Genomic DNA, 576,716 nt, shown 5'->3' on the forward strand with positions numbered 1-576,716 from the left:
AAGTAGATGACTCCCTGTTTTTGATTAAGGCGTATTTCCTCCTCCATTCCTCACGTACTTCCTGGATTTCTTTTTACCTGCGCATCCCTTTTTCTTCTGTGCCAGAGATTTAGATTTTTCCTCCCCGGAAAAATCTCTTTCTTGTAATTTTTTGTGAGACACCACATTCTGGACATTCCCACATGAGGACTACAACTAGTTTGGGATCAAAGGTAGTCAGGTTTGGATACTGGAAACCAACTTAAGTTATGTCTGATCCTGCAATATTTTAAATTAGAGATAACAAAAATTAAGATATTTTCGTTGACTTACTACAACATTACACATGCCTCTCAAATAAAATCAGGTTGAGGTAACTCAAAATGGGAGAAATAATTTGGGGGTGTGTGTTGCAATTCACCAATGTGGCTAATGTTTTTGCTTATGCTCATTACTTTGCATTTCCTTACAGGGAAAACTCTGACAGAGGTGAAGGCTTTGCCATCACGGGAAACCCTTACCTTGGTGTGACTCGTGTGAGTTCATCGGAAGGGTGCAGAATGCGGCAGGTGGTGAAGGTGAAGGTGGAGTTGGTTTGTGACATGCACTTCCCAGGATGAGGTACTAAATTAAAAAAAAAAGCAAATACTTTGCATTTTACACAGAAAAGGGGAAAACCAAACTTCTGTGTACTGATAAGACAGATGCAAAAAGTGATGAGGTACCTCAGACAGGATCAATGCAAGAAAGGTGAAACACGGAAGCATTACAGCGTTGTGACAAACACTTATTCTCCAAAACAAACACATCTAGGACTCCGAGGCTGGTGCTAAAAGGGTCTGCTGAAACTTCTCCATGATCACTAACACTGTAGATAAGTTTTGCTCAAAACAAATTTAGACACAGCAGTGCTTGAAACGCTAGTCCTCATCTAAACTAGCGACTTCCATCGGTGGAAATTTCAAGCAGCGTTTTCTAGTACCAGCTCAGGAGCACTAAAATCTTCTGAATGCTTGTCCGTTTCAGCTTTTAGATTGATCCACAAAAAGGTATCCTCATGACTCCTCAGTAATGGATCCAGCTTGCTACAGGAACACAGACTGAAAAGCTGGGGATGGACACATAGTACTATTTCTTTATCTCTGGCTTTTCACATTTACAGTAAGGAAAGTGATAGGTTTTTGGATCCACTACTGTACATCTGTGACATTTCTCTTGTGCATGTGTTTAGGTTCTTTAAGAATGTATGCCCTCAGCTGCACAACAGCAGGGTTTTTTAGTATTTGTAAACAGTGTAGTAAAGCATTTTCCCCACAAATGCGGCTGTAAAAATGCCACTCTGTCAGTATATCAGAAATTTGGGAAAGAAGCAATAGAGCTCATCATTTAAAAATTGAAGGACTTAGGCCAACTTCTTCCTTCTTAGTAGAGCTACTTCTGTGGATATGCTAACCTGCTGTATAATGCAGCTGTGGCCATTGCAAAATAACTACAAAATTTAAGAGCCATGCATCTGAAAAGCTGGTTGAAAACCACCCAGAGTTAAATATTACATCAAAGATATCATGATTGCATAGGTTCTCTTACTCAGTATCCAAACTTAGCAGTGGTCAAAAAAGACATGCACGATAAAAACCGTGTGCAGCTCCCTCCCTCTCAGTCCTACCCAACCCTCTGAGCCATTCCCTGATTAAGCCACATTTTAATACCACAGTACACAACTATCCAACACATTGCAAAGGACAGACAGACCGACCAACCAGACAGACACCATTCTGAACTTCCAGAAATGCTTAGCAGAAGCAAGGCAAATCTTAATCGTGGCTGTGTTCCCTTTTTCATATCTAAAGTATCACAGCTCCAAAATAGCGTGTGCAGTTAGGTAGTCCGTTAAGAACACATATAAGCAGTGTGTGAAGGCTAGGGCACGGGGAGTGTGAACAGTGGAAGCAGAAGTGGCTAAGCAAACGATGTGAGGTAACTTCTAGTCAGCACTGGAATGTACTGCTGTACATTAGAGAAGGATATTTCTATAAAACCCACTGGAGTGTCATGTTAACACACTCAAATGTTAGCACAGCATAACATAACAACAAGCTCTACTTCACCTCCAGAGACGGTAATTATGATGCTTCAGGAATCCAGTTGCTTTAGAGATTAGTGGGAGCACTATAAAAGCTATTACAAGGGAGCACAGCCTAGCAATCATGATTCTCTCCATATTGTAGAGAGTTAAAAGAGAATCTGGAGAAAGAGCTCAAATAACTGGACATGAAAAAATTGGTTATTTAGAGAAAACAAAGGACTTCAACATGAATCAAGTAGAAACAAAGCGATTATCCCTGGATGATGAATAGAGAACAGAATAAAGCAATGCCGGTTTAAGATTGCAAGCTCAACCCAAAGCACATAGCTGTAATACAATAAGTGCATTTTCCCCATTTGTAATATCCACTGGGCATCCCCTCAGATTGGAAACAGGCACACTGAAGATACATAGCTGCATTAGCAAAAGCAAGACTCATTGCTATTAATGAGTCAGAGATAGGAGAAGGCTGCTAAAAGTAGAGAAATCACTGACTCTAGGAAAAGCAAACAAATTTAAATTATATATATGTAAAAACAAAATCAATTTCCAAGGATGTATTCCACCCTCAAATACCACTAAAAGTCCTGTACCAGCTTCATCCTCCATCAGTCAACAATGGGGTGTATCATATTGCTGTAGCATTTTCCATCCTTTGGTCACAATACAAAGAGTGAGAACCTGTTGCTGTAAATGAACAAAGTTTATAAAATGGAAACAAAACGATTCACTCCTAACCTACTAATGTTACACAAGAATGGCCATCTCCTGAGTTGGCATAAGTTTGTGAGGAAGTAATACATAAGTTTATAATAAGAGAGAATATCTTCACATGTACATACAGCAAAGTATTATTTTAAATATAAACATCTGCTCCATGTGACACTGTCTGAAACACAATGTTTTATTTATACCCTCTTTTTCAAAGTAGTAGATGATTAACAATGAGGCTTCATATCGGTATGAAAAAGAATGTGTACATAATTCAGTGTGTAACACAATTTGCAGAAACATCACGTAATTTCATCCATCAGGAAATCATAAACTAAACTGTATTTGCATTTTTTCACCTAAATTAAAATTCAAGCTAAACCTTAGATTGCTGCTGGATTGTGTTTTGTGTCTCAGTAATCAGTGATTCTTTACCTTACTAAGCTTTCTCAAACAATCCTTAGGCATTTTGAAAAAATGCAAAACATTATAGCTGAAAGAGACTCTCCCGTAAGCACAAACACTGTTGTAAAAACATCTTTTAAAATACTGGGGTGGGAGGGAGGGGAAGAAAAAAAAAAAGGGGCAGGTACTAGTCAAACTGACTGCAGAGAGCTCCATCTTCTGGTAAAACAGAGCCTTTCCCACTCAAGCACAACTGATTTTATATCGCTCAGAGATGTTTCAGATCCAGCTTCAGTACTCAGAGCTCATGGGCCATTCTGCCAGGTGCAAACAGCAAAACAGATGAGTTTAAGACACGATCTTCTGCTCAGGGAACCCTCAGAAGACCGTTTAATCTTGATTTTCAACTAGCTCGTGCAGAGAAAGGTACAAACTTGCAGTAGGCCTGCCCCATCCACAAACTGAGTTTGAGGGAGATTTGCAAGAGGCGGCTATACTAAACCACCACTGACTTTTGTGCCATTGGTTCCCATCTCAAATTCGCTGCTACACTAGATGAACAGCGAGGAGGCAGACAGCTCACAGTGGCCAGTAAATCTTTGCATTTTACATATATATCTCTATTCTGGCAAATACAGATTTACGCAAAAATGAACTTTAAAAAAAATAAATCTGAAATCTACAGAATATGGTTTGATCCAGACTGGCACAAAGGTAAAGTTTTAGCCCAAGTCTGAAGTAAGCCTCTCTGCTCGCAATTTCTTTGGCATGTTTTAACAAAAGGGGGAAACCTGGTTCCCTGCTCTTTCGGCAGAGAGAGCAGAGGAATTCGGACATCCCTTTCGCATACGCTGGTGGGACAGGGATGGAATGACAATCAGGTTGGCCAGTCCTTAGGGCAAGAGATGGAGATGGTGTTTTAAAGCATTAGAAGTTTATTTTATGGCTGAATAGAAAAAAAAAAGCTCTGCCAGCTTTGGAAGAGGATAACAACAAAAGACCATAAAGAGGCACTTTTTTCCCTCCAGTGTCATCATTCAGGATACAAGCTATGGACTTCACTTCTACCAGTCTATGCCACCAACTCCATTCTTTGATAAGGTGAAATTCCTAAAAACTGGGTCACAAAACCCCATTAGGATCCACAGGACAAGACGGCTGCTTCAGCAGAGTTCACCCCCTCCATGGGACTGAAGGTGAAAGCTCTGCTACCCAGTGCTACCTGCACTGAAAACTCCTGGCTGGCAGACCAGGGAGAACATAGGGTCTGCTGGAGCTGATGCCCCAGTTAACTACTAAACCAAAGTGGAGATGGGTGACAAACACAACAGCCATAAAACGTGAGCATGGTGCTCTCCTCCTAAGGGTGTTTAGATGCCTTCAGATGTCCTTCAGAAAATACTGCTGGAATGTCCTCAGAAAACTCTGGTTTCAGGGGTAACTGTAAATGCTCAAAACCTCCAAGAATCCATACATCTATGCCAGGAGCATTACTCCTGTTATGTTTCTTAAACAGCTGACAATAAAATTATTTTCTGAGTATCTGCATTTCCAAACTTTACATTTATTTTGCCTTTGGAAACAGCAAGAGATGAAAAACTGAACCAAGGCAGGTATTCTTTGGACAGTATTTTTTTAGCTTTCTTCTGGCCGAGGTCTCCTTCTCATATGAATATAACCATGAAGCACAGATATAAAAAGACTTCAATGTATTTAGTGTGGCGTCAACATTATTTTATGCAGGCTAGGATCCCAAATTAAAATTCTAGCATTTTAACAGCACGGATAGCAAATGCTGACAGATTTTTCTTAAAGAAATAATTGCTGTGAAATATTCAAGCCATTTGAAAATAAAATATATTTAAATATGCATCAATACCTTAGCTCTAAGAAGAGTTACAAAATTTACTGCTTTTCTGTACAATGGTAACCTCTTAGAAGCATTTATAGTAATCCTGCTAAAAACAACTCAAACATAAGACATTCATTATGTGTTTCTGTGATTTTAGGCATCTATTTGGAAAGATCTCCATGTCATTGTTAAGGTCTAAACATGAAGTACAAGAGGGCTGATCCTGTAATACTGCACACATGTTGTGTTCAAAGCAATCAATCAGTGGAACTAACAAACACAAGTACTGAAAGACCAGTTTCGCGCACCAAAAACTAGCATGCAATTAAGCACACACTGAGTCAAGCGTGGCCCTTCCAACTTCAAAATGAGAACATCCACAACATTATTAAGTGCTTTGAATGACTTGGGGTTTTTTGTTTAAGGGGAATGTGAAAGGCAATGAATTAAAAAAAAAAAAAAAACAACAAACCACAAAACAACCACCCCTCCCCCCAAAACAGACTCTGTACAGTTTTATAATATACTACAGTTTCTTTCAAAGAATAAAAAGAGGTTACTAAAAATTTGTGCTACAAAAATTATTTGTCCTAGATGGTATTAACAATGCTGTGTCCTGTAACTTCTTTACCATTCCAATTATGCTGAGAGTCTACTCAAGTGATACACAAATTTCAAACTATTCCTGGGTATTAAGCTAGAACTGCGATTCTGGAATTTACAATCCTCCATAAAATTACTGAGCCTACACACAGCATGTAGCTCTGACAGACCAACTGCAGGTCATAAGTTACATGTGTGTTAATTTATTCTGAAACACTCAGTGCCATAATTGGGATATAATCTGCATATACGGTGAGGAAGGTATTTTACATATCAATGGATACTACGTGTCTCAACATAGGGACAGGAAAATTCAAGGATCATAACTTTTTCTTATGTAGTGAGAATGATTTCTCACTCTATTCATCACTCAACAAGAAACAACTGATACTCTGTTCTGAATACAATTATTTTGGCTACAAGACATCTTTGGCACCACCAGCAATGTTTGTTCTCCTGAGCCTGGATGTTAAAATGACTTCTCTTAGGGCTCATCTTGAGCAGTGCTCTACATGCCCACAAAATGGCAGTAAAAACAGGACCTCATAGTACTCTGCCAGAGAACATCTCCACCAAAAAAATGGTAAGATACAACCCTCAAAGCATACATATCAAATGAAGCAGACACCTACCCAAAAGAATAAGACGACTTATACCTGCTGGGAAGTCCTTGTAGACACTCTATTTCCAAAGACGTTTTGTTCTCAGGTTAGTAGACCTGTAGCTCTAGGCTGGCAGGCTATGGTCTGCCAACAGCAATTGTAGGGAGATGCTTTCCTGCTTTTATGAACCTCTTGAGCTAGATTTTTCCACAATGGAGCTATCCTGGATTACAAGCAAAGCACTGTCACTGAAGATTGTATCCAAGATATTTCTCTCCTTCACTTTTTATTCTACTTCCACATTCTCTAGCAAGATCTTCCTCTATGTTGCTGCCTGGAATCTCCCCTGGAATCACGTAAGCAATGAGGTCATAACCTGGTACTTATGACAGCACTCTAAGGAAATGCATGTCCATACACACCCCTACCTGCATTGCATTTCTCACAGAGAAGTCTAGGAGAGACAGAAAGAACGCTGACAAGTTTTTTTCAAGAGGAGTGCCAACTGCACAATATTTAAATACAAAGTAAATTCATAAGCACACATCTCTCCTCCGGAAAGGAATTCTTCAGTGGGTAGATTGTGGATCCTAAGAAGCCCTGTCACAGTGCTAAGTGCCTACTCTGAAAACATCCTCAATTAGCTTCTCCTTGTATACCATCTGGCAAATTGCTTCAACAAAAAGCATATGAACCAGTATCTTTACTTCATTTGAGCAACACAACCAATAATGATGTGGTGGCTCACGGATACGCCTAAATTCTAAGCAGCTTGGCAATCTGGAGGAAGGATAAAGAATGGGAAATTGAACTTTTCAGTGCATTTGTTTATTCTACACAAAGTTATTAATATTGACCAATGTATCTATTTCTGTAATGTATCACAATTACTCAGCAAACAATAGACAATGAAATCAGATTACTAGGACAATTTAATAGATTTTATCTACTTGCCAATTTATAAGGTAGGGAATATGCTTAAAAACCTTGTCTGAGATTAGTTATCTAAGTTCTCCCAGGCAATATCAGCAGTAACTAGGCAATAATAACCTGTTAATAACAGTGACCTGTATTCAAATTGTAATGCAGAAAGGAAATGGAGAGCAATACTGGTCTGTCTTGGCAGTCGGTAATCATAGACCAAGTCTACATTTATTTTTCTACTCCAAATCATTACCCACAGATGTTTTTCTTAAAAAAAACCAACAAAACCTAAACTATAGCTATATCCCTGTCTACATGTAGTCCATGGCAATAAGGTTTCCAAATTTTCAACATGGTCTTGTGTTGAATATTCTTACAATTAGAAAATTCTTCACCCAAAGTGTAACCCAAATAGCTTTTTTTTGTGCAATTATTGTATTCTGAGTACATGAAGAACTGCTTGTTCTCTTCCTCTCTGCAGCAACACATTTTAAAATGAATCATACCTTTTCTTAAATATTTCATTCCATAGATTTTAAAAAATGCCAATTATTTCAGTCCATGTTTCTTAGAACTCTAGCTTTTCTTGCTGTTATTTACTCTTCAAAATGATAAACACTTGGATAATATCCAAAACTGTACACAACTCCTGCAAACACATTATTTATTTCCATATTAATATAAAAAGTTAATATAGTCATTATTCCTGGGCAGTAGATCTCATAGCATAAAGACAATTTTTGCCAATGGAAAGGGAAGTTGAAGGTTTGAACGTTCAAGCCTTGCAAGAGGCTGCCCAGAAGAGTGGTTGAGTCACCATCCCTGGAGGTATTGAAAAGACCTGTAGATGTGGTGCTTCGGGACATGGTTTAGTGGTGGATTTGGCAGTGCTAGGTGAACAGCTGGACTCGATGATCTTAAAGGTCTTTTACAACCTAAATGATTCTATGATTCTAAGTTTAATCTTAATACAACTGACTGCAAGAAGTAGCTTATATTCAATAGCTGAAAGAACCGAATGCCATTTCAGTGAGAGCTGAGGATACTCTGCACTTCACAAAAGTAACAGAAATATTATTGTCTAGCCCTGAGACAATCTAATCTTCCAAAGACCAGTCAAATAATAAATTATGATTTATTCCAAAAAAAGCAGGGGGAAGGAAGTGCCCTCATTTAAAGTAGCTATCTAAAAACAAGAAGTCTGAAGAAAAAAGAGTTCTGGTAGTTTTCTGATTCTGGACTAAACATAATTCTTTAACAGCAGCAAATCTTAATGAAGGTGCTTAATAAGTGCCTCTACAGCTTATTAAAACAAAACACCATCCCCCCCCCCCCCCAACCAACAACAAAAAAAGAAACCACACAAACTCAAAACACATTTACAGTCTAAGAACCTGTAGCCTTGTGCAATAACAGACTGCAAATGTCAGTTCAGAGTATTTAATAACTCATGCATTACTGCATCATTTAAAAATGTTTGTCTTAATATGGTATAAATAGGAAGGGTAGAATTTAATAGTGTGGTGGAGAGGGAACGAGGGAAACGTCATTGTTCTCTGTAAAAAAACATCCTCTTAATTCTTTATCTCAAAGAGAATTTAAGAACAGGTAACTGTATCTGAGGTAACGGAATTAAACTTGCAGAATTTCTTTGCTTGATTTTCGAGGCACTTCCATTTGTTTCAGCAAAGGCAACTTAGATGCACCGTTTGTCATCATTTCATCTTTGTTTTTTCCCCAAAGTACAAAATCTAAAGCATGGCATCACCTCTTATGAACAGTCAGAAAAATATCTGCACTATAAGCATACAAAATATATAAGGTCTATACATTATATACACTGAAGAGCGTGCACTCAATACACATACAAGTCGCATATGTGCCACACAAAGGTTTGTGAATGAACCACTTCCTTTTAGCAGCCTTCTCTTATCAAAATATATTAAAATATTGACCACAGATGCTGTTACTGAAAAAAAAAATCAAATTAAAAGATTATTAAAGAAAGGATTTTTAAGCCAATGTTAGAATGGTTATGTTCTAACTACTGCACGCATTAACGTGCAGATGCTACACACAAAGCAATACTATGGATGCTGTTCTGGAGAGATGCAAGAATGGCCCAGTAATCAAAATCCTGTAAAGATGTCAGTTTTACTGGACTTAATGAGTTTCCCTCACCAGACCCCTCATCATCGTCAGTCGCGGACTCCTGCATCTCCTCTGTGAAAGCCTGAGATTGGCGGGGGTTATTCTTGTTGTCTGAAACAGTCACTTGTGCTTGTGACCTCTCACCTGAGGTCTCTGTGTGCTGAACTGGCGTCGAGGTAGTTAGGCCCTTGTAAGAAATGTCACCTGTCTCATCTTCCTCATAGTCATTAAGGCAGTACACTTCATCCAGGTCCAGGTCCAGGGTCCTGAAGCCCTTGGTGACAACCCCGGGCCTCGGGTCCAGGATCCCTCCCAGGTGAGGCTGAGCCAGCTGCTGCCAGTGGTGCAAAGTGGCAGAACCTTGAAAGGGAACACAAAAACAACCAAAATCAATCAGTAATCAATCCAGGACCTAAAAGGCAGAAAAATCCCACTTCATTCATCCAGAAGACCAAAGGTTGGGAAGCTCCAAACCTTTAATGTTTCTGGGTTTAATATTTCTAGGCTTTAATATTTCTAGAAAGACAGGCTACAGGGCAAAACTGCTTCGCCTGCTCTTCAGCATTTCCAGATCAATAGGAAATATATTGATGACATCAGCACTTTGATAGGCAAAGTCTGGTGGTAAGATGTGGCATACTTGTGCACACGCACATCCTCTCCCCGTCAATATTCTCATCCCCCTAAATTCACAGGATTAAGCAGGAGTAGAAACAATTTATATTTAACAGTTGATCTGAGCACCATTACAGAAAGCTCTAAGAGGAACACATACCACATAATCTCACGTTAAGCACACACTAAGAAAGGTGCTGAAAACATGCCAGGATTTACTACCGGTTGCTAACAGGAAGACAGTAGTCACACAGACTGCACAGCAATTTCAGCTTTCTATCACGTTAGAAAGCCACATCACCTCCAGGCACGTGTAAGCAGATATCATCTCTGACCTATATATCAAATCTAAATACTTGTATGGCCCCTGAGCCCCTACACTACAGGAATTCAACTACTAAACTACTAACTAAATGCTACTGTACCTGTAGCCTCGTCCTTGGCAGAAAAATGTTTTGAGTGAGGAAAGAGGTGCATTTTACAGAGAAATGTATTCAACATTCAGCGTTCAATAGGAGACAGTCAGAAACAGCAACATATCAGGTTAAATTGATATATACACTGAGATGAGCCCACTTAGATCAGGGAGGATTTATCCGATTCCTCAAGTAGTGATTAAACACTGCTCGCAAGCGCCTACGTTTTCCTGTGTCTGCCAATCATTACTGTGCTGTAACGTGTGACTTAAAACTATTCATTCCAGGTCTTATGACACAAACAAAACATCTTTATTTTCATCCCTGCCAGTTCAAATCAGAGGAGAGATTTTTGTCCTGTTCCTGTTGCCTCTCCCCAAAGCAGAATATTGACTCAGTCAACAAGCTGGCATACAAATGTTTCACCAGTATTCAAAGGCCAAGAACATTCAATACATTGCATGGTGTATGTAAAAATCTAAATCACTGTAATAACTGGGGAAGGGATGGTTCTTATACACATGATTTTGCGTCTGTGAAAAATCCTATGGAATGAGAAAAACTGATTTCACAATAAGGATATTGCATTATGGGAAGCTTATCGTAAATCAGCAGTGAACAGGGAAAACATCCTTCTGTAGAATGACTGGGATCAGGGAGTAGCATTTTAGTTAAGTCTATCTCACTTTTTGAAACGTGTGATTTTTAGCTCAGCATAACTGGATCTGCTAGATTACTTTGGATAATGGTAATACTATTTTATTATTTTTTAAAGTAATTTTTGAGGGACTAAAGAGGATTTAGACTGATTGGTACTCTTGAGGCTCAAGAAGTAGAAATGATTACAACCCCAAAATAAATAACTAATGAAGAAAACATCCCTATAACTTGTATAACTTGAATTTATTTCTGAACTGTCACAAAGGTCAAGTTGTTTTGCCTCTACAGAAAAGAAATATTCCAGAACATGGAGAAGTACCAGATATTGTCAAGTCTTAAGCAAAGCAGAGCTTTGTGGTATGACAATAGCCTCAAAAGTTACAGAAAAACACCAGAAATCAAAATTTCTTTCTGCACAGTATGCAAGTATAAAATCCTGTTGCTAATTAACTTCTACATGCAATCCTCTGAAGATGCAATCTTTTTCACCTTAAAGCTCACCAAAATTTATACTCAGAATTCTAACTCTGCAGAGTTCAAGCATTAAATTGATAACATTTTGTATTTTTCCTATGGAAATATATTCACCAGAATATCTGCATTTTGAGCTTTAACAATTCTATTGACATTGCATTTTATTAGCTTCTTTTGGAAGTTGGAAGTCAAAGTGGCCTATGTTCAGTCCCAGACTCCTACTAGACAGTGTTGTAAATTAATTATGCTATCAGAAAAAAACTGGCATGAGGGAATTGGTGTGCAACACTACGAATGCCAGGCTGAAGTGAGAAAAAATTTAAAAGCAAAATAAAATAAAAATATATGAATAGCATTTGTTTTTCTATTCCTGATATCTGCATCGCTGCATGTATAGTAAAAGAGAAAGCTTGGAAATTCATGACATGTTGCTGTAACAATTGCAACAAAGTGAGTGAAGACATAAATCAGTCCAAGGTTTTAGTTTTCCTACGGGACATAGGGAGTGCCATTTTGTGCTTATGGTACAACAAGCTGCAGATGCACAGTTTAAAAACAAAAACCAAACCAAACCAAAAAACCCACCAGACTAACTAAAGCAAGTCAAATTAAGCAATCATCCTATTTGACTAAAAGAAAGTCTGTTTGGGTTTTGTTTTTTGAAGGTGCAAAAGAAGATGATTCATTTCTTAGTGCTTCTGTCACCCTAGTTATTTTACTGTGGTATTTAAAAGATTGCTTTAAAGGAATGGAAGCCACTAACCTGAAATGTATTCAAGAACTGATTTTTTCTTTCCCTGTTTTATGGCATGAGCACCATTAGGAAAACAGTAATAAAAACCAAAGGCACAACTACTGGTAACAGTCTGCAGGTACAGCAGACTATTTTGCCCCAGTTCTTTGAAAGTATCCATGAAGTCGAAAAATACTAAGCTGAAGTGAGGAACAATATCATAAACATGTATAAATATGTATTTAATAAAAGATAACAAACATTAAACTTAGGAAACAGGCAGACACAAACATACTACAAATGAGATGTAAAAACAAACATGAGAAGTACTTTAAAAGGTACAATAATTTTAAGGAAAAAAATGATCCAGTGAGAACAATGAACAAAACCAGGAAAAAAAAACCCCAGACAGATGGAAAGATGATAAAGACTTTAAGAGTTTATTGGAAGAAAAAAGCAGATATAATGGGATGGTGACAGAAATCTATTACAGTGGTAGCAACCAGTAGCTGAAACAAAGCTGGATCATCCCTTCCCTCACGTGGTACAAGAATTTTTTGACCATTTCAGAGCAGTCATGATAACAAACTACTAAAATCTGCTAAACAGTATGGACTTGCGTGCTATGGCTATAGTTTCATTTGAGTAAGTAGATACAGCACATCACTTTCTTCAGGACACAAGAAGGGTTATTTTTGCTTCTGAATATGTATCATGCTAAGTGCTCCTTATAGATGAAATAAATTTGTTCTAAAAAGATGAAAGGGGGAACTTTCGCAATTAAAACACACATAGACAAGGTAATGTAACACCAGAGTTCTGCTAAAGGAAGAGAGAGAAATCAAAGCTAAATTATGGAAGTAGCATATCTGTGAAGTACTACAGGAGAACAGCTTTATTTTGCTTAAAACCTGAAGGAATTTACTCAACCTGAAAGGACTGCAGAAAGCCAGGCAGACTGTATGTGCTCTGTCAGCTTTGTTAGACTACAGATATGCACTTAACTCTGAAATAAAGCTCTAGCCCTGACTACCATCTACGTATATCTTGCCTTCTTCTGAGACAATATATGGAAAAAATTTGATCTAAAAACTCCCACCTCATTTCACACATGAAACCAAAGCCATAGAGACTCATGTGTGGCCACTAAAACAGCCAATTAAAGTCCAGAGGTCATTTTTAATCATAAAAATAGTCCTATTAGACGAATTGGACTATTTGAAGTAGGTAAAGGTCTTTCCAGACACTGATTTGCAGAACTGAGATTTGATGAACTAATAATCTTATTGCTTAGATTTCAGATACTCGACCACCTTCCTTTTTCTAATTATGAAATGTCAACACTGGTATTTAGGTTGGATGTAAGGCTGCACTGCTGATGCACGTGTGGCCTGTAACATTTATTTTACTGCCGTGGCTGGAATTGTTTCCTAACACTTTTAAGGCTTGAGGAAAAATGTAGTAGTTAGAAGATTTCAAACCAACAGCGTGGATTACTGTCTCTAAAGTAAAAAGAATATGTATTGCAAAGATTTCCTGCTTTCTGGTGATGGATAAGAGACCACAAAGAGTCACTTAGAAGAACAGACAAAGGCCGAGGCCCTTTGTTATCACCTTCTAGTGGTTTCACAATCTGAAGCTTTTCTGGCAGGTAGGAGCGACTGCTGATCGACATTCCTGAATATCCAGTGAATTCTGAAAATCTGGAGTGAGTTCCCAGTGACATGATGCTCTCGGTGGGGGTAACAGAACCACTATGGAGTTCACCCTTTTCTGCCAGTTCCCGCAACTTTCTTTCCTGCTCTTCTTCGAAGAACTTCCGCTCCGAGAGGTAATTCTCCCGCCTGAGAGACAGCCTACGAAGGGCGGTCTCTAGGTCACTGGAGCCTGGAGTCCCCGGAGTTCCAGGCTTCTTCATCCTGTCTTCATTTCTAAAACATAACAGGGGACACACACGCACAAAAAAAAAGAGGGGAGGGAGAAAAAAAGAATTCTTAGAGATGCTTAAAACTTCCACATGATAGTCTTGAGACATTCACCACTACTTTTGAATTATTATTTCTGGGAACAACTTGCTACTCATCTGGAGAGTTTAAAGGCAAACACCAATATTTTCTTTCTCTTTCATACTAAAACCGTTTTGAATTCTAGTTCCTGCCTGGAAACTCCTGGTTGGAAAAGCTGGGTTTTACTTCAGAGCTTCCTCCCACAAGGAGATGAGAGATGCCTATTTGTTGTGGGTCTCTTATGGTTACACAAATTCGAGTAAGCAGGCCACATCTTACATGGCCAATGCTGCAAGAATACTATCATGAGTCACAGGAGTATATTATGCTGACAAATATTCATTGTTTTGAGATATTAAGTCATTTTTACTCGAAAGTATACACAGCATAGTGTAGAGCTGTACTGCAGGAAGAGAGAAGTTCTGATTGGTTTCATTCACAAGTTTTTGTATTAGGTAACCTACAGCCTTTATTTATTTTTAGGATCCGAAGAGTTAGCTGTAGCTGCAGCTTAGATCAGAACTCCCTGGCATTAATGTAAAATGGTGAAAATATAATTAGTTTTAAGTGTTGACCCACAGTTGCAAAGAAAAAGGGTGGTTTTACATCATCTGGTGCTGCTGCATCTCAGAACAGATGCAAGTTGCAGACACTGATACAAAATACTTTCAAAAAGCTTTCCCTTTTAAATAAACTTGAGTGCTCAAGAACTGTAAGCACAAAATAAAGTAACTTTTGAAGATGTATGTCACTGTGTTAACTGCACAACGTAGGACAAAAAGGGGAAAATAGAAACACTTTGCCTTTACATCAGAAACACAGCAAAAGCAAAGCCCAGTGCTACAGTACTGACCCATTGTCAGAGGATTCTGTCTCTAGGATGATGCTATTGGTCTTGTTGTCTATCATAATGTTAGAGATGTCTCCCCCATAGAAACTGGAACGCGGAGTGCTGACACAGCTAGAAATGACTGAGTTCATAGCTGAGGACTGGTTAGAGCCTGGGATATTCATTGGTGATGGAGTCATGGATCTCTGCTTGACAACTTGGTTAACATTTCTCACCGTCTCGAAGACCCGCTTCTGATGACTGGTAAGACACACACACAGTTAATAATCACACAGTGCCCTTACCTTACAAAGGAACAGAAACAGGTAACAGCTTGTTAATGACCCTTCCTATTCACAGCTCCACCAACCACCTTGTCTTTAAGTTTCTGTAAAGTAGTATGCATAGGGTCCCATACTTGCTACAGTCTGGCCATTACCTTCAATCCATAAACATAATACTTTCATCATCCTAGAATATTTTAGACAGAACATTTGAGAATTATGCATGGATCCTCTCAAATATTAATAAAAATTAAGTGAAAGCCTTTCAGTACATCAGCTAAAAACACCTTAAAGCCATTGTGTGGAAATGAGTTTTTAAAAAACAAAATTGATCTCCATTCAATTCTTAACTGTGAACTGGCTAATCCATTTAAAAGGAGAATTTGAATTTACTTTACTGAGTATCTCTATGCAAGCAAGTCTTCTATCTTTTCTTTTTGAAACCCATTTCCAAGCCCCTTAAATAGCATTTTAAAAAAATAATTAAAAAAAATCAGAAATATAATGGGCCAAGAGTCTAGAGAGGCTGTCAAAGCTAGAAACTTAATTTTTAACCTACTTCTACAGTTCATTCTTTATCACCATTATCCTGATATCATAACAAACATTGTTCATCTGCTTCAAGATCAGATGCCACTTCAGCAGAAATTTCTTGACAAAATAAACTTGCTCTACATCATGCTACAGAAGTGCCATGGCTGCTTTGTTTTTTTTCCCCACAGTTCAACAATGGCTGAACAGCGCATTCCTTCCAGCTTAAAGGTAACACTACCAGGGTACCGCAATGACAGCATGCCTTATGCTATTTAATGTCACTCAAATGTCTTTCCTTCTGTCCACGAGTGCTCAACAGTTGCAATTTTTATGTGTAGGCTCCAAATCTATAGCTGTACATCTTTAAGAGGCTGAATCAATAAATGGTTTCACAAAGGTTACAGTTACTACCACGAGCAAATAAATAAAACCAAGACAAGTCATGAAACCAAAAAAGGTATCCTTCTTCAGTACATGGATAGCAATACAAAAGACAATTTAAAGAAGTTAAATTGTCCATAAGTTAGATTACTCTGGAAGGCAAAAGGGGTCTATGGGGTTTGAGCATGCTCACATCTGTCTGATCTTATATTCTTCTAATCAATATTTCACTCTGTCAAAGCTTCATTTACAATTCTTGGCTCATGCTCAGAGAAGGATTAAGTACGGTCAAGTTTTTGTAAATATATTTAGAAGGTTTCTGGAAAGTGGCTACTGCACCTTCTCTGACTGTCCTCTCTTTGTAAACTCTGTTTCTCTAACAGACTCTCTAAACTGGATTAACTTGTTTAAAATTAACTAGTCCATGCTTTGTACAAATAGGTGAGAAACCTGTTAGAGTACAGGTGCGACTGGTATCAGTAAGGTCGTTTCTGCCAAGCTGTATCTATCTATAGCTTTGGGACTGTCACAAGTGCTTAAGTTGTTTCAAACCACTCTCTTGTTTAATTCAAGAGAACTTTAGCACAGATGTAATAGGCATCACACTAAGAACCCAACCACTCTGAATCCCTTTCTGCACTGATATTCTCCCTGTAAAAACAGATTAGATTAATAATTATCTCATAACTTCTATTATAACACCTGAAGAGAGAACCCAAGGTATTGAACTCATTCCCTAATCATTAACTGAAGAAACTGAGCATGGTAACACACAAGAAAACAAACCTTTTCCCATTCTCAGCACTCAAGAACGAGAACACAAAGTTCGTAAGACAAGGCAAAACCTATATATAGGCGTTTTCTTTTGGTAGCTTTAATAGAAAATCTAACCAGACAATTTATTTTCCCTTCTTTATCATTCACACTCTGCCAGAAATTTTTTTCTAAATCCCTAGCTCAACCATTTCCCATCTTTTCCTTTCTCATCAAATAATAATTAAATTCAGATATAATCAGTCAATTGGAAATCAATTCTTTTCAGTCGTACGCTAAGTCAGGAGAGTCGGGTTCATCTAAATGCAGTTCTTTCCTCATTGACCCTTCTATCTCTGCTGCCAAAGAGTCCTGTTAAGAATAAGCACAAAAGAAAAACAAGTATCATAGTTAGGTCAAATAGGTTATCATTGCAGAAAATAATTAATTGCTTACATAAAATAATTAATAACTAATAAAGTGTCATTCCAGAAAAAAAGAAAGGTTTAAAAATGAAAATTGACTGGAAACCTGGAAGACTAATGACTATATCTAAATCACTGACAAATTATAGCTTACTTCAGTTCTACAGATCCTAAAAAAACCATCACAGGCAACAACAGAATTCAGGTGCTCCAACTTCCCAGACTAAACTCACCCACCTTTCACGTGTAAAGTTTTGCTTAATTTGTTTTCATTTAAAACAAACAGAAAATACTCTTCCCTTTCACAAGATTACCCACCCACAAAAAAGACATGGTTCTTGGCATGAAGCATTATACACTTCCCCCACAGGGTTAAAGCTGACAAGCCATCAATTTTCCACTGCTGGTCAGTAAGTTTTACTGCCTAAATATAGTTAAGTGCAGGGTCTAAGCGTCAAACATTCACAAATCTAAATGATCTTTGGTCCCATGATTCAACATTTGAAAAATCATGTTTATACAAAACCTACATATACCTCTCTCAGCACAAGTATACTTTTAGCAGCTTTTGACTGTATTTCTGCAAGTACAACTTGTATTATTAAATTTCTGCACTTTAAATGGGCCTGTGTTCAGTCTTGAAAGGGAACACAAAATGGCAAGCTAAGCTTTTGTTGACAATTTACTACTTGTGAGCACAAATATAATCTGTGTTCTTCCTCAGCAGTTAAGACAAGACATGACTAAAGACAAGAAGGGCCAGATTCTGCTGCTTGATTACATTAACGTTAACTCAAAAGAAACTTCACTGATATAATTTCCCTCAGAAGTAATGGAATTATTCTAGAAATACACAGGCAAGCAGAGCCAAGCACTGAACTTACCTAGACATTCTTATCCACTCTTTCTTTTCTCATTTGTTTGAGGGTACTGCATATTCCCCATGCCTTAAATGTACAATGTCATAATCAAATTAAACTAGGTAAATGAAGTCCATAACACCAGTGACACTGCCATAATCGATGTTGCCATAATACATATTAGCAACAAATAGTCTTTTAACGAACCACTGAATTTTCAGTGATCCTAAACCAAGAATATATGTGTAACCTATTCAAGTACTGAGGAACTGGAATGTATATCAAGTGACTAGAAGGATGCCATGTCCAGAAACCGTTAGTTATCAGGAAGTTACGTCTCCAAGGATATTGAAGAAGAAAACCAGGAAGCTCCTACTGAAAATCAGCCACCCCACGGGAGATGCACAACAAAGATGCATAGAACTGTGTAACAACCTATTAATGATATCCATGATTCACAGCATAAGCACAGCCAGCTGCGGGTTGTATATAATACTGCAGCAAAACCAAGTAACTGCACAGCACCACTGTTTCAGAACCAGGTATGCAAAATTCATCACTCGGGTATCCTTCAACACTCTATAAATACACATTCCACCCATGCTCACGTCCAGCCTAGCATCCCACATCCCAGAAGCTGTAAGTCAGATGCAATCACATTTCCTTTGTTTGGTTGTTTTCTGGTGTGTGCAGTTTTTTCTTAAGTCTGCTTACCATAGGGAAGAGACCGAGAGAGTGGTACCGACGTGATATGGCATTTGGCATTGTCTTGTTCCTAAGGTTTTTCAGCTCTTCTTGAGCCTCATGAAGCATTTCCATGCACTCTGCATACTTGTCTTCCAGCTCCCGCAACTGTAACATATGGAAAACAGTACAAGACCTTATAGGCTGCACTATCATCACAAAAAGCCTGCAAATTCTTTTCACGCTGGTAAAGGATAAAGGTGTAGGGAAGAATATCCCACTTTAAAGGAAAAGAACTCCAAAGAATGAATATCATTGAAAATAATAAACATGGATTAGTAACAGGAAGAGTCTGGGGGGAGGAACTGCTCTCTCCACTTCCTATCCTAGGTATCTATGTGAAGCCACTGTCAAGGAGAAGATACAGAGCTAAAAAGTATCTTTAGTCTGATCAGGTATAGTGCCTAATTACTGCCACAACTGCCATAGTTCCAAACAGCACAGGAAGAGGACAAGGTATTTCACAGTGTTCCAAAGGACTTAGGAATTTTAAAACCAAGACTTACCTACATACATATATGTACATATAACCTCCAACAGCCTAAGGCCATGCCTTATTTTTAGCTTGACTTTCTCAGGAAAACACATCTTATGTAGTGATTCTGTCTGCAGATGTCTTGTGTACCCTCATAGTTTTTGAGTTCATCAGCCATTAAACCAAGTTTGGCAAAGGGGTAGAAGTCTGAAATACCACATTCCTACAAGTTTCATAAAAATAAGCTACTTGGCTTAGAAACAGAGATCCTGTCAATGTCTTTCCCAAGAAAGTACGGAGAAGCATGAGCTCAAGCTTTGTGGAGCACCATAGATACAAAAGGCTCAGCAGCAGGAAAAGTTTCTATGGGCATTCCCACCTTCAACACCAAGTATTCCAAACACAAGACACATTGTAAGGGGATCAAGGTTTATTCATTCTATTTTGTTCATGTGAATATAGCACCAAGGAGACAGTCAGCAATCTGAGACTGTCTTTGGTTTATTTGCTGAACAAATACAGTACAAATGAGCTCTTCCATGTTATATCACTCTTCAAAATAGGCTTAAACTACCAGCCAACCTCTAAAGGAGTTCCTATATAGCCCATAAGCCTCAGTTTTTCAAAATGTGTGCCAATTGAAGGAGAAGAGAAAGGAAAAGGTTTTGAACTCTGCCAGGAACATAAATGTTCCTTCATTCCATATATGCAGGCCAATTAATTACGTAACACTCCTGATCCAGCTTAGACTATAAACCCCCTGGTAAAGTGAACAGTCATTGCCCTACTACTAAATTATTGTAATACTAACTGATGTACTCACCTCTGCTGTGAGCTGTCTCTGGGCATCTTTAGCTGCTCCCAAATGCTGGACAAGTTCCTCATTTTCAACTGCACACTAAAATATGCCATAAATTAGAATACTGTGACGATGTGTGTATCCTATACTACAGGTAAGTAGTAAAACTTTTAACTTTTCTCAAGACCCTCTCTGCAGCTGTATTAGTCCACATGTTAGTTGAAAAATATTTAAAAAACACTTAAACACACTAAAATGTTAACACAAGAACACCTAGCAGTCTGTGCCCTGCTAAATCAACCCCCAAAACCCTGAAGAAAATAAGTCTGTGCTCAAATACTTGTACTGACATTCTTGTCTTACCAAAGTCATTTAGTGCAGAATTTCACACGTAATTTTTAAAATAAATGTAACTATGTATTTGATATATCATATATGCATTCTAAGTAAATTGACGCTTTCTAGTCAAGTATGTTAGATATTAAACATCAAACAAGGTCACTCAAATAAGGAAGGTGGAAAATTTCTTTTAGGCTCTAGTATAGGAAGGTTGTCACTTGTCTTCCAGCTACAACAGTAGCAAACCACAACAGTAGTCTTGCAACTGGATTCCTTACAGCTTTTGCCTTTTTCTGCAGATCGACTATCTGAGAGAGAAGATGGGTGATTTCTTCCTGCTGCCGAGCAGCATCTTCAGTTTTCTTTGCTAACTCTTCGGAGATATTGGCAATCTGGATGTTTGCATCCCCTTTAAGATAAGTGATTACAATTAACATTACAAACCCAAAAGCAGAAAAGTAAACAGAAGGATGTTCTTTCAGAGCATCACTTGACTCAGCAGAATCCTTCTCCAACACAGAGCAAGGTATTTTGAAAAACAGCAGTAGGATACTAAAACCAGAAAGACACAAAATGCTCATGCAGCAAAGGAGCCTGTATTTTCCCTTAACAGTAACACTTTCTATGCAAAACTGTTTTGCAACTGAAAAAGATTTAGCTTACAGTTAGAATTTTCTGCTGAGAAATTTCAGCCAGAAATTTTCTCCTCAACCATTTATATAAGGAAAATAAGTTCCACAGAAAAACATGACTGACTGATCTCGGGTTTTTTTTTTTTAAACTGAACATTCTTGAATGTGAAGGGAAAAGAAATAAGGACATACTTAGCTCTTTTACACAGTCATTGACAAGCTGTTGTTCTTTCTCTTCGTAAGTAATTGTTTCAGTCTTCAGCTGACAGGCCTATTCAAGAAATTCATATCAAATATGCTACATTAGCACATTTGTTCTTTGCCAGTCTGTTGCTGCATTTCCATCTGCTTCAGAAAGACAAGCTTTTCTAATCACTCCTCCAGGAAGACAGTGAGCAATTACAGTTTTTGGCTGCCCTCCCTCATGTTCCGGAAAAAGGGGGCAGGTGAACATTCAGCAGAGACATTACTGCATGGAGAAACTTGCATCATTATCACCATATCTCCACTAGATGTCACCTGCGTATTTTGTACTTAAAGTAAAAAAAAGCCCTGAACATACCAAAAAAAAAAATAATCTATTATTACTATTTTCTTTTCCTTTGCTGTCTTATTAAACTGTCTTTATTTCAACCCACAAGTTGTAATGGGTTTCTTCCCCCCTCCTTCCTGATTCCCCCACACCCCCCTGCTGTGGGATTGCAGGGAGGGGAGAGTGTGCGTGTGCACGCTGAGTGGCTGCGTGGTGCTTGGTTGCTGGCTGGGGTTAAACCACAACTAGCATGCAGAGATTGATCTGATCACCTGAACGAAGCTAGGTATCCTCACAAACTAACTAAATGCTCAGTTTAAGTAACTGAAGTAAACATTCAAGTATTTGAAAAGTCCTGGCACTGTAACCATATATCTCACATAAAACCTCAGCGCTACCTCCTTCCCTGCTTTGTGTTTTCTGCTATGATTCTACAAGCGTCAAGAGGCACGTGGCTATACCCAGCTGGGTCTTGCCTGGCACCACCTCGGTGGGTCTGTAATCTATTCCCAGTGCTGGGGGCATGCACAGACACCCACAGATGGCATCTGTGGAGAGATGCGTAGCTCAGAGGTTTCAGATTTGGCTCCATCCTGTCTCTCGCTGGTGCAGACCGTATCTCCCTGGAAGGGAAGTCAGTGCTACGTGGGGTTCTCCTATCAGGTCCGGATGCAGCCGCCCTCTCAGCTCTAACCCTACCTTCATCACTCTGAAACCATCTATTCCTCATCTTCCTTGCATGACTCCTCAATGAAGTGTACAGCACTCCCCATTACATGGTGTCTTGTCCAAAGATGTGACGCTAGCTATTTTTGCAATGGGCTCTGCATTTGCAGCAGGAAATGGTAATGATACTCTGTTTTCACACATTCATTCTTAGTTTGAAAGTATTTCTTCTGCTATACTCTGTTACATGTTTGCAAAATGGTAACAGCACCCAGAAGTTAAAAGTTGCACTGAAAATTAATTAAAAAGTAGTCATAGAATATTCAATTCTGAAGTGTTATTTTTGATAGGGAACAGTAAATAAAATTTTTAAAATGGTGTAGTCTGTGAAAAAAATGGAATATTGTCAGAAAGAAAAGGCAAGAAAAATACATTCAACTTAAAATATTAACAGCCTCACTTGAAACACAAATTGAAGACATTTAATGCAAATTTAGACTAGCAATTTTTTTTTTGTTTGTTTAACAAACACTGAATTTGGACCAGAGATACCGTGTCAGCCTGCAAACTTCAGGTCTGCAGCTAACGTCACCCATTTCTACCATGTCAGCCCTTTAAGCTCTGTTTCAAAGAGCAGTGCTGTACTCAAAAACCTGCCCGTGTTCCTGCGCATTCTTTTGGCAAGGAAACTGCTTTGCATGTAGCTTCCATGTTCCAGCCTTCCCTTCATTTAGAAGTATAAAGGATGGTGATTAAACAACTACAAAGAGATCTGTGTCACATGTGGAATTATATACTCTTCATTAGATTCCCTCAACTTTTAATACCCACTTCTCAATACCTGTATTCTGGCATTTAAATGAACAACTGTATTAATCAAAACACAAAGGGAGTAATTTCACCTCAGATCTAAGCACAACATTCTCCTCTTCAAGGTCCTTGAGTTTCTTTTGAAGAGAATCCAAATGAAAGTAGTTCTGGACAGAGGAGAAAGATTCATTCCTCTTCAGCCTTGTAACGAAAACAACACGTTTAACTCATTTTTACCTGTATTATGGCCAATCTCACAGTCAGAGCCATATGAGATACAGCTTTGTTCATGCTAGTAGCATGGGCAGCATTGTATTTGCAGTGATTTTTAAGAGAGAACTTTATTTATTTATTATTCCCCACACTTCCTATGGAAAATTAGTTATTCAGCCAAGGCTATGAGAAAGGAAACCACATTACTACAGGGAGCAACCCAATAGCTTCCTGGTTAATGCCGCACATGCTTCACCAGAATGCAGCAATAACTTTGGAAGCAAGGGCAGACAGCCCCTCAGAGCCTGCGATGCTGTTCAGCCAGCTAATTGCCTGGAACCCACACTATAAGCCATGCTTTATTTCCTTCCCTCTGCTTAGAATTTTTCACAGCGCCCTCAGGTCCTTCAAGCACAAAGGTCACACACGTAGCACGCTCTAGCACAGCGTGCAAAGGTATGTGGTCTAGTGGGGTACCATAAGCTGGACCTACATCTGCCTCTCCACTACAGAGACCTAGTTCCTGTGAAAGTTACCACGCTGCATTAGCCACCTCCCTTACGTACTTTCCCCTCCCGACTCTTGTTGGTACCACTATAGCCAGCTGGTCCAACGCAAATCCTTCCAGCTGGTGCCATGCACCAAGTTCAGAGTCCCATTTATAGTTTCAATCAATACAGGGATCGTTTTACTACTTTTCAAAGCTATCCGATTGTCCAAACTACCCCTGCTTTGTAGCAGATAAAGGTTCAATGTTGTAGATCAGTAACTTACGGGGTGGAACAGATGGACTCCGGCTCACTTTCTTCAGCAGCACTGGTATAGAACTGGAGCAGCTCATCTTTCATGGAAAGCTCATGCCGCAACTGAGAAACCTGCACAAAGAAAGAGCTTGCAGATCACTAAGTCACTTTTTTAGGCACATTCTTAAGTAAACCCACTATAAATTAGTTATTCATCCTTCAAGCATCATCTTCAGACTAAATCAAGAGGCCAAGACTGGAAGAGACCAGAACCAGGTCCTTTATTTCTTAGAAAGAATGAAAAGGGTAACCTTTTAAATTAGACATTAAATGTTCTTTTTTAGAAGTTCAAAAATGCAGTTATCCACTGCTATTAGACATGTTTCACCTTCTTTAAGATGAGCAATCCTGATTCACTATTGCATTAGTCTCGATTCGCATCCACAGAAATAGATATATTACAATGGTATGCAAGAAATTAATGTGGCACAATCAAGCCCACCATCACTTTGTTATCCATTTTATGTGATGACTGTCATCGTCTGACTTGGATGCAGACCTCCAATACAGACATTTCTTCCTCTCCAAGAGACTTTAGATAAAATTACTAAAGTGGTTGTGTAGTAAGGTTACATTTGGGACTCAGTTGCCTATTGAGCTGCAGAACACCACCCCACCGTGGCAAGTTGCCATTCTGAGGTTGCTGCGACAGTGGAGGCTGCAGTCAGTTTCTGGGTGTAATTTGGGCTTCTGATGACTCTGAAACATGAGTCTAATAAAGTAGTATGTGGGAGTCCCATACTTAGTACGTATCTATGAAAAAGGAACAAAACATCAAAATTGGGTGGTTAAGATACCCTGCAATCGTGAGCTCCGCAAACTTAACCTTGGTTACTTCATATTGTGTTTCTCAAAAAAAATAGTTATAGCGTAGCTGATCAGACGGATCTGTTCCCTTCCACTTGCACTGCAAGACTTGGTTCTCAGTTTTCACTGCCCAATGCAGAAATTGCAGAGCACATTTGTTTTTATTAGACTTCTTTTTGTATTGTAGGCACATTTATACTTGTAGTTATTACTGGGGGGAAAAAACCAGAGAATATCAATAAAATAGATTTAAGTTGCATTTTCATCCAACAAAAAGCAGACTCAATGCAATAAAGCACTTGAAGTGTGCAGAACTTTAAGCAAACAAGGTCATTTACTTTACTAAGGCTATTCTTTGTAATCAGATGTGCCAAGGCACCAAGTCCTCCTTGGACATTGGTTCGAAAATGCAAGGGGGAGGCGGGGGAACCCAATAAACCACATTTCAGAAAAACATGAAACAAAATCCACGTATTCATTTTGGAAGTTCACTTTCCCCACTCCAGGAAGAGCTAAAAAGCTGAGCCAAAAATAACAATTTAATTCCCTCCAGCACATTATGGTTCAGCCTCTAAGTAGTAAGGATTCAGATACTGACAGTGGGCAGGCACTAGATCATCTCCAGCTTTTGCTACACTTTTTTCCTCTATGAATTAAAAAGACAAGATACTATTTTTACTGTCATTTCCAAGCATTCCAATTCTCCAAAGGAGGGCGAACAGCCAGAAAGGGTGACCTTTTATGGAAACAGGACCAGAAGGAATGGACACATGCTGAAACACAGGAGGTTCCTCCTGAACATCAGGAACAACTTTTTTATTGTGAGGGTGACCGAGCACTGGCACAGGCTACCCAGAGAGGTTGTGGAGTGTCCATCTTTGGAGACATTCAAACACTGTCTGGACATGGTCCTCGGCAACTGGCTGTAGGTGGCCCTGCTTGAGCAGTGGGGTTCAGACAAGATGATCTCCAGACCTCACTTCTAACCTCAACCATGCAGTGAAATCTGGAGAAAAAACCCTCACTGCAGTAACTTCCAGCAACATTTCCCTTTGGCGTAGCATTTTGTGGTGTGTTGACCTTGGCCAGCAACTAAGCACCTAAAAGCTGAGCACACACTCTGCACCCACGACCCCCCCAGGATGGAAGAGGGAATCAGAAGCACAAAAGCCAGAAAAACTCATGAGCTGAGATAAAGATCATTTAATAAGTAAAGTTGCTTGTGAAAGCAAAGCAAAATAAGGAATTTATTCACTATTTTCTATTGGGAGGCAGATGTTCAGCCACTTTGTGGAAAGCAGGACCTAAGCACACATAATGGATACTTGTGAAGACAAACACCATAACCATGAACGTCTCAGCTTCTTCCTCCCTTCCCTGAGCTTTTATTGTTGAGCATAACATGAGGCATAGAATATCCCTTTGGTTGGTCCAGGTCAGCTATCCCAACTGTGCCCCCTCCCAACATCTTGTGCAGATGGAGGGCAGAGTGGAGTAAGAGAGCACCTCGATGCTGTGCAAGCACTGCTTGGCAACAGCCAGAACACTGGTTGTTATCAACATCATTTTAGTCACAAATCCAAAACATAGCACCATACAGGCTGCCATAAAGAATATTAACTCCAACCCAGCCAGACCCAGTCCATGTTTTTACATTGCAAAACACAGGATTTGTTTTACGAACATAAAGGGACCTCTTCTATGTTTTCAGAAGCCCCTGCAAAGCGTACCCTTCGGAGCATCACTACCACACCACCCCTGCACAACGTATCATTACCAAGCAATAGGGACTGAGCCCTTGTCCTGCAGTCCCTATTGCCTACAAGGGACAAGGCCCATGAGCTATGACCATGCTTGGTTCCAAAAACTTAATCTGTTCAGGCTTTCAATTCACTTCATTGCCCTAAAAGCATCACTCAGCTTCAGAACAATGTCATGAAATAGCTGCACCTATCTCAGAAATAATTTAAGTTAGAAGATAAAAGGATCCCCACATAGAGCACAACAGTTCAGAGACATGGGACCTAGCTTGCAGGAACAATCCTTACTGAATCATGAACAACTATTTAAAGAGTCCAGATGATTGTTTCCCTGACTGCCAGCAGCTAAATGCTTAACAGGTTGGAATTATTGACTTAAAATGAACACATTCAGTTACACCGTATGTAAATAACATCCATGCAAGTACCAAGCCAAAAAGCATTTCAATCTTTCCAACATTACTTTCTACTGTAATAGACCAAAACCAATGTTCCATTTTTAAACCACCATTCCAGACTATAATTCAGCTTTTCCTTTCCTCTCACTTTACAGAGAACAAAATCAAATCTGTAAAAGACTTTAAAAACCAGCTATCATCAAAACACAAACTCTGATATGTGACCTGGAACTAGGACAACATGACTAGAGGGGTATGTTACTCAGATGTTACCACAGGTTTGAGGTGGTGTTACGTGAGGACTGACACTGCGTTTGAAGCACTGCCTTTTTAGCTTCAGAAACATATGACAAAATCTGAAGAGGCAAAAGAAGCATAAACTGGGAAATTTAGAAAGATTAGGAGAAGCTAAAACCTAATGAACCTACTCCATTTCAAACACAGTTCACATTGAGACAGTTTACGTTGCTTTGATACCGAGCTCTAATTTCAAAGGAGACAATATTAAATTGTAGATAGCAGCATCTCAGCAAAAAGGGACATGTCTTGAGATTGGAGCTGCAGCATTCCTACTGAACGTGGCAATACAACAGCCCGTAGACACACCGTACCTGGGAACTACACTACTGCTGCTGAAAAGGTGGACAACCATCTCTAACCAAACCAATTTACAATTAAGAAAGTTTTCTCAATATAACACTTCTGCTTTCATAGAATGGTTTGGGTTGGAAGGGACCTTAAAGATCATGTAGTTCCAACCCCCCTGCTGCAGGCAGAGACACCCTCCACTAGACCACGTTGCCCAAAGCCTCATCCATATATAATTCTGGAACAGTAAACTGAGACTGAAGTACTTGCTTCAGTGCACTCACCTTTTGTTCTCTAGTGTGCTACAGGAAAAGTCTCAGTTCCACCAGTTTTTATTGAACATGACCACAGCCCCTTCCTAAACCTAAGCAGCACCTGACAGTACAAACTCAAAAGACAAACCCAAGAATCTAATGTATTTTGCACAGGTCTATATTACTTTCACACATACCTATGAACGTGGCGTGTTACAAAGGCACAGGAAAAACTTGAGCTACTTAATGGGATGGTCAGAAGGTTTTGTCATGGGAAGTTTGGTAGATCAGAGAGACATAAAGCTAAATTATTCATGCCATGACAAATATAGCAAGAAAACCTTAACATTATACCACACACCAGAAAAAAAACCTTCTCTGTATTACAGAAACCACAGATCCCCCAAAGCATTTTTAGACAGTTTTTGCAGAATTTAAAAAGTACCAATTCAATTATCTTCTCATCCCTTCTTGTCCTTAGAGACAGTTGTCTTAGTTACCATTCTATTCAAATAATCAAAATTCAGCATTAATGGAAGATCTGAAGCCTACTAAAGAAAGATTGTCAACATACTAAAGTGCCATGACTTTAAAGCCTGATGAGCTCTGCCTCAAAAGCATCCATTTCTGAAGGAGTCAAAATGACAGTATGAAAGATAGGTGTTGATAGAACATATGGCCCAACATATCAAGCCACCTGGTAAGAAGCTTATTTTTGGTGGCCCTTTTCCTAATGCTACCCCTGAGTCCCTCTACATAAAAATAGACCTGGCAGAGGCAGCCCAACCCTGTCCCCCACCTTCCTCAATCAAATCTTCCATGCTGGATGTATGGTATGAATGCACTGCACTGCCCAGTCAGCATGCACATGCCTAGAAAATGCCATATCAACCAATGCACAAATAAATTGGTCTGCCACACGACGGGACTTGGGCAAACAGCACCACTCCTCTGGGACATAACAGAACTAGTTTTCCTTGCCAAAAAAGGGTAGGCCACACCAAAGGACATTATTTCTATGTGTGTGCTCTACCACCATTTATCAAACAACCGGGATCCCTCCATCCATGGTTTATTCATCAACCCATCTTGGAGACAATTCAACACCTCACACCCCTGAGCAGTTTTACTAACAGGTTTTTTTAAAGCTTTTAATCCACTGTGGTTCATTGTTCTCTACATATGGATGAGATTCACAAACCAAGGTCACTGTCCCAGAATAGGAGAAACATTTGTCTCCAGCTCAGTAAGTCAGCAGTTCAGTGACACTTGCAGTACAAAGAGCTCTTTTAAAGCATCCTGTACAGTTCCATCTAAGATACGTCCATCAAGAATCTGCCAGTACCTCTAGCATCCAACTCCCCACTCAGAGGAATACAGTAAGAAATAGCAACCGTATAAATACTTGATTAAAAATTCAATGGTATGTGGAAGACACATGTTTCAGGTATCACACCAATTCAGAATACACATGCACCATCATACTATATTCTAAATGTGCTCAAACGCCTGAAACATTATTTCTGCAGCCAAACTCAGACAAATTATGTACTGCAGCAGGCTACCGACCCATGCTTCAACAGATTCTAGTGGAGGGCGTCCCTGCCCGCAGCAGGGGGGCTGGAACTAAATGATCTTTAAGTTCCCTTCCAACCCAAACCATTCTATGATTCCACCACGGTTCCCTGGAAAGAGATACAGCAAAATCACAAAAAACTGTAAGATCTTAGTAATCTAGACAGAAGGTAGCAAGTCTCGGCCTATGTAGCAAGTCTCAGCCTATAACCGTTTGCTTCCCAACATGACCCAATGCTTCCTAACATCGACAAGTTCATACATACAGAGCATATTGAACAAAAATTACCAATCACTAAAATATATCCTGACCCACCTGAATAATGGAAGCTTAACACAAGTCTATGAAGTTGGCCCAGCTTGGAAAAGGCAGAATGCACATGATCTCAGTGAGTATGCACTCCCGAAATCTCCATAAATACAAAGAAAGATTTACCTTTTATGTGATAACTATAATCACATTCAGTTTGAGAAGCAAAGGGAAGCACTCCCAGCATTAAAATGCTATGTTCTAAGAGCCAAAATTCAACTCAGGTATGAATAGAGAAGCATTTGGGGAAAAGCAATTAAACATTAGTTGGCAAGGAAGAAACAAGTGAGGACTGAGAAAGATTCAGGGGAGAAACAAGAAGAGCTGCATACAAAGGGAGGTAGGAAAAGAGAGTGATGAGCGAGATAAATCAAAACAGAGGGGAATTATGCATAAAGCAGGGGAACAAGGACAAAACAGGTAGAAGAAAACAGCAAGTATAGTGACTCAAAACTAAGAGAGCAGCTGGTTTCAGAGGAAAATGAAATCTAGGGCAGAGTGAAATTCAATGGCTTGAGGGTGGTTTTTTTTCCCCCAAATCACCTGATTTGAGCCAACAGGTCAAAGTACTTTTTTAGTCACATTTCTAAAAGTGTACAGGCTATAAAAATGGCTGACCAAACTGCTGCAGCACAGATTGATCTGCTATGGACAGGATGCCCAAGAAAATTAAGTACGGACAAGGTGAAGCTAGAAGGAAAATTTTCCCCATCACTGCAGATACCGCAGTCGAGGGTAAAAATCTCACCTCTTCCCTGATGTGTTCTACTTGCTCCTCCAGGAACTCATTTCTTTCTGTCAGTGATTTATTCTTCTTTAACAGCGACTGGCCAATCCGAGCAGCTAACTCTAAGTCCCGTTCTTTCTGTAAAGCATTAAGAAAAGAAAGCTAATTTATCAAAGGTTCAGAGGGAGGGTAAAATTGTTATGAAAGGGAAGGAACAAGTACTTGAACAATAAAAAAAAATACTTCTTCCTTATGTGAGGGTTTGTTTTGTTTTTTTTGCTAGTTTTCTTCTTCTATTCCTGCTTACGTTACACTCACATTATTCAGAAAAGACTGACCCACACGAAGTTACTGAACCACACACATGAAAGCACAGCTTCAAGGTCTAATGTAAAACAACGTAAGTGAAACCAGATCTGGTTCTCTATTACAGCATTGTTCGAGAAACTACTGAGGGAAACTACTCCATCACCTTGTTACACCATCTGCAGAATGCAATCACAGAGCTTTAGAGGTTACATTTTAAAGAATTTTAAAGAAGCACAGTAAAAATAGCAAAGAACTTTGGCATTTCAAAGCATTCTTCAGTTTCCACTTGCTCCACCTTGAAATAAAAGGCAGTAAGCTGTGCAGCAGCAGAAGCCAATTCTACCACAATTAATATTCAGCTCCTATCTTCTTCGTGTACATACATCCATTAGTGCTTTCGTATAAAAACAAGTCATATCCCTTTCCTTTTTGCAGATGCCCAAATCTACATTAAGTGGTTACTCCCACGCAATGCTTGCCCCGTTCTTCCTCTATGTGCATGGAATTGGAAATAACTGATCTCGACACTTCACCACATGTATCGATAAAAACGAGAAGCTGATCCTGTTGATAACATGTACCTATACATCTATCAGCTGCTGCAAAGCTGAGACATGGGGTTGTAATCCACCTGGGAGAGCATGACAAACTGCATAAGACTTTGCACTGTTCATTAAGCATTTCTATTTATCATTTTCTTATTCAATTACCAGATCTTTAAAATAGTGGGAAAAAGGTGCTAAGGTTAACTCCCCACTAGTTCAACACCATTTGAGGAAGAGTTTTTCTCCCACCACTGAAAATACTGTTTGAGGATTACTTACCACCTCAACAACCACACAGATTTTATGACTAAAAGCTACCTTATGTCATGCATACATTAATGACAAAGCCTACAAAACCTACAGCTACTGATCACATGGATATGAAGTCAATGACTTTGAATGAAGAGGCTTTCATAGTGGGGAAAAAAAAAAGGAAGTTACATAATAATCAGTAAATAAAAAGACAGGTTATTGATCACTGCTGTATCTACAAATAACATTTTCCAAATGGTTGCTGAAGGTCAGGCTTATATTTGCATTGAAAGCTACTGGCATTATCTAGCCATAAAATCGTTATATAATCTTATGTACAATCTTTCTGAACAATAGGTCCCACAAAGTTATCCAAAAAACAATTGGCTTACGTATTGAGACAATTTACTGTTCAGTAATTTGGCTCTCTTCATAAACACAAAGTGGAAAAAAATATATTGCTGCAGCTTTGACTCTACAAATGAAGAGTTATCTAGCAGCAAGGTTTCTAACCTCAAAGTTGCGGAACGTAAGTGTGTTTTGAGGCTCTTTAGAGCCTAGACTTCCTACATAGTTTTTAGCAATTCAGTTCTCTTACTCATAGTGATAAGGAACTGATTTATTACAGCAACATGTAACAAAGTACTGACGCCAGACACATTTACACTATTATTAGAAAGGTATGAGAAAGCAGGTTTCACAGAGGAATATGCTCCTATTCTTACCACGTACCCAGACAGGCCTGGTGTCACTCCCTTTGCTTAGTTTCAAGGCAATAGGTACAGATTTTCAGAATATCTGCATGCATGTTGTTTTGAGATCTTCTCTTTCCTGTCTCCCTCCCTGTCCGAACATGCTGCACCTTTCACCCTGCCAACTTCGTAATAAATTCATTTGAGGCTCGCCAACAAGAAGGACAGACAAAAGGTAGCTTTTGGGGTTGTTTTTCACTTGTGTGTGTGAAGGTAGCAGAAGGAGTTACACCTTAACTTCTGCAAATGGATATAATCTCTTGTGATAACAATTATTTGGAGAACAGAGAAAGGAGCTGTAAGCGCATATCTGCCTAGGAATAGAGTGATTCAATCAGAAATGATGGCTAAATAAAACAAAAGAGCTCACTGAAAGTATCTGTTTTATTAAAGGTTCACCTATAACATGTTCCCCCATTTTTCCTTTGCTATCATCCAGATAGGGAAGTACACCAGAAACTTTAAACCATTGGCTCAGCAAGTCCTTCTAGCACTGCTCCCCCGAGTGTGATTTCTGGATCTATAGACATTTGGCTACATGGACTCAGGGGAAGAAACAGTTTGGCAGAATGCTGCATCATTACTAGAAGGAGCCATGGAAACAAAAGCAAGTAAATCTCAGCCAAACAAGACAAAGGGAACAAGATACGAACAAGCAACAGACTGCTACTACAGGCTAATGGATTATTCCAGGACAAGTCTTTTAGGTAAAGCATCAATTTTAACTGATATTTCACAGAAAGTTGTTTAAGACTTCAGCTGAAAGCACAGAATGCAAGACTTTGTACTGAGATCAGATGTATCAAGCGTAGGAGGGAGATGCGACCATTCCCAGGCTTGCTTCCCTGCAGAACTAGAACAGACCACCCAATGTATCTTGGTTAGACTGACCTCATTTTTCACATTGCTATTGCAATAAGCAAGGAAAATATGAAGGATTAAATTACACTCAGCCATGAACTAATTCAATTGTAACAGTTTTCACCTAAAGAATTCTTCATAAACATTATTTGGAAAAATCATTGTTCAGGCTTACTGCAGAAAAGCACCTAATTTCAGTCAAACAATTTATCATTATATTTACTGAACATAAGCGTTGTAGCTTGACAACTGCTTTTTGCCCTTTCTTGAATGCCAAGGTTTATAGTAATAATGTTAATTACATAATAATGGTGTAAAAAAAAATCCCAACCAGCCAACCAAAAGGCAAAGAAGAAAAGGCTTGGAGACAAACGGAGTAATAGATATTTTCTGACTTTGTGTCTATGCACTTCTCTGGAAAACTATTATCTTAGATAATAATTATGAACACACGACTATTTGTGAACTTTTAAATTTTTTTTTTAATTTTAAAAGAGAATAAATCCATCACTAATGAAACTATTCACTTTACATGTACTGTAAAAATATGTGTAATTTTAAGATGATTTCCCCACACCCTCTCTTCATTATGGCAAATATTTGGCCAAGAGCAAGTTAAATGAAGTTAAATGGCCTCAACTGAAAAATAAGCACAAGTAATGAATTAACATGACTGAGGTAAACAAATGACCTATACTTACAAGAATATTTACCTTACCAGCGAGATAATGTGTACATACACTCAGAGCACTTATTCCTCCTCATTCGAGGACAGTCTACCAAGTCTTTAGTAGTGGTACCATATAATTTCTGTACTACTTTCTCATACTGTGTATGGGTCCTTAAAGAGATGTAATACTTGCCTCTTCAAGAAGACGTGTAACAGCATCTATGTCATTGTATGTTTTAGTCATCTGGCCCACTCTTTCAGCACATAAAACTGCAAAGAAATAAAACAAAACATTAATCATATTGACAATACTAGTGGGGGAAAACATCTTTTAAAGAGTTTAGGTTTGCATAAGTTTTCATCTCATGTCAACTTTTGGGTAAGGATATCAAAAGCTTAAAAAAATCTCAAAAAAACTAATCAAAGCTTCAAGTTAAACTGAGAATACAAGCATTTCTCCTTTGTAACGAATATTTGCTTTTGTCAGTGGCAGAACAAACAGTTAAAATGTTAAAACTTTCTTCTCTGAAGAGGAATGTCTTGAGTTTATAAAAAAATAATGAAGTGAAAACAGCTGTTCTTAGTTACATAATTAGGATTTTATCGTGTCACCTAGTCATTGTATTGCATGTAATAAAATTACTCCATGAATGAGCAACTGCAATAATGTTAAGTAACATCATTCGACATAAAGATACTATGCCATATTAAGTTGATAAGAACTGGCTTCTATGGTATGAGACAGCAAAGTAAATAAAATGTGTGCAAAATAATAAATGATTCTTATAATACCCAGACCACACCATGGTGGCCACAGTATCACTCAAAGATTTACTTAGAATGGATGAGATTATTAATCACTAAGATGGAATCAGGAATTTTGTTAAACTGAAGAAAGTATGCAGAAGTTTAATTTACCACTATAGGTAATACTTTAAGAAGCTACACTGACTTATCTAGAAGTCTGCAAGTTTTCTTAAAATCCACCAATAATCAGAGGAAACAGCAGCACTTTCTGCTCTACCCTTATATTCTTTCCATTTTCAGCTACACCTACTCCCCAAACCCTGTAATTCGGGAAAAAAGGGATTGTTGATGTAGTTGAGTTGATCATATGGACTATTGGTTATCAGGCTGCTGTAGTGCAAATTGTCCTTCAGGGGATTTACCCTTGACAATGTCAGTTAAAGCTCTGTCTGACAGATCGGCAAATGTTGCTTTAGCATGCATTAAGGTGGAGGCGGGAGGGTGGGGGGAGACAGATAAGGCCTAATAAGATTTAAGTAACAAAAAAAAAAAGGAAGAAAAAAGTGTATTGTCACCCTAAGGAAACAACACTACCCAATTTATAAATATACAATCTCCATATACATCAATATACAGTTGATCACCACATTAATAATATATCAGACACATCAGTACTCTAGGTATCTGTTGAAATGTTGGAGGGTTCCACGTAAGCATTAGAAAGCTGCTTAAACTACAGCAAGAAGTACAATTTGTTTCTGTTTATTTTCTTGTTTCTCAAATTCTATTTTTGAGGATCAAATCCTAAAAACATTTACAATATTTAGTGACATCTGTAGTGCCAGTGAACTCCAAAGAATGCCATTCAGAAGTATTCAAAAGATAATTACACTATCTAAATAATTAAGTCTGAAAGTGGTAACAGTAAAGAGTTCATGCGTCTAAGTAGTAATTTGACAAAAATTACACAACGGTATAAAAAATAACTATACCCCTGCACAAGCAAAAATATAGTGCATCTGTAAAATACAAGCTATATTAGTCAAAAGCAGACTAATCAGGATTCCACAGGAAAAAAAAAATTAAGTACCTTGCAGAGAACATCAGCTATAGTAAACAAAGGGGCTAAATAGATTTCCATAAAAGCTTCATATAAAGACAGATGGTGTCACATCCAGAAGACTATTCGCAATTAAAAAAATATTAACATTGCCATAAACCCAACTTTTTTAAACATAAGAGGTTCATAACTCATGCAATAAAATGTCTATCAGAAACCCTGACACCAGCAGTTTATTTTCCAAAGCAACTGTACACTAAATAGTTCCCTTGGTTACAACATTGACTCGCTACTATAAAATAACATTTGAGATTGTCATTAGGGAGCTCATTTTAACTCTGTACCTCGCACTAATAATCACCAGTGATTATGACTACAGCAACCTTACACCATCCTAATTCAGGTGAATGTATAACCTTCCTAACAGCCAAGCTGATAAAAGGCCGGTGCTCCCACAGACAGAATAATGTCACTCAGCTGGGAGAAAGAATGATAAAGGTCAATTTAGCTATTCCTTCAGAAACAGCCATTTAATCTTTAACATGGCAGGGTAACAACACAGCCTTACCACAACAGACTTATTACTAGCAAAGAAATAGCGACCTGGTCACCAATAGCTTTTATATCTCAAAATTTCCATCGCGCTTCCGCTGGGCACTGCTAAAAGAGATGTCTTCACACACTGCTCTGCCAATGGGGAAGGGTTTCAAAGCAGAAATGATCTCTTATGCATCCTCTTCAACATCCAAGTGGAAACAAACTTCAACATGCTGCAGAGAATGAAATGCCTCCTCCAGTCAACCACCTCCTATTGGCACTCAACATGCAGCACAGCAGAAGCACAGAGCTACTACCTAATAAAAGGTTTTCCTTTTGGAAGGAGGGCAAACTTGCAACAAGGTGTTGCTTTCCAACCCTGAGAAACCAAGGCTTGCGGGGAAGAGAAGGTGAAAAGTGAGGGGAGAGAAAGGAATTAAGCAGCAGCATTTAAAACACTCAAAATAGCGTCTAAGTATGTAGTTAGCCTCCACAGATTACAAGATAACATTTGGCCAACTGCTAGTGCAGTGATTTTGACTTTCTTGGTGTCCAAAAAGACTACCAAATGAAAAAGGCACACTATCCTGATCATGATTTGGGACACACACACACACACACACACGGAACGGGCATGGATGACCAAACCAAACCCCACAAACTCCACAACTCTAATGGATTCTGCACAGCAGGTTTCTAGCCTGCTGGAGTTTCATGATGAATACGAGACCCTGGTAATACTACCATAAAGATAAAACAAGAGTAAATGAAGGACAACACTGTGTAATACAAAACCTACAGTGCCAATTTACTGACCTCTTTTCTGCTCACTTGCAAATGAGTAGTCTTTTTGCTTGAGGGTGATAGGAAGCGCAGTGTCTAAATGCATGGATGCATGCAAACATCCAAATCAAATACAGTTTACACCTCTCAGTTTATGGAGAAGGCTGTTAGACAATAAATAAATAATAATAATAATTTTAAAAGATGTCTACAGCAAGTGGAGGGACCATAGAATTCCAGAAACAGAGTTAGAAAATGTGTTTTGGTAACCGCTTTGAAACAAATGCCACAGATCCAAAACAGGAAACAAAAAACAGAGAAAGCTTCTACCACATTATTTTCATGACTGCATTAAATACATGCTTCGAGGACGTATTTGCAAATATGTTCAAAATATTTGTTTGGGTTTTTTTTTTTTTAAAGCCAAACACAAAGGGATAAACGCTACACAGATCAAGTATTTCCTCTGCCTTAAAGTACCTAGCACCATCTTCACACCCTCTTAAAGCCTGCGAATGTCTGGGTACCCACATTCCTGCATTTCGAAAAGTGAGTACAGCTGAAAGGATGTACTCTGCATTTATTTATCATCATCTATTTCATGCAGCATCTGACTGGAAGCTTCTTTCAGGCTCTGAGCTCCACAGTTACTAAAGCACTTTATCCCAATCTGAAGATGCTCAGGGAGAAGGGAGGAAAGTATGTACCTTCCTGGATTGCTCCCTGAAAGTCACACAGCCATCTAGCATGCTGCTTAGAGGAAAAGTGTGTTTCCAGGAACGGGAAAATAGCCATGGAAGGGAAGCAGTGCAAGAATACCATTACTGGGAGCTGCTGCAATGATCCAACATCCACCAAACCAGGGATTCAGGTGGAAGAAAAAAAAAAAAAAGGAGAAAAAAATCACAGGAGCTAGCAGTCAGAGGTGTCCTCAGCCGCTGCATCCCTCCTCAAGGCATACTCCCTCTTCGTTCTTGAGACCTGTCAATCAGGGACAAATTAAAGAACTAAAAGAGAGCAGTCATGGCTGAAGAGGCAATCCCAGCTCCCACTGCTCCTCTTCCCATTTATTTCCAACTACTGTGAAACAGAAAGGGGATAAGATGTTATGTTAAAGTTTCACTTTTGGGGCAGATAATACTGACCTGTATAATTACAGAGTCTAACAGGGAAGGCCCTAGCGCGTGGGGATTTCCCTACTACCAAAATTTATTTCCTCAGAAACTACATCAGGATAAGGGAATACCATTCATGGAGCATACATCTCTGGCAGTTTTAATACTGATGCTTCTTATTGGCCAGGTGGCAGCAGGGGATGAACTTACTAATGTTTTTCATAACAGCTCCCTACCCAGAGCCTTTAACTATGGCAAGCCCTACTGTGTTCTTGACCAGCCATGAGAAGCCCTGCCTCATGAACAGCTGTCTCCCCCCTCCTCTGCTCGGAGCTCTCCCCTAACACTGAAGTTTGGCAAGTTCATTGCATCCTAAGTGTTGTGCATCGAGACATATGGAACAGACACAGCAGCACTGACTGACCAGTCCCACTCTCCTCACTGCTGGATACCACTTGGCAAACGTTAGCCATCAGAGACCCTGGCAGACTTGGACTCCTCAGCACGTGTTGGCTTCATTTATGAAAGGCTATTTTTGCACTCCAAGGATAAAGCACTTGCTCTAGAACTGAAGCAGTGATTTTTAGCCACCAATAGTTATGTTCTGGCACTGGTTACTGCAAGCACTACGTCGACTCGAGCCAAGCGCATGAGGAATTCTGAAATTGTGCCATATTACCTATATTCCTTGTCAAATAAACTCAGGAAATTTATACCTAAAGTGTGCCATCAGCTCTTACTAGAAAGATTTTACATGCTTAAAGGTAACATGGTAGGTTCTGCTCCACTGAAGAGGAGTTTTTGGCAGCCCTGGCTAAACTGAGGCAAAGTCTTAGGCTTGCTGTTGCCAGCCATGTTTGAGACAGCCCTGAAAGAACACGTTCGTCTGAACAGCTTAAAAATTTTAAGGGACTACTGCGACAGGAGCTTGAAAAATGTGCTTCCAAGGCACGACTTGCTAGAAGTCCAAATTTTAACGTAACCCACCAGCAGTTCCTCCAGCCTGCCTCACTGCCCCCAAGCAGAGGCACAGGCCAGTCCCTCCAGAAGGCAGATGGGGAGCCCGGCGGGTGGCCACGACCCTGGCCAGAGGGACACAGAGCGGCCATGGTGCGCCAACTGCTCTGCAACTGTCAAGGCAGGCTGTGGGCGAGCTCCATGGAGGAGTCGGGAAGAACATGATGTTGTAAGCAGTACACAGTCAGCTAGTACATATTAACACAGTGAAAAATAGCTACCCTAAGTTCAATAGACAATGCCAGTAGTGGTGGGTTTTTTTTTTCTTCGTTTAAACTGTTTATAGCCTAGCTTACTGTGATTTCTGTGGCGTAGTTTGTAAAATAATCCTTTAATATTAAGGTGCAGTTACTGATTCTTCTAGAAGAAGAGATTTTATCTTGCCACTTACGCTATGGTTTGAAGGGTGTTTGTTTACTGCCATTTCTCTCATGCAGTATTCAAATAGCTTAGTAAATCCAATATTAAAGCTTCACATAACCTATGCTATTACTTAATCTCAGGTTCGGAAAAAGCCTCTGCTGTTATTTCTTTCTCTAAAGCTTAATGCACAAACACTCAGGCTGGTAGCCATTTCAAACTATCTTCTCTACGCAGGGCATGAACTGCAACAAGTTTTCTTGTGGTGAACGAAGAATCAAGTTAAAGGAAATTTCAACAAGAATGTCACACACTTACTCCTTCTACTAGCCTAAACATAGATCAAATGTGATAACTTGGAAAACACAGCCACAAAGCAAACCTAAGGAAATACGGAAAAACACCTGGAAAGAACCAAAGGCTCAACCTTATTATTGCCTCCATGTTTGGGCCCCACAACTTACCATCATCACAACGCATATACCATTTACTGTAACAGCTCAGCATAGCTCTTCTGTTAAAAGTAAAACTTTTCTTACAGGATTTTGGATTACTAGCCACTGAATTACTGTCTTGACATTCTCATCCATCCATTTCTTGTAAAGAAATATCTGGACCGCAGCCCTTGCAACTAATAAATGGGTGTAGGGCTTAAACCAGGATCTGAACTGTAAATCTTTCCAAAAATCCTACGATGAAGTTACAAGCCTGTATTAAAAGCCATGCATTGTCAGCTGTCTCCCTCCCTTTAAGTACAGGATCTTTTCCTATTCCAACTCTGGGAGGGATTGGCTGTGCCAAAACTTTTGAGATGTCAGAGAAGATGCCAGAGCCCTGTACAGCCTCCATTCTAGTCGATGTCTTTGTAAAACAGGTATTTTTATGTAAAACATAAACCAGGTATTTTTCATTTTCTCTACATCAGACCCCCTAGAGTGCTTGAACTTGAGATTTTAACAGTGATCACAAGACTTTTTTTAATTGAACTTGGGCTAGATTCTTAGGTTGCATTTACCCAATACTTTAGATAAGAAGGATTTTTAATCTATTACATTAGTAAACTGAAATAGTAATGAATGGCTGCCATCACAGGTCCCAAACAGGTAACAGTCTTTTCCTGTCCTACGTGCAAAAGCAAGAATCAAAACACAGCCCAGTTTCAGAATTAGCTGACCCAACAAATCACTAACCAAAGAAAACCGACAGGCTGTCCTTTTACAGCTCAGATATTTTTTTCTATCAACAAAAACTGAGTAGATGCTATCAACAGATATTGCTGCACAAAGTTTCACTGCAGTCAGCTCGAAGACCAGCTCATTAAATGAGGAGTAAATATGTTGCTGTCAGGCAAATTTACAACTCCAAAGCAATGCACTGACTCAAGGACTGTTCCACCTAGACGTTTATGAAGGTGCTTCCCAAACTCAAGAGAACTGATTCTGTAACACTGCCAGGCATAAACCTAGTGCTGTGACAGAGGCTCTAGAAACAGGACTGAGGACAGTCACAGGATCTAGATGTTGAGACAGGGGAAAAAAGCTCATTATATCAAAATGACCATGGAAGTAACAGACAAGTAGTGAACATACATTCTGCTCATGGAATAGACCAAACAGTTAAGGAGACTTAGTTACACAATTTTTACCTCCTCCTTTTCAGTAACTATAAATGGTTAAAGTGAAGAATATTCTCAAGACTTTCCATTTCTGATACCAGAAATTCATAACCAGATATGGCTAAAATGTTTCTTTTGTTCAGCATGAAAATGCTGGTGCTCCCCCCCTGCTTTACTTACAGAATGGATTGACTCATCCCCAAGGGAAACACTATCATTTATAACTGTGCCCACGTGCAAAGATACATAGAAATACCATATATCATTTTTGTGCATCTGTATCAGTACTACACTGAGTGTGTAGGTGACCTGAATGTATAGGTGGAAGAGAGAAGGCATCTTTCAAAGGCATTTCAAATACATACTTAGCTTTTGAGGGGAAGGTACTTTAGAAAGACAGGGCTAAATTTATCCCAGCTGGATCTCAACTTTTTTTTCCTCTCTTGAAATCAACAAGAACAGCTTCAGACTGTACTTAGATCTGCATGAAAGGTAAAGCCAGCAGGAAGAATAAAGAACAGCATGATATATGTTTCAGCAACCATTTAATCACTAGAAAAAATAGGAATCCAACACAGAACAACCTGGGTTGGCCTCTCTCAGTAAGTTTCCTCCCCACCCCAATCCGCAGTTTTAAAGTTTCCTTTTACCAGTATTCTCTCAAGCACCTTCCTATTTTGCACAGACAAACAAGTTGTTTCAGCTTCCTTCAGAGACCCACAACAGTAGAGACGGATGGTTTACTGACTGACTATGAATGAAATCCAGGTGGAATACTTGTTTTGAGGAAGTCTTTACAGGAAATTCCTATGCAACAGAGCACGTTACATCCACTGAGGCTCTGGACGCAGGAACTATTTCCCATGAGGTGAATAAGGATTTAAATTCACAGCAGGTCACACTCTGTGCTAACTACCTTTCAAAGCATCCTTACACCAGCTTTACAATAGTGTATTTGGAAATACCAGTTCTCTACCACAAAACCACTATTTTGGAGTAAAATTTACAGCACATGAAATAACATAAATGGTACATTTAACTTTTGGTACCTGAAGTCCTGAAAATAAAATTGCCAGACTGGCTGGAAGCAGCCCTTGAATGGGTACATTCTCTACGCAGCAGGTGCATAGGAGGATTTTCAATGTACACAGATTCATATTCCCACCCTAACAGGCCAGTTGCCTGCAATACCACAGATGTCTATGATTTCCACAAAGTATGACAAGATTTTTGGGTCATTGGTTTTGATGAACAGTTTAGTCACAAAACCCACAACTTGGATTATTTCTATCTACATGCTTTCAAGTTCATGGATAAGCACAAAATTGTTGCTCTGTTCTTTTGCTCATTTTTAGAAGTACCTGTGGGGAATGATAACCTTACAGATGCAGCCTCATAACACACATACGAGCTATACATATAAAAAAAGTACTACATTTCCAAAGAAAGATCATTTCCCAAATCCAGCTTCATTATATAAAAAGGTATTGCATAGCCTGCGTCTGTTGATCATGTATTTCTTCTTTAAAGTGTACATAAATTAATATTCACCCTATTCTTATGGGAGTATTTTCATCATATTTCATCTGAAAATACTGGCTACACATGAAAAAAATTATAAAATTTAGTATTTTAAATAGCCACACATCATTCAAAACCCCTACATGTAAACAACCATAAAAGTTTAAAACCAAAAGGTGCAAAGTACCTTCTTCCAAGATTTCAAGGCTCTGCCTGTTAAATCTGCGTTGGCTCTTATTTTCCTTTTCATAGTCATATTCAAAGCTTTCTTCTTCGTTTACTGACATTGCCAAAGTTATCCCAGATAGACCCGATACGATGCTTTAGTCTCACAGGAGATGGGAAGACATTCCCTCGGAGGCTGTATTGTTGGGGAGAGCAAAGCAAGGTCTCCAGAAAGCAGGATACCATCTTTCCTCACTCACATGCTCAGCCAAAGAGCTCCTGAGCAACTGAGTATTTGTCCTGAGCACAACAGCTTTGTGTTGTACAGATGTGGTAGAGAAGGGAGGAGACCATCTGTCTAATAATTACTAGAAGATTCATGTTGTTCCTCATACCAGTTCCGAAGGTAGCCAGGTTTTGCTCAACAGCTCCACTAGCATATTTCAGACAAAGTAAGTGGACTGAAAGCCCCCTCCCCGGCACTCCTCATGTCAACAGAGTTCTCTCTCCTCTGCCTCTGCTCCTCCAAGTGAAGTGGTAGCTTCCCACAAGTGTCTTGGCAACACGGAAGTCCGACTCAGCCTCCGACTGTCACACCTGGTGAAGGGTGTGCACCTTCACAGAGTTAAATCACCTCTCAAGTTGCCTAATGCTGCAAATAACAGCTTTCACAGGAATAGTGAACAGCCGAAGCCTGTACGCATGCACACGCTAGTCCCACCCAGCGGAGAGATCTTGAAAGTTGCGGCTGTTGGATAGTATGGTCTGAGCGCAGCACCCACCACACACTAAAACCACTGTGTGAAGAGCAGGGCTGGGGGGAAGGGAGCAGGTGTTTGGGGCATTTTTTAATTGCTTTCACAAAAAAAGATTACGCTTGCATGAAGCATTTAAATGACATATCGCATCACCTGTTAAATGCCATCTTTTCTACAGTTATCTTTACTCTTCTGTCCGCTGTGGGAAATGAAATGCCCCAAGTCCACATATGCACCCTAGCAGTGCATTTCCAAGGGCGTACCCTATCTCTTCTCTGTTCCACAACAAACAGAACTCCTTGTGCTCAGACCTCCTCGTTACCAACACATTGTGTTTGCTAAACTTGAGTACACACTCAGGGCAGGTTAACCTTCTTATTTAACTTTTTACTGCTATAGATATTTAATGTTTGCCAGGGTGCCTCCCCTACTTTCCATGGCAAAGAGGTGCCCTTTGCTGCTTGCAGAAAGCACTCCTGTCTGTGTCACAAAGCAAAGCAGTCGCGGGCAAAGTGGAGGCACCGCGAAGCAAAGGCAGCTCATCACCCTCGGAGGGGACATAACTGCCAGGGAGAGAGACAGACAAACACTTAGAACAGTTAGGGTCATGTAAGAACAATTTCTCTATTACCACTTCTCTAGTGGTGTGAAAGTATGAGGTAGTATGAGGTAGGAAGGAACTAATTTTATACAATCAGGATGAATTACTCTGTTTTCAGTTCTAAACTCTTGATATCATGTAACAATGTTTATATAAACAATAGCCAACGGATATGAAATACACATAAGTGCTTGCTGAGGAAAGGAACACTCATTTCTGAATAAAGAAAGATCTTACTACTCAAACTTAACGACTTGACCTTTGACTGTCAAAATTTACTGCAATATTCAGCAGCAGCCTCAAGAACTCAGTTGGGGAAAAAATAGGATTGTTCCTTTCTCATCTCATGTCATTAAAATATGCAATTCTAATAATAATGTAATGGGGATTACTTCTAGTTTCTGATTCCTTAGAGCTTTTCTGTATCTTCATAACTCTTCAAAAATAAAAGAATTAAAAAAACCCAGACAGTAAGAGTCTTAAGTACCTAGCTGCCACCCAGTGTCAATCTATCACATTTTAGTAATAGCTAGAGAATGGAAATTCAGTGAGTAACCAAAACAATAAGACTCAGACATCTTTAAAAGAATGCAAGAAGCACCTTTTAAAGCTTAGGACAGAAAAGTCCACCCCTGCCAATCCTGTTAACTTTAAACTCTTTTGGTTTCAACACTGCTGACAAGTGTTCAGCTATAGCTAACCAACCAGCTTATAAAGGAGAGCAGAGTGGTGGGTGACACACCGAGAACATGCATGCTGCTGCCCAATGTACATGACAACGTAAGGAGAGTAAACAAGTATTCCCACAAGTTGACTTCTGAACCATGACTCATGTCAACTCGCGCTGCACAGGAGGACTCTGACATTCAAAACCTGAGAGAAAGGTAAGTGTTGCAATGCCTATATTGATATCAGCATGTGATAAATGCTGATGCAAATACATAATGGGTGGAGAAGGAATGCGTACCGCACCCTCACACTATCAACTCATTTTTAGTGTTGTTCTGCATTAGGCCCTTTCACTAGAGCAGACATATTTACTTGTTACAATTAAGAGCCAGGTTTCCAATAGATAGCAAACAATAAGCAGCTATGGGGGGGAAAAAAGCTAAGTTGTATACAGTTCTGAAAATATACATTCTTATCATGAAAGATTCAAGAGATATTTTTAATATTTCCTCACATACTCAGGAACTTAAAGAACATACCAGAATGAACATTCATTTTTATGGGTTACCACTGCAAAGTAAATTTGGCATGTTTGCTGCAATCACCACCCTGAATTAGCGGCTGAAGATATTTAACTCCTTTCAGGAAGCCTGCTGAGTCAGTGGCAATGCTTAAAGCACACGGGTGCACGTTCCGCAGGCGATGCTTGCACTAAGGTACAGCCCGCCTTCAGTAACTCTGCAATCAAGCAGGAAACACACAAACAGGGAGCTAGTTTGAAGAAGGGTGAGGCTGGACACAATACAAATAAATCCTCTTATCCTGACTCATTTCCAAGGAACTCCAATGCAATCAAATAATTTTAACCTTCCTTCATGAATAAAAACATCTACGCTTTTGCACAATTAACCACATTAATTCTGACCACAATTCACTAGAAATAATGCTTCATTTAGAACAAAGAGATTCTCTGTAAGCTAATAAGTTGTAAAAACAGTGGCTGAAACAGTAACACCCACATTTAAAAATATGTTGATGAAGAAACATGGATGTTTTGGGGTGGGCTTTTCAAGGAAGGGGGATAAACTGGTCCCTGAACATGTGCTTTCCATTAAGATGTACAATCAAAGTTAACTTGCTCAAATGTTTACAGGTTTTACATGTTTCCCACTCTTTCAAAAGCCCACCCAAATTATTTCCTGTCAACTCAACCAAAAGGACAGCATGTTACTTTTGCAGAAAGGGAATGAAATGGGATGAATTGGGAAAAAGCTTATCTAGAAATTCAGTGGCTGAGCAGAATAAAAAGGAAAAACACTTCTATACTGAAAAATAAGCCACGTAAAGACAACATACAAGTAGAAGTAGCTTAGGTCTGACTGGATAAAGAATAGAGAGTCAGTGGAGGAATAAAGTAAAAGAATTGACGTGGCAAAAGCAGAAAACTAGGAAAATTATATCAATGATTACATGAATATAAACAAGGTTCAACCATAGTTATCAAGTATCAAGGACACAGGAGCAAAATAAGAACAACCTGAACGAGAATTTTAGCTGCGTACCTATAGAGCAAGGGCTGTTTTAGAGATTGGATGCTATAAGCATTCGTAAGATTCTCATAGATTTAGATGGCGTACCCACAGTCAGCATCCACTCAACATCCGGAGTAACACCAGAGTTACTCTGTCCGCAGGGATGGAGACAAAAGGGGCCAATGTATGAGGGAGACGACGACTCATCATAAATGCCCAATCATCAGCCAAGCTCCTACTGTAACGGAGAAGGTGTCAAGGGAAGGGTATTTTAAGTAAAAAGGTTGACCGGGCCACCCACAGAGCTGGCAGATGGGCGTTTGCGAGGTTACCTGTAACTAAGGTGCACAGAGAAGAAACATGGATAACCAAGAATTCTTGAAGAGCTGCAGCAGGGAATATGAAATATTCTTCTAATGCTACCTTAAAGGAGTGAGGAAAAAAAAAAAAGAAAAAAAAAGGTGGAGGGGTGGCAGGGAAGAACCAGGACAGTTTCACATCTGCAAAGGCACTGCAATATAAGCAAGGCAAGGATAAATAATGATGCTTAAAGTGGCTGAGAGGTCAAGGAGAACAGGCATTATAATTGTTAATTATTGTTCAGCTAAAAAGAAAGTTAGGGAGCTTGCCGACAATCATTTCAGTAGAGTGGAACATAGAACAGAGGACAGGGGCTCCAAACTGCACACAGAACAAGAGATGACAACATTTCAATGTGAGCAGGAGGAAGATACAGGTCAGGGTTGAAAGTTACAGAGAAGAGCAAAAGCAGGATAAGGGGTGCCAGAATGACCAAGAGAGTAAGATGAAGTTGCTCAGGCAAACAAAAGGGGTTAGAAGCTTCGGCATGTGTGACAAATAGGGTACACAGTGTGACTGGCAGGGGAAAAAGACACTGTTTTGTCCATGAGAAATTGCCAAAACTCATAGCCAACAAAAGGAGGAGGAAAGAGCCAACTGCACATACACAAAGTCATCTGGAATTGTCGGCAATGAACTCTCAGGCATTAGTGTAGAGTTGCTCAGCTAGAAATAAACAAGTAATGGAAGAAACCAGAAGAAAAGTAATTTGATCCAAAGCCAACCTGGATATCTCTAGAAAGCACTGCTCGTTGAGAGGATGAAAAATATTGGCCTAAGAAAGAGGGAGAGGGACATGGCTATTCATAATGATTTCTATGGGTATCTGCTTGAGCAACCTGGTCTAGTGGAAGATGTCCCTGCCCATGGCAGGGGAGGTTGGAACTAGATGATCTTTGAGGTCCCTTCCAACCCAAACCATTCTATAGTTCTATGATATTTGTTTATTTAGCTGTTTGGGAGGTTTTTTTGCATTATTTTTTTCACCCAACTTGTGTTGTGTGCATTTTTTTAAGAATCTATTTGTTTTTCTCTAAAAAAAACCATCCATATGAGCCTAGATGTTTATACTGTTACCTTTCACAATAAGAGTCTGCAAAAGTTCCATCTTTTCCTCTTTTGTCACTGGTTCTCTCAATCTCAAAGTCTGCTAGGAAAATAACTGCTTTCCTACTCAAGTACACACCCAGCTCTTTCCTCCTCCCCATTCCACCTACACAATATACTTCATTAATACCAAATAAGGTGGCAACTGTCACTCATATTATAAAATATTATACTTGAAAAAGTATCTAAAAAGCACAGTGTAATAGCTCTTATTTATAGAGGTTTCAATTTAATGTAATGTTAGCTAATGCCGGTGATTCAATCTTCAGGTAAAAAGAGTGTGACATAAATATTGTCTAATTCCATCCACTCCTTCCAAGGATAAACTCTGTAAAGGACCTTATGTAAAGGGATTAATTCATTATTCCAACCCAAGAAAGTCTTTGTAAAGATTTGTCAATTGTAAGCTTTGAGCATTTGTTCATTTGCTATTGCAAGGTATTAAAAAAACTACCACCACCAAATGCAAGTTGAAGACATTATTACAATGTCAGTCCAGACAGAAGTTCATTAAATCTGAAGTAAAAGTGAGAGTCACTTCTTTACCTATTAAGTAACAGCATTAAAACCGTATATCCTGGTGTAATTTTGGAGTGCTTTTTCCCTTGAAGAACAAGAAATGATACGCCGATAAAATAATTATTTAAAAATGTAAAACAAATAAACCCACACCTTTTACATTGAAATCATGAGTCCCAGCAGCTTTGATAAAGAATGTTTGAACAATTTAATCGGAAAAATAATTCTGTACGATATCATCTTGTGAGGTTTTCTATCAGTTTCAAGGTACCACCAACTCTCCTCCAACGTTATATTTACCAAAAAGGATGAACTGGGTAGGACTGATAATTGAATGCACACATACATCTGAGTTCCAGAGAGTCCATGTATAGCAGAGAAATAAGCTAACTAGGCTTCTTGTCTTAAAATAGATATTCAAAACAGGTCAGCTGAGCTGCAACTGCCTATCACTCTCTACCAAGTATAAAAAGCATCTCAGGCAAGTGACTCTGGTATCGACAAATACATGGCAGAAAAATCAAACATCAAGAGACAGACATCTCTTATAATATGCTACCTGCTCTAGGTTTTTTAAAAAGGTCCTTTTTCTACCGTATTTTAAAGATGCCTTTTGTCCCACTACAATCAGAATACCTTTCTCCAACATGAAATGCCAACACTATTTTAAACCCAAATTAATATGCCAGTATCAACTATGCCTTCCACCACACCTCTCAAATCCTTCTCTCACACACTTCAACTGGGAGAAGCAAAAGAAACCTAAACCCCATAAAGTTCCATTAAACCTTATGAGACTACCATTCACCTGAGAGGCTGAGACAGGGCTGAGTGCACTAGCCTTCCATCATGTAAAAAGTAGTAAATAATAAAAAAAAAAATTAAAAAAGGCATTATGCCTTACCTACAGGAGAGATTTTCCAGTCAGACATTAAACCCTGCTTTCTCTTAGGGGAGAACTCCCCAAACACTTGAAGAAGCCAGCTAGCACAAACTCCACCTGAGGCTCTGTAGGTCTCAGCTCATGGAAGAAGTACACTGGGTGGGGGCTCAGCACTTGCAAGAAAACTTGTAAGCCCAGAATGAGACCAAGCACTAGAGTGCTCCTGAGGCCCTGATCCCACAAGGTATGTAAATGTTTGCCCAACGCCTGTTGCTTATTCCATTACCGTGGAACTCCCGCAGCTTCTCCAGCGCAGTACACACCTTAAGACAAAACTGAGGAGCAGATGAGTTCTTAGCTCATACACTCAGGCATGTCACTCTTCAATGACACAATGACACTTCAACCATGCAGACAAAGGACCATAAAAAAGAACAATAAAAAGAAGGCTATCTGTATTTAACCTGGGGGTGGGAAAAAACCAGCTACAGCTTTTAATGACAGTACAACTGTTCTATTTTTTAAGCTTCTAAAATCAGGCCAACTCAGCCTGTTACATCATGCAGATTAATGTGATGCTACGGTATTTACTAGGGTTAAACCTAGAGGATAAAGGTTATGTAATGGATTCAGTCCAACTTAAAGTGGTCAGATCTTTCAAATAAATATGCACCTTTCCTCTCTGAACACCTGGACAGAAATAATCAAAGGTAAGAGAAGTTCAAGTTTAACAAGCTTCTAAAACTGCAATTTGTTCCAAAATCTAGTACAGAGAAACAAATGGAGGCATATGCCACTCAAAGGACCATAAAAACCCATTCAAATTTTGTCACACATCTTTACTCTTCATGTCCCCTCTGATATTGTTATCAAAGCACTATGAAATATCTTCGTGTACTACATATGTACAACATCCCCTGGGCCTACACTCCTTACTGCTTTCTGTTCTTTGCTTCATTGTGATCTCGGACTTGCCTCATTTAAGTCAAGCTCTACAACCAGAATAAAATCCATATACAACTACTCCTTTCCCAAAGGCTGCATTTTGGGTTAGAGGTTACCACTGGGTGCCATTGATAAGGAATCTTGATTTTTCCACTCTGCTGAGTGTACAGTTTTAGCCATTCCTTATCCTTCCTCAAGTGCCTTCTATCAGAAGTCTGATGAAAACATTCAATGCTCCAATAAAAAAAAATAATTGCCTAAGTAAACGTTACAAAAATTGCAAGCAGCTGAGAAGATAGTGCTTGCCAAAGTTTATATTTTTTTCAATTCAAGAAGTTAACTGGCTCACTTAAGAAGCTACTGTTTTAAATGTCTTTCACAGACAAATACACAGAGAGAAAACATGTACTGTCTACTAATATGTTAAATATATACATATTACAGCATATTGGTAATGCAGAAAACCCAAAGACTTAAAACTCAAACCAATACAGAATCTTACAGTAAGTGTATTTAAATTCAGCTGAATTCTTATACATACAGTTAGCATTTCAAATATTTCTTCCCCTGCCCAAAGACTGATCATATAGTGCATATGCTCCTCTGCCACTCCCTTTGAAAAAGGGAAAGGTATACAGCAGAGTCTCTTGTAGCATGCTCACAAGAGAGGCCGAGGTGCAACAGAGATGCGGGCATCTCCGCCACACCAGGGTGCTGCCTTCTTTGAGGTAATTCATTTTTTAAACCATTGAATAACGATGGTCCGGTTTTACAAGCTCCAAATTCTGCAACAAGAGACTAGAAATATTTACCATCTGTGCATTCTTCGTAATACCAGTCCAGTTCGTAATAATCTGCTTCAATAAATTTCTGCATAGTCAGTATCCTTCAGCAACATAGACGAGATTTCACTTCGCTGCTAAGGTCAAGTGAAATGCAGCCATGCCTTCCTGCCTTTGCAAAATACCACATCACAAGGAAGCTCACAGAAAGCTGAAAATGAGCTGCACATCTTCAATCAGACTGCAACTCAAATAAAAGGGGGGGAGCGGAGGGCGTATTTGGGGGAAAAAAAAATACAAAATATAAGAGAATAGGAAAAGGATGCAGGAGGGAGAAGCAGATGCCCTGGCGGCTGCTCTAATAAAGAAGCTCTGCACAGGAGCCTTGGATGGGTGTTAACAAAATCATCCTATCAAAAGGCTGATGTGCTGACGTGGGGACACACACCACCGCCCGGCTGTTTCTAACTCATTCCTTCCCTCCCTAGTCTCCACATCTCTTTTGGTCTAACATGTTGCCATGGAGACGAGCTGGCTCCAAAAGAGATGCAGAGATGAAGAAAATGCATTTTGTTGTTTCTGGCTTTACAGACTAGAAGTACCCCTCCATGCTGGAAACAAAAATCCTTGCTCAGAAAGATGATACAACTCTCTGCTGACTGCTCGTGGAACAGCGGCATCATGCCATTGCAATGCACTGGGTACATGCAGTACATTAATAATGAAAATCTAGTCCATTACTACTATCCTCCACATGGTTTGATAAAAGCCTGCCTTCCCCATGGAAAATTGAACTACATGACTGCTTTGTTACATTATTCCGGGCTGATATAATAGAATCCTTTATGCATTCTGTTACTGCAAAGTGGCAAACAAAAAATGAAAGAATCAGAAAAATCAGGACAACAGTACATTTCCCCTTGCAATAAAGCTAATCTGCTTTTGCCCTTCCCCATGAACCACTGACCCATTTTATTAGTTTTTTGCAAACATCTAAGCTTTGTAGCTGAAAACAACAGGTTAGGACAAACTTTCACCATTCCTAAAAATGTTTAAGTTCTTCACACAGAATAGCTTAATATTCACATTGACCATTTTGGAAATGAAAGAAAAGACTTTTGCAGCACCCAGGAAAACCACGTTTAAGCTATTAGAAGAGAACCTGTCTGAGGAACAGATGGCATTAAATCTTCATCATCATCAAGCACAGCAATTCAAAAAGCATGTCTGAATCTGTGCACGTACAGTTATCAAAGGGATCAACAACCATTTTGTTCATAACCGTCACACACTCTTCCCCCCTTTCTTCCCCTTTTTTAGGAAACTGTATTTCTTTGTGAACACCAGCAGAAACACTGGGATAGATTAAGTTGCAATATATATTAATAACACAAGCTAGGAGGCCAGATTGGGTCTGACCAAGTGGGCATCTGTCTAGCCAAAGACTCCATCTACTATTCGTGATATAATAAACCCTCACCTTTTGCTTTGCAACTCACTTTTACTAACTTAATTTGAATTTAATCACTCATGGTTTTGCGGATTTCTATTGTGGTCCCCCTCACGCAAGTCTTTTCTAGGTTGTTACCACTTGCTCTACTCCCTGACTGGTACCATTTTGCTTTACTGTAACAGAAATAGGTAAGGAACATTCAAGATATGCAGTACCTTTGAGCTTTGGAATTGCCACATCTCTTTTATATATTGATAGATGAAGCACAGATTAACAGATCTGTTCACGCATCTGCCACACGTTTTTGGAGAATCCCTCCTATGAGGAAAGGCTGAAAGAGCTGGGATGGTTCAGCCTGGAGAAGAGAAGGCTCCGGGGCATCTCACCAGTGTGTATAAATACCTGAAGGGAGGGCACAGAGAGGACAGAGCCAGGGTCTTTCCAGTAGTGCCCAGTAACAGGATTAGAGGTGATGAACACCAACTCACATACAGAAGGTTCACCCTGAACAGAATTTTTTAATTTTTTATATTTTTTTTAATGCAAGGGTGACTGAGGACTGACAGCCAGCTCCAGGGGACCCTACTTAAGCAGGGGGGCTGGACCAGACGAGTTGCAGAGGTTCCTTCCAACCATTCTGCTATTCTGTGATGTTGTAGTTCAAGGGCCTCCACACATTTACTTACTTTGTTTAACTGCCCCAGGCTAAGATTCTTTGAACTTATTTCATTAGTCAAAATACTTATTTTTAACTTCTTAGACAGCAGGAACAAGGGCACATGGTTTCAGACCACTGTGAACTTCAAAGATTCACAGAGACTGAAGTGCTAGAGCTCTTCCTCAAATACAGTTTCCCCTTGCTCCTGTGAGATACTCTCAGGTTGCAGTTTGCTGCCTGGCCTATGTCTCAAAGCCACTGGTTTTGTTTAACTTGACTCTTACACCCCTGCCCGTTCTCCTGCCCATGCCAGCCTTAGCCACCTGGGGCCAAGGCCCACAGCTGTCCTACAAGGAGGTCTCTGGATGAGGAGATCCAATGGTTGTACTTCAGTTATTGCTGGTGGACAACTAAGTTGGTGTAATACCTAAATAAAGTTAGTCAACCCACTCTAGGCTGGAAGCACTGCCCTTCTTGGGAGGCTAACTCAAAGCAAAGAAGCATGGCCTTAATCAAGGCACCACCACGTTTACGGGCACTTCCTCCCCATTTGTTACTTTTGCATCAAGCTAACCTTAGCCCTCCTGAAATCAAGAGGTACTCTAAGACAAGAAGGGTCTGAAAAGCAAAACTTGCTCTCATTTTGACAAGGATCACATTATTTTTTGCTTCATTCTGCTGATTAGATTTTTAGTATGCTCAATATTGATGTGAAAGCAATACAATAAGTGTACATAATCTTCAGGTTAGTAGATCACAAAGGATTATATAAAATCCACTAAGAGCCTTTGGACATGCAAAGACCCTACAATTACCTTTAAAAAAAGAGATCATATTTTGAATAGTGCAAGTGTTTTTGCTAAATGTGATCATTCTGCCCAAACGCTGTGCCATCTTGACACAGAGGAATGTGACAAAGCACTCCAGCCCTAGCTCAGTCTTGCAGAATTTCAGTTATGCATACTCACAAGGCAAGAACTGTACATGATATTAAATGCAATTAAGGCTACACTGTTAAAATAGTGTCAGAGAAAAATAAAGGTTCCTATGGCAACATTAACTCAATTGCTCTGCATAGAAGCTATTCGTTCCACTTGTATTATTTTTGTCCAAAAGGTAATTTCAGTCTGGTAATGCTATTAAACAAGCATTTCAGATATAAAAAATGAATATTGGCTACCAGCTTAAATTGCTGCAGGGACTCTCTCCTTTTTGTTTCCTGACAGTTTAAACAAAGGAAATCTTCAACATGCTAGAATCTTCTTCTCACCATCCTCCCCACTGCATACACATCCCCCTTTCAATGACACAGGACAAAAATCGTTCAAGGTGGAGGTCTGGGGCTTTTTGTTTGTTTGATTGACCTTTTTCTACAGATCTGATTGGAAACGTACTGGTGTAATCCAGAAAGGCATTATTTTTCTGTGGAGAAAATCACTTGGGTGGTCAAATGATTTCAGTACTCCTCAAGAGACCTGGAAATATGCGAGAAGTGTATGATCTTCCCAGCGTGAAGAGAGAAACCCTGGACAGACAGAATACTATGTATCCAGGTAACCACATGCAAGCATCCCTTCAATTATAGGAGAAATTGTAGCTCTATAAAGGGGGGGCTGGAAGGGCCATCAAGTTGAATGTGAAAATCTGACCAGGCCTACAAGGCAGCTGCATACTTGCAAAACCCTCTCTCAACCTCTGCAGCCCTACTTTTCCTTCCTACAGCTATACATTGGATTTAACTTACGTAAAACTTAGCAGAACAGTCCATTTTCCTGTGGACTACTGCAAACATTAAACCCCTGTGCATTCAAATCTCCATAGTGCAACATTGCATTTGGCTGCGGTATTGCATCTAAAACTTGAGTTTAAGAAAGATGTCAGGTAATGGATGTCTGACTATAAGGGACTTGCTTTTTCCTATTCCAGAGCTAAATACAGTTATGTACATTCACGTGGCATTCCCTTCCAGCTGTGGATTTTGTTCTATTTTTCTATGTTTAGTTTCAAAGCAAACAAAACCCCCTACTTTTATTTGTTCTCCATGGAGCAAAATACACAGACTGATAAAGACTTCTGGCAGCCAACTCTGATCAGCTACACTGAGCGCTCCTTAAGTTTGAAGTTACAAAGGAGTTTTATTAGGCACAAAAGTTGACTTCAGAAACTCACAAGCCCTCTTCTCTTTCCCTTTTGCTTCAATAAATCTGTGCCATAGGTCAACACTAAACTGGTCTGTCTCAATTAGCCAGGTTATAAAAATCACACAAACCCCTTTTCCTTGTTTGAAGAGAATTTTTGACACACATAATTTTGAGTACCTCATTTATAAACATGGCCTCTCAACAAAGTTGTAGCAGCACGCATGCAGTGAACCATGTTGCCTGGGTGCAAAGCAGCAGCAAGTAACCTCTGCTGGCTAATGACATATTCAAACAATGTTATTACATAGAATATCACTATAAATCATGCGTTCCCATACTTTGTCATTCTCAGCTTTCTTCTCCAAATCTTTTCCAATTCTAGGAGGATCCTTTGAAAGTCAACACCAGAGCTGGATGGAATATTTCCATGGCACCTGCAAGAGTGTATTACCTCCCATTTGATTAACTCTGCATCATAGCTGGCTACAGCATCACATCAGGATGCTAAATTAAACATCATATCCTTTCATTATTTTCTACAGTCATCACCACTCAGGATAAAGTTGCCCATGCCATTAACATCGCCTAGAGTCCTTTTTATCAGAGGAGCAGCTGTACAGTCCACCACTACGCAATGCACATTGGTAATATTGTGGCGATGCCTGACTACTTACTTTGCAAACTGACATTTTTTAACTGACTTTAGCAACTCTGCCCCCCACCACCAAAAAAAAAAGAGCATTAAAAAGGAAAGCAAGCACATTTAAAAGCTCAACTGATTTTCAAGGACAGGCTGGCATACTGTTATTTTTAAATTGGGATCTCACTTACTGGTGTTTCACCTTCTAAAAGAACACTGAGCAGGAGTCATCCTGTGACTGCACACTTAGTAAGAGCAAACAACTCTGCAACTTAGGACAGAGATCTCTTCCAGTGTAGTATTTTGCTTAGCAAGAAGTCAGCGTGGCTTGCTTAACCTGAAAAGAGTGGAACCAGAGCAGTGAAAGCATTGTATCAGCAGCTTTCAGAACCGGTATTTAGAAAAACAGGTGTTCAGATTTGACTGACTTTCCTTCATCAAAATAGGATTACTCTTCAGGGCTTCAAAATGGTGCAGGTACTTCCTACAGATGGGACAGAGCTGGTCCCTTCTGGACACCATAAGGGCACGCTGACATCACCTGGTACAGACAAAAGACTCTTCTGATGCAGAGAAGAGCCTAACTGTTCCACTGAAACAAAGTGACTTCACATGAGACAGGGGCAGACAGATGAAATTAAATTACTTAAGGACAAAACCCTATTTCCCACAAGAAAGGATTATTTCTCCCTTCCCCAAAATTATTACTGGGGAGTACTATATTTGCATTTGTATAAAATCAAAATTGATGTGGTCTTCAGCAACCCACCTGCACAGCCAGCTGTATAGTTTAATTAAGGGATCACTGGGCATACTTAAATACTGTAAAAGAGACCATGATAGCAATAGGTAGACATTTAAGAGAATATATCCCTCTCCAGCATAAACAAATGAAGAGTAAAGCTTTAGAGTCACATTTTGTAAACTGTTCGCCACCTGGAAATTATGTAAACTACAATCTCTGGGTTTTTTCGTGGTTGTATTTTTCTTAGAGACAGCAAACACATTTGTAAAATGAAGTTGAGCTTAACATCATGCTTAATTGGATAGACAAAAATATTACAGTTGCATGGTTATGACCTATTTTTCTAATGAGGAAGGAAAAAACCCACTGACAGTCATGATTGCAGCTTCCTGGGAGAGAAAAGGAATGCAAGTTGCATTACACTGAAGGAATCAGGGAGCCCAGAACTGGACCCAGCACTCCAGATGTGGCCTTACCAGTGCCAAGTAAAGGGGAAGGATCACCACCCTCGACCTGCTAGCAACAGTCCTGTACAGTCCAGGATACCATCAGCCGCCTTTGCAGCAGGGGCACGTTGCTGGCTCATGTTCAACTTTGCACCCACCAGGACCTCTCAGGTCCCCAGCCAGTCAGACTCCAGCATGGACTGGTGCATGGGGTTGTTCCTCCCCAGATGCAGGACTTTGCACTTCCCTCTATTGAATTGCACAAGGCTTTTTGACTCATCTCTCCAGCCTGTCAAGGTCCCTTTGAGTGGGAGCACAGTCCTCTGGTGTCTCAGCCACTCCTCCCAGATCCTGTTTATGTGTCTCATCCTCCCTGATGATGCGCAGCTTGCTGACCTCCTCTCAACTTCTCCACTTGGTGACAGCTCTTCAACAGCAGCACACCTCTTGCATCAAAGAAGGCCATCTCTCCCTAACCTCAGCAAGGGATCCCAGACACTCCCAGCAGCGTGGGACTTGCAGGGCTGCATCCACCATCTGAAGCTCTGTCTGGGTTAAAGTCTCTGCTCTGGCAGGGACAGGTGCTCCAAAACTTAGGGAATGCACCCTGTGGCACACCACCACCACCACATCTGAAGGTTTAGGCTGTTCTGAACACAGATGACGACCCCTTCTTTTCACCCTTGCACACAAACTGCTCCATCTGTTGGCTGTCTCTGGGAGCCGGGCTCCAGACTCAGCTGTGACATAGGGCTCTCCCAAGCACCAGCTAAAAAGGTGCTTGACCATCCCTAAACAGCAGCAGCTGCAATGAAGGCTCCAAGCAGGGAGCAGCTGACAGCTTCTCAGAAGCCACTAGAGCTCCCTCAGGCCCACACCCCTATGGCTCCCCTTACCTTGCCCCTACCTGGCAGCAGCAGACACCCTTGGGTTTCTCAGAGGGTTCCCAGGAGTCCCCAGGTGATCCTGGGCCCTGTCCCTGTAAGCTCCCAAGGCAGAACCCAGGCTCTCACACAAAGTGCTGTCTCTGTTCACTGCCTCTGGTAGCTGCACTCAGAGCTGTGCTCTAGGTCTGACTCTTATATAGACATCTCCCCAGCCATCAGCTAAATAAAAGGGTGCTTGATGTTCCCTAATCTGGGGGCAGGGAGATGGAATGTCACTTAGCTGCATTACACATTCGTGCAGCACATTTTAGACTGGCTTAAAAGGCACTCTGCCCTCAAGAGTTTAACAAGACTGCTGAGATGACATCTGATTTATTTGATTATGCTTTAGGGTCAGATCAGTTTTATTTTGTTCATTTGGTAGGGACTGGCTTAGTCTGAAGCATATGAAGACATTAATGACAAAGATATGCTTTAGAGTTTCAGAACGTAAAAGAATAGCTGCAGTCCTAACATACTATTCAGTTCCTCCCAAAAGGTATCTCCATCCAAGTGTGAAGACTCCATTTCCCAATTGCCAACTAAATTTTAAGAACTATCCTGCATCACCTATCCTGGGTTATTTCTTAAGTTACCCCCAAAAGTTGCTAATAAGTTAAAATGCTTGGATATTAAAATATTTATATTTCTACCAGTATCTTCAAAAATTAATTCAAAAGGAAGGCTAAATCAGCCTTGTGCCCATGCTCAAGCAACACTGCCCAGTAGATTCTGTGACTGCCAGCCTTTGAAAACCAAAAAGCCACAGGAAGGCAGAAAAAAAATCTGCTCTGACAAGCCACAGCAGTACAGCCGTTGACTCTCATCCTGTATGGATCAACACAGGAAAACTCATCACATCGATGCTGGTTTATAACCTACTGGTGGAAATCTCAGCAGGTAGTCTAAAAACTATGATATTTATCATAAGTCATTCAGAAATCAAATGCCCTTCTTGTGTAATTGCTCAGATTTCAAGCCTCACATGTTCATACAGAACAGTTACAATGACAACATTCAGTGTGCAAGCCTTATGAAGCTTAACAAAATACTAGTAAAAGTCAAAAGCTAGATTTTTAAAATTCTAAGCATAATTCTTGTTAACAACTCATCTGAACTCCAGTCAAAACCAGTGAGTTGTATAAAAGGAGTCCCATAGGAATGAAATGGCCAACTGCAATCAGTATTTTGCCTAAAAGTTTTGATATAGATTGTGGAGGGAGATTTAAGACCAAGGATCCAAACTTTCCCTTGGTACACGGTTTTCTTCCCCACTACAGAGAAATCAACTCAATTTATGCTAGGCAAGCCCACCGCTCCTGTTCTGATATCTTGCAACACACATCCTCCATTCCATTAAAAGAAATTTAGGCAGTATAAAACCTTGCTGGAAATGGCAGAACATTACTGGCCTCAGCATGGTAAGGGTGCAGCATTTAAGAGACATTTTGCTTAAATAAAGTTTGCCTTTCACAGTGAAGAGAGTATGGAGATACCCAAGATTCTAATTATAATGATAGAGGAACAGTCCTTGTTATTGCAATATACTAAGAAAGTAACAATCATTTTTTTTTTCTCCAGAAATCCACATTTTGCAATTGTAGAGATTAAAATATCATCCAAGTATCACAATGAATTTAAGAAATATGAAGGTGTCATTGGAAAAGTGATTTTAGCTCATTTTATAGATCTGTAGCATTTATTATCCTTGATTTATCTTGTATTATAACTTACACAACATTTATATAAGCCTACAAGAACAGTACTAGTAAGCAAAAAATATAACATCTGAATACCAAGAAAAACTAGTTTGCAAATTTGGTTTATTGACAGAGAACAGAGATGTGCTCAGAGAACCTAGGTTTTTAGTAATTACCGAAATCACCATATGCACACATACATCCACACCTCTCATTGCTTTTTTGTTTTAATAGGTCACATCTTGACTCAGTTGTAACCACTACATGCAATTAGAAGATTAAGCAGAACAAGTTCAGTAGACTGGAGAACCAGAAAAGAGTCAGTATTAAAGTACACATCACTGAGGCATCCAAGAAATGAGTGTAGCATAAATACTTGCACTGTATAGACATTTATATATCAAGCCTTACTTTAATTTATAGTTTCTCATTATACACAAGCCGCAGAGGATACTTCATTTTACTGAAAACCTTCCCAGACCACAGTGGCTTCCCTACTCTTTGCATTGAAGCTCTCTCTTCCTCCATCCATGCTTGTGCTTAACTTCCAGTACATGTTCAATGCCTGTTTTCATATTTTAAGGAGAAATAATGGAATACAAGAACAGATAGCATTTTGTGACTATCAAGTTACTTTTGAGAACAGTTGTACTCCACACATCCTTTACAATAGGATCTAATATGCCATTATGCTCTATTAAAGACGGATGTACAAACCAAGGAGACCTAAAGAAACAATCAATCAACAACCAAACAAAAAAATCAGAGACCAAAATGGAGATGTCCATTAAGACAGCGGCCCTAATAAAAGCACTTACACTCTTCATTTTGCAATCCAGAGAAGATAATTTCTCTTTCTGCTCAAAAACAATTGACTATTTTCCTAAATTCAAGTCTTCCCTTGTGATACACTTCCTATGGTGAAAAGGAAACACAGCCCCCTCTGCCCCCAAAACAGTTCCTGTTCAGTCACAGTAAAACAAGTATGTGCGAGCATTAATAACTACTAATCTACTTTTTAACTGAATGAAAATGCATCTGTGTACTTTAATAGCTTGATAGTATACCACTCCAAACACCCATCAGCTCTTCAGAAAACTCCTTCATTTCAGTGCTTCTACTTTAAAGGACAGCAACACAGCTGCCAATTATCTTATATGCTGAATCACTCCTGGAAGTAATACCTCTCATGGATTCTCTCCTGGGAGTAAATGCAAACACAGATGAACTAGAGAATATTGTCACTATAAGCAATTTAAGATTCTTTCACAGATAACAGTCTTTGGAGACGCGTGAATCTATCCAAACAACCATCGAGACTCTCTTATTAAATATAAATGTATTATTCAGAAACTAAAAGTCACAGACAAATAGGCATTCAGTATCACAAGTTCCCTATTAACAAGGCTGTTTTATAGAAAAGGAGAATACTAAATTCATAATGAGAACGCATTATAAAATGCACAATGGATATATGTGAACATGTAAGTACATGTGCCTAATAGAGAAATCACATACTATAATTCATACACAAATGCCATTTTAAACAGCAAATAAACTCTTTGGAAGTGCAGTTCTCAGAGAGAGATAATCCATGGAGAATTAGAGCACTGTTTTCTGAGTGCAGCTTAAAATTTTGGTTTGGGGTTGCAAATCAATTAGAATTTTTTTACATAACCTTCTTGACAAACTAGCTTGCTTTCTCCTTTTTGTGTTGACATTCTAAAGTGGGAACAAATGAAGACTATAGTGCAGTTTACAAGGCATTTATTTTCAGAATCAGTTTACTTACTATGCTTAAGATAGTCACATTTTTAAATCAACTTTAGGGCACTTTACAAGTCTTAACCAAAAATGTGTTTGAGGAATTATTTTCATTTTGAGTAGAGATTTAAAGTTTGGTCACTATATTTTAAAGTTCTTTCAAAAGGATAACTACAAATCCAATTGTACATCAATACACATAACATTATATGTATTTATTATATATGCATATACATACACACACACTTTTTAGAAATATATTTAGAACACCCCACTTTCCTACTTCTGTGGGCCTTAAAATATTTTTAAGTAATCCAGTACTGAGGTTCAATGGTTCAGACATCTATCTTGTTCACAACTTCCAAAAGGAGTCAGGACAGAGCTGGAGACATGGATCATAACCAAGACAGAGGTTAAGGAGTCACTGAATATGGTAACTGGCCACAAATGTGTTCAAAAACCTACAGCAGAAGGAAGCAAAAACACTGCTCTCAATTACCACTCACCAAAAATCAACCTCCCCTGCCCCTGGATGGAGGGATGGGAATACAACTATAACCAGTGGAAAACCAGACGTGTTCCCCCTCCCCTAATTCCAGTTGTTTGCAGTAGGTACCTGAACATCATGAAAACAAGGAGTTACAGTGCAAGACTGTCGCTATTGTGTTACCATTCAGACTATTTCTAACCTAAATAGTTACACTTTAACTGGTGTGGCAAGATATTATAAAATGTTGCTCTTCCCGATAAGCTCTCTCCCTAAACAACAAGAAGCCTTTCAAAAGACACATTTACCCACATTAATAATGCACAATATTTACATATAAAAACATGCACAAACATCCCCCTTGCTGTCCAGCATTTCTCTGTCTGTGAACATTTCCTGAATAAAGTCATAACATTTCCCTCCCTCCCTGTTACATCCTAGTTCCGAAGCTGATCAACGCTACAACACACCAGGAACCATAAGCAACCAAAAGACTTAATTTCACACCTAAAAATATTCTGCACCAGCTGAAGTTTTAATATTAAATTTTAGTTAACTTGGTGTATCTCTAAGAAGCTTGAAGAAGGTAAAGCAATAATCTGTATGTGTAGTGCATTTTAATTCTGATTAAAGTATTTATTTTGCAGCAAATCCTTTTTCATTGCAGCAAAATCAATGAATTCCTCCTTCAGTTAAGGAAAACTTTGACAGATTATGAGACTTCATTTTTATTATTTATTAAATTTAACTACATCCATAGAATTCTTAGACCACAATGATAGTTTTGAAAGTAGCAGAAATTTGTAAGATTATGTTAAAACCTTCCAATAGACAAGTTACAGTATTTCCTCACGCCCTCGTCAAGGTTTTTAAAACAAACTAAACAGGTACAGAAGGAGTGCCTTAATTGCAGCACTGAAAATGAATCATTGTGCAAGCAGCCACACCCTGGAAAACACTCTCCGAAGTGATGATGGTACAATTCACAGGGCTTTTCTGCCAACTTACTTAAAATAATGTTTTTATCTTGGTAGCTAATTTTTCCATTAACCAATGTTTACAATCAATGTCATGATTTCCAAACATGTCATTTTTATGATCTCACACTCTCACATATAGATATGACTTGTTCACAATAACTGAACAAGGGTAAAGTCAGAGCTCTCAGTTTCCAGGTATCAGTCTAAGGCTCAATCCAAATTTGCTTAAACGTCTTAAACTACTATCTATACACAAGTGTCTGTATATAAGCAGTAAGGAGTAAACTTTATGGAAATTCTGCTTCCTTGGTTCCTCCTCTTTAAGTAGTTATTTCCCAATGAAAGCAGAAAACATACATTGTCGCAGGAATTAATCTCAATTTCTTTCCTTCAACCCAGCTGATTGGATGAAATCTTCAACCACAGCAACATGGTAAAATTGCAGTCATTATGCTTGTGAGATAAAAACTGGATAAAATTGTTTAAATACTCACAGGTACAGGCAGCTACTGCTATCCAATTCCTCTGTTGTACATAGCTTCATTTTATATCCATTCCCAACAGTCCCACACTATTGCAACTGACATGCCCCACCAGCAAAACATCTTCCCCATGGTTATTGCAACAGTCCACCCACATAGACAGTCTTACTTGTGAGACAAGACTAATCAGGTTACTAAAGATTTTGGAAACCTGACGCTTCAAAAAACATTTCTTTAAGCCGACTTCTGCCATCATTGTAACAACACTAACGGCCTGATACAAAACAAGGAGCACAGCTGATTCCATAGATCAGCTTCAGTTCGCCTCTCCCCCTTCCCACTGCTTTTGTCTGATTGGCAGGAGGTGGAGAACATATGTAAGCTATCTACTAAATGTCTTCTTATTGAAGCATTAGTCAGAAACTCAGTTCTTCATATTCTTAATGCTTTTCTTTAACAACCTTGCTCCTTACAAACTGAATTCTCCAGCTGCTTCAAAATACAATGAAGCCATCTTTGCAGAGGTTTGTGTTGAGCCCCATAACTCATCCCTTCTGTGCCCATCCACAGTGCCTCAATAAGTCTACCTACATCTATCTACTACTATAATCTATGTAAATCCACTACTATGTAAGTCTAACTATTATAACTTTAGCAAAAAAATTAGCTTGATACTCTGCAACTATTTTAATGTGCACCACATGCAGAAATGCAACAAAATTGCACCTTCATGTGAAACCATGGAGGGAGAAAAAAAGGGAAGAATAATTTAATCATGCATTACTCAATAAATCAGCAACTATAGGATGAATCACAGAAGTCTTCTCTACTTGCACAGGTGAGTCAACACCCACAGTGGAAGAACCCAGAGGGACATGAATCCATTCACCATGACAAAAACATCTCAAACAAAAGAATGAAAAACCAAGGTCACAACACTACACACTTTCCCTCCAGGCACGAAAGGTACCTTTTCGTCCAATAGTATGAATATGAACAAAAGAAAGAATTAAGGGACAAACAATCTCAACCAAATGTTGAGAGTTTGGTTCTTCACAAGTCTTTCCCAGACGCATAAGCTGCAGAACAATGATTTGATGTCATGTTGTGATGCTGACACACAGTTCCATCAGAGAACAGTGCAATGTGTCAGAGAACATACTCAAAAAAAGCAAATATTGAAACAGATCTAAGCTTTCTACATTGTAGATGTACAGAAATTTCAGTCTCTTGCCAGAGAGATGATGAGCAAAAAGTACTTCAGTTTCGCCAATATTTGTAATGTGGAGAAGCGCACGCACAGATTACGAATACAACTGCTGTTTCTGATTAAACATTTCCTTTGTTTTCTATCTAACACAAACTTGAAGACCAAAGCAATATATCACAAACAGGTCTCTTGCTTTCCACAGCTGTAACAGAATTGCACAGATACTTCAGAGAAGGTAAGAAAAATAGCACTATTTTATTTGTTCCTCAGTACAATGTCTGAATTTTTTGACTTACGGAAATATTTCAAGGTCTCTTCTATTTGTTCAGTTGTTAAGTCAATATTCGCATCAGGGGAAATGAGCGGTGTATGAAGCCAGTCGTCGTGGTCATAACCATAGATTGTATCTGCTCTTAGCTTATAATGAGGCAGCTGCTCTTCCAGTAGACTGATGATTTCAACTTCAGGAAGATTGGTACTATTGCACACATCTGGTAAGAGAAAAAGGACAATCTCTGTTAGTTACTTTAAATCAAGAACTATACATACAAGCTAGCAAAGATGTCAGTTTTAGCATCAGCAAGATTTTTCTGCATGTAGAAAACACGCTAGATACTAATCGGTGTAGAAGATCAGACTAGCACACATGATCCTGAAATAGCATATTTACTAGCAGAAAATACAAAGGCATGCTCTTAGGGACCTAAAGCTCAACCTCTAGAAGCAGGGACTCACCTACTGAAGAATAAAGGAGGTGAGGGAAAATAGAGAGCAAGCGAGCATCGACTAAGACAGAGTAGTTACAACCTGAGTATGGACAAAGGATTATTGCATACAGGAATTTACCTTTTTTTTTTTATGTTCTACTTGACAGATTATGTTTAGCTTGCAAGCATTACATATCTCCTTAACTTGGTCTTTGACCGCAGTTAAGTACCAAATTGTTCTCACAAAAAAGAAATCCAGGACTGCAATAGCAAACAGTGTCACAGTTCACACCTAAGATGCACTGGTAAAGTTGGCTGCGAGAACTTATAGGGAACCTTGTGACACTATTTCGACCTGCATTCTGTGATATCAGTCCCTCATGTTAACAAATATGTCAAGTTCGCATGCAGTTTTAAAAACTGATACCACCAGCTATCAACAACTGCAAAAATGTTGCAATTAAAATTGGAGATTTACATTTAGGACAAGAGGGAGCTGAGAAGTTTTAACACAGAAAATTCCAATTCAACATATAAACTTTTTCACAAGGATGGTCAGACACAGAAACAGGGGCGCAGAGAAGCTGGGTAATCTCCCATCTTTGGAAAGACTGACATCTCGACCGAACAAGGCCATGAGCACTCACTTCAAAAGACCTGCTTTGAGTAGAAGTCATAACAGATGACCTCCAGAGGTACCTTCTAACCTGTATTATTCTAAAATGAAGAATTTTGTGTGTGTGCGCATGTGAATACCCAAACCAGACATGATCATTTTAAATATATACATTTTAATTACCATATAAAATTAACTACAATTGCTAAATAATTATTAAGAAACAGAGCAATGCTAGTATATTTTCTGTAATTACTTAGTGCATCAATCTGCATTCCCATTTCCATGCCAGGACAAAAAGAAAAGAACACCACAGTCCCTCACCAACACCCACTCACACCAAAGTAAGAAAAAGCTATCCAAACCTATTTTGGAAGGGCAAGCACTACAGAAGGCTGCTCCCATGCTGTGCAATGCAGCTTCATCTTTAACCAGCACCTTAACTCTTGCAACTGTTAAGAGTCACTCCACAGTAAATAGCAAAGACAACAAGGCCCTGAGTGCACCCATTGAGCCTGGTGCTCATCGGGGCCAATTTTAACCATTACTGCCAGCACCTTTGCCCTGCTCAGGAACAAAGGGACTGGACTCTGTCAACAAGGATCCTACCCTTCCCATCCTGTGGTCCAACGCAGGTACCGGCACAGCTGTAAGGCAGCCCTGCCCCTGCTGCTCCCTGACAGACAACTATTTTCATAAGAGAGAAACTCATTATTGCAGGACTGATGCAGACCTGCAATTCCACTGTAAACTAGTGGAATAACCTCTGTCAGGGAGGGGAGGGAGAAATAGAGAAGTAACAGATACTTTTCTGTAGACCATCAGGTATTTTTTATCTTTCTAATCCAGATATTGCACTGTCATAAACATCATCCCAAGCACTAAAGACAGCAAGAGTGTTACTTTTCTATCAGACAACAGGGACACAAACGTGAACTCATACTGTTAATCTCCTGCCTATATTCTTTACAGGATCCTATGGATTAAAACTAAAATCCACTTGGGAAAGTTGCATTATACCTTACGGTTCAAGGAGTATGCTATTATCTACCAGGAGATATTCTCCTCTGCTTTCATCCATGCTGTTCTGCTAACTGTTGTACATACATTAAGTGTTCTCCAAACCTTACTGTAGAAGTGGATGTGCAAAAGTTAGTAGGATTAGGAACCCACGTGTGTAACAACGTTATTTTTATGGAGCTCTGTGCAATGAGAGAGTGAGCCTGCACACATCATTTTAAGAAGTCCTTTCAACCCTCCCGGAGGACTACTAACTTATACAAAGAAACAAGACCTGTTTCCCATGTTTCCAAAGCTGAGAGCTAACCTGTAACTACAAACCTTTTGTCTTCCCTAACTACCTTTTTAATTGCTGACAACATCCATCTTAGTGCCTGCAACCATCTTGAGTTCAGAAAAGCCAGATGATCTTCTAAAAAACACCTGTTGATGTCAACTAAACATTCCAAGACATGTGTGTGTATATGCATATACAAAGACTTCTTATCCATCTATATCTACATACATATAGATATGTAGATATATGTTTATATCTCTGGATTACCAATTACTCTCACTGTCAAGAATATGGGGTTTGGTTCTGGTTTGTTTGGTTTTTTTGGTTTTTGTTTTTTTTTTTTTCTCTGAAGTCTTAGTTCACCTCTTGTGAGGAATGTAAGTCTATACAGCCTGACTGCAGTGGTCTCTTTGGGAAGAAGGAAATAAAAATGTCTGAAAAATTCAAACCTTTAGTGTCTTTCTGCTTTTAATTAGTATTTCAAAAGGAATGGACTGGCTTTATAAATGAAAAGAGAAAGTTTCAAGCAAATAATTCTGTGCAGAGAAGTAAAATCGTTTGCTGTGTCATAAAAAGTAGCGGAAAATGGAATGCAAAAAGAAGTTACCAATAAAATTTGGGAGGAAAAAAAAACCCCACAAAACCCCCCCGAACTCTACACGTGCACACACACACAGAAGAAACCCATACAGATGTCTTGTGGAAAAGAAATACACCAGAACATGAAGGACAGACAGTAAATAAGTAGGAATTATAGTAGAATACAAGTCAACCAAGCCAATTTTTCTACTCTATCATATAACAAATCTGGAGTGTTTCTGAGCAATTCAAAAGGCCTACCAACTGGAAAAGATATTAATGAGTAACTCAATGACAATAGCATCATGATAAGTTGCCTTTTAACTTCTATTGCAATTTTAAAATCTGTACACCAGCAGGAAACAGAGGCAGACTCTGATGTAATTGCCTATTTAGAAAAACAGGACATTGTAATTACACTTGTGCATGACTAAACATTATCTCACCATTTAAATCACAGCAATATTCTCAGTGCTTCAATTACGCAGTCTTCCCCTTCACTTTTCCTCCCCTCCCTTTTCTGAGATGCAGGTACTCGTTAGGAGAAGGTACACTGACTAACACCATCACCCATGCTGAAACAGCGGTTACATGTCATAGAAGACCTTGACTGTGCTTCCTGATAGTTTTTATTAATATTTCTGATTAAACTGCAAAGCTAACATAAGTTAAATAAGGTCTCCAGTCAGAATACCCGAGACATCATTTATGTTTTATGATTAAGTTAACTGAAGTCCAGCAGGCATAAAACTGTTGCACTTCCTCTTGTCCTAAATGGCACCTTTGTTTTACTGAGTTCAATATAACATCATAAACTTAAGATTGGGGTTTTGTCTAAGCAATTTGACACTTGTAGTTTTCTGGACATCCTTGGCAAATAGAAACTTCTACAAGAAAACTACAAGAACTTAAAATAGCTAAATGAATTATGAACTCATGATTCTTACTAAAGTGTGGGTCATTCCAGGTTCTGATTTTGAAAGAAAAGAGTTAAGAAAGATTGCTCTTGCATACTGTAGAAGTCCGCAGCTTTCAGCACTTTCTAGAAATAGTTATATATAAACATATTTATATAAACAAAGAAATTTTGCTATTTTTTCCATATTATTTTTGCAAGTAATGGATTCCAGTGCTTTGCTATCTTCATAGCTTAAACATGGCACATGTGCAAACACCATCAACCTCCTTATGGTGCAAAATACATTCCTCCATGCCCTGTTCTTCAGAAGATGAAGTTCCTCGGTCTGCTTTACATTCCTCTGCATGTTTTCTAAATGAAATTAAATCAAATTCTTTCAGAGACTTTTTTTTTCCTCTGATGATTTTGTTGCTTCATTTTCTAATCTACTCTTTCAATAAAGAAGATACAAAACTGGGCAGAACACTCCCATTGAGCTCTCTTCCGCATTTTTTCTTCTTATTTCACTGTCTCTTGGGTAATTATTAATTTATTACTTATTAGCTTTTTCCCTATCTTTTCATACATTGGCATTTGACTGACTGGTGTATTATTCTTTCTCTGAGAACCCCAAACCTCTCTACTGCCTCCCTCCCATCTCAAGACAGCCACTAAAGGTTCACTGGTTGTTTCAACTTGTTTACATTTCCTTAGAGGAATTTTTGTTAGACTTGCTGATCTGGATACCTTTGACTATTTAGTTTATTTCATCTGTTCCCTCTCTTCTAGCCAACACTATCTATTTAAAAAGCACAGTAAGCTAATTTTTCTTTGCATAGATTGAATTGAGAGTGGGTTTGTTTGGTTTTTTTAAATTATCTGGGGAAGAAAGACACATAGTTTTTAGGGCAACCAAGGGAGGATAAGAGTACACTTGGTTATTTTGGGGTGTACACTTACACCCCTCCTCTGCTGACAAGTGAGCAAGGAGTTGATCAAACAGAAAATGGAGTGAGAGGTCTAAAACTATGGGAGCTGACTGTATCAAAGGGGCACAGCATCTGAAGGACTGTCACTCCCCCTCCACGCACATAACATCACCCAGATCATAAGACATTGTACATGGTGCTGCCACCCACTGCCATTTTCATCCTGTGCTCTTGCAGCCATGCAATACATTAGGTCATTTCCCATACAACATGAAACATGTATTTAGCTGTCAGTGTTATTTGGATAGGAGGAACTATGCCAGCACCTCATGACCAAGCAATTCAACCTCAGCTGAACTAACTTCAACCCAAGTTAAGTTCAACATGAACTACACGTAGACATATTTAAAGATCTCATTCCAAACAAGTTGGTCACCTAAAGCAGCTCACCTGTCAAACCCCATTCCCTACCAGGCATTTGGGTTTCACCTGTTTACAGCTTGTGATGGAATGGTCATATCTGACTGCAGAAATGAAACCTAGCTTGCCTGATACACAAGGAGCACTTATTTCAGCATCAACTTCACACAAAGATAGTGATAAATTCAGAGAAAAGAATCTAAAACAAAGAGAGGAGACAAGGGGCAGGAGGTATGGGACAAATACACACACCCCAAATATACACAAAACAGAGAAGACAAACTACAAATCTCAAAGCCTGTTACCTCCAGGAATTTTTAGAAACACAATACAGCATAGCTAATTGGTACAGTCATTGCAAGGAACATAAAATATTTAGTTTTGATCTCTCTGAATTCTGGTCCAAACCACCCTCAATCTTTACTGTCTTACTGGTTTGTGTTCAAGCAGAGGCTCCCCTTTCAAGGTTAAAAGGGCTTCCAGATCCCTACAGAACCTGCTGGCAGTAGATACTGCCACCTGGTGTTAAGAAGTGCCTCATTACCCCAGCCCCTAAACCACCCATGACATTTTGTTAGCCAGTTTCTCATTTCCAGCCCATTGCTGTAAGTGGAGCAAAACAGTTTCTCATAAACCCAACTCTGCCATGAACCATGCTAGGGTCAGGCCTGCGCTCAAGAAGGGAAAGGCGAGAAAACACAAGTCAAGACAAGGAAGACCAGAAGAAAACTATCCAGAGACGATATCGTTCCCAGAGCACGATGCTCCAGTCGTGGTTCTGAGGGAGGCCAACACCTTGCAAAGAGCTCAGGGAAGCTGTGCTACCCTGAAGTGCCTCCTCCGAGAAGAGGGAAACAATTGCTGTGCAGAAGCGGCGTGTCCAGCAAAACAACTACACTCTAGGTGTGACTTTGGGGAAGTGCTGGTCTACCTGGCAACTTTCAAAACACCTGATGATCAAAGCTTGTAACACACCCCCACCCTGAACACCTTCCAGGGTACTCCATTGCATCACCACCCAACAGCTGGTACTCAACCCACAGCCAGAAGGGGTCAGTCTAAATTAAACCAAAAAGGCCTCAGTAGTCACTTGCAGGCAAATTCTTTCATTTTCCACAACAGATTTAAACATTCATACATTTTTAAAACAGATTTAAAAATTCATAAATTGTCACAACCTTTTGAAGCAGTTAGGGAAGTAGATAAGAGCACAGGAAGAAGATAAGATGAGAGAAACAAAGAAACTCTCTGGAGAAAGCAGGAAGACTTCTTCAGGCTAATATGGAGCCACCTATTCCTATCCCTGGTTTCAGTCCTGTCCCATTTCCCTCCTGCACACACTACACTTCTCCTTGATACTTAGCTCACTAAAATTTAAACCAGAGAAACTTAAAAACTCTTTGAAAATGGATGGTTAATAAATAGCACATTATTCTTTTTTAAAAGCACAAAATACCTGAAAAGGGTCAGTTCAAGTGCTGGCTACCTAGTAGTTAAGTAAAAGGAAAGTCCTCTGGAGGACAGGAATACTGCATGGAGACTAAATTCCAGGCACATGTAATGCAAGAAATTAAAGTTAATCAGTTTGAGACTATCTCATGCTAAGTACTAGTGAATTTTGACTGCTATTTTTGCTTTATGAGATGCATATAGACACAGAGAACACAAACTGAAAGTCTGCATCCCTTCTTAGAAGCCAAGGATCAGTAAGCACTTGGCAAATTTTTTATCCCTGTATGTAAAAAGACATAACATTCTATAGTATGTATACCTTCACACAAGAGAACATTACATTTTCTACTATTTAAGTAGGAAGTGCCCTGTTTAAAGTTCTCAATGTATTCAGTATCCCCCTGTTTTTAAAAGGGTGAAGAAGTATGCAACTCCATAATGTGAAAAGTCATCCCATTCCATTGAGCTGAGAAAATTCTGGAAACCCTTTCCAAGAAAAGTTACCTAATCTAGCTCGACAACCAGCCAAGAAGCCATGACTACAGTAGGATTCTTCTTTCTCAGCAGACCACAAACCTAAATCCTAATCATATTCCATGGCTGGAAGCAAGAAATATGGTCTTTCTCTAAATGCTTTTCCAGCAGATATTTCCTGGCTGCTTGAAGCAGCCCGAGCGCCTCATTGGCCCAATACTTTCTGTCCGGTTAGAGGATCATGGAATGGAGTGAACTAGGCATTACTGTTGTGAGCAGCTCCACATAAAAATGAAATGCCAAAGGGTAGATATGAAACATCAGCTCTGCAATTAGGCTGCCAGCTCGTCTACTGAAGAGGGAAACATAGCTGGTAGTTGTCCATTATTTGAGCTCTACAGGCCCACACAGAAACAGGCATTGACTGTGGTCCAGAAATACAAGTATATCTTGAACATTATTTAACAATTACTCTGCACATACACCTGCAATGTGCAAACCCCCAGAACTCACCATATTCCTATTCAATTTCAGTTCTAGGATGCCCAGAATGTGACTAATTATACTGGAGTTTTACTAATACTACTGCTGAACTCAGGAATGTATACACACAATGCATGTGTTTTAATGTAACATCTGTGATTAGCTTCTAAGGAAAAGAAAATTACTTCTAATAAAAAGAAAATTCACCATCCTCTCAACTCACTGACTTGCCCAAAGGGAAAGATGACCTTAGCATCCTACACATCAGAAGTCTTATTGCTGGCTGCAAAGCCAAACTGCTGGAAGAAAAGCTCTTCAATAAGAAAGCCGTCTCATACCTTTAAATCTCAGACTCCTCAAACAGCCATGGCAGCTTCTGTAACTTGACTGGCATGACAGGATTTTGGAATTGCAAGTCCTGCCACACATTTAACCAAAGTTGGTTATGCAATGATTCTTCTGCCTCTAAATATAGAGGGTACTGCACAAAATCCAGTCTTCCATGGGAAAATAAAAGACCCCATGCCAACCTCAGGTAATCCCGTTCTGGGCTGCCACAGCAAGGCTTCAGTTGACCTGTGTAACTCAGTACCACCCACAGCGCTTTCTCTCTTGCACACATAGATCTCAACTGGACTTCCCACCTTGTGTAGGTGGGGCACGACAGGAATGGCAGGCAGTATTTATGGTAGCCAAGTGGGCACAATGAATCACAGAAAAGGAATTCTGGATGAGAAGTCCAGCCCATGGAGAAGAATGAAGCACCCAAACTCATCATCATCTCTATATAATACCATATGTCACTTCAGTTATAGAACCATAGAATGGTTTGGGTTGGAAGGGACCTTAAAGATCATCTAGTTCCAACCCCCCTGCTGCAAGCAGGGACACCCTCTACTAGACCACTTTGCCCAAAGCCACATCCAACCTGGTCTTAAACACTTCCAGGGATGGGGCATCCACAACCTCTCTGGGCAACCTGTTCTAGTACCTCACCAGAGATCTGCCATTTCATATTTTAATTCATACAAACATACACTTATAAGAGCAAGGATAGGTACAGAAAGAGAAAGACTTCAAAAGTTTCCTTTCTTCCCCTCTCCCACCCTCTTCCCCCTGAACAAACCCAGCTTCATCACTGGAAAAAGTCCCTTCTCCCCAAAAGTTTTAAAGGATTTGTGCAAGGGTGGGGGAGCTGTACAGAATATAACCACAATTCTTCCTTTACTACAAAGGAGAATTGGTATGAAGGATCAGATCATTCAATATGATCCAAAAGAATAATGTTGTGCAGGAAAAATCATTACATTGACCAGGCTGCCAGCAGAAGTGGAAAAAAAAAAAGCATGAGGATAGGCTGAGAGAGTTAGGATTGTTCAGCCTGGAGAAGAGAAGGCTCCAGGAAGACCTTAGAGCAGCCTTCCAGTACCTAAAGGGGGCCTACAGGAAGGAGAGGGACTGTTTACAAGGGAGTGTAGTGATAGGACAAGGGGTAATGGGTTCAAGCTGAAAGAGGGTAGATTTAGACTAGATGTAAGGAAGAAATTCTTTACTGCGAGGGTGGTGAGGCACCAGAACAGGTTGCCCAGAGAAGTTGTGGAGGCCTCATTCCTGGGTGTTCAAGGCCAGGTTGGATGAGGCTTTGAGCAACCTGGTCTAGTGGAAGGCATCCCTGCCCATAGCAAGGGAGCTGGAACTAGGTGATCTTTGAGGTCCCTTCCAAGCCTAACCATTCTATGAAAAAATGCTGTTCCTTCAGTTCAGCAACACCAGGCACTGGCCAAGCCTGTCTGTGGAGTGGACATGCCTTGGAACTGTCTTCTCATACAGGTCATTGGACTCAGCCTACACCTGCATTTTTGGGTACATAAAGCAATAGTATTCCCAGCATGTTACCTTCCTTGGTAGGAAAGTCAACTTAAATTTGGCAGTTGAAAGCATATTGAAGAAGTAAGCTTCTGGGAGAAAGGTTGACTTAGCTAAACACACTAAGTAAATATTGGGACAAAGCTGGGAACGTCAAAGCTAAAAAAGATAAGCTCAACATGACCCAGCAATGTGCACTTGCAGCCCAGAAAGCCAACTGTGTCCTGGGCTGCATCAAAAGAAGTGTGACCAGCAGGTCGAGGGAGGTGATCCTGCCCCTCTACTCCACTCTTGTGAGACCCCACCTGGAGTACTGCGTCCAGCTCTGGGGGCCTCAGTACAGGAGAGACATGGAGCTGTTGGAGCAAGTCCAGAGGAGGGCCACGAAGCTGATCAGAGGGCTGGAGCACCTCTCCTATGAGGACAGGCTGAGAGAGTTGGGGTTGTTCAGCCTGGAGAAAAGAAGGCTCCAGGGAGACCTTACAGCAGCCTTCCAGTACCTGAAGGGGCCTACAGGAAAGACAGTGAGGGACTGTTTACGAGGGCATGTAGTGACAGGACAAGGGGTAATGGGTTCAAGCTGAAGGAGGGCTGATTTAGATTAGATGTTAGAAAGAAATTCTTTACTGTTAGAGTGCTGAGGCACTGGAACAGGTTGCCCGAAGAGATTGTGGATGCCCCGTCCCTGGAAGTGTTCAAGGCCAGGTTGGATGAGGCTTTGGGCAACATGGTCTAGTGGAGGGTGTCCCTGCACATGGCAGGGGGTTGGAACTAGATGATCTTTGAGGTCCCTTCCAACCCAAACCATTCTACAGTTCTATAAAACCACTAGAAACTGCAGTTCCAATGTGAGGAACGTCATTATTTATTAGGTTAAAGTCTCCCTGCTTTGGTTTCACCCTACACACACATTCCTGCTGGATATAAAGGTCAGACAGTTCTTGGTGGTGAGAGGCCATTAAACTAGTAGGTCCCTAGTATACATTATGCCATAAATTTAAATGAATTTTGCTTCAGCATGGAACCATTTTTCCTCGTAGATAAATGCAGCCATATTCATGCCTTTATTTTTACATTAAATAGAAAATAAAAGGAAACTCCACCACCACAGCTATTCTTCTAGAGGAAGAACAAAAGCTATTCATGTATCAAATACATACTGGCAACACACTGTTCAGCAGCAGTAAGAATAAACACATTCATTAACCATCAGGATCTTCCAGCTGCCAAGACAGACTGAGAATGCCTCAAAAAAAAAACATTGATAAAATCACTGAGTACAGAAAACCCTGAAAAGCAATTGTCCTGCTTTTGCTTGTTGTTCGGCCCAGCTACAAAATGTGCCAGTTCCTAAACAATGGCTGTCAACGAAGCTTTAGAGTCACAAGCGAAACACAAGAATTAATTCTTATGTAATTTGCTCTTTACAAATGTTGACTTTGAATGGAAAATTTTTTGTTTAATGATAGACACATACACATACATTGAGGGAGAAAGGTAAAGCTGTACTCAGCATATTATGGAGGTAAATTATGGAATACACCAGTAATCAAACGTAGCTTTTTAGTCTTCCAGTACTATTCAAGTATACCACAACAGGAAAACAACAAAACAAAGAAAACACGCCCAAAAAATCCACCAGGCACTTGCTTTCAGGAGTTCCTTCTCCAAAGAACAAACCCAGAATACTGATGAATACTTACTGCTCTTGCACTTCCCTACCCTGAAAAAAGTACACATTTAGGAATGACAAGTGCTTCCCCAAACAAGGGAAATCAAAAAATATCACACTGGACTTCAGTAATGCCTGCAGTTGCTTTCACAGTGACTCTAGAATTGACAGTTTACACTAAACACAATATATCATACTAGGAAGAAGAGTATAAGTAAGCAAGAGGGCTGGATAAGGACCATAGCAGTAGTAAAAGAATACTGCTTGGGAAAAACAAACAAACAAAAACCCATCAAAACACAAAAAGAAAAAAGTATTCCTGGGATACAGACTAAGAGGTAGCCTAACAACCTGTTACAGGAAAGGAATCAGGAAAATCACTAAGTTAGTGGCAGAGGGTAAGAGCTGGAAAAAACTGATGGGAAGCAAGGAGGAGGAGGAGGGAAGAGAAGCTGTGTGAGTGAAGTTGACTGAGAATCCACCAAAAAACAGCCAGAAAATTCAGAGGCAATGATGCAGCAGGCATAGAGAATAAGATCATTTTGTTAGAGTATGCTAGACAGAACTAAAGTCAGGCTCATAGAATAGTTCCAGTCATGCTGAGGAAGCTATCTCATGTTAATAGAATTAGCATTTCTGGCATGCTTTAGAGAAAGAAAGAGTGCTCAGAATTTAGCAATGGCTGCTTGTAGGAAGTGGCAGGAAAGAAGAGCGAGAAAAGACCATAATTACACCAAGTTTATGGGATGAGACTGGTGACAGCAATAGCAAAGTAAATGGACTGACTTAAGAGCCCACATTCTCCAAATTTTCAAGGAGAGACTGTGAAAGCTGGGAGAGAAGGCCAGGGTGCGAAAATGATGGAAGTTTTTCAAAATCCTGAAGATGAAATCGTAAGGAGAATGAGGAACTGATACCAAATCCTGCATAACTAGAAAAACTAATACTGGCAAAAACCAGTAGGAGATTGGTGTAAGAACCACTGCATACAACCAGTAAAAACCAATGAACTTGCATGGTAACACAATGAGCAGATTCAGAAAGGTTTTAGACCAAGTCACAGACAGGGTCCAACACTAAATAGACACTAAAAGAACTAGGCAGGAATGTATATATCCCTAGGACAACAGTTCTGCACGATGGGAGTACTTATGCTGAGAATAAACTACTGAGAGTGGCTGTGCCCATACTCTCCAGCCACAGATTTGGTATTTTCCCATCTTCTGCATAACAAGAGTAAAGCATTCTAGTAACAACCTGTATTACCAAAATCCTTAAGGAGTTATCTTGGGGCAGTCATGCTTTGTCAGACTCTGAACAGAAAGAATACAAATTCAGCCTTTCAACATAAACATGTGTCTTTGGGTGGGGGGGTGTGGGAGAACTGGAATGGAAATTCTATAGGCCCTAGGCGCACACTTTAAAATGAAGTGACTACAGGAACAAAGATCAAAATTATGCTGGGTATCTGTAGGATCGGTCAGTCAAAATTGGCTAACGTTGCCGTGAAGAGTGGTAACATTTGATGGAAGAGAACAGAAGCTCTGTTTCATATGAGAACATAATTAAAGCCTGAATAAGGATAGAGGCAGGACAAAAATACAGAGAAAACTTTCTGTACCCAAATGTCTTTGTTGCTAAGAGATTGCGTGAGGCTTGACAGCAAGAGAACATCCGTTTCTCTGGATGTTATGACTACCCATCGTTGCAGTCAGTGCAGTAAGGTAGAAGTTACACTACCTGCAAGGTCAAACACCACAAACTCTTCTCAGCGATACTTCCCAGCTGTGAGAAAAGGGGATTTCATGGTTTGACCCATACAGTGCTGTAACTTTAGTTAAAAAAAAAAAAAAATCTACTTGTGTTAATTACAAACAAAATAAGACACAGAACAGGTTATCACCAAAAAGCATTTCCCAAGAACCATCAGGAAATTGCCCAGAACACAACAGTCAGAGAATACACTCCTACATGCATTCAGAAAGAGTAATCAGTATAACGAACAAAAGAATCATGCAAACTAATGAAGGAGCTAAGCAATTTAAATCACAGTCCATTCATTTTCTCCTTTTTCAGAGAAGGATGAAGGAAACCTACATGGCATATTAAGCAGTTAGTTCTTGAATTACAAAGTACATCATGCCAAAAATCATTGCAAATAGCGAGTCTTCAGACATGAGAAAGCAGACAGTAAGTTAACTTTCAATGTTATGCATATTTTAAGAGAAACAAAGAAAAAACCAACCAAACACAACCTCCCCCAACACTCTAGCAGCCAGACATCTGTCACAAGAGCAAATCTACAGTCCAGTGGTATTTTAGATTTCCATCCTCACTTTACTCTCCATTTCCAGAAGGACAGGATTTGTCTGACAGCAGCTGATGGACAAAAAAGGCAGACCAAGAAGCTTTTATAATTCACAAAATTGGGACTATTGAGCAACTTGGTGACACTCTGCTTTATCATGTCAAGATTGCAGCCCTTCCTGCTTTATAAAAAATGGGATGGAGGGGTGTTAGAGAAGGAAGCCCCTAACCCCAGCTTCTGTTTCCATCAACACCTGACTGGAAATATTCAGGTCCACATTGCAATTACAGCAGACACACCTTTAAAAGCCTTTGTTTCCCTTTCTAGCAAAAGGAACACTAGATGGTGCTACATCTGTATTCCTCTTTATGCTCTCAGATGAATGGTAGCAGCAAGAAAAAGAAAAGTCCAAAGGAAAAAAAATGGGACAAGATAGTTGCCTCACACATGTAGTAGCTGAGTGCCACTTCTGTATCATACAGTGCTGCCCCACTCCTCAACAACCTTGGGACCTGAGTCATCTTCTGCCCATTTACATGTAGTAACTCCACAAGCAATAGCAGTGGAAACTCTAAGTCAGGCTACATTGAACTTTTCTCTTAAATCTTGCTAACAAAAACCAAAATGAAGTAATAACTGGAAAAAAATATCTACTACAGCAGCTACTGAATCTATTTTCAGGTTTAATACTATTAGTGTGTAGAAAATACGTGCTCCACCAGCAACTTTTTTTTTTTTATAACAACTCTTGAAACATTCACAAACACCACTTTTTTTTTCCTTCCTCCAATGGATCAATTGTGCTATTTCATCTGCTCTTCTCTGCTCAAATTAGCACAAATTCAGAAGCATCTACTTGCCCAGGCATAACATTTCAGTTATAGCAACTATGAGTTTTGGATTGCTTTACTATCAGATTCAGGGGGAAAGAAGTCATCTTTTAGGGTGCTGTTCCCCACTCAGAGGTAACACTGGCTTAAGGAAACTTTTCATCTCACTGTTTTTTGTCACCCAGGCCCACCCCTGCAGTGCTCATTCCCCCGGTTATGCCAACATAATTGCTTTTAGGCCACACAGTAGAACAGATCAGAGGTGTAACCTAGCTAAAAAGTAACCCTCATCTCCCCTCTGCCACAAAAGGCAGGAGGGATTCTATCCAGACCAGTTGCCTAAAATACCTCTAGTTGCACTCCCACAGACATCTGCTCAGGTGCAATTCTGGGGTGGTTTGGGGACAGGAACTGTTTAAGCCAACCCTGTATCCAAGAAAACACGCTTAGCACAACCAGAACGTGCAATGCATCTTCAGCTACATTACATCTGCTCTCAGGTCCCAGGCAGGAAAGACTGTGCTGCTGACAGAGAATACCGAAGTGCCTCTCTACTTCCAGCAAACAGAATAGGAAGAAAAACAAACAAAACCAAAACAAAACAACCCACAAAAAACCCCCCCAAAACCCACAAAACCACAACGGGGGAAAAAAGGCAGCAAGAATTCAAAATTCTTTGAGCACCAATAGCCTTCTTGAAAGTTAAATAGCAAAATGTGCACATCATATCATTTGTTCTTAGGCTTAAGTTATGTCAGAGTCAACTCCAATTACATTATCATTAGCTAGTTAGGTTTCAGAAAGCATCACTACACAGCACTATGACTCAGTTTCCCAGGTTTTTTAACTGTGTTCAAGCCTTTATTTGCAAGAATTTTTGCAGATGACTTTTACAATAGGCTGTAGGTGTTAGTCTTAGACTAAAAGAAAATAGATTACTCTGCTGGATTTGAACATGCCTGCTCTAGGATGAATCAAGGCTCGTCATCAGAAGAAAAATTATGGTATATGCAGACTTCATATGAGCAATTTCTCTCCCACAAACAGTTTAAAAGTGTAAATAGTGTTAACCTGTCAGAGTTACACAAAGTGTTCATATTAAAGCCTCTGACAATCCTTATTCCTCTGCATGTATTTCTCTTCCTGCTTGTTTCAAAGGTACATGCTACATATAAGCACATACTACTGACAGATTTTACACAGTAAGTATGAGACCAACTCCTAACTTCCAGTCAATGCCCTTTGACACCTTTAAAAAGCACAGCTAAAGAGCTGAAACTCAGAAAAATCTATTTAAAGAGAAAAAACCTAAGGAAACAGAAACCAAACAACCAAAAAAACCCCACCGTTTCTACCACAAGTCTTACCATGCAGTCTCCAAATTACAAACAGTACGAATTTGCTGCTGCAGAATGGCTAATACATAAAAAAGCATTATAGGATCAATCAGGAAACCACACTTGGCTGACAGCTAAGCAAGAAGAAAAAGATTCAGAAACTACAGCAGACTTGAAAGAGTGAGGCAGGAAGACATGCACTTACCTCCATTTAACAAAAACTACTTCTAAAAATTAAAAAAGGAAGATGGAGTCTGTCTCGCCTTTCAAGGAACCATAATCAAGAAGGCACCCTGATTCATGAAAAGTTGGTTGTCTCAGCTTGTAGTCAGAAACAGAAAGACATAAAAGAGTTAACATCTTCCTGTTACCAGGGGAGGGAGGGGAAAGGTGACAGCACATAGCCAACAGAACAATTTGCAAGAAAGAACCTTCTGCAAGAGGCCTGGAAAACAGAGTTATGCTACCAGGAACACATCTAGGTGATGAGTAGAGTTTCTGGTCTACCTACCAAGCTAATACCTGCGTGGCAGTCAAAAGAGTGGCCGGTTTATAAACTAACCAGTTAAAGAACTCTAAACCCCGAACACAAGGGAGGAGGGACAGGGAGTAACTTTCTGCTATTTTATGTAGAAGTGTACCTGACTGAAAGTGACCTCAGTGTTAATCCTGCTGCTTGTCTTCTCAAGGGAATAGGGACATGCAGACCATCTCTCCCCTTCTTTCTGTTTTCTTTTTTCAGAATATTAACCTTTAGCAACTACACAGCAGTTGAGCTGAGCAAACTTAAGGCATACTACAAAAGTATCTGTTGATGGTCACCATTAACTAGTTCTCTGACCTACAGACAATTCTAGAAACAGCTGGAAGTAATTCAGGATTAAAGGTATCTCACAGCCAATTAGAAGGGCCCCAGTCTTATTTCTATTTTTCTCAGCCCTCTCATTTCTCCCTCCCAAAAACTCAGCTGACTCCTCAAACGTTCCCAAAAGACCTTGGAACTGACAAGGTCACTTTAAGCTAAAAGAAGCCTCACAGCTCAGCCAACAAACCATGCATTTGGAATGGAAACTGCCTGTCATTTCGCGGCCATATCCATGACTAAAAACTGAGTTACAGTGATTATTCAAACACAAAAAAATTGGGTCAGCTGACCACATCACCAAGAATCAAGTTCTATTTAAAATACCACACTTAAACACATATTCCATTTATTTGTATGAACTCTAAGATAAAAAGGCATTTAACCTTTCATACAGGCATGCAGAAGCTGTTCCTTTTACATAAGCCTTCATAGTTCCAGAACTAATGTGACAAAAATGGAATAGAGTTGAAAAGCAAAAATATGTACAGTCAAAACATGATGTTACATACTGTTTCTTCCATCTCACAAAGCAATTCTCATATAAACACAAAAATCTAAATTATGTTGAATATCAGGACAACTATTCCATAATTTTAAGCTGCAGTATTTCCTTTCCTTCATTCCTGACTTTCAGTTGGTTTATTTTCCAAACAAACTCCAAATGGTTCAATTTCCCAAGCACGAAGTATAGTATCCTAGCTTCACAGCTGTTGCTGGTCAAGTCTATTTGCAAGAGCCTTAAACCTTACAAAGTGCTTTCATTGAAAATTCAGGTGCTTATGAAATCACTTCTTAAACAAGAAAAAAACCACGCAAAACAGCAGCAGCACTGTCCATGAATCAGATATTTCACCAACAGCTTAAGAACAGAAGCTTAACTACACATCTCCACACCCTTCCCAAGATAAAAGATTTGACTGCTTACCAGTAATGGTGCAGGCATCTCTGTACTCTCTGCAGTCTGGCACATCATCTTCCACTGCTTCACTTACATAGTGCTCTTCGTGAATGCCTGTGTCACAGGCTAGGACTGCATGATTCGACAGCTCCGAAGGAGGCACAGTGGCGGCCAAAGTGCAGTCGTGCAAAGCTGCGGCGTCCAGCTTGGCAGGTTTCACAGGGTTGTACAAACTGCCATCAGGGGGACCAGCACTGGAGACTGGGTCTGGCTGGCAGAAACAGAACTCCTCTTTGCTAGAGTTGGCTCCAAGAAGTCTGCAGAACACAAAAGAAACAAATGTTTAATTCAAGCCATTCCAAACAGCATAAATCAGAATAAACTAAAGTTTAAGAAAATTAACCTGACAAATTGAGAAATACTAAAACCAAAACAGTCTTCACAGAGCAGCTGCCTGTCTTTGCACCTTGCAGAGTCATGGCAAGTAAGAAAGCGCTATTCTTTGTGCAACATTATTTACCAACGGCTGACTAAACATTCAGATTTTTCCCTAACCCGGCTTAGAGTAAGCACAGTCCATCCACCTTGGCTCATTCACCAACTAACTTTCTCTCACATCAGTCAAGCAAAAGCTCTATGTAAGCCAGCATGCTGCATGAGCCACGCCGTGCAGACAGATTGCACATCACTGGTTGATTTACTGGTACTTCGACATCATCATCATTTGAAATTGACTGATAGTAAACAATACAGAAATTATTAGAAGCTTATACTATAACCCTGTTAGACTTATTCTCTCCACTGGGCCACCCTGCACAGCCCGGCCCTTCACAGCTGGCATCTTTACTCCCATTACAGAGTAGCCAGGAAACAGAACTCAAGGTGCACTGGGTTAAAGGGATGTCCACTTATTGCTGTTCCCCAGTGCTTCAGCCTCAAACAGGGAACAAAGCCCCTCAAAGACAGGCACCGATGACCACTGCAAGATTAAACTGGACAGAGAAGGAAAGATGATGAGTAGCTCTACCCAAAAACTTCACCAAACCTTTTGGATAAGGGGCTAAAGGCACTGCAATAATTAATGGTATGGTACTGCTTTTGGTTCTCAGCAGTGTACGGAAAGATGCAAATGGTCATTACTGCTAGGAAAGGAAAATGCAATCATGGGATTACAGAAAACCAGACTTGGAAAAGGACTTGAAGGGCAGGAAATGAAGACTTTATATAGGTAGTAGTTACAAGGCATTAGCTGAGGAACAGGCCACACAAGAATGCCCAGACTACATGGTAAAAGCAGAAAGACAGCCAGCAAGACGACACAAATGCACTGGTCTGCAAGCAGAAGATGTGGATGCAACTCAATATGCACGTGCAGCAACAGGACATGCAATGCTCAGTGCCTCACTGACAGCCAGAAATACAACAGTTCTCTGGAGAATCCTATGAAAAATGTTCTCTTTAATCTCTATGAACACATCCCGATAATCTTATTTCTCTGTTAAATGTAGGATTTTGGCATCTTATTTTCTGGCATTTCCAATAAATAACATTACTGCTTCACCAAAGCATGACAGAATTTCTAGAAACCCATTGCAAGACTCAAGCATCTGTCTCTAAACTGTCAAGACACAGATTATCTGTTCTAGATCTTCTGGGAGTAAGCTTCAGAGAAATCTTGCAGCAAAGTTGCAACACTGTACCTGCACCATCTTTTCCTCAACCTATTTTTCCCTTTCAGCACAGGCATAAGAACAAAAAAGCAAAATTCTCTCCCTCTCTCAGAAGGTCTCAACCCAGGTCTTGTTTACACTGAAATCGGAACACCACAACTGGAAAACAGATGGACAATATTAACTCTGGGAAAAAACCACCCTCATATACAAAATTACATTTAAGTTTTCCTCAATTATATACATTTGTATTTCTGCATGGTATCACTTAACCTGCAAATAGTTCTCACACTCAGAGGCTCAAAATCTGTATTTTGTAATGATCATAATAGCTACAGGAACAGATTAAATCAAATGATAGATTTATTGTACCATACAAATGGTACTCTACTGCAGCAGCTACAGAAACACAAAAAGTTTGAGTGCTTTAACAGAAAATCTTATGGTTCCCCTGCAGAACATCCACTACTCCTGCGCTATCACAGTACATACTGAAAAGAACAATGGGGTCACTTGTACTGATTATTTTTTAAATGGTTCCCCTTCAAGTGACTCTAGGAATAAGAAGAGGGAGATTACTGATATTAGAAATTAGCTGCTCAAATGAAGTTGGAATCAAAATGCAAATCTTCATTGTCCCCTCTGCATTGAAGACAGAAATAGCTTAAGCTATAAACAAGAACATATACCGGAAATGCACAGACTGACTGCTTACAAGGGCTCCATTTTGTCCTAGTTGCTACCATACATCTGTGAATCACATTTGTTTTGAGAAACTGTTAGATAAGTCTGTTATGAACAAGGGCATGTCTGGGAGTAACTGAAAACATTAAAAACACTCTTCAGCTCTTCTTGCCCTCCTCCCCACACCCTGCCTTAGCAACTACAGGAAGCCAGCGACATGACAACACTACCGAATGAAGTAACACTGATAACTAAAGCGTGGTTTCTGTGTGAAAGTGTTCAAGTGAGTTCTGAGAATCTGAGATCTGGTAACTTTTCTGGACACACTGACATTCAACATCTGACATACCCGATCACCTTTACTCATTCACCACTATCTCCCACGTACTCCTCACCAAAAAAATACTTTTGGCCAGAATGTAATGTTACAAGTTGCGTTAGAAGTTTGTGTTGAATGAGTTTCACCTCTCCTCCTTCACCCAGTTTAACGTTCACCCCAGTAAGGTACCATGGAACCAGTTCTCCCCTCACCGTAAGCTGCACTCCAACAGCTGCTGCCTTGTCACTGCTAAGAACAAGTGTAGAGACACACACATTCAGAAACAAAAAGCCATCCATGCTCTTCCTTCACACCAGCTGTTTCGCTGTTGGCAGTTATGGAAACTATAAACAAATAAAGCTTGAAAAAACAAACAACAAAAACCACCCCCTGAAATACTCCCACGACTCAGTCTGCCTTGTCTGCTGCAGAAACCCATGTGAGATCTACATGAGAAAGTCAAGTTCTGGATTAAGAGAATTTGCCTTGATATTAAAAACTTGTATCACAAAGGGAAGAAAGCAGGCATAAGTGTGTATGTCTGCTCCCTTTCAGACTTATTAAATGTCCTCGATTTCCGTACACATAGTGGACAAATGTTGTTCAGACTATCTATCAAACCCATAGAGGCACTGTTTGCATGGCTTTTCTTGCAAGGCAAATATTACCACCTAGTCCAGGGGCACACTCTTTGCCTTTAAACTTTCATCTAGATGTTCCTGTTGCAGGAAACTAAACTACAGTTGAGCAGTATTTACCCGATCGCCAAAACAGCCATGAAGAGAAACAGACACTGTAGCTACTATACCCATGAAATATGAAACATTAATATTATTCTTTAGTCTCGCCTGCATATACAGTATTCATAAGCAAAGATGATACAAATCATTGTTGCAGTTTCATATTTATTCCGACATCCAAACAAGTACACAAGTCAAATTATTACTTTTCTTGATAAAAATACCACACGTCATTCCTTCTACTCTGTAATGTTAACAGTAGGCTGCACACAGGATTTAAATAACTTTTCTACCTAATATGACATCATTCAGCTTTTGCCTCAGAGCCTGTATTGCACCATTTCTACCAGTCTAAATACAATGACAGTTTGGGGCCAATAGACAGACCTGGGTCTAAAGAAATATTTAATTTGAAGAATTAAGTTGAAAAATTCCAATGTAAAAGAGCACAACTGAATTAAGTTTATCATCTAAATGTTTTTAACCAGGTTATTTTATTCCGAAATAAAACCTTGTTTCAAGCTGTTTGTTAAAAGGCACTCATTCAAAACTTGCACTTTGTAAGAGCAAAGACAAGCACAAAGACTTGCTCCTACACACCACCTCTGTACAATAACCCAGGTTTTGGTCTAACCCAATAAATGCTTAAAATACAGTGTTTGCATGATTACTAGATGAAGAGTTTAAATTCTGTACCCACCAAACACCATTGCCATTTAATAGTACATCTACACAGTAGTTTGGACTATGACTGCAGCGTAACTAAGACTCGATCAAGAAATACATCAGGTACTGATTGCAGTGTACCTGTGGCGGCCCAGATTACAAAAGCCAAGTCATAATTGATTTGTGGTTAGCCAGCACTGCACTCCACTTTTTAAAAAGTTATCCAGCTGTGAGTACCTAGGCAAAGCAGTTCAAAGCTAACAGACACATTTACATCAGACAACAGCCAAGATTTGAGGGCTTTGAGGTAAAGGGGAAAAAAAAAAATCTCTGTATTAGCCATTTCTGGGTTCTGGTCATTAAAAAAAAAAGTTAATTGTTTGTTTGCAGTGTGTTTTGGGGGGAGGAGGGTGTGTTTCATACATAACATTTCAGACAAATGCAAATAAAATAACCCACTTGCTGTTTCACAGCCATTTGAGATGAAGTTTTTCTGCATTCAGGATTAAACACAATTTGACTCTTTATCTAAAGACACAAATGAGTTAAAGTAATCCTTCTTCCTCCCTGAAAAGCAGTAAAACCCATGGAGCTATTCAGCCATATGCCAGTGTTACAGGCCTTGTAACATTATTCTCATCACCATCTTAGATTGCAGCAACAATTTACTGTACTCACAAAAGGTCTGGAACTCCTACAAGTAACATGCTACCCAAAAAACACAGGCCGCACCCTATGGTGATTATCAATATTTGAACAATTTTTAGTTACCTATCTAGCTCAGGTTTTGTGCTTCAAATAATACTTTTATCCATTAGTCCAAAATGTCAGCTTGACCACATCTGAGAATTTAAAGAAATATTTCCTTAAAAGAGGGGGAAAGTATCTTTCTAGTGCTTCCAACTAAAATCTTTCCCTTTCTTCTAGGTCATCCTTTTCCTGTGCATGCTCGCATACTTAACTATTTGGTTTAGAGCAGCAGCACCATTTTGGAGCAAAGCCGTTTACTGTGAGCTAGGTGGGTTTTCAGAACAACTTTGGAGCACATGAACAATCAATTCTCTTTTGAGTAAGAGAACCTGAAAACTGCTCCAAGATGCACTTCAAATGCAACCTGTTACCAAATAGGGATGTGAGACTTCAAAACAGCTCTGTGGGCTACATCACTGCAAGGTCATCTGGCACGTACCTATGACATTTTTCCTTCAGAAAGCTTCACACTGCACAGGTAAGTGGGACGTTCAGCCCAAGGTGCCAAGCTAAATCTAATCTAAAGGAACCCACCCAAATCAGTAATGAACATTTAAGAAGCTTCAGTACCAACAGCTTTGATCTACCCATCCATCCCCACTGACCAAAGTATTTGTAATTTAGCCAGAACCTCAGAGTACCAAGGGATTAAGAGACCTTTCCACTCTTAGCATCTGCCTGGAACTACAGAGCTCTAATCTTGTATTCTTGTTTACTAATTTACTAATTCTCAATGACTAACTACTAACCAATGGTTAAACACTTCAAAGGGTTTCAGGGTGTGCAAATTCCTCCCTTTAAGGTACTTGCAGGAGTCCCACCAGAAATGTACTTCCCTGTTTTGTACATCACTTTGTAAATCCACTAAACACCTCTGTTTTACTAAGTCTAAGTTTTACAAAGGTCTTTAAAAAGAATCCTCAAGTTTTTTATTTACATGACAAAACTTTTTTCAGATGCAAAAATGCCCCATGTAGACACTGGAGCAAATTAAAGTCAGTTTATATGTCTGTCTAATCTGTGAAATAGGTTAACATGCTGGCCTACCCTCAGTAAGACAGAATGTGACAAGCAGTTTATTTACCTTGAAACACTTCACATAAAAACAAGTACTGCATTTCTCATATTAGAAGAGCTCCATTATTTTTACAGCAAATTAAAGGGACAAGCATCTTGGACAACTCTAGACTACATCCTTATCCAAAGTTTTAAAGCCATTTAAGAACCTTTTAATCAAGCATCTTTCCTGGATTACCCTGGAGGAAACACTGTCTCATTTTCAGTGACCCAGGCAGTCACACCAAAGCCGTCTGCTACCCCAACACCACACAGATCTTTTTACTCAAGCCTTATATGACATTCAAGCTATATTCCATGCTTTCCCCCCACCTCGTAGTGGGATTAGGAACTCTTTGGCCTAGCCAAATGCAATCTTTTCAGAGAAGTATCAACACCCAGTGGTTATGTCACATGCTATGAAGGATGTAACATAACCCAAAGGGGGCTCTTCTGCCTATGAAACCATTAAAGAATGTTATCAAGCTAAAGATTTGAAGGGTTTCTAGAATCACTTTTTATAAAGCTTCATAACCAACAAGTATTAAGCAGATGAAGGCATCCAAAACCAGAACAATACCTGGCTAACTGCCAGCAGCATGGCAATGTCATTTAAACTACAAAAGTCACCACTAGAGAACAAGAGCCAGAATAGCAGCAGCAATAACCAAAAAGATGCTTAAATCATAGTATAAACATGTAAAGCACAAAACCTGATTTTCCAGCACCCCAAAGCTGCTGCTGTGACCTTGTTTGACCATTAAGTCATCAATCAAGAATGAGTCATGTTTTCTCAAAAATTAATGCAAGTCAAAACATCACAAATAAAAAGCCCCATAAAGAAAAGAAAAAAGAAAGAAAAACACCCCACTGTTCTCCACAAACCAAAGTTTCTCACCACTAGGATTTGGCCTTCAAAAGGAGCTCATCAGTCTCTTCTCCCCTCAGGCCAAGGGAGAGTGGAAGCATACTGTAAGAGAAGCCCTGGCTTTGACCTTCGCAGCTGTGAGCGCACAAGTGTGCTCTCACCCAGCTTTATGTAACACTGCCCCTCTCTGCTCTGAAGTTCCTTGAGGCAAGTATTGCAGGGTTCTATAAATAGTTCTTCCTCGTGTAAGGCTCACATTACACTGGGAGCTTTTTACAGCTCCCCTCCTTTTATTTAATGTAGGCCACCAAACTTGCCCTCCCCATCTGTGAACAAATAAAACTGAAAACAGTTCAAAATTAGTGCATTCCCCTTCCTGCAATGCATCGTGCCACTGGCTGGGAGATCTTAGCTAGATACGCTGTGTACCTGTCTTGGAACGGAAAAAGCTGTTCCACCACCACCACTAGTACAGAGTGTATGAGAACTGCACGCGCAGTCAAAGAAGGAATTCATCAGGTAACAAAGCAAAGCTCAGAGGTACGGCAATGCAAACTATGAGCACCTCAAACATGTACCTTCTATTCTCACCTGTGCACATGCAAGGTGCTCACTGCGGTAGATCAATACAAGAGGGGGCCAAGGGGCATGGTTCAATACTTGCCAAAGAGCAGGAAAGGATCTAATGACTTAAAACAAAAAAAAACCCAAACCACCAAATCATTTGGGATGAGGGTGCTGTTGTATTTAGCATTATGAACTCATGCCTTGTACACAGCCAATACGCAAGCTAAACTACGTGAACATCAGCTTCAGTACATGAGAAGACTTTCAGAAGACAGGTAAGTATTTGGTACTGCTCTTCCACTAGTTGGGAAAAACTGTGGGATGACCACAATTTCTCTGAAATGCAGCACAGAAGGTAACACCACTGTGTCTGCTCAAGTCCTGAGCTCATTTCCCACCCACAGGAAGAACCAGCAAGAGCACCTGACCAGAAGCAGAACAGAGGACAGGCACAAATGCACTAGATGCACGTTAACTATCTACTAGTAAAGAGGAAAAACAAAACAAAAAAACCTCCAACAACCACCCTATTGAACAATGCTTGGGCCTAAGACAGCATGCAGTAGGCAAAGATATTCAAATTAAAATATGTTACCATTTCAAGCCAAAGTCCTGATCCACCAGCCAAGCCATACCTTCTGCCTCGGACAACACTAAAGAGCAAGGGAAAGCAGTGAAAACAGCTGAAAGACCATGCTAGAATGGTGGGTCGTCCCCCCCCACTACTACTGTTTAAACAAAGATACAATTAACCTAACTGCCAACAAATTAGGGCCAAGAGTTTTAGTCAAGGAACCCTAAACAAAGAACAGACTAACTCAAACTAGATATTTATCGCGATTTAAAACCAGGGGGGGGGGATTTTAATCTTGGTTTGTATTACTATTGTTTTTCTCCTATTACAGGAGGATTTTATTTCTCACCCTCCACAATGAATTCAAAAGCCTATATAGAGTTGGAATAATTTAAATTTAAAAAAAAAAATATTCTTTTATGGGATTGGAGAAGTGTCATTATTTCAAATTTTAATAGCTGTCCTTCTCAAAACATTTGCACAAAATATCATATAACAGAACTAAGACTGCTGCTTTTCTTTACTATTTCTTATTGCACAGAGACAGTAAGAGCAGTGGTGAGAGGAATCAACTGATAGAAGAAAGGAACAAAATTTCTTGTAAACTGCCCTAAACCAAAAAAAAAAACCACCCACAAAACCAGAAAAATCTCACACACTAACACTTGCTGTGTCCTGGATCCACTCACTTTCAGACTGAGTTTATTGCTTTGGACCAAGTTGAATAATCAAATAAAGAGATGGTAAAAAAACCCAAACACCAACAAAACCCCAATCTTTTGAGTAAGAACACCCCATTTTTTGCAGAAAGTAAGAACTTAAAGTTTCTTATTGCTGCTAGAAGCAATTTCAAAGATGACTATTAGGAAACTTACCTCCAAGGACAGTCAGACCACCAATTCCTGCTCTGGCTAAGATGCTAAGATGATCTGCTTTGGCTCACTAGCATCGTTGGCCCTCACCCCCTGGCAGCAAAGCCTCCCCACGTGCTCCAGCAACTGACACGATCCACTGAGAACCTCCTTTGCTCTTCAAAGTTGTCTTACAACCCTAAACGTGTATAGGGTTCCTCAGAACCTATCCCACAATTTCTTAACTGACTGTTAATATCACTGGGCCTCATATCCATTTTCTTTTGTCATCTTTAAGTAGTTATGTATGGAAGCAATGCTTTCAGCCATACACTATTATGTTTGAGAGGACATGAGTGAACTGAACCCAGCTCTGTCAGAAGCTCTATAATTATAGCCCCTATCTAAAGCTTTGGGCCAGGGGAGGGGGGGACAGACAGGAGACGGGACACAAACATCACAGCCCTTTTCAGCAAAGAGAAAGGCAGACCTCCAGCACCTGTGGATACCCAGGTCTTATAAGTCAATTTAGGTACCAGTGCTGAGGAGCAACACAAGACTACAAATTCCTTAACAACCAGCAATCCTGGGACTTATACCAAAGCCTTGGTCACATGGGCTTCCCAGCAACCGAGACATGAGCTGCTGACTAACAAGGGTGCATCTCGACATGTACCACTCCAACGGCTGACGGCTTCCCCTCTGCTTCCACAGAAGTTAAGGGCTACAACAAAAGAGAAATCTCACCGCCCTTCTCAAAAAGCTACAGTGTAGTTTAGTAGCTGGCACAGTTATTCTGTCAAGTCATTTTTCCATCTTATGAAATTTGTGTGTAAACATCAAAAATGAAATAGGAAAATAAGAATTTGCTGTTTAAAGGTTGCTCTGTATATCCAGTATATTACCATATACATGTGTCTGTGTTCTTGGGAACCTAGAAATGTTTATCTTAACAACAGGCTGTGGAATTTTAGGAAACTGAGCCAATTATCCATGGCTTAGTGCCATTAAAGTCAAAGTCACACTAACAAAGATTTTGGAACAGATTTTTTAGAAAATTCCAGGGGCATTAACATGAACATAGCAAAAGCAATGCTATGATAGTCTTCAAACAAAAAAGAACAACAATAAGAAAGTCTCCTTACAAGGGAAGACTACAGAAGAGCACAAGCTAAGGCATAAAAATGCAAATTAAATATAATACATGTTATGGTTTTGCTTCATCTGCAGACTAAACTATCTTACTTAATTACGCAATGAAGTGGAGATCCAGCATTGTGGCTTTCTCTGAAGGAACGCAAAAAATAAAAATCTAAAGTCACTCAATACAGACAGATCAAATGGTTCCAAACAATTTGGAAACTGATTTTGGAAAATAATTGCAATAACCCTTAAATATGGTACTTCAAGAAGTTGTCCTCGGATAAATTCTTGTATGTACATACATATTCTCCAAAATGTACAACAGACAGTAGTGGACATTGAACTTCACTTATTCACCAGATTCATGGCACAGGCAGTAAGAGAGCACCCAACCAAACTGCTCCCTGCCAGCTCCTGTTCTATTGCAAATCTTTGTTGATGGAGACCTAAAACTACTGGAAGTGGACTAGGCAAGCCAACCTGCTTACCAGTCAGTCAATTCAGTTTCCCACTTATCAGCATGCCTTATGACTTATTCCTATCTTAGCACCCAGTCAGAAAGCATTCTGAATATACCAACAGCCTCAGGCAAGCAACCAAGCCAACTTTCAGTGAGGGGAAAGCAGTTCTTTGACAAACCTCATTCCTACATGTCAAAGACTTTTAATTTTTTTTTCCTGTATGTACTCTACAACTTCATTGGTAGACTGACATTTCTCTGAAAACTTTCTCTGAAAGTATAACTTTTCACTACAGTATCAAAAGCAACCCTTGCTCAGCCAAGAAGAGGAACTGGACAAATTTGGTAAAATATTACAGCCACATGGTAAAGGTGAAAGTACACAGAACAATTAAGTAGGTTTACAAGGTTGGAAAACACAGCATTTGAAGCACTTCTCCATTCAACTGAAAAAATATAAAAATATCACTAATGTTCCCTCCCCAGTTTAAAAGACAGTATCTCTCAATACAAGCATATTATGATGCTTAGAAATGTCTTCCTTAAAAATGTTTTTTTCATAATCTAGATTTGGCAGAGCAAAGGTTCTGAGGCTGATAGGATCACAACTAGGACTCATTTTCCTCACCTCATGCACATACTCTATCACAAGTAAAGTTATTCCCAATACTCGGTTTATTTAAAGTAACGATAATATTTACTCAGATTTAAGACTAGAACATCTTCTGGACTTTCAGTACCCAGAATTATATTTTAAGATTATAAACTCTGACATAATAAGAAAGTACCACTACAGCCAAAGTAATTGTCTGGCTGTTTTAAAGACTTTCACATTTTTTGCTTGCGCACGAAGCAGCAAGCTTCTGTCAAGGGAGTTGTGGAAGATTCAGACCTCTAGATCAACAAGCAAAATGGAAAGCAAGGCCTACAAGTACAATCCTGAATATAAACACAGGATTTCCTGAAAGGAACAGACCTCTTTACCTACTCTGTGAATCCCCTGTGTAGTTTGCTCATTTGACATTCAAACTCTTACCCGAGCTAAAACAGCTAAAAAGCCAAGATTTGACAGTTGAAGTACAATGCTAAGAAGTGCTTTGAGACTGCACACCCTCAATTTCATTATTTAGCTGTCATTAATTTTAGATTCTCTGTCCAATATGTTCTAGCACCAGACCTCAAACCTTTATCACATCTCTTTTACTGTCAAGAAAGAACATGAAACTCTCCCGCTATTAAAGAAGGTCTGGGGAGCACTTCCCTGTGACTTAGTGTGGCAGACAGGGAAAAATGAACTCGCTTGCAAAGAGCTGCACATCACATCATTAAAAGAGAGAATTTTTAGAAAAATACCTCTATATTCTACATAGGCACTGACTTCCCCGAAATGAAGTCAATCTATTTAACTCCTTCTACAGTTCATGCAGGAAAAACTTCCGATTTAAATTTAGTCATGCTTTAAGCACAAGCAAGTTGGCATATTACAGTGTATCTGCCCAAGGGTTTGACGTCCAAGAGCACTTTCAGCAAGACACACTGAAATGACGTTAAAAGCATGCCAAATAGCAGTAGAGATCTCCAGGCCATCAACTGCCCCATACAAGTAACAGTTTTGGCTTTAACAAATTCTTGGGTCATCCTTTTGATCAGACGAACATAGCAGTCCAAACAGTTCATGCAGCAGTTCAAGCAGAAGACAAGACTGTATTCCAAAGAGAAAACTGCAATATTTCCCCCACCAGGATGCAGGGAGTTAAACACTGTAGTTATTCCTACTGCAGAGTAGAGACATGGGTACGCAGACCACCCTTACTTCCCTTGCTGTTCTGGATCCAGACTCAGTTTTCAGAAACACAGTATTTATTCATCTATACCAACTGCAGGGTTCAGCAAAGACACAACCCCCAATTTCTACTAAGAGCCATTTTCTGTTATCCTCAGTAAAATATTCTGCCATCACTTTGAAATAGTCGCTTTATAATATTCCATTCTTTTTCCATGTGCTCTTACGCCTCTAAGGTCCCATGGCCCATAGTGGCGAAGCTCAGTTTTCACACACCTGTCCCTCACCATGGAAACAGAAAAGGAAGAAAAAAATAGTATCCACATACCTCATTTGAATTATTAAATAAAAATTTATCAAAATACCCTACTGATATTCATCATTAGGATGGAATCTCCACAGCCAAAACAGGAAGAACAGTAAGTTTCCCATGACTCAGGCCTAGCGGTAAATCCCTTGTAAACTTCCATCTTTGTCAGCACCAGCAACTGATGTGTCAAGGCCAAAATAAGCCACCGTCCTATAGTTAAAAAAGGCAGCCAGCTTTTAAGCAGCAGTAAGTCTAGCACAGCCCCTCTAGGTGAACGTGTTGGTAGCGACAAGCTGCACCAGAACGTTCCTAAGAGCTCTTTCTTTTAAGAGATCCACAGGTTTTCACTGTAAGTCTGCAGTTTCACCACTTGCGCCCTTGCTCCAAAGTTGCTCTTCAGTCCAGTCTCCATAGCCACCAAAATCCACACCAGCTGCCTGCACAGCCTCCGCCTACAGCCTAAACGATCTCTGTGCAATCTGAGAAAGGCACACTGCCACCTTCTCAGTGCGATGAGCCAGTGCTGAAATACCCTCTTCCTCAGTCTTACCCCACCTACACTGGACTACAGTAGAAACATGAAGGTTTATAAATAAGCAGGAGGAAAAGGTCAGCAACTTGACTTGGATCCACGACTTTCTAGGCTAAGATCAGTTGCGCAGTAAGCCAGAAGGGTCAGATAAGAGATTGGTTTTACCAGAACATACCATGAAACTGCATGGAAACAACACAGCATACACCTATACGATCTCCCACAGATTCCTAGTGCTAAATGAGCGTTCATACAGCCATGTCGATATGGAACAGAAGGGTGTTTTACAACTCCCACTGTTTCCAGATAATCTATGCTAAATCTGCAGTGAAATAGGAAAAAAAAAAAAGCAACACAGAACAAGTTCAGCAGCAGGCAACAGATCACCTAACTACTGGCACTACATTTTGAGGGGGATTTTTTTTTTTTTTAAAAAGTTTTCTCCTCCTAACTTCTGCATAACACTATGATTTCAGAGGTTTCCACTCTTTCTCAAGCTTTACGTTGTGTTCAGACCTGAAGGCACTGAACAAAGAACAGAGCTGTTCGTTAGCTTTTCAAAGGCCGAAATACATAGATACCAATTTACAGTGCAATTAAGAAACCATACAAAACCACAAACATATAGCTAGCACAAAGAAGATTATTTTCCTGCTACTAGAGTGCATATATGGTTTACCGGCATGGTGTTTAGCTGCGGCAGTAGGTTTCCAAGTTCAGATAGATTTTTTCCTCTTTCCCCTTGCACAAGTGTATTATTAGATAAGAAGCTTGTTTTTTGCAGTCATGCATCGCAAATACGTCACTAAAGATACATGAATCTGTTTTTCTCAGTTCTTGGATTTTATGTATTTATTTTTAACAATTCTGGTTAAAGTAACGTAGCTGCACATTAATGCACAGTGGTAGAGTATATTCCTACAGACGAAGGCAGGCAGAGAGTTCAGAGTTTGAGAATGCGCTATCCTTGCCTCAAACATATCTGCAGACATTACAGCTACACAGTGCTGCCTGGTCATTCACTGTGCAAAGTAACAGGCAACTAGAGAGGACATTGGCCACATCATTCTTACGTTCCCCAGGGCAGCTATCAAGCTCAGTGACAGACACATGTATGCCATTAGTCTTTAAAACCAAACATTTAACGGTTAGCTACCACAGTACAGTTTGCATTCACCGTAAGTTCCCCTTGCTGCAACATGCACCACCAAAGCCACCAGGTTAACCATTATGCTCGGTGTTCTTCAGACAAATTACAAACAGTTGTAAAAATAAAACTGAACTTCAGCTTAGCAAGTTTGCAAATTACCCAGAATACATCATGTTCTACATGACACGTGACAGTGGACAGAAAACACCTGACGAAGCTGAAGTGTCACATGCAGAGTTTTTTCTATAGTTAAACATCCTACATAGGCAAAGTTGCACCACCAGATTAAGCCCAACAAAATCTACAAGGCTGCACGTGCGGCACAAAAGTCAGTTGCCATATCATAGTATCAGCAGGACCAACGGCCACCAGTCAAAATGAAGAAAGGACCTTTACTGACTGGCTGAAGGAAAGGAAAATATCGTTTGAAAAGTATATCTTTTTAATTGAGAGAAAGGAAAAAAGTATTTTTCCCCCTATCGGGCAGACAACACTACCCCAATATGAAGACACAGTATGGTGGAACATATAAAACCTAAAAATAAATAGTAAAAAGAGAGGTCTAATCTTTCATTTCAGTGTGCCTGAAAACCTTCAATTACATGGAACATATACTTTATGAAACATTGGAGCAACTCACACAGCCTACCTTACTTTATCTTTGGTGTCCCCACAGCAATGAAATACACATCACTGAAATGTTTCTGTTATGTGGCAGCGTTCCCAGGTATGTCATTTAGAGAAGTCTCGACCAGCTTTGAATTCCATTTTAAATTCTCTACCTGCAGATTTTATTTGCAAAGATAAACATTTAAGTGAAGAAAAACACATTCACTCAGCCATGCACATGGAGACTGAAACACTGGGGTTGACCTTTGACTTTAGCACTAAAACAGAAACACACATGAAAAATAAAAAAAGAGTGTTGGAAGGTGGGAGGGAGGCGCAATGTATTTAGGGGAGTCTCACTAACTATCTTGCCACCAGGAAAAAGCCAGCAGCTTTCCTGCCCCAAGTTCATAATGTGGCACATATTCATGTAAAATGGTGGCCCTCTTGTGCTTTGTGTCATCTTTCCATCTCAGCTGTCATTTTGTATAATCGTTCTGTGAATAAGAAGAGATCAAATTGAAGATCAAGAGGGTTTTTTTAAATATCAAATTTTAAATATTAAAAAGCTGCCTGTAGCTGAGTAGCATGCTCAAATTAAAGGTTCCACAATTTATAACAATTTCCTTTTTCAGTGGCATTGTCATATGCATCTCCCTTCCCTGGTTACTCTGCAATCAGGAAAAAGTCTTGCATATAAGCAAACACAGTGCACAAATTAATATAACTCCCTCTTCATCCGAACTGTCTCAGGTCAGAGTCTTTAGAATCATAGAATCATTAAGGTTGGAAAAGACCTCTAAGATCATCAAGTCCAGCCATCAACCCAACACCATCATGCCTACTTTCCACAAACTCATATTGAAGAGCTGCACTTCTCAGATTCATTCAAATTAAAAGGTGCCAGTTTGCTGGGATCCAGACAGCTTTTAAACATCATCGCAGTGAACAAGGAAGTTTCCCCCCCTCATGCAATTCTACCAATTTTCCCTCAATAACACAGAGATTATTCCTAGCTGAACACACGCTAACAAACCTGAGAAACATGCCTTTTCTTTGCAAGTTAACAGGAAACAACTTAGCCAAAAATAGACAAAACAGTTAGGAATTATAAGGTATCTTTTCTCCCCCCTTCCCTTTCCAAACCATTGGCAGCTCCCTTTTACAGTTCTCTGCCAGGACTCTGTCCCTCAGTGACTCTAAGAACCAGACCGCTAAAAATAGCTTCTCAACTACAAGACATGTACATTATCAGTGGAAAACATTTCTGCAGACCTAGTAACAGCCCCACAGCTCAGTCTGATGACATCAGAGACTAAAGAGGCAGACTAAAGAATGGTTTGTCGAGTTAGGGAAGCCTTTACTGCATGCCCATCACAATGCATTTCCCCTCCCCCCAGTGATAACACACTTTACAAGCAATCTCAAGAAACTGTATTGAAAATGTCTTTTTTTGCATTATTAGCAACACTGACTGTAAAACCTGAACATGCTAGAAATACATTGATAGTCTCAAGTATACTTAAATATATATTAGTTTGCAATTCAGCAATCTCCCATGGTTGTTTCTCTGAAGGTCTTTATAAGCAACATGTAGAAACATACATGACATTTTGTAAGCAAGTGCAATGCTCTCAACAGTCAGTTATTTTCCTCACTATAAAACAGTAATTAAACAGAAGGATTAAAAGGCTTGCCCAGGTCACTTTTATATGGATACCTGTGTTGTGGGTTCTGTTGCTTCATTGCATGTTATGATCACTACAGGAAAAACGCACATAAGATCCTCCATGACTCAAAGTTTGGAGCTACAGAATTAAACGTCAGTTAAGAGTCTCAAAAAGGCACATGAGGCATATTTCCATCAAACCTTGATAAGAGAGAATAATTTTGATAGAATTTCATGTAATGAAAGAGTGTTTTAACACCAAAAATACCCAGTTGCTTGTTCCTTTCTATCTCTAGAACTGGGTTCTCTAGTTTAACAGCAAGGATTTAATGGATAAGGGATCCATCTGATGTTCAAAGAAGTTGAGCATAAACATTTGGTTTGCATTTTGGGAGGTAGCTGTAACAAAACCTACTTCTAATACAAATGAATCATAGAGATTGAGTCTGTCCTTCACACAGACATTCACTCACAAAACTTGAGATGGTCATTTCTTGTTGGTAGCAAAGCAATGCAATATTGTTCAATAAAGACAAAATAGAAATATTTCCCTCTTTCCCACCTTCAAAAAGCTATTTTATGCTAACCAATAGATTCTAATTACTTTTAAATTATGGTAAATGCAAATGTAACAGACACAACAAGAAGTAGGTCAGGTTCAGATGTTGCATAAAATGGCATTCTACACTATATAACTATGCTTAAGTGCCATCCAAAATTTTCAAGACGTCTTAAAAAAAAATCATCTTGACTTACAGAATTCATATTTGAGATTTAACTAAAAAAAGACCTTATCTCTCAAAGATACAGAAAGAGTTAGCAAGACTTTGAAACTTCACACACAAAGCTGTCCTTCCTGCATACAACACAAAGTTCTGCAACTTCCACCACTCTCTGCTACCAGAGGACAGTACTGTGACTTACTCAAAGCGGATAGAACAACAGAATTCCTGTGTCATTACAGCAAAAGCTATGCAACCCACCACAAAGGGCCCAGGTCTGACTCTTATTCCCAACCTTATTCTATGTGGCTCATAGAAGATAGCCTTGGTCACAGAAAATTTAAGTAGTGAAACATTCACCATCAACTTAAAAGGTGTTAAACACAAAGGTGTCCTATTTACTCTGCCTCTGCTTTTGTAAAGATGCCGAGGTATTTTAAATCTTCACATGGAAGACACCAGTAGCTTTCATAATGATACCTCCCAAATAGAATCTCCAGTTATATAGTTACAGATCCATAAGCATGGTTACATGTCATTGTGATTGCATTAAGGGCTATAATTTTAAGTCTGGGAGCGACATCAACAATACCTACTCCAGACTTCAAACACATAGTTCAGAAGCATTTTTTCTTGTACAGTTAAAATCCCCAGCTCCTTCCAGACCAACAGTATGATTTTATCCCAAATAAATTCCTGTGCAGAGTTGAAGTGATACTTGAAAGCATCATTTTTTTTTAAATTAAAGATTTAGAGTGTGGGTGGGTTTTTTTCCTAAGCTTAATGTAGATTTTAGCAAAGCAAAACTTTCCATGGGTACTGTAAACATACAGCAAATCCATTCATCCATTTGTTTTTCCCATGACACTTTCATCAGAGGGCAAGTCACATCAGTTACACTATGACCTTCCTACTGATGTTAATGACCATGCCAGAAACAAGATTTCTGAACCAGGTTAAAAATTACTGCGCTGTTGATGTAATAGCTATAATTTGAAGTTACAATATTGGGAAGTGTGCAAGTAAACCAGTCCTTAGGCAGAATTTAAAAAAAAAAAAGCCAGTAGAAATCCCAGTGAATTTGCATCTTTAAGAGGCAGAGTGAAGAATTTGCCTGATCTCAAGACTTTGCCATTTCAAGATAAACACTTAAACTCAATTTTGTTTTCTTTTGTTTTACATTGGAAGGAGGGCACTGAGAGGGTGATTCATCTGAATTAACTTCCCTGCTTTCCTCCCAACTTTGAGAGACGAGCATTTTCCCTACTGCATTAGTTGTCTATTCTCTCACCACTTCAAGAACTTCACTTACGTGAAGAAAAGGAAAAGCCAGGTTCCAAAGAGTCACCAACACTTCTCAGCAACAGGAATATCCTGACCAGAGCCACTACTCGTTTCACCTTCCCAGTCAGAGTTGCCAGGAGCAGTACGAAACAAGTTTACTGAAGACTCACTGAAAACTAGTTAAACCAGAACACGTGCCAGTATCAGAAGACCGATTTTCCTTCACTCTCCCTGGCACAGTTAGGTGTAGCTGTGTAGTAGCAGTTGCCAATGTACTGGATTTCCTGAGAATAAAGAGTGGGGTTAAGGGAGGGAAGCAAACAAACAATCTGGCCAGGAACAAATAAAAATAAGCTCAAGGTCTCTTATATCAATACATGTCTAAATTAGAGTTTCCACATGATATCTGAGCTATCTATATTAAGCCTCTCAGGCCAGTCTTCCACTAAATTAAGCTCTTGAGTGGCTTAAAGTTCACATGATTTTTAGAGCCTAACTAGGCAGCTATTCTTTCTGCATCTCCTGTATTGAAGTTTTTTTGTTAACAACATTTTTCCACTTCAGTTCCAGCTATCTAATGAAACCTTACATGTGAAGTTAAATGACATCAGAAAGCACATTTCATCTCTTTTAGAGCAAAAGGATTTCAGAATGAGGTGGGATCAAAGGGAACAGTACCACAGTTGATGATGAAATAGTTTTAGTATTTAAAAATCTAACAACATGGAAACCATAAGACGAAATACACTCCTATCGCTTCTAATCCTCAGGTTTTCCCAGTAATTCCTGTACAGCCCCACGATGACCAATAACGATTTGAAGACAAGCTGTACTGCTCTAATAGGCCACATATCCACCTCAGTCTTTAATTTCATATTTGAAATGAGTTGTCTCAGAATAATCCTGGCTAAACTCCTAATTAGGAAGGCTAGTAAATGTATTATAAGTTAGCCGCAATACTTTCAGTTCTGTTTAAAGTCTTAATCTTAAGCTACTCTGTTTTCTTGCTAGTCTGCAAAGACTGCAAGTTTTAGTACAGAGCTACGCTTTGCTTTTATCCAAGCCCCCTTCACACTTGTAGAACCAGACTGCTCACTGAACAAGTCCTCCTGACTACAGGGCAGTTTCTAAGAGCACCTTTCACACAGTTTCCTCTGCCTCTAACTCTTCTTCTTAGAGTCTGTGTTAATGTCATGTTTTGGGACACAGTTCACCAGAAAGAACAAAACTGATTTCCATTGCAGTCCATGCCATTGGAGTATATACACTAAACAGCAATGTCTGGGATACACGGGGTGTATGTGTAAATAAAAGTTTGTTGAAAATATTTCTGATTTTAACATGTGTGAAGAGGCAGGTGTTCCTCTGTATTTTAGAGATAAATAAAAACAGCAGGGACAAATTCTGAGCCACCCTGTGATGAATATGAGCACCTCACTGGAAGTAGACTTAACAGAAAGAAACAAGAAGTATGGGTAAGTTAAGTGAACAGGAAGAATACTGTATTTACTGTACCTTTATGTTCTTTATCAGGTGGTGAAACAGGAATTTACAAGAGGAGAAAGTGAGCCTCACGAAAATGAACAAGAAAAATCCATCAAATATATTTAATTCTAGAACACTTTAGATTTTTTTAGTCTGATCCCTATGGACAAGGGCTCCTACTAGAATTGAAGTGGCCTTCAGTTGCAATGAAATCCTACCTGAACTAGTGGGGACAGAGAAGGAGGAGAGTAAAAAGCACTAACGAGAAAGATATTCTTTCTGCCTGATATGAACTCTATCTCTGTCCAGCTACAATTACACTCCCATAATTTGCAAAGTCATGTTACAGATGCTAGCAACTTCAAAAAAAAAGTGTCTCATTTTCTTCCCTTTGCTTTTCTACGATATTCTAAAACCAGCTATAGCACGAAGATTTTTGAGTGTGTTAAGGATTTTGAAGTACTGCAGGTAGTGCCAGTCCAAAGCATTTTTATAGTTTTAAAATGTAAAGCTTTTGATTAAGAAATGTCAACTTCCTTCAAGACAGTCAATCACAGAGCAAGGAACAACTATTACAGGCATTGTTCCAAAGCTGTAAAGCTCCCAACCATGGAAAGGCCCTTTAAATTATTTTGGCTCCGAGATGAAATGGGGTTTGTAACAAAGAGCATGTGAAAAAGTTAAACTTGATTCCTTGTTTTAACTTGATTAGAAGCAGTTGCATATTTTTTTTAATAAATTCACTAAATGCACTCATTCTTTTAACAGAGTTCAGACAGCCAAGTTGTGGAGCAGTAAAAAGAATTAGTAAATTATAAAGAGATTATTACATTAAAATTAATTGGTAGCAAAGAAATTAACAATAACAATAGGGGGAGGGGCATGATCTAAATAGCTTTCCCACCTTCCAGCCACCAGAACATAAGCATGTAATTCTCCAACAGCAATCTAATATTTCAGAGTCACCAAGACTTAAAAAAGTTATTCTTAAAAAGAGTTCTATGAATAAAATAGTTCACAGTGTCCAAAATTAATGTCTTCATTTTTAACCATTTTGCTTTCTTCTGTTTTAAAGTTCTGGTTTCAAATTTAAATATAGATAAGAAAAGCAAACTCAAACCATATCCAGAAAATGAGCTTACTAAAATGATGACATCCCCAGCACAAGTTATCTTGTGTTTCAAAGGAAACACTCAAGCCTAAGCTCCTTATATTGTAGGAATTTCCATTTTAACAACAGAACAGACAGGCATCACTAATAGCATACTTCAGTTAAGTAGGCTTAAAGTTACCAAAGTATCTATCAGCATACATAAATAGACATGGCATATAAATATTAACACATTTCCTGCCTCTGATGCTCCAGGATTGCCAACAGAAATCAGTGACAAATGAGTTGTCCTATGAATATAGGACAAGGAGTATCCCAAATAACTGCAATCTCTTTGCAGCTGAAAGCCTGCAAAACTGTGCAAGTAATTCAGTTTGCACTGATTTGCCTGCTCCTATCACAGCATTTGTTTAATAATAATACCATGACTTAAGATGCCCAAAGCAGTTAATACTTTTAAGGTTACAGATGAAACTGATTCCTTATGTTTTATTCTCAAAAAAAAAAAAAAACCAACAAAAAACCTTACATTGGCAGCACTTTAAATAACATGGCAGTTTACTTTAGACCTTGAGGTAGGGAGGGAGAAAGCAGCCACAATGAACAGTGATCCTTGACCCCATTCAAGCACAGTACACTGTCAATGCCCTACTTTTGCACGTCAAAGCATAAGTCTTTCCCCCTGCCCCACCGGAACAAAACCTGCATCTGACAACACAACAGTAGCTCAGCTCAGCATTATTTGAGAAAGAGGCCAGGCAGCGTTATGCAGCGCAATAGTTGAAAAACAGCATTCAACTAAACTGCCGAGTAAGGGAATCTGAAAAGTACTAAAGCAGCATTTGCCATATTCCCTTCCTTTGTCTGCATTAATTTAAAACATAGCTAGCAATGCTTCTGCACACACACTACATACATGCTACGTTCAAAGCTAAGCTCTAACAGAGACAAACAGTATCAGGGATTACAGCTCTGTAGCAGCCATTGCTGTACCTGGTTTTCAACTCTTTTTGCTCTTGATCATCTGCATAGCATTCTTCTTTTCTTGAGTCTCCTTTTCCCCTCCAGAATTTCACCATTTGGCTAGCAGGCTCGCTTTAAGTGTCGCTTCTATTTGCGTTTCCCCCACATGAACAGTTCTTGATGCTGTAAGGTCATTTGAATGCAATTGTAACTTTGGCTCACACACAAGTTTCCTCGCCCTCTCTTGGCAGAGCAGTTACACAAACTACCAAACTGAGTCAAAGAGAAAGGGTTAGACTACTCCTCTCTTCACACTGCTGCATTAAAACCTTCATCTTTTGAGTGCATTTTACATTCCTAACCATGTCCAAAATTTTTAGTTTGAGCAGAGTGGTATAGACATGTATGCAAACATCTTCTGGACAGAATAAATGTCAGCAAATCATCTCCTCTTAAACATCACATAGAAAGCATAAACAAGGAAGTGTATACCATCATGAAAACACTACAAAATGTTTCCAGAGTCTTCACAACAGTAGTAAGATTTATCTATATAAGAAAATAAAGCAGTACGTTAAAACTGCATACATTTCAAAAGACTAAGGCTTTCTGCTGCAAGTCTTGAAACACTGATGAGAGAACAGAGCTATGAGCTCATCTGGCAATCACACAAATACTCCCACAAATTAAACCCCATTTTGCTTAAATTATCCTCCAAAGGAAAGCCACTCACAAATTTTACCCTCCTCAAAATGGCATTGTTATATAGTGCATGAGCTGTCACCTCAGCAAACTGAGTTTTAATAATTTGGAAATAATTTATCACTCCTCAAGGAAACTATTGAACAATTTCCTTTCTTAATTTCTCCAAGATAGATCACAACAGTTCCTCTCAGACAGCCTCCTGTTACCTCACATTCAGGACAAGCTTGCAATTGCAGCCACCTCTTCTCCCAGCAGCAATTCTCTTTGTGGACGGATCCAACTCTCAGTGTCAAAACACAGGATGCATAAACATTGTCTTCCAAGGGTAAGTCTGCACTAATGACAAACTTTTGAATCTTTGTAGACATGAAACGCAACTCCCTCACTGCAAAACCTCTCCAAAAACAGATGCTCCTTCAGACAAAAAGGATAATGCAATTTTGAACATTTCTCATCTGATCTTGCTTATTAGAAGTGACCTTCTCAAATGTGTCTAACTATATAGACTTTTAAAAAGTTCAATTGTAATTAATTCAAAAGACGCACACCTACATCAATGGTTATTTACAGTGCTTCCTATTGCATCAAGTCTTTGGATGCTGACAACTCAACTCTAATCAAAAGATTCCTCATTTTGGACTGTCTTCTTACCATACGAATCCTTTACACTCGTGCATGTTTTCAGATTGACTTGCATTCAAACATCTTGTTATTCAGTTCAAGACTAAGCATAACTGTATGCTTGGATAAAGTCCAGCCTTTAAGATACATAAACCGTCAATTACTTTATCAGTGGAGCTGCAGATATTCCCAGTGCCTTTTCCTACTGTTTTCCTGCTTCACAACAGTCCTGACTCATGCAGTTTTAAGACATTCAAGTGCAAGAACTGTTATGAGTGTCAGGCTGTGATTACAGGAGAGTAAAATTCACCATATGGTGAATGGTGGATTTGATGAGGTGATTTAAATTTGCAAATGTAATTCTATTCCCATGTGCACTTCTATACTTTGCATTAAGCTTGAACACAAACACGTGCAATAGGAGAAATTAAATTTAAGCCTGATAGTGAAGTAACAAGATTTAAAGTAATAATGAATGAAAATATTTCACGTAGAACTTTTCACTGATAAAAATATTGTACCTGTCCTATTTCAAATAGGACATCTTCCCATCTCCAAGTTATGTATACTGCTTAGTTCCACTGTTAGGGAGATAAAGTTCCATGGTACTGGAATAAATTTAAAAGGCAGAGATACAGAAAAATAATTTTTACAGGAAAAAAGTTTCCCTTTCTTGCCTAAGAGTGCAAAAAAAAAAAAAAAAGAGAAGGAAAGAAATACAGCAGTAGGCCTTCAGCAACCAGTATCTGTTAAAGGCAATCCAGAACTAACATTTGCAGCAATATGCAAATACAGCACTTTAGTGGTGAGGAAATGGAATAAAATACTCTTTTAAAGGCTGAAATTTCAGAGAAAAACGTTTCTTTTCACCAACATGCAGAGCTAAGAAAGGTTTCCTGTTCATATGCTTTGTGTACAAGTTGGGATTTCCACAGATGTGTCCCTGAAATCACAGCAGATAAAGCATCTTGCTAAAATCCATTTTTTGTTTTCATTCATTTTTCAGTTACAAAATTTACTTTTTCTGAAAACTGAGAATTTTTCAACCAATGTTTTTCTTTTAGGTTTCCCAATGAAGTCCATGTAATTGCCATCTTCCATCTGTCTTGCCCATGCATCTGTAGCAGCAGGAAGATTTGCTGACACTATAAGCAAGAATGAACTGACAGTAAGATTATTTATCCATTGTCAAACTGTGTCGCTGTTAAATATTCAGTGAGACAAATTAGGATTTACCTCTACAGCTGACTGCCTACTAAATCTTGTATAGATTTGCTTGGGTTTATTATTTGGCAAAGTTTCTTCTGAAACACAAGTCATTGCTTTGTATGCAACTGTGGATGTGAATTGCCAGAACAGTACACCTCAGACCTTCAAGGCATTCTACTCCATTCCAATTTAAATAATTGATTTGTTGTTAAATAAAGGAATCATCAACTATTCATCTCACTTTCACAGGGGAAAAGTAGTTTCTGTCAAGACACTCTGTTGAGCAGTAGAGTAACAGCAGCAAGCTGTTACTGAATGATCGCCCCCCCCTTTTCTTTTATTCACAAAACCAAAAGGCATTTATAAATCCCAAAGCACATTTTACTTAAGATACTTGCAGTACATGCAGTAAGATTAAATTCTCACAGAAGTGCAATCAGCTTTGCTCCTGAAGGATGGGAAGACAAAAAGATAACAACAAAAGGGAGAACAGCAAAAGACAGATTTAGACACCTGAGCATTACCCCAGATTTTGCAAAATATAAACATAGGACTTCTGTAAGCAAACAAGCAAACAATTATTTGGTGCTGTTTATGCACACATTTTTTTCATGAAGTCACCATTCTGATATTATGAGATCTCTAGTGCCTTGAGGCATTAACTAGATGTCTCCCACCTACCCATAAAGCATTATGCCACCCCAGCAAGAATAATCCAGTACTGCATGACCTACATCATCCATCTACTCACACTGCATATCCTCAAGACTGATTGCTTCATGCTGGTACTACAAGGGTATTTGAAGTAACTCAGGTCTACAGTCTGGCACATCTACTCTTTGATAATCCATTTCCTATGAGGAAAAAAAACCCAAAATAATCAACTAAACAAAACCACCCACCCTCAGAATAAGCCTACACACAAGGCACAACATTTCTTGATTTCCTTTACTTGCAACATATTTCAACTCAACGTTTCTAAACTATTTTATTTGATAAGTTTGTAATAACTTTCACTATCATCTTAGCCTGTTGGTCAGACAGGAAAAAGTCATCGCCTTTTTAAAAATAATCTAAAGAGAGGTTGGAAGAAGGGAGTAGTTGCCTGTGCTAATTACTACCGTTGTTTTACTAATCGCATGGTAACAAAAATTTGTCCTTTGTAGTAACTGCTATTAGGCACAGTGGGCGTAAAGATCCTAACTGAAGTGACGGGCCAAGAAAGTTTACAGGGAAAACTGTGGGTCATTTTTCCAGTGAAGAATATCCCCTACACCACCCTTTCACACCCACACAAGCAAATATGCCTTCAATCCAAAATCCTTCCCCTGCAGCTTCTCTGAAAACACTGTATGTAGGCAGGATAAATTGTTATTCAGAACTAGAACATTTGGAATGTGTCTCAGCTTTTCAGATACCCAGGCACAGTCAGTAAACAGCAGATTATTCTCTCAGCCAATGGGCAGAGTAGTAGATTGTCTTAATATTAAAACTATAAAATAAGTTATGTGGCTACTATAAGAAAGCTATACAAAGTTTAGAATTCATTTAGAAGATCTTGCAAAAATAAGATTGAGCATTGTAACACAGGAACCGTTTTCACTTTTCTCCTCATCCAATGCACATTTGTGGTCTAGTATTAAAAAAGTTAAACACAATTCAACCTCAGAAATAAGAATAAAACAAAAGCAGCTTGTTCCCCTCATAATCCTTTTCTGCCCTGGCAATCCTGCACCACAAAAACCAAAACAGCAACCACCCCCCAAACACACACACTGAGGAAAAAACACTCAGGCCTTTTACCAATCTGCATAATATAGACAGAATAACTCCTGGGGCCAGAAGTAGAAAGCAACAGATTACAAAACATTGCTTCATGCCTCTGTTGTGTGTGGTATCCCTATGACAGTACCCCTCTCACCTCCATCCACCAGTTACACAAAAAGATCACACAGCTGAATTCACCTGTTCCAGACACCAGCATGGAAAGTTTTACTGAGGTTTAAAACAAACCAAAGACATCCTGAAGTCTCCTCCCCACTTCTGTCCTCTTTCTCCATGTAACAGTGCATTCACGACACACATCCCCACACTACACAAGACACTACTAGCTGCAAGTGTCTCTCCACATGATGTCCCAAGTAAACAAGGGCTTTCCAGTTTGAATCAACCACTATGGCTCATTCTTCATATCTAAAGATGGAAAGAACAAGTTCTTCCTTACTTGGGAGCGTGCAAGCTTCCTTTGAATTACATCAAACAATTCATGCTTAGGTTTTCAACATACGCCGGCATGAACAAAGCAGTAAGTTTACATTTAAAAGGAACCTTATCATTCAGTATTAATGTGGAAGGACAGATGTAGAAAACAAGCAGTGATGCTTACTCAGTGTATCTGAATGAAAATGGCTTTTAAGAAAATGAGGAAAGAAGGAAACTTCAATGATCAATTATTAGAGAATTCAGCATATGTTTGACAGGCTTACACAGGTGCCCATGCCAGGGACCTGCAGGGACTGGCTGAGGAACAGAGGTGAGAGGCAGGTACAGCCAGCCCATGGTAAGCAGCAGCAGCTGCAGAAGGCTGCATCAGCCACACGGGAGCCCGCTGTTCCCCATGGCGAACAGGTACCAAGGACAGGATGGCTTTTTTCTGAAATCAGTTTAAAAGAAGACAGGCAGCACAAATTGAATAGACTGTGAGCTGGTTTTACATAAGAATTGGCTTGGTGTCATCCTGATTATGCTAAAAGCCCCCAAAACAGCATCAGGAGGTTGCCAGTAGAAAAACAGACAGAGTACACATGCTGTCCCTCCCTCAGGCCCAAATTCTCTCCACATCCAAATCTGTTATTAAATACTGCTTGTAACTATTAAAAGTAAAACATTTCAGAATAAATATCAAATTAAAAGCAAAGATAAGTATTCAACATTTATGCTTTCATCTGTAATTCCACAAAAAGTTAAGATAAGTGTGCTTTTGGGGACAGATAACTTACATGAGCATTCAGTTGCTACTTGTATTTTAACATGACTAAAGACAATTCCAACAACCTCCTGTATGCCTCTAGGCAGCATAACCCTTTGTTCAGCTTGCATCTGCCGATCCAAAACACTAAACTGACCTCTTCATTTTTCAGATGTCACCATCTAACCATCAGGACTATAAGACTGAGTTTACATAGCAGTGAAGTCAACCAAGGGTCCAATTCTGCCCTCAGTTACAGTCTAGTAATTCCAGTTAGTACAACTGTGCAACTCTGGATTTACACAACAGTAACAGTACAATACAGTAGAATATAAAACTGAAAGCCACTACCTAAAGGACAATTTAAACTAACGTTTTGGCCAACTGCTTAAGTTTAAACTTTCTGGTCAGTTGGGACTCAAACACAAAGCCCCACCAAGAAAAGTAGCCCTATCAGTGAGGCAAGCTAAGCTAAATTACTTGTACTCCAACAACTCTATCTAACCACATATACCCATAGAACATCTAACCTCTCCGTTTGACAGCCTAGTGTTGTATCCAGATATGGCGCCATTTAATTATGAATTGGATTGCTAGAAGAGAATAGGACAGTTAACTTACTGCTGTTTAATGAGCGCGCTCTTGTTAGTTGTGAATACATTCACTGTACTCATTAAATCAGGAGGCACTGGAGTTCTGAATACATCATTAAAAGGATCCAGGAATGCTGCTGCTTTGTTCAGCCTGACTACATGCTCTGCTTCACGGTTGGAAAGTGAGCAAGAAACGTAAACCCCTTCCTGTTGGGCCAGCAGATCTAATTTTAAACTAGGAGGAGGGAGAGAGAGTCAGAGATCTGCTTCTTCAGAGCTTCACTCATTTAGAACACAAGTAAGTTTCTCTTTTTATTGCTGACTTGAAGCAATAACATGCCCACTACTGTAAGATATCAACACAAAGAAGTGGCAAGCTTGGGGGAAGGGGGGGGGGGATATTAAAAAAAAAAAACCCAAACCAACCAACCAAAAAAACCCCCAAAAACCCACAAATAAAATCACAGCCTATCCTTAATATACCCAAGGAGCAGGAGTAGATATTAATCTATCAACTTGTCAGTTAGCAAAATGAATCTTCATAAAACAAATATACACATGCCCCTAACATGGCAGTTCCTACACTATATATTGATTAAGGCTGAAGAGGGAGTGAAATTGGCTAGTAGGCTCCTGTACGTTCACACAGGAGAGATTTAGGACATATGTTCAGTGAGAGGATGAGATTTTCATCTGTCAAGGGCTGATCCATCTACCCACAAAGACAGACACCCACATGAGAAGCTGTGTGTCTAAAGCATTCTAGAGTTAGAGAAATTAAAAGCAAATGGCAACTGTTTAGCTTGAACCCACTGCATGGAAACGTTTTCTGCCAAAAGAGGTACGTGAACCAGCATCACTGATGGCATCACTGGAGTTACAGAGAATCCTGCAAGTTAAGATTTAGCAAGCACAACTGCTTCCTCTAGCACATCCTCGGGAGGGGAAAATGCGTTTCTGAAACATGTTTATAACAAATCCTCTTCTCTCCTTCCACCTCATGCACAGAAAATTGGACAGGTTGCTAGAGTTCAAAATTGGGAGGGAGGGAAGGGAGCTGACCAGGGCTTAATACTCTCAGAGCAAGACTCAGCCACTTTAATCCAAGCAGTTATTTTCCAGTCAGAAAGTTATTGATACTGTAGAAGCTACATAAATACTGGATTCTAGTCAAACAAGGACTGCCACCTACCAATGAAAGCGTAATACCACAAGCACATTTATCAGTCTCCTCCTGTCATGCACACAACAGCTCATTTATTACCTGTTAAAAACATGTTCTAACCAGTCACGTTAGCACATTAGGACTTCACTTGCTCCAAGCCTTCAGAACATGCCCCTGGAGATCATCAAGATCCCGATTTTCTCAGTTTTGCCAACAAAATAATCTTCAGGAAAAAATCCTTCTGATTAAGCAGTCAGGCTTAATGCAACACGCCGTGACTAATCCTCTTAAATTTTCACTGGGTCCTGCGCTGTAATGTCAGTAACACAGGAGACACTGTTCTTTTCATAGGAGCTATGAGACTGTGTGGACTGACAATCTTATTCAAGTAGCAATGGATTCCTCACTGCTAGCAACCTGAGTAATCGATACCCAGGTTTCAGTGCATACACCAGCTTACTCTGGGTACAATCATACAGCAGTATTCTCAAGTGACCGGGTATAAGCTGTAAAACAGTACTCATCCACATGAGCCACCAAAGACTTCTGGGGTCACATCCCATGGCTTTCCACGCTGCAGTAAATGGAGGCACTTAATTCTTTTACACTGCGTTGTGGGAATGGCCTGAAGAATTCTCTGGGTCTCCAATGGTTTAAAACAACATCATTACTAGAAAGTAGAACGGTTAACAGTTTGGGAAGCTCAAAAGAGGGAATCGCATTCAGACTAGACATGGAGATGTATTTCTTGCAAGAAATCCACACCTACAAGTGGGTACTAGCACTTGACTAAAATCCCAGTTCACTGACTTCAGAAAAAAAACAAAACTCTTTAGGTCACCAATATTGTGTTTTCAGTATCAGATAAAACAATGCAGAGTGAGTGTTCAAATTTTCCTGATCAGTTGTATGGTCTGTACCTGTAACATGCGGAAAGGAACATGCACAGAGAAACACGACAGCCCCAACAAGAATTACATATTAGATTATTTTGGGTACTGTTCTCTTTAATCACACTAAAAAGCTCTGTGTAGGAGAGCTATCTGATTACAGTTAGGAAGCTGAGATGGACAAATAAAAACTTATTAAGCGTTGCATTTTCTTCCCTTTGTGCTTAATACAGGGCAACTCATGCAGCATTTCAGCTTGTTTAGCTCAAAAAACACCACACACTTTAATGACAGAAAGGAAGAGATGATGCACAGGGAATTGTTTAAACATTCGTTGCTCTGCTTAGCAACAACATGCTTACATGGTTAAAAAAACCCATAACACAAGAAATACAGAGACATACTTGTTACCCGTTATAAATAGTTCACATTCTTCAGCTCCTCATACATCTTTGGTTTGCCATTTAGTTAGTCTTGCATCTTTCTGGTAGATACCTCCTTTTTGCATTTTGTACAACACAGAACATATCAGAAGTCCACAGAATACTAAGCAGCTTGCAATTTCTATTTCAAAGATATTTAAACTGGTTAAGTGACCTCCAGAGGGGACACAAATTACACATTCAAAACAAGACATATATACTCTTTTCCTACTATGAAAAAAAAAACCCCAAACCATGCTTTTCTCCATCCTATATGCTACATCACTACAACAGAATAAGCAGTAGTTCCATTCACAGATTTTAATCACCACATTATTAATACGTCTTTGCTCTGTGCGCATTACATCCTACATCTCATCACATACATTCAAAATCTTTGGAGGAACAGCTTCACATTATATACATAGACAAAAAAGTAATACAAGGGCCCTGTCTAAATAGCAGTGCCAAAGAAAATAGAAAATAAGTACATGAATGGCAGAACACGTGCACCTACAGACTTGAGTCCTGGCTAGCCCCCCCCTACTTTCCAAACAAAGCACTGGTATTCTCATATGATCACTTTTTTGAACTCTACTGTTTCAAATACTTCAAATGGGGTTTTGATATATGCAAGTTAACATAAAATATCTTGCCCAGTTGCACAGGGGAAAGAACAAATTAAAAAAAATATTTTTTGCATGGAAAAACAATTTGTCAGACATTTCTTTTTCCATGTACTCCACTGCACCATATGTGGGGGCTGGAAGAGAGCCTAAGAACATCTGCCACAGACTTTAAAACCCCTAATAATAGCACAGCTGGTGTCCCCAGTCTAATGATCTCAGCACAGACTCATGTGACCACTCCTGACTCTGGCCCCCAAAGCCAGGCAAAGCACAGAAACACTCAAAGGTTGGACACATTCATTCATTCTCAACTAGATTTGCATTTCACAAAAGAACCAACACAGAAAGCAAGTTGAAATGCTTACATTTCAAATAGTTCAACAGTCACTGTTTCTGTAAGATTTCCCCGTGCTCCTTTCATTAAATACCAGTTTAGCAGAGCACTCCCTATTCCATAAAATGAAGCTACTCAAGAAAATAACTGCAAGTCTCAGTGATTCAGGGTTAGAAACATAAAATGCTTTAATTGCATTTAACTGTGTTACAGAACTGTTGGGGTGGTTCCCCGCCCCCAAACTCATACACTATCTTCCACTCCTGTCCATTTAGTTTACTGACAAATAAATGTTTCTACCTGCTTTCTTTAAAACATGTTCAAAAGCTGGTTTATAGAATAGAAAACCTTTATTTCCAAAGAGAAAAAAAAGAAGGCAGAAGAGTAAGGAAATCAGGAAATGGAACTATGTTTTATCTGACACAGAGTCAGCATTTGGCATTAACGGATGTTTGTCATACTGATGTTGTAGAGAAAGGTCTGCAATTTCCCATTCCCGAAGGACATTGCTAGCAAAATGATATGACACTCTGTGAAGGTGGGAAACAAAGAAAGCAAAGTTTGGGTGGGGGTGAGGTGCCTCAGACTTTCATTACACTTCAGTTCACCCTCTGTCCTCTTTACTCTTTCATCTACGCAAAAACATAGGTCGCTTCTAGCAGTCTGCAGGCATGAGTTCAGTTTATTATTTAATATACTGTGTGCAGGTGCACATGAAAGACTAGACCTGACCCAGTAACTGACCATCTCCAGCACAGACAAGAGAGGCAAGCATTCCACAGCCAAATTCAGTCACTGGCGAAGCATGAAGGGGTGGCTACTTTAGCAAATTACTGTATCCACAGTAACAACAGACTGAATACTGAGCTCCAAATTCCAAGAACAACCCATTTAATCAGTCTACTATAAAACACCAATATGTGACACTAACATCCTCATCAAAGAATGCTTTCATTCTCATTTCCCATAAGGGAGAGAGGGGACAAAAACCCAAAAGCAGATAAAGACAATACTTTATAAATTCCCACACTGTCCAACAATGCTGGCCCACTTCAAAATAACAGCCATTTAGCAGATAATCTTTCTTAATTTGCACCACATCATTGAACAACAAAGGGAAAAAGAAGAGAAAATACAGAGCAAGTTACTTTTTAGTTTTATATAAAAGCACTGAAGCCTGAGAAAGGCTAATACAGGAGATGAGCCCTGTTACAGTAATCAATTTGGCTGTGACATACTTACAGTCATGCATCAGTTATGCGCCTCACTCCTCTGATAGCCCTCTATCTGACCCATAACTTCTCTCTCTCAGAGCTGTAAGATCAAGATACATTAAGTAGCATTTTTTTTCTTGAGTTTCACAATTAGGCTATTAAACTACACACATGCTCTTCTTTCTGACTTTATTATGAAAAAAAGAGTATATTTTAAGAAACTAGGCAAACTCTTCCACCTTTTCAACCAAAATCTAAATGTTAGGAGGAACTCGGTCAAAGGAGAAACAAAGACCTGCAGCAGAAGAGCATCTATAGAATGAAAAGATACAGCCTCAAACAGCATCAGTTTGATCATAAATTCTTAACAATACCAAAAATTGTACAACACAACTGCCTACAGAAGGCTCTATGTATGTGGTCATGCTGTAGATTTCTGACAGTGCAAATAAGGCGAACCCACTTCATTCCCACCTTAAACTACAACTGGGGAGCTAACTGCAATGGCAGCAACAGCTGTGTCACAAGTGTGGACTATGGCAAAGATCTGGGCTGGCACCAACAATGAATTACACTGCTTTTTAAAAATAAATTTGACATCAGACACATTGAAGAAGTCTTCTGTTGCTGTGCTGTTGCTTGTGTAACAGATAGAGTAACTACAAATAAGACACATGATGCCCTTCGACTTGGCAGAAAAGATTGCTGATCACAAAACAAGCATAATCTCTGAGGCACAAACAATTTGCAGAACTAATAAAGTCCTCCTGCATAAGTCAACTCGCAACTGCTGGCTTGGAGTGGGCACATAACTACTGTTGTCTCCAGATTTTGTTTCCTCACTCCCAAACTCCTTTTTGCCTTCTCTCTGGTGCCACATGCTGTAGCTCCAAGTCCCATGTGACAGCAAGCAGGTAGAGACAAGGAATCCTTCCAAGCAGGTTAGTACTTCCACACTTCAAAGAGACAGACCCTAGCCATCTACGCTGCAGTCACCCTATTTCATTCAATACAACAATATCTGCATACAATTTGCAAGTGCTTAGCTTTACTCTACTTACAAGATCAAGATGCTGATCAGGAAAAGGCCAGGAATCTTAACCTGCATGCTTTCTAGGCCATCTGCATGCTATGTTCTACCCCTCAGTGATCTGTAATTTATCCAGAAAAGAGTTTTCCCTTCCTATTTCAATATGTGCCTTATTAAAGCAGCTGTCCTGATAGAACTTGTATTTTGCTATTCAGGAAACTACAGGGTGGAGCGTAAGACAAATGAGTACGTTAGATGACAAAGACAGACACAATGCAAACTTTGTATAACTGCAAAGTACAGTCATTGATATTACAGGTTATGGTAACTGTGTCTAATTCCTGCTTGGCCCGATTCCCATCTCCCTAAAAACATGTCTCTGACAGTACTGCTGCAACACAGTCTGCAGAAGATTGTGTGTAGATGGGGGAGCTGTTTTAACATTATAAACTAATCATAAACCTCATAAATAACATCAGACCACAGACACATGCAGCCATAAAGTAGCCTAGAGGCCTTCCAAACCACAGTTAAGCTTGGTTAACAAGAGAGTCCCCTACCTTACATAACCTTAATATTCACAGTTACACTTTGACTGAGCACTTTATATAAAAAGAGGTGATAGGCTCCAGTGAAAGTCACTTGGCTAAACTTAGCTCAAAGAGTAACAAACCCCAGAAGCACAAACCACAGAATAATCAGCAATTTCACCAAGTCTGAATTTTGTGCCAGTCGATATCCCTGTCCTGAATAAATATCAAAGTAATAGTTAACAGAAGTAGATAGCACATTCATACTATTGCAACTTTGGACTGATTTTTGAGTTGGGCGTGCTCTGTAGACAAGAGGCAAAACTTGGACAAAATACCCAAGACAGCATCACTATGCTCAGTTGCATTTACCAGCACTGAGCTGAAACAGGTTAACAGACTAACTTTGCCCTCCTGTTTACACCATCTCCCAAGCAAACTCCCCTATTTGCAAACCCACCCTTCTAGGCGCAAATGGGAACTGGTCCAAAGAGAGTGTCAATGTTGCCAAGAAATGTATTTGCTCCTTTTCGTGCATTCTTCTCATCTAAACTGCACACATATTTTACCACAAAGAATTATACCCCAGGGCACAATGAAAAAGCTGAAGCATCAATGCCTAAGTATTACAAGAGCCATTTGCAAATGCAGAAGACAGTTGTTTCATGCTCTCATTTGCTTTGTGGTCATTTAGAAGTATGCAACTACAAAAGCTCCATAGAGAGTAAAACAAACATACACTGTGCAGAGCTCACCTCAGTGAAGATCTCTTAACCTGAAGGTCATATTGTCAGCACTGCAAATGTGGAAGCAGCTGCTGACATTTGAGGTGATCCATGTATTGCAGCACACCAGATCCAAGAGACTGTAATTCAGAGACGCATCTGAGGTGTCAATGATTCTAGACTCTTCTACCTCCACATCTGTGGTACTGTATACACTAACTATTATTCAGTCAAGTACACTATTGTATCCAACAATAGCAATTCAGGCAGTTTTTGGGGGTTTTTGTTTGGTTGATTTGTTTTGGTTTTTTTTTTTTTTTTTTAATTAAAAAGCGGAGAAGACCAGAGGTCAATATAGGCTCCCAAGACAAAATAATCACCATTTTGAACCAAACATCGTGTCTTGTAATGTAACAGATCCTTCCTTCCAAGTTCTATTTCCCCTTTCCCCAAAACACAGGAATGTAGTGATAGGGTGGGTGGCTTTCTCCTTCTCCACCTTTTCCACTTCAGACACGCTAAGGGTGATCTTCACACAAAAAGCAGTAAGTAACGATCTGTTTAACCATTGTGATTCAAGTCTGGTTTTGTAGTTCTAGAGTGTAAACCGTAAACTATGTTGAAGCTCAACTCATTTTGTTGGCTCCTGGAATTATTTCCCAAAAGAGCAAAGAAAAAAAAAAAAACAAAACCACCACCAAAACCAACCAACCAACCCCTTTAAAATCAGTAATCCACAACCTTGCAATTTGGACTTCACTCAAGGAACCATTCCCAAGTTACAGGGTCATATTCTGCTTCTCATAATTGATAGGCATTTACATCTGTAAATATAAATTTCCAACTCCTACTAAAATCTATTCTCCAAGAGGTGAGCAAGTCCAAATGCCTTTCTTTCAATTTTAACAGGCACTTTGTGAAGTTTTTGTTAGACATGGAATACAGCATAACTTCTGGCCACCACAGTCATCTGGGGTTTATCATAAAATCTGGCATACTGCATAAGTTTTCCTAGAGAACAACTTCTCAGTATCTTTTGTGAAAATGTATTTAGAAATTTATAAAGAATTAATTCAATTTTGGATTTGTTTTTGTTTAAGAGCTATATCTTAAATAAGACCTTCACTTGCATTTTATCAGTTCCATTTAACCTTGTTTGTTAATTTCTCTTTCAAAAGCCTCTGTGTAACTAGTTCCTACCAAGAATTTTACAAACCATTAACTGACTCTCTGTAAAGAAAAGGAGATTACCAGGTTCTCTCTCTGAACTCTTAACTGAGGAGATCTGTAAGGATTTAAGGAAAATCTGTAATACCTGACACACAAAACAAAGCTAGAGAAACAATATGGTTAAAAAAAAAAAAAAAGGGAAAGAAAAAAGAAAAAACAAGAGCAGGGAGAAAAAGTAGAGAAGATTAGCCAAAGTGTCAGAATTCATAAAAGATGCTTGCAAATGTCTTTAGTGCCCCTTAAGAACATTCAATGCTTTAATATTCCAAGATCCTAAGAGTTCAAAATCCTTTCATTTCTCCAGTGGTACCTGACAATACCATTGAACAATGCAGTGTCCAAAATAGTCCCTCCCAAAGGTTATTCTTTAGCTTCACATACACTCAATTCCCAGTTGCCACACAGCTATATTTTCCTATCACAAAAACAACAGTTTCCAGTTAGGAATCAGGGCAATCAGGAACCATCAATTCCCATTCAGAAGAGAAATTAATTACCTGTTGTAAGATTCACATCAGAACTAGAACAGGCCGAAGCCCTGTAATTTCATGCCTTCCCAATTTCTTGGGTTTGAAATAAGTATTCTATAGCTGTTCAGTCTCAGACTTCGTTACATCAAAAAAAAAAATCTTTGATTGCCCACATTATAACAACTGCTTGCTTATCTTTTCCAGAGAAAGGTTTGAGGAACAAAGAAGAGAACACAGTATTACATCTGCTGTAACTAGTCATGTTATAAGCCAGATCATTTTCCTGACTATGCAGCCCCTCCTATTTCCTCTTACTCATTTCTCCGGCTACAATACTATATCATGTCTTTATCTTCAAGTTATCCCTGCTGGTCATAGGATCAAAACAATAGGCTTGCTGCTAGGTGCGTTGAGGAATTTCCTCTCAGCCTTCTTGAGGAGGTAATTAGTGCTAATTTACCATCTCAGATAAGAGAAATAGGACAGGGTATTCAATCTTCCCTGTGCAATTCTGCTAACCAAGATTACTAAAATTATGTTTGTTTCTTTCATTAAAAAAAGCAAACAAAACCAACAAAACTCCCACACAACTAGCAAATGAGACAATTTCGATAACATTAACTCATTTTTAGAGAGAGCTATATAACTTAATGCACACACATTAAAAACAGGGTGCGGTGTTATACACCTAAAGCAAACCAAACACTAATTGGCCTTGCCTGCACACTCCTGCCTTGCCTTTGTGCTATCTCCAGCATTTAACTCCCTGAGAAACACAAAATGGCAAAAAACTAAACCGAAAGAAAACACGTTTTTCCCAATTTGCCTCCCTGGCTTATTTCCCCCTTGGTAACAGTCAGTGTGAAAGATCCGTGGACAAAGCAGTACAACACATAGCTGGTGACAAGGTAAGACTATTCCCACCAGAGATGCAAACTGAGACGAGGCTAATCTGGCTACAAAAGCACAGCCTTCAGGCACATGCTTTCCCAGTCATCTCTAGGTACTATCAGTGTAGGCTGTCCGGAAAGCGCACGCTCATCCTACTGCACGCTTACCCTGAAGCCATGTATTCCCACCACTCCTCCTTCCTCAGAGACATTGGTGCTTGTACCACTCCACGTCAATGTGACCAGGAACACAACCTGGCTGAAAGGCTAAGCCAAGGGGATGGGGGAGGCAGGACAGGAGAGAACGCACAGAGGCTAGTGTAAAGCAGTTTTCAGCTAGATTGGCTCGTTGAGCTGGGCCACTGCATGCCCATACAAGAAGCAGTGCATGAGGGAGATGTGAGGATGGGAAAGGAAGACTGCCCTCTTCCACAGCTTCAGATGCCTGTCAGGGAACCACCTTTTTTTTTTTTTTTTTTTTTTTTTTTTTTTTTTAAAGAGTCAAACCACTAAACCAAGGCACTCTGTTGGCTTTGCTTGTTAACCCACTTTTAGGCAGTTACTTCCCAACTTCTCTCTGCAGCTTTGAGGATTTTCAAATATTGGTGTGCAATGCTATCTTCCAAGCTTCATTGCCATGAGAACAGCAGTCCCTGGCAGGACTCAAATCATCAATATTTCCATTAACAGCTGCGTGTGCTTACCCATCGCACCACAGGACTGAAGGAAACCACGACGTGAGTGCCCAGAGCCAGAGTTTACAGAACTTACACGAGCATTAACCCAAGGCTTAACAGCAATGGCCTCTTCTGGAGATACAGAGAGATGCAGTTCCAGTTTTGATTTACCCAGGTCAATTCTATAGTCATATGACACTGAAGCTGTAAAACTGACTGGCAAATGAATAATCAAGAAACATTTTTGTTGTTGTTGAATTCATACCTGCTGGAAGAACAACTGTGCTAGATCTACAAATCCAAGGAATAATTCATTTAGTCAGGTGGTAGAAAGGAAGAAAGGTCAGCTTTAATGACAAGATTTTTTTAAAGGAAAAAATTAATTATGATGAACAATAGGGACCATTAAAAGTACAGTTTTGTCCACCTGAATTGTAACTTATGTTTAAATACCAGCCAACAAGTCATGTGATTATTATTTTAAGGAATCATCAGTTTTACATTAGTATGTGAAATTAATTCCAGTTCTTAAATCTTACTGTAAATATTCATGTAGATCAACATATGGCATTCATAATACTTTGAGATCCAAAAAGCATATTTAAGGCCACATTTCATAGAATGGTTTGGGTTGGAAGGGACCTTTAAACATCATTAGTCCAACCCCCTGCCACGGGCAAGGACATCTTTCACTAGATCAGGTTGCTCGGAGCCCCATCCAACCTGGCCTCGAATACTGCCAATGATAGGGCATCCACAACTTCTCTGTGCATACCATTTCAGGCCATATCATTAAGATACCTGATGGCAGGACATGTACCAACAACAACAATTTGGAAACAGGGATAAGACACAAAATATCCCTCAATGAATGAAATAACATCATAATAAAATCATGAATGCTGAATTTAAGAAATCCACTCTGCTTTCAGGAGATGTATTCAGCATCAATACTCAAACCGCAGGAGCATCAATCTGCCTGCTCCACCAGGGCTGAGAACCTTTTCATTAGAGTTAGGTCTCTACCATGAACTGTTAATTCTATGTTTATTCCCTTCGAACTACACTTAGCTATGATCTTTGCCTTTACAAACAAACACCCCTAGCTTTAATACACTGCTCATTACACAAAAGCGGTTATCTACATTTCATTTTTTTTTAAAAGAGATAGGAATACCTCCCCTGAACAAAATAAAAAAAAGATTCCTATCCAGACTTTTCTAGTCAAAAATCTAATTTCCCTCCTGTTGCCTCCTATGCAGTATAACAGTGCAGTGGGACATTAATAACAAAACTTTGCATTTTTCTTCTTTTATGTCAACATACAGCAGGTATCCTCTGAAAGTTGATAAATAGTACAAAATGGGTGCAGTGTTTACTTTTGGAGGGGGGAGTTTAGTAAGTCAGGCTCAAGATGCTCTAAGACTCTGACTTACCTAGAGTAGTCATCAGTGAGTAAAGCAAGATGGTGCTGTGTCTTGGATGTGCTGTGTTCCTAGCCTGTGAAAATCCCAGACTCCCATTTCAAACACTGATCTTTTTCATAGCAATACCCTCTGGTTAGCTTAATAGTCCATCAGTTTTACTGAAAGCAAAAAGAACATAGAAATTTCACTGAAATCACTATTGTAATAGTAGCACTACCTTATCCTGAACAACCTGTCTGCCAGACATGTATTTAAAACTTTCGTAAAATGCACTCAAATTACTTTAGCAAATCAGAGAAAAAGAGAGTCTTCTGGCCCACCTGGAGTTTTTCCTGTTGTAGGATTAGTAATGTAGACTACCAACCTTAGTACTGTAAATAAAGTGCAGAGGTAGTTCTCATGTCTACTGAGGAGGCTGCCTGGTTCAGATACTGGACCCAATCAGGTCCTAAACAGCTTATAACACGAAGAGTGTGCCAACCCACTGATCCCAAGAGACTGACAAGCTTATAACAGAGACTGACAAGAACTGGATTTAATTTTAGTACTGGCATGAATTCCTAAGTTACCTCAGTCAAATGTTTTGATCTTGCTGTCCCCCTTCATCCTTTGCAAAGTGAGAGAAGACTGGTTTTTGTGACTTGTGAGTGCTTAAACAAACCCGTTCATCAGAAGATTCCATTAAATGTTTTGTACCTTTTGCGATGTAAAAGGGCAAAGTATTAAGAAAGTTGCATTTGCCTGAGGTACTACAGTTCCTAAATGAAATCTCATTTAGTAGATAAAAGTAGTACAAATTACTGTCACAGAGAACAATGTTCTCTACAAAAAAATGATAGCATAACATACAGCCAATAGCATGACAGTAGAGATCACTTTGGGACAAGATTGTATCCTTCCAGGTAGGTATAGTATCTAACCTTTCTCAGTCTTCTCATTCTAACGGCATTGGATGTCTTGCAAAATAAGGTTTTTTGAGAAAGCCATTATGGAGTAAAATTCTAGGCAACAAATACGAAAGTAATCAAAGGTTATAAACATTTCAGACAATCAGAAGCAGCATTTTCAGTTCAGATTGGTTTACACTGGAAATTACGGCTCTCGGGTCAGCCATGAATCCCTAGGTCACACCATAACATGCTTACCTACCACCTGACAAGGTAACATAATCCTCAGGAAATGCAGCCCTAAAAGCACAGATTTTGTTATGACCTTCACATACGCAGGTTTGCAGAATTCATTACAGGACCAAAGCATCAAAGAAGGTAATGTTTTCGATACACGCTGATCTTCGGCCCCTCCATAAATTCCTGGAAGTGATCATTACTGTAGTATTATCATAACAAAACAGAAGTCTACCATTCCTTTCAGAAGGCAGCGCAATTTGTGACTACAGGAGAAGATCTATAATAAGAAACCGTAATACCAGACAGATTGATTTCTTCCTCATCACCTTACATAAACAGTGCATACCTACTCAGAAATCAGCTAGTACGACCACTCACAGCTGCAGAGAAAGAAAAATCCATTCAAGAGATGTCTAAAGGACAGTCTAAGGACTTTGATATTGCTCCAATGTCTTCTAGTTCTGCTCGTTTTATGGGTACCACTGGGGCAATAGGTTTGCATGGAGTTGAACTGCAAGGTTTCTGCTTACTGCAGAAGGGTGGACGGTGCTCCCTTGCAAAGCATGCAAACGTGCAGTATCTGACAGTGAAACTAGGCTTTCTGGGACAGACAACGTTGTTAGCAACACAAGCTCCACTTATACAAACACTGAAGAGTAAAAGTCTCCATTTCCCACAAGTAGCAGGCTTCGATGTAATTTTTTTAAAAAATACCCCTGTCTTCAAAGAAAACTGCAGTTCAGTATTCTCTAGGACATCAGATTATGGCTGCTGTCAGACTATAATTCATGCAGAGTCCTGAATTGCACAATATTAAAGTTCAATATGACATTACCAGCACCTGCTTTTAAAAAGAATAAATTATGTGAACATACACTACAGAAGTGCACTGATTGGTTCTAATCTACAGTAATAAACTAATCGCCTCAGAGGGGCATGTAACTATTTCAATGTCTCCAGTTTTCATTCTTCCCCTCCAGATTATGTTTCCATTGTATGAACATTTTCCTAACCTTTGGTTTCTATTAACAGATGGGACAAGTCAACTCAACATTATTTTAGACTTTATTGAAAACTAATGACAAGCAGTTTTTCCATGTTTTGTTTGAAGCACTGGAATTATTATATAGGAGGCAGGGGGGTGGTTTTCTTATGTTTTTCCTTTAACAGCTGTAAGACAGGCAGGGAAACTAGATGAGAGGGGTGATCCTTCCCCTCTACTCAGCACTGGTGAGGCCACACCTGGGGTACTGGGACCAGTTCTGGGCTCCCTAGCGTTGGAGAGACATAGACTTGCTGGACAGAATCTAGTGAACTAACACAATGAAGACAGACCAGAGCATCCCTCCTATGAAGACAGACTGAGAGCTGGCATGGTTCAGCCTTCAGAAGAGAAGGCTCAGGTGGATCTTATCAGTGTGTATAAATACATGAAGGGAGGGCTCACAGAGGCAGGCTCTTTCCAGTGGTGCCCGTGTCCAGTCACAGGATCAGAGACAATGGACACCAACTGAAACACAGGAGGTTTCCCCTGAACATCAGGAAACACTTTTTCACTGTGAGGGTGACTGAGCACCGGCACAGGTTGCCCAGGGAGGTGGTGGAGTCTCCATCCTTGGAAATATTTAGAAGGTATCTGAACACAGACCTGGGCAACTGGTTACGGGTGATCCTGCTTGAGCAGGGGGGTTGGACCAGATGAGCTCCAGAAATCTCTTCAAACCTCAACCATGCTGTGATCCACCAAACACAAAGTGGCACACTTCCCACAGAGCTCCAATCTTCACACTGGACCATAAAGTTGACTTTGTTTTACAACACATTGCCTGCAAAATCCCAAAAATACAGACTCTTAATCACTTTATATTTCTCTTCTTTGCACTTTCTCTCTGCACCAGTCTTTTTCATCCTGGTCTTCATTGATTTCCTTAAATGGTCTGCAAAAAGAAACTAAGGAAATAACTTTTACATGCTCTACTACACATAAGACTTAAAGGTATTTGCAGACCTCCTACAAAGTTATGAGAGATTCACAAATTAAAAGCAGTAGGGAAAAAAAAGTGACTGTCTTAATAAAACCTCTTGCTTCTACTTTCCAAACCCTTTAGAACATGTCATATAAGGAAAGTTTAAAATAGGGAAAAAAAACACCAAAAAACCTCCAAATCAAAACACACCCACGAGCAGTTTTCACATGGCTATTTCAGTAGGAAAGCAACATTTAATGAAAAAAATACCTGGATAATTTTTCCCCAGAGTGATTACAAACATATATAATTCTTAACTCAGATCAAAATGCTTCAGGATGCAGCCATAAGCTCATAGTTTCAATAATCAAGCTACATCACCTAGTTGTTCTTTCTGGTCTTATGGTCTATGAAGAGCAACATCTACCTGCTGATGTTACAAAACCTGAGGAGGAAAAAAACCCAAACAAAACCTCTGCTGATTTTGCATGAGTTTTAAAGAGGGAGAGCCTTTCCAAAGAAGCCTGCTAAGAACAAGTAAGTGAAGACAGCAGAAGTAAACCAGTCTTTTTTAGGTTAGTTCATATCACTTTACAAAAATCTAAAATCATACTGGCTTACACATTAAGTTTGAGAATTACATTAGTCACAATAGAGACGATAATTCATGGGCATCTTGCTCAGGAAAGAACACTCAGAAATGCAGACTGAACTGAAAGTTAGCAAAATGAAAATATTCAAGTTTATTCTTAAGCATATTCTCATTCTGTATCATAAAGTCTGCTTATAGCCCAAGAACATCAACTACCCAGTATTTCTCTCTTCTGTTCATACAGGTGCTGGGAGTCAAGAATATTCCATAAGAACACAAATACATAGCAGGCTATTGTCAGCATTGGCATTAGCATCTCATCTACCAACATGCAACTGGTGTTGGTTATACTAGAGCTTAGAGTGCAGCAGTTTCAAAATCAGCTTATGCTGACTGAAGACACTCCTCTCCTGACACCAAAGCCTCAGCCACTCCTATTGATTCCTCTGCCTCACTGTTAGCAGCTGCTCAGCTGCCCAGAGGACAGACAATCTGATTCAAAGTTAACCTTAAAAACAGTTCTTGGCTAAGTCACAGAATTGATTCCCAGCACCATTAATATGGGAGAGGATAGAAGCGGGAATCCACAGCCAGGGGAAAATTCACTCCGCTGGGCAGCAACGTGGTCTTAAGTCATAACAATCCAATAACGAAACTTTGCAAGAGCTTTTAAACCAAGCTCTTCTCACATTTCGTTCCTTCTTTCTATTTCTGACTGCTACAGTGTTCTAACTTCTGCTATAAATGCAAGCAAAACCAACAGGGCTCTAGTATATATTGATCTATTGGAATACTCAAAAAAACCCAAAACACCAAGACACGCACACAAGGAAATATGACAGTGAAAAAGTAGCAGTGAAATTTGGTTTTGCAGCATCTAATGGACTGAAAGGTTAGGCAATCCTGTGCAGAGAAGCTGTAAGATAAGGCAAAGAATTGACTCCAGTACAGTCACTAACTGATTTAACTAAAGCAAATCTGCCAACATAATTGAATCTAAGAATTATCTCTGAGCTAGTCTGTTTGTGCTATCAATAAGCCTCTTAGCTGGACAACCATAAGCAGGATGACTATATAGCATGACTTTTTGCACTGTAATCAATAGGCTCCAATAAAAAGAGAAATATTGATGAATCAAAGTTCAAATAAAGGACAGTTTTAGAGAAAGGATATTAGCAGTGAACTCCTGAAATTTATTTAGGAGACATCATGTTATTCACTACGAAGTAAAATAAAGTGTTTGTAAACTCACACAGCTATCTCAGTCAAACCACAGAGTAACCAGGAAGACTTTGAATCAGACACCAACTGGTATCTTGGAAAGCCTACCTTAACAGAAGTTAATTCTCAAGATTTTTATCTCTCCCAGTAGCACTGATCCCACAACTGAATCCACAAAACTGAGCCCTCCATACAAGTGCAGCATTCCAAGGAGGCAATGGCATTGCTTATGGAGTTCTAATGATACAAACATGACTCAGAAACATACCTTCACAGCACAGGCACTGTAGATCACAAACCAGTTTTACAGTCCCAGCATTACAAAGCTTCATATGTTGAGCCGCCTACAACTGAGATGCAATAGCTGTCACTTAGTGAGCATTTCTCCTACTTAGTATGTTTTTTATGATAACTCTGAAAGCCACTTGGTGTACAGCCGCTACTGGAATCTATGCCTTTTAATAGCCCTTATGCAACACGCCAAGTGATAATCTCATTGTTCCTTGTTTCTGCTGTGAACGTGACCATCACACAGGAAGATGCCAGCATGCCTTTGGTCATTTTACATGCAACTTAAGTGTATTCTTTAATCTTGATGGCATCACTAAGCTCCCTACAGAGGCAGAACTGCAGTGTACATCTGGAGACATGGATAGTTCAAAAGAAAAACAGAACCAGTTATAACAGCCTACCTATCAACAATAGTTCTCTGACCAACAGGCTCCTAATTCCGCATTCTAGTTGTCGGGACTTCTCACATCATACTGGTCTCTCTGTTCTTGTGTTGATATGGGAGTATTGTGAAATAAGCAGCACATGACAAAGTGACAGTTTTGTGAGAATTAAACTGGGGTTATTAAAGTTACATGATGAAGTACCCAGCCTAATATTGGAGGCTTATTAGAGGAGGCACCCACTTTTGCCAACAGAACAGTCATTACTGGGGCAGGGGGAAAGGTATCAAAATTTGAAACAAAGAACACACCATTTTTTGCAAACTAACAAGAAACACTTCACCATCCTTGATTTGAGTACCACTCACAACGTACGACATCCAGACAATACAAAACAAATGATGTCCCACTAATGCTACTTCTGATCCTAGTAGCAGAAGCACTAACACACCCCAATTCTGGAAATCTGGAAAGAAACAGATTTCAAACAAACATAACTCATACACTGCCTTCCCCCTCTCAAGGGAATTTTGGGTAACATAGGAAATTGTTAATAAGAAATACACGTACAGCTTTTAGGGTGAAAGGTTTGTTTTTAACTTCTTGTCTTTTGATATTGCAGATGCTGCCTCAATAGCACTCATTCTGAGAATTCTTTCTACTGAGCTATTAGGAAAAAAATAAGTATCTTGCATTCAGCTTACTGTCTATCATAGCAGCTACAGCAGGAAGTTTCAGCGGTAGTATTAATTTCATATTTATATAGTGACAACAGTAAGAAACAACAGTATTGATCAAGTGCACATTTAAAACAAAAATATTTAATCTCCACTCATTTCTACAATACTAATCTCATTCTTCTATCCCAAAGTAGATTGGTTAGAATATTTCAAAAATCAAAAGAAAATCCTCAGAGGACATGGAAAGGTTAGGATCAAATTACTTCTACAAAAGCAATCTGTTACAGGAGACAAAACGTGTGAAGCAGCAAGGAGCTCAGGTGTGAGCTGCAGCACAGAGGAACAGGAGTTCCAAACAGTTCCAGGCAAAACTGTTCCATCTGATCTTGCTCTCTGGTATGTGCAAGTTCACTTGCTCCCACCAACTCTCACCTGCATTCCACAAACTGACAGAATGCCAAATTAACATCCATTAATACACATGGCAAAACTTGCAGATCACATGCTGGTGCAGCTTCATTAGTCAGGACTCTGGATTAAACTAGTCAAGATGCTCAAAGGCTGCAGCGACAACTTGAGATTTCACTGAGATTTTATGCATAAACATATCAAAACCAGAACAACAGTCACTGAAAAAACAGCGAAGTGATAGCTATAATCGTGGCTTAATATAATTTTCTTATGTGCTTCTAAAATTATTTTCCTTATCTGTTGTCATCATAGGTTGCTCTGGCTCAATTAAAACAGGTTACAGTGCCTCAGAGAGGGCACAGCTTTGTGAATATGGTTCCTGGGTTGCAGGACAATGCTCCTTCCTCCAGGCTTCTCATGGAAACTGCAGAAGAGCCCTACTAGGAACAACCGCATTTAAACAGTTCACTTCTAGCATGGTCAGAAGCCAGGGCATTACTTAGAGTACATGAAACTGTATAACACACAGCAGTTAACATGCACATATGGCAAACTGGTTATCATAACTGTTGTTGGTTTTGTTTTAGCTTTGTTTTTTGCTGTTGCTTTCCTGATTGCAAAAAAAAAAAAAATTACACCCCCAACTTAATCTCAGTGGACTGAAAGGTTCAAATGAGGTTATAGATTGCAAGACACAGAAAAGCATCCATACAGGAGACTTCTCCTAGAGTCTGAACAAGAAGCCTGGACTCCCACTCTTTAACAGACGTTCCATTTTTTGGACATTTCCTACTCTTCCCTAATTTTACATGAAAATAAGCTCATCTAAACATCAAGTTCAAAATCATCAGCTCCAAGCCAAAGCAGACACTAAGATCTCAAACTTGCTAAAAACCATAATGGAGTATTTTAGTAATACAAATAGAAGCATACCTCCAAAAGCTATCCATGATCCCTGACACTGAAGAAACCAAGTTACTATTAGTAAGCCTCTCCCCAATGGCTATGAAAGCTATCTCTATAACCGGGGGTCCTTCTAACTGACAGCATCAGCGGTTTACCTGTAAATAATTCACAGGCCAAATTTTGCAAGACGTTCTTGACCTTCGGTAAACAATTACACCCAACTGCCTCTTTCCTTTAGAGGGGCGGAATGGACAAAAGAGCACCGGCACCAAAGCCACGGAGCTCCGCCCGCCCCCGAGCAATCCGGCTGTGAAGGTCGCCCCGTTGCCAGAGTGCTGCGGGGGCCCGAGGAGGAGGAGCCGCTGCACCTTGCTCAGCCACCCGTTTCGCCTCCAGGCGAACGAAGCAGGCCTCGCCCGCTCAACGCCACGGCACAGCGTCCAGACCTCCCGCACCCTCTCGCTCACCTGAGGAAAAGCGGGGGCAGAGGCCGCCACGCCGGTCCCCGTCCCCCCGTTCCCCCTCCATCCCCGGCCGCGCCGCACGCCGAACCGTTACACACCACACGGCCGCGGCAGCGCGCGAGCACCTCTGCCCCCTCCCCGCCGCCTCGTCCCGCGCACTCACCCCGCTCTGGGCCCCCCAGGCGCGCGCGCCGCCAACGGCAGCGGTGCGCGGGCGGCGGCGCCCCCGCGGGCCGGGGGAGCCTCGCTGCCGGCGGCGGCCACCTCCGGGCTGCTGCTGCCCTCACGGCTCGCCCTCGGCCCGCGCCGCTGAGGAGCCGCGGCGTGCGGCGCGGGCAGAGCGCCGCGGGTGCTGTGGCCGGCTGGCGGCTGCTGCTGCTGCTTCTCCCTCCTCCTGCCAGCGCCTCATGTGCCCTCCTCCCCCGGTCTCTCCGGCCGGGCCACCGCTTCAGCTCCCCGCTCTCAAGCGGCGCTCGGGGACCGCCGCAAACCCCTCCCGCCGGCCGGGCGGCAGTACACGTGGGGCGGCTGCTGGTCGCTTCCCTCGGTCGCTGTTGGGCGCAGGGCTCCTCCACTCGCCTTTACCCGCGCGGCCGGGCCGGGCCGGGCCGTGCGGCCTCCTCGGGAGGCGGGGCGGCGCGGCCACCTAGGGGGCTGCGGCACCGCCCGCCGCCGGGGGGGGGGGGGGGGGGGGGAAGCAGCAGGAAGAGGAGTGCCGCCGGCGGACACCTCGGAAGCCGCTGGTTCGGTAATCGCAGCGCTGCCCGCCGACCCCCCCCGCCGGCCATTACCTCATGGCCCAGCCCTGCTGCGGGGGAGGGGCCGCGCGTCGCCCAGCAACCGGCCCCCTGCCGCGGCCCGGACGGCGGGACGGGTTGCCCTGCGCCGGGGCTCTCCGCAGCGGGGGGCGTTTGTCGCTGCGCGGACCAGCCTGAAGGCGGCCGCGGGCAGCAGTGCTGCACGCCACCGCTCGTCCCCGTCCTGGGCTGCGGCGGACGGCCCGCCTCAGAAGTAACTCACCGCTGCTTCGGCCAGAGTTGGCCACGCTGCCCGCGGCCAAACGCTCCCCGGCCTTCGGCGCTGTGGCTGCGCGGGGCGCTCTCTGCAGAGCAGCCCGGGCGAGGGGGGCCGAGGCTGCCCCGCTCCGGGGCTCCTGCCGCCCCGACACGGCCGCCTCCCACAGGACGCGAGCGGGCGGCTCCCCGGCGTGGGTCGGTAGCGGCCACGCGAGGCGACCCAGGCCGGTTTGGGAAGCACAGAGAGACCCGCCGCGGTGCAGTCAGGGCCTCGCCGGGCGACAGGGGCAGGTTTGCCCGGCCCTTCCTCCCTCCGGCCCACCGCTGCTCCTCTCTCGCAGGGTGGGCTGGCGCGGCGCAGGCCCGCTCTGCTGCCCGCCAGGTGCCAGCGTTTTTGCCGAGTATTAATATTTCTGCCGGAGAAGGACCTGCGCCACCTTGGCCGTCTCGCTTTTGAATGACCTGGGCTGGTCCAACCGGCTGACTGCGGCGGCGACTTGTTCCCGGGTTTGTTACGGTGCCTGTCTCAGCTGGGCAAAAGGCTCCAACAAAGCCCCGGCCAAGCACCCAGCCAGGCTGAAAGGACGCTGGTGGACAGCACGACTGACATGGGAATAGAAGAGGGTCGCCGTGAAAGTTAGACATTCGAAATACGTGTTTCTTCAAGTTTGGTAGAGGAACGAGGGAGAGGAATCTTGCCCGTGCCCTCCCAGAGAGGAAAGTTGAGTGTATTAGACACGAGAAAATCACCAAAAGGGAAAGACTTGTTATTAAGGTCCCAACAACAGAGAAAAGCTTCAGTCTAGGTTCTTAATCTAATTTAAAAAAGAAAAAAGAAACCCAGAGGAAGTCATGACTTATTTCTGCAGCTCAGAGAACTGTTTGCTGGAGGAGGGTTTGATTGTTTTTGTTTTCCAGCAAGGGAAAAACAGAATTGTGTCCAAGGTTACAGCTGGTAAGACAAAAAAGTTGCAGTCGTGCTGGTGACAGGATTCTGGAAGCGTGGGATGTGTGTTAACCTCTAGAGAGCAAATGGATTTGGGGTTTGACCCTGAATAACCCATAAGAATAAATGATCCAATGCTTTACAGATGCAAACAAAGAGAATCACAGATGGGGATGCGCTTGGGTGACAGAAAAGAGAGGAGAAATGCTACAAGGACAACAGAGGATTCACAGGCGCTTGCAGAACAGGCGTGTCTTTAGAGCAGATCGCCTGGAAGTGACTAAGGGTGCAGTTTGATGAGGCATGTGAGTCAACCAAAGAGCTGGCTGCTCCCAAAAGGAGCAGGCTGCTCTCCCCACTTCTGTGGAAGAGCCAGGCATTCCTGGGTTTCCCAGGGGCTGGCTCTGGTGCTTAGGATTCCCAGTGAGTGACTCGGTTTACTAACCTGACAGAGAACTTATTGTATTATTTTCCTTGTCAGTTTTCTGCCAGATTAGTGAACTGAATAGATTCACCCTAAGGTCATAAAAGCATCAGGACTGAGCACAAAGGAAGAGTTGAAACAGTTTGTCTGCGAGGAACAGGACCATCCCTTTGGTAACACTGCACTCAAATCATCTAGGTAGTCTCATCTAACTCCTCCCTAAAATAGAAACTTGATGTCACTGCTAAGAGGTGTAACTCCTAGGTATCATTAAAAAGGTTGGTCCCTTCCACTTCTCACCCTCACCTGAGTCCTCCCATTGCATTCTTTGTGCCCAGCCTTGTGTATGTGTGACCCAGGGGTTAGCCAGTGGGCAAGCTAAATCAGGAGGCTTTAAAAAAAGGATAGTTCTGTGATTCATTCCTGAAACAGTTAACAATGGAGTCAGATGAGTGACAGAGGTTGCACAAGAAACAAGACCATGCACTTGCAAACAAGGGATTGAGCCTTTCAGCAGCAACTGGGCACTTGTTATGTGTAACATAATCCCGAGACAGCAGTGAGGAGGAGTGGTCTATGAAGGAGAAGTAGTTTTGAGGAACGGAGTTTGCTCTGTGCTTTACAGAATGTCAATGAGAAGCAGGAAAAAAGCAAAGACGGGCTGGTCAGGGATTTAAAAAAAAAAAAAAAAAAAGCTTTCAGTTCCACAAAAACAGAGGAAGACACACAATAGAGGCATCCTGGAATCGGAGCCTGGGAAGAAAATCCAATGCTGAAAAAAACCCAGAAGGCAGAAATGATCTGCAGGCAAAGGAAACCCAAGAAGTTGAAAAGTGAAGATCCATACCAACAATAGAGAGAAACAAGTCTACATGATTGGAGCCTTCTTGTTGAGAAGAACCAATTGACCTGTCATGTCTGTAAGGAACAAGGTTTGAGATGTACTGCTGAGACTGAAAAGATTGTTAGAGTGAGCAGAAGTCCTTCACAGTGGGACAAATGGCAATGACATGCACTATTTATACATGAACACAGTGTGTGGGAGTACGTCAGGAAGAGAATTTGGGACTCGCAAGCAAGGTACATGTCTGTCTGCTGGTCATGGGATATGGTGGCAGTTGTTTGGTGGTTGCTGCACCAAATCCTCCTTATGATTTTTTTGTTGCATGGTGCTATAGTGCATATAAACATACTCCGTTGCGTTCTTACCTCTATCTCAATTCATCCACCCAGTAATCCTGAAGCTGGCAATTGACACAGTAACCAGATACTTTAAATAAAGTTTCCTAGACTACTCTGCACTCTCTCTGTTTTCATTATCCTCCACATTTCCTCTCTCTTCTTGATTATCACATGGTATTTATCACATTCATTCTCAAATTTGCTTCGTTGATTACATCTCTAGAAGAGACTTTTTATTTCCACCCTGCTAAAATAGAAGACTTCTCAAATATACTTTTCAGTGAGCATGCTGTTGTTTTTCTTGTATGTCCCTCACTTGCTGTCTCTAGAACTTGTAAAACAATCAACAAATACAATAGAACAATCTAATTCCAATAGGCATAAATAAATGATCTGAGAAAAAAACCATCACTAAAACATATTGTACAAATGTGTTTCTGAATAGCTGTGCCATGGATTTAAGAAAGGAGTTGTGGTGCTTCCTCTTTGTGTTCTTCCTGCTGACACCTGGTGTTACTGTCCCCATTTCTCACACTTTTATATCAGCATGGACTAAGTAATGCTGTAAGTCCTTTAAAATGATCTATGAAGTGTCTGCATAACGCTGCCTGTACAACATCTTTTTGTGTTTAAATGGTGTTTTCTGTAAAGCTATCGTTGCTTTTACTTGAATAACACATAGATTCTTTCAAGTTGTCTGAGCATGTGAAAATGAAAAATGTGCGTGCTTTGGGTGCATTTTTTCTGATTTGGGGGGGGGTTGTTTTTTGTTTTACGGCAATGTATGCAATGCTGCCTTTGCTGGAAGAATCAAATTAGCAGAAAAGTTTTTCTCTTGTTCAGCGCTCTGTGCTTCCTTCAGCTACCATCAGCCAGCACCAATGCTTTCTCCTTCTTCAACTGCTTCTCTGCTGTAAAGGGGCTGCATCTTTCAGGAGCAGTACCAGCTTATGGCATTGGTCTGAAGTGTTATTGCGACTGTGACTGAAGGACAGCAGACACACGTAATTCAAAAAAGAACACAAGGAAAATGAGAAGCTAAATCAAAAAAGTGAAAGTTTATGGACAAGCTAAAGCATAAACACAAGCAGAGGAGACAAATAAAATGAAGATAAAAAGGTCTTAAGGAGAAAACTCATTAAAAATGTCCTGCATAAAGGATCATATATAATAATTATGGCAAAAGAAAACATTATTCCAGAGCTTACAGTCTGAAAAAACATGAACAAAGCAAACAGTGACTCAGAGGATGGGGTTTTGCACATATTTGACATTAATGAAATGCAAGTTGGAATAAATAGTTTCCAAAGCTCAGATTAACATTAGAAGTGAAGACAAGTACACAAACAAAGAGGAAATTAAATGCAAGATAGTGGGGTAATGATAAATGTGCCAGGCATGTATTTTGCAAGAAAAGGAAAAAAAAATTGCAATCAAGCAAAGCCAAATGAAAATTACACTGTGGAATGATGATAATACCTTCAAGACATTGTGAATTCTAATCAGAATGCAAAGTATATCCTGAGTATACAGGCTGAATCTTCAGAATACACAACATAAAAGCCATTGCTTTCTGCAGAAACAGTGAACTGTACACTCAATAACAAAACATTTGACTCTTGCATGAGTCAAAACTGCTGTATGTATTTGAGGAAAATGGGATGTCCTCCCAACAAGTTATACTGAGAACAGATGAAAGTAATTCAACCAGTACAGCATCTGCTTTACACATTATCTATTGCATTAGAATAAGGAATAATTTGAACACTGAGATACACAGAAAGAGAAAACATCACTAATAATTTTACATAATCTCCAAATTACATAAGCAGCATGATAGTCATTGAAAAAGCAAGATTTTGACAAGGCCTATTCAGCCATCCTGGGTGAGCATTTTGGAAGCCAGCAGGTAGGCTTAGCTGTTGAGAATGCTGTTAGTAGTGAACCTTGCAGCAGAAGAATATCACCTCTGCCAGCCGGCCTCACAAATCAGCATCACAGCTGATGATACTCGGGAATTGTGATATGAGGAATGCCTGGTAGAAATTGCGGTAGTCCGTAACAATTAACTCCATCCCATTAGCAGATAAAACTCAATACAAACAAAACAAGAGAGGAAGTTGGTTTTGACTTCGGTATCATATGCAGAGCAGTTGTTAACTTCCCAAGGAAACCCAATGATTTTGGGAAGGTAAAAGTAGCTTGTAATATGCCAATCTTTACAGGTATTAACTCAAGGAGTATTAAAATTTGCAGAGTATCTTACCACATCTCTTTCAAACCTTAGACATATGCAAAGCATTGAGACCATAATGGAGGAAAAGGCAACACAAGCATGCTATACATGCAGTATTGGTGACCTTACAAGTTGGTCCAGTGAGGCGAGATTTGGAGCCCTGTTCTTATAAAAGAAACCACTGGTAGTTTTTGCCTCACTGATGAAACAAACACATCATCAAGGACTGTTTTGCAATAGTGTTTCCGCAGTGAAAAGGTCAGCTCTATGATTGAGAAAACAAATTTCCAAACAGAAAAATTCCAGAAGCTACCAAAAGAATTTGAAAAAAAATCATTGCTACTCCCAAATATCAGCAGCATACGATACTGAAACTGTAACATTTGAATTTATTTAATGACTTTGAGAAGTATCAGTGAATACAGCAGCCTTGTACCAGAAAAAACAAGGTGACTAACTCGTAATATGAAAACCATAATGTTACCAAAGAAATGCAGAAATAAAAGAAAAACACACACAGTTTCACTCAAACAATGAAAGGATGTGCTAGTTTCAAGAGGTTGTTGGAAAAGAATCTGAGAATAAAAAGCACAAGATAAAGATGTTCTTATGTTCATGTCCATCATTCTGCTAAAATGGTAAAAGACCAGAAAAGTGGCCCCATGCACCTCCCAGGAATGACAGAACTGTCAAGGCAAATGGAATGTAAAAAATATTATATACAAGCAACTGAATCATCTTACCCAGGACACTGAGAATAGACACTCTCTTGAGACTAGGGTCAGTCTGGAATAGAAAGAAACACCATGTACTAGCAAGATGGGATAGAGCACAAGTAATCATGATAGCTGGGAGAAAACCTAGTACGCATGGCAAAATAAACCAGAAGTGTATAGCACCTTCAGCAGGCACTGGAACAAACTAAAGAGCAGATCTTCCTACCAAAGGAAAACAAAACATGGAAACATACCTTAGTATTATAGGCTACTAAACAGACTTTTGGGAACCAGGCAAAATGTCAGAGGTTTCCGTAGTACCCATTGAGGGTAGAGCAGCGAAGTGTTTAAGCATTCCTGAGCTATGTGGTTTCAATCACAAGATCTCAGTTTACCTTAAATTAGATCATCTATTTATTTGAGAACAAGAATTTGATTACATCTGACCGTCCCATATAATAGCCAGGCAAATAGCAAAGCTGAGTTTGTTGTACAAATTGCTAGGAGTATTGAAATGGTGCAAACAGCAGAGAGAATATTTTGCATTCCATTCCTGAATGTTGAAAATATTCCCACAGAAAAGTTTGCTGCAGTTGAGCACAATGCTTGAAGTGATGTTCAGTAACAGACTAAAGGAGTAACAGACTAAAACAGTAAGAAAAAGGCCAAAGATAAGAGTCTCATAATTACAGCCCTGATTTGTATTTGTATTTAGATTATTACTTCAAGATGACTCTTGTACAGGAAGCTTGAAGAGAGAATTCCTGATTCTTATACCAAATCAAAGGGGAAAAATCCCCATCTGGAATATCTTGAAATCGTGCATCCACATGGTAAGAAAGATACAGGCATGTAATGAAGTGTGTATCAACAATAAAAAAAGTGCCATTTTTCCTAACTAAGAGGTATTGGGAAAAAAGTTAGCATGTCCCCCTGTCTCTGCCTTTAATTACACTGAAAATTCTTAATCATGAAGACTTTTAATTTTAAAAGCTATGAATCTCTGGCTTATTTGTTATTAAAGCATTTTTTTTTTCCTGTTTCTTTCTCTGTAATGCTATCGACACTATTATATGAAGATTTCAACAGACTTTGTTAATGTTAAAGTCCATACCATCTCACTCCCCTAGAATGGGATATTTGCCCCTTTTGCATAGAAACAATCCCTAACCTGGACTAATTTAACAGAAAGCTGTACATAGGACAAAACACTAGAAATTTGGAAGCAACAGCAGTAACTTGATTGTTATCATGGCTTAGTTTTGTCCTTTTGGACAGAGACAACAAAATTAAGTGACTTTTCTAAGATCTGCCATTGAACTGCTGTCAGGACATGTTCTGCAATTAAGCTAATCTTTTATTCCTTCTTCTTTATATCGGTCACCCCTATCAGAGCCAAATATGAAATACACAGTTTTCTAAAATCTAAATAAATCTCTCTTCAAAGCATACTTTTCTTGTGCTTACTAAAAGAAACTAGGTGACATCTACTTATGCATTCAGTTTATTTATATCTAGTCAACTACTCATTTACATTCAAAAAGAAATGGAAAATTTATATTGCTTGTGCAGTTTCAAAGCTGTAGCTTCATTGGTAATTACAGATCAACTCTGCAATTGCTGAAAAGATATACTGCAAAATGGGACAGGGTCTGAAATTGTGAAGAAATGAACAATTTTGCCATGCACATGATGTTTTTCAGTGCTTACGAGTCCAGTCAATTCTATGTGGATATCCAGTAAACCAGCAAAAAATAACTGTGTGCAGCACTGATCTCTTACCGCTTTTGTAGACTCTCTACCAAACTAAACAGCTGGACTGTGACAAAATGTTTGGCAAGCCATGTAACTCATGAAGCTTGATTTCCTCCAGATCTGTGCTTTGTGTCTGCAGCCTCCACTGTCTGAGAAGGTATGAAACAAAACTGAAGCGCTTCTTGCAGCTGATGCTTTTTTAACTACCCAAATAGGGTAGTTTGGTTTGGGTTTTTTTTTTTTTTCCTTCTCCTTTTTTCAGTATTAGGGAGGTTTACGTTCATACTGAAATCTTTCCTACAGTGGAGGTAAAAAACCCTGACCATTTGTTATTATACAGCCTAAACAAACATTGACTCCTTCCTGTTAAGTATACTACTTTTATGAAATCTGGTTGAAATGGATCAACGGGTTCAAAACTGTTAGATCAAGGTGAAGGTAGGACAATGGATAAAACATAATTCTTTACAACTTGCTCTAGAAAGACCAAATGTTGTTAAATGTTTTCTCACACAATAGAAAAGGATACTTATTTGACTTTTTCAAGGGCCTTACAAAAACAAAACCAGATAAACCAAACCCCCAAACCATACCACCCTTGGATGAAAAATAAAGTGAAAACTCCACTGCTAAAAATGGAAAACACTTGTTTGAAGGACTACACGTTGTCGTAACAAAGCACTCCCCAATGAAGAGATTACAGATTGCCATAACAGGACTGACGACAGTCTGTGTTGCTTTGACCGACACTAGATCCATGCAGGTTTAATAAAAAAGCCCCAACCGCCCAGACTCAAAGTGCCAGGGCGCTGCCGGACCCCCCTCTCCGCACGCTGGCCTTCCTGAGGGACGTCCCCGTTCCCGCCCCCGTCCCGTGGGTCACTGATGTCCATCCCGCGCGGCGCCTCAGCCTCCCCGACCGTTAGCCCGGCACCGGCGGTAGCCTAGCAACCCCTGGCGCCCCGCCCTCTTAGGCACGTGCTGCCCCCCCCTGCCCCCAGCGAGGCACTGCCCCCTCCCCCTGCGACCGCGCCCCGCAACATCCGGGAATTCCCCTCCGGACACAGTGGATCCGCTCTGACGTAGCTGCCTCCTGGCCCAATGGCGGCTCCGCTCCGTTTCCGGCGTCTGTCCCCGTCTCCTGGATACGGGCGCGGGGTGGCGACCATCCGAGCGGTGCGCGGGGGGGAGCGGAGACAGACCCGGGTGGGTCCTGGCCGTGTGTTCTTGGTAGAGTAAGGGGAGAAAACCTCAGTTCCCGGAGTCACTCTGGTTGTTGTGGCGATCCCCCTCCCGCTGGCTGTATTTTGTGGCGTACAGGGACGAGTTTCCCTTCGGGACACTTCCAAATCGCTCCTCCCTCCCATTGGCGCATGGGAGACTCCAGCCTGGGGGCGGGGCTCCGCCGATTTCGGTTGATGGCGGCGGCGCAGTAGTAATAACGCCGTTTTCTCGCCCACCTCCCCTCACAGGTACGGCTGTCCCTTCCCTTCTTCCCTTTCTTCGCCCCCCCCTTCCCGTGGACGGCTAACGGCCGTTAGTTGGCGGGGCGCGCACGTGCCTAACAGTCCTCGGGCGCCCGGCGGCGCGCGCGGCGGGGCCCTCCGCCCCCCCTGTTGGGGGCGCGTGCGAGCGCCGGCAGTTACCACCACGCGCCGCCCCCCCCCCCCCCGCCCCCGCGTTGGTCAGGCCCCATAGTGCTTAGGTCTGAGGGCAGGCTCGGAGCACACGTCGGGGGCTGGTACTCTTACTTGAAGGCCTCCTGAGGGGCAGGAGACTCGCTGGGAGATGACCTGCCCTATGGCAGCCTCATCTCTGTTGCAGGTGGGTTAGGAGGCTGTTGTGTCCCGGGGGTTGCAGTGCAGTGCCTCAGGCCTGCCAAGTGGCCGCTCTTGACAGAACTTTGGCTGCAGGAGATCTCGGGTCCTTTACGTCCTGCTCTGTTCAGAGTGTTCTGGACGTTCTCTCACCAAGAGAAGGAAGAAGTGCTTGTGGAACCATGTCTCCTTGGTGGTGGTGGTGTCCTTTATCCTGCCCAGAGCAAATGTGGTTCCCTTGGCAGCTGAAGTCTGCTGCTTTGAGTGTTTCTGTGGAGCTTCAGACTTCTTTCGTTATGCATGGTGGTGTGGCAGGCTTCCACAGCAGCCATCTCGAGAGACTTATTTTCACTTTTTGTATTGCTTTATTTGAATTTTTTTCACTTTATTTCAAAACTGATGAATGTGCTCCAGATGTTGAAAATCTGTTTCATGTGTCGTATTCCATTAGTTTGTGTACTGAAATGATTCAGGGATGCAAGACTGGATGCTGCTTTTTCCCCTGAAGCCTCTTGCAGAGCAGTTAGCAGAGGCCTTATTTGCAAATACTGCTAGTCAAGAGGTAGCAATGAAGGCTTCCCTGTCCCATGACTACTGTGTCTCAGTGTGCATTTGCATGTCATTGGTCTTGCTTTTGTCAGATAACCAGATATTTCTGTAGTTGTTGTTGAGCCTGGCATACATTTGTATGGTTTGTTGCATGAGTGGATGATAATGCCTTTCATATGACCAACATGATGGAATCTTCCATCATTTAATGTGCATATGCTCCCGTCTAGTGATGAGGTGCACATGCCAGGTTTAAAGTATTCTTGGGAAAGAAGTCATGCAAGGAAGGGTCTGTGGCCGTGTAAATTTTGGGGGTTGGCCATGTTTTTGCTGGATACATTTCTATGGTGTTGCTGTTCTGGAATCTTTGTGTACTAGGGGAAAACGTTATGGGGATGTTTTGTTTTGTTTTTTTTTTTAAGCTGTCCAGAAAAAGAGCATAAAGAATGGTGCAATGAGCTGCATGAATCAGAAAAGAGAGGTAGGGAAATGGAGACCGCCATCTTTGTGCCTTATTTTGGAATGTTTGGCAAACTGATCATTGTATAATCACCTTGTTCTCATAGATAACTGTCGAAAAAAACCCATGTTACTATGTTATACTGGCTATACCTACCCGTTTGCGTAGTGCTTGATAAAATCGAACTAACTTACAGTATTAATCCCAAGGCTTTTGAATTGTAATGGTGAGATTTTGGGAAGAAAACTTTTGTCTTGGATAACTATCTTTGGTAAAGGAAATCCTGGAATTATGAGACTCCAATGCATGTTGGAAATTCTGGATCATCTGAATTGTACTTGGTACCTGGCTGATGTTCTGGCAAGAACCAGTATTTTAGTGACAGATAATTTGTTGTCTGCTGCAGCCCAATGCTTTGTCGTATTTTCACTTGAAGTCCTGTCTGAAAACTTGGGAATCTTCTAGTCTTCATTTTGGTCTTTGATTTGTCACTCTGGGAGCTTTGTGTCCCATGAAAGAAGTAAAGCTTGTGGTTTGTGATTAGGCATTTGGCAGCTTAAGCAGCCCTTTCTCTCCGTCATTCCTATTGCTGCACTACTGTCTCCAGTATGCTGCTTGTCTATGGTTTTAGGATAACTACATTGAGAACTGGTTTTGTTGAAGAAAAAACAACGGTCGTATAAACAAAATGGAAGAATTCGTGTAGAGATGAGAGCAGCTCCAAATGGCTTGGAACTAATTAAATTGGTAGTTGGAAGAACTGGGCATCAGATGTGAAGTTGACCTGGAGCTGAAAGAACTTACTACAAGGTAGTCACTGGGGACTAGTTAGCAATATATCCTATTTCTGGAATATGCTGCTGTTGGGGTTCTGTATGTCACAGTGGAACAGCTGAGGAGCCGGATGGAAAGCTGATGCAGAACTCTTACTTTGTGTATTGCAGTTGCTTCAATATTTTTGCTGTCGGTTCTCCCATTGCTCCAAGCATTCTCTGATAAAATAATTGTGGAACAAAAGAATTAACTAGACTTTTGTGAAAAGCATCTATTTAAATGTACAAATGCCACTTCCTGGGTTTGCAACAAATGACAATTGCTTTGTTTGTTTCAGTATATAAATTAAAACATATACAATACACAGTTCTTGAGACAAAAATGCTAGTTACAAATATAAATTAAATTCCTGTGGAACTCCCTGATTCCCACAATATAACATTGGCCAACAAATTTACAGCTTCTATCTGCATGGAACTGTTTTTATCCGTGAAAAATCCTTAATGCTGAGTCCTATAACTGGTAAAGCTACATTTAGCTTAGCATTGGTAGGAACGCTCATAGTCACAAAGTCCTGAGTTTTTCAATTATGTTGATTAAATCAGTTATTTGGCAGGTTTAAATTACATTGTGAAAAGCTGCAGGGGCAATTTTGCCTGAAGTGCCCTTAGGCAGAAATGGCAATCTTATTTGGCAAGGCTTTCAGTATAGGCTATTTTCATCTGGATAGCAGTTTTATGTAGAACATACAATTTTAAGTTTGGTAGTATGATTTTATAGATAAATTTACAGATAAAATATTTAGAATTTCACTGGCCCATCTGTAAGTTTTTGAATGTGTTAAGAGCTTTGGGAGTGGAAAATACTATCTTGTGTTTAAAATTTTGATCACATTTCCTGAGAGGAGGCCTTCTGTAAAGTAAGTACGTTTGATTTTGCTCGAAGTATATGATCCCTATTTTTAAGGATGCTAAGTCCTATACATCAATGACTATTAAATTTGAATGCATCCCCCCCTCCCGCTTTCTTTAAAGGTTTATTTGTTTATGAGACTAATACCATGTTTCCAATCCATTGCCTGTAAATCATCCTTAAGGATGGAGAACTTCATTCTATATGAGGAGATTGGAAGAGGAAGTAAGACCGTTGTTTATAAAGGAAGAAGAAAGGGGACAATTAATTTTGTTGCCATTCTTTGCACTGATAAATGCAAAAGAGCTGAAATAACAAACTGGGTAAGTAATGTTTTCTTTCCTGCTAAATCTGGGAGAAGATACAGCTTACAAAATCCTTGTAGCACAAGTAATATAGAAGAAAAATACCACATGCTTCTTCACATGGAGTTTGTCACCATTTAGATCAGCTTCTTAAGATTTTTGATTCTTATACTTTAAGTAGAGTCTTATTTTAATGCATTTATTTCTTCATCTGATTTTTATTGTTGTTCAAATCACAAGCATAAACCCATGTTTACAGGCTTCCTGTTTTTATGGTATGTCACAGAACTTGTAAAAACAGTTACTTGTGTGTAGTGGTATGCTTTGTTTTGTTATCAGTTGTGCAAATGCAGTAAATAATCAGTTTCTTACTTAGCAAGAAAAAAATATTTTTGATTAAGGAATAGCATTTAAGGTAAATCAATTCTGTTTTGTAAAAGCTTGGCAGAGTTTTAAACATACTTTCTGGAAAAGAAACTGTAACTGATACAGCTAGACATTTCAAATATTTTATTTTTCTGGCAGATAAATTTTGTTTCTGTGGTGGGTTGACCCTGGCTGGAGGCCAGGTGCCCACCAAAGCTGCTCTGTCACTCCCCACCTCAGCTGGACAGGGGACAGAAATACAAAAAAGGCTCGTGGGTCGAGATAAGGATAGGGAGAGATCACTCAATTACCATCACAGGCAAAACAGACTCTACTTAAGGAAACAAACTTAATTTATTGCCAATCAAATCAGAGTAGGGTAATGAGAAATAAAACCAAATCTTAAAAAAATTCTTCCCTTGCCCCCCCCTTCTTCCCCGGCTCAACTTCACTCTCAATTTCTCTACCTCCTCCCTGCCAGTGGCACAGGGGGATGGGGAATGGGGGTTGTGGTCATCACATGTTGCCTCTGCCGCTCCTTCCTCCTCAGGGGGGGACTCCTCACACTCTTCCCCTGCTCCAGTGTGGGGTCCCTCTCACGGGAGACAGTCCTCCACAGACTTCTCCAACATGAGTCCTTCCCATGGGCTGCAATTCTTCATGAACTGCTCCAGCGTGGGTCCCTTCCACGGTGTGCAGTCCTTCAAGAACAGACTGTTCCAGCATGGGTCCCCCATGAGGTCACAAGTGCTGCCAGCAAAGCTGCTCCGGTGTGGGCTTCTCTCTCCACAGGGCCACAGGTCCTTCCAGGAGCCTGCTCCAGCATGGGCTTCCCACAGGGTCACAGCCTCCTTCAGGTGTCTCCACCTGCTGTGGTCTGGGGTCCTCCATGGGCTGCAGGTGGATATCTGCTCCACCATTGACCTCCATGGGCTGCAGGAGGACAGCCTGCCTCACCATGGTCTTCTCCAGGGGCTGCAGGGGAATCTCTGTTCCGGTGCCTGGAGCACCTCTTGCCCCTCCTTCTTCACTTGGTGTCTGCAGAGTTGTTCCTCTCACATATGCTCACTCCTCTCTTCCAGTTGCTGTTGCCTCAGCAGCTTTTTTCCCCCCTTCTTAACTCTGTTGTCCCAGACGCACTACCACCATCGCTGATGGGTTCGGCCTTGGCCAGTGGTGGGTCTGTCTTGGAGGCCGCTGGCATTGGCTCTGTTGGGCATGGGGGAAGCTTCTGGCATCTTCTCCCAGAGGCCACCCCTGTAGCATCCCTGCTACCAAAACCTGGCCATGCAAACATAGTACAGTTTCATATTCCCTCTCATTGTTTCAATGATAATTTATTGGGTGATTAATGAATCTGCTTAATTTAAACATTTTGTTCTTGGAAGCATATTCATCTTAGAAAGCCCTCGGGTTTATCTTCACTCTGACAGGATACAGAGGCTTCTGTAGAGATTAGGCCATGTAGGTGTGATGGCAATATAGATTTCTGGGGACTCCTGAATGATTGCTTTTGCCTAATGAAATTAAAAATGATAGAAAAATTTTTCTTTACTTCCTCTTAATATATCTACCATATTGTATCACACTTGTGTTCTCATTGAAAAAACAAGCAGGAATGCAAGTTTGATTCCAAATTCTGATTTCCAGTTTGTTAGTGGTTTAATGATGCAGGAAGGTTAAACAATGCCTATAATTTTGGGTTGGGAAACTTCCTTGGTTTTTTTTTTTAATGTATTTTTAAAAACAGGTGAGTTGGGCAGGGTCTGTAAGAGAGGTTGTCTTTCCTCAACATACATGTAAAACTAAAATATTTGAATTGGAGAATAATTTTAATGTAGTGGAAAAGGAAAGAGAACAAGTAGTTGATGTAAAGTTGTATTGTCTCTTTCCCTCTGTCATAATTCCATATATATTGCTTCCTCCCACCCAGTTAAGTATGTTAAAAACTTTGTTCTAGGTTCGTCTGACTCATGAAATCAGACACAAGAATATAGTGACATTTCATGAATGGTATGAAACAAGCAACCATCTTTGGCTTGTAGTGGAATTATGCACAGGTAAGATAAGCTCAAAATATAAAAATTTTTGGAGTGAGTATTTGTAAGAGATTTCTTATAACAGTTTCTCCACAACAAATACTTAGATCTTTGAAAAAGCTTAATAATTATCTGATTATTAATTTGAGAATCCTATTTATATAAAAATGTTATTGCTTTTGGAAACATTTTTGGAAATCAATTGAAGTCGTATTTCTCCTCCACTGTATACCTATGTTAAATGTTAATTGATGTGACACAATGTTGGTTTTTAATAGCTGAAGAGGTAGGGGTAATCAGGGGAACTTGAAAATAAATTGTGAATAGTTGGAGGGTATCTAAGTAAAAATTACTTGAGAAAAGTTTTCTAAGGACTGGCAGCTTTGGCATTCTCTTTTCATTTTATAGCGCACGATAAAGAGAGCAAGGAGGTCTCTTTATCAACTTATGTATAAATGACTTAATATTGTTCAAATGAATTTTTTAATCAAAGGGCAGTTCTGTACCTAATAAATTATATAAGTCTTCTTCCTGTTAGTAGGAGTATTTTGACTTTTATTTTAAGACATTAATTTGGGAGCTCTGAGGACCCAAAACTGCATTAAGTGATTTACTGAGTTTTGACAGGTTTTCATCAATCTACTAAAGAAATCTTTTACAGCTTTCTCTAATTGTGATGACTGCATGCTTTAATCTCCAGATAGCATGCTTTATTCCACATGGAAAGAAAAGAAGGCAAACTGTGCAAGTGATGCATGTTAAGATTTTGGTATCTGGAGTTTGTTTCATAGTAAGAGTCCATATTACACACAGCCTTTTTTCCTATCCAGAATTTTGTTTCAAAAATTACTGAAGAAGAGAAGGTACAAGTTCTGGGAAAAAAAAAATGAGGTCATTCTTTCAATGATTAAAAGTGAAGTTAATGGCTCATATAGAGGCTTTGGTCTATTTGCTTAGTCTAACTTATAGGCATATATTTAAGTTATTAGACAGGAAGCCTTTTATTAAGTACAGTTTGAATGATTGTCATGTATTTTTACCTTGCAGTATTGGAGTTTGCTGCATGGAGAGTGTCTTGAAGATAACTTATTTATAAATAGAATAAGATATGGATTTCTTAATTAATTTTGTAGAGCCTTGAAAACTGCTTGTGAAGTATGGAAGATCTCTCTCACTTGTCTCAAGATGACAAAGTGAATTTCTGTTATCAGATGCAGCATACTTCTATGTTGTTGGGTTTGCTTTTTTGTGTGTGTGTGTATTTGGTCATATTATGAAATTCTGCATGTAGTTCTGGAAAATACATTATAAAAACCAGTAATTAAACATGATGGAAAATTCTTTACTATAGCTATGTACTATGGGCTTGGTTTTAAAGGAATGACTGATTTACTAAACAGCATAAAAAAGGCTGTGAAAGAAAATAATTTTAAGATTCAGCAGTGTTGAATAATTTGAAGAATACTGTGATGACAGACCTTTTAGTCTTGCTGTGCTCTGAAAGAAATTACTGAGTAAAAGGAAAAAAAGCTCAGGAAAATCTGTTATGTGATTTGGAATAAAAGATCTAGTATCCTTTTCTATGAAAAGCTGTCCTAATTCCTGTTTTCATTCAGGGACTTAAATTTGTGTCCTTTTTTTGTGGGTTTTGTTTTGTTTTTTTTAAATCTGCATGACTTGGCTAAATTATAAATAAAAGATAACCCAGGAAACTGACAGATAATTCACAAAACACAAACTGTGATCTTAGGGGAACAGGTTTGGTAAAGGACCAAATGAGGTGGAGGAAAGGGATTTGGCAGGAGATGTGAATGTGGAGTTTAGGATAGGAGACTGGGACAGGAAGGAGGAGAAAGACTGAGCAATGAGGTTGTAGGAAATGAGATTGGAAGTCCAAGTCCTATGAACAGTTAGGACAGGAATGGCTCAAGTGGGATGAGTCTCATGATGTACCTGAGATTCAGTGGGATGGGACGAAGTAGGTGATGGGGGAAGAAGAGAGATTTTTTCAAGGACAGAGAAGCAGTAACAATCTGTAGGGAAAAGAATAGAGAGTGAAGCCTGGGGAAGGACACAGGTGATAAGAGGGTATATGTGAGGGTTATTTGGAAGACTTTGTAGGTGTAATCTGATCAGAAACAGAGGAAGTGTTGGTTGGAACTTAGCGGAGAAGGAGGTGGTGATTTTGGAAGGACAGAGAAGGGTCTCATGTTAGGATGAGAATTCCAGAGAGATTCGAGTATGGCCAGGAAGCCGGGATTTGTGTGCGAAACCTGGAAAGTGAAAGTTTAGTCCTGGGTATTTTTGTTTAAAAAAAAATAAAAACCCAAACAACCAAAAAGAATCCTCACAACACCACCACCAATTCCCCCCCTGCCCCCCAAAAAAACCCCAAACAACCCAACAATAAAAAACCCGAAGGGTGAAAATGAAAGAACTGAGGCACATCAGTCAAGGAAAGGACTGTACAGAAATCCTATGTGTGAAGAACAAGCAAAACAATTTATCTGTTGGATGTTGTTGACCTCAGGGCCTCAGAATGTAACCCAGTTTTACTATTTCTGTTGTCTTTGAGTTCAGTGGAAAATTGCATGTCGTTAGCTTTAGCACTTGTTCACAGAAGTTGATAGCCTTGTTTATTCTTTTAACTCATACAGCAGGGATCTGGTTAAGGATTTTGAATGAACCGGTTGAGTACTGTTACACTGTGACATGATACAGTTTCTGGTTTGTTGTTTTGTTTTTTTTTTTACCTTCTAATTCCTTTGTAAAATATATCAATATTAAAGTAATTTTGAAGTCATGCGCTTAATTTAATTGTAGTCATAATTAAGATTTTTGTCACAGTATTGGAAATAGATTATTTTATCTATACATTTTAGATTTTGTAAACTATTGGATAATCTGAAGAAATACTTTTATCTACTGATAATGATTTTTGCTTGACATCTTTTGAAGAAGTTTATATAATGTGCTTGGGAATTGTTTCTATGGCATCTTCTTTATATGTACTTGCTGACTATGTGTAAACATATTTCAGGTGGTTCTCTAGAATCTGTTATTGCGCAAGATGAATATCTACCTGAAGATGTAGTGAGAGAGTTTGGTGTTGATTTGATTACTGGTTTATACCATATTCATAAGCTTGGAATTATTTTTTGTGAACTGACACCTGGAAAGGTAAGAAGGAGCATTATAGGGGACACTGCATATCACTTTGTACACCATCAGCGTTGAATTCATTATTTCTGTTTTACTGTTTGGAAGAGGCTTATCTCAGTTTGGAGGCCAGTTGAGCTTTACAATATATGTGAAGACAATGAGAGACAAGTCTATAGCTTGAATGTTTTATGATCTAATTGATTTATTTCCCTGTTGTATATTTGATACAATGTGATAGATTCTTTTTTTTATTGGGTGTACTGGTTTGAATTAATGAAGGACTTTAGTTCTTTGTCCTCTGACATATAACTTTGTTGTTATACCTATTCTATCATGCTGCAGAATATTTTGAAGTCATAGAAAATGCTAATGAGGAAGTAAAGTTAACTAAACTTTCTTTGTTATTAACCTTCTGTAATGTTTTCAAATGCCATTTAAATTAGCATCTTACTCTTGCATAAAAATACATATCTTTATGTAGTTTCTAATTTGTGTGTGTGTGTGGAATTTATGTATAGTTCTGTCAAAGGCCATGTTTGTTTTTAATTTATGTAGTTACCAGAATATGTCTATACCCAAAAAGTCTTGCTTAACAGTAATTGGTTTTGATCTTGATCTGTAAGTGATTAAGTTGCCCTTCTTTTAATTTTCTGTAAAATCTTACACAACTGTACTCAGTTTCTGTCATTTGTGGGTCCAAAAGCAGTAAAAAATGTATGAATAAAGCATAATAGAGATGCCTCTCTATTCTTCCAAAGAAAAATGTTGCTGTGAAGTACTCCTTTGAACACGAAATTCGGAGTGCTAAAGTAAGACTGCTTTCTTTTTCTCTGTCTCTTTTCTTTTTTTAATCCCCCATCTGACTGAATGGAATGTTTGGAATTTTCTGCTAAATAAAATTAGAAAGATTCACCTTTTTTCCTCAAATGAAGTGATGTTTCTTTTTATGATACTTTTTTTCTATACATTTTTAGTCTACTTTTACTGTCTTTTCTATAGTAACATCATTATTCATTTAGATTTGATAGTGAGGAAACACAAGTGCACATTAAACGTCTTAAGAGTTCTATTGTGAGATTCTGTAATATTTTGGTTTTAAGAAAACAGACAGTTGTTGACTTAACCAAAAACACTGAAAAGTTTTTATTTATAGTGATCATGTCTATGTACTTAAATGGTTTGAGATTGTGATTTTTATTTTTTTAAAAGAAATTATTTTATACTTTGTGTTGGAAATTTCAGCAGTATTTGATACTTGTATGTTGGATTATGTTTGTTCTTCTAGATTCTGCTGGAAGGGCCTGGTACTTTGAAATTCAGTAATTTTTGCTTGGCTAAAGTGGATGGTGAAAACTTGGAAGAATTTTTTGCTTTAGTTGGATCTGAAGAAGGTGAAAGAAATATCAGTGAAAGCACTCCACAAAGATACCTGAAAAATGGATTTCGAGGTATAATATTTTTACTAGCCAAAATTAGCTTATACCAAAGGGACAGAATGAAAGTTGGAAAAAGCCTTTGAAGTAATTTGGTGAGAAAACCTTGAAATAAAATTGTTCATCGTTCTGTTGGGCCTGAGCAAATTTCTAGAGAAACTGAAAAATTCTGTTGTGTTATGATTTGTAAAGATTGTGTTTGTGTCTTTGCAATGGAAACCATGATCTGTACATTTTCTATAAGTAGGTTTTACATGTCCTGCATTTAGGGAACTTTTTAAGTAAGCTCAAAACCAAAATTTTGCTCTTAAGGAAGGTTGTTCAGAGAGATCTAACTTACAGAGGGAACAACACCTGCAAGTGAGTTAAAAGAAAAGGAAATTGTATTTACAAGTACAGGGTAATGTAGGAAGTGTGATAAAGAAAAGTGAATTAAAATTAATCCTGTTTTGTCTCAGAAAAAAAAAAGCAATGGAATTATTTATGGACTTTTAAAAAAAGTCTATGCTGCTGATGCTCTCTGTAAGGTGTAGGACTAAATTCCATTAACTTCCTGTTAAATGTATACACAAAATTCAGTAAGTACTACACAGAACTGCTGCTTATTTTATTGGAGACTTTGCAGTGCTGTACTTTCATTGTTCTTTTTGATACTGTTGTGGTTTAACCCCAGCTGGTAACTAAGGACCACACAGCTGCTTGCTCTCCCCGCAAGGGGATAGGGAGGAGAATGGGGAAAAAAGCCTCCTGGGTTGAGATAAAAACAGTTTAATAGGATAACAGAGGAAGAGAATAATAATAATAATAGTAATAACAATAGTACAAGTGATACACAAATGCAATTTCTCACCACATGCAAAAGAAAAATAAAACAGTAGATGCCTAGTCTGTTTCTGAGCAGCAAATCTGCATCCCAACTAGCTTCCCCAGTTATACCTAGAACATGATGTTCTATGGTATGGAATATCCCTTTGGCCAGCCTGAGTCAGCTGTCCTGGCTGTGCTCTCCCAGCTTCTGGTGCACCTGATGGGGGGTGGGAAGCTGAAAAGTCCTCCACTTAATGTAGACACAACAAGTAAAAACATCAGTGTGTTATCAACATTATTCTCATCCTAAATCCAAAACACAGCACTGTACCTGCTACTAGGAAGAAAATTAACTCTATCTCAGCCAAAACCAGGACAGATGCAAATGGTCCAAGTGATTTCTAGTTTGAGGCTTGACTGTTTCAGTACCTTTTACTTAAGAATGATAAATTCTTTTTAAAATATGAGAAAGTTAACGGTGCTTTAGTTTCAAAGGACAGATCTATGCAAATGCAGTAGGCTGTAAATACTATGGTTTTGGGTTGGTTTTTTTTTTTCATTGAATAAGAAAAATTCAGAAACTTGGTTTCAGTTTTCTGCATCTTTTATTAGTCATCATCTCAGAGCATCTCACAGACCTTTATTTCCAAGATAATGATGTGTCATAGCAGTTACTGTTACCAGGAGCAGTGGAATTCTTGGCAATATTTTATGGGAACAAAGAGAGCTTTCTTAATACTTTGCTGTCTCCTACCAAAGATCCATACCGAAAATATGAAGACCAAGACCAGATCTTTATTCAGGAAGAAATACAAACCTAATCTCTTTCCTGTTGCTTTTCAGAACAGCTGTTTTGATGTATATAGTTAATGAAATTTTGTTACTTCAAAAATAAAAGCCAAGAACAAAAGAATAAAAAATAAGCTTTTTAAAGGACTGGAATTTACTCTTGCTGTCTAATTTTTTTTCGAGATTTTTGAGAACCAAGTTAGTGTTTAAATGGCAACTACTGTAGAAATAAGAACTGTATATTTCTTTTTATATATCAAGACAAAAGAAGGTTGTGCATACACCGCTATAATTTGATATGCGAAGTTTTCATAGTGTTTTAATGTGAAAATAGCTATAACTAGTTTAGATCAGTGATCCAACTGGCTAGCTACCTTGTTTTTGTAACAGAGTTTTCTAATTTCATGAAGGTTTATGTCTTGGGATAGCTTTTTAAAGTAAATTAAAAACCGAAACAACCCCCCAGAAACCCCAACCTGATGTAATGTAGTGATTTCTGTTACTCACATGTTGGTTTACTGTTCTACTCAATTTGCTTGTCTCTGGAAGCTGTCAAGGTATAGCAAAACATACTTTACATTAATCACTGTGTTAAAAAGCTTAGCTCAAGCCAGCTTGGTTTATAGAAGTGAAATAAACAACAAAATAACATATATAATCCTACATAATTCAGTAAAAGTATAGGAGAGGAGTTCCTTTGAAACTACTTACATTTGGTATCTCAGTTTTCTTACACTAAGTGAAGATAATCCCTAACTCACTGAAGTGTGGAGACAAAGTTTGAAGTGTTGAACAGGATAAATGCTGAATGAATAATCAAAGTGCATTATACATACTGTGTTTTGTAGGCTCACTGTTATACACAGCTCCAGAAGCAATAAAGGGAGAAGACTTCTCCAAAGCCAGTGATCTGTGGTCCTTGGGATGTTTACTTTATGAAATGTTCTCAGGTTGTAAGTTTGTGTATCTATTTAATATCTGTGATAATAGAAACATAGGTCATGGCCCAGAGTAAATGCTTGTTAACTTTCTAGTGAAGTTAAGACAGAAAAGCTTAAGACAAGTTTTTAAGATTTCTTGAAGAATATACTTAACTGTACTTTAAAAAAACCCACAACAATGGAATTTATCATATAATCAAGTGAAGGAATACTATTAAGTTGTCCTTTTGACTGTGCTCTAAATACGATGATACTAACCAACCTGTATTCCTTAAATACTATGATTTAAAATCATAGCAGTCCTCAAATTCTGACAGTGCAATGTTTTTTAATCTCCTCAGTATTAGACGCTGAGTGCATTATTTTGACCTTTGAAAGAGTAAACTCTTTCACTAGTATAAAACTAGATCATTGGGTTTCCTGCAGATAAAGTACCTGTTAGCATTGGCTGCAGCTGGAAGGAAAACTTCATCATAAAAGAGAATTACAGCGCAACCTTCTGAAGTCTTAGTACACTGATCTGTTGGATCAACATAGTTACATACATACTGAGATTTCTGCCTAGACATTCTCCTGCTGTTGTCTCATTGCTGATTCATACAGGCCTATCATGGTGACCTCCATCAAGCCATCTTTGGTGCCTGTTCTATCCTTGGTCTCTTTTGCTGTTCATGGTAGAAGAATTTAATCCAAGGTTTTGTATTTAAATTGACAAGAGAACTTGATAAATAGAATTCAGCCTGAAGTTGTTTATTTCTTTGGATGTTTCCTTAGGAAAATGAGCTCATCATATATCATTGCACCTGACAGCTATTTTGAAGTTTGCCTAATCTGTGAAATACATTTCTGTTTGTTTGTAGGAAGACCACCATTCTTCTCAGACAGCTTTTCTGAATTAATTGAAAAGATTTTATATGAAGATCCATTGCCACCTGGACCAGAGGGTAACATTCTATTACTGTTTAATGAATCAAATCAGAGTAATACTTAAAAAGTTAAAGTTTTGTTTTGCAATATTGCTTCTGAGGCTGATTGTAGGAATCAGTTATCTGTCTGAAGTGAATGTTCAATTGCCTTCCTTTGATAAGAACTTTTTCCCTGTTAATGATGAATGCTTATTTACCTTTTGACAGATAGGCATCTCAGAGTTAAGAATTAAATCTACCTTCTGCAATGGAATTTTTGATCTCAGTCATTCTGGGCGTCAGTGGTATTCATGGAGACACTTAAATATTAGTGGCTCTTTTCAGTCGATAGTAATGTAGTGAAAACAGTGACCTGTAGAATTAAGACTGTTGTTACTTGTTTCAATTCTAAGAGAGATTTTGTTTTCAAAGTGGATAAATTACATTTCATAGTTTTGAGCTCTCAGAAGTAGAGTCTTTCTCAGTTAAATAAGAATTTTGGAAACATCTTTTGTATAATAGGGTGCAACAATGGTCCTCCTGAAGTTATCATGGTTGGGGGAAATTTAATTTCAATTTAAGCAGATTTCAACTCCATATTATTTCTTGCTAATAGCTACATGATAATTGGAGGATGGGGTTTTTTTTTAACATATCAAGAACTTTAGTTTGGAGACTGAGCATTGGTTGGGTTGTTGGGGTTTTTTTGAGGATTTTTTGAAATGCGAAGAGTATATATATAGGATTCTTCATGCATTCAGATTTTTTCAGATGACATTACTATTGAATAAAATTTTCTTAGCATTATCTGTCAATAATGATTTGATCTACATTGCGTGATCGTTGTTTCTGCTGCCCAGTACTTATTTTCTCAAGTGCTTCTATTTACAGGTTCCGCTTTTCACAAACCTTCTGCCGAGTTCATTAGTTTGCTTGATGGCTTACTTCGAAAGGATCCTCAGAAAAGGTAAACTGTCTAATCCATGATAGTTATTTATATAATCTTTTTTCAGCTCTGGAAAAAATAATTGCTATGATACTGTATGTACAGTAATTTGTAGAGCATGAAGAATGCAAAAATCATTTAATCCCTCATAAAAGAACAAATTGTGCTTTTTCTTATACGAAGATATACAGAATGAATATTTTGATTAAGTATATCTTTGTATTTTTGTAGCCGGTGCTAAATAGATAACTTTGTAAGAAAGTGGTGGGCAGTTTTAAAGGTGGATGGTTTGCTTTTCCAGAGCAATATATTTTATGAGGCTTTGATTTATAGCTGTTATAGTTATATTTTTAAATAACATAAGATTATAATTTATGGGGTAGCTCAGATAATGTAAATGTTGGGATTGGCTACTCAGTTTTCTTCATTCTTAGTCTCGTACCTCTCTGTTGCTTGAATTATCCAGTCTGATTTGAGGCAAAAAGTTTGTCCTGAAAGAAAACTTATTTGTTGATCAAATAAAAGCAAACAAAAGGATTAATTGCTCTGTAGTGTCACTGGGTTCACAACCTAGTCTGGTAGCTCTGTGTGGAGCTGTACTATGCTGCTGCTTTTTCAGTTTGTTGCTTTTCAAAAGGCTGAATTGGACAGACATATTGCAACATCCATTCTGGAAAGGATCCCTTAGCCACTGTGATGGTGATTCTGCAGACAGCCAGGGCAGAAACTCAAGGTACTGCATGTTTAGGGAAGACCTTTTGTATAGTAAATCTAAGCAAACAAATATTAATGGTTTTTTGTTTTGGTTTTCTGTAAGTTTTCCTGCTTTTGAATTTTGCTTGGGAATTTCGTGTTGTTAACTAATTTATGAATGGAGTTTTATGCTATTCTGTGAACAGTTTTGGATGCTTAGGAATTATCCTATTAGTGTATTACACTGGTTGCTTTCGAGAGACTCCTTCCTCCTGGCTGTGGAATATCTTAAAATCTACTTCTCAATTAACTACTCTCATTTTTATTTGTATTATATAATATTGGTGCAATTTGACTTTATTTTTTGAAAGGTTTTGTAGAATCTTGTAAATATGGGTCAGTTTTATCTCTACTGAGATTTTTTTTGGTTTGTTTTTATGCATTAGGCTTACAGCATCACAAAGCTTATCAGTACCACTTCTTAGATTTGTGGTTCAGCCTTATATCCTTGCAAATGCAGCTGACCCATATTCTTTGCCTATGACATGAAGCATTAATCTAATGGATTTTTTTCTAAAATAGTGATACTCTACACTGCTATATATGCAGAAAATCCCAAACCTTTTATGAATAATAGGTTCTATGTATTAAAAAGTTAGGCTTCTTCGAAAGTTCTGCTATTTTGCTGGGTTTTGTTTTTAATTTTGAATTGGGATATTTAGTGTTGATTTTTATGTTCTTTTGTTCTAAATATTTGAAAGATACTTTATTTTCACATTAGTTCCCTAGATTGGAACCTAGTTTTCTTTTAGAATGCTGAATTTTTTGTGTTCTGTCTATTTTAAAATTCTCTCTTGTTTAATACGTATTTCTGATACCAGTGCTGCAGTATTTTTATTAACATTTGTTCTAGTTTGAGATATAGCTCTTTGTCTTTTAATTTTATTGCTGCTTTCACCACCAAGGCAGATAAGAAATCAAGATTTAAACTTTATACCACAAAGCAAGAATTTATTCAAGGTTTTAGCAAGACTTATGTTAGCCTCCACCACAGTGTTCATCTTTGAGGAATTCTCAGAGGATCAGAAGAATCTTAATCTCCTATGAAATATTGGGCTATTTGACTTTAGTCTTGAGGGTTTTCTAATGCCTCTGAAATATCTGCTGAGATATGCACTAATTAACAAATATGCCAAACACAGGACATGGGCTTGACACACAAAAGAAGCTCAAAACTTTTTCTTTTCCAACTGTGAGGCCCATGTATTTATTTCCTTCACAATATGGGTTTGATTAATATATGATATCCAGGAGACCCTTCAGGAAGGGTATATGACCCAGTTCCATGTGAATAATAGAGGGATATATTAAAAAACCTAAACAACCAAAATCGATAAACTTGCAATTAAGTAAGTGTGACATGTAAATCATTAAACAAAAAAATCGTAGTTTTTGTTGATGTAAATCTAGGCTACAGATTTCATTATTAGAAGTATGTTTGTTGTGACTTTTTCCTGTGAAGACTGAATGGTCTCTAAAGCTTTTAATATTTCTTTATAGCTCTGGTATTATGGGGTAATAATTTAGCTTTTCTAGTTTCTTTCATGGAAGTTCTACTGAGGGAGTAGAGAATTTTTAATATTCTCCAAGTCATTTGCTGTAAACTTATTTTTCATCCTTTCCATTACTAACATAGAAAGTATGTGTAGCATATATTACAATAGTATGCTGATCTAGGGAATGACAGCTAAATCGTATGCTAGTAATTGCAACAAATAACGGATATGAGCCCTCTTTTTTTTTTTTTTAATCTGTGTAATTAATATCTTTTATTCAACAGCAGTGAAGACACAGAGTCATCTGTGTCTTGGAGTGCCAAAGAGCCAGTGGATACTCATGAAAATCTAGATAACCTGTCATCCTCAAGAGCAAATAATAAGCTACCAAGCAATTCTTTCAAAATAGGTAACATTATTCATTACGTTATTTTGAATTATTTTGTGTCCTGTGAATTTTGTCAATCTTACCAATCTTATTTACTATTTATTTTTATCTTCTGAATGCGAGTTCATGTTCTCTTTCTTCAGTAGAAACTCAAACTGAATTGCGCCCAAAAAGTGCAGTTGATGGTGAATCAAATGAATCAATATTTCTTCTCAGGTATGAAAACCTAAAGAACAATTAGAAAACCCTTGAAACCCTTTATGTTTTTTGTTTGGTTGGGGGTTTTTTCTCCTCTCTCTTCTATTTTTCTGTTTGTAACATTTTGTTAGTGTGTCTCCTTTTGAATTTTCTATCACCATTTTAATTACTATTAAGACACCTTTGAAGAGCTGCTAAAGCAGTATTTGCAGTTAAAGCAATGCTTTTAAGGCTTTATTACACTGGTTTTTTGGAAGTAGGGTTTTCGTTTCTTAGCTCTCTGTCTAAACAGAAGAATTTATTTACAGCTTTCTTTCCTTCTTTCTTCATATATATGAGAATATGCTTTGAATATGCTTACTTTTAAATAAACAAGAATAAGCATTCAGCTTATGATCGACTGATAAATTCTGCCTGCAGGTTTTCATCACAAGCTATCGGTAACAATGTACTAAATACTACATAGGTATTAAATAAAAAATAGTGATTGGTTTAACAGTGATTTGGTTTAGTTGAAGCCTGATTCTGAAACTTTGTACTAGGTTTCAAGCCAAGAAGATTATCTAGTAAAATAGATTTTGTTCTTGTCCTCATCAAGCAGAAATATATTCCAGTTTTAAATTAAATACTCTTTCAAGCTTCTTACATAACCTGAACTAGGGCTATTGTGCATGATACTGTGTCTACTTTTCCAGTTATTTCAGTTGGTTTTAATAAAGTTGTACTTCTCATCTCATACAACTTCTACCATCACAGCTAAAACCATGCTATTAGTAATTTAAAATGGCAGTTGCTGTTTGCTTTAGGAATCTGCTGAGAAGAAAGGCTGCAGTGGCATTACAAACAGTTGGTATAACAACATGTAATCCAAATTATATCAGTAATGAGAGTAGAAAAAAAATGTATTTTTAAAAACAACATAATTTATTTATAAGTCCATTTATTTTAATACAAAACTTGAAATGTAATACAAAGGTTTTTTTTTTTTTTTAATTTATTCTTTTCTGAAATTCTCTTTGCTTGAAGGATTTGATTTCTCAAAGCAATATGTGCTACCTGCTGAAGTTTTAAAACATTAAGGTGGAAGCAAGCTGCTGACCTGGCACTTGGCACCAGAATTTACTTAGCTGCTGAAGTGGTTAATCAGCTTTTGACAGTAGTAGCTTCTTCTACATGTGCAAAGGGAATAGATCTTATTAATTTCAACTAGCTTAATTCAATTATCACTTGTCTTGTTTTAAACTGAGAAACCAGCTGAGAACTGGAAAAGTAGGAAAGATTTTCTGTGTCTCAAACGCATGTGATAGCAAATTAGGTTTGGAAAAAAGATCTATTTAAAAAATCTACATGTGGAAACCTAGAATAATTTGTTCAGCCTCCTGGCTAGAAATCATACTTTTTAAAAAATTTTATTTAGAAAATAAGACTGCTTAAACTTCTAAGCAGATCCTGATATGTTTTTTTACCATAGGAATTAGGATATTTTATGTAGTTTTATCTAGGTAGAAGATAATATTTTAGCACCCCTTTGTTGTGCCTTTTAAATTTCTGTTGAAAGTAGGTAAAGGTGCCTTTTTAACAAAATAAGGATAAGAATGGGTACAACTGTGTTAGTAATTTGATCATTGATTTTTCATGAGTATCTTTAATTTTGTTTGGTGTTTGGTTTTTTAATTTAGTTGCTTTTTCTAATAAATAAAACTGATTTGAAGCCAAATATGTATATTAGTTTCTGCTAATCAAGAAAACATTCATTTGAAGTTGTTGATTAAATTAGTTTCCTAGCCTGCCAATTCTAATAATTATAAAGTTTATTTTAAACAATTTTTTTTTAAATTAATGTATACTACAAAAAAATAAGTTCACTAGCAGCTTTATGAAAATTGCAAATTTGCAGTGTTCTGGTCTCTCCTTTCTTCATTTTCTAATTAGCAAATGAGATTTTTTTTTTAAAAAAAAAGAAAAACTGAAAAGTAAACCCAGTTCATATTCATATACGAAAATCAAGTAGCTTTTAATTCCCTTTACCTAGCCAAGAGTTGGCAGTCAGAAGAGAAAAACATGAAATAAATTGCAATTTCTTGTCAAGTTAATTCTATTTGTATGTTGTTTATTACTAGGAATTAAGATAATCATGTTTTAGCATCCATGAAAATAATCAAATTGCATTCATTTAACAAAAAAAACCCAACAACAACAAGAAAGAAACCACACAGCCCTTCCCATTTGTAACCGACAAACAAATCCTAACCTTGTCTGGACATGTTTAAAGGCAAGAAGTCCATGTTTAGTTGATGGAGCAGGCATAGCATCATTTGTGTTTGTCAAATTTGCAAGTTTACTGTATGGCATGGAAGTTTCAAAAGAACAACAAAATAGTTTGCAGTGAAACTTAATCTGTACTTTGTTGCTTTTTGTTTTTTCTTAAGTTCTCGTCCCACTCCTAGAACTAGCACTGCAGTGGAAGTAAGTGATGCTACTACTGCCCCAATCCAAAATTCTCCACAAAGAGATTCATGCTTGAAAAAAGTGAGTAGAAAAATAATATCACCATCCCTTAATATTTTTGTAGGTAGAATTTTAGCCTGGAGTCTGTGGTAAAGTCAGCTTTCTTCTCCATCCTTCCATAATTATAACAGGAAAGCAGTTCCTACAATGTGCAAGTTATTAAAAAAAAAAAAAGAAAAAAAAGTTGCAGAGCTTCAGATGTAAGAGTTAAGCAAGATGCTTAGTCTTTTTTTTTCCCCAGTGTATAAAAGGGATAATGCTATCTTCTTTCTTCTCAGTCTACTTTTTTAAACTCAGGTTGCAAGTTTTTTTGGACTTGGTACTTTTTATTCCAATGTGGTTCTTTATCATAATTTTTAGTTGGCCCTATTTGCTACTACATAAATAAAAAGTAATTTAGAATAAGTATATGGCCAAACTGTGTGGTATAATGCTGAAATGAAATATTTTGGAAATAAACTTTATTTTTTTTGTGCAAAACAGTTTTTTAAAAAAACTTTGTTCTTGTTCTAGGCTAAAACTATGTGCTCAAGTCAGCAGGATATGGAGACAACATTGAAAGAGCTCATTTACACTGAATCTGATCTTATCATAACACCAATCATTGACAATCCAAAGGTATAGCAAAATAAAATATAAGATTCAGGAATTTGTGGGTGAGGCTATTTTTGCAGATAAATCTGTAATCAGGGTGAAACTCCTTTCCTGTATTTTATAATTCTCATTTTAAAGCAGTTCCACCCAGTCATCTGGCAAGCTGTCATGCAATTTTTTTGGCAGTCCTTTATAATCCTATTGTGTTGCTAATTTTGAGAACTGAGTTATTTTGGGATTGAATATTAATATTAAATAATGTCTTACAAGAAATAGAAACTACTAAATGCTGTGTTCAGTGCTTTTGTAGATTTTTTTTTCTGATAACTTGTTCTGATATCTATTACTTAAATGAACACAAAACCAAGTGTGCTTTGGTATACTCAAAACAAGGCCATCTATGAAGCCTTCTGGATTAGGACTTATACCTTTACAGAATAACTAAACTTTAGATGTGATAATGTTTCTAATAAATATGAACTTATTTTCTCTGGAAAAGAAGACCTGAAATTACAAGAAATATCCATTCAATTTCTGTCATATGGATTCTAATGTGATAACAGTTTGTGATGAGTCTCTTGAGCAGAGACTGACATTTGCTTGACAGCAAAAGGAAGACCAAAAAAGAACCAGAGCTGTGCACTGCAATGACAATGTAACGTGCATGTATGGGCACATGTGTGGTATTGGTAGAAGGAATGATATGCAAGAGCCGCTTTAGTCTTCTTTTTATGTGCAAAAAAAAATGAAGTAGTTTTAGCAACTTTACTCAGTAAGTGGCAGATGCAGGGAATGCAACCTTTTTCATTGGAAGTGAGCATCTAGCTCATTAGGAAAGTCTTAGAGCCTTTAGTTGCTGTATTGCTTTAGTATAACAATGTTTTTGCTTATTTGTTTTAATGGAATTCCTAGCACTCACAAAAATAAAAATCTTAGACAGCTAGGTAAAGTAATTACCCAACAACACTTTTTCAATGTGTTTGGAGTGGGGGACATTGTTGCCAGTGGAGAATGTCAAAGGTAATGATTTATTTGAATGTCACCTCTGTAAATTCTCCATTTTATCTCAGGACTCTGATACGAAGCTTTAGCCCTTCACTGCTTCTATTCTTACTACAAGCATAAGAGATGAGATTAGGGGTAAGTGTACATACTAATGTGCACATGGAGACTAATCTCCTTACCATGCAATGCCAGACTCAGAATTAATGTAAAGTAGCCCACTAAATTACAGGGACATGTAATTGGAGTCATTGCATATGTGGTGATCTTCAGACTAAAGGATGATATTGACACCTGGCAAAGCTGAAGAGCTTGCAATTTAATCTCCTGGAAAGGGATTTACTAGATGCTGGCAGAATTTTAAAAGCTGAAATGTCAGCTTATATTGTAAAATTTCCCTGTGTTCTACAGATCTGTGGAATTGAAGACCTTTTTTAGAAAATAACTCTCTAGTTACACCTAGGCTTCATCTATCAAAGGCTAAATGCCAGTATACAGTTCTCTTTTTTTTTGTATGCTTTAGGTACTGAAAAACACACTCAGATGCTCAGTCACTGAGCAGTTATCCAATTTCATGATGTACCAGAAAATCATGTGTTGTGGGGAAAAACACCCATACCTCACAAATTATTAGTTGGTAATAATATGACTTTTTATATTCTAGAATGATCTGGTTAGATATATATTTACTGTATGGCAGTGAATTGCTAAAACATATCATGAACTCTCAGCTGCATAGTTCCTTTTTGTAGCTTTTGAAACCGAAATGCAAGTATTTTTCCTCATACAAGCAAGATAAAAATGTAAACTGAAAAAATCCTATCACTTTGTATTCCCATTTAAAAAAAAAAATCACTTAAATGGAAATAATAACATGTTTTTAATATAAATAAATTGTTAAATCTCAAATATCTGCTTGAAAGAAATACATACCAGAAAACAATGGAAAATGCCTCAGTAATGAGCAGTGGTTTTTACACCCATCCTGTACAATTTTTGCATCTTTGTGTTCTCATGTTCAAATACTTAGAGATTTCCAGAATGTATTAAAACTATTGTAATGCATTTGTTTATATTTTCAGATAATGAAGCAAGTGCCAGTTAAATTTGACTTGAAAACTTTACATATACCAACGTATTCAGGTATGGATCTGCTGAAGTTGTTAGAACTTGAGTTCTGCTTATGATGGTGTTACTTGCTATCACAAGACCTATAGCCTCCCTTTGCAGACGATGAGCTGTCATAGTTGAACTCATAATTTTTCTGAAACTGAAGTTGCATACGTAATGTTTTTTAGCTAGACCAATTTTGAGTAGACTTTTTCCAAGTTCTAACAGTTATCCCCTTCCTTTCTCTTCTGCCTTCTTCAGTTACTAGCCCATTCTCAAAAGCTTTTAAAATAAGACAGTCAACACTGGTTTAGTGGGGGGAAACCAGCATATTTTTCCCCCGTGTTATTTTTTGTAAAGAACTGAGATATTTTAACTGAAATATGCAACCAAATAGATTAAAATTTGACAAATGTAGAGAGGCAAATGAAAACAGGATCTTAAGATGTGTGGTGTTGATCAGCCAGAATACTAGGCAGCCTTTCCAGTCCCACCTTTAATCATGAAATGTTATGGGAATCATGTCCCAAAAGATAATGTGGAGTTGTTTGGGATTTGGTTTTTTGTTATTGTTTTTCATGTCTAGAAAGGCTGCTGTTATTTCTGAAAACAAAAGGCTGCTCATTGTCATGAGTGTAACACTTCTTCTCCTGGAAAACTTCCTCTAGTCTATTTAAGGAAGTATTATTACACATTAGTGTGCTTGAAGAGGGATGCTGGCCAGATATGTTGTCCTTCTAGAATTCACATAGCAGCTCTTCCTAGACATAAAAGTTGCTTTTTTCTTTCTATAAAGTATGTATCTGGGAGAGTTAATTTGTTGAAAAAATTTTATAATTGGAAAGGAACACAACATCCCCACTGTCCCAGTCAAGATTATACTAACAGAAAATATTATTAATTCGGCTAACACCCTAGGCAAAAATGATCAGATTCAAGTACCTAAGGGGGTAGTATTTTGTTTCATATTTAAGTAGCTAAATCATCAGTGTGATGTTCTGATATGTTTAACTATTGTTGTCTTTATTTAAGATGGACAGTGTTTGTTGTTGTAACACTTTCAGGGCTGTAGCTTTTTTTCTGGACATCTTTCTGATTGTTTTTGAAGATACTGTACTTGATGCTGCTTGTCAATAATGATTAAAAGCAGTGTGGAAAAAAATAAATACTTGAAATCCAAACCTCTTTTCACCTTTAATAATGTAAATTATAATTGCCTTCATTAGTAGGCATTGTTACTTAAGTGTGAAATTGGTGTAAAAGACAGAAGACATGCTCTTAAATATTCTGTACTGGAGTGTATCAAGATGGCAGATAAGTTATTAATAAATGACTATACCAAAAGTGAGGGTATGTACGGCTGCTAGAGTGAAGTTATCCATTGAGACTGTTAAGGAAGTCTTTGAAAATTCTCTATTCATGTACAGTGGTCAGGGAATTGAACCACAGGATTTATGTTAATTGTCCTAGTGACTTGACTTTTTTGTGTTACTCCTGAAGTCATCTATGTTCTGATACTACTAAGGCTTAACTAGATGCATACCTACCTATATGAGTGACTATACACATTTTCAGTTTGTTGATTGTGAGGAGATTTGCTGAGTTTCATTACTTTCTGCTTTAAATTTATTCTAATGAGACTGCACTTAATTATTAAGAATTAGTAATGATTAAGGACAACAACTACTACCTTTCCTAAATATAACGCAAATAAATGCTTACTTAAATGAAGTCCAAGGACTTAGCAGGGTTGCTCTTTCAAAAATGTTTTGAGGCTTTTATTGCTGCATTTTTATGCTTTCTCTTCTTACTTCTGTTTTGATTTCGGTAATCTTTAGACATGAATTATAACATGTTTGTTTAATATTTTAAGTACTAAAATTATAATTAGATTCAAACTTTGGAACTTATTCATGTTGATGTTACTTTCTAGTGTGTTAAAGCAACATCAAAGATCCATTATCTTTAACTAATTGATTGCTTCTTATGATTAGCTGAGAAGTTATCATCTATGAAAGGCACAGACTGGAATGACTTCTTGCAACAAGTATGTTCACTGCTTGATTCCACCGAGAAGAATACAGGAGCAGCACGTTCTAAACTGAACTTACTGTACTACTTGTGTACTGTGGCTGTCCACAAGGAAGTTGCAAGCCGACTAATTAGCTCTCAGCTGGTAAATAATAAAGCTTTAAAGGAATCAACATGGTTTGTTTACTTGCTATTGTAGCAAAAATCAGCTGCTTTTAGTTATATTTCAGGAAATCGTTGGTGTACTGACAAAAATAGTATGGCAAATTAAGTACAAAATAATGAAGAAAAATTTACAAAATTCCATGTCAGTTTTTTTAAGAGCTGAGGGAAACTAATTTTTTCTTTTGGATTTCAGATACATTTACATATAGATATATTGTATTAGTAAAAAGGTTGGGGTAAAAACTAACCTTGATGGAGAGTGTTAAATAACATATGATGAAATGTTAGTCTTCGTACATCATTAAGTGACAGAGAAGACTGAAAAAAGTTCATGTTTGAATTGTTAAATCATTTTATTTGGCCATATGTCTGTAAAGAATAGCGAGAAAAACTTTCTAAAGAACGTAGAGTAAAACTTTAAGCACTGCTTCAAAGAGTGAGTGTGGTCTCTGAAGAGTCTGTTTTAGTGTATATCTAAATGGTAGTTTCACCTCTCAAGAACCATTTTTAGACAATTTTGCTAGTATCCTCTGTAGTAGTGTAACATATTTCTCCGAGTATTGCACGTGCAGAAGAGAAATAGAATTATTTTTCCCATTATATAAAAGCATCAGAGAGGCAATCCTGAGATGTGCAGTTTTCAGTTTATTTAATGAAACATAAACTACCTCATTCTTCTACATTTATAATCACACACCTAAGTCATGTTCTGACACATGTCATTATAGGCTATAGAGATATTAAGGGCAAAATTGCACTGCCAGAAAAATTCAATTAAGAACATTCAGATTGGAAGCAATGGTAGGTCTTATGCCATAGAATTCTTGTGAAAACAGGAAACAGAACTGCCAGAAGGTATATTCTGTTATCATTGGAGAATTTTTGGGTGGACAATAATCTGATGACTGAATTGCCAATTAACAGGACATTTTAGAAATTAGTAATTATGCAGTTTGGTTCTTAAGTAGCTGAATATGTGTGTTAACAGTACATTCATTATTCTAGTATTTCCCAACTATTTTTGTCCATTCTCACAAAATAAATTTCAGATATTTAAGTACTTGTTGGGTGATACTATATGATGATCTCTGAGTTTGTAGATAGAAGTATCAAGAGGTTTTTTTTCTCTACATACTCTTATTGATAATGGAAAAAAAGAAAGGGGGTTTTAACACATTGATATATGTTTAGTAGTGTAGTTTAAGGCAAGAATATAGAAAGAAATTGTATTATTACTCAGTCTTTTTTTAATTAACATCTGGACTATATCTACAGTGTTTGTCTATGACAATGCTTCTTGCAAATGTGATCCAAGTATATTTTTTTGAAATTACGGATAATTTGATTTTTTTTTCTTATCATTGGGACATATTAGATCACTGGTAATCACTAATGTTTATTTATCTTCTTTAAACTATAGTTTCCTATATTGATACAGCAGCTGCGTGCAGCCGCCAACTGGGATATGTACGTAACAATTATTTTAAATTAATCTTTTCAAATATGGAATTATCACTGAATTTTATTAAAGTTATTCTTTAACAGGGTATTTAAGGAGTGTTTTAGCCTGTCAGACTGCTGTGGTACCTGACTGGCAGTATGATGGTGTATATAACATTGAATTTTTTCAGGATTGAATTAATATATTGCTATTTCACTGGACCAAAGATTATAGAAAAATCTCTAAAATTTATATAATTTAGTGTATCAAATAGCATTACTTAAAATCACTGAATAAACCAACCCATACCATAATAGTAGTAAAATAACTATAATGGTAGCTTTTTTCTTTAAATGCCTGTCAGAAACATTTCAATGTGATAGTGCCCTCTGCTGTTTGTTTCATAAATGTTGATTTTATTATTCCAATTTTTTCTTTAGTGAAACATTTAAAACTGATTTGCCGATACAGATTTAATTTCTGTTTTGTCAGCTATACTGAAAAGTTTAAAATGATCTACAGGGGTTTTCTGTGTTATAAAAAACCTGAACATGAGCATGACTGATTAGTAAGACTATAACAAAGTAAAGAATCTTCATTCTTCAGTGCTAAAGGAAAAAAATGTCTTTATGCGTGAATTTATTGCTAAATTGAGCTGAAATACTGAAATAATTCAATGAGAGAGAGAAAATAAACATAAGAAAATCTGAGCTGTAAATAGCACTTCAAATATTTCCTGCCTTTAGCAATCTGTGTAATATATAAACAGGATATAATTGTTGTTGTGATATTTTTGAAATAGTTTTTCTGCACCTACAAAAAATTTATTTGATATGCAGACGTGCCAAAGTGGCTCGAGTGATCGGTTTACTGGCGTTACACACATATGAACTTGGAGAAAATGTACCTGTGTCTGAGGTAACTTTCCTTTTTGTTTTTTTTTTTGAGGGGGGGAGAGTTTTACTATTTATGTCAAGCTTTCAGAGCCTTTTTTTTTTCTTTTTGAACTCTGCTTTGTGCATATGTGTAAAGGGGAATATAATTAATTCAATGAAATGTATAAGCTTCTGAGTTAATTCTATGTAATTGTGGTTTGATCTTTGCTCACCTGTGGCAGAACTACCCACCAATGATAAAACTCTAGCCTTTTTCTCTCCTTTTCAGAAAAGTAAATAGTCCCTGCCTTACTTCTTGTGTGTGTGTGTAACAAGAAGAAAGTGTTGAAGCATTTGGTTATCCTGAAGTGTAATTATTATAACTAGTATAAAAATAGCACAATTGATTCTCAGAAATCCTTTTTTTTTTTTTTTTTTCTTTCAAAAAGTAAGAGATGGGAGTAATTTGAGATTCCTCACAGTTCTTGACAAAGTATGTAATGAAGGGCAAGTAATTTTCTTTGGAGAAGAAAAATATTTTTAATCCTTTTTTTCATTTTGCATGCTCAGTAGTTGACTTAAACAGAAGACTGATTAGACAAAATGATCTTACTTGCATGTGGCACGTGCACACAAATTGCATAAACTTGACAGAATCTGCTATTTAATAGCTGTTTAAAGTGTGAATGTGACATTATTTCTATTCCATGAGGTGAAGTCAGGATTTGAATGTAATGGGTGTTTGAATGTGAGAAACAACTGCTAAACATGCATAAAAAATATACCTCCATACTGTGCAGATCTGGTGTGTAGTAACATGCAGTTATTTAATAGCTGACTTTTTTTGGCAATGCAGCTAAGGATTTTTTGTTGTTCTAGATCCCTCTGATTTCTTCTTAATGAATATTAAGAATGATTATGATTATCTTACTATGTTGCTTAACATTTCAATTCTGTAGTGAAAGCTGAACTCAAAGCATTATTGTCATTACCTAGGGTTTTAACAGAAAATACATATCCTAGTCTGCTTTGTGTATGTAAAAGCAATATATTGAAGCAGTTTTACATTGAGCTATAATATTTTGTTCAAAATGTTTCCAGTTCTTTTTTTTATATGAACATAAAAATCATTCACAAATGGAATTTAGCATTTTTAGAAATACGCCTATACTTCAAAAAACAAGCCTGACACCAGTGACATTTCACCTGATGGACTAGGGAAAAAAATAATTTTTCATTATCACTTTTGGTCCATTCTTATGTGAATTAAAATTAATTTTTAAATACATTCATTGGGAAAATAAGGATTTATTTTTAAAATTAACAAATCTGAGTTATAATCCTGTTCAAAAAGCATCTACAAAGTAATATATCTGAATTAAAAAATATTTTAGAATGCTTACACAAAATTAGGATGAGGAAAAAAATTGAATCCTAATAATAGGATAACAGCGTAATCTAAAATTACTGCCTGTGATCCACGTCTTACAGACTAACGATACACAAGTGATCTATCTGTTGGTAGTTGGTTCTCTGTTGTTTCCTCTTCCATTCCTAGTAACTTCTAATATCATTTGCATTTTTGGCCCCTGTTGGATAGAGACGATTTCTCTGCAGAATTATCTCCCATAGCCCCAAAATTTTGTTCCCAAGTGTGAAAACTCATGAAGATGCAATTCTGGAATTATTTTTGCCCCATATGTGTACCATGCTATGTACACCAATTTTTTTTTCCCAATTTTTATCGCTTAGTAACAGCCCCTTTGCAGTTCTTTGTTGCCTCATTATGTACTCATCCAGTTATTTGTGATTTCTTTTGTACTTTTAAAATACTGTAGGATCTAATAGAGACTCGTGCAGGACACTGCTGCTGGCCCTTATGTGTTAAAATCCAGCTCTTCATTTCTACCCCTTATTATCTTTTACCCAGTTATACATTTATTTAAGGATACTTCCTCTATATTTGAGGTTGAATCTGTGCCATCAACCTTTTTGTTATTGTTGTTTAAAAGATTTCTTAAATAGGAGTAACATTATGTCCTGAAAAAGCAGAAAAGCAATAGGAAAGAAAAGAAACCTCGTGCTCATCTTACAAGCTAAAGTAAACTTTCACATACTGTATGCCAAAAGCCTTTAATTTGTTGATTTTTGAAGAATTAATGGGGGTTTGATTTTTTTTTTAGTTTATTTTTTTAAAGCTCCTATTCAGGTAATTGGTGAACAGCAATTTGTTTCAAATGTAACCACCAGAGGCCACTAAAATGCAAAAATAAAATGCAAGTAAACTATTTCACAGACTAGACAAAGATGTGACTGTGGAACTCGGTACTATCTTTATTCTGCTGATGTATTCTAATATGTAGGCCATATTATAAAAAAACCCCATAATAAATGAATATTTATACCTGTGAATTCACTTGCAGTTGATCTATTTCTAGTTAAGTATTTTTTAGAAGAATACTGCATTGATTAGAAAAAATGAGACTGATCTTAGAATACAATAGGGAAATTGATCTCTTGCATATTTTTATTCAAATCACATGTTTATATTGAAAATGAAGACATTTTATGTGTAATTTCTTCTACTTGGCAGTTGCAGTAAAAGTTGTTGATAGGTCACGTTTTTCCTGACCTAGTAATTTGTGTGTTTGGGGTTTTTTTTTTCCCATGGAATTGCCCTTTACAAATCTGAAACATTATTTCCTCCTATTTATTCCTACTTAGGAAAACACCTAAATGTTAAAGTTTTATCTTTGTATTTCTGTCTTTGAAACTGGTTCTTAAGGAATTAGATTCTATAAGAAAAAGTTTCTTTCCAGGATTCTTGGAAAGAAAAATCTGCTTATTCTTCATCTTACAGAAAGAAAAATTCTTTCCAAATTAGGGACACTTGATTCCATGTATGTCTAAGGTATCTTATTTATTAAAAGAAGCTATTGTTGTTTCCTTTCTGGGCCTTCTGCCATCTAGGGGACAGCTGCTCTGATGTGAAATTTCAGACTCAGGCTTTTATTTCAGTAAGAAACGATAGAGCAACTTCACAGTATGCTCTCCATGCTGGAGAGCAGTGTCCTTCTCTGACAGGAGACCAGCCTCCCCCATCTGTGGAGTCGCTCTCTGCATGTCCTTTTGGAGGCAAAAATCCCATTTGTATGTCTGAAAGTCACATGCTATTATGCAGTGGAGAAAAGAAGTATTTTACTGTATGTACTTACAGCTTTAGAGCAAGAGCATGTATTTTGGGCTTCTCATGTTATATCTGAGTATTCTAAACACTGAGCTTTTGGGTTTTGCATTTCTTTATTTTGATGAGATTGGTTTTTTGTGTGGCAGGAACAGGTGTCTCAAGAAGTCCGAATTGATGAGTCATCATTATCGTTGCTTATGTATAGAATAACGCATCTTACATCAGAGAACTCTTTAAAAGGATTCTTCATAATTGGTTATAATGATGGAAGTGTTGCATGTCTCACCAGACAGCTTGTAGGACTATTTTCAGCATATATGCTTTCCTGTAATCACAGATTTTTGTTGATTCTAACCATTTGATATCTTTTCCTGTCTCTACTGTAATATTTTTGCAACACAAGCTGTGAGATTTCTGTTTAAAGCATAGTGTGACTTTGTTTTCTGGACCTGTGGCCTTTCTCAATGTATTTCTTTTTAAAGTGGGAAATGTTTCTTGTTTCAATTGCTCGGCTTTAAGCTTTTCATTTTTTTAACATTGCATAGTCATTTGCTCTCGTACAGTTAGCTATTGCATGTTACTACAGCTAAAGAACCATAACTATTTCACAAAAATGCTGTTAAATAATGACTTCTTTAACACTACATCTAGTATTTGAAGCTTGAGATATCACTATTTTACCTGGTAGCATAAAACAATCATCATACACAGTTTAAAATGCAGCTGTTGAAACTCTATTGTATGACATTCTATAATTCCCTTATTTCTTCCATTCTGTCCATTATAATGTAAAGGTACAGTGAGGAATATAGTTTCAAGTCCTACTTCATTAAAATATTTTACATTTTTAGTTAAAAGTAATATTTTTTTCACTGTAAAATAATCACTTTCTAAATTACTATTTATTATACTTTTTTTACTTAAATTCTGTGCTAGTCAAATAAGTTGCTGTGTTTTAAGCTGGTTGTTCCTCTGTCCTAGATTATTCCCAGGTAGCTTTTACAGATGAGTGACTCCCATTGAAGGGAGTTTTACATGGATGACAACTGTAGAATCAATAATTTTTTTTAATGTTAATAAGAATTATGTCTAGTGACGACTAAATTTGCTCCAAAAACCTGAGAGACCTCATCTTTTTATTTTCCATTTCAGAACTGGAAATATGCAAAGAAATTTCTACTGTGCAAAACCTACTAAGAAACAGAACTTGATTCAATAGTTCTTACTGGGGGAAAGGGGGGAAAAAAGATAAGCATAAATGTTAGGCTAATAAATAATTCTTATAGTGTCAACGTTCTGTTATGTTTTTCCTTCAATTCAGCTACATAGAAAACTTATTTTATATGTTTTAACTTTTCTATCCCTATGTCTACTAGTTTCATGTTTGCCTGAGAGCAGAGGTTGTTCTTAAGCCTGAGTGTAAGAGAAAAAAGTAATACTTTGTGGATTAGGTTGTGCAAACCATCCTTTCCTAGGGCTGCAAAGAATAAAACCTGAGAACTTCTTTGATTTGGAAGGCAGCTGGAGGATTCTCAAATAGGATTTACTTTTTTTGTCTTGATCCTAGGGTGATAAGCAGTTTCAGATTAACTTACTTCCAGAGGAAAATGATGATTATGTGAAGTGTACCATGCATCTGACAGCTACCTTTATTATGTATGTACTGTGTAGCGGGAAGCTTAGTTTTTCTGACTGTTGTACTACGTAGGCTTTTGCTGAACTAATTTCAGTTTGTCCCTCCTCTGGCATCACTTTTCTGAGGCTTCAGAATATACTCGTGTCCTGTTCTGTCTATGGATGGAATAACTTTGCCTTTATTGGTTGTATTTGAGAACCTAAACTGAAAACATTCTGCGGTTTCTTAGAGGTTTTTGGCTTTACTCATTCACACACAGAGCAAGATGAACTGAGTATGCATTTTATTTTTTTTTCTTAAATTAAAGCAAAAAAAATCAAGATAAGTAAAATCAAATCCTGTACGGGATATGGTACCTTGCTATTATTTTCACAAAAACATAAGGGTGGTTATCCTGCAGCATTAAAAATGGAAAGATTCAGCCTGTCAGCAGGACTAAATGAATGAGATGTTAACAAATAAACCGTCAGCCACTTCACCAGTTACCTTTGGGAATATACCCTTAGCTTTCTTGGTAAAGCCTGTACTCTTGAGAACACTGAGAACTGTTTCACAGAGAGGAAAAAGTTCCAAATATTCTAAAGCCCCAAGAGCACTTACTGCCTGCAGTTCCCTCTCTCTGTTTAAAATTAGGCAGCTAAATCCATATGTAGAAAATGCAGTAGGAATACTTGAACAATCCTTACTTTTACAGCTAACAAGCAGATCTGTCAGCTAACAGAGCCTGCTTTCTTGTGAATTGACTTACAGCTGGCTGACTTTTAAACTTAATTACATAAAGACTACCATTTAGCATATTCACCTCTTCCTTTGTTAGCCATCACAAAGTTTAAACAGGAAATCCTTTGTTTAGGAGGGTGTGTTCCGATACTTAATAGAGTAATTGCTGAGCTTTTTCTATATGTAATGTGTTCAAAATGTTTTCACATATGTATATTCTCTGTTTAAAAAGAGATGAGTTTGTACCACAGCCTTTCTGTCACTTTTATGTTGCTATTTTGCTTCTAGAGATTTCAAAAAAGTCCAATAACTTTTTTTTTTACTTTTGCTTAGTTTGGTAGAAATTGGGTGAGAGTTTTAAAATGATTGCAGAGAAGGAGACAATACTAAAATGATTGTCTAAATGATTCTCTTTTCTTTTTATGCCACCCCAGTTTTCATGAAAACAACACGTCAAAGTAAAAGTGTAGAATTTTGTATGGTTGTGCTTCATGGAACAGAAAGAGATGAATTTGTCACGTGTTTAAAATGGATGTGTTCTTTCACTAGTAGTTTTTGGCATCATGGATAGACTTTGGTCTTTGCTTGTAGCATCAATTTCTGTTGTTACATTCAGTGGCATACTGTAGGTAAATTTTGTAGAATAGAAAATGAAAATTATGGTAAATGTCAGAATGAATAGTTTGAAAATAGTATGTTTCTCTCACTTCTTAAATTGACAAAAGATTCCTCTAAGTTTCAAATAGCTTTCCTAGCTAATTAAAATATTTTTAATATATTAAAGAACAGGTATGCTACAGGGCAAAGAATTTTATGTATTAAAAAGGACAGCTCTTTTAAAGTTTATTATGCCCAAGACAAATCTGTTTACGATGTTTACAGTGTGTGATTTCCCACCTTTTCTTTTGTTTTCTGGTTTACTGTATAGCTGACATCTGTTACTTTATAAGTAAATGGGTATGTCATATACACTGGAGATACACCTGGGGAGTGAAAGGCTAGGTGAACTAGATGGAATATTGGTTTTGTAGTTAACCTAGCAAGAACAATTTTTTTTTATGTGGAAGAAATGAAATATTTGCTTTTCTTACGTTACTACAGTTTAAGCAGAACCATCGAATAAATACAGAAAATGAATCATGAAGTTAGCATTCTTGCTGTGAGCAAGAGGCCACACTGAAAAATTTTTCATGCCTAAGTTTCTTGACATGAAAGACATGACTCTTCCTATTAATTCTGGAAAACACATATCTGTGTGAGGTTATAGATATTTCCTGGCATAATTTTAATGCTGTTTGTGTGATGTTTGCAAAGTCTCATCATACAATAGTGCGATTCGGTGTTGTGTTGCTGTTTAGTTCTTTTTGTACTAAAGCTTGACATAGCTGAGAATTTGGTTTTAATATATTTTTTGATACTTTTAATTTCTTTTGAGTCAATGAACTTTGGGTCTACGTGAGTTGTTTACAGTTTGCTCATTGAAGTGTTTAGTTCTTGCAACTAAGTATGTACCTTGAAGAATGAACCTAAAAGAGAGCCCTTCCTCCATCTCATTTTGTCTTGCACTTGCAAATTAATCAAATCATAGACTAGTAACAGGAGAAAAAAATCCAGCCTTTTCCTCTAAAGCACATACATGCTTGATTGACACAACTAGGCTACAACATGCTTTTGTGATAGAAATTGCATGCTGGCGGTAGCTGAAAAGCCTAATTTTCTGCTGCCTTCCGATAGCAGCACTAAAAGACACTCAAACCAGGCTCAGTGTTAGGTAAGATCAGTTGTATAGTGGTTGTAGTCCTAGCTTTTCCTCTGAGTACCAGTCTGAAACACATTTAAATAAGAATTCTATAGACAAGAAAGAAATTTCTAGCCAGATGTTGTTTGGTCTGGTTTGTATCTTCACTGAGCAGAATGAAGGAATTTGCAATAATCAATAAAGGGAACTAATTTCAAAGAACACTTATGGAAAATCCTCAAAGTCTGTAGATTTTTTTTTTTAAATATGAGAAATTCTATGTAAAAAATAATCAATCTAAAATATCCTACATGGATAGTTTATTGATGGATATTGATCTTAGAGTGTCATCAGCATGGCTTCTAAATCTAGTGGATAACAGGCCCACTGCCTTGAAGCAGGAGAAGATAACTTAGAGTAACTTCACATAGAGTTATGAAAAGAATAAAAATCCAGAAACATGATATTCAGAAAGGCCAAGATCAAATGGTAGAAACCTACATATAATTTAAACATAGGGAAACAAAAAGGAAAAGAATAAAAAAAAATAGAAAAGAAAAAGGCATCTTCTTTGGATGCCTCTGCCAAATCTTATTCTGCGAAAACTGGTTTCTAGTTCCAGTTTACATCTTTAGATGTAAACCAGCTGATTGCCACTGACCTCAGTTTTGAAGGCAGAAATCTTTCTAATTCAGGGACCCTTCACTTTTTGGACTTCTAAGCAATCTTTTTCATTACTGCCCTTGGCAAACATGAAAACAGGATCTTTCTCACGTCTGAAGCAAGTATTTTTACCTGGTCCTTCCTGTCTTTAAAAAGCTTCAAACATAAAGGCCGGTGTGGAAATTGGATATATATATGAATATCTGCAGCTGAGGTCATGTAATAATACATCTGTCATGACAGACTAGAAGAAGAAATAACTAATTTTTTTTCTTAAAAACAAAACAAAAAGCCCAACCAAACAAACCCCAAAGCTTGTAGACAGTTTTTAGATGCATTTTTTTTGTTAGTAAACATAACCCATTTGTAAGTCAATTCCTACTATTTGTGTCTGATTGTATCCTTTTGGCATCTCCATTTCATTCCAAAGCAAGTTGTTGGAGCCTCTATTTGAGTTCGTGATATCTGGTTGGCTACTCTGCTTGTCTGCTAAGACCTCTGCCTACAGCAGTTATGTAAAAGCTGAAAAGAGTTTTCATGATCAATCAATTTTGCATCATATTCCACCTGGAAAAATGTCACACATCCATCTGGCTCCCTAGGGGAGCTCTAGAGGAGTTATGTTTCCACATAAATTGTGAGATGTGGTATACACCTCCTTATCTTTTTTGCTGCATTCCGGACAGCATTAATACCATGTCCACAGTCTGATGGTCAGACTTCCCTTCAGTCCTCCTCATTCCATGACTCAGTTTATTGTACTGAACACAAAATTTGAAAATCCTGAATATTTCACTGACTCGGATCCTTTCTTCTTGTATCTGCACCCCATGGAAGAGTTTGACAAAAGAATCTGTTTCTGTCTTGCCACTCAACTCTTCAGTCAAGCCAGTTGTTTATTTCAGGATATATAACCAGATTTCACTGAAGTGCAGTGGATCACAGGTACATGTGGATCCAACTCCTGATACAGAACAGTTATCCTTTGTAATGTTTTAACTATTCATATTCTACTGAGAAGGGAGGTAGGTAACATGTTCAAGATGTTCAGAGAAGGCTAGTCATCTTTTTTTTTTAATGCACCATTGTAAAAAAGAGTAGTTGGTATAAATATTACTGTAATTTCTTTTCTCGTTAGTTGCAATATAACCACAGTGTACTTTCTCAACCTAGTGAGAGTGCTTTTCCCAAGGAAAGGAAGATTGCTTTGGCCTTACTTGCCCACGTTATGTGATGTGTGTGTACTCACAAGAAAATGAACTGAAAGGTAATTTCCATTATGCTTGAAGCATAGACAGTTTTTATTACTGAAAGGGTTGGCAGAATTACAAATATGTTTTAATTTCCATTAATACTTGCTGACAGTCATAATAATAGATCAAAGATGGAGTAATATTGTAAATCTATACATTGCCAAAATACTTTCTCTTTTTGAATTTGCTGTAATTTTAACTTCTGGACTCCTAAAACTGCAGGGAAACTTCTAGATGTAGCTTGAAATGGGTTGAGAATCTGCTACAGTAATGTATCAGCTCCACACACTATTGTTGTAAATGAAGGTAATGACTGTATATCCAGATGTGAATCTTTCTTCTTTCTTCTCTTGTTATAACTATACTATATCCATCCGGTTTGACAGCTAGTGTAAAAGGTGTAGGTAACTTATTAAATTTAAGATGCTTTTACCAGACAATGTAGGACTTGCAGTTCATTACTATTTACTTCCCTGAAAGGGAAAATGTAGACACGTTGAAAAGAAAAGAAAAAAATGTACTATAGGTAAGAAGGAGACTTTGTCAAATTATGTAATTAAAATAAATTTGATTTTTCATTTATGCATTTCTCCAGGTAATGTACTTTCTTTACCTAAAATTAATGTTGAATCGAAGTCTTTGGGCAGATTTTTTTCAAGTCTTACATTTTTCCTTATGAAAGGATGAAAGAATATTTTTAATTTTGTGTAAATTGCTATCGTCTAGATTAGAAGTAATCTCTGCACATGACAGTGCAGGAAACAGCTTATCTTCCATCTTTTAGGACATTTAAGGTATGTTCTTTAAAGTATTTATGAATATATAATTTTCACTATATAACATTAAATCTATTTTATAAAAATATTTGTGTATATATAATTGTGCTTATAATATTGATGATGAATCACAACTTCCTGTTTCATAGCTTCTGTTGCAGAGGTCACGTGAAGATCTTCTTAAGTTTGGTTAATGGCACAGACACTGTGCCTGTTCAGTATGTATTCTGTGAGCTCCCATTTCCTGCACTTGTATAGTATTTGATTACTTGTGTTGCATGAAGAGAGGGAAGTCACAGGACAAATGTTAGACTGTATGCTCTCTAGAGAAAAGGAGGCCATTATCTGATTATGGTAAATGTAGACTTGTGTTTGAGAGACCATAAGCATTTATGAATACTGAGTGTCCTCTATAATGTGTGGTAATTATTTAATTTTCAATGCCTTCTGCCATAGTACCTCCATACAGTTCTATTAGTCTTTGGATTCTGGTAATTTAATTGCGCTTCTTTTGTTATGAGCCTACTTACAGTTACTAAAATTAACCTTTAATGGACAAATATATCATAATATATGAAGATAATCAATATAAAAATTCATGCAACTCATTCTTTTTAACAAATATTTAACAATTTTATTGCAAGTCAATCACTGATCTTATGCCTCAGATACCTTAAGACAGATCTTCTCCCTTGTTCAATAAACCATTTTTTTTTTTAAATGAAAACTTGAATTTATTACAATGTGGGCTAGCTTGTTAGCAGTTTTTGTGAGTGCACAGGAAAGGAAATAACTTCTTAGTTTGAATTTTGTTAACTCAGTTTTACCACTTTTTCATTCAAATATGAGAAAAGAGTAGGAATTGGAATATTAGAACAACATCCTCTCCTTATCACTTCTAAATAAAAATAACTAGGTCTGCTAGTCCTAAAATCTTGAAGGAGAGTGAGAAATAGTAATTTCTGCTCACCAACATAAAATATTGATTTCATTTTCATTAATTTTAAATCTTAAATTCTTAATTGTAATGAATAACCAAAAAACCCACAGAAGATGGATAGTCTACCCAGTATATTTAATGTTAATGACAGTTTTTAAAAAATTCAATTGAGTAGTAAGGCAGCCAATCAGATCTTATTACAAGTGAGTAAAGAAATAATTTACTAGGTAGAAAGTTTAATTCACGATTTACTAGAACATAGGATTCTAAGAATTTTAGGACAGTAATTAGATAGTGTCTTATCAAAATTTACCAATTTATTAACCATGCTTTGGGAAAATAAATATTACAGGTGCAAAACAAGATTATCATTGATATTAAATCAGGGTTTTCTGCTGGTTGAGATACATCATTAAAGCTGATAACTTTGAACAGCCTGCCTTGGTTCTGTATAGCAGACATACAATTTGATTTGTATTTTCTTCATCAAGTCCTGCCTGCAAACAAACAAGCAATCCTAACTTAGGTATCATGATGATTTAATGTCCCTAGCTAGTCTGATGGGACTATTGCCTGCAGCTCGTGTTATCACACGGCTCATCAATTTTGTATAGTCTAAATGCTATTGTTCACCCTTAGTCTAAAGAGGGAAAGTTGAGGGATGTTAACTGAATATGGATAATGTCTGTTAATGCGACAGTGCTGAGGTACTTTTAACGGTATTGATTCCACAGTGAAAGTAGTTCTCAAAATACTATTTCATCACAAAAGCAAGAGTAATTCTGTATAGCTAGAGAAAGCAATAAATTAATAAAGGAGAAAATGCTGTCATTTTGTGTTCATCATTTAGTGTGGAATTACACTTGAACCAACTTGACTACTGCTTTCTCAGCTGATATATTAGAAGCTTTAAAACCTACTGATACATTTATTTCTTCACTTAAATATGAAAGTGAAGTTTTCTCTGGAATGGCAGGCTATTTAAAGTTCCTGAATAACATCTGAAGAGATGTTCTGAAAGCAGTTAAAGAAAAAAATTAATGAACATAGCATCACATTAAAAAAGGGGAGAAGGTCAAAGTTTGTTTAGTCTTTTTGCTCTGATTTGAAGACTACATTTCCAGTTTTTATATGATTTCTCTGTACAATATTGGAGTTATGAAGCTGTTAAGGTCACAAGGTGAGGGAAAATCAAGGAAAGTTGAGGATAAAAACTCTCTAGTGCTCTGAGGAAGAAAAAATGCAGTACTGCCAAAAATATCTGTAAACTATATAAAAAAAGAAAGTAGTACATTTTATAACTTTTAGGACTGGAAATGAATGTTTCCTGGGATGATTGTTAAACTCTGTAAACTCCTGATTTTTTTTTTTTTTAACTACTTCATTCACCTTTCAGTTCCCTATATGCTTTTGTGAATGTCTGTGATGGGATTTTCACAGAATATTTTCTTGCAAAGTCTGCTAAAATGAGACTAATTTTCACAGATTATTTTCTTTGAGCTTTTCAGACATTTGTGTCAATATCTTGCCTCTTTTTATATAGATGCAAATCACAGTAAGGTTGGAGGCTGCAGTCTAGTGTTTACCTGCAAAAATATTATGACTTGCAAAAACATGAATTGCATTTAATATTAGCAAAGGATCTAGGAGACAAGAATATTTGTTTACTGAGCAACTGATTTTATGCATCTATGAATCTGTCATTGTAAAAAATTTAAACCTTGTAACAAAAGTAGTTCAGCAACATCTATGAGTAGTTTTCTGATAAGGATTTCTAGAAGGTGATGTCTTGCAGTAAAGAAGTTACTTATAAGATGCTGATAAGCATTGAGGCACTCTCTTGTATCACGATAATACCAGGATATTCTGAACTGCCAGTCAAGGATAATAATCTTGGGGAAAAAAAAGAAGATTAATTATATATTTTTTTTACTGGTCCTCTCCTAGAAAATAACAGAATTTTTGTCTCCTGTTTTAAATGCCTCTCAGTTAAAATACTTATCAAGTTGTACTATTTTGCTATGTTTTTTTCTTCGTGGATAAAAACTTAAATTATGGGGTTTTTTATTGGTGGATATGTAGTATACATGTATTTCATCAAGAATTTAATAATGTAGTAAATATTTTTATTGGGGTGTATGCATTATGACAAATTTGCTCTTTGCTTTGCACTGATCAGCAGCCAATGTATGTATTCTGGTGCTTACATGCATTGCTCTATATGGAATGGGATTTATGTTCAAAATCACGATTTTCTTTAGCTCTCTGAAAAAAACCTCAGAGTAGCGCTTTCTTTTTCTATGCTTAATGATTAGATGGGACTGTGTTTTGCTAGGCCTTTTGAGGTACTGGACAGAGAGAGCATCTTTTAAAAGTAGAGAGCCAGGACTATTTCAGATAACCTTTGCCTCTGGCCAAAAACTTCTCATGATTTATGAGAACACCACAATGTTGCTGTTGTGGTTTGTTTGGTGTTGGTGGTTATTGCTTGTTTTGAGTTTTAATTATTTTTTTCCTGTGCTACTCAAGGTAAAGAGCGTGTGTCTTTGTGTTACTTCCTTCAGTTACCACACATCTCTTCAAAGGCATATTGCATTAAATCTCTTTCAGAGTAAGGACTGTAGATTGTTTTGCTCTCCCCTTTGTGAGTAAGTACTGAAGTGGCTTTGGCCCAGAGTTTTCAAACAGAAGAAGCTAAAATTCCTTGGGACCTTTACTGTGAATTGTTCATATGGATGACAGTATCACCTTTCTATGACTCTAGATCAAACTCCTAACCGTATATACCTCCCTTAGTCTCCTTCTGCATCCCTGTTGTCCTTTCATCTATGCCTGTTTCTTCAACTTCAAGCCTCTCATTTCCAAGCTTTTCCTGCTCCTACATTTGTAACACACAAGATACACTACTTCCTTAGTTATGTCCAGAAAACATGAGTATCTCTATTGTTTGCTTCTGAGCTGCATCAGTTCTTTGTCTAGCTAGTAGCTACAGAACCAGAAGAAACTTTGGAAGATCTGCTGCTGTAGCTACAATGCAGGTATATGAATGTGGCTATATTTTGTCATCCGTCATTATGCTGGTTCTTTTCTTCCACTTCAGAAAAATGTGCAACATGGCATTATAGTCAGCAATAGCATGCGTTCCCTCTCTGTGGCTTCATATTCAAGCCAGGCTATAGTCTTTCTCCACAACTCCATCCCTCTCACATAATCTCCCGTGCTTGAAGTGTGTTGGTTAAGAATGCGAAGGAGTTCAAGAACAAATAATAGCAAAGAAATCACAGATTAACTGCCACAATTTAACCAGATTTTGTGGAAAAATCAAGCAGTTCAGGTCACCGAGTGAGGTGATTGCAGATTTTAAATGTACTATCTAAAATATTAGTTTCTGCTGTACACTGGGTTATATTTCAACTGTGTTGAAAACCAGTTATCTGAGCCATCTCTCATGGTTCATGTGAAAGGTTCTGTCTACTGTGAGCACTTTTTTCTGTTTAGGGAAACGTTCTTAAAAGAGACAAAACCTTGAAGCTTGAAAGTATTAGGGTGGTAGGACTCAGTTAGCTGAAGTGAACTGAGCAGTTCCTTGAGCATGCAATGAAGCTGATGCTCAAGAGAGTTAGACTTGGATCCTCCACGGAAGGAGAAAGGAGCCTGTGCTGGTGGGCCCGTAATCAGAACTGAAAAATTCATATCTCTTTGAATTAATTTGAGACCAATCTGCAAGAATGGCTCTCAGGTTCTCCATTTAAACCGTATGCAAAGTCTGAAAATACCTTGGGAAACTCACTGCACAAAGTGGCTTCCCAGAACTGCTGCTGTTTAGACTCCTTGTGCCTGGGTTGAAGTGCTGCTTGTTTGTATTCAGATAGGACTGTAAGTGTTGAGTTCCTTGATATGAGTGATAGAAGTCTGCTCTGTGTGCTCTGTATACAGATAATGCTTGTTCAGTTGCGAAAAAACACCAGAGGTATTTTTGTTCAGCTCATTAACTCTTCCCTATTGTTTAACCATGTTAAAAGTAGTTTTAAGCTAGAAGAGAGCAATAAAAGTCTATTACAGTGATCTAGTACTTTTTTCATTATGATTTGATCTATTAGATGATCTTTGTTGTATAAACATTTGTGCTTCTTATCAGATATTTGTAGCATCAATATCTAAGACCTGGACTCAATGATTTTGGGATAGGACTGTCACAGAGTTAGTCCTACTTCAAAATATTTTTTAAAAAAAGTCCATTGTTCTCTACGAAAGCATAAAATAAACATGAAATGTCTCAATGATACTGCTGATAATGTTTTTGCTGTTGAAAAGGGAGGAATTCAAAAGCAGAAGAATGAAATAAAATTCATGCTCCATTTGTTATACTAAAGGGGATCATAATATGATGGTTTCTATTGCCTTGTTTTCTGTATAATAGTGAAACATGCAATAGGTATTGTTATTTATTTGAACTTCTATTTTTTTCTTGTTTCTGTAGGCTAAGATACTTTACAGCAATGCTTTCTCTGTTTAATAAAAAAAGTAGTGCAAGCTACATCACACTTCACATTTAAAGTACTAATTAAAAAGTTGATTGTTTCCAAGGTTTAAAATAGAACAGTATGTGCAATATTACTGTTTGTTTAAAGTACATTAAAATAACTCCAGATCTTAGTGCATTATACAAACTATTAGAAAACACTGACTTCACTGTTTACAGAGCTTATTTGCTGTATCTCCTAAGTACTTTAAAAGTATTAGAAGTAAATCCTTCCCAATAATCAAAGTAACTACTTAAGGGACATAGGAAGTATGTTAAATCCATATTTGCTGAACTTATCTTTCTACTCTTCCAAGGCATGAATGTTTTGGAGCAGGGGAGACGTGTAGATCCATCTTTCCTAAATTAAAGAAACAACTAGCTTCTATGCTGCTTGGTACTTATTGGAGCACATTTGGATTTTGGGGAGCACACCCCAGCCAGAAGATGGCATGCTTTTCAATTTAACATGCAGTAGCTAAATGATCCTCGGTTTCTTGAATGAGTCCATCATTAAACGTTAGGTTGAAATCTGTTCCGTATGTGTATGGGAAAGTGATTTCTTAATAGGTCATCTGCACAGGATGAATCAGAATTTTTCCTCCACACCCTCAATATAAATACTATACTTTTACATACATATATACACACACACACACAAATATATATATAAACACGTATATATATCTGCACTTTGCAAACAGAAACTCTTGAGGTACAGAAAACTAAAATGATACATCCAGTTCTCATGCAGTGAGTCACCAGTAAACTCAGAGATCAGGAGACAAAACTTTAAGAATTCCTATCTCCTGATTTAATATCTACACAAAAGACAGCGTTGTTTATTTTTGTTGTTTGTTCTTTCTGGTAACCTGATGATGAGGAGAACTTTTAGATCTTCTGGCAGAAACATAGGAACAGCAAGTAGACTTTTTTTTTTCCTGACATCTACTTCTGTTGTCCTGAGGGAAAGAGAAGAAGGGATAGCTGACAGTTTGTCACCTAAGCTATTTCCTTACTGCATTTTTCTCCATGTTACATATATAATCTGTTTTGTCATTATTATTTTTTCTTGTCTTTTCATGCTTACTAAGTCCTTTGCAAATGGCTCTTTAGCATAAGTGAAAAGCATATCAGTAAGATGGCATTTCAGATAAAGCTTGTTACCTTTAATAGTACATTTTGCTTGAGAAAAGATTATACATGTTCTATGATTTATTTTTTTTCTTTTATTTTAGGCAATTATACTTTTAACTGAACTTATCAGAGAGAACTTCAGAAATAGCAAATTGAAACAATGCCTTTTACCAGCACTCGGGGAGCTTCTTTACCTCATAGCCAGCGAGGTAAGACTGTTGAGTGTTCCTTACAAATTTAACAAATGTGAAAAAAAATTCCCACAGAAAAGTAGACAAAAAAAGCAAATTACTTTGTCATTTGTATCCTCAACAATTTCTTGCCCTTGTATGTTCTGTGATTCTTTTTCTACTTTAAGAAACATGTTACTCCAATCATGTACTTCATCTGAGAGAAATTAAATTGCATTTTTCAAGTATAGAGTTTTAACTTCATAAAACAATTTCATCAATCACCATAATGACTGCTGGCCTCCAAGTGGCAGATCTAAGTGTTAGAACATATTAGTTAGAGACTTTGATTAAACAGAATGTATCAGTACAGCCTATGATATCAATGAATTAATATATCTAGTCCATATTAGGTCTCACCCTAGCACAGTTGGATTCACAATGCTATAGAAAAGGAAATGGAATGATCCTGATTAATTTCAAATCAAATTACAGTGATTCCTGACTAGAACTAATTTAAATTTTCAGTCTAGAAATGGTAGATTCACATTAAAAATAAACAGAGGTTATTTGTAGAAAAGAAATACTGTAATAGTAGGAATTTAAGATAACAGCTCCTCTAAACACCTTTCTTTTCCCTTATTCAAAGAGTAAAATACTTTCTTTACTTACTAGAAATGAAGGTGACTTCAAGCAGAAAAAGCCTATCCCTAGCAGAAAAAGCCTATCCCAGGCCTTTGTATTATTTGCATCATCTAATCGCTCTGAATGCTGTCACGTTAGTTATTAGTCTGTGAGTTCACTTGATAAAGGAATGAAAATACCAAATGGATCTGTATTTTGGTTTACTGTAGTTATGGCTTTGTGCTGAACTTTCATGGTTTATTGTCTTCATCCTCTAGCTCCTTTGCGTGTTCCACAAGAGGAAATGGTTGCCTTGGTTTTTGTAGGTTAGCAAGCATCATCGTTTTCTAGTTAGACAATTGCCAAAATATCTATCAAACACAGTCACAGAACTTGTTCTAACGCTGAGAAATGATATTACAGAAAATACCTGCACAGTCACAGTTCATTTTTATATGGTTTAATACTTTCTCAGTTTTCCTTGAGGGAAAAAATTTGTACTTGGCATCATCAGACAGATTGCAAACTATATAATTTTTAACCACTAATAAAACCAAATAAATTTAAAACTCCAACATAAAAATTGTATTTGGCAAGAGTATTTTGCACTGCTTGATTTTACTTTGAAATTAAACTTTAGTGATTTAAATAAATCTGTTTACAGTGGCTGTATAAATGCAAAACGATTTGCATGCACTGACCATAATAGATTATTTTTTTCTTCTGAAAATGTGAACTGACAAATCTTTGAATTTATATGTATTTATGAACTTCACAATATTTGAAGCATGAGAGCTTGTATTTAAATGACAACTCTCAGGAAGATCTATAGAAACGGGTTGCATTGCTTAGAGAGTTATAACTAAGAAATTATTAGAGAATAGGAAGAAATATTTGGAACTACTCTGCACACATGTACTCATAGAATCATAGAACAGAATCATAGAATTTTAAGGTTGGAAAAGACTAAGATCATCAAGTCCAAGCGTCAACCCACCACCACCATGTCTACTAAACCATGTCCCAAAGTGCTGTGTCTACATGTTTTTTGAACACCTCCAGGGATGGTGACTCCACCACCTCTCTGTTCCAGGAGGAACAGGGCAGCCTGTTCCAATGCCTGACCACTCTTTTGGTGAAGAAATTTTTCCTAATATCCAATCTAAATCTCCCCTGATGCAACTTGAGGCCATTTCCGCTTGTCCTGTCGCTTGTTACTTGTGAGAAGAGACCAACACCCATCTCACTACAGCCTCCTTTAAGGCTGTTGTGGAGAGCAATAAGGTCTCCCCTCAGCCTCCTCTTCTCCAGGCTAAACCACCCCAGTTCCCTCAGCCGCTCCTCATAAGACTAGTTCTCTAAACTCTTCATCAGCTTTGTTGCCCTTCTTTGGACACACTCCAGCACCTCAATGTCCTTCTTGGACTGAGGGGCCCAAAACTGAACACAGTGCTTGAGGTGCGGCCTCACCAGAGCTGAATAAAGGGGCACAATCACTTCCCTACTCCTGCTGGCCACACTATTCCTGATACAAGCCAGGATGCTGTTGGCCTTGGCCACCTGGGCACACTGCTGCCTCATATTCAGCTGGTTGTCAACCAGCACCCCCAGGTCCTTTTCCGCCAGGCAGCTTTCCAGCCACTCTTCTCCAAGCCTGTAGCATTGCATGGGGTTGTTATGACCGAAGTGCAGGACCTGACCCTTGGCCTTGTTAAACCTCATACAGTTGTCCTCGGCCCATCAATCCAGCCTGTCCAGTTCCCTCTGCAGAGCCTTCCTACCCTCAAGCAGATCAACACTCCCACCCAATTTGGTGTCATCTCCAAACTTACTGAGGGTGCATTCAGTCCCCTTGTCCAGATCATTAATAAAGATATTAAGCAAGACTGGCCCCAAAACTGAGCCGTGGGGTACACTGCTTGTGAACAGCCACCAACTGGATTTAACTCCATTCACAACAACTCTCTGGGCTCAGCCTTCCAGCCAGCTTTTTACCCAGCGAAGAGTGCACCCGTCTAAGCCATGAGCTGCCAGCTTCTCTAGGACAATGCTGTGGGAGACAGTATCAAAGGCTTTACTAAAGTCCAGGTAGATAACATCCACAGCCTTTCCCTCATCCACTAGGCGGGTCACCTGGCCATAGGAGGAGTGCCTCAAGGCACTGTGTCTTGGTAAAACTTCAAAAATATCAGTGTGATTTGTATGCTTGGAGATACTAACTTTTTTTTTTTAAAAAGAAAAGCCCATTTTAAAGCTTTTTATTTCTCTATACTCTCAGAATGCTGTAGTGTTGTAGGCATTTTGTTGCTCATTAAACTGCAGAACAGTAGTATTGAATGACCTTGCCAAGATCACGCACCAAGTCAACGGCAGTATAATAAGCTGAAACAACAATGTATATTCCCAATTTATATCTTTAAACAGCAAAGCTTTATGCCTTGACTAATTTAAGAAAAAAAAATCATAACTGCATCTGATTCATTAGGAACTGTACACCAAATATTTTTGTTTTTCTTTTCTCCCTTGTTTTCTTCCATTTTGCTGTTCAGCCTGCCTGATTGTTTAATCTAGCTGCTAAATATTTATCATTTAAACTGTAAATTTTTGGGGACATGGCTGATTTTATTTATTTATTCCCTCTGGGGTTTGCTAAGTGTTTCTAGGTCCAACCACAATATTAACATTAAATAATGACAAAGATTATTTCTTTTTCATATGAACATTTGATAAATCATAAATTATCAAACTTTTAAAATCAAGTTCAGCTATCTAGGTGCAGCATGATTCATTAGGTTAAATACAGGATCACTATTTGCCCTTCTGCGGCTTAGAAATACTGGGAAAAAGTCCAAGTAATCATAATGGTCCTCTGCAATCCTGAACTCTGATATTATGTGTGTACTTGCGTATGAGGTCTCATAAATAAGATCTTACGCTCCATCTCTGCATTTTTCTTCTAAACAGAAGCCAAGAGCAATGCACAAGTAGCATGAGCAGACCCCAGGGAGGATGTTCTGTTACTCTTAAGTGAATTGCCTTGAGGGAAAACTTTCAAGTTCAATGTAATATTTCTTTTCATTTCATGCTGTTTGTGTTATTAGGGTGCAGAACTAAAGTTTAATCAAAATCAACATGAGCTGTGAGCAAAAAGTGGGAAGATCCCCCAATGTTTGGTGGTATATTTAAATGTATTAGATGTCAAATTGTGTAGGTGTGTTTAGGTAATTAAGAATGGTGCTAAGTTTCATACAACTTTTTCCTTTTTTTCATTTAGTTCTAACTAGAGATTAAACCTTGCAGAGAGTTATTAATCAGTCTGAAGAATGAAAGAACTATTAATGTTTCAGGACTGCACCATTTCTTAAGGCTTTTTATTTTGTAATACATTTAATATGTATGGTTACAGAAAAACTTGACAGAATTTCTGATAAAATTAGATTAATAAAATGAGAAACAGACCCGTGCCAGTTCCAGCACAGGCTGTTATTTTAACTCTGTCTTGACTCCTAGTCTTGTCCTGCCTTTTCCAAGTGGAGAAGATTCCACGTGGAGAAGATTCCACTTTTGACTGTTAGAAAGTAACCTACCATCCTTCCTTGAACCTTGGGCTGTATTTTCTTAAACTTATACAGTAAGCCTTGGAAGGCAAACTGTGATTAAATGTCAACATGTTCTTACTTGGATAAGATGGAGGTGGAATGCAGTAGAGCTGATGCCTCTGTCAGATGTCAAACCACTTTTATTATTATTGTCTGTAAATTACTTCCAAGGAAAATTGTTCCATACCTCCTAATACAAAGTTAGCGGAAGTAAAGCTTAAAAAAATGGGAGATTTAACAAACTCATTTTCTTTATTGATATATGTTGTAAATAAAGTCTTGATGTATTTTCAATAAAGAAGGAAAATTAATTTTAGTAGGTAATTCGGTAATAGTCTTTCCTGCTATGTGTCATGCTTTAATTAAATGCCTGACATTATCACATCATGTATGTTGAATTAGCGTAGCCCACTCAGAAATCAAGAAATTCAGAAAATATAATTTTTGTGCATCATTAACTCCCACCTTGCCCATCTGATGCTTTTTATTATAAACAGTTAATTAGAATGCTAAAAATAACTTACTAATCAATAGAGTTCAAGAAACTTACAATTTCTGAAGGAATTATGGCTTGTCATCCTTTGTCTACTTATTGAGACAAGCTACATGTTGATTTCATGGCATATCATCTTCATACCATCCAATACCTATTATTTCTCACTTTCTATCCCAAAAGAGGCGCTTTTTTTTTTTTTTCCCCTACTTGCTAATATCTCTGTGTTACTAGCCTAGATATGGAGGTTGTTTTAGTTAAATCTTAATGATATCCAAGCGTCCTCTTTTAAACATGAAGTTTTACAGTAGGCTACTAGGCTGGGGAGGAAGAGGGGGAAGTGGAGTTCGTTAACTTCTAATGGAAGAATCAAACCCCTGATTCAACTAGCAGTGAATTAGCTTAATAGGGTGATTTCAAGGAAATATACTTAAAGATCTTGGAACAGTGTTCATATGTACTGAAGGCTATTCCATATAGTAAGTTTATTAAATACTTTATATCTCCCTATATGACTTTGAATATTTTCTTTTTTCAAAGTAAGTTTACTTTTTTTTTAGTGGCCAGACAAAAGTAATTTTGTTTGTTTGGTATAATTAAATCACATTTAAAGAGAAGCATTATTACTTTTAATAATCACTTGTCTCTTTCTGAGATAACCAAAATGATTAAGAGGAATGCAAGAATATCTTTGTGTGTGTGTGACTTAGAAGGAATTGATGAAACCCATAAATATTAGGACAAATTCTGTTACAGATTTTGGAGACTATTTAAATAAGCTAATAAAATATCAATTTCTGTTTTGCACATGAAATAACATTAAATAGTAATACTGCCCTGAAATTTAATATCTTTTCTAGCAAATGTTAATTTGAAAATGTGTATAATATGAACCTTATTAAGACTATATGTTACCCATTTTATGTGAGTAAGATTATTGTGATTTTTTGATTTAATCATTTGTGCCGTTGGCTTCATTTCAGGAGGAAAAAAGGGAGCACCCCAGGGAATGCTGGGTTGTTCCCTCGGCTGCTTACACTGTTCTAATGAGGTGTCTCCGGGAAGGGGTAAGGCTCTTTCATTGTCCTCAGCAGAATTTCTCCACTGTAATAAACCTTTAGGCATTGTGTGAGGATTGTAGCCTGCAGCACTGCAGTACCTTGTCAACCAAGTATCGCTCTTGAATTTAAATAATCCGATAAGACCAAGACCCAAGCAGGAGATTAATGCAAAAATGCAGTGGTGTTCTCTGTACATTCCACACTTATGCATTGCTGCTTGTTTTTTGGAAATAGGATAGTAAATATAAATTACTGTTAATAAATGTGGAATTTATTAATGCTATGGCTTTCTTTTGAGAAATGTTCTGACACTTTGTACTGTCCTCTTGCATTTTGGTTTTCGTCCAGTGTATTTTTGGGCAACATTTACTTTCTGTTTTGAAGTGACTGATGTACAGTTTTTGAAAACTGCATTGTTATCCTGCTGGGTTGTGACCTACTTTTTTTAGGCAAAAAGTAGTAATTAGTTTTATTCTTGTACATGTGCTATGCTATATTCTTCATTTTTCTTGGTGATGACTTAGCTGAGTTAGAAGAAGGGAAGAAAAACATGCATATAGTTCCAATTTGTAAAATGAAAAAGAATTGAGTAAAGGGTTGGCATTTACTGTTTATATGAGACCACTTGACTTTATTTTTGCCCAAGGCAAAGCTCGAGGCAGAAAACATGTCAGAGGTTGCTGGAGGGGGGAAAGCAAGAGAAATACCTTTTTTTCTTCGTCTTTTGAGATCTTTATTGCCTACAGATTGTAATTAATAGAGGAAGAGTCTAGATGCATTTTAACATCTTCAAAACATCAGGTGATCAAGAACACACAACTGTGTGTGTAGTGTGGACTATTTCCAGCTCATAAATTAGAGTAAGATGTCATTGTAAGGCACATTAGTAAGAAGCTATTTAATTATAAATATAGTAATGGAAGACTTGCTATTTCTGAATATTCAGTGTAGAGAAAGTAAATCAAGACATCCGTAAGACACTAATTTATTCCTATAAAATAAAATCACTTCTTAGTCCTGAAACATGTCACAATTTTCTTAATACTTTATCTTGAGATATTTTTCTTGAAACAAATAATACAAAATAGAAATATATTTCCCATGCAATAGTTTGAATTAAATTTAATTAAGTGTAAATTTAAAGTTAAGCCTAGGCTAACCAAGCACAGCTGTGCATTTCTACACTTTCTGTTTGTGAAGATGCTCGATGTCCATAATGGAGTTTATATATTTGTGCTTGTTTGTGTGATTGCAGTGCAAATGTACTAGTATAAATTGCTCTGTCTCAGTTATAGCAGCCTCAACTTTGCAGAACAGCACCATTTGAAGAATAAAAAATATCCATGAGCATGTAAAGTACTTCACAACATACAGAAATGGAGAGAGAAACTTACCACCCACTATTACTAACTTTTACAATTTCTTTTGGTACTTTTGTCTTCCACTTTTGTAGCAATCCTCTTCTTATCATCTATAATTTTATCAGCCACCCATCTTCTTGGAAAATGATGTTGCAGCATGTAAAACTAGATAGTTAAAATCACATTATTGTTAGACATCTGTTTGTAAGAGATTGTTTTGTGGGGGTTTTGGGTTGTTGGTTTTTTTTAGGGAAGGAATAATCAGATATAAAACAAGTTTTTGTGCCAGATGTTTTAGGTGCAGGGGTGGAGGAGGAATGAACAAAGATGGAAAAAAAGAGAGAAAGATTTTAAAGTATTCAGTTCAATTTATGGTGTCCCTTTTGCGTATTTGTTTCAAAACATGCAAGAGTAGGACTACTGAAGGAGATGCATCCAGGATGATAGTATACCAGTCTCTTCAGTCTATCAAATTTAGTGAAAAAGTACATCTCTCGGTCTTTAGCAGCGAAAGTTACACAAAAAAATTTACCTAATGAATTTATGATAATATCTGTCATCAAACTGACTTAAAATATAACCAAATGTCATCGAGGTTTTTTTTAAACATGTTTGAAGCTATAAGACTGTAGAATACTTTAGGATGGAGTGGACCTCTGGAAGTCATCTAATCCAACCTCCTGCTCAAAGCAGGTCTAAATAGATCAGATTGCTTAGGCACGTGTTTATTTGACTCTTGAATGTCTCTAAGAACGGCAGTCTCACAACCTTGTGGCAATGCCTGGACCACCCTCATAGTAGAAAAGTTTTACCTTTTACGTGATTGGCGTTTCCCATCTTACAACTTGTGGCTTTTGCCTCTTGTCCTATGGCCATACATCTCTGAGAACATCTGTCTCCAACTTCTCTTTATCCCTTGATCAGGTGGTTGTAGACAACAATAAGATCTTCCCTTTCTCAAAGGTTGAACAGCTCTCTTGGCCTTTCCTTATATGTCATGCTCCAGCCCTCTGACCAACCTGTTTCCTTTCTATGATGGGGACATGACTGGTGCTGTGGACAAGGGGAGGGCAGGGGATGTTGTATGCCTTGACTTTATGAAGGCCTTTGACACACTCTCCCATACTCCCCTTATCACCGAATTGGTGAGATATGGACTGGATAAATGGAAGTTAAGGTGGGCAGGAAAATTGGCTCAGGTGATCAGTGATGCAAAGTCCAGCAGACAGCCAATAACTAGCAGTGTACCTCAGAGATCAATACTGTTTAATGTCTTCGGTAATGATTAAAGTGGCCAGCTGGTCTCTATTCTCCAGTTGGATAACACCAAATTGGTGGGGGGAGCAACATCAATATGCTGGATGTCAGGGCTGCTAGTCAGAAGGACTAGGACAGACTGGAGAAATGGAATGATGGGAACTTCATGAAGTTCAACAAAAGTGGGAGCAAGGGCTTGCTTCTGGGATGCAATAACCCCCTGCAACAGTGCAAGCTCCCTAGGAAGCAGCTTTGCAGAAAGGGACTTGGGCGTACCAATGAGAAGTTGAACATGAGCCAGCAGTGTGCCTCAAGAGCAAAGAATGGGTATGGCAACACAGACTGTATGAGCAACAGAGTAGCCAGCAGGTTCGGGGGGGGGGATTCTTTTCCTGGGCTCCCCAGTACAAGAAGGATGTTGACATTCAAGAGTGAGTCCAGCAGAGTGCTACCAAGATGATAACTGGAAGAAAAATCCCTAATGTTCAGAATTTATTCTTAATTTATTGCCATGTATGTTAAAGAGCATGTTAAACATTTTCTAGTTATGTTCATATAGTCTTTTTCACAGAGAATAATGCACAACCTATGGTCTCATGTAAAGAAAATCCAGATCGAGTGCCTTCTATCTTTTTGTTTGTAAGGGGAAGCAAATCATAAGAAAAATTTAGTTTGGACCTTTGGAGGTTATGTGGTCCAGCCTCCTGTCAAAACATTGCAACTTCTGGTTGTATTCAATATCAAAGTTATGTTAGGTTGCTCAGGGCTTTATCTAGTTAAACTTTAAGTAACTCCAGGGATGGTTATTCTGCAAACTCTGTGCCTGTTTCAGTGTGAGACTGCTATCACTGTGAAGAATAGTTTTCCTTACATGTAATTGGGATTTGCCTTGCTACAACTTGTGTCCCCCCCGACCTTTCATTGGTACCTCCAGGAAGAGTCTTGCACCATCTTCTCTATAATGACCTGTGAGGTGTTGGAAAATACCATTTATATCCTTAGCTGTCTTGTCTTTGGACTGGACAAACTTAGCTCTCTTAGCCTGTCCTTAATCATGTGCTTCTGGCCCTCAGTCATCTTGGCGGCCCTCCTCTGGACTAATCGCCATATGTCAAACTCCACCTTACAATGGGGAACTAAACTGGGACACAGTAGGCAAGATAGTCTCACGTTTCAGAATACAGGTGAAAAAATGCCTTCCTCAGTCAGCAGGCTGCACTGGTATGTAATGCAGCCAGTATGCAGTTAACCTTTGTTGCCATAAGAGAACACTGCTGATTCATGTTCAACCTGTTCTTCTGTTGAGTCTCCAGATCCTTCTCTGCCCCACTGCTTTGTGGGAGTTATTCCATCCTGGGTGTAAGACTTTGCATTTCACTGTTATGACTTTCAGGAGATTTGTCTTCCCATTTCTCCAACTTAAAATCCCTCTGCTTGCTGGCCTAACCTGCCATTGATTCAACCACTTGCTCCAAGCTTCTATCATCTGTGAACATGCTATGATGTGACAGTATTGGCCTCAGTGTTGATCCTTGATAGCCCCAACTGCCACAGCTGAACTTTGTACTGCTGATCACAACCCCTTGAGTCTGGTGGTCCAACTAGCTTACCTTGTAGTCCACTTAAGTCCAGGCCTTTGCTATTTGTTAGATGTAGGAAACCATCTGGAGAGCCTTGTTAAAGCTGAAGTAAGTTAAACCCATTGGTCTTTGTTAGTCCACTGAGCCAGTCATCTCGTAATTGAAGCTTGTCATATTGGTCGGGTGGGTTTCGCTCTTGATAGATGTGCTCTAACTGTTACTAGTCTTCTTCCCCTTCATGTACCTGCAAATAGCTTCCAAGAGAATTTGTTCTGTAATTTTTTCAGGCACAGAGTTAAGGATTCCTCTTCTTGCCCCTTCGGAAGATGGGCCTGCCCTTTGTTCCGCTCCCTGCCCCCCCCCCCCCCGCACTCCCCCAGTCAACAGGAATATCTCCTGATCACCATGAACATTTGAAGATGTATGCTTCCTCACAACAATGTTGACTGACTTCCTCAGCACTTTTGGTTGCATCCTCTGGTTCAGTGGACTTATGCATGTCCAGTTTGCTTAAGGGTCCCCTGCCTCTGTCTTCCTGTCCTGTAGGTATACTTCACTCCCCCAGATTTTGCTATTTGGCATATGCGCATGGAAGGCCTGAGAGCAGTGACGATTGAGGCAGAGAAGACACTGACCTCCTGAGCCTTTTCTATGTCCTTTGGCCCTGCCTCATTCAGCAGGGCACTCAATTTTCCTTAGTATTGCTTTTGTTACTCATGTACTAATAGAAACCCTTCTTGCTTTTCAAACCTCTCCAGTTTCCAAATCAGTGCTCTTTTCTGCTAACCTATAATACACTGGCTCTAATGTGGTTTGGTTTTTTGTGGTTTTGGGGTTTTTTTTGTTTGTTATTGTGGGTTTTTGTTTTTGTTTTTTAAAATGAGTCAACTTTGCATTGCTCTGGTAGTAGGCACAGAGCTACTTGTCTGGGCAGTGAGTGGCTCACAATGTTTAGTGGCTGACAGGCAGATGCGGTAGGGGAGTACATGAATGACACTTCCTCCCCCCCCATCCTGCTGCAAAATAGGAGATAATAGAAATAGTTAAAATGAATGATCTAGAATTTTTGAAGGTCTGACTTGAAAATAAAATTAAGTTCTATGTAAATTTTATTGCTTGCACTAGTAAAGCACTGGATATGAAAATCCTGAAAATATCGCCTACATGTGCCTTTGCTGAGCTTAATGTTCTTTGACTGTAGCTTAAGTTCTTAGCTGCTGTATTTCTTTATTTTACATTTTTAGCCTGTAATCTGCTATTTATTCAATAAATTTCTCTGATCTAACAATTTATTACAAGTAAGTAATCTTTGTATTCTTACATTAGTAATTAAGAAATCATAATTACATTTAATTAAATCATAAATTTGTTTTAATTGTTCTAAGCTTATTTAATTAAATTTGTGTCAGTATGTTTTCTGGAATGAATATTTGTATAGGTCTCAGTATTTATGAAAATGGCAAACTTATTTTTTGTAATAAATTCTATATTACCGGTGTCTTAAGTATATGCATTATAAATACTTGCAGTTTTTATTGACACTTAAGAAGCTTTATTTGATGTATTTAATAAGAATTCAAGAAAAGAAAGCCAATTTATGTCATTCAATACTGTAGTTTATATAGCTTTGAGTTTTGTAAGGTAAATCTGCTGTTCTTCAGTTTCATTATGTACTACTCTGAAGTGTGCTTGGATCTGTGGAGTTTTATAAGATTGTCATTATCAGAGCAGAATTGCCCTCTGAAACAGAACAGTAGAGCAGGAAGGAGTTCGAAATGCGCATTTGTCCCTTTTATTTGCCTATAAAGGAACAAAATGTTCAGAAAATGCAGGCAGTGCTGTTCCTACATACCTTCTATGCGTCAAAAATCTAACAGTGACAAAAGTGTATGGATAGGTGAAAGGAGTTTTAGGACAGTGGAGTAGAAGATCGGGAAGGTCTTTTATCTGTAGGGGATCACAAGTTCAGATTTTCTGCACTTCAGTGTTGTTAATTTGAGATAGAGATTGATTTTTAACTCTGGCAAAGAACAGGCATGTTCAATGATGTATCAAAATATGGAAGTTGGTACACTTATAAATAAGTAAATGATTTGACATGTTTAGTAGCAGTATAATGTTGCAGTCTGTCAAAACCCATGTAGTAAATATTCCAATATTTACTTACTAATCTTTTCCAACAACTGTTTCCAACAGTGACACAAAATGCCTGTTCCAGGCATCTCCATTTGTGTCTAAGTTCAGCTCTAGGATAGCAGGGTCCTGATTTCTACAGCAAAAGTGCATAGTTCTTACTCTTCCCGTGTTATGCAGTCATGAAAGATACTTTCTGTTTCAGAAAGGATATTCTTATTTAATATTAAGTACCTAATGCTAATGTGGCTCCTTTTTCCCTTTCATCCATTTTACTTAGTTTATTCAAAACTCCTTTGCTAAAGTTGATTCTGCATAATTTTTTTTTGCTTTTCATTATCACATTTAAGGTTCAACCTAACCTTAACTAAGTGAAATCTCAGCTTTAATTTCTGCTTTATGTTTGCCCCTCTTTGCACTTATGTACCAGTCGATCCTCCCACCTTTCTGCTTCCACCGTTTTTTCCCTTACGTTTACCCCTCCCTTCCTTCAGATCCTCCTTTTAAACATTTTTTTCTATAGTCAACTTGGAACTAATAATCTTTCCCATATCCCAACTACTTTTTGATGTCTCTTATAATTTTTCTTGTCTGATTTGGTCTGGACTATGCTGCTTTGATGAGGTCCTTCATGGAAACTAGACAGCGTAGTCAGAAAATGTATGCAAGCCTCCTTTTCAGTCTTCCTATGTGGAAGCAGAGGAATCATTGAAAAAGCTTTCAGCTGCTTTGTATCTGTCCATTTCTGCTTACAAATGGCATGTAAATATAAGGTACACAATTATATACAATTTTAGTAAAAACTGCATAAAACCTGGAGAAAAAAATATAGGCAATATACTTGCATGGATAAATTAATATATACACCTATTGCTAATTAGCTGTATATGGCTTTTAGAATGTGCATAATCTTATTTTAAAGCATGACACCTGGAGACTGTATTTGAATCAGAACTAGTGAATGAGGTTGCAAAGGATAGTTTTCTTTCTCTTGAATGTGCAAGGTATTATGTAAGCAAGATTTTTAATAAATATGAGTTTGCCAGTAAGCTATATATTACACATCTCCCTCTTTCATATGAACTTCTTCCTTTATGAGGGAGCAAGATATAAGTCTGAGGATTTTGGTTCTGAATTGATGAGGTATTTTAATAATAAAAGCTAACTTTAACATATAATTGCCAATATGTACTATAAGGCAGTATGTTTTATAATGCATATTCTTAGCCAGAGCAATTCCTTTACAGTGAATTTGGAGGAGAGGAGAATAAATTCATAACTATTTTCTCAGAAAGTATAGGACAGCCTATAGTATAAAAGTGATAGTCTGAATCATATATGTTTCTCTTTTATTTCTTCTTTAGGTATCAGTTTTCTAGTTTACTGACAGAATTGCCTATAGTATAAAAGTGATAGTCTGAATCATACACATTACCACTTCAATTTCTTCTGTAGACATCGGTTTTTTAGTTTACTGACAGAATTGCCTATGGTATAAAAGTAATGGTCTGAATCATCACTTTAATTTCTTCTTTAGATATCAATTCTCTAGTTTACTGACAGATTTTTTTTTAATTTTTTTTCCACAAAAGGTATTTAAATTTTTTATTTGTACATGTTCCTCCTTCTCTGTGAAGGCTTTATATTGCAAATTGTTGCCAAATTAAGATTTAATTCTTATAATAATGAATGCTTAGGATGTGCAGCTTTACTCCGTTAATTTACGGGTGTAGTTTCTTCTTATTCTGTCTTTTTAGATTAAAGGAAGAAGTGTATGGAAGTTGATTTAGAATAATGATGGAATACAGAATTACTTCCTGAATCTTTCAGCTTTTCTAATGTTTCTTTATCAGTATTATGCTTTTATTCAAGTGTATGTAGCTATACACAATGTAATATAAAAGGTCATAAAATATTTTATCTTAACCTTTAAATAAAATTATGCTATTTCTAGGTATCATTTTGGTTAGCATAGTGACTAATATTCAGTGCCTCCAAAACTTCTAGTGCACTGTTATGTTTTTAACAATTAATAAAAATATAGAGTAGATTCAGTTATTTGAAAAAATGAAGGTAGATTCTTTGATGACTTTGATTTGGTTTGTTTGGAGTTGTTTTCATAATTGGAATAGAAAGACTTGATTAAAAGAAGTTCTCTTTTAGCAGTTTACATCTATTTATCCTTTTGGTATTTACTTTCTCTCTCAGGGCTCGTTATCACTAAGCATCCATGACTTTAACTGGAAACAAATACATCTGCAAGTGTTCAATGTGACTGAAAATTAGGATCTTTAATTGCATTTTATAAAACTAGTTGAAATCTAAACCAAGTGAAAGTAGAATATGTGCTTCTTTTTGATACAATTCTATTCATAGATTTAGATTTGATGCAGTTCATGATATGTACAGAGGTTAGCTGTTAAATGGAACTGCTTTACTCATATCTTGAAGATCCATTTCTGTTCACTAACATAGCTTCTGTCCTGGTAACATGACAGGATGACTCCTTTAGTTAAGAGGCCAAATACTAGTTTAGGTCAGGCTTCCATTCCAGAGAGCTAATTAAGCAGAAAATGGTCCAAGTCTTGTTGCTTAGACAGTGCTCAGAAACAGATCCCAGAGGAGCTGAGATGGACAATCTCAGGTGGCAGCAAATGGAATTACTCTGACAGCCTCATTGAGTTTTTAGAACACTGTGACAATACATGATCTTTTCCTAACCAAAGTACCAGGACTATCTGGCACGGGGCATAACTCATCTCAGTGCTGGCTGAAAGGAAAATAAAGCACATCTGCAGGACCAAATTTTGTGAAGAAAAGCTGTAATTGCATGTGGAAATTTATTAACAGTCATAATAACTATTATCCACTGTGTAATGCTTTGATTATCATTTATTAATTGGATTATAGTACATTTATTAAGCGTTTCTGCCTGCTTAAAGTAGCACTGGAGTCCCAATTGGCATTCCTAGTAATCACTTCATATATAAGAGATTTAACTTGACTATTAATGTTTCAATTATGGATTCAATTTTAAATGCGTATAGTCAGTTTGATAAATTCATGTGTTTTTACCTTAACTGTGCCAAATAAAAAAAGGACTGAAATTCAGAAGAATAATTCACAGAAAAAGATTAAAAATTAACATTATTTATAAAAAGTTCTGAGAAACTTAATTTTGGTAAACATGCATGTGTATTTGTGTATTTAGTTTTTTAATAGATCAAAGTGATACAATATATTGCAGTAATAAAAACTGTAAAAACAGAAAAGCCTAAATCCTCTCTGGTTTCATGACTGTAAATCAGAAGGAAGACCACAGAAATCAGTAGAGTTTTATAAAAAGGGTGTAACTGGTTTAGATGGGAATTGGCTTTAGTATTTAAGTATTTTGAGTAGAGCTGCAGTTGTTTGGGAGAACAGGAAGGATTAGCATGAAAATGATGACTACAGCTTTTTTTTTTTTTAACAGCATTGTACTAGAGTTTCCAAATACTTCTACATCAGTGTCTGTATTTTAGGATACCTAAGTCAGTAGAAGGAAGAGTGGATATTGAATATATTTTTAATGAAGCATAAGATCTCCCCTTCTGGAAGACTTTTGTACTGCTTTCTGAAAGGTTTCATTATCATTGCTCACAGTTGTTGGTGGTTCTGATTGTGAAGATAAATGTCAGAAATCCAAAGGTTAGTAGGATAACGTGGAGGTTAGGTTAAGAAAGAAATCAATTAGATATTATGATGAATTATTTGTGAAGCCAGGCTATGAGGTAGACTTGACAAATTAAATCAGTTGTCCTTCTTATATTAAAATTCACTCTTGCTGAACTCAAGAATGCCATTTATGACATTGTTGAAATACTTCATTTATTCATAGTTAAAGATTGAGATAAAGTGAGGCAATGCACAGCCAAAAACCACCAGCAATGAGTCTTCCAGTTCTGTTAAGGTAAAGACTCTGCTTTTAAGTGAAAGCAGAATTAAAAAAAAAAAATAAAAAAAGAAGTATCAGAGAAACGAGGTGAGGGGGAGAAGACAGAGAAAGTAGAGACTCTGCTTTTAAGTAATCTGTATAAAATCAAGCTTCCATTGGAGTCAGTAACAGTTTTCTTGAGAAAGAACTGCTGCCATGTGATGGTCATGATATACTGATGGCTTGTGATTATTCTGAGATGATGTTTTTTATTCCATGGAGACATTGTAGTTTGAATAGTCTTGTGTAGATATTAAAGCTTCATGTACAGTGGCTTTCCACAAATGATTTTTCAGATAAAATTATTTGATTAGCATTAAAAATAAGAAGGATTCAGAATCCCTTATGGATATTTAAGAGTTGCTATAGTATATGGGACCCAATGGTTTACCTTAAATACTGGTCTGGATTGTCTGTTTCAGAAGAGAAAGAGAAGGGAGTTATGGAATACCTTGACTTGCAAGAAGGCTTTTTTTTTTTATCCCAGGGGTTTGTTGACTCTTCTGAATAAAGATTATTTAATGTAATTTATTTTATTTTCCCTAATGTAACTGTGTATCTCATAATCTTGCTATTCAGAGCCTGTTGTAGTGATGAGTTTTGATACACAGACATTCATTCATAAAGCACTGACCATGGAATACCTCTAACATAACAAAAAAACCCCCTCTTTATTTTTTAGTGACTGCATTTAATTTGGGGTGATCATTTGGAGCTGAAAGATTTTGTATTATATTATGCTTGTACTAAATTTTCTTTGCAGTACAAGAGAAAGTGGGCGGCAGTAGGATCTGTAAACATAACTTTGTCAGAAGTTGAGGTTTCCTATGAAATGGCTTTGGCAAATATCAAAATTAAGAAACCACACTAAGACAATATACATGGAACAAAACGTGGACATAGGCAGTAGTTTAAAAAGAAATCAGAAACATTTGCATCTGAGTTTTCCTTTCCTTTCATTCCTATAGGAAGACCGGATAGTGAACCATTTGGCAGCAAAGATCATTGAAAATGTTTGCACTACTCTCTCTTGCCATGCACAAGGATTTATTACAGGAGAAATTGGACCTGTCTTGTGGTACCTTTTCACACATTCTACAGTAGATTCTTTGAAGATAACTGCTGTTTCGGTAAGGAATTTCCTTTTGTGATATAGGAATGTTTTGGGGGTTATTTTGAAAAGCATTCTGAATTGAATTTAAAATGTTTTTGAGGATGTTTTCTGTATGTATGTGTACTTACATTTCACATTACATTAAAATATATTTACAAATTTTCTGAAATTAAAAGGTGCACATATTACAGTCCAGTGCTTATGAAAAGTCCTTGCGATTCATCATTTTCTGGAACATATATTTTCTTATGATGGTGATTATGACTTATCTTTGAAAAGTTTAATCTTTCAAAGAATCAATTAAGTTCTTGCAAAGTTGAATTTCTTTTTTGTATTATGTTTTATGTGAAAAATGTTTATTCTTCTTATCACAGGCTTGCTTAGAAGACATATTTAAAATCATCATGTTACTTTATATAAAATTGTCAGGGCTAGTCTTTGCCCTAAATTTGTAAGTTAATAAGACAAACACAGTTTTGACATGCAAGAAACAGGTTTGAAACAAAAAGAGTTGTGAGGTAGAAAATACTTAGCAGGGCTGTGAGTTTAACTGTATCTCTTGTTGACAAACAAAAGCCTTACCCACCAATACAGGTAATATTTTAGAACTGAACAATAAGTTGACTTATTTTAAATGAAGTGTGATAACTGGATGCTCATTTCCTACTACAGCTCAGGCTCACTAATGACTTTACTGTTGGCTTCCCAGATGGGAAATGGTAACATTGCTGCTGCAGCAGTATGCACTTAGACACATCTAGGATTGAAGTAATAGAGAGAGAATTAAAAATGTATCATCTGAAGTGTGGCTGAAGAGATAAATGGTAGAATAAATCTATAAATTTTAAAAATATATGTATGTATTAAATATTTACTTCAGTGTGTATTTGTGGCAGAGTTTTGCCTGGGAAATAAACTGCTCAGGTACTGGAAAAATGTGTTGACCTTTTAGAACAGTAAACTTATTTAGTTAAATACATGTTACAGATGCCTTTGTTCTGTGGCACCTGAAATTCTTTCTAAAAACTTAGTCTTGGAACTTTAATGGGTAGAGGATTGTCAGGCTCTAAAAATGTAAAATATATGTGTAGCCTTTATATAGACCATTTATAGCTTAAGCCTGCTTGTGAGTCTGGCTAGTAGGCTGCTTTTTCAGAAAGACTCTTTTTGAGACTTTACCCATTTGATCTGTGAATTTTATGCTTACATCATGACTGTATATATGGTAAAAGACTGGAGATTAGAGCTATGATTTCCTTTACTTATTGAGTATTTAAACAAGTCTGTTCAACCCTCTCTGCCACCACTACTTTTGCCGTAATGGATGGGTTTTATCTTGTGCTTTCAGTTCTTGTCAATCATTAGACTGGGCAGTTGTTATTTATTTGCTACTAGAGCATAGCTCTCTATTTTTTATCTCTTTCAACTCGTCCTGAAGTTTTCCTTCTGTTTCTTTCACTTGGAGAACTTTTCTTCAGCATTTACCATTCCCTTGGCTTTTATACCAGACTTCCAGAGCTGCTTCACTTGTAGGGGCCAGTTGGACAGTTACCACCTGTTTTGTGTGCCACAGTGAGCAGCATAGCCCAGAGAAACAGTCTGTCTGAACTACGTTCAGAGACTGAGCAAAAAAAAAATCACCAAAAGAAATGTCAGGAAATGTCAGTGGGCTTTTTTTTTTTTTTTTAACCCTCTTGAAAAGCCAGTTTCTTCTTGGACAATATATTATGCTTGAGATGGGCAAGAACTTTTTTTCTGCTCAGTACGATGCAGAAGTTATACTTCTGATTCTCAGGAATACACTTGTCATCAGTGCAGACTCACTATGGCTTTCTGTAGCAGAAGGCTCAGAGGTCAGTATCACCAGTGCCATATGGTTTTCACTCTGCCCTTGGATGAGGTTTCTACTGACTATGAGAAGAGAGGATTGTTGTTTGTCCCTCTCTATCCTCAGCCTCTTTTGAGATCCCAGATCATTCGATCCTCCCAAGGCTGTAAGGTTGAAATAAAACCACTGAGAGATCTTTTCTTTGTCATAGTATTAATGGTATGGGTAGCTAGCCTCTCTGAAGTACTACTGGAGCTCCCTTTTCTTCCATAGCATCCGATGAGAAGAAAATCTTCATGCATCTTATCTGGAAGGTAGAAAAAATGTTTAAGAGGAAGCTAAAACCTGAAGAGCTTATTGTAGCCTAGTTTCCTCCTTTTTGCGTCCATTGACAGCTACCACTACGTACCAGTCACTGAGGCTTTTTTAGTTGCTCAGTTCAGTCAAACAGTGCTGGAATTTGTGTGGTCTCTTCCAAGTGATGAGATTGAAAGTATCATGGATTTTGAGTTCCCCAGTTCCTTCACCTCTTGCCACTGTAGCTGTGAAAGAGCAACCTGATCTCCATGGGTTTTGTGCTCAAGCAGGGATGTTAACTTACTATACATGTCACTGTATTTGCCATATCTTTGTCAGCGACATGGACAATGGGATCGAGTGCAACCTCAGCAAGTTTGCTGACAACACCAAGCTGTGTGGTGTGGTCAACACGGTGGAGGGAAGGAATGCCATCCAGAGGGCAGGCTTGACAGGCTGGAGGGGGGGGCCCATGCGAACCGCATGAAGTTCAACAAGGCCAAGTGCAAGGTCCTACACGTGGGTCGGCGCAATCCCAAGCACGACTACAGGCTGGGCAGGGAATGGATTGAAAGCAGCCCCGAGGAGAAGGACTTGGGGGTATTGACTGATGAGAAGCTCAACATGAGCCGGCAGTGTGCGCTTGCAGCCCAGAAAGCCAACCGTGTCCTGGGCTGCATCAAAAGAGGTGTGACCAGCAGGTTGAGGGAGGTGATCCTGCCCCTCTACTCCGCTCTTGTGAGACCCCACCTGGAGTACTGCGTCCAGCTCTGGGGGCCCCAGTACAGGAGAGACACTGAGCTGTTGGAGCTCAGAGGAAGGCCACAAAGCTGATCAGAGGGCTGGAGCACCTCTTCTATGAGGACAGGCTGAGAGAGTTGGGGTTGTTCAGCCTGGAGAAAAGAAGGCTCCGGGGAGATCTAATTGCAGCTTTCCAGTACCTGAAGGGGCCTACAGGAAAGATGGTGAGGGACTGTTTACGAGGGCATGTAGTGACAGGACAAGGGGTAATGGGTTCAAGCTGAAGGAGGGTCGATTTAGATTAGATGTTAGAAAGAAATTCTTTACTGTTAGAGTGGTGAGGCAGTGGAACAGGTTGCCCAGAGAGGTTGTGGATGCCCCGTCCCTGGAAGTGTTTAAGGCCAGGTTGGATGGGGCTTTGGGCAACATGGTCTAGTGGAGGGTGTCCGTGCCCATGGCAGGGGGGTTGGAACTAGATGATCTTTGAGGTCCCTTCCAACCCAAACCATTCTATGGTTCTATATTTATACTGTAGTTCAAAATTGAATCATCTGGCAGTCCTGGGTTGGCACTCATCAAGATTTGCAATGATACTGTTTTTGCCAAGCTCTTACCTCCTGATTTTTTTTTTTCTTCCCTTTATAATGCAAATCCAAAGACTTAATTGTCAAAGCTTATCAGTCCTCAAGAACTACTGTAGAAGCCCTCTTATAGATGACATATGTTAGGACAAAGCAGTATGTTTTAGGAAGTCATGATAGCTGCAATTACCCATTTTCTCTAGAGAAGCTCAGCTGATTTGTGGAACATCCTTTTAATGGCAGTTGTCAATCTAAGTAAGAAAGATGCCTTTTTATCATTCTATTAACTTTTCTCTGTCAAAGTTCCTTAGCAGTGTGTGCTTTAGTGTTGAGGCCAATCATGTTGTGTGTGCACACCGAGTTCTGCTGAGGCAAAAATTTCTTCAACATCTTGTGCAAATCTGCAGTATAAATGTATGTACAGACAATATAAGCAAAAACACCCCTCTGTTCCCAACTAACTTTTTTTTTTCCCCCTTTGAAGGCAGTAGGCTTACTGGATCTCATACCTTTCCCTTGGGTAGTTACTGAGGCTTTAGTCATGCTGGAACTAGGGCTTGCTCCAGACTAACATATTGGAGAGCTTTGAGTGAAAGTAGCAGTGAGGGGGACTGCAAGAGTAATAAACATTCGCTCTTCCACATACTTGGTCCAACTGTTTTGTTTATTGTTTTTCTGGTCTTCATGGAAATTAGTGCTATCCATGTAGCCAATTCCATCTCCTTTTTCCAGACAGATCATTTCATGCAAGAGTGCTTGGGTCTGAATGTGTTTCTGGATTTTCCCCTCCACTGTTTTGGGGATTGTGTCCTTTATCAAAAATCTGAGGTTTAATTATTTCATAGCGCATATGAAGCGAATTTGACAAGGAAGCTTCTAAAGTAGGATACATTAAGGTGGTACCGTAATCCTTTTGCTGCTTTGTAGTGAAACACTGAAGTAACAAGAGGGTAAACTTATTTGTTGGCTTTATTACTCAATGCCTCATATTAATACTGGTTATGTATTAATACTGCTGTGGTATTTGGATATATAATCTTCACTTTAGGAAAAAAAAATTAATCAATATTGAAATCTAGCACAGACAGATCTCTTACCAACTGAAGTTTATAGAGATTTAGTAACCTACTAATATTTAAAGTAAAATACCAACATATTGTCCAGCTATATTGTACTGTATAATTTCTACATTCATTAAATTGTTGCTATAGATATGTAGGTATTTTTATTCTGCATGACCACATAAACTGAGATCATCAATATCCTATTGTATTTTATTATGCAGTCATTCCTGCCTTGTTTGAATGTATCCTGAAGAAATTATTCTTGACTGACATCTATATTCACATGTAAAAATACATTTCTGTTAAGAAATACATGTGTCATATTTTTACTTAGAGCTAGCAGGCTGTCTGCAAAGTGTATCAGCAGTAAGGCACTATGGAATTTTACTTATGCTTATTTCAATCAATAATAAAAATATATCAAGAAGATTCTATGTCTTCAGTTTCTGGAGTCAAGAAATGACACTTTACCTTGTCCTGCCTGTCAGAGGTGGCAAACGGGGACTGTGTCTCAGTATTTTTGCTCACTTTGGAGTCCAAGTTGCCTCAGGTAAATATCACAGACTTTGCCTGTAGGAAAGCTATACCTTTTTATCATTTTGCTAGACTCAGAGAAGAAATAATTCTGTAAGATGTCAAAGTGACATTCTGACAAGCTCAGCAGCAGGAAGAATATTTTCTTTCCAGTATACTGAAAGTTTTTTTAATTTTTTTAAAAATAATTTTAAATTTTGTTTCTAAGAGATGGCTTTTTCTGCTGGAGGAGGAGTAACAAAACATAAGCTGCTTAAGTGGAAACTAATTTGGGAAAGCTCAGCATAATCTTTTGAGGTTTGTTTTGTTTTTTCCTTAAATAATTGGTGCTGAAGAGATTCTTTCAGAGACATGAGTATTGCAGATACATTAATGCATTCATTCTCAAACTTGAGAGACTCATGGAGTACATCCTGAAAGGATGAATATTATCCAGCCACCATATGGCATGTAAGACCAGAAGGCAATGGATAGGACATAAATGACTGTAGAATATCTGAAGTTGGAAGGGACCAATAAGGATCATGATGCTGCGGTTGGAGCTGCAGGTAAAGGCTGTGCAGAGAGCAAGGACAGAGAAGGCAGTTCCAGGAGAGGCTCTGCCAATGTCTTACTCTCACTGAGATAATTTCCTGTACCAAGGCTGCTGCTGAGAGATGATGGTGTGAGCTCTACTCTTACCTCTTCTCATCATTGGTTCCCAATTCCTGCTCCACCACCTGTTGACCTATCCCCATCTGTTCTCTCCAGATACTGAATCTACTGAAGTGATTTAGCATGCTTTGTCTTCTATCCCCCTTTAAACTCTTCAGCTTTTCTGCTGAAGTGTTGGTTTCACTCATACAGTAGAGTGCTCTGTGACATACAAGCTAATGGGAGTTTAAAGCTTCTCCCCTTGGCTGTTGGTGGGCTGGAGCTTTCCTGCTATCTCCAAAGCTGCAATATGATCCTAGAAGGTAGTCGTGTCTTTCCTACCAGATTTGCCTAGAGATCTTCTGATGGCCTGGGGCCATGGTAACCCTTGTTTGATGAGGTTTGTAGCAGACAACTAAGGCATTGGCAAGTCTGCATGCACCGTGTTAGCACACCAAGCTGGTTCCATGTTGCTTTGACACAGTCTGTCCCTAGGTCCTAGCAGTTCACTGCTAATATGACCCTCAAGGATATGTTTAGTGAATGCACATACTTCCTGCCCACTCATTTTGAGAACTCAGACTAGAAGTGAAGGGCTGGATTGTATCCTTGGGGAAATAGAACATGCTGTACTAAGAAACTGAAATTGAGTGTCTGTGTTTTAAAAAAGAGGGGGGAAAAAAGAAGGAAAATAAAAGGCTGCAATTGATATGGTTCCTGGACCACAAAGGACAAGGAAGAACACGAGCAGAGTAGATGAACAGCATCAATAAAATGTCTGTTCAAAAATCATAAGTTCTTGATTCATTGTCTTTCACGCCTGTGTAATTTTTATTTTTTTTTTTAAATTGTGTTTTGAGTAATGTTTCTAAGGGCACTGGTGAACTGGGCAGTTTCTGAGGTTCTTATATGGAAAGGTTTTCTCTGATGATAGTATTCTGTGGGTGTAATTGACTATAGTTTCTTGTAAATGGGATGTCGCTATTGAATGTACACCAAGTAAGCAGCAATTTCTAAATATAGCTGGTCTGAAAAGAACAAAGAAGTGGTAATATTGCCTAATTTTCACAGAAGAAAGTTGCCTTCGAAGTTTTTCCCTAAAACCAATTCAGATTTTCATGTGAATCAAATCATTGACATAATCTGTTTTCCTATCTTAACACTATATTCAAGCCAAAGAAAATGAAATTTTAAATATCTAAAGAGTCTTATTTTCTTTATTTGGAGAGACCAAAAGCAGTTGCACTATCTGGAAGGTTGCATTTCCAGAGGTATCAAAAGGAAAAGCTATGTTTTGCAGATAAATCCATCTGGGAGGTCACTTGGTAATGTTTGTTATGAAATAGCTAAGTTAGTATACACTGAACGTATTTGTACTCACTTCACTAGAGTTCAGTCAGTATCTGCATTTTCTGTTAGGATTGTTTTAATCACTGATACTTGTAAATCAACTTTTGGAGAATAGTTTGCATGTTTGCTATATTAAACACTGTTCCATATCAGGTATCTAGATCTAAAGTAGTATTTAGATCTAAAGATAGACTTTAGATAGTGAACTACTACATATCAGATTATGGCTCATGAGCAGAGAGAGAGAAGAAAGATGCCCACCTTTAGGAGTGACCAGAATTTCTGTGGTATGTGCCATCTCTGTATTTTCTGCTGCCTGTGTTCCTTTCTAGTACAGTGTTATATGATGCTACCTACATTCTGTGCTGATAGAAGACTCAAGCATGGGCTATGCCACTCCATCATAATTGTTCTCTAGAGGGAAAGAGTAATGTGATTCTGATGTTGGTGTACCAAATATTTCAGTTTCAGCTGCATGGAGTGTATAGAATCATATAATGGTTTGGATTGGAAGGGACCTTAAAGATCATCTAGTTCCAACGTCCCTGCCAGGGGCAGGGACACCCTCCACTGGACCAGGTTGCCCAAAGCCCCATCCAACCTGGCCTTGAACACTTCCAGGGAGGGGGCATCCACAGCTTCTCTGGGCAACCTGTTCCATTGCCTCACCACCCTCACAGTGAAGAATTCTTCCTAACATCTAATCTAAATTTACTCTCTTTTAGTTTAAACCCATTACTCCTTGTCCTATCACTACCCTCCCTGATAAACAGTCCCTCACCATCTTTCCTGTAGGCTCCCTTTAGGTACTGGAAGGCCGCAATAGCAATACATTTAGAAGAATTCCAGGTCTCTCAAAATAAGTAGCCTTTTCCCTTAATATTTGCCTTATGAATGAAACTGTATGAATTCTCTATATTCCTAAACTACTGGAAAAGTCACCACCTGTTTTTATTCTCCATTATCTTTCTTGAGATAATAATCCCATTAAATAACAATTTTTTTTTTTTTTACTTTTGTAGGCTTTATGCAGAATTACTCGTTACTCACCCAGTGCTTTCCAGAGTGTCATTGAAAAAGTGGGATTAACAGCCATACTAAATTCCTTGGCAAATGGAATATGCAAAATTCAGCAGTACATGCTCACCATGTTTTTGGCAATGTTGTCTTGTGGGATTCATCTACAGAGGCTGATTCAAGAAAAGGTTTGATTTCAGATTAATATTATTCACTGGCATGGAATTTTGCTAATGGAAAGTTAAAGTTGGCTCTAATAGTGTTTTTGTGTTGTCAAAATGCTTAACTCAATGACACTTAAATATCTTAATAGCAGGGAATGAGGAATGTGTTTATTTTATATTTTTTTTGCTTAAAATCTAAATAACGAGGTGTATAGTTTCTCTTTCTCACAGATCTTCAAGAGCTGGTACTAATGGGTATACAAATTGCTACTGCAGCTAGAATTTAATCAATTCAGAAAACTCTAGCCTGACCACAGCTGATAATGGCCCTAAGGAAAAACAATAAGGAATGCATGAGGACATTTATTTGACATAGCTCTCTTAAACGTTTAAAAGAGAAAATAATGAGTGTCCTGATTGAATCTAAAGCTGTACTTTATGCTCTTCTTAAAGGACCTTAGGCCAATTTGTAAGTTAAATGTCTTGCAGAAATCAGCATTTTAATAACTTAGGGTTTTATTTTTAGTGTCACTGAATAATACTACTGGTTTTGATTTATGTCTAATATAATTTTTGGATGAGATGATTAAAAGCTTTCTATTGTGATTACCAAATTATTCTGTGTTTAGAGAAATAGTGTTCATTTTTTTTGGCAGTAAGTCTGCATAAACAAAAGTAATCCCTCTCTGCTTGGAAAGGATAAAAATCACAAAGAAAATAGGGACTCTAGCTCGTGTTTCATCAGATACTCTGTTGTGATGTATGCTGTATCGTGGCAGTCATCGTCACTATAACAATCTATTAGGCTTTAGTTGAGAGAGATTAATTTGGTTTCTATACACATTGTTTCAACGATGTTTAAATAAAAAAAATAATCTGTTTTTCACCCATCTCTTCTTGTGGGCTGAAATCACTCATTCTCTTCCTAAAAGTCATTTCTGGGCCTTGTCAGAATTGCCAATGTGTTTTTGTAAATGCATGTCAGCTGACCTTAAGCTTTCCACAGATTCCACTACACAGCACTAACAGGTGGCAAATTGTCCCGTAGTGTCGCGGTTTCTAATAGTGCACATTACTGTGAGTTGGTGGTATAGTCAGAGAAGCGTGTTCAAAAAATACGCACTTGAATATTCAGTGAAAGAATGCAATATGTTAACAAGCGCATAGCTACAGCATGATGCTTTCTGTGAAGAATTTTTTGTTTACAGAGGACTTGGATAGCTAAAAGGACTCCCTTTCTGATACTGCAGTTCTTATGATCTATTTTAATCAAATTTTTGAAGTTATAAAAATAATAAACGCTGAAATTCTCCAATTAGTTATAGGAAAATAGAAAGTATTTTGTTGACATGCAGTACATCAATGGCTGAAACTTTGTGAGTTTAAAATTGCTGCTTAATCATTAACAAACTGTCATAGGTGTTTTGTGAGCAAGTGTTGCAATTTTGCAGATTAAAACATTGAAATATAGACAGATAGACATTATTTTAACATCATATATCAAAATAATGATAGAAGTGGGAATAGTACCCAAAGCTGTAACTGAAAAAACATTGTGCTTTAAAAACTGGTAAAGAGGGTCTAGTTCTACTTCATGTGCCCACATTTGGTAACTGTATCTGCCTTACAGCTCAGATAAATCTGTATTTCATAGAATGTCTGTTTTGCTCAAATCAGATTGTAGGATTTTTGGAAGCAGAAACTAGATTTCTATTTTTCTTGAACAGTACCTAAAAATATAATCCTGCTCCTGAATGGAACTGCCAGGTACTATCACATTACGTGGAGTAATAACACTTTATTGCTGAAAACTGAATTTAATAATCCATGCACTTTTCAATTGTGAGCATGACACACAAGTCCACCTTAATGAGAGAAGGGAAAAGAAAAAACAAGTGGGTAGTTTTGGCCTACAAAGTATTTTGCCTTCTGTGGAATTCTTGTATACTATAGCGTAAGAGGCAGAAGGACCTCAGTGTTACACAGAAGGTGGTGACAAGGTTGCGACTATCTTTTTAATACAACTGCAAACCAGCATATTAAAAGATGCTTAAAGATATAAATTCAAGATGGAGATCATTCAGGTTTGTATATCTGGAAACTCCCTTGGCTTACAAGACTTAAGGCTGCCCTTGTTTTCTACTCCCTTGAAGAACAGCGATAAAACTATTTACAAAATAAAAGCAAAGAAAACAAAGGAGAAACGTAGTTCTGTGGTTATCTATGCTAGTGTAAATCTTCAGAGAACAAGAGCTAAAAGCGACTGGTTTTTGTCCCTCTCTGATACAGAGCCTTTCTATTTTAGTTTGTCTCGGATACAAAAAAAGCTGAAATGATGTTTTTAAAGCGTGGAAAAAGAATTCAAAATCAAAGATCTTTGACACACTATAGTGGTAGATTAAAAAAACATTGCTAATTACTTTCATCTGGCTGTCAAGATTCACCTCTGAATGAGTGAAAACCAGTCATATAACTTTTTGAATGCAGTTAGGTTCTTCCAGAGGTCCAATAGTGGGGTGGAGTTTTTTTTGTTTCATTGTTGTTTTTTTTTTTCTCAAGTACTAATAAGTAAAATTATTCAGATAGTTCCAGCAATACATTGTGACAACTGCATTGTTTCTTTACTTCCCTGCACCGTTGGCCGTAGGTGCTTTTTTATCTTGGTCATATCCAATTATGGCACCAAAAAAAGGCATTATAAATGCATTATAAATGTTGTCCTCATATTTCAGTTACTTTTACCATTTCTTTGTCTTTTACCTGAACGTGGACAAGTAGCTACATCTGATGTTGATGGTTTTGTCAATATCAGTGTGAATTAATTAAAAGATATTTTGTCTTTAACAAAATCTTTGTGACTCTTAACATAATATTATGGAGGCATTTGTAATGCATAGAAAGGGAATTTGAAAATACACAACAATACAACAAATGATTGCTATCTCAACTTCAGTTCTTGTATAGTGAAATAGTGGTCTGTCTGTTTTCCCCTTGTGTAGCCAATTCAAAAACTTTATTGCTTTTTGTGATTAGTTTATATTTGCTTTGCAGTATTACTAAGAGTATCCAATATAAAATCATGCTGCAGTCAACAGTGTGTTCACTTGCAATGAAGTATCCTTACCCTGCGGAGTCTCCATGGATACATCAAACAGTTGCAGGAGAGGGAAGAACAATATAACAGTGAAACGATTAATAATTAATGTATTAGTATTTCAGCAATTTTTGGCTTTTCTGATATGAGTTTTGCAGGTCAGCAAAGATGTGCTTCAGATTTTCTTTGGATAAACTGTTGCTGTTTTGCAGCACGTTTGCAACCAGAAAAAAAATTCCAAAATATCACATTTATTTCTTAAGCCAGGTTATTAGATCATTCCCAGATAAGTCTGATGTAACTGATTTCAATTCACAATGTTGTCTTAACCCATGGTAACCCCTACATGTAACATTGAAATATTCTTGCTTTCCAGCGCATGAGGACTGAAAATAGTCAGATGTGCTTTGGCTTGTAGTTGCATGTGTCTTTGTCATGGTGTCCCTGCGCTTGGGCTGTCAAGTCCATTTATGTTAGCAGGCTGTGTTGCATTATATGTACTCTTTCACTAAGTCTGAGCCTTTGCAGGGTTTCTTAATGTAAAAACTTTTTTTGGTTGCTTTGAGTAATTTAATTAAAAAAAACAACAGCCAAAACTCCATAAGACCTTACTTTATTAAAATTTCAACCTTTGCTTTTAGTAGATTGTAATTAAGAACTTTACCGCTGCAGGTTCATACTGGAGCTGTTGAAGTGTTTAAAGCAGTAAACTTTACACAACTTATGCTTATTAACCACAAGATTGAGGAACTCTTCTGTTTATGAAGTAAATTACAGAAATACAAGAAAACAGTTCTTGAATAATTAATAACAGTTGGGTTTTTTTCTGAGATTTCTGTAGTTACTGTCTGTGCTGACTGCTTTTGAAGACAGCGTTAAAATAGTATCAGAGTAAAAATGTGATGGTTTGTTAGCCATCTCTTACGCTCCTGTTCTTTTTCCAGTCTCTGTAAAGAGGTATAGTTAATTGTTGCAAAGACTGCCTCTAATAAATTATATTCAATGTTGATTTTCTGTTTTATGACAGTGAAGTTGCCTTTCAGTTATTCTGTCAGCAAGAGGGGGAATTTGAATAATATTTGGTATGTTAAATGTGTGTCACACAGCAGGATTTTAAACTTTGTACACAACATGCATGCACGCTCCATGTACCTCTTTATTCTCTAGTGTCACTCCCTTGAGAATCCAGCTCAAATGTTTGAGGGTAGTTTCTGTTGATGAGGCCATTTGTGCTCAGTCTGATTCTTGGATAGGGCCAATTGACTCAGTTTGTAAATTCTGGCTCAGTTTTTAATTCTGTTGGTTCTTTTTTGTTTTGGTGGGGGTTTTGGTGGGGGGTTTTGGGAGTTAGGTTTTTGTTTTGGTTTTTTTTGTTTGTTTGTTTTGAGAAAGAGATTTGAAGTAGGGTTTGTGTTTTCAGAATAAGGCATTCTGATCAACAGCTGATCCAAAAATACCATTGCTGCTGCCAGCAAGGTCATCTTTGAAGATGGATTTTTATTTTACTTTTTTTTTTTTTTTTAATCAGATAGCCCAGTTGGTCTTCATAGAAGAAGAGTACAGATGAGTAACAGATATTTTTATTCCTCAGAGGTAGAGGATACTCCATATGGAATTTTTTCTTTTCTTTTTCTTTTCCTTTTTTCTCCTTTGGTTCTTCAGGTGTTACAACACATCATTGGACATATCATAAATGATGCTCATCTTACACTTTTTACAACTAATACCTAATTCTGTTATTCATAATATGAGAGCTCTTTTTTCCTTCCATTGATTCTCAGCTTTATTCCCTCGGAAGCTGAAGCAGTACACATGAATCTCACATCTTTCCACGTCAGGCCACATTCCAGAAACTAGAGAAGAAAATCCTTTCAATATACAGCGCAAAATAGAGAGAGAGAAAAAGAAGTAGCTGTGATTTCAGAATCCAGTCAGCTAACCATTGTTAAACTTTTGAAGGGAAATATTTTGTGGTTATTCTTTATTTCTCACTATCCTTCTTAAACTTTTAAAATTATTCTTTCATTTGGAGTTACAGGAGCGAAAGAGTTACAAGGATCTTAGCATCTTATACACTGACTTTATCATAGGAATGGATAATGGTCAGTGGATTAGGAAATTCATGGCTCCTTAATGCTTGCAGCTTATCCTTTTTCTTTCTTTCCAAGTCCTAATTTAGGTTGTTCCTTGAAAAGGTGTTCACTTCATGAATTGCAAATAAAATGAGTTTAGATAAGTACAGTCAGAGAAGGTAGAAACAGTTTTGCCCTCTATTTGGACCATCTGTTGTGTAATTTAGGGTCTAATGTAGACATGGTTGTATCCACAAAGGGGTTGTTTTTAATTTTCCTGCGTATATGAGAATTAATAGGTAAACATTTAATTATATACGTACTGAAATATTTATGTATACTGAAAATCCTTCAGTCTTCTTTTAAAGTAATATATTAAAATGTTCTATGCTTATCCTTAAGGTAAGACACTTTAAAATAAGTTCTATCATATTTTGTAGTTCATCTTGTACCATTTTGGATATAGTACATTAGATAGTGTTTACCTGTTGCAGCTTTGCATTGGGCCAGTCTGTCTTGGACAGAGATTATTTAGTAGTGTTTTATGGTTTTTTTTTTTTCCTGAGTGACATGAAAAGTACCTTACTAATACAGAATGCACATGAAAAGGAGCAAATTTTAAATGTATACAGTGTTAAAATACTGTGCAAGTAACCTTTTTCCATTAAATAATATTAACGTATTTGTGCTTATTTCCATCAAGGATTTTGTGACTACAATTACTCGTTTACTTGAAAGTCCTTCAACTCTTATCCGAGCAAAAGCCTTTCTGGTCCTACTACAAGTTTTAATTAATAACAGGGAGATGTTGCTACTCAGTTGTCAAGCAAGGTAAGGTGATGATGGAAGATAAAGATGTAAAGTTTATTTTCAAAGTTGTACCTGAAATACTTTAAAATGTGTGGTATTTTTGAGCCAGTGTTTTAGGTGTGAACTATTTTCTGTGTAATATGAATCCTTTTATTCATAAGAATATCAAGAAAAGAGTGTTCTCTTGTCTGGGGTCATCAGGTGGTGATTATTCACAAGGGGAAGCCACTGTCTTACAGGGAGAGCCTGTCTTTTAAAGTAACTTGTAGTCCCAACGACCATTAGCAAGGAGCAGATTTTGCTTTGAGTAGGGCAAAACAAATAGTGCAACAGTGAGTTGTTGCTATGGTGGGAAAGCAAAATTAAAAAGTCTGTCGTGTACCTTCCTCATTTTGGGGCGTGGTATAATCCAAAGTCTTTCCAGTATAGGCACATTCAAGGTAAAATAATATTTCTTGGCTATATGTGGTGTTGGAGTGATTTATGTAATGACCACTGAATTCCTGTGACTTTTACATGAAATATTTTATTTGTTTCTATGTTTTAAAAAGCTTTGCAAGAAATGACTGCTCCAAAATAATATTTGGCTCACAGTGGAATAGTTATTTGAATTGTTGTGTCTTCTGATGACACAAAAACATTCCCACATCAGACAAGAGGAAATTAGACTCTGTTAGAATGTAAATTGTCACAGTGTTTTGGGAGCGATTGGAAGAGTAAGATGGAAGAAATTTTATTTGGGATTTATATTTTCTACTATTCATTATGAAGAACAGCAAAATGTAGTGTAAACCAAGTTGTTATGGTATTGGAATAAAGCAGATTTAGAACTGAAAGTAAAAAAGGATGAGGCTTGTGGGTAGCTGTAAATCTAACTACATTTAGAGCAAATATAACTTTATATCTTATATTGATGTTTGAGAAGAATTAAGATGTATGCGTTAGAGCTAAAGGGCTGGATTGGAAGGAGCAGGTGAGTTATAGTATGAAGCCATTGTGAGAGGACATCTTGTGGGGTGCTATCATTATATACCCCTCCGTTCACATACAAATCTGTAGATATCCCAATTTTTGTAGATCATAGAGAATTAGTACTGAATCTAAGCTTTTTTCATGTGTATCATTTTATACTTCCAGAAATGTTTTATCAGATGATGTGTTCTGGTTAGTGTAAAATGTCTCTAATAATTTGTATGTGACTTTTTGAATGGTTACATTTTTAATGACTGCTGCTATTCGTATGCTTCTTATAGCACATAGGACTGAGCTGCGTGTTTGTAGAAATGTCTGACAGAAGTCCTGTACTGACAGTTACTATTAGTTTATTTATACCTAAAATATTATGTGAAAGAGAAAACTTTAATAATTTTTATCAACAATTTGATCTCTTTATTTATAATACTTCTAATGCGTAGCCTTTCTGAAGAGAATGTGTTGTGAATTTGGGATGTTATTTTTGTATTGTCAATTTTGGCTTTATCCTGGTGGTGTATTATGATGCTCCAGACAGAGCTTATTAGGGACCAATGCATAATATAACATATTAGGTAAAACAGTAGGCAAGCCTTATAACAGCTTTATCGAATTGATAAACTGTTTTTATTAATTTGTTATGTTTTCTTTGTAATTGTTCTTTAGTGAGCGGTATGTCTCTTGACAGGACAAATCATGTAGACTAAAATCTTTCTCTTACATCCAGAGAGTAAGATGGCTACAGCAGGATGAGGGAGGAGAAATTACCCATTATATGTGCAGACAGCTACTTTCATAATATCCTGAACTCTGGAATAATTTTATTAAGCCCAGTAGAGATAATGGATATTCTTTGACTTATACTGTTGAATTCCTATTGGACTATTTTAGTTAAATGTCTCCTGTTCTATGACAGAAAAGTTACTTCAAAATTAAGATTCATAAATTTAAAATCGCTAGTACAGTAAGCGGTAATCAGTTGGATAACTATTGAAAATGTTTGATATACTCAAAATCTCTTTATGAAGATGTTTGATTTGAGAAATATAAAGAGTATGTAGTAAAATGTGCATAATTTCTACTTATTGGTTTGTCTTTAGCAGTTGCAGCTAATGCCTGTAACAGAATTTATATTGCTTTAGAGTATAAAATCTGTTTATGGTAAAGATAAACAATATAAGGCAATTTTTCAGTGTGCCATCAGTTAAAGGATGTGATGCAGATGATAAAACAGTCAGTACTAACTGTTTCATGACAACACTGCATATATCTCTACAGCTTTAACTTAAATGTTGTTCAGTTTGGCATTGGAAAAAGCCTGTGTTTAGTAATAAAAATTATACATACCTTTGCAGAGATTTTTATTTTTTTTTGTTTTTGAAAAACACCCCAAACTCTCTGAATATGTCATAGCATATTTTTAAATTATGAAATTAGTTGTGGTGGGAGTATGTAATTCGAGCTTGACAATGGATGTCACTGAGGAAATTCCACTAGTACTTTCCAAAGTACTTTGAGATTTCAAGATCTGTATGTGAAAAGCATTTATATCTAATATCAAGTGTAATTTTGAAGTTAATTTTTTTTCTCACACAACATTGATACAATTCACCTGCTATTCTTTTTTTTCCATCTGTCTTGTGGTAGGCCATTACATAACTTTTGTTCTTCCACATGTGATGCGGCTAGAGAAGGCAGGAGACCTTCAGCACTTGTTTGCTTACAATATGCAAATTCATTTTTTTTGCTAATCACCCTGAGTTTCCTAGTCTCCTTGTTTTCTCCATGATTTGCAAAGGCAGGCTACCTATTACTGAGGGGAGGGATACAACCTGAAGTGTTGTTGAGACTTATAATTTCACCCTTTCCTGAACCAGTAGTAATTTCTGATTAGTCTCACTGAATTGTTCTTTCTGGATCTAAATGCTTTCAGGGAATTTCCTAGGTGAATAGAGACTGTCCTGGAGATTAAACTTCGTCCTTAAAGCATTTATTTAAACCTCTTTTTCTGCTGTCTGCAGAGAGGGACACTTGTGGAAAGATAGGGTAATATTCGTGACAGACTTTCACAGTCTGCAAAAGCATAAGTATGCACAAAAGCATAACTTTTGAGCAACATCTTTCTCTGTTATCTCTCCCTACCACCCATGGTTTTTAAATTTTCAGATCTTGTATATGCCCTCAAAGGAAAAGCTTTATGTGGAGACCTATTACAGTCTCACATCTAGCATAGCCTGTTGGCCTTATATGTCTAGGATTGGCCGAGAAAAAGAACGGAAAAGTTTGGTGCCCAGTCAAATGGGAAAACATGAATATGGAAGGCAGGAGGGAACAATGACACAAGTTAGTGATTTCAGGAAAAAACCCCAGCAAGCTGGTATCAAACTAAAAGAAAAAAAGGAGATTGACCCTTCTTACTATGTGATCTGCCATCCAGTGTTGCATCTCTGTAAAATAAACAATATATCTATATTAAACATCCTTTAAAAATCTTCATCCTTTTCTGTTAGCAGAGGTTGACTAAAAATGGCTCCTTAAATTGTTGGGGTAAGTGGACTGTATATGTCCTCAGAGCATGGAAGACATTCTTTAGTTTCTTGGAGGTCTGCCCTTCTCTGTGAACTTTTCATAGAATCCTAGAATGGTTTGGGTTGGAAGGGACCTGAAAGATCATCTAGTTCCAACCCCCCTGCCATGGGCATGGACACCCTCCACTAGACCACGTTGCCCAAAGCCCCATCCAACCTGGCCTTAAACACTTCCAGGGACGGGGCATCCACAACCTCTCTGGGCAACCTGTTCCACTGCCTCACCACTCTAACAGTAAAGAATTTCTTTCTAACATCTAATCTAAATCGACCCTCCTTCAGCTTGAACCCATTACCCCTTGTCCTGTCACTACACACCCTGATAAACAGTCCCTCACCATCTTTCCTGTAGGCCCCTTCAGGTACTGGAAGGCTGCAATTAGATCTCCCCGGAGCCTTCTTTTCTCTAGGCTGAACAACCCCAACTCTCTCAGCCTGTCCTCATAGGAGAGGTGCTCTAGCCCTCTGATCGGCTTTGTGGCCTTCCTCTGAGCTCTAACAGCTCAGTGTCTCTCCTGTACTGGGGCCCCCAGAGCTGGACGCAGTACTCCAGGTGGGGTCTCACAAGAGCGGAGTAGAGGGGCAGGATCACCTCCCTCAACCTGCTGGTCACACCTCTTTTGATGCAGCCCAGAAAGCCAACTGTGTCCTGGGCTGCAAGCGCACACTGCCGGCTCATGTTGAGCTTCTCATCAGTCAATACCCCCAAGTCCTTCTCCTTGGGGCTGCTTTCAATCCGTTCCTCACCCAGCCTGTAGTCGTGCTTGGGATTGCGCTGACCCACGTGCAGGACCTTGCACTTGACCTTGTTGAACTTCATGCAGTTCACACGGACCCCTCTCTCCAGCCTGTCAGGGTCCCTCTGGATGGCATTCCTTCCCTCCACCGTGTTGACCACACCACACAGCTTGGTGTTGTCAGCAAACTTGCTGAGGGTGCACTCGATCCCATTGTCCATGTCGCCGACAAAGATGTTGAACAGTGCTGGTCCCAGTACCGACCCCTGAGGAACGCCGCTCATCACCGTTCTCCATTTGGACATTGAGCCATTGATCATAACTCTCTGAGTGCGACCATCCAGCCAATTCCTTATCCACCGAGTGGTCCATCCATCGAATCCATGTCTCTCCAATTTAGAGACAAGGATGTCATGTGGGACAGTGTACAGATCCAAATATAGGCAGGAAACAGTGAACTGAAGGGAGAAGTAGGGAGAAGACTGCTAGTGAGAGACCTCCTGCTTTTAGGTTCACTCATCTGGTGGCTGCATGCATTTTTTTCCTCCCTGTTGAGATACAGGTAAAGTATCTGAACCTTATTGATATCTGAAGCTGATTTTAAGGATGTTGAGGGTAAATGTCACCAATAGAAGAGAATGAGTGAATTTTAGAAAAAAATTCTTAGAGACTTTGAAAGGTTGTAGAGTCTACTCTTCTGATCCAGGTCATGGTTTGTTATGCTTGAGAAATATTTTTTAATGATTGGTGGAAATTGGTGGGTATTCCATGACCTCTTTTTGACAGCTGTTCTAATTATTAGCTATTCCTAACACTCAAAATTTCTTGTTTTCTCATTGACATTTTGATTCTACAGGTTAGGCACAGAAAACAATGTAGTTTCTTTCCCTGTCACAGTGGCTTCTGGATATTTGAAGACCATGTCTTACCATGTCCCTGCTTGGGCTAAATGGTCTCTTTTTTTTTCATGTTCATTATCTATATAAGTGAACAGTTCTTAATATTTTTAAGCAGTAGACCTCCTTCCCATTCCTGTTACTCAGGCCTGTTAACTTTCTGCAATTGGCCCCTTTTTGCTCCACTCTTCACCTCTTTTCTCAGAAAACTTTGGTTGTTCTGGTTTTTTGTGTAAAAGCTCGCTGATGGCCATATCATGTAATACAGACACTTGAAGAACTTTTTTAAAAATCAAACCTGGCTTCATAGACAGTCCTTTATTCCTCATCGTATTTAACTTACTTTATAGTAATACCTGCATATTTTTTCATGTGTTGTTGAGTGCAAGACAAATGTGTGCATTATATGAATTGAATAAATGTATTTCTGTAGATGTAGTTTTGCCCATTAGACAGAACGCTGAGATTCTTCAGGGAATAAAATTAACTGATGAATTGTTCTTCATAAAACTGAGGAATTTGTCAAAGGAAAATGGAGATACTAATGCTTTCCTGCCTATATTTGGATCTGTACAATTTTCTCAAGATATGTTTAGTTGAACAGTACTATCAGGGAAAAAAATAGTTGTGCATATTTTTAGAAAATCTTTATGTGAAAGACAACTTTGTGATGGGAAGGACAACACAAAAAGAGAGAACTCATGAGTTTACATAAACTTTGTATCTTTCTTCTCTCAGAATAAATGAACGCACTCCCCTGCTCCAGCAATAAAACCACTCATGCTGAAGTCTATTCAGCCTATTTTAAGTAAAACTTAAACAGATCTAAACATATTTCCATATAGAATCAGATGATTGTTAAATCATGGAAGTGTTTTCTTAAAGAAAAAAATCCATACAGACTCTGCTCTTTTGTTGTGTTTTTGTTCAAAGTTAAACAATTCTTGAGTAAAAATTGGTTGGTTGTCTGGAAAGGCTAGAGGGCTTTATTCTATTTTAAGACATTCAGGTTTTTTATATTAAAAGAACTTAAAACTTTCTTAAGGAAAATTCTATTTGAAGCATAATGTCAGATTTTTAAGTAGTTCTCTTCTACCAGACAAATCAAAATTCCTTGTAATTTAACACAATTTCCAGAGATTGCAAGAAAAATAAAAGATTTCCCCGTAGTCTCTGGGAAGTGCAGCTGAATGTGTTGCATCTGGGCTATTGCAGAGGAGAAGGGTAGTTACTGAAGAAGTGTTTTGATTTATCTGTATCTTTGTAGCACAGTTCGGGAAGGATAAGGTGAGTTGTAGTATTCCGTAACAATGATGCATTGTTTAGAGGCCTAATCCCACAAAATATATCCTTAGGTAGTTTTTATTTCATTGAGTAAATCAGCTTTTTGATGGAAATACACACCTCCTAGAATAAAATTTTGTGTTTGTGAGTCCTGCAGTTTTGTTGTGTACCCTTAAGGCAGTTTAAATAAGTTCTTTTCATACATCTATAAAAGAACATTGATTAGAAGAAGGGTATTAAAAAAACCCCAAACCTGAATCACAGAATGGTTTGGGCTGGAAGGGACCTTAAAGATCATCTAGTTGTATGTTCTTAAAATCCAGAGCATGGATTTCACTCACCAGTGACTGACTTCTTTGCACAGGACCCCCAGGGAGTTTGAATGTGAAACAAAGATGTCAATATTATGCCCCTAAAGCAAAGTCTGGCCCGTCTGTCTATTCAAATGAGCATTTTAAAATATTGCCTGAAGCGTTCTGTTACAGGTGTATTATTAAAGCTATCTCTTGTATCTTAGCCAATCGCTAATAAATCAGTTACCATAGTTTACTGTGAGAAATGTCATTCTGCAGAATGGCATAGCTACACAGCACTTATCAGTTAGAATGTAAGCATTGAGTTTCCCTTTAGAAATCTTGAACACCAGGTTTCTAGAGAAAGAATGTAAGGCTAGTTTGGACTTTTATCTCATTCAATATGGCCATTCTAACTAGTGCTAACGTTTTGATAGGCTGTAGTATGATTTATGTAGTATGGGTTTTTTTGACTGAAAGATTGATCTCTTGTTACATTGACTTAAATTATTCTTGCTTTTGGAATTCTTACATGCTAAAAATAACTGTCTTTAGTCTTTTGTTCACATTGCACATATTGGTCATATATTTCAACATAAAGTGATTTTTAAAATTAGTCTCTAAGTCTGCAGAGGGATTCATTACTTATGTTAACATCATATATTCATTTAAACTAGTAGAGTCACACTTACAGTAGCTTAAGGGTTTCTTTCTTCTTGTTCCTTGACACAATCGTTTGTGTTATTTTAAAAATTTATCTATTTGAAAAGGAAAGTCTAAAATTTCAACAAAATTACAGAGCCAGAACTAATGTATCATCTTGACTGTAACCGCAGATATTAGAAATGTCTGGTTTGGTAGTATTTTTGAGATATAGTGTCATTTTTTTTTGTTGTAAGAGGTAATGTTTTGCACTTGCTTAAATGTAGACTCGTGATGTATATTGAAAGAGACAGCAGAAAGACCACGCCAGCAAAAGAGCAGCAAGGCGGCAGTGAGTACCTGTCAAAATGCCTGGATCTTCTCATCTATCACATTGTTCAGGAGCTGCCAGGAATTCTAGGTAAATTCATTTGGTTAACTAAAGAAATCTTACCTTTGCTTACTCCCTTGAGAAACAAATATCTCCTTACATATGCAGGTGGAAAGACTGTATTGTCTGATTATGTAAAGTTTGCATAAGATCAGCTTCATGAAGTTTTTTAGTTCTGTTATGATCAAACATTTTGTATTATAATGCATGATTTCCTATATTAATGTTTTGTATTTGTTGATTGGTAAGCCCCATCAACTCAGGAATGAGGCCCAAATGTACAAGAAGTTTTATCAATGTTCTGAATAGATTCCAAACATTGAAAAACCTAAGAGCAAACTTGCCTCATGAAGCACTGAGCTAGCAGACATGCAACAGGGTATACCTGTGAGTACATGTTAATCACTTACACTGAAATTTATACGTTCAGTATTTGCTTTGGGCAATTTTTCTGGAAAATTTCAGCGTAGATACTTAAGTTGTTCTAGACGTCTGAAACTGATTTACTCGTGCATAAGAAAAGATGGAAGGATTTTCTCTGAGGGAATATCAGTGCTACTTCAGTCCATCCCTTGTACTTAGGAATAAGGACTTGAAGTTTCAGCAAAGTAGCTTTTGTGTCAAGGATATGCATTTGGACAATGTTGTGAATTATCTGTTCAAATTTCACTAGTATTTGAGCCTTTGGAATGATAAAAAGCTACTTTGAACTTTGTGCTGTTCATATATGTTCAAACAGAAATTTGCTTGGGTATAATAGCTGAAGTCCTATCGTCACTGAATATGCTCAAACTTGTCGTAGTGTGATGAGGTACTGGGGAAGAGAGGACTCGCAGAATGAACAGGGAAAGGCATGCATGTAAATAGGACAAAACCTGCAAGCTGCAGGGCATAATTTGGACTCATTGGGCAACTAGAGGAGAAACTGGTAGAAATTAGTTCGAGCATCTGGGGAGTCAGTCAAGAGAAGGTGATGAAACAGGATGAGAATTTTGGCTCTTTGTACAAAAGTAATAGATAAAATCTTGAAAAATTAAGGAGGATCTGTTGGTGAGATCTGAACATAGGGTTGATATTGACTAAAATACATGTCACAGAAATTGCCCTGGATGAGTAAGAACTGTGGGATTGTCTTTCCCGGAAAAAGCTGTTCTCTATGTTATATGAGGAAAGATGAGGTTTTTATTTGAAAAAGTTAATTAGGAGTGAGTGAAGGGAGAAAGGAAAGAAGGAAAAGAAGGGAGAGAGGAAAGGGAAGGAGGAGGAAGGGAGGGGGGAGAGAGGAAGGGAAGAAAAGAGAGTAGGAAGAGAAGAGAAAGAACTGAGTGGAGGGAAGGGCAGGGGGGAGAAGGTATGGAGAAAGAGAGGGGGAAGGAAGGATGGAGAAGGGTGGAAGAAGGAGAGGAGGAGGAAGGAAGCAGAAAGTATGAGATTGGTGTGGCCAGTCTAAATCACCATTAAAATTCTTATTAAAACTTTTGGCGGGTGAGTCCTCCCACAGAGTCAGAAAGCTAAATAGGAAGATAAGGAAGGAAATGCTGTGAGTATTCAAGAAAAGAAAGGGAACAAAACCAACCCTGATTGTGTATGCTTTGTCATTAAATGATAAAATATTTTTTTCATAAAATTATTTTCTGATGAGATGATACCTGATTTATTTTTCATCTTCTCTACATTATCGCTAGAATATTGAAAATGAAATGGTAGCACTGCAAAGGTCAGTAGACCTAAATGTCATGCTGCTATTTTAAAAGAAACTTTACTTCCTATGACAATGCAAATTTTTGCCTTGCTGCAAATACCTGATCCCTTTTTTCTAACTAAATATCAGGTTTGCATATTGGCTATACTTCAGTATTTGGAAGTCTCAGGCTATAAATGTTTGAGGCAGAAATTCACTTCCTACTCTCCGTATGTACTATATGCAACTAACATAGTAGGCCCTGATATTTGCTCAAAACCTGAAATTTCTATACATCAAATACATAGTTACTATCATTATAATACATCAATTGCTTTAACATGTATTTTACTGGCTTTTTTTAACCACTGATGTACAATTTGAATGCATTGTTGACACCTGATATATCAATCCTAATTTTTACACTTTGTTTTCCATTCCAAGCTAGATTTGTGTGTTGATTGCGTTTAGCAAGATTAAGCTATCTGTCCATGTTTGTCAGAAGGCTCTTCCTTTTTATTGCTGTGAGTGTGATGAATGTGTTCTGCTTGAGGAGGTAAAAGCTATGTGCTCCTAAGAAAAATAGCCAGACTTGCAAACTGGAACAGTTAAAAACAGTTTAACTGTTGATTTAGAGTTAATCCTAGGTGGCTTTTTTAATATGCATTTATGTAAGCTCCTTACTGATCCCATCTTCTTCCACCAGATGTAGCTATAAACCAAATAGATTAACAAGTTGTAGAAATTGGCCTTACAGATGTATTTAAACAATGGTTAATCTTGTGGATAATTTTAAAGTTTTCAGTTCTTGTAGGTAAGAAAGTAATTTTATTTCTGCATTTATAATATTTAACCTATTTCTAGGAAGTAGATATAAATTGCTTAGATCATGCTAAAAATTAAAGTAACCATATCTATTTATCCACTGCAAAATTGGCAAATGTGATGATTATATAGGTCTTAGAACATAGAAAATAGATTGTTCAGTAAATTATTTGTTGCTAACCACAGAGAGGTCTTGTTGAATTACAGTAATATGAGTAATTTAAACAAAAATGTCTTGATGAAAAATCACTATTTTGGTTTATGTATTTGGAGAGTTTTAGGCAATGCTTTCTTGAGCAGTATATTGTAGAATGAGTCAAATCTTTAAGGCTAGGTATTTTTACAACCTACTTTAGTGCCAGGCTCTGTCATTTCTGCTTATGTTGAAAATTGAACTCCATGGGAGCAGAAGAATAGCTTTGGTATTATTCAACATGAATAAACTCTGTGACTTACTCTGAAAGGAAGGGCCTTTCCTGGCATGAAAATTGTGTAAATTACTGAATCCTGTCCTTTGTTTAATGTCTATGCTATTTCCCTTTTACAGTTTTGTACAGCGCTCTCATTAGGGAAAAAAATATAGTAAGTGTTCTTTCAAGACAGGATTTGGCTTTTAATATTTTCAGGCTATAGGGACAGAATTTTCTTTCTTTGCATATGAGCTGTGACTTTTCTCCTGCTGCTTCTGTTCTTTATCCAATGCAGAAGACGTCTTGCTTTTCAGAGACAATAGTTAATGTAACACAAATTTAGCATAATGTTCCTTGAGTTTAATGCCTCATTTGAAGTATAATTTTCACTATTGCAATTAAAATTTTGTTCCCTCATTATTGTGTCTGAGGTTTGTTATGGAGGCAACTAAGTTCTGTCATTGACCTGCTGCTACCTCTTTTATGAGAATGTGAGAATTCCTGTTGCTTTAGGTCACTTGTGCCATTGTTAAACTTGTGCACGAGAATGTGTGTGTGCATGGCTGGTGGAGGGATCTTTTGGAAGCAGGAGGAGGATGTTTGTTTCTTTCTTCCAGTGGTACTATGCTGCAGAAAATACATACTGCTTGAGCATTATGTCACCCACTAATTGCGGTGAATTCAGCTCTGGGTCAGCTGGAAGTTATGAGAATTTTGCTTTTTATTTCACTGGGAATAGAATTGCATCCACAGAATTTGAAGAGTATAATTCCATGCATATGTAGCTACCTAAAGCCAGTATAAGTCCACCCTGCCAAGAGGGGCAGTTTCATCTTTGCTTCACCACCTGCCTTATATTTCTATCCTCACCATTTTGCCAGAGGTCATGTTTGCACATCTGTCCCTGTAGCCAGAACAGGAAATTGGCCTGGCTGAACACTGAGCTAGGAAACAAAAGTGCTGGATCAGCCTGATTTATCATGCAGTCACATGAACACTACTTTCGGCAGGAGGCAGAAGACAGGATTGAACAGAGGATAATGGAACAGAGACATTTTAGATGTCATTTGCCACTATTTGGTAAAGCAATTATGTTAGATCGGTCTGAAATGTTGTTTTCTGTAGGTGACATTCTCACTGCCTTAACTAATGTCTCCGGACGTAAACACCCGTCAACGGTTCAGGCCAAACAGCTGAAGATGTGCCTTCCTATGATGCCTGTAGTGCTTCATCTTGTGACATCCCAGGTAGATTTTTTTTTATTTTCCTTTTCCCCAAAAAATTGTTAAACAAAGGACAAATTCTTGCAGTTTCCCAAAATCTAATTTCTGCTGATCATGATCAGAATGGATAAAATAGAACTTTATTAATGCGTAGATTTGTTGATGAGTATTCCAGCTATGTAACAGCATTAAAGATGTAAGACTTATTTTTGCACATCGTAAGACAACTCTAATGATAGAAGCAAATACATATTTTGTTCTCTAACATGGCTATGAAATACATGTTTTACTTTTTGTGGTCATAAGATATGCAGTTAATGTAATTTTTTCAACTTTTCCAAAATTCAAATAGGTATTTTGTCCCCAGATAGTCACAGAGGAGTTTCTTTTCAACTATGGGACCTTACTCGTGAGTATAACCATCTAAGTTAAATCTTGTTTACAAAATATACATAAGCATGAAATTTTGGGAATTATTTTAATGTAATAAAACTACATTAAATTTATTGATTGGAGAGAAAAAATATTCTGAATATAAAATTTAAGCTTTGATTGTATTCAAAACTGTATATATTATCAGAAAATATTTTCCTCCGCTAAATGAGAAAAAAGCATATTCTAAAGTTGCATATCAGAGTTAAGCAAATACTTTTAATCACGTGGGTTCATAAATGACAACTAGATATTTACTTCCACAATAGCATGAAGAAATGCTTCACCACAAACAGCTAGATTAAAGTTTACTGTTCAGATTCTCTTCTCTTTCTCCTTTGACTCTTGATTCCAAGAAAATGTGTGTTTAATTTAGGTCTACTAAAATATTTGTATAAAAATTAACGTTAGAGTGAAGAAGAAAAAATTTTAAAACTGTAGATGTTGAATTACAGAGCCTTTTATCTTTTTGAAGCATTTGTAATTAGACAGTAGATTTATTAATGGTAGAAAGTGAAATTCTGTCAACAATATAGGTACAGGAGACCAGGTACAATATAAGTTTTCTTTTGATGTTACTCCAGCTTGCTTGAACTACTGACTGAGGAAGTCAGGCTAGTTATACTAGCACAGCTTTCCTCTCAGATTAAGAAGGAAAAGATTACTTTACTGAGTATTTCCTTCATCTTGTCCTTCTGTCTCCATCGAACAAGGCAATTCAGTAAATTACATATACTATTTCAATTTACACGTAAAAAAGGGAGGGGAAGTAGTATATCTGAAAAATGAATATCAAATTTGAATCCATTTTATATAACTGTGTTATGACATGACTAATGTAATTACTTCTGGAAGAGTAACTATCCATTCTGCCAGGCAACAGTCTAGCCTGGAATTTTGTGTTTAGCAACGTTCCCACTGACATCTATAAAGGGACATTTGATCATCAGCTTGTACTTTTTCAGAGGACTGTGCTATAATTGAGGCCTCTAAGACTTTAGCAAGTTAGTCTTTCAGCTTTTTTGTTTGGATTTTTTTTCTGATATATTCAAAAATCTTACTCTTAATAATAAATGATTAGGAGTGGAAAGATGTGTGCTTGGTATCTGGAAGCAAAAGAGTAGTTATTTCCTTGTAACTGTTGTTCATTGAGAATTTTTTTTTCTTGCTGCTTTGAAGTTACTTCCATCATCATTATAATTTTCAGTACTGTTGTGCAAAGAAATTGAGAGGGAGTCGGGACATTCCTTTCATGTTTTCAGCTGTGAATAGAAACACATGGAGGACACGCTCTGCCCCAAAGGCACAGCTAATAGTAGGTTCCTACCAGAGTGCATAGGGCACAGACTCACCTATAGCAGAATACACACTCCATTCCTCTCTGTTGCTTAAAAAAACCCCCAGATCATTGGTTGTTTTGGGTTTGGGGGGTTTTTTTGGTATAAGTACATCTTCTTGTGTTTCTCATACAAAATTAAGGAAATAAGTATTAGTAGCCAGAACAATTTTTGCACCAACTATAGTGATTTTTCCAAATTGGTCTTGAGACTATGGTTAGGTGTGAAACTGTCTTCAATGAGCAAATAAAATAATACTCTCTTCCAAAACAAGTTAATTAGGTAATAACTAGTAATTTTCTTCAAATGATCAGGACAGTAAAATAACTAGTTTTTTTAATAGAAGCAGTTGTTTTTTATGGTTGTCTCTGAGATGCATTTGAATATGAAATATATAATTAGTTTCTAACTGTATTTTTAATTAGAGTCATTCAGATGTTTCTTATATACTGAGAAAAAGATAACCCATGTAGACACTTCTGCCAATTAAATATATAATAAAAAAATTTAATTGATAGTGAAATATAAAACAAATGTAATTTTCTTAATGCTTTACATCATATAAATAAACAGATGTGTGTGCAAATTGAAAATGAGAAAGTTGTTTATCCATTGTAAGTTCTCTGTGTATTAAATACTGCATTAGTAAAAGGCATGCAGTAAATTCTGCTGAGAATTTTTCCTTCTTTAGCAAATGTTACTAACATATCTCTTGCATCCCCTATGAAATAAACACCGATGCATAGAAATGAAAGCAAAAGAGTGAAATCAAGATTAAAAGGCAAAAGAATAATGGGTCTAACTGTACAATATTTACTTAACCCAGATTATTAATACTTCATTGTCCCATTCCTCAAAATGATGACTAATTTAGGTGATTTTTTTAATAGGTTATGCATTTTTATATGTTCTCCTGTGTGTAACTGTATCCATAGTGTGTGTGGTATGCATGGAGATCAAAAAGATGGTACAAATAACAGAAAGTTGCATTTTCTGGAGGGCCTCTGGTCTTTTTCGTGAGATTTTAACATAGACATGTCCAAGGTAGTTCAAAGTCTTCTTAGAAATTACAGTTTTCTGTTAACAATAAAGACATTTAATTACTGTCTATTTAGCTGGAAATGTTATCATTCCTGACACTAGTCAGAGTAATAGTCCTTACTGTACATTTAGGTGTCCAGCAGGATTACAGACTTGCAAAATTATAACAGCTAGATCATAAATGGTTTCAGTCTTTCATGTCTTAATTATTATGACAGTGTATCCTAATGTAGGTGCATTAACATTTGTATTTACACAGTCCCTTAAAGAATTTCATGTTGTAATTATTCAGTTCTTATGCTGCTTCATTTTTGTTTCTAAAGTGCTTTAACATAAATGGCTCTTCTTCTGTAGAATATTATCAGATCAATAGATTCAGGAGAAACAAACTTGGATGGAGCAATAGGTAAGCTAACCTATGATATTGCTGTACTTTTTATAAGCAGGCGTTATAACTGTTGCATTTTATAAAGAAATACAATGATTTTTACTAATAGGGCAAGCTGCATCAGAGGAATTGATTAAGACCACTTTATCAACCTTTGAAGCAGTAACACAGCATCCTGTCTTGTTGACAATCCATCGCTTGACTGTAAGTCTGATCACAAATTAAATAGTTGCAGGCTAATTGGCCTAATTCCATTGATAGTAGAATGTTTTGAAGATTTAGAAACTGTTTAAATTATGGCTTAAAATGTGTTGTGGTTCTATTTGACTGGAAAAATCCTTATTGTTTAGAGAGACATCTAATTTTCAAAGCAGCAGCAAGGCATTCGGACTCAGTTGACTATATTTAGTTGAGAAGTTAGAGGGAGGATGAGAACTTAAAGTTTAGGAATAGTAGTTCTTAAAATGCTTTTTGTGTAAATATAATACTTGATTCTATAAGTTTTCAGCCTCAAAGCAAGTATGTTGCTATATATTAGTGAAAATTTCACCACTTCATTTGCATTATGCTTTTAACACAGCTTGGAAAGACCACCTCTGAGGGTTGAAGATCCCATTCTATCAATACTCTTCCTGATGAGATCATCATCAAGAGTAACAGTTTATAGCAGTTATGGTGGGGTTTTTTGTTTAAGTATAACAGATTGCTTACTAAAAATTGCATTACAATTACCAAATCCACATACTGCAAGCTTCTAAAATCACTAAAGATCATTTTTTTTCTTTGAAGTTTTTCATAAAATGGTTTACTTTGAGCTAAGCTAGCTGAAGCCAGAACAGCTATCTTGTGAAATACCTGTCAGCAAATTAGTAGGTTGGAATCATTGTAATCTGTACCAGTGCATTGTTGTGCCTGAATTTCTACCAAAAGTGTAACCCACCATACTTACTGACCATTTAATTCAAACTGAAGTTTATGTGTTTGTGTTGGATTTCGGTTAAGGGCACACTCAGTATAGCACTTAAATCAAGAAATGCATTAGCAAATTGATAAATTCCTGAATTTCATGAATGCGTGATCTAGATGATTGTGCTAGATAAGAATGGATGATCTTAGAAATTAAGTGTTTTTAGAAGCTGAATCCTATTTGGTGTGTGTGTGTTAGTCAAGTATTTAGATTATAAAACCTTAATAAGTGAAAATATTAAAATTAATAAAAAATATAATTAGGAACTTAAGTTTAATGTTTATTTTCATTAATGCTCACAAAAGAGTGGTATTCAAGAAAATGGTCCTTATGCACAAAAATCTAACCAATTCATAGTCAGAGGGGAAATAGTACATAACTAAAAAGTTCAATTTATTTTAATATGGCAAAGGATGTTCTAGAAAAGAAATGTAAATGTAGGTGAGGTACAAATACCTGTTGGTATCTCCTTACATGCCTGTTAGCCTGCAAATCACTATATTATGACTGTATCATTCTAGAATCACCTCAATTTAAAAAAATAATAATTTTACTTCTGTGGGTTGTCAGAGTGTCTTATATTGATAGAAATATGTAGCATTTTTTATGGAGGTCCATCAATATTTACTGAAATTGCAATACCTTGTGTCAGCACATTAAATAAAATTCCCCTAGCTGCTTAAACTTTAATGGTCTGGGTTTTTTTCCCTGAAAAAGTAGCACCAAGAAGACAGCTTTCCTTTACAACCCTTCTTCCCCTGCTCCCATCCCCACATTCAGCAGAACGTTATACTGAAGCCAGGGAATGACTATCCCACTCTCTTTTAAGTAACTTGGCTACCAGTAGATGAGTTTTATTTAAGTATCTAAATTTCTGGGGAGCAGTTTACTTCATCATGTACGTTGAAAGTTTTAGGTGTTTATTTAAAATCCATCTGAACGCAGCAGTTAACCTTATGTAGCTAGAGAAAAAACTTCCTGCCTCTCCAGTGCTTGTAAATTTATGACACATAGCACTTCTGTAGAATAGTTTCTCAAATTGAGAATAGGTGTATATTGAAATGTATTAACTAAAAGTAATTATATTCTTGTCAAGGAACAGTGTGGGGTTTTTTGGTGGTGGTGGGTTGTTTCGGGGTTTTTTGGTTGTTTTGTTTGGGGGTTGGGTTTTTTGTTGGTTTTGGGGTTTTTTTAGAAAATAAAATCTATTACTTCACTTGCTCATTTTCATAAGTAACAGTTCTTCCTAATTTAAAAGAGCCCTCCTGACACTCAGCAAATAGCCATTCATACACAAAATAAAGTGGAGAAATTGCCTTGTATTTGGTATGTTAAATTCAAGAAATTGTCCACTGTAATTAATAATCTCTAACCACATCTGCCACTAGTGGTGCAAACAGTAATTAGTTTAATACTATTTACGAAGTCTAGTGTGCTAATTATACTTGAATGTACAGCATACATTACTGTAGCGGAAAGTAGTACTTCATCTTCTATGATGCATACAGAATATTTTTAGAATTGCTGTTACTCAAGGGATATCTTCTAATTGCTGCTTGCTGAGCATGACTAGAATCTATGAATATAAATGCCAGCACCCAGCGGAACTTGGTGTTTTTTTAAAAAGTTGAAGCAAGACATGTTCGAGCTTCCAGATCAATATTTAAGTATAACAGTGGTTAATAGGAAACTCTCTTACTGAAGAGAAATGTGTATCCTAGGGTGGTGATCTCTGAAGCCCGGGTTGATCGTTTAGACAAAGTTGATTATAAATAGCATTTTATGGAAGGGGCAGGGAGGGAAGGCAAAAACCTTCTTGAGAGGATGGATTTTTTCCACTACAACTGTGATATTGCTTTATGGTTTCTAATCAGAAATTAAATGCATTTCTAATGAAGTTTAATGAATTTAATAAAAAGTGACGTTATATTAAGCAAGCAGAACCAGGAATTTTTTCAGTTCAGTTCTGGTTTTAGTTTAGCTGCAATGGAAACTGTGTAAGTGAATAGGAATTTAAGACCAACATTTTAGGGGGTTTTCTGCTTTGAGAAGAAGAATTGCATGCTCTGGGTTTTAGTTCGTGTTTGATTTGCCTTTGTATTTGTAGCTTGATCAAAGAAAATTAAATAAATTGATTTTTTTGTGATCAAATTTCTGATTACTAGCAACCTGAAGTCAGTTACTGAGGAGATTCATTTCTGTGGGGACTGACCATATTATGTATTGCTAAGTGTGATAAAATCAAGGGAAATTAATTGAAAGTGCTCAAATGAAAGCCAGTAGTGAGCAGTAACCTCATTTTGCATGCAGTTGTGTGCATTTTTACAAGATATAAAGTAAAGACTAAAAGTAAGCATGACTCAGCAAGTTTTGACAAGACTGTAGATTTCCAGGTATGCAAATATGATGATGAAGGCCATCAAGCAGAGTCTCTATAGACTGGAGTGGAATATAAACCCCAGTTTCTTAACTGACACAAGTCCAACTGCCTGTTTCTTCCACCTACCTAAAATGGAAAAAGTTATTAAATTCTGATAATAAGTGTTATAACAATATTTATTTTAAAATTTTGGTAAAGGTTTAGATATAATTAACTGGAAGAATTCTGTACTGACTGTATCATTTGCAGTTTTCTTTTCTCTGTTAAGTATATTTATTTGCCTGAAAAAAGGAAGTATGCTAATTCAGAGCCTTTGAGCAGTGATGAGTTTCATGATGGTAGGCAGTTCCTATGGGAGTCCTTTCTATATTCTGACCATCTCCCAAAATGATCTGTACACTGCATAGATGATCTTTTACCTGAAGCATGAAAGTTCTCTGGTTGAGGCAAAAGTTGTCTGCAGTGATTCTCCTCCTCAAGATTTTAAAACTTATTCTTAAAAATCAGGCTAAAATAAAAGCCCCCTGAACATGATGAGTTGCTTGATGGGAAGTCAAGGGAAAAGCAGAATGACATGGAAATCTACTGGTTGACTATATAAGAGTTGTTATTTTCACCAAAGATTACAACACAAGGGTTAGAAACTTCTGCAAGTGCTTTTTTCTGCTCATCTTAGTCTTTTCTTGATTCAGCATTAGTGGTGTTCTTCATCCACAGGCTATTCTGATCTAACCACTGACACCTTAATTTTGTCAGTGTAGGGTATGACTATATGAACATATTGTACAGCATTTCTTCAATCACTTTCCCTTTTCAAGGAGATTAAAATTCTATACCCCATGTGGCTTTCTGTCCATTAAGCTAATCCACATGACATGAGACTTTTTTGTGAAACCAGTTCTGTACTAATTGACATATTGAGTCGGTCAATCAGTGCTGTGTCTTCCCAGAAGTAAGAAGAAAAAACCCACAACCCTCAATGAAGATTCTGAAGTTCTGAAGACTTTTCAAAAAAAATTACAGAAATGTCATCCTTCTCCCCAATTCATTCTCACATGCATTAGATTATTTCTTCTATTACATTCTGAGAGATTACTGGCAATATTAAAACATTGAGGAGCACGCTGTGCCTCCAGCAAATGCTTTCAGAAGTTTGAAGGCAGCATGATCTCAATTCCATGGTCACTTTCGGCAATAACTTTGTATGTGGAATTTTAATGAGAATAAATGTCAAGGTGATGTTGGATGTTGTGGATCTTACAGGTGACTGGAAAAAAAGGGTTTGGCAGCTAATGGTCTTCGCTATGGTATGTTCTGCTTTGAATAGTGGATAAGGAGAAGATATTTGTCAGTAGTTGTAAGTTAAACATATGCACACTGAAAAGAACCAGATATCTCTAAAAAAATCTCTGGAAATAAAGTAATGGTCTTACTCACTTGTGAGTTTGGATATAATAGCTGCATGGAATGCATAGTGTAGTTTCTTTATGTAAGTTTAATTCCAGGGTCTGATTTTCCTCTTGAGAACAGCACAGTTCACAAATGCTACTGGACCAGACTTTAAGCCTGCTTACTTTCTGTCCACCCAGCGTAACATCAAATTTCAAGACTTTGGCCTTAAGCACTGATTTGAAGAGCTCTGAAACTCATTTTTAATCAAGGGAGAGATTTTGTAGATCTGTAATGTTAACCATATTAAGGTAAAATCGAGGAGAGGCTTAAGCTATATATATAAACATAGCCTAAGTTGTAGGGGATAACAGGTAAATTTGGTTATATGCTAGTTCATTAATACATGATCGTTGCATGTATATGTTGAATAGTTGAATTCATCCCTGCTGACTAGCAGAAGTGCATGGAAGTTTAGTTCTCCATCATCCTTCTTAGAGGGTACCTCCAGCTAAATAGGGTTTTAGCTTATTGGATCCTTCTGCTGTGAGCCCTTGCAGTGTTACAACTGCTTTTTAGTGGGTACTTGCGGAGCTTGGACTTTGCTTGGCAAGGTTAAGTAAAGCTTAAAGGCAGTGTGCGTTTGTTTCTAACAAAGCAGGCACGTATATTTACGGTGCAGGCCTTCTGTCTGATATCTCCAGAACAGTGGAGACAAGCAGAGAAGGACTGAAATTACAGTTTTCTCTTTCAAGCCCCTCCTAGTGGCAGGTGAATACTTAACTACTCTGAAACTGTGGCTTGTTTGTCTCTCTCTTTTGAGGGTTAAAGTAACATACAGGCTTTGCAGAAGAATGTCTATAAAAATTGTGCCTTGTTTTCAAAAGATCTGATTTTTGTAAGCACATACAGCTTTTGCTGGCTGCTCATACCTCATTAGTAGAGTTTTCCTTGCAGAAATCAGTCAACATTATGAAGACAGATGTTCTGGTTTTGGATAGTATACTGGATTTCCAAAATGGTTTTTGACAAAGTCATGCACCACAGATTCTTCAAATCCGTCAATGGCCCTTCTCTCTTACCCTCGGACAGATCAACCTCTAACTAGTTAAAATTTACTAAGTAGAGACTAGAAGTAATTTTTTTTTTTAAAATAGGTATATTCAGAATGGTGCCTTACAAAGACCTGTGTTGCAACATGTGCTATTTATAACTAATCCAGAAAAGAGAATGAATAGGGAGGTGACAGAACTGACTGATGACACTAAATTATTCACAGTAGTGAAAATTAAAACTGGCAGAAGAGTTGCAGAAGGTTTCAAGATATTGAGTGAAAGGACAATAAAATGACATGCAACTCAATACTGATAAATGTCAAGCGACGCACATGGGAAAAATAATTCCAACTATGCATATGCAGTGTCAAGCTCTAAAGTACTTGTAACTGTTCTGGAGATCTTTTAGCATGTTTTTTCTATGAAAATGATAGTTTTATACGCAGCAGTAATCTTAAAGACAACTAGATTATTAGAAATGACTGGTAAAAGATCAGAGAAAAAAAGCAGAAAACATCCCTATACCATGCTAAGTCCTGCTGCCCTCAAGCCTTGAATACTGAATGCAGTTGTGGTCATTCACTCTCAAAGGGAATGACGCTTAGCAAGAAAAAGTACAGCTCAGTGATGAAAGGAGGGACTGAGTGGATAAGAACTTCAGCTTGGAAACAAAAGACTTGAAAGTATAAAATTATGAATGGCATGGGAAAGATGAATTGGAAATAATTATTCATAGTTTTTGTAAAATAAGAATAAGTGGGTATCAAGTTAGCTGCTTTAAAATAAACAGGGAAGTGCCTTTTCTTAAGGCATAATTGAAGTGTGGAATTCAGGTATTGCAGATGCAAAAAGTATAAATACTTTTAAGATAGGATTGGACAAATATGTGGGAGAAAAGGCTAGCAAGCATTATTAAATGCAAAAATACAGATAAAGCATCAGCTTAGGAAGTTTCTTAACTCAAGAGTTACTTTACTAGAAACTAGAGTTGTGCTTTATGCTTGGTCTATTTCTCCTACTCTTTTTCTACTCCTTTGCAGTTGTCAGAAACAAGATTACTAGGTTTGAGGCGTTCTTGTTTTGGTTTTTTTGGTCTTGTACATATATATTATAGCTGGGACATGTGAATGTAGCATGTATGGAAGTTTCTAATATTTCATTGCTATTTTGATAGCACAGTTGTGGCAGCATAGCCTTTGAATGCCATCATTACAGAATTAAACGATGGTGGCTTTGTGCAGTTAGGGATTTATTGTGAACTGGATATCAGGCTATTTAGAAGATGGTAGAAACCCAGATATAGCAATGATCATATTTAAACTATCTAGTCTGTTTAGGCTTAAAGAAGACTATTTTCCCCTTTTTTTGTAAGCAATCTTAGCGATAAAGACTGAAGCAAGAAAAATATCTGACTACCTTCATGCATATATAGAGATTTGATTCCATGTAGATGTCAGCGGTCACTTAAAAGAAAAAATGAATCCTCGTTTGAGTATTCTTCTATTTTTTTCAATCCCTCTAGAACATGCCAAAATACTAATACGATGATTCTGTACACATAACTTGCAGAAACTTGTGCAATTCACTGGTGAATTCATTAAAAATATTTTAGGTAATATTTCACTTCAGTTTATCTCACCTCAGTAATTGCTTGCTTAGTTCATATCTTGTTTACAAATTTGTATATGCATTACTAAAAAAACAGTGACCCAAATGGCATGGAGAGAAGATGAGGGTTGCAGAGTTAGGAAGTATGTGATTTAAGGTTCACGTACAATTTAATACTTGCTTCAGCATGTGCATTCTGATATGCTCTAGCATCACAAAATAATTTTCCATAGGATTAGTGCTTCATTTAGTTGATCTCCCCACCACACTGAACTGACATAAGGCAAACACCTGTTATGGAGAATTCCAGTTTAAACAGTTTGTTTGCCAAAATTGATTTGTGTTAGAAACTACAATTGTTTAAGACCTAAAGAATCTTCTTTAAAATGACAGTTTAAAAAAAGATATTTATCTTAGAAAAGACTTATGACTGGCTTAACTACATTTGCTCATGTGGAAAGACTACTGTTAATACTAGATGAAAATGAAAGAAGATTTGAAGTTTTAGAAATTGAAGTTGCATCCTACTGCTGTATACTGCCATCTTAATTGGTATCAGTCTGAGTCTATGCTGCTGAGTGATTCATAATATTGAGTCCCTACATTGCCTCAGACAATTGAGAGCTGCTTTTTTTGCCTCTTTTCTGTCTCACATCTTTAATTTACCACTTAAATGTGCCTCTTCATTTGAGAAGCATTGCAGTAGGTTGAACTGGTTTTTTGGACTGAAAGACCATAAGTACATAGTTGTGGTTTGTTTTTTTTTTTTCCTGCCTCGCAGGTATGTTATAACTGGTCAATTACCATTTGTATAACAGTTTAGAAACCTGCACTAATGGCATTGTTGGAGTGCAGTGTAGTTCTATTATTTATCTTATTGGATATTAACCGAAAAGACTGTGAAATATTTCAAAATTATGAAGTGTTACAAAAGTCACCATATCTATGATATATAGTATTATCTATATAGGCGTAAAGGCTATTTGTACTTACAAGAGTAGTATGACTTGCATACCTCAAGCAGAGTCCTTTACCTCTTTTACTGAAAGAATGTAACAAAGGCATCTTTTGGTAGTTTTTTCAGAAGTGAAAAAAAGGTAGACTAAATTAATCCCTTAATCTCAGAGATTCATTTAACAGAGACCACCAACTAACAATGAAATAGCTGCTAATTGTAGTTACTGCTGACTCGAGGCTAACTTCATTTAGTGATCCCTTTTCATACATACTTTCGGCTTCCGTAGATGTTTCTTTACAGTAGCTGCATAAATCTAGAGAAATTCTATCTTCTAGTATTAATCACTAAAAGAAAACATACGAGGGATTATAAAGCAGTCTTGTTACACCAAATCCTATCCGTGGTGTAGTGAGAAACCTACACAGTGGTTTTATTTGTATAAATAAATCCAAGGACAAGCTGTGTATCCATGATGTATACTTAAAAATTGCAGGGCTGTCCATCCATCCTCTCCCCAAAAACCAAAGCGTGTCCTGTCTAAATAAATTGTATTTTACCAATGACTTAAGACTTAGCAATTCATTCTCTTTTAGAGGATACTAATAATATAAATAATTAATAATATAAAACTGAGTTATAGCCTAGTTTGCCATATGTTGATTTCAGATCGAACTAAGCTGACTAGTCCTATGACAGATGATTAATCTGTAGCAATACACTCATGGACAATAAAGAGTTGACTGGATTATTTTTTTTTCATATTTCAAATCTTAACTCTGTAAATTTAAATTTTAATGGAAGACTGTGTATTACCAGAATGGGAGAAGTTAAAATTTTATCAAGATGCTCTACTAAGCTTAAGGATACTTCATTAGAGGTAGTACATCTTTCCTAATGTACTTTAGTTCTATGCAGGTTTGTTTTAGAAGGATGTTTCTTCTTCGATGATTAGTTTATGGATTAAAGCATCAGGATTAATAGATATTCTAACACTCTTTTTCTGAATATCTTACATCTGCACTGAATTCTGTATTTTAAATAAAAAATCACTGTCAATGAATTATACCAATGTTACTGTTCTTTTGTGTATAAAAATACATTACTGTCTGTAAATTTGTGACAACTTACCAGAGAAAAGTGAACTTGGTGGCTTTGTAAGTGTGATTATGGATGAATTTCCATGATTATTCATTTATTTGATTAAGGGCTCTAGCAGTGGCATAAACACAGATGATAGTGTGTCTCTGTTCTATTTTTTCCCCTGTGAATAATCTAAGACAGATCTTTCTAATTCTCTGTTTTAGGTTGAAGACTCTATCCTCCCACCACTAGTTTCTTTGGTCCACAGTCAGAATGGTAAGTATATGGCCACATCAACTACAGTTTCCATGAATTTCACATTTTGTTTTAATTAGACTTCAGTGTGGTCACATTATTGGCACCTTTATTTTCAAGTGGAATGGAGACTCTTCAGCTTGCGGTTGCTCTCAGAAACCACATCACTGCTTTTAAGCCACGAGGTCATGGCTGAGGAGAAAGGAGAGAGCCTCGACTCCAAGAGCAAGCTTCTGTCTCTCATTAGAGATTCATTGCTGCCTCAGTAAGTATAATATTGCTCCTGTAATAGGGAATAACGTGATACTCAATCCGTTTTGACAGTGTATTTGTTTTAACTACCCTTTTTATGTTTAAAGGGCAAAACGAAAAGAGGAATACCAGTTAACTGCTGCCAGAGTTCTCTGCCCAATCTCTCTCTCCTAGGTTTATTTAGTATTTTGTCATATACGACACAAACAGAACTTCTGTGTGACACCCTTTTCTGATACTGTGCCTCTGGCTGCTCTTGTAGTGAAACAAGTTTTCCCTAGCTTTTGGGCTGATTTAAAACTCCTCTTTGTTCCGCTAATAAAATCAGAACATTCTAACAGCAACATCTTTGTGTCTATTTTGGATATTTTGTCCTAATGTAAGATGTTCTGAAATCATACGGAATGGCTTTTAAACTTTTTAAAAAAGAATAGTACGAATAGTACAGGATGGATTAGTCCTCCATGACTCACTCAGGGGTTATTGCCTCTGAATTGCTGTCCTCTCCTGCTGCCCCAAGCAGCACAAAAACCCTACAGCAGAGTAGATGAAGCTACAGCCTGTATGCCAGATGTGGCCTGGAACTTCAGTTGTATGGTTTATGGTCAAATGAGGCTTGTCACTTCAAAATGACTTGCAGGTGAGCATAAAGACAGCTCGCTCTGTTATGCACGTGCATCCTGTGAGCTCATAACATCTGGGAGTAGAGGGAAGGAAAGCACAAACACAGGATGAATACAGTAAAGATGAGTCGTCATTTATCTTTCACATTATTCTAGTAGTGTTCTAGTGTATTTTAATGTGTGGTCCTCAAAAGTTAATAATTGTAAATACTTAATTGCTCTAAGTGAGGAAATTGTTCCCCACCCCTACATTAAGTAAGTGGCAGAAGGGTGGAGGGATGGATGCTGGATTATAATCAGAAACACAGTGCCTTCCCCAAAAATGAGACTGTCTCTTCCTAACTAACTAATGTTCTTATAAATTGACTAATTTGAGGACCAAAGTCCTGTCTGTGCAAGATGTGTAATCTTTTCTCTGAGAGCGAGAATGGGAAGGAAATCTTAGAGCTCTATAGAGACGCTTATTTTCACACCTTTCTTCATACTAATTTTTTTCCACTGGGAAATATAGAATTTATTATTATGAATTAAAATGGAAACTGAAAATATTGTTTTAAAAATAGAGTATATGCATTATTAAAAGCTGTCAGATACTTTTCTTTAGATAGGGGAAGAGACCTGGAGTCAAGCACGACCAAGTTCTGTCCTTGCACAGAATCTTGCCCTCTGTAGAGGTGCCCAACTTATAAAATGTTTCTCGTTGAACTGGGCGGGAGGGGAGGGGTGGGGAGAGTGTCATGCTAATTCCAGACTAGAAGGAAAACAGCCAGTATACTCCTGTCTCCAAGCTAATTAGCTCAATTGAGTGGCAGGGCTTCTTGGTTTGAGGCTAAATATGATCCTACTTCGGGGACTTCTGCTGTGCTATCTTTGCATGCATTGCATTGTAGATGTATAAAAAAGGGTCTTGCAGTAGCTCATAATCTTGGTTCCAGCCTTTAAGTATTTCCTGAATTGGTTCCTGTATCTCGCCAGTAGAGATGATGATATTTGTGTTTGAAAAGCACTTTGAGATTATCTCAAGAAAATAATTATTGAAGTTTCTGATAATTTGAATATACTGGAGCTTGGTAAAACCAAATTTTACTCTAGTTTAGGAGCATAGTAAAGCAGTATGTAAATCTTTCAGTGACTCAGAGTTAACTGGTGTCTGTTAATTTAATACATTACTTGAACCTGTGGTTTGACCCAACCCCTAGTAAATGTGCTCACCTGGGGAGCAGGTAATCAATGCAAGAAGGCACAGAGGAAACAAAGTGGAGAACTGTGAGGATTTTCTGCAGAAAAGAAAACTTAAACTGAGTTTTGGCTTGAAAGCCTCAAAACTCAGTTTGGAGAAGACTCAAAAAGAAACTAAGAAAACACCAAAGCAGCTGCTTTGGATGTCAAAAAAAGACATGAAAGGTAAGTTTTGTTCAGCAATGTTCTAGGTATGGGTAGGAAAATATTGAGGAAAGGTAGGAATGAATCCTCATACACTTTCTGCAGTTCTCAAAAGAAGCTTAATCTGAATGCAAAGGGGTCTGGCCTAAATCTAGAGAGATTAGAGGTCTAAGATTAAAGGTAACTTGTGAAGATAACAAAGTCCTGTCCCAAGAAGTAAGAGTTACTTGAAAACTCTAAGATAGAAAGTGAAGAGACAGCTAGCCTGTATTTGGAGGCTGAAGAGGTACTTGCTGATGTTTAGTGATTCTGTGGCTGGACAAAGGGTAAGACAGAGTGTGACTCGGCTGGAGGACAGTCAAAAGAGGAGGAATGCAATTGCTGTTTGTTCTTGGGCAGTCTGTGTGGGGAAGTGGTATTTCCATCCCATCTAGTTCTGCTTTTTAAGAACTGAAAGTTAACTTCCTCACAAGATTTTGATTGAATTGAATGAAATTGTGTCTTTTAATTTCAGTTCACTGAAAGGTTATTTTCCTGAGCATTTCATAAACAAAATGAAACTTTCAGCTATAGAAAATGAATACAAGATAAATACTTTCTTACATAACCAGATTTTTTTAATCAGAAATTGTGACATCAGCTCTCTTTCATCTAATTCTTAATATTCCTAATTATATATCATAATTTGAAATTTGTGCCAGAACCAGCAAAAGGAGAGGAATGTGTAAATGAAGTTTTATTTCATTTGAAAGATTATGTAGCTTGTTCTTAGTAGACCGCCAAGCCAGTTCTGCAAGTACAAAGTCCAAGATACTTGAGATAATTTGTCGATAAAATGTTTAGTCTTTTTTAAGAGCTTGAGAGAATCCATATCCCCAAGTCTCTAGGTACTCTTGTCACTGTTGTTTATAGAAAAGATTGACAAAAAACCTCCTTGCAATTGTGCTGGTTTTAGTTGGGATAGAGTTTTCTTCATAGTAGCTGGTTATGGGGCTATTTTGGATTTGTGCTGAAGAGAGTGTTGATAACACAGAGATGTTGTTGTTGTTGAGCAGTGCTTACACAGAGCCAAGGCCTTTTCTGCTTCTTGTACCACCCCACCAGCGAGTAGGCTGGGGGTGCACAAGGAGTTAGGAGGGGACACAGCCAGGACAGCTGACCCAAACTGACCGAAGAGATATTCCATACCATATGTCATCATGCTCAGCATATAAGGGGCTGGGAGAAGGAGAAGGAAGGGAGAGATGTTCGGAGTGATAGAGTTTGTCTTCCCAAGTCACCGTTATGTGTGATGGAGCCCTGCTTTCCTGGGGATGGCTGAACATCTGCCTGCTGATGGGAAGCGGGGAATGTATTCCTTGTTTTGCTTTGCCTGCATGTGCAGCTTTTGCTTTACCTATTAAACTGTCTTTATCTCAACCCACAAGTTTCCTCACTTTTCCAGTTCTCTACCCCATCCCACTGAGGATGGTTTGTATTTTGAAGTGGCAGGGAAATCATTGGATGAACTCATTCATTTAACAAAGTATCTCAGGCATGGAATGTTTTGCCTTCACAGAACGTTCATGCATTCATAGCTCCTAATGGCCTTTATTCAGGCAATCTTTTTATATTAATTGCTAAGGTGTTCATTTAAGTAATCTGCATTTTCTCACATGGTATTTGCTTTGATCAATCACTGCACTTTCCCTTAGAAATATTTTTTACTAGTGTTATCTTGGGGGTGGAGGGGGGAATAGAGTTTCAAGTATAAGGAAATAAAGTGAGACTGTTTTTAATTGAAATCTGAGGAATTAGAATCCTAAGTGTGCAGAATAGTAATAGTCTTTCTCAAATGTAATGCATAGAAGGTATAAAATTGTTTAAAGTGGATATCATTCAGGGAAGGTATTGATGTGTTTATAATAAAACAAGTATATTGCCAAGTGTCAGATTTTTAAGCTAGCATGGCTAATTCATTCATTATTACTATTAGGAATTACCATTTTGGAGACCTAAATCCATGTCTTATGCAGTGAGCAGATGACTTCTGCTACCTAAGTCACGTGATAGCATCTTTGCTTGCCTCAAAGGATTTAGTCATAAATTCTGCAAAAAAATTTGCATAGTCCCATTATGTTTGGTAGGAATATGTATCGCTCTCATGTAGGGCTTCCAGGACTGGTGTCTACTAATGCATTATAGTATTTTCTTCTTTTTTGACGAAAGGAACTTTTTAATCACCAATGAAAAATAGTTTTCTTCCAGGAACTGGAATCTGTTATTTGTAAAGGAGAGATTTTAATCACTGAAGAATTGAAGCCAATACTAACCTCTAATTGGTTAATTGTGTAGCTTCTCCAATGTGGTTTGCAGCTCTATGGCAGCACATTCAAGCTCATACAGAGTAGCCATGACATGTTGCCCATAGGCTGTGCGCTTGTGTGGGAATGTTAGCCCCTGTGAAGGAGCTCCCACAGGCTACATCAAGAATGCTCGGCTGCTGTGCTTCACCCTCCTCGTCTTAAGAGTTGTCTGGATCAGAGACTTGGCTGGAAAGCACTGCACCTCCTCCTAGATTTCCTTCCTGTGTAAATCAGAGTGCTGAGGTGTGGTGCCTGGGAAGAGGAGACCTTCATTCCGGTGAAGAGCTGGCACACAGTGGGGTACATGCCAACACCCAGCTGATGGGAAGTGATCCAGATTCCTCAGTTTGGGCAGCACTAGGGATCTCAAGATGTGAAGTAAAGTTCTTGGTGATTTGCTTGATTCCACACCCTCCCCATCAGAACCCAAAAAGAAAAAAATGTAGTGGAAGGATTTCTTTGCATAAAACATGATAACCTACCACACTTTCCTACAAATCATCCTTTCATTTGTACTTCATTAACTCTTCATGGTTTTTCTTTTACAAATGAAGACATTTATGTTTCCAATTCTATTACTTCCACATGTTTAGAGTAGCACTATTTGTAATCAAAGACAGTGTTTTGACATGGCTGAGTCTGTGGGGTTTTTATGCTTAGATTTTTCTGTCTTCCATCATTGTATCCTGTTGCCCTCCAGATACATTTTGATTTAAACAAAATGAAAATAGTCCTGTTTGTTGGGTGGGCATTACTGGAATGTTAGCAGCAACAGCAAGGTCTGTTTGGGTTTTCAGCAGCCTGTTTTTCCTTACCAAGATTTCCATGAGGTGATATTTGGACGTGTTTCATAGATGTTTTTCTTGTAGTTTTATCTTCACTGCCATAGCTCTCAATAAACATTGTTTTGAAATACTTTTGTAGTGTTCTGTTCTGTATTACTTGGAGAATGGAAGTATGCTGTAGTTAAAGCAATATTTTTTTGAAATTTGAAATAAAACATAACGCTCAATGTGAGTGTTCTGTAAGTAAAATATTTCATTTTGAGAAAAATCACTATGTAAACAAAATATAGAGCTTAATCATATATAAGTTGGTTGATGGTCTTCCTGAGCACCCAATAAATCTTCTACCTCATTTTGAGGCTTGGTTTCTACTTGCCTCTTGAAGATTAGGTTTTTTAATATATAAAAATATATAGATCAAGAAATAAATCATATGCATATAGACAAAATACATTTTAATACATATATTAATATAATTTACATACACATGTTACATATACACATGTTTTTATAAATTACATATTTTATAATTGTGTATCTCTGTAAAAAATATGTTCTTTTATTAATGCTTTAAAAAAGTTAATCTAATGCTGGTTTTAAAATACTGTTCCTAAGTAAGTCTTGTTTATTGCTTTGTACAGTTCCAAACAGCATTATATTTCCTTTGTGCTTATAAATTTTGGAAATGGGAAATGATGTATTTTTTGATATCAACTTTTTAACATGCATCTTGACTTCTTTTTTTTTTTTTTTTTTTTTTTTTCCCTTCACTCTCACTACTTTTCCCTCTTCCCTTTCAGGTATGAGCACATTCTGATGGCTCCGGACCCAGTACCAATGTATGCTCTGAAACTGTTGGTGGCCCTGACTGAACACAGCCCTGCTTCTGTGAGGTGATGGAACTACACATTCTCTGTTGTTCTGGGTTCTTTCCGTTTTGGTGTTTTTTGGTTTTTTTTTTTTCCATTAGGAATTAACAGTAACTTAGATCTTACTGTCATACTACTTTGACTTGAAAATCCTTGAAGAGTATTTGGTATGGAACACAATCGTAGATCTTTTGTGCTAATTTCATATGATCCTGGTTATTTTAATATGGATTTAGCCAATGAAACACCAGAGACAAAAGAATTTTAACATTAAAATTGTCATTAAAAACTTTAGAAAAAACCCAACAAACCCATAAACAAGCCAAAGCATTATGAAAACTGTTGTCCAGCTAAGCAGATTTGTACTAGGATGAAGATGAGGTGTTTCTAAAAGATTTTGGCCAGTCAATTCACTTCAAAGCTGTTCAGTTTTTCTGCAAATACAGCTACCCTTTTAACTTTCTAAACAGAGATTTTAATGTTTGATATAGGTACACGCAAAATGTTTAAAAGCATCTTAATGTCTCTTTCTTCTTGTTCCAAAGTGGCATAGAACTTAAACTGCATTTGTTGATAGTAATAAGGAAGCATGTCTCATATATGTATGCACACAAGCAGCTATTCCTCTTCTCATATTTGCCCAGAAAATCAGGTTGTTCTTGCACTCACCATTGCCTGTTTGTGGTGTCTCATAGTCTTTATGGCGAAGAAGTCACTGCATACCATGCTGTCTTGCTTTGATTGATTGAAATGAGCACAACAAGAAAGAAGAAAAAAAAAAAAACATAAGGAAGGAAATGTAATATGTTTTCCGACAGTTTTTATTACAAAAGATGAAAACATCCTTTTTTAATCTTTTATGATGCTACTGTGAACAGTGCTTTAACATACTTAAGAGACTAAAAATGAACTAGGACATAGTGGCTTGAGATTTTTAAATGGTTTGAATACAGTAAACATACTTAATTGTATTTTTATTGCATAGAAGCTGTTTATGATACTGCAGGATTTTATGGATTATATAAACAAATAGTATGCCTTTCTAGTTTTACGATTAACCTATAGATATGCTAATGTTTTAAGAGTTATAAAACTTATTTCTGTAACTAGAATGCTGGATATTATAGCAACACTTTGCCTAATGAATTCTCTTTATTTGAGGAATCGTGTATTTGTCCTTATGCTCAATGTAGGTAGATTGTGCATGCACACTCATCCTCGTGGTTGTATCACAACAGACAAAATTCTTTTCTTAATATTATTAAAGAGCAGCTGTGGATATCCAATGAACTATTAATAATTTTAAATACCAGCATACTGTTATTTAAGGATGGGCTACTAGATTCCAGATACTAACTTATCTGTAATTGTTCTGTTTCTCAGGTCTTACTGGCCTTCTTCTTTTACTTTCACTAAATAATTTCTTTGGCTAGATTTCTGAAGGAACATAGTTTATGCAGTTCTCTTGGTCTGTCTTCCTGATTCTTTGACTTCCCAATAACTTTAGCTGGAAGTAGCTGATGAATCAGAAGCGTGACAGAGGTGAATAATATACTCATATTTGCACAAATGTCTAGTGAACAAAACGGTAACTGGGTACATGCTATAGTGAACACTAGATCAGAACTGATTCTGTTTTGGTTTGATGGCTAATTAATCAGTATGCATGTAGCTCAGAATTTCTCAAGGCATATGCTCGCTTTTGCCCCTTTCATTAGGCACATGGAAAGTGTCTGTGATTTACGTGACTGGAAGTAAATAAGGAACACTGGACACAAATCCTTTGGGATTAAATTTGTTCTTTGTGAAAAAACTACAATATTTTAGTACTAATGACAGTGATGCGAGTCACTTTTCATTGAGTCTCTCTGGCTTCTCCAAGCTTACATTTTGTCCACAATACCTGGCTTTCAAGGATGGATGGTTTCTCCTGGGACTTACTTTAAATGAATAAAAATGGCAGTAGCAAAAAGATTGTAAAATGACAAAATGTTCGGTTAGTATTTATCTTACTGTTTTCATGCCTTTCAAAAATAACTATTCTTATTAACCTTATTTTGAACTAAAAAAGAGTGAATTGGGAGGAGGATGAGGGCTAATGTATTTTATTTAGTTCATTCCATATGATAGCTTGTTCTCATACATGTTCACCTAATGCATTCTCTCTTTCTTGCTCTCTCGTTTCTTTAATCCCACCATTTTTCTTGTATCTCACACTCATCTTTCTTCTTCTTCCCATTCCCTCAGTCTTTCTCCTGTGTGCTTCCTGATAGACATCAGCATTTGAGCAGTTCTTATTTTAGCACTTGAGATGGATACATGCCAATCTTTGTTTCATTTTTTTCATAGCTGATACTGTAAATCAGCTAACTTGTTGCAATATCAGAGGAAAAGCATTCGATGATCATCTTACCATTTTTTGACACTTCTGTTTTCTGTTACAAGTAGTTTGTTCTATATGGTAGAGGCACAGATGTTCAAATATTATATTTTAATGTCTTACAAGCTTATGATAAAACACTGCTAATGTACAACACATACTTTGAATGCCTCTAATAACTAATATTTTGTAAGAATACAAAAAAATGCCTTGTAATCTTTGCCACTGCTCCACTGTTGGGGTAGTTTTTAACTTTCTCTATTATGGGAGCTCTTCCACTCTATTGCTTTTCAATTTAGCAGTGGAAAATTCTAGTGATATCCCATTAATGTGCTGCAGAACTAGATCTCTCACAAACATAAGTTCCAGCATGTGTAAGATGGTAGCTGTAAAAAAAACCAAAACCAAACTTTAATGAGTTTCTATGAGCACATTAAGTATTTGGACATCTGATCACAAGAGCATCCACAGGAAGAAAATCCAGTTTTAGAGAAGGATGAGTGTTTTCTTGTTTGTTTTCACCTTAGTGGATTAGAGTATAAATGAGTCGAGTGTTTCCCTTATATATCTGTTTTTACATCATGCAACAATTGCTGTCTGATAGAACCTCACTTAGAGTTCATTTACTAAGAAAACAGCAGATATTTGAAGGATGAGCTTTGAACAGAATTTGTCTATCAGTTGCCTATTTTATACTTGGCTCAAAGCTAATGATCTGGCTTTAAGAGTGTTAATAATAATCTGTTGTCACTCTCCTAAATACCTATTGCTTTGTTTTCTTCAATAATTTTTAATGGTTTATAAGAAAAATTATGGACATTAAAACCAGTGTGAGAATTAATAGCAGAGTTAATCTTTTTCATGATTTTTAAAAGAAATCACTGATACTAAGGAAACATGTAGCTTCAGTTAATGATTAATCTCTGGACTACTGGACATTTGCATTAGGGGTTTTTTTTTCCCCCTTTGTTAATTACTCTTGGTGGATTGTACTTGTGTAAGGAGTTGTTGGAGGAACTGAGCTTCTCACAGTGGGAGCAAATGTCTGCAGCAGAGCGAGATCTGATCTAACTATGCAAAGTCTGTATTCAAAAAGAGCAGTATCAGAAGATACCTTCTGTGTTTATAAACTTCACATATAGGTTATATGTACGGATAGAAAGTCAGACATAATCTGTTCATTGAGGGTTGGGGTTATTTTGGTTCCTGCTTTGTCTTGTACACTGTTTTGTTGTGGTCAGTAATGATCAGATTGCTAGATTTTTCTAGTAATAAGGAGGAGCTGACGTGAATTTCTTGGTTTCTATTAATATGGTGTATCGATTAGCTCTTCTTAAATGTTTTGACTATTTTAAGGTATTTTATACTGTGCCTACTCCAGGAAATTTAAACTGGACCATGATTCTTAACTTGGCTCTTGGTGAGGTTATGAAATGTAGCTATATATTTTGCTCTGTGCTCTTTCATGCAGCTACTTGACTTACCTTTAGTCAGAAACTTCTGGCATTTGATGACATTAATATATCTGAAAGCGAAACACTCAAAACTGTGGAGTCTGATTTTTTTATGGATTGCTAAAATAGACATTTTTGGCTGCAAGGAAGGGAGACAGTAAAGGAACTAGAGTGGAGGTGAGGGGATTGTCAGATACTGCATTAGATAATAATCATGAGAGTGGGACACGTGCCACTATTCTGTAATTAAGGTCATTTCTTGAGGGAGAAAAAAATAATCTAAAAACTAATGGTGTGGCCCTTCTTAGATTTATGGTGGATTGAAGGACGGGGGAGCAAATTAAGGAACCTTCCCCACCTCCTGTCCTTACTGTAAATTTCCCAGACAGACATTAGGCACTGCTCTAGAAAAGGGGAAAAGGTGGCAGAAAACAAAATGGGAAGGTCCTGAAGAGCAATAAAAAAATCTGCTACTTCTAAACACCACAGATCTAGTACCTGTGAAGATGATAGATGGATAGACCTTGTACACTGCAGCAGATTGTCTTGGCTAATTAAAGTAACTCTTTATCACAATGTCTTTAGAATCATCCAAGAATGGTCCAATTTTCAAGCCTCACGCTACTGTTTGTACCCCTGCATTATCTATTAAATATCATTAAGGCCTATTTTAGAATTGCTGTTAGTAATGGATTGATCCTCTTATCGTACATCATGATGTTCTACATCAGCATTTGTTTACATATCAGAATATACTGAAGTGGTCTATCTAATATTCATGCCTTTGATTTCAAAAAAATAAACGGTGAAAAAACCCACCGAAGCAAACATCTTGGAGTTCAGGGTGTTGCTTTTACTTGGTTTGTGTTGGTAGAATTGTGATTTGGTTCACAAGCACTTATTAGCAGTTTCTACTACTGCTGTAGTTTCTTTGCCATTCTACTAGAGGGCCAGCACTTCAGTGCTTCCCTTTCCTGGTGAATTGATTAATGTGGGCTTATATTAATTGCTTTTAAAACACTTTGTTCTTCTCATTAGTCATTTTAATTTTCTAGTTTAAGGTTGAAGTGCTCACTTTACATAGTAGGTTTATTTGCTTCTAAATAGATCTGATCTTCTGTTTTTATATGTTTTCTTGTTTTCTGTAATCATAGACTCATAGAATGGTTTGGGTTGGAAGGGACCTCAAAGATCCCAGTTCCAACCCCCCTGCCATGGGCACGGACACCCTCCACTAGGCGAGGTTGCCCAAAGCCTCATCCAACCTGGTCTTCAGCACTTCCAGGGATGGGGCCTCCACAGCCTCTCTGGGCAACCTGTTCCAGTACCTCACCACTCTAACAGTAAGGAATTTCTTTCTAACATCTAATCTAAATCGACCCTCCTTCAGCTTAAACCCATTACCCCTTGTCCTGTCACTACACACCCTGATAAACAGTCCCTCACCATCTTTCCTGTAGGCCCCTTCAGGTACTGGAAAGCTGCAATTAGATCTCCCCGGAGCCTTCTTTTCTCCAGGCTGAACAACCCCAACTCTCTCAGCCTGTCCTCATAGGAGAGGTGCTCCAGCCCTCTGATCAGCTTTGTGGCCCTCCTCTGGACTCTCTCCAACAGGTCCATGTCTCTCTTGTACTGAGGCCCTCAGAGCTGGATGCAGTACTCCAGGTGGGGTCTCACAAGAGCACAGTGGAGGGGCAGAATGAATATGAATAAAATAATATGGAGGAGTTCTGATAACAGGCAAGCCTATAGGCCTAGTCCAACTGAACTGAACACTAGAATTACATGTTAGCGGTGTACAACATTAGTGAGAAAATCACAATGCAGATGGATTGAGAGAGATTGTCAGAGGATTATATGGTTTTTTTAGAACTTTGGAGAATATTTATGTAGATTTTGAACCTGATTCTGATTACAGTAGTTTCACATCTGTGAAAATTGAGTTGTAAACCCCCTCATTTTCTTGTTAGAGAAATAATGCTAATATAAACCAGCAAAGAATTCATACGATCTTTGCTATTCCTATTAGTTGTTATAATATTTGCACATATGCTGCTTTATTAAATAACACCAGACAGGAAGACTTTCCCAGAAACAGACCCTTGAAATGTTAAGTTGTGTGTCAGCCAATAACACTGTTGTCATGTCGCACATCATTCTAATTCACATCAAAGGCGGTGGTCAGAGTTCATTATTGCAAGTGAGTTCTCATAGTCTAGTCATGTACTGATTGTAATACTAATCACTGTTTTTAATGTAAAACACAACTCCTTAGTGTTACATTTTATAAAAATTCTCCTTTAGTAAAGAAATTGGCTATTAACCTTATAACTGTAATTTTGTTTCCTCTTTCGTGTTGCTGATCAATTGCTGAATGTCTAAGTTCAGCACATGAGGCTTCTACTTGATGTTACTGTAAAGTCAGTTATTGAAAAATGTCATGTTGTAAAGTTCACATATTTACTCTTTTAATGTAAAGCATTGAACAGAAGGAGAAAATACCATTCATTCTTGGTTATTTTTACTTTCAATAGTGAATTTTTGCCATTGTTAATATAAATAGCAAATAAAAAATTAGCAGATAGTGTGGAAGAGTCAGCTGCTTAGGGTACTACAGTTGGAGTTGCAGACTTGAGTGAATTCAGCTCTGCCACAAATCCTTTGTTCAGTATGAAGCAAATCTAAACCACCATCCAATCCATTGTTTTGTGTTCAACTATAGGTGCCCAGAGAAGACTATAGGAAAAAGGCAAGTGAGTGGCAATACTTTCTGCAGGCTTTCTCAGCCCCCTGTGAGGTTTTTCTTTCAGAAGCTGTATAAGAAGACATGTTGTTCTGTAGATAGTAACCCTTGATGAGTAATTTTAATTTCATTTACATGGATTCAAAAAGATATTTGACAAATAACTTTCAGCATTAATAGTTATTACATAGCATAATCACCTGCATGTGAAGACTTACCATCTTTAGGAGTTTTCGTTGGATTTCTTTGTTTACTCTGGCACTTGCCACTTAACTTGATGCCATCAAGTTCTTACACTGAAAGAGAAGCATGCACGACTTCATAAATTTCTGGCGTATTGTCTCCTTTAGCAGTACCTTTAGCAATCCGAACAGTCCTGCCTATTTTTAAAGTAAGGGTCCTTATAAAATACATTTTGAAAGCTCAAGAATACTGTATAAATCAGCTCTTCGTTGTCCACGTGCTGACTGGCTTCCTCAAAAATCTGTCATGGATTTGACATTTCATCTCTTTAAAATGAATGGCTTGGCTCTTTCTCTGTGTGTGCCCACCAGTTCTGTTCTTCAGAATAGCTTCTACTCATTTGTTCAGCTTAGAATGTCTGTAATACCCAGATTTTCACACCACCCCATACAACTTTTCTCAAAAGTTAGTATCCAGTCATATCACAATTTCTGTCTTTTAAATCTCTCCTATGAAAGCAAAGAGTTTTAAACAAGGTATACACTTTGATCTCACTGTGCCAGATGATGAACTAAAAAAATAGGTGACAAAGTAATTTATTTTCTCCTTCTGTGGTCTAATAAACCTCTAATTCTTTTTCTCTTCAGTAGGACAGCTTGACAAAGAGAGGTTGGAGTGTTACCCTCTGTAGAGTGAACAGAGCCTACTGACTAGCTAAATTTCCCTGAAGAGAGAAGGCTGGGATTGTGAAAGCATTTTGAAACCTGGGTGTGCCTTAAACTTCTAAGGGAGACATTTGTTAACCATCAAAACAAAACCCCCAGACTACCCTTTTTAAAAAGAAAAGAAGTTAATAATACCTGAGACTGTGAATCCTAACTGAGTATTGATTACTGAACCTAGAAGATAGGAGCATTTTAAGCCTTCGTACTTGTTAGATCAGCCAGATCCCTGCTCAGTGTTCTGAATATTGCAAATCCGATTTTAGGTCCATATTCTCCACATATATAAAGATAGATACTTTTACTTTTTATGACTGGAAATTCTAGGACCATGAGGACACCTAAATCCTACTATTCCCAAATGTTTTCTCAACATTTTCTTGCTCATGCCTTTATTTTTTTTATTTTTATTTTTTAAATAATATATTTTAGGTAGTTTTTGTGGGTTTGTTCTTTTTTTTTTTTTAAATGGAGGAAATAGAGGACTGAAAGATAACCTTGTTATTGTAACACTGAGTGGTGGTGTTCTATCTGCTTACTAAATGAATGCAGATAAGGTTATTTCATAGCTATGTAGTTAATATTTACTAAAAAGTAATTTTTTAAAAGCTTCATTTTTACCTAGATTTTTTTTCAGCTCAGAATGGATTTGCCCTTGTGTCCTCCTTTCAGTAACAGAAAATGGGTTTGGATTTTTAGAGAGTTCCAAAATATTTATCAGTTTCTTCCTTCTGCATAGAAAGAACAATTAGAGGTTAATCACACATGCAAGAACTGCAGTCTCTACTCAAATTAAAATCTGAAATGTTGATGTTCATTTTCAATTCAGATTTTAATCCCATTGTTGAACGGAGGGCTTAAGTTCACTTTAATGGCTCTTTTCTCCTTTAGATATTCCTTAATTATTTTTTTTAAATATTTAAGAGATGCTTGATTACAAGTGCTTCTGTGAAGAAGAAGTCTTGCTTTGTGGAAGGCTTACCAGCCTTCTGTTGTATCTCTCTTTCAAACTTCTGCCATTCTTCAGAGGTTGTGACAGCCATTTTGTCATGTAGTAGACCGAAATATTGTTGGAATTGAGGACACTGGAAATCAATGTTAGTTGACTGCCTGAAGAAAAAACCTCTGGTGTGTGAACTGTGACCTTTGCTTTTATCTCACCCGCACCCTTCCATTTGTCCCCAGTCAGCCATCTCTCTATCAATCCAAAGGTGTTTGTTTTTTTATTTTATTTTAAATTCAGTAAGAACTCTTTTTTTTTTTTTTTTGGGGGGGGGGAGGTAGAATATGTAGAAAGAATTACAGTACTGTAGATTGTATTTTAGAGCATTATGTCCTTTATGCTGCTTCCTTGCTGTGGCATGATCTGCACGAAATGTAAAAAGAGAGGAGTCTCAAATGAGTTAGGTTGAAGGCATAAGGCCTACTTTACCTTATTTAGTGCATTGAAAACACAGCTCAGTAATTTAGCAGATGGATGTGTTTATGTTTACACCTTACAGATCACGTTTCAAAAAAACCATATGTGTTCAGAAGCTTTCATTATCATCATCTGACTAACAAAGTGTTGGAAGTCTGAGGTGTAAAGTGAATGCTTTGCCGTCTTGAAAATGTTCCAGGGTTACTGGTAGAGTGTTGATTTTGTTGGTGAATGAAATACTTTCTCACCCTCGTTCTTTCTTTTAACTGACTGTGTTTATAATTTTTAGGCATAAGAATAATAACCAAAGGTCTTGGTTGATGTAAAAGACTAATTGCAATCCTGATTTGTGCAAGTAGTTCTGCATGAACACTCTCAGGCATGAGAGTGCTTAGCTATAGAAGGCCAGAAGTAAGAAAAAGTTGCTTGCCATACTATTGTGTTTTTCATATCATAGAATCGTAGAATATCTCAGATTGGAAGGGACCCATAACAATGGAGTCCAACTCCCTGCTCCTTGCAGGACTACCTAAAACTAAATCATGTGACTTAAAGATTTTTCAGAGTTGTCTGAAACTTTTTCGTATAGCAAATCAGTTAAAATTATTTAGCAAACGACGATATTATGTTTAGAGAAATTATGTCTACTTAGGGCTGAAATCTCAGTCAGGCTTGACTTTTAAGTTTTAAATACACAAATACTTTAAAAAATATTAAAAGGCTTTGGAAAAGTATCTGAAATATGGTTGAAATAACTTGTCTAATCAGCTGGTGATTTATTCTAGACAATATTATAGTTTTGTGAAACATCAAGATGTATTTTATGATAAAAATCAGAAAAGTAGCTTATAAAAACTCTAATGCAATTTTTATTTAATATAATATTAAAAAGTAGCAGAATTGGAAAAAGGATTAATGTTGTTGTGCTTCCTTGCCTTCAAACAAGTCTTTAAAACTCAAGGAAGAATGGAATTGTTTTTCTTATTTTCCAGTTGGATACAATAACAGTCTAAAATATGCAGTCACAACCTGACAAAAACTTCAGGAAATATTAGTCTTCAAGCTTTAACAGCAACAGCATCAAAAATGCTCTGCTAAAAAAATGGTTTAGGATCCGTAATGGAAGTAAGATTTACTAGACTTTCATAATTTTGATTTGTGACGATTAGTGAACTTCATCCTTAAACTGAAACATTTCTTGAGGCATACTACTTCTTAAAAATCAGTTTTCAGAGTAAGGTACTGTAATTGTAATTAAAAGAGTTTTAATTGTGTTGTTTCTGATACTTCAGGAGATGACTAAGTATATCAGAAATTATCATGATCACTTGACCATACTTGAAATTCATTATGTTTTAATTCATCTGCTATTGAAAGTTTATGAAGAAATATGGTTATTTTTATAGACATCCCAAGAGCCTGATTGAGAGATGTGTATTTTTAAAGAAAGATTTGCATTTCTTTTCCACAGAACTCTTATTGATTATTATATCATTCTTAAGTCCTCATTACTGTCCATTCTGGTAGCATGAACTCTTAACAAAATTTCATTGAGATTATGTTTTAGTTTAGACAAAATAACATGATATACTTCAGTGAAATACCAAAATTCGGAATGGATGATTGACATGCTTTGGTTCAGTTGAGCCTTGTAACTGGCGTACTTACTAAATCATTTTCAATCAAATTGATCAGGGACTTGGAAATGAGTCTCCTAAGTCAGTCTTTAGCAGAAAGAACAATCATCCAGTTATTTTGTCTAAGACTGGACACATTAGTAGAATCCAGTTTTCCTGAAAATGTTTTCTTTCAGAGTGAAATAAAACTAATGTTAAAATGTGTTAAGACAGTTTGAATAGAATAATTTTGAGGATATTTGCAAATTGTGGTATAGATTCACCTTAAATTTTGAAAATTGTCCCTAAATTGAGCTTTTGTTCTCTAGTAAATTCTAGTTTCTAGTAACAGCATGTAGAGCTCAGAATCCAGTTTTGATTGTTATGCACAGTGAGAGGAAAAAATTCTGTCAAATGATCATGGAAAACTGAATTAAAACTACAGTTAGTGTCAGTTTCTGGCTTTGTAAATCAGTTTCTGTAATTTTCTACAAGTTTGTATAATATGTAAATCAATGCGTAGTTTCCCTGTTTTGGTTTCTTAGAGATAAGTGGAATAGAAAAATTATCAACCATGTATCCATATTGAAACATATCACTGAACAAACTGAAAACTGTGGTGTGTAAGTATTATCACTGGCAATATTGGACTATATTTGTAGCTGACAGTGGAACCAGCTAAATTTATTATATACAGAAAGCTAAACTCTGTTTAAGAAACAAAAAGCAACCAAGCAAAAACCCACAAAAAACCCCGATCTAATCTCAGGAGGAATGTTGCTTTTTTTATTTAGATGGTACTGGTCAACTAGGAATAGCCTGGCATATTACTTCACAGTATAGATCCTAGCGCTTCACCGACAGTCCATTCAGAGAAGTCATTTGTCCTTTCTAGAGTGTCATCAACAATATGAATTGGAACACTGTGGGCTTAAATCTCAAATCCTTGCTATCAGTGTAAATTAAGATATTTTATAATCTTGGAAAGGAAGAAAATGGGAGACTATTGAAAAGGGCTTGAATATGTATTTCTAATGTTTTAGAAAAAATCAATTACTTTTCAAAGCTAGGAGGAAGCATTGACTCATAGGTGTCAAGAGACCATGAAGATAATGCATAATGGAAATATTAATATAAATTTTTCAAGCAAAATATCCCTTAGGACTTAGTACTCAAGGGAAAGAAATACAATTTTTTTCAATCAGATGTTTTTAAGGAACCAAACTTCATGTAATTTTTTTCAAAAGTGAAACAAAAATTATATACCCTGAAAAGCAGGAAATTGATATAATTTCAGTAATGCAGAGATTTTATGTTGCCACTCAATGTGCAGAGCAGAGTTCATTTAACCCTTAAGGGTACTATAACCCTTAGTACCCCTCAAGCTTTTAGTCATAACATTTTCTTGTTTTATACCATGTTGTAGGTATGTAATATTTGGGGCTGATAACACATACACTTCTAATTTTTTTTTTTTTTTTTACTTAATGTAATTTTCATGTCCTCTTGCAATTTCTGCTTCACTGACTGGGAATCATTTTGTATTATGATTTTATATAAAAAAAGGGGGACACTTTATTTTGGGATTGTTGGTTAGGTATTCTATACTACTTGTGAATAGGCAAGCATAAAATTGTAAAAAATAATGGGAAATTGGTAAAACACAATACATTGTGGCTTAAACATATCAAAAGACAAATATTCCTATAAAAATACAAATTTTGAAGCTGGAAACTGAACAGGAATTGAAAATACAAATGGTTCTCCTTTAGTAAGCTTGCTGAAACTGCTGGCAAAGTGACTGGGATTGCATTGATACCCTTCCAGTAAACGTGTAAAACAGACAATTTTTGAGCTTTTGCTGGAACTGAAAGTAAACCCATTTCATTTCACCACGTAATTACTGGAAGTTATTAACAATTCAACTGCTGATACATGATAAAACCAAAACTGCTATGGATTAGTACATTTAATACAAATCTTCATTTTATACTTATTGAAAAATATTTTCCTTGAATTTCACATGCTTTGACAGTTGTAGCAAATACTCAAGATATTTGAAAGAAGAAATATCCCACTTCAGATATTTTTTCTTACAGGGGAGTTGTATGTTTATTTTAATTCTCAAATGTTGTTGCTTTGTGTTTATGAATAGCAGTCAGCCTTTCCTTGTTAGGTTTCTCATGTTCAATATTAATTATACACTTGTGAAAGATCTGTAAAATATAATCATCAAATAATGTCACTGCATATCTCCTACATTACAGATCTTCATTGTTGTGTTTATCTTCCTTTTCTATCTCCTACAAAAAGTAAAGCATTAAATAAGAATCTAATTATTCTATATCCAACATAATTTTATGCCTGCAGAAAGGCCAAAAGTTCTCTCTTCCTCCTTGCCCCCTGGGTCATTTGAAATGTAAACTACAGTAGCTGAGAAAGCTTAGGAATTGAAGAATAACTCTTTTCAAGAAAATTGACTTTAAAATAATTGGACCCCTAAAGATAAGGTTGATAGATCTTCTCACTGATGTATTTTATGGTAGGTACCATTGTAAATTGTGCCTTGGTATAATATTTCTTAAAATCAATGGTCATTGTCTTTGCCTTTGAACAGCTGCTGAAGGGCATGGTATGAAAGCGTGGCAGTAAGATGACTTTGAAACTTTCCAGTTCAGTGGTGGGCCTTTATTATTTGGGATTCACCCAAAAAGAGTAAATTTATGTGAACTCTTCTCTAATTTATTGAATGTACCAGTGGCTCTGAGAGGCTGTTCCAACTTAGAAACTCATATCCATGAGTTTACTTGCTGTTTGAGAGTGAAATCAAGTTTCCAGTTGACCATCTCAAACAACTTTCTGTCTTTCTATGCTGCTATAGCAGCATAAGGTCGTGGGTGCGTTTGCCATTTTGTGTTTATTCTCTAGCCTTTTTTGCGGCTTTTCAATTTGATAATACAAACATTTGCACACTTGTGGGTTTGGGGTTATTTTGTGAATGATCCAGTCCAAAAATACAGACACAAACAGCAGCAGATTGCAGTGCATCATGGTGTAAAGAGCATGAACTCTTAAGTAATTTGTCAGGGGTCCAAATCAAATTCTGTTTGTGTATTAACTGCTGGTTTTTATTGTGAGGTATGTTGTATTTGTTGTATTGCAGTCCTTTCTAGAAAAGGTACTTATTCTATATAATGAGAAGTGAAAGACTCACTAATTAGTAGTGTTTACTCCAAGTGTAGTAATCTCTGGCTTTTTTTATAAAAACTTATGACAATACTATAATATACTGATTTTTGAAAATGAAGTGACTTAAGAGCAGAAATATATCTTTTTATAATTTTAAATTTTTTAAATTCACTACAATGTATTTTTATGGAAGATTTTTGCCCTGTTACCTTTATTTAGGGACCAGCTGCCACTGTAGGTATAGCCTACCTACAGGTAAATCCTACCTATAAAGGAGGAAAACAGCCATCTGGACATGTAGAATTTATGATTTTGTATTTGAGGGGAGAATTTACTGAAAAAGTTTAGTTTAAAAAAAGTGCTAAATAAGAATATTTAATTGTTAGACAACTTTAATGAGAGGAATAAAATAGGGACATTCTTAAATTGCTTTGTCAGTGACACAAGATTAGAAGTTTTATTGATTTCACTCTGAATTTTTTTTCCTAACTTGGTATAATAGCCAGCTTGAACACATACAACTTAAATGTCCTATTGCTTTTTCATCAGACAAAGAATGTTAGAGTGTTAAAAATCGAGACTGTACTGCTGGCAAGTCTTATAAAATCAGATGACCAGTTATTCTGAGCCACTGTTGTTTATTTGGGTGTACATTTAAGTGAGAAGACAATGCAAGTACTTGATGTTTAGCATTATGATTTGCTTATGTATGATTATGATTCTGTATGATTTCCAAACAGAATAGGACCTAATTTAATATAAATTTTATAAAAGTCTAAAAAGAACCAAACTACTTTTGATTTAGAATATGACTATTCTGTGAAATAAATTCCATAGCTAAACTCTTTCAACTGCTTTAAGATATTTCCTTTGTAAAACTATGTAAGATAGCAATGAAGAATGTGGTAATGTCGCGCTCTCTTGTGCATATATATGCAAAGTTGGGGTAAATCAGATTTAAGCTTTGTCTTAATACATTGCTTGATGTGACTTTATGCTTTAGCTAAGTTATGTATATAATTGTTTTTAAAGGCTGCATCTATTTCTTATTTGAATCATAAAGGTTTGCAGGTGACCTTTAAGAATAGCCATAGTGGCTCCAGTTTTGTCTTGGCTTATCTCAGCAGAAGGTATGGCTGACTTTATAACACTGCAACAGACAGGACTGCTTACAGTTTTTGAAACTAATTGTTTCATAATTTGTTCTTTACCACAAAAGAGTTTTTCTAGGTTTTGTCTAGACTAGGATTGCTTAGCTATTCTTGGTATTCAATTGTATTGTACTCCCAATGTGTTCTCAGTTTAAATGCTGCTTATGTAGCAAAGCAAGCAGCTTTTGCTGGGGTAAGTAATTCCAATATGCCTTAAGCATAAGAAGGTTTGTGCTGGCAATACTTCATTTTATCAGTATGATTGCTATTACAGTAGTTGCTCTTTTTGGAAGTCTGTGATGTTTAAATGACCTTTTTTACATCCAGGATTGTTATACCCACATCAGCAAAATTCTGTTTTATAGGCATGGTCTACGCTTTTAATTTTAACTAGTAGATTTGGCCCTGGAAAATTAACCTCAAATATAACAACTCTCCTATCTGCAATCCTGGAACTCTCTTATGACTTGACTGTGTCCAAGGTGCCATAACAGTCTATTCAAGTGTTGTTAGATGGCACAGAGGAGAATAGTTTTCAGGTTCTACTGACCTATGTAGGGAACTTGTTGGCATTTCCTTGCATATGGATATTTTTTCCATCAACTTAATAAGAACATAAATTGTCCTTAAATTCAAGCTTCTAAACTTAGAAATAATGAATTTCTTTCCTTACATAAACTCTTCTTTCTCTCTCAATGTATTACATTTTCTGTTGGGTATAACTTGTGCTTTTATGTGTTTCTTTATGCAAGAAAAATTGAACACATTTGGTTGAACAAGGCTGTTATGTAGCTACGTTAAACATGTTTATATAGGCGTATACAATTATATTGTTTTGTTATGTGTTCACCAATTTAGTGGATGTGTTTTACTTGTCTCTAGCTCCACATCCCAGTGCTGTACAATGTAATAAATCTCCTTACGCTAAGCTCCTGCTCCTACCCTGAGTTCATATAGATTCTATATGGTCATCATTATTACATTTAGGTGAATGCAAGTACCAGAGAAATAGGAAAAGAACATGAAATAGGAAACCATTATTTATACTTAATGCACATATCTGTCTGTATTTCTCAGTTCTTCATAAATATGGTTGTTCTGTTAGCATGCCTTTCATTCCTTATTACCTTATTATATTTTCTTTACATAACATGATTTCAGAAAAAATGAATGATCAGGGCTCTGAGAGGTGACATTAACCTAAATGAAACATTTTATTATTTTATGACCCTTGGATGTTTGTTCTAGCCCCCTTTCAGTTTTTTCATGAAGTTGGTAGAAGAATGTGTGCAATTCCTTTTCGTTGCTTCAGTTCGCAGTCTAGTGCTTTAGCTTACACTATCCATGAAAATAATGTCGTCTTCTCTTTCCTACTGGACATGAATGAAGTGTCTTAAATGGAAACATGTAATTTTAGGAACGTATGTGTTCTTTTTAACAAATAGTTTACCAATCAGAATTAATCTGATTATCATTGTACCAGAAGCCAGCATAGGGTATTACACAGATATGAAACTGAATGCTTATTTTAGTCAAATATAACCTCTGTTTATTCATAGAGAACTACATAATATAACTTTGTGGTTTTAACTGACATACTACTTACAGGGCAGTTTTGTTATATGTTTTATGCTGAGTCCCCTGAATAACTGTTCAAAAGCATCTGTCTCATGTTGAGCATACAGTCATAGTGGACATCCTCAACACTTTCAGATAATTCTCTCTGTGCTTGAGTTTTGCACTTATTACATGGATGTTCATAATACAATCTTGTCTTATAGCTGTATCACAAGGCTAAACCTACCTATTGTTTACGAAGGACTTCAGTAATGTTATAAAGACACAAGAGAAAAATCTTTGAAACTCACAATTTGGTGTCAGTGGTGTTTGGTGAATAGGCATCTACTACACTGTGTAAGGAAAATGGAGAATCATTCTTCAAATTAGATGGTATAGTACAGGAAAGAGTATATAATCGTACAATTCATGTGTCATCGTAGTGTTTGTGAGGGAAACAGATGCTTTACTCATAAATAATAAGTGTTTCGGGTTCTAAGAATAGAAAAGACTGCATTAATATATTACTGTTTTTTGTGAATATTCTTCTTTCTTGTAAGTGTGTGTGTATATATATATGTTTGTTTATATCTGGTTTTGAAATTCAGGAGAATATAGCTAAAGTCTTTTGGGTAACCACTCCTCAGTATTGTCAAGAAAAGTGGCTAACAAGTGTGTCATATATTAATATGTTAAGCCCAAGAAGTTAGTTAATGTAGCATGCTTTAAAAAACACAGCATATTTGAATTTCACTGTGTGTGCCAAGTCTGTTAATTCAAATTATTTAATGGTGCACACAGACTGTTTCATAGTATGTATAGTATTATATTTCTGAAATTTGATTAATTTCTGCCATTAAAAAATATTAATTTAATTACTGTTGCACTCACTTGAATTGCATCAGTGAAGCAGACCTAAAAGTAATTTCCAAAGCAGTGTAACATTGCTGTTTCTATTTAATAGCTGAAGTGGAGCTCATTTTTTGTTGAGAGCTAGTCAAAGGCTGAGGTTCTGGGTCATGGATTTTGGCAACAACTATTGTACTACTCTGCTCCTTTTGTGAGTTTAACGTGTTAAATAAGAATTCACTTCCTGTCTTTTAAAATAAATCTTAAAATATGTTTTTACAGCCTTGTGGAAGAAATCCATCTTTTTCCAGTTCTTTTCCAAGTCATCTTGGTAAGAATATTTTAAATTTTTTTACATATGTGTACGAATAGGTAGGTATCATATCTCCCAAATCACGTCAAACTAGTAAGTTTCATTAGGTATGTTGATAAAATAATACTATGTTGATAAAATGAAAGCGAATAGTCTATCAGTACAAAAGAATCTAGTATAAGCAGCCATGTACATGGTTCTCGCCAACTAATCTACCGGTATAAATAGTTTATTTTATAAGATAAATACTTTTTTCTTTTTTAAACCAAATATAAACCTGAAAAATAGAATTAATGAGCTTGATCCTTAATTAGAACTATATATTTTCCCAACCCAGGCAACAAATGTTGAGGAACTTGTGTTTTATTAGCATGATAATGCCAATTCCCACTATTTGCTTTTAGAATTTCTTTTAATTTAAAGTATGAGGGATATGAATTTGGATAGTCACATGCAGAATTTCCACCCCTAAGTATGATCTGCCACTTATGAAGATCATGAAAAATGTTGATGGTTTTTTCTCTGAAACATTGCAAAACAAATGTGTTAATGAAGAAGAAAAATCTGCAGGCCAGTTTGGAAGCTAGGAACTATGCTATCCACTAGCCTTCTCATTGCTAAATTCCACAATCTCTTGTTTATTTTGTCAATCCTTTTGCTCATGAAGTTGTATCAGGTAAGTGTCCTGTCGTGTAAGTATGCTCCTGATGAATACTAAATATACATTATAAATAAATATGCATAATTTATGCAGTGCAGGCAGATTACATATTTGGTTTTGTATCATTCTTGAAATTCAGTCTTACTCAGGGTAGATGATGTTCATAAATGTGATTCTGAATCAACTTTGATTTTCCTTTCTTAGGTTTAAATATTTTAATCTCATCTCTTCCTTTGCAGTGATTTATTTCACTGCCTATCACTTTAAATCTCTTTAATACCACGTACCTAGATAAGCCCTTTTTTATTAAAGTCACCTCTTTAGTGATGATAGATTTTTCCAGTAGCATACAGAACACAGGCTTTATGATATTTTGTGTATGTATATGTCCAAATCTCTTCTTGTGATAAGTATTAGCAATAAATACAACGTTTTACAGTAGTTCATAAAGTTTTGACTTGGGAGGAGTACTGCTTTTAGGTAGTAACAGAAGAGGAACACAGTAAAATATGAAAGTAAAATGTTTCATGTTAATATCCTCAAATGTTGAATGAATGTTTGAAACTTCTCCAGGTATTGGAATCTTGAAGTTTAACTGCTAATATATATATACACACACACAGATACATATATATGTACATTAGTATGTGGCTGTGAGTATTTGAATATGGTTATGATCTCTAGAAATATTCCCAGATCTTGAAAAACTTCTTATATCTATAGTCACAGAATTTAAAATGTGTGTATGGCACACCATGTAAGTAGGATAAGATGGAGTTAGTTATAAATGCTCCATCCTGACCTTCCTACACACAGTTTTCTTTCATGAGTTCTAGAAATAGGGTTTTTTTAAGAGAGTAAGAAGCAGCTAAGTTCAAAATTGTCTGCATGACTGGTGATCTGTGAAGGTTTCACAGCTCTCTTAAACCTGTGTAACTTATGGTTAGAGTTGTGGGGGAAAAGCTTGTGGCTTTTAGGGAGGAAAAAAAAAATCCCCTTTCAACGTGCTTTGTTTGGCGAGGGCACCTGTAATGGTTTCAGTTGCCGTATACAGCAGTCCAGCTTTAACAGTACAATGGCTCTCAGCTGTGGTCTTGTTTGGCTCAAGGCATGTGAGATGTGAGAGCTTAAACAGGTTGCCACCCTGTTGTGGTTTTACTCCAGCAGGCAGCTGAGCACCACGCAGCCGCTTGCTCATTCCCCCCTCAGCAGGATGGGAGAGAGAATTGGAAGAGTTAGTGAGAAAACTCCTGGGTTGAGATAAAGACAGTTTAATAGGTAAAGTGAAAACCACGTGCACAAGCGAAGCAAACAAGGAATCCATTCCCCACTTCCCACGAGCAGGCAGGTGTTCAGCCATCCCCAGGAAAGCAGGGCTCCCTCATGCGTAACGGTTACTTGGGAAGACAAACGCCATCACTCTGAACGCCACACGCACCCACCCACCCCCCTTCCCCAAGCTCCTTATATGCTGAGCATGATGTCATATGGCATGGAATATCCCTTTGGTCAGTTTGGGTCAGCTGTCCTGGCTGTGTCCCCTCCCAACTCCTTGTGCACCCCCAGCCATCCCGCTGGCAGGGCAGTGCAAGAAGCAGAAAAGGCCTTGGCTCTGTGTAAGCACTGCTCAACAACAACAGGTCCATAGAACAAAAACATCTCTACATTATCAACACTGTTTCCAGCACAAATCCAGAACATAGCCCCATACTAGCTACTATGAAGAAAATTAACCTCTCAGCTGAAACCAGGACACACTCTCCTTACTATTCCCCTGTTGTCCCTACAGAAAAATGAATTCAGGAGAGGAATATTGGGCAATTGGGAAGGCTCAGGAGCCAGGACTAATCAGACTGGAAGGATTAATTGTGAGGCTGTTTTTCCTCATGAACAGAACAAATCCCTTCATTATAGGTTTCTGAAACGATTTTCACGGTCATATGAGTGAAGGGCACTGCATATCATTTACTTCCCGTTACTGCCCATAAACTACTCTTTGGCTAGGTTTATACTTTTGTTGGTTTCAAGAAACAGCACAGATCAGTAACATTGAGTTCTGTGGTGTTGTACCTAGAATTTTACCAGACCTTAAACTATTGAATTTGAATTAAGCGTCAGAGTCAGTGCACTGTTTTGTACTGTCGGTAGAGCTATTTACTATCAAGTTCACGGAATATCACTAGTATTCCATAATTTCCTATGCTGAGACCAAACATCCAATGTATTTTCTATGTATCATTAAATGTAGTTCATGTTATTTCCAGTGATGCCGCTAACAGGATATTGAGGCTTTTAGGCTCTAAAGGGAAATAATGTGGGCTCAGAATTGGAAAGTGTCTCCAGGAGCTGTTTTCATTTCTAGAGTGTGCCACAATCAAAGTGGGATTGAATGTACTAGCTTTAATCTAGCTATCACAGCAGTGAGGACATGATGGTTTGCAGATACCAGACAATTCACAAGAAATAAGTTTTAATGTGACTGCTTCTCGCTGCTTGTTGATGTAGAGTTGCACTACCCTATATACTGCATACTACGCAATGTTGTGGTCTAAGCAATAACTCTGAGATTTGGCAATTTCTTACGCTCTCTCATATATCTGGACCAGTTAGATCTCTGAACTCAGCTGAATTATACCAAATGTACCCTTTCATGTCATTTATGACTGTGCTTCAGTAAATGTTATAGTTGCCAGGCAAAAGGAACTGGATCAGTGAAAAAAGGTGTTATGGTCTACCTAAAAAGTTGTACTAAGAGAATAGCTATTAACTTTATTCACCTGAGCTAGGTTTTAGTTACTGATCTATTAGTAAGAGGCTTTAAAAACAGTTGCCGTTCCCCTGGAAACCCTCAACACTTATTTATCACTTAACAGTTAGCTACATTTAGGAAATGCAAATTAATAGTGTACTTTGTGAATATGTGAAAGACCTGGATACAGTTCTTCTTTGCAAAACTTCAGAGGGGAATTTTGTGTTACACCTGAATGAAAATTAAATCCATCAGTACCCTGATGCCAGATCCTAGTGCTAGCGGTTACTTAGATAATGAGTAGTTCTATAAAGCAATACAGAGGTGTGACTGCAGTATGAGTAGGCATTTCTCTTGCTATAATGTCTAATGAGATCAATGAAGATGTAGTGATATGTATCTGTGGATAAGGGGAGACACACTGAAAATGCATGAGTATATTCAAGACAATAAGTGATTGGAAAAACAGAAGAAAAGCTGGCATCATAATGTGCAAAATTTACAAGGTGCAAACTCCCCTTGGTAACAAGGTTAAAAATACTTAGGCAAATTCCATGAAGACATACATGATGCCAGAAGTTGGGTTGATGTAAGGTATAAATATGAAATGCTGCTGTTGATGAAGTAGAAGAGATGGTAGCAGGAAAAGTTACTGTGGAACATGTTTCATGTTGTACTTGCTGCCTTTTTCTGCTACATCCCTAGTATTGTTTCTAACATATTTTACTATGTCAAATCTGTGATTCTTCTTGAATAGTATGTTATAATGCTGGAATGAGGTTGATAAAGGAATTGGTAGTGGTTTATTCCTATATTTATAATTTATGGCTGTTTGTATTTTAGATTGCTACCAAGATTTTGCTGAGTAGCTAGCAATGAAGTTGGCATATATGTTATGTACTGTGTTACTTTTTTTAGAGTGGGTAGGATGGGGACCCTCCACACATCATAATTATTACTTGGCCTTCCTTTAGGATTATCTGAATCTAATTTATTGCATAGAAAAGATATTCTGTGTAGTTGGTGAAATTCTGTTTTTCTACTGACAAATTTTAAAACTGAAGCTAATGATGCTTGTGATTAGGAGCTCAGTGCTATCCTCTTGTTAAAGCTCAGTAGTCAGTTGTGTACTTATCCTATTAAAATCTCTAGTGTAACTTTTAATCACACCAGCATCTCAGACTTCCATTTTTGCTGTCAATTTTTTTTGCAACGTTGTGTATTTTAATGGTCAGTGATCACACGAAAAATGTGGCAAAGTGGATTTAAAGGCATATCCTTTTAATAAAAATTACTTGATAGTAAGATTGAAAGTTCCTGTATTTATAAATGATACCTTATTATTAAATACCATCAAATAATGGTAGATGATGCCTTAATGTCTAAACTGTACAATCTAATTTAAAGGTATAAATATAATAAATATTTTATTTATATTGTTGATCTATCCTTTACACAAGCAAGTCCACATATTTTCTTTACATTTTTTTAAATAATTAAAATTAATTTTAAAATTACAAATTTTAATTTATTTTCCTTTAAATGCAGTGGAAAGCTGTTACAAAATATATTTCTTTTTTTAGTCATATTCACATATTTTTGTTTATTTTTCCTAGTTGTGTCTAGGTTTGAGGTTTTATACTGAGTATTGTTATGTGTGGCTGTGTATTTTGGGACTTCTGTATGAGTCCATGTTAAAAAATTTAATTATAGAACTGGACATCTTAAACTAAAGGATCCTATACTGTTCATGGTTTTGCTAGACTGTAGTAAACCTGTGCTCGAATACTCAAAAAATGCTTCAAAATCATTGTCATGCTGGCAGACACTGATCCTCTTGGAAGCTTTGCTTTGCTCACTTTGTTGTTATTGCAGCTGAAAATCAAGTTCATTATTCCATTGAGTACTAAAGAAGAATATGAGCTAGGCATGATTGTAAGAAAAATTGTAACAGATCAAAATTGGTTAAAGATACTCATACTTTAAAAGAAAAAATAAACCATTCCAGTTTTATTTGGGTAACACCTTCTTTTCAAGAAAACTAATAATTTTGTGGAAATTTTGTCTAAGTAGGGGATACATAGCCATGTATAACTAGATTGCTTTGTTTTTTAAAAAAATTAAAAATAATTTTAACCAAAGCCCTTCAATTAAAAAAAAAAAGTGAGAAATTGCGTAGCAGCCAAGTAGAAGCAGTGGTTGGATTTTATATTTAATTTTGAATTTTAATTGGAGGAAAAAAAAAATCAAGCTATAGGAAATGGTTAGGCTCAGAGATTCCACTCCTTGTGATCCAGTTACAGCAACAAAGACACCCACTTAGAACTGTTCAAAATAATATTTCTTTTCCGAAAAGCCTTTCCTATGAAAATACTATTAAAAAAGGAAAAAAAAATATTGGAGAGGAAAAGCAGGAGCTTCATCATTCCTATTTTACTTGGTTTCCATTTTCTACTGAGAGGCTGCAGTCAAATATGACTTGAGGGAAGAGGTAGAGGTGTTTTTCTGTTAGCAGCCCCATGGATGATAGGTATAGAAGAACATGTATCAGAGATTATTGCAACAGTTGAAGCATTAGTTTACTTCTCTCTGCTAAACTAAGCACCTCTTAGTCCATTGTGGTTGTCTAGAAGAATGGGGAGCACGTTTCTAACTCTTGCAAGTACTTGTAGATCATCCAGGATGGATACTTGAAACAGTAGAGTAGGTGACTCTTGTACTCTCCATAAAATACAAGAACAAGTTTATACTGCCAAACTCATCTGCTGGAGAAAATTAGGATAATGAATATGGCAAATAATATAAACTCTAGCACTTAGTGTGAATAGGCAGTTGGTCCTCAATGCTGTAAATGAGCTTTGAGCTAAAGTGCCTCTTTAAGCTCTGTGCTTGCATGAGAAGATTGATACTGGTACTAACTGATAGCTATTGACAATTCACTCCAGTCTGCTGGTATACTCAATCCTTGATTTAGCCTCAGCCCTCTATTAAAAAAATCAACACAAAGATATCTGGGAATGTTTAGGCAACATAAGTTTTAAAGAACAGCAAAAAGTATTTATTTTAATAGCTTTGTGTGTGGTATTCCTGTTCCTGGCTGTGTATTCAATGCTGTTATTAAAAAGTTAAATGCAATGGTTCATTTTGGTGTATTTCATCTGGTCATTACTGCTTCTAGGGAAAACCTGCATTTATAAGGTATCTGAAATTAGATTCTGAGAGTGATTTTTGTGACTTCTACAGGATGGCCATTAGTTACAGTTAGGAACCTTAAATTTATCCATAATGAATATCTCTATTTTTTTTCCTATTTGTGAAGTAGGTATATTTCCTAACATCTGCTAGGTTTAATAGCCAAATTGTATGCTCTGGCAGTATAGGTAAAACTACTGTGGCAGATGAGGAATGTAATCTACAAGGATTTCTGAAAGTGAAAATGCCAAAATCCTATTTTAATGGGTGATGTATAAAGCAAAATAATTGCTTGTTTTGAAAAACATTTAGTATCCAAAGATGGATTAAGGAGAAACTAGTGAAAAAGTGTTAGACTATCTTAAAATTTACACGTTTGGAATGATAAAAAATTATGAGATAGAGTTTAAAGAAGACAAATGTAATGCAAGTGCAAAAATTACTATAAGTAGAAGAACACTTTAACAATAAGTGTCATAGAATCATAGAATGGTTTGGGTTGGAAGGGACCTTAAAGATCACCTAGTTCCAACCCCCCTGCCATGTGCAGGGACACCCTCCACTAGACCAGGCTGCCCAAAGCCCCATCCAACCTGGCCTTGAACACTTCCAGGGATGGGGCATCCACAACCTCTCTGGGCAACCTGTTCCAGTGCCTCACCACCCTTACAGTGAAGAATTCCTTCCTAATACCTAACCTAAATCTGCCCTCCTTCAGTTTAAAACCATTACCCATTGTCTTATCACTACATGCCCTTGTAAACAGTCCCTCTCCAGCTTTCTTGGTAGGCACCCTTTAGGTACTGGAAGGCTGCTACAAGGTCTCCCCGGAGCCTTCTCTTCTCCAGGCGGAACAACCCCAACTCTCTCAGCCTGTCCTCATAGGAGAGGTGCTCCATCCCTCTGATCAGCTTTGTGGCCTCCTCTGGACTCTCTCCAACAGCTCCATGTCTCTCCTGTACTGGGGCCCCCAGAGCTGGATGCAGTACTCCAGGTGGGGCCTCACGAGAGCAGAGTAGAGGGGGAGAATCACCTTCCTTGACCTGCTGGTTAGTATGGTCTAACTCTTTTCCAAACTGACAAATTTCTTACCAATGTGTTGAAGTCTTGTGTCAACATTCAGTAAGGTATTATATTTATTCTCTTTTTAATGCTAAATCAAGTGAATAAGAGTGTTTCTAAAGACTGAAGAAGGTATTGTAAAAGGCAGTACAGTATGTTAATTTCCAGTTTTCAAGGAATAAAATATGGCCCCTCTGGTAGAAATGTTGGTTTTTTTCATTACTCTGTTAACTCACTTAAACACTTTAGTTTAAGGATGAGATGCCTGAGACTACTTACCTATTTTAAATGGCTGACTTGAAAGTAGTGTATACTTAGAAGGGATAAGCCTGCATATCAGAATGCGTACTCTTGGAAATAAACATGTGTAAGTGTAACTCTTTTGAGAGTTTTTTAGCAGGAAGCAGAATATTACTAAAAGAAAGTGAGTTTTTTATTGTTTGGTTTCTGGTTGTGTGATGGGGGTTTTTTTGTGGGGTTTTTTTTTTTTCCCCCTAGAAATGGATTTTACTTTTTTGTCGGTAGTCATTCAGTCAGGATTTTCTGGGGAAGTGTTTATATATCTATACATCTGTAAATATTTGATTAGTATTGAATCAGGTAGTTAATCTGTTATGGTCAATTGTTCTCTGCAAGTATTAACACTGTACACAGAATGAAGTCTTAACAATTTTGTTTTATTGATGTGTAATTATCATCTTAATTGATGACAATGAAACTATTAGAAGCCAAAATGCATGGTATAAAACCGTTTCTGACTGTGGTTAATGATGAGAACCCATGGTATATGATTTGTTTTCTCAGATATTGTTGGATAATAATGTGCAGTAGTCTTCCAAATGGATAAAGCAATCATAGAATATCTGCGGTTGGAAGGGACTCATAAGGATCAAGTCCAACTCCCTGCTCCTTGGAGGACTACCTGAAACTAAACCATGTGACTGAGAGCATTGTCCAGATGCTCCTTGAACTCTGACAGGCTTGGTGCCATGACCACTGCCCTGGGGAGCCTGTTCTAGTGACCAAACACCCTCTCAGCATAGAACTTTTTCCTAATGTCCAATCTGAACTCCCCCTGATGCAGCTTCTTTTCCTCATGTCCTATTGCTGGTCACCAGAGAGAGGTGATCAGCACCTCCCCTTCCTCTGCCCCCCTTGAGGAAGTTGTAGACTGCAATGAGGTCAGCTCTCAGCTTTCTCTTTTCCAAGCAGAACAAACCAAGTGACCTCAGCTGCTCCTTGCAGTCTTGCCCTTCAGACCTTTCACCATCTTGGTCACCTTCCTCTGGACACACTCTCATAGTTTGATGTCCTTATATTGAGGTGCCCAAAACTGCACACAGTACTCGAGGTGGGGCTGCACGAGTGCAGTGTAGAGCGGGACAGTCACCTCCCTCAACTGGCTAGCTATGCTGTGCTTGATGCACCCCAGGCTGCCAGGACACACTGACTCATATTGAACTTGCCACCAGCCCAGACTCCCAGATCTCTTTCTGCGGGGCTGCTCTCCAGCCTCATCCCCCATGAAAGGGAAGCTTTTCAGCAAAAGCTTCCTTTGCCATAGGTGTTCTGCTACAAACATTAATAGGAGAATGATTTGACTTTTTCAGTATCATTGCAACTTATGCTAGACTTTCAACGTTTGTTATAACCACAAACCTTAAGGCTTGTGTGTGGTGCAGTCAGTGTGTGGCAGCAATTCATAAAGATGTCTCCACCTAACTTTGAGCTAGTAGCTGAGCTAAAGTTAGTAATGCAGGTGCAGCGACAGAGGGCTTAGAAACTGCAGAGCCTTCTATGATGCTTAATAAATACTTGGGCAAATTAGCTGCTGCAGCTGTCCTGCTTTGGGTCCCTTAGCAATTTCAAAGTGGAGGATGTCTTCACAATTAATGTATGGATGTCCTCCCATACTTGCAAAAGACCAATGTAGTTTGAAGAAATCTTACGGAAAGGACTGGAACTGGAGTGTCGGAAGTGATGAGAACATATTCTGAGGACTTAGGGACCACATGGCAACCACATGTTGCTCATTCGGAGAGGTGCCATATACCTCTGAGGTGAAGTGTGCCACTTCTTTTGTGTTCTTTTTATGAATATCATGAGCTTGGGATAATGAAGGAAATACTGTATAATTAAAACTTTTGCATGTACAAGTTTGGAAACTTTCTAAAAAGTTCCTCTTAACAGCTGCTAGCTTTAAGCAGAGCTGGAATGATTTACTTGCCCCCCATAACCTTGAGAAAGTTATTGTTGGGGGCTTTGTGTTGTTTTTCTGAGTGGTATTAGTAGCTGATTTTCAGCTGTTCTTGTAGAGTTGCTTGAGTCAAATAGTTTTGACTAGTTGTAATTCAACTTTCTATTATTGAGAGGTCATAATAGTAGTAGTTAAATGTGTATTTGTTACAAATGACAGAATTTGAGAACAGGGTTTCAGGTTTTTTTCATTTGCCTGAAGTACGTGATTTGTGGGATGCTTGTTGGCAGAGTACCGAGAGAATTGAGAGCACTACTTTCTATTCCTACTGATGATCCATATTTCTTCTTGACCCTGGGCAAATTGTATGAGCCTTCTTTTTCAGATGTGCTTAGTGTGCTTCTGTCCTTTGTGTGTGTGATGAACACATTTACTCTACAGTAATCAGAAATGGATGCTCATCATTCTGAACCTAGGCCTGTTTAAGGTCCTAGCTGGACCTTATTCAAGCATAATTATTTAATGAATTTTCCTTATGTTAAGGTAATGTCTGAACTAAAAATGTACATCACAGGAATGTAGGGATGATAAATTCATTAGAATTTAGAAGATATTCAGATTTTGTTATGAGAAGTGCTATACAAATTCTAAATAAATGTGAGCAGCCTATTTTATGACCATATGTCTGTGTAGATCTATCACCTAGGATTATCTGGGATTGCTGGTGGAAAAATATGTGAGGAGCAGCAGAGCCATCCTTTAAATTAATTTTAATATTAAAGATTGATATTGTGCATAATAAAATTACTTTTAAAAAGGAAAAAAATATTACTAAAGCATATCCTTCTATCACTCTTTTTCTTATCTGGAAAATTATTTTGAACCAATGTTCCTGTTAGGGGAGGGAATAAAGTTAGTTACAAAATCACCTGAAGCTCCACTTCTGAGAGAAAAATTGAGTCCACAGCATTTGTGACAGCATTAGGTTTTTTATCGGAAAGAAATTCAGCTATTTGCATCTTAAAGGAATTGCTTTCTATTGCTAGACACTAATATTTTAGTGTGTATGCTACATAACTATTATTTTATATTCAGTGCTAAGGGACATAAGAAAACTCATGTATAAACAATATTCTTATGTGTTTCTTGGTAGTTTTTTATCTTGCCTCAGAAGTCGAAAATTTTATGGATAATAAACATGAGTCTAAAAGACTTTAATAAGGTTTTAAAGCTAGCTATAACATACTGAAAAAGGAAATCACAAACAAGTAGTGAAGTGTGTAGGTCTGCTTTGCAGAAATAGTGACCATGATTACTGTTGATAGTAGAACACATTTCTAAGGTTTATGATGTTGTGACTGTTTTCCATCTCTTTGATCTCACTGTTCATGTTTATTTTATTGGTCTTCAATAAGCAAGCAAGCTTACAGGTTTTGTGGAGTGTTTTTTTTTTTATAAAATGTTTCTAAACTAGTCAAAAGTGGATGGTTGTTTTATGTATTATGGTATAATGTCTTACAAGTTGTCTTTTAAAAGAAAATACTTTTACAATGCATTTCAAAGAAAAAGTTGTTGCAGAGTAACAATCACTGTTGTGCCTGCCATAAGCAGATCTCTGTCTTTATCACTTTGTTACTCTCAGTGTCCTAAGAACATTTCAGAGTGTTGCTTCTAAGTGACTTACAGCCCAGCTGAGGCCTCTGTTATTTTTGCTTCTTTTGTTGGTTGGGACAAACAGCCCAGTGTTACAGGGATGCATGGTGATAACACAGTTTAAACGCTCTTCAAAACAACTAACGAATAACTACAACTCTAATATTTGTCCAGTGTTATGGAAACCTGTGATCCCTTCAGGGACTGACTTGCTATCCAATGCAACAGCCCAAAAGTCGCCACCCCTGCAAAAGGAAAATTTTGCTCCTCTCTGTAGCTACCTCATTGGATTGTGTGCTGGCCCTTGGCTGTTCAATATCTACAAGGTTCCTACTATATCTAGAGGATTGCGTGTTGTCCTTTGGACCTTGGTGGACTCTGGTAGTTGGCTCTTCCCTTAACCCCTTCCAATTACAAAGGCTGTAATAGTTCTTATTCTGAATAACTTTTAAAAGTTATTTTTTCTTGGAAGGCTAAACTGATTAGGAATAGCCAGTTTCTTCAAATACTGTGTTCAGAGAAGAATTTAAAATATATTGTAAAATACTGTAATAGTGCTTACCCTGAACCTTTGACATCTTGGAGCAGTCCCAGTGGATATGCACCCTGATGATCAGGGGGCCAGGAGCGCATGGCAGACACAGAAAGGCTGAGAGGACAGATTTCGTGCAACCTTTGCCAAGGAGGCTTGGGTGGGGGAATCTTACTCCTGTCTGTAGCTACCTCACTGGACAGTGCAGAGAAGATGAAGCCTGACTTATGTCACCAGTGCACAATGGAAGGACAAGAGGATGAATGCAAGTTGGCAGATGGGAAATTCCACCTTGGTATAGGAAGAAACATTCTGCTCTGGGGAGAGTGATCAAACACTGGAACACAGGCCCAGAGAGTTTGTAGCATCTTCATCCTTGGAGACTCTTAAAACTCAGCTGGGTGCAGCCCAGAGTCAGCCTGCTTTGGCAGGACTGCTTTGAGTAGGGGACTAGACTAGAGAGCTCCAAAAGTACCTTCAACCATATCTGTTGATAAGGTTTTTTTTTATAGAGAGATATATATATACACACACACACGCGCGCACACACACACACGCAACTTCTGTGATTTGATTGGCCTAATCCAGTCCATCTTCCTGAAAACCAACCAACCAAAAACTATCCCACAGGTTATCTCCTAGCATGGTAGCCACCATTCACTGTGTCCTACCTGTAGTTAGGTGTGTTAACTCCTGTAGATTAGGATCCAAGTCAGTAGTCTCCCAGGTGAGCTTGGGTTTCTGATCTCTTCATCTATTTCCAACTTCCTAATTCCTTGTATGCTTTGACCATTAAGTGAGGAAGGTGGATGGACTGAAGTGGCAATGCTGATTCAGCTGGCTTGGCTCTGCTCCCATTTCTCCCTTATCTGAGCCAGCTACATTTTATACTGCATGAGAGTGTTCTTTTATGAACCAAATCCAAGACAGACTGTAGGTCAGGGATGGATGTATAAAGTCAGTGAGTGTTTCTGCCAACTTGTTTTGTCTGGCAATACTCTTGGACATTATGCAAGGTACCTTAAATATGAGTCTTACTTTTGTGTTCTTTGAACATTGTCCTGAAAAAAAAAAAAAATTAAGTGGTATATGTGAGACTTTTGTGATTGGGTAATTTGAATATTGCTGTGGAAACTTTAGAGCAAAAGGGGTAATACTTTCCTAATGATTGTATTTTTACTTACAAACAGTGCAGCTCTGACCTTTAAGGGAATATGCTAACTTCAGCTTTGCACCTGACAGCTAAAGATGATGCTATTAGATATTTTTTCTTGGAAAACTGTTTCCTCTAAAACTAAATGGAAAACAGGTGTACTTAGATGTTAACTAGCACCTTTCTTTTTAATTCTGTCTCCTTTGGAACCGTTAGGATTTGTAGAATATTTGGAATATATATTGAGAAAGAACATTTTTATATTGTTTAGGAGAAGAATGATATGTAAAAAAAAAAAAAAAGCAAAATTAAGGACCAATTAATGAGTTCTCTAGTGTAGTTTAAACTATGGTGTTAAGTTTGTTCATTGTTTTTCTCTGCAATTCAGACAGCCTATAAAAACCTGTTGTTTTCTCACACTAAATAAGGATGGCTTGAATCCATATATAGTTCTAAAGACTTAAAATATGGCAAGACAGGAATTTTTGCCCTGAAATGGAAATAATATTTCTTTTGTCATTTTATGTTGATATATAGCTTTAAATAAGTCTCCAGTATTTCATTTTACAGTGCACTGTTCTGTCTAGCCCATTCTGTCAGGAATAATTCTGTTAGTGTTCCCCCAGTTTAGTCTGAATGAGAGGAGTTTGTGACCTTTTTCTGTGATCACTGAACATTGTACCAGGAATTTCACTTCAGTCATCAGATCAGTCCGTCAGTCTTGGGAACTTAAGGCAGAAAGATATTGAGCTTATGGTCCTTAATGATGGATGTCACCAGCAGCAGGAGTGAGAGCAGGACTGACTGTCACCACAGACCACCCTAAGACTTGGACAGGTACACAGTTGGTGCTCATGTTCTCTCCCCTCTCAGTTTTTCTGCCAACGCAAAGTGTTTGAAGATGTTATAAAGTTCACAGTGCAGAGTTTCTGGATCAAGGTGTTTTCCCCCCTCTTTAACAGTTTTGGGTTGGGGTTTCTTTGGTAGTCATAAAGCTGGTTAGCATTCACATATTCTTTCATCACTCTTGATTTAGGCCTTTTTTGATAGAAGTTTTGTACATAACCTTCAGGATCTTGTGAGTATCCATGTAATTAAAATCCTCACAAGTTTTTTTGACACCTTATACTACTCACTTTCAGTTTAATTTGCACTTCTTTTTAAAGCAACCGTGAAACTTGTATGTGTTCTGAAGTATTGCACAATGTGTCTGCTGTCAACAATCTCCACTCTACATATGCAGCAATACAAGATGTGTTGCTGTTATCACTCAGGAATGACGTATCGTGGTTAGATAAAAACACAGTCTAATAAAAACATTTCCTTAATCCTTAGTCCTGGTCAGAAAAGAAAACAATGTTATAGATTGTAAGAGGAAGTATTACAATGGTAAGCTGAAAAACATTGTGCCACGTTAATCCATGTGTGTTTTTTGGGTTTCCCACCTCAAAAAGGTTATAGTAGAACTGCAAAAAGTGCAAAGAGATGAGACACAGATGATCAAAGGTCTGGAATGGCCACTGTAGAAGAGATTACTCTTCCATATGCTTTAATCTGGAAGGCGAAGATTGAGGGGGAAGTATGATAGCATGCAGTCATGAGTGGCTCATACAAGGTGAATAGGGAACAGTATTGCTGTTTACTGTATCCTCTGATATAAGAACTGTATTATAAGAACCAAAGAAAACTTGCAGTTGGGATCTTAAAAACTGACAAAAGGTGATACTGCTTCCTGTAGTGTTAAGTTCAGCTGTGCCATAGGGTCCTGGGTTTACTTGAATTAAAAAAGAGACTGGACAAATTAATGGAAGAAAAATCCATTGAGAGTTGTTGTGTTCAAAAGATCTGCTACTGGCTCAAAGTCCTTGGGCTGTGAATTCCTAGAGGTTGGGAAGCTGTTCTGTATACCTGGCTTGCACTTGTAGGGCTGCTTCTGTTGCCAAGTGGTTTAGATAGGTTGTTGGGGTAGCTAGACTTTTAGTTTGAACAGAGTCAGGTTCTGCTTTATATACTGAAAACGCATGCATGGGAACCTTTCTGTATGGTAAGTTTTTAGTTATTAGCTGTAGAAGTTTGTCTTACCACTCCTATTTTTGTGTGAGAAACCAGATTATTTTTTGACTTACACAGATTGACTTGTTTTCTGAAGCAAGTTATTTCTTTGAGAAATTATCAGGTTAAAAGTACACAGTATTAGTTTTGAGTTATGAAGTTAATTTTCAGTCTGTGCAGTTTATTTGGTTGGGTGCAAATATGTTGGTATTAACGAGTATGTGAGTTAAAAATAAACAGTAATTTTGAGAATTCAGAAACAAAATTGGGCATAAATTTCTTATTTAAGCTCTTATTTCCAGTTGAATGAATTACAAAATATATAGTATTTAATATCAAGCTCTGTTTCAGTCCTTTAACTCTAGCAGGGTTTACCTGTGCTAGTGTAGATGTCTGTATCTCTAATTGTACCTGACTTCAGAAATGTTTAGGAAATTTCTTCTTGATTAAGGAAGGTGATAATAATAGTGAACAACAACAAAAAAAAAAATCCCTTCCTGTTTTAAAGTTACATTCTGCTCCATCTCAGTGTGAGTTATTCAGTTGGCACATCCTGAATTTTTATCATCATTTCCTACCATAAGTTTTATCCCAGTATTTCTAATTGGGATTTACGTTGTCTTATTCATATGTTATGAAATAAGTATCCTTAAGCAGATAGTGTATGCAAAAAGGCATTTTTCACTTACTCAAAAGTGCTGTTTTCTAGAATACCAAAAGTAATTAGGTTCTGTAATTTGGTGTAACATTGGTTTCAGGTTTTTTTAGAGTGTGTGTGTGTATGTGGTTTTTGCTATAAAGGAACTTGCTGGAAACTGTGGCCGTAAAATGGAATATGTACTCTTAGAAGTTTTCATGCTAAAAATCATGTATTTTTTTTTTTCCACTTTTAGTTCAAGGAGAATTATTGACAGGTTATAAAACTTTTAAGTCTTTTTACATTTTTAATTGAATAATTATTATCTATGATAAAACTATGGGGTTAATGGTTTTGGTGTAATATTTATTATGCTAAAATTATTCTTGAAGGCTGGTATGTTTCAAATAGTATGTCATTCACAAATAAGTAAAATTACATTTTCTACTTAGAAATGTAATTTATAAAAAGTCAAATAAGTATATAAATTACTGTTGGAGATTGAGTATTTGTGTGTGTAAATATGTGTCTATCTTGCCATGTACTTAAGTCATTGGAGTTATGTCTAAAAATCAGGTGGTATCAAATCTACTTTCCATGTTAATTTATGTTTGTTTATTTTAATGGGAGTTTGATTCGTGTAAGAGCTCTTGTTTGCATGAAAGATGTTGGAAACTTCTGTTTGATTAGACTTCTTTGGGGGTTTTTCATGCTTTCTTTGGCTATTGTGGGTTACATGGACTCCATGTGAAATCTGATTTTTGTCACACCTTATTTCCTTTAGGTCTTTTTTTGAAGTATGGTGGTGATCATGTTACTTTTTGTACAGGCAACTAGAAAGAACATAAAAAAAGCTGGACCAGGTCAGATCAAGGGTCTTGACTAGCCTTCTGGTTTTGTACCTCACAGTGGCCACAACTGGATGTCTACAAAAATATTATCAGAAAGAGTAAGCCTATCTGACACATCCACCAAGTACTTTCTCTACATCCAACCACTTTTAACTCAAGCCCTTTGTGAGCTGGCTGTAGTAACTATGTGTTTAGTATTCACAATAGACACCTTTTCCATGGCCTCGTCCAACCTCCCTTATATGGCCCATGTGAACTGCTTGAGTTCCTGACACTGTGCAAGGCGCTGCCCAGCCTGGCATTGCACAGAGTGAAGAAATAGCTCCTTTTGTCTGTTTTGAACGTGGCTCCTACCAGATTATTTGGGTATTTCTTGTTTCTGTATTCAAGAAATCAGCAAACAATGGATCTTCATCCACTTATGACACCCTTGATTTTATAAATCTCAATATTCCCTGTCAGTTTGCTAAAACATTTTTCTGGACTACTAAGTCATCATTACTTAGGTATTTTTAAATGGAAGCTGTTCCACACTTTTGATTGTTCTTGCTGCTTTCTCAGAATATTTTCCATTTTCATATACAATTTTTGAGATGCAGGACCAGAGCAGAGTGTTCAATGGGTGAATGAGCTGTGGGGTGTTAGTTTGGTTGTTTTTTTCTTTTATTCTTCCTTCTTTTCCTAACATTTCACTTTGGGTTTTTGACTGCTATCACTGAGCTGTCATTTGTGTGAAACTGTCTTCCCTAACTTGAGATTATTAGTTCAGATATAAACTCAGGACTTTTTCCCTACTGTGTGCATTACTTCATGTACATTAAATTTCAGATACAATCTTTCTTGCTCCACTTACACAGATTCCCTATCTGTGAACAAGTTTCAGAACTCTCAATGTTTAACATGGAACATTTCCACAGGATTGGTATTACTTTAAAGCTCTTTTCACTCAGTCATTATAATTGGACAATTTTCACACTTATTAGAGAAAAAATATTGGGGAGGTGGTTGGGGATGGGTAAAGGGATAATTGCACACCCTTTTAATTAGAGATTTAACTGGTATCATCATCTTCAGAAACCACATTACTTCTGTCACAACCCTTTCCTCCAAATGTTCCTTAGCATTTGCTGCCTTTCTCCTACATTTTAATTTAAATAATGCAGCAAAAGTAGTTAATCTTCTGGATTGGTAGCTGGTTCTGCTGTGAATAAAATTAAGCAAATTAAATTCTTTATCTTTCATCCTCCATCCTCCCCGACTTTTATCAGTAACTGGTACATCTCACCTCCCATTCTTTAGGCTTTTTTTCTCATTCTCAAAGTCTTGCAGTGCCCACACCTTGGACACATTTCATTTTACTTAGTTCTCCTTCTGTAATTAGTTTGTCATTTTGTAGTATTCATATATATATATATAAAAAAATGTGTGTGTATATGTATATAAATAAACATATATTTGTGACATTATTTATGTTAGAAATCTCAATGTCTTTGTGACCTCATATATGTTCTTCATACTGAATCATGTGACAAAAAAGAAGAAATGCACCCAGTCCTAGGAGTTACATGATTGTGAGCAGTGGAAGAGAGAGGGGGGAGAACAGCAGCTTTGGGAAGCTGACGGGGCTGCTCTTGTTTGTAACTGCTGCATGCCCCAGGGCTGGCTGGAGTGCAACCCTGTAGCCTTCCCTCGCTCCCTCTCCAACGTGGCCAGTCACTAAATCACAGGTTGAGCCAAAGGGCACAAAGAGACCTTGTGAAGAGGGGAGAGACTGTAGCACCATGCTGCAAATGCGTGAAATGCAAGTGCTGCAGAAAGACTGAGAGTGACGATTCTTCCTAACGTGAGGCATCACAAGTCTAATAGCAAATTATGTCCTTTATGAATTAGAAGTTACAGGGAGAAATCCTGACCTTAACCATAGTGCGTGTGAATTTAATGAGAAATTTTAAATGGGTCACACAGAAATGAATCACCGTCAATGAAAATGTTCACCCAAGGCAATGAATTTCTACATTTAAATATTTATTTATTTTTGCTGTAGAAGCAGTATTGGAGCAAAATCTCATTCCTTCCAAACTTGGTATTTGTCAGGCTGATTAAGACCAATCTGCCAATTTACTGTTCCCGCTAATGCAAATATCAAGGCAAAGAGAAAGCACTTAAGGAAAAATACATACTGAAGTAAAACTGAGATGCATGCTTTTCAGAACAAGAGTTATTGATCTTGTGGCCAGAATTTCATTGTGACATTATCACTGTTCTGTCAAACAGCTGAGGTATATCTCCTGATCTCCTCTAAATAAATATTGGTGTAGGAATGTGGCAGTTGCTGACTGTAAGTTTTATTGACCAGCTGCATTCTGATGACTAAGGTAATAAGCTATTGTGTGCTTCACAATAGAACTTGTAAAAGAATATTGAATGTCCATGAATGGTTTCTGGTTGGCAGAGGGTTCCACATTATGCTTCTGAACTCTGATAATTTATCTAGAAATTTGTTTGGTTTGGCTTCAGTCATGTATAATGCATTCTTTATGTTAATGTCTTCCTGAAGAGTTCATATTGTGGGATGATAATTAGATTTTAGAATGTCAGTCTTCCACAAAGCAAAACAATTTAAATCTTAATATTCTGCTTTCAACTTTCTGTTTTTAACTGTAGTCATTTACTCATTGTCTTATATGCTTAGTTTCTAAATATATTTTGTTTTATAAAATGTTTTTCTAGGCAAGCTTAAAAATCATTGCTTTGCTAAAATAGATTTGTAGTCAAATATATGCGAAAAGATTAAACCTACCATGATCCACTCTTAGTTTACCCACTGTAACTTTCTAATTATAACAGTAGCATCATCTCAAAGAGTCAGCTGTAATTTTGGTAGCCTCTTTTTTTCTCTTAGGTTTGTCTTTCAACTTCCCTGTTTGTTTTACAAGGTTCGGTTTCTGCCCCTTGCTTGCTTTGAGCAAGTAGTTCTTTACCGTTCATGTGGGTACAGGAAGCAAAATTGTGCCCTAGAACTGTTTTCTTTCTTTTTCATTTACTTGGTCTCTTTCAAAGCTCTGCCTACTATATGTAGCAATAATAATATGTTCTAACATCATGGTACTGCATATGGTCACTGATGGTTTTCACTCTGCAGTTTAAGTGGTAGCCATAAATTGATCCCCATGGCAGATACATAAGCACTGTTTGGTGAGTGACATTACTTTTGATTTTCCATTGCTATGTCACGTGATTTGATATGGAGTTTGGCAATAAATTGGATTGCGCACAAGAACAAAACAGATTTCTTTGAGCTGCTTTACTCGAATGAGTAAAGTACGCACCAAGCAGAAAGGGCGGGTGCGAGGGTCAATAGCTCCTTTCACTACTGCAGAGAGCCAAGGATTATTCTGTAAATAGTGCAATTCGTTTGTTACTATATATTGTGAAGTTCCACATTTGCTTGCTCTGTAACAAGTTCTGGAGCAGGATTTAAATTCACTGCACGTAGCTGTCTTTAGGGCTCACATCTGGATGGCACTGCAGGAGCATATTGCTGAAAGCAAACAGACTAGCAGTTTTGATGGTAACAATGGAGTCTGAGAAAACACTGGATGCCTGAATAAGATTCCATTAAAAAAGGGGGAGCAAGAGGGATGTCTAATGCAGTCCATTTAATGCAGAACTCTCCAGAGAGTGAAGTGGGGATTATGCCTGCTGCCCTTCTTATTAAAGATTGGTATAGAAGATGCTTGTTGGGCGAATGGTATCTCCATAACAGACGCTCTATTACTCATGAATACGTTTCTAATTATATCTTAATGATCTCAGCCACAAATAGGAAAACAAAAATCTTTGTCTCCCTGAGTGGTTACCTTAGTGGCTGCAGGATTGGCAAGGTTTAGATTATCCATCTCCTCTCACTAATCCCAGGGGACTTCATTGTGAGAAATGAGACTTGTTTATGATGGTGAATTAAATTGCTGTAAAAGGTTATTTCAACAGACAGTTGGGAAATCATAATAAAATAATTTAGTAAAAATGGGAGCTAGAGTATGCTTAATGAAACATGATTAGATTTAATTTTCTTGCTATTTCAATCATTAAAGGTACATTATCCTTTCTCAGACCTCATTTGGGCTCTTTGCCACAGACCCACTCTTAGTAACAGACTGAAACTTGCATGTTCCATTAGGATATGAAAATGGCTAATGATACCCTACTCTCCTCTCCCTGGCTTTTGTAAAATTCCTGTTACCAGCTTTTCAGATATATTTTAGCTGTTTTCCTCTTTCATCCTTTTATTCCCTCTCACATCTATTGTACACATTTTTCAGTATGAATAACTATTCAGGGAGGGTAGGTTGAATGAAATGAAGTAAAATACTAACATAGTTACCTTAATAACTGTAAAATTACTTATAATAAGTAATTAAAAAAATAACTCCTTCAGTTATTACTAGGACCTCGTGTTCTAACGAACAGTATTTTAATCAGTTCACATAAAACATGTTTCTATGCTATCTTAATCCAGTGGTTCAATTATTTGGGGTTTTAGGGGTTTTTTTGGTTTGTTTTCTTTATTCTTTCCTTTTGCAGTGCAATGACACATTGTGTCACACTATATTGGCTAAAATTTCTGTCTGGCCTCTAGTGATAATAAATGTAGTTCTTGATATTTTATGCCTCTCAGAAATAGAATGCTACTTTGATCTAAAAGTATCCAGCTCCTTTTCAGGCTGTGAGTTCTTATGAGAATAAAACTACTCTCTGTTGGTAGACAACTTGGGCAGAGCAGCAGTATCTTGCTGATAGGAACTGGTCATGGCTCCATGGTTTCAGGACTCAAGTGTATTGTTTGAGGAAGGAGATATTCGGGTTATTTCAGTGTTTCATGATATTATTCCAATTTAGATGTAGATTTCACTGAGAAAGGCTGCTTGTGTTCAGGGTGAAATTTCTGCACAAAGTGGCATGGGAGGAAGAGGAGAAAGGCAGACCTCAGGGTAACCAGTAGCCTACTAACCAGGAATACCTTCAGGGAAGGGGCCAAGTTCAGAATCACCCAGAGGGAATGGCTGACGTTGGGTTTCTGAAGCTCAAAATAAGTATTTTGACTACTAGGCAAGATGTTTTACAAGCATCTCTCACCATCTCCTACTGAAATTGCTTCAGTTTGTATATATTAAATTTTCACTGTAGCAGAGGCTTCTGATGATCTGGATTTTCACTTGAAATGAGGAGAAATAGAAAAACTTCAGTCCTCTACACTTCATGTGAGACAGTGAACCACTGTGGGGTACAGTTAGTGTGAGAACCTACAGAGTGTGTCAGTGCGGGCTGGGAGAACCTACAGAGTGTGTCAGTGCGGGCTGGGAATGTTTTTTTGAAGTCTTGAACGTTTGAGGGAATGGAAAATCTAGCTCTGTTTTGAAACAACATAAAGTCTCAAATCATTCATTTTTCAGTGTTGTTAGGATAGTTTCATTTGAATCTTTTTATATCAGTTAAAACAATTTACAAGAAAGTGTGTGTGTATGTATATTTATGTGTGTGTACATATATACTTTTAATGTATCCTGTCCCCCTTTTAAAGCAATAGACATAAATTCTCGAATAATCATTTAGTATCTGTTTACTACTTAAATGAGCTACATGAGGAGGAGGGAAAAAGGTCACTTTTTGGGGGGTTGAAGGCACTATGTTTCCAGTGCCTCCATAGCGTATCTCCTGTGGTTCCCGGAGATAACTTCTTTAACAGTCATGAAAAGCAGGAATGTTTGAATTGAACCTGTGCTTGAAAGAAAACATGAAATGATGACTGGAATATTAATATAATTAACTACAGTTTATTTTTGTAACATATACCAATTTCAAACCTGTATTCCTAAAGTTCCTTTCTTGAATCAATATGTAGGAACCTAAATAGAAATTACTTGGGGGAAGAGGTGGGGTGAGAGTATGAAGAAAACTATAATAAATCATTTGGAGATAACTCTGGAAAGATGTGCAAGTTAAAAAATGGTGTTCAGCATGTTAATAATAAAATGCAGAATAACTTCCTCTGTCTTTGTGAAAGAAATAGGACTTATTTAGAAGAGTTTCCTATTTTGCTTATGTTAGTCATTCTTGATTCTGTCTTTGATACTTCTGTTTATCTCCTACAAAAATGGAATAAATTATGGGTGAGATCACATGTAGCAGCAAGAGGCATACTTTCTTTTAAGTCATGACATCTGATGCTGCTTTGCAAATGCTTATGAAAAGCAGAATTGGTGTCCTTTCCTTGTATTCCTGTAGATCTGAGTTAAGACCAGCTTTTACATCTAAAGTTGTGCCCTTGCTCCTCTTAGAAATGTAAGAGTTGACTTCAGAGCAACAGAGAGTGAGAGTTTTGAGAAGTGATGCTTGGCTTGTGCCAGGCAAGTGCCTCAGGGAGTACCAGTGGGGTACCAGCTAACCATGTAGTGCTGAGTATATCTGTACCGTGATTTTTTTTTCAAACTGTCTAATGCCTGGCACTATTGAGATTGCCACCATGGGAGCAAGACTCAGGCCATTACAAAATCTGTTGTGCTATACTTTTTTTTTTTTATACACTCAATGAAGTAATTTCTGTTTTCTGTCTTCCTAGTTTAATATTCTGGGTGATGAGAACTGTTCGTGCTTTGTCTGTGCCTTTTATTTAATAGCAGCTGCTGTGTTAAAATGTGGATGTTTCACTCGACTAAATAATAGAATTGTAGAATGGTTTGGGTTGGAGGGACCTTTAAGGATCACCTAGTTCAAAGCCCTCTGCCTTGGGCAGGGGCGTCTTTTGCTGGATCAGGTTGCTCAAAGCCCTGTCCAGCCTGGCCTTGAACACTTCCAGGGAGGGGGCATCCTCAACTTCTCTGGGCAACCTGTTCCAGTGCCTCACCACCCTCACAGTGAAGAATTTCTTACTTGTATCTAACCTAAGTCTACCCTCTTTTAGGTGCCATCTTAAATTCACAAGAATAGTAATCTACTAGCACATACAAATTTATATTATTATAAACCTCATATTGCAAATATGTTTTGAATAATAATAATAATTGTTATTATTATTGACATTCTTGTTAGCTGTCATTTCTTTCTCTATTTTACTTCCTTCTCATCAGTTCTGGTTCTGCTTCATAGCCTAGCATCACTGGCAGACCACTGCTGGCTAAGGAAACTGTTGTCTTTCAATATCAGTGCATTCCAGTGGCTGGAGGATATAATTCCTGTGACTGATGTATTCATGCTGTCAGTATATTATAGAGCTAAAATGGGACTGTCACTTCATAAGTATTTTGCTGAAATACATACCTGAAATATGACCTACTAAGGTGAACTTCATCACGTTCACTTTTTCTAGGGTCACAGGTAGAGACAAAGTATTAAATGCAAAACAGGAAGAAAACAAATAAAGTAGTAAAGATCATGATGAAAGGAAAAAATCTTATTTCTGTGTCAGACCAGCATAACCAAGGTATGTATGCCGTCTGGTTCTGCCACCACAGGCAGAACTAATTTAAAAGCAAACTCTGGATTCTGGAAACTGCAGCAACATCGTGGAACAATTTAAGCACGGAGAACGTACTGTGATTTAACCTTGAAGTTCTGTCTCTTTAGTCTCTAGATTTTTTTTATTCTTTTAAATTTTTCATCCTAACTACATGGCATTCCTTCTGGTAAACAGTAATAAAGCAACAAAATCATGTTAACTTTGCACAGAATTTGATTAAAGAATAGGGTTGGTGGCTTGTTAGACACCAAGTTAGGCTGATGAGTGGGTCAGATCTTTGTGGGAGATTTTTGGATAACAGTAAGCTTCCTTCCTGTTATGTCTACAAGAGAAAGCATGAATCTAGTATTTACATAGAATAAGAAACTGCTTCCTTTTGTTTTTTTTAATTTGTTCCAATTGAGAAGTCATTTGGCTATGAATCCAAACTGGTCCTTCCGTATATTCCCAAATGTGTCTCTTAGTACCAGACTTGTTTCTCTGAGAGCAGTGAGATTTTTGGTGGCTATGAACACTACATTTTTTAGGCCTGGATTTCAAAAATAGTTATTTTTGTAAACTGACATTAAGAGAGGTAGCAAATACTTCAAGTCTTATTTAGCTTAAATATGTGTATTAAATCCGCTTAGAGTTTTAATCGCTGTGGCGCACACACAGTTAGGACTAGTTTGAATTGTAATCTTGCCTTCAAATTCTGAATCTTTGCTCCAGTATCATAGTTCAATTCTGTTCAGACCATTGATTTTCACTTTCACCCCAGCTCTTTTTATTCTTTGACTTCATACACACAGCTTGGCATAAGAAGAAAATGCATTCATCCTTGAGTTCTTGAATGGGTGCCAAGATAACACTGATACATGGGGTATGAAAGTGTGTTTGGGTAATATACATACTGTTTATCAGGGAACATTAACTTGAGATAGAGTTGAGAGTAGAGATTATATACCACTAATTTATAGAAGAAGAAACTTTACAGAGATAGTTTACCCATTAAACCCTATTACTATATGTCATAGAGATATTGCAATATACCTAAAATATTTTTCATTTCCTGGATTTCTAAGTAATAATTTGATTATAGTAATGGTCTGCTAATGTTAATGGTCCTTCATTAACTGATTAAAAAAAACCCCAAACCAACTAACCAAACATGTATTTGAGTCTACCATCCATTATACTTTTTTTCAGTGTTCAGTTGTCTGGAAACAATAGTGGTAAAATGGAGCAGATAATCAATTCTGTGACCTTCTGCAATGTTAGAAGGAAGGGAGGAAGCTGGTAATTTGAAAGGGAGTTGTTATAATTTAAGTATTTGGCCAATCATGGATTGTCTTGTCCTGACCACAAATATTAAGCAAAGAAAAAGCATGCTAAATAACATCTCCCTATAATATTTCTTTAGAGTTTCTATGAATTTTACTCTTAACCAAACGATTTTAGCATTGAGAGTTAATGTTTATTGAGTATAACACCACAAAAAAGTACTGCAATGATAGGTGGAGTTATTTAACTTTTTTTTATTTATTTACACTTAATAAACACAGTGTTTTGCTAGATAGAGTTTTCACTTATAGCAATCAGTTCATAATTTCTCTTGGCTTGTTTGTCTAGTGTCATAGTAGGAGTATAGTTTGCTTAGAGTATAATTGCTTGTCTGTCTAAGCCCAGGACAGGAACATGAAAGTGATGCACACTCTCTCATGGGATAATAATGCGGGCTGCATTACTCTTCAGCACCTCTGCCAGTCTGTTTATTGAGGAATATTGTTAGCACTCCTATTGCCTGCTTAGTGGTTTGGTGCCTTGATATAGACTAACAGAAGATGTAGTTTGTTGCTATAGGAATATCTTGAGTGGGGAAAGGCTGGGAGGTGAATTTCCTAGGATATCTGTACACAGTGGGATGTGTACTTTGATCTGAGAGAAGTCTTGATAGCTGATACAGTCTGATTGTTGAGTATGTTTGTTTTCTAAATGCATGTGTCTCTGGAGAAAATGCAAAACCTCTATGAACAGGTATCCAAGATTGAGTAACAGGCTGCCTTAAAAAAAAAAGATAAAGTGAGAATTTCTTAATGTTTTTCAGACTAGTAATTAACTACTTAGATAATCCCTGAAAAGCCTAATAAGAGAAAATAAGAAATAATAAAATTATTGAGAAGATGCCATATGTAATCAGACTATATCATGAATCGAGTAACAGAAGATTCAGCAGATGCTTCCTTTTGATGTAACAGCCCTCCATTGTTTTCAAGTTTAATGTAATTTGAATAAATTAATTATCAACATTCTCTGTTGCATTTACAGATTGAATAAAGGTGAATGTGTGAAAAAACAATGTATTGCAAACTAAACAGTATTTTGGAGTGGAAGGCATAAAGCAAAGAGTAAAAACCCTAAAATTAAATATGTAAATTCATTTTTCCTGCCACTTTTGACAACATGACTGTGGTGGGTTGACCCTGGCTGGACACCAGGTGCCCACCGAAGCTGCTCTATCACTCTCCCTCCTCAGCTGGACAGGGGAGAGAAAATGTAACGAAAGGCTCGTGGGTTAGGATAAGGGCAGGGAGAGATCATTTACCAATTACTGTCATGGGCAAACCAGACTCAACTTGGGTAAATTAGTTTAACTTATTACCAATCAAATCGGAGTAGGGTAATGAGGAATAAAACCAAATCTTAAAAAAACCCAAATCTTAAAAAAAACCAAACCAAAACAAACAAAAAACCACCACCTTCCCCTCACCCTTCTCTCCTTCCTGGCTCACCTTCACTCCTGATTTCTCTCCCTCCTCCCCCCTAGTGGCACAGGGGGATGGGGAATGGGGGTTGTGGTCAGTTCATCACACGTTGTCTCTGCTGCTCCTTCCTCCTCAGGGGGAGGACTCCTCACACTCTTCCCCTGCTCCAGCGTGGGGTCCCTCTCACGGGAGACAGTCCTCCACAGACTTCTCCAATGTGAGTCCTTCCCATGGGCTGCAGTTCATGGATTGCTCTAGCGTGGGTCTTTCCCATGAGGTGCAGACCTTCAGGAGCAGACTGTTGCAGCATGGGTCCCCCATGGGGTCACAAGTCCTGCCACGAAAGCTGCTCTGGTGTGGGCTCCTCTCTCCACAGGGCCACAGGTCCTGCCAGGAGCCTGCTCCAGCGTGGGCTTCCCACAGGGTCACAGCCTCCTTCATGTGTCTCCACCTGCTGTGGTCTGGGGTCCTCTATGGGCTGCAGTTGGATATCTGTTCCACCATGGACCTCAATGGGCTGCAGGGGGACAGCCTGCCTCACCATGGTCTTCTCCAGGGGCTGCAGGGGAATCTCTGTTCCGGTGCCTGGAGCACCTCCTGCCCCTCCTTCTTCACTGACCTTGGGGTCTGCAGAGTTGTTCCTCTTACAGCTTTTCACTCCTCTCTCCAGTTGCTGTTGCCTCAGCAGCTTTTTTCCCCCCTTCTTAACTCTGTTGTCCCAGAGGTACTACCACCATCACTGATGGGTTCAGCCTTGGCCAGTGGCGGGTCTGTCTTAGAGCTGGCTGGCATTGGCTCTGTTGGGCATGGGGGAAGCTTCTGGCATCTTCTCCCAGAAGCCACCCCTGTAGCACCCCTGCTACCAAAACCTGGCCACACAAACCCAATTCAATGACTATATATTGCCTCAGCCCAGCTAAATTATGGTAGGGAAAAAGCATTCTTTCCTCATTCAAACAGGTTCCATTTCTCTGTGTTTCTTTGTCAGCCCGTGGCTTCTAATTAACACCTTTTTCTCTAGCACCACCGAGTTTAAGTCTGTGAGTACGAAGAATATAACATTCAATTTGGGAATAAGAGGGACAACAGATATTTTTCCCCATCCCTTTCCCCTTTCTACTTCCTCAGAAAAGTCTAGACTTTGCTCAGTTGTTTGGGTTTTTTCAGTTGCTAGAGAAAATGTCAGGAAAAGTATTTCAGTCTGGATGTTGCACACCTCAGTATGTAGTATAATCACTGAGTCAGTCTCAATTTCTCCTTTTAACTACTAATTTAGCAACTAGTTAGCTATAGAGAAGGGAGAAGAGATAGAGACCTATTCCTTAACAGTTGATGATGGATTTGGGAATGCAGAGTTAAGGAGACCAATATTCAAATCCCTGCACAACCCAATTCCAGTAGAGACTCTGTGTTGGGTTTGCGTGGCAGGGTTTTGGTAGCGGGGGGGCTACAGGGGTGGCTTCTGTGAGAAGCTGCTAGAAGCTCCCCCTGTGTCTGACAGAGCCAATGCCAGCCGGCTCTAAGACGGGCCCGCCGCTGGCCAAGGCCAAGCCAATCAGCGCCTCTGTGATAACATATTTAAGAAGTAGAAAAACACTTAGAGAGAGAGCTTTTGCAGCCGGAGAGAGGAGTGAGAAGATGTAAGAAACTCTGCAGACACCAAGGTCAGTGCAGATGGAGGGGGAGGAGGAGCTCCAGGCGCCGGAGCAGAGATCCCCCTGCAGCCCGTGGTGAAGGCCATGGTGAAGCAGGCTGTCCCCCTGCAGCCCATGGAGGAAGGATGAGGGGGTGTAGAGATTCCACCTGCAGCCCGTGGAGGACCCCACGCCGGAGCAGGTGGAGGCACCTGAAGGAGGCTGCGGCCCATGGGAAGCCCACGCTGGAGCAAGTTCCTGGCCGGACCGGTGGACCCGTGAAGAGGGGAGCCCACGCCAGGGCAGGTTTGCTGGCAGGACTTGTGACCCCGTGGGGGACCCCACGCTGGAGCAGTTTGCTCCTGAAGGTCTGCACCCCGTGAGAGGGACTCCATGCTGGAGCAGGGGAACGATGAGAGGAGTCCTCCCCCTGAGGATGAAGAAGCGGCAGAAACACCGTGAGATGAACTGACCGTAACCCCCACTCCCCGTCCCTCTGTGCCGCTGAGGGGGGGAAGGTTGAAGCCGGGAGTGAAGTTGAGCCCAGGAAGATGGGAGGGGTGGGGGGAAGTGTTTTAAGAGTTGATTTTATTTTCTCATTCCTCTACTCTGTTTTTGCCTAGTAATAAATTAGATGAATTCCCTCTCTAAGTTTGGTCTGTTTTGCTCGTGACAACAATTAGTGAGTGATCTCTCCCTGTCCTTATCTCGACCTGCAAGCATTTCGTTATGCCTTTTCTCCCCTGTTTAGTGAATGAGGGGAGTGAGAGAGCGGCTCTGGTGGGCACCTGGCCCCAGTCAGGCTCAACCCACCACAGTCTTTTTGGCGCCCAACGTGGGGTCGGAGAAAATCGAGATAAGGACAGTAATTGGAAGAGGTAGGTAACGAGCAAAACATTGACTGAACGTAGATTGAGAGTGAAATAGCGGTGAAGGGACGAGAGGTGGATTCTGTGTGTATTGTCTACTCTTGTTTAGTGTTGTGATAGTGTTGCTTTGATTCTGGTGGGGGGAATTCTTTTTCCTTGTAGATGTGATTAGTGTGTGTGTAGTTTTTCTGTTGAATATGTTTTAATAATTCTTAAATATGTGATTCACAGAGGCGAGGGGTGGAATGTGTTGGGTTTGCGTGGCAGGGTTTTGGTAGCGGGGGGGCTACAGGGGTGGCTTCTGTGAGAAGCTGCTAGAAGCTCCCCCTGTGTCTGACAGAGCCAATGCCAGCCGGCTCTAAGACGGGCCCGCCGCTGGCCAAGGCCAAGCCAATCAGCGCCTCTGTGATAACATATTTAAGAAGTAGAAAAACACTTAGAGAGAGAGCTTTTGCAGCCGGAGAGAGGAGTGAGAAGATGTAAGAAACTCTGCAGACACCAAGGTCAGTGCAGATGGAGGGGGAGGAGGAGCTCCAGGCGCCGGAGCAGAGATCCCCCTGCAGCCCGTGGTGAAGGCCATGGTGAAGCAGGCTGTCCCCCTGCAGCCCATGGAGGAAGGATGAGGGGGTGTAGCGATTCCACCTGCAGCCCGTGGAGGACCCCACGCCGGAGCAGGTGGAGGCACCTGAAGGAGGCTGCGGCCCGTGGGAAGCCCATGCTGGAGCAAGTTCCTGGCCGGACCGGTGGACCCGTGAAGAGGGGAGCCCACGCCAGGGCAGGTTTGCTGGCAGGACTTGTGACCCCGTGGGGGACCCCACGCTGGAGCAGTTTGCTCCTGAAGGTCTGCACCCCGTGAGAGGGACTCCATGCTGGAGCAGGGGAACGATGAGAGGAGTCCTCCCCCTGAGGATGAAGAAGCGGCAGAAACACCGTGAGATGAACTGACCGTAACCCCCACTCCCCGTCCCCCTGTGCCGCTGAGGGGGGGAAGGTTGAAGCCGGGAGTGAAGTTGAGCCCGGGAAGATGGGAGGGGTGGGGGGAAGTGTTTTAAGAGTTGATTTTATTTTCTCATTCCTCTACTCTGTTTTTGCCTAGTAATAAATTAGATGAATTCCCTCTCTAAGTTTGGTCTGTTTTGCTCGTGACAACAATTAGTGAGTGATCTCTCCCTGTCCTTATCTCGACCTGCAAGCATTTCGTTATGCCTTTTCTCCCCTGTTTAGTGAATGAGGGGAGTGAGAGAGCGGCTCTGGTGGGCACCTGGCCCCAGTCAGGCTCAACCCACCACAGACTCAAAGCTAAATTTTCAGTATCCTAGGTGAGTGCCCTTACTTAGTACCCTATTCAACATGTGTCTCTTTTCATGATTTTAAGCAGAAATTCCATTCTGAACCCTTCAAACTTTTTCCAGTTAAAAATTTTAATATGATCCTTGGATAGGTCTAATGAATCTATGTTCTCTAAATGAAAAATGTCACCAACAAATTCCCCAAACTCATCTAAACTACTTTCCTTATAGTGGCAAAGTGTCTTTTACATCAAAGCAAAATCCATGTGGAAAAAAGGTGTCAGTTGATTGGTATCTGTCAGTCTGAAGTTGTTTAAGAATTAGCTTTTAATTAAAGCTGAAAACGCAAGTCTGAGAAGTGAGTATTTTGATATGGAAATTTCTCAGTGTAATGGTTGATTGCAGCTCCCAAGTGACTTTGCAGTTCAAATGCCTCACTGATACTTGAGACTCTGCAAGGTATCTACAGGTTTATGACACTAAATATCAAGTTACTGCTGTTGTGGTATCAATTACTTCTAGAGCTTCATTGCTTCAGAACATACCAGCATGAATTCTTCCAGGGTGCCGGGATCATCCCTGGTTTAAGGAAGTTTAATTCTCCAGAGTAAGATATGTGTATAGCTTCTTTTGCATATTGTCACTTTGGTCTTGAGCAAATTTTTCTTTTAAAGGAGTTTCTGAGTGTTATCCACAATGAATAGCTTTAATAGTCAGAAAGCTATTTGCTTGGATGCTTCTTTCTAGGTAATGGGTAAAATCATGTTTTTATAGGAGATTGCTTCAGAGTGTGCTTCCTGCGAAGGAGCCTGACTCTACTTGAGAGGGGAGTCTGTTCGGGCTCCCTCTGACAGTAAAGAAAATCTGCCTTGAGAATGAGTTCTTTCCCTAAGGTTTTCAGGAGCAAAAGGAGAAGCTTTGAGGTTTCATTGGTGCCAGAAATTTAGGTGCAATTCTGTAGGAAAAAGAAATGGCACTGCATTTAGAGATATGCTGCTGAGTTGTTTTGCACTTCTTTAACAGTGAATGTAAGATCGTATGGCTGGTTGTTTTCTGTGTTGTGCTGCAACAAAATTTATCCTGCCTTTGTCCAAAAATTAGACAAAAAATGGTACATGAATTTCACTGAATTGGACCATTAGTTTCATGTTGTTGGTTTGCTGTTGTTGTTTCCCCCCCTTCCCAAGATGACTGCTTGATTCACTGAAAATTTACTAACAGAAACCTTCATGCCAATAGATGGTTTTTTGGTCAGATAAATACAAAACAAAAGCAAGGACAAAAAGGAGTTCTTACTCAAAATTTGGGACTCCAGTAGTTTACACTATCAGAATTATAAGTTAATTTTAAAAGTATATTGATATCCTGGCATCTTTCTCTTTTCATCATGTATAAAGTAGTATTTATGACAAGCCTTCATACGATTTCCCTCTTATTAACCTTGAAGTTTGTCTACCTCCTAATTCTGAACAGATTTAGGTATTCTTCTCTTTATATAATTTCTTTAGAAATCTCGTGCTTGCTAACACAGGGCAGTTTTGTAATCCTTAACTTGCTACTTAAATTTTCCTTCTTGGATTAGCATGGTTTATTCAACTTCTATAAGTTATTAGCCTTATATTTTCAGTTCTTAATGTTTGTTGTACAAAAGTACTTGTATGATCTTGACAGAAGCTGGTTTTCTAAAAGTAACAAATTTCATCTTTTCATTCTACAGAGGCAATGTTCTTTAGAGCTCTGTTTGCTGTAAATGTCACTTTTCCTCCTTACGCCTCGTGAGATTCTGACCATTAACGCAGATAAAATTGTATCCTTGTCTCCCAGATAAGAAGGAATTTGGGGAAATGAAAAGGATGTAACAAATGAGTTCCAGAATAAAAAGAAAGATTGTTAGGTCTCTGAAAATCTGAACACACTAGTAAATTGATATATTTCTCAAAAATTGGTGTACTTCTCAAAAAATATCTTGTGAAATTTTTCATCATGTGCTGCAGTGGGTAGGAGAACAAAATCTAAGACTAACACTACTGCTTTCTGTTGGTTGGTACTTGCCATTCTAGGTTTTGTTAGTGGTATCCCTTCTCCTTCATCAGTCCTTCAAAATTACTACTGTTTCCCTGTCCTCGATTGACTTTGCCTAAGCACTTGGTGACTAAGAATACAGATTCTTTTCCTGCCTCCTCCCCCCTCCCCCGCCCCCCGCACCCCCCCTAAATACTCCAACAGGAATTTCTGTGAAAGTTGCACAACTTCTGATCTTCATGCGTGGACTGAATATATTGCTGTTGTGATACATCTGAAAAGCATGATTATTCCAGAAATTGGTTGCCAGATTAGTGGTTGCACCTTATTGTACGACCATACCCAGAGGAAAATAGTTTGAAATATTATCTTTATTAAAACTGTGCTTTTCAAAAGGCTGATTCTTGAAAAACAGAGCAGCAAGGGACATGGCTGTGCTTACTTCTGACTTAGGTCATCACTAAGAAGAATAATATTACCTAATGTTAAAGATCCATACTCTAAGTTTTAAGTTAATGCACAGCTGATCATATGCATCAAAAGCCACAAGATGTTAAAGACCAGATTAACCAACTATGTACATAGCTGGATTAAATTTGTTTCTCAGTGAGCTTCCTCTTGTGATTGAAGAATAGTGCATATGCTGTTGTGAATGTCCCGTACAGGCTCATGCTAATAATAACATTTCATACAGAAGGGTTCTACTGTTATGTCCAGAAAAAATTCTGATCCTCTATTTCATATGTACAAAGTAATACAGTATATCAAAATAAGCTAGGTTAAATGTAATATTACTGTGCTCTTGTTAGAGGTCCTTGTTAGCATCAATGCTTTGGTTTATTTTATCTCAGCTATACTGTGCCAAAGAATCATCACATAGAAATGGCATCTTTTAGTAAATATAATTTGGATATGGTTCATTTCTGTAATTTTCTTCTTGAAATGTATGAGAAATCAAGCCTTCATTTTGTTACATCCCCTTATTTACCTAACTTAATTCATAGGTCATATGTAAGCTTGAGAAGAAGAGCCCCTTTATAAAGTTTAATCCCTCTGATTATGTTGAACGAGCAGTAGTACTGTGGTATATAGTGTCCCTTAGATTTAATTTACAGCATTTCTGTAAACATAGCATTTTGTGCATTTTCTTCTGGATTCTTAGACACATGAGTAGGAGGCATGTATGTGAAGTCTGCCAAATTGGTAACTTCTTATCATAATTGCTATCTCTTTTGTTATCTAAAATGTAATTAAAATACTGTATTTTGCCTATGGTGTTCTAAGTTCTAATCCACTTAAAGGAAGAGAAATGGCAGCTTTAGTGATAGTATCTTGTCAAGATTCCTACTCCCACTTTGCTAAATCACACCCTCTTACCTAACTGGCTTTAAAAAAATACTTCAAATTATTTCTTTTGTTAACGTACAACCCTTCAAAATTAGAATGAAAAGTTTAATGGCCTAAATACAGTGCAGTCCTATTTGAAAAGTCTGATTTATCTTCTGTGGTTCCTTTTTTTTATACTAGTATTTCCTTGTTATGCCCTTGGTATTTCATAGCTGTCCTTTTTAAGCACTGAAGCAATTAGTTTTGAGAAGGCTAATTCTTCAGGGTCCAGTGCTTTCCTGCCTTTCATTCGCCGAAGCTGTACATTTTAATGAAGTTGTTTCATCTGTGTTGCCAAACACTAGAATTTTGCTGCTTCAATTCTAATTATCTCTGCTGGCAAATGCTATGTTTTATTAAAGCTGTCAAGTGCACTGTTCATTAAATGTCCACAGTCTGTGATGCTGTGCACACAAATTAGATCAGCTTTGCTCCTAGATGGATTATGAAGTTAAATATTTTTATATAAACCTCTAAAATCGAGTCTAACAGCAATCAGCGATGACTTGGAAAAGTAAAGCGTACCTGTAGCTTCTTGAAACCTAGTATCTTGTCACAATCCATCTATGATACATACGTTAAAACTCTAGTAGTACAGCTGAGTATACAATTTGTAAGATTATTTTATTCATTAAGAGGCCATTTTTCTTCCTTAACGTATCTATGTTGCATCTTGAATTCTAGTTTATATGTGTTTAGGGTAAGATAAGTTCTGTTATGTATGCTTTGAAATAAGTAAAGGCATGAGTGCTAGTCTTTCAGTAGAGAGTTGTATAGTATAATTGATCTCCATTACAAGTGAAGATGGCTTCATTTTAATGTTACTAACCTAGTGAATGCAAAAGATTGCTCTTGTAAGCAACTACCAGTGTCTCTTGTATATCTCAAAAGGGAATTTTACTCAAGATGTTCACTTCAAATATATGGGGCAGTAATAGAAATATTGTACTTGCAAAGAAGATATTTCAGTCAGCTCTCGTTTTGGCACTTGTGGAATTTTTTTGCTTTTAATTTTATGTTTTTAGTGTATGTATCAATGTCTTCAATAACACAAATATTCATTCCTACCTTTTAATGTATTGTTTTCTAAATGTTCTGTAGGAGAATTAATAAGATACTGTGCTGCTAGACTACCAGATAAACACGTTGTTGATCTTTTGAAAAACTGTTTTTCTTACCCTTCAGCTATCTGTAGGAAATAACTTCAAATTTATTTTTAGTACCATGGCTTTATGCTATCTTTTTTTCTGTATCGGTTACCTTGTCTTTTGAAGAATGTAGTGTTTATACTTTGCAATGTTGCTTTTAAATTCATCAGGCTGTATATTAAACTTTCAGAGGAACAGGTATTTATTGTACTCTTTGTAGAAATCATAAATGATGTCTCAAAGTGCTATGTAAAGTAAATAGAACTTTGGGGCTCTTGGATATATATATATAATTTTTTTTTAGGCTTTAGCAGGAAACTGCAGTCCTTCAAAGGCTGTGAGCCACTCTTCCTTGTCGCTTCTCCTTATGATCCAGTATAAAGTGCTCTAGTATGAATAGAAAATTCATACAGCCTGAAGTCGAATAGGAGGCTGTGGATGTTTTTATATTTCTTTGTCTGTCAATGTATTACATGCCTTATCATGTATATCATAGAATGGTTTGGGTTGGAAGGGACCTTAAAGATCATCTAGTTCCAACTCCCCCTGCCATGGGCAGGGACACCCTCCACTAGACCAGGTTGCCGAGAGCCTCATCCAACCTGGCCTTGAACACTTCCAATGAGGGGGCATCCACAGCTTCTCTGGGCAACTCGTTCCAGTGTCTCACCACCCTCACAGTGAAGAATTTCTTCCTAATATCTAATCTAAATCTACCCTCCTTCCGTTTAAAGCCATTACCCCTTGTCCTGTCACTACATGCCCTTGTAAACAGTCCCTCTCCAGCTTTCTTGTAGGCCCCCTTCAGGTACTGGAAGGCTGCTGTAAGGTCTCCCTTGTTCCAGGCTGAACTACCCCAACTCTCTCAGCCTGTCCTCATAGGAGAGGTGCTCCAGCCCTCTGATCATCTTTGTGGTCCTCCTCTGGACTCTCTCCAACAGGCCCATGTCTTTCTTGAACTAGGGATCCCAGAGTTGGACACAGTACCATATTTCATGGTATTTACAGGAAATAATAACATTTAATTTTAGGGTTTGAGTGCAGAAACAGAAATTAATCTCTTAAAGCAACTGTCAGCCTCTGCCTGCCAAACCCTTTCCTTCAGTAGTTAAATGTTTTAAGGAAAACCTTTGTTCTTCCCTTAACATAACCCTTTATACCACTGTAACAGAGGACTTTCCAATGTGACATTGAAGATGCATTTCACAGTATTCTGCATTTTATCAGGCTAATCAAGAAATAAAAATCAGGAGTGTCTCACTTGAGAATTTCTTGCAACCAGTTATGTGACATTTCCAGACAGGTATTCAGATAGTGTGACTTATCCTAAATGCAGTGCTGATGACTTAGTCCTGGCCCAACCCAAAAAGTGGCTTATAAACTAGAGATATCACTCTGAATGCCATTCATAGGTTGACTTGAAGTGAATTCTTAGAAGAACGGTAAAATATGTTCTTTGTGATTGCTGCTGGCTATCAGTCAAGCAGCCTAATTCTGCACCAGCTATGTTATTTAGATGGTCATAAGATTATCCCAAGGAAGGATAGATTACTCCTGTTGTTTTCAAGCATACATCTGAGACAGGAGATCATAAATACCTGAGCAAAGAGATAGAGAAAATAAACTGTTCTTGGCCACCAGTGCTTGTCTCTTAAAGGAACTTTCAGGGAGAGTGTTTCTTTGACTGTATTCAAGGGCTGAAGTGATTTTTGTCATCTGAAATATTTAACCCAACTTCAGACCAATAATCTTTTGTCTTGTTCAACTTAGAATGTAACTGTTTTTGAAGGCCTACTGTCAGACAGGAGATGGATCAGAAGAGATGGCATATTTTGTGGCAGTGAAGTGGTTGAGTGGTATCAGTACTGAGAGATAGATGGGAAAGGGAAGTATGGAAATCATCTAGGTGCATGTGAAAAGTCTACAATATGTGAAATTATGACAGTTTTGTCTTAATATTGTTATTTTCACTTTGGATGTATGTTTGTATTTGGCTTGAATCTGAAAAATTAGACAAAATATTTCCGGAATCTTCTAGGAAGATTTGAAGTGTATTCAGGCTTATATTTATATCTAGATTCAGATTTGGAAAAGCTTCTCATGTTTTGGCTTCTTGGAAGTTACCTGAGTTATTACTGTCACTAGTGTGAATAAATAAATATTTTGATCGCACTGCTTTATCCACCCTTCTCAGGTTGAGTGTGCAAGTGTGTTAACTACAACAGAGGAAAATAAAGTTCGTTATAAACCCTGACACGTTCCTTTTATCAGTATAGTCTCAGAAAATTGTGAAAAATCACTGAAGCAATCATCAAGCATAAGAAAGACATCATGAGTGATGCAATTCGTGACAGAAATAGGTCTTTAACATGCATGTGAAATTAATTTTATACTTTGAAAGTATACAAACAAAAACCACAAATAAATTTTATGACTTACTGTGGGTCATGAAGTTGAAACTGAAAAGAGTAAAATTAATACCATAATAGAAATACTATACAAAGGGAAATGTTCCTGGTTCTGAATATACAGAGATTAGGTTGATAAAGCTCTATGCCATTTCTAGAGAGTCCTAAAATTTTAGACCTAACTAGGAATTCTTTTAGTTCAAAAGAACATGGGAGAAGTTTTGGTCCAAGATTTTAGATTTGGCTCCCTGAAATTGATATTCTCTACTAAGATATTTGGCTGGTTTTCCAGTATTTTAAATGTTGAACTTTAAGGGATTGAGAGGGTATTGCTTTTGTATTACTACTTTTTTGGAAGGGAATAGTCTTTTTCTAAGCTTGCAAAAGAAAAACTAGGTTATTTTGTTGCTGTTGTTTTTACAGGAACACCAAAACAGTATACTTGGGAATACAATGCAAACTGTAATCGCCTTACTGAATAACATGGTTGCTAATAAAAGCACGAACATGATGTTGCTCTTTGAAGAAGGTATGTTGTCTCTATCTTTAGTCATTGTCCTTACTGTAGAAGTTTCCCAGTGTGTCGTAATATCTGGCATTGTGTGAAACTGTAGATTTGTATGTATTTATATTCTACAGTGGTTGTTAGATAATAGCGTTGCAGCTGACTGGTACTCCCCATCACTTCATCTACCTCCCTTATTGAGTTGATTATAAATTTAAGTTTTAGAAAGCTGTTCCTCCAAAAAAATGTGGTTACAAAAGAATTACTGACTAAAAGTTACATTATGCCCATGAAGAACAGCTTTGGAAAGGAGTGGGCTAGAGCTCTGACCATAACAGTGCAGAGTGCAGGCAGAGAGAACCTCTGCAAGTTCTTCCTCTTCTCACTCCTCAAACCTGTAAAAGGATAAGTTGTACAATATTTCTGCACTCTTTAAAAAAACTAGCTTCTATTCCAGTCCAGTGATGTAGACTAATAGGGTGGAGCCTAAAGTAACTATGAAGTCTTAGTCTACAAACTCTTCCATGTCTTCATTTCACCATGTTTTATTGTTGAAACTCCTTTAATTTAGAAATTAGTTTTGGTTTACAAAATGAAGAGAAAGTTTCTGCTGTTGAAAATCTATCTAAATTTAAAAATTTGTTTAGAAATACACACATTGATAGCATTACTTTTGTTTATCATTAATGAGTGACATCCAGCAGTACAGATGTACACTACTGTTTGTACTGTTTGTATAGAATAAATCAGACTTAGACTACTGGCATAGCAATATATAGCATACTCCAGAAGGAGAAGGGAGAAGGAAGACATTTGCATAGAGAGACAGTGAAGAGACAGCTAAGTCTCTTGTGAAGCCAAGAGTTGAGAGAAAACCATTTAAAAGCCTCTAGAAAAAGATTGGGTGGGGTGTGAGGGGGAAACTTCATCAGAGTGTAGTTTTTCTATAGTTGTCACATCAGAGAAGGAGCCAGATGAGACATAGTATGATTAATGGTTTAAGTATAAACAGTGATAGTGATGAGCAAATTTGAAGAATTGGATCTGCCTTAGATATGCAATTAAAAAGAAGAGATAAATCAGAACACATACCAGCCTAAAACTCCATCAAGATTGGTAGTAGTGGTCATGCCCTCGTTTTTGTAATTACCTTAGCAGGTAAAGCATTCACCCAGAAAGTGGGAAAGCTGAATTCCTGGTCCTTTTTACTCTGAAGGGATTGAATGAATAATGCCATCGTTCAAGAGACAAACTGGAACTTGACATTGTAGCTAATAACATGCTCCTCTCCTCTGTTTCAAACAGATCCACTCTGAAGTTAGTGGTGTGAGAACACTTAGAACTGCTTGGAGTTTCTTGGCATTTAGATATATGTGCTGCTTTTACTATCTTTGAGCACATCTGCTCTGTGTTGGGCAAAATCCTAAGCTAGCACTGACCTGCAACAGGATAACATTAAAACTGCACAATGATGTGCAAAGAAGTTAACTCAAGTCCCACAAGCACTGTAACCACATAATTGGCGTGCTTTACTCAAAGTAATATGCTCTGCCTTTCTGCGTGGCAAATTGGGTGCAAAACTATTTAACAACATGGCAAAACTGCATCCATTCCCTAAATATCTCCTCTTTATTGTCTCACAGAGCAAACTCCCACGTACTTTTTATGCTGCTGGTCGTATATCAGTACTCTTTCACTTCTCTGCTCCAAAAATAAAATGCATCTCTTCCATCATGCTACTTTCGAAATTAAGGAAGTGGCATAGAAACATTATTAGAGTCTTTTATCTTTTCCTTGTGCTATGTCATAAATGACTCTAGTAATATTTTCAGACTATTAGTGATTGGATAACACTAACTTGGGCTCACTGAACTTCAGTATCCTGACTAGGAAAAACAGCACAGCAGCCAAAAATAATTTATCTCAAGTAAAATGTCCCCATCTTCTGTCATCCCTTTTCCCCATTGGCTAATCTTCAGAATACTGAAAACCTGGATTTTGGCCAGTGCTTTATTGATTAATGGCCTAATTGTCAAGTAAAGAACTTCTGAAATATGGTTTGCAAGAATGTTATGAAGGTATTGATCTTGTAATTGTAGACTGTAAGATTTTTTTTGAATGAAAAAGGGAGAAAAGGAGGATCCAGGGAACTTACAGCCCTGTCAGTCTGACCTCGGTGCTGGGGAAGGTTATGGAGCATATAATCTTGAGTGCCTTCATGCAGCATGTACAGGACAACCAGGCAATCAGGGCCAGTCAGTATGGCTTTATGAAAGGCAGGTCCTGCTTGACTAACCTGATCTCCTGTGACAAAGTGACACCCTTAGTGGATGAAGGAAAGGCTGTGGATGTTGTCTGCCTGGACTTTACTAAAGCCTTTGACACCATTTCCCACAGCATTCTTCTGCAGAAATGGGCTGCTCATGGCTTGGACAGGCATACTTTTTGCTAGGTAAAAAAACCTGGATGGCTGGGCCTAAAGAATTGTCATGAATTGAATTAAATCCAGTTGGCAGCTGGTTACAAGTGGTGTTCCCCAGGGCTCAGTACTAGGGCCAGTTCCATTTAATATCTTTATCAATGATCTGGATGAGGGGGTTGAGCGCTCCCTCAGTAAGTTTACAGACAACACCAACTTGGACAGGAGTGTTGATCTGCTTGAGGGTAGGAAGGCTCTACAGAGGGAACTGGACAGGCTGGATTGGTGGGCTGAGGCAAATTTTATGAGGTTCAACAAGGCTCAGTGCTGGGTCCTGCACTTGAGTCACAACCCCATGCAATGCTACAGTTTGGTGACTGGAAAGGTTTCTGTCAGAAAAAGACCTGGGGGTGTTGGTTGACAGCTAGCTGAATATGAGCCAGCAGTGTGCCCAGGTGGCCATAAGAAGCCCAACAGCATCCTGGCTTGTATCAGAAGTAGTGTGGCCAGCAGGATGAGGGAAGTGATCATCCCCTGTACTCGGCACTGGTGAGGTCACACCTTGAACATGTTCAGTTTTGGGCCCCTCTACACAAAGGACATTGAGGTGCTGGAGTGTGTCCAGAGAAGAGCAACGAAGCTGGTGAAAGGTCTAGAGCACAAGTCCTGTGAGGAGCGGCTGAGGCTCAGAACTGGGCTTGTCTAGCCTGGAGAAGAGGAGGCTGAGGGGAGACCTTCTCACTCTCTACAACTCCCTGAAAGGAGGTTGTAGCCAGGGGGCCTCAGTCTCTTCTCCCAAGTAACAAGTGACAGGACAAAAGGAAACAGCCTCAAGTTGTGCCAGAGGAGGTTTAGATTGGATATTAGGAACAATTTCTTCATTGTGAAAGGGTTGTCGAGCCTTGGAAGAGGCTGCCCAGGGGAGTGGTTGAGTCACCATCCCTGGAGGTATTGAAAAGACCTGTAGATGTGGTGCTTCGGGACATGGTTTGGTGATGGACTTGGCAGTGCTAGGTTAACAGTTGGACTTGATGATCTTATAGGTCTTTTCCAACGTAAGCAATTCTATGACTCTATCAAAAGTTATTCCATACAAACTGGAGGGTTTTTTATCCTTTTCATTACCAACTGTAAATATATAGTATTCACTACAGGAAAATACCTTAAACTTCCTCTGCCACTATCTTTGATATTCAGCGTGTCATTTTTTAATTATTTTTGTGTGATGGAGAAGAATATGATCTAGTAAAATGGAAACTAAGCTCCCTCTTGTAGAAAAGGATCCTGGAGTCCATATGGAAAAGTTGACCATGAGACAGTAAAGGCAAAAGAGGGCTGCAATAAGAAAGAAGGTTGAGGAAAGTGATTATTCTCCTGTATTTGGTACTCATGAGATTTCATCTAGAGTACAGTATCCAGCTTTTAGCTCCAAACTGTAAGACAGACATTTATGGACAGGAGCAAGTCCAGAGGAGGTCAACCAAGATGTTTAAGAGCATGCACCACGATGTGTGTATTTCCAGCCTTTGCCTGTACTATTACATTAATTTATTCCTTCCCAAGAGCAAAATTTGTGTTTGCCTTTGTTAAAGTTTAAGAGGTTTCTGGCAGCCCATTTTTTGAGATCTTTCTGAATGTTAGCTCAGCCCTTCATCACATCAACAACTTGCCTCATTTCAATGTCATCTGTAAACTTACTGAAGGTGCATGTTATTCCATCCTATTAACACTCTATGTCCATGCTGTTGATGAAGGCATTCAACATTCATGAGCTATTCTACTATCTTAAAAAAAAAAAAAAAAAAGGCTGAAGAGAGAGTATTATAGGTCATCAGTTTTGCCATTACAGTGTGATAATTAATTCATGTATATATGAAGCTTTAGAAATTAAACCTCCTAAATTCTTGTTCAACATTATAAGGAACTTAGGTTAGGGGGTCAGTCCTGTCAAGTTTTTTTTGTTTCCAAGAGTCCAGATGTTAGCAATGAGGATTTCTTTCATATTCTGTATATGCTTTTCTTTAGCTGGCAAGAAGCAGTGTTTTTGCAGACAGATCATTCAGAGACCCTTGTCACTGTTTCCTTTTGTGCCTGTTAGCCTTCAGAACTCTCACCTGCTCAAAAGAGTTATATTAGGTGATAGAGATTCCTTTTTTTAAAGTGGGTTGCAGTTTACTTGTTGAACTTTCCCCTTTCTCAAAGAAATCTTGCATGATGGCACTTGCTTCATTATTACTACTGTGATTTCATATTAATAACAGTGATACAGTTGTGCATTTCAGCAACTTGCGTACAGGGTGGATTGCCTCGCATTAATTTCTCTCTCCCCTGAACTGTATCCTTCGGTGTGACAATACATCAGACATGTAATGATAACCACTTGTAATGTTTAAAGGTGAAAGGGAGAATAACGTATGCACCTCAAGTCACAGAGGGAATTTAAAATGGCCTGTATTTGTGTTATCAGCTATTAAACATTTGTTCTGTTAACATTAATGACAATTTCCATTTAATAATCAGAAGGGAATAGTATGATTCAGTTTAATTACTGAGACTGGAATACAATAAGGAGACTGGGATTAATATAGGTCTCTTGTGAATAGTTAAGGTGAGATGCTAAAAAGCCAACACAATAGTGTTCGTTTTTAGCATGGTCTTCTAAAAATGTGAGACTCACCCTCTTTCCATCTGTCTTGGCTTCTGTCTGCCAGTCTCTTTCTTTCCTCCCTTTCCCCATCTTTTGAAATCATTGGACAATTTTAAGTTAACTTGAGAGAGCATAGAGGTCCAAATATACAAAGTATGTATTCTATGGTAATCATTATCTGAGGAGAGAGACCCAAGTTAGTACTATAGCTTAGGGAAAGGCAATAGTATGGGCTTATCAATTAAATGTACAGCAAATGGAATAGTGTGATACATGACGTGCACAAAATGTGCTTACACATTTACAGAAAAAAAGGAATTTTAATACCTAAAAATTTACAGAATTTTTAAAAACGTTAAGTTTGCAACCTATTATCTTGGACCATCCCTATGGAAATTAGGTTGCAAAAAACCAAAAGATGTCATTTCACCTTCAAGTAGAACTAAAGAATGTAAATGTGAGAGAAGCATCATTCTTGAACAGTGTTCCTTCTTTTATCATAAAGTTATGACTTGATCAAAGTGAGCTAACTGGTCTGAGTTTATATCCTGCAATATAATACTTCTTACTGATGGAGGTGAAACTTTCTCATCTGTGAATTCTATTTCCATTAGCATTTATTAAATTAAAGTTTAAAACTGATGTATTATCCTGAAGTCTACTAATAGGCCTGTAAATATCTATTAATTAGTATATCCCCCAGTCTTTTCTGTATTCAGTTTCTGTTTGCTTTTTAGGATATCTGCAGTCTTCTGGTTTGGGTTTGTAACCACTGAGTTCAGCAGTGTGTTGGTCAATGTCTGAGGAGGGTTCCTATGATCCTACAGGATCAGTCAGTGCATGGGAGCAACTCCCACTACAGCACATGCTTATAGCTGGGTGACCTAGGACGAAGTAGTGCCAAGGTTTTGGAAATAGGGAAAGGGAGTCATCAGTGACAAGGATGGTGACTTATTACTGTGGAGGTGGTCAGGAACATAGGATGCAAATCTGTAAGAAATGGGGTATTGTTAGTTCTACTGATCATTAAACAACCAGCTATATATTACTTTGTGCTTGTCATACTGAAAAGGTTGACATTTGTCAACTATAAAATGAACACTGAGTTCTAGATGGGAGAATCATCAGCTCTTAAGCAGGTGTTGTAGGAGTACAGTGTATGATCATCTGTTTCTACAGTCATTAGGGCAGTCTACTGAAAATACATATTGTCTATGTTGTACCTGTTGACAAGCATTGACATAATGACAAATTTATGCATAAGATGAACCACAAAGTCAGGTTTGGCTGCTTGATAAGTGAGTGGTGTTAGTGTGCAAGACCGCTTAATTATGTGGAGAGTGATGACTAATAAATAGCCAAATGTATCACAGTACTTAATGTAGTAAAACAGTATTCTAGTACAGCTCACAGATATATAAGCTCTATTTTGCCTTCAATTCACTCTTTTTGTCACCTTTGTTTCTTTTCTTGTTGTGTTTCTGGATTGGTTGGTTTATTTTACAGATAGTTTGCACAAATTAAAAATAGAACATGTTAAATCATCTTAATTGTCTGTAGTTAGTAGTGCTTTCAAACTTTGTTTGTCCCCTGGTTATGTTCAAAGGCAAGGAAATTCTTCATTGTAACTGTCACATTGTGCATTTTTCTTATAGGAAGAGTTTGGACATAGTATATTAGAGTGTAGAGAAATGTGTTTCAAAGGCTCTAGCTGCTTCATCGGGATCTTCATTCTGAAGATCTGAACAAAGCAGGTTGTTAGAAAATAAACCTTATAGGCTGCAATGGATAACATCTGATAGTCTGTCTGCAGCTATTTATTCCTGATAATGCCTCAAATTTATTATATTTATATAAGCAATTATTTTCAGAATGTATAAAAGGTAATTCCAAGTAATTCTGTCTTCAGGAAAAGTTTCTTTGCAGTGCAGTATTACTTACAAATGAGTTTACATCTTGAGCTTTTTTGGAATCTCATTATACTCCATAAAAGGTTTATAATTTTTTTTTAAAATAATGGCCTTATAAGGAGACAATGTGTGTATGTATAAAGTTCAATCCAGTCATGTTGAATTGAATGACCTTTTTCAGACCATAGTGCTGTGATCTTGTGTTTGGCTACTATCCTGAAGTAACCACCACTAGCAGTGTAAGTAGAGATGTTTGGGTGTTTAAAACCAGTTTCCATTATATAGTACAGCAAATCCTAAACTTTTATTCTTTATGTGTTAATGCTGTTGAAACTTGGGAACTAAAGCAAAAGTGAAATTATGGGTTTTAACACTTAAAACCATAACACTAGTCTTCAAGAAGTTCTTTAAAAATGCAACAGGTAATAGTAGTATGTGGTACTTCAAGCAGTCTGTGTAAAAAAATGAAGTTGCTAAGGAAGGACCTTTAGTGGAAATGTAGAATGTCAGCTGCAGCAGTTGTTATATCCAATATCATATTAAGAAAGCATGGTAGGTGCTTAAAGCAGGGACAATTATTAAAAAGGAAGAGATCTGCAATAAACTTTGTAGTCAGATCATCATAACTCATTTGCACCTCATGAAAGAAAGATCATCCTTCATGGGTGAGGTATCCTTATTCATCTTGTGGTCTGCTGCTTTGACTTTTAGTCAAATGTCAAGAGATTAATTAGATTTCAAATGTCTTTGTGTGTCGTATTGTTAAAGTCTATTCCAAAAAGTGGCACTCATGAGATCAACATCCGACTTTACCCTTTTTCTTAGGGGGAGGGGGAAAAGTGTATAGTGTATCAATCTTCTACATACACAGATCTTTAACGTAATAATAGGTAAATTACAATGATTTCTGGGGTCTTTAGATAGACTGCAAAGGTTTCTAACTTATCTTCATCTTTGTAGGATATTCTTCTACCTTTCAATTCCTCAGTGAAAGTATTTGAGCTTCAGTCTCCAAAAGACAGTTGATTATGCTGCCCATAGTACCGTTTCTAAGAACAGCATCTAGCTTCCTAGGCAGCTCGCTCTCACCGGCGAAATTGTCAGTGTTCATGAAATTAGACGGTAGACCACACTGACTTGGCAACTCGGATCTTCCTCCCTGCCGCACCCACCTGTGCAGCAGTAGTCTGAACTACTGTAAAACACTGAGAAGGCGTTAGTGTGACATTGCATGGGACTTTGATTTTTGGAATACAAGTGAGTTGTTGGAGTTGCTAGCTTCAAAGTTGCAGGATTTTCTTCCAAGATGGGAGAAACTAACAAACTCTAAGACAGCGATCAATAAGAGGACCATGGATTAGTCATACAGAAGTCTACTAGCAAGGCAAAGGCAGTAGTTATAAAATAAATCCTATAAAATACATTACTTAAACTAATATGCCCTTTAAAACACAAACAAAGCAAGGAAAAAAACCCACCAAACCAAACAAAATCCACAGACTTATTCTGTGAAGAAATCAGACATTCAAACTGGTTCTGAAGCCATTTGATCATTCCTCAGTAGCCCCTATTGATTCCTAGGAGGCAGAAGTTTTCTGCAAAACTTTTACAGGATACAATATAGGAATATATCTTCAGTGACTGAAGATAGAAAATATGTTGTTTCGTGGCAGTTCTTTATACCTGCTTATTGTACATCACCCTAAGCATATATAAAGCTTAGTTCATATGCAATATGTTGTGATCCTGGATGGAAAGTTTGGCAGAGAGAATACATTAGGGAAATCAACATCAGTAAGGACCTAAAAAACAATTTTTCTGTGTTTAATCAATGTTAAACAAAATGTTCTCAGTTAAATAAACATAAAGTAAGAAATTGTTTTAAAAGACAGAAAATAAATGCAGACAGACTTGCATCATCCTGAGTAGTTGCAGATGTTGCTTCTGTATCGCTTGGTTGTGACAGAGAAAGTCCCTCAGATAGGAGGTATACACCTTACGGCCTCTGCCGTGCAGGGCATAAGACTTTCACAGCTCCCTGACAGTACCGTAGTAGTTAGTTCAGCTCTTGAGCACAGAGATGTCTCTATGAACATCTAAAGATAGTAGTTGTGTGCCACTATGTTCATTTGAGTTACAGCTTATCTGAGAAGTCAGTGGTGGTTGAGCCTGAAGAAGTCTCTTTTGTGATGTTATGAAGTTCAGAATATTTTTTTAAACAGTATTAAGACATGTTTTTCTATCCCAAAATGCCAGTCACTCAGGTGAAAGTGTATAACATCACATGGGTAAACTTAGAAGTCTGGTATCATAAAAGGTAAGCGGGAATCATGTCAAAATAGCATGGTAGTAGTGAAGTCTTTGAGGAAAAAATAACCTGTGTCATCCTGTGATATTCAACAATACAGCCATCTGAAAAGGATGAAAATAGAAACGGTAATTGCTGTGAGAGACAGTTATGCCATTCAAGTAGAACCAAGCCTGTTGTTGTTGAGAGCCGTACCCATAAGGCGCAAAATGTCACAGCACGCTTGCTAAGACTTCAAAGGATAAAATCAGTTAATAAAGGCTCAACAGGTTGTTACATCTTGTCTCACTAGTGCTGTGCTGTAAGAGAGGACTGGCCTTTTCTGTGGCTGGAGTAGGCTTCCTGATACCCTTCCTGTGGCCAGTCAAGCAGATTGTCTGGCATCTTCCATAATTTATGGAAGAGAAAGGAGTAATAACAAAAAATGTTCAAAATCTTCTCATTCCATGATATTCTAGTCTGAGAGAATATGCAGTCTAGTCTATGCAGAAATCTGATAACTAATCAGCTTATTTTAGTGGTGGGAAGTTAGTTCAATAAATATAGCAACTTTGACTGTCTTTCTATTTCTAATATGCCAACCATAACAGACTTTTTTTTTTATGCCTGTCCAATTACTAGACAAAACTAAGACTTAAGGTTTTGGCTGAGCAATTACACTGACTGATAATGTTTGGAAGCAGAAAACTTGTTTTGAAAAATGAAATTTTTATGTTAAATGTAAGGCATTGATTTTGTATCTGAGGCTGTAGATACCTGAAGGTTTCATGATGACAAACTCAGGACTGGGAGAAAGGAAGAAATCTGCAAAGCCTCATGCTCCTTTTCACCCACTTATCCATAAAAATGATAGGGTTTCCTCCCCTCTGGAGACTGTCATTTTTGCATTCGTTCTAGGTGCTGCTTTTCCTGCAGTCTAATTTAAGCGTTATTATCATTAGATATTATGCTAGTACTCCCCTGAAGTGCAACCCAAATCATATATTAGGACTAGAGGATTTGTTCAGTTTGAGAGAAAATTAATAACTAGGTAAAAGCGTAGCTATCCTATTAGCTAAAAGTTAACTATTGATGACAAAAACTATTTAAGCTGTTACAGATAATAAATTAAAATCTAATTATGATGATGTCCCTGTATAGCCTTGTCAGATGTAATTAGTAAGCTAAAAGATGATATCAAGCGATGAAATTAAAAATCTAACTATATATTTGAAGAGATACCCAGTTTGAATAGTTTCTATGCGATATAGGATATAGAGCTTTCATATGTTTTCTATTCCAGCTGTTAGAACAGTCTCAGTATGAAAGCAATGCATCACTGCCAATTTGAGGTAAGCGTAAAGTTGCAAAGGTACAAAGTACTATACACAAAATTAAACTACATCAATCATTACTCTGTCATAGGGGTAATGGTCTTCTTCAGATGTACTTACTTGATCCTACTGAAGGAAGTTCATTTTGTCAATTGCTAAAAACAAGTACCGATTTTGGCAGGACCAGATCTATGTAGTGGGCAGATAAATGAAATCTGAGGGTTTTCACTGGTTTAAAGAATGGCTCGGGTTTTTTGTTTTGTTTTAGATGTTTTCAATAGTTGTCGTAGCTCCAAACAGCCAGATATTTTCCTCTTCTAAGTTATTTTCAGGAAAATTATGGCCTGAACAAATGTCTTCATCTCACAAAATAATCTGTTTAAACTATTTGTGGACAACTAAACTTGAAAATCATTTTCTTTTTAAAGTAGAAAGGAAGAAATGGAGAAACTGAAGTTAGTTACATTTTTAAAGCCTTTTGGAAGTCCCAATTTGTACACAAATATGAAGTAGCAGTCTATATTACTTGAAACTTTTTCTGTGATGTTTGTGGTTTTCCACCTAAATCTTTTTATATTTTTGAAATTTTACCTAAAATACAACATTTATGTAGTCATTATGGTTTGATGTTTTCTTCTGTTAAAGGATCTAATTTTATAATATTGTTTAGCTTAGTTTTTCCAAACACTTTAAGTTATATTTTTATATGCATTTCTTATTTAAGAATTAATTTCTAGAGATAAATTTTTTTGAAGTCTGAAGCCATAGATCCATGCCTACACATGGATTTTCCACCATCTTACGGCAGTATATATTCAAGTGAGAGTCTGTGTTCTCGTTAAAGTTATTGAGGTAGTAAGTTACCACTCCTTAACTAGTAAGTTTTTCCTACAGGATTTGGTGAATGCCTTGTAGATTCGATATGGTAACTTATTATGTGTATATTTGTATCCATGAGTATTTAAATTTTATAGCAATGTATCTGCAAGTAGTCAGTTTTTGCAAGTCAGCTGTTGGGAGAACCTGATTGATGTGCAGTTGAAACTTCCAGCTGTGGGACAGTGGTTATTTAAGCTGCTCTGACAAAAATGTAGATGCTCACCTGATGATACCATTTGATTTTTTTAAAAAAATACATTTCATAAATGTGGTACAAGCTTATCTATCACGCCCTTTTTTTAAAAAAAAAAAAAATGGCTCATTTTAGCTTGAGCTTTCTTCTAATTGGACCAGGATTATATTTATGTAGCAAGGGTTTATGAAGACAAGTGTGTGAACGCAGACCTGCGCTTAAGCACGTGGTGGAGTTCAGATCTGAGTTTTAAGCAAATCAGTGTAACTATTCATTCAAAGAGGCCCTAACTTGATAAACGTTGGGGTTTTTTTGTTTCATAAATAGGATTTAAAGGTTTCTATAGCTGTCTCCACATTGTTAGAAGATACTGCATCAGCTAGTTGTTCCGTCTTTTTTGTTGAGGAAAAAGATATGTGCTTCCCTTTGAATTTTTAAGATGAATAGGGAAAGAAATAGGATATCTTTTTATAAAGTCTAAAGCTCTTTTCTGTCTTTTAGGAGATTGTAAAAACTGGGAAGATTTTTTTTTCCTGTATTGCCACCAACCTTTTGAAGAGATAAGGAAAAAAAGGGTGGAAACTTCTTGTTCACCTGCATCCATTTAGTTTTAACTTGTTTTATCTTTCCTGAGGGCCATTCTTTCTTTGCTTATCATATTGCAGGTTGCTTACTCAAAACCTTCTCACCCCTATTCCTGTGAGACTTGGCAAAAATCTGGTAGTGTCGTTAATGCATTTATTCACACTTTTAAAAGATCGTATTTCCTAGCTAATGTGCCCAGACTGTGACATACAGCTCTTTAGCCAGTGATACAGCCATGAAATATGAGTTATTTCCCTGTGAGACAACAAAACTACTGCTACTATATGTATTGTATAAAGATTGACAAAACAGTAAAATTATCCATGATGGCTCAACAGTCTTTCCCATACACATTTTTGCTGAATAAACTGTGTCCTTTTCAAACACAGATATTGTATATTTTGATCCCACCACCCAACCCAGGATGATGTGAAGTGTAGGTTTATGCCATTATTTATCTCACAAGAAAAACACGCTCAAACTGTTACTTACTATTCATTTTCTTCAGAAATTACATTGAATGTTGTTGAGTTCAGGGGACATGTGGTTCAAACAGCAACACAAGAAGATGAATTTAGCAGCAGTATTTTATCTGTACTGTCAGGAAAAGTCATAAGCAAGGTAAGTAAAAGGCAGATACAATACCCAAAGGAACAGATTATCAAGGCAAGTTTGAGGTTTTTGCAGAAGATATAGAAAGAACAGCACTGGTTACAAGATTTTGCCTGCCCAGGCTATGGGTCAGGCCGTTGCTCAGACTGTCTATGCATTATGGGATCAGCCTGAGTACAGAGATACTCAGTCTGGAGTGAGTGCAAGAACCAGCTGGGGGCTCTGCCTAGCCCCTGCAAGAAAACCTGTGTTCGTGAAAGGTGTGCATACGGTCATGCTTGTAACCAGCGGCAGTAACACATCCATAAGGCAGTGAATGACCACTCTTGGCAATAACTTCCTAATTTAGTTCCATCAAGCTGGCCAGTGTTGGTGCTGCCTGCGATGCCAGTCTCCCAGGCTGAGTTGTAGCGCACTAGCCTAGTACAGCGCAGTGTTCTGGCAGGCCAAGTTGTGCAAAATGTTTGACCTCTACTTGTGGTTAAATTACTTGTCTTGAAAACTTAATTGTATACATCTCATTTTTGGTGTCTACTTCTTGCAGCTTCTCTCCAGTTCTTGCATAATTAGTTGTCAGTCCAGTTTCACAGATCTTAATTCCCCCAGTCTTCCAATCAGAGCTGCTTTTACTTGGCATAGATCCAGACTTCACTTTTTGTAGCTTACTTCCAAAGTCCCTCTCCCTTAAAGCACAATATTCATTGCTCCTAGTCAGTTCTCTCTTTCTAAAAATGTTGATGAACAAAGGCAAAGGACGAGCCTAGTTCAAACAGAGCAGAGCCAAAATTTTGAGCAGATCTCAGCTATTCACAGGCAGCAACTGCATGTTGGTCCCGTCTGGAAAAGTGGGCGCTCCTGTACTGAAACTCATTGGGCATCCCTAAAGCCATTTGATGTACTAGCTTTCTTTCTGAACCAGAAAAAGTGTTTCTTCACATAAACAGAAGGAGGCCTTATCAAATATCCTACAGAATGAAGGTATATCTATTACAATTCTGAATCCTAGATGGAAGCAGTGACCTGTGTTGAATCTGTTGCAGAGCATATTATTTTAGAAAATGCTGGGGATATTACTTCATTGTTTCAAGCTACTGTTAAATTTTATCATCCTTGATGTTTGTCTCTTCACTTGAGATAACATGGAGGAGGAACAAAGGAACGTGAGCCTTTCATTGCAAGCTGCCCCTTTCCCTCCACCCCCGTTGTATATCTTATCAAACAAAAAGATTGAACTTAATTTCTTTGCTTGAATTTGCTTTCTAGAATCAGTGATCTGGGCATAAGCAGGCTGGAGGAAAAATGTAGGTGCATAGTGGTAATGCCCAAGTCACATAAGAAGTGACACATGAAGCACACCCTGGGACAGGATGGTGGAGGCTCCCTGTGTTGGAGCAAGTTGATAAAGTTACTGGGACCCCCTAGTTCATTAATGCCTAATAAACACCTATGCCCAGCAGAGCAGACACGGTAGAGGAAAGGGAAAAGTTTGACTGCTGGCAACTAAGCACAACACAGCCACTTGCTTACTCCCCCTGCCCTGCTGGGATGGGGGAGAATCAGAATAGTAAAAGTGAGAAAGAAAGATATGATAAGAAGAATTAAAAAGAATTGTAAGGAGAAGAGGAAGAAACAAATATGGAGGAAAATAAAACCAAAGACAGACAAGTGATGCAAATGAAAACAATTGCTCACCACCAAACAAATAATGCCCAGCCAGTCTGGGAGCAGCAGCCTTCCCACCAACCTCTCGTCCGGTTTTATGGCTGAGCATGACATCGTATGGTATGGAATATCAAGGGTATTGGTCAATAGCTGGCTGAATATGAGCCAGCAGTGTGCCCAGGTGGCCAAGAAAGCTACCAGCATCCTGGCTTGTATGAGAAGTAGTGTGGCCGGCAGGATGAGGGAAGTGATCGTCCCTTGTACTCGGCACTGGTGAGGCTGCACCTCAAGCACTGTGTTCAATTTTGGACCCCTTGCTACGAGAAAGACATTGAGGTGCTGGAGTGTGTCCAAAGAAGGGCAACAAAGCTGGTGAAGAGTCTGGAGCACAAGTCCTGTGAGGAGCGGCTGAGGCTCAGAACTGGGCTTGTCTAGCCTGGAGAAGAGGAGGCTGAGGGGAGACCTTCTCACTCTCTATAACTACCTGAAAGGAGGTTGTAGCCAGGGGGCCTCAGTCTCTTCTCCCAAGTAACAAGTGACAGGACAAGAGGAAATGGCCTCCAGTTGTGCCAGGGGAGGTTTAGATTGGATGTTAGGAACAATTTCTCCACCAAAAGGGTTGTCTAGCCTTGGAAGAGGCTGCCCAGGGGGGTGGTTGAGTCACCATCCCTGGAGGTATTTAAGAGACCTGTAGATGTGGTGCACAGCCTACTTGCTGGCCAGGCATTGTGAGAAGCAGAAGAGGCCTTGATGCTGTGTGAGCACTGCTCAGTAGTAATGAAATCATCGGTGTGCTATCAACACTGTTTTCAGCACAAATCCAAAACACAGCCCCATACAAGCTACCAGGAAGAAATTTAACTCTATCCCAGCCAAAACTAGTACAAGTACTAAAACAGGGCTTGCATACTAAGTTTCTTTTGCTGTTCTGTTGCACGTCTTCACAGGGCACACACTTAAATACTGGCTCTCTAAATCCTCCTTTTCTGTTCTGTGGTGGCCATCTCTCTCTCTGTAGTTTTATCAATGTTCTTAACTTCTTTTTCACCTCTGAAGAAATTAGTTGCCCTTGAGCAAAGCAGAATCCAGATTGTCAGTTAAAGCATCAGATAAATCTGCAGCAGGATCCAGTTCAGTTTGTTGTTGGGGAGAGTAGTATAGTTCACTGTTTTTGTTTCAAAACTGAGTGGCTTGGGCCAAGATAGCGTAGTAGACCAAACTATTCCATGTGATCTCCTTCCAGTGCTTAAGCAGAAGTTTCCCCAAGAGTCTGAGCCAGTCTATAACTGTATACATGGGCTCCACTACTCCCAGCAACAAGTACCTGCATAGAAAATGTACAGGCTGTCCACAAGCCAGCGTCAGTAGACCCACACTCCTGTTGTGTGGGTCCTGTTGAGACAGGGGAGACAAGGTGTGGAACATGATATTCAAACACACAAAGGCTGTTGCAGTTCTTTCAGAGCCAGGACTGCCTCTTGATTAAATAAGCTGAGCTGTAGCACCAGCTGTCTTGGCTTGGCACAGTCATTTGAAGCCAAGATAGTTGGGGTCAAGTAGCTGCACTGACAGCAAATGAAGGCTCTGTTGGTCTAGGCTGTACTAATGATGAGTATGAGGTTAAGGCATTTTTGGTACAGCCTGAGGTGACAGTGTGATCACAGTGTGATGGGTTCCAGCTCACAGATCCTGGTGGTAGGGTTGAAAATCATGGATAGGTCACAGTAGAACAAGCATCCATGCAAACAAAATGAGATATATGCCTAAGCCACTCTAATAAGAAGGATAATAACATCTGAGGTTAGATTTTAGACATTTAATCAGGTGTGGCGTTATTGGTATGGCCAGATGATAGCAAATTAGAAAGAGAGCCTGCTGGTCAAAGTTATCCTAACACTTTATTCAGAAAGCAGTTGGCCTAGAAGAGTGGGTTTAAGGCTACAGAATTTAATCTGGTCATAGCTGCAAATCCAGCTTTACTGTCATGTAACATCCTGACCTCTGTTTAAGCCCTTTGATCATGTAAGCGTAAATACACCGAGGCCACCTTGGACAGTTGCAATGACCAGTTGTCAGCTTTCATTTCTGTTGTAAACTTAATTGATGAATAATGCAGGGTGTTACAGGCAATTGTGGCATAGATTCAGTTTTTTTGTAATGAACAGCAGCAAATTCCACTTAGTGCATAGTCTAGCCTTTGGTTTTATATTTTGGTCTAGTTGTAACAATTGTAAAAGACTATCACTTGAAAATCCAAGTATTTGTACTCTGTAAGTTTTCATCCTATGGAAGACTGACGTAAATAGACCAAGAGGAGTAGGAATAAATATTAAATAATCTTTTCTTACACAGCATGACTTTTCAGTAGGGAAATGTATAGAGTTTTTACCCTTATTCTTTGCTGAATATACGTGGCAACAGCAGTCAACTGTGTTTTATTTCTGCAATTTAAAACTGTTTGAAAACTTCAGAGAATTTTCTGAAGCTAGGGTTCATTGGTCCTTATCATTCTCAGTCCAGGGACTCTTGAAGGCCTAGCTAGAGCAATTAGCACTGGTAACATCGTTCAAAGCTGTTGAATGCTGTCAATTTGCGACAACAATTTGGGGCTGTATCTACATTCTGAGGCTGTTCATATCTGGTCTGTACAGGTTTTGTCAAAAAGGCAGCTCTCAACGTTTGAATGTGGTCTCTCAAGGATTTTGGTAGAAGGGAAAGTTGATGCCAAAGCAGAAGCATGTTAAGATATTTGAAGTAGATAAACAGGGTTTAATCCTGTGTGACAGGAAGTCTATTATTAAAATAGCAATCTCTTTAGAAGAATTTCTAGTTCTAAATTAAGCCCAGGATATAAATTCCCCCTGTATTTTATCACATGGTAATTGTTGCAGGCTTGATCTTTCTGAGCAGTAAGTCAAAAGTCTTTATTGGATCTTTACTGACTCTGAATCTTGCTGAATGCAAAGAATTCCTAATCTAACAAAAATAACAGATTTTAGTCTAATGAAGAACTTTTTGCCTAGTTTTTGCCATTAATTTGAGGACTTCATGCAGCCTTTGTTTTTCTAAAAAGCATACACTATATATCTATTCACAACATGCAAGCAGAAGTTTTTCCATGTAGCTGTGAAGCAACAACCACTAATATCTCAGGCTAGTTTTAGAGGAGGTTTTAAAGACTGTTGCCTCTCAGAGCATAAGGTGTCCTGTTAGTTATGGTTGTTCCTCATGCAGATCATTAAAACCTGCTGTTTGGAAGATCTCCTAAGCATCATCTAACTTCTGTCTGACAAAACCAAGAGATTTCATTTTAGTTGACACTCTCTAAGGGATGAAGTAGGGTGTATCAGGATCTGACTTGAAGTATAGCATGCTGTAGAATTACTGTGCTTTTTAAAATGGACTACCATTTCTAATGTCTCTCTGACACATGGGGAAAAATATCTAGCTGAAAAGCTACTATAAAGTTTACTTTACAGCAATAATGGTTGATCCAGACAATGATTACAATCTTATTACGGTCTTGGTTTATTTTTTTTTTTTTGTGATGGAAGGTTGTGCTTGCAAGTACTGCACAATTGACTATTGAAAGACTGTATGAACAAAAATGCTTACATCCATATGAAAAGAATGCAAGTTAGGTGTTGAATATATGCACAATTGGGGACAGAAATATTTGAAATGTATACCCCATGAAGTCACAGTATTACCTCCACCTCCGTCCCTCCCCAGGTCTTCCAGTGAGAGGAATCATTTGAGTGTGTTAATCTGCTTCAAGCAAAATCAGGTGGATTAATGCAGGCTGCCTGTTCGAACAGTTTAAAGCAGACTAGCGTGGCTTGTCATGGGAGACTGAGGAGTACTCACGGCCTCTCTCTCCCACCCACCCACTCACACACAATTGTAGGGGTAAGAACCTCCAACAATTGATCACTAGCAAACAGTTGGGAAGAACTAGTGTTTGCCATCAACAAAGCTGTTTACAAAATGAACATGTGTCAGGCAGCCTTAGCATTGCACTGTGCTGTATTGTCAGTTATCTCTTGGGATGACAGCACTGGATTTTACATGCATCAAGGGCCTTATGCTCCTTGATTAACAAAAAAGCAGCCTTTTTGTGATGTACATAACATATGCATTAGTGACAGAACTGGCAGCAAATCTTGTGACTCTGCTGGGTACTAAATTTCATCTCTGGAGAGCAAAAGTTTAATTTGAATAAATAATTTAAAAATAAATGTTTCTTTTATGTCCAGTCCCACAAGCCACCGTTAGGAGCATTTAAAGTTTATGTGTACATCTTGAGTGGATCCTACCTTTCTGCTATGTTTTTCACTTATCTTTTTATAGTAAATGTCCAATTATTCTCAGCTACTTACAGAACATAAGAAGCAGATAGCGTTTCTAGAGACTGTGCAGCCAATGGCACAGTATCCAAACAAATCAAACCTGACTGCTGAAATGAGATGCTATTAATGTCTTATCAACACTGTGAATAGATCTCCTGAACATCATTACCGTCCATGGTTATGTAGTATTCACTCATATAAATTCTGGGTTATTTTTTTTTTCCTGAGAGAACTAGAAAGCATTTGGATGTTCTTATAATTATTTTTCAGAAGAAAGTTAACTTCTGATCCTTCATTCTATCCCAGTTGAACAAATTTGTGTTCATGTTCAATGAGTTATACTCCTAGGAATGAGGACCATCACAGTAAATCTTGTCTAGAACAAAATCCCCTGCCTTCAAAACTTTGATGCTATGTACCCACGTGTGAGGTGAACTTAGTTTCAAACAGCTTGGATATCTTTTCTGCATTAATTATAGTATGGTTGAGTTAATCTGACACAAAAACTTGAATTCAGTTGAAATTTTGTCACAGAAACCCTACCGACATTCTAAGGTGGGAAACTTTTTTTCCCCCCCATTTTCAAAAGCAGCAGCAAATCAGGAACTCCCAAGGGATCGGTGATTATACTTTCAGAAATACTCCTTTTCTGTGTATGTCATACTAACCACATCTTTTCATACAGAACCACCACAGTCTAGCCTAGTTGGTATAATTTGTTATATTTTACTATTTCGGTATTCACCAGTCAAGCATATTCAACAGTATATGATTTTATTATTCCTAAATTGTTCAAGTGGCACTTTTATTATCTTTTATTACACTCAGATACTTCTTTTTTTAATGAGAGAATCCACTTGCTTTTCTACCTTTTAGTGGCTGTCCTATACACCTGTTGGTCTTGATCACCTACGTATCTGCTCCATAGATTAAAGTTTAGAAGAAAGTAAATTCCTGTGTTGGCAGGATTCTGTTTGGCAGAGAAGAGTTTGACGTGGTTCCCTGGGGAGTCATCAGTCCTGCGCTCTTTCTTCACAAGTGAAAGATGGCGCCTATAAACTGCCTTCTAACAATAACCGCTAAGCTTTGCCAGTCGTAGAGCTATGTCGTGCTTTGACTGAGTGAAGGCATAAAAATCTTGCCACTGAGAATATCAAGCCTGTATTCCTCTTAGGCATCCACACTCAAGATAACATAGTACTTCCCAGTCTACTTTCAACCTAGTTGTAGTAAAGATGATAACTGACTTTTCTTCCCTGGTTGTCATAATCCTTACTGCATCCGTTTCTCTGCGTGTGAGGGCAGGACTGCCTGCGCTGGTGCCATCGGTCAGTGCCCCCCGCCTGCCGTGTGTGTAGGACAAGCTGAGCCACAGACTCTGCCCACAAAGGGAAGCTCTGGCCAGCCATGACCACTGCGGTGTGACAAGTTCAAATGAGGTTTTTGTTCCTCAAACCTAGTGATTCTTTATTCAGTCATAAAATGTCCGGTCACTGTCCTGGTACTAGGAATAGACTATCCAATATGTGAAAAATTTTCTTCTTTAGATGCTATTCATTATTAAGATCAGAAGAGAAAATGATTTTTTCAGTGCAGCAGTCATGCAATTGATATGTTCAACAGCCCTATCGTTTTCTTTCCGCTTGATCTGACATTCATAACTCACCCCATCTTGAAATTAGTGGTGATCTAATTTTCTATCCTAGTTTATTCTTTCCTCAATAATATTATAGTACTAACCCAAATAGTTCCTAAAACATAAACAGTAACAAATAATAAACAATAAAGCAACGAACCTCTTTTAAAAATGCTATTACCCTAAAGACACGATTTGCTTTATGTTGCCTATTTTCAATTGTTCAGAAAAGGAAACCTTGACTAGTAGGGCTGTCATGTAAAGAATGCAAATTAAATCCCAGGTTTATGAAGGTAAATAAGGTTTTATGAAGGATCTTTATGACATGATGGATTATCTTAAGTGCTCAAGTACTGAGGAGCCAATTCCTGTGCAAAAGAATCTAGCAGACTATAGTCCTGTGTTGTTTCTTAGCAATATTTTTGAGTTTTATCATTAACATTAAAAAGATTATGAAATATGTTTTCCAGTTAGTCTGGTGCTATCATTTCTAATTCCCAATATGTTATTATTGTGAGTCATTTTTAAAAGAAAAATATCAAAAAAGCCAAGCAGGTCCACTCTGTGAGTAAAAAGAAGGAAGAAAAGTCTAGTGAATACATATTGGGTAATATCCCTGGGGAGTCAGTCGTGTAGGTGTGATACAAATGGGAAAAACAGCTCTCCAGAGAGCACCGCATAGAAAGGAACAAAGGAAGGAACCTTTTTGCTGGGCTGGGGGTTTTGCTGCTGGCTGCTTGGCTGCGTGGTGGCATTGTTCGGAGGGAAGTGCACCTGCTCTAACATTTTCTTCGGCTGGAAGCACACAGGTTTGTTGAATGCTCTAATTGCTGGTAGGCATGAAAGGATTGCCTAGAAGATTGCTTCCTAGGCTGTCCTTTGATGTTTCGGATGATTTGGAAGCGAAAATTTCTTTTCCTTTATCCATCTTGCTAATAGGTGAGAATAAAATATCTTCTCGCAGCTTTCATTCCAGAAGGTATCATGGCACATTCTGTCCGATTAGCTGTATCATGGGCCAAAAGACTCCTTTTATCTTTTGAAAAGATTTGTAAAACACAAGCACAGTCATCACAGTCCACATTCATAAAGCACTGTTAGCGACGTGTTCAGTTCATTGCAGGGGTCTCTGGGCAGGAGAAGCACTCTGCTGTGAGCACTATGTTTGTCAAATGCTTTAAAACTGTGGCTAGGAATTTTGGATCCTATCCTTTTAATACATATTAGGAATTTTGGACTTCAATTAGAACAGGTTTGTTCTTTGTTTAATTCCAGTTATATTAATTTATAAACATAATTCTATGGATAATTCTAATGCAAAATCCAAGTTTTGCCTTATTTTTCTGCAAAATTTGAATAGCACAGCTGCACTGAGGCTTAATGATTTGAAGATTCTCCTTTTACAAATATATATGAGGCATGACTAGTGCACTATGAAGTATTGTAGTAAATCTAAACTGTAACTATAGCTATAAATGATATGATGTCATATATTTTAATCATTTGTTGAAATTTGCAGTCGTAGAGTAACAAAAAAAAATCCCTTTTAATAGAAAATGCCCAGCTGAAAGAAATTATGATGCGTTAAGTTAACCCACGTAAGCTGTCACTAACACTTTTCTCTTGACAAAGCGAACTGTTACCAACGTACTTGGAAGTACCAGAATGCTTGAAAATATGTAGCTGTTCTCAATAGAACAATCTTCCTCAATTCAATTGGGTTTAGTTCTCCACTATGATACAAAATTCAGATTCAGATCCACCACATCCAAAGTTCAGGAGTGCATGGGCTGTACCTTTTAATCAGAGCCTATGTTATTTTCTAATGAACAGTTGAGAATTACTGCTTAAGAAACTTATGTCTGTTAAATGTCTCAGAAATATATTGTCTGAAGTTTTTAAAGATAAATATTGTTTTAGGCAGTATTGGAAATTAAGAAACACATTGTTCTTGAATCACTTGTAAAATCTGGCAGAAAATCTTCAATGTATCTTCTGAAACTATGGACATCCAGATGCAATTTTTATATTAAGATTTACTGAATAATGAATACGGTTACCTTTTTTAGAATTGCATCCTCTTATTTTCAGACTATCTTTTGTGGGATTCAATTTTTGGAATGCTGAGACATATCGGCCTTGAACTTTATAAGTTACCTTTTGAGTAAATTGATTGCAGTGCCAATGGCCAAGGCCGTTAAATTTCTATTGAATTTTGTCATGGTCACTGTAAATTATACCAGCTTCCCAACTTTCTCTTCTGAGGGCAGAGAATGTGGATTTTGTCTTGTGCTGTAAGCAAGGAGTATATTTACATGTCTACAATTGTGGCCTCCAATTTTCATTTTGTTGTGATGCAATAAAGTATTTTAAAGAGCATGTCTGAAACTTTATTTACTTGGCAAGAGGTCAGTCTGTTTTATTTTTTTATCTGTGGAACCAAATGTTTATCAGGTTTCTGTATGAATCATGCAATGTGTTAGGGAACATTTTGCACCAGTGTTTTATTTTAGATGTCTTTATTATAAAGTTTGATGTGTTAAATTTTCCAAAGGTATTTTAAGTCCAGGAAAAGGGCTTTTTCCCCAAAAATTTCCAAATTTAACATGCATATCTTTGTAGATATAACTCTATGTGACCATGTATCTACCTATATAAAATCCACTAATTCTGATACTTTTGTTAACTAAGTAAATGTGAGTATTCTGGTGTATTTCAGGTGTTCGGAGGCAGGGTTACTAATACGTGTACCCTTAGGATGTAAATACTTCAAGAGGATAAAATCTAGGTGACTATATTATTCTTGTCTCAATGGGTGGAGAGAAGGTTGAGCGTTTGGTTCACCTCCCCATTCACCAAACAGCAGGAGTGAGGCAGCTGTGAGACTCAGGCTGGTACAGTCAGGGGAGTCCTCCTCCAAAATCGAAAGGCAAAGGATTGCAGATCGGAGTCATGTATCCTATTGTTTCATTCACTACTAGTCATTCCCCACTTAGTGCTATAAAGGCAGAGGGGACTACTGTCTAAAAAATTTTTGATGATGACCCATACAGTGCCTTCAGTTGAAAGTGGCCTTCTCAGCGTTAATGTCCAAGTCACTATCTTAAGGGTTATGTGTAAGCCATCTAGAAATAATAAGGGTGACTCATTCATTTTGATGTGGCCGTGGGTTTTGTGGTCATATACAGGGAAAAACAGAGTGTACTTGGACATATCCTTGCAGGCAATTTTGCAGACCTTACTTTGATAGGGACCAACTCTTACTGGACTGTTTACTTAGGTTTATTCTAATTTAGCCTTGTGAAAAAAGGCATAGAATAACCACAAGTTTTGTAATGGGTAGACATACAATTATGTCTGGTTTTTTTCTTCTTCGTGGGTATTGCTAACATGCTTAAATATGTCTCTGCGTGCTAGCTCATTTTTGTATGAAACGTTCAGAACTGCAGCAAAAACTGTACTTTAAAAAAGGAGGAGGAAATTAAATGTGTGAGATTAGCCTGATATAATTTTGAGGGTTCAGTTTCTGCAGACAAAAACCCAGGAAATTCAAAGCTTAGCCTGAGCTGTAGTCCATCAATCAAACTTTTGTGGAAGAATAACGCTAGTAATCATAGAAAGCACAAAAAGATGTGAGATATAGTAAGAGTGCAAGTCTTAATAATTCTGACCCATAACTGTATTCTAAATGCATGTTTTTGTATTTAATTTCCTGAGGAAAGTATTAAGGATGATGAATAGGAGAGGAAAATATTTCATGGACAGTTAGTTAATTGATGGGGCAGCTTTCAAAGCAAAAATAGTTCAACACCCCACAGATTTGACTACTCTCAAAAGCTGAATGGTGTAATTACACATCGTATTCTACAATATCTCACTTTAATCTCGTACCAATGTTTTTAAAAATATATACAATTACTTTTTAAAGGAAAACTTATAAAAGGAGTCTTTTTACTTCAGTAAAATCAGTGAAATACTTCAGTCATTTTTGAGTCATGGGGACTAGAAGCTGATATACTAACATACTACAGTGTTACTACATGTGTTCACCCAATTCAAGGGATGACTAATTGCCAGTTTAAAAGAAGATAGTTTACAAACGTAATTATGTTCTTGGTGAGGAACAAAGTATCTTTCATTCTTCATGACACTTTGAAAGAGAAGGATTAAGATCAAATATAATGAACTCTGCCACTTTGTATTTGAAATTAAAGATTCTGAATTGAATCGGTATTGCCTTGAAATGGATCACATTTTTTCTGATATGTGAATTGATTTGTGGGTTAAGCAAGCTACAGGAGCAGATGTTATTAAATTCCAAAGAAACTGAAAAGAAAAAGCTTCAAGACAAGAAGGTATATTCAGGAAAATTTACTACAACCATTCAAACAAATCTTAATAGCATTTATGGTACAATATTCAGTATTTCATTTATAACGCTCTTCTGAATATATTTTATGTTAAGTATAACACTGTTCAATTCTACAATTAAAGCATATGGGGCAGGTTGTAATTGGCAGACCAGTTAAGAAAGAAAACATTAGGCTCTGACCTTGATGTGTTTGTAACAGCCTGGAGAAATTGCTTAATTCTTGTGACCAGGAGTGTTGTGAAGGAGACTTGTGTACCAGCACGCTACAGAAAAGTTTAAGATTCAAAATATGTCTTTAATGAACGTTACATAATTTTCCATGCAGTTAGCAAATTAGATTGTATCAGTTTAGCTCTCTTTATGAGCTGCTCCAAACAGAAGAGGAGGTGATTATGTTAATGAAGAAAAGAGGAAATTTAATAAATATTCATAATGATGTGAAATTTGTTTTTATGCTAATCTATTATTTTTAACTGGGCTACCTTCCATGTTGTTCTTTTCCTGATAGTCTATTTCTTTCTTTCTTTTTTTTTTTCCCACTTTCTATCTAGGACTGGCTCATCACATCTGTAATCTCCTAATAGAAACTGTGGCTCTGTACTTGGAGGCAGATGATAAAAGCAGCACGAAGACAGCAAATGCATTGCTTCTGTCCTTGCTTGACATTTTGCACTGTATGCTGATGTATACAGCAAACATTGTGCGCCAGACTTTACAGGTACGAAATTTATTTCCTGAGGTCATCGCCATCTTAAACAATTTTTTAAATAACTTTCTGTTATCCTAATAATGAATTCCTACTCTTCTGATTTTATTGAAGTTTTAGTTTGGTGGAAAGAGAAGAGCATGTGTATTCAACTGCGTATCACTGTTTCATGTAGTTACTTGGCTAGACTATCCATACTAGCCTCGCTATATGCTGGAAACACAGATCCTAGCTGACTCTTTTGTTTCTGTACTCCATAAATAACTTAATTTAATATTTTCCTAGTGATAGTTCAAAGCATTTTTCTTCCATTCATTTTAAAATAAAAAGATTACACCATAAAACCCAGTATATTTTTTATTATAAATCACACGTAATTGAAAAATATATATAACCTCTGCATGTGCACTGATAAAAGTATTTCCTCTCTTACGCTGATCAATTTGTCTTCCAAGTTTCTGTTTGAACCACTGCAAATGATGGCACTGGTAGGACTTCCTCTTCCAGTGAAGACTTCCTCCTCAAAAATGGAGCACAAAAAGATGCTATGCAAAGAAATTGCATATAACGCATTAAATGCTTTTTCTTGTTTTGTTTTTGTCTTTTTTTTTTTTGGACATGACGTTAAGCTAGCAATATTTGCTTTGTTTTTAACTGATCTGCCAAATTTCTAAGTCATCTGGAAGTAACTTCTGTTTAGGCTTCTGTTTAGGCTGCAAACACCACTACTTATTCTTTATGTTAGGTTTTTGATGTTCTTGGGATTATCCACTGGAAAACAGAGAAGCCTATTAGATACAATATATCTGGAAGACAGAGATTCAAAAGATTGCAGTGAGGTTGTATTGAATTTCGGGACATGGCTTCTTTATTCTGAAAAGGTCCTCCTCTGTTGGGTTTTTTGTTTGTTTTGTTTTTGTTTAAGAAGGTTTAATGTATGAAGTGGGTGTTGAAAATTGAGCTTTTTGTATTTTTTTTTTCTGCACAGATTTACATAATCAGTTGTGTTATCCACCAGATATTTCACTGAGAGGTGGTGTTTTTTTGTTTTGGTTTGGGGTTTGTTGGGGTTTTTTTCAGTTTTTGGAAGAAACTTAATTTAGAACTGATGGTACAATACCTTGTCTTTTTCGAGTCCTCTAATAGCAGGTTCTGTAATGCATTTCAAATTTTGTAGGCTAATTGCTGATTGTCATATTGTTGGCAGCACTCCATGTAATCACAGGGAGCTAAATTCTGTACTTATGCTCCATACAGCAGTGGTGAGGCCAATTATACTGGAGGACACATAAAGAGAGAGAATCTTGCACATGGATTGGTAATATTAGTGAAACTGATGATTTTTATTTAGATCCAAAATTAAATCTATACATTCAAAGCCAAATTCTATTCTGGTTTTACGTGAATACTTTAGCTGATCAATGCACTAAAACTCCAGCTCCAGTTTTGTCCATCTCTAGTCAAAGTAATCTGCTTTGCTCTGGAAGGCCAATGGGTAAAAAGAAGCAGCTGGAAACCTGAGTTTTGAAGCATAGCTCTGCCCTCTACCCCTTTAAAACTAATTTTACAGTGGTGTTACTTGCCTTGGCATACTTGTCTTGACAATACTCATCACAAGGACTGTGGGGGTTCTACAGCTACCTCAGTAGACTTGCCCTATTGAATGATGGCCATAAGTTGATGACTGCTATTTGCCATGCAGCTACATAATATTCCACTGTCCACGTGTCACTAAATGCATCACTGCAGTGATAACAAATATTCTTGGACTATTTTTATAGGGAACTTCTGGATAAGATATCTTCTAAACCAACTTGAAATAGAGAATCAAATTTTCTCATATTATCCATTTTTGAGGCTTAAGTTGACTTTTACAAATGGTACTACTTCCTTATCCAGCTACATAGGCAAAACATGACACCACTTTTCCTTTGCATTCCAGTACTTTATGCTGAATGTGCTGATAACTGTATCCAGCTTCATTCAAGAGTTTGCTCTCTATGGTCCACAAGTACTTGTGTTTTGATACAAATGTTCAGATTAATTTGCATATCTGTTTTGGAGCAGTTTCATCATCTCATGTTCCACAGGTGATCCACAGCAGCTGAAAGTAATTTGCAATTTTGATTTGAGAAGTGGATGCGATTTAGTGACTTAATGTAGATTTAAGCATGGTGTAGTGTGTATCCTTCATATACATATGTAAAGTATGATTCCTTTAGTGATGTTGTTCATTCTCTTTCCAAAGACACTGAAGATATAAGTTAAAGTAAGTAGTCAAACATCACTGATGGAGGATGTCTTTCTTCTCATCCAAGCACTAACCAGAAAAAAATGTAAATTTTGCTGAAGTGAAGGTGGCTCACTTCCCTTTCTTGATTAATATAAACATTCCATTATTTCTTTTTGTCTTCTCTGCACTGTGTCTTTTTGCCCTTCTTGGACCTCAGCATTCCAGGTCATTGTAGCGAGCCTCAGTGAGGGACATACCAATGTGTCTTATTACCTGGAGAAGCAGCTCTTCAGATATCTTATTTCAAAATTCTCTCCAGAAGAAAGGCATTATCGAACTCATCAATATCAACAGCGGAGCTTCAGCAGTAGTGTCTCTTGACTCAGGGGACGTGCTCCTGTGATCACTTAACCAAATGAAAATCCTCAAGTATTACACTTGGATGATGGTTTTAGGATTGAGCTATCAATGAAACACAATACAAAATGGTTTTTAAATGTCTTCTTTAGACAAAATATTTACATTTTCCTCTAGCAGCGAGACTGTACAGGGTCATGGTCCAAAGCTGCTGCGAGATAATGAAGTTAAATGAAAAATCTTGCAAGTAGACCTTTCTGGTATCCTGGGGCGAGGATGGGGCATAAATAGCTTTGACTAGGATGGCAGTGTGTTTTGATGAGGGGGAATGACTATGGTCAGAATTACAAGTAGTAACAGATCATATCACAGACTTTGGTCCATTAAGGATTTTATTATTCCTATTTTTAAAATAAATTATTATAATATATTCTGAATATTTCAGGATACAAAGTGAGTCACAAGGGCGAAATTTGACATTATTGCTGAGAATCCTAACTTTTCAGTCACTTTGATTATTTTGTTTTGAGTTGCACTTAGAAGTGTTCCTGATAAAGAAAAAAAATTGTTGAAATATTAAAATAGGCACATCATGTTGAAAGAGAATACAAATACATGAAACATTTATGGCTGTAGAGATATCTTTTGCGTATACAGTTTATAACATTTTACTGAAGAAATGTCATGTAGGTCAGTATTTTCAGCCTGTGCAGAACGGGCATGGCAGCATGAGTCCCTTTTGCTTTGTGCTCATTGTTACAGACACAGGGAACGTAACTGCTCGTTGGGAGCCCAGGAATACTTAACTAGAAGAGAGTGCACAAGTCTCCTTCAAACTTCCATTCAAACTTCGACCACCTAATGGACCTAATTTGTTTCTTATAACGGAACAGTCACCAAGGCTGCTTTTTATTTTTTTCTCATCTTATTAAGGCACAGAAGTCTGGCACAGGAGGGGACACGCAGGCTGCTGAAGACCTTCTGCTTATCAATAAACCCCTGACGGACCTAATTAGCCTGCTTATTCAACTGGTGAGAAATTGCTTGTTTGTAAGCCTTTTGGAATGTCGCTGAAATTGGAATTATTCAACTGAATTCAGCATCTTAGAGCTCTGTTTTCTAGTTTGTCATTGTTTATAAGCTTCCACCTAGTATGAAGGAAGGACTCTAACAATTTTTAAGAAATTATAAGTCACAGTGACTTGCAGGTTACCAGTGATGTCAGAGTAAGTCTGTCCCAAGCGTCAGTTCGGATACCTATGTATAGCCAAATTTTAGCCCTTTAGAATGGACTAGTGATCACTGCATAGAGAAAGGATGGTATTCAAAATTTGAAACAACAAGTACTGCTAGCATTAGAAAAAAAGTCAGTAAACTTAAAATCAGTTTGCAGTGAGTGATGCCTTTTAATATTATTTTCTTGGTTTTTGAGCCTTCTGAGTTTTTCTCAAGGGTTTAGTTTTATTTTAAGATGACCCTGAGGGATTTACGAGTGGGAATGGTCCCTGGTGATCTGTAAACATCTTTGAAGTCTGTCTGTTTCAAGTCAGTCTTTTCCAGGGTTTACTAGATGTCACAGCGCTGCATTGAAATCTCCGCAGAGTGCTGTATTGTGGCCCTGATGCATCCCATCAGCTCAACCCCTATCGTACTCTGCCAGAGATTTGTAATGGCTCTGTGTGCAATAGCTTGTAGTAGAGGAACGCTTCTTGAGCAGGACAGGGTGTTTAGAGGCTGCCTCAGCCTTTTATTCAACATAAAGCCATTAAAATGGTATGTGAGAATTTCCCTGTGGCGTATCGCACTACCCTTTCCAGGTTATTTCAGTTGGAAGCATTTCAGATTCACTGTGTTCTCTTCCAGACCCAATTCTTTTGTTTGTTTTTCATTTAAATGTAGGTTTTCAGATGTATTGTGATAGGAATACCTGTGGCCCTTTTACTATCTTTAGCACTGTCTGTCATCTTCTATTTTGGGGGAGAGCGTGATTCCTTTTTTATTAATTTTTGGCCTTATACTTGTTGCTAGGTCCTCCTTTGATGGGTTTATTTTAACCAGCTATTGACAAAGGCTTTTTGGAAGTGTTCACTGAATGACCTAAAACAAAGTGACTGAATTTCAACTACATAATATTTCATCTTTATCAATTCTTTTAATTTATTTTCCATTAACTTTTTCAATCACTATATATGATAAATAGTAAGACATGAAGAGATGCAAATGTTCCTTTAAAGTGAAGCTAGTCATAAATTTAAATTCCATTAACTCTCTAAAGAACAGAAAATTAGAGGCCAAGCTTTACTCAGCCTATACCACCTGGAAGTCTTTTATAAGTTTTTAATTAAAGGATAGGATTATTGTGTAGTTAGCATGTACTGATTAGATTCTGACTTGCCCTTGTATTTCAGAAGCATGGCTGCAAATTACCACTAGGTTTTGCTTTGTTCTGTGTTTCTACAGATTCTGGTATGTTTAAAATGCTTATTTAAAATCTGCTAATTTTAACATATGGGCAAAGAGTAAAGACCATTGGTGCTGCTGCTTTTTTTTGTACATATTTTTGGTTTTGAATTTTGTTAAAGATTTTGTAAAAGTGAGGGCTTTTTTCTTGCAATGTGTATGTGTTGTTCTTTGCATACGTGTGCTTGATTGGACATACGAAAGTTAGTTCAGCTAGGCTTGTTAAATTTTATATCCTTTACCCATTGCTGTATTCAACAACCCTGTTAAGGTCGGGAGAGTTTGAACAGAATAATAATTCTAACATTTAGGATCCACTTATTTAAAATGTTTTATGCTCTAAATTCTTTAAATGGGACTGGATTCTTTGTGAAGTCTAGTGGGTGTCTCAAGATGTATATGCTCCCTACCCCTCAAAAAGACTCAGGCCTACCTAAGCTTAAGTTCTGTGGAGCTGCCAACAGTGGTTCTCTGTATTCATTGAGCTGTGTGGCTGCATAACCCTTTATTACTGTTTTGAGGCATTCAGTTCCTTGTGAACTTTATTTTCCGTAGATAATGGAAGTCTTAAATTCTGAACTAACCATCACTTTAAGATACTGAGTTAAAATTATTTTCTCTGGTTTGCTATTTTTACCTGTCTTACCATATTTATAGTTTATTATGTAACTTTGAATAATTGCTTTCCTCATTGATATGTATATCCCTCAAGTAGATGATTGTTCCATGCCTCATTGACTTGTCTATTTATTTTCCTCAAGTTGTACATGTTTATCTTTCTTAATAATTCCTCAAAAATGAATGTGAATTAAACTTGAAAATGTAAAAGACTTAGAATCATTTTTTCCCTTCTATAATTATGACTCAGTCTATCACTTAGGGCATAGCAAAGCAAGTGTAGGAAACCTAGATTGCATGTAAATGAAATTTCAGAGTTTTTAAGCACACGAAAGAAGAAATAATTACAAATTCTGTCATGCAGAAAACACTGCAAATATGGAGAATTCAATAGTTAATCCCATGATCAGTCTGCCCTTAATTGATCAACAAGAGGAAAATAAATCGAGCATTTAGTCTTCTGCTTGACAGCTTTGTGTTTAAAAGTTAGTTACACTTAGATTTTTTGTGTAATGTTTCTCCACTTGAACATAAATGTAATTTGATTATTATACTGAAACTTGCAGAATTATAGAAGATATAAAATACCTTCTACTTTTTGATGTATGTTATACTGAACAAAAAAAAAAAAAGAATGTTGACTTACTTTTGAAATCACTTCAGTGTGGATTTTCAGAAACTTTCAGAAATCTTGCCAGTACCTATAAAAAGGAATTTCATTTCTCTGTAGGTCCTAGATTTAAGCCCTAGGTGTAGATCCTCCAGTCTTTTCTGCAGCCTACCAGAGTGCTGGGAGAGAATTTTTCTTGTCTTTTGGTGCTAGGCTTCTTCTTTATAATATTACTGTTTAAATCTGTAGTTGGTTACTGTGCTCTCTATATTATTGTTGAAAGACCAGTTAATCATGTGCAAACATGAAAAAGACAAATATGAAGCCTCAGTGCACATGGATGAATGAGATGATCTCCTCTAGGTCCTTTCTGTATCTACATTGCACTGGCTCTAAGGCTGTGCCCTGACTTCAGTTTCAGAGCACGTGAAGGTGTTTGCCAATGAATAATGAAAATGACTGCAGAAGAATGATAACCCTGTAGAATGTTGAATTTTATTTCACACTTCTTAGGAATACGGACAGTTCTGCAGTCTAAGTGGCAAGACATACGTTTATTTCCTGTATTGTATAATGTATTGTTGTTATTGTACTTGAAATGTTATCTGCAAATTATATTTGAAGAATTCTCTTCTACAGCTGCCCTAAAAACCCCAAAAAACCTCGACCAAACAAAAAACAAACCACAAAAAAACCCCAAACAAAAACACATCAGAGGAAATGAGAATAGATTGTCACAAGCACAGAATTTCAGAATAGGGATTTAGTTTCTCAGCAATTAGGCTAGCTTAAAATGAAAATACATTGGTTTTTAAAATATTTTCCCTTAGGTAGGAGGACGACAATTTTGCTCTAAGCCAAAATATAATATTTTATTTTTTCATTTAAAACTGTGCATATTTACTAATAAGAATAGCATAGTAAAGTTAGCAGATTTAATAATGATGTTTTGCTTTTACATTTTGTTTAATGTTTGCAAAATCATCTTCCATATTGTTCCCAATGGTGCTTCCTTTACAGCCCATTCTGTAATCACATTACTGATCTAATGAACATCTATCTCTTATTGTAATAAACTCTCTTTGTGTATAACCTCATTAATGCACTGAAATAGTGTCCCCTCCGGGTAATCCAGACAGTTTCATTGTAGCTCTAAAATTAGATGCTGTAACAACTCCAACAGTGTGAAAACTGCCACTTCAGCTCAAATGATCACACGTTTCTTGCAATGGTTTGCAATTCATGAACATACTGCAACTTGGTTCAAAATGAAGGCATTTTTTGACAACAGACTGCAGAAATATAGATGTGTAATAACAACAAACTTCCTGCTCTTCCCCACCTTAACCTTAAATTACACAGAGCAGGTTCCATCTAGAAAGGAAGAGAACTTTGTTATAAGCCTGTTTACAGGAGGTTATAACATGGCCATAAAAATTAAGTAGAAAGTAATACACAATCTTCGTTGCACAAAAGTCTGGTTATGGGGCATTATTTTAAAATTTTGAAGTGAAAAATAAATCTACAATTCTGAGTTAGAGAATGACAAAACTTATGACTTTAGCTGTTCAGTAATTTATTTTAAGGTGCTGGATTTTCTTCAAGCTATACACTAGCCCAGAATATTAACAGCTGCAAGGACGAGTACTAATGTTTCTACCTTGCTGAAGGGCTGAATCCGTAATCCTCTCTCAGACTGATAAAGCAAAAAAAAAAGAGGAAAGACCACTAGAGTTTTTTATGTAATTATGAAATATTAAGGGATAGATATTTTCTTAGAGTTAGAAGTCTAGTTTTTTCATGGGTTTCTCCTCCTCTGAAAGAAGAAAAACTTAAGTAGCTGCTGTCATGAAAAACTATAAATGCATTTCAAAGACTTGAAATACACTTCTTCATATCAAATGGAATTGTTATGATTAGAAAAATAATCAGAACACTGTTCCAGCTGATTAAGAGATGAACCGTCCATCTATATTCATTGTCTAGCAACATGATTCTAGCTTTGCTGTTCTCATTAGACGTGATATACCATTTACTTGAAAGCTGAATTTTCATTCTTTGGTTGTCTATATTAACAGATATTTATTATATTTTCAGTCGTTGCTTTAGTTCATACCAATAATTTTCTTCAGATCCTCCACTCTATAACTGTTAATGAAAGTACTAACACTGACTGACAGCCATTGTTAAATTTCAGATTACTAACTTACGACTTTTGACATTTAAATCATTTCTTGTCGGTAGTGAAGCAGCAAAACAGTGAGAGTTATGGAGAAAAATGCTGATGTGGGTATACTTAAATAGGGACATTGCTGAGAGTTCCTCTTCCACCTTAATTATTGATGGGTTAGACTGTAGGCCAACGATTCTCATCCCCTCCAGAGTAAAGACGGTCTTTCGTATTCCCAGCTTGTTTTCCTGTTCATCCAAGACCTATGCTGTTGCTGTTTTACCCTGCATTTTTCCAGCATGACAGCGACTTGATCCCCAAACTCTAGATAGCACTGAAGCTCAAATAGACTCTGGTGAAGCAGAGGAGCAGAAGAGCCTGAAGACAACAGGCAGTGAAGGCATTCATGATTGAATAGGATGATGTCATGGCTGGCAAGTACTGTGAACCCTGGAGTGATATTGGTGGCTAGGTTTGGAGGATGGTCACCAACAGCTTGATATCATGTGAAGAGCAAGCCTATCTGATGCCAAGACATATTGGATGGAGAGATTCAGGGTCTTCCTTTCTTTTGCTGAGGGACAAAGAACAGTGGCAACAGAGGTTGGGTGTGCCAGGAGAAGATAAGCAAACCCATCGGCCCAAGCCCAGCTCCTCCTCGCCTAGGGCAAAACGTTGCACTGTCTCACTAACTGGGGACTGCTGCTGAAGACAGCCTTCCTTGGGAATAATGCTAGCAGGCTGGACTTGCTCATTTGCTTCCGTGAAAGTCACATACCTTCTTGTGCGAGGAAGAACTGTAAAGGACAGGGTGCTTTATGTATTTCTTCATTCAAGGTTGTTGTAGGGGCAGTCCTCTGCAGAGACTGACACCTTTCCACTCCTCTGATATTTAGTGAATATCTCAGGAAAAGACCTTGGGAACACACTCGCTTCCAAGTATGGCTGTTATGATTACTGATTACGCATAGGATTTTGTGCTTATGGAGCTCAGGAAACCAGCCTCTGCTGCAATCCCAGGGCAAGGACGTATCTGTCCAAACATTCACTGTGGGTTTTTTTTTTTTTTTTTATTTTCGTTAGCCCACAAGCAACATTTGAAAATTGAATACACTTGTTCTACTGTGATTTTCTTCAGGGAGTGGTTGATATACCTTGTCTACACTGATCTAGTAACAAACTGTAAGTTAGAGTGCTGCTTTTAAAAGGGATAAGAGAGATACATTAAAGTAGTAATTTTTCTTTTCTTTATATAATAGCATTTTTTTCAGTGAAGGAAATACAAGTCGCCTCAAAGCCTCCAGTGAGATCAGTGGAATTTTTTTTGACTTGATAAGGATTGAAGATATAAATGGAGCTGTAAAGCTGTTACTATTTGTAGCTTTTCCTCCTTTTTAGCCTTGCTATTTATGTTGATGATGTTATTAGATAATTCTGGATGTTGGAAAGGAAACAATCAAATAGGTGGCATTTAGATTGGAATGAAGAAAAACCATACAGCAAAACTGTGGAAGAAATACCTGCTGTGGTCCTGTCACTTGCATGGCATTAGGTCAAATAGAATGTGATATGTCTTGGGGCTATGTATTCAGAGCTTACATCTCAGTTCAGTCTGTTTTAAACAGCCAGCTCTATGAAGCTAATGGAAAACAGGATTGTATTTGCATGCAGATCCCTGGGGAATTGCTTCTTGAATATTTAAGGAGTGTATGTCTGATGATATGTTCCCAGATTGTTTGAAAGTAACTGTATGGGTTTTCCTTAAAATGAAAAAATTTGGGAAGTTCAGACTGCAGATTAAATAAGTAATCATGATTGAAATGTTTGGGCATATTATATAAGTAGTTGGACAGATTATATAAATTATTTCCTTTTTATTGTCAGTGAGGATAGTCTGTTAACTGTACTTTAATCTAGATTCTTTGTATTTAAAAAGAATTTTGGAATTAAAAAACTGAGTAGGAGTGATGAGGTGTTTTTACAGTTCTATACCTTATTGGTTAAGACTACTACTGGTATATTTTGTTCAGTTCATAGATTGTAAGGCCAGGAAAGGCTATTGTAATCGTTTAGTCTAGGATCTTATGTAACACCAGTCATAGGATTTTCCTGAATTAATTCCTCATTATAGTAAAAGGTTTTCTTATTTTTTTAGAAAAAAAAAAAAATTGTGATGTATAAATTGCCTGTGATAGAGAATCTGTCTCAGTTCTAAGGAAGTTGTTTCAGCGGTTAATCTTATTAAAGAAAGAAAAAAGGAAATCAAAGTATTGTCTTCTTCCTTCTATTCTGAACTGCTTTACCTAAAGTTTTGAGGTATCATCTATTACCAGTCCTTTTCAGGTAAAGGAATTAACCTATCCTCAGACTGCTTTTTCTCACCTGTAACCAAGAGAATATGATCAAGTGCCCTTTAACCCTCCCTTTGATAAGCTATAGACATTGAATTCCTTCAGTCCTTTGCTGTTATTTTGTCCCATCTGTCATCCTCTTGCCTGCTCCCAAGAAACATCTACAAATTTTTCCCACTAGCTTTCATGAACTGTCTGCACTAAAACTAGGCATTGTGTTCCTGTTGTTGTTCCAACAGTACCAAATACAAGCATAATGTAAAATCTCTCTTCATTCTTTCCAGACTGTACGTTCAAGAAAGATATAAATTATTTTGATAGCAGAGTTATACTACCAGAAGCTCATTTGAAGATGATTATTAGCCATGCCCCCAAATTTTTTTCCATAATTTTGCTTCCCAGGAGAGCGTTTTTCTATTCCATTGCTAGGGCCTGCTCCAGTGTCTGCTCTTCAAAGGAGTGCAGAAAAACTGGAATTCAGGAAAATGTTTAAAATCTGCAAAATGTACCTACTAATGTGACTACTTAAAATCCATTAAATAGCTAGATAGCCTGTACTCTACCTCAACCAGAAGCCATAGACTTGATTTAGAAATAATTAAATGGAGTTTTATGGTCTGCATTATGTAGAAGATTAGACATCATTGCTATAATGATGCTTTCTGCTATTACTACTTCTATTTAAAGCAAAATACACTGTCTGAAAATAACAGAGTTGGAGCAACATTTTCATGCGTTTATGGATGTTGCTATGGATAGGCTATTTGATAGAACCATAGTGGAGACATTGTTGTACTGCTGCTTAAGAACAGATATATTGTACTTATATTTTCATCACTTTATTAAGCTTAGTTTAATGGAATTTTGTGTCAATCAACTAGAAATTATTCCATCCTGGCACAATGCAAATGTTAATACTCTTCCAAATCCCCAGTGTTATGCAATTTTTCTGAAATTGGAATTTGATTTTTGTTTGTTCAATTTTTGTTCATTTTTAGCTTCCCAGTGAAGATACTGAAATATTTGAGAGTGCCTCATGGTGCTTATCATTGCTGGTTCAGCTGTATGGAGGGAACAGTCAGGAGAGTATGTCTCCAGAAAACATGGACAGCTTTGCTGAAGTACTGAAGTCCAAAAAAGATACACGACAACTGAAGCTTTTGTTGAGAATTATAAAGAGACTGGTGAGTTGGCTTCTAAATATTTTAAAAGTCCATATGTTTCTTTTATATCATTGGATAATTTTTTGGCTGTTTTTTTCCTCTTAAAGTAAAAAAAGAGTATAAAATAATTTTGAAAACAAAATACGTGAAGTTAAATTTCATGTCTTTAAATTTCAGTTAACTTCTCTGGAGAAGATAGCCTTCTACAATTAAAACCTCTTACAAAATGATTGTTGGATTTCTCCACTTTCAGTTAACTGTTCAGCTATTTAAATAACTTGTGTTATTTATATATTTGTTTAGTACTTCAGCTTTATGAAGTATCGGAACAATTTTCTGAATGCCTTCTCAAAGAACTAACCTTGTAGCATTAAATAGCTGTTCAGAAACACAGTGCTCGATTTCATGGTAAATAAAATGCCATATTGTACTTGAAATAGGTTTGTGCGTAGACTGTTGACTCCTCGTTCTCACCAAGCGATACGGACCACTTCCGCTGTGAAGTGGTTGTGATGTAGAATGCCAATCACTGCGAATTGTGCAGGGGACTTAGTCTGGTGATCTTACTGATGGGTAGGGGTTTCAATTCTGTCATGCTCTGACATGGTGGCATGACAGCAGCGTTGTGTCTTTCAAGTAGGTTAGGTGGAAAACCTTCTGTATCTGTAACATTGTCTCAGATAATAGTATGTTGTTTATCTTGAAGTATCTTGATAACAAGCTTTGCCTGAATTGTCACCTTGCATTGGTTGATTACTTCACTCTTTACAAGAGCAGGAGTTTACAATGAAGAGAGGGTATCTTCACCAGTGTAAGAGGCAGAAGACACTTGAATTTTGAAAGTGCTACTAGAGTAAGGTCATAATCAATGGCAGCAGGAGTCAATCTACTTAAGGAGTTAGGAGGAAGCACTCTTTTTTTGCAGAGCTTTCAGAGCTGTTCCTGTCCTCTTTCTCCTGCCTGCTGTATTTACCTAACAGGAAAGTAAACACCATACCCTTCTTCCCAGTTTTCCTCATCTCTCTTTTATGTCTCTGTAAAAGAAGCATGAATATATAAAATTAAAATGGAAATTATGTTTAAAATTTGTAATTTCTCTCATTCTTGACATTATCTCAGGTTTCACTCCTTTATTTTCTCAAGCTCTTCCTGAAAAGAGAATTCTAGCAAAGTTTTTTTATTTTTTAAGGCACTTCCTATTGACTATTGCTTGTACCTGTGCTTCTCTTTCTGTGTAATTGTTGTGCTGCGTAGAACTGTCCAAAAGCAATAAGAGAAAAAGGCAACAAAGTTTGAGGGAAGGAAAGAGAAATAAGGCTGTAATATATATATATAAAAAATTTGGTTTTAGCATAGCTACAGACTTGTTTCCTTTCCCTCCATTCTGAAGACAGTGGTTCAAAAGTTGACCTAGCATGCAGGATATTTAACATAGAAACTTCTGTTGATTATGTTAAGAGAATAAAGCTATGCTATCACCTTTTGAATCTTGCAAGTTCCTGTACTTTTAGATCTCTCCTTTGTATACCAGTGATACTGGTACTTGTTATTTATAATGTCAGGCATAGATTTTCTGTAATTATTTTAATGAGATCATAGGATTTCTTTTGAAAGCAGGGTTCATAGATAATTTGACAGATTATTTAATAAATCTTACATTATTTCTCTAAACCTTAAAAAGTCCTGTTCAGAGGAGATGATTATCTTGTCAAAATTGTCATAATCACAAAAGATATTGAAATATAATCATATCTATTTAAGAAGTATTCAGCCCACATCAGCTGTTCATGCTGGATTTTGAAGCCTAGAGCAGTGTTGTTCTTTTTTTTTTCTTTTTTTCCTTCTTTTTTTTAAATTACTGAGCAATATTTTAATAGAGGGATCATTAAGTGCACCAGTTTCCATTCCTGCCAATCAGTGCTTGTACAGAGCATCTTTCCAATCTGTGGTCACATTAACTTTGTTGTTACAGGCACAGGTATTATAAGACAGGAATATACAAAAAGAATTCAGTATATTTATGCTACAGCTGCCCTTATAACATGTATTTATGGAAATAAGGAAAAGGCGTAGCAGCATGACTAGTTAATTTCTGTCCAAGTGTTTCATATGACTCCAATGAGCTAATGGAGACAGATGTCTCGGTTTCAGTCTTCAATTTAAAGCATGTCACAGAATTTGTTAATGTACAAGGTGATCTTACCCTGATGAAATGGAAACTTATTTCTACTGTTGTTTTAATGTAATAGTGTTCATTAAGTTTTATCTCCAGTGGCTGGAGGGGTATTTTTTGGACAAAGTTGGTGGTTTGTTTGAAGGGGTTTTTGGTGGGATTTTTTTTTTTTAAAGTCATTTTTCATCAACTTGGACCAGCAAATTGACTGCTGGGCAATATAAACTTCTTTCAACACTTTCTTCACTGATTTTTTGCCCTACAATTTGTTGTATTCATTTATTAAACAGAAATAAAGATATAGGCCAGATTGGGGGGGAAAAATATCTTCCTACAGACTTATTAATGGAATCGCCATGAACAGCCCTTTTAACAGGCTTTATTTTGCTGTAAAAAGAAATCATTAGGGGTGAAAACTAGAAAAAATATGCTTTGAGCTAACTTTTGTAACTATGTAAGTAAGGATCATTTAAAAGCTTTGAAGAGGCAGCATTGACTGTCATCTTTCTGACTTTTTTATAATCGCCTCTTAGCTTTCAAAGCTTTTGGCTCTGTCAGGCCCAGGTTAACCAGTCTTTTTCAAGAATGTTCTCTCACTGGTATTGATATAATGGACAGAAACGGAACAAAATTACTGAATCAAAGAAACAGAGTTTGGTGGATTTGTTTTTTTTTCTCTTCAGCCCTTTTACTGAACTGTCTTGTTGTGGTGGCTTCATCTTGGGTTAGACAATACTGCTATTCAGATATTCTTGCAATTTTTAAGCAGCATTTGTGTAACAGATCAGTGATGCCAGGGGAATGATCTTGTCCCATTCTTTGGTGCTGGGAGCCTCTCCTGCCACCCTTTATGGAAATTGCTATCTTGTCACTTCCTCTTTTCTGTGAATCGTAGAATCATAGAATGGTTTGGGTTGGAAGGGACCTTAAAGATCACCTAGTTCCAAGCCCCCTGCCATGGGCAGGTACACCCTCCGCTAGACCAGGCTGCCCAAAGCCCCATCCAACCTGGCCTTGAACAATTCCAGGGATGGGGCCTCCGCAACCTCTCTGGTCAACCTGTTCCATTGCCTCACCACCCTTACAGTGAAGAATTTCTTCCTAATATCTAATCTAAATCTGCCCTCCTTGAGTTTAAAACCATTACGCATTGTCTTATCACTACATGCCCTTGTAAACAGTCCCTCTCCAGCTTTCTTGGTAGGCACCCTTCAGGTACTGGAAGGCTGCTACAAGGTCTCCCCGGAGCCTTCTCTTCTCCAGGCGGAACAACCCCAGCTCTCTCAGCCTGTCCTCATAGGAGAGGTGCTCCATCCCTCTGATCATCTTTGTGGCCTCCTCTGGACTCACTCCAACAGATCTATGTCTGTCTTGTACGGGGGCCCCCAGAGCTGGATGCAGTACTCCAGGTGGGATCTCACGAGAGCAGAGTAGATGGGGAGAATCACCTCCCTCATCCTGCTGGTCACGCTTCTTTTGATGCAGCCCAGGACACGGTTGGCTTTCTGGGCTGCAAGTGCACACTGCTGGCTCATGTTGAACTTCTTGTCCACCAACACCCCCAAGTGCTTCTCCTCAGGGCTGCTCTCACTCCATTCTCCACTCAGCCTGTATTTGTGCTTGGGATTGCCCCGACCCACATGCAGGACCTTGCACTTGGCCTTGTTGACTCTCATGCAGTTTGCACAGGCCCACCTCTCAAGCCTATCAAGGTCCCTCTGGATGGCATCCCTGCCCTCCAGTGTGTCAACTGCACCACACAGTTTGGTGTCCTTGGCAAAATTGCTGAAGGTGTGCTCAATTGAAGATATACTACATCTTATTACAGTTCAGTAAATCATCTAGATTAAAGTATTTCTTTCCAAAGTGGAAGAAATTTTCATTTGGGAAGCAAATAGTTCAATTTTTGCCTGCTTTACTGAGAGGTTTTTAATTTCTTTTTTCCCCAGAGAAAAAAAATCTACCTGCCATCTCAATTTACCATCTAGTATGTAATGTAAAGGCAAGTGATTATCACCAGAATTTTTATAGCACTGACCAATATCTCCACCGGACACGTAATCACTGTGGGCTTACAGCTGGGTACTGACAAATAAAATGTTTCAGCTTTCAAAACCAGAGAAGACTCATTTTATTCCATCTAGTAATAAGGAAAAATTCCTCTGAGAAAAATGAATAAGCATCAGGCTTTAACAGGCAATTCCGCACTCACTGTGGAGAGTGAACTTTTGTTCTGTGACTTTTACTTTAAGTACTTGTCAGAAAGTACATTTGAATTCTACCTAAATCACACTTTTTCTTCTGATCATCTTTCTAGAACCTAATTTTCGCTAATTTGCCTATTTTAACTGTCAAAAAGTTGTTCATCCTTTATTTGTGAGCAGCTAAGACATTTAGGATGTCACCTGCATGTCAGATACCCTGTGGGGGTTACATATAAGGATTTCTCAAATCGTATTAGGCTGTGTAGCAAAGATGTTAAGGCTAGCATGATAATACTTGAGCTGTTGCAAAGGTCCATAACTTTCATTAATTTCATTGTAGGACGGCTGAACGCTAATTTGCTCTCCCTGCCAGTCTGGGCCACAGCTAAGGCATCATTGGGTACCTGCAGGCAGATTTATTATCCTGTTTTCAGTGAAACAAAGCCTGGGGAACCATTGGTCACTACGTCTGAAATATCATTCAAGTCATCCCTAAGTTTCTGTCATGTAGATTAGTAACCATATCATCCTGCGTTTTATAGAGATGTGCTGAGTTCACATGTTTTGAGTTGACAGCTATGTGTTTGTATATTAAAATATCTGTATATATTTTTACTGTGATAGTTCCCAGATTAGGTCCTCATTATATTAATCACTGATCATGCATTATGAGGAAAGACGTTTAGAGCTTGAAGAGATATACAGCCCGAGTAGCACCAATGTTTGCTTTAGGGTAGCAGTTCTGCAGTCCCTCTGTAAGTCAAGCTTCTTGCTGGAGATTTGCTCCTCAGTAGATTCCCACAAGTACATCTACAGGGAGCTTGCCTCAAAGAAGGTGAAGCAGAATCCCAAGAGATTTTTCAGATAGCTTCCCTTTTACAGATTCAGCGCCACAAGGAGGTGCTTGTGCGGCAATTCCCAGTGGAATCTGCTTTCCCAGTTTTACAAAGCTGTGGGAACCTGTTGGTGTATCTCTGGCCAAGAGAGCACAGCACTCAAATAATCTCAGTTAGCTGGAGAAAAACTTCTTATGCATCTTTCTCCTAATCTGAACCTTTTAAGTGTGCCTTTAATTAATTTCATTAATTACTAAGGTAATCCATAATATTCCATTGCCCTAAGGAATAACTTTATAACAGAGATACTTGTTAGACTGTGAATACAATACTCATTTGTGGGTAGCTGACATGTATAGTCACTATAAACGCACATGTTGTTATATATGTTTTCCTTAAATTACACATCTTTTTTAAAATCCGTGTGACTCTTACGTGACCAATTTCTATCCATCAGTATTAATCTCTTATTTTTACCAAGCCGGCATCCCTCCTTTGTAGACCAGCTTTAGTCTCAGTCTAATAGAGCAATGTCCTTGGGCAGGACAGAGCATTTCATTAAACACAACTTAAGATCCCCCCCAAGAAGAAAGAGCTAATCAGCATTAAGATTACAGTATGCAGACCATAAACAGGACAGGTTTCTCAAAACGCTTTGAAACAAATACATGGGAAGGATAATGCCTCTCCACCGTTCCCGCCATGCAGGGAAGCTCCCTCCGTTTGCACACTCAGACAGGCCTTTGTTTTAGGGTTTTAATGAAATGTGAGAGAGTCCCCAGAGATGAGAGACGGGGAGGCCTCCAGCACCTGCAGTTAAAAAAAAGGTTACAATGTCCCTGATGAATATTAGCAGTCGGCAGGGATATTTGCGAGTCGGAGTCGCTGGGCCAGACCATTCCCTTTGTTCAAGAAGCAATATATTGAGTTTACAGTGAAGAGTTAAGAAAAGCTAGTTTAAACTACTCAGAAGATGAATGCAACTAATCACAACTACTCTAATAGAATTTAAGCAACAATTAAACAATTATTTAAATAGAGCTAGTATAGTATAATTTAAAGAAATTCAGCATTTGGCGGGTGTAATTTTCTTGTGGCACAGCCCCTTTGCTGTACTTTGTTGTTTACTGAACAGAAATTAATCAACATTGGCTCAATTCTGAGTAATTTGGAATTATTATTTCTTTTTTTTAAAATCTCACTTAAGCTGTATTTTGAACTTTGTGTTCAGTTTGTAGCATCATACAGGCTCTACCAAATTCTCATGGAAACGAAATACTGTACTTTCATTATTAAGCCCTGCTAGAAGATTTTATTTTTTTAAGCTTAGTAAAGCATTTTCAGTAGCACTAAGAATGAAAACAATGAGTGTGATTTTTGAATAGTCAAAACTTAATAACATCCCAATTTGCTCTCAGACATTCTATGAGCAATACCAAGTCCTAAAATATGGATTATTTCATTTATAATTATTTACTTCATATTAAGAATAACATAGCTTTTCAAAGAGTGCTTTTTTTACAGTTTTGTATGACAATGTTGTTTGTATGCCTAGTAACACTTAGGACATCCAGATCTGAGAGGGATGCTGTAGTTGATTATCATTCGAGATCCCATGGCATTCTTTATAGTACTATACATGGTTAATTTTAACTTGACTAATTACATTCTGTGTATTGAAATCCAGGACACAAATTTTCACTGTATATGTCTGATAAGAATTTTCATTTTTCTTCTGAAATAGTTAGATACTGTTTCACCTTAGAGGCATGTGCATGTTTATGACCTGTGTGCCTGGTTTATGTAGCTTGTGAAGGGCTAAATTCAGGCTCATTTATACTTTGTGTAAGTCATAGAGAGTTTTCAGGATGCTGAGAAGAATTAGCACTGTCCTTGACTTTATCTTTTTTTGGCATTTGCATCCTATGGTTTCTGCTGGAGGAGATGGAAGAATATTTTGGTATTTAGATTTACACTCTTGGTTAAGAGGCGCTGAAAGAATTTTAATAGGTCTTTTCTGTTTCTTATTAGCCTTCATCTTTGTTTAGCTCTTTGAATTTTACAATATCCTTCTTTCAGTTGCCAAAATTCTTAAGTGCAGCATTTTGAATTTGTATACCGATGGGTTTTTTTCCTAGTACTTATCCTTCTGTCTTATGAAATTAAACAGAACAAGTATCCATGGGTAAGTCTCAGTCACCGATGCAGTCCCTGGAATTCTTATCTTCCCCTATCTTGTCACTTTTGATCCTGTCCAGAAGTTCTGTGGCTGATACCAGATCACAGAAAACTTTGCTATTTTTTGACCAAAGGCACTAGATGGTACAGGAATGTTCTGCTTATTTCTTCTCATAGAAAAGGCAAATATTTAAATCTCGATAAGATTGTCCAGGCTTATAGGATCACTGATTTCTGGCTGCATCAGAATCCTCTTCTGCTGTGTGAATTTTGTACTTCTCTGACTACACTTGCTCTAAATTCCCTTTATGTGGTATAGTTTATATCCCTGTGTATGTGTAACCGTGAACACAATTTATTTTCTTTTTGTATGTGGCTTGAGGTATTCTTAACTCAAAGTGTCAAGAAATTCTTAATAACTGTGAGAATTAAATTTTTATTTTAGTTGGATCTAAGTAGAGATTTTTTTTCAGCTGATCACTGGACTCCACAAGCCTGTTCTATTAAAAATACTAGGTTTCACATAACCTCCGGTAAAATCAGAACGTTAAGTAGAGATGCATAAAGTCATATGACAAGGAATTTTTTATGCAATTAACTTACCAATTTTGGGGATATATAGGAGTTTTTATAGCTTGGAAGCTTTTGATTAAGGAAATATATACTGGGACTTCCAACTTTTGATGTGATTTAGTTCCCACCTTTTTGCAGCTGGTGATACGTCTGGAATATCCATGGTTATCTTAATCTAGAGGTTCTGTTTTGTTTTATGCATTTATACCTCTGCAATGACTAATTTGCCGTCGGTGTTTTTACTGTAACTGTGTAGTTCTTTCTCCATATCAAAGAGAGCACACTGTCCTTCATCTGGTATTTCCACTGCATAGACAAACACCTGCTTTGCTAGCAAATCATATATTGAGTTCTCCCACTCCCAACCCAGAAGTTCAAACGGAGGGCTATTTTAATGGCTTTCCTTCATTTGTCTTCAGTGTTTGTTTGATGCTGACAACTTTCTAATATACAGCTGGGTGGCTCCTACTTTTCCTGCTTTCTGCTTTGTCCTAGCAGCTTTATGTTTAATATTACTCACCTACCCTCATAAGCTACTGTAATGTTTAATGTTTGCAAAATATTTTGTGGTCCTCAGATAAGGAGTAGTAACTATCAACAAAATTTTTTGAAGAGGATCTACCAACGCCAATCAAATAGGATTAAATTATTAAAAATATTTTCTCAGCTTGAATGTTAATACCAGGTTGCACATATTTCTGGGGTCTCTAGCATTAATGGGAGTAGTTGCTGCTTTCGTTATTATTATAACTGAATTGCATTAGTGCCTGTAGACCAGGACCTCACTGTGGTATTCTTAACGCAAGCACAGTAAAAAAATCATTTCTTGCTCCAGAGAACAATCTAGTTTCTTTCCTGTATTCAAAATAAGCTCAAGGAATTGCCTGAAAGTGACTCTTCGAAATAGGATGTAATTTGACACAAAGATGACTATCATGGTTAAAACAGATCCTTCGGCAGTGTTCAGTGCTGTGCAAGCAGGGATGAGAATTTAACCAGTTGCTCCTGATTATTAATATAAAAGTATCTTCATTTTATTCCAAATTTAAATTCTTATGGCCACAGGAGTATTTCAAAAATCCTTCGTCTTCATCTAATCTTCATGTGAGGCCATTACCAGAAACTAAAAGAGCTTTGAAAGATTTTGGTTGCCCATGTTGAAGAAGAGATACAGGTATGCATAGAAACCAAGTTTACAGTGACTTTTTACAAACTCGTATTGCAAACCCTTCAGCAAAACCTCCCTTTTTTATTACATCTATTCTCTTAAACTCAGTCTCCTTGCTGACAAGCTTACTGAGGGTGAAATAGTCCATTACATTTCAGCATGTAAATAAAATTATAACTACCATGTACTGGGAGGAAATCTAATGTAGGAGATAGATTCCTTACTGGAAAGGAGTGGTCCTTCCTTTGACTTCTAAATCACCTCGTAGTGGACAGTCAGAGTAAAAGGTCTTGGCATATCCTCTTCATTAATCCTCAGTGCTCCCTTATTTTCCTTGCCAATGTTTCTATCTATTGATTATTTTTTTTAATATATTTCAAGTTCTGCACTTTCATATGGCATATGATAAACATTAGCTATCTTTCACTTCGTCTAGATCCTTACCCTCTTCATCTTATAAGGCTGGAGCACTGCTGAGAAGCCGGTGTTTTCAAAAATCTTGCCATGAGCAAATCTGCAGGTTACACAGAGCTTGATTTAATAGCCAGTGTGTGGATGCAGATGAACAGGGAATACAGATGGAGTGCTTAAAGGGGTGTATTGTAGAGGGAGACAGTCCTTGGCCATCAGGCTGTGAGGATGTGGGACTCTGAGGCACATGAATTAGGTAAAGGAGACAAATAGACTAATAGGACATTTCAGGTATGGGTTGTCTGTCAAATGGAAATGGTAGAGTAAAAATGAGACATAGATACAACAAAAGTATGCTGGTCGTGATAACGAGACCAAGCAACATGCCTATATGAAGCACAAGGAAGGCAGTGTTTAAGGAGTTAGAGATTGTCGGAAAGATCCAAGATGAAAATTATTTTATACGCATCAGTCAAAACATACGTGCAATGAAAGAAAAGAAAACACTTTAACTTTTTTTCCCTGGATATCTCATGCATCTAATGGTTGATTGACGTATTCATTAACAGTAAGTGCATACTTTTAAAGTTCCCCAACAGAGGGCCCATGCTCACATACTAATCCCTGGCACTAACAACTGTATCTGGGCTTTATGAACGTGGTGCTGCACAGATGAGTCTGTGATTCATGTTAGTGTTTCTGAAACAAAGTTATGTTTTAAAATAGCATTTGTGTGCATTGAGGGTAGACTTTCAGTAGATTTCTCCTTTAACTGACTCCCTCCTCCCAAGTTCAAGCAGTGATTCAATCCAGCATCTTCAGTAATGAAACCTCCACATTTTAAATTATGAAGACTCTACTAGTTAAACATTTATAAAGTGCCCAGTGCTGTCACTTCTTTAAATTATTAAAATGTAATGTTTTTATATGAACATCATTATAAATTTATAACAAATGTAATTTGTGGTGATGCAGTGTTCTATGGGCTGTGAATTACTGTCCTAAATTTCACACAGCAGATGCTTTCTCTGGGATGCAATGCCTAGTCGATGAGTTCATATGATGCAGCATAAGAATATCTCGTAATTTGCATACCAGCTCTACGCTGCTTATACAGCTTGCTTTTTTAGACATTTCAGGGGGCATTTTAAGAGCAATGAAGTTGACTCACAATCCTTAGTCTTGTCAAAAGCAGATGATTACCTAAATCCTTAAAAAGAGTACTTCTAGAACTATGTAGTGTTCATTTAGAAGTGGATCAACAGATGCATGTAATTTTATAGTGTCAAACAGCTCCAATGATTTAAAATTCATTTTTTAAAGGAAATATGCAAAGGATTTATGCTGTAAATCCTTGGTAATTGTAATGAATAGACTTATTGCATATTAGAATTGCATCAGAAAAAGATAATTGATATCAAAACCTGCCCCTACCTGTGCTAAACAAAATGCGTGTATAAAACTCCGCCCTGTATACACGACGTGAGGTATATATAAGTGCTGTGAGATTAGTATACTACACAGTGGGGTCCACCAGACTAATAATTTAAACAAATTACATTTTTTTTGTAACTGTAATTTGCTATTGTCCCATATTTCGTCACTGAAAAAAAAGTAGTAGTAATTGAGGTAGAATACCTTGTGCTCATTCTAACTGTATGCTTCCTTTGGGGCTTTTCATGCAAGAGGCCAGTGTTTCCAGGGACGTGCTGGTGCAGGGCACTCTACCTGTCCCCCCGGCAGAGGTTTTCCCTGCGGTGGGCTTTGGGAGAGATAAAGGAAGGATTTCCCAAGGGAGCCTGGGGCCCAGGCTCTGAGTTCTGGAGCAGGAAAAGCTCTGCAGAGCTTACTGGTAAAGCAGTATTTAGTCAGCCCTAAAATTTTAACTAAGACCCCTCAGTGAGTAGCTGCGTGTTGCTTATTCTCATTAGAGCAAACGTCTAGACAAAGCAGATTAGAGTTAAAAAGCAAAACCAAGTTAATCTTTTACAATTGAATAATTCCCATGGAAGTGAGTATATTAACACATCCTCATACTGCTACTTTTCTTCAAAGTACTACCAGTATTTAAATACTATAAAAGGTAATATTTAGCATACTTGATAAAATAATATGTTTACATAAAGCATAAAAGGAATCATTGTTTATAAAGATCAGGGCCTCCTTTTGTCATTTTAAACCAGGATTACAGTTTATATATTTGCAATATAAATGGGGGTATATTCACGTAATGGCACGCAATATTTATTTTCAAAGTCTATAACTATAAGATGATTAAGAATAATTTGTGCCCCATATATCCATCAGATATGTGTGGCCCTGGGTCTGCTAATATAGCAATATTTCTTTTAGCTTGGTGAGGAAAATTCTTATTGCTGAAAAGCAAATTACAGCTGTCATTGAAAGATTTAAATAATATGCCCTCAGGATTGCTCGAGTGGACTGTTGCTCCACTGAGGAGCTCTGATGACATCAGAGAGATGCTCGTGTAATTTATTCATGTAATTGTAGTTCCAAGATGGAGTATATATTACATTTTGAAGGTGATATTATTTAATAACGAATGATTTTATAAATTCTTCTAGTCTCTATATCGCCTTCACCATTATATTTTTTAGGATCCTTTTCTCGACGTGTCTTTTTTATTCTATATTTCCACCTCTACTTATACGTTTTTGATTCTTCTCTCCTGAACCTGATGCTCCTGATTTTTCCCGAAACTTACTTTTTTTTTTTCTTTTTCTCTTTAAAATGCAGCTGAAAGCTTTGTGGGAATTGATGTTGAAATCTGGAGGAGCAAGAATGTTAAAATGCCTACTCTCATCTTACATTTTGACCACTGCAGGTTTCAACAAGATTCTCTTCCCCTTCTTGCAGCTTCATGCTGTAATTTTGCATAACTATTTATGATCTCAAGAGTACATAATTACATTAGCATACTGCTGTATGCTTGTGTGTGTGCACCTATTAGGCTTATATACTGTTCTGTAATCCTTTCAGATTTTCTCATTGAATTATAACTTCTCTTATTTTTTAGTATTTCCATCTACATAATGGCTAAAAGTTTCTAAAATTACTAGGGTTTGAAATACCGTAATTTTCCAAATTTAGTTGCAGAGATTCCAAAAGGTGTCTAATTTCCTGAAAGTACTAATCACTTTCCTGAATATCAGGCCTACAAAAAGTTTCTCTGGTTTAGCATCCCAAATCATTAGGTACTTTAAGTCCTAAGAAAAAAATAAATCATACATTTCTCTTACAAAAGGATTGAAAGAAAAGACCAGAGAAGTGACTGGGGAGCAGAAATTCTATGGGATACTAAGTATTTTGGTTTAACAATTTAAATTCCATTTGAATTTAAGTTTTTTCAGTTTTATGTTTCAAGAAAATGAAGTGTAGTGAAATAGGATGCTGTGATATGAGACTAAACTGTGTGGGAAACCTAACAGTCTTCCTAAAAGCAAAGCTCGCACCGGTAGGCTTTTTGTTTTCAAAGCTTGTATCTGTGTCTTTCTCCGCACTCGCCTTTTAACAAACTGTTTAAATGAGAGATGAACCTAGTAATGAAGTAATCAAGCTTTTGACCCACAAAGTTCAAATGGCTTTGAAATGAGGCAAATTGAATTTGTCCAGCTCTACTTGAAAATAATAGCAGCCAAACATCAACCTGCCAAGATTGTTTTATTCAACTCTTGCCTAATACCTTGTAGAATACTTCAAGAACTTAAAAATTGATGATACTTTTAGTTGAACTTGGATGAGAAAGTAGAATGCAAATGTAATCACTCTGACAGGGATTTAATGACTCTGGGACATCTGGGAGTAAGGCAAGGTGCAGAGGACAGTGGCAGGATGTGGATTGGAATATGAAAGGAGCAGCATTGACTACTGCTGAATACCTGTGTGTGTGAGAGAGAAATAACGATTAGAGGTGAGAAATATAAAGCAGTGATGAACACTATCTCGATACCACGGTAGCACTGCAGTTATGAATATGCGTAATTCCTAAATAATATGAAACTCTTTCGGTTTTGAGATTACTGAATGTACTGATTTTAGTGTGATGTGAATCCTGTGCCCTTCTCTGTACAGCCCATCCCCTCTGTGTGGTTTTGATCCATCTCCCCACCCAACTCACAGGGGTTCAGCTTGCAGCCTCTCTGTTCCAACGGAGAGGAAGGAAAGAGATTGGAGGTGGTTGCACTCCTCAGGTACCTTTCTCTTCCTCTCCCCTCTGATGGACAGGGATGTCTTTCCCACTCCTCTGCAAAGAAACTGGATCAGAGCTGGACTTCTGTGTTATAATGTGCATAGTGGGGAATGTGCTCCGGTGAAATTGTGTGCATTCAGGAAGACTGTGGGGAGAGAGAAATAAAGCAAAAAGCCACCAAAACCACCACATATTGTAGTGTCATCATTGGATGAGGTCTTCTAGGGACGTTTTTCTAGCCACAATCACATTATTGGTGAGAATAGAGAAGTTCTGGCAACCTTACTTGAACCCTCATCCAAAAGATTCAATACTATCATATTTAGCTATATCATGCTAACATCGTGTGAGATGCAAACGCTATTTTTTTAATACTTGTTTAAAAGAAAGCAGAAAGAGTGTTTAAGTTTTAAAAAGAAAATCAACCAAGGTACATGACACAGCTGGGCAACTGTTGGTACCACACTGATAAAGGAGCTATAGGTGCAGTAGTCTCTGCACCCCCCAGTCTTCCATCAACCCTACTGCTCTGCAAGGCAGCCGGTGCAAACACGCTAACCCACGCGGCGTGCTGAAGCAAGCTGGTTCCTCCACGCAGTAAGGGGCCATGCTCCAGCCGGACCTGACGCCACGCTTGCAGTATAGAAAGTATGTATGTCTGGTCTAGGGGCCACCATGTAATGCAATCATCACCTCGGTGGCTCAAGCTGTGTTTATACGGTTCTTAGTACAGTCTTAATTTTGACTGGAAGCTTAAGACCTGTAACTAGAAGGATTAATCAGACAAAAAGAGTGAAAATGAAAAGCAGCAAGTTTTTATCACTTGAGTGGTTGAAAAGGCCCTTTCTTCTTAATCATTCCCTGGACGGTCATTCTTTTAGATGCTGTATCTTATCATTAGTCAGAGTTAAAATAACTTTGTCAGACTAGTACAAATTATTTCAGACCAAACAAACGTTTCCTGATCCTAGCTGTAGAGCAAAGGACAGAATAGAAGGGAAACCTGTTGCCCATACTTAATGGCATATTTCCAGATGTAAGAAAGACCAGCCCTTAAATTCAGTGATGGTGCTGGAGTTGCACACTCTGGCTTTCAGTTCACCAGTACAACAATGCTGATGAAAAATCTAGGGAAACAAGTTATATATTTCTTACATAATTAATACATTGCTAGATCTAATGCTTGAAATATTGAGATGTCTTATGAGAGAGTTGTCACAGCTTTCATCTAAAACTAAAAAAATCAAATAAAGGAAACTAATATTTTCTGCTACTCAAATGGCTTGCAAAGCTCGTTATTTTTGTGTTATTTTTCTGACATTAATCTTTTCACTAAAACCATGTGGTTGAAAATAGAGGGATAATTAGCATTAGCCCATTTATGAGAAACTGCTAGTCACAGAAGCTTATTTATTGTTGTGTACAATTAAAATATGATGTGAACACATGAGAATTTACATTAAAACAAGATTGCAGCTTGTCAGCAGTTTCCTTTGTTCAGCTGTGTGTTTATTAGGCTACAGCTGCTCACCTACTTTTATATGACTTTATAATAATAGTAGCAACATCTTCATTATTGGAGATGTCTAAACCAGTTTGATTACACAACATACAAAGAAAAAAATATATCTGCTATAATCTTTGTTAAAGAACTAGATCTGGAAGTAAGATTATATACCCAAAAAAACCCCAACAACCGACCTTTCTGTCTCATCTCTATATTGGTTTTGGTATGTTGGTTTGGGGGTTTTTTTATTATTATTCCTTGCAGTAAGTGTTGTTTATGCATAGCACCTAAGGTGATTTATGTAGATAATTTTGCTGTTTTATTTGGACAACTTCAGTGCATCTACAAATAAACAACTTGAGACCTGTCCAGAAAAAAGGCACATACATTTCTTCCTAATTCTGTCATTATACAGAGTGATTTCTGCAGTATAATGGTTGGTCTTAGTTTACATATTTAAGGATCTTTGGGACTTGTAGTCCTGTTAAGAGAATCAGCTTCTTTATGTTTCTTGGCGTAGATACGCTATGGAGGGAGGTCACAGTGAAATATCCACACCCTTTTCTGGCTCCTGTAAGTGGATGGGTGGTATTTCAGAGCCTACAGAGAGGAAAGCAAAAGCTTCATCTGTCACTAGTGCCCTGCTGACACACACCATCCTGAATGAAGACAAGACAAGATTCAGGGCCCTTATTTCTGTCTGGCCTGGAGATGTAATCAAGCATAGAGAAGCCATCAGCAAGTCCCAATAAGAAGATGTAAAAGAAAGTTCTGGGAACCTTCCGGGAGCTTTCTAAACTGCAAAGTTTTGTGTTTTCGGGGGTTAAGTAGGGCCATCATGTCTTCTGTGTGCCTAGGGGACATACCAGCACTATTAACTTGTGCTAAGAAGGTTCACATTGTTCTCCGAACAGTCAGAGAAAATACTGGTCCTATTAATTTCTTTTTTTCTTTTTCGCAGTCACAATGTGCAAGACTAGCTATCATGTAAACTTTCTGAGAAGATAGGTATCGACTTGCACAGCTTTCTTGCTGGCTGCCTGTCTCTTCTAGCTGTCACTGTATTTCTGTCTAGAGGGTTTTATTTCTCATACTCAGCATTGTACATAGACGTACAGTCGTAGCCCATGACTTTGAACAGAATCTTAGTCTGGTTTTCTGGAGCAGAAGCAGGATGAATGAATGAACAAGGACTTTGGTCACTATCAAAATTAAGACCTTAAGCATATGCTTCAGGTTCGTTAACGTGAACAGAACGAACTGTGCTTAAGTGATTTCTTGTGACTCCTGATAGGAAGCAAAATTTCCTTTCTTCAGCTTGCTAATGTCTGTGAAAAGGTCCTTTAACATCCCCGCCACCCCTCCCCATTTTTCACTTTTGCTACAGATGAAAAAGGAGCAAACTGTTACTTGTTTGGGAAGTGTTCAGTACCACTGGAGCTATGATAGTAGTCAGTCTGGTATGTACAGCAATGTAATGCTTCCTGCTGCCTTCAGTGTGCGCTGTTCAAATTACTCCTATCTTTTTTATTGTTTGGGAGTTGATGACGAAAGGGTGTCTCTCTGCTTTTTGTTACTTCTGCTGTGAGTTTCTAACGTACCATAAAATCTCACTGCCCTGTATGAACATTCAGTTTAATGCCAAGCAGCGCTTACAACTGTGATCTAGATTCATCACTTCTGATTTTAATGACACATTTCTGCTATTTTTTTTTACCTAAATGTGATATCATTGACAATGATTTAAATGGGCTATGTTCTCATAAATTATTCCATTTGCATAAATTAATTTATGTAAGAATATCTTGATATTGTAATGCTAAAATTATGTTGGTTCTAGCTAAGTAATTACAGGTGTCAATAATTTTCTACAATTATACCACATAATACATAATCATCTCCTTATAGTACTTTCCTAATTCATCTCTAGTCTCAAACCTGGGCTGAACATGTGGGCAGAAACATCTGAGCGACACTGCAGTGGTTTGCCCTCTGATGGCAACTTTTGCATCTTTCGCTCAAATCTGGTTATTAATTTTAAAATGTGGAACAGCTCATAATAATTATTATACACTCCTGTGAAGTCACAGAGGAAAAAAGCCACAAATGTTTTGATGTTCTCACACTTGAAAACTGAGGTTTAAAAAAACCATAGTTTTAACATTGTAGAAATTGCTTGCTGATGACAGTTTAATCATAGGGTTAAAACTGACAGTGATCTAAAGCAAACAAGGAAGGAAGAAAACAGATAGAAATATCACTATACAAAAGCATCTGAGCTTAACCTTGACTAGCAGAATTACTTGGGAGGGTTTTTTGCTATCCCTTCAGCATATAGAAGAGAGACAAGTATGATACTCAGAAAGTGCAGTTGCACCCTGCAGTTTTCAAAAGAAGAAAACCAACTAGATAGTGTCATTGAAACGCAGGGAGAATTAGACATAGTTCTTGAAAGCTTGAATTTTAAATAGTATTAATTATAATGTGATCCAATATGTCTTACTTCTCAGTTAAATTCATATACTTTTATATTATTATTTTATTAGTGATTTATTTTTAACTCTTCAAAATGTACCCCTGCTCTCAAATGTAGCTGATGCCGATTGGTGTGCTTGCACTCAAGTGTACTAGAAACACACGAGAGAGCAAAGCAATACCGTGTTATGAACAGTTTTGTGCACGTCTCCCAAGAAACTCAGCCTTCGGTTATGTGCATGTTTGCAGTGTCACTGAAGAGGGAGTCTATGCAAACATTTTTGTTTGCGTGTTTATTCCGGTTCATATAGTTTTAATCTACTCAATTTCTTACTGTTTGGTATGGATGAATCATTGTATCAAAGCAAAAGTCAGATACTATCCTAGCATGTTTACGGTTATTGAAGATGCAGGTAAGTAGACTTTGGTTCAAACTTGGGAACTGGTAAAAAACTCAAAGCCAATATTTATTTTCTTACAGCTCTTGTGGAAACAACAATGAATAGTGATAGAATGTGATGTGTGTCGAATGAATCTTTTGCAGTGGCCATTTATAAAACAAATAGTATTTCTCTTTACTGAAGCTGACGTCTGGTAGGTAAACTGTTTTCATGCTAATATGAAAAGTTTCAAGGAAGGAAGCGTATGATTTTTGGGGCAGCTTATAATTTTTATCAGTTCACTTCCTTTCTAATTTTCAATGGCAGAATAGTAGCTGTAGTGTACTTTTAAAATATCTAAGATTAAAAAAACCTTCCATTTGTCTACCTAATGTAGATACCTTACTGCTGAAGCTTTCAGTTGTAAAGCTGAACACAACTTTATGGAAAGAAAATATTCAGTGTACATCTTTGAATTTGATGAGTCTGCCGCCTTAACGTAATGACCCCGATTTTTACTTATGTTCAACTAGCATTGGTTTATTGATCAAAGAAAAAGACTGCGGAGGGAAAAGGATCAGACCAAATGAAATATAATTGTAGGGAAAGAGTTTTAGCATAAAAGAGAAAGTTTTAATCCTGAATTATATCTTTTATTTAATTTTTAATTATTTTAAACATTTGTCCTTTATGAAAATCAGTCAAATTTTAAACAAAAATGTTGTTTAGAAATTATATGCTAAGATGCCTTGTACAAAAGGTTAAGGTGCAAAAGACTGGAGACTTTTAAAGCTCAGTTCTTGGCTGGTTTTGTTCCATTGGTGTTATTGCAGTTGTTATATCAAGGAGAACACACTTCACTAATTAATCTGTATTAATAAATAGGTGGATCGTCAATAACTTTCAAAACCCTTCCCCTATTTCTAACGTTAGTCTGAAAAATGGCACTCGTTTCTGTATGAGCTTCATTTTTTAACTAGCAGATTCTACACAAAATGTATTATTCTGTACATGCTGATATTACTGCAAGTGAGAAACTGAAGAGGTCACTGGGTTTCTGGCAGGATGAAATTTCCCCGTGGTATCATTTATCCAGTTATCAGAGAAGCATCTCTGTAAAATGTCTGTATTTAATTGAGGTGATAATTTGAAACCACCTGTCTGCCCCATTCAAGGGCATAGGCAGACTTGTTCATTCAGCTGTTTCACCATTTTGTAAATCAGTAGAGATGGTTTCTTCTCACCTTTAAACATAAAACATCAAAATATTTGTCATAGACTTAAACCTTTTTCAGCTCATACACAAGCGCTGACTAACCCTAACAATAGATGCCAATCCACAGTTCGCCATGCAAGGAAGGACTCTCTCCGCACTCCTCTGCGACCACCAACTTACACGCATCTCTTGGGGTAGCGACGCGTTAGAGCTGTCTGTGGGGCACAGCTGGCCTGTTGTTGCCGCAGAGCTTTTTTCAAACTGCTGCAGCTTGGGTGTTTGTTAGATTAAATTCTAGATGAATTGTCCAGACCACTACTGCTTGCAGTCTGAGCAGAAGCTACGCTTTATGACAAAATATTACATTGTCTCAGCTTTGAGGAAAGAAATAGCAAAGGATCTTTTCTGGACTTGCTCAAGACAACTATTATGGAGATACATGAGCCGGTTTTAGTCTCTGCCTGCAGACACAGAAAACTGTGAAAACAGCACATCCTTTGGAACAGCGGGATTGAATTGTGTGTATTAGCATCCCGTTGCTTGTTCACCATGTACACACGAGAAAGCGTGCCTTCAGTCGTGCAGCTTTCCTTAGGCTTCCTATTTTTGATAGAGACAGAGACTTGTACAATTCCGAATCTGACCACATCCCTAAGAAAAGACTCAATTCAGATGCTTAGGTTTCTAATGCCTTAATGATGGGCTGTCACTGGAGCAGAATGAGGCAGCTTGATTAGTGTGTGGAGCAGACAGAAAATAATGACTGCCTGCTGATTCACCCTGTATTGCTTTTGGGTGACAAAGAGAGTCTAATTCGAGATTTCACATTTTCGTTTGTAAGACTTCAAATTGGGTAAGTCCCAAACCAGCATTGATTTCTGACCCATCCAAGTTTTATTCTTCTTTGTTAGAAGCAGCCAGTCTTGTGTATTGATTGAAGGCATGCTAATCTGCAAGGTCATTTTTGGCCCTGATAACTTTAACCTGCTCTATTTTCTGCTCAGAAAAGTGAAACTGATTTGATTTCTGTTGATCTTACTCCCAAGCATTTTTTACTTTATTCTTTACCTTTAGAGCTTTGTGTTTTTCAAAAGACACCATTCATTTGGGGGGGGGGGGGGGGGAGGGAATTAAAACTAGTATTATATACCGAGGCTTCTGTCAATTGTTCTGATAATGTCAGAATATTTTACTATGTCATTTTTGGTTGGTTTAGCCAAGATGGCTAGTGATAGAATTGGAAGTAAAATTCCTGATTATTAATCCTATAACGTGACCACAGAAAAAAATGCTATATTAAAAAGAAAATTAGAACAATATAGATTAATGGGAAAAAAAGGCATACAAGGTGCTAAACTGGTGTATATAGAGTACTAATCTTCACAGAGGCTGTTAGACAATAAGTGCTTTCAATTCAATTATTGGAAGACCCTTGGCTTGCAAGGAGATGAAACTTATCAGGACTAAATTTTTGTGCACTTTCAATAGGAAATTGTAAATGACCGTTGAGATCAAACATACATATTGATCCAAAGTACCATTATCTCAAGGAAATTGAAAAAACGTGGTTTCAATAAACCTGAAAAGGTCAGCAAATGTTAACACAGTCCTCTGTACTCTTTTACAGTTATACCATTTTGGCATCTTTCTGCAGAACAGGATATGACTGTTACAGGGGACAGGTTTTAGTGCATATTCTGATGAGATGAAGAGTTAAAAACTATTCCAGAAAAGACATTCATCACATTATATGCACTACAGAACAATAATATTATCTCTTACAAATAGATTTCATGCTGAGATACCTTCATCTTAGTCTGGCAATTGAGATGCAAACTAGAGATTAATTTGTATTTTGAGATGTTGTTGCATAAATATTATGAGAAATCTGTTCATTGGGTTGGGTTTGGTTTTTTTTGTTGCACAGCTCTGTTGTTCTTTTGTACAATTAACCACGTATCAATCTTCCAAGATACAGATACAGCATGAAATAGTCATTCTTGTTTATTTAAGCACTTCCCACATTCACAAGACTAAGAAAGGCTCAGCTCATGTAAATCAGCAAAGTGGCAGTGACACAGCAGAGCTGCACTGGTTTGTACAAGCTAAAAACTTCTGCTGTATTAGTCCAAAAATGCCAGGAGTGGGGAACTTCTACATCTTATTGAAGTTAACAGACTTTGGGCTTACTCACTGTCTTGCCTGATTAGGCCCACAAGCTCAGCATTCCTAATTTTCAGATATATAGACAAACTACTGCTTCGTAATAATGGGAGAAAGCTATGGCTGCGTATATTAAGATTGGTTCCAGTAGAGCTTGCTTCTAAATTGAAGTGCATTGTGACTTTCCATCTACCTCTCATTCTGTGTCGCAGATGTGTAAACTGAAAATATACAGTAGGTTTAGAATAATGTTTTAAATATAAAAGGCTTTTAATAGCTGTTGTGCTACTCTGGTTGATGAAACAAAATGGGAATTACAGAAGCCAAGCATTTTGATCAGTGTATCTAAGTTGCACTTTAATAATGGAATACATGTAAGAATTAATAGCAGAGATATGTTCATAAGACTAATCTGAAAATTGTCCATATTGACTTGTGAGGCACCCTGCTATCCCCATGGAGAGAATATAACCACTTAGAGAGATGAGAAGAATGCGACTGAGGCCAGCGCGGCCAACTTACTGGTATATGCAGGGCCTGAATCAAATATTGCCAGTACTTAACAAGTAATGCTTCTTCATTTGCATATTGATGTGTTTACAAATAGTGGTTAGTTCCATTTGTATTGGAAGTGCTATATTCTTATTCTTAACCATGCCCTTAGAAAAACTTTTTCTTTTTTTTTTTTTCATAAGAATGAATTCCTCCTTGTGCCAATCCCTTCCACCCACGCACCCTGCATATGCACACAGTAATTTAGCATGACATTCAGAAAGGAAAAAAACCACCATTTACAATCAAGACATCAACTTATGTTTTTAAATTCAGATTATAGAAGTTCAGTGCCTGAATTTGCATAGAAAATGTCTGGTTTGCATAATAACTTGAAATCTATTTTGCTTCTCTAATATTTGGTTTTAAACTCCATTTAATCATATTTCTTTCTGGAAGCCACTGAAGCATTAATACTTAATTCTGGTCAAAATATTTGGGTTGGTGATTTTCCATCCTCTTGGATTGCAGGCCTCTGGGATCCAGAAGATTTTCCCCTGTTCTTGCTTTGGTTTACCAATTATTCAGGCCCTTCTGGTGGAGTTAATAATGGATGCTGGGAACTAAGTTTGAATCTCAGCTGAGATTGCACTGAATACTGTCTGTAGACCAGTAAGTTAACTTTGAGATTTATGTTTATAGAGGACATATTTTGTAAGGATTTTTCCAGCCTGTCATAACAGCATCAAAAAAGTCTTTCTGCTCAGTCAGCAAGGACTTTGTATGCATGACACACTGTAGCCAAACTGTACTCTTCTCAAAATGATATAATTTAAGATGTCAGGAAATTGTAGGTTAGCGTTTGTACAGGATCAGGCACATTAAAGTAACTCTGACAAGCCGCATTGATTCTTAGGACTTTCTTTCTCTCCATAGATAACTTTTAGCTATGTAATTACCTTATTTGGAGAAATAATTTATTTTCATTCCTTTCCTTCCAGTATTTTTTCTTAACTCAGTGTTTCAGTGAACAATAATGTCTTAAAAAAGATCAACAATTCTTTAACTTCGGAAGTGAAATACTTGCATGTCTGTGAACAATCTAGTCCAAATACAATACTGCAGACTTTCCTGTGCCAGTACAGATGTCAGAATGTGAATTAGGGGAGGTGGTGCCTGCATCCTGGTTTTCTTATTACAGAGAAATATTACAAAACCAGAATGATTCAAAGACCTGAGGATTTTAGTTACTCAAACAGATTAGATCTGCGAGGACTGTATTCCTTAGGAAAGAGTAGACTAAGAGACCATAGTGATCTATTTTGAATCCTGAGAAGATGAGAAAGGATGAGTTATCAGGTTATTTAAATAAAGTAAGACCAGTACAGGGAGAAACATTCATTTCTCTGAAAGGAGATGAGGACTAAAGAAACGCATGTAGATTTCATTTCACTTAGAAAATAGCTGAAATATTTAATAATTTGCCAGGTGTAGCAATCCCTAAAGTTACTTGCTACTAGTAGTTAAAAGTAAGGATGAGGTAATGATCCAGATTTATTAAAACTGAAGTTTAAATTAAGTTTGGAGTGGAGTTCAGATGTGAATGTTCAGAATTTCAACAGCTTTTCTTAGGAGAAGTCATCTACCAGAGCCAGAAACAGGTCACAAGATTGTATTTTTAATGGATCAGGTTTCATGAACTCCATTGTTTATTTATGACTCCAGATATTTCTGCAAATTGGATCTGAAGTTTCTGTATAATATCTTTTCTAATAGGCTTTTATCAGAACAGATCAGAAAACAGATGTGAATAACCAAAAGCCAAAGATATGACTATGTTTGAATAGAAATAATGGAAAAATATCCCTCTACCTCACGAGCAAGATTCACGTCAGAGCAGGGTATAAAGATCACTACTCTGAGGTCTTGCCACACTTAAAACTGTGCTACACTAACTAGGTTGGCACAGTTGTGGTGCAAACCTCCCTAGTACTGATGCAGCATATGGTGAGAGAAGAAGCTTTTTTTGTTGGCAAAGGTACCAGCTGCCTCAAATCTCTGAGTGGCATCAGCCCACCTGACAAATGCCCTCTCATCTTGGCCTAGCTGTAACATAAAGCATAAGGACCCAAATAACCTGCTCCATTGAAAAACAAGCAAACAAACAAAACCCCAAAATCCCACCCAAGAGACACAAGTGTCTTAACAAACAGCAGCTAGTGAAAATTGAAAACAACCAGCATTTAGAAAGATGCTGTTTTAAAAAGACCGTGTTGTATACCTGTAAGAGTGTTGGTGTGATGCCGAGCCTTTGAGGTCCCTATCCACCCAGTTCCAACTGCAGCGTTGGAAGTAAGGTTTCTTATCCATCTGACATCTCCAAAAAAAATTTTCAGATTGCAACCAAAATTTCCTCCTTTGCTTAATATAAATCGCTGCCGAGGATAATTTGGACTAGCTGTGCTGATTTTACACTGCGGTGAACGAAGAACAGTCATGAATAACTCATCAAGCTGGGAGAACGGTAACACAGAGTCTGGTGTACAGCAGTGTCTGAAATCACTGTATCTATTTTTGCAGTGACTGTTAGACTGGGATATTACATGAAATTAAAATTTTGATAAAGAAACACAGTTTTTAGCTTCTACACAAGTCAACAAGTTTATATAAAGACTTTGGGGGAACAGTAGCTTCACAGTTGTCTGTTAATGGGAGTGGAGAAATAAGGGGGTTTTTCTGCTAGGAGTTTCCATAAAATGGGGTGTGATTTCACAAGGTTTCAGCTCTGGCCACAGCTGAAAAGGAGTGGGCTCCCTCCTCTCCCTGGCTCTCCTCCTCCCTGCCCCTGCTGCCCAGTTGTCTTGTGCCTCCCGCCAGCTTCCACTCTCGTCTGACCAGGAGATGTGCCAGTTCCGCTTGCTGACCTGGCAAAGAGCAACTGCCACCCCAGGTAGTTTTCTGCCACTTTAGCAAGCTGAATTAGTTTAATGTGAGATCGGATGACTGCTAGGACCTGTCTCTTTCTGTAATAGCAAACTCTTAATTTGTATCAGGAGATTTAGTAAAGCTGTGCCCTTAGGGTGAGGTTTCACAAGACGCCTGAGCCATTTTAGCAGCTTGCTGCTGTCAAAAGGAAGAATCCCCCAGGTACATGTTTCCCCGTGCTTAGCACTGCCCCCTCTTTCAGCTGGTTCAGCTCACTCAACTGGCAGAAAATGAGCCCAGCAAAAAAAAGTGAACAGCTTTATGTCAGTTTAGTGAGTTAACTGAACTCACAGAGGTACCAGACAAGTGCCAGAGCCAGCGCAACTGTGGACCGGCACTGGGAAGACTCAGCAGGGAAGAAGGGGGGCTGGGGGGGAGTCAGCCTCTTTGAGCAGCAGAGGGATGTGAGGTTGGCTCAGCTGGCTTGTGAAACCACACGTTACTTCAAACATTAACACAACCATTTTCTCGTTGTGAGGATGCACTCTGGAATTCATTTTAAAGATTTTAAAAAAATATTGTGGCACTCAAAGAGGGCAGAAGATATACCTTTTTACCACAACAAAATGGTTCCAAAGGAAAGGTGAAAGAGAATAAACAGAAATGTAGTTTGGAGCTGTTGGGAGCCAAGGACTATCTACACTGTGTGCCGAATAAAGGCATTCTTGTTGGTTAAATTTTTTATGCAGTCTAACACTTCTGCAAGGAATGCTGAGTTTCCAGCAGTTTCCTCCTTGAAATGAAAAGAAAAAAAAAAAGAAAAAAAGAAAAAAAAGAGGTGTTTCTGTAGCCATTAACACCTTACTACTACTTTCAAATGAGTCTAGTAGGAGAGCTGATGGAGCTGTGGCAGCTGGAGGTAAAACTTTCCTGGTGAGTAAGCTTGAAACATTAAAGGGTAAAAATCATAAAGGAGAGCTTGGTTAATGTCCTTAGAGGAAAAAGTATAAGATACGGAAAACAGGGCAGTGACTAAAAATCAGTATCAACACAGTGGCTGGATCACTGCTGGTATCAGTTGGCATTGCTCTGTTGAAGTCAGTCCTGCTGCACTGCAGACCTGAAGGAGATTTGCCCAGCAGAGCTATCTGGGGAAACCTCCCCCTCAGCTCCACAGCAGAGCGCCACCTTAACTCGATATTCAGATGGAAAAAGTCACTGGGGCAAGGCAACTTTTTGTCGGGATAACTGTGTCTGTGGGAAGGTTTTTGCCAACATTGTTAATGATACGGTTTCGCGATTGCTTTAAACCAGCCTGTGTGTGGGCTGGCGTCAAAAAGGGAGGTCCCAGCCATGTGTTTCTGCCGCCTCTCTGGTGCCAGTATGAGCGTGAGTGGTAAACTGTAAAACTAACCTAGGGGAAAAAAGCATGGGAGGGGTTGGCCAGATCGCATCCCTGATTTCTCACCATCTGATTGCACAAATGCCAGCGCTGGCGCAGAGGAGGGCTGGGGAGATTGGGGGGGGGGGCAGAGGGGAAAGGCCCCCCTGACTTGGGCTGATTTACAGTGATGGAGAAGCCGGGGGCAGGGGGGGATTTTTTTTTCATTCTGTCTAAATGAATCATATCATCATAGCACATTTCAGGACAGAGATTCTGCCCGAGAGGCATTCGGCACTTAGGAGGTTGGCCCGGATCTTGCTCCATGTAGGTCAGCGAGGAGTGCGGTCTCTCGTTCCCAGCATATCGCTACAGCTACTGCCAGCAAGAACGCAGGATTTCTTAATTAATTTTGCTCTGTGTAATACAGCACACACCTAAGCCTCTGATGGAGTGCAACCATAGTTTCCAGTTTAACAATGTATCAAGGCGTGTCATTAATATACAGTTACATATGCTAAATCCTGTCTTATGTAAGCAATAACACACAACAAGGTGTGTTTTTTGTCAGCTAGTATGCATACATCTTGGATGTACTGGGGCAGCAGTGTTGCTGAGGGCTATAACACACCCAGGGCGTGGGTGTATTAGCTGACTAATACACATTTTGTAGTGTTGTTGTGCTCATTAAATATATTGAAGGGAAAAGTTTTAAAGTAAATTAAAATCTAAATTGCAAAGAATTAGCCACAGCATAACTGGAAGTGAGCAAACACATCTCAAAGAAGTAACCAAAACTGCAGAAGTGCTCGTACCTTTGAAACTCCCCCTTTTGTGCATCTTCTTCACAGGTAACAGCCAGGGGTTGTGGTTATTTGGCTGTGGAAGCAGCTGGCCCACGTTTGCTGAGCCATTAGTCCCTTGCACGTTGCCTTGGGTCACTGTCCAACACTGTAAAGCACAGCTATAGCTGCTGCAAGTCAAGGGCAGGTTCTGTCACAAATACATTTAAATTGGACACTCAGTTTTGCTTGGCAATTGGTAGGGGTGGCATGTCAGAAACTGAGGAAAAAAAACCCAACAAACACTTGTTCCTAATCGTTTCCACCTCTTGTGCAGAGTCTGGTTTCCCTGATCCTTTTCCTCATCTTGCATGTTTGTTCATGAAGAGGAAACAACCTGAGGACTTCAGTACTGCATCTGCACTTTCCCCCTCTCTGCGTGGAAGCAGCATGCTTTTCCACAGTGTAGTGCAACTTCCCAGAGTACCTATCTTCCCAACCAAATGTTTGCCACAGCCTTAAAAACACAAAAGAAAGAAGCATCAGACAGCTTACTGTGATGGAGCTTTTTCCCCTTTTCTTGTGGATGAGATTGTATGATGAAGTTCATCTTTATGTCATTAAGTACAGCTGAAATAACTTTCCTTAATGGCTCACCAGCCCTGCTCTGTCTGAAAACGGTGAAGTTGTCCTGGCCTGAGTCACAACTCTAAAATGACTACTCATATATATGGGAAAAAGGTTTGTGAGAACACCTCGTTTCCTTTGTATCTTTATCTGAAATCCATTTTCTGAGGGTTTTTTCAGGTATCTTAGGAAAGAAACATTTTGACCTTCATATTTAGACCCTTGAAATTTCAGAAAGAACAGTTAAATTAAATTAGTAGTTACTTTCACCATGTTTATGGGCAGGTGATTTTGCTGGGAGTTAGATCAGGCCCTATTTGATGAGTCATTCCCAGTTCATTGTTGGGGAGGTGTAAGTTGTGAGAGTTACAGCTGCACAGGAGGGTAACATGATTCTGCTGGGTTTAGTGCTCTTCGCTTGTTGGGGGTCTTGCACTTCTAGCTCAAATATTTCTACTCTGTATTTTGTAGTATGCTTATAACCAGGTTCCAATTTCCAGCTCTACAATGCTTCATTCTTGCTCAGAGAAGGAACATATTACTGTTGGTTTTTTTTTTTTTAAAAAAAGTACTATCTCTGCTGGTTTTTCAGTCCTTTTGCTATTTAAGACTTTTGATATTTAAAGCTAATGTTGGTAATCTTATCATGCAAACACCTGCTTTCCTTCAACTCTGAAACTGTTTTTTTGGCTCAGAGAACATCTATTAGATGTTTGCTTTTGACTTGATGTTAAAGTGATCCAGAACTGAGTGGCTAACAGTTAGCAATGTGTCAAGGATGCCTGTTCATATTTGTTCCACCATTGATATTGCCCTAGAGATGAAAGAACCTTCCATTCCCCCAAAGTCATCTGATCTTCCAACACTTTATTTACTTATTTATTAAAATGAGTTACTGATAAAATAAGAAACTTTAAAGCGTAATATTATATAGACTTTGCCCCTCCTTTGACTAGAGCAAACTAAGAATCATTCTGCTGATGTCAAAGCTGATGTAAAGGACAGTCAAGAATACACTTTTTCCAGTAAAAGTGCCAAGGTGCAATTACATGTAATTGTATCTTGTGTGGTAGTGATATGCCCATGCACACAAACAATAGAAGTTGCACCACCATGCAAAGGACAGCGTTCAGTTGCCCTGACTTAGTTTATCTGTGCAGTTGACATTTGAATATGTTCTTAGCCTATTTATAAATGTCATTTTGATGCAGTTAAGCCAGCATTTTGCTTTTCCTCTCCGTAACTGGTTGGTTGTTTTTTTTCCCCCTCCATAATTTGTGACTGGTCTAAGGTCTACAGAAAAACTTGCCTTATCTATACCTCATCTTGTGTGCTGTGGCTCTGTTCTTGCAAAAGTGGATCTTTGACCACTGCCGACCGCACAAATAATATTAGTGGCTGTTATATCTGTGAATGTGAGTTTATGCCCAGTTTCTGCTTTTTCTAATGTAGTATTTAGGTGTTTTAGTTGCACAGTAACACTTTTTTTTTTTTTTCTTTCCCAGTTACCATAAGTATGAGAATAAGTAAACTGGTTTCTTACTCTGAATAAGATGCTTTGGAAAGTATCACCTTAACTAGTTATACCAGAGTTTTAATGTGTGAAGGCTTTGATGTCTTGGAAGTCTTCCTGAAAAACACAGGGAAAGAAAATGATACCTTTCAGAATGTGCTCTTTTATGTTCTTTCATCCTTAGTTGAGAGTCCTTGATGGAGCAAAAATAAAAACTGAACTTCCAGTGAATATATAGAGAATATGGATCACCCCTAAGCAATTTGACAGTGGTGTTAGAAACAACCCATTGTGGTAAAGTGACAAAAACTGTGTGTCCCAGTGGCAGAGGATAGAAAGTTATTTCAATTATTATTTTTTTTTTCAGTCACAGTAAAATTATTGTAAGCAGATATAAAAGAGTAGTAGTTAGCACCTTCTCAGCTATAGAATCAGAAAATACATCACAGCCTGCAGTAATTGGGACTTGTTTTGACATGGTGCGGAATGCCAATATCTGTGTTGTATGGCACTGTGGTTCAAAATCAAAATTTACTGAAAGGGTTTATTAAATTATTCCTATAAGAATTGTAGTTCAACTCCTTCATTTATCTTGATGAATTGGAAAGTTGTTGTTTAGGAGAAGGAATGAATGACTAAAGAAAATTGCTTGCTATTGTTAGGGTAATTTACATACTATAGAAGAAGACACTGTCATGGGTAGAATTTTCCTGCCAGCTATAGGTGTAAATCCTTGGCCAAAGTTATTATTTGACTTAGTTCTCTTGTATGTGATAGCAGTATTAATGGTATGGTTTCAGAGGGGACAAAAAGTTTCTATTGACTGGGTGAGATTCTTGTGGATTTAATTTTGTTATTTCTAAAAATAAGTAAATATTGCGCAGAAAGTTACAAAGTTTCTGTAGTAATTCCAGCTTATTCTATGACCTTAAAACCTATCCAGTATCCCAGTAACCCTAGAAACTCTTTTTTGTTTAAAATTACTTTGACAAATCCACTATTACCCAATATGTAAGTAACTTGATCCAACTGGAAAATAATTTGGTGAGAGAGACTTGTAAAGACTGAACCTTGTATGTCTGAGTTTTCCTTGGACAGATTGGTGAGGGATGGCCGCTCGGGGTGTGCATCAATAACAGGCACTTCTTCCACTTAGTCCCAGCTAAGCTGAAGCTCCAAGAGAGAAACCCTTAACTCACAGTAACAGGATATCAGCAAATTGTGCCCCATGATGCTTTCAGGGCTCCAACTTTTGGAGCAGCCTCACAGAAAATGTGCAGGTGTAGCTCAGGCCAGAGGCAAGCAATCTTTCTTCTCACTTTCCATCAGAAAAAGGACCTCTCTTAATCTCTTTCGGAGGGGAGATTTTTTTACCCCTGTGCTACTTAACCCAGCCATGACTTCTGTTAGAGGGAGCAGGGTAAGGATGCAGTTTGTGTTCACCTGAGTGATCAGTTTGATGTACATCAGTTTCCCCAGTGTCCTACTGCTAACGGCCAGGGGTTAGCCTCAGTGCACAGAGCCCCTAAGAGTCTGGATCCACTACTATCCTTGATGAAAAAGGAGAAGAAGTATTACAGATTTCACCTCTTCCACATTTAAAGGTCATGGCCTTGTGCCCTCTCCAAAAAGTCCCCGTTTATCAGGAGCCCCATTGACCTTCACCATATGTCACATAAAGGGCACATGTGCTATATGTGGGGCATTGGTGTCTGGTTGCCCCATCATTTATGCGGCAGAGCCTCATCACAGCAAGGCCAGTTGCAATGAGGAGGTGTGAGCAGATTTGAAGCTTTATCTGTAGAACATTTTTGCATTAGAGATGTTTGATCACGTTCAGATGGTAATTTATTATGGGAAAGCTTAAAAAAAATCTGTATTCTTATCGTGTTCTGTTTATATTACTACAAATATTCCATAACTGATTTGATATTGCTTCAGAATATGAGATATTCTTTAATACCTAGGCAATATTTGCATCTCAAGCCTGCTCATTATGTTGATTTTTATTTATCTGAATTTCCTACAAGGGAGGTAAAGTCAGAAGTCCAGGAAAACTGTTGTTCCACAGGATTATCAGAAGGGGGACATTTCTATGTCCCATTGGGTCTGCTCAGTGGAGCTGAGGAGGCTGAATGGTAGTGGGCAGGATGTGGTCATTACAGCCTTTGTGCACTGCTATCGAAACTGTGGTAGCAACAGACATATTTAAACATCTGTCACCGGTGTTATTCTAGTATGATTTTTAAAATAATACAGAGACAGGGAAGAGAAACAAATCTATCCTGGGAAGTCATTTACTGCAGCACAATGTTTGGGAGAAACACTGTGGTGATACAAGTAAGAGAGAGAGAGCATGCTAAAAGCACGTTAGCCAAAAGACAGCAAAATATTTATTTTTCTTTTCCTTTGTTACATAGGGCTTAATATGGCATGTATGGTTGCTTATTATTGGGGGTTTCTGACTTGTCCCACTGGATAACAGTTGCTTGTAACTTTGGATGTTTTGGCTCTGATTTTTCATAATAGGTGTTGGCCTCAGGTTGAAATTTTCCTAAGCTATTCTTGATGAAATTTCCATACTTTCCTGGAAGACTACTAAGAGTTATTATGTTATGATTATTATCTGGTCATAGTTTCAAAAATTCTGATGATTTTTTTTAACTCTGCTTTTCTGAAAAGTTACTGCCTGTGGCAAGAATTTGACTTTGTGGCTTTTGCCATCCATTGAAATTTTTTCTTATTTGAAAGGTTTTTTAAAAGCTTGAAACCCTTAAAAAAATGGCAACTTCTTATATGCTCAGTAAAGATTTCTTCTATACTAGAAGCAGAAACGTCTGAAAATTCTGTCTTCCCAGAGTATGCTAAAGCTTCTTGCAGCTATGCAGCTGGTTGTATGGTCCTCCAATAGCTGATATTTCCATTTACACAGTGCATGCCTCAACCCAATCGGAGACTGAGCATGGACCTTACCTTCCCCACTCCTATGTGTAATAAGATTGTAAGTATGCCAAGCCTAAAAATAAGTATGTTCCAGCGTAGGGCAAGAGAATGAAGCAAGAGTCTGCATTTCATGATTGTTGCTTTGGGCTAGAATGAAACAGAGCTACAGAACTGACAGCAGAACTTCAAATTTCCCAGTATATTCTGGGTCACAAGAGCCAATGGTCTGGAAAATGTAAATTTAATGCCTGAGCTAATGTTTTCATGTCTGTTGATTTATTGTGATCTAACGTTTTAATTCCCGCTGGTTGGTCTTCTTCATGGTCTCATGGAATCAAAGCAACAACTGGGGCAAAATCAAAGCACTGTCGTTTAGCAGGGTCTAAAATGTGCACTTCCTTTCCTACATGTGTATTTTCTGTGGTCCTGTTTAAAAGTCTGCAGCTGAAAACATAATTAAAATGCTTTCAGCAGTCTTGAAAACTCTCCAAAGTTTCTGAAAATAGGGAATGCTTCTTCCTATAAGGCATATTCAGAAAAGTGTGCACAAAAGAGGGGTGTTATAATCAATTACTAGTTCTGTAACTTAAACTACAGAATGAATTATCAGTTACATAATAGCTGAAATTACTACTTGTGTAGTGGTAACAAGTGATTTGAGCTTTGTGTGTGGAGTTCGTATCTAAAAGTTAGTGTGTGTGTCAAGTTCAATGGCAAAATATTACTGTCAAAGACACAACCTGTCCTCAAGCTGAGTGATAAAATCAAATAGAAAATACTGTTTTTCAGAGATCTTTCACCTCTGCCTATCAATTTAGAGGCCATGCAGTGCTTCAGAGACTGCACTGATTTCATTGCTTGACGATCTTTGCTCTTGAATGAGAACAACTGGTTTTACTGACCTGTTGCCCATGTTACAAACTGCCAGACTGGAATGATTTCTTACTGAAAGGGTATACAAAATGGTATCTGACTGATCTTTCATTTATTCTGGGTGAGGTGCTATAGTTGTATGCATTACTGTTGAGCATAGGTCATGTTTGTTCAGTCCCTCTGAGTTAGAGGCTACACCCCTGGGCACTTGAAATTTTGGTGAGAGGATGGGCAGCTGAGCAGTATGGCAGGGTTGAACCAGTTTTCTTAGCTGAACAGAAGTAGGGCATTTCAAGTTTGGAGCTTGAGAGTCTTGATTAATTGTTAAGTGCTTCTGAATGTCCATGTGACAGTCTTTTTTTTTTTTTTTTAATCTACAAATCGTGAAAATAATTCTCAGCCATTTCAGACATCACTACAATATCTACCCCTTTGTCACGTTGAGCTCAGAATACTTTGATGTGCTTAAAGGCTTCTAAAATATTTTTAACTGATGGAGAAAACCGGCTGTTTATTACATATTGTGTCTTGCAGATAGTGAATTTGGCATGTGATTTACATTTATGCATAGCTTTACTTTTTTAAAAAAGCATTTATTGATTTGAACGTATCTTAGGTACATCAGACACTCCCTCTGTCCTTGTGCAATACTGAAACACTGGTTAAATATGAACATCATTTTTAATTAGGTTTTCCCAGTGCTGAAGTTGCTGCAGTCTGGTCTGTTCTCCATTATTTTGCCGGTCAGAAGTTGTTGACCTTTAGATTATGCTACAAAATCCATCTGTTGCTGCAGGCTTTTGTGAGGAGAGATGTAAAGAAATATTATCTCCTGTCAGTCAGCCATGTAAACAAACCTGAATATAGGCAGCGGCTCTGTTTCCAAGATCTGAGTTCATTCAAAATAAGGAGGGAGAGGAGAAGTTGTGAGCCAGTGCTCCCTATCCACTGGAGAATCCTTTCTCAGCTGTTGTACTGTAATAAAATGCCATTGTCCTATTTTAAAATCCCCCTGCTCTTCATGGGAGACGCTGCTCTGCGGATAACCCTAACCAGTTATCAAATCCTCTTCTGTGATCCAGGAAGATGAAGACCATAACCCCCTCCTTTGCCAGATATCTCTCTGTGCCCTCCCCATTGCCACCTTCCAGCTTGGTCTTAGGGCAGCCTCACCTGTGAGATTTCCTTGTTAACAATCTGGTATTTGCACTTTTTGTTACGTACCCATCAGCTGTCTATTTCCATCCCCTAACTACTCTTTGACATTTCCCCTAATTTAGCACTTTGTGTCCCACAGCCTCCAAGACTGTCTAGAGAACTGACCCTCCTTTCTGTCCCCCCAATGTGGGCTGGCGGCATACTCGACGGTCTTTGGTTTACTGATAAACTAAAAGTTAGTTGTCCTACTGTGGTTTAAATATGGTCCTTCCAGTAACTTTTACTCATATAAATGCCACTGACGTGTCTGAAGTTTCTGAGTCCAATTTAAAATGAGAGTGACAAATGGTTCTCCTAATTACAATGCAACGATGTTCTTACTCTTCACCTGCATTACGTAAATTATCAATGCCTTTTAATTATGCAAATTTTCTTCCACTAACATGGTAAGCAGGCTGTTCTCAAGACTATTTTGGTCATGTTCTCAGATGTGTTTGCAACATTTTCTAATTTTAGCTTCCTGTGTTTTATTAGTCTCTAAACCTGCGATTTCTGTTTATCATTCAAATGCTATCATATCCTAGCTTTACTGCACTTGCATGTCCTATGGCAATAGTATTATTCCATTTATCTGATGTCTTTATTCGTAGTTTTCATTTCATTTAGGAAAAAAAAGAAAGGGTTAGATTTTCTTGGCTCTTAGCATCTATTCAGAAAACTCCCACAGTCCACACCCATCACAAAATTGTCCTCTTCTCATAGTTTCATGAATCTGAGCTCTTTGCACTGCCTTATTATCCTTTTAAAAAGTACTTCCCAGTGGTGCTCACATTAAGCAAGAACTAATACACCCACAATTTGTTCTCAGAGTCAAAAGCTAGATATGTTATTATGATATATTATATTTGTGTGCTTGTCATATATATGCTAAAAATACATGGGAACATGCTCTTCAAAAACTTTTCTCATTTCTGTTTTCATGAGCAAATTCAGAAATTGCACCATACAAGTGTCAGTTTTGAGCAGACTCCCTGTGGTGTATGAAATTTTTGGATGAAAATGTGATAAGGGATGGACACGATCACTAGAAAGTGTCTTATCTCCGGGAGCTTTATTCAGGAAATGTTTCAAAGGAAATCATAAGAAATCATTTCAAGGTGGTGAGATAGCCTACCTCCACGTGAGGTGTCTGCAATTTTCTGTGTGTCTTGGAATGTTTATGTCCATAAACATTGAGATGCTAGGACTTAAAAGGTCATTGGAAGTCTGTAGTGGTAATTTAGATGATTGTTTGTGCAGTTTTACCATTACCATTAGGTTGTGTTACTTAGCAAGGTCAGTCATCCAGATTATACTCTGAGGTGTGTATTTTTCAAAAAATTGTCTCATAAAAGAGACAAAGATGCCATTCTTCATGGTCATAGACAGTCCTCATTAATAGCATATCACTTCATCAAATGAAAAAATACATCATCTGCAATGAAGGTAGTCATTCATCACTATTTACAAAGGTTTTCAGATACTATTGTATCTTTGTATCAGGCTTCATTTTGCAGACTGACATATGAAGTATTCCTCTGAAGACAACAACAGGGGAAGTCTTATACTCATACCCCAAAGGTCACTTTTCAGACTTATGATTTTTGCTACTGAAAGTTACATAGTTTGGTCATCTCAACTTGGGTTTTACGTATATAGAATTGTCTAAAAAAAAAAAAAAAAATTAAGGTGTTTACAAAAAGAGATTTTGGAACAATTTGATGAAGTGAATAGTAACAGGTCAGCTGGTCCTAATAGTAATTGTCCAGGAAATTGCTGAGCCTGTAATTATGGTATGCAGCCTATCAGGTAAATCAGTGTCTATACTAAAATTTTTTAAAGGGCTCCAGGGATCATTCTGAGAACTGCAAACAATTAACTCTGACTTCTGTAAGGCTGAACGTTAGATATGATAATAAGGAAAAGATGGATAAACAGAAAGATAAATATAGCACATTACGTAAGAGTCAGTATGATGTCTGTAGAGGGAAGTCATGTTTCTCCAGTTCCTCTGAGTGTGTGAAGAATTGATATAGTGGACTTGGATTTGGAAAGGCTTTTCTTAAGGTTTCTCAATAGAACTTCCTAAAGCAACTAAGCTGCCACGAGAGAGAGGAAGGTTCTCACAGATTAATAATGGCTTAAATGACAGGAAACAATAAATGGCTGGTTTTGCACCATAAATAAAGATTACTGTCATAAGCCTACCAGGATCTTTGCTCTGTAATGCATTCATAAATTGCCTGGAAAAAAGAGATGAAGAACGCTGTGACAAAGATTTTTGATAACACAAAATTATTCAAAACTAAGGCTGATTGCGAGGAGTTGCAGACAACTCAAAATATTGATTGAATGGATGACAGAATTGCAGATAATATTCAGTAATGATAAATACTGAATAATGTATAGAGGGAAAAATCATCCGAACTGTACAGGCCTTGGGGCTTGCAGAATGTTGGTCCAAAAAAAATGTGCATGAGGCCAGAAATGAGTAAGGAACCCTGATCTGGCTGGTCAGCCCCTTTCATGGACTGCTACTTGGTGTCTGTAATGGTCACGAGCTCTTAATCTTGGCCAAGGTCAGCCTATGGCCATTCTTACAATAGCCTGTCAGAGGACATAGGCTTTGTAGAGGCTTTTTGAAAGTTTGGGCTTGCTTGGTAGGGAGGAAATTATGTCTTTTCCTCATTGTAAAGGTGCTGAGATTACTGTAAAGAAGGTGTGTTCCAGTCCTTGTGCTGCAGCAACATGAAAATGGCTAGTTGGTGGAGGGCTGCAGCAAGTTGGCATCTGGTACAAGATATTTTAGACCCTAAAGGCACCTGCCTCTACCCACCCTAGTGTATTGAAAGATATGAGAAAGAGGCAAAGTCTGGGTCCAGAAAGACCACTGGGCCTGAGGCACATTTCTCTGATCACACATCCAACTCCTTCGGGAGAAGAATTAGAGCATGTGCATACATCTACTCCCTAGAAAAGTAGAAGGGTATCAAGAAGCATGTTAGCAGCCTCCTGGCAGAGGATGACACCCCTCTTACAGATCCACAGGAAATGCAAGAAGAAAGGGTGCTCTATGTACACCTTTTGTCTCTGGATTCTGTTCATTCTGGCACTTGCCAGGCCTTGTGGGATTGGCCACCAATGGTCAGCATGGAGACTGGGAGCAGCTGGAGCTGTAGGAGGAGGTTTAGGCAGGGAAATTAAGACCGAGTGCTGGTGTTGTCTCAGCACCCAGATGAAGACCTAATGGGAAGGTAAAGGATCATCCCTTCCTCGGGTGACAGAAATCAGACCCAAGATCTTCATTTTCTGGAAAGGTGGTAGCCAAATTCTTGTACATTTAGAATGGAATTTTGCCTGGCATCTACTAAGACAGTCTCTTCCTTCTCACCAACCGTATCCCAGAGGACCATATCCAAGGCTTCCCCAAGGACTCTGTGAGACAGCTGATGATGGTGGTGTTACTCCTTTATATGACTGTCTCTACACGCAGGCTGTCTTGGGGGATGGGGCTGTGGATGCATCAGTGACCTCCTCCAACGATGTGAAGGAGCCCTGCCATGAATTACATTTGCTGGTTTTGTCCTCTAGGACAAATTTCCAGCACCTGCCCATGGGTGTGGAGGGATGGCTAGAAAAACTGGGTTTGGGGTGAGCGGGATCCAGGAGGCAGTGCACGAGAGGAAGAGAGGAAAGAATCAGCAGGAGAAGAAATGGAGTATCTTCTCTCAGAATGCCCTCTTCCACACATTGTGGCATCCCTCTTCACCCCCTGCTAAGGAACCTGTCTTGTGTTTGGTGGCATTGGCTAGCTGTGCATGCCTGTGGTAAGGGGGCATCCACAGGTATCTCCCCTCGTTCACGTAGCTTCTGAGCTACGTGAGTTTTTTTGATGGTGCCATGGAACGAGGGGAGATATCTGTGGATGGTCAACACCTTCCAGTATTTAAAGGGACCATATTCCTTCTTCCTGGACCAAAGGCAATCTCTCTGGATTTGCCCTGGGACCCAGCACAGGAAGAAGCTCTCCCTGGTAAAGCAATGAACTTGGTAGAGGGGTCCTTTGAAAAACACAACAAAGAATTCCTCTTGCCTTCCCCATTCCATGCAGTGCCACCAGCACACAACTGGGACTTGCTCTGGTAGCTCTGGTGAGTTCCCCTCCTGCAAGTAGGTGGTAATTGCCATGGGGCTGCGAGGGAGGTTCCTGCAGGGAGAAAGGACTTGGGGTTATGGGGTGGAAGGACTACTTTTTGGGAAGAAGGCTGAGTAAGGAGAACAGGCTCTGCTCCTGCTGTGGCAATTGCTGTGTGCCCAACCCACTGATTCATATGCAGTTAAGGTCAGTCCATCTCCCTGTACTGGCTATGGGCTTGGTTTGCACGGTAGCCATTTGAGATAGATAGCCATGTCATGTACCAAGAGCAAAGGGCTTTAGACCTAGGAGGTGGACTCTCAGCAAAGAGAAACAGTAATGTGTCATACAGTTGATCTGTCACAAATCCCATTAGCAAATCAAGAATCACAGTAATAAGAGTTGCAAATAGTTCATAGACTAAAATATGTTCAAATAAACAAAACATCTGTAGAACAGCTATGACTAGTAAGTTAATTAAAACGATACGTTTACTGTAATTTCTAAGTGAAACTAGGGTCTAAATTCACTGAGTAAATAAATGATTGGAAATTATGAATTTGTTTTTATTAAAGAAGAGGGAGGACTAGAGAGTGCTGTTCTGAGCAACTGACATGTGATAATGACTGCTCCTGCAGAAAAGCATAATAGAAAGTCGTCTGAGTCACTCATTAACATCTATCACTGACCTTTCTGTAAATTGTAAGTCATTAAAACCCAATATAGCTACTCCGGAACTTAAATAGTAATTTTTACCATACTAAAATGTTTAATTTGAATTTACTGCAGTAGTCTTAGAGGCTCAAGCTCTTATTCTGAGCAGGTTGGGGAAAGTAATTGTGATCTAAACTTGATCCAGAAAGCCAAAGCCTTGTTTAATATTACTGTATTGAGGGATAAAAGTTATTTTACATTGTTTAATTGTCAATCCATTCCTTGGTTTCACTTCAAAGAGTGCCAATTTTGCTGGCAGTTCAGTGCTCTTAAAACATGTATCTTCTTAGAATAGAGTGAGAACATCACCTCATTTCTTACAGATCATCAGATGTCCACCAATTGGGGGATCTTTGTCTTGGATTGAATTTAAATCAGCAGTTTAGATGTGAAAGACGTGATATTTCATTAGCAATCCCTTGATCCACCCACTTCCCCTGGGTGCTGTTTTAGAATGATAATCCCAATCATTCTTCAAATCTTTATAAGCAATCAGTTTTAAGTGCAACTCTTAGAAGATAAGACTTTTCCTGCTAGTAAGATCTACACACACACAAAAAAATCCCAACCAAAAAATGCACAGGTGAGCTAGAGGCTTTGATCAGACAGGTATTCTTTTTAAGTCAGATTTAGTCATTTTAGATTTTGTTTCTGCATGTCTGATAGTATGTTAGAAAATAATCCAAATATAGTATTTAAAAAGAGTGAAAAGCTTCAAAATGAACCTCCTAGCCAATTTGGATTGGGTCAAGTGCTTGAAATAGTGCAATAAATCTCTTCTTTAATGTACAAAATTATTTTTAACCTGACATAAAGGTAACTTCCAGGTACCTTAACCTTACCAAAAAGGATCACAGATTTGGTTAAACTTCAAAACTCCTTTAAAATTCAAAAATCCTCTGACAAAGCACTGCGACTTTCTTTAACAGTCTTAATGTCACTATCTCGCTTATGTTAATAGTTTCCTTAATAGGGTGCCGCTCGTGTTACTTGTTCTCCCTGTTATGTGGTCAGGGCCTTTGTAGGTCTTTGCTGAAAGCTAGATTTTCTGGTGTAAATTGGAATTGAGTTTATTCCTTTTCCTGGAACAGTAATGAGATCATCGCATCAGCTTTGTGTTGTGACGTGATTAAGTTTGCACTGTGACTCAGTTACTTTGTCCTGGAGGGCAGAGTTATAAGTTTGACAGCCACAGTGGATATAGCAAAAGATAGTATCTTGTGGCAGACATCCAGATGCTCATTCTGCATCTGAAAACTGATTTAAGTCACCTTTTTTTAAAAGAACACAGTGTAAGAGTATATAGTGACTTCTTTTTTAACAAGAATCTGCCTGCTTCCATTTCCGTAACTGTGTTAATATTTAAATTATTGACCTAATCAGGTTAAGTGTATGGGCTGCAACATCTAATTTTAAGGCACACCTTGTTCATGGTAGTTGTGCAATAGCAAATGCAAAACAATGATGTAATTAGCTGCGCATCAGCAAAAACGTTGGAGGAGTTTTAACTTGAAACCTCTAAGAGAAAACAAACTGCCTTATTAAGTTAGAAATGCTTTATTTGGAACCTGTATGTTTTTATTATGAATATTACCATGTGATAATAGTACTTTATAATTTTTTCCCATAGTCAAAAAGAAAATGAGAGGAAAAAATATCCAGTTCACGTCCCGATTAGGTCATAGCTGAAAGCTGGGCTGTTGGTAGCTGTTTTGCACACAGTTCAATATGATTATCTATTCAACTGAAGCCAAGACTGCAGAAGCGGCAGTGCTGTAAGCTAGGTGTAAGGTTCACTGCCCGATCTGCGTGGGTGCAGTTTGTCAGAACCCTTGCGTTCATTAGAATTGGCTTTAGCCAGCGGTATCCATTCCTTGAACGTTAAATTCACCCACGAGATAAAAGCAAAAAACCGATTCATGTATAAAATAAGAAAATGTTTGTTCTTCTGCTGATGCTGAAATGTAATGTACTTGGAGATAGCAAAAGCTACAAGGGATCATTTTCTCTGGGAAAGACTTAATCGTATAATTCAAGATTGAAGTTTAACTTGTCTCAGCAAGCATTTCATGGCCAAATAAACACTGCATCACAAAGCTGGTTAACATTCAGCCACAGCAGCTGGACTCATATTTATTAAAATTTTCCCTAGGACTTGCTCTGCACTTTTAGGGAAAAGTCACTTCCCTATTTTTTTCTCTGTAGACATTGACTTCTAGGCTGTTTGCTCAAGATAAGCATCAAAATGAGGATGCAAAGGTCAATCTCTGCTGTATTAGAGAGTTACAAAGAGAAACAGTTGGTTTGTCTTCCAGAGAATGTTCTCCTATCCAAATTAAACTGTTCACTTCCTATAGGAAAAAGGGTTTCTTCTTTGGGAATTCAGCGGATTTTGTGTTTATGGAAGAACAGGCTCTCCTTTGTTGTGGACTTCTTCACTGAAAGTTTTATCTTTTCAGCTTTCTACCTTCTTATCTCCCCCTTTTAATGACAAAAGTCAGTGAGCTCATGGTTAAGGCTCTGCGATACTGGATGCAGTGGAGTCTGCTGCCCTGCCTGGTCCATGGCCACCTCCACTTTGCTGTCCTGCATCTCTGCTGTCCCGACCCCACAGAACTGGAAACGTGTCTCAGCCCAGTGTTAATGCAGGCCCACTTTCATCAGCTGTTCAGGCTAATAGGACAAGTTGTGAACCAGAGCAAATGAGATATAAACAGGGATCTTACTCTCCCCTTCATGCTTTGGGGACAAGAAGCCCTGGCAATGAAATGGAGCAGATAGCTGGGGCAGTGAGTTGTTTGTTTGTTTAAACCATGGCAACTAAACCAAACAAAACCCAATTGTCGGGGCTCTTGGACAACGTAACTAATGGATGACATAATTAAATCTCAATTTGAATATGTTTTATAAAAATAAGGATGCATTAGAAATAATTGTGCTAGCATCTTTACTCTTTTGATAGCAATTTCTTGCTCAGAATTTTAACCTTTAGCAAGCTTTTAAAATAAGGACATCCATCACAGTGCCATCAAGGCAAGGGAGTTGAGGGAGCGGTTGCCTGCTCAGTTGGAAATCAATACTACCTTTCCAGCTGACTGTGTGGGCACCCCAGTGTTTTACAGCATGGAGTAAAATAAGTTAGTGTAAATCACCAACAGTGGTGGTTCAAGCCAGCCCACTTAACATTTAGTGGGTGCATATATGCATAGATTTCACATTCTAGCTAAGTGGTTGGTAATTTCTTAAACTGCTTTAACTCAAGTACTTGCAGTTGTTTGACTCTTTACTTAATTGCATGATTTTAATTTAGCTAAAATTTGTTTAACTATGCAATGGAGAAGATAAGCTGGAGTATCTGTGGTAACAGTGCCAGACACAGCCTTCTACGTGGAGAGGATGAACAATTTAAGCAGATATTTTGTAACTTCTACATTCATTTCTTGACACTGTGATATATTCCTCCTTGCCTTGTCCCACTTTGGTGATCACAACTGGGCAGTTGCATTAGGAAAAATGTTGTCCTTCCCATGCCCACCAGCTGCACAGACAGACAGCTAGTCTCATTCCCCTCGCTCCATCTGCCATGAAATATTACGCAGAGTTGTCGTGTTGCCCTTCTGGTAATACTGTCAGGGATGAGTCACCAGTTACTAGAGTTTATCCTTAAATAAAATGAGCCTTGGTCTTCCCTGACTTCTTTTATGAACAGTAAAGCAGTACGTTGCCATTTGTGTCACTAGTTAGTGACATCATGTTGGACTTGCAGTCTTTGTATCTTTTTCTTTTGTTGTTGATAGAAGACTGCCAGGTTGAAGAGCTTGATCCTTTTTGCTCCCTAGCATAATAAGAACACTTCTTGCATGTGTCGGAAATGGCAGCTGATAAGAAAAGATGAAGATGACTGTACGGCACTGTATTGAGAGAAAAAAGTGATTTATCTTCTCTTTGCACATTTGCGCTGTAAATCATTTAACCTTGTCTTAGAGCCCTTTTGTTTTTGCAGTTGCAGTAAAGAAACTCCACAGTGTTTATATTCATCTGTATCTTGAAATATTATTATAAAGAAGAGTAAGATGGCATTATATTGGGGACAGCTGCAAGGGTTTCTCTTATACACAGGCTGCCAGGAGCTGGAACTCAAAGAATTAATAAAAGCATAGGAAAGCTACTTGGGAATCTGTTCCTGCCGGTCACCGGCGAAACTGTGGTAGTCAGCCGAGTGCGGGTATAGGTGAGTTGAGGTAGGGAGAGGAAAATCAATATGAAATTGTCAAATCATCAGTTTCCTGATGTCACTAAAACAGCAGGGCTCATAAAGGGTGAAGCATTTGGAGTCTGAACACAACTTAATGAAATGGCAAGTGTTGACAAAAACCAAAGTATGACTGTACTGAGGACTTGTGTGAGATGCGGTGAGTGGGGATGATCTCTGAAGTAACTGTGAACACTTACAACTTGGCCTATTGAACTATTCATTCTGCATTAAATCTTATTCTGTTTATTTGGAATAAGTAGTGTAAGTCTGAAAGTATTTATGTGTCTGCATTAAGTGCAGATTTGGGCTGCCGTTTTGGTTGATGGTTGTTTTCACAACTGACATTAAAGTATTCAGTCAATCTGTAATGGCTATTCTTCAATGACATCGACGTGAGGGAGGCAGGGAATCAAATATGGGACCTGCCCTTGATTTCAGAGAGCAGCAAGAACGAAAGTCTTTATTCCAGTGGATGGCATTCTGCGGACCCATGCTCCTGGGGGAAGTTACTTACCCCCTTTTTTTGGAATGTATTCGTTTTCCAAGACACCCCCACAACGATTAGCACTGTGCTGGTATTTGGGTACTGGGACCCCAGTATGACTATGAATAGAAACAGGAGATGTCTGAAAAACAATACTGCCATGGTCAGCAATGAGAAATACACTCTGTTTTCACACGGACAGATGTTTTGCTTTGGGTTGTACAGTGAAACTGGCAGTTCTGAAACCTGCAACCTGTTTATTCAATTCATAATTCAAGGCCAGTGTAATTCCCAGTGACTATCACTGTTGTTTTCGTTATGGAGTCCTAATTCGTTGTTTCTGTGGGCACAAAAGGATTGCCGGACTCATTTGGTGTTTCAGTGCACTGTAATTTTACATAGTGCAATACTGTTGAGATTGCCTAGCTGTGTCATCTGTTGGGCTCATCACTATTACTTCCTTTTGACCTCCTCTCTGTAATTGCACATGGATGACTTACTAGCTGCCATAAAGATACTTAAATGCAACTGGGCTCATTTAAAAAAAAAAAAAAGGTGAATAGACCAAAATTATTCTCTCCGAGGTCAGTGAGGACCAACTAGGTAGCTGTTTGCTCTCTGTCAGAGCCATCTGTCACATGACAATAAGCAAGCATCGATTTCAAAAGTCCATTTGTTTTTATGACAGTTTTTACAACTTTATGGAAATTGAACCATTCCATAAAGCATAATTTTCTTCAGAAATTGGTGTTTTATAGACTTATATCCCTGTTCAGTCATTTACATTCTTAGTTGCTTTTTAGATAAAGCATAAATATAATGATGCTTTTCTCCCTTAATAAAAATCTTCAGATCTGTTTTTGTCTTTTTTTTTTCAGTATATGAAAGACTATTCATGTTTGGTACTAAAGGAAAACCTCAAGGGTTCTATGTCCAAGTTTTACGTGTCCATAGGAACCAAGTCTATAGGAGCTACAAAGGAACTAATGCTAAATGCTTTAATATTTGGCTCAAACTCATAGTTCATAATGATTTTCTAACGAGATTTTGCTACTCTTTTTATTCTTTAAGTATGAATTTTTCATAATCTGTGCTAGTTCTTAATTTAACTCATGCTTTTCTTGGAACGGTAAATCTAACACATTGAGTGAAGTTGTACAGATGTTTAGTTGTTGGAGTTTTGTGTTCAAATCCAGATTATGACCAACGTGAGCATGAGCTTTCCAATTTTGTTTCATCCTCCATGAAGGTTAATCAATGCCATATAAAGGTTCTGCTCAGGGGGAGCTAGGGATTTTTGCATACTAGATCAGACTTGAATTGCACCAGTGGATCTGTATAAGGACAACTTTGACAGCATCTATTTGCATCACTCTGCCTTTGTCGAGGCATAGTAGTCTTTTATCTTTATGAGGAGCATTTTAAAGCAGGACAAGGAGCAACATCAGGTTGGAGGGGTTGTTTGGTTGGGGGTTTTTTTGAGGCTGTATGCATTAAAACTCAAATTCCTCAATTAAATGCAACTGCTTGGCAGTTCCTATGGGTTTGTCCGGTTTACCTAAGCATCACAGGCATGGCTGCTCAAGTGTTTGTGTCCTTAGATATAAAAGCATTTATGAATTGCTTGGTTGCTTGCATACTTTTGTATGGTAATTGCCATTTAAAGATCAGCACTTTCCAGTATGTTCTGGGTGTCACTGGTTTTCCTAATTGTGAGATATCTGTAGTAATGATTCTTACCCTTACAAGTATATAAATATTTGAAATTATTTGAATTGTTATAGCATGAAATATGACAATGAAAGATCTAGGTTCAGCTGTACTAGATGAACATGAAAAGAACATGTACATGAAAAGAACAAAAGCCATCCCTAACCCATGGAGCATATCAATGAAAGTTGGCTATAACTCCAAAAAAACCTTCACAGTCAGACTATTTTGTGATTTTTATGGGGAAATATAAGGTATGACAGATGCTGGCATTCAGGAATCTTATTCCCGAGTTGAATTACTACACCGCAAAAGACAGCAGCACTGGAAAAAGATTTACAGGAAACAACATTTAGGAGAGATTGGGAGTTACTTGTCAGAAGCTGTTTTAGGAGAAAAGCCAATGAAGAGAGAGAGAGCCTATGAAGGACATTGGAATGAGAGCCTTCTCAGATCCAGGGAATGATGAACTTGAGGGGAAATCTAGATATGCAGAGAATCTGTTGTGTTGTTTTACAGTGTGTGTTCATAACTGGTTTTAGAGTTTTTTGCTCTAAAACAACCAGGAGCCTCTGTGAGAGCTCCTAAAGGAACATAAATGTAGGATCTGAGCCTAAATTGGACCTGCTGTGGTAATAAAAAATTACTCCAGTGGATTTCCCCTTTCCCTTTGTTAGGGGGGAGGTCATACGAGACCATCAGGGTGAAGCGTACCTGGGGGTGGTGGTCTCATCAGATCCAGCAAGGTGAGGACAGGCAGCTGCCTGGGAGCTGCGGGAAGAGGGATCGGAGGGGCTTGTGAGGTTTGTGTAAGCTAAGTCCGTGGCCCCATTTTACTAAAGCTGATGTTTGAGGCTGGCTGGGTTCATTGTTTGGACAGAGTGAAACTAGTCTGAAGTGGTACTTCAGGGAGTCATTGGCATGCAGACGACAGATGAACCTGTGTTTGCGGATGAGATCATGAGCAACAGGGTGGCAAGCGTTTATTTTTAATGTCATATTGATGTTGGGCTGGCTTATGAGCATGCATAGCCTGTCAACCCTGCAACACTATGTTGCACCTTTTGCCAGACAGGACTGCAGTTTACTTTTGCTAATGAAGTTGTTGTGTACAGTTGGTTCTAATGGATGTGAAGAGGTTGCCCTATTCAGTTCTATTAAGTCAAATATTTTAAACTTACTAGTTGCAGAGGATGGAAACTGTCGTAATGGATATTTTCTGGATTATAAAGACATCTTGTATATCCTGAAAGCAAGCTGAGACCACTGCTCGCAATAAAAACCAAATCAAAAAATCAAACAAGACAGAGTGGTGTTCTGTTCAATAATTACCCTGCAGTTTTACGAATCTTTTCTTATGCTTAGACAATGCCCCTTAGAGTTGGTAATCTTACAACTTTACAACAATCACAGAGCATGCCTTTGTGTGCGTTAGGTATGTGCTGAAGGGCAGAGAATAGCCTCAAAGTGGAAGGTGTCAAGAAACGTCTAAAATCAATTAACCATTATATAGCGTGTGGGAGACATTCCTTGTCTCTCTGTGAATAGTCCTCGAGACAGCGTGGCTTTCAGGCTGCCGGGAAACTGGTACATTTCCAAGTTACCGGTGGAAATTGCTTTGAACGTAGAATAAACCTGCACACACATACAAATTAGAAGAAAACAAAACATGTCGAATGAAATCTTGGCCTTATCAAAGTCAAAAGGAGTTTGCTGCTGACTTCAGTGGAACAAGAATTTTATTCATGAAGGGGGGGGGGGAAGATTTTTGAACTCTCAAATCAGAGCTAAACTGTCTGATGTAGGGGGGTTTTTTGTCACAGATACCTGCTTGTTTTCACATGTATTTGCAGGATCTGAAGGCCACAAAGTCTTTGTAATTGTGTGTCTGCAATCCCTGACTGCAATGTGCTTGCCAAAGCACACCTGGAACACTCATGCTTTTGTAACTTTCATTTCTTGTTTTTATGGTCCAGCAACATTGCTCAGGCCTGTTCAAATGAGTTGGCAATTAGTAACATAAATATAACTTGTCCAACTTGATTTGTTCTTCCCACACACACACATTCTGTGTCTGTCTCTCTCCAGCTGAACCATGTGTGGAGAGAAGAGTAGCAAGGAAGCATGCTGCGATGGGGGGGAAATGCCAGGAAGGTTTTTACCCTTTTAGCGTGAGCTATCATACATTATGGAGAGCAAAAATAAGTCGTGGCTGTGCTAGTGCAGTGTCCCTGCGAGCACACTGTCCTCGGGTGTTCCTCTGCTACGCTTGCATAGCCTGGCAAGAGTTACCATTAATTTTCGTTAAACAACCTGTAAATTGGTTGCACCTAAGCTCTTTGAAGGGTCCAGTCCCATGTGCCTGCCTAGAGCACGTCTAACAAATTCCAGATTAGACATCTCACAAAAGTCCACTGTAGATAGCTGGGATTATTTGTTGCTGGTTTAGCTTGGTTTGGTTTTAATTTATTTTTTATTTATTTTAATTTCTGCTACGAGTATAAAATTGGCCTAATAACTAGAGTGCTCCCCTGGTAAATGAGAGTTCATGCTTAACTTCTGCGACCTGGAGAGCCGTGCTGCCTCCCTGCTGAGTCCCCATGCTGTGGTGTTATTCACTCACTGCGCGGGAACCATCCAAACCTCCCTGCATCTCCCCATCTGGTGGGAGCTGTGCTGCAGCAATAAAGATGTGACTTTTGCTTGCCTAGAAAAGGGGAGAGGACTATGGGAGAGCACGGGAACCCGTAGCCTGGTGCGGGGGCACTGAGAAAAGGGTTGGAGTTGTGGTCTCTGCTGCCTGAACCGTGAGTTTTCATTTGCTGTGTTAGCAGTCTGAGCTCCAGAGAGGAGAAGGAACTCGGATAACCTCGTGGTCAATGCACAGATTTCCATGCCCTTCAGCAAGTACACCCTGCCCGCGCACTGTGCGGGTATCTAGGTCTCCGCTTGGGATTCCTCTCTGGGGGCTGACACCTCTAACGCGATCGTTACAGTCTCTGCTTCATAGGCTCCAAATGCTTTATTGGATCTGGCCCTTCATTACGCAACGGTAGGGCTGCATTACTTTGCAAGAGTAATTGGGCGTGCAGGGCTACGGGAGTGACGGATCTGTTAGATCTGTCATGGGAAGTGATGGATGCATTTGATATATCTCCTCTGGGCAATGCCAGCTCAATGCATATGCTCGGAGAAGGATTTATTTTGAAAGAAATATTTATGTTTAGTAAGTTTGAACACAATCAATGGATCCGTTAGTTTTATTTCACGTAGATGCTCACCTGAACGAGTCCTTGTTTGCAATATATTCTTGGTTAGTGTGCTCCTCCGTTAAGAAGGAATGGCTGCGTATTTCTGGCCATGTCATCGTGAGCTGTGAATGGCAAACCAAGTGACGTGTTTTGTTTGATTACTGCAGTGCCTGTGAATAGCTCAGCACTGACAGCCTGGGAGGAAAAGTACCATTAAATGCCTTGGGATAGGCGTAAGATGGGCCGCAACACTGGAAGGTTTTCTCCCCCAGCCCAGGCGTTGTGCCTCGTTTCTGAAGTTACCATCCCATTGACTTATTTGCTGGGCTGTCACATCAGCTATAGCGATGTTTTTGACGCCACTATATTTTGTGACATTTGTTCCTTAAAAAATGGGAATAAGGTCACACTAAGCAGCTGTGAATAGCCATCAACTTTCAGTCACCGGACGGCATTTGAAACAGCAGCTTTGGGTGGGGATGAAAGGCTCTGTGTCCTACTGACAGTGCCGTCAGCCAAAGGTGGAGGCAGGAATGACAAGTCTGAGATGCACATTTTAAATTGTGAGGACAGCACCTACTATGAAGATATTATTTGAAATAGTGTCTAGAGGGCAACAGGAGTGTGCTTAATTATTTAATCTTTTTTTTTATTCTGAAAACTCAATTTTTAAAAATATATTTCATCTTCTATATAGGGAAAAATATATTGGTGATTGGTTTTACTACAGTATTATCTGAAGATACAATTCCCATTCACATCCTCCAGCTGGGGATAAGTGGTACTTTATTCACAGCATGTGTCGATATTCAAGTGATGCTAACATTGGACCTGTGATTATCTGGTGGTTCAGATAAACCATCCCACAGCGGCTCCTGCGTTACCTGTGCGGTTGCTCTCAGCTGGTGTTGGTAAAGTTGAGCGAGAGCTTGAGCTAACTAATCCTGCAAAGGTAATTAGCTTAATTGTATTAAATTTTGAGGAAAAAGTAAGGAAGCATTGCTTTACGAGGTTAAAATATTGAGCATGTTTGGGAAAGAGAAAAAGCCAGTCTGTGAGAGAGCGCATTTATGACATGCCTTGCTTGCATCCGTGTATACAGGCAGGGTGATGGCTTGTAGAAAAGCATCTGCTGAGTGTGGAAATGGTAAACATCTCCGGCAGTTATTTATTTGAGAAGATAACACTTGAAGATGCAGCTAAATATGCTCCTGAGGCCTTTCTTCAACCAAAAAAAGTTTCAAATAAAAAGCTCCTTATTTTTACCCAATCGATATTTTGCATCTTACTTCACAGACATCAAGCTTACGGTTTACTTGAAACCTCAACAAAGCAGGAGAATTTCTTTCTCCTCAAAATAGTGAGAGAGTAGGTTACTACTTAGGTCATTTAACTCAGTTATAAATTACAAAATGTGAGTTATGACTAATCAGAGAAAGCAGTTCAGTATTATGAAACCAGCCTTAAGAAAAGTAATTGTCCCTTAGGTTTCAATGCTTTCTTGAAACTTGAATTGCAAAAATCACTTCTACTTAGACCAAGAATCCAATCAATTTATTAGCGAAGACGATCTTCCAGCGAATGTTTCATATCGTATCTTTTCCTGCACTCACCTTCAGCAGCACCATAATACCTGAACAGCTATCCTAAATTTTAGGAAATACTGATCTTTACATACCAATTATGGTATTCCTTATGGCTCATCCTTGTTTAATAGAACTGAAGGGAGGAAAGCTGCTGAATGGCTATTAGCTTAATAAAGAAAAGCCATTTTGAAATTCTTGTTAAATTGCAATTAGTATACAACTAAACTGAGATTTAATTACATTTTTAATTAAAGAAATAGCTATTGATTATGTCATTGAATTTGTGTTGTAGCCAGCCCTAACAAATAGCAATATTACAAGAGATCATTAAACTAGTTGTTAAAATTCCAAGTGAATGAGAAGTAGGACCGGTGTGGGTAAAAGATACAGCGATGCTGGGTAGAAGAAAAAGATAACAAACTGAGCGAAAAATACATTCGTTTCTAAAAGTTTGGTTGCTGATGGTTTTATGTGCTGCCATAATTTATTGTTATCTGTGGAACAAAAGGAAGACAAAACTGGCACAATTCTTAAATAAGAAACACAGGTAAAGTTTTATCTTGGGTCTTGAAAGCGAACAGTGATTCCTCAGATCAGCCAATATTTTTCATGAGCCTTATGTGAAGCAGCATCTAATCTGTCGTATGCGAGAAGCCTTCTGATCGCTCGGGGAGCAATCAGATCCACTACACAGACTGATATAAAGGGCAGATAAATGCCGCTAGGTCAGAGCAGTAACAGCATGGGGACTACTGACAAAAAACCACAGGCAGCTGAGGTCGAGCCGGCCACAGGGCACTGGCAGCTCACCCTGCAGCTTTCCTGCTACCATAGCATGGATCCTCTCCTGGGCACAGGGTGCAGATGCCTTGTGGTAGACAGAAAGCAATTTTCTGGACACTGGTGATGGAGAAAGGGTGTGGAAACCCCAGCTGCCCACCTAAATCCCTACAGCCACGTTTTGGCCGTGCAGGTTCCCTGTTTGTGCGTGCAGGTGGCACTGCCGACTGGATGGGTCTGTTCTTCACCAACAGCCCTTGGCTTATATGAGGCCAGTTGATGCTCTCAAGAAAGTATGTCCTAAATTCAGTTTAGACTTAATTTGACAAGCTGATCATGCTGTTAAAGGCCTGATCCTTTCTCTCCTTCTGGTTCCACCTTTACTGCTGAAAGGATCTTACTGAAGCATTTTGTTAGAGAGGGGAGCAGCCCCTACGGATGGATATCTCAGCAGCCCATTGCTTGTGGCTGAAAGCTGCTCTGAGCCGTGGAGTATAATAGGGAGATAGGGTAGACGATCTCATGGATCCTTCTATTCTGTTCATTACGATTTCTGTGCATATAAAGCCGTTTTAATCTTTTCCATTCAAATGTATTGTATCCACAGAAATGTACTCTTAATAATGACACAAGGCACGCTGCAACATGGGCAAGTTTATCGTCAGACCCTGTGACTCAGCTGGACTAAGTTATTGTTTCAAATAGAGCATTTTAGAATTAAAACTTTTTCTTGGTACAGATTTTACAGTTGAGCATATTTTGAATGTTCTGTCTCTGTATAACGCACAAAGGCTAATTTGTTAAAAGGCTCTGAGGTTTGTACAGATGTCAGCATCCAAGAGTTAGGATGTATTAGAATTAGAGATATCTCTTTATTTGACCTCGTAGTTTTATGGAGCATGATGCAGCGTTCAGTGACCTTCCTCCCCCCCGTGACCTCTTCCTCTTTTAAGTGCACAGGATAAACAAGGGGCACGAATGTGGCAAGTGCAAAGGACGTGGCAGCGGCTGGTGAGCCGCAGAAGTGTTAGGGGAAGTGTTTGGTAGCGGCACGAGCGCTCTGTAGAAATGAAAAGCAATGCCTTGTGGCGAAACCACTTTTCTAACTATATTGCTACTATTACGTGTGTCATCGTTCTCACATTCAGAATCTAGATTACAAAACATCTTCTGTATCTAACGGGTGACAAGTAAAGAAGAGTGGATTACCAAAATAGAAACTGAAAGGATCAGATAGAAACCTCAAGGGAGTAAAAAGGTTTAATGACCTGTAATCAGGATTTACCAATGGTTTGTATTTAGGTAACGGCATCACTGGTTTTTTCCAACACATGGGATACATTTTTAGTTTACTTCAGACAGGTCTCTGTTCCCTGTTACTGCTTAAGTACAGGATGTTATGATTATAGATGTAGTGACACTGTTGTTGCAGAATTGCTGCTGATAAATTATGGGGGGGTGGCAGCTGTAAATACAGCTTCTCTTGTGATTTAAGAGGGAGATGTGAAGGTGTATCGCCCAGATGCTTGATCAATGGTAAATGGGGCCAGCCTCAACATGCTAAAGCTTAAATGTCCTTGCCAGATTTTGGGATCAGAAGTTGTTGTTTCAAGCATCAACTCCTCCGGTACTGAAATAAGTAGCTGCTCGGGTCCTCCTCTTTTCCTTTCTCTTTGGCCAAGATTTATTTACCTTTGCAAGCAGGAACTGACACGCAAACCTTTTTTTCAGTAATTTTTTGAGAGACAAGAGCTTCTTCAGCAAGCTGCCAAGTCTTCAGTGTCTGTCTGTGCCACGGTGCGGTGCAACTTCATGTCATGTCCCCCGTGACCTTCCCGTTCACCCACTTAACCGGTCAGGAAATGCGCGGCCACTTGGAGCTGTGTAGTTATACTACTTGAGGCTGGAGAAACAATAAACCAGTCATTATAGATTAGTGTGATAAAAAACACCAGCAGCAAAATCAGCTGCGGTCAGGATTCACTTGACACGAAAGGGCATATAGCTTTGGTTACTCAGTCCCCTGCTTTGTAGGTGACAGTCCTGTGCAGGTAATATTCCTAATGACTGATGAGGGGCAAGAAAAATTTCAACTTGCAACGGCTAAGGTTGCAGTGATTTTAACTTGGCTCCTCTCAGAGAAACCCCACGTGTCCTGATCTGAAGGCTGATACAACCTTGGTTATTTTTTCCCTGAAGTGAGAAATGAAAATGACTGCCTCCCCAAGATCTCCCTGGAATTCAGATTAAATTTATTTGCATTGGAACTAAGGATGATATCAGGATTGGCAGACTGTGATGTGTGAATTTGCACACTTACAGGGACTCAGAACAAGAGTGAATCTCGTTAATTAAGCCAAGACATTTTAGATGGTCTGTGCCTAAAATTCAGTCCCCTTCAGTAAAAGGGACTTTCTCTTGGGTCTCTTTAATGTCACATTCCATTTACAATTGTAATAAATGCTCTAACTTGTTTCCCTCTCCCCTATCCCACAAAAAATGACAGAGAGGAATTTCATGCTAAGCCTTTGATAACGGTTCTTTCTTTTTGTTCCAGATAACTTCAAACGAGAAACGCTCAGAGAGCCTGAAGAATGATGGCGATGCTCTTATCCAAACTCTAGAGAGCCTGGCCCAAACTGCCAGGTGAGTTCCCTCAGGCTTCCAGGAATTTCCAGGGCTGAGAGTGCTCGCTTCCTCTTTTGTCTGCGATGGTCTTCTCCTGTAATCGCCTTCTGTGCAGTACAAGCTTCTCAGGTTTCTGTCCCCGGCCCCCCTCCCTACACTGCTCTCCTCCAAACTCCTCTCATTCAGAGTTTACCGTATTTCTGCTGTGGCGGCGGCAGCGGCGTGCTTTGATCCCCAGCTGCGGCGAGCCATGGTGTGCTGCACAGTCTGGCTCAATGCATGCGCACATGTGTTGATTTTATTTTTTATTTTTATTTTTTAAATATATTATTTTATTCCAAATACTTGGCCTCTGTAACCGGATACTGGTCAGTGGTTCCTGGCAGAGTGGGCTAGATGCACAATACAATGTTTGTGCCCTGTTTTAAAGTTATTGTGTTTTGTGCGCTTGCAAGCTGATTACTTTAAAATGTGCAGCTAAAGAACAGAACTACTTTTGTTTAAGAATACTTGTGGCTTCGCTGAGAAGGCACGAGACTTTGGGGAATGCCATGGCCGCCTCTGTGAGCACAGAGGTGCTAGTCCCAACAAGTTGGCCAAACCTCAGCTCATCTCCTGTAGACTTTTCCTCATCTAATCCCCCTTGGACATATGAATGAATGAATTACTGTTCTCTGCCCCTCAAAACAAATTTTACACTCCTGCCGTGGGCTGTTAGGCTGCATTTCACTCCTAGTTGAACTGAAATTCATAGAGAAATTGTAGTTTATAGATCAGTTTTTGAAATACTAAGATAATCTTTTCTGTGCTCCCAAATGCAGGCTTTATATGGGTGAGTTGTTTGGGAAAATTGGCTCCTCGACGTGATGGCAGGGTGTACGCTGTGTTGGAAGGAAGGGGGGATGTGGGCAGATGTGGAGAGGAAATGTTGGGACATGGTGAATGTGAGGAGATGCATGCTGAGGACTAACCAAACCTGTTGAGAACAGTCTGCGTCCCTCTTGCATACTCAGCTGCTGACTCACGGGTTTTCATATGATGCATTAAATTATCTAACTAAAATAAAACGTCACCTCTTCCCAGGGGAGACACTGACACCACCACTGAAGGTGACAGCTGGGAAAGATGGGCTTTTTTTCTTTTAGAACTAGTTTTCACTATATCTTGTAGCGTTTTCAGTCTGAGATGCACTAGGCAGCCCAGTTGCTGTCTTTGAGTCTGCTTTTCTGACTTCCTCTAATTGTCTGTTATCTATACGTTTCTGTACTCAGAAAACCAAGTACTACAGAGCCCAAAATAAACAGCACCCTCTTATTTGACACAAGATGCTCCGTAGACCAAATTCTAGCTGCTGCCAATGGCAAGTGTTTTGATATTTTAGGGTAAGCCAAGTTCCTCTGCTGTGCCGAGCTTGCGCGCTGCAGCAGCAACAGGGGAGCTCCACGGAGCTCACGGATTTCGTTTCCCTCCTCCCCTTATTTGGGGAACACATGTTCCCATCCATTTGCCTCCAGAGGAAACTGGGAGGGATTCAGCCTGGATCTCGGGGCTGTGATGGACTCAGATTGGCAACTGGCAGGCAGGAGAAGCCTGGGGTTAGCAAGCCTTAACCAGCTTTAGCTGAATGGCCGTTTTGTTTATGGATGTTCTGCAGTCTCCCCAGGTGCCCTTATGTGGCGTCTTTCCCAGAATATTCCTTGTGACCTAATAAACTTGGTCTCCTCACCTGTGCTTTGAACCCTGGTAAGAAGCCTCTCTGTATCTCGTGCAGAATTGGAAACATTTTAGAGAAGGCTACAACCGAGATCCTGGATCTAAGCCATTCTCTGAGTAGTCTAAACTCCCAGGCCCTTCCACCCACACATTATCACTGGGTTGCAGTGATTGAGGAGTGTTTTTGCTTTGCTCTTTTTTTGCAGACAGGTTTCTAATCTTTCGGATGCCAAGCCAAGCAGTCACGTGCCAAGAGAGGGGCGCTGCTTGACTGCAGGCTGCTTTCGGTGCTCTCCTGCTGCCGTGTAGCAGCTGTGGATCGCCAAACTCCTCCTCTGCGATACATCCTCAGCTAGTCAGAACGGGCAGTTTTGAGAGTGACGCAGAACCAACCCATTCCCCTGAGTAGCTATGTGGAATCAAATCTGCACTTTAAAGTGTGGCATCGTAGCCATTGATTTTTTTCACTGAAGACAGTTGCTGAGATGCATTTGTTTCAGATTGCTAAATTTTGTGGTTTAAACTGCTGCTCATTAAGACATTGACTTACATAGTGTGGGCTGATCATTTGGGTTTCCTGGCTAGCTCTGCGTTCCCTAAAACATGGAGCGCCGGTAGGTATTTGTTGTTTGCAGCAACTGAGGAAGTTGCAGATTGATCTACTAGTGTCCTTTCTAAGCTAAAGATGAGGGATGGTAGTCTATAAAAAAAAAATTAAATACTTGTTTCTGTGGACTGGTGGTAATGTGTTAGAGCCTCTCTTCCATAGCTAGGAAAAAATGTGTTTCCAGAAGGAAAAAAATAGGCAAAATACGTATAATAAAAACTTAGGCAAGGAAGTGAAGGGGGAAGATCCCAAACCTGGCAGAGCTCTATGTGGTGGTGCAGTTGGTCCTCCCTGCAGGAGGTGGGCTACACCTTGGGTGGACCTGCCTCGTTGCGTGGAGCACCAAGATGCTGAGGGCTGTATGTGTAAAAAAAAAAAAAAAAACCACAAAAACCAAAACCCACACTTTTCTCTCAAGCTCAAAGTGTGTGTGTGTCTGTAGATTCATGGGGGGGGGGGGCATGATAAATTGTATGTTCTTTTTACAGAGGAGATTGAATGAGGTAGCAGTTACTGTGAATTTGAGCTGAAATTAATTTTTACACAGGATTTGCTACAGGACAGAATCACTAGTTGCATGGCGCTGCTTAACAGAAAAGCAGGGTATGCAGTGCAGTTAATGGCTAGTAAGAATCTTCCAGCATAGAAAAAGACAAATGTGGGATTTGAACAAAAAGTTTTCCCCTGAGGATGTCTAATAGATGTTACTGGTTTTAATTCCTAGCTCTCATGCTGATGTTGCTGTTGCTTCCCTGGCATTTGAAATTCTGAGAACAGTGGGACATGAAAATACCAAGACTGCCAAATGAACCATTTTTTTTGACCGGCTTACCCAAATGTGCAAGTTGCTCATTCCTGCAGGAACATCTTCAAATCAGGAGAGCGGATGTAACTTAGCAAGCTGAGCTGTAGCTGTGTGTATGAATGTATGTGTGACGCTGGAGGCTTCAGGGACTTGTTTGGGGGGGTGGGGGGGTGGTATTTTTGTGTTTTTTTTTTTTTAAATCCCTGTAAGGATGAATTCTTATTACTTTACCTTGCTGGCATTATGTGATGTAGCGCAAATATTTGATAGCCAGTTTGAAAAGTGTAAATTAAATAAATAGTATAGTTATTTCACAATATAAAGTGGTTCACTATTTTAAGCTGCTGTTAGAGATGTTCATGTATTTCTCTTTTTCTGACCAGGTGAATGCCTTGGCTCTTCATTTTAAGGGGTGACCTCATGCTATGACTAGCAATATACTTCAGCTTGCACAACCAGAACCAACCCCTGTGATCACGCAGAGGCTGTGTGTATGTGGCACATATGCATGATAGATGTTTATCAGGGTTTTTTTTTTTTGGTTGTTTCCCCCCCCCCCCCCAGTAGCATGGGCTGTTTTTCATGCGAATGCGCATCCCTCAGTTGCCTAGCTCTGCACAGCTTAAGCTGCATTGGTGGCATGTCATTGTCAGCCACCAGCGCTCCTGGCCGGGGCTCCTCTTTGAAAGCTGGTGAGCTGAGCCTGGCAGTTTGTCATTTATCCCCAGTACAAGTTGATGCTCTAGGAAGCATCCTCTGGAGCTAGGAGATGCCACGGTACGTAAAGGAGTTAACTTCCATTACTCTCCATGTCCCTGAGCTAGCGTTGTGTGGCTAAGTCTGGTAGTATGACCACTTCTTTTTTTTAACATTCATCTTTCCAAGCAACAATGGCATGTTCCTGCTGCACCTGGACAGCCCTGTTCTCACATACAAGCAGACATCCGTAGGTAAACAAACCCATTTCACCTTCTATGTTTTACATCAATTTACTTTAAATATCACAATCTCTTTTCCCTAGCTTAACAGCTGGAGTTATAAAAGAGAGGAAAAGCTAGCTGCTGGCTATTCTTTGGTAAAGTGTTTTACAGTAACAGTCTTCCAGCGTGAGTGCGACTGAGCAGAACAAAGCTGAATGGCTGGGTGAGACTTGCCCCTCTACAGCCACAGTGCTGCTGCTCTGCAAACACAAGGGGAGGGGGGCAGTCTGTTTTGTAATTCCATTCAGCTCCCAGCACCCTGGGATCCTAACCCGAGCTGTGATCCTTTGCAGCCAAGACCTCCTCCGGTCTTCTGCTGGCAAACCGCTGCACGCAAGTACAGCTGCCTGGGAGCGTTTGCTCTCAGCAAGGCTGGCAACAGCTGCCCCGTGCAGATGCGTGGGGTCTATGAGCAAGCTGGCAGTTTAAGAACCACCTTCCCTGCTTCCAACTACCCAGGCACTGCCTCAGCAGCAAAAGAGGGTCTTAGCTCACACGGTAACTGAAGACTGAGGACACATGAAAATGGGTTTAAGCTACTGAACCAGGTGACAGTTTGCAAGCAAAGGATCTTAAGCTGACCCTTGTCACAGTGCACAGCTGGAGAGCTGAGGTAATGCCCTGTTCTCACTTCTTGAAGTCATGAGGGCTCAGGGCTCTAAAGGGTAACTGTTCCTCAGCAGGAGGGTTCTTGGCTTCCTCCACTGGTTTTTGGCAATTCCAGGACAATTTTCAGAAAACTCGTTAACACTCAAATATACTTTCTGATCTGAAATAATTTGACACAGAGTGAATTAAAAGTTTACTTTAATTTTGAACCATTTTATAACTGCATTTTTCTCATGAAGCATCTGTATCACAGCAGGCTACAATAACTTTGGGATAAAAGGCAACTGGTAAACTGTCCAATACAAGGTTCCAAATAAACAGTTCTTACTGGCCCCTACCCAGACATATCCCAGATAAAGTTTTTGATCAAAAACATGAAATAGATCCACCTGCTTATTTTAAGCATATTAAAAAGGAAACTAATTGGACCATTTCTATTTGTCTAGTTTTTTTATACAAAAAGGCTACACAATGTTACACTTTATTCAGAATACAGTTAGAGCGATTATGAATTAGTGTTCTACACCTTTACTCAATCCTTAAAAATTAGAAACTGCTGTAGCATATTCACTATAACTATAACGAGAGACTTTAAAAAAAAAAAACCTAACAACAATTACTGCAAAAAGAAAGGCTACTTCCAAAGCAAGCAAGGTCAGTACCATTACAGAGATTTAAAAAAAATAATAAATTTTTAACAAGCAAGGCTAGGGTTTGATAAATTCCATCTTGCAATTCATTCTTGTGCATTCTTCGTTTCTTGAATCACTCCCAAAATCCATTTGTATTATTACTCCTCGACCAAAAAGGACCAGAACAAAAAGTTTACTTCAATTGTTCCCATAGGAAACTCAGCTTGGTTAGTGTGTCAGGCACTTTCTGAGATACTAGCCCACCCCTCGAGCCCTCTCAGCAACTCTACAGGCCAATCAACGCAAGTTCATTCAGATGATACAGCTGCAAAGAGAAAAAAAAAACAAAACAGGTGTCAGCGTTCCTGAGTAAAGGGCTGTTTTCACAGATTAAGACTGCATGAAGCCAGTGCACAAGACATTACAGTTAATTACTTCCACACTTCACGGCAGAAGTCAGTTTGGAGCGTACTGATCATGTGTTTCCAGAGCGTTTATTCACTGTTCTGGCACACCGGGACCCAACTCAGCCAATCCCTCCCTGCCAACCAAGTCCTCAGTCCAGTCATCTGTTTTTTCTCTTTTTGTTTTGTTTTTAAATTCAAGGTTGGAGCTTCTTACCTAAAGGATGATTTACAGGTCAGTATCGAACCAGGCCAACTGATTACTGTCACCTGGAGGCAGCCCATCCATAAGGTCCTGGGCATGGCCAAGATCTGGCAGACCATCAACTGGGTAGTCAGCACCAGGGTGGTGGCCACCCATTTCATGTTCCATCATAGGGTCCATACCCAAGGCATCCTGACCGTATCCGCCAGAGTGGAAAGAACGGTAGCTAGGATCTAAGAAAGTTAAAGGTGGCAGAGGGAAAAAAAGCATAATGTTAACAGATGTTAGATGCATCAGAAGCCGCCAGTATCAGTGTGTGAGAAGATCTTTGTAGCCATCTAATTTTATTCTAGTTCAGCCAAGTTCAAAACAATCTGTTGCCTGCCCTTAATGGCTATTCCATTGTTCGAAACAGCCTTACAGTACGATTCTGCAGACAAAGCACACTGCAGTCAGAAGCACGAGCAGATTCCAGCCAAGCCATTAGTCTGCACAATCAACAGTACTAAAATTCAACAATACTGCAGCAAAACCAGGCTCCAAGACTGTAGACTTGCTTCTGAAAGACTAGTCAAAAATAGCTTAGAATCCTTAGGGATAGGCTTGCGTTCGAGTCTATAGACACTTACAGACTAATACATTCAATACCAGCTTTTGTTTTAAAGAAAAACTGCACTATTGGAATTGTCAAGTCCATTTGTAAAGAATTTAAAAGATTTCTGGAAACAACAGCTCAGTGGGAGATTCTCCCACAAGACTCAGACAAGAGACACCAGTTTCACACATTCATACAGCTCCCATTTCAGTGCTGCCAGTGGTGTTGCAGAAACCAGTTATTTGAACTGGCAGTTCCCCATCTGCCTGTCAGTTTGCAATACCTTGCTGAAGAGTAATTCACTCTTCGCTCATTTGCAGTTCTCCTTTAAAATCTATGACTTGACTTCATCCAACTTAAGTTTAGTCAAGGGGAACGGAGGAGACATACCATCTGGGCGGTATCCAAGAGGTTCTCCCTGGGCACCAATATCAAGTCCAAGATCTGCTGTCTAGATGTACACAAAAAGTTACAAAACAGTTTCAATGTCAGGTCTTTGGGCCAGCACTAGTAATTCTGAGTTTTTAAGGAGTTTTGAAGCTTGCCCCTTTTTAGCAACTCTTCTGCAGTGAGCACTGCAGCATGGTACTTCTGTGAATACAAAATGCCTTTTTGTCCAAGCATCTGCATCCAATATATAACAGCCAGATTTAGGCAGAGGAATCCATAGATCACATAGAACAAAAAAGATGGGGCAGGTCTAGGAACACTTGTCCTCAGGTACAGCTGCCCAACTCCAGCAAGTCAGCTGTTCAGAGACTCCTGAGCCAGCAATAGAGCAGTTAAAGAGTTCTGAAGGGACCTCCCCCAGTTTGTCCAATTACAGAAGTTAATTGCCCAACTCCAATCTCAAAAAGATATTCCGTTTTAGCTTTTTTTTCACATTACTGTGGTAGATACAGATTTTAGGAAAACAGAAGAGTAAGCACTGGGCTGCTGTCCGTTATTTAGTAAATACATACAATGTAAGACAAGCGAGGCTCCTGAATCTTAAGAATCTGGGGGAAGACAGAAACTCAGTGAAACTTTCCCTCTACCCCATGCACACTGTTTTCAGTCTCAGTTCACTGTGTCACCCTTTAAGCATAAAACAGGCAATGTGTGATAATCTTCCTGCAAACATATTCAAGTCTGAAAACTCAATTCACAACCCAAGTTGCATCCCCACCCCAAGATTATTAATCCTATATTGTTTGCTTAATAGAAGCCTCACAGGGTATGTTTTATGTTTATGCTTCCCTCCTATCACTCATCCCTCAATTTTTGCATTCATTGTTCATTAGAATACAAGCAGCACAGAAATGTACACAGTTCTTCTGGGCCTGTATCACTGATGGCATCTATGCTTCACTACTGAAAGGAGGGAGGGCTTGGAAGCAAGGTCTCCCCAAGGAACCATTAATACAAAGACACAACTCACCTCGTTCCAAGCCATTGGCTCAGTCCGGAACAGAGAGCTTGTCAATTCAACTGAAAGTCGCTTCTTATAGTCTTGTGGTTTGTCCTCAGACATTCTGAACAGCACTGCAGCTGCGTATGTTGCTATCGACAGGAAGAGTGATTTCAGTAGTCAAGTCTTCTAGCAACTTTTCTAACCCAAGTGGGAAACCTATCTTTTCAGTTCACTTACCAACACCCTCATTCCTAGAATGAAGCAGTTCTGTTAAAGGGGCAGTTGCACCTTCAGCTTCAATTGCTTCAGCTGCTTCCTTGTCTTGAGCCAGTTCACAAAGTACACCTGCAGCTACTCTCTGGATGTTCTCAATGGGAGAGTACAACAACTGCAACCAAAACACAAAGGTTTCTTTAGCTCTTCTACTTGAAACAAGCTCTTCAGCACAATCTGACTTAGCAGTTCTACCAAGGGAGGATAAGAGCCATTTTACTCGTTTTCCTCGTACGTACTATAGCATTTTCTTGAGCTCTTGCTTACCTGCACAAATAGTGGAATGGTATTTAGACCCCTGATTACAATTCGATTATGAACATCACGTGCAAGAATATGCAGGGCTCCAGTGCAGCCCTCAACAATTTCTTCCATACGCACACCCTCCTAGTTAGGGAAAGAAAAGACACTTTTTGAAGTTGATATATTGCATGCCATCTTCTAAAATGACTGTCAAAAAGCTGATCACCCTTGTCAACAAATCAACCAAGCTTGTCCCCTGCACAAATCCTCTTCCCCCAACAGGGCTCACATCCACTATCTACTGCTGGCCTTCAAACTTCACATCCCTGCTGGGAGTCAGCCCAGTTTATCCAACTAAACTCAGTAACTGAAGCATCTCAGTGGAACTCCTCTCAGTGCTCATTTTTATTTCAGTTCATTATAAACTTCATGTTTGACAACACTGGCTTTTTTTCTCCAAGCTGAATTAGCTTGGCAGTTTACTAAGTTTGAAACAGTGGTTATCAGTAATGAAGAGGCCCCCTCCTGCCTCTGCAAGTGTTAACCACACTCCTACACTAGTAGGTGTTGCTTCCATTTACTTGCCCATGCTAAGGCAACCTCCCCTTTGTTAGTGTGCTTAATGGGGCAAAAAAATCAAGACTGATCTTGCCACAATGACCTGGTACCTAAACAGGTAGTAAGTATGGAGCACATACAACTTCTCAGTACTTTTACAGCAATAAGCACCCTTGAAAATACGCAATGAATGAGCTGTGATAGCATTCTTAAACTCATACTTCTGAGAAGGATGAGGCAGTTCTGGTTTCCTGGTAGAGAACTACTTGCCCTGCCAGAGTAAGCAAAACCAGTATTTCTATTATCTACAGCGTTCAGAATTAAATGGTCAAAGTAAAAGAAGAACCAAGGTTTTGGCATTTTTATTTAGTTAGTTATTTAAAGAAAAACTTCGGGTCTGCTGAGACAGAATTATGAGCATGCCAAGAGAATAATATGAAGATAAGACAACAGCTACGTAGACCAAACAATACATGGTTAAGGCATGCTGCCATCTGAGGAGTTTGAGAGACAAGTTTTACACTTAAACTTCAGTTAATGGTGGCCACTTACCACAAACTGCTGTTGCGTTCCACCCATAGAAGTACGTCGCTGGGTATCTTGATGTGCTCTAACCAGCAACTGAACTAGCCTTGGAATAGCACCTTGTTCACGCAGCGGGGCGTGGTTTGCAGGACAGAGAGCAAGATTGCGGATCAAACCCACAGTAGCCTGCAGTTAAGAAAGGGGGTGGGGAATAAAAAGATCATGAGGGGTACGCTTGCTGTTAGCAGTTTATTTTTTTCATCAGTTGATCCCAAATGCTTAAATCTCTAAGAGACAACACACTCAGTTGCTCAACTGAAACAATTTTCCCATTAGACAAGTTACGTTCCCCAACACCTCAGAAACAGTTTTTCACTGTTAAAATTACATTTAAAAAGCACCAGTTTTCAGCCTTGAAAGCTGTTAACTATTACTCACCTTGATCAAAGGCCAGTGTGATGGTGGGTGCAACAGTTTAACCACCACTGGGAGCCCATAATGGAGACGTACTGCATTTTGAGCCATCTCAGCTTCTTGATGTCTGCTGGTGAGGTGACGGAGCGCACAAATAGCAGGTTCTGTGATGTCTTCCCTGTCTCCAGCCCTAAGAACTGTGCGCACAAGAGCCTCAATGCCACCAACCTGGCACACCATCATCTTGTTCTTGTAATTGTTGCAGGTAAGGTTAGAAAGAATGCCAGCAGCACAAGTCACAACATTAATATCATCTGATCCTAAAAGCTGAACAAGAGTTCCTAGAAGGCCTTCCATTCCCTCCTGGGGAAAAAAAAAAAAGGGAGGGGGGGGGAGGAAAAATTTAGTCTTTCTTCTACTGTGTTAGCTTTTGATCCTGATCCCTTAGAAGAGCCATTTACCTGCTTTGTTGCAGCATCTGACAGATTTCTCAGAGTCCAGAGACAGTTCTGGACAAGACGCTGGCTTGGATCTGTGAGGTGGAGTCCCAAAGCTTGCATCCCACCTAGAACATTGTACAGATTTGATACCATTACTCAGATGCTCATCTTGTGAAGGTCCTTCTCTTCCCTTAAAGCGTGAGTGCATACCTCACAAGCTTCTGGATTTTTCTTGGCATTAGTATCATAACAGGGCTAGGCCCTAACCCTTCACCACACAGAAGACAAAAAACCCTGAAATTCTTTTTGTGACACTGGACCTTTTAAATGCATGCATATTCTAAAGGGGCCATTCTGACAATGCTCGGCCACTAAGCCATCCAGCTAACAACGTAGAGAGTTACTTATAATCAGACTGCCTTTTATACTTCTGTATACTAAAGGCCTCCAAAACTAGTTATGGACTGAAGGACCAATTCAAGTTTGATTTTTGATGCTGCTGTTCTTACATGAAATGTACTGATCCTGCAGTACTGTAGAGCTTTTTAAGTTAACATGGGTACAAGGTACTTACCAGCTTCAACAATAGCAGGTTTGTTGCTGGAGCAGACTGACAACACCTTCAGCACTCTACTTGTGGTCCACAATAGTTTCTCATAAGTATAGGTCCTCATTATGTTTACTAGAGCCTGGGGTCCACCGCTTGCCAGAATAATCAGCTGAAAGACAGCAAAAAGTAACATTTATGTGTCACTTCCTGTGCATGTCAGTAGGTAGTAATTGTTGCTGGCTTACACCCATCATAGGTCAGAGATCTCTGAAAAACTGTTCCCATCGGCTGGTCAGGTCTGTAAGCTTTATGGTCTCACTATAAGCAGGACTGCATTTCCACAAAATAATTCCTGCATCCCTCACCTCTTGCAGGTCACGACTGACCGGCAAAAGCCCAACATGGCTGAAGATTCAGAATAAGGTACACAGGAACTGTTAGGTCATTCATAGCAAGCTTGCTTTTTTTAAGTGCTTCAATAGCAGAGGCACTTACCTTGCTTTCTTGATTGCCATACGCTAAAATCTGAAGGCAGTCCGTTGTGATGGCCAAGAATTTGACATTTGTCTTGTTGAGCAAGGCAACCATTTTCTGCAGCCCACCAGCTAGACGGACAGCCATTTTGGCTCCTTCTTGATGCAACAGGAGATTGTGAAGAGTTGTAATGGCATAGAACAGCACAGAGTCCACTGGGGACCTACAGAAGGAAAAAAACCTCTTGAGTACTTGCACCTACCAGTTCAAACTAACAAACACAAATACTATCTTAGTAGTCCACATACCCAAGCATTTTAACCAAAGCAGGGATGCCTCCTGATTTGAAGATTGCCAACAAGCCTTCACGGTGATGTGAGAGATTGTGTAGTGTACCTGCAGTACAACGGGCTGTTTCCACATCGTTTGTATTTTGCATGGTACGTACAATAGCAGACACCATTTGAGGAGATCTCATGATAGCATGGCGAGACGCTTCCTTTTTGGATAACTGATGAACCATAACTGCAGCCTTGTTCACCACCACCTACAGAAATATTTGAAAAAAGCTTTTAAGGTTATTGAAGGAGCCCCACAAGCAAGCTACACCGAGGGCAAAGAAAATGCTGACCTGGTCCTCATCATTCAACAGTTTGGTCAGTTCTGGGATTGCACGAGTTGCAAGTTCAGCATCATCTTGGTAGTTTATCAAATTAACAACAGCATGTTTTAACATCTGGGATGGCTCAGCCAGGCGTTGCACATTAGTTGGATGAGCAGCATCAAATTGCGTGGATGGGATTTGCATTCCTTCATCCAGTGTTTCAGGGAACATAGCTGCACGCACTCTCTGAGCTCTAGTCATTGCATACTGGCCATCAATATCTGAAAAACAAAGTAAATTGTTACTTCAAACTAGGAATAAAAAAACTCACCTTCTAGATTAGTAATAATTCAGTATTTAGGTTTCTGTGTTGTTAAGCTGCATGTCTAAGCAAACCAGCGTAATAGAAAAGGCCTTACCAGCAACTTGCTCCTGGGTAAAGGACTGAGAGAATCCCTGCTCCCACTCGTACAGGACTTGTGTCGTGTCCACATCCTCCTCTTCAGGATTTCCCTTGCCACTCAAGGAAGGAGCAGTTGTTGTGGCACCAGAATGGATACCAGAGTCCAGATATGATTGTTGCTGCCAGTGACTGACTGCTGCTTTTCTATCTGGCTCCATTGCCATATCCAACTCCATCAAGTCAGCTGTAAGAAATCATTGTTGAACAATTAAATTTAGTTCCATTACTCCAGCATGCATTAATCCTTCAAGAGATGACACAGATTTTAAATGACAATAAACTGTTATAATCAACTACCTCAACCCTGCAGAGGTAGCACTGCAAGCGAGACAGAAGTTTTAAACTGAGGCTTTACGTTGAACCAATGCAGACATCTATAAACCCGACTAATAGGCAGTGCAATCACTGCTATTGTGACTATCTTAGTCTGCTCTTTAAAGGTTCCCTTTTCCACATACTGTGATTATGTACTTGACTGTACATAAGGGACCCAAAATGCTTACAATGACAAACTTGTTGGCAGGTTTGAGTTCCAGTGTAAGGTATTCATTAATGTAGTAGTGCAGACATTATTCAATCCAAGTGACTTTAAAAAGTTTAAAAAGGGAAATAAGGAGCCAGTTTAACTGCTCTTTGTTAGAACTGCTAGATTCTAGTAACAGAAATTGTGACGCATTATATACCTTGGGTTGCCATGTTCCTTGTTGTGCTCCCAGAACTCTTTCCTGCTACCTTTCAGAGACCCTAAAAAAAGACCAAGGTTAGAATTTATTAAACACCAATCAGAGCTAGTAAGACAGCATTTCATATTAGAACACTAGAATTGCAAACTAAGACTTCGCGTATCTTGCCATTTCATTACTACAGTGAGTACATTCAAATACTAATTCGCAAACCCCCATGGACAGAGACACAAAAGAATGAGATGTATCACCCAGACTTTTTCTCTTCTTAAAGCTGCAAGAGAAAAAGAATTGAAGACTGACCATGATAGAGCCATTTTTTACTTCTTTATCCTTGCATAAGATGAAGTCCAGACATTAAATAAATTCCACAGTGTGGACATGCCGCAAAGACAAGGGCTAAATGTCAGACTTGCTCATTTCTCTCAAAGACAGCTACTCATAAGATACTAGCAAAACTGATACGGGGCTACAACATAGATTTTCACAACGAAAGCTGAAATGACTGTTTAAGGCAAGCTATTATTTCAGTGGTAGAAAGGCTACCTGAAGAGTTATAATTGAACCTCTTCCTTTACTCTTTTCCTGTACCACAAGAAAAAAGTTATCTTGCTACACAAAATACTCTTCCTTGAAGTTAAACTGAAAATTGAACCAGCCTTATAAATGAACACTCTCCTTTAATTGCACACATTAAGTCACCAAACTTTTTTTTTTATTTTGCAGAAAATCAAGATAATTGGGGGCAAGAAACTGAAATATGATCAAATGCCCTATCAAAATCTTAAGTGTGCACCTCCATTTGATATCACCAAGCAGGTACAGAAGTACCATAAATCTGTAGCAGTCTCTTCACTAACCCAAAAAGAGAAATTTGAGGCTACAGCTTCACAACAGGTCACTCAAAAAGCTGTCATACTTTTATTTTGTTTGCTCCCCTTCCCCCAACAGTCCAACACTGTTTTCAGCAGACACAGAGCTGGTGACAGCCTATTCTGGGAGCTAGCCAAGCAGAAACATTTGTAGTGGTAACTAGTGCAGTGAGCAAAACCATCTCTTCCAGCAATCAGCTTTCAATGTGCCGTTGGGTGTTAGAGCTATGCTGATCAAAACATTCCTAGACAATTAAGTAAAGGCAAGCCACTAATCTCTTTAAAGGACAGGTTTGCAGTACTGTGTCAGGAGAACAAAGTCCATTTGACACTGTATTTGTGTAAAGACAGATTTCCCAGTTTTAAGAGGTTCCTTCAGGAGTAGCTTTTAGAAAATCATAATTAAACAGAAGACAGGCCTGTAGTTTTAGTCTCACTGAATAGGTTAGGCACGTCTGAGGCAAGCTTATATATCACTGTCTCTGAGCCAGCTGCAGGATACTCCAGCAGCTCCTGAGCAAACTCGTTACTCTGCTGTACAAATGCCAGTGCTGTTTGTCCTGACTCTGCGCTCCCACAACTTTTGGCAACAACCCTTCCCTGGCTCTTTTAAAATGGACAGTAGATATGCATCTGCAGCAGATAAGCAGCATTAAGCTGATTTAAGACATAACACAACATGCAGTTAAGTACCCTGCTATGCATTTGGAAATGCTTAGGTCCCTAAACCAGTCCTATTCCACAGCCTGGGAGAGACTGGCCAACTCAGTCTACTCCTCACAATCTGCATGGAGGATGCACTGACAATACAACCATTTTTTTCCAGTCCCTCGAACACTGTATTTTTCCAACGAGCTATTAGGAGTTTGGGAGTAGCAGTTGTACTAAGAAGGAAAAACTAAGTCGTGCTGTCAGTCCACCATTAATACAAAAATTCCCAAGTAGTAAGTTGGAGGAAGCGCCTATACAAAAGCTTGATAAGTCCCTGCAGGTCTTAAGCATTATTTTGTCAGCCTCACTAACAACTCCCAAAAAGAAAGAAGTGGAATAGTACTGAAAGTAAAATTTGTGTCTGCTCCCCCTAGTCCTCACTGTAAGCCAGATGCAACATTTCCAATAGAAAACTGGACAAGATCTAGCTGCTATATACAATTTGTAATATGCTTAGCACAAAAGAAGATCTATTTTTATTGTAACCTCTCTTGTCTCCTCCCATCAGGAGACTGCTAATAAAAATGATCACCAAACTAGGTTTGAAGTTAACATACTGGTAGATGTACCAGCCAAGAGTATTGAGTATGCTTTGAGATATTTACTACCACCCCAAATTCAAATACACAATATGAGGCTTCAGAACAACTTTTATATCCTTCCACTGCTGAATTTGCACAAATGAAGGCAGCTGGCCTACAGCAACTACACTCTGAAATGGTTGTTTCAATTTCAGGAGCCTGAAGAAATCAGAAGAGTACCTGTACCATTTGGTACAATCCAACAGACCAGACTAATCACTAAACTGCAACACTGTTCCAAAATAAAGCTGAAGAACACCTACAAAATAGCAATGAAGAATATCAAATTAAGCATGCAGAACTGTGTTATCAGTTAGATAGTCAGTCTTTGAAACGCTGACCTTCGATCAGCCTGCTAGCTGCACCTGAAAGTTTCTAACATCCTAATCTGCATTTCATACACCCATAACACCCCAGCAATTCCGGGTAGCATTTTTTTTTTTATTTAGATGGGAAATTGGTTTTAATCCTAAGGGTTCAAAATAACTGCAGACTAATGGTAGCCAGGGAAAAGGGGTACATTCTATTTGTTTTTAGGGTTTCTGTAACTGAACGTTCTCCCATATTTCCATTCCCATTCTCTTCTCATTTTACAAGGCATTAAGCTGAGTGCCGACAAGCTGCTGACTTGTTTTCCTGTGTCACTGACAAGGTTAACCGCTACACTTACAAAGGGAGCAACAAACCCAGACTAGGTACAAATGTTTGTGCTGTTCATTTTCCTGCAGAAACTGGATCAATACATGCGGGATAGGGGTGAGGTCGTGGGGGAGTGGAAACAAACAAAAAAACCCGCTGCTAGAATAATTAAGCATGTAGTCTTAAAACCATGAAACACATATCAGCTCTTTTAACTCAAGCTCCTATTCAAATTTACTGGAAGACATATGACTAGTGACATTACACTGTCAAGGTCAGTAATACAGATCAGGAAGAGACAGAGGGACTCTTACAAAGAAACATTAGCATAACTGCAAGCTTCAGTAAGCCTCACTATTTTTAAAAGACTACCTGAAACTCAGAATTCAAGTCTAAATTCTGATAAATGTCATGTTATATAGTAGTTCATGTGAATGTACTGTCAGGAGTTATGGGACTGTTAACTTCTCAAAAGCCCCCTCTTCCTCCCCCATGACACTATCCACTTGTTTAGCAAGTATGATCAGCTTTGGGCTTAAACAGAGGTGTGGGGTTTTTTAAATATATATATTAAATCCCTCATATGAAGAGCAATACAAGACATTGCACTAGACTACCATCAGTCCCAACCTTACATTTGAATTCTAAAAAACTAAGAAAAATAGTTCTGCAAGCTTAGCTGGCTTGCGAGCTACTAATTTAAGTTACTACAGAAGACAATTCCAATTTCTCGGTTTTCAAAGGAAGAGTATTTTGATAATGAATAAAACTTAGGCATTAACTTTGGATTTTGGAGAGGAATCAGGCATATGCCAAAGAAGTCAACAAGCCTATAGCACTTCTCAAATGTGAGCAGCTTCCGTAAAACCCAGATAATTTTCTTTCTAAAGTCATTAAACGCCATTAGAACACAGAGCACAGTGAATTGTTTACTTCTACTCTTACAGAGAAGAAGAAGAACAGGCTATCTAGGGGGGTGAATATCAGCCTGACATTTACCTGCCTGGTGTATCAAGACTACAGCACATTTGCACCTCTGCTGCAGTTTATCTACTATTTTCATTGTTAGTCTATGAAACAGCTCATATTTGCAGCTTGTATTAAATAAAAATGTATCCATCTTCTTTCAAGGTTGCTACCTTAATCTTAATAGAATCTCCTCGTTAAGATTGACTCAGATTACACCTGGCTCATCTGATAAGTAGTTCCCCTCCTCTTAAAGTTTGCGTCTTCCAGAAATCTTTTGCTTGAGAGCAGCATGTTACTAAACCATGTATGAGAAATGAAGACTGACACATCCATTCACCATAATCTATTTAAAGTGAACATGTCTACTGACCATATTTTCATGTCTTGCTCTATGTCTCATCTAGGACAGGCCAAGCAACTGCATCTTTAAATTAACCACTGGTGCTGAATGACACATTTTCTTATACAGAACAAGCAGATCTTAATCTTGTTAGAGTTACAGCAGTTAAAAACATGGATTATTTACATACAAGTGAAGAGAAGTACATGTACTGAAAAACAGTTTTTCTCCAAGTGCTCAGAAGTTATTGCAACCACCACCAAAGTGTTACTGGAAGCATTCTTTGGGTCTAACTTTGTAACTGGTCTTGTTTCATGCAGCTGCCTGCCAATGATGTTGCCTGTGCATCTGCTTTACAAAGAGTCAGTAGCCAAAATATACAGGCAACTTCAGTTCCATAACTAATAACACCAGATAACTACAGCACTCATTCCTGTGAGCGAAGAACAGAAATACAAGAACTTAATGTAGCAGAAGCTTCCTAATTCATCTTAGTTTTCAAGTAGAGATATGAAAAATATGTTCGGTCAAGGATTTGTAAATAAAAAATCCTTTGATCTTAACCATGAAGTTGTTATTCTGTTTTCTAGAAAAGGAAGCAGGGGGTGGGGGGAAGTCATCCAAGACAATACTGATAGTGGAAACATCAAAGAAGCTTTCATGGTGTATAAGCTCTTTCAGGCATGAGTGGCTGACCTGTCTCTAAGCAATTTTTGGTCTAACCTACCCCACAGCTATAAGCACTCATGCAACAGGCAAGCCTACCTTCTACTGTTTTTAGTCTTATGAAGACATGATCCAACTGAGATAGTCACTTTAATATTCATTAGGAACCATACTAAACTGATTAACAGGAAGCACAGTTATTTTTCTTCCTTTAAAGAGTGAAGCCTATAATCAGTTTAACTGCTACTAATTTTTTTTTTTTTAAAAAGGAAAAGCAAGAAGTCTTACTCTAGCTGAAGAAAATGTGACAGCTACAATTTGAGAGTGAGAACTTACAGGTGACCTATAAGAAATGATTCATAGATTGCCTATCCACAGATGAAAACAAGGGTAGTACTTGTGGAAAGTAATGATCTGGGGTATTTGCATTCAGTTTCTAACTTTGACAATTCTAGTTTTGGATTAAGGGAGATGACAATCCTTTTAACTTCTCAGGTTATCATTTGCCTTGCAGGTCTCCATTTAAGAAACTTTCATTTTGTATCTTAATTATTCCTTATCCAAATGGGGATAAAGTCCTCTTCTCCCATATCCTCCGTGATATTCCAAACAAAACTTAACTTTGAGGATTTTTATCTGACTTCTATTGAGCTCTGGGGTAAAGTATACTTTGTAGGTAATTCTGGAGGCCCTTCATATATCAGATGCTTCTGCAAGATTAGTAAGAAGTCATGAAAGTACAGTTTCAGTGTTGTGTGCTTTAAGGGATTTTGGAAGCTTGTTGTAGGAATGACAGTTGGAGTTTACAATTTTTCTTGTTAATGAACAGATGATACTTTATTTCAAAGAAGGAACAAACAACATGCTTGAGTTTCACTCTGAAGACTTGCACTTTAAAAAATTTAATTATTGTACAAAGTTACCACACAGGATTAAATACAACAGTTTTCCTTAAATACATTCTATATCCACAAAACAAGTACTGAACAGCATTGCCATATTCTGTCTAAAGTAGCAGCATTTGCAGTCCTCACTTTGTCAACCTTGAAAGGAACAGCTGTATGCAGTGAGTGGAGATTATTTTGAAATTAAAGTTATATTACAAGCATTTGAGGGCCTTTATTGTCAAATTAGTCACTCACTAGTAGTGACTTCTGGATTAAGACATTCAATTTTTCAAATCCCTCCCTCCTCAGACTAGCAGTCTAAGGACCTGGATGGACAAGAACTACTGTGAAACTCATTGAAAACTAGCTCTCAAATAATGGTTTAAGGCTGTAAATTACCACATTCAAAGCAATGGACCACTTGGGTATTTTTGGAGACACTAAAGTTAAGGTTTACCTTACTATCTATACCAGGAATCAGAATACAAAACTTCATTTTTCATATTAATGTCAGGATTCCTTCTACTTTCAGCAGGCTGGTATTTAATACTAGGAAAAAATATCTTGTCATAGGCCACCTGAAGATATCCTAAGTAAATGGAAGTAACTAACATCAAAAGGAAACAAGTCAAACCATGTAGCCAACACAAAGGAAAAAACCAGAACATTTCTATCTTCTTTCAGGTTAGAAGACAGAAACACTCAGCTGTAGCCTTCATTACCACCTCAGAAGAAATGCCATGGCAAGAGATAGAGCAGCATTACTATATTTAAGTGATGTGCCAAGATGTAGCCACTTCAACCATTTCAGTAGTTCTACTGAAAACTAAGAGCTACCAATACTGACAGGAATCTTAACCTGCATGCCACAGCACACCCCCACACTGAAATCCAGCCTACTGATCCTAGACAGCAACAGAAAAAAAAACTCGTTCATAAACTTTAACTCATGACAAAACTGCTCTGGTCATTTCTTCAAGCAACATTTGCTTAACATTGTTCCCTCCAACCACCAAATAAGAATACTTCACTCCATTGAAGTACCCTATCCACTCAGTATCCTGTGCAATCCATCCAGCTTGAATTTATCAAAGCTAGAATACTTCAGACCATGCATTCTACTGATGCCTTCTGAACCCACTAAATACAACAGTTGAGTTGTTCTTTAAGATATCTTAATAATTAGACCTGAAAGTCTAAGATCTGTTTCTCCTATTAAACGTCAGGAAACAAAGAAACCTGAATAGTATCTGCTTAACTGATTCTTCTCAAAGGTTAGCAGGTTGCAACTTCCAAGCTTTAAAAATCCTTAATACAAACTGAAAGAGGCAACAAACTAGCTCCGATAATCCGCAGAAGTAGAAGAGGGGTATTTGACAGCACACGCAGATCTGCCAATGCTCACTACAAGTTACCTCTGCTTTCAGACACTGATTTTTGCTGCTTCATTTCCACTTCATTATTTCTTTTTTCCTTCAGGCATTCCAGTTTGCTATTACATCAATTGTTCTGGCTTTTCAGCCTTTGTCTTCTGTCTTAGAAGTTATCTAAAAATTCCTTTTCATAACAAAGGCAGAAGAGCCTTCCTACACTAGCTTTTATAAGTTGTTTTTTTTTTTAATAAGAGTTCATTTGATGCCACATCACAAAATAAAGTGTTATGCCTGCCTATTTTCAGTCATCTCAGCAATCTAAGACCAATTAAGAGCACAAAGTAGAGTTTCTATTCACATGCTCATTACCTAAAGCAAACAGCATGCAAATATTTCTGCTCTTGCTAGACTTCTCTAAGAAAGTTGATTACAATTGCTTAATGGAACTGAAGTACAGGCATCTGGTAGTCTTGACTAAACTTAAACACTGGGTTAGCTGTATTAAAAGAGGATTTACTCCTCAAAAAAATGTCTAGTGAAGGCAAAACTCAGGTTACAAGGACAGAAAGTGAGGCTCATCTTTGAATCCATGCAACCTTAGACACACATGGCAGAGGGGAGGGAAAGGGGCCACAAGAACTTTACAACACAGCTGTAAGGCTCCATTCTACCCCACTTCACTTCCATTAGGACTGGAACACTATGGAGTGTTCTAATACTACAGGACATTCACCTGTTTTACCCTCCCCTTCCTCCCAAAAGGGACAGTAGGCTAGTAAATAATCACACTTCCTAGTCAGCTTGCCAAATGGTAACTGTGACAACTCGTTAAGTTTCAAGTGCAGTTGAGACTTAACGTAAGTGTAGTCAGATCCACATTTTGTTTTGCTCACCCTAAGTACAGAATGCCACCCAGAACATAGGTAGTTTTAATCAATCACTGAGTTTTAATCAATCGCTGAAGAGCAACTTCAGCCACCAACTTTGTTACCAAGTTCAGGTAACAAAAAATCTGTCAGAAGTAGACTCAGTGCTTTCACTGCCAGATGGGATATCTTCAGCTGTAGGCATTGAGTGTCGCTGAAACACAGAGCTTTGAGCAACTAACACAGCATTTAGGCACTAACAGCTTGTGCAATTAGTCAGGGTCTTCACAGGTACTAAGGTTTAAGTGCCCTTTTAAAAACAACCCATTAGAAGTTTCAATAAAGCAACAGTTAACATTGGTCTGAGAGCCATGGTCAGCCAACAAATACTTGAGATAACTAATCTATAAAATGATGCGAACCTGGAGAATTCAGAACAAGCCCATCGGATAAGTTACTGAAAAAGTAATAAAGTTCACCTGGGAACTGATCTGCACAATCATTCTAAGAGATGAACTTTCAAACTTTAGAACCTGCCAGAAAGGTCCCATCCATCCATGCCCCCCCAAATGAAGCTGGCAATATCATACAAAGGTTCTCTAATACCTTTGATGCATAGTATTTTACTCTTTAGGACAGACATTTTAGAGAAATATCGTGGGAAATTACATATTGATTAGGACACCTAGAGAAGTCAAAATGTACTTAGTAGGAGTTACCTACTGCCATAATTTCTTACAACTATCAGTGGTGCCATACAGAATTTTGTTTGATGCCAGCCAGAGCCTAAGGCTGCTGGAGTCACATGGCTGGGCATACTATGCAATGTAAAGACTGAACCTTTTCATAGTCCATACTCTTTGCTATTTAAAGGCATACTTGTACTGTAGTATCTGAAATCTCACAGCACTGGATGTTGTCACTTCAGAGAAGTTAGCATTTGGATCCACAGCACAATTTTTTTGCCCTTTACCTAGAGAAGCATTCAGGAGTTGCAACAGGTCTGTCAACACAATCCTTTATATTCAAAATCACAGGCAAGTACACCAGCATGTCCTAACAAGATCTACAAACATAAGAGTGATCTTCTCAAAGAGAGCTATGCTTTCTGCACTGGGTACTTGTTTGTCCTCGATAAAAATCTGGTTGTTTCCATGAGCTATAAGCAGCAGCTGTGCTCAAGCTGACAGAAATTATCAGGTCATGTTTGAAAGTAATAGTTTAAGAGAGCTTTTCACTAGCAAGTATACTGCAAGACTATAAAAATCTGTAACTTTATTAGCAGGCAAGATTGGCTCCAAGTACCTATGTATCCTTCTCCACTGTTCAAGAGAGGAGCTGTTGATAATCTTAAATGTTAACATGAGATGCAAAGAACTGTTTCAACTACTAATCAGGTATTACACATCCAGCTTTAGAATGAAAGTAATAATCTTCACCACCACATCATGCACCTATCAATCCTTTGACAGCAGTTTGCAGCTCAGTATTAAAGGGCTGGTATGACAGTTTCAAGTTTATGAACTTGCATTAAATTCATAACAAGATTATCAACCCATTACTCTTATGTCTTAATTGTTTTGACCAACTCAGCACCACCAACTCAAGCAAGTAACCTCAAAACAGTTAACTAAGTTCACTTCTGTTCAGCAATGGGTTTACTTTGAGATCTTTTGGTCACTAGCAAGCATTTCCAACTAGGGTTTCATTCATAATGTTTGAGTATCTTCATGGCCTGGCAAAACATTAAGGGCAGTTTTATTATCACAGCTTAGTTACCATCTCTTATTTGTGGGACACAGTTAGGTCTCTCCTGCCTTTCTTGGGGATGAGCTAGCGTTTCTATCTAAGGTTTCGTTCACCATCAGTACTCACCTAATCAGCTTGCACTGATTTACATGTGTCTCTACTTTCACTAAGATGTCTGTAGTAGATATGGCAGTAGCCAAGATCAAACATCATTCTTTAGTCTTACCTAGCCACATACTACAAAAAGCTGCCATCATGGCCATTTAGCCATGAGAACTTAGACAAATATTATACCACATTTAACACTAATAAAGTGCAGCAACAAACCACTGCCACTCCTCAAGCTTCCTGCCCACTTAGTTTTGAGTGTCAAAAAGATACTTAATCTTTCTACAGTCATTTCTCGTGATCATGTACACTACTAACAAGAAGGTTGATAGACACTGTATTACAGAAGCATCTTTCCCTCCTGTCTCTGTAGAGCTTAAAACATTCATTTCTACTCAAATACAGCAACAATTGAGCAAAAATCTCCCTTCCAAACCAGGAAGTTTCTAACCATAACCTAGTTACTTCTTAGGCTGCAGCCATGCAGCCAGCCCTGAATATGGATGTTAAACATTAATCTCCATGGTTTAAGAAACCAGTGATTAGTCATAATTGCACTGACACTAATGAAATACTTATGAATCTGAAAGTGGTTGTCTTTGCTTGTCTGTCAGAACAACTATGTATTTACAGTAAGACATACCAACACTCAAAAAAGTACTGTTTAAGCAATAAACATGCTAATAAAGTCTGACACTATGTTTCTTCAACTCACTTTTAATTAAGGCAAACTGACAAGGCAACAGCATTTATCAGCACCTTTAGGATGTTAAGATTTCTGGCCACTGGAGGGCACCTGAATTGTTGCCAGGACAATACAGAACTACTTGCTACAGTTGCTGCAGAGTTGGCAAATTTCTCCAATGCATGTAAGTCTATTTAGCACAGTAAGTCAGCCTAGAAACACTAGTTCCAGCAAACATACTTACAGTGCACACTGTGCATTTGCCGACTCAGTAAGATCCAGATACTACCTTTTTAAAAGCAGCAACCTAGAATACTAGATTAACTCTTTCAACCTTTAAGAGAATTAATTTATTCCTTAAACAAGGCTTCAGAGTTTATTTAGTAGTAATAGAGCAAGTACTTCTGCCAATACTAATCCAGCTAGTGTACATTGTTTCTTAAAGCAGCTTGGAGCATTAACAAAAAGTTCTTCTGTAATGAAAGCTGTGAAGCAACATCTACACCCACATTTTCCAAGGCAACAAAAGCACAGGACACATTTGCTTTCACATCAAATCAGAGTTAACAGATTCATGAGGGCAAGTTGAGCTACAGGTATATGTTTCACCTGCTCACCTTATCAGTTTGGTGTTCCATATAGACAGAAATACCAGAATAAGACTTCCATTAGTTCTCTCCCTTGCACTCAAAGTTACCCATCAGGGCAAAAACACTTATCTGGCTCCTTTCTTCTCATGAGAGACACAGGCTACACAACACTAGCATATTAAGACATTACCCTCTTGGATTAAAGCCTGATCACAGAGTACAGCAAGTTTTAGCTTGGAATGAAGCGCTAGAAATGGATATTAGAAGCAAACCACTGTCAGGCTATCTTATGTTGGCAAGTCTAACCAATTTAGTTGGTTCATAACATCAAAGCACCCCCAAAACAAGTCTTCCAGTGCTTAACTAGAAAGTCAGCAATACCACCTGCCCATCTGACCAGAATAATCATTTCATCTAAAGAGACAAAAGTCACATGCAATACTTACTGCCAAGGAGTTTGCAGTATTTTGCAAAGCTAATGCAGTGCCATTTTTAAGTTACCGCACAGTCACCCTGCAAAGCAGGGGGCTCAGAGCTGGCAAATATGTGCTGGGAAAACCAAAGAACAAGTCTCAACTGCTCCACAGTTTCTCACAAAGTTTTATCAGGCTTCATGAAGTATGATGTTCAAGATAGGCAAGGTCAGTCCTGATTTTCCTGCCATGGTATGCAGTCTACCAAAGTCACAGAACAAGTTTTGCTGCAAGCAACTGCATGATCACCACAACCCCTGCATTACCAGCTTTAACTCTGAATTCACATGAGTTATTTTGATTACTGCTGTATTTGCACACTAGTCTGCCTATTAGACAATATTGTGCAGAAACATCATTATCCAGAAGTTTCAGACTGCACATTCTGACTCCACTTAGTAAGACTGAAGCTTACAATAGCCATGTTTTCTGCCCCATTCTTGCTACTTCCCTTTCTACCACTCAAAATACTGCAAAATTGATTTAAAAGGCCACTAGTACTAACTTGTCTTTACATGTGAATTAGCCTTCTGCAACATTGTGTTCTGAAGAGTAAACTTGAGTTTTTGGTGATCTTAAGTCATGAAATACCAACATCAGTTTCACAAAGAAACCATATATCTAAAGGGCAACCAGGTTTCATGGCCAAGATTTGATAAGCCAGTTATCGACACACCACGTAGTCAAAGCAAAATGCTAATGGTCACAGCAGACTATATATCAAGCAAGAAGCCCAGCCTATTTACTTCTTAGGCAAGAAAAAGGAAACTACTAAGGACGTAACACAACATTTGAAGAACTGACTTTGTCAATCAAGCTTTACTTTGTATTAAATCCTTGCTTTTAGAAGCTATTGTGCATTGCGTTGTCCTTTCCATCAACATGTTTTTACTTATTTCTTTCCTAGACTCTTTGAAATGATCAGCCATACAGACCAACATGAACATTCCCACACGTATCAGTTTATACTTAAACAGAAAATACCTGAACTAATAGCCAAGCAAATATGACATTTTTGTAGAACAATCCCAGAACAGCAACACACTCGATATGATTTTTATACTGAAAGGCTGAATTTAGAAAGTCTTAAAGCCTTGTCTGAACACTTAAGCATAGCCTCATTTTCAACAGTACCATACATTAGGCAATTGACACAGTAGCCACATACCTGCAGCTGTCAGCACCTTTTTATTCAAAGTGCAAGATTAACATTAGGTTCCTAGACTGTTGGTTACTGAAATTCACATTATAACCCAGCCCAATAAACACCAGTAAGTTTTGCCCTTTGTGCTGTTTTAAAGCCTTGCAGTAGTACCTTTTTGTCATTCAGAAGCAAAATCATAATTGGTAAGCTGCTGTCTGGTGAGCCTGAACTTAACATCAAGACAGACCCAATAATCTTTCAGGTACTTTTCTCATATTTGCCTTTACTATAGTTTCAGCACATAAAGATCCCGTTTTACTAAAACCCCTCCTTGATTTCCATCTATCGACCTCAGCATACCAGCCCAGCCTCTTTCCATTCACCACTTGCATACTTTGGGGGATGGGAGGACCACAGATGTCTGGAATATACAGAGTGTCAGAACAATGGCTGCTCCATGAGAAAGAGATCAAGAAGTAGCTGGTTACAAAGATCAATACTACTATTCCTAAAGTCACAAATTGCCCGTAGTACCTTCACAGCCTGTCCTATCTTCCCAGACGGAAATAATCTTCAGTAGAGGTTTTTGGGAAGAGATTCAAAAAGAAGGGGCACGACGTCCTAAGTCAAGTTTTAGCTAGGGAAGAATTCAAGGTTTTGCTAGATTTAAGAAACCTCGCTGTCCCAGGAGCAACTGATCACGCACGAAAGACAGATGACCTAAGCCTTTCGGGAAAAACCACATCTGGACCTCCCTGTTCCACGGGAAATCAGAAACAAGTACCCTACATCCTACTGGGAGTAACAGTAAGTTGCTTCACACACCTCAGAAGTACGTTAAGTTTGGGAGGCTGAGGTCGCCGTCGTCCCCCCTAGTCAGCAACGGAAAGCAGCAGGCGCTTCCCCTTGCAGCATGTGAGCCTCCACGCTGCCCAAGTCGTTCGCTACAAGACTCTGGTAACGTGGGTGTTAAAAACTTAATTTGACTGCTCCCAGCTCCGAGGAGCTTCATTTCGGTGACACCCAGAAGCATAACCTCTCCAGCAAATATGCATGCAACTAAGACCGAAAACCCACAAGGCAACAGATTAGTTATCTCCCGCTGACTGCGGTGACCGTGATTAGTTAATTATATTCGCTGCAAATAAACCCGTCCCCTGATTTATTCCCCCTATCACCAACGGTGGTCTGCAGCCCACCGGCGAGTCAGTACCTTCCCCCACACACTTAAAAGAGGAAGAAGGGGCACGAAAGTACTCCGGCCTCAGCTACAAACGCAGCCGGGAGCAGACTCTCACGGAGACCCGGGCAGCAGAGACTCGCCTTCTCCTGCAGACCCGAGCAACCACCCCCTCGCCCCAGGACGAGCTTCCCAAGAGACACCTCGGGAGCTGCAGCTGCCGCCTCCCGCAACCACGCAGCTGTCCGGACCTCCCAAAACAAGAGGTCTCTCCTTCTTTCCAGCCCAAACCTCTCCCCCTCATCTCTCCCACCCCCACTCAGGCAGCGCCCCCCGCCCCCCTCCAGCCCCGTCCTTCCCGCCTCGGCGCCGGGCACACCCTGGACCCCCCAACGGCTGCGGGACGCAGCGCCCGCTCCCGCCCTCCCCGGGGCAGCAGCGGCCGCTGAGGGAAGGGGGCCCAGCCCGGGCTCGCCCCAAGTTCCCGCCAGAGAAAGTGGCACTGACGTTGCAGGGAGGCGAGAGGGCAGGGTCCCCCCGGGCTCCGGCTGCTGCTGCTGCCGCCCGGGCGATCCCGGTCCGGTCCGTCTTTCCTTCCTTGTTCCCCTGCCGCCGCCTCCTCCTCCTCCTCGCTCGGCTCTTCACTGACAGCAGTACCCTCGCCACCGCCTCCCGGGTGGCGACCGTACGGGGCGGCGATGATAGTCCCCCTTGCCCCGAGCGCCGCTGCTACTCCTACCGCTGAACCGAGCGAGAGGCTTAAAATGGCGTCGCTCACAAGGAGGTTCTTATAGTGAGCGCTGAGCTCGGCTGTATCCTGCCGCCGCGGCCGGGCCCAGCGCGCAGCATTCCACAGGCACCCAGCGCACAGGGCAGGGGGAGGAGAAATAGTGCCCGGCTCCCAGGGCGGAGGGAGACAGAGAGCAGCAGCGTAGGGAAGCGGCTGCGAGCGGGGGGAAGGCCGTAGCGGCGGCGGCGCGGCGGGGGGAGGCAGGGCGGGCCGGGCCGGGCCGGGCCGGGCCGGGCCGAGCCGAGCCGGGGCGGCGGCGGAGGCGGAGGCGGAGGAGGGGGAAGGGGAGGGGGAGGGGGAGGGGGAGGGGGAGCGGCGGCGTGAGGGGCGGGCGGGCCAGCGAGGGGAGGACAGCGGAGACACCTTATTCCGGAGGTGGGGAAGAAGCATCCGAGTTCCCGGCTGGGAGCGAAGTTGCTGCTTGAGGGTGTAGTAGAGGCGGCGGGGGAGGGAGTGCAGCTGAGGGGATTAGTTCGGGGTCCCGCTTAAGGCGGGAGGGGGAGCAAAGGCGAGCGTGATTCCCTTCCTTCCACCCACCCACCCCCCCCCGCCTTTAATTTGGCCTTTCGTTGCCTGGCGATTTTTTTTTTTTTTTAAAACGCACGCCACCAGCTGTAGCGAAACTCCGTTCTCTCAAACGCTTGTCGCCAAGTCTGTGAGACTCCTGGGCTGTTAAATCGAGGACAAACGGCCCCGGCGCTGGTCTAGGGCAGCCCGCCAAGCTGCCGCCCTGGCCCGCCGGCCCGCCGCTCTGTTCGGCTCGGCTCGGCCCGGCCCGGCGGCGGGGGGGCCCGCTCACGTCGGCGGAAACGCGCTCCGCTCTGCCCCTGTAAATATTTGTCAGGAAGCAGTTGCCAAAGAAAGTATATCGTTATGCAATTTATTTATTTTTTATGGAAGAAGCGAGCTTCCCCCGCCCCCCCCCACCTCCTCCTCGCCCGCCCCTCGTCTTTTTAGTGAGTCGTAAAAACAGGAAAAGATTATGAATTGCACAAGGTTTTTCTCAGCGCGCAGAGCCCTGTGAAGGCACGTATGTGGCACTCTCTTCCTCGGCGTGCACGGGCTTGCACAGCAGAATATTTTACGGACTTTTTGCGTGTACCGTCTTGCACTGGCAAAGTGTGTTTAACATACCGGGGTAAAAAAATACACACCCCTCTACGTGAAGCAAGGACCGTATACGCTACCGTGTTTATGTAAAACATCCGTTGCTAGTGAAAGATGGATTTATTTCCCCCCCCTCAGTATAAATTTGCTTTGGCACTAGCGGATGTTGGGGGTTGAATTCTTGGTCCTGTGCTGGAGGGCTTTGTGCAGCCTCTCGTTCCCCACCAGCCTCCAGCTTATGTGGTTCTTGCAGTGGGGAGATGTGTGTTTCACAGAAGGGCCACCTTTATACTTGTTTTTCCACTGATAATACTGTTTTAAACAGGCTTTGAGTTTCTACTCAGGAAGTTACAATGATTTTTTTCTCCCCACTGTTGACTTATTCAGTAATATGTAGTGTTAGACTAAAGGAGCCTTTTCCACAGTGCTACTTGATTTTAATGTCGACTGCTTTTTTTTTTTTTTTCAATCAGCGCTTTTTAAAACGGGATTTCTCCTGGGGGAGGTGAGGAGGAATAAGTAGGGCTTGCTGCACACAAAGGGCACCCCAACAGGCAACCCTTGCAGGTGGACCTGGCATGGGTGGCAAGGGCCCACAACCCAGTGGGGCAAGTGCAGGGGAGGGGCCCTGAGTCTGTGGGTTAGCTGTCACTACTAAAATGGCTCTTGGAACGCAGCGGTGATAAAAAAATCCTTGTTTCCTCCCTGCTCCCCCCTGCTGTTGCAGGACATGTAGCAGTCATCCGCCCGCCAGCCTCCCTGTGCGGTGGGCAACCTCAGGTCCCCGCTAGTAAGGAAATGAAATGCCACCTGGACAACCCTGAAGTTGGAGGTTCAAAAAATACAGCTTTCCTTGTTGTGCTTTTTTCTCTTAGGGCAGTTGCTCGCTTTGACGATGCTGGCCAAAAGGAGGGCAAGAATGAGGGCAACTGTCGGCAAAAGTTGGCAAAGCAAATCCTGCTGGATCAGGGCCAGCGGGCTGTGAATGCTCATCACCTTCCAGGGGAGTTGCTATGAGCAGAAAGACCTGCCATTCTTGACACCAGAAGTTTGATTCCAATTTACGATAAGAGTCAGAGAAAGTATTCCTGGAGATTGGTTTGGGCATTAAAAAAAAAAAAAAGTGTGGGGAAGAGTTAATTTCTTTGTCCATCTCCCCTTCTCAGCTGCCTTCCTCTACAAGCTTGGGAAAATCTGGTCTGCCTCGGTTTCACCCTCTGTAAAATGGGAATAGTAATAATGACAGACCCCTCCTTTGAGATCCCTGGATCAAAGGTACTATATAAGTTCAAAGTGCTGTTTCTATAGGGCATTATTGCCAAATTCACTATAAGCAATTCCATTGGGCACTTGATAACAACAGTAGAATCAGTCAAACGCCCTTGATGCATTGCATGGTCCCAGATACCTTTCAGAGCCTCTTTGTGTGCCATCCCACCCCCTGAGGTCTGCAGGGATGGGGCTTTCGGAGCCTGGATCTTGCAGGAGCAGGAGGGGTACAGTCCGTGTCTTTGCTTCTGGCCCCTGAACTATGCACCGCTTTTCTTTTTGACCCGACGAGGACAACTGGAACTAGCCCTTTTAAAAACAGGTTTAAAACATACAACTTTATATATCTATATGTATCTATAAACGTTTCATGAGGCCTTTAACACATGATGCTAAACTCTTGTTGATTTTTGGTTGTTTTACTCTTGCATGGTTTGTCATTTTAATCTGTATTTGTTTCACTGCAAAGTGGTTAGGATGCTTTCGGATCTAGACACATTGCTAATAGAAATTTGGTTTCTATTAGCTTTGTGATTTTTAGCTATTTGGTAGCTAACCATTTTCTAAAATAACACCTTTTTTAAAAAAACCCTAGGAAAACTCATATCTTAATAGCTGGAAGTGTTACAGTTACGATTATCATGATATACTGTTCTTTCAATTATACAAATGTTTGTAAAATACATTTTGTGTTTCTGTTTTTTCTAAAACACAGTGTGTTATGGTCCACTATCAAAACAAGAAGAGTAAATGTTTTATCAGGTATTAACAGTGCAGGCTTCATGAGTAAATTCACAAACAGTCCGGTTATTCTTCTTCTTCTACTTTTCTTTCCCTGCCTAAGAAGCAGCGAGTGTGTATATGCAGCTTCAGAAGTTTCCTTAGAGCTCTTTTATACTTTAATAGGTTTGTTTTGGTGGCTGTTTGCTAGACGAGTATGCTGCAGACATATTTTTTTCAAAAGGTCAAGCAGTCTCCTAACATGTCCATTGTGTATCACTGCAGTAAGAAATCCTCAGTGCAAAGGAGAGCTTCATGGTTAAATTTTAAAAGATAATCATTTAAATCTTTTTGTTAGCCTCTTTTTTTTTTACATCCTTAGCACTGCTTTTGGAGAGTCAACTTTTAACACGGTAGAAAGCAGGAAGCCCATTAATTAAAAATAACAAACAGCCGAAGGTAAAATTAGTTGGTCACCTTTCCTTCCGAAATGCTGGCATTTAGCTGTATTTGTAAGGAACATAGTAACGAATGAGTAGCCGTGGCACTAATATAAGGACAAAGCGAAATTACCAATTACAGAAGCATCTAGGGCTCTGGGCCTGAATCTTTGATTTCCCATATGGATCTTAAAAACGTATGCATAATTGGCTTCTAACCGTGCATACTCTAGGAACATATTTGAGAATCAACTACAGATATTTTTCAGATGCTGACTAAATGTATATTCACTTGTCAGCAAAAAAATACATCATTCTGATCCTATTAAAAAAAAAAAGAAAAAAATAAAAGGAATGTTCTTCCAGTGAAGTGAAGTTGCAGTGTACTAAAAAAGTCACGTATTTTCACTTTCATACAGGAGTGAAGGGAAAAAGAGAGGAGATGCTTGCAATATTTCAGCACTCTTTGAGATACAGGACTAATCAGTGTAACTTCTGCCTCATACTTGAGAACTACAGTTTATTAATACACTTCAGAACCTTTGCTGTGGTAAAGCAAATAGCTGTGCCATTCGGGCTCATTTTCAGTGAAAACAAAAATGTTCTTTATGGACAAAGAGAGAACTAGCCAAACTCAAAATACTGATGAGATTTCACTTTTCTCAAAAATTACAGAAAAAATTCCACAAGTTTGTAACTTGGGGTCATTTTGAAGGAAAGGGAGACCCTACAAATTATTAATAAATTAATATAGGACATACCGATCAAACCAACTTGTTAACTCGTTGGAATGACATAAATTGGAGTAGTTCATAAATGTTGTTTCAAGCATCAAAAATAGTATTGTCAGTGGCCACCAATTTGATTTAAAAAAAAAGTTATTCTTTTCCCCTCAGTGTTCTTGTTTTGAATATATACATTATGCCTTAGTGTATCCCTCTTTAATTCAGTACATGTGAATGCCTACAACAGTTTAACTTTATATATCAGGTATGTTTCAGAAACTGCAAAAAATTCTCCAGCTAATTTAGCAGCTGAGGCATTACTCATCAGAATATCTGGCATATTAAGCAGTGGAACAGAATAAACACAAAGCATTGCATCTCCCAACACATGTATTTTAATTACTACTAACCAAACAAATATCAAGATGGCTTTATATTCAAAATTCATTGCATGATCACGTAAACAGAAATCCACGATCCTGGTCCTTTTCAAAATGTCATTATCAATTATACCGCAGCCCTTAAGTTTTCCTTTAAAATTTCTCTGTGTGCCTGTCTCTTAATGATTATGGGTCTCGCACTCCCCATTTAAAACAATTGCAATGGTTGTGTTCAGGCACCCTGGCAGAAAAAACAGCCAGAAACACAGGCAAAAACGGTAACAGTCGCAGAGGTGTGACACCTTCCTTCTTCTTCCCTAATCAAACTCTGTCCACATGAAACCCCCGATTTCTCAGAGTTGTAACCCTTTAACAGTCGATACTCTAAATATAAAGCTGTACTGGTACAGAGAGCTGTATTTAAAAAGGTAGTTGATGTATAAATTTTGCCTTTTTCTTTCAATAGCTTTAGGCCAGATTTCCTTATTCCAAGTAATTGATTCTAATATGTAATATTAAAACAAAAGATAGTACATTATTAAGACCCAGTTTTTCTGTTCAGACCGTTCTTTCTTAATTACTGTGCAGTCTGAAAATACGAGAGCATCAGGGTAGGAGTTTCATTTGAACAAATCTCCAAACAGGCTGTGCATGGACTAGGGCTTCGGGTTTTCCTTACGCCGCAGAAAAATTTCCTCTTCCCTTTCTAGCTGAAACCCCGGAGCAGCCGTAAACACCTCTTGCTATCTAGAGGCTTGGCTCCCCTAACGCAGTCCCGTCATCTTAAGCAACCACTGGTCAAATGAATTTCAGTGACTGATAATCAAAATTTTCCTTAAAGCCTGCAGCACGGAGGAAGTAGTTGTAGCATTTCTGCCGTTACGGCAAGAAAACACTGTCTTTCTTAACGTCTTGGTTCTCAGTTTCTCACCCGCGTGAAATATGGGTAACACCATACTCCAGGCATATATACGGACACCATTGAAGAAAGGGTAGGAGCGATGGAGACAAGAGCTAGAAACTCCCAACGCCACAACGCGATTACAGTGTGTTTTCCTTCCCTTGTTCTTTCAATTCACAGTAAATTTCATTCCAGCTCTTAGAAATCATCATTCTTTCCCCCTTTTTATTTCAAAATGGTTGCATATTTTTTTCATTCACGAAAAGGTTAAAGGCGTTTCCCCATCGCAGGAGGGATTATCTTACCAGAGGATTCTGGGACTGCAGATGTATACTGCGGCAAAATCCTAAATTCATCGGCAAAAAAAAATCATTTCCAGACCCCAGCTGCTAAAAATAATAGAATTATAGTAAATCATTGATAAGATTAAAACATAAAGCCATTTTTACGTTCCAAAGTGCTCTAAAACATGAGTCTTTTCTCTTAATTCATTTCTTAAATAATGCAAATTTTAAAGTAGCTTTTCTATCCCAAGCACGCAGCGCCATGAAATCGATAATTTTTGATCTTTTGGTTAGTAGGCAACATGGTGAGCTATTGCAGTGACTGCAGGCAGCAGACATGTTCTTGTCAGCTAAAAATTTTCATATTGTTTTTGAGTCCACGGAGATTTGCGGATGGGATACAGCCAGTTATAGCTTCAGCTTGCACTTTGCTGGGGGGACGTAAACCAGCACCGTTTTAGATGCATGTATAGATATAGATATATGTTTTAAAAACAAGAAGCATTACTGGATTTTAAACAAAAAATTATGTAAAAAGAATGGCTGGTGTGATTATAATCGCATCATGCAGGGTCCACGGTTTCCATTTAGTGAAATTTCGCAGAGGGCAACTTCTTAAGAACATCCCTGCTGTGCAGAGTGAAAAGCATGAACAAACCAAAGACAGAATTCATCTGTGTTTATATTTTACAGACAATGAAAAACCTACTCTTTGTATGCCTTTTTTTCCACCTTATTATTTCACGAAAACTGCAGCATTTTCCCCGCCCCCACCCGAACACTCACCACCCCAGCACTGCGGTGTTCGGTGTTTCATTCTTTCTTTCTTTCTTTCTTTTTTTCCACCTCTTCTTCTTTTTTGCTTTCACAAATTCTGCACGCGCCATCTTTGTCTATTGTTACTCTTTTCTAATTTCTCTTGCCCATTCTCTTTCAAATCAGCTAATAAACAGAAGGCTAAATGCCTGATCAATGCTTATGTGTTGTATTCTCCCCATCTTTTTCTTTCTGAGAAATAAAATAAATTAAAAAAAACCCGAACACCCCATGCCCCAAAATTTCTGTATTACCATAACCTGTTGTATACAGTGGTGATAAAAAACATTATTAACATAATAGCAACAGCTGCAGCCTAAATAGAAGCTATGAGATAATAAATGTGCTACAACAAATTAATTTGCTGCAGGTGCTTGTGCTCTGAACTGCGTAACCCAAGCCATTTCAAGTCTGAATACAATTATTATTCCCCCCACACGCTAAAACAAAGTGCAGAGTGAAATATCCTGCTATTAGAAATATCTTGTCCTGTCCCCCGAACGTTTTCACCAGCAGCAAAGAGTGGAAGAAAGGATTTTAAAACCTAAGTAGAAAGCTGTGGCATTTAAAAATATTTAAAGAGGCTTCAAGTCATGTCCAGGCTTGAAGAGATAATGTCTGTTTATACATTAATTTGCACCTATTGTCTCTTAACCAGCGCTCTATAGGTAACGACGCACCAAGGTATTACATATGTGCAATTGGCAAGGCAGGGGCTGTAAACATCTCATTAGTAACAGATGCATATTTGTATATGTTGGCGCTTTCGTTTACTTCATTGCAGAAGGAAAAAAAAAATCTCTTTGCAATTTGGCTTCTATAATGTGCAGTGAACTAAGCAGGGATTTTTACTGGTTTGTTTTTTGGTTTTTTTCTGGTAAATATAGTGTTTATGGAAGCCAGTTAGTAGTTACCTTGCAGGCATGCACCAGTAGCATGTTGCAGCATTCTTCAGACTGTGAAGATGGGAAGTTAAATGAAGCCAAGTGATCTCTTTTCATTTGTGCACTATAATGTAAAAATTAACCATGTGCTTTTTTTTTTCTTTCTCTCTCCCCCCCCCCCGCCTTTTTTTTTTACTGCTCACAGACCTAATTGTCTGAAACCTGGTGAAAAGGGAAAATTAAGGGCTCAGTTGTGCTGGCTTTACTAGCTTTTTCAGTGCCACAGTACACACAGCTCTTTTTTTTTTTTTCTTTGCAAATGTAACTAGAGAACTTGTGTGTTTTAAAAGATTGATTATTCTCACAGAGTAACCTTGAAATGTTCTTTCTGTGATCTTAAAAAAAAAAAAGTATCGCATATCCTAAGAGAACTAATCAAACTAATTCCTCGCACAGGACACATTCCCTCTGTGTTTTGGCATAGCTTGGTAGTGATCAGAGAAGCTCCACCAAACACTTTGGACGCGGTGCTGTCCGGGAGGGTGGTGCAGACAGAGAGGTGCACTGAAACCCCACCGATTGCGCAACCCTCGGTGGTGGTGATGAGCGCTTGCTCACATGAGTCGGCCCCAGGGAGGTCAATTGGATTACTCATGAGCAAGTGCCATGTTGCACAACTCCTCCCTAAGCTAGAATTTGCATGTCTCAAATCCCTTTTACCAGAAGAAGAAAATGTATAATCAATTAAGCAAAGATGTATATACTGTGGTAGTGAAAATGGGTTTGGTTTTAATGCTGCTTTTGTATCAGTCTTGTTTTGTTTCTGGGGTTCCTACGCATCTACTCCAAAGATCTGATTTTTAATTTGTTAGTTGGGCTCAGCTTCCATCTACGTCCATAGCTATTTTCTCAGAATAACAACTGGGACATGAATTCCTAAATTTGAGGCATTCATCTCCATAATAGTTCATGGTAATGTGTCTCCCAGTCATCATCCAAGTGAGTAAATAGTATAGCATTTCTGCATATGAAGCACGGGGTGAAAATGCGCTTTCACAAACTTCTGCGCGGGTATTTCCACAGCCTGGTGTCTCCTTTCTCCTGAAGTAAAGCTGGTGTTACCAACGAGTGGTGCTTTAGGCTCTGTCCCTCAGACCCCACCTAAAGAAATGTGGCGCGCAAGTATTTCGGTGTCATGCTCTTAGGAGTCAGGGTGCTGTTCATGCTCACAAATGGTGTCTATATTTTGCTGGCAGGTGATTTCAGTAGGGGAACTGGATCAACCTTTCATAACTTGTTCATCCATCTAACTGGTTCCTGCTACTGAAGTACCAGAGCAGCCTGGCTCAGGTTGTCGGGACCACATCACACCATAGGAAAATCCAAATTAAAACTGGAGACCCAAAGCAGGACTGAGGAGCAGGTTTTCAGGTTATTTAGGCAGCTAGTGGAGTACTCCATACCATCTCTTGCTCCTGCTAGCAGGTGCTTTTGGAAATGTGCCGTCTGCCAAGCAAAATGTCCTGTTTGGCACTCAGCGGGAAAACTGGGAGAGAAGCCATGATTGACCTAGCCCTACACAGGAGAAATGCATGTGTCAGAGAACAGTGACTTTACACAACAAAGCATTGCATGGTGGGACTCATGAGTGGCTCCAGTAAGAAAACATATGTAACTACTTTTGGAGGTATTACACCACCTGATTAATTTATTGGGGGGGGAGGATAAGTAGATACAACAAGTTGTTTATTTTTCCATTATAAACCACTCTTCCCTCACCAAAGAACAAAAAGGAAGAAGAGGAGATCTGATAGCTGGCTCTGGAGAAAAGCAGATAGTTAAGTGTAAGACAACCTGTACAGTACACGTAGTGTGACTGGTGACTTTTTATTGCTGTGTGTATGCCTGCAACAAAGCAGAGACTAGGGTTTATTTTTCGTGGGCTAATGTGACTCAAGATTAAGCTTTACTGTGAATGTTGAATGTGGGCCTAATCCTGAGCACGCAATTCAGAAAGCATTTGTTGAGCGTGAAGGAAGGCCAGCGGGACTACCCACATTAAAACAAACAAACAAACAAAAAAACAAACTGAGTGATCGTGTTAGCACTTTATTGTATCTGGTAATATCTGTCCTTCTGCGTAATTATAAATGACTTTTTTTTTTTTTTACCTCATCTCAGTTTCTGCAACCTGTGTTTACACATGTTCTGTTTCTGCAAGTGTATTCTTCGGCACTGGAAATGTGAACGTGAATGCATGAGTCTGAAGCACTTTCCTGGGCTGTGCTCCTCCACAGACTCACCCGTTCGTTTGTGTAGGTTTTACAACAATGTTTTGTTATTGTTTTGTGTCAATATTTGCTACTGCACTGGCTCTGCCTTTTTCCTTCCACCCACCTTTCTCCTTGCACGCGCTGCCAGAGAAGTGTGGTTTGACTGAAACCATTCCAAGAGATATTGCCATTTACAGCAGCGTCACTGGGTGTAATTTGTCAGGCAACGTCCACAGGGCTGGAGGGGAGGCTGCACATGGACGTGTGCTACGTGTACCCGGGGGGTCCCTGCAGCCCATCCCCAGCCAGCCCACCCGCCAGTCCGGAGAGGGCTGTGCCACGTCTCAGGGCACGAGTGTTGTATGGCTGGAGGTTTTTGGGGCTGGGGTATGGGTTAGCAATTTCTGAGTTCTTCTTTTGCTTCTCTGCAGGGCTGGACAAGTCAGGCACCAGCACAGAGGGATGGCTTGCAAAGGGTCTTTGGGCGAAGGGCTTAACTCTGGGCATCCAGGCCTCTAGAAACGGAAGTGGGGAAAGGTCTTTGTCAGCTTTGCCAACAAATTTACTTATCCCTGTGCATGTGAAATACTGTGGGGCAGAGACAAAGCTACTATGGTTTCTGGGGAAGCCCTAGGTGAGAGGGTTGGGTTGGCAGCTATTTCCTTCTCCTAAGCTTCTTCCTTTGCCCTCCCAATATTGCTGTGTTTGCCATTGCCTTTCTCAACCATCAGGCTCCTGATCCCATTTAGAAGCCACGCAACTTCTCAAATTATTATTTTTTTGAAGCTGGTTAATGCCACTGCAGAGTGGAGCCGCTCTCCCACACAAACAACACGGTGAGGCCTCCTGATGTGGTGCACGGTACGAAAGGACTCGAATATGGCTGAGCTTGTGCTGCAGAAGGAAGAAGGAGCTGATCAGGAGGTCTGTCAGGGGAGGGATCTGCAGTGTGAACGGGAAAAAAACCCATCAGGAGAAGGGGGGATGTCAGCTGCCAGCACCATCTCCTTTGAAGATCTCCACAACCGGAGAGAGGATCAGGTTGCCAGCAAACTCTCTCTTACCAAAACATCCTGCCCCTAAAAAAAGGAGAGTGGAGCACAGATTGCCAGGGGCCTTTTCTAGTCGCCCCCTCACCCTGCGAGTGTCCCACCCTGCCGCCGCCACCACGGAGGGTCCCGTAACAGGGCAATGGTCCCCCCCGCCATGGCTCTGCTGTAGCCGGGCTGGGGGGCAGGGGCACGTGCCCTGTGTAACTTGCATTTACCCGCAGCGTTTTGGATGGAAATAGCCAGCGCCTGGGGTTTTATTTGCTTTCAAACCCATTCGTTTGTAACATATTGTCACCCCTGGGTAACTAGCAAGTTTCACCCATGTATGCTGTTTTGTAAACTCTTTGGCTGCATTATTCAGTGAGCGATGGTGCAGATTGCAGCGTCAAAGAAGGGAGAGGGGGTGCTTTTCTAAACAGGTGAAAATGTGTGAGAAAGAGTAAAAATAATTTTTAGCATGAATTTTCACATGAATGAAGGCGTGAGCAAGAAAAAAGAAGAAAAGCTTTTGGCGTGGACAGAGTTAAATATGAGTTTCACATTTTTTAAAAGTACAGATGATCCAAATCTATGCATTATTTGAAATTCATATCTGGTCCTGTGCATGAAGTCTAAAACTGATACTGACTTTTAGGAATGTCCCTCAAGACCTTTATACACCTACATTCTGTTGCTTTTCCTTTCATCCTCTTGTCAGTCAATACTTAACCCTTTTGGATTCTGACCTTTTGATAGTGTGAGCGCTCAGTATAGAGCTGATCAGATAGTTAAAAGGATATTCTTGCATATTTTCGCAAATCAAAGCACTACGCTTGGTTTACTGTGATTTGTGGGTTATATTATTACAACTACACAGGAGCTTGTTCACTGAGGCACTAAGTCTCTCAAATTCTTCCCTAATTTGTTTCACAAGCCTTTATTTATTTGAAAATTCCTCCCCGTTATTATTTTTTATTCTTTCTTGCACGTTAAATCAGATGTTTGAAAAGCACCCCTTACCGAATCAGCAAGTGTAAAAGTTTCCGTGTGATTTGTGCAGTCATTGAGCCTCCCTAGATAGTCAGAACAAACAGTTTGAGAAAGAGCGTATGAGGCTGGTTAGTAAGCACTGATATAATTTTAAAAAATCCTTTAACCCAAATGGGAGCGAATGTGTAAAATAATGACTAAACAAAAATATTCAACCATCTCTACACATCTAAAACATTTCTAAGTACATACCAGTCTCAGGTTCATAGTAATATCCTTGACTGTCATGTAGTTTCAGGAGTATAAGGAAATTGTTACAGAAAAGGTGACAATAATATGTCTTGTTGGAACTGAGAACCAAAATGAAGCAGCTGTACATCAGAGAGAAAATCTGAACCAAGAGACTGATAATGAGTGTGGCAAGTATTTTTTCTTGCTTATGGGTGGAAAAGCCAGCGAAGTCTCCGTTTGAAGACAAAGCACATAGTAATGTGATCACAAAAATCTCCTAATGGGGACTATGTGATGTATGGTAAATGTATTCCTTTCAATACATTATTCCCTCTACACGCAGTCTTTCGAGGTTGCCTCAAACCGTACTGGGGATATGATAGTGTCAGCGCAGCTAGATGTGGGCAGAGCTGAACCTCCTGTTTCATTACTATTGCTATTATTTGTGCTGTTATTATTTAATACGTATATCACAGCAGCTCCTCAGAAGCTCAGATAAAAAACGTCGCCCCGTTTTTGTAAGGCAGTGTGCAGACATTGCCAAGGAACCGCCGGTCCTCTGGAAAGCCTGCAATTGATGGAAACGAGTGACATTCAGAGGGTGGGGAGAGGAGTACGGTAATTATAGGTGGGGTTGGTAGTATTACCTGTTATTAAGGGCTTGCCTGACACTTCCCATTTTAAGACCTGTTTTTGGTGGTTTTGTAACTACTTAGTAAACTTTAACCATTTGTCTTTCACTAGACTTCCGTCCTTGGCTGCCAGCGCTGCTGAGGCGTTATTAACAGGCTGATTTATTTCATTTAGGCATCACGGCAGGACTGGGGCTGACAGAGGGAGCAGCAGCTTTTAAAAAAAAAAAAAATCAAGAGAAATTTTGTCATCATGCCTTTCACTGTTTATCTGAAATAGTGACTTAACTATTATAATGTCACCCTGTTTCCTTGTATTCCCCTGGCTGTTAGTCTGCATCCATTTGTGAGCTCTTGCCTTAAACTGAAGTTTGTCTTTCTGTCCTGCATTTGTACGGTACCTTACACAGCCGGGTGCTGGTCCAGGACTGGTACACCTATAAGCTACAGCAGTGCCAAAAAATACCCTGGTTTTACACAGGACAAATGCTTTTGGGAGGCAAAGAAATATTCCCTGTCCAGAAATCCTTCACGGTCTCTTCCTTATCGATTGTGACTCTCTAATTGCTTACCTTTCCCCTCGCACTTAAAGTGCTGGAAATAGTTCACATTCAAATATGAGTGGCTTTTCTTGTCAACAACAGCTCCTTTTAGTAAATGCTGTTGCTAAAAATAAAAAGGCTGTTTTTCAGGCTCTGTCTAACCAGAGACACGGTGCTGTTCAGGGATCGAGCCGAGCAAAAGCTTATTCCCTCTACCTGTGTGTTTGGAAGCAGCACAGAGAGGAAGGCATTGAGCCACTGCCTTCACGTTGCCACTGGAAATGCAAAACAGAGGGCCAAGATTCATTAAGATTGTTATACTAAGTCAATATGACCTTTCCCTTTGTATTTTGCTTCCTTCGATTGACTTGAAATTGGACTAAGCAGCGAGCACCGTGTTCAAGACTGCTGAATTTCTTCAGCAAAGGTCGATGTTTTCAACTGTAAGGGGATCATTGTTTCAATAGTGATTTTTGTGTTACCCATAAAGCCTCACAGGCCATTTCATTCACTGCCTTTATAGTCAGTATTTTTCACCCCCATTAAACTAAAGAGTTGACAAAATCTTAACATGATTTGGCCTTTTAGAATAAATACAAAAATCACTGGATTCACATTACAATTCCATGTTGTTAACATTGTGCTTTCCATACCTGAAGCCCAATCCTGCAAAGTGTTTCGGGTTCTTTTGTTTCAGTTTTAATTTTAATTATGAGCATTTTCGTCCTCCAGCAAAGTGAATGTCCCTGACATTTGCAAAATCTGTCCCTATATTTAACCAAGTCAATAATGAAAATGTTTGAAGGCTGCATGTTCGAAGCTGTTCCTGTTGGGATTAAGGATGGTTTCCTAAATGCAGACCTGTGTTCTCTCCTTGTAACCTTGTTATGGACCGTGTAATCTATGGCACACTTTTAGAGTGTAATCATATGGAAAAGTCCTTGGCCATAAAAAGCAAGCGAACAACGCTAGATCTCAGTAAACCGCAAATGTGCTTCGACATCCGAGTGTGGGCAGACCCAGGAGCCGAAGACGATGCCATGCATCATGCAGAGGGTAATTTTCTGCTGATTTTAAAAAAACTCCAAACACAACACACACTAACAAATCTGATTTGACCTAAGATCTTTATGTGGCTGTGATTTGTGATTAATTTATTCTTTCCTTCCTGGATGGCCTCTCCTAGCTTTCAGTGAGGTAGCAAAACACATCCCCCTACCCTTCTACCCCCGTCTTTTAAAAGCAGCCCACAGTCCTTGCTCACAGGTCTGCCAGCTGAAAAAGGCAAAACTGACTTTTTTTTTCTCTTTTAGGACCATACCCTTTACACACTTGCACATGCGCAGAACTCCTGCAGGGGTCAACGGGAGTATATTATGCAGGGATTGAGACGAGAACGCAACCCTGCCTTGCTGGTGTTTTTCCTAGGATCAGGTGGAAAGATGGTGTTTGCAGGACACAGTTTGCTGGCACCACGCCAGGCTCATGCCAGCTGCTGCAAATGCATGGTAATAAGCCTATTTCTATGCGAAAGAGCTTATTGCTAATAATTTCTGTCAGCTTCTAACCGATTAGTGTTTTGTTTTTTTTTTTTTTAAAATCAGATGTTTACAAGAAGTATTTTATTTTTTTTAATGCAGTATTTTAATGCAGTACTAATGATTATCAGCTCCATCTGACTCATCCAGCCCAGAAACCAACTTATGTTGGTTATTCTAATGATAAAAGCTAAAGTAAAAAAAAAAAAAATAATCCCCAAACAACTTGATTTTTCCTCCTATCTGGAATTAATGTGAACAAATTTCACAGTAAGAAACAGAATCTGCAAATAGCCAGACTGTAACCATTTGTGCTCTACGTGTGTGCTGCTGGGAAGGGGCACCAAATGGTGGGTGAACCTGCTAGGAGTCAAGAAGACACAAGTCAAATTCTTTAGAAACCATCAGCCCTAAAAGTGATGGTCTCACCATCTGATGCATGGGGCACTGTTGAAGAGCCATGTTTTGCCAAAGTATCCATTTTGAGCTGGTCTAATAAGATGCAATAATTAGAGGCATGGTGGGAGATCCCTGTGAGCATTAGACAATCTTTGTTCCTTCTCTTGTGGTGCTACAGATTTGGGGGTTTTTTTGCTTTTTTTTCCTCTCTTTTTTTTTTTTTTTCCTCCTAAACAATAAGGAGGAAAATAAGGAAGAAGAAATAAGTGGCCAATACCAGTCTGGTTTCCAGGTAACATCTATCTGTATCACAAAGCAGGCATCAGAGATGGCGCAGGCCATCACAGGGCCCTGGGGGCTAAATTGTTCATGAAGACCAAAACTTACCAGGAGCTGGTCTTTCTTCCATGGCAAGGCTGAGTGGGATGGAAGAACCTGAATTTCTTGCTGATCCTCTGTGTGGCTAGACAGGTCTTCACCAGCAATCTCATGTCTTTCATGAGCTTGAAATCCACATTAACATTTTAAAATATCAAGCAATAACTGTATGAGCTTCCAGGCTTTCCAAAAGACTATTTATAGCCTCGTATACCAACAACCAAATTCCCGTGTACACTGCTATCCCCAGCTGATTTTATTAGGTGAGGCTCTGTTGGATCCCCGTCCCCAAATGACACTTCACATTCTAGAGGGGCCCTCAGACAGTTGCATCTTGGCTCTCTAGCTCTCCTCCAAACAAGATTTGTAAAGGACTAATCTTTGTTCAAGTGGGAAGTGCCAGATTTATGTCTGGTCTGTATGATGGAAGGGAGCTGGCTTGACTTCTCCATTCAAGCCTGCCTTAAGTCTTTATCATCCCTGGCAATATAGTATCACACGGGAGGTGAATTCCTTTGGCATCTCACCTGGCATAGCCTATGACTGTCCTCTGAATGAAACATCCAATTTGGAAGGAAAGTCAACAAAAGCATCACTGAGGGGGTGCCCCTACTTAATGAAATTTTCTGGAATGGGTAAGAGAAAGGAAAGCTCAGAGTAGGCTTCATGGAGTTACAGACTAGGAGGTCAGAGGTGCTGCTGTTTAACTCGTCTGATCCTGTTCTAGAAGGAACTTAATCTCGATTTAAAAATTTCCAGGGCCAGGGAACCCAGCAAAACCTTTGGGTGGTTCTTCTAGTAGTCAAACATCAGCACTTGTCTAGTCTGAACTTGTCCAGTTTCAACTTGCAGCTCCTGTGTGTTGTTACACCTCCATCTCTTGTACCACACAACCCATTATGAAGCTCTGTTCTTACAGACTGATCAAATCCAGTCCTTCATTTTCTCTGTGATAAAATGTCAACCTTTTACTGTATAAGGCAAGTTTTCCAAACCTGCTGTGCTTTACAGCTTATTCACACCTTTCTGGACCAGAGTCACCGGGATGGGACAAAGTGGACACATCTAGACTGTGCCTGAGCTACAAGGCAATGTGGTGAGTTAAAGCTGTTGGGTTTGTTTTGACCGGCTCCACACATCCAGGTGGCAGCCTCTGGGACACCATGATGCAGGAGGCTGGTGTTCTTCAGTGGGAATCCGAATTTTGGCAGCCCCTACATCCCATTGGAGATCCCAGGAGGCAAAGGCCACGGCATATGGCACAGCTGGTCACGGCTGAATGAGGCACATCTGTACAGCTCACACAGATGCAAAAGAGTTGTATCGACCCACGATTTCTGCTCCCTGGCAGTTCCCCAGAAGCAGATAAGGCTGCAAGGTTGTTAGGATTCACAGATGAACCAGTACCAAAATACAAAATGCAGCCTCTCTATCCCAAGGTACTCCCACCCTTGTCTTAGAGACTTGGTCTTTTGGCTGCTGCATCTCCCCAGGGATTGGTACTCCCCTGGCTATTCACCATGACCAGGCTGTCATTGCTTTCCAGGACAGAGTCCCCCATTCTGTAACAACCTCCTATAGTCACAGCTTCTTTACATCTTTATATCGGGGTGTATTAGAAAACATGCTCTTTGCTTACCAATAGCTTGCTCTGCATCAGTGGCCTCTCTTCTTTGTTCACCTCCAGTCTCTGTGTCATCTGCCAACTTTGTCAGCAAGGATTTTGTATTTTCTTCCAGGTCACTGATAAAAATGCGAAGTAACTCAGCTGTTTTTCTTAGCAGAAAAGGCCCATGGGGCTGTCCCTTGCAACTTGTGGGTTCTTAGAAAATTTGGGTTTCTTATTACATCAAACACAAAATCCCCGCAAAGGTAAGCTGCCTCGGAAATGACTCCTATCAATATCCCACTTGTATTCCGGAGCACAGCTCTACTGCACGGGGAGAAGAGATTTACGCATATTGAATTCACTGTTATTACTTTGACAAATAGCATAATCCCTCAGAGCTAGTTCCTGCATAATCACTTCTGTATGTTTTTACTGACCTTAGAAACAGAACTAGAGATAAGAATAGTCGGAAGATGGAAGACAGCTTACCAGACCCTCCTTTGCTCCGGGCTGATACAGGCTGCCTGGAAACCGTTAAAAGATGTGCTCCAACTTCCACTGTTTTCTTCAGTTTTCTGGTGACAAGGACACCCCTTTAAAGGTTTAGGTTAAAAGAGGGATGTGTTTTGAAGGAAAGCAAAGGAAGAAAATGCATTTTTATTTTGCATAACAGTCCAAACAGATATCTCTGCGTGTATGTGTGTTTTAATCATGGTACAGACATCAGATGCTATTCAGAGGGAGTCAGGCAGGGCTGAAACCCCAAGCAGATGGATTAAGTTTAATGATCAACTGAAATGGGAGCAAATATTGTCTGCTTTAAGACATTTTAATGCTTTATCTTTAAAAGCCTGAATTAAAATGGTGATGACTCCATGTTGCCTGCTCCCTGCGATTAAGCATTTTGCAGATCCGTGTTGTGATTACGTATCTGGGAGTATCTATGACTTTCGCCCCCCAGCATGTTCTTAAGGAGAAGATGTCTTCTTCACACAGCCTTTAACAGTGTGCCATCCAAGTTCTATCAAACCAAATTTTGTAAAACTAATTATTATTTATTTTTTGAGTTCTTCTCCTTCCACTTCTTTCAAACATGGGATTTGTATTTGTCTGGTTTCTGAATTCTCCGAAGAAGCTAATTCAAATAGGTGAGATGTGCGTTTTCTTGTAAAGGCGAGGGTTGCCCGCCGTTTCACATACAGCTAACGCCAGTGAAGTTTTAGCTAATGAAACTGTGATAATGTCAAACGCATTTCATGTCTGTCTTTGAGAGGAATATAATGGAGCTGATTGAAGGCTCTGCAGACATTAAAGGCCATTCATATGTTAGCAATATGAATTCTGTGTGGTGCTGCGTCTTCAGGCTTACCGTTGTAAAAGTGTTTGTAACATTTCCAAGGGTTACAGCATGAAGAAATCTGAGCAATTGCATTTACCAGAGTCTGTCAACAAGTTATCTGAAAAACAAGAACCAGGTTCTTAGATCAGATTGATTTATTTATTACCATAGCATATTACATGCCCACATAATATACAGGGCACACATTCAAATCTTTTCTGCTAAAAATGAGATACAGTAACAACCTATACTTTATTTTTCACACTCCAGCAAGTGTGTACCCGCATGCAATTTTATGACTTTGAGAGATAAATGAAACCTGGATAACATGTTTGACTTTATTTCAGTTTTTTGAATGTCCATATGTGCTTCTCCCCAGTACTTACTATGTCTGTTCCAAAACCTAAATGCTAACAGACATGGCAGAGCAAGGAGAAACCATTGCGATGTCTTGTGGTCCCCGTAAAAAGGTTTATTAAATAACATACTGCTAATTCACACTCTTTAGAAACCACCCAGATATTTCCAGTGCTGTCATATACCTATAACTGTTATTTTTGCAACATATATGCAAATGCGTTAAGACTGAGTAAAACTGAATCGTTCAAGGCTGCAGTCCAGAATGCACTATATTCTTTTGTTTATTAACTTAAAGAGATCCTAGCCTGACTAAACATTTTTTTTTCCAGTGGTTTGCCCACGATTAGTACCTCAGTGAGGTTCTACTATAATTTAATTTATTATAAGCAATGTCATTTTATCAGTAGCATGCCACATGTATTGCCTGCACATTTTCTTAAAGTCTAATTGACCTTCAATATCGCACGGGTTAGTTAGTGTTGAAGGCTTGAGTGTTGGGGTTGTTTTAGCTTGTGTTTTCTTTTAACACCGACCTTTTCAAATTCCCTCCTAGATAATGGGATACGACTTTTAAATGGAAGATATAGCTTTCAAAATGATTCGACATAATAAGAGATAAAACGACTGAGGAACTGAAAAAGCAAATAGTGCCTCTGACTTAAAAGGAAAACAACTATCAGTGCCCCTAGCGATTGTCTAATTTGGAGACATTTGAAAAAGACAGGTCTTAAGAGGGAAAAAAAAGCCCTAAACTGAATGCCACCACTTCAGAGTTGTGAATTTCAGCTGGCACCGAGTAAGAAGGGTGCAGATAAGCAGTGTCTGATGTAAAGCTTCAGGGCACAGAGTTAACCCACCAGCAAATTTGAGCAGGAGGAATGAGCTCCGGCTGGACCAGCACTCGGCTTCGTGCGGCCATGGCAGCTTTAATCCCACGTTACCGACCTGAATGGGAAGAATTGGCTTATACTTGGGGGAAGAACAGTTCTGATGATTGCAAAAGAAAGCTGGGGTGTGCCCTGCTCTAAATTGTTGTGCTCTGGCCACATCGGGTGCTGGGTTCAAAGAGCGCAGAAAGACCCACGACTCCCGTGGCGTAGCCTGAGCTCTGCCCCGAGCTGCTGCGAAAAGGTCTGGAGGACCCAAACCAAGGCGGTGATGGACGTTTACCAGTCGCAGGAGTCATCACCGGGAATGGCTGCGGCTCTGAAAGTAAGATCTGCGTTTGGGGTAGGGTGGGGAGATCCTTTTATAAAGAGAGCAGTCTTCAGCACGTGCCAGAAATAGGTACGGTCTCTGCATTTTGTTGCCAACTCTCCAGATTTTATTTGCAATATTTAGTGCTGTTTGTTTAGTACTGCTCCCCCCACCCCCCGCTCCTGCCCCCACTTTTTTTAAGGAAAGGTGCCTGGTGGTGGAAATACCCAGAAAGCATTACCTTAGCACACTCCAAAGCCTCATATAACAGAAAGCAAATAGAAGAAACACAAGTGTATTTGTTTGGGGGTTTTAATCTTATGCATTTAAAGGAAATCCACTGATCATTTGAAACCTCAGTCCTGATCTGCGAAGGCTCAGGGTTGCCAATACTGTTAGCGTATGCGCTGAAGAGTTTCAGCTGATAAATTTGTGAGTGGTGTGCTCTCTGGTATACTCTCTCAAGGGAAAGTCAGGCTCGGGAGATGAGGTTTGACTTCATTTACTCCATGTGACCTTAGACTGCTGCTTAAAACAGTCTGCTCTTTGTTTCTCCAACTGTCAAATGAAGATAATGATTCTTACCCATTCTTAGGACAGCGCTTTGAAATTTATAAATGAAAATATTATTTATATTCAAGAGGTTCCCAGACAAGGAAAATGAATGATTTCCATAAATGCAATATATTTCTTTCTTGCATCATTCCAGTCTGGAACGTCATGTCTAGTTTCTGGCACTCACACACACTGAGGATGGGTGTGAGAGACAAGTATTTGTAATCATTTTATACATATATATATATATACAGTCGCTCTCTGTAGCAGGCCTCTGTGTGTAATTTTCTGTATATACCTATACGTGTGTGTGTATAACAGATGCACAGAAAACCACCTGAAGTGAACGTGAACATTTCCCATCTCAGCTTAGAGGGGCTGACTGCCTTTGTAGCGCTCTCGGATAGCAAAGCTGGTAAATATTTCGTGTGACTTTAAAAGGTCAAAAACTCTATCAGTCTGTTGCCTAGTGAAATATATACGTTAAAAACATTGCTAGTTAAAAGGATGATGTAATGTTTGTCACAGGATGATGCCAATGTGCTTACCTTAATACAATATTAAACTAAGGTCCAGTCTGCATAATTTTGGTTTCTGTCCAAATGATAATGAAAATTCCCAGTGGTCCTCTCTGAAAGGGTGATCAGATGCCCCTGGAGTTCCAGGGGAAAGCTCTCACTTTTTCAAGAACAGCCCATTGCACAGGGCAACAGCATCTCTAAGAGAGAGTCTAATATCCAAGATAAGAGAAGATCTATTGCTGCCTGCAAAATGGCAACTGCATCTCCTTCCCTGGTCGACGGACTGACTTGGAAGCTCACTTCTGCCTTCTGCTGTGGGTCTTCAAGCTCAGAAGATTCACTGTTAATCTACATTTTATTCTTCCATCTCCTCCTGATTGTCTGTATTTCTGTATCTGCAGAGATCTTCAGAGATGCCAGATTTTCTGCTACAGAAATTCCTGGCTGTCTTTGGTTTGGCTGTGGTTATTTTGAAAGGGGGATCTACTTTTTTGAATGGAATCAGTACACTATGTTTATCCTCCCACAGCCCTTACTTTAATAAATATCTCAGAAGAAATTTCCCGGGGGTTTTCTCTGTCTTTTGCTCATTCTTTTTCTCCATGCTTATCCTTTTTTCTCTCTGGACTGTTTGCTACCGTCATGAAAACTGTGTTTGGTGAGTGAGGAGAAGAATATGAAAAAGGAGAGTGGTAAAATGAATATGGCAGAAATATACATTGTTGAGAAAAACTGTTTCTTCATTGCTGCTTGTAAAGTACCTTGTCTGTTCCTGGTTTTTTACAAATAAATAGTAAGAATATTTTATATTGGGAAGATGATGAAAGGGAGAGAAAATATGACAGAAAGAGTTAAGGATGAATACTGGGAAAGTTGTTACCACCTCTCATACTAAAAGTGTTTGATAATAGGCAATACAAACATTTGCAGATGTACCTGAAGGAGAAAGTCAGATTGGTGCAGGTTGGTTGACCCAAACTTGTGTAGATCTCAGTTCAGATCCCTCCGTAAAGCTGATCTTTGCTGTAAGCCCTGAAGGATGCTGGCTGCAAGGCCTGACTCTGTCCGGGGCTGGCGCTTTCCTCGCGGCTAAAAGGCTGCAGCGATGACATGATCTTTGCTACAGAAAGGGCTGTGGAAAACCGAAAAAGCTCACTGCACTGTTTCCATTTCACAGAGAGGACCTTCTTTTTTAGAGAAGCAAAGTTTCCCAGTATAGGTAATTTCACAGCTGAGAGATGCTATCATGTTGCCTTAAAGTGGTTAAAAAATAAGCGAGAGGATCTATCCCCTTTTTCTTCTAGCCTGTTTTGGAAGGTGGCAGTTTAATATGGATGCGTCTTTTTCTGGGGAGGTGGAAAGGAGGGACAATGAATAAATAAGAAATGGCTTCTCCTCGGGAGCCGAGGCTAAAGAAATTACCTATGCTCAGCTCTGGAGAAAAGCAGGACTGCTGCTGTCATTGTGTGGGGACCATAACAAGAGCAAGGGGAGAAACATACACTCAAAACTCACTGCTAAATATACCAGATGGGAAGCCAAATGAACTCACATCCCATATCAGTAATTTATAACAAAGTCTGCACAGTGTGGAGAACCAATTGCTTGCAATCAATACAGATTTAATGACCTATGAAGGGAAAATAAACCATTCTGCCATAACACAGAAGGTGCTAACAAAGCCTGCTTGAGCCCTGGAGAAGAGAGGGCATCCTGGGGGATGCGAGGAGCATCCTGTGATGGGGTGCAATTGGACCGCAGGGTCAGCGCAGGAACCCTGCTTGGCCAATACCTACCATCACTGCTGAATGTCTGCAGCATCAAGGGGTGGCAGATCTGTCCGTCAGAGGATCTGAACTTTTTTCCCTGATTGAAGTGGTGATGATCTGTCTCCCAATGGAAGCCTTGGCCTGGTTAAGGAAGAAGGGGAGGATGCAACTTGAAGAGGGCATGACAGAGAAACTGTGAAAGCAACAGTCCTAGGGAGGTTTTAGTAAGCTTAAACCCAGCACAAGGCTGATCTGAATAGTATTTCTAGAAGATCCAAGGAGTCTCCCCAACACTACCATTAGAGACCGCAGCTCAGGATTACTGACTGATTTCTTGTTTATACTGTGTAATGTTTCACGGCCCCAGCCAGGCAGAGGTGGGACTGTAAGATATTTAGCACTGAAGTCATTATGAGGCCCTGAGGTGTACTCCAGGAATTATCTGGGCTTTGGCCAAATAATACATTAGACACTGGTGCATATTTATTATCAGGTTGTCTTGTAACTCCCTGTCTCTCGTTAAAGTTTCTCAGTCAGTGCGGGTAGACATAGGAGAGACCCGCCAAGCCATCTAGCCCATCTTCTGTCCAGTGCAGGATAGCTCTCTTGAGTGCAGTCGCTTGTGCTTTGCAAGCATAGTGTTAAATGTATCAAGAGATGCATCACTTCATTTGTGACAGCAATCAATACCCTAACTGACCTGTCAATAAGTTTTCATTTTCTTTTTCATTTTTGCCTTTAAAAATATCATCCTGTTGCAAGTTATGCCCACCGGTGTTAATAACCCTTCCGACACACACAGATGTCTATTGGAACTTCCCCTGTTCATTGCTTAGCCAATACATATATCTTTAGGGCCAGACTTTTACACACTTGCCTGTATTATTTTGCTTTGTAAGTAGGCCTGTTAAAATGTAGGGGAAAAGGATGGGATAAGAATTAAAGTGCTACTCCACGGGAATAAAAGGTGCCCCAATCCACCCCTAAACTATTTTAATCTTTCCTTAAAAGTCAGCCCAGACAACCCCTTAGACACTATTGTTGCTCTCCACTGAACCTGCCCTTTTAGATGCTAATAAGGTACCCAGGAGTGAATTTAGTATTCCTAGTGTGGTCACACCAAAGCCATATGGAGTGGAATCTTTTCTTCCCTTTTCCAGGAGGTGATGTCTTTGAATCTGCAGCCAAAAATTTCCCTTTCTCTTTTTTTTTTTTTTTCCCTCAGTTACATTTAATGCACTCTCTACTATCACCCTCAGGCATCTTTCAGCATTACTTTCCTCATTTTCCCTTCTGAGAAATAACTGAGTTTTGGATTATTTTCCCTAGATGTCTAGGCTTGAATTTCTTCAAGTTGAGAGTCCTTCCGTTATTTTCTCCCCATAGGTCATATCATGTCATCAGCTATTAAGCACAATTCTAAATGTGGATTATAAGTTATGGATCTCATTTTCATTGATTTTTCAAGGAAGAGGAAGGAATTGACGATTACCAACATGTCTGAATTTATCTTCTTCCCCTCTGCTATCAGCAACACAAATAACAGGAATTTTATTCATTACAACTTAATGTACAATATGTTATTTCAGATCAAATATTTTCACAAATGTTTACAGCTTAGAAATTGAAAATAGTCTCCTTAATAAGTCAGAAAAGAGATCCTTTAAACCTTTATTCATAGCCAAATGAGAGGTAGAAGCTGGCATGTTTAGGATGTACAATGGTTAAGTCCCAGGGAAAAGACGTATGGGAGTACTCTTTAGGATAGGTGTAGGATTGACTGGGAGAAAACTATAGTCTAGTAATTACAATTCATTCTCAATTTGGGATGCTATGTCTGGCTATGCTATAGGTAATGTATTTTAAACTAAATTTACCACTGATGTAAACCAAAAATGAATCCAATTGAATTATACATTCTCTAATGGATGAAGCTATTTCGTCCAATTCTTGCAAAAGTTGAAATAAGGTACACAGATGTTGTTGGTTACAAAAGTACTGCAGAAAAAGAAAGTGTCTGTCACACAGGGAAAAATTCTCCACTCATTTGTACCTAGAGGGAAAATTCATTAAAGTTGCCCTTGTGAAATTGAACAGTTTGCTGCTTTGCCTGGATATATTGAAACACAAATAATCCACATTTCAGCTCCATTTTAGAAGGCAGAGATGTTCTTGGCACGAAAATTTCTTCTACTTCAGATTAATTCATTAGATTGGATTGCCTTTTCTCATGTAATCAAACTGATACATGTCCTAAGTTCCTATGCAAAGGCATTATATGAAGATGGAAGGATGTAAATTCACTTGAAGGAGACAACTGAATTAACTGTGTATCAGCAAGCACACCACACCATGACTGTTTATAATCTCTGTGCACACATCGCCTGGTACAGAGCATTCCACAGCATTAAGAATCAAATCGGGGGGGAAGCTAGAAAAGCAATGTGATATTTGAAATGGTCACTTCGTATCAGTTCTGCTTGAGCATTTTGTGAAATAAACATTTATACTTTCATGGATAGTGCTGTTAATTACTTGGCATTCCTATGCAGAAATAACTAAAATAAATCTGGAATTTACAAGGAAATTGCATAGTTACACTTAGGTTATGCTAGATTTCAAAACATTTTTGGTGCAAACTTATGCACCAAAAAGTGTGGTTTTGTGTGAAATGATTTTAAATTGGCAACCTTCATGGGCCTTTTTCTTCTACAGTAAGCAAAACTGATACAAAATCTGAATGCATCCAAAAGTGGCTCTTCAAAAAGTTTATTCAAGTCCAAATGTTCTTCAACAGCTGTAATGAGCAGCCAGAATGGGGCACAAATTTTCTCAAAACAACTCTGCGTAACTTCGAACAGCTGTAACAGGGGATCTCCAGAGCGCTGCTCTGCCCCCATGACACGGAGACACGTCCCTTCCTTCTTCAGCCGTTGCTAAAGGCAGTATTCCCCAGACAGACGGCACGATTCCACTGTAAGGGTTTTCATTGCTCAAGACAAATCCACCTTCATTGGTGCAGCTTGTCTCACACCCCCATCCTTACACAAACTCAAGTCCAAACATGTACAGGTACCCTCAGACTTAGTTTTCTTTCTTTGCCTCAAGCGTTTTCAGCGTTTCATGGGTCATCCCCATATCCTCAGCCAAGTGCTTTGCTGGGGTCCAGTCTACCATGACAGCGTTGCATTTGGCTGGACCTGGTGTCATCATGGCATGACCGAACCCAACTCAAGTCCAACCCAAGCCCAAGCAGGGTGGTAAGAGGAGAGCTGCTCCCTTGCCCTGGCTACCCTGCGTGGGTGCCCTGTGCAACTGTGCTGGGGACCACCATGGAGGGAACGAAAGCCCCCTGGCACTCTTTGGATGTGGAAGGACACATGCTTGGCCATTGTCTACAGCACTTTCAACACAGTCAGTTAGCTTTCTTCCCAGGAGAAATGACTTGACCATCAACAGGTATTTTGTTGTAAGATTCCCAACAAAGGGCTTCCTCCTCCCCCAGTTCTTTCTATAGAGGAGGCCTTGCACAGATGTCTCAGTGAAGACTTAAACTAGACCCAGTTTCAAAAATGAATTTACTTTTTTTTTCTAGGTACAGCCAGAGTCTGAGATGATGAAATACTGTGGGAATGCTATTGTGGGAATAATCTGTTATATCACTCCAAAAATTGCTGTTCCTGACTTAATTAGCTCACATGGCTTGAGATATGTAACACTGACCATTACAGAAAGCCTGATAATAAAGAGTAATAATACAACACAAACTATTTAAATTAACACAAGCTATGCAGAAACAGACTCACTAGGATGCTGTGTCTCAGTTTTAAGGAAATTCTCCCAGAGATGGGAGGTACTAGAGTCTGTCCTTTAATTTGCTCTACTTTGTCTGATTCTTCCTCTTTCATATGCTAACTTCCATTCCTTTCCAGGAATACAGACAATTTTGCATATGCAAAACTTTTGGAAAAGTATCCAAATCTTTTGATATTTATCCAGACCAGATCTAACACGGAAGTTTCCAAGCAGTGATGAACCTAAAACCCAATAAAGCTAAGTAATAATTAGCAGCAATAATAAAAAATATTTTGCAATAATAAAACTGTAATAATAAAATAAAAATGCAAGCTGGATCTGGGGAAATGGAAAGAACATTTAAAATCCAAATGTGAGTTCTGTAATAAAAGTACTCTATGCCACTGTGCAGTAATGGCTCCAAAAGTTATGGCAGCATCCAAAAGCATGGAGCACTTGGCCCAAGTTTGCATTTTTTAAAGCAGTTGGCAAAAGTCTTCTTGAAAAGCAAGCCTGGTGCTTGGAAACAGAGGGGAGTGCTACTGTGGACGTCGCGGATGGGAGCGCATGGGAGAAGGGTCCGATAGAGGATGGGAACCGACACATCTGAACTGGAGCGATTTGGGGTAAAACCACGGTGTGGGGTGGGACCTGGCAGAACGGGGAGAGCAGCCTCTGGATGCAGTCCCCACCGCTGGTGCGGGTTTGGCTGTGCCTTCAGCCGTTGGTGCTGTGGCTCGTAGCAGAGCTCTGCGGGGAGCCCGCGGGAGCTTGGCCCACTGGCGTGGGCTGGGTACCCAACCAGGAGGAGAGGGAGGCTGCCTGCTGAGTGCTGCTGTAGAGCCCACATCACGCTCACTTTTATTTATCGGTAAGTGGCAGTGGCTGGATGTAAAATACTGTGAACTTTTTCATTTGCTTTTTACACGTATTTTGTTCCACTACATGAGCAGGGGACTTTGGCATTAGACAATTACCCCTCTGGGACAGAAGTAATAGTGGGGAGCGTGTACCTACACCTCAGCCATTCCAGTTCGTACCTCATTGTGTAGCCACCAAGAAGGAAGGGTTCATGCTAAGGTGCTAGACTGTACAGTGTCTAAATTATAATGGCTGAGGCTCAGACACCAGTTCCCTCCCGTCGACTTTGTTGTCAGGAGATCATAGCCCAGCAGACGGGTGGTAACAAACAGCTGGGAGGCAATAACAACATTTACTCAATGAATGTGAATGAGAGCCCTACTTTATTTAAAGTTGCTGTCTGCTGACATCAGTACAATGCCATAAGGCAGTGACTCCTGCAGTGGTTTCAGATCTGATCTGGGGAAGTGGAGCTTGCACAGGTCCACCTTTCAGTCCCTGCTGAGATGTCATTGGGGTTTAATGTCTTCTTGGAGGAGGCACCTCACAGGCCCAAGGCCCTGCATCTCATCAACTGTATTCTTCATTTTTTTCTCATCAGTATCTTGGGACCATGAGTTGCTCAAAATGTCAGCTGACAAAAAGGAGACCAAGATTTGGTTCATCAGTTAAAACAAATCAGTGAAGGGCTTTGTGATCTACCAACATTTTTAGTGTAGTGTATAAGACCTGTTAGATCACTACTGCTCTTTGGCCACTTTCCCTATTAATACTTTGATGTCCAAGAATGCAATAGTGTGAAGGATTTTAAGCACATGCTCAAATTTCAAGACAGTCCAAGGGAGCTAAGAAAATGCTTAAATGTTTCCACAAATGCGTGGTTTGGCATCATCCTACAGCCTCAGTTTTATTCACATAGTGTGATGGGAGGCAGATTGATTTTGTCCTTGCACAGTGTTCATGAGAAAAGACTTAATTTTGAAAATATGATGGTTAGCAATGTGGATGGAGTCCTGGAGTTACCTGGAGACAGGTACATACAAAGTGACTGCATTAAAAATAATTTCAGTGACAATCAATTGCCCTTCAGAGTGGAAGACTGACTTAATTATTAAAAGACTAGCAGTAACAGAAAACAGCTATACATGTGTGTGTGTGTATATATATATATCACGGATATGAGCCATATAATTTGTAGCCCAATTTGATATTTGGAAAGATTGGGTTGTTCAGCTCAGAGCCTTTGGACTGACTCCTCGGGATGTCAGTGGAGCCTGTTCCTTGATGCTGTGGCAGTCCTGTTTGGCCATCTCTTGAGTCTGGGCTCAGCAACTACCTAGGGATAGACCATAATCTTATAAGGACAGGATAAAGCTTTCTGCACACGGAGAAGAGGCCAAGCTATTTTATATCTGCAGCCATAGCTCACATGAAGAGTTTCCCTTTGGCATGAGTGAGAGAGAAAGAAAAAATTGTTAGACACTTTGGTTTTAGGGAGTCCTTCTTTCCTAACCACACCAACCACTGCCTCCTTCGGCACCAGTTCTATAGTTCTGTAACCAGAGAAGCAGTTACTGAGTAAGTTTAGTGCTGTCTGCACTTTTCCAGCAAGACGAATTTTTTTTCTGGCTGCATGGTAAATAAAGATAGGAAGTATACCAGGCAAAGAAAAGTGTGCGTGTATCTCCAGAAAGACTATTTGTAAGTCTGTAACAATGTTCATTCTGACTATTCTCTATAAATTTAAGACTGTAAGTACTGAAGTACTGAAATACTGAAATATTCTAGTTTACCCAATAACACAAGTCAGTTAAAATGATTCAATGAGTTTGTCTTCCTTTAGCCAGCTGCAAACTTCAAGAAGAAAACAAATGGAATTCCTCTGAATGCAGAATCACATCATGTAATTTAGTGGCTAAATACTGACATACATTTATTAGTTTAGGAAGCTATTTCTTGCATTTTATTTACCATAAGCTCTACAGGTACCTGAAGTCTTCCTTGACATTTCTTCATTTTGTGCAACCACCTGAATCGGGCGGGGGTGAGGTTGCCCTGTGCACGTTTCTGTTATGTTGGCAAAAGTGCCCAAGCGAGCACACATTTTTCTGGCTTGTGTTTCATTACCTTCCTGAGCTGACCTTCTGGAGACATCTGTTTAAGTGAACTTGAGCCAATGAAACACCAGGCAACAGACTGAAAATCTTGGTGTAATTGAGTCATCATGCCTAGTACACGGGAAGCCTGGTGACAATGACAGAGTGCTGTGCAGTGATTTGGAGGGTTAGCTGTTGCACCAGCCCCAGGCACGCCAGGCCCAGATGAACTCACTGAACTTGAGGTGCAGAGCCACCCCATATGTGAGCAATAGGATTCAGAGGTTTTGCTGTGCAAGAGGCGTCCAACCGTCTGCCGCGTGCCCAATAGATCTGATGCATCCCGCAGCTGTGTGGCTACTCATACGCAACTGTTGTGTGCCTGTGTAGCAGTAATTTTCCCAGAAAAAGTGGGTACCTCCTGCCTGAGAACCGTGTGCGTGCGTGGGGCGGGGGCGGTAGATTCCCATTAAATGGGAGCGTGTATCACCCAAAGGCAGAGGCTTGGCAGATCTCCAGATGCGGAGCCTCAGAAGTTACAGACCGAACTCTGCCAGAGCCCTGGAGGAGCTCTTTTTGAGAAAACAGTGAACAATCAGACCCAAATCCCAAGAAGACTGTTATCCCCTCTGGAGGCAAACCAAAAAAAAGTGTTCACACCAGCTCTTCCGCACCAAACCAGGTCTACTGGCAGTGCAGTCAGTTGCCTGGCTGGAAAAGTAGATGAAGAAGGAGCTCTGCATCTTTGTTTTCTCATGCAAGTTTTGTTTCCAGAATTGCAGTGATAATAGGAACATCTTGAAAATCTCTGCTGAAACCAAGGACTATATAGGCAGAAATTAAACACAGCTGTACCTAGTAAACAGAATTTAATAACAGCTCTATAAGACTCAGTGAATTGGGATCTTTTTATAAGTGATGCTGCAGCCATGTATGGAACTAATTTGAAGAACCAGATGCAGGACACGTGTGGCTGCCCAGCACTCGTGATAGACATGGTAGATTTTGTAATCTCCTTTATGTTCCTGATATTTCTTTTTCTTTCCTTAGGCTTCTTACATTTGTTCACTGCACACACACATACCCTCCTAGACTGAAGTGCTGTCTCTGCTGAAGTTAGTGACAATTTTGCCAATGACTTTTGTGGGACTGAGATTTCATACCTGGTGTATGAGATACTTTCATACCTGGTATATATAATAATATCATACTCTGTATATTTTCTCACTTTGGTATATTGGAAAAGACTTCCACATTTCTAGGTATGGTCTAGAGTTAGCATGCAGGCTGTAATTAGAAAAAACAAAACCAAACCCAAACATGATGCACTGATCACCAAAGAAGCATTTGTTTATTTTGCCTACAGTGCAAGTTGGCCATTTCAATATTGGTCTATCTATAATTACATTAATATAAATAAAGCTGGAGTGTCTGTGCTTTACCCAATTGAGGGATACGCTTGAGTTTTTGCTGAGCCAGAGGGATGAATCTAATTTGTTTAACATAGATCAGTCAGATCGCAACTGGCCTTGTAATACAAAGGTGATAACCAGAGATGCCAAAAAGAGCTAGCCTCCTACAGACTTGGATCAAACGGGACCTTCTCTGTGGGGCCCTGTGGTGCACGGATGACACCCGCGCTTCAAAGACAACCCACAGAAGAAAAGTGAGCCCGTGACCTTTGGTTCTTCACAACGAACAAAGAAGCCCAAGAGACGGCTGTCGGGCTTCCTTAACTCCATTTGATATTATATTAGGAATACACAAATCATTAGACTCCGATCTGGTTGGATTTTCTGTTTCTCTGTTTTGTCTCCTGGAAGCCCTCCTGGAGGAATTCTTCTGGATTTAGAGCTTTCTCACCTTTTCTGAAGGGCCAGGTGAATTGGGAAGGGCTGTGCTGGCAGGGCAGTGCTCTCCTGGACCCGTGTGCGAGTGAAACAAGTTGAGCCGGTAAAGTACAGCCCTGCCGGCGTGTCTGGCCCCGGCACACCAGGCACAGATGGAGGTCGGCTCTCCAACCGGTTTCATGTCCCCGACGGACATTGCTGAGTCAACGAAGCTCTGGCAGGTGGACCTGACCAAAGTCATTGCTCCGTTCTCCTGCAGGGCATTTGAGTTACACGGGTAATGACAAAACCAAAAGAAGCAGCAAACTATAAACGCTCTGACAAAGAAATCTCTGTTCCTGACTATGTTTATTTGCACTTCCCTTACCTGTGTCCCTGTGACATTATAACCCTGCCAGTTCTCTGGTGTCCACAGAGTATTTTGGGGAACAGAAGTGATAAGACTCAAGGTTCTAATGCAAGTAAAAGAAAAAGAAAATACATAAATATGTCTAAGCTTAAAAACTGTAAACTATAAATGGAAAAATAGGCAAAAGCCTATTGCATCTTTTCTCCTCTGGCATCTTTAACAATATTGGGTGAGAGCAGCTTTAATGTACACTGGGATTACCCACACCGTGGCCACCAATCCAGACCCCAACCGCACATTAATTTTGTTCTGATCTAAGTAGGGTCCCAATTCTGCTTGTCTGCAGGAGAGGCTGTATTTCTTGCTGCTACCACCACCAGTGATGTTACTGGCTCTTGCAGCACCATCATCCTTCCTCATTCACTGCTCATGCTCCCGATCCATCAACCTTTCTTCAGCTTTGCAGCTACCGCAGCACCCCAGCACCGAGCAGGGGCTGGCACTGGAGAACTCACCCCGCTAGCAGTAACAGAGCAAGGAAAAGCAAAGAGAAAAAGGATATTCGCAACCCGAGTCAGCACATCCTTCTTGCTCACCGTCCATCTGCACAAACCGTTGCTGAAGGATGACGCAGGGGTGGGATCGAGTGCTCAGCGAGGGCAGGGGGTAGGGCTGCTCAGGATACAGCCCAGGAAAGAAATCCTGAGGAAACCGCAGCCTCAGCTCTCTCAGAAAGGAGCACGTGAGGGCATGCAGTCTCGCCAACCAGGAGTGCTGCTCATTTCCACATGAGCAGCCAGTACTGGGGTCAGTTTTCTCGTAGTTTTCCCTATGGCAATAGCAGTGAATGCATGCTGAGTGCCGAGGAGCTAGCTGCAGCATTAGTCGCTGTCTCTTCCTTGACAAAAATACTAATGTGTGACCTGCATGCTACAGAGGACTTGGCAATTTTAGATCATTACCAGGAAAAAACATGGCAGAGTTTAACTTGTCTCACCGTAGCGCTAGTGACTCCTGCAGCAGGGAAGGAAGAAAAGGCTTGACACCACGCTGAATCCACTTTTGTCTTAGCAGGGTACTGGCTGCATCTGTTTGAAAGGCTTGCATTGTATCACTGTTCTTTGTTATCAGGTTTCCCATGGTGGTCAGTGTTACATATCTTACATTGTTTGAGCTAATTAAGCCGGGGAATCAGGGAAAGCACATTTCCGGCGGGGATTTATTGCCAAAAGATATTTCAGCTGAAGGGGGAAAAAAGGAAATCTCCCTTTACGTCCAGCATTCCTGAGCTGTTTCATAATATTCAGCATTCAGCTTCATGGAAATAAACTGACAACAATGTCGAGAAGTTTGAACTTGAGCAGTTTTCCTCTGTTTTGCTGAATTTAAAAGTACTGTAAAAGAAAGCAAGGGATCTGTGTAGCCACAAAAATAAAAATATTTGAATCATCTCGGTTGGAAACAGAGTTAGACATGCTTGCTAATCTACAAAAAAATTATTGTTTGCTCTCAAGGTGCTTTGTGCTGCTCTATTATTTGCACCCATTTTTATGTTTCCTTACAAGAGAAATGCAAGTGGTAGTGTTTTAAGTCTTCACCGGTACGTATATGGGACGCTGGCGGAGGCAGAGAGGCATGGTTCACCACTGTCTGCACCCAGTGTGTTTGTTCACAGCAGCACGAAGGGGTGCTCGAAGCACCCGGCAGCAGGACGGGCTGAGCCCAACTCCATCAGCTCCAGAGCGCGTTTTCCAGCACCTTCAGCTGCCTGGCAAGTGCTGCCCGTGGGGCAGAGCCTTGACTGCGACATGATTGTCGGCCCAACCTAGAAGGGAAACTCAGCTCTTACGTATGGGATGTCATATATAGGTTCGCTGTTAGGAAATCCTGTGTGTGAACAAAGCCCTGATTTTCTTCCAAATAATATTAATAATCACCGTAGATGGGATTAGTGATGATGACAGTTTCTTCATTTTCACCGGTAGGCCTAAAAGGCTTTGCTGAAAGAAGTGAGGATGATTATTCTCTGCCTGCCAAGGGAAACCTGAGCAACTGGGGAGCGCTATTGATTATTAAAGGCATCCAGTGTTTTGGATGAGAAGGTCCTGTTTTCAGCTGTGCGTAACTTTTGTCAAACACAACTTTTGGCTGTTCAGTGTGAAACTGTCTTCAGATGTCTTCTGAATCATGGTTTGTTGTTTTCTGGGTTGTTTTCTGGTTTGGTTGTTTTTTTGATAGGTAGTTTCAGCTGAAACATTTCAGCTCTCTCAGTCACATAGGAAGAATTCAACAATTAAGGTTCTCTTCGTAATCCCATGCCAGTCCCTTTGTGCAGATTTTATTATTATGATCCATCTTTAATTAAATGATGATGCTAATTTTTTCCCTAAGTCCCCATGCTCATGTATAGCACAGGATAGAATCATAGAATCACAGAATGGTTTGGGTTGGAAGGGAACTTAAAGATCATCTAGTTCCACCCCCCCTGCCATGGGCAGGGACACCCTCCACTAGACCAGGTTGCCCAAAGCCCCATCCAACCTGGCCTTGAACACTTCCAGGGATGGGGCCTCCACAACCTCTTTGGGCAACCTGTTCTAGTGCCTCACCACCCTCACGGTGAAGAATTTCTTCCTAATATCTAATCTAAATCTCCCCTCTTTTAGCTTAAAGCCATTACCCCTTGTCATGTCACTACATGCCCTCGTAAACAGTCCCTCTCCAGCCTTTCTTGTAGGTCCCCTTCAGGTACTGGAAGGCTGCAATAAGGTCTCCCCGGAGCCTTCTCTTCTCCAGGCTGAACAACCCCAACTCTCTCAGCCTGTCCTCATAGGAGAGGTGCTCCAGCCCTCTGATCATCTTTGTGGCCCTCCTCTGGACTGGCTCCAACAGCTCCATGTCTTTCCTGTACTGGGGACCCCAGAGCTGGATGCAGTACTCCAGGTGGGGTCTCACTAGAGCGGAGTAGAGGGGGAGAATCACCTCCCTCAACCTACTGGTCACGCTTCTTTTGATGGAACCCAGTATACAGTTGGCTTTCTGGGCTGCAAGTGCACATTGCTGGGTCATGTTGAGCTTCTCATCCACCAACACCCCCCAGGTCCTTCTCCTCAGGGCTGCTCTCAATCCATTCTCCACCCAGCCTGTAGTTGTGCTTGGGATTGCCCTGACCCATGTGCAGAGCCTTACACTTGGCCTTGTTGAACTTCATGAGGTTTGCAGGGGCCCACCTCTCCAGCCTGTCAAAGTCCCTCTGGGTGGCATCCCCTCCCTCCAACATGTTGACCATACCACATGGCTGAGGGTGCACTCAATCCCACCATCCATGTCAACAACAAATATGTTAAACAGCGCCAGTCCCAATACCAACCCCTGAGGTACGCCACTCGTCACTGGTCTCCACTTGGACATTGAGCCATTGACTGCAACTCTTTGAGTACTACCATCCAGCCAATTCCTTATCCATCAAGTGGTCCATCCATCAAATCAATGTCTCGCCAATTTAGAGACAAGGATGTCATGGAGGACAGTGTGAAAGGTTTTGCACAAGTCCAGGTAGATGACGTCAGTTGCTCCTCCCTTATCTACCAATGCTGTAACCCCATTGTAGAAGGCCACCAAATTTGTCAGGAATGATTTGCCCTTAGTGAAGCCATGTTGGCTGTCACCAATCACCTCCTTATTTTCCATGTGCCTGAACATAGTTTCCAGGAGCATCTGCTTCATGATCTTGCCGAGCACAGACATGAGACTGACTGGCCTGTAGTTCCCTGTGTCTTTGGTTTTTCCCTTTTTAAAAATGATGTCACTTGTCTCTGCCCTCCCTTTAATCCTGACCCATAAACCCTCTGTCTTCACCCATCCCCAGATGGAGCTCCATGCACTCCAGCTGGTCACTGACATGCAAAACCCCCTCCTTGTCTCCCCTGCCTGTCCTTCCCAAAGGGCCTGTATCCTTCCATTCGAACACTCCGGTCATTGGAGCCATCCATCTCCACATCTCTGTGATTCTGCTGTTAAAATTAATGAAGACTGTATTATGAAGAAAGCCCTTGGCAGTAGGGTCTTCACCCCAAGTCCTCCTTTAGCTGGAAGACATGCGGCCCATGAGGCAGCAGGTTACAAGAAGGGAGAAGATTACATGGTGCCTTAGGAATTTGACTACTGGGTGGCATACCTGCTCCTGCCACTGCATCCATATATGATGCTGACAGAGTCACTTAAAGCAGGTTTTTCACTGATGGATGCTAAATGCAAATCTGTCATTTCCAGTGTGCCTGCCTCAGCACCCAGAGGTTCCTGAACCTGCTGCTGCTCTTCCCAGGTGAGACGCCGGATAAACAGTGCTGCAAGAGGGGATCTTCACCAGCAGGCCAGAGCTCCCTGCTCACTTTCCCTATGTTTTTTCCTGAAGGTGAATCAGCTAGACTAAAGTGCAGAGCAGATCGATACCGAGCTTGCATTCAGATAAGTATGACAACGTGTAACAAGTGTTTGTGGGTAGAAACGTGCTCTGGTGCATGCAATAAACCTTGGGAGGGAAAGAGGTGGGGAGAAAGGTGGTGTGGAGCTTGCTGCAATGCTTCCTGCTATGGTTGGACTCAAAAACTGATCACATGGATAGGCCCTTCGGGTGACCCACTGAGCTGATAGAAAATAGGAGGACAAGCCACCTGAAAGCCCCTGGAGACCAAGAGGAAGATGAGTGGTACATAAGCAACACGAAATCTGTGAAATCAAACCATTAAAAAAACATCTCTGAGCTGGTCATCTTCTCTCACCTCCTTTCCACTATGAGGAAAGGCAAGGCAAGAGGAAGGGGAAGAAAGGAAAGAGCATTGAATATTTTCTTTTATTCCACAGAAGTTCAGGTGCTGAATTTGTTACAAATTTTATTATGTGCAAAAACGATTTCCTAATGTTTTTGGACTGTTTCTCCCCTTGCTTTCCAGTCCCCACTCCTATTGTATTGAAATCCATTAAGAATCTGGTGATGAGTGCTGGACACTTGGAGAACAAGCAGCAAAAGGAGAAATGCTGCCTTCTCTCAGCAGCATGTGGGCGAGCGAGAAAATAGCGTCCTTATCGACTCCCCTGGTGCAGCAATCTGAGTGCCGAGAGCAGTGCAACCTCCTGGGCTGAGAGCAAATGAGGAGCAGCAGCAGCGCGGCATTTTCCTGAGGCCATGGTTTGAGTTGGAGTTGCTGCAGCTTTAATAGAGGCTGCAACAGCCATGGCAAACGTGACCCGCTCCATTATTGAATTGTGCGGTGCTGTTTTGCTTTTGCGTTTAATATTGGTAATTATGCAATTTCTAGACAACTTCCCTGTCATAACCAGGGCAGCAATGCTGACAAAACAGGCTTTAAATAAGCACTTGTCAAAGGAACAGCTATTTTTGTTTGTCCTATTTAGCACTCTGTTTAAGGTCTACAGTGGAAATCTCAGACAATTTTAAATACATGGTGGAGTTACTTTATCACTGCATCACAATATTCAAAATCCCCGAAGCTTGGAAAATAAAAGTGTTTTAGCAGAACCTTTTAGTGGTTCCTGCCTGCACATAAAGGTCATAGCTTTTGCAAGACCTGCTTGAGAGCGAGGAAGCACAGACAAGCTTAGGGTTCATGAGCCCTTCTTCAGGTTGTCAGGACTGTTGCACAGAAAAGATTCAATATCCTGCTTTTTCCCATCTCTGAGACATCCAGAGGGTTCTCCAGGGGAAAAGAAAGAACAAAAACACCAACGCAAGACTTAGCAGTCCTGCTGTTCCTCGGGTAAGAACCAAAGAGAAAGCAATCTCAAAGCCTCTTTGTTCATAATTAAGAAAAGACAAGAAATCCTTTTCCCCTTCCCTCATGAGCCGTGTCTGAGGCGATGGTCTCCAGGCTCCTCAGGCACTGGGCTGCCTTGTTTGCCTGATGCTGGGAGCAGGGAGCACAGGTACAACTCCAGCACATGGTGAGAGTTTTCTTACCCAAGGTGCTGTGAAGGGGCAACCGCAAGTCCCTTGCCTGGCCGTGCAGCAAAGTAGGGATGTGCACAACCCGAAATAAGCGGGGGCTCACTCTTCAGGTAGAGAAAGGGAGGCTAGATGGCCAGTGACATGACTGTGACAGTCATTGAGGAGTGCTTCCTTTAGGAAGTAAAACCACCAGCCAAACACAAAAGGATTGCAGAGTTACATGTGGGAGCAATTGCATACTGGTTTATTTAGACTATTCTTTTTTCTTTCTTTTTTTTTTTTTTTTTTTTTTTTCCCTTTTCCCCCTCCGTTTCCGGACTATGAACTTCCTAGCCTGGCTATTCCTGGGAAGTTTGTGATGTTTCCAGAGAGCTTCTGGAGCTCTGCTAGGACAGTAGCCTCACACAGTTGCCTTAAAAAAGCTCTGGGGAGAAGGAAAAGTGTTCAGGAGGATCCTTACTACCTTTATGCAGAGGACAACAGAAGCAACAGCATTTGGGGGGTCCTGTGTTTTGAGCAACACCCTTGCCTTCCCCTCCTTCTCATCTCTACCAGCGGATGCCAGAGAGACAGCCAAAGCAAACATAACACATGGGAAATGGTCTGTAAATCCAAAACAAAAGAGGTTTTCTTTTATCAGCTGTTTCCTGTTGTCAAAGAATAAATTATTGCTTTAACCATGGTTTTTTTTAGTGCAGTGTGCATAGAAACATGGTAAATTATTTAACTTCTCCAGCAGAATTTAATTTTATTACATGTATTAAAATAATGCTGGTATTAAAATAATATCATCTATGTCTCTTTGTCCCCACAGCATTCCCTCTCTTCTCTGGTGCATGGGATAAAAAAAAAAGATAAGGCAGTAGCTTAGCAGGTTAGACAAAAAAATGCTTCTTTAAATTATCGTAATTTAATGGCACCTGCCTTATTCCACCGAGCCTGTTCTGCTCCGCTGCTGGAAGAGTGCAGAGAGGCTGGTGCGGATGCAGGGTGACCCCGCGTTCCCGGAAATCCCCGGCTGCTTTGCTGCGGCTCTCTATCTCCTGACTCCTAAATGAGCTCCTGCAACACCGGTCACCCACCGCTCCAGAGGGTGAGCTAAGAAGCCGAAAATAGCCTCTTTTCTGATAATACAGGGCTCCGCTTATAAAGGCGACATTCTGGCATCCCAGATAAGATGTACACAGCCTCCTCTGGTTACGTTTGCAGCCTCCCGAGCCTTTTCTCTGCCAGGTGGAAGGGCTCATGTGGCGCTTTTCCTTATATGCGGGTGCTGCTGGAAATGCCTTTCCAGGAGATGCTGTCGGTGGGATGGGACGGCTCCGATGAAATCGTGGTCACCAGGACGAAGACTGTGAAGCAGGGTGGGTTTGGTTTGCTCAGCACAGCACCGACAGGCGTGCCCGTGGCTGTGTTACGGAGCATTCCAGAGCTGCAAGGGGTGAGCAATCCCTTGGTGAACACAAGAGTGTTTCCAAGCTGTGGGCCAGGGCCTGCTGTGGGTACAGGGCGATGGGAAGCACCTTCTGCTGCCCCATCTGCAGGTGCAGGTTTTGTAGCATTTGGGTGAGAAAAGGGGTGTGAGCTGTGAGAATAGCAAATAGTCCCCAAAAAGTGTGGGAACCACAGGTTTACTGGGCTGAAACCCCTGACCCAAGAAGGCAGACGTGAACTCTGAGACGTGATAATCACGCCGTCTGACAAGATGTTTTCAGCCTGGCTGAATTGCTGGCTGTAGATACATCATGAGCAGGCCCTGGCTTTTGGAGCGCTCGCAGGGGTGTATTTTGTAGGCAGAGCACCGTGCTCCCCTTTGGCACCTGTATTTAGGTGAAACTGTGATACTTGTGCACGGATACCCCGTCTAACATCACTGGCTGGCAGGGACGCTTCTCTGAGTCCTGGCTGGGTCATTTCTGAGTGAGAAGAGGTACAGAGCCCAATTATGTGAGCATATAATAAGTATATTCCAGAGCAGAGAAAACAGTGGGCAACCAAGGGTAGACAATGCCTTCCTTCAGTAACCAGGTCAGTCCTGCACCCTGGGATGAGGTACTCTGCCTCCAGAAATGGTGTTAATTAGGAAACACTTGAGAAAGTGGAATTTCCTGCTACTCTGGCAGCTCCTCCTCTTGCCACAGGAGCCTCCACACTTCGCCTGGCACACCGACAGTGGACACTAGCAGAGCCTGTCTCCTCCATTTTACCTTTATGGGGGACAAAACCTGGAAGATGGTGCTGCAGTGTTCTCTGGGGAAACGTGCCGCAGTTGTGCAAAACATGTCTCACCTTCAGCAGCTTCAGCACTCATCTCTCTTAGGTCAGCAACTGCCATGGCATTGTCATACAGCTAAAGTGCTGCAGAATATTCTGGACAAGATGAAGGTGTTTTAATGTATGCTGATGCTTGGTTTTTAACTGAGGGATTTAGCATATGTTTGCATACATGATGTTAAATTCTACTGTAAATAAGGCATAGATATGAGCTGATAACCATGCTCTAGAAGAAAATGTGACTAGAAACACTGGTTGCTTTAAGATTTGATAATCATGTAGTCTAGCAAGTGTGAATTAGGACATAGTCAACCTGTCTGAAGTATTAGCAGGAGACATATCTTGAACAGACCCTTACTTCTGGAGTATTTACAAGGTAGTAAGCTATTTATGTGGAGCAACATACACTTGGTCATGAAAACAATGCACCCAAATCTGATTCTTTAGGATGTGTTATCCTCTGATTTCCATCAGAATAGCCCAAGAAAAGCCAGGGTAAGCAACAAACTGGTCTGAAATACAGCTGTCCCATTTTAACTCAGAAATATGCTATTGGAGCTCTCACTTCCTAGAGGCAAGGAGCTTACCGCACAGCTGAATGGTCTGCCAGGACTCCCATTAGCTGTGTGAGATGCCTCCCTACCTCAAGTGATGGCCCATCCAAGGGTTTTTGTTTAAAATCGCAGCAGGGGTGGATTTCTCAAGCCCATGATGGGCACCAATGCTGTGCTTATGGGGGTTGGAATAACGATGTGTGTGGCTCTGATGCCATTAAATAAGCAAGCCTAGAGACATTAAGGAGTATTTTGCTGCTTCTGAGTTTATTCTATGTGGTTTAGGCTGAGAAAGGCTTCTATTTCTTTCTACTTGTATCAACCCATGGGCACTAACAGGCGATAGGAGTCTAAATGCTCTGTTGGGTCTGGGTCTGCAGTACCTATCACATGTGTATCTTGGATATTTTTGCTTTTGCTGCTCATTGATTTTAATTTCTTTCCCCTAGGATAACTTTGGAAATGGGGTCTTCTCAAATCCTGTGTGTGCTGTGCTCAGGAGGGAAGGATTTTGCAGATGTTGCCTCAAACGGGAGCAGGTGGGGAGGGACTCGGCAGTTCCCCTCTACCTCCTTGCCATGGCATTGATCTGACCAGAAAAAGGAACAGGAGTCCCCACATCTTCAGGAAAATCACCATGTTTTTTTTTAACCAAAAGGTGAGTCTGGTGATTCCCGTGGTTCACGTGGGCCCCACCAGCCTGCAAGCTTGTAATCCCCGTGCTTCTTGCAACGCATGCAGCCAGATGTATATATGCAGGGAAGCTCTTTGTAAGTACTGTGCATCAATGACCAAGGAGAAGAGGTGTTTTTACTAGATCACCTCAAGAAGTAAAGTTTTTCTCCTCCTTCCCTAACTCAACTATGATACTATTTAATTCTCCTGCCTGTGCCTGAAATCCCCATGTCTTATCACAAGTGAAAAGGGAGCCCCTTGTAAAACATTTATAAACTTTGTAAATGTTATCTTAAGCTTTTTTTCCAGGAGACATGTCATCAAATGCGTGGACCCGTATAAAACCTTTGAGGGAGCAAAAGGCTGAAGGTGGGACTGAGTCTTGACTTCAGATATTAGAAACTTATTGATCATATTTATCACTTCACAGCACAGAGAGGAAATGCTAAGTAAATATTCTTATTTTTTAATAAGGGAATGTCTAGACTCCATTCTTTGTAGTCCTGAATCTAATAATATAACATCAGCTGCTTGTTCTTGGCAGTTAAGTCCTCCCCTGAAACAACATATTTATAGTTCTGCAACCTCTTAAAAAACAGTGGACCAAACAAGTTATTGAATCAGCCTGAGTGCTGTGGTTTTAACTGGGGATCCTTTCGGTTTAATGAGAATGTACCAGGATTTGTGGTTCCCCCAAGGAGCAAGACGCCAGAGAAACGATCTACCCAGGACTGAGCAGACACGGAGGGAGAGAGCTCAGGAGACTTGCGAAAATGGAAAACAAGAGCTAGAATCTCTCTCCTTCCCTCTTGAGCCACGTTTTCATTTCAAAGGCGGTACTATCCTTTCTTAACTGGGTGCTTAGAGTCTGGTTTGAAACAATTATGATCATTCACACGAAGCACTTTATTTTCCATTTAAGACTGTGTAGCAATAGTGATTGAGAATTGACGTCCCCCAGGCATGGGGTAAATGAGTGCAAATAAAACATCTCACCACTGCTGTTCAAAGATGTGGCCTTTTGTTTATTTTCACAAGGGTAGAGTGTCACGTTATTTTTTAGAGTGTCTTCATCTTGTGAGGTTACTCTGTGCAAAATTCAGGAAGGCTTTTGTTGCAGGGCTAGGATCGACCCTAACACTGCAGTGGACTGGTAGATCAGCTGCCACAAAATACTTCTACTTAGCCCAAGTATATGTGCTACTGGCAGCACGTAAAGGATTGGTCTCCAGACCCCATTCTGAGCAAGGTCAGGCTGACAAATGAACAGATTCTCTTTGCGTGTTAAATACTAATCAAAAAGAAGGGAAATAAATATTTAAGCCCATGTCAGGTATAATATGCAGAAACTGATATACTAGGCAAAACCCTGAGGTCTCAATTCCTGGGCTGTAGTGAAAAGCTAATTGAGAAGCCTTGCAAGCTTGTTGGTATTTTCTTCCTGCCAGGCTGGCCATGTGCCACACGTGGTACAAGCCAGGGCAACCTGAAAGCTTGGTCCAAAGAGCTAATGTTGCTGGGTACCAAGGTGGGCAGCCCAGTGGGTCCCATCTCTGCAGCACGGTGGTGCCCTCTGCACTGAGCACCAGCATGGGGAAAGGGCAGCCCTATGGCTCTGCTCCTTGCCCCCTCTCCCCATCCACACCCTGATACTCCTGGAAACATTGTCCTTAGCAGCTGTCCCTCCATCCTGGGCTGTGACATCCAGGAGGAAGCAAGGCTGGGACTGTGGCTCTCTCCCAGAAAACGTTTTCCTTAGGTTTTCTTCCCTTCTGCATGTGGGATCCTTTCAGCCTAATCCATCTCCGCAAATGGTGGCTGTTGAAACCAGAGAAGAAAAAAAATAATGATCTGCTAGCTCTTGGGCCAAAAATAGGTATTTGGTAACAGCTCACCAAATTCCTTCAAGGGGCAAATGAATGGTCCACTGACAAGACTTCTGCTTCCCTCCACCATATTTACTGACCAGCCAAAATTTCATGGCTATTAAACACGGGCACTTATGAAAAGGAAAGGTCATCTCACCTAGTGCTTTCTACAAGCCATCTTGATGTCTTGATGACATCAGAAGAGGATGCTGTTAGATGGAAGCTTCTTTCAGCATGGAGAAGACTAGATGGAGGGGTGAGGCCTTTTCTTTCCAGCGATCGGTGAATTTTGCCAGAGGATGTATTGCTTGTCTCTCAGTCCCATGCTGTGGCTTTTTATTTTTAGACTGGATGTTGGCTATTGGCAATCATGATTGCAGTCTCTCGGAGCACTGCTTCGGGTGACATTCATCTGGAGAATGTTGAAACATAGGGGAAACAATTATAAGCAGCAGCTGCAAGACATTTTTCACCCCAAAGGACACAGAAAAAAAGCCAGCACAACTTTGAACCATGAGGGTTCAGCTGAGGATAGGAGCCAACCCCTTCATCAAGCTAGCACAAATCCCACAAGCAGACAGATCCGTGCAGTGTGGCGATTCCTGAGTAAATACAGTTAGTCTTGATCTGCTATCTCAAGCGGATTTGGACTGGGATCAACCCCCCGCTCCTGACAACAGGCCAGGTCTGCCTCCCCTGCCAAACTGCCCTCTGTGGCTCACAAAGCCATGGTGGCTCTCCTGGTCTCCTAGCCTGGACCCAGCACAGGTGGGAGCTACGACATCCTCCCAAAGAACAGGAGTAGTGAAGCTGCAGTTGTGCCTGAAATTTTCTCTCCTCTGTTTCCATCCATGTGGGTGCTGATGGGAGGGAAGAGAGCTGGCTTGAGCTACTCAGGAGCCTTCTCGCATCAGGAATGTTCCTTTCTTGCAAACTGGATGTTATTCCTCTTCTGCTGCAGTCACAGATAGCCCACCGTGATTCAAAACAAGCAGGGCAACCTCCGTGCTGGGATTGAGAGGTGCCACCCAAATGTCCACTTAAACCAGGTTTCAACTTAGCACTGGAGAATAACTTAGGTCAGGAAGGACCTTCTTGACCAGTTCCCCACTCAAAGCAGGGCCAGCTTCAAAGTGAGAGCAAGTCTGAACAGTCCATGCCGGGACGCAGGGGCTGCTGCATGCCTGCCTGTGAGCCGTGGGGCTGAGGGCTGCCTGGCCCACCTCTGCCACACCAGGCCGCTGAGTGACAGAAATAGGATGTGTTCAGATTCACCCTTGAAAAATACTGTTTAATTTGGATACCGCAGAGACTAGAAGAAGACCATGCCAGGACCTTCCCTGACTGTTGCATTATCATGGTCCTCTTTACCTGCCTACTGTCGAAATCATACCCACCAAAGTTTTGCTGGTGCTACTTGGATTAAAGCCAAATAACGAAGGCCCAAGCTACCAATCGACCCACTATGTCTCCCTGTTCTACTGGAACTGTGGAGACCTGCACAGCCGGATCCGGGGCCATGCACTCAGTGAGGAGGAGACTTGGTGGAACCTGCGATGGCTGCAGCCCTCTCAGCGTACTTAGGGGTTTACAAGTCAGGTCAGTGTTAAAAGATGCATGTAGCTTAAAGGCTTTTTTTTTTTTTTTTGTTTCAGTTTAAGGATGTGTATAGCTACCTAGTTAGTCAAGTATCTGTCCAGCCATCCTAGGCTGTTATTTTTCACAAAGACTCAGACATATGTATTTATACACATACATAAATACCTATGTCAGCATTTTCTGTAACCTAGCATTTATAGGATGCAAGACACCTCCCAAAGCTAAATCTGACATAATAAACCATCTATACATTCCAAAACATTCATGGTATACATTAGAATATGCATAAAGGCTTTTGCTATTTCTGCTGTTGAAAGCAAAGTTCAGGCCACATTAGTCTGATCGCGCTATTTTGCACTCACCCGTGGGCGTTTGTGCTGCACACGCTTTGCTCTGAACTGCTGTAGGATTCTTTCCCACTCGTTGACATCAACTGCAGGAGAACTTGGAGTGCTGGGGTGAATGGGGAAAATTGCAGACGAAGGCACTGAAGCTTTACCGGCACTCAGGCAATCTCGTCTCTGTCTCCCCTAAAGCAATCAGGTCCCAGCTTGAGCTAAAGCATAGCCGTGCAAGCAAGCACAGGTTCAAAGTGCAAATAAATACGTGCTTGAGGGCTCCCTGTGGGGATGGAAGGTGAGCAAAAGCAAAGGTAGAGACATGGTAAACATAGCCGGCCTGTCTGGAAGGAAGAACAGGTTTGCATAGGATGGGGAGCTGGGAGAACATATATATCACCATTCTGCTTTCTGAACTCTGGCAAGTCATCTGAGTTTCCATTCTTCTTACAGAAAAAAGTGTTTATCTAATGGAGATTGGAGGGAGGTTTATATAATTAATATTTGTTACGTATTTTGACTTAGACATAGCCTAATTCACTCATCTCTGAGGCTTTCACCGAGGTGCAGAAGGAATTGTGTTAATGTCAAGGAAAAACTACCACTTTCACATCAAAACTAGACTCTTCCTCTGAATCTTATGTGTTGTCTGTATATGTGTATACACACGCAGACACACACACTCTCATGCATATATATCTGATCTCCTAACAGCAGGCACGTGGCATCAAAAGGACAGTGAACAAACTGGGAAGGGAAATGCTGTTGCTGCAGGTAAACTAAGGCTTCCGTGGGGTGAAGATGGATATTTTCAGTTTTCCCAGATGTAGGTCCATTCAAAAAAGCACCGAAGAAGAATACTCATTTGAGATGAACATGTTTTTCTATAGAGACAGATGGGTCTTGTTATACGATTCCTTTTCAAATGGAGGCTCCAGCGTGAGGACATTTTGGGACCCCAGGTCCTTTGAGGGGGAGAGAGACAGTTCCTGATCAGACCAGCAAGGACTCCCTGTGGCATTCAAATGTTGACTGTGAAAAGCAAAGTGAGTGAAGCTTCGCTTTGCTTGACTGAGCTTTACCTTACCAGTTATTGTTTTGAAAAGTGAAGAGATACCTACTATATCTCCTGGGAAAGTGAGAAGCAGCTTGCTTTGGAAGAGATTGCTATTATAGTGAAGTTCTCAGCTTAGCTCTCTATTTTTGGCTTTATGTATTCGCGTCCGCTTGAATTTCCCCTGCAATAACAGCTTTGTGATTAAATGACTAGAATAAATGGTTTCAGAGTGTCTGGGGATGGGCAGAAATGAAATTATTCATTTATTGATAGATAGTGAGGTAGATATTGATTTATATAGGATATTAAATGCTCTGGAGCAGGGGAATTAAATAGTATTTAAAAGAGGAAATATTGCCAGCTTGTTTTCTACTTTTAAGCACCTGTGGGGAGAATACTACTTTGCTAATGTTAGACCATTTGAATGTTTTGAATTATTTAGGGATATTCAGTATAGGCTGATGCAAGCGTAAAAGCTTGCCTATGATAAGTCAAATTTGTTAAACCCCCCCCCTACATGTTCTTCCTTACGGTCCTTTATTGTTCGTCACCTATGGTACTTGCCTAAAGGAAATACAGCCAAAGCAGAGAGTTCAATTAAGAAATCTATCTACCTGTCTACCTACCTATATATCTGTTTGTCTCTCTCTCTCCTACTCTGTGGATGATATTACAATTGCTAGACATTACATTTTTATAATCTTTATTTCAAGCTAGGCTCTCATAAGCATCCTATTTCAGGTGAAATATATCATTATCCCTGTTACAGTAGAGCGCTGGCTTTATAAAGAGAAGGATGAGAAAATTCGGTTAATACATGAGCGAGTTCCTGCAGAGCAGAAGCAATGAAGCCCAGGGAGGGACTCATCCGTGTGGGTTTCTGATGCCTAATAACAGCCGAGCTCTTGTAGTCAGTCCTTCAGCGGAGAAGCGAAGAGGGTCTCTCTTCTCTACTTAGTCCTTTATTTTCACAAAACCCGTAGGGATGAGATATTTCTGAAACTTCACCCCTCTGTCAATGTGCCTGAAAACAAAAGGCTTCAAGAGTTACCAGGGGAGACTAACGGACAGGCACTCAGGCAGCCTAATTTGTATAGGAAAGTGGCCTAAAAATGAATCAATAATCCTTGAACCACGTGTGCAAGAGCAACTGTAGCATCCCTGGAGAAGAAGGAGGCGGAGGAGGGCTGCCATGGCATGCACTTACCCCATCCCAGCCCCAAAACACGCCAGCACACTTCCCGGTGTGCAGGAAGGTACACGTGGCCTGTGGCCTCCCCGAGGACACCCTGTGACCCGCAGGAGAGGCAGGAGGCGAGACTAGGGATCTCCAGCACATCCTTCCTTCATCACACCATCCTCCCTGGCCTTGCTAACCCCTTCCTCATCCTCCACTGGCTGTTGCCCTCCGGAGCATTTGCTTCCAAAATTACTGGTAACTCCTTCTGGCAGGGGTTTTCCCCCTTTGCTTTCTTTTTTTAAGGTTTCTCTGTCTTTTCCAGATCTTCCACAAAGCAGCTATGGTTCACCACAGAGCTTGCTTTGTTGGCAACCTTTTGCAATGTTTTATCTTTTTTGTTGCTGCAAAACAAAATGCTTCTCATGCTTGTGTCCTCTGGTGATGGGTATGTTTCAAATACATCGCTGACGCGTTCGGAGGTGTAACGGGAGACATTTCTCTCCACATGGCATATTAGTGTTGACAGATAGGGGCTATAACTGCCTACCAACATGAGCGTGCCATAACTTTCCTCCTGGACAGCATTACTGTTCAGTAAGGCCTCTTTTCATCCCTTTTAGCTTTCTCTTCAGGCTTTCAACTAGGGTTGCTCAAAACTTTTTTTTTTTCTTTGACAGAAAGTGGCCTATCAAATACATGCATGTCTCAAAACCCCAAATATTTGCTTTCTGTAGATAATATTCACTGTTTCTCACGGGAGAAAGAAAGCATAGGAGTCAGAGCTAAGATGAAATGAGTGCCTCCCAGTTTGAAACAAGAATATCTGCACAGCTTAAATAACTGTTTTAAGGCCCAGTCTGTGCTTCTGTTCCCACCAGTTTTGTCAAATCAGTGCTAACATATCCGGGGACAAATACTGCTGCTCAGGTTGAATAATGGTGTATTTTCATTCAGTGTAAGGTACTGCCCAACCTGCCCAACCACCAGACTGACAACCCAAGTTGCCTTGTGCCAGCCCAGTTGTGGTAACCAACTTGGACCATTGTAAATGCCAGCCAAAGAACATCTGCTTAAACCTCTTCCATTAACATGTTTTGTTTTGAAAGCAGCAGCTATGCCTCTGTGCCCTTGAGGAATTGAAGCACAAGAATTCCAACCGTAAGTCAAGTCCCAACGATCCTAAGCCAACCAGTCTAAGTTAAATATGAAACGTATAGCCCTTTGCACTATTTTAAATAAATCTGCTTAAAACCACACCCTTGGGGACTATCTATATGAGAAATCTAGTTTGTACTAATGTGAAATGATGGGGTAGTTTTGGCTGAGCTAAGCAGGGTCCAGCTGCAGGGGGCAAGAGAAGCAAAGTCCTGCAGCACTTTAGGCCACCTCCCATGGTTTAGGGTGGGACAAAGTGGCTGCTGGAGGTCTCTCCCCCTCTTGAGGGAGCTTAGGTGATTTCTTGAAGTGTCTCTATTTCTTTGTCTAAAGATTGCATCACACAGCCAGGAAGCCATACCCAGTGCTGCATAGGAATACAGGCACTAACCATTGGATGATCAAATACTCAAAATAACATGACTGTGAGCAACTCATGAAGAATCACGAACTCACAGATGTTCATGAAAACAGTGAAGTTGGCAATTACAAACCAAGAAATTCAAGGTACCTGTGTGTCGATCATAGATCAATTGTAACCTAATTATAGGGCTATAACAAGCTGGTAATTTGCTTGTTCATTCAGAATCTTAAGTACAGCCTTAATGTTAGTTTTTTGCCACTGGTTCAGAAATAGCTGTAAACACCATCAATTTCTCTAATGTGTTATCATACCTTAGGATGTATTGGCCTAGATAGCTCCTGGAAGTTTTCAGAACAAGACTTGTCTCCATTTTATCTCAAGACCTAATGCACACAGAGTGAAAATTTTGGCAAAAAGTGAAAACAAATTGCAGTGGAATATTTTCTCTAGGAATAAAGTGAAGGAATTTTGGAATTCCATTCAAAATGTTCTTGGTGCTGCACATCACCCTTCCAGAAGTAAGATTTCCATAAACATCTCCATGGAAGTTCATTTATTTCAAAACTCATAGTACTATGTAATTCTCCTTCCAATTTAATGCAGGCAAATTTAAAACTATTTTGAGTCACTGTGTAATATTTGATATATAATCTATCTACCTAATAAGCACATTCTCTGGGAACATGAATAACTTCTGTATCTACACTGCACACTAGGTCTCTGTGTACGTTTCAATTTAAACTTTTCCATCTTAACTTTCCTTTTTGATTGCAAGTCAGTAATGTTGATGTTTTCCATTTTCTATCTTTTCCCTTGTTTTAAAGATATGTCAACAGAAAAAAAATAGTCAGCTCCCTAAACGTATAGTGCAGCTCCATCTCTGATCCGAGTTCATTAATAAAAAATACAGATTTGTGATTATTTCAGATGAGTGCCTAACAATACCTTGTATGTGCTACTTTTGCACGTAATTAAGAATACATTTCTCACATCTTGTTTCTTACAGATGCAAATAAAGTTCACTTCCTCCCCTCCCCAAATGTTTTAGAATATACTTTCTTGAAACAGACTTCCACATTTTTTCCAATATCTTACTTTCCTATGACCTAAATACTCTCCAGAAAGGCACTATGTCTAAGGTCAATGAAACAGGAAAATGAAACCCTGAGAGCAGTCACAGAAACTGCCTTTACGCTCACCACTTCTTCCAGCAGCAATGGTTAAGTTTAGCAGCAATCTATTATTAAACAGACCAGGACACTTCAGTCTAGAGAGAGATGACCGGGGCCAAGGTGGACTACAGCAGTGTGCTATAAAACCACAAATGGCTGGAGAAGGTATAAACACAAGGATTATTTACTGTTCTTGACAGTGAAAATGGGATACCCGGCGAATTAATCAAGGAGTGGATTTAAAACAAATCGAAAGAAGTCGCCAGCGCAGTCTCACCCTGGGAAGTCATTGCCGCAGGATATTTAGATGGCAGAAGTATAAACAGGTTCAAAAGTTTATTGCATTAATTTGGGGGGGTAAGATTGATTAAACATGGTAAACATAAACACAGGCATGAATGTCATGGAGAAGATGAATAAAGACTGCTTATTTACTATTTCTCACTATTTTACTTGATGCCCAGTAGCTTGTTGTTGGGTTTTGGGGGGTTTTTTTCAGTTGACCAGGCAGTAAATTTCAAACACATACATGTAATTAAGCTGTGGAGCTGATTGCTAGAGGATGCCAGGAAGGCCAAAAGCAAAATGCGATCAGAAAGTGATCGGACAGATTGAGATCAGAAAAGACTCTTGAGGGATGTTAAATACAACAATATGAAGACATCCTTCAGCTGAGCTTGTCAGAAGCTGGAAGCCTATGCCAGAGGAAGGATGAATTTGAATTTACCCTTTTCTTGCATGTTTCCTGAAGCATCTGCTCTTGCCGACTGCCAGAGACAGCTTTCTGGGCTATTTGGTCTGACCCCGCTGGATGTTTTGTAGGTCTGTATCCAAACTGATCAGTAGTAAAGTGGCATTTGGATCATCCTCAAAACAGAAGTGACACTGAAAGGCAGGGAAACAACAGAGGTAGTTTATAATCCTCCTGCAGCCACAGCTTGTTTGCAGGCTCAGAGGGATGACAGCACATCTCTGTGTGTGTTATAAGCCTAATGGATCTGGTCACTGAACTCCATAAAAATATCAATTTACGTGTTTTGGGTTTTTTTTTTAACTGAAAGTTTTAGCTGTAAGAGTTATACAAAGGTAGCGAGTGTTGCTACAGCTGGGTTAAACCTCTGTGAAAAAGATGGTTTAGAGGCATCTTTCATTTATAATGGCTGCAAGAGGCATTAAGCATGTGTCATCATCCTTCCCCCCGCTCCCCGCAAAAGGCAGACTGGGTGTTTTTTAGGGATTCAGTTGCTCTGCACCGCAGCGCGGGGGCTGAATGTTGTTTCAGGGGTGTGGTGAGCATCTTTGTTGCTGTAGGGAAAAAAAAAAAAAGCAAAGGTGTATATGGAATAACAGAGCTCACAGAAGCAAAAGAAAGTTTGAAGAGAGTCTGATGATTATGTGGTTTTGGCAGAATATTGGAGTCAGTTTTGGGTCAAGGTATTGACCAAAGGAAGTTTGGAGGAAAGAGTAGGGAAATGACCATATATATATATTTTTTTTGTTCCTCCTGTGCTTAAAGAAGTAGGGGTTTGTACAGTCTTCCAAATAAACAGAATTGCAGCAGAGATACCTGATTGCATCACCTATTTCTCCTAAGTGGAATAAGCTAGAAGGGTTTGAATTTTCATTAACCACTCAGCCTAGAGGTATAATAAGGCATTTTACAGAAACCACAGAGACAGGCAGGATGGCCCAATTCTGTTTGCAGTGTGATGCACGGTGTTTCCATTCATTGAGAGGAGATTTGATTTCTTATTTCTTTGGTGCCCAAGTTTCCAGCGGTGAAAGGGAGACGTTCAGGATTGCACCAAGCTGCACCGAGAAATACTCCTTGGTTTGCAAGCGACCTCTGTGAAACGGCATCCATGCATTTTTCAAGAGGACCCTCACAACCGCAAATGAGCCTCAAGTCGATTTTAAAGTGTGGCAGGCAAACTCTTAATTCCTGTTATTTTAGAACGTGTGTTTGTTTTGTCCCTGGAACACCCAAATTCTGTGCTCGTGAGTGTGTTTGCAGAACAGCCACGCCAGGCTCTGGTTGGGGATAGGGGAAAGGAGAGGGGTGATGTGGCTGGTTACCCAGCACAGCAAAGCAAATCTCCATACATCCAAGAGCATCCCACAGAGGGGGTGTTTCAAAAAGGTAGCAGCAGTTTAGGAGTTCTGCCATATAAGTAATTTTATTTCTGCAAACAGAAAGGGGATAAAAAGCCCTACCTAGCTTCGTAACCCAGACAGAGTCACTGTCTCTCCCTACTTCTGGGCTTTTCCTTTTTTTTTCTTCTGGTATATAATGGCAAAGCATGTTTGGCCCAGAGCTCAGACGTGGGAGTCTGTGAGAGAATGGCAGCTCCAAGACAGTAAGTGGAGGTGACAAGTTCCCAGCAATATTAAACATTAACACTGAATATTTTGTTGGTATTTAACTCCGGGACGTTTCATGTTACCGAGACAGAAACAGAACATCCCGCCTCACCCCCACTATTTTGTTCTTAACTCCTCTGCTCTGTACATTCAGAAGGCTGGGATGCGAGATGCCAGCTCCTTCAGGGTTGAAATGGCTTTATATAAACCAGCAGAGAGGGCGAGCTTATGAAGTGGAGACAGGATCTAATTCTGTACTCCGCTGAGACTGTGACTTGAAGATGGGGAATACTTTGTGTACGAGGTGGGCGTGCTTACGTGTGTGCATATATATCTGTGAAGCTGAACACAGGAGAAATCCCGCTCCTTTGGAAATGGGACGGTGGCAAGCAGCTGAGGGGGAGAGGTGGAATTTTAAAGTGATCTTTTAAAATGTTTATGTATATTTTGTTGCTGCTGGAAATGTCTGTTTGCACTTCAGGGAGGTTTCTGAACTTCCCATGTTAGGGAGCAGCTGGCCCAGAGGGGCAAATTCATTTCTGCTGCAAGACAGGAGGAGTTTTATCAGGGAAGCAGCTGCCCTGAAGCACCCCCTGCGCTTGGTCTCTGCAACCGGCATGAATGCAAGGTCAAGATCCACTCCCCACGTCTCCCTGGGTGCTCCTTGCATTCGCCAGCCTACAGCCGCGATCCTGGCGCAGAGCAATCATCAAACCTGCCGTGGCTTTCGGCACCCGCTTAACATGCAATTCTGATTGACCGATACATTTTGGGAGTACCCATTACAGTGGCGTAATTGCCGCCCTGACTGGGAGCCAGTGTAGACCACAGAGAGAAGCGGTTTCCATCAGCGGCCCTGGCGCGGGGCGAGGGTGTGGTGAGAGCGCTGGGAGCACCGTACGGGAGCACATCCTGCTTCCTCTCCCGCGCGCCCTCTCCTGCTGCGAGCATCCCATGCTGCACAAGGCGACGAGGAGCCAGGAGAGGAAACATTCCCCTTATGTAAGAGGAAATGTAAACAAGGGTATATTTACCAACAGCGCTGTCTCCAAACACCCTGGCTGTGCCAGCTCCGCTACCGGTGGGAGTTGCCGCACTTCTGCTGAGCTCAGTGACTGTCGCCCGATAGCATCTGAGGAGCTGGTTCTCGCATGTCGAAAGAGAAAGATGGATGCAAATGCACACACCCCTGCAGATCTCCATCGACAGGCTCCCAAACTGCAAGTGGGAAATCAGGGCGGCCTGGGGAGAATGGCATTGCTTGCTCACCCAAATGCCCCTGAGGACCCCTCCCTCATCCACTCCCCGATCCTGCAAGAAGCTGCTCTCTCTTCTGTCCACTGATATTATTCCTCCAGGACCTGCCATCCACTGGCCCTAAGCCCTTTGTTTGAGACGTACTTCTGCCTGACCAGCAACATTTGCAAGGTGCCCACGCTGGTGGCCTGCACTCAGCTTTTGGGGGCAGGAACGTGAGACCCATGAACCAGAGCAAGCTCCAGTTTGACGGACAAGGTTGATTTCCATTTGACTTTGTACTACATGTAGAGATGGATGCACCAGAGTTTGCACCAAACTTTAAGTCAACTGGTTTCTGAATGCCCACCTCAAAACGTCATCAGCTCATTTCTGCCTCGCAGGCTTCTATGCGTGCAATACATGTCCCTAGGACTTTGTGTGCATTGCCTTTAGGCAAAGGGCAGAGCAAAATATCTCCAGTGTGCACATCATGAAGACCCCCATGTGTTCAGGCTATACATGAGAAATGGTTCTTATGCCCCAGGGACACATGGAGAGAGGGTGGGGTGAGGGAAAGGGAAGGGAACCTGCTGGCACGTTGTGCTGTGCAAGATGTGCACACTTGCTGGAAACAAAGGACAGTGGGGCTTGAATTTCCATTTCCTCTGCCCTGGCAACTGTGCAGCTCTTTAGCTTGGTGGAGCTAGTCCCTGTCTAGGGGTGTGTTACTGTAATCAGGATCCAGCGCACTGCAAATCACATCCTCTCCAACTCGCCTTCTGTGGTCTTTAATTCACCTTTCCATTTACACTGTTGTAAATCAAGATTAACCCCGTTAAATGAATGGGCACGTACTAGCATAAAAGCAGGGTAAGTGGGAGGCAAATCAGATCCAGTCTCTTTATGGGGATGTTATCTGATTATTTACTATGCTGTTAAGTAACAAGTGCTATCCATAGCAAACTTAACAGCAAACAGTAATGTGGTGCTGGTGAGATACACAGCAATTTACTGTTATTATTTGTACATTTTACAACATTTTAGGAGAACAATTTGTTGGGGTTTGGGTGTTTTCTTTTTTTTAAATAAGCAAGTTTGTGCTCTCTCTTGAATACAAAAGATCATTGTTACCCTGTTTTGTTTCTCACAGATTTTGTTTTGTCTTCTGGTTCCTTTTGGGGGATGAGAGCTGCGTTCTGAGAGTGAGCAAGCTTTTTGAGAAGCAGCAGCACAAAACCACTTATGCCTTGAGGGAGTGCTAAAGAGTGGTGATGCCAGGTGATGCCTGTTGCACACTGGGGACAGCAGATACCTTTCCGGGCATATTTTTGTGTGGAGCATTGGTCTGATTCTGTGGTGGCCACAGCCTGAATGAAAAGGAATGGCCTTCAGGATACTTGGCAAAGACACAAGAACACAAGGCACCGGCAGGGGTGGAGGAGCTGGCCCTGGGGATGGGGTCAGAGTATCGCAGAGATGAGGCTCAAGGCTTGTCCATATGGGATAAGCTGTAAATAAATGGCGGTGGTTAACCCGGCAGTGGTTAGCGTGTCCATTAGTGCATGCTAGAACTGCACAGAGTCACCAGCAAAGGGTTGAATCACTCAAATGCTTTTAAAATTAAATGCTTTCTAAAAAGATATCCTTTCTTTCCTGTTTAACCTGGCAGTTCAGAGGGCAGCCTCTGAAACATCAGTACCGGCCCCCCCCCCCCCCCCCCAGACCTTAACCACAGAGCTGCTGGGCATTCACCTCCTGGGCACCCCTGCTCCTGCCCAGCTACATGCTAAGCTGGACGGAGGAACTGGTTTTAGTTTAAAATTAATCCAGATAACTGCAATGATTAGTTTATAGCTGCCTCAGTCCCCTGTGTGGAAGAACCGACGCCGGCTTCCTCAGAGCCTGGAGCAGAGCTGTGCTGCTCCTCACCCCTCTCGCTGCTCCCTAGGTGCCTGCGCCTCTGCAAGTGAAATGCCTTCCTCTGGATGTGGTCGACCCCTGCATGTCCCTGAGGGTGATTCCTGCACACAGTCAAATTCATGCAGTTTTCCTGTTTCTTCACCGCCTTCCTGCATGTTTATCTATAGAGGGGCTCGTCTGCCAGACCGGCACTCTAGCGTTTGCCCTCTGAAAACAAGAGGGAAGAAAGGATGGCACAGGCCACCACGTTGCCACTCACGCTCTGCCTCCTCACACTCATCGCATGAAGCTAACTGGGTCATTTGCTTTCGGTAGCAAGGTTGTTTTTCTTCCCCCTCAAGTAAAACTGGCTTTTATGTAAATAATTTTTGGACCAGCTGCACTGAACTAATTATCTGGGTCATTCAAATTTCTGCTTCTGGAAGTAATTATGGCCTTTGGGAGTATACTGTATAATACTGATTTATGATTGGAGCCTGAGAGTCTTCCTTATCTGCATGAATAGTATAAAGCAAAGTTAGCAAATCTTCCTTACATCCTCAGGGCCGCAGAGCGCTCCTCTCCCGCACACAGAACTCCCTTTCGGTCTAATAAGCATCTCCCTTCTCCCCTTCCTCCATACGTGCAAAATGAGGACTCGTGTTCTGGATATACACCAGCAGGCTCTGGTCTGCCATTTGGGACGGTGCTCCAGCGTCCTTATCTACTTTTTTTTTTCTGCCTGAAGCTTTATACCCCATTAGCTCTTAACTGGGGCGTCAGTAAAAAACAAGGAGGAAACTTTGTAGAGAGGAGCAAGCAAATGTGAGGCGATGAGCAACTGGGAGGACTGGGGCCACTGACATCCAGTGAGAAAGAACTCAGTTCACACAGAGATGTAGGTGTCCTAGATTTTGTTTGTGAGAGGCTCTGAGATTGCAAGGTTGTAAGCTGCTCTACCTGTGTAGAAGCGCTGTCCTGCACTGCAGGCAGAAAGGGGACTTTGGCAGGAAAAGGAGGGTGAGAGGTGGTCTCAATTCATGCCACATCTCATTTTGGAGTGGCTCAGGGCCATTCTCTGCCCCGAAAGGGGTAGAGCAGCCTTGGGGCTGCTCTCAGCTTGGCAGTGCTGCGTAACAAGGAGCACAGAGCTGGTGTACAGCCACCGCTGGTTTCTTGATCCCATGGCCAGCTCCCGTGCTGAGGAAAGCTCGTTTAGCTCTGAGCATTAGGCTTTCACTAAGAACAAGGACCAAAAGCTCTGAGCTAAAACAAAGCTGTGTAACACCAGGGCAGGAGAGAACATTAGTCTAGAGACACAGTCAAATCAATTCACAGAATGGGCAGAAAGTGAATAAATGTTATATCAGCCTTGTTTTTTTAATTTTAATTATATGATTCATATATAATACAGCAATACAGCATATTTATATATCACTAGACATAAAGACAAAAATGAACACAGATGCAGAGTACTTCAAGCTTTTTGAGCTCATTTTCAATTCATACCTGCACCTCTCAGCAACCTGTCCCTTGACAGACTCCTTAACCATCCTTTATTCTTTTTTTCCCATCTAGTTTATCCCTTTCTAACTAAACCAAATGCAAATAAACCATAAGGCAGTAAAATGGAGGAGGGCACCAAACACGAAACCTGTTCCTATCCCAGTGCTCAACTTCTTGTACATCGCAGCCTCCGATAGTCAGTGCCCAGTTTCACTCTTTTGGCAGAAGGATCTGCCTGCTCTTCTGTGATCCTTCTGCACCTAGAGCTACAGGGTCCTGGCCACAGTTAAGCACTCTTAGGCATTGCTACAGTAAATATGATTAATTATAACAGCAAGCAATAATGCTTCCTAACTCACAAAAATCACTGTAATTAACTGTCCCATTTACATGCCACAAATGCTAAAAATGAAACTAAATGAAAAATAAATGAAAACCTGGTGTAAGATGATCAGAAATGGATAACATTTTCCAACTAAAATGTTCTTTGTCTAGTTGGCCGTGGTAAAGGAAGGAATGAAAAGTGTATATTTGCCAGTTAGAAAGTTATACTTCATACTTACTGACTGAGTTTTCCTAAATTAATTGTTCCTGAAAATGTAACCACCCTAAAAAAAAATTCCAACATCCCACTGAATCATTTGGGAAGCAGCATTTGTATTTTCTGATTCAAAACTATTTTTCATTTAGAAATTTTCCTTTAATGTGCAGCTAAGCAAGTTTTAAAACACTTCACAGTGTTTTAAACAAAACTGAAACTATCATGTCAAGTAAGGAAAAACCCCACCTGATCCAGACGGAATATATGTGATTTTATGATTCACCAGAAAGTGTTGAATGTTTTTCTTTTTCAGCATGATTGAAACCAACTTCTGTCTTGCTTTTCCCTGATTTTTTGGAACTGGCAGGAAGCCAAAACCTCATTTGCCTACCTGTAGAAAGCATCATTAGTCATCAACATGTTTAGATGGGGAATAGCTAGAAAGTTAGGTGCTCCAGAGATCAATAGTAGACCTGATCTTACTTAACATTCTCACTAATGATCTGAGAGCGTATGTGTACTCTATATTAATTGTATTCATTGATGCCACTCAGATTCAGAAGGGTTGTGAACCCCAGTGGGGAGAATGGGAGCTTGAATAAATGGACAGAAAATTAATATCCTTTCAAATTGATCCAATTAAGGATGTTCTTTTCAAAAAATGCTAGTTAATAGAGCTGGGGAAAATAGCCCAAAATGCAGATGTTAGCTAACAAGAAATACTCAGCAATGGTGTTCAGAAAAATACTGGATACTGGCTGGCCGCAAACTGGAAAGAAGCCTGGAGGGCAATGTAAAGGCAAAATATATCTCACCTCTTTGGGCTTCAAAAAGAAATAAGACACACTCATGGGAAAAAGGTCCATCAAAGGCTTTCACACTCAAAGCTGCTGACATGAGCGCCAGCTCAGGAGGTGTCTACAGACTGCCAGATGCCACCAGGGAAAGCTCTTACTTCTTTACTTACCCTTTTTATGTGCTTCTTCAATTCATCTGCTGCTGGCCATCGTTAGGGACACGATCATAAGACCCTTTTGGTTTAGTCCAATATGACTGCTCGTATTTCCCTGTGGACATCTCTGTTTCCTGAAAGCTGAAGGTCCCTCCTCAATAGGGGATCAGTAAAATGATGCTTAGCTGGGAAGCCCAACACCAGAGAGGAGCAGCACCGGAGATGAGTGGAAGCATGTGGATGAAGTAATCTGTAGCCAACAGCAGGGCAAATTACAGAAGAAGATTCCTGACACTGGGAGCTGCCAGGGCGGCAAGAAGAAACCCTGCCCCTACATGTCCAGACCATTTCTGGAATCATATAAATGTGGAAGTGATATTTTGTTGGCTGTTGTACAGGAAAAAGCATCTTCTACTATGGCAGGTAACCGGCAAATGGGTCTAGTACGTCTTCTCCATTTTTAACCTCTCCACCAGTTGTCTTCTACCTTTGATCTTGCTAGAAATCAATGAGCTCACCTAATCAATGAAGAACAGTGCATATAGTTTGAAGGCGGCTCTATGTGATTCTTTGAAGCTCTCAAATGTCAACTAAAACATCGTAAAAACTTTTCCAAGAGTATTTATTGGCTCATCATTTATAACAAGACTAGTACAGAGAGTCAAAGACACAGATCATAATGTCTGCAAACAGACATGTCTGGAGCGCTTATGTAAGTCCTGTGGTAGGGCAGGAGTCAATATTTATTATGGATACATAAATGATAGCTGAGAACAAGGATCAATTTTCCAGTGAGCATGGGAGGAGTGGTCACCCACCTTTTCTTAGTTTTCATGCCTCCAGGACTGCTTGAGCAGCTTGAAACAATCATCAGATGAGGTTTTTTTTCCTCACTTATTTTTTAATTCTTAGTTACTTCAAAATATTCTCCTTTTCCCTTCTCTGGCATTTAAACCAAAGCAAAACATCTTCATCTCAAACAAGTTGCTCTGATTTTTCCCCTCACTGAATAACCTTGTGTGCCTCTGATGGTCGCACCTCCATCTCCTTCCCAGGAGCTGACCACCACACCATCATTAGCACCGCCTGCCAGGAAACTCTGTAAAAGATGTCCCTAAAGCAGCACCAACATCCCCACTCAGTGGGAGGGCAGATGCACCCTGGGGGACAGGCTGCACATCGAGTGGTGGCAGCGGGCACCAAAGTGCTCTCCAGGGCACAATTATGTCTGCCATCCTCTCAGTGGGGCCAGGGTTTGCTGGGACAACCTATTCATACCTGGGGCAGACAAACAGGAGTAAAGAAGAAAATTAAAATATTCACTGAAGAGATGGGAGCATTTCCTTAGCCCAAATCCTCACACCTTTTTTGCACTGACCCATTTCATTTGGAGCTGTGATTTTCTTTTATGGCTAGGGTCTAACCAATGCCAATACTACTGAGATGCCCTTTGATGCCAAGCCCCATTACAGCTCAGTAGGTTTAAAGCCAATGCAGTAAATGTGGTACAAACCCCATATATAGGGCACAGGGAAGGGCTAGAGAAAGCACATCACTTACAAAGCAGTTTGATGTGAACAAAGTCCTTGCAGGCTGCAACAGGCACCACTGTTGAGACTGGGCCGCAAGTGCCTGATTTACACATCACAGACTTTGCATGCCAGCCTGTCCTCCTGCTTTTGGCCCTTTCCTAAAAACTAAGAGTGGGCCATGACTCAGAAAATGTAGGGAGCCCTTTTTGAATAGAAACCTTCTGCTAGACCCAAATTCAGCAGAAGTAAGAGTGCATGAAGGTTTGGACTTGCATTCACTGATCAGATAGTTTGGATAGCGATGTCTGCAACCCTGCAGCTTGTGCCTGTCCTTCTGCCAGCATTACTGCCCTGAGACCATTGGCACCAGTCCCACCAGTGCTCTCGCTCTCAGTTTGGTCTCTTAGCACAAACTCATCCCCCTCAGGAGTTTGCACGTACATGCTAGGGCTGCACCTCGGCGGCTGCAATGCAGGCGCAGGAGCTGATGTGCAGGTGCCGTTGCGACGTTGGTACCTCCTTGCAGAGGAGTAGGGACAGCTGGGGACAGGGACATCTCACACCTCTGCAACATGATCTTCTAAAGCTCATCCACCAGAGCCCTGAGGCACTCTTCTTCAGGCGAATCGTCCTGTCTTTTTCTGCTGCAGACTCTGCACTGCATGTACAAAACTTCCACTCCTATAGAGAGAGGCTCCCAACACGGGCAGCATGCCAGAGATTTGCGAGGACGGAGAGGAGAGCCTGAAAGGCTGCATCCTCCCCATGCCCTGGATCCACTGCTCTGGCTTCTTCTGTTCTTCTGCAGCAGTCACTGGGGACAGTTTCTAAATTGCAAGAGATCCCCAGATTGCTTAGAACTAGCAGTAGGTCTTTATCATCATTAATCTTTCATAAATCTTAAGCCTAAAATAAATGGTGTGACAGCTCTGAATGTCAGGAATCATGGGCTGTGGCAGTTTTGTTCACAGATGTTGTATATGTGCGTTTAGGAATGTGGTTGGCAAACCTCCTCTATTATTTGTTCTGGCAGCACATTGTTTATACTTTTCTTCCTGTTTTTGAAAACAGAAATTATTGTCTCAGTGGCTAGATAAAATACTTCTCATACAAAAGAAAGTGCTGGTTGAAGAGAAGTACTTTCGTAATATTTTTTTTTTACAGCAAAGGAGAAGAAGAGAGATTTCTGGGACCTCTCACATTAATATTTTATGAACTATCTGAGAAAAGGTTTAAAGAACAAATGGCTGAAAATGGGAGACAATGTGGTGCGGTGGACTAAAGGCACCCTGGGAGTGAGTTGGTTCAGGCTGTCTTCTTCCACCCATCCATTACAAACCAGGTAGGGCCAGCTCTTAATAGCCAGAGTCTCTGCAGGCAGTACTTGGCGTTATTGAAGCCGCCCACAAAACAAAACAATTGGCTCAGTCATTGTCCCTCTGAAATTGGAGTAAATTTGGTGACGAGGCTAAATCCCTACAAAATTAGTTGCAATTACTCATGGGAGTGAGCACACGAAGGCCGGCGAGACTCCTGGCATGAGTGAGGGCTGACCACACAAGCAGGTGCTGCAGACCCAGGAGGGATGTGTCTATCGGGGACCCTCAGTGCAGCAAGGGCACCCTCTTTCTCCAGAAGTGCTTGACAGAGCTATTGGGGCAAACTGAAAGCCAGGGTGCATGCAACCTGAATTGCCAGCCCAGTAAGGGCAGGGAGGTGACATGAGTTACCAAAGTCATTCCCTGGATCCATTGCTAAATCAGGAATACAGTAGAGTTAAAAATTATAGAGAATATATAGAGCAACAATACAGAGGACTATGTTGATCAATCTGTACTTGGTTTTATTGTAAGACCCTTGTGGTACTAAGGGGTCCTGCTTTACACCCTGCGAGGGCAGACCAGAGCAGGTAGAAATTCTCCAGCTCCTAAAGCAGCAAAGGGAGGAGCTCAGAGAAGTCTCCTATCAGATTTATTTTTATTTTCTGAAATATTTCACTCATCTCCTACAATCTTAGTTGATGCACCTAACTAAGGACTTACCTAGCCCACATCTCTTAAACCCAAACTTTTCTGAAGGATGCAGCTTATCGCTATCATTATTGTCCATTGCATTGATACTGACAGTAGTCAGTATGGCTGCTGTTGTCACTTATCATGATACAGCAAGCACTTTCTCAGGGAAGCTGAAGTGCTCAGACCACCACCTTCTCACTGAGATCTACGCACAGCAGTTGGCATCAGAATGGCAGCTGGATGCCACAAACATTGACAGAGGTCTTTTGTTGTTGTTGTTAATTAAAAGACTGAAGCATTTAAAGGCAAGCTGAAAGCAAAGAGTGTAGGCTGTGGCACCAGATCACAAACATAACTCATCAGTGTAAAAAGCCAAGAAATACGCATTTGTAGAGCAAGGTTTTAATGCACATAATCTCCCTCTGGCTTCCTGATGTCAGAGGTGAAGTGCGTGGACATCCTTTTCTTTAGCTTGTGCCCAGATAGCGAGGCATGGCAGCTCATCCACAACAGCCGTTAAAAGAGGCTCTTCCACCCGCTGTGTCAGGGAATCAGCTCTGGCTATACGATGAGCCAAGCTCAATCAGCGTCCTCTGCTGATGTGAACTCTTGCCACTTCACTGAAGCCAAAGCATGAAGCATCTTTGCTTGAGCTGAGAACCCACCTCCCTCCACCTTCAAATTTATTACAATGATTTTGGATAACAGCAATGGGAAATTCCCATAGTCAGAGGGGAAATACTCACTTCTGTACCTCTTCCAGTGCCCAGTGGGCACTAGCAGCTCTCTTTGTTGGGCCAGACAAAAAGGCAGCCATTTAAACAAAAAATATCAGGATAATGATGTGCTTTTTCAGTTTACAGATTTTGCACTCCAGTGCTGACTGAAGGCCTGTACGCTTTATCGTCAAACACTGGGCAAATTCCAGGACCACCTGCACTGAGTTTTGCTGGTGATTTCCCGGTGCTCCCCCGAGACAAGAAGCACTGGGGAGGTGGTTCAGCTTGCAGTGGGACTGCACCCCAGATGTGCAATGCTGCTGCAGTTCAGGCGGGTCTTCCTTCTTCTCCCTCACTCTTCACCAGGTGCACTGAAATGTTGGGTGAGGAGCACCCAAGAGTCCAGAGAAAGGCTGATGTATCTCTACAGGCCAAGAAAGAGGAAAAAAATTGACATCTCTCCCCACCTGGGTGGCTGGCAACAGAAGGCAGAAGTCGCTGTAGATACCAGGTGAATTATGATTTCCAAAGAAAGTGCATGGGAAGGTCACAGAGCAAAATCAGACATCATTTCCAACACAGAGAGAGATGAAGAGGATCCAACATTTCCTTTCTCCGCTTATCCCCTCTTGACAAATGCAGGAGCTGTTTTGTGGTTTTTTTCAGCTGTTGTGACAGTAAATCCCTAAGATCAAAACTTTGGAAAATAAGCACTCTGCCTTTTGGGAAATTTCCATGACAATCATTGCTTCAGTTTCCCTGTGCTGTTGGCCGTGGTTTGAGATGACATCCATCCTGGTGGCAGTGGTGTGGCCCTCCTCTTCTCCAGCTCAGTTCTGATTGCAATGCCACATCAAGTAAACCCAAAGACCAGCAGCCTCTGTGAAAATACTCCCACTGACTTCAAAGGACTTTGGATCCAGCCTCACACAGTGGTCAAACACTAGACATACCGGGGCAACCAAAGCAACCATTGCTCACAGCTGCAGCAGTAGGCACACATAAAGATAGCACAGACACATGCCTAATGCATTTCAGCTTGGATTGCCCCAAACAATGCGATGGCTTTTTTGAATGTGAAGGTTTTAGTCCTTCACAGCACCCCCTTATCTGAACCTATTCTATCAGAGCCTGTTTACCAAAGGGTTTATTCCAGACTCAAACTGGGATACATAACCAGCAATAGCTCCTTGCCTCCACAGCCAATTGGAAACTGTCTGCTCGTTTGTGCTGCTACATATCCATCAGATGAGGAGACATCCAAACACCAAAACACAGTATCCTGATTTGCTGACGAGTCTGTGCACTAACAAACAAGACTTACCTGCATGGGTGCATACATTCTACATTCAGATGCATAGAAATATAAATATACATATATGTTCATCTTGGGGTATATAAAATAATCTACTGTGTAAATCATATGGTTCATATCTTATTACCAAAATACAGTTCTAAAGGAGTTACTGTGCCTTGCAAAGGATCTTCATGACAACAGTTTCACAGTGGCATCCCTCAGGGAAGCTGGTGGAATGACAACCTGATGCAGAGACAGTGAGAAGCATCACAGCAAGATGCAGACCCTGCCCCTGTGCAAGCAGCAGAGAAAGCCACCATGTCGCACCACTATGCGCCAACTGAAGGTAGGGTCTCTGCTGCCCAGCAAAGGGGCTGGCACGGGGCCTTTCCCTTTGGACTGGAGGGTATATCCCATGCAGGAAAGCTGCTGCATAACATTGAAGGATATCGCACCCTACAAACGCTTCAAGCCCCTGCACAAAAGGTAATAAATAGTATGCCTTCGTCAGCTACATAACACATTTGTGATTTTGTAAATCTGGAGATATGTTCACTCTAGCTCTGTTGTGGAAGAGGTGACAGTAGCTCCATAGCACGTTTTAAAGTCTGAGGAATTTGGCTTAGCATGCTGATGGAGCCAAAATGCAATAGATTGCTTTATTTATTTATTGCTTTTCAGGATAGAAAGTTCTCTTTGAGTTTTCAGCAAACTTTTGGAGGACATTTTGGTCACTGTCAAGTAGAAAAAGAAACAAAATAAAAAAACAGTCACCCTTTCACTCTCTCACTTTTATGCAAAACTATGGTCTATCAAAACACTTGTCTGCTATATAGTCGTGCACCAGGGAACTTTATGCAGAGTTGTTTTCCTTGGGGGAAAATATGAGGTTGAGGTTTAGGTCTGCATTACAGTGCAATCTTAGGGAATGAGATATTTGCATTGCATTATTGTGCATTTTGGAATTTATGGAGAAAGGAAAAAAAGATTATAAACGTGATGTGCAAAGACTAGAGTGTGTTAAATGTTTTAATGATTTTTTTTCATTGTGGTGTACTGTCTAATAACAGTTTCTAGCACGCCAGTGCTACCAGATATTACCAATACAGTGGCAAAGCAGTTTCTCTTTTCCTCTTTTGCTGTCAAAAGGAAGAGTTTTGTCCATTCCTTTCCCATTCACTTGAAATTTTCCATCCTGTGTTTCTCACGTTTTGCTTTTTTTGTTTGTTTCTAAGTATCAGCAGAATTACTTCAGCTTTCAAATTTGACATAGGAGAACTGAACAGAGCATTTTTCTCACTGGCTGGTAACAGCTCTTCCTAAAAGTGCCTTGTGTCTTAGGAAATAGGGCATGTTGAAAGATATCTCTACTAATGTGTTTAAATTTCAGTGCAGAAAGGTTGGTTCTTTTCAAGTGCATCAGCGGGTAGGGGGTCTCAGAGAATTAGCTTGGGGAGGAAGGAGTTTTAATATGACTCTCCTAGTCTATTCTTCCCAGGAGAGGTGGCGAATGCCATGCCAGGCATGAAGTCCAGGCTGGGAGTCGTGAGACTTTTGCTCTGTTCCCAGCTGCCGCAACCCACTGTGCGAACCTGGCAAAGTCAATTAACCTCTCTATTAATTTTTTGTCTGTAAAAATGCAGATGCTTTTAAAAATGGGTGACTGAGTCAAACACCAGGCACATTCATGGAAAGACAACTGTTGACTTCAAGATCAGGCTTGTTAAGTCTCACAGGTGTGGCGAGATGTGATTCAATAACGTTTGTAAAGATCTCTGAGGTTCTCAAATGGAGGATGATCTGAGCAGGTAAAGAATTTTAGTGACAACTCCTAATGAACGCGCACCTATTAATCCCTCCCTCCCCCCCCCTTTTCATTTCAAAGTAGCAATAAGAATGAGATTTAAAGTATTTATTGAGTGGTTGAGAAAGCCAACTTTTGACTCCATGCCTTAGAGCAGTGCCTGGGGCAGGCAGTAATTGTGCAGAGAGGCACTGATAGCATGTCTTCTTATTGCTTAAGAAAGGTGCTTTTCCAATTTGCTTTGTTCACTAGCTTGCTGTACCAGACTCGAGATTCACGGCTATAAATACAGCGAGCTATATATAAATACACACACATACATATACACACACACAGAGAGACTGTGACTCAGACACGTTACCAGCACATTATAGCTCAAGTCAGTATAACTGAAAAAAAAAAGGAAAAAAAGAGAGTTCAATATTTGTAATAAATAGGGCCTGATCTCAAAGTCACTTTAGCAGGCTTTCTTCATGTGAGTATTCAGACCTACTGAGAACAGACTGGCTCATAAGCACAAAAATTTGTGCCAGACCTGTAAATTGAACCATGTAGTCAGTGGGGTTTGGAGTTGTATATCATATTGATATTTTCAAGATAAGAAAAGGGACTGAGATTGTAGTAATTGTATTCAAATTTTCAGACCTGAGGAGTTTTGTTATTTATTGATTGGGGGTGGAATTTCCTGGTGTGCAGAGTGATTGCATTTGGACTATACACCCATTCAATCTGTCTACAGTCCTTGAACTGAGATTGAGGAATTTGGGAAGGTTTCCTGCACCTTGAAGAATTCCAGAGTGTTTGGAAATACTCACTGAACTGCCCAAAGGAAACTGGATCTGTGTCTCATCCACCACACCGTGGGGCAGGGTGGTGGATGCACTTCGAGTTCCTTTGATCCTGAGCACAGGGTAACATGTAATGCTTCCTTTTTCTGACTTGCTTTAGGTTAATTTCTGTAGTTAAGGGCTGATGTACATATTTGTGATTATACATTATATATATACCATCAACCTCCCAGTATATAATTAAACCCAATGTTTTTTACCAATGTGTGTGACAATAAAACTCCACATGAGAATAGCAATAGGAAATGGATATTAAGAGCTATAAATACATTCAAAATTAATCAATTTAACAATATGAATGCATTTCTGAAGCTATATTCCAGATCTTGCAGTTAAACTGCTACACAAAACTCAGTGGGCCACATCCACTTATCTGACAGTGTTTCTGAAATACAAACAGTTTTACAATTTTCTATACAAACTTACTGTGATTTTTCTTTCTGAAGGAGCAAATGGACTTGCTGGTTTTGGCCCTCAAAAGGCTGTTTAGGAGAAGCAGAACTTATCATGCTTTATGAACAGCAGGAGGAAAGTCAATCAATAACACTTTTCTGCTCTCCAGTTTGAGAGCCCTCAGATACGTGTTGTCAATTGAAGTTACAAATAGATGTTTCTGAGTGCAAAAATTCTGTCTTTAAAGTGCAGCAAAGAGGTCCAAATTCTGTTCTCAGTTATACCATAGTGAATAAGGAATTACTTCATTGACTATACATACCATCAAGACATTAAGGCCAATAGATCTTCTTCTAGTTTTCCTTAGTGCCGTGGACTACAAAATTTGGTTTCCCTTCTCTGTATTCCAAGTTATGTCTGAATCTTTCAGTAACAAAAAAAAGTGTATCTTTATTGCTTGTACAAATCTAATTGCAGGAGAACTCTGGGAGAGTGAGAGAGTTACTAACTAGGTGGCAAATACCAGTTCTCCTTTCCAAGGAGAGATGGACACAAAACCTGCGGTGTAATGGGGAACCACCCAGCAAAGAATCATTTTGCCAAAGAGCAAAGGAAAGAAGAAAATCCATACTTTGGTGGTCACTTTCTTGGAGGGTGTGTTAGATGTCAAAATGGAATTTCTGTGTTTTAAAATATGCTTGATGACCACATGCAGGCTTCTGACAGACCTTTAAAACAGCATTACCACAAAACCATAGTATGCCTATGTTGAATATATAGGCTACGGTGCATACCATGGTAATCACCACAGCATTACCATACCATCTCTGATTGATCAAGTTACTGCAGTGGCCCACAAGCCATAAGTGTGGTGTCTGGAAGGCCCAAATGATAGCATGCAGGCCTGCACTGGCTCCCTGGAATGACTCGTCTTTTCTAAAGACCTCAGATGAGAGCTCCAGGCTGAGGACACATGAGCCCTCATTCCCCAACCCTTTGCTCCTCATGAGAAGAAGAACCTAAGAATTTGGCACAATGGGCAATGGGAAGATTTATGAGCCATTGGCTAAGGGTGAATTCATGGGTGAAAGTCATCATCCGGTGGTGCCTTATCAATGAGAGCAAAAATGAGACCTTCGTTGGTTTTGAACTTAAATTCTAGAACCAGCTACAGCACTGAGGAAGTGAATAATATATCAGTAGTATGACTTTAGATGAGACTGAAATAAGTGATATTCTGTGGCTTGGTAGATATATTAGAGAAGGTGAGTCTTTTTCTATTTCTTTCCACTTTTTTCTGTCTTGACAAATGCATGGCGAGAGAGAATCCATGTTGCTTAGCAACTCCTTAGGATGCAGAAAGAAATCAGTCAATACAATTCTGAATTAAAGCTGCAATGACCCACAGAAATTTTTCTAGAGAAAACCAAGAATAGCTATATATTCTCTGTCTTTTTCCTGAAGTCACATTAGCTCATAAGTCAAACTCTTTAAAATGAAAAATCATGGAAATAGATAGGTGTTTCTGAGGTGGAAGAAGGGGGCTAATTTATTGCAGGACTCTAAAAAAGCAGGAACTCAGTTTGAATTCTAGCAATGCTGATTAATTTTGTTAAGGTTCAGTGTGAATTTAGCCACTTTGGCACATGAATCATTTGTGAGCCAGTCATGATTTCAGTCATGTGACAAGCTGGATTAATTCCTCCACTTGTTTGAATTGTCATTAGTTATATTGCTATTGCATCCATAGCAGCTGAAGCAACTAGCATTGCACCAATAACAACCGAAGACGTAGCTTATATGCGTCAAGCCCTCAGCAGAGCACTTGCATCAAACCCTCCACAGCCAAGCTAAAGTATGGTACTCTTGGTCTTAGACCATGAGTGAGCATACAAGTGACAGAGTCCTGTTTTTGGTACTGGATGGTTGACTGAGCATTTTAAGAATGTGTTTAATCACCAAACACAACAGGCATTTCTGCAAAAATCAACAAGATGATCAGGATTCGTGAACATTCCTGTCAAAGCTAACAGGTTTCTGAGTATTCAAAAACAGTGATAAACATGACTTCCTAGAAATTCAAGAGAGATAAATTTAGTTCCTTTACTCACTGTAGTATTTATGTACCCATTTATTTGTTTATACTATTTGACCAGAACTCATTTGAATTTTCAGTAACGCAGGATTTGGTCAAAGTGGTAAAATAACAGACGAAAATGAGTACGTGAGGAAACTAGTGTTGTTTTGTTACAACAACAAATTGCAAAGCACACCTCTGACTTTGCAGTCATTCTTTGGAAGCTGCAACATTCAAGGGATAAGCCAAACCAGTCTCATCATCACTTTTTAGATCAGCTATCGCTTCTTGTTCAATGAAAGAAACAGACAGGAGAAAGTTTTCTCTCTCCTTTTTCTTTTTCTCTTTGGGACATTATTAATAATTATTAAGATCACTGCTACTACAGTAATGCTTGTGACCCCAGTTGCATTACAATATATTAATAACTCTTCTAGTTTCTTGTACATTTCCTAGACGGCCACAGTGTCGGGACTGCTGTATGTATATAACTCCCATTGGCTTCAAGGAGTGTGCAGAGCAGCTGGTGAGGCCACCTTGGCACCACCAGCAGAGAGACAGCACCTGAAGATGGTTTCAGTGCTGCAGCTGAGTCACAGGTGTGGACCCTGGGTGCTTTGCAAGGTCCTTCTGAAATTCATAAAAGAATCTGCAAAGGTATATGTCCACGTAGACCAGATTCTGCCTAACAAAAGTTCCCCCAAACCGCTGTTTAAAAATACCCTTGCACCTGCCTTGCCTTTGGTGACATAAGTAAGGAACACCCTGTATGGGTAATTGTCTCGAATGTTTATGTCCATACTACTGAATGTTTGTCTTCTTTATTCACAATTTTCTTTCCTGTAACTTTTATTTGTGTGAACTGTGAAAGATTACATCTTGCTATATCTGAAAATAAAACACAAGCTATATATGGTGTTAAACTGATACACAGTGTACTACAGAATAATATGTGGAATATTTTGTACTGTTTGATAGTACATCTGTCATGTTTATATCACATGTAGAGTTATGATATATAGAGAGGTTACTTCTGCTATATGTGCAAGTTATGCATGCAGCTATATATAATGCAGAAATATAACACTAATAGAAATATGATGTGATCTAAAGAGAAATCATTTCTCCTTAGTATCTATCAATATTAAAACAGTTCTGTAAGTGTAGCAGAAGAGGAGTGAGATTTTTCAGTCTGTTTCTGTTTGCAGACATTTGCAGGCCTGTCAGTACAAAAAGGTGCCTTTCCCATCGGTTCTCGAGACAGATCCATGGGGGACAGAATCCCTTGCAATACCTTAAAGGATCCCAGGTGAAAAAGTTGAGCTTTTGCGGTAATTGTTTCTGGTTTTGCTAAAACTAGTGATTTATTCTGTTCTGCTCTCGTCTCCATGTTATGTAAATAATATTGTCTCAATTTAATGAAGTGAACTTACTAGGATTGCGTACAAAACCAAGGGTTTTGGCCATATAACTTCAAGACTTTTCTGCCTTTTAGCATTTTGAAGCAATTTGCTGTTCACAGTGACTGTAGTATGCAAACTTCTTCCCTGTGTGTGTTCAGCATAAAGCAATTAATCTTACAGCACTCCATGGCATTCAGCTAGCTGCCCTCCAGGTGACTCGCACTCTGCACACTGGGACACGGTGGCACTGCCAGTCAAACCTACATGCTTTTGCGAAACAGTAATGGTTGGCCAAAGGATGAGGGCCTTCAGGCTACTCATTGCCGTCAACATGTGCAACATGCCAGCAGTGCCGTGTCTGACATGCATGAGGTAATTTGATGGAGGATGGGTGCCTGTGATGAGTCACTTCATGGTGTTGGTGGGTTTGGAGATGATTCTCACTGCTGTATATAGAAACTGGCAGGGGACCCAAGGCAGAGTGAAGGGGCAGCAGGATTCTGCTTGCACAAGTTTAGCAGTCTAAAAGAATCATGGAATAGAATCATAGAATGGTTTGGGTTGAAAGGGACATTTAAAGGTCATCTAGTCCAACCCCCTTGCAATGAGCAGGGACATCTTCAACTAGATCAGGTTGCTCAGAGCCCCGTTCAACCTGGCCTTGAATGTTTCCAGGGATGGGGCATCTACCACCACTCTGGGCAACCTGTTCCAGTGTTTCACCACCCTTATTTTAAGAAATTTCTTCCTTAAATCTAGTCTGAATCTACCCTATTTTAGTTTAAAACCATTACCCCTTGCCCTGTCGCTACAGGGCCTACTAAAACGTCTGTGTCTTTCTTTCTTATAAGCCTCCTTTAAGTGTTGAAAGGCCACATTAAGGTCTCCGTGGAGTCTTCTCTTCTCCAGGCTGAACAACCCCAACTCTCTCAGCCTGTCCTCATAGGAGAGGCGTTCCATCCCTCTGATCGGCTAGTCTACACTACTTCTGTAGTCTCCCTTTATAACCAGTGGAGGGAGAGGAAGGCATCTCCTCGGGCCAATCCATCTTGTTACAAGGCAGGTGATTAAAAGGACGGCAGGGAGGCTAAACTGTCCCCTGAAGTTGTTACCTCCCACCACTGGCTATGGAAGAAGCTGAGACTGGGTATCTGGCAGCTTTTGTGTCACTGACACAAGGTGGGAAAGGAGTATTCCTGCGGGGAGAGATGAAGTCAGTCTAGGGTTCATCCCAGGCACACTAGTCACTGACCATCCTCTTCTCCTTGGGAGACCAAGGCTGCCTTTGCTGTGACAGAGGAAACATAAGAGAATTGCAAAGCACTGGACTCATTGAGCAATCCATGGGAACTTAGAGTCTCATCCTCATGGGATCCACCTGCTAACCTACACACACACCCCCATGCACACACACTGCTCCACAGCAGGGCCAGGGTGTTCACGCTGCTTTTGGTTCCCAACCAAGAAGGTGCTCTGCAACTCTTCTCAGGATGGGCTGGTGTGGGCAGACTGCCCACTCTGGCATTTTCCAAGGGATGCATGGGGAGATATTTCCGTCCTTGAAACTATTTCATGTCTCCTCCAGGGCTGCATGGAGTTAAGCTGAGGGAGGCACTGGCAGCTGGGGGAACATCATGCCAGCTTCCCTATCTGTGCTTCCCCACCTTTCCCTTCACAGTTAAGGCAGGAAGGGGAAGGGAAGGGGAAGGGGAAGGGGAAGGGGAAGGGGAAGGGGAAGGGGAAGGGGAAGGGGAAGGGAAAAGGGAAGGGGAAGAAGAAGGGAAGGGAAGATCAGAGGCTGCTAATCAGCCAGTGAGCTATGTCAGTATTCCTTTCTTGGTGCTGAAATGAATGATGCTTAGTCTTTTAGTTAATTTGAAGGGGCCACATCTGGAAGCGCTTTACATAGCCTCAGCCTCTGTGGCAATTTGCCTGAGTAAGCACCTCAAGATTTAGCCAACAGAGAATGTGCACTGCATAGCTCATTAAGAGCCTAATCACTCTCCTCTGGGTCGAATTCAAGTGGCTATTAAAATCAATGTATTTATTTGCCAGGAAGGGTGCTGAAGAGGTCATAAGATGTATATGAAATGTTTCCTGGAAAAATGACATTGAGGTAACAGTATGAGAAAGACCCCGAGCTGGCTTAGACACATCCTAACCCCTTGCTGCTATTAGATGTGGGGATTTCTGCACCAGGGAAGAGGGAAGGCGAAGGGTGTCAGCTAGAGGAATGATGAAAATATCTCACAGTCAAGTGACAAGAAGCCCGTGGCACATCAAATAGCAGAGGAGGACTATGCAGATAACAGCTGGCTGACAGGGGAACCGTTTCCTCTGATTGGAGGCTGTCTCCAAGGAACATGGACTGACTCTTTGCTTACTGACCTTGAAAATGGAAATAATTTCAGAGGCAGCCTTCTCCCATTTGTGGAAGTTTAAGCACATTTGTTTCTATCAAATGAATTTGAATTCAAGTTCCTGTGACATCACGGCAAAAGGATCATTCCTCGTTTATCAGCGTGTCTGTTTTGGTATAGATGACAGAGCCGCTTAAAAAAATGTTTCCAATGTGTGACTTTGCCTTGTGTAAAATAAGATGAAAGGGTCGGGGGACAGAGCTGAGATTGTGAGGAACTGGGGGAGGGAGCATCCTCTGGGCAAACATCATCCAATGCCCAATGGCTGGGGATGTGCTGGGAGCCGGGAGGGAAGGATGCATTTCACGAGGAAAAGATTCAGTTGCAGGAGAATATGAGGATGATTTTGCTTGGCACTCTGCCTGCGCGTGTAAACAGACATAGTGCAAACGCAAGTATGCATCTCCCTACACAGACATCTCCAACCTCCCTTCCCCCTTACTAATGAATCTTATGAAAACAAACTCTTCCCAGAACGAATCACTGTCTTCCCGAACAGTGAACTTTTCCGTTGCAAAGTCAACAAAGTCCTGCAGAAATTCTTGGAAAATCTCCAGAGATGTGCAAAAAAAAAAAAAAAGCCAGTCATTTGTTGTCTATCATGACATGCTTTCAGGACCCACAGAGGCTACTGGGACCTGAGGGCGGTCTGTATCTCAGCAAGTCAGAGCTCCTCTGCAGATTTTCTCAACATTGTATAGCTGGGTCATTTTAATTTACTGGCTTATTCTTTATACTCTCATTTTAGTGCCAGCTATCACTGCAAGAAGAAGGCAAGGTGATTGAAACATCCGGTTTGGTTTATTAAACTGAACTGCTCTCCTACACTGATGGGGAGGTCACCTTGCAGGTACCAGAGGGCAGGAACAGGCACATATTGCTGACTAGATGCTGGCTCTGCAGGTTTACACTCTTAATTTCCCCCATGGTAATTTCTTTGGTTGCTATATCAAGCAGGATTTGCAGATCCACCAGCTAGGTCCTGATTCTGGACCAGCTGCAATGCAGAGGCTGAACCAGCTTTAGCCACCTTTGTTCTGAAATCTTAGAGAAGCTGAGCACAGGGCACACAGTCAATACGGCGGCCTGGCTCCATTTCTTGATGAATGTCTTCACCAGTTGCTGGTCACAAAAAACCTCTAAGCCTGGCTTACGTTAACATCAGGAAAGTAGATTTAGTGGCACAGGTAAATTAGATTTTATTTCCACTTGGCCAGTTTATTTTGCAGGGAGAAATGAGGCTGACTGTGCCAAAGGATTTGTTTCTCTTCTGTCCTACAGTCCACTTTTAGCTGTATTTCCAGGTCTAACTCCCTCTTTTCTTGCATGGAGTTACCTGCTCCATTTTTGCTGCGCAACATCGAAATCAGCATGATACTCCTAAAGCATCCTCATCTGGGGAGGTTTACCTTGGCTATAAGTCACCTGAGGATGGAAGGTGCCATGGGCTGGGGAGGAGCCCCAGCACCAGGGACCTAAGGGAAGAGGAGCATTGGGAGAGCTGCTGCAAGCAGGGAGCACCCACAAAACAGGTCCCCTCCCATGTTCCCAGGGCAGTTGAGCGGGGGGAAGAAAGATGCAACTTACTACATCAGCCACCAAGCAAAGCTGGAGGAGGAAAGGCGAAATCAATGCTGGGAGATGATGGATTGGCTGCTTAGCATGACGGCAGCAGAAAGCGGCCTCTTTGAGGCCAGCCACTGCCTGCGCCAGATGACATTGGGGTCTCTTGTCCACCATGCCCTGGCCGGTTGCCAGCAGACAAGGCGGGGAAGAAGTGGGGAGAGGATCACACCACTGTGGGGAAGGAGGTGTATAAATAGTGCCTGTTTGGAAGGCCAGGTGTGTCCGTCCGATTCGAGCCAAGCATAACAGGAGGGAGCAAGGAGTGCGTGTTCCTCTCCAGACTCGGTTCCTGAAATTCATTTCCTCCTATGTGTTTCTGTTATTATGGGTGGGCGGATTAGGGAGGAAGGAAGGAAGGAAGAAAAGAAAGCAAAAATCTTTGTCTTATTCTTGGATCTCACACCCCTGAGTCTTTATTTGTTTACTTTGTACCTGCTTGCTTGTGCACTGTTTGCCCTGCGTACGTGGCTGAGCCACTCTAAGCCCTTGCTTCTGCTGGAGGGGGAGTTTTGCTCCGCTGTCTCCCACTCCTCTTCCTCACTCTGCCTATCCCTGCTGCCAAGTGCATGAGCTCCTCCATCCCCCTAGTCCCAGGATCATCGGACCTTTCAACTGAATCAGCTCACTTAGTTGACAGAAACTTTCTTTTACTGGGTTAGTGAATTGAACTGGTGCAGAGCTAGTTCAGACAGGCAAGGCAGAGAGAGTAGAAGCTTTGCAGCAAGAAGGGGGAAAGCATTGGAGGACACAGACTTTTCTTCTTCGCCTGCTATATTGGCTCCCACTCCGGGGTGTAATTTAATCACCAGCTGCTATCTTGGCACATTGTTGTTTTCCATACTCTCAGGAGGCACCTCCAATTCAAACATCACCCCTTCAGCCTGGAATAAAGCTTCGGCTCCCATGTACTTCTAGCTTTCTACTGTAAAGCTGGCCTTGAATTGACCTCTCAGAGCATATCTGGCCAGCGCTGTGGTCACATTTATGGTCATTCCTTCTGCCAACATTTTTTACAGCATGCTAGGCTGTTATGATGAACCCCTTGCAAAACAAGGACGTGGCAACAGAAGGTTTCCCTTGTTATCCTGGAGGCAGACCCAGATATCGCAGGTGCTCTCTCTGGCTGCCTGGTCCTTCAGCATAAAGTCAGTGCTGGTATCCGTTCACTCCTGGGAAAACACGGATGGCGTCAGAGAGGCTGGCAGCTAAACAGCCTGGTGGGGAGCATCGTTTTGCTTACAGTGCCCAGGCAGACGGTTTCTTGCCAGCACAGAGCAGGCAAGCCACTCTGCTCCTGCCATCCCTTGCCCGTGGACGCAGGGGACGTGTGCCTGTGACCACTGGGGACAGGAGGGGTGGGATGGAGGGCTGTGTTGCCACTGGGGGCTGAGGAGGCAAATGTCTGTCCTGGTCATTGTGGCTTTGCTGCCCAGCACGTGCATCACATGCACAACCACCTTCCCAGCCACGGGGTGCCCTGGTGCCTGGTTCACCCTAGAGACGCCCAGCAATCGCCCCACTCCATGGGGGAGCGCAAGCCCAGAGCCATGTTGCTCCGACCGCACGGCTGAGGCCAGCCCCAGCTGCCGGCCATCGGCTGTGGCTGAGCATGGTCTCCTCCACCCCACGTGCCTTTGCCTCTGGGCGATGTGGGCTGTCCACCCTGCCTCCCCAGCAGCCGGAGGCACGTTTGCAGGCTCACTGCCACTTCATTTGTTCTCCTTCCTCTGCTCTCTCTTTCCTCTAACTTTCTGAAATGGGAACTTTATTTGAAAAATGGGCAACACAGAAAGAAGCTGCATGGCCCTGGGAACGCGGTGTCAGGCAGAACAAAATCATCGCCCAAGGAGGTGCTTCCGAAAGACTTTGAAAGAAACTGGAGCACACATGTTCCTCTTCTCCCTCTGTTTTTGTCACGTCTCTGTAATACAGTGGACATTTTCCCGGCTGCTCGGCAGGGCTGACAGCGTGTTGTCAGGATGGGGCTGTGTCCTAAATAGAAACTCTGCAGGTTTGGAAAGTTCCCTTCTTCTAATTGGAACCGACTCGCGGCAGTGAAGAAAAGCTGCAAAATTGTTTTAAGCTATGAGCAATTATAACAACCCTTACAGTGCCAGTGACACTAAGAGGATTTGTACTGGATTATACCTAACGTTAACATGATCTAATGCCGCGTGAATATCGCAGCCCGCAGCAGGCCCAGCTCTCAGAGTCGGGTTCCTTGTTCTTCAAAGTCATCCGGGGTTTGGGGAAGGAGGGGAACGAAGCCGCGTAGGGAGAGTTTTGGTGCAATGTCATGTCTCGTTTAAACATCACAAACAGGCAGTGTTAAAGTAACAGTGGAAGGCAAAATGGATTTTAAGGAGAGCCAGCCAGCCTCCTGCTATCTGGCACTCGCCCCCCTGGGCAGAGAGGTACCACAGGGATCTCGCAATGAGGCGACATGACAGTGCCACGCCAGCCGCGGTGCCAGGGCACACGGGGTGACCAAACTGTGAATCCCTCCCCTATCTCCAAGCTGTATCGCATCATCTGAGGCAGCTTTAAAAAATGTTTTAAAATAATCTTTTCTTTTATAATGGCATGGTGAGACTTCCACTGGTGCAGGCAGAGGAAAAAGGGAATGAATTGGGGTATGCCTTAATGCGTACAGATTTCAGCGACCCAAAGCTTTGGCAGAGCAGGCTGGTAGGGCTATATGCACGTAGTGATGGAGAGAAGTGTGGCGTGCAGGAAAGGAGGGGAGGAAGGGACAGCACGGCAGCTGAGTCTGCGGGCTGGGGGCCTTGGAGAATACCTGCCCTGCTACTGACTTCTTATAGGGCTTGCAGGGAGTTGTTTCATCTCTCTGTAGATCAGTTCCTCAACGAGCAGAATTAAAGCAATAACGTTTTGCGCGGTGGGAAGGGATGAAGAGAAACCTACATCGGTGTAAGGCACTCAAACCCTACAGTGATTGGGGAGGGCAAAGATGGAAGGCAGGTAGAAAGGAAAGGAAGTCACTGAGTGAAAAGAGACACATCATGGCCTTGAAGGTTTTCCTTCTCATCTTGGATTTTGCTAGTAAAATCAGCAGAGCCAACAACAGTTCTCTGGGGACTTAAACTTCAGGCATGGCTGAAGGTCACAGAGTACAGATTGTGCTTGGGAACTACCCAAGATTTGCTTTGGAGCAGCGAGGGAGCACCTGATCAAATGGATGCAAAATGTTTTCTCAGCCTAGACTTAGTGCATGATGGAGGGAATTAATGGGGGTTAAAATGGCTTTATATACAAAATGGGAAGCCCGTCACTGCTAGTGCTAGTGAGCTCTGCAGTGCTTTGCTTTGCAGCAGAGGTGAGGAATGAGGCCAAGAGGTCTAAACTACATTGCTGTATATACTGCCTTTGAATTTGGCCCTGACAGTAGCTAGCTTGGCCGTGCTTCTTACTAGTAGCATAATTTGACTGATGAATGGAAGAATTTCATATCAGGCCCTTAGGAGATTTTATACCACTAATATATTTATTTTGCAGAGATGTGTCAAATACAAGTATACCTATGCAATGTTGAACTGTAATCTGTCCTGCTGAAATCCATCCAGGGCGTAAGTTCAGACCCCAAAATAGGATATGACAAATATCAGGCAACTAACATCAAGGAGCGTGGCTCACATAGTCTGTTGCCTCCCCGTTCTCCTACAGCCCATCTCACTACCAGTCTTGTGCACCCTATCAGTCCCAATTAAGCACTCTTCTGAAAGTTTAGGCACAGTGTTGTTATGCCAAAGTGCAAAAAACCTATGAGCTAAAATAAGTACCCACAGGAAGATGAACTTAGCTTAAAAAGGAATGTATTACAGAGAAGCAGAAGCACCATGAATCAGAAGGAGGGTTGGATATTTGGGCCTTTGAGCCCTCCAGCTGTGAAGGATAACAATGTATATTTTTAAATGGGAACGGAGATCTCCCACAATTGGGTGTTTCTAGGAGCAAATATTGTGGGGGACACTGTGACACCATGAGAGCCAGCAATATTTTAAGCATATTTCAAGAGGAGATTATGCAGCTGGCAGAAGAATAAGGTTATATTACACAGAAAAGGTTAACAAATAATTTAGGTGATTTACACTTCTCACAACTTAAAAAAAAAACCAACAACCAACCAAAAACCCAACCCAGTCTGAAATGTTTTGGCCAAAAGAGGCAAACGATTTGTACTGATTGCCAAAAGCTTTGTGGTGCTTCATGCTTTCATTCTGCTCCATCATTAGCCTCCCAGCTAGGATTTCATCTTCTGCAATGCAGCGTGCAGCCCCTCAGGAAGCAGGAAGAGGAACATTACGGAGAGGAGACAAAGAAGGGAGGGGAGTCGTGAGGCTGAGTGAAACCGTGGGAGATGAAATCTGTTGGAAGAGGTGCCACCAGCTCCTCAGCCTTGGGATGAATTTGACCCACTGTGAAGTTTCTCAGAACTAGTGCTAATATCCTGGGTTTGCAGTACTTAGGCAGCAATTATCACCTATAAAATAGGTGCTAATGTAGATTTTCACATTCAGAGGGCCAGCTGCTAAGCTGGTAGAAATGGGTGTACCTCTGTGGACTCCACTAGAGCTAGACTGGTTCATGCCAGATGAAAATGCTCCCCAGAATTTTTAAGAGTCCAATTAATCTTAAAATCAGAGAGAAGAAAGAGTGCACATTGATCCCTTCACTTTAACAGGAAATTTAAATTTGGAGATGTCTGAAGTTCCACCTGATGAATGATTGAGCTGTGAGAGGCCAGTAGTAGCATGCAGCATCACAAACTGGTCATTTTGTAATAATTGCAAGGGAAGTATTTCGGGAAAGGAACTAATAGAAAATTAGGGTGACCTGGCAGAATATAGCAGCTAGTTTTCAGCCTATGCCCTTCCATCTTGGCAGGACATTGTTTTCCATCATTCTGTAAAATACTCAGATTGATACAATACAGCTTTTTAAAATGGGGTCCTAAAGAGAAGATCTACTAATGTCTAAAGGAAAAAAACAAATAGCAATTTGTGATTTTAAAGTGTCAGGGACTTTTTTGCGTAGGTACACACAGCTGCCAGGTCAAAGTGCTACCTTCCTGTAACTATAGCATAGTGTACATTTCCCCAGTAACACACCGGCTGTTAGTTGAATCTCATAGCAAAGAATCAATAAAGTCAAGGCAATTTCCTTAACATGCCATCTGTAAGAGATTATGGAAGGGAGGTGGGAGAAGGGTTTGCCTTAGTGGCTAATGCTTTACTAAAGTTCAAATGAGGCAATATATAGTAAAATAAATTCAATCTATATTTTCTCTTCTTTCAATTTTAGTGGGGACTAAATGAAATGGAACTGTGTTGATTCTACCTGGTTCAATATATCTTTGCTTTCTAATAACCAAGGTCATTTTTACCTTCATGGAAAAAGAAGCCTAATATAAAATACTCACCCAGACTGAACAAACACATATTCGCACTTTTTCAAAAGCCAGGTAGATGACTGATATATTATGTAATTCATTTCATGGCACACTGCTGAATGTTTTTTTATAGATAGTGTTTAACCTTGCCAATTTTGCTCTGAGATAATCACTCCTTTGAGGATAAAATCTCACATTTAACATTAGAAGAAAAAAGAACCCCCACCCGCCAAAATCTGCAGTATACAACAAATAACGGGGAAGTTACTTCGCCAGAAAGATAACGATTAGAGCAGTTTTCACTGCTGACTCTGTGATTAGCCGGTGGTTGTTATAATATTAATCAGAAATACAGTGATAACTGCTTAGACTACGTTTTGATACAGCCAGTGAGCAATGACAAAATGCTTAGACATCTTACAATAATGTATTTCTGCCCTGACTAATGGAACTGGCAAATAGATTCATAAAAATCCCCTATATTTAGCACTGGAGCTATTCTCAGAGTGCGGGAGCTTTGCTTGTGGTTCTCTAGAGTTTATGATCAGGAATATTAATATCGCCGGCGTCTCGTGGAAAGGATGCAAACCCTGGAAGACACCTCTGAAACACCCAAGGGAAGGACATCAATGGCGAAAGTCTGCAGGGTCAACACAGTGCCCATTTGCTCTGTGAACCCTGATGCTCCCCTGGAGACTGCCTCTGAGAGAGGAACAGTGCAGAAGGTCAATGCAAAGTGAAATTTTACCTGGAGGGAGGAAAAAATATGTATAAGCCCAGATTCATCCTATCATGCTGTAGGCACGTAGTCGAGGTGTCTAAGTTTGGAGTGCTGTCAGCCCTTGGTTCCCATTATAGTCAAGGCAGAGAGAGACAGGCACCTCCTGAGGGCAACTCAGCCCACCTACGATGTGAATCACCCTCGGGGGAGCCTGTGTTTCACCCCAGCTGCTGGAAACCAAGCGCCTGATGTGCCGTGAGATGAATCCTGGCCTTGACACATGTGGATGGGACAAACTGGCTCTGATTGAGAGCCTCCAGCCAGGAAAGAACCAAACGTAAATCAAACGCTCATCTCATTTACTGAAATGAAAGATTTCATTAACTTTTAAAGATATTTCACTCTTGCCTCCACCCTTCCCTTTCAGGCACGTGCTTGAGACCATTACTGGAAGCACGGTTCATTAGGTAAGACCCTGTCCTTAAAGCATTTCCAGTTCAACCGGAAGCGAGCAGTACTGGGGCTCCTGGAGGAGTATGGCCCTTCCATGGGTTTTCTCCTCAGATTTTGCAGGCTACAAGAGATTCTGGAAAACATCCAGCTGGGACCAGACTCGGGGATCTTGATCTAAACAGTCAAAGAGGCATTTTAACACACTTGTTCAGCTAAGAGTTTTCACTATCAGGATTGCTGGCTTGGGCCAGAGGTGACCAGATGCAATGGGGGAGTATAAAAGCATTGTACACCTTAAAGCTCACTTTAAATAAGGCCTATTTTAGGGACATAATGTGCAGCATAAGGCTTTGAAGAGGCTTCGTGCATGGGGACAAATTGTCCTTGAATGGCAGAAGCAATATTCAGAAATTAATGTGGGGACTCTGCATTTTGGTTTCTATTCATTTAAGCTTTCCCCTTACTGAAACTCCATCTCAAATCCATCCAGAAGTAGCAACTAACTTTCAAAAATACATTGCAAATAAGAGCCCACAAGAGACAAGCCTTGTCTAAAGACATTGCTTTAAAGCATCCATAAGATCTCTGGCAAAATTTCTTTGTCTATGGAAGATTAATTTTGTTAGGAAATCTATCTCTGCTTTTTTATTCTAATCTGTTTGACATAGGTTTCACTGCACAAAAAGATTTTAAGAGCACTTGCCTCTTCAAAGTATACTTCATTTTGCCACTATATAAATCAGAAGTGTAGGCTATTTTTCTTAAGTTTACTAACCCAAACAGCAAAGACCTGAGTTCCTCTGGAACTACTCACGTAGAGTAAATAATTAGACCTTGATCTGATGAAGGCACTTAACAGCAGGCTTATTTTTAACTCCATGAGTGCAGTCATTGAATTCAAAGGGATTGTTTGGATGTTTAAGTGAGTGCATATTTAAGTGCACTGCTGATCAGAACGTCCTAATCCTTGAACTGTGCCATTGATTTCGGCAGGGCCACTGGCACAGGGTGATGTCAGGGGGCCGAGGGCAGCAGGACTGCAATCACGGCTTGTTGAAATCATGGGAAGCTATTTTTTTCCCCTTGGACACCAGGACCCTCTCCAGAGCCACAAAGGCTGTGGTTTGGTTTTGTTTGAGTGGGTTTGGGGTTTTGTTGGAGTTTTTTCCCTTCTAATTTATGTTAATCCATATCTTCCCCGTTCCAGGAAAATACTACCTCAGCTACATGAAATGGAGAATACTCATCCTACCCCCAAGATAAAATGCTTGGAAAACATGACCAGGGAACAATCAGCAAACAAACTGCCAAGCCCTGCAATTCTTCACTCTTGTGCCTAATCTCGAAAGGAGGCTAACTAAGACCAACAGCACACTCCTCGCTGAGCAAAGATTACTTATCAGCTTAATTTGATACTTTTACAGACAGCTGACATATGGTTTCCTCCTCTTCCCCCTGCCCCTTCCCACACTCGAGTTTAAATAGGGCTGAAGTGGTGCATAAGACTTCTGCTCTTCCTCGCTGCTGGGTTGGGTTTCATCTCATGTGGGAAAGAATTGGTGCTGTTGGGCTCAGGGACCTGATCTTACCAAAAGGAGCTTACTTTTCCTCAGAGCAGCCCCATATGCCTTTTTCTTCCTAACAGATGTACTACCAGAAAAACAGATTGGTGAAATGGAGCTTGTTCCTTAAAGGTGAACTGAAACGCTTATCTACCGTGTTTAAAAAACAAAGTCTGCTTCTTTGAACCACACACTTTGTAGGGTGCGTATTCGATGCAGCCGCACCACAATCATCCTTGGAAATGTGACGAGCCAGATGAGAAAGAGATTTACGGGCACAATTTTTCAGAGCTACGGTAGCTCAGAATTATTGAGTTTCCCCATTCAGGGCAATGTGAGAGGCCACCCTAAGTCTGATGCAATTTAAACCACTCCATAGCTCATGCTGGACATCCTCTAATATGTATCATTACAGCCTTACTGAACCTGATAGATGCTAGCTAGGGAGGAGGATGAGGTATACTCCATTACATATGCTATGAGCCTGTCCTCTTTCACTGCACCATGTCCCCAGCTGATGCAGATCAGCGGAGCTCTGGTGCCGTTAATGGCTTTTGTGCCAGTTTTCAACATTTCACCAGGATCTGGACAGTCATGTTTATTGTGGCAGCTCAGAAGGGTCTTTAGTTTTTAACAATGCTTGTGGAGTTTAATTCTCTGCTCTGCCTGTGTGACTGCAAGCAAATCCCCTGTGACTCAGGCTCCCCTTCTTGCATGGGGTCAAGTCTGAATCCCCACCTCCCAGTCTACAGCCCAAGAGTCACCCTGGCTGCACGCTGCTCCCTGTCCTCAGGCATGAACAGCTGGGAAACCCTCAGCAAATCAGTGCCAAATGCTGAAAATCAGGCTGCATGGGAGGCTATGATACAACTACACCACTCAGTAACGGGCACTATGTCAGAACTGAAGTTATCACAAGTGGGCAGATGCAGTATCAATCGCAGGCTGGTCTCATCATACACATCAGAGAGAGACAAGGTTTTCTCTATCTTTCTTAACACACTTTTGAACTGACACAGACGATCCAGGCAAAACACAGGTACCAAAACCAAACCCAACAAGGACCCCAAATAGGGTGCATACTGTTGCTCCTTCCACAGCACTTGCCTTCTGCTTCTTCCATTTCTGAGGTCTTAGGTTTCAAATATGATGAGAACTTTTTAAGAATTTTTGAGTCCTCATTATAAAACCATTTTTCAGTCTTTGGCTTACATGAGATGCACTCGCCGTGATCAGCTTCAGGTACTTCTGGGCGAGTCAGTGTTTCTCATATCTGTTTAAATAAATATTTTTTGTAGTACACCCATGTTTGATCATCATCTCCATTTGTGTATTTATGACTGTGACAGTTACAGAACTTGCACAAGAAGATACATTTTTTAATGATGTTTACACTCATTTCAGCAATCATAGTTATATATAGCTACATATTTGAAAGTCCTAAATAAACAGGTTACAGCTCACATGCATCATCTGAAGACTTAGCCCTTAACAAATCCCTGGCATGTTTTGTACACCTGATAGGTACATATACATTTTACAGGCATTATATATTTGAGTATAGATATGTAAAATAAATATAAATATGTGTGTATCTATTGGATATAAAAGTATATAATGCGACATACAACAATACACACCTGTCTACACACATATGCATGTCCACGCATTTGGTACCATAATACTTTTGAATCCTTGCATCTGGAAGGTCTGTGTTACAGTAACACTTGGGAGCTTAAAATAACATAGCTGCCATGCTAGTGCATGCCAGAGGAGCTGCTAGCACTGCAAGTCCTCTCAGAAAAGGGAGCTGTGAGAGCGGCAGAGAAACCTGTGGGCTGTACTGAGGGGTGAGGGGCTGGAGAGAGCCCTTTGGTGTACGTTACCATTCACCGCATGATGCACACAGGAGTGCTGAGGGGACTTGGTGACACACGGAGAGCCCATACCTTTAGCGGGTGTGCAAACACTACACACGCATACAATCAACATGACTGCAATTTAATAGTATGCCCGTGCGCGTGCTTGAAATGCGTACCCCAGGTGGGACAAACAGTTAGCATGCAGTTTTTTGCAGCACAAGGGTCCCACGGGAGCAAAGGGATGGGGGTGTTCAGGGAGCAGGGCAAGGGTGCCCGCAGGCATTTGGGTCCTGTGGAGGGGGTAGCGCGCGGGCAGGGGGGGCTCAATCTGGCAAAGCTGCAAGCAGGGCTTACAAGGTGAAGTGAGAAGGGAGATGGCTGGTGTGCCATCACACCCCCTTCTCTGTTTTGTTTCTAAACCGCGTCAGAAGGTGTTAGGTAAAGATGGGACTCAACTGAGCACTGACTCTGGGTGCGTGAGCCATCCAGCTCCAGGTCTGCATTCGGTGGTCAGGACCATGTTCAGAAATCATTCAGTTAACCCCCGCAAAGGTTGCAGGCCTTCACCTCTCAGTCACTGTGAGAGACGCACGAGCTCCAATGAAGCTGACTGGAGCCTGTTGTGGTCCCCGCTGAGGAAAGGCAGCCCTCGTGTCTCCTCCCTGCTGGCTTCCCCTGCCTTGCGCCTATACCCAACAGCACGTGGGGCCTACACGCAGCTTGCTGCCATGCCTCTGCCCAGCTCCTGCTGCTGTCTCCTGCTCTGGTGACTGCTAGCACAGCACAGCACGGCACGGCATGGAGAAAGTACAGCGTGGTACAGCACGGCACGGTAGCAGGCAATGGATACTGCTCCTTCCAGAGCTTCCCACCCCACTCCCTTCCCTCTTCCCCTGCCAGCAGTTGCAGCCAGCACCTCCCTTCCTGAGTCTAAAGGAAAACTGTTTTTGCAGCCGTACTTAGCTGGACCTGCTACAAATATTCCCAGGGACACAAAGTTTTTCCTTGGCTGTTCGCTGATAATCTGAACGGGGGTTTCAGCTGTTACCCCTTGATGCCAGGGACCTTGTGCAGGCAGTGGCGGAGACCGTTCCCCTCACACCCCCTTCACTAGCATGGCTGCAGGTCCTGATCCTCAACCACAAACTCAGTCTGCGGTATCTCCCCAGACACCCTCCTTCTCTACCACATTGGTTGCTCACACTGCATGGAAACCAAAGCCTCAGGTCCATGGTTGTCACTCATACCCCCACAATTGTGGTATAAATGATTCAGGTGAGAGTCCAGGATCACCTGGATCCCAAAAGCCGCATTTACAGCACCTGCTGTGGAGGTTGCCCAGTAGCTCCACTGGTAGCCTGGGTGGTGTCCACGCCTGGTGGGAAAACATAGCTGCTGGTGACTCTAATGCTAAAGGAGGAGCTGAGCTTGGCTGAAAAGCCAAGCCGAGCTGAGAGCCATTGAATGGCATGAAAATGTAACTTGTGAGTGGGATTGCATGTTCTAGACCCAATTCCTTTCACCTTATTCAAGCAAGAAGACCCATTAAAATGAAAAGAACTGTCTGTGCGTGCACATGCATTTTCCTTTTTTGATCAACTACCTCTTTGCTGAAACGCCTAGTAGAGTGTTTGAAATCCCTATAAATGTTAGATGTCCATGATAAAAGACAGTGCCCTTATTTGGCCCGTGGCCATTTTCCATGTTTATTTGCTTATTTATTTCAGTTAAGTGCAACACACCAGTTGATGCGCAACACCCGTGTGCCGCAATACGGCTCCAGGTTGCCTTGGCAACGGGTGGAAAGGGTTTTGAAGAGCCAGAGAGGCCCATGCTAATGAAAACAAGCATTCAGGGGGCCTCTCCTCCAGGTGGGCGAGAAGAGGCCCCCCGCTGGGCTCCCTCACCCAGCCTGCTTTCAAACAGTCTGGTGCTTTAAACAAAAAAAACTACAAAAAACAACAACAAAAAAGCCCACCACCCAGCCCCCTCTGCTTTTTTTTCAATGCTAAAACGCAACTACTGATTAAAAGTTCTGAGACAGTTCTTTGAAGCCTTTCATTAATAGGTTTCCTTTATGAATCCAAATTAGACGGTCAACGCATTTTTCCTTTAAAAAAAAAAAAAGAAAAGAAAGAGAACTATTATGGAAATGTTTGTTGTTGTTGTTGCTGCTGCTGGCTTTTACATGTTTAATCTCCCACATGTGCATCCGTGCCAGATGGCACTGCCCGTAAGATGGGAGATAATCTTTGCACACCATCTTCACCAGGTTGACTCTGTCCCCTGGGTTGCTGCAGGCTGTAGGTCTCGTTCAGACGTGGTGGAAACCATGGGCTTTGTCATGGGCTCTGCCTGGGCTCAGCACCCACAGTTCCCACTGAAAGTCTCAGGTGAGGGTGGGGCCAGGGTGTGTTATTCACAGAGGTCTTGCAGGAGTGAGGCTGTGATACTGAATGCATGAGGAGATCTCCCCACTTGAGGAAGTGGGTCTTCTGGAAAGACATGTGGGCACCCATGCTTGGGAAATTGAACTGTCATGAGGAATATCTGAGCCTATTCAATTGTCTGTTTTGGAAACATGAGGGAAAGGGTAATGAATGACACTAGGAGCTGAGCAGGAGTATAGCCACCAGCTTCAGTGAGATTCACGTGTGTCCCTCTTCCCTTACAGCTGTCCAGCAACTGCTGGGTATTCCCAAGGGCCAGACTGCTAACTGGCTCTATGAGGTGATGCGCATGGGATGTGCAAAGAGGTAAGTATGTAAATACGGGGATGACGTGAAAGGGGAAACATCCAATGAAGTCCTGAACACAGGCTGAAGGTTGCTTTAGGCTGGTGATGGTGGATAAGGGGGTGAAGAGCTTCTGACCATCAAGGCCAGCAGAAGGGCACTGTATGATAATCTGGGGCAATAGATTTCTGTTCCTATTTCTGTTTCCATGAGAGCTTTTCTTGTGCAGAGCAGAACACGTTCTTCCATGGACAATGATAACCAACGCTTCTTAATGCACAGTTGGGCTCACAGTCCAAAGTCTGAATCTGTGGCACAAAATTATAGGAAAGAGAGAAATGGCAGCTGGGAGTGAAGCAGACCTCTGTGACAATGATAATGAAGCAAGATAAACAGTGTCCAGCAGGCCAGCAAGGAGGTACCCACAGAAAGCCATGGAAGGAGATGCCCAACTTCCCTGCCATGGGCAGTGTGGTTTGCACACAGCTTGCAGTGACATGGCAGGCAGCTCCTCCAGCAGAAGGACTCTTCCACCTCCTCAGAAGCAACGGGAGGTGACTGCCTATTTGGACTGGTGAAATGTCACAAGCTCTGAAGAAAAGAAATTGGGATAACTGTCCCTTTCAAAAAAATCTGAAACCAACCCAGATCATGTGAGGCTGGGAACAAAATCCCAAGAGTCAATGGCATAGCTTCTAGCATTAAGCAAAATATATGTATATTTTTTGGTAGGACTCTTCACCGCTTGTAGGTGACTCAGTGCCAGAAACTGACTCATGTTGAAACAGCATTACAGCGAGACAAAGAAACTGTGTAATACACCACCAGGCTTTCGGTCTGATAATACTCTCATGGAAGGAGTGTTTTACTCTGCCCTGAACTGCAGTGAAGCTTATCACCAAGAGCAGTGACGTACTGGTCAGTTCGTTAATCTAAGCAAAGGGGAGTGAAGCTGGAAATGTTTATAAGTGATTTCCCTCTGCTGAGGAAGGAGATAAGAATAACTATGACAACGCTCCTAAAACATTTGTTGAATGTTTCATTCTAAAATGAAGCATACCAAAAAAGAAGGCAGTGCCTGAATAGGGGGTGGGTGGACTAGAGAAAACCCTGCTCTTTGTAGGTGCCTCCCCAGGAAAAGCAGCATTGCAGCTAAAATGTCCACAAGTAGTTTTAGGGTGCCTGAAGTCTTTGGATTGCCAAGCTGCAGCAGGGCTCCTTTATGGAGGGAAGACGTTCAAAACAAGACAGGTCTCTTTCAGGAACACGAGAACCTGAGGATCCTCAAAACATGAATTTACATTTGGGATTACAGGCAACTGTGATTTCAGTGGCAGCAAGTTAGTGCCCATGAAAAACTGTCTCTGAATTGGGACAGGTCTGGAAGTTTTTATAATCCCCATCTGAGCTGGCTCTGAAATAGACCAAGAAACAAATTCATCAAACCGCATGGGGTGCCTGCAGGAAAGCAAGGAAGGTCGACTGAAGTGATAGCAAGGACATCTGCAGTGTGTCGTACATTTCATTTTGCAGGTGCCACTGTTACATCTCTGCGAACTTCTTGTGTCCTCAGCGCGATCCCAGGAGCTGCGGTCCTATGTTCTGCACCAGCAACGAGGGTTTGCACCGCTCCAGCCAAACATGCAGCCCTCTGCCAGGCTGGGAAATGAGGCCATGAGCTGCTGCTGCTCTTGTTGTTGGGAGGGCGTGGAGCAGGGCTGACCCATCTGCTGCCCTGCCAAATCTGTGCGAGACCCTGAATTGTTCCAGGCTTGGCTTATGCTCCAGGGCTGCCCCACATGAATAACCCCATGCTGTGCAGGCTTGCTCATGGGCTTAGGTGAACAGCCAAGATCTGTGTTTACTTTTTTTGGGTATGGCAAAGACATCTAATTGCACCCACAGTGTATTTCAGTGCAGAACTATTTAACGCTTATGTTACAGAATCCAAAGCATGATTTGCTCCTTGTGGCTCCTAAAATCTGCAATATGGTCCTGCCAATGAAAACATAGAGACTTGGCTATGCAAGGAAACAGCTAGCTCAGCAAAAACGGTGGCCTGTTGTTGTATTTGCATTGAAGAAGTAGAAAAACATCCACTGCCCACAGAAATGCTGCTCCATTTTGTTCTTGAAAGTGGCAATTTAGAATTAAAGGCAGCTGAATTACATGGGCAACATGGGAAGAATTTGTTTTATGTGGGAGCCGCTATACATACATAACTTTGCTGTAAGACTTCTATATTGATCATGGTAACCTGCCTGGGTCACCTTGCTCTAACCAGTTATGGGGATAATCTGACAGTTCAGTAGCATACTCATTTTATCTGCAGTGCTCTGCACAAGTACTCATAAACCATCCACTACTATAATGCAGCTGCTCTAATGCCCTTAGTCATTGCTGTAGACTATGTCCCTAGATTGCGCTGGCATGTAAAACAGACAAAAAGGACATGAAGATCTGGATACATCTCATTTGTACTCACCATGGAAATGATTTGAAACTATTGCCTTCACTGTTTGGTTTTTGTATTTTTTTTTTTCATGGAAGGCATCACAGACTTAATGGCATGCAGCTTCACTGTTGAGAAAATCCTAGGTGTCTACTTCATGATATATAAATGGCAAGGTATTTCATTTGTGTCATCTGTAATGTGTTTCATCTAGGTAGCCTAACACTGATGTTATTTTATGTACAATAAGACTGGACAGGAGCCCCATTTGATATTAATGTCAGGAAGTTTGCTGGAAACATGCTGGGTCAGATACATCCCTGTGCAGAGACACATAAATTGGCAGTAGTAGTCCTTGAACTGGAGGAGAAATACCTTCTAATGTCAGGATGTTTAGGAGGGGTACAATATATAGCTATGTGAATGTACATGTAAGACCCTAGCGCAGAACTGGAATCGCTATTTTCCCCTTCTCATTGGGGACTTACTCTAGCAGTACTCTCCACCTAGAGAGAGTCTTGGAGGTAGCCTTCAGCTGAATGAGAGGTCCATGGGCTCATACACTCCCCTTTACTAAGATTTCTATGTACCTACATATCGCGAGGAGAGCTGCAGCCACTGTAGCTACATGGTAAATCTCTTCTACAGCACAGGCAGTGGTATGGTACAAACACTACTTATTTAAACCTCACAGCACTGATTTGCATTAGGTAAATTCATGCAAACTATGGCTTGCTTCTTATTCCTTTTTGCATGGCTGGTTGTCCCTGCAGGAAGGAGCAAGCTTTGTGCTCAGTAAGTTTCGGTTAGAAGCTGGTCATTGCAGAAGATGGATGATAATGGGTGGATGGGATATAGTTTTGTTCTTCCCAGGTCTTGTCTCTTCCTGCCAGACACTTGCTTGGACTCTTTTGGTAGTGATATCAGCATTATCCAGGCCAAGGTTTAAAAAAAACTGTGAATGAGACATTTCCCCAAATCAAAAACATGGGCAGTAAATTAGATTATATGAAATAAATGGAAGGTTCATTTCCCCTCTGTACTAAAGGAATGCCGTGTCCAGGATTGAACACTGGGCTTCAAGAAAGATGGGAAAAAAAATGGAGAGGACAGTCTTAATAACCAAAGGTCTTGAAAATATGACTTGCGAGGAAAAGCTGGAAAAAACCACTGTACTCTGCTGCTGTGGCAGGTAGAACAAGAAGAAATGGGTTTAAATTGCAGCAAGGACAGTTTAGGCTAGATATTAGACAGCATTTTGTAATAGCAGGGCTACTCTAAGTGCTGGAGTAGATTGTCTGGGCAGGTGGTGCTGTCCTCAGTGTGGAAGGTGCTTTTGAGCAGCTTGTACAAACGTGCATTGGAAATGACACCAACATAGCTAACCCAGCCTTGAGGAAGCCAGATTGACTGCAAATGAAGTTGACTATTCAACTGGGAAGGAGCTAGTGATGTGTAATAAAAAGGCTGTGATTTCAGTATTCCAGCAAGAAGCGAGCTTCCGAGGGGCGAGCCTGGGTTGCATACATTCATTGCATACATCCAGGCTGGCCTGGGCTCGGGGTGTCCCCAGGCCTGCCTGTGTCAGCAGAAAGCCAGCCCGGTTCATGAGATGCACCTCTTCCTATTGATGGAGGGCACAGACGCTCGTGTTTTCCTACCTGATATTTCCTTTGGCACGTCATGGGTTTTTCTGCAAGCTAATTGCATGCAATAGCTTGTGCTACGGTATGCAAGGCTCACTGTCCATGGAAAGTATCTTCATTTAAACTAATAATGTGGAGCATTGGTGTGAGCTGACACTCACTTTTAATTACTGTTGGCCAATTCCCCCCATGCTGAAGCAAGTCTAACCTGCTCTGCACCACAGGAGTCAGCAAGAGGGTATGAGAACTCCTCGGGATGCCATTTGATGAATTGACCGAGGGACTGCCCTTCTGGGAATAACCCCAGTTGGCCTGAGATGGGATGGAGAGCCCTTCTCCTTCCTCCCCGTCCTCTCATCCCTGAGGCGTGGGGAGGAAGAGCGGCCTGGACAAAACCAAATCTATGGATGGCAACTACTTCTGCATGCTCCCCGACCCCCACCTCCTTTGGAGCTGCCTTCCCATGTGAGCTCTGGGGTCATCAGGGGATATGGGACATAACATTTCTGGGATAGGACAGGTATGAAAAACCCACAGCGATAAACTCTGCTAAATTAATTTTGTTTGTTTCCCCCGTGAAATCCCCCTCAAGTGCCGGGTGAGGTGATGGATGAGAAGAGCAGAGTGACCCATGGCGTCCTGCACCCGCTTCTGAGTCTGGTCACGCAGCCTGTGTTTAAATTTTCTCCTCACCACCCCGCGGTGTGTAGCTAAACTTAGCTCTCAGCCACCGCGGATCTCAGGTAGGCCACAGCAGCTCTTAATTCAAAAGAAATACTGTTTCCTGTACAGGCTGGTGCTCAAAATATTGTCAGAGGAAGATGAAATAAATTACTCATTAATTCCTGGTCACCATATTATAAGGAAATTACTGTGGCACTAGAAAGATTCAGAAAAGAATTGAGAAGGTTAATTTGAAAACTAAGACATGAAGCTTGTGAGGCTAAAAAGAACTGGTTTATATTGACCAGAATAAAAAAAAAAAAAAAGAGAGAGAAATGGTTTTTCTTAAAAGACTACTAATTGAAGTATGTAAAAATCCTAATGGCTAATTTCAGCCATGGTTCATACTTTCATTCCATCGCAGATAAGCACAAATGGAAATAAAGTAAAAAGAAATTGAGGGCAGTGTCAAGAAGCACTTCCTTACACAAGCAGTAATTGGAGAGTGAGGTGACCTGTGAGGCAATGTCATGAGACGAAAACATTAGTGTAATTAAAAAAGCATTTAGATGCAGTATGAGGAGAAAGAATGAATGAACTTTGGCAGAAAATGCCTTTCTCATCCCCTCTCCCAGCCCACCAGAACACGTGCTTGGACTCCTACAGTCACGTTGGTTTGAACCACTCTAAGTCCTACCACAAAACCCAGGAAAGTGGAAATGACTCTTCTAGGCTGTGGCTTCTGATTGCACTGAAAATGTTAACATCGGTGTCATGGGACTGAGGTCAATCATTTCTCCTCGCAGATGAGATGATGGATGGTTTTCTGAAACACAAACCCATGCAGAGCGCGCGTAGAGGACATCTTAACCCATCTTGCCGAAGAGAGCGATGTTAGCCCCATCCCTGACCCTGCTGCCGGGGAGGTGGAGGGGGCAGGGGAGAAGAGACGAAGCCGCACCAGTCCTCACCGCTGAATCACTGGCCATGGGAAAGCCGTTCGGCTTCAGGTGCAGACTAATAGCATGTTTGTGCTCCTGCTGATTCATGCAAGCAGCGAGTTAAACTCTTCCCCCAAGCAAAGGGACTTGCCCTGCAGCAGGGCACTGCACCCCCTGTACGGGGGCTCATGGGGAAGTGGGGGGATGTCCCTCCTGCCCCTACACACACACGTGCCCACGCATGGTGCACCAAGGGTTTTTGGAAAGCTCAGCCTAGCTCCCAGCTGTTGTCTCCACACTGTTACCCTGAATACTGCTCCTGGCCCAATTCTGCCACCTTTGCTCCCACTGAAGCTTGTACAACATGTTGCGCTTTTACTGTACACAGCTGCTTCCCTGCAAGCTCTTCAAATTGTGAGGATTAAATCGCACCAGTATGGAAACCAAGGGAACATTTATCACTGGCGAAAGATGGCAAAGATTTTTCTAAATCAGAGATTTTCCTACAGTAGAACTTTTGTTACTGGAGCAGATCTATAATAATATCACTACTGTTTCAGTATTTTTATAACAGTGCTGCTGGGAAGAGCAGCTCTTTTAATACAAATGCTGTCATTTAGAATTGCTGCTATGGTAGAAATCTTAAATTAAGCACTGTCCTTTATAGAAAATACAGCACCACCTGCTTGAACAGAGAGCTGATAAAACACAGTATTTTTTTCCATGCGTCACATTAAATTACCTAGCAATATAAAAGAAATGGAAGTACACAAAAGTCAGAGCTTTTTTCTGAAATGGCTTCACCCGTATCTTCTCCTTCCAAACACAATGTGCTGGGTGGGGGGCAGAGATAGACTGAACAGATTCTTCAGACAAAATTCCTTCAAAATGACCAATTTTTATGTCAAAACTACATGCAGAACCACAGTTCTGGTGTCCTTTCAATTCAGATCCATAACATGTCCCCAGCCGCACAAAATGTCTGTTAACCACAGGTCTAGGAAAAGGACTTCTAGTATAGCTATACAATGAAATTGCCCTACCAAGGCCAAAAGTTCTTTTGCAGTATGGCTTATACCAGTTTCTCTAGTGAATAATTTTCTCACTGATATAGCTAAATCAATCTCTTGGGTTTTTTAAGTTGTTTTGTTTCGGCTTTCTGGGTGGTAGAGAAGTGTCATTGTTTTAGCATTAGACAAGGAATTAGGGAATATCTCATCAGCTTGCCAGGCTGGATAGATAGAGTGTCCTGGAAAGCCCTTGGAAGGGCAGCGCACCTCCTGCCCAGCCCACACCTGGCTTTCTTTTCCACCAAAACCAGGGCACATGGTGGCTGAGGAGAGCTCAAAACTCAGACTGATACACAACAAGGACCCAGCTTGACTCTGCACCCAAATGCCAGAGCGGAGCCCCAGACATGCTGATGGAGCCTGAAGCACAAGACAGAGGCAATATCCAATCCCCTCACGTCCGCCGTGTGTAACCTCATGGCCAGGCGCTCCACGCGCTGCTGTCAGAGGTCATCCTCTGCACGCTAGGTCATGAGAGTTCGGGCTGGGAAAAATACAAACCACGGTACCAAGTCTTATGCCTGAGTGTCTTTGAACCATTTTTGAAGTCCTCTTGCCACCTACAGATTATTCCAGCAGAGGAAACACACTCATTACACATTCCCAAGCATTACACCATTACATAGTATTTATTCTTCTGCATGTCAGATAATTGGCAAAGCGTACTGATGACAGTCATTTCTTCCATGGGACAGTGTGCATTAAGACTCCTGTGATGGGGTATATAAAGCTTGACTTAGATCCAGAGAATTTTGGAGGAGGTGCTGACAATATACTCATTAATTTACAATTAAGTTCCTTCAGAGAGCCTCCTGGCACTTTCCAAATACTGTTTAGAGCACATACCTCTTTTATGAGACAAGTATTATGACTAGGAAAGTCAAAAAACAAGGACAGAGAGGTTTAACTACCTTGTCCAAAGCCCTACCAGAAGGCACTGTCAGAGGTTACCATAGAAATAAGTCTTGTTCTATAACCATCTGTTCACAATGGGTTGAATTTTCAGAAGAATGCTTGGGATTTATTTATATTTGACAGAAGTGTATTATTTTTGCTACATTAGGTATCTGCTGCTTGGGAGAAAGCAAGAATTTGGTAATAACTAATGATTCCTTAGTTACTGTGAAATGTATGAGAGGTTGACATTAAGAGGTGACAAAATGGAGTTGCCATTACAAATCAAGCCCTGATCCAACAAAGTCTTCAAAATGATAAGTTTTGCCTCACCGGAGTCACTGAAGTTTCCAGAAGATGTAAAATACGTGCATACATCCCTGCAGGCTCCATTTGCAGTCTCTGTTTGAGGGTGTGCCTTGTAACACCCCAACTACTGGAAGTGCAAGAACCACAGCAACCTCCATAACCTGCTAAAACTCCAGTCGCTTCTCCCAAATGCGGCACTAGGAGCATGGCCACTATGGTAACAGTGCCTAGAGATCTGGTATCTGTCAGGGATCTAGTCCCCATCACATTGGGCATTGCACACATTAAAATGACAATCACAAATAGCTGATGATGCAAGTGGTAACACTGCTGGGCAACAGCAACATAAGCATTGAACTGTAACTACTAAAATATTTGAATACCCTCTTTACAACCCTCTTTATCAAACCTTCATAGCTTCCTTCTTCCAAGAATCCTAGCAAAATACCAATTAAAATAAAAAAATAAACAACCCCCAAACCTAGAGCACTAGATTACGGACACCGTAACACCGCACTTTGCCAGTTTGAGTCTTGTCCCATCCCACCCTCATCGCACTACTGGCTCATTTTCTGTTACAATTCTGGTATTTCATCTGGAGGAGGAACCTTTCCTCTATGGCTGTGGGAGAGAAAGAGACAACTCCCATTTATTTGTTCCATTGTCCTCCGGTAAAGAAAGAGACTGACAAGAATCAACAACTTCAATGTATTCAATGCCATCAAGCAATGTGAAAATGATTACCTGGTAATTTTTTTTGGTTTGCAGTAAAAAAGGTTGTGTTTTAACAAATCCCAGCCACTATATTCCTGAAGCTTATGGTGGTTTTTGAGAGATAAACATGACGAGGCTTTTAAATCCTGGCACATGGTATTGAGCAGGTATTGGTAAAATAATGATAATTGTCTTTGAGGCAAGCTGTACCCATTAGGACCTGGAGAGACATCACTGGTATTTTTTTAATCTTGTACAGCAAGGTTAGACAATAGTTTATTTTTTGTCACTGATACCTTGAGGTGGGTTTGCACTGATAATATTTTCTACATTTTCAGATGAAATAGGCTCTGTTAAAATGACTTGGCTGGCAGTATAAGGGTTGTGTTAGCAAGGATCGCTTGTTGCCAGTCTATTCATAGGCTGTTGGTCCATACTCCCATAAGTAATATACTCAAGTGAGTAACTATATTGGATCAGCAGGACTGAGTGTCCTCAGCAAGAATAAAAAGTTTAAGCAAGACTAAGCTGTGAAAATTAATTATGTTCTGATTGCCAAAAGACTAAGAAAGCTCTCTCTAACTTTGTAAATTTTCTGTAATTTTTGCTTTTCTTAAAAATGTCCAAACATGAAGTATTAGACTTAAAATTTTTACTTGCTTTGACTGTGAATTAAATCATTTTCTCATGAGAAATAAATAATTGTTAATTGTTCTTTCTCTTTTTTTAGCCTTATCTCATGGAATAAGTTGTCATTATGAGAGATCAAAAAGCTCATTTTTCTCAGGAAAGCCTAGATTCCAGGACATATTGAAAACCTGATTGTAAACTGGATATTTGGCAATAGTAAGAAAGCAGGGCCTCTTTTGTATGAAAGATAATCAAGCAGCAATATCACTTGAATACCCCAGATAAAAACAATTGTCTGCTTTACAGGTATCTGGCAGATGAGAGGTCAGCTTTGGCTGATTCAAGCCATGCAGGTATTTCTTTTCTTTTTTTAGTAATTCTTTCTCATAAACAGAACCTCATCAGACTAAAACAGCTCTCTATTTTTGTGTGGCTGCTCTGTTTTCCCCTAAGCAAATTCTTCACATGCCCAGAAGGAATCTTGTTTCCAACATCTGGGAGTGCTTTAGAGGCTTTCATTATTTATATGCCAAGATAATATCTCTTGCACATGAATGTGCTACTGTTCCCATTGATTAGATGTTTGCTGATTAGTGCCAACTGCAGTGGGCTGTAGCTGGATGCTATTCTCGGGCCCTCGATTTACATCACAAACTATGGGTCTCCAAACGCCCATCTGACCTTCAGGAATTCATTAGATTTTGACTGCTACTGCCTTGGGAAGACTATAAAGTGAGGAGTTAGGGGAAAAAAAAAAAAAAAAAAAAAAGCTGGCGTTTAAAATTAAGGTTAAAGACACACCAAAAGGAAATGGTAGAAAATAGTGATTTAAATGGGAAACCCCCCCCCCGGAGTGAGAGGCTGAAGAATGAGAAAGGACAATTTCTTCAGCATTTGATAGCTGGGAGTTGTCTAGCTTGTCCCAGAGCGAGCTGGGAGTGAAGGGAGCCCTTGTGAGGGCCACATGCACCCATCTCCTCAGGGTCCCCAGGGCTCCCCCCAGCCTCTTCCCCATCCTCACAGCCTCTGGCCAGACCTGGCTGCTGGCTGGAAAGTGCTCGTCTCAGCAGAGGCAGAGGGGAAACAGGGAAAATGCTGACAGGGCCAAAACCTGCCACTTTGAGAGCAGCTTTGAAACCGTAGCAGGAAGCTTTGCAATAAAAATGAATGCACGTATTCAAAACAGGAGAGAAAGCACGGCTTCCCTATCATTTCCTCATCGCTTTGTTAGGAAACGTTTCTCAAGCTCTGCGCTGCAGCAAACCACCTGCAATTATCTAAGAAAATGAATTAAAATATCACATAATGCTAAGACATTTCTGAGCATGTGGGAATTAGAAGGTCTTTGATGAGCTTACCAAGTTTCTGAGAGGACTAGTTTGCATCTCATCATGGACCACTGGCAGTGCTGGTAGCACGCTGTTGTATAATCTGCAAGGCTGGTGGCCACCATAGCCCTGCTACCGTGAGGAGGTCTGTGGGGATAGACCTGGGTCTTCACAGCCCAACTCAAGTAACTCACTAGAGTTCAGAAATCAGTGCCAAATTGTTGCCTGCATGTCAAGAATTAGTGGATAAATATGCTTGTCTGAACCCCTCAGCAATAAATGCCTATTTATTCTGTTGCAGCCAGCAGTGATAGATAGTACACACTGTATTTGCAGAGGGACTGCCCAGATTTACTCAGTTTCCGATTTGTTTTTTTCTAGGTGACTTATGATGCTTGACTCAATTTTTGGTGCGTCTTGCATCTTTAGAAGCAATATTGACAATTCATAAATATTTCCAAGGTTGACGCTTCAGCACGCATACTGTATGCTTCCTTCTGAAGCTATTTATAGGACTACTCAACGTTTTTGTTTGCTTGTTTTCACTACTGCTGACGAGGACCTGATCCCAAACCACTCAGTATACTTTACTCTCTCCATGTCATTGTCACTATGATCTAACCAACAACTTGATTAATTTGATTTTAAAGTTTCTAGGAATTTAAAGACTACAGCATTTTAGGTACTTTTCATCATACACAGATGCCCAGCAATGGAAAAACAGACATCAGCTCCTCAGCTGGCGTACACTGGGGTAACTCTATTATGGTCACTGGAGCCATGCTAATTTACAGCAGTTGTGGATTCAGCTTGCTTCCAGAGCACACACTGATTTTACCATAACTCTTTATTTCCTGGTTTTCAGCCATTTAAATGTAAGTGCATTTGACATTTTGGGAGGGTACAAGTCATTGCTGTGTCAGTCGTGATGCTGTGTTAATGATGCTTTTGGGCAATGAATAATAATCATGGGCTAGCTTGGAAATTAAACTCCTGATTTTATTCTTCTAGTCTACTGGATTAGCAATTAAATTTCAGGTTATTTAAATACCTAAAGGGTCTGGGAGTGTAGAGAGTTCTGACTTAAAACATTAATAAACAGTGTTGCAGAAAATAACTTTGGTCAGCAACGGGGCAATTGCAATGGCTTTGGTGGTGGAGTAGGTCTAAGGAGCTCCCCGCTCATGTGCACCTCTGTGGTGACAATGTGACTGCTGAATTTTTTTGGTTTAAATTTAGGTCCCCTCTTTTTTCCCCAGAGTGTATATTCTAACCCAAACTATGTCACCGATATCCCTCTCTCCATAGCTGCTGACACATGCAAGCTGTGCTTCTCACCGGTGTCCTCACCTCTTCCATTGGTCTTGCAGCAAGGCCGTGGGTGGGCAGTGCATTTCTAGGGGATGTTACTATTCTTGGGCAACCATTCATTTACTTCCCAGCATCGTGACACCAGCTAACGGAGCGTGCTGTCACCTGTACCTTGGGAATGAAATTGTCGCTCAAAATCCTTGTAACAAAATTATGAAGGTTCCATATAAGAGAAATTCTCAGCAGTGACTATAAAACACCATTTAGGCAGATTTAGAGCTCTCTAGCCGGATTCGTGTGAAATAGGAGCTGGCGTTGTTTCACGGGCTTTGAACACACGCCAGTTTGCAGCACGCCGGGGGCTGATGGGCTCTCAGCAGTTCTGCGAAGGGCTGTCCTGGGCTCCCCTGCCACGGCTCTGCAAATTCCCAGTGCTAGGGAAGCCTCTCACCACTGCAAGGGGTCCAAATGGAGTCTTACTTCAATTTGGTGAGTGTATGGGAAGTGTCTCATGGGTGGGCATTTGAAATCAAAGGTCTACCTGTTTGGTGCCAATACACCAAGCTTTGTCCATGGTTGCTAAGAACTGAGAGTTGGCTTCAAATCCAGCTTCACTAAAAGTGACTGCAGGTATCATCTAAAGAATTTAGAGATAAAAGCTGCTAAGGCCATGAGAGATATTGTTATTAAAGGGAGGTTTTGGCATGTATCTAAAAAAGAACGTATTCCTAATTATCTGTTCTTTCCCTCATTTCATACTCACCATGTGATGGATCTGAACATGTGCACAAGAACTAATGTATTACTGTGTGAGTTATTTCAGAGCTTCCTTTTTAACATTACTAATTGACCCACTGATGGATGCTTACTCTCCTTAACTTTATCACTGTAATGTTATTCTAGCTAATTCCCTGCTGAAGCAGCAGAGCTACCCATTAAGCGCTACGAGCTGATAAGGAACAGCAATATGATTTATGCATTGCATCAGGAAACAGGGACAAATATTGGCATCAAGGTGACTTATTTGCCTATGAAGCCCATAGCAAAAAGGTCCTCAGCAAGGAGCACCAGACATCAGTTATGACATCAGTTCATCATAAGCAGGGAGCTAAACACTTATTTTCTACTCTAAGCAATACTCTGTTCAGCGCAGAGGATGCAAGCAAGAAGGCAAAAGACCAAGGGCGGCCAGAAATACTGTGCGTCTGCAATTCAAAACGGTAGATACAGGGCAAGGAGGGAAAGCCAGTTATCAAGACTTGTATGTGAGCCTTGGTCCTTGGGTGCTTGCAGGAGGAGCCGTGGGCAATGCAGCTGAGGGCGAGATGGGAGCACAGTGCTGCTGTGTCTGGAGCAGGGGGCAGTCATGGTCAGTGGGTCACTTGAGGCAGCATAGCCACCAACCACGTAGAGCACAAGGTCCCACAAAGGCCCCAGGTCACTGGCAGCAGGACAGCCATGGTAACAAGGTGTAAATTAATTAATACTCTCTGTCTCAGCATTTCCTCATCTCAGCACAAGGGGAAGATTTGTCTCAGTGCTAGGAAGAGGTTTGCCCTTTCCTGTCTGTGGAAACACTAACCTTGTTGACTGTGAACTATCATATGCACTTGCAGAGAACTAGTGAGGTGGTTAAAAAAGAAATCAAACTGGGCAATAAAATCTGTGACAGCCTATTTTTTTTCCTCTCATGTGACATGGTGGGTGATGATTCATAGTTTTTTATTTGGGCGCTGACAACTTTCCTTCCTCTACTCCATAGACGTCATGATGATCAGCCTCTTAGAGCCACAGCTCCATTTTAGCCAACATTCCACCCAAATCTTTATGGCTGTTCAGGGCCAGACCTGAGGTGTGCTGGCCCCAGCTCCTGTCTCTGTCAGCAACTGCTAGCAAGCACTTTAAAAATATAATAAATATATGGGCAACCATAAGGGATCTTCTCCCACTAGCAAGCTCCAGCTTCTGGAATTCTGTCATTTAGTGAGTCCCTGAGCTACAGACCATATCCACATCATTGTGTTTAATGGTCCTTGGTGGCCCTTTCTTCCATGAATTTTTTAATTGCTTGCGGAGATGGTTTTGCTTTTGGCTTCCACAGCATCCTGAGTTCCATAATGTAATTGTGTGCTTTGTGAAAGACCACATCCTGCTTAATTTCAAAGAATAGATGAGATCAGGTATGTTCAGGATACAGTAGCCGGAGCATTACAGACCTTCCAGGCTTACAGTGCTGCACAGTACTAGACCAAAACTCAGATGACAGATCCCTACAGTTGCCTATATACCCATCTTCATATCCTCTTCTTCATATGGTACTGTGGGATGTAGAGATCTATAAGTGGCTTTAAAAAGAGGTAAGCAACTAGCACTCTGGTAGGCTTCTGTCATAAAAACCCTCTCACAGATGAACATGGAAGATGGGAGTGAAATAAGGTATGTCTTAATCCTGCCTTCACATCCAAGAGTAGCTTACTCTAAGGTTATGTCAACTTGCTTAAAGCAGAGATTAGTATGTCCTAGAGAAGCCAACATTTCCTTGTGGGATTTTCAAATTGCTGAATTAGACTATGTCCTGCTGATGTTCATAGCAATCAGGCACCTATTCTGTTTCTGTGCTTTTGAAAATCCCGTATGACATCCATCTCCATCTTTTAGGCACAGACTACCTGAACGCTAAGCCCTTATTCTGAACTGCTTTTATGTAGTTTGTAATGCTTCATTTTTCTGTAGGATCCATTTTATGAGCAGCTCAAGCTGAAGTTCACAGCAGTTGGACAGATGTGAGCTGCTGAAGAAATCTATGAACTGATCCTTGAAGCGGGGCCAAGGAGGATGGGTCAGGGGCTAGAGCAGGACTTGTCCATGGGGTGCGGGAAGGGGGACAGCCCCTGGGTGCAGACACAGCATATGGGGTTTCTGGAGCTCAGCCTTTGAATGGGGGAAAGGCAGAAAGAAGCCTCATAGTTGGGAAGGCATCACAGTGGCGAGCAAAGCTTCCATAGAGTGGATGTCAAGCTTGGGAACACGCTGTGATTTTTAACTGCCGGCTCTACCATGACAGACCAAACCCTCTCCAGCATTGCCCTGCCGCCCCAGATCTCAGAGCCCTGAGTCACCGCTGTGCACCATGTCTGAGGGCGGATACAAAAAAAAAAAAGCAAAACAGAGAAATGCTAACACTTTTGAGAGGCTCAAACGTTTCCTTAAGCTCTCTGGGCGTCAGCATTCTCACCTGTAAGGCAGAGACAGCCCAGCTCAGCAGCTCATAATATTATTGTGAAATGCAGATAATTAATGCTTGGAAAGTTTCATGAGCTATTGAAAGCACCATATAAATGCTAAATATTATTATTGAATTACAGTATGATTGAAACAAATTGATTTGTTAGGAAAGTTTCAATGAATCATATTCATAACGAATACCATTTAATTTACAGCAGTGAGTCATTAACTGGCTCTTCTGCTGATTTATTTATACATCCTGCTGAAAAGATAACTGATTTTAAGAATCAGATCTTAAGGTAACTGGTCCTCAGAACTGTGGGATCAAGCATTTTGTAAAAAGTGTGGTAATATCAATCCATATTTAGCTATCGCCTTTCCATCATATTTAATCCTGACAAAGGTTGTGCAAAGCACCTGCAATAAAATGTGCCCTTTTTTGAGTGCTCTGAGCTTGCCTGAAAATAGAGTGCTTCTCCTAAAGCCCAGGGCTTCATTAAACTTCGTCCAAAATTAAATGTAACATTTTCTGATTCTCTGCAGGCTTCACTATGCAGGATGATTAGAAGCTATGAAGTACTGAGTACTGGAAACCCAAATTGCTCCTGGATTGAAACCAAGCTTCAATGAGAGCGCTCACTTCAGGGGAATGATTCAAACCACAGGATGGAATGGCATAGGATGGCGACACGTCTTTGGTCCTGCTGTGCCTCAGTTTCCCTCTCTGCAACAGAGATGCAGGGCTACTTCTCTGACAGTATAGAAAATATCATTTGGAGGTTTGGATGACAGTGTCCAGCGTCTCAATAAGCTACACCAGCCTGCATCAAACACTCGTTATTAACAGCTGCACAGTAATGACCCACTCCGAAGCAAATCACTGCCAAGGGGCAGGGGAACAACATTTAATCACTGTAGGAAATTTCAGACAGGAAGCTTCTTTTGGTGGTAACAGGAGGATTATACTGGGGTTTTTTCCTATGGATGCTGCAGTGAGAGAGGGGAGCAGAAAAAGGTGAACCCTGGTTAGATGGAGGGATGGGAGAAGGGAGTGCATACAAGGCAGCTGGGTTGCAGGAGAGAGGGGACAGGGGCAGAGGTGACAAGAAGGATGAAGTTGTGCTGTGAAGAGCTCAGTAGAGCAGAGTTACACGTTTGAGCTGGGTTTAGGGAAGAAGCATCTCACACCTTCATAAAGAATTTGCCTATTTCTAATTAAAAGCAGTAAATAAGGGCTCAGCAAATGGAAAAAGGTGAAATGAGCTGGGAAGAAAAAAATTTATACAAAGGTCTTTCAAGACACAATTAAAGAGGAAATTTTCAGGTAAAACTAGATGCAGCAGGATGACATTCTTCTCATACACTAAAGATAAAAGATCTCTTGCACAAGGGCAGTCATCTCCCTCCACCTCCCCTGGCCTGCAGACCCCCTGAGGGTACCTCCACCCCAGCCCAGGGATGGGGTAGCTGGTTGGGTGCCAGTGAGATGGGACAGGGTCACTCTGGGACAGCACCGTGCAGGCTGGCATGGGGTAGGATGCAAGATTAGGACCACAGACACTGTAATAGACAATATCCAAATCTAATAGTTTTGCTACAGTTGTTGTTGCTTTCACCTAGCATCATGGTACTATCTGGCAGAGATATATTGCCCACCATTAACACAAGGGTTTCTAAAATTAGAGGAAGGCAAGTACTGGCAATTCACAAGAATTTTATACATTTTTTTTCCCCCAAGCCTGAAAGAAACCCAGTGATACTTCTGAAAAAACAGGAATGAGACAGTTAAAGTGTTGTACAAAGTCTTCCTTTTTATTTTCTGATCATCATTTTTGATCTTCTTCAATCAAATGGAGCATCACTTAGGAACTGATGAAAAGAGGACCTTCATCTGGTTATTAACTCCTTGATGAAAGACCTGTAAAAAGCGCATTGTTCATTTACAGAACTTTGGAAAATAATGAAAATTAACTAAATTCTTTATAAGATACATGGCTTCTTGCAAGGTATAATTGGGCACACACACTGGAAAAGGAGACCAGTTATGATTGCAAAGATGGGAACAGTGTCATGCAGTTGCCATTAAAATAAACGAGTTACTAGACTCGTCATTCCCTTCCTCACTGCATGTATAAACTCCCCCTCTAAAAGACACTGATCTGAAAGGTAGGAGAGGCAGCTAAAGTAGGCTAGCTAAAAATTGTCTGTCCTAATAGATACCAAATCAACTTTTTTTTTTAAGATACCAAATCAACTTTTTTTTTTAAGATATGACAAAATTTTACAGGTCATCTTTGACTAGAAAAAAAAAAATCTTTTCTTTGGAGAAACATGCACCCTAAAAGAGTGACCTGGCAATGCTGTTCCAGCGCTATCCAGGAGCTGCGTTTGTGTGCCTCCTGGTCTCAAATTTCTTTCTCCATCCTCACAGCAGGGCTATGCTTCCTATGATGCTTTACGGTATAGCCAGGGAATGACTTGATGCTTATTGCCGGGCCTCTCCCACCTAAGTCGTACTTTGTCCTCTGCTCCCTACTCAGAGAGAACAAGGGAGGAGGTCTGGGACCTCCACGGAGGAGGACACGGATGCAGGTGGAGGAGAACCCTGGTCGTGGCAGAGGAAGAAGGTCCTGCTGGCTGTTCGCACTCACTCCCCACCAGTGCGTGGTCAGTGGAAACCCTCCTTTAGCCGCATCAACGCCAAGGCAGAGGAGGTGTGATGCTGCCGCAGTAGGTGCACGGACCGCTGGGCTATACAGGCACTCCAGAGGATGCTCCTCTGTCCCTTCTGAGTGCTGCCACCTTGTCCCGGCAGCCCTTTCTGTCTGCCCTTTCCCTGCCAGAGCCTCTGCCCCGGGCAGGACCCAGCTGGCAGTTTGGGGCAGGTGGAGAAGTAGAAAGGAGCCCCTTTTGCAGAGGATTGCATACCTCATCCTGTGCCGCCATCACTCCCCAAAGGCTTGCTTTTCGGAGAGATAACCCACAGGAAGTAATCGGCACAGGAAAGAGGGAGAATGGGCCCCGGTTCCTTGCTAAGTCTTGAAATCGGAGCTGGGCAAATGTTTCTATTCACTTTATTCCAGGATAACAAAAGATCAAAGCTTGGGCAAAAACATTTGGGCAACTGTGCCATGTGTCAGAGTGTTTCAGTTCTTCCCTCTCCAAAGAAAGGAGGGAAACCAGAAAAACTTCAGACTTTCCTCCATATTGGCAAAAGAGGATATTTAATTTTTTTTTTGTTTCAAGCTCATACTTAGGTTAGAAGGCTACTTAAATCAAAATAAATGTAGCCTGCTATTGCTACCATGAAAATGTTTTATTTTTAGTTGAGCTAAACATTTGACCCAAATTTTGACCCAAATCACATTTTTTCTTTTTTTTTCCACATGAGAAAACAAAACAGAACTAAAAATTCATTTCAGGTATTTCAGAAACAAAACCTTTTTTTAATCCCTTTCTTGGACCAGTGTACTGTGAAACAAACAAAGAAAGAAAAACAAACTCACAATCACCAATGATAGCCCCAACAGGGAAGGAATACCAGGCCTTCCTTTAAGGTAGTTTTGACTCTTATTTCAGTCATGTTTTGGATTTCTGTGGATCTTGGAGATTTAACTATTTCCAATTGTGCTGGAAATGAGGGTGCTACATTTATGTAGCTGCATTTGTGACGGATTGCACTTTCATACCTAGGCATTTGAATTGCTCTTGCTGTGCCTAGGTTGGAAAGCTACGTGTTTTGCCAAATGACTGGATGAATTTTCTTGCTTCAAGAAAATTTCAGTAACATCTTCTGGGTGATATCCTCTGCTGTGACACCAGGATGGCAAACACCTGTATTCCGATCGAATACCGCCTGGCCTGGCCATGCATTCAGCCAGACTGAACAGTGTCTTTGAGGAGAGCACAGAGTTAAAAATAAGATCCAGAGTTAAAAATTAGTAATTAAAAGCTTATAAATGGTTAAATGCTTTTTTAATAAAAGGAAATTGCTGCAGGAAGTGATTCCTTATATCCCAGGCTCTGCCAATTGTTTCCAATCAGTGCAGGGTAGGGTAGCTATTATCTCACTAAGTCATATTAATGTGTTCGTTGTTGCTGCTTTTCCTTTTAAACTGATCTACAGGTCAGCTTGGGTTCTGCTGCTTACCTTGTGCTTTGTTTGTCATAAAAGCTGTTTTGTGGGGCTCTTTAAAAACTCTAATCCCTCACAATAGAATGTTATCATCTCCTCACATTATTCCTCACTGGACGGTGCCGATTATCAGGATGTGATGCTCTGAAATGCTTCTCTGGTCTCATTTGCCCAGTCACTCTTCCTTCCCTAACCCAAAGACCCTGAGGACAGCTGGTCCTTCACCCTGAGGATCTGAGCCCTTCCGTGCAGAGCCACCTTTGCCGAGACCTGGCCACTGGAAGCAGCTCATCGCATGGCCAACAGCATAAGAAACATCCTCTGATTTTTCTTAAAGACTGCGCTGGTACGAGCACTGATGCAGCTTTCAGAACAGTCTTCTACTGGCTGAGTCAACTTCCATCAGTTCTGCCATGCCGACAAGGTTTGCACCCGGAAACTTGCAAGTACAGGTGCCTTTTTTGATGACATGCAAACAGACACACACGGCCAGATACCAAGAAATCTTGGCACAGTCACACAGGACACGAGGGATGAGGAAGAAACAGAGATTTTGAGGGCAATGTTCTATTTTATGGAGGACCTCAAAAAAGAGATCGGGTTGTGACCCTGTGTGGACTGTCATGGCCTGTGGAACAGTTTGGGAACTGATGTTTTATGGGCTCTGTTGTCATGTTACATTCTGCGATCTCACAAAAGCCTCAACCCAAGCAGACAAATGGCTTATAATAACTTTTTACTGGCAAAAGCTTAAAGCCAGTAGGTGGTGACTAGATGAAAATGGGGGAAACTCTTCAAAAAAAGATTGTAAAAATAATAACTTGATTCAGTGCGCCGAGAAAATCAAAGCCTGTCACTGCCAATATTGATGACAAACAATCTCCTTCCCTCCTGCTGGAGGTTGGTTCTGCATTACAGCCTGGACTTGTCCCTCCACTCCTACTGAAGCTGGTCCTGAGAACTGGGATGGACAACCTTCAGTCCTCAACGAGTGACAAGTTGGCATCATTTCCAACTTTTCCAACATTTCCAACAGCTTCAGATATCAACTGTTTTTAATAACGTCTGCTACTCAGTTGTTTCCTGTTTTTCTTGAAAAGACAGGTTTCTGTCCCTTGGTGATTGAAATCGAAGGGACTGTTCACACGAGCGAAGGTTGTGGGCCGTCCCTTTGGTTTATAGCTAGATAATGTCTGTCAGGTAGTCCAAGTGCACAACAGCAAGTGTGCAACCCCCTGCATGGGATATTCACAGAAAGAATGGGGTACATGTGTAAATAACACAAACCAGAATAATCTCTACAGCCTTACAAAGAAGGAAATATGAAACAGCATATCAAAGATGGGGTATCGACCACAAACACCGTTCTATCGTTCAATGCCAAAGGTTGATTTGCATGCAGCATTTTAAATAATTAAACAGCAAAATGGTGTTGCCATCTGCCAACATCCATCTGGTGGAGGGAACACAAAGCCCTGAGTGAGAAGCCGGCACGGAGCAAGATCCACTCACTAACAGGGAAGATCCCAGCAAGCAGCTCTCGGATGCCTCGCAGTGCTGTCATCTCTTCTGATCAGAAATAGCTGGCAGCCCCAATAGCCCCTGTTTAAACAAGGTTGCTGGTAGAGCATGAAGCTTTCCCAATACAGGCAGAAAAGTGGCTTTGTATCATGCCTACCTAGTAGATGTTGCAATAAATATTTTGTAATCAGAAACACTATAATGGCATTTGTAAATGCAGGGACATGCCTGGCTTCAATACCCTTGTTCAGGTTTGGCTACGCTCATTCCTGCACTGTAAAAAAGTAATAGCAACCAGCAAGAGGTCTAGAAGGTGATGGTAATGTTCAGAGACATGGAAAGGTCTCTGTGAGGAAGGATTCAGAAGGTTCAGACTGTATTTTACACAAGAGAAAAATAAGAGGTGACATGACAGAGGTAGTAAAACAATGAAAAGTGCAGAGACGGCAACCTAGCCATTCCCAGTTACCCTTTCTAATAAGAGTGAGCAGCAGCCTAGTGAAATTAAAAATACATTTTATACACATCAAAGAAAATGCTGGGGCTGGTTCATGGCTAGTTGTGATTGTGGCACAAAGCAGATTCATTGAACTAGAAAATTGTAGTATGGTATTTTTTCTTGATCTTTCTTTAACTTTCTGAGCCCATTGTTTTTAGTAATTTTATAGCGTTCCAAGACATTTATACAAGTATTTAAAGTATGCAAAGGTATATAAGCACAGGTACCAAACTGTAGAGGATATTGCCTCTCCTGCTATACTCTGCTACAGAGTAAGAAATGTCCACTATAGGCTGATGCAGGCATCCTTATCAGCTGTAGATAGGATGGGGAAAAACCAGGTCTTCCACTTGACAGCAGACCCCGTCACGGACTGGGGTCACAATTGTGGTAGTGACCCTCTGGCTAAGCAGTATTGTAGCCATACATCTACGAAGGCTGACATCGCTAGAGCATCCTCATCCTCCCTTAGTAGCGCTCCCACAGAGCTTCACTCTTATAGAGCATTGAACAATGGTAGCTGACGCCAGAAGTCAACGGGAACTGAGGACACTTGCTCTTTTGCGAAAACAGACTCATCTCTTTCAAAAGCCAGAATAATACAGTGCTATCACTGGCTGCGATAAGGAGGAAGCTTATTCTAGGAAAGAGTACATTTTCACTGTGCGCTGCCCCCACTATTATTTGTGTTGCAATAATGCCACAGTGTGCCGGCCACTGGGTAGATGGGCACATGGAAAGTGATATCTCTGGACCAGATAGCATCACTTCTTATTGAAAACTGCCAGCTGAATGCATTTTCCTACATCACAGTGACACTGGCTTCATCCAGTTTCAGATTCCCATCTTATAAACCCAGCGGTCTCTCACTGGGAGGTACTGCTGACTGCAAACAGATGGAAAAGTGGATGCAGCAAGGAAGTCTTTGAGGTTATCTATGGGGAACAGAGATGGCTTTCCTACTACAGAAGCCCAAAGAACTTATTTTATTTTGTCAGCTGTCTCAATTGCAACTCCACTTTTTCGTTCATAACAAGGGGATTTTCAGTATATTTGTCCCCAGTCTTCACTGCTATTAACAATATTTTGCACAGGGGTGATGAAGGCGTCTAGGTCAATGGACTCCCCTCAGCTTCCAGACCATTTAAAAGCATGAAGTGATATTTCTGATTTGGACTCCCATTATTTACGATGGATAGCATCTCAAAACTGTGTCCTCCTCCTGGCTCAGCGTTGTTGAGATGGACAGAATGGTACTTTTGGGGGATTCAGTTTTCTTAAATGCTGTACAGGCATAGCCAAAGGAAACAGTCAGTTGGAAGCAAGCCAAAGTTGCATAGTTGCATAAGTCTCTAGTACGCTACTTTGTACCAGGCATACCACGTTTTCCCCAGAATTTAATTTTTTGTTCAGAGGGAAGGATGTAGGCAATCTTTTCCTAAACACACAAGAGGAGTTTTCATTGGCAAGTGGGCAAGCACTTTGCTTGGGGATATTTGAGAGAAGCCACATGCTGGTCTCTGCTCCTGTGCAGGCAAGGGAAATTGTAAGGAGTGACATTACTGAAGCAGTGTCAGAGCTGGCTGTTGGGCTTCAGGAACCACAGCACCTTCACCGCTCTGTCCTGCTATTATACACACATATTTACACATCCAACCTGTAGTTTTCTACTGGAGTGTTGCTCTGTGCTCAACACCTGAATGAGCAGAACTGGAGGAGATGGATGAAATTTTTCTCAAGGTCTTGATGTTTTTGCTGTTCACGCAGGAGTTTTCTCAGTGAGAAAAGTTAGCTTTGCTATGACCTCCTTTTTCTGTTTCTGGAGTCCCAGGACTTTTAAGGACAGAGGGAACTTCTTGATAGAAAATAGAGTCAGGAATATTACTTTTGCATTTGTGTGATATTCATGCAAAAATGTGACTTTGTATTTCCAGAAAACAACAGCAAAAATTGCTGTCATTTGCCATTGTTAATTGAGGTTCACTTGGAGCACAGGTGGTAGCTGATCTTAACCCAAGCAACTTCTCTCTGAGCTTTCTGATATCTCGGTCTCCGATTGCCACTGCCGGAGACGAGCAGACTCCTTCCTGCATGGAACAAACGTCACTCCTGATGCTGCAGGAGATGCAGTTATATCCCTTGCACTAACTGAAGTGAGCCTGCTCTGATGTATTTTAAATCATTATAACAGTATTTGGCACTTTCCATTTAAAAGGCAAGTGCTAAAATAAATCGAGGCAACTTCTTATTTAGATGCTAGGAAGTTGCAGGATAAGGGAGGAAAAAAGCAAAACAAAACTAAACAACCCAAACCAGCCAGGATCCAAATCTGTTTTTAAAATCTTCCCCTATCTATTTAAGTTACTGTACCAGTTCAGCTCAATATCTAAAACAAAGAAAATGAATTATGGAACAGTACAAGGAGAGCTTGTTAATTTTCCCACTGATGCGCTGTGAAATGAAAGCTTTATTCTAAGAATATCATATCCTCAGGGCTCTGTCTGGGGAGACGCTGACAAATACAAATGTCCTTACAGTTTTTCTTTTATTCTTGCTTTATGGTGTATTCCAGACAGATTTCCAAAATTATATATAATAATATATAATCTGTAGTTGTGGTTTGGTGGAGTTCAAGGCTGTGATTTTCCAGGACATAACTATGCCCTGTTTGAAAATGGAAGATCAAGTGCACATAATGAAAGGCAGATCAAATTCTAGAAGAATTTGCTCATTTCTTAATCAATATTAATATATGTGACTTTAATTTCAGCATCTTTTCTCCTGTTATGTACCAAGGGAGCATTAACAACAACAGCAGCTTTACATTTTTATGGAGCCTTTCATCAAGCAGGATTCAAAAGTGCTTTACAAACCTTGGACAAAATTCTTCTTTGATCAGCACTGAGAATCTCTTAATCCGTGGTGCAAATCTCTGTTGCACTTTCTGTGCCTTTTTCTGCACATAGGACTTTCATTGATTTCTGCAGGAATCGTGTGTGTGAAACAAGTGCAGAATGTGTAATGGAAATCTGCACTGCAGATAAAAAGGAAAAAAAAAAAGTACATGTATGGATTCATTGCCCATCACAGAAGTACACCACTGCTGGAGTGGACCCCAGTTGCCTTCTGTATGTGTTTAAAAAAAAAAAAAAGGCACAGTCTTGGTTCTCTAACTAAGAACATACTCTGTGGTGTTGCAGAATAGGATCTTCCTTAAAGAAGGGTAAGTGAGAATATTTGGTCCTGTACACAGATTTACTCCTTTGTCACAGGGAGTCTTTCCTGTCAGGTCTTTTGAGTCTTTTCCTAAAAGCAGTGGGTCAGATCTGACTGCTGGTCAGCGGTAGGCAGTCGCTCCGAGGCAAGTGCCGTGGGTACGAGCAGCTTTTACCCCTCCAGCATCTTCCACGGCAAACACTCTTGGACCTTGCCTGTTGCAAACAACAGGAGAAGGTGCCCAAAATTTCCAGAGCTTCTGTACTCTGTGTGTGTGCAAATCTTGCTGAGATGAATGCTAGCTTGGAAATCTTGCAAAGTGTCTCAGGAGATTCTTGAGAAAATGTTAGATTTAGAGATGCCCTCCATGTTTTGGTTTTCTAGTCTGCAGCTAAATCAGGAGGTGTAGAGAGGATGCAGCAAACTGAGTTTCCTGAACTAATTCCAAGTTCAATTTGGGGAAAAAAAAAAAGTTATCTCTGTCTGATGAAGCTCTTTCATCGTTAGAGCTAATGTTATGTTTCTGATTAGAGTTTACAAATGCTAAGGAACACTTTCCTTTTTAATCATCAGAAAATGATGAGCAGCATCCCACTGAGATGAGTGGAGAACCCAAAGTTATCATTAATTCTGCAGACATTTCTATTCAGTAATCAAGATTTCAATCCTTGTGTTGAACCCATAAATTTCTGGCCCTGTCATGTCCTATTTTACTAGGACATTCTGTTTCTCATGAGTAGGACCATACTTTATAATGAGAAAATAATTCAGAATTAAATGTCCCCTAGGGATGCTATTTGAAGAAGTAAAATGCCTCACTTGCAAAGACAGGTGTAATAATGTTATGAGGGATCTTTTAACTACTTCATCTGGAAAAAGAGAGAATATCAGCTATATCAATGTGAACAATATCGGTCCATTTCAAAATAAAGTTTGCAGTCTGTGTCATCACGTTGATTTCTCTTACCTGATGAGCTTCCCAATGAATTTAGTCCTATCTGTTTAAAGCCTTTCTCTTCCAAAGAGTGGAGGTTGCTGTTTAAGTGATTACTTTCCTTACATTTCCTCCTGTTGGTACATCTAGATCTGAGTTTGCATTCATGTTTTTAACATGTATTAGCTAACAGTATTGCCAATTAGCATGCATGCCATTAACAGCAAAAGTTCATGTTCTATCACTGGTAGTAATCACATGTGTTAGAAACATGATTGTACAGTGTAAATGTGAACCTATCCAAAATTGGTTTCCTTTTAATTGCCAGCGTAAAGGAGCCCTAATTATACAGTGTAAATTTAAAGGGGGCTGGAATTCATTAGGAACTCAAAAGGAGCCCTTCTTTAAGTGTCTCAGGTCCAGCAAAGTCAAAGTCGAGGTGTACATGTTAAGCCCACCCTCCAGCCGCAGACCCGGAGGCGTCAGAGCAATGTCCTGCTGTGGCTTTGCTCCCATCCCAGAGCCCTCACGCCAACTTCTGAAACTCTGCCTTGAGCTCCTGGGCTTGCTCGCCATTTAGAGGGAAGAGTTCGGTGGTGTTTGAAGGTAGCTAGTGAAAGTCTTAAGTAACATGATGCAAATAATTAAACTTAGCGACAAATTGGTGCTTTTCATCTTCAAAGTGCTTTACAAACATTAATTAGTTGGGCTCAGCAAAACCTCATAGAGTGGAAGCCACTCAATCCCTATCTCCTGTGAAGTTACTTCCTTGGCTGTCCCCACACACACACTATTTTTAGTACCTGCAAGAGCCCGCCTCACGTTTCCTTACTTTCCCTTCACATGGTACATACCTTTTCTGTGATGAAAGCCATGCCAGCTTAGTAATGGGGAGGGGGAGGAAGGTTTTAAAATTAAATAGCCTTTTAAAACAGCAATTAGCTTGGGTTTTCCTGGAAGAACTGAGGCATATGAAGATCAGAGGCAGGCACCTTCGTACCCCGCGCCAGCCTCCAAACCTTCAAACCTCCCGTCCCCTTTGAACATGAAAAGCTCTGTTTCAGGCGCACCAAGAGGTGGATCCGCCGGCTGATGGTCAGCGTGAGTGCGCGTCCCACTGTGAACAAAGTTACGGTGAATTTCAGCACATGCCTGGCTGTCAGGCTTCCTCGCCCAGTAACGGGTCTAAAAATACGGCCATGGGGAAGGAGAATATTATCTTCGTGGTGCCTGCCATCACTTTGTTGCAGGGCTCTGCTTCTTCCCCAGCTTCAGAAATACATGTCTGTCTGTCTGGAGTCTGGTGACCATGAGGAGACAGACTCAACATTTCTTGCAAATCTGCCCTTTTTTCTTAAAACAAGTGAAAAATTTTTGGTTTAACCATTTTATCACTCTCCTTGCATGGGTGCCTGCTTAGCTGTGGGCTGGCTCGGCTCTTACTCCAGGAGAGCTGCTGGGGCTTTCCCTACAGAAGCAGCTCCATATCCCCGTTGCCTCTCTCTTTTCCTTTGGTAACTGTTGTCTCAGCCATTTCCAGCTTAATCAGTGCTGTGCACTTCCCAGCCTATGTGGCTGGGCTCCTGACCAACCTCTTCAAAGGTTACTCTACTGCAGTCATGGCGCGTTAATGTTATCAAACAGCTGTTCAGGCACCAACCCTTCAATTTACTTGCCTGCCTGCCTTTTCTAAACTTGGTGTTTGCTTTACCAAAATAATGGGCACCCTTCCTACCACAAGTGGGAACGCATAAATGAAGATGAAGACCTGGGGGCTCTTAGTGCAGGACTTGCCTTCTGAAAAGAAAAAGGCAAGGGTTTGTTGTTTTGGTTTGGTTTTGGGTTTGGGGTTTTTTTCCCCCCCATTTGTTTGTAGATAGGACAAATAAGCAGGCAGTCCAAAATAATCTTATTTATTCAGTGTGGCAGATCCAAAAATCTTGCTGAAAAGCACAGGTCTCCTGTGCCTAAGAGGAGAAAGTCCAGGGGACAGCTGTATTCCTGGTTTTCTGTATGACCTTCACAAAGCTGTTTTGCTTCTCAGACTCAGGTCCCCACATGACAGGGTTTTGTGGGAATAAATAGAGCAGGGTGGAAGCAGAGGGGAGGTGAGCGGCCAAGTTCATCAAGAAGGCACTGGGGGGGTCTCGCAAACACTTACAGACTTCCCCGCTGTCGCACTACCCGTTGGGTTTCACCGCTTCCCATTGACAATAGCTTGACATCACTTCCTGGAACAAAATGAATATATTAAACTGAGTATTTCCTCTATAGCTTGTAGTTACTCAGCTACTTATTTTTGGCTGGCAATGCTAACTTGAGCTCTTGGTTTGACTCTGCTTCCTGACCAACCCCAATGTATTGTCTGTCTTCTAGCACAACCTTAAAATAGTCTATCCTGGCCTCTGGGAAAGCAGGCACCGATGGATTTACACACTTACCTTGAAAAAGTTTAGGTCTTTGGAATTATTGCAGAAAATATTTGCCATGGAAGTTGTGTGACACTTTAATTTTTAGAAAAGAACTGGTTCATCAAAAGAATTTTTTTTTTTGGTCCTTCAGACATTAGTTGCATCTCTGCAGAATTACCCCAAAACTCCAAAAGAAAGTGCCATACCTCCCCAAAATGCTTCATAATAAAGTTCCCTGCTGTGTACCTGTAACAGTCTCATGCATATCACTCTGGGTTTTCAACAGGAGCATGAAGTGTCTGGAATAAACAGCTCCAGCATCAACACTGGGAATGCAGCTACCTAGTAGAGCCCTGGCAAATCCCTTCATAGCAATATTTTTTTCTTAGAGAAAATGTGTGATTTGGTGACAATAAAATGGTTTGAGCATTTCCGTGGCTTATTTGTGCTACTGCAAACAAAATCCAGTAAAAAATAATCTAAACCTTTCATTTTGGTACTGAAAAAAAAATTAGTGCCACTTCTGTTCCACTAACTTCTGCCACTTCAGATATTTGTTTCAATTTATTTTTTAATTAAAAAACTTGTACATGCTGAAGTCAGGGAAAAAATATTTAGTCTGAGGCTGAAGAAAATGCTACGGTTAACTTAAAGTGATTGCCAAAAATGTTGGAAAGAATTCATTGCAGGTCAACTGCAAATGAATTTCTCTCATGATTTTTCAGCATATGCAGGAAAAATTAAAATCTCAGTTATTCACACAGCTCTGTTATTGATTCTTGTCATTGTTCTTTATATGATGGCTTCATATAACAAAGTAAAGCAAGTGGGAGAAGACAATGGGGACTTAAGCCCATTGTAACTCCACTAGGATTATATGGGCTTATTAAGTATTTGTTTGCCTCACTGGGCCTTCACTTACGGCCAAGGGGCAGTTATTTCTTAATAAATCAATTGCTTGTGATCACTTGTCCATACCTTTTCCTTTTCACAACTCCATGTAAAGGATGTCAGTGTAAATGAGAAGAATGCCCCATTAAGTTCATAATACACAAGACCTTCCAACTTCACCTCATCATTAAAATTGTTACAGACCTCCAGAGTTGTCTTTGAACTCACCTTGCTTTGCTAGATAAAGGCCAGCAGGTGAAGAATCACAACAGCAACAAACACAAATGAAGGGGACTTGAGAGAGGCTCTCTTTCAGAAAATGACTATTGTTCACCTAATGCCATTTTGGGGCATGGCATTTTATAGACGACCAGGAAAGCAACCATCAAAGAATATTTTTAAAGAAGCTCAGGTGGAATTTTGGTTGGTTTTGACTGTTTGTTCGTTGTGCTGAGGATGGGGCCATGAAGAACTCCTCCAGCTGCTAGCCAGGGAGCCGGCATCGGGTCTGAAACGCTCATGAAGCCAAAGTTTCAAATTCTAGGTTCGTAACAGCAATATTGCCATCTGTGCTGCATCTGAAACCAAAGGCACCACAGGCGTGCTCGGACAGGGACACGCGCAATTACAGTGCAAACCGGAGGAGGAGTCACCGTGCTGAGAGGGGATAGCAATGAGCCGCTGTCTTCTGAAGGACTTCTTTGCACTGAATGAAGGGAACGAGCCTTTGATCTGAAGACCAAGCAAAACGTTTTGGCTGGTTCTAGGTTTGCTGGCCTGAATTGATTTATCCTTAGGACTTTGCCTGAGCGTTCATCTCACCACTTGTTTTGCAACTGAGAGATGGAAAGTGGGGCTAGGAAACATCCTCCACCTTAGAAAATTCAGAATTAAAACATCAAGCAAAACACTTTCTGCCATGGGATGCAGCATTAAAATGTAGACCACACTAATACAGCTAAGAATATTGTTTTGATTAAATACCAACTTAGTCATCTCTCTAAACATTGTACCATGTATCTGCATACTTTCGAGTGTAGTTGTCATTAGAGATGTGGGTTTGGGGAGGTTTTTTTATCTCACCTGCTTTCCATGGCAGTAAGTCATGAGCAAAGAACACTGCAGAGTTGCCCTCCTCTCTTTCCAAAACCCTTACCTTGCTGTCAAATACTACAGCAAAAGGATACATCCACTTCTGGAGCAGAACCTTCTGGTGGCAGGAAGAGCCTTCTGTGAGGACGAGGGGAGTAACGCTCTTCCTCACGGCGGGCAGTGGGGATGAAAGGGACTTGTGCTCCGGTTGAGGTGAGGCTCCTCAGAGGAGAAGACAGCCTGTGACTGGGAGCACAAGGGAAGAGAGCAGGAGAGCTGTGAGTGCCGGGAGGATTTTCACGTCAGCATTTCTTGGCTTTTCACTATTTCCCTTTCTTGAATAAGTACCCTTCCGAAACAGCGGGGTTTTCTTGCCCAGTGCATATGTTTAATTTGCCTCGTCCCGAGCTGCAGGACGCTTGGGGATGGAGCCTGCCAGCAGCATCGTCTGGGCCAGCTTACCAGGAGGGTAAAGCAAAGCGTGACCTCCCGTATGGGAACTGCAGGGGGGAGCTGCTGGGGACACACGCAGTCACCCAGTGCGGAGCTTGGGCAGGCCAGCGGGGCTGGCACCTCCGCCCCGGGGAGCGCCGGGAAGAGATGTTGTTAATGACTGCAGTCGTTGCTGCCTCCAGGTCTGACTCACCTGAGAGGCAGCACCTTTAGCTGCCGGAGCAGAGTCACGGCAGATGCACGGAGGCTTCTTAACAGAGCACGTCTTTTGTACCGACTCCAAGGGAATAATGTCACCTGCCCAGCCACCAGCCCCACTTTCCACAGCGCCTGAGTTTTTCCTTAGAAGTTTCCTATTCAAGTGCTTAGCCTGACCGGGGCTGACCTTGCTTAGCTTATGAGATGTAACAAGATCGCTGCCTGAGGTGTGAAATGACACTGGAATGGAGGTCATGATCTTACGGAGAGCATCTTCTTCCTCTGCTGCAACGTCTCCTCCTGGTTCCCCTGCCCCAGCATCCAACTAATCAGGCAGAAACAAATGCACCATGCTTCTAGCACACCACTGGCAGAATATAAAAATCTGTCCTTTCGGCTATTCAGCCATCTCAGCGGTATAGATTTTTTTTTTTATGTATATGAATCCAAAGATCAAGCAGTTCCTTTTTTACGATCTGTTTTTTTTTGGTCACTACTTCGACAGAAACAAAAAGTGTTTTCTATAGTCCTATCTCTGCAAGATGCCGAAACAGATTAACAGACAGACAAACAGACAGTGGCTTTTAAGCAATGTGGACAGCACACCAAATCAATCACTCTGAATGAATAATACATTTAAGAACTGCAGCAATATGAACAGCAGAAAATTCATCTGCATGTACAGTGAAACTACCTGGACCCATTTCAAGGTGGAGTATTCTGCAGAAAGTACAGGAGACACTTTTATTTTGGTATTTCAAATGCAATAAGAATGAATTTGTGTATGTGTCAATCTGTCACACACTAGACAGGGCTGGTTCAGTGAATGGGTACTACTATGTAAAGCTTTAGATTGAACTATGGAGAATATATAGGTTTTTATTTACAGGGCATTAGAATAGAACAGTATACAAACAATATTCATAAATGACTTCTCATTTAAAAAACCTTTTTTTTTGTAGGGAGCAATAGGTTGTATAATGTTTTTATGGTGATTCAGGAAAGAATGAGTTTTAGAAGGAAACTTAGCAGGATAAACTTAGAGATGAATCAAGCCCAAATGAAAAAAAAAAAAAGCATTGAAATTCAAGTACAGGTTTCAGTGGCAAGCCTAACTGACAAAAGAAAGGGGGTGAAGTGCCCCTCTGCCAAGTTAAATCAGGCTTGGATCCATGGGGACATTTCAATTGCCTTGTTTATTTTTATCACTGAAACTAAGCCGACTTTCTGAAGGGGAAGGAAAACCAAAAAGCCCCAAAGGCTGTTAACCTTTCTTCAGGGGCAGAAGGCAAGGTCATCAAAAGTTTTGTGACTCTTATGGGGAAATAAAGCGAAGGCGGATGGTGGAGTCCGGTCCATGCTGAATGAAACGGGTGAAAGCTCCCGCACTGCTGCGGGCAGCAGGCTCTCGCTGAAGATGGAGGGGGTCCTTGAGACGGCAGAGGCAGGCATGGGGGGTATATAGGGAGGTAGCATTTTCTCCTTACTGTGGAGGAGTTGTTATTAAATTAAGGCTGATCTGGTCGATGTTGATGCATCTGCTATAAAACTCCCCTCTGAGGAGCTTGGCTAAAGGCAGCAAAGCCGGCATGCAGACCAGAGGCTTCTACAGGAGGGAACTGGCTCCTACTCTGCTGCGGGTGGTAAATCCCTCTCTGTGACGGGGTGATTTGTAGGAAACCCTGAAGAAGTACCTCAGTGTTTTCCCTCATCTTCTGTGTCACAGTAACCTATGGTATAGGAGAACATAAGGCTGTTGAGTTGGGCAAAGATTTGTTTGCCCATGTCTGTCTAATGGTGATTAACTTAGGAAGGCTGTCACAGAGTAAACGAGAAGGAAACAGCCACCATTCATCAGCTGGTGGCCTCCTGATACAAATCCTGCTTTCAGAGCTCCTACAGCAGAAGGTTAAAAATGATGCAATGCACGGATTGAAGCAGTCATTTTATGTTTGCCTGTAAGTTCGGGACGGCAGTGGGATAGATGACTAGGGTATGCTCCTGAGCCTTTCACTGAAACAGATTTAAGAGGTTGTGAGGAGTTTAGAGTGGAAAAGAGAAACCTTCACAAGATTAAGGTGAAGGCTGATTTCCTCTCCTTAGGGGGAATCCCCAAAAGCATAAGGGATAGCGAGGAAGGGATGTGGCCAGACATATACAGTAACCCATTTCTCCTAGGATACTGCAGATGCCTGATTATCTTAGAAACCAGAAGTAGTGGGCAAGGAGTAATCTCTCTAGGAGTGAATTATCAATGCCAAAAATAATGCTTCTTTTCCCACTCTCTATTGCTCCGATTCTTCTCTGCCTGTCAGACAGCTAAGAATCTGAGCTAGCGCATTTGTGAAAATGCAACCCAAAAAGAGGAGGAAAAATGCAGCCTCTGCCAAGTGGCACAAGTTCATTCCTTTACATTTTTATTTAAATTACTAAAATCATGCAGATTACTCAGGATCAGTTGTGTTCACCTTTGCAAATAGCTAAACGATTGCATTAATGCTCAAAGAGTTGATAAATCTGACTAAGAAAGGGAAAAAAAAATCAGTTTAATGAAGAATCAGCAGGACTTTTGCTTTCCAACTTCTGCATCCTTCTAAAAGCATACAACGAGAGAAACAGACAGAGAAAGCATGCAACCAAAAGAGAATAAACTATATAGTTCATACATTCTCAGGCAAAATTAATTTCTCAGATATTCCTGACATCTGTAGTGTCCCTGGACTCTGGCACAAGCTATAGGGAGACAAAGGCATTTTTTAAAAATCTCAGTCAGAGGGAGCACTATCCTCAAGAGATTGAATGAGCACTAATCAGGAAGAATGTTTGGTTATTAAATGCATCATTGAGTCCTTTAAATATCACTCGTTGGGTCATAAATTCCTATTAAACATAGATAATCCATCATTGTCTCATGCAGATAGAAGATAAAAATAGTAAGAGATTTGCCAGCAATCCACCCCTGTCCCTGAATCCCTCCTTCTGCACACTTTAAGACAGGTGATACTGCTGTAATCTTCTACTCTCAACTTATTCAGTGTGCTACGGCTCACATTGTGCTTTCTCTGGATTTCACGCCCCGTTCACTTACTTCTGTTTAGGGTCCTCTTTGCATTGATCATGTGCTTCTGTCACCCTTACTCTCTACACACACAGGTCTCATCTTAACCAAGTGCTTTCTCCAGCTGGGTGCCCCTGATAACAACCTACCCACTACCACTTTTTCAGGCTGCTCTTTAATGGTTTTTCTCTGTCTGGGAACAACAAGCTTTTTTGGGAAGTGGATTCCCAAATGCACCAAATGCAACCAGGCTTTCTTCCCTTCGTTTCACCTGACCGTGCTGCTGCACGTGCCCACCATATGGCTTGACATCTCTGGCCTCATGTATTGTAAGAAAAGATAGTAAAGTTGTCTGCGTGGGAAACCTCTAGCCTTGTTTAGAGTGTAATTGTACTCGTGCTTGCGAAGAGCTCGCTATAGAGCAGCTGGGAAAGCTAGCTGGTTTCCTGGAGTGCGTGGGAGGCCATGAGTAGGTGGTAACTAAAAATTGTAGCAGACTTTGGAGGGGTTTTAAATCATCATTACTATTATTTTGGACTCTAGAGCAAGATTACAAATCTTAACAGTTGCTTAGCTGTATGCAGTTTACCTACAGGAACGTGCTATTATATATGCTTCTCACAAACAAATGCTACATCAAGAATAGGAAATTATTGATCATTCTGTTCAGGCTAAAACATTTTTTTTTTTCAGTCTCCAACAGGGCTTTGGCAAGATCGTTTTAAAAATAGCTACAGTTTGGAACCCAGATTGCATTCCCTGCCAGATTATAATGATCGCTTCAACCAGGGCTGGGTGAATTTCAAAATGCTTGGAGACTCAGTTCAAGACAGTGCCCTCCAGTCTGTGATATTTTTAGCGATGGGCAAACCCAAAAATTTGGGTGGTTATCCAGAGTTCATCTGGACTGCCCAAATGCCTACAGTCTGCAAAAATGGGCTGGAAAGTTTTCAAGGAAGATGGGTTTTGCACTATTTACAGTACTGCCTATTTCTGCTCAGGTCAGGAATCCTAGGAGAAAATCCTCTTTCTTCATACTGTTTTGCTGTGCTTCTGTTGCCAGTCATAGCTTAAAAGTGCAGAGTCTGGCACATGAACTTGGAAAAGTATCTGGGGAAAATATGAACCCTTCTGAAAGGCAAAATGATGGTTCAGGTTTGGGTGGTGGTCCAGATACGTTCCTACCCTCAGATTCAATCCTGCTTCTGCCAAAAGCAGAGGGAACTTGCATGGCTGATCACAATGGAAGATCTGTTGCGCTCCTTCCTATTAATATATCCCTGAGTAACCTTCTGCTACTGAGGTAGTTCCAATTTAGATAGGAGAAAATTCCCTGAGGATTACAGCTTCCTGGCGATTTTGGGTAGTTTGCTTTTCTTTCCGTCCATGCCAGATAGCAGCTGTGACATAAAACCGTTTTGCAACAAATAAACGAGTATTTAATGTCTTTCAGGCAAAGAACTGCAAGATACCCAAACCAATTAATGACTCTGAGCCAAATTCATCCCTAGTTTAAGCTTAAACAATTTCAGTGAAGTTGCACCAGTGGGCAATCAGATTTAATCTAGATTTAATCTTTTGATTTCACGTGAGAGTCCTGGCTATGTGAGGTCTTAACAGCTAATCAGCTCAGCTGGCTTTTGGGGTGAGACTGTAGATGGAGAGGGAAGATGGCAAAGGTGGGTTGCTGAATACTAAACAGACACTCTGGAAGAATTTCTAAATAAATAACATTGTCTTAGGCCTCATCAGGGGAGAGCCTGAAATGCTTCTGCCACGGGAAAAGACCAGCATGACATATTCCAGGAGATTTTTAATGACACAAACGCAGCGGTTTAAGACATAACTTGCTTCTGGACATGAGGCCCCGAATCTTAAGAAAATGAGACCGCATTCTTGTTTTCTTCCAAATCACACATGCTCTTTAAACTTTGCATAAATAGTGAAGCATCATGTTTTTCTTCCTGAACAGCACTTTCCTGCATGGTGCCTATCCCAGCCGCTGTTAGCACAGCCTTTGCCTGGCTCTGTATCACAGCACCATCGAGAGAGGCAGGAAATTTCCTTGAGACAGCAATTTCCGAAGGGGTTAAGGATCCACTTCTCAATTAGCCCTCTAATTGGCAGCAGCAGGGGCTGAATTCCGGTTGCAGCAGTAACAAGCAACTCAGTTCAAGTCATGCCTTCGCCTGCTATTTGTTCCTGCAGGAGTTCACCAATAAAGATATATGCAGACCTCGGACCTCAGCACAGCAGGAATCTTTACAGCAGCACATATTTCTGGTTTTTGCTCCGAAGGCATAAACTTAGATTATTTTGTGCCATGCTGCTTCTTGCATTAAGTTGCTCATTTTGGAGTGCACAAACCCACTTGGAATAAAAACAGAAGCACAGCTGAACAGCCCCCCTCAAACCAAATTCAAATCAAGCCCCTTTGAGATCCAGTGAAAATGTAAGCACTTGGGTTTGGGATTTTTTTTCCCTTCCTGTTTTGAACTCATTTGTTCTTCCAAATTTCAGCCAGGATCAGAAACTACAATATTCAAAAGCTCCAGATAATATTTTTATAGTGTACAGTTTTGACCCCTCAAGGTATTAAGGACTTTCAGTAAGATCTGGGGACCGTCAAGGGGAACTAGAACCTGTTTGCTTTAGTGGAGGGGAGAGTCTCCAACTCAACCGACCTTATGCAAAATCTGGTATAGATGTAGTTTTAGATGTTTCCTGGAGAGCAGCGATGTCTTCATTCAGTGATGCCTCCGTCTTTAAGGTTTTTCAACTTTCATGGCTCATGTCCTGTAAGTTTGAGAATGTGAGACTAAGCATGTATGACCCCAGCTGGAACTGAAAACAGCTGGGTAGCAGCTCTGAGAGCTGTCTCCTTCCCCAGGTCCAAGTGTGATGTTTGCTCAGGCTAGCTTATTTGATAGGTAGTTTCTCCCTGGAGCCAAAGTTTTCAGAGCTGGTCTCCTGCCTAACTAAAAATTCAAATACAAGCAGCCAGATTTGGAAGCCAAAATGTAGCCACTTGAGCTGGACAATCTGGGTTCCAAATGAACGACTTCCCCTTAAGCTGAAGATCAATGACAAACGAAAGGCGTGCACCATCTATTTGTTTAGGCAAGTGATGCCACTGGGATGGAGACAATCATTTGCCCAGGGCAGAGCTACTAACATCAGTTTGGATGGTTGAGCAGCCCAACCTTGGAGGCTTGCCCTTCTCTTGGTACTGTCTCAGGCTGCAGCTCAGCTTAGCGCATGCAGAACTTCTAAGCAGCTGCTGAAGCATTTTGCTGAATTCAGGTCTCAGGAAAGCTGAGCTTGTTAGTGCTGAGATCACTTGAGTGCTTTTTTGTTGAAAATTTTCACACTTAATTTATTATGACAAGGGAGATAAAGTATAGACTATTAAGTCTAATTAATGGCACATGAAGTAGCATTGATATGTAAGTGCAGAGAGAAGTGAAACAGTCAGAGCATATACTGCTGCCTCTCTCTTTCTTCCCTTTTTCAGAGTGCAACTGTCATGGAGGGTCTGATTCCACGCTCCTTTAAAGTTAAAGACTTTGTCTGCAAACCCGAGCAAGAAGCAGCACATACACCACGTTTCTTGTCTGCAGCTCTGAGAAGCATCATTCCACCTCCAAGCCACAGGCCCACTTTCTGCAGCCGGCAATCAGACAGAGAAAAAGGTTGTAACCTCCTTATGGTCTGAAGCATCAACAGACAGTGATGTCCATGCTCCTTCTCTCCCTCCACCCTGGAAATAGCTCTCACAGCACTTCCTACAGGAAGGACAGTCTGCCAGGTCAATGGTCTCCCATAGCCTCCTTCATTTGCTCCTTCTTCCTGCCCCAAGCCTGCTGGATGACTTCTTTTGGAGATGAAACTGCTGCCTGAGGTTTCCCCATCAGGCTCTGAACATCCATGCGAGGCAGTGATCAGCTGTGTTAGACACCCATAAACACGCAGAATACAACGGACACCAGCAGAAGGTCACTTAAGCACACACGTTAAATAATTAACCCTCGCAACAGCGTGGCGAGGCAGGATTCCCAATTTCACAAGGGGAAAGGCAGAAGCAGAGAGGTTATACAATTTGCTCAAGGTCACAGGAGATGTAATTGTCAGTGCAGGGATTAAGTCTTAGGAATTTATAGCTCTTGGTCCTGTGTGTGGGCCACCAGATCACCGTCCCTGGCACTCCAGAGAGCCAGGTTGCTTATTCTTCCAGTAAAATGCTAAACCAAATGCTCTGACCTTTCCCAGCGTTATCAGAGGAAGTGCTTTCTTAACTCTAGGTTACAGAGGGCAGTGGCGGGGGGAGTGAGGGTGGGAGGAAGTGACAGACCAAAACTAGTATGTGCAGCGCTTGTGTAAGGGGATTTTCCTTGACCTATTTGAGGAGTGCCTTCTATCCATCTGACCGCAGCACAGGAAGGAGACTACAGCGACCAGACGGAGGTTTCAGGAGTATTTGCCCCATTTTCATTTGCAGACACTGACAAACTATTTCAGTTTGCACTGGGGGTGTGGGCAGGTTTATATCATTCACAGGAAGTCAAGTGCTGCCCATGAACTTGGAGTACTTACAGAATATATAAATAATGTGTAATTCACTGAAATATACGTATGGTAATCTTTGGGAAAAGCTGACATGCAAAATTCAGTATTTCCAGCCCACTGTTATTATTATTCTGTGGATCTGTGGAGTTTCAGCTTCAAAGAAACATGCCCACCTACCTCCCTTCTTGGAGTCTGCTGCTACTCAATTACTTCATCCTGTTTCTGTATCAGCCATTAGAAGGCAACACCTTCAAGATGTGACAGTCTGCAGGGCTACAAGCAGGGTTCCCAGCTCTGTAGGCACAAGAGCCAGTAAATGCATGACTGGCCAGGAGAGGAGAGGTCTGCGGATGAGGGGCCACCACAGTCAGGACCCCCTGCCCAACCTGAGCTCCTGTTCAGATGACCTCCAGAAACAAGTGGCTTTCTCAAACTCATCAGAGCAGGGTTATGCTGCAAGAAGATGTTGCCCCTGTTTTTGTGGTGTTCATGGTCAGTAATTCAGCAGGAACCCAAACTGCTCTGCTAGCAATTGCCTCCTCCATGACTTTTCTTCCACCTACCTCAGCCTGCTCTCTCTGGACCTCAGACAGCTGCTCTTTAGCCCTGTTATCCACATTTCACACAGGCACTGCAATCGCTGGGAAGCAGGACCTCTGTTTTTGATAAACAGAGAAATGTGCCTCTCTGCGTAGCCAGCGCTGAGCAGGGTTGAGCGGAGAGGGTCTCTCATCCTATCCAAAAGTGTTTCATAGAATCATAGAATCACAGAATGGTTTGGGTTGGAAGGGACCTCAAAGATCATCTAGTTCCAACCCCCCTGCCATGGGCAGGGACACCCTCCACTAGACCAGGTTGCCCAAAGCCTCATCCAACCTGGCCTTAAACACTTCCAGGGATGGGGCCTCCACAACCTCTCTGGGCAACCTGTTCCAGTGCCTCACCACCCTCACAGTAAAGAATTTCTTTCTAACATCTAATCTAAATCGACCCTCATTCAGCTTAAACCCATTACCCCTTGTCCTGTCACTACACTCCCTGATAAACAGTCCCTCACCATCTTTCCTGCAGGCCCCTTCAGGTACTGGTAAGCTGCAATTAGATCTCCCTGGAGCCTTCTTTTCTCCAGGCTGAACAATCCCACCTCTCTCAGCCTGTCCTCATAGGAGAGGTGCTCCAGCCCTCTGATCATCTCTGTGGCCCTCCTCTGGACTCTCTCCAACAGGTCCATGTCTCTCTTGTACTGGGGCCCCCAGAGCTGGACACAGTACTCCAGGTGGGGTCTCACAAGAGCGGAGCAGAGGGGCAGGATCACCTCCCTCGACCTGCTGGTCACACTTCTTTTGATGCAGCCCAGGACACGGTTGGCTTTCTGGGCTGCAAGCGCACACTGCCGGCTCATGTTGAGCTTCTCATCAGTCAATACCCCCAAGTCCTTCTCCTCGGGGCTGCTTTCAATCCATTCCTTGCCCAGCCTATAGCTGTGCTTGGGATTGCGCCAACCCATGTGCAGGACCTTGCACTTGACCTTGTTGAACTTCATGTGGTTCGCACAGGCCCACCTCTCCAGCCTGTCAAGGTCCCTCTGGATGGCATCCCCTCCCTCCAGCATGTCGACCACACCACACGGCTTGGTGTCGTCGGCAAACTTGCTGAGGGTGCACTCAATCCCACTGTCCATGTCGCCGACAAAGATGTTAAACAGTGCCGGTCCCAGTACCGGCCCCTGAGGAACGCCATTTGTCACTGTTCTCCACTCTTTGAGTGCGACCATCCAGCCAATTCCTTATCCACCGCGTGGTCCATCCATCAAATCCATGTTCCTCCAATTTAGAGACAAGGATGTCATGCAGCACAGTGTGAAATGCCTTGCACAAGTCCAGGTAGATGATGTCAGTTGCCCTTCCCTTATTCACCAACACTGTAACCCCATCATAGAAGGCCACCAAATTTGTCAGGCACGATTTGCCCTTAGTGAAGCCATGTTCGCTGTCACCAATCACCTCCTTGTTTTCCATGTGCCTGAGCATAGTCTCCAGGAGGGCCTGCTCCATAATCTTGCCAGGCACAGAGGTGAGACTGACCGGCCTGTAGCTCCCTGGGTCTTCCTTTTTTCCCTTCTTAAAAATGGGGATTATGTTTCCCCTTTTCCAGTCAGCAGGAACTTCGCGGATTGCCAGGACTTCTCAAATATGATGGCGAGTGGCCTGGCCACTTCATCTGCCAGTTCCCTCAAGACCCACGGATGCAACTCATCAGGTCCCATGGACTTGTGCACCTTCAGGTTCCTTAGATATTCTCGAACTTGATCTTCTCCTACAGTGGGCAGTTCTGCATTCTCCCAGTCCCTGCCTTCTGTGACCTGGGCAGTGTGGCTCAAGCACTTGCCAGTGAAGACTGAGGCAAAGAAGTCGTTGAGTACCTCAGCCTTCTCCATATCCTGGGTAACCGGGTCACCCGTTTCATTCCGAAGGGGACCCACATTTTCCCTCGTCCTCCTTTTATCACTGACATACCTATAGAAGCTTTTCTTGTTGTCCTTAACATCCCTGGCCAGACTAATTTCTATCAGGGCTTTGGCTTTCCTAACCTGACCCCTAGCTGCTCGGACAGTTTCTCTGTATTCTTCCCAGGCTACCTGCCCTTGCTTCCACCCTCTGTAGGCTTCCTTTTTTTTGCTTGACTTTGCCCAGGAGCTCCTTGTTCATCCATGGGGGCCTCTTGGTGTTTTTGCTTGACTTTCTCTTTGTTGGGATGCATTGCTCCTGAGCTTGGAGGAGGTGACCCTTGAATATTAGCCAGCTGTCTTGGGCCCCTCTTCCTTTGAGGGCTTTGTTCCATGGTATTCTACCAAGCAGATCTCTGAAGAGGCCAAAGTCTGCTCTCCTGAAGTCCAGGGTAGTGAGCTTGCTGTGTGCCTTCCTTGCTGCCCTGAGGATCTTGAATTCCACCATTTCGTGGTCACTGCAGCCAAGGTTGCCCTTGAGCTTGATATCCCCTACCAGGCCCTCCTTATTGGTAAGAATAAGGTCCAGCATGGCACCTCTCCTCGTGGGCTCCTCTATCACTTGAAGGAGAAAGTTGTCATCAACACATTCCAGGAACCTCCTGGATTGCTTGTGCTCTGCTGTGTTGTCCCTCCAACAGATATCGGGATAGTTGAATTCCCCCATGAGGACCAGGGCTTGTGAACATGAGGCTACTCCTGTCTGTCTATATAAGGCCTCATCCGCTTGGTCTCCCTGGTCGGGTGGCTTCTAGCAGACCCTCACTATAGTGTCACTTGTCCCTGCCCTCCCTTTAATCCTAACCCATAAGCTCTCGGTCGACGACTCATCCATCCCCAGGTGGAGCTCCATGCACTCCAGCTGGTCATTGATGTAGAAAGCAACACCCACTCCTCATCTTCCCTGCCTGTCCTTCCTAAAGACCCTGTACCCTTCCATCCCAACACTGCAGTCACAGGAGCTATCCCATCATGTTGCTGTAATGCCAATAAGGTCATAGCCTTGCAGGCACACACATGTCTCCAGCTCCTCTTGTTTATTCCAGAGCTGCTGAGAAAGTTTGGGAACAGCTGTGGAGGATCTCAGATTGGAGCCACCTCTAGGCACTTCTGCTTTTATCTGCAAACCTTGACAATTTGCAGTGGCCGCCTTGTTTGCCGGACCAGGATGAATGGCTGACCTGGGAGCAGCAAGTGCCCTTTTGATAATCAACCTCATGCTGCTTCTGATAATTAGCAAGAAACATAATGCAAAATGCGAGTTGCACAAATCAGTAAATCAGTGGGCCTAAAGGGTCTCCTTCTGAAAGCAGAAGCAATAGCACATAGTGCCAATTCCCTTTCCAGGGCTTTGCAAGACTGCTCTTCAGGGCTGCAGGTTTGAATGTTATGAGAAGGGAAGGAGCACGTGAGAGATTTTAAATGGAAACAATCCCTGACTTTTTGAAATACGCAGTAATTTCACCAGGATAGCTTCACAAGAGGGTACAAATGAGAAATATGTGTGTGCGTGTGTGTGTATGTCCTAATTTTTTTATACATATATATATGAGTGTGTATATATGTATAAATTCTTATCTCGGAATGTTCAGGTTTGATGCACGATTGGTTTCCTCCAATCTTACATCTCATCTGAATGAGCAAGTCACTTGACAATCTTGTGCCTCAAAGTCAGGCAGTTAATTCAGACTACGTTACAGCTAAACACTTCTCTCTTTTCACTTGCCTGCTCTAAATACAAGCCCATGTGATTTGCTAATTTACATAATATCTTCTGACAAGTCGACTCTGAAGTCTTCTTGGGTGATTTGCTTCTCTTTGCAAAACAAAATGGGAGACAGTAACATCCAAGGGAACGAGTGTATCTATTTCCCTTGGATAGAGTGACTTCAGCTCTTGGAGCTCTGGTTCCTCTGGAGGTAGTGGGATCAGAAATTATGCAGCTGCCATGGAAATGGAGACAGAAAACCTCTAAAGGGATCTGGAACGACATCAAGTGGGTCAGGTCTCCGGCTTCGCGTTACACAAACCAGAGGATGCTCTGCGATGCTCCTCTTCTCCAGACAATGATAAAATGGCCCTAGTGTCACCCATGAGTGAAAGCAGGAGGGTGACATGAGCTGGGAGTTTAACTATGTGCTTTCTCTCCCTGAAATAACATGCAATGGTGCTCTGCCTCTTGCAGAGCTGGGAAGTAAGACAGATTAATATTTGCTAGTATTTAAAAAAAAAAAGTTTCCTATGGATTATCTTTTCACAGAGCCATAAGCCTTTGAAAACTTGGTCCCAAAGTATCTTGCCTATGAAGTCAATTAGCTCCTAAAATGACAACACATTAGAAAGAACCCAGAAGCTGATATAGAAATACCTTGCTTTATTAAGCCTGGCCAATTTTCTGTCAACAAAAATTATGCTTCTGAAGTGATGTGGAACAAGAATCAAACATGAAAGCATACAAGTATCCACTTTTGAGCCCTTGAACAGTTATAAGAAGCCACTTCTTCTTGGTATTTCTGCTACACAGAATGAATTTTCATTACCTGAAGTATCTATTATCTAATGAATAAAAACCCTGCATTATGCATTAAAGTGCAGCATGAACAAAACCCCTGGAAAACATAGATTACTTCATGGTGAATTCTTGTGGCAGAAATGGTATTTTTAGTGACTTCTGTGGCATGGATGATGTGTCACCAACCATATTACTGAGCTTGCAGTCAAACTTCATCTTGACTTCTAAACAACAGAAGCAATGAATTTCACGAATAAGCATGTGCTGGTCAGGGAACATATAATTTTTCATGAGACCATCATGCTCCAGATCCTTGGTTGTGGTTGAGGAATGCAATTCCCTGGTCCTGAGTGGTTCATGTGTGGTCCAAAACCTATGGCAAATTGAAGTTATAGCAATCAAAAATGGCATAAACAGTCCAAAACACCAAGGCCAGGTCTGGAGATGCCAGGCTGCCCCTGCTCTGGGAGGAAAGAATTGTGCATTAATCCAGCTGTAGGCATGAAATCCACAAGGATTATAGTCTGGAGAACCTCCGAATGATGGGACCTGCCCTGATAGGTTTGGTCTTCCCTTTACAGCACTTCAAAGGAACATTCAGGAAAATACATACCTTCAGCTCCCTAGGAAAGAGAGGTTATACTTTAAGTCTTGAAAGCTCCATCCGTTGTTTGAGCATTCGAGGATGGTGCCCCGCATCTGCACTGCTTTCTGCTCCCTTGCTAGCCTGTCATGCCTTTCCTCCCAGCAGCAAACCAAACAGGGTTTGCTAATACATCTGAATTTATCACAAGGTGTGTCATGCTCAATCCCAGCTACTTCATCCCAGTTTTGCACATAGGGAAGCAGAGCCAAGCACGCTCCAGTTGGGCACGTTCAAGAAAAGGCAGCCTGAACGGCAGGGGTAGCCTAACAACCTACTAGGCTAAACACAGAGTTGGTTAACAGCATGAAGTACTTTGGCCTCTGTGTCAGCTGTAAGAAATATAAGCGATTTAACTGTTTGGGGAATGGTGGTAATTGCTGAATTACACCTTGGACAACACAACGAACGAGCATAACGGCTGAGAAGGGCGCAGCTCCGAGAGAAAGAGGAGTGCCTGGGTTGTGGCTGGGTCAAGTGCTTTTAACCTCAGGCAGCAGATGTGCGGATGTGCAGGGAGCGGTGCAGTTAGCACCGTGCTCTGAGGAGGCGTGAGGAACCATAAAGAACAGCAAAACGCTGTTTACAGAAGCCAAACAGCCGAGGCTGAATCTGCTGTGATAACTAATCCATAAAGTTATACTGGAGCGCTAGTCATGAGGAGCAAGAGTTTGGCAGAGTGCCTGTGACCGTGGAAATAATTGATATTTTCAGTTAGGTGGCCAGAACCAAAAAAAGGAAAAAAAAAATCAGTCTGAGTTGTCCAAAACCATTTTTTTCCTTTATTTTTTTTTCAGCAAGGAAAAAATAAACTGTCTTGAGCCAAAGAAACATTTTCTTCAACCCAAAACATTTTGCTTCCCCACATCTTTAACAGAGCTAAGGAAAAGGGCAATGCAGGGCTAGCTTCCCTGATTTGGGCTCAGGGGTTACTGTAGATCCTAAGGAGGATGCAGGTGGTCAAAAGGCTGCTCCCCTCCTCCTCCAAAGCCCAGCCAGCAGCTCAGGCACTGCCCTGCAATATGGGTGGAGTGTACCGATCCACCCCGACAGCGAGGGAGACAAGCCGGAGAAGCCTGAAAATCCCCATCCACACTTTCAGCAAGATGCTGTAAGCTCTGCAAAGAGAGGCATGGGGGAACAAGGTCAGTACCACTATGGAGTGGTGATCCAGAGCATGGGCATCCTTGGCTGCCTGATTTTTGACCCAGGACAGAGTTAAAAGCCACATAAAGGAAAGCCTGGGGAAGAGGTTCAGGCACGGGTTAGCTCTTGAGCAAGAAGCTTGGAACAAGGTCAGGCTCTGGAGAGGTAGGTGGGAAACGTGGGGTTACTCTATGGGATGGAGTAGGGCCTGTTGTGATAGGACGAGGGGTAATGGTTTTAAACTAAAAGAGGGTAGATTCAGACTAGATTTAAGGAAGAAATTTTTTACAATGAGGGTGATGAAACACTGGAACAGGTTGCTCAGAGAGGTGGTAGATGCCCCATCCCCAGAAATATTCAAGGTCAGGTTGGATGGAGCTGTGAGCAACCTGATCTAGTTGAAGATGTCCCTGCTCATGGCAGGGCGGTTAGACTAGATGACCTTTAAAGGTCCCTTCCAACCCAAACCATTCTATGGTTCTATGGAGTGGACCCAAGATGAACTAAACCATTCAAGATAGAGTGGGCCGAAATGCCAAGCTTTTTGTTTATTTTTTGGCAGGGGGCTATAAATCAGTTGGGGCCAGAGGGGGACAGAGAAAAGGGAGATTTCAAGCAAAAAGGGAGTGAGACTGAAAGGAGAAAATACTCACCAGCTCAGACAAGGAGACAATAACTGGATGTTTATACAGCAAGGGTAGCTGAGTGTCAGGTTTTGGCCCAAATATTCAAGTAACTTTTGCTCTGCGTATTCAAGTACTTTTAACCTGAGTGAGAGAATTTCAACAGAAAAGAGAATCAATATCCAAAAATACCCTAAAGCTCAACAGTGAAGGGCCCTTCCAAAGGTACAAATCAGATGGAGAAGGGACTGGAGCTCAGCGCTCTCCTGCCCCAAGCATGTCCTCACATTTGGATGGCAAGCACGCACGTAAAGATGCATGTAAGGATGCAATGGAGGGGAGAGGGAAGAAGGAGGCAAAAGGGGCATTCTTTATCTAAACCTACTTTAATTTTCAAAGAATCAGTCAAATCACAACTGCAGAAGGAAAATCTCTGTGTTGAAAATGCTACTATTAAGTCCATAGAATGCATCTGCTTTTTCTTTTTGTATTCCCTGAAAATATTTGCTGAATTGTTTTTCCTGTCCTGACACTGGAATAAATGATTTGCCGATGAAAAATTTTGCGTGAGACTGGTAGCACTGTATACTTCAACTAAATATATCAGCCAAGTAGAACACAGCATCTATGCCCCTACACCAAAGCACGTACATAGATACCCAGCTTCTGTTGGAAGCTGCAGTTTAAACCACATGAAGGAAAAAGCACAACCCAAGTCTTGATTTAAATGCCATAAGTTTAGCTACCTGCCCTGCAGTCAAAGCTGTGTCTTATCGCTTTCCCTCCCCTCTGCCTGGTAGCACAAAGCAGCTACCCAGAATATGGGTGACAGTCGCACAGAGAGCGTGGCCTGGAATTAAACAAAGTTCATTTCCTCCTCCTCACACCAAATCCCAGTAATTCAGACGATCATAAATGACTTCTTCTTAGGGAATGCTGAAAACCCTCTCCAGCAAGTATGATTTCGAACATTATGATCTGCTTTTATACAGCTTAATGAAATTTTTTAAAATGGTTTTTAGGGGAAAAGCAAACACAAATAAGCTCTCAGCCTCCTCAAAATCTTCTTCAAATCCAAGTCTATGCAACACATAATTAGGAGTAATATATAATAATACTAAGTTAGAGCCTGCTGTGATTTTGTCCACACCGTTGGGAAGAACACAGTACATTAGGGACCTCATCCCAGCCCAAATGATGTATAGTAACACCATCTCATTTCCCAAGCCAGGCTAAGTGAAACCTGGATTTGTTGTCATACATAAGTAGCAAAATGTATCTTAAATATGAGGGCCCCACTTTCAATGAACCCAGTCATGATAAAGAATAATCAGGTCCCATGAGTTTCTGTGACAATCTTTTTTTTTTTTTCCTGCTTCCTTCTTACACCGCATGTGGTGTCATTTAAATCCTCCTCCAGTATTCTCCTTCCACTCCCATGATCTCCGAAGCACAGAAGCATCCACAGGTTTCCGTGGCATCCTCCTCCTCCTCCTACCAATGTGATAATTAAGGTGGCAAGTCCTGGTTTTCAAAAAAACCCACCAACTCGAGAAGTAGCCAATTAAAAAAAAAAAAATCTGGTTATTTCGTGTCTCCTATTCAGATCAGTCTGAAAATGAAACACTATGCAAGCACAAAAAAGTTATTATGTGACTCGCGGCCTCCAGCTATTCTGACTTCACTGAATTCCTTACAAGCATCTACTGTTCTTGGAGATAGCCTGAGACATGCTTCCCAGAAAGATTATTATATATTCTTGCTACGAGGAGGAAAAAATGCTCTGATACTGTGTCATGTCATCTCTTTAGTGCTATCTCGTATGCAATACTCTGTGGAAGCGTGAGGAAAGAAAACAAACCTGTTCTATGAGTTGTGGTGTTGAACCACTTGTACTATGGACCCAAGAGCCTGTATTTTAGTCATGGTTGGCTGTGACTCCACCTCTGTGCCCCTTGCCAGCTCTCCGTACCTTTACACTCTGCCCTCCAAAGTAGTAAACCTTTCTATTTGGTTGCAAAAGCTTTTCTGCTGATTGCAAAAAGGTAAATCCTCCATCGCCTGCCTCCCCCCAGCAGCTGTGCTTGCATGTGTCCGCGGGGCTGGCTCCATCTCCATCCAAAGATCTGCTCCTGCAAAGGGTGGGTCCCTCGCTGTCACCGTGTGCTTTGGCCAAACCCCCCAGAGCTGACAGAAAGTCTCCTGCAGACCTCACGAAGCCCTGAGTTCAGCCCTCTGTGATGGAGTGGATGGCTTATATGGCTGACCTACGTGTGGGAACGTGCAGCAGGAGCTGGTGGAGGGGTGCTCTCTGAAAGTACATGCAGAGCTCTTCATCCACGCGGTCAGTCATAAGCTCACCCCAAGAGATGGCATCCAAATACTTGTGACTGCACACCACAAGATATGGCACTCGATTTTCCACTCTCCACTTGAAAAAATGAGTTTTGAACCCTCATGATGCTGCGCGGGTTGGCAATTTGTGAACAAGCTTCCACATCCGCTAGCACTAAATATAGGACACTTTTCCTTTTTGGAACTGGCTTTTGGGAAAGGAACAAAACTCCTCAATGAAGGAGGGCATGAGCTTGGTCCAGCAGGGCTAGGAGCTAGATACAGGCAACACAACGTTATTGTGCAGTGCGAATGAAGGCTTCATCTCCACCTCCCCAATGACACTCACAAACATCACACAACTGTACTGTCGATGCTTACAAGAAGCCGCTGCTCAGCAGCGTGCCGTGGTGTTATTTAAAGCCGTATGGCAAGCAAAAGGGAGCAAACAACAAGTGATAGGGCTACTTTCTCCCATCAGAACTTCAGCTGCTTGTGCTAGGTCCCACGTTTCCCAAACATCCTTTCCAAGAACGTAACGGGCAGTGAGGTGCTCACCGCGGTGGTCATGGTTTCTCCCACAAGACTGGTGTTTGCAATATGGATGAGGAGATGCTGTGGGGTCCCCTTTCCTGATTAGATGTAATCCAGAGAAGAGATGACATATATTATATCGTAGTGGATTATGATTGAACCAGCAGTCTGTGCTGAGATTTTATATTATGGATAATAGTTAAATGCTTTTGAAGTCTTGTAATCTCATGCAGCACAGAGGTGGAAAGCTAAAAACAAGAAAGTGGCAAAACATAGCAAGAGAAATCACAGTCTCTATAAATAATAACAGCAACTCTCCCTCAGATTTTGTTTTCATGTTTCTTTTAGGCCACAATTTGCAGAACAGCTTGTTATTATGTTCACTCGGCCCTGATGTGCTGTTTCAGTTATGGTACTGTCCTCCGACGCCTCTCCCAACAGGATTCACCTGAGGGAATCATTATTTGTATTAATATAGTCCTACAGGAGCACAGTCAGGCACACAGGGAAAGCAAACCAGACCAAAGTGGGTAAGGAAGAGGCGGGGGGATGTGTGTCTTGCCAAACCCATATGGGAGAAACCTGAGCAAATGTCTATTTATTCCGCTCATGTGAATCTCAGGGCACAATACCCTGTGAGGGTGGTGCTGTGGTTTACAGCTGCTGGAGAGGGAAGACGACTTTAAAGCTGAAATGCACGTGTCAAAGCAAAAGTACTGCAACCGGGGCAGGAGTTTATGCCCTGGCTAATCTCGGCTCAATCTCAAACGGGAAAACCAAAAGGACAATAACCTGGTGCCTGCCTTACAGACTGTTCTCAGAGAGGGAATCTTTAAAATTAAAAATAAAATAAAAATATATAGAACAGAACAGAACAGAGCATAAAATAAAATAAAATAAAATAAAATAATAAAACAAAACAAAACCTTGAAAAGAACAGAGAGACAAGCAAATTTAGGGTGACCGAGTGGGAAGATTTATTGACCTGATCTGTTTCCCCCCAACAGACCGTTTCTCGCCATTTCTCCATGCCAGTCTGTGAAGCCGAGGTACCCTGTGCCTCCCATCCCAGGGTGCTTGAGGCAGGACGAGCCACACTGAGCTGCAGCACTGCAGAGTACGGGGGGCCACAACCCGTGGCCATACCCCCATTCAGAGAGGAGCCGTTTCAGGTGATGCTGCCCCAGGCGAGGGGGACTCCTGGACACGTGGAGGGGAGACAGGAATACTGCAAAGCTACCACAGAGGCAGGAGGAGGAAGCCAAAACAAGGCAGAAACTGAACTGGGGACACTTTGGAGGTTGGGAAGTAGAGTTTTCCCCCTCTTTATTTCTGCCTGAACCTGTCACAAATTCACCATAATGTGTATCAGGCAGGAAGGGGGAGTCTAACAGCGATAATAGCATGGATAATTAGAAAAAATGGTATCAACAAAGAAAAACATTAAGCCTAAAAGAGTCTGATTGATTAACACGTACTCGATAATCTTCCTGACCTGCTCCAAGGACTCAGAGGAACCTGAAATGAGACAAGTGGGCCTGTGAGTGCCTCAGGGAGCAGGATCCACATGGCTGCTTCAGACCTGGAAGCAGTGGTAGGAGCTGCCATGGGTGACCAGGGTCAGTTCTTCACCCACAGCCACAGGGCAGGTGTGGGAAGGGTTTCACAGGCTCTCAGAAAGCCACTTCTGGGGATTTCTTGCGCATGAGACAAGTGTGCAAGAGACAAACGATGTCTTGAGCATCCTGCTCAGGAACTGCTCATTCTCGCCATCCCAAACCACACTGCTCCAAAAGAGCTGCCAAAAGCCAGGGCACAGGAGCTGCCTCAAAGACGAACCAGTTGCTCTTGCATGAACCCCCTGAGTTTGGGGTTGAGGGCAGGATGGCCCTCACTGGCTCAAAACACTTCATGCAAAATGTCTTGAAAAGCCTTTGTGGATACTGCAGACTGATCTGCATCACTAATAAGACATTATGAACTTTTATAGCTTCTCTTCTAAGACAAAAAGCCGTATAATGATCCCTCACCACATCCCTGTGAGATCAGCAGAGATTATAATCTTTATTTTATTGAAATAGGAATAGGTAGGGAGAGGGCATTGGCCACTTCAAAATTCATATTCACATGATAATTAGGTGCCACAAACATAATGAGGAGAAACCACAGGAAGCTAAGCACCTACACTACTGCTTAAAGTCTTAAAGTGTCTGGACAAAATGGCTCTTTTTTTTAAGTCTCTGACACAGCTGAGAATAAACCTCTCATCTCTTGATTTGCAGAGATGTCCTTTATCTACAAGACTTTTCCCAAAAGAGGTTACGCTAACAGCAGCCTGTTAACACCAGCCAGCACATGAGCACTTACATGAGATAGCAGCCTCGTCCCAGCACCCTGGCTGGGTCATCATTGATCTAAGTCTCCTTTATCCTAGGTGGCAATGACCACTGCTTTACGTTAGACATAAAATTTCAGCATTGTATACACCCCACCCATGTTGTACTGAGGGTCAAGAGGCACAAATAAGCTTCACTTACTTAACATCCAAAATTTAGGACCTCACATGGACTAAGCCCCTTGGTGTTACCCTGTCATGATATTAAGTAAGCTTCACGTGAGATTCAGTGCCTGGAAATGTAGAAGGAGAACAACCCAGATTTCTTGTCAGCTAAAGCCCCCTTCTGCTTCGAGCTCGCTCTGGAGATGAAAGAGGGCATGAATATTCGTAAATATTTTTAATTAAAGTTCTTCTGATTCTGTAAGTCTTGTAGAGGAGTTCTTAGCCTGCCATGCTGAAATTGAAGGTTATCAGCTCGTGAGTAGTCAAGGTCCCTCAGAGCCACAGGTGTAAGAACTAGAGCTGAGCAAATCATTTGCAACTAATATTTTTTCATGAATTTCACCTTTGTCTGAGAATTCTCTATAAACAGATTGCAACATTCTCTAATTTATTCATTATTTATGTTCAATAGTAATGTCAGCAAATAACTTCCTCTCTGTAGAGAAGTCCATTATAAATTATAATATGCAATACGTGCCATATCCATCTATTTCCCTTTCTATTCCCTGGTAAGGGGAGTTAGGTGACAAAGCAGCACAGTGTAAATTTTACAAGAAAATAAACTATTCAGAATTCACTGATGGTCAGTACATGAGCATCTCTGTTTAAAATTCATTCGGCAAGCCCTCAGGCTTGTAGAGCTTGAATATACAAATAAATGCAGAAGACAAACACAGAAGGACTGCTGAACTCAATCAAATCAAAATTCACTTTCAAATTCAAATTACTACATACATTTTTTTCTCTTTTCTTACTCAATCCACTCTGCTGGGTAGCAAAGAAGCATAGCAGCTTCAGGTCCAGGAAAGTCTCATGAACCTTTATCCCCTTTTTTTTTCCAGCTACACAATGAAAAGATCTCCAAAATACAATGCCCAATTCAGCAGAAACCATGATGCTGTCAATCACTTAAAATCATCATCTTTTGCTGAAACCAAATGGTTTCAGTATGAAATTAGACACTAGTTGACTAGAAAAGTTCCTTTTCTCACCTCTGCCCCCTGCCAGGTCCCCTTGGAAAGCTGAGGTGGGGGGTAGAAAATACAAGCAGACATGAAACCAAGCAGGGTTGAGTTTCATAGGGAAAGCATTGCTCAGCCAACACCGTGCAGGGCTAGGCATTATGTGCATGGAAAGCTTAACCCATTGCCAAATTCCCAGGAATGACTTAACCAAATTTATGCCGAGTCTCTAGTTCCTTTTACGCTTGAGTTGCAGACTATGCCCCAAGCACGCCTGAGCTGGTACCCCACAGTGCTGGGCTTTCCATTCCATTCCCAAAGGACATGAGCCAGGACTCACCAAACCATGGTCCTCACCAAACCATGGTCCGTCCACCTGAAAGTCAGTCCCTGGCTTACCTACACAAACCATACTATGTACTGTGTGGATGGACACGATCAGCTATATGGTGTGCGCAAATCTGTGCTTGGAGGCTGAAACAGAGCTTGGGAAATCTGTGGCATACTAAATATGCATAGTATATACGCTACACTGTTTGGTAGTAGCAGACCCCACGTGTCCTTATGGCCTCCTTTATATTCCCTGTACTACCCTGTATGAGTGTACTACTCACTGCATTTCTATGTAGTGTGGACAAACATTCCCGTTTGAACCATGTCGTCTACCCAATCTCAAGACAATTAGACAGTGTGCGTGCTTATAGCACTGGGGTCGTGCTAAGGCTTGTTGCAGCTACAGGGAAATATTTAGCAGGGCAGGTTCTTCGCTGCGCAGACCTAGAAAGGCTGAATCTTCTTCTAAAATGCAAATTTTTATTCAATATATTGCAAATGTGCTCCAAAGAACTCTTCTAGGAAAAGCATTTACTGTGAATAAATATTACATGTTCCTGGTTAGCTGTAATTTGTTCAAATGTTCCTCTGCTTTGAGATCTTGAGGCAGAAGGTAGCAAAAAGAGAAAAATGTAAAAGCTTTTTTCCAAAAGAAACACGCTTTTGAAATAGGGCACACAGAACCTAATCCAGTGCATGCACTACCTCTGCTGAAAATCAGAATTTTTGTTTTATTGAATGACTTGGATGCCCAGTTGCTTCTTTAAAATCAAAACAAAACCACACAGTGGTCTCCAGCATGGCCCAACGCCTGCATAATCATGACCGCAGGACGTCGATTTTTCCCACTGCTGTAGAATAATGTAATTTCATAGCCAGATTCAACTCCTTTGTGCTTCAGCGTGAAAGATAATGACTGCTCACTGGAGGCCAGATCTTGCACACCTTAAACGGATGAGCCATCCCTGTTGATTTCAGGCTGTCACCGTAAGGTCTTCCACCTCCTCATACAGTTTGCATCAGCACATGTGCTCCAAGCGTGTTCGCTGGGTGAGGCTGAAGATCAGAAGTAGCAGCCACGACGGAGCTGTCTGTACACACCGCTTTGGGGAGGAAGTGTTGGAGTGGAGATGTCAAAAAGTGATGAGCCTTAAAAATATTTTTATCTCACGCTCCACTACAAGCTTTGCTTCCTGCGACCGAACACCGGCACAATGGAGACGCTTTCATATTAACTCCAAGCAGCCTACATGACAAAAGTCTTTGTTGCCATGTGCAGTATCAAAGCTCCCTCTGTGTTTAAAAAAAAAAGCGTTACAAAATTTTTAGTGTTGTTGAGTTGCTTGGGTTCATTCACTCATTCCCCTGCTCTTGTGGCCCTTTGAATTCACTTTCCACCAAAACATTCGGGCTTAATATTCCCAAAATAGCTGTCAGCAGGAAACGTTAAGAGTTCTCAGTCTGAGAAATAACAGGGCCGTCTGTTGATCTGAATCACGGAGGGTGGGATTTTCAGTCTGCGCGTTGCTGAAGAGGAGGAGGGAGAGACCGCGGGAGCGAGCGAGCGCCTCTCCCAGCAGCTCCCCGTGGGGCTTGCAGCGGCGTTGCTGAGTGTGGAGGTGGCTGCGAACCCTCACGATTTACTCTCTGCGTCTCACAAGCACAGCGTGAGATGTAACGTGCGAGCTGGTTATCAGCAGAAAGTCCTCAGCACCTCCTGAGCGGAAGGAAAGAAAGAAGCAAACAAGCGTGGCGGTAACTGGGATCAGTTTGTCCTTGGACGGTACTGGGGACCTGCTCCAGCGCCCACTGAGACTGGAGGAAAGACTCTCCCGGACTTCGCCTTGCTTTGGAACAAGCCTTGGTTGTTTGCTTGTCTCTTTTGCTTTGGAAAATAACAAATGGCACCTGTTCTTTACTTGTCAGCAAATCTGCTTTTCCTGTTTGCTTTTAGCATTATATACTCATCTGTCTACAAAGTTTCTGAACTAATGAATATGGCCCAGGCATTTCATTGACCTGGTTTCACCTCTGCCCATCCGGGCCATTCCCTTAAATGACTATTATTGTTTCTGATGACTTCCAAGGTTGTACAACCTGGAAATTGTTCTGTGGTTGTACCGCATACAGAAATGAAACTTTGGCGTGCAATTGCATCTTGCCAAAAACATTGACTTTTGAGTCAAAGTAACCCATGAGAAAAGACTGGGCGCATCACAACTTTGTCAAAAAATAAAAAGAAACCCAAATCATCACGTTGCGGATGTTCTGGCCACGCTGCAGCCAGCCTTCCTTGGCCACGCTCTGGAAGCTCAGTGGTAGGAGGATGGAGTTTGAGAGACAGACTGGGAGATAGATGTTTCTGGCCAGCATGGGAGAGAAAGCGATGAATCTTTGCTTTGTTATCTCACAGGAACAAATGTGGGGGAAAATAATAAGAAAAAAATTTTCACTTCGATCATCAATAAACTGAAGAGTGAGGCTGCTGGAAGGGGTGGGACTGGGACCGGCATGCCGACCTTCACAGGGGCAGTGGCAGGAACAGCTCGCTCTCTCCCTCTAGCAAAGAGGGTGCCTATCCTAATTAAGCTGCTGCAAAAGTGAGCAGTTTTGCTTCATGGGAACCTGAATGAACGCGTTCTTCACTTTTAACCCGCACGGGTCGCCTTTCCCGACTCACAGCAGAGGTCTGCTTACAAAGCGGTGAACGGGGCAGGAGCGAGCTCCTGACTGCTCTGTGGTGCTGGGATCCAGGTGCTGGTTTTGGGCTGCGCTCAGACCTGCTGCTACTGGCCTTAAAATCTCTCCTTCCTCTGGGGCTGTGGTGCTATGTCAGTCAGCATTTACGAGGTGCTATGACACTGCAACGCAGCATACCTGGAAAAGCCTAACCCTACGGATTTGTGCTGTGACCCACCGCAAGCTGCTGGAAATAAAGCCATTCCCAGTTATTGCCTTGGCACGGTTTCACTCCTTGCTGCAAATGCTTCCCACATTTCTGAACATAGCAGTCACCTTCTCATTCACCCCGTTGCTGTATTAAAACCAGACACGGGTCAGATACAGCAACGGTTAACACGATGCATTCCCTTTCCTAGGCTTAGTGCCTCAGCCATAGCTAGAAGCACTCGGTTGCCTGCCAGAGCTGAATTAATAAGAGGGAGGCTGTGAGACAGTCAGATAGCAGTCAGTTCAGCAGAGGAAGAAACAGACTGTGCCGGAGTTGTTGGGTGCCTGATAATAGAAATTTCCAGCTTCCTGAGGAATAGTGGGGGCTGACAGATATCACGCTAAGCCCCGGAGAAAACAGCATAAGAGGTACATAAACACCTCGGTAAAAAGCACTGAGCACGTTTGCACTCATTGCTGATTTGTTAATGTATATCTTGGTTTAAAACGTGAGCCCTGAGATTCTGCACGGCTGTATTCCTCTTGGCAGGGTAAACCAGCGTGCTGTACCTCATTCGTGGGCGGGAACACATTCTGAGCATGATGCTGGACTTCCAGGCGCTTTCCTCTGCCCTGCTTTCCCTCCCTAGGGTATAGGGTCTCCCTGGATGAATGAGTAGCAAGGCTCCTGCTAACTCTATGTACATCTTAATGATCACTCAGAATGGTAATTAGGTGCACATACATTCATACATTGCAGAAAATGATCTTTGTTGATTAGAGAAGGATGTTAGACATGAGCAATGCTATTTTCCACTGAAACTTTCCCATTTATGTACAACAGAAGTTTAGGTATGATAGGCATACCAGCTTCAAGAGGGAAATGTTACATATTCATATGGGGCCAATCTTCTTGCAGAGAATAACGATTCCCCCTCAGAGGCATTGCTACAAGGCTTTACACAGGGGAGGACCATGGCCAAGTGGGGTGGCAATGCCCAAGAAGAGCTCACCTATAGCAGAAAATGCGACTGCCCAGGTCCTGGGCAGAGCAGACCCCACACCCCAGTGGGAAAGCCCTACTGATACTAGTGGTGTCCAGGTTCTGTGAGCACCCACATCAACCATCACTGCCTGTATGTTAATTTATCACTGCTGCGGGCCGGATGTCCCCAACACGTGTGTTTATCCTTGAGCAAGCCATGTTTCTGTGCCCGGTCCAAGAGCAGGAGCAACTGAGTGCAGATGTATCATAATTTACCCATCCTGAAGGACAGTCCCACTAATTCTTCCTCCTGAAAGATCCAGGTCTGTAGAAAGAAACAGAGTGAAATGGCCCCAGATGCTTCACTTGACACAGAGAGGACTAACAAACTCAGAGACCTCAGCGCAGAGGAAGCTGAAGTGTACAAGTTTGGGTTGAGCCCGAGAAAGAAATATGACTTGTGGGAAGTATTTCTCCAGGTGTTTTTAACAACAGCTGCCAATATCTCAGTATCTCCTCCATTGCCACCATGTGAGTCCTGAGAATGATGGGTGAAGGCATCTCTAGCGGGCAAGAGGACAGAGCAGCACTCTGCTCCCCACTACCCAGGAGGTGCAGGAAGGGAGTGAGGACTGTCCTTGGGACATCTATCGCCTCCGCTCCCTCCACAGGTCTGTGCCTACCACTGGAGCTACCCCCATCCACCTCTGCCCCTCCAACAACTCCTACTCTTCTTTGGAAAAGGTGCCGTTAAAACAGCAGCGCTGAGACGGGTGAATTACCACAGCTCTGTGCTGGGACAAACAAGCTTGAAGCGGCTCAGTCCTCTCGCCAGGGTGGCTCATAGCATGGTATTACAGGTTTCCCGGCAGATACTTCTGGAGATCAGAAGAGCTGGAGACCAAGGAAATGCTGTTTCTTAACGGGTAACTCTTCCCGCAGCATACCGAGAAGAAAGCAATATTTATAGCTTGTGGGAGGCAGCTTCAAGGTCAGCTGGGGTCTGGCTTGTACTCAGCCTGCCCACAGCTGCTTTCTCTGGTCAAAAAGCCCTGAAAAGCCCAGGGAATCCAGCCAGGACTGTGCTGCAGAGGTACAACCCAGGCACTGGAAACCTGCACAGATGGTGTCTTTGGAGAGCGGGCTGTATCTGAATGCAGGCTGAGCAACTAAAGGAAACGTCCCTGCATGGGGTCTGGTGGACTCATTGTACTGCCAGTCACTATTCCCTCTGACTTTGCTCCTGCTTCCAGGTTGATACATCCAATATTAATAAGGCATTTATACTCCATCATGGAGCCCTCTAAGAACATGCATTTACTCCTAATGGAGTGTGCTGTTAAATTAATTAATATAATTTTTTTTGGGGAGGAGGGAGGGGAAGATGATGCATAGTAGGGGGTTTTTCCTCCCCTCTGGAGCAATATAACCAAGAGCAGCAGGCTGGGTATTTTGTGCTGCCCGTGGTCTGGCTAATCAGCACGGCAGGCTGTAAGTAAGCAGGAGTATGTGCTTGCACAATGTCATGTGTTTCTCAGAGTACTGTGGGAATATCAGTGACACGGGAGGTGACAAGAGTATCAATGACACTAGGACAAGGGGAAATTAACTGTGAGCTGGTGAAAACCACATTTTCCACTCGAATGGTGCTGCCGGAGTCAAATGCCCAAGCAGGAGAGTTTATTGACCTGCAACATTTGTTGTCACAGATGCTAAAACACAACCACAGCCAAATCCATCATGTCTCCCGTGTTTGGTGACTGCCATTTCACCAGCGTGGGTGGGTACCTTGCCCCCAACATGGAGATGAAGATCCATTACGTTGATTCATCCCATGTGCCAGAAATGGCAGTTCTTACTGCTCTAAATACTAAAGGATTATGAGTCTTAGAGAGAAATAACAGGAATAAAAACTCCTCTAGGAAGAGCTGAAAAGGAAGCTCAGGCTCATGAGAGTTTATTTCACGTAAGCAAACAATAAGGAAAAACCCCAATGTGCATGCATGCACTATAGTAGGAGCAGGAAACAGCATGGACCTAGAGGTATATCTGGCCACAACTATGCAGAGATTTTAAAACACACAGACACACAGCTGTGTTCACAGACCCAAGTTGGAGATCTTCCTAGCAGAAGAGACTGTCAGGGACGTGCAGAATTATTTCCCTATAGTTTTGCAATACAACCTTGCAGGTCTTTAACACTGGGATTTCGATAATGTTATCTAGCGAGGGGAGGAAAGTGCAAAGTTCAAACAGGCTCGAATATCACAGACAATTTATACTCTACTTGCCAAGGCTCTCGGCTTTGCAGCATACTCCTCCGGAAGGCAGCAGCAGCAGCCAGTTTTGCGCATCTAATTTGGAAGGGTTTGGAGGGAGGGACAAAGGATCATCTGTGCATCTTTTCAGTATGAAGCCTGCTATTACCTGCCTGCTCAGGATGTTATCATTGCTCCCAGGAAACATGCTTGGACTGCAGAAGAGGCATGAACTGCATTAATTCTGCCCAGCACCTGGGTATTCAGTACTTGTTCATGCTAATATTTACTGCTCATAATTGTATCACAGGGGTGAACACTGGACATTTCGGCAGCTATGCAGGGAACATTTGCAGATACAGCTCTTAAGGGCAGGGAGGAGTTTTGAGATTGAAGGACGTGCATTTTAGATGGGTCAGTGCACAAATCATTTCACCACAGAGATATAAACTGTCATTAGGTTTAAGAGATGGAAGCAAGTTCATCCACCTCTTACAGATTTTCAGGGCTCTCTAAAGATTTGATGTTGAAATGGTGCGCACTCCCTCACTTTGTTAAAGATTCTCGATAGCCCTCATGACTTATTTGTTTTCCCCCCTTTTTTTTTTAATGGAAGTGTACATTTTGAACCATGACTCACTGCAAGAGGTGGAGCTTGTGGCAAACTCTTTAGCCGAGGAGTGACAGAAAACAACACGAGCCTTGCTAGAGAACACACGTGGTCTCAACACGGAGAGCAAACCACGTAAGAAAATGCCGTTACTCTTTCCTGTCTCCATCAGCTCAAGCTCTGGGGTCTGCTCCATATCCCACTAAGGACTTTGGCTGAAATCTCAGCCATGCGGCAGTCGCCGTGGGGGATCTCTCCCAGCACATCCTCATGCTGCCTTTGTCAGGATCCACCTGGGTTCTCAGGAGAGCTGACCATGCTCCACCTCAAAATCCTCAGGCAGATGAGCAGCAAAACTTTATTTACTTTTCCCCCCTGTGAATTCAACAAAGAAATGCTTCTCCTGCAGCCGTGCATAGCACACCTTCACCTCTCTCCAGCAGACCTGAACCGGGAGATGTCTGACCTGGCGCAGAGAGAGGTCCCAGGTGCTGTGGTGGGCTCAAGGCATTGCAAAACCGCAGCACCGGCCCCTGCACAGCCCCTGCCCTGCCAGTCCCCAGCAGCCACCGCAGCCTGCCCACCTCCCAAATGCCAGCCGGCCCCTTCGCAGGCAGGTGCCCGACACGATGCTCGGTTGTAAGCTGTGCACTAAGTCATTTTTCTCTCTCGCTGTGGGCAGCATGATAATTTAATAAGCAAACTGATGTTTTGAAGGCTCCAAAGTCAGCAGAGGGAAAATAGTAGCGAGGAGGAGAAAGTGTCATGCCAGCAAGCAGCTTTCGTTCCGTGATGTGAAGCAGGGAAAGCTTCCAGAGGAAAAATGCCACTCCCAGCTAAAAATAAAGTCAGCCCAGGAAGCCTAAACCCAACAGCTTGTCTGCTGCTAACTGAAGCAGCACTAGCTGAGAGAGAAGATATTGATCAGCTTCTGCAAGGAGGCAAGAGAATGCCTTCTGCATTTGAATATATTTCATATTTACTAGTTCGTGGCGGAGTATAAAATGTGAGGGCTTTGCTGTTTTGACAGCAGGATGAGATCTTTTCAAGCAAACCGTAGAGTTGAAAGCGCAAGACAACACCCACCTGAAGGGAAGGATTTCCTGCCCAAGTGATGGAGGCTTTTGGATTCGGAAATCCAAATTCTGTTCCACAAGCACCTGTGAGGGCTGGGTGTTCGGTGCTTGACTTTCTCACTGAAACTGGTACAGGGTTTCCCTGTATCACCCTCCCTCAGCTGCAGAGAAAACTAAGATTTGCCTGCCTTGGTGCCTCTGAGGCTTCATGGTGTCCTGCTTACAAAGAGCTTTGAGATCTTTGCTCTGAAGGCATTAAAAGCTGCTTTCAGTGCACAGCCATTAGAGTAGTAGTGACAGCATCACCCTCTCTCAGACTTCACAGGGGCAGTGACAATATCACCCTTCATAAATGTCACTCAAGGGAGAACTTAAAAGGCAAAAACCTGTGAGAGAAGTTTATTACGCAAACAAGCAAAAATAGCTACTGTACACATTGCATTGGAGTGAATACATGACCAAAATCACTCTGGGGACCTGCCTGTCACTTACATCCACTCAAAGTTATGTTCTCAAAGTTTATGGAGCCATTAGCAGTTCCTGAGCGTGTTTGGGCTGTCCGCTCATTTGGGTGCTATCTACCAGACGTACAATGTGGCGTACTGCGTACACCCATAGCCTTCATGGACTGCCTGTAATGACACTCGCAGCGGTGAGGGACCATCAGACTTCCACGTATGGAGGGGAAAGCAACACCGAGGAGCAGCAGCCCACATCATATCTGCAGCAAGGACAGATCTTTCCTTTATGTTTAACAGCTTAGGTGCTATATTCCCACCCTATTTTATCCCAGCGAGCCACTTTCAAAGAAAATCGCTGTCATGGTAGAAATTAGCACCACAAAACTTGCCAGACATGATGCATCTGTTTCAGCGCACTCCCTCTGACAGCCCAGCGTGCTGCGAACAGGGGAGGCTCCTTTAAGAGAGCAGTTTGCAGCAAGATTACTGCTAAGCCATTTTCAGAAACGCAGACATTTCCTAGGGCAAAAGAGTTCCTGGTACAAAAAGTGGAGAGAACCTTTTGTCATAATAATCTCAGTCATTTTCACAACACACCAGATTCCCCGGCAGCATGGCGAGTACAAGCGCATGAGGCTCGGCGCCTGCTGGAGTTGTAGCAATGGGGAGAGCAAAGCTTAACACTTACGGCACTGTTCCCCACATTCAAAGGCTCTCGGAGGAAACTGCCAGGAAAGCAAATATGGTTTTAAGTGGGGATGTCTCCAGAGACTTAGGAATCTTTCTACTGGATGTTGTGAATATGGTTGCAAGTCTCAGAAATCCTGATAAGAAAGTTCCTCCTGAGATGTTCTGTTGAAGTTAAAATGTCTATACGGAACCACCGGAAATCAGCAAATAAAATGTGCATTAGAAACTCACCATACATATTTTCGAGCCTTGGGAGAATTATATTACGTGCAAAAGAGGAAGAAGGATTTATGGAGATTTACAGAACTGGTAAACATGTTTATTTTGATTATGAATATTATAACCATGTATGTTGTACATGAGTACTAATCCATGCATTAAGCTGTGAGGATTTTGCTGTTTTTCTCAGCTGTTTATAAAAAGTAAGAAAGACACTTGCTGCATTGATTTGTGACCCCATCCCCTTTAGTCAGCCATGACATCTGCTCCTGCATTCAGCTGTGACTCAGAGATCTCCAAAGCGCGAGGACATTCAGTTCCCAGAACATGCCTTTAGTCTACCTCTAATTTTAATGAACCAGAAACAGAACAAGGAACAGAAAAAGGAGGTGATTGAAAACCAGGGCAGCTTCTCCAGAGGTGCTCTGATAGCTGGGGACTAGGAAACCCAGCTAGAGCACAGCAGTACGCTGCTGCCATGGTTCCCCGCAACTCATTTTATCACAGAAGCATCTTGGTGTTTTCAATGCCCGCTGCAGATAGGCTTTTCGCACACCAGGCAGACAGTGACACTCTCAAAGCTCTTGTCTGCATACAGCATTATCTTACTGTCATCAAAAATGTAAAAAGGGGAAAGGGAAGGGAGAGATTCGGTTTTGCAAGTATGTGTAAAAACAGGTTTACGCTCTGTTCATGCAGGAAGACGCTCCCTGCCACAGCCTCCAGAGCTGTCGGCTTGGTAGACAAAACCCAATGGATAGAGGGCAATCCCAGGCCCTGGGAGAAGGACCAAAACGTGGGTCACAGCCATCAGGCTTCTGCCTGCACCGGCAGCCTTCCTTTCTTCCCTCCTCCACCACTGCTCTGCGCCAGTGCCACCCTGGGCAAACGATTTTCCACGCAGCCGGGGCAGCGTCATCTCGGTACATCAACCTCTTTATAGCAAAACTCCGGGAAGTGGGCAAACGAAGGGAAACCAGGTAACAAACCAAGGACTAACAAAAGCATAGCAGCAGAAAACACTGAGAGATATTTGCCTGAGAAATATTTGCAAAATCCCACCGCTAATGCAACTAAGGGCTGCAAAAGGTATGGGGTCAAAAAGAGACCTTGCTTCATCAATCTGGTTTTTGAAGGAGAAAATGGACATTTGTGGGGAAAGGGCTGCAAATGATGACATGAACGTGGAATAGGAGAAAAATACTATATATTTATATAGTACTTATTTACAGAGGTGGGACAACGGAGGACTTTCCTGCAGTCGCTGAGGAGGAGGCTGGCTTTCCCTCTGAGGCACCGGGAATTTGTGTAAACAGGAAGCAGTGAGCAGCTTGGTCATCACAAAGGTATAAAAAACCCCTTTGGTCTGGCCTTCATCTATATAATGACACATATATATAGTCTAGATAAGATGGTACAGAGGCAGTGACTTTGTTCTAATCTAACTGCCTGATTAATATGTCTGCAGTTAGCAGGACACTGGACTCCATAAAGGCGGTGAGTAGGAAGGAGATAAGCAAGGGCATAGTGATATGTTTGTTCAGGTGTTAGCATGACAAACATTTTACACCTGCAGTCTTCCTTTGTTTTTCATAAATTGCCCTCCCATTCTCTGAAGGTTCAGGTCTCTACGGCTGGCTATTCGGAGAAGCAGATAAATGGCTTTTCTCGTATCAGGGTTAGGCAAAAAATCTGGAGGGACTTTTTTGTGTGCACCATGGGCGCTCCATCGCCAGGGAGGCAGGAATGCAGGCAGCCAGAGAACGGTCTCGCTGTGGCAGAACTGAGTAATAAAGAAATGGAAATTTCTGGGGAAAACTCTGCCTCATTTTATGAGCCAAGGTCTCCTTCCATCTGCACCAGTAAAACCCCTCAGCACTGTTGAGCTGACATCTGGGAGACGCTGTGCTGCTTCCCATCTCACTGACTGATGGGAGCCCTGGGCAATAAGGATCCCTGAAAATCAGACTAGTGGCTTTTAGGCTTTTGTGTATATATATATTTTTAGAGGATTTCTTAAAATGGAAACATTATCTTATTAATTCTTCAGCCACAACAATCTTGGAGCAGATTTCTGGCTTATTAACATTATTAAAAATAATGCAGTATGTCAGGCAGTGCCAAGCTAACATAAAACTAACTCTGCCTAAAAAAATAACTTGCTAAAAAAGAAAACCTAATTTTCTAGATACTTTATGTACTTTGTAGTCACTTATCATAATGATAATGGTATAATAAGTAGTTTAAAACTCCAACTTACTAGTTTGGGTTTTGTTTTTTCTTTTTTTTTTACCTTCTGTACCAATGCAAAAGACTGCAGTTGGCGAGCAAAGAAAATTGGACCATGTTAAATATCCTGTATCTCTTTGAGCCCCAGCTCTGCCTTGGACCTGGCTCACTAAGGCTGGAGGAGACCCCAAAGATGTCAGTGAGACAGCAATGATCTGCCCATAGGAAGGGATCCTGGATGACATATTTATCAGGCTGCTCTCCATCACTATTCCTTTCTCCCTGACAGAGAAACTATGTGAGGCCTGGCAAATGTGTGGGACAGACTGACAGTCGCCCTGGCCGCCAGCAGCGGCAGCTTAGTGACAGGGGAAAAAGAAACACTTGATAAGAAATCTTCAGAAAGTATTAGAGGAAGGCTAAATTTGCAATCTTAAAAATGCAAGAAGGTTTAGGCTCACACCGTTCCCCTTGTCAATACCATCTTTGTCTTTTGAGTAAGTTCAGTGAAATCCTGTCCCTGGTTCTGACAGCAAGATTTCTGCTGATTTCAGTGGGGATCTGCGTACTCAAGACTTTGTGTCTGCTGTGCTTGCAGCCAGCATGACTGAAAACTACGGGCCAGAAAATCAGCAGGGGCAATCTGGTGTAACATCGCATTCCCAGCTCAGGATCTGGCCCTGCCTTTGCTAATTGCCTTTTGTGGCTTCACAAAGACACCACTGCGATCCTGGCAAAACTGACCACAAAAACAAAAGGGTGTGAAGAAGCAATTTTAATTGCAACATCTGATGCAGCTTTCAGCAAGATGTTAACGTAAAAGATGCAGCAGCATCTGATCTCCCCTCCCCCTCCCACCCAAGAGGGTGCCTTTGCTCTGCACCCCACGCAGGACAGTGTCCCGGGCGGTTCATCCTGCTCTCCACGGTGGTGGCCCCATAGGAACAGCGGGCCTTGCAACACGTCTGTGTTGATGCTATGGATGTGAACACTTCTCCTTACTTGGAACTGGCTACCATCCATCCTCATTTGCTGTTGGTGTGAATTTGGAAAGGAGGGACAGGGGTGATTTAGTGAACTGGGCTTGAATGCAGTGAAAGAAAAAGGAGGGGAGACGAGAATTTCTTCCGTGAGAGAAAGACCTCACGGAAAATGAGGGACATCTGGCCAAGCCATGGTTTCGTCAGCAGAGATACCGGCAGCACGGCACGGGCTTCCCACCAGCTGGAAAATGTAGCGTGTGTCCCTGGTTCTGGGTGTCCCTCTGACAGCTCGCACCACAGCTCCGCAGCTACATCTGCCCTCGTATTGTTTTCCACGCTTGGGAGATTAGCGTCCCAGAGATACGCCTGTCCACACGTCACCCGCAGTGCGGTTGTGCCCACGGATGGGTTCAAGATTTGGCCTTTCGTATTGGCTTTTATTTAGTTGTATAATTTCTTCTAAACAAAGCTACCCAGACTGTTGGGGGAGGTAGAAGCAAAATGAGCTTTTACTCTGGAGATGATAGATAGATAGATAGATAGATAGATAGATAGATAGATAGATAGAAAGAAAGAAAGAAAGAAAGAAAACAGGACAGGATTCCCCGTCGAGTCACAGGAATGCCATGGGGCTCTGACCAGAAGAGATCAGAGTCCTGGTGTGTCTGCACAGCGCCCGGTCCATGGTGCAAGGCAGTCAGTGCCCTGGAGAGGTTACCAGCTGCCAACCCAGCCTGGAAAAGGCAGACATCTGGCAGGCACGCTGTATGGTCTGCAGCTTCCCCAGTCACTGGGAGTGGGGTGGGCACTTCGGGAAGGTACGGCTCAAACCCAGGGAACTCTTTGAGGCTGGAAAATAAAACAGGGTTTAACCAAAATGGTGTGGGTTTTGCAGGGCATGCCATGCTCTTCCTTAGTGTCATGCCGGCCTGCAACCAAGCCATTGTCTCTCTTCTTCCAAAACCTCTTGAAAAAAAGAGCACCTGGTTTCACCCATCTCTTTCTTGGACATTGAGACCGGAATGAAAGAATTTTGGAAGGTCAGGGACTGAGCTTTTTCCAGTGGCTTATCATGACATTATACTCTGCAGTTCTGCCCCTTTCTTTTTCTGGCTTTGCATGTGTATGTCTGAAAGACAGATGTGTTTGCACGTGTTCAGCAAGCAGGTAGCTTTAATTCACCGATCTCCAGTATCGATGACAGCACAGGCACACCCAATGGCCGCGGTGAATGTGAACAACTCGCAGCAACGCACCTTCAGTGGAACAGCTGGGTATTGCTAAGCTGGATACTGCCTTGGTGCCAGTGCAGAGACACCCCCAGGTCCCCTCCACGTCTTCCTGCACAGGAAAGCAATGGCTGCAGGTTGGCCAGGGGGCACAGACTGAGCAGGAGGTGATGAGCACCTTCATGGGAAATGTGGTTCTGCTTTGGGGTGACTGGGATGGGCAGCAGGGAGGTACCACCTGGCTTCTGGCTGTGCTGCAGCTCTCAGCATCTCTTCAGAATCAAGCCCTTCATTACCTGCTCAGGATGCCTAAGATTATGCGAAGGTTGTTTTCATGAAAAAGCAGAAATATCTGGCCCAGGACCCACCACCTCAAAGCAGACACCCAACAGACTCAGAGCACAGCATCCCGCCAGAAGACGTGACATGCTTGCTTTACACCTACACGCCTTAGCAGCACACCTCCTCTGAAGTGAGAATGAGGATCAGGTCTCCATAATTGTGTTTTTATACAGTAAGAGGCTGTTCTTCAAGTGCTGTAATCAAATTCCAACTCAAAAAAACACGCACAAAGGAAATAAGTCATCTTCTCGATGTTTACATTCATTACACTGAGTAAGTCTGCACTGGGCACTTCTCAGAACTAAGTTTTGAAGGGCAAACACGGTTTGACCAGGTTTGTTCTAGTGGAGGAAAGAAAAACAGTTTGGACAAATTAAGAACAAGCCTTAAGCCTCAGCTGCAATCTAAAATTAGGTTTCAAAGTACAAAAAGAATGTAAAGATCCAAGCAATTATTTTGTCTCCTTTTATTGTTGATTGCTTCTGTCTTTCCAAACCTCAGGCTGTTCTGGAAGCAAAAACATTAGGAAATATATCTTTAAAAAGTTTATTAAGTTTACTAAGAAGTCCTGGTTCAACTGGAATTTGCAAGTTCATGGGATAAAAATCAGTCAAATAAGAATAAAAGTTCACTCAATCTTTTTTTAAAAACAAAAGGTGGGCCAACTCAACTGTGAAATTCAGATCTGGGGACAGATTTTGGATACTGCAAATGTCTCGGGTTTGTGATCAAACTTCACTGTAGCTTATTACTGAAACAGAGCGATCACAAAGCTTTGACCTCGATCAGCAGGTTAAATTTCTTCTCAAGGGCTACAAAGTCCTTGTGGGATCTTGGCAGCCCGGGATACCAGGGCTCTGCATCTGGTTCTTCTGATTCTCCACTAGTTTTGTCAAAAGCCATTTCCCCTTCAGCTTCTGCAGTGGGGCAGGTACATAGCCCATGCAGTTATTGGTGGCAAGAGAAGACCTGACTTTGATAGTTTCCCTCTAGGTGAGATGAAAGGGAAGGGAATGCTCACCAGGTGATGCTATCATTATCGGGCAGCTGCCAGGATCATCTGGGCACATTGCACTGGACTTTCAACTTCCAACAGGGAGCACGGGTAGTTTTTCCCATGTATAATTTGTGATGCATACCCAGTGAGTCACTCCTAACAAATAAAGGTCTTCAATGGCAGCAGCACCATCCCATTACACCCCTGAGCGTAACAGCAAGATAGTGAAGCCAGTCTAATTACCTCTTCCCCCAACTAATGATCATTCATTGGATATGAGATGACTCATAGCTGGCCTTTGATCATCACCAGTCCTGCACACAGTGCCTTCGTGGTCGGATGAGAGCTGCAGTGGCTATGCAAAGCACTTGGCTTTCTTGTGAGACTCTTACCCCGGCAGCTGCGATGAGTTTTGCAGGGGCAGGTGGTGGGGGAGCCAGGCGATGGGGGAGCCAGGGGACAGGATGATACGCACGGCTGGATGCGGCAGGGCTGTTTTGATGTAAGCTAAGTGCATCTCCCCACCATCAAACCTCGGTGCAGTCAGATGGAGGGTGGGGGGCAGCTGCGGGAGGCAGGAGGAAGAAACACGGCTGCTTCCAGCCTCTCTTGGTGCGAACTCGCCACTTCACCTTT

The 576,716-nt window shown here is 40.0% G+C and overlaps 3 protein-coding genes and 1 long non-coding RNA gene across 21 annotated transcripts; 1 reads left to right on the top strand and 3 right to left on the bottom strand.

The window, feature by feature from the left end:
* Positions 1–481: 481 nt before the first annotated feature.
* Positions 482–130,814, bottom strand: TRAK1 (trafficking kinesin protein 1). 11 transcript variants are annotated; one of them, XM_054815652.1, is made up of 17 exons: positions 130,344–130,814; positions 104,440–104,592; positions 82,471–82,760; positions 65,109–65,303; positions 34,298–34,374; positions 30,737–30,853; positions 24,268–24,368; positions 23,373–23,481; positions 21,465–21,543; positions 20,919–21,049; positions 20,326–20,400; positions 18,998–19,135; positions 17,294–17,370; positions 15,071–15,307; positions 13,826–14,142; positions 9,344–9,673; positions 482–603 (listed from the first exon to the last, which is right to left on the bottom strand). In XM_054815652.1, the coding sequence occupies exons 2-17, from the start codon at positions 104,523–104,525 to the stop codon at positions 497–499; spliced, it is 2,466 nt and encodes an 821-aa protein (XP_054671627.1). In that variant the 5' UTR covers positions 104,526–104,592; positions 130,344–130,814; the 3' UTR covers positions 482–496. The 11 variants fall into 11 exon arrangements, with proteins under 11 accessions (XP_054671627.1, XP_054671628.1, XP_054671634.1 ...); XM_054815653.1 differs by having other exon boundaries at positions 9,458–9,673; positions 130,344–130,802; XM_054815651.1 differs by lacking the exon at positions 482–603 and having other exon boundaries at positions 4,878–9,673; positions 130,344–130,805.
* Positions 130,815–139,883: 9,069 nt separating this feature from the next.
* Positions 139,884–397,057, top strand: ULK4 (unc-51 like kinase 4). 6 transcript variants are annotated; one of them, XM_054814066.1, is made up of 40 exons: positions 139,884–139,927; positions 141,244–141,302; positions 141,913–142,091; positions 143,152–143,290; positions 145,599–145,698; positions 148,718–148,857; positions 150,125–150,287; positions 152,717–152,818; positions 153,670–153,753; positions 154,606–154,681; positions 155,280–155,393; positions 157,194–157,318; positions 157,441–157,513; positions 159,925–160,024; positions 160,517–160,621; positions 162,682–162,742; positions 164,704–164,885; positions 166,326–166,372; positions 167,186–167,264; positions 183,895–184,002; positions 189,663–189,746; positions 201,013–201,174; positions 209,209–209,391; positions 215,237–215,364; positions 223,043–223,176; positions 227,188–227,309; positions 227,638–227,694; positions 230,450–230,501; positions 230,593–230,687; positions 240,145–240,196; positions 240,263–240,440; positions 246,364–246,456; positions 263,979–264,027; positions 302,188–302,293; positions 327,706–327,872; positions 331,384–331,482; positions 339,658–339,843; positions 371,969–372,037; positions 393,522–393,610; positions 396,637–396,857. In XM_054814066.1, exons 4-40 carry the CDS (start codon positions 143,153–143,155, stop codon positions 396,719–396,721), a joined length of 3,987 nt encoding a protein of 1,328 aa, XP_054670041.1. In that variant the 5' UTR covers positions 139,884–139,927; positions 141,244–141,302; positions 141,913–142,091; position 143,152; the 3' UTR covers positions 396,722–396,857. The 6 variants fall into 6 exon arrangements, with proteins under 6 accessions (XP_054670041.1, XP_054670042.1, XP_054670043.1 ...); XM_054814067.1 differs by lacking the exons at positions 139,884–139,927; positions 141,244–141,302; positions 141,913–142,091; positions 371,969–372,037 and having other exon boundaries at positions 143,015–143,290; positions 240,296–240,440; positions 396,637–397,057; XM_054814068.1 differs by lacking the exons at positions 139,884–139,927; positions 141,244–141,302; positions 141,913–142,091; positions 371,969–372,037 and having other exon boundaries at positions 143,015–143,290; positions 155,298–155,393; positions 240,296–240,440; positions 396,637–397,057.
* A 1,430-nt stretch (positions 397,058–398,487) lies between these two features.
* On the bottom strand, positions 398,488–421,400 carry CTNNB1 (catenin beta 1). 3 transcript variants are annotated; one of them, XM_054814073.1, is made up of 16 exons: positions 421,103–421,394; positions 406,763–406,823; positions 406,036–406,263; positions 405,644–405,897; positions 405,321–405,559; positions 405,034–405,235; positions 404,563–404,707; positions 404,010–404,113; positions 403,573–403,911; positions 403,162–403,320; positions 402,076–402,195; positions 401,773–401,923; positions 401,563–401,684; positions 400,533–400,593; positions 399,560–399,780; positions 398,488–399,263 (listed from the first exon to the last, which is right to left on the bottom strand). In XM_054814073.1, the coding sequence occupies exons 2-15, from the start codon at positions 406,773–406,775 to the stop codon at positions 399,572–399,574; spliced, it is 2,346 nt and encodes a 781-aa protein (XP_054670048.1). In that variant the 5' UTR covers positions 406,776–406,823; positions 421,103–421,394; the 3' UTR covers positions 398,488–399,263; positions 399,560–399,571. The 3 variants fall into 3 exon arrangements, with proteins under 3 accessions (XP_054670048.1, XP_054670049.1, XP_054670047.1); XM_054814074.1 differs by lacking the exon at positions 399,560–399,780 and having other exon boundaries at positions 421,103–421,400; XM_054814072.1 differs by having other exon boundaries at positions 398,488–399,780; positions 421,103–421,398.
* Positions 421,401–463,900: 42,500 nt separating this feature from the next.
* Positions 463,901–466,717, bottom strand: LOC129203398 (uncharacterized). Its single transcript, XR_008576013.1, has 3 exons — positions 466,524–466,717; positions 464,720–464,974; positions 463,901–464,512 (listed from the first exon to the last, which is right to left on the bottom strand). It is a non-coding gene; the product is annotated as an uncharacterized LOC129203398 (long non-coding RNA).
* Positions 466,718–576,716: the final 109,999 nt, after the last annotated feature.

This window comes from Grus americana, chromosome 2 (genome assembly GCF_028858705.1).
Source record: "Grus americana isolate bGruAme1 chromosome 2, bGruAme1.mat, whole genome shotgun sequence".
NCBI classification, from domain to species: Eukaryota; Metazoa; Chordata; class Aves; order Gruiformes; family Gruidae; genus Grus; species Grus americana.

Excerpts from the sequence above, each read along its gene's own strand:
- ULK4 (XM_054814065.1), top strand. The coding sequence starts at position 143,060 with ATGCATCCCCCCCTCCCGCTTTCTTTAAAGGTTTATTTGTTTATGAGA. Across the intron at positions 160,025-160,516 it reads GAGATTCATGCTTGAAAAAA|GCTAAAACTATGTGCTCAAG; the intron begins GTGAGTAGAAAA and ends TTCTTGTTCTAG. Across the intron at positions 201,175-209,208 it reads TGAAGATAACTGCTGTTTCG|GCTTTATGCAGAATTACTCG; the intron begins GTAAGGAATTTC and ends TTACTTTTGTAG.
- CTNNB1 (XM_054814072.1), bottom strand. Across the intron at positions 401,685-401,772 it reads TTCTAGGAATGAGGGTGTTG|CAACATACGCAGCTGCAGTG; the intron begins GTAAGTGAACTG and ends TCCTGTCGATAG. Across the intron at positions 399,781-400,532 it reads TCTTGGATACCGCCCAGATG|ATCCTAGCTACCGTTCTTTC; the intron begins GTATGTCTCCTC and ends TAACTTTCTTAG.
- TRAK1 (XM_054815651.1), bottom strand. The coding sequence starts at position 104,525 with ATGGTGAAATTCTGGAGGGGAAAAGGAGACTCAAGAAAAGAAGAATGC. Across the intron at positions 19,136-20,325 it reads AGAGACAGCTCACAGCAGAG|TTGCGGGAGCTGGAAGACAA; the intron begins GTGAGTACATCA and ends CATATGTTACAG. Across the intron at positions 17,371-18,997 it reads CTCTCGGTCTCTTCCCTATG|GACTCTTTGGCAGCAGAGAT; the intron begins GTAAGCAGACTT and ends TATTCTTAACAG.